Source organism: Pezoporus flaviventris, unplaced genomic scaffold (genome assembly GCF_033815535.1).
Source record: "Pezoporus flaviventris isolate CSIRO_AGI_PZ_B2104156 unplaced genomic scaffold, CSIRO_AGI_Pfla_v1 ptg000041l, whole genome shotgun sequence".
NCBI lineage: Eukaryota > Metazoa > Chordata > Aves > Psittaciformes > Psittacidae > Pezoporus > Pezoporus flaviventris.
In genome coordinates, this window is record NW_026892589.1 from 10,721,879 (window position 1) to 11,217,029 (window position 495,151).

A 495,151-nucleotide genomic window follows, 5' to 3' on the forward strand; every position below is an offset into this window, starting at 1 on the left:
GGGTAGAGAGCAGTGGACCTGGAGACATGCTTAGTTTAGTGAGGTGGTTCTTCCGTTTAAGAGGTATTCTGTCTGAAGACTGGCTATAGTCTAAACTGGGGTTTTTTGTTATGGGTGAGGGACCAAAATCTGTTTTATCTGGGGTGTTTTCTCTGAAGTTTTTTGGTTGATTTGTTTTCTTTTCATATTAGAAGGAAGTCAGAGAAATGGAGGAAGATAATTACATAGGCTAATTGTTCTAAATGCTTTTAGATCTAAGCTGCTAAAAGGCTGTGTAAAAAGGAAAGTAACCATGATAAATATGGCATGAAATAATAGAGAACTCGGGCAGAAAAAGGATCGGGTACAATTGCACATGACTTTTTGGCAACAGTTCCATGTAAATCTCTCAAATGAGTACAGGTAGTTAACAGGCAATTAAAAAGACAACCAATGTAAATGAATTAATAGCTGACTCTTAAAATGCATTAGCTCCTCTGTAATTAATAGAAAATTATAAAGGAAATAAATGCTTACAGCCTTATTAAGCTCTGAACATTACATCTTAGTCTGAATTGATTGGGATGATAAAAAATTCAGGGGAAAATATGGAAAGCACAGTTAAATACTTGCCAAATCTCAGCAAAATTTCAATAATGTGCAATTACCATTTTGTATTTCAGAATTGCTTATGCAAGATGACATTCAGAATGTTTGAATGTAGGTACTGGGAGAAGGTCCTGCGGGAATTGGGAAGACAATCATAAATACAGTTCTGTAGTCCAAATTAGAAGATTTCATGCATTGTTCAATTAGCCCAGTAATATATAAACTGCTACATAAGCTCAGAATCAGTCTTTGGTGTCCTGATACTGTGTAGCTCTATGAAATGCCCATACATATACTGAATTCAACTTTGTTTTGTATTCCCAGGCTTAGTTCAGGGTTTACCTGTAACACTGAATCAGAGAGTTCATTTGGCTTTCAAACTGGAGTTCTGACTCAAAATTTTATACATCTTCTTGTCCAGTAGTTGCTCACGTATCGGAGGTCAGGGCTTTATAATGCTTTCTTTAAATATTCTGTCATTTGTGGGATTTTGAGTATGAACTCTTGGAGCAACTACTATCCATTACTGAGTGCAAGTGAGTGCAATGCAGTTCTGACAGGAGCAGGCAGCTGTAATACAAATAATGTCATAATGGCAAAGTGACTTCCGTAACTGTCAGTGTGCACATATCATTCACATCATCTGAGTGGACTGCGTGATGCCTGATGTTGCCATGCTCCTACTACTAAAGCAAAAATAAAACCCAACCAACAAACAACCAAAAAATAAAACCCCAGCAGAAAAGCAGATTGTTTTTACCTGGGAGTTGTGGGAGAAACATTTGAAGGCTCTTAGGTGCTAAGAGGGCTTGGGTTCTGCTCCAAATTGAGCTCTCTTGACAACAATAATGCACATTTTGTATAGAATCATAATAGCCTGTATGGGAGCAGAGCACTTTGCAGATGCTTAATGACCTAAGACATAGAAAGTGAATGCTAATTGAATAGGGCTTTGAAATGGCATTCTGGCCTCAGAGCTGCTTTTTATAGATGTTAGTTGCCCACCTGACCTATATATTGTTGTTTCCCTGGCAAACAGCTTGATGCAGCTAAATTAAAGGTAACCTAGCTCATTTCCAGCATTCAGATCATTAATCATAAGAAAGAATGGCAGGGAAATAGTGAAAATCACTTTCAGAGTAAAGGAGCAAATAAGGATTATCCATTTCAAGGGAAATACCTGTGCAATTTCCAAAGTGATTTTCAGTGTTTATGTTGTGCAGAGGATCGTGTGCATGTGCTTGAGTTGAAGCATAGTTCTGAATGTATCCTGAGAAGTTCCATGAATTTCAGAATGGGAAGAACTTAAAAGTGATTCAATTTTTGAGTCTTTCTTCAAGACAAAAATTATTTTAATCACCATGATCCATATTGTAGTACTGCAGTATTGCACCTAAAATGTAGGGTGCAGATAAGATACAGAAAGATTTTCAGTTGTTCCTTTCCTGGAACAGAATGCACAACAATATCAGTATCGGGTATTTTTGAACTTGCTTTTCTCCATAACAGATATATATTCAGCAGGTACATTTTCAAAGAAGATTTGTTTAGCCTATGACCTTCTCGGAGAATGGAAATCAGTATTTTAGGACTTCAGAATGAGGCAAACTTCCTACTGTCCTCAAGAACCTAACCCTCTGCCTGCTTTGTCAGTGCTCATAATCACATAGTTTGAAATTACATTTTGATATTGCGGTTTCAGATTTGCAATGTGTGGATTGGAAGGTAGCATTACATCTGCAAAGGAAAACTGAATTTATGAGTTCACTTATCTGTTTAAATTGATAGAGCTCTATTATAGTTAGAGATTTAAATCAGCCTTTGCCATTTATTAGTATTGCAAATTCATTACTTATATTACAGTGATATCTGATAGTAATGTTAACTCTTCCAGATTGTTCCAAAAACATTTCTGTGAAGGGAGAAATATTGACTCCACGGAGTTTTATATAATCTTTGCTACAGCCTCCATCTCTTTTCTGAAGTAATAAACTGCCACATGCAAAATTAATCAGAATGGGAAGGATTTCTGGTACTGATCACTCAGCATATGCGTGAGTGCATTTCTAGCATCACTCAGCATCACCCAAAACTAAAATCCTATGCTAAAGTACCCTAATAATCTCCTTTCAGTGCTTATTTGCTTCCTTCAAGGCTACACAAATGGTTGCAAAAGAAGGGAAAATATCTTAATGTTTTACTGAAAAAATGAAACCTTTCCATATTTCTCCTCATAGTTTTCTTGACTTATTTTCAGGTAGTAAGTGAAGAGTAAATGCACACAAACACACCAAACACACTGTTCTCTGCCTGTTCTGAGTCTCTTGAAGCAAAACTTCTTTTTGTGTGGGTTTTTTTGGTTGATTGGTTGGTTGGTTGGTTTTCTTTCTGTCACAGAAAGCAGCTTTTTATGCAGCAGAATCAACCGCGTGATGATTTTGGATATTCGGAACAATTTCTTCACTGAAAAGGTGGCCAGGCATTGGAACAGGCTGCCCAGGGGAGTGGCGGAATGAATTTAGGAATGTGGAAGCTTATAAGAAAACAAAACAAACAAAAATAAAAAACACACACACACAAAAAAAAAATGCTGAAGCTTATCTGAGATTTAGTTTTTTTTGCAAGTGGAGCTGTTGTAAAGCCGCACTTGCACATAGTATTTAGTGTTTCCACTTTATCCTCTTGCATTCGTTTTCAATCACAAAGTTTCTTCAAGGATGACTGACCTTGTAAGAGACTTTTCCAAAATGAAACTTTTTGGTTAGACGCTGTGAATGTTTTAACAATCAACAACAGCCCAACACAGAGATCTTCCTGTCATCTTCATAAGTTCTCTTTTCCAGTGTACCTTAGTCGTCTTGGTGTTATACAGGTGTAAGACTCTCAGATGTGAGGTGAAAGTTGAACTCTGAGTTTTCAGTCATCCCCAGCTGAGAAAGCTGCAGTTTCCTCTCTCCAAAACTTTTGAAAGTTTTGCTGACCTTCTCTGGTCAAGTAGCTCTTAACTTGATCTGAGTGATGTTGCATTCATCTTTTAGATCCTCTTTTCTCCCATAAAGTGTACCCTGTCTCTGTTCCGTCTCTGTAAAACTGTACAGAATACTAAGGATTCAATTTTATTGTAAAGTCATTGTTTTTCTACCTTTAGTAATTGTTAGTGATTGTTACTTGAAGCCTAACTTTTGCACAATCTCCATAATTTTATCCAGAGCAGGCCAGCAAGGGTCAGCAAGGTTCCCATAAGCCAGGGTAGGTAACTATATGAGCTACCCAAGTTACAAACAAAGGAGAGAAAACCCCACACCTTGGGATTGGAAATAGAAAGATTAAAAAGTGTGTCACAAATAATGTATGTCAGTATGGATAATGTGAAGGCTGAGAGATTTATCGACCTGTGTGGGAAAAGGGTTGGAATCTATGCTTGGAATCTCCTCTGAAAACTTCCATTTGCCTCTCAAGCCATGGCCTTTTGGGTAGGTATTGCCAGCACACAGATCTTGTAAGTTCTGTAGGGTTTTATGCCTACAGGTTACACACAGACTCTCCAGGTGGGACAAGAATAAAGGAAAAAAAAATTGAAAGGATGAGGACAGAGGTGGTAGAAAGAAGGTACAAACAGAAAGAACTGTTGAAAAGTTAAAAGGTGCAAAGAATTTTAGCTGCATCTGAACTACTTTCTATTCTTGAATGTGACAGCCAAGGTCCTGGTGGTGGCAAAGTGAAAATTACCTCAATATCCATCCTGAAGAAGCTGGAGAGTCTCATTTATCTCGGTTCTCATTCTCTTGACACACATGTCTAAAATTGCCCTAATCCTGCAGCCCGCATGATTTCTGTGCCTTGCTGTAGCCCTTCATTTGCACATGTTTTCTTTATGAGTTTTCATGAAGTTTCAGAGTAGGCAAGGGCTTTACACAAATAATCTGTCAACAGATTCACCTATTCAGTAGCAACATTGGGTGTAACTGCTGATTTCAGCTGGACTATTTATGTTTTGAGTTGCTCATATAAGTCAAAACTATGCAGGCAGCAGAACTGTATCAGTGTAGGAGCTGACTTGCAATGAGTGTTTACAGCAGTAGTTAAAAAGAAAAAATGATCTCAGATCATGAAGTGCTGACATGAAGTTGTTCAGAGGCACTGGTCAATGTTTTCTTGGGTAAGTTTCCCCTGCCATCTGAAAGTGCGGCTGAATGTGAGCTGTGTTTAGTTCCGTGTTCTCTGTCCCTTTGGGAAACTCATATCTACAATTTATTCAGCCTCTATCTAGCCTGGAGAAGCTCATAAGTTAATAATAATGGTGGGAGACAGGTGGTAGAGTACACATTAGATTGGTGAGAACTCAGGAGCATTACAAACAGAGTAGATAGCTCTTTTAGGAGTTGCTAACAGTCTTATATCACACACATTTCAATAAACATTGTCCCTGATGCTTGTACAAATCTCCGGTGCACAGCTCCAGCATAAAGGGCATAGTAATTAGAAACCTGTCTTAAAAATATCAAGCCTGGATGATGGGCATTAATCTAAACAAATCTAGAGATTCCATTTTATGCCTTGCTAGTTCTTTACAGTGATAATCCATGTGTCAGATCAAAAACTTCAAACCAAATCCTTTGCATGGCTAAGTCATCAAAGGTTGTGTTATAAGGAGTGTACTGAGACCCCTGTGGGAAGTTTGCAATTAAACTCTAAATAAACCCAAACCGTCTTGGCTTTTGAAGCTGAAGGAATGACAGTGATTAACACAATCTTAATGGTCATGTATTTTTGCCCAAACATTTCAAATTATTAGCTAGATCTTATGGAAGGTCTTAACCTCATGTGTACTTTTGCATTAAAATCATGATGCTATATTATAAAGCAAAGCAATGAAAATAGAACTTTGTCAATAAGACTTTCAAGTTTGCAAGAATGGTATGAATGGCCATAATATTCAGATTATGAATGTTAATATTCCTATGAATAATGAGCATTTGACGTTTTCCTTGTCAACTGCAGATATTTGCCTTTTTACAATAGTAACAACAAAGTGCACTGAAATAAGTTGAATGACGAGACTAAAAACAACTGCAGTTACTTAAGTAATCATTGAAGTCTGAAGCGATGCATAACATTAAAGAGTTCTCTCAGAAGCAAAAGATAGTTAATACAGAAAATGTCCTATGTCAAAGAAAGAGCTGATCAGTCTCCCTCAGAAAACCCCAATCCCCTTCACACACACACGAAAAAAACCCACCATCCCACCAAAAAAAAACCCATAAAAAATCAGAGGAATTTTTTTTTACTGATAATCTTGTAACCACACCTCTGAGGGCAGGAAATCGATCACTGTGTGAACTTCAAAAAGGTCATTTGGCAGAACTGTCTTCATGCAAGAAAAGCCCATATTTAAAACATGAAAGATTTAAGCTTCTTCCCCCTGCTTGGAAACATATGTTCGTGCTTGCGCCCTAACATTTAAATACTTGAACCTATGTGATCTAATAGATAAGCTGCAGGTAGCAGACCACCAGTGGAGAGAAAACGTATTTTGTATCTTCACGTTAAAAGATCAAATGAGGGGTTTCGGCGTCCTTCCTTAGTCACCCACACTGATTCATTTCAAAGTAACAGAATAACCGCAAGACAATTTTGTGGTCTGGAATGCTGATTAAAAGGAGCCCTGAGCTTCCACAAGATATCACTCAGATCGTGCAGAGAAAAATATTGCTTCCAATTACTAGCAAAGCAAGTTAATTTCAATATTTTTAACCAAATACTGTACGGATTATCCAGTGGTAAGAATTTACGTGACAAAACTGGAGAAAGAAGCCATTGAAGGAACAGTGGAGTATTTCTCAAAACTTCTCAGAGGCTTTGCTATCAAGGCAGCAGCAGGAATGAATGTTTTTGCTAGAAGGTTGTGGTGGGTTGGCACTGGCTGGTGCCCACCAAAACCACTATCACTGCCATCCTCAGCTGGACAGGGGAGAGAAAATGCAACAAAGGCTCATGCATTGAGATAAGGACAGGGAGATCATTCACTGATTGCCACCATGGGCAAAACAAACTCAGCTTGGGGAAAATGAATTCAATTTCTTCCAATCAATTCATAGTAGGGTAATGAGAAAATAAAATCAAATGTCAAAATACCTTCCCCTCTCCTCTCCCTTCCTCCCTCCCAGGCTCAACTTTACTCCCAGGGTCTTGGATTACGTTACATTTAGCTAAAAAAACTGGCACAGTTCTGTCAGCATCAGTGCAGGCATGCTGATTTACAATAGACACTCTCATAAAGAAGCATAAAGATGGAAAAATAAGCTTATCTAATTGTAACTTTAGCAATATTGATTTTGGTCTCCTCTCACTGCCCATCTGCAGTCTACTCAGGACACCCAGCATACCCCTGATACTAGCTGAGAGACTATTGCTCTGCTTGTCTCTGATGTGAAGCATGTTTATTCTTGGATACTTTACATTGCTGTTGTAAGTTGGTGTCAGGCTTGTTTTCTCAGAGCTCTGAGAAGGGCTTTTTTTCATAGAGCTGAACTGCAGCTGCAGTTAGCATTTGCTCAGTGTGCTGTTCTCCACTCAGACACTCCACTCAGATGCTGGGATGCTAATGCAGCTAATTTAGTCTGAAGTTCTGGACTGATGTATTTACATGTTATAAAGCTTGTTAAAAAGAGTCTTTTCTTTTTTTCTCTCTTTAATATTCCTGCAAGTGTTTCGCATCATTATGAAATTTGTATCATGATCTTTAAAATTGGGTTTCTCTGTGACAGGATCTAAATTCATCCTCTAGACACAGTCTGGGTTCGGGTGATGTATCAGGGTGGATGCAGGTTGATCATGAGGGGTCTGTGTGCTGCATCAGGCAGTAGCTGGGTGTAGGAAGAAGAGCCACCTCCTTGTCTACACCTGCAGCCAAACATACCAGAAGTTTTGTGTTTCTATAGCTTTCCACCTTCCCTTTTTGGGCTCATACTATTATGCAATCATCCTACTGCAGCACTGTCCCTGCTAGAATTCTTCCACAATGCTCTATTTCACTTACATAAACAAGACAATATCTCTCCTTTGTTGCACAAAGGTGTTAATAAATACCTTTATTTGAATTACAAGGTGATAATGGAAAACAGAGACCCCAATGTGTCAGTCCTTCTGATGCCTACAAAACACCATCTGATGTCTCAAACATCCTAAAACATGAGCTGACCAAAAGCTCATTTATAAGAACAAATCCTGAAGAAGTTTACTAGGGAAGAGAAGTCTGTGGCAGGTGGATAAGGAGGAAATAACATCAAAAGCCTGAAATAAATATGGGCAACAATTCTTCAAGTTTGTACCAGAAGACTAAACCGGATTAGAAATGAAGCCTGTCTATTAGAAAGAAAATAAAGTTCCGACTTTATTCTTCATTTTTTTCTGCATTTAATCAGAAAACATTGAACTTTGTAAGTGAAAGTTCTCCATTCCTCTCCTTCCTCTTAGAATGAGTCTACCTGCAGTTGATTCAATGAAAAAGACTTTTCAGTGTTCTTAATTCAGATTTTGCAGTAGTTGAAATAACTGAATAGTGTAAATGATCTAAAATTCCTACATTTAAGAAAACTTGATCATGAATCTTTGCTTGCCGCCTCTAGTAGGAGTTCGTTAATATCACTGAAGCAGCTTTTGTTTGCCGGTGATGATAGAAAAATCCACCCCAAGGTGTATCTGACTCAATAACTATTCAGACATGTCACTAATTATGCCAGGCATCCCAGCTTCATGAAGATCTACAGAGCTAATTTGCCACTGAAAGAGATACTGTGGCCCCTCACACCTCCAATATCAGATGTGGTTATCACTGGCTCTTTGTCTTCTTGTCTAGAGCTCAATAACTCTTGGGTCCTCTAACATAACAGGTAAGACAGCTCCAGACTGCTACCACAGTCCTCTTTCCTTCCCTCCCTGCTGGTGAACAGCATTCACTCAACCACTTCTATCTCTCATCTTCCACTGGAGTGAAAATAATCTGCACAAGTGAGATGACTTGCTGTTCGGCAAGCTTCTACATTATTTTTCCTTTAGCAACCAAGAATCTCACTGCTGAAAAACCTTGTAAAGCAAACTGAGTTTAAACCCAAAGTGGTCCCAGGCAAGATACTAATTCTTCCATAAATTCTAGCCGGTTTTCTTCTAACTAACTGAAGCAAGACTGAAGAGCTGGGAGATGAAAACTGCTGTTAATCCCCAAAATCCTATGATGAACTTCAATTCTAACCTTCAGACATGTTTACTTTTTTACACTGAGAAACTGAATCACGAGCAGTGTCAGCTGTAATGCCGCCACCCACTTCAGAGCCTGGGGAGAGCTGCCATGTCTTGGTCCTGCAGCTCTAAACAAGCAGGATTCAGTCTCTGAATTTCTCTTTCATGCTTTCTTTGTGATTCTGAGAATTTTATTCTGCTCTAGCTGAGTATTTATTAGTCAGGACTCATAATCGAAGCAGGTGAAACATTGTGTGATGGATCGCTGTTTCCATCAGAAATCTTCACTTTATGGGGAAAAAAAGGCTGTAGGCTCTGTCTGACTACATCCATGTTGGATAACTCCACTGTAAAATAAAATGAAGTATTCTATTTTGACCTTTTTCTTAATAGGATATTTTAATATTTGGTTTAATTATGCTTTTCATTTTCAGATTATTTTAATTAAAATTTAGTGTTACAAATAATCAAAATATGTGCAGGGGTTAATTCTAGTTTTGCATTAGGTTTTCCAGGAAATGTCTCTTTTATTTTATTTTCAGATGGAAATAGGAAAATAACATTTTTGCTGTTTCCTACAGCACTATTGTTTTCAACAGCAATTTTGGCTGTCATCCAACTCCCATAACGCTGCTCTTATCTCCCGTGTTTTGTATCCTTGTTTGTAAGGTCTTTAAGGCAAAGATTGTGTGGACAGTAACCATGGTAGTCTAATAGCATTTGGGAACTGTAGATATTATCATAAATATAATTATTTAAATGCCTCTACCAATATAATGAGACTTTTAGCACTAGCAAGAGGCTATAAATCTAGCCAGTAAGTGCTGCTAACTTTTTATTTATGGCATTCAGGCATTTACTTGCTTTGTTTCAGTATTTTCCAGGTCAAGAAATTTTAATCTGAATTGATTTCACATAATGGCAAATCACCAGAGTCACAGCTGATTTCCCTGTGATGTGTTCAGCTCTCTTTCAAGATTAAGATGTGCCTGGATGCCAAATGTACCTCAGTGAATAGTGCAATATATTCTCTGTGTTGGTATGCTCATGCATACCAACATATGCTCAGAGCTTTGCTAGTCCTATGTGACCCCTATGATTTTTATTACAATCTTGTATGCAATTTTACCTTAGGTAAGTTAAATTAGTCCACTTGTTTTCATCACATATTCTGAGTCAGATCAGAAGCCAGACAACCTAAATTCTAATTCTTAGATTCTATAAACATTCATATTTAAACAAAAACTTATTGATGCATGACTTTCATTAAATCACACAGAACTAACTGGCTGTGCTTAAAAGGAAAGATACTTACTCTGAGACTCACCTAATGTCAAGGCTCTTCAATGAGTTGAATAAACCTGCTTTTCAGCTTTCTTCAATCATATTAAATATGAAACTGACTTCAGAATTATTCTTCTAGATTTTTATTAGGCAAATCTTGTCCATAGAGAAAACCAGAATAGGTAGGGATAACAGTGGCAGCTAATTTAATGTTTGCCAAGAGCCTCCAGCTGTGAGTTCTTTTTTCAGCCCTTTAAATTTTAAGTGAATATGAACCAATGGGACATAAAGGTTGTGTGCTTGCTGTCTGCCTAGAGCAGTTTTCTATAGAAAGTTACTAGAGCAATTGCCAGCCTTCTCCAGGCTTTACAGTGCTCTGTTAGGATTTGTGAGAAGAAGAGCAGAATGTGTAGTGATTTCTTGTTGTTCCTATTTTGTATAATATTTTTATACTGAGCATATTGGCTGTATTGCACTTCTATTTGAATCCACATTACAGATTTGGTCAAAATGTCAATTAGTTGCAATAAGCCATTATATTCCAGTTATAATAGACCCTCATGTATTCATCCTTTCAATATAGAAGATGCAATATCATGCATTTTTATTCTTAGTACAAAATGATAGGGCTTGATTCTTGTCTTTTGTACATAGCTGTTTGTCAGAAGCCACAGCCATTTTGTAAAATCAAGAAAGTTGAACTGCATAAATAGTGTGAGCAGCATCATGTTTACATGAAACCAAAATGTAGGAGTAGTTTCAGGGGTACAATTTTCACTTGTTCATGTTTAACAGTGAGGAGATAGTGCTGCAATAAAAGTGTTCCATTCCAGAAGTTGGGGAGACACTTTCTAGATGAAGTTCTCATAACTGCATGTATGGTCCTACTTGCTCATTTAATGATTTGATTTTTTATGGTGTTATGACAGAATTCCTCTGTGCCTATAAAAATTAAGACAATTCTTAGAAATATCCAAGCAGCTTGATTTCAAGGTCCTGGAAACCTTTTTTCTTTGACTGTGATTCTGCCAGCTTGTTTTCCCTTCAAAACTGTTGTGAAGGCTGAGTTACAGACTTGATAATACATTAAAACACCTCAGTCACTGTGAGTACTGCTTTTACTTCAGAGACAGCAAGGGATAGAAAAGATGAAGATTCCACTGACTGACCACAGCCTTTCAACACAGGTTTCTGATACTGCAATCAGGCAGCTTGACCTCACTGGCCAAATTTGTAGAGAGTGTTTTTTATACAGGCTGTAACTTAACACTTGTACTTTCCATTTTCAAAAGCAACCTGCCATGTTTAGGACACAGTGTTCTAAAGACCTGGCCCCTGAACTCCTAAGGCACTCTTATAACCGCCGCTTGCTCTGTCTGTGCTGCGTGCATGTTGCTTCCAACTGCAGTCTAAAAGTCACCCTAGCAGATGAGCTTGGGCAGAGGTAGGAGCACTGATTTATGCTTCAACCTACTCCTCCAAATTGTACAGTTGCACCTAGTTTGAGTTCTTCATATCAGATGCAAGGACAGCAGTGCAGATTAGCACATAAGGAAATACAAAACCTTCCTGTTAGGATCTGCCACGCCAAGTAATCCTTTAGCACTGAAAATGGGTTTCTACTAATATCAGCGTGTAGGAGGGAGCTCCAGCAAATGGTTCTCAGGAAGCCTACCCCTGCTGAGCAGAGCCTGGATAATAAAGCACCCAACGTTGTGACCTGTGAAAGCAGCAAATTAATGTAGCCGTCACAACTGCAGGCATCTGTCTGTAATTTCACGTCTGAATCATTGCTTCGAGCTCTGGAAAAGTCCCCTGGCAACCTATTGTAGCGTGAAACCTGTAATTACTGCATGTACAACATGGAAGAAAAGACAGGCCACTACAAGGTTAACAAATCCAGCTCTGCTAGACAAATAGGAATGGTGAATTGTAAGCCCTTGGGCCCTTGTGACAAACATGCCACTACCCAGTGCTTTCATTTATTATCCAGGGAGTTCCAGCACCTGTTAGCATGCAGGGGCCTTCAGGCTGTCACCGGCTCCAGGCCTTGCTTTAAATCAGATGTGCTTAACATTCAGCTCCAGACTGAAATGGTCTGTGAGATGCCACTTTGCATATTTCTTAGGTCTTCTAAGTACTTGCAGATGTATTTTGTAAAATATCACATAATTTGGATCCAATCTAGTGGAACAGTAAACCTTTCTATCTCCTTTTTCCTATCTGTGGTGCTAGATAATTTCAAGTTGCGTAAATTATTTATGCACTTTTTATTTACATGATTACAAGATTACAAGTCTATTTCTTTCTTGCTTGAATGAGCATTAAAGTGGCAAACTTTATGCAGTTCAGCTAAACTTTTCCTGATCTACATCAGTATAGTTGAGAAGCAAATTGGATCCTCCATGAAGTAAAAAAATCCTAGGATAAGTATCTTGTATTTCAGCCACTGTTCCTGATGTTATTATATTTTTCATTATCTGAGTAGCAAAATGATACCTTTTCATTTAAAATTGCACGTCTTGACAGGGGCTCTAAGAGATGTTTTAAAACCTGTACTTGCAAAACTAGATTCGTATGTACTTTACCATCACAAACTTCAGGTTTGCTTTAGACTGAGCACAGATCATCCTACACTGTTATCACTACGGTGTTTGATGTGGACTTGGGTTAATGGACCCTACCTTTTGTCTTGCCTTGAAATAGCCCCCCCCAAAATCATATTGGACCTATTTTAATGCTGTAAGGAATCTCCTTTTTTGTTAATTAGTTCCTGTTTTCTAAAATAACAAAGTTTCCTTTAATTATCTTGCTCTTTAAATTGGAGAAGATGAAAAACTGTCCAAGAAATGATTACAAGATGGACAAGGCTAAGGAAAACTGGTCCTACTTCTGGCTGTGCCACAGAACTCTTTCAATGCTGGGGAAGTTGCTTTGGTCTTCAAGCTAATGACTGTTACTGTGCCCCACCAGCTCAGCTGTAATCGTTCCCTGACTATGTGCATAGTCTTATCCTGTTGCAAAGCTAAAATAAAACATATTACTCCTTGTTTCTTATTTTGAGACATAAGCTATCCTGTTAGACCTCAGCTTACTGCAGGGTAAGAGCTGGCATGGCCTCCTGGCAGTCTGATGTAGGCTGACTTGCTGAGCTGATGGATCTTGTCCTTATAGTAGAGAACATTGGCTGCATCATTTCCTTGCAGCAAAACGTTTTGCTGTGGTGCCTGTGAGATCTGATGAAGTTTTTGCAGGCAGCCTGAGGGATCTCCAGCCACAGGGCTGTTGCTGGAGACTCTCTGGGAGGCATCAGTCCATGTTGCACTGAGTCTTCATTCTGAAGAATGGAATTTTCAGCTCAAATAGAGGCCAGCCGAAGTGTAACCTGGGATTTCCATTCTTATAAGACCTTCAGTACTTTACAGCACATGTTCAAGTAGTCTTTTTACATGGCCACACATAGCATAGTAATGAAAATCTGTATTTTTAAAAGCTCTACTTTCAAGGTTCATTTCAAAGCTGGAGTGAAGTATGTTCCAATGGAGCTGGATGAACAGTGCATTTTTCATTTTGTCTGAAATGAAAAATTGTATTAAAATAAATTAGCTTATATTAATCTGAAGTTGAATAGGTTTTGGTTTATTGCTGAAATATAAATCCCAGAGATTTAATTTTGAGTCAACTTGAAATATTTATTTTACACAATTAGATTTTTTTATTATTCTTGCTTTATATTAACCTTTTCTTAGCCTTCTCCTATAATCCATGTATCCTCTGTCATATAAAAAAATTAGCATTTTGAAAAGGAAATGCATCAGCTCCTATTACAGCTAGTGAGGAGCTTTCCATATGACAGATCATTTCATATTCTTTCTCGTCAGGATTTTTTCCAATACTCCTCTCAACTGGATGGTAGATGGAAGGACACAATTACGTGAATTGGGTGCCACTGCCATAAATTCCAGGCAGGATGTCAATGTCAAAGTTGCATCCTTTGTTTCCATTCTTGATAAGGTCCCACCAAGAGCTCAGGAAGTCAATGAGAGTTGATCAACATGTGTTAGTCTAGTTGCAAGTTATCATAGAACTCAGTAGCCTGTTGCAAATCCCTTACAAAACCTTCTCTTGATGATGTATAAGTTACTGAATGGATTTAAAATAATACTAGAACGTGTGTTACAGAAAATGGATGTGCATGATCTATCTTACGTCTGAGGACAAGAGTACCAATGAGGTACTGACCTTGAAAATATCTCTTCCTCATCAATAACCTTTCATTTAATCTCTCCTGCAAGAAAAATACAACTGCAAAGTAGTAAAAATCATTCCTGTGTCAATCATCATAGAGTAAGACCTAAAAATCAGTGTTATTCGCTTGTACCTATGGACTAGCAGAAGCGATCAGGAACATTATTAAATAAGAAATCCAGGATTTCTTGTTCTGCAAAGAGAAGTCATAAGGTTTGGCTCTTTTAGACTTCCTTGGAGACTATTAAGATGATGTATAAAGTGCCTTATTCCAACAAACTCTTCTGCACTTATTCTTATAGCTGTTTGCCTTTATTTTTTGTGTAATGCACCTTTAAACTCTGAAAGGCTCTGCTGTCTGCAGAGATGCATGGGTGTTTCAGTTCAACACAGCCTGGGACAGAGACACCCACTCACCTGCAGGCAATGCTGGCAGGAAAATCCCGGTTTTGTTCTCTCTTTTTTTGCTTTTGTTCATGTCAAAGTCATTTAAACTGAAATAGCTGCTGAGCTTTGAGTCTGTAGAAATCTAGCACAGAGAAATCAGCAGAGACCCATGCTGAATTGTTTCCTTCCAACGCTATGATATTTAGGACTAGCATTCTGTATATAATGGATTTGATGGCATTAGCTAAATTTATCCCATCATAATGGAATTCATTAATAAGCCATTGTGTTTTCTTTACAATAGTTAGTGGTGATTAGTACCTGGATTTTCTTCTGCATTCTACCTAAGAATCAATTGTGACACTGATTTAATGGATTAGTGTGTATTTATCAGACACATGCCAATAAAGCAATTAGTTCACTACCAAGTACTATCAATCTCTTCTGTGATTGCCAAGCCCAGTAAGTAGCTGCAGTGCTGATAACAGCATTGTGAGCTAATTCCCTTTCACAAGCCATTCAGCAGAAACTGCCTTTGTTATTCTTTCTCCATGTGCTGAGCCTATTGACTGTTAATCTGGATTAACAATGCTGAGTGGCGACAATAAATGCTAATAAGTTTGCTTTTTAACACTCCATTAGATGACGTCAATTGTACAGGTACTTTCCCCTTTCACAATACAATGCTAAAGTTACTATTGTTATGGTCCTTTTATGGATTACTTTCTTTAGGGCAGAAAGAGAATTATTTATACGTAGATATCTTGTGTTTCTAGAGATTCAAAGAATGTTGAAATCATGGAAAAGAATAGAGTTTTTAAAGAGCGTGGTTGCTGTGTTTATTTCTAAATAGGCTGTTCCATATGTAAGCGTCTCTTCTAAGAAACTGAAGGGAGAGGGAGAGGAGTGGGAATATCAAAACAAACAAAAATACATGTAAAATCCAAATTCATGTATTTGGAATACCCAAACAGGACACAGGGAAGTAAAAAGTAATTCAGAGGAACTTAAAAGAACAAGTTAGAATTTTGTAAACTCTGACCTGAAGAGCAAAACGAAATAAGAAATAAGAATAGCCTCCTGAACATGTGCGTGGGGCCAAATTTAGAAGCAATTAGACTTTTTCTTATGTAGCAGTAAATACAGACAGTATGTTTTGATTGTGTACATTTGGCACAGGCTAGAGGAAATGTTCAACTGCTTGCTAAGGAGACAGCATAAAAATGTATTTTTATGAATCAGAAATGCAGAAACTTTATTATAATTCATAACTCCATGCTGGTTTTATTGTTTTCAAATCATACACCAGTGCTTGTACAACAGAATTCTCAGTTTAATATGTAATGAGTATGCTATACAGTAGCATATTTTATTAGGCATTAGAAAGAGTTATGGAGCCATCCATATGATGTGCATTACAGAATGTGTCAAGAAATCCAGGATGATTTTGCTTCTCTATTAAACAAAATACACTTTAAGTAATTACTGTTAACTGGTATTACTTACCAGGAGGCCTATTTTTATATAACAGAACAAAATAGAAAAGGAGGGGGAAAAAAGAAAGTAAACAAAGTTGGATTGGATAGAAAAAGGATTACTTTTGTTTATTTTGCCTGACATTGTCTTAAATCCGATCTTGTGTAGTGAAATCAAAAGATGGAGCTTTAACATTATTTTGTACTTGGTTTTCACAGAAGAAAACAAAGTGTCCTCTAAATGTTTTGCATAACTTCTCTGGTTAGGAAAAAAATGTTGTAGTTTAAAGTAATGGGTAGACTTTGACGACAGGCTGAGAAAGTTGGGGCTCTTCAGCCTGGAGAAGAGAAGGCTGCGTGGAGACCTCATAGCAGCCTTCCAGTATCAGAAGGGGGGCTATAGGGATGCTGGGGAGGGACTCTTCATTAGAGACTGTAGTGATAGGACAAGGGGTAATGGGTTAAAACTTAAACAGGGGAAGTTTAGATTGGATCTAAGAAGGAAATTCTTTCCTGTTAGGGTGGTGAGGCACTGGAATGGGTTGCCCAGGGAAGTTGTGAATGCTCCATCCCTGGCAGTGTTCAAGGCCAGGTTGGACAGAGCCTTGGGTGACATGATTTAGTGTGAGGTGTCCCTGCCCATGGAAGGGGTTTGGAACTAGATGATCTTAAGGTCCTTTCCAACCTTAATTATTCAATGATTCTATGATTCTATGACTAAAATAATAGGACTACAGAGCTCTGAATTTAAATGCATGCTCCAGTTGGAGACTTTCTGAACATCCTTGCATAAATCAACTGATAAATCATAACACACACCCCCCCTTTTTTTTCCCTGATATGATTTCTTTTTTTGGTTGCTTTTATTACTACTAACTACCTACTTGATCTTCGTACTACTCCTAGCACAGCAAGAGTTGCTCTAAATATTAGTGGGTAACAACTGGAACACTGCTCACAAACTGTGAGTTAAATTTTGCAAGCTTTTGGCATAACCTGATTCAGTATAAACAGTAGAATCCACTGAAGCTTCTCTGGGATACGATTTAGTTGTCTGCTGTATTTTTTCATTATATTTGAACAATGTGTGCCAGAACTCGCTCACTCTTCAGTTTTAATGGCTTTTTTTACCCTAGAAAGAAAAAGCATCTTCAAAATGAAATGAGACACAATGAGAAGGGAAAAAAAAGGTTATTAAAATAGTTTTTTAATACTTTCTTAGCTTATTCTATACTGAGTTACAGTACTTCATCAAATCACAGCTTTGCCAATTGTTCTTGCATATGAGAAAGGGAGTTGTGTTTGTTTATTGCTTAACCGTTACATTCAGTGGTACTCTTGTCTCCTCCCATACCCACAGTTTCAGGGAATGCCATCCTATTAAATGCTTGCTGGCATTTCCATGGGGCATTACCTTTCTAGAAACAGCCAAGGATTCAATATGATGTTCTATGTGATACTGGTTAAATCAGAATTTCTGTTCTGCAGGGGTTTGAAGACTCCTGCAAAGGACCTCTGTCTATCAGAACTGTAAGGACATGCAAGAGTTTGATTAAACAATTTAAATCTATAATACAGTCAAGAAACACATTACTGGGCTTCTTTGTATGAAACAAACCAGTGTCCTCATAACTTTAATTAATCAATCTCATTCTGCAAGACTTCCACTGATAGAGTATTTGTGGGATTTGTGTGGATAGAGTATTTGATAGGGATTTGTGTGTTAAAAGCAAACTGAACTTCAGCCCATATAGAATCACAGAATCAACTAGGTTGGAAAAGACCTTTAAGATCATCAAGTCCAACCATATGATTCTTCCTCAAGCAAAAAAATTGCTTCAGCCAAGTAGCTGTCTCCATGTAGTGTAAACTAGTGAGCAGGTTACTTAACTACCAAAGAGCTTTATTTTATCACTTCCATCATATTCACAAAGAGAGTCATAATTAACGTATGAGTTCTTTAAAGCTATAAGCACCAATTCTTTTAATTGGTTAAATGTTAGAAACTCTGCATTATGTAAATGCAAGGAGGGTTTATTGAAATTTGTTGTAGTGATAATCCATCTGTCTTGGATAAAGGCCAATGCACAAGCAATTGTGCCACTTTCAAAGAGCAGGAGAAAAAAAGATTTCTTTTCTATGTTCCACATGACTCAACATGATCTCTGTATGCTTTTATATTCCTAGCAAGAATCACAATAGCTTTTCTGAATAGGATGCCAGATAGTCTTTAACATGAACAGCTTACATTCACATTGCCATACCATACATTAGCAAGAATGTTTATCACTGTTGGAAATTGCACTATAAAAAGATGAATACATTTTATACTTTTAAAACATGCATAGTATCATGTGTTTGTAGCAGCTAACAATTTTCAAGCAGAGAAAGCTCTACCCAGTTACTCTAAAAAAGCAGCATGATAGAAATATGTATTTTCCACCAGCATTAAATGTTGAAGTAGCCAAGATAGAAAGACAAATCCTTTACTCTTGCCCTGCAGCAAGAGAATAGGCAGATAAAAAATTTTAACTGCTCACTGCTTACATCTAATATGTATTAAGATGGCACGATAGTATCTTAAATTTGATGGTACATGCACAATTTCATTTCATTGGAAACATACAGGCAATACACTTTCTCAGTCCTTTATAAATATTTCTACAGCACACTTTCAGTATTAAGAAGCTACAATGATCATTTCATTTATTCTGCTTTAGAAGACAAGTAAATGTTGCTGTGTGCAGAGCCTGGCTCTTGTATGGCATTTGTATTGAAGTTCATGTGAGCCGTCTTCCTGGGAGACACCATAAAGTGCTCGACAGTTGCACAGAGCCTTCCTGGCCAGACAGGCCAACTGACAGCACTGGGATTCTTGACGCCTACTCCTTCAGAGTCAGTCAGGCCTCAGTCTGCAAACTGCAGTCATGTAAAAATATCCTGAATTTTGTGAACAACTCCTTCCAGTTCTAAGTAGCAAGCATCACATGGATTAAGTTTAATCTTATCAAGAACTGAGTGTTTGCATTCAGGAAAGAAGCACTGCAACTCAAAGCTTTGGGGTCTGCGGGAACAGTGCAGCGGTTTGCACAGTCGTACCATATACGCGTTTCCATTCCAGGTGGCACCGAGTGATTGAGAATGAGTAAAATCACACATTGAAGTGTCCCAGTTTGTTATTAGAAACACTGAAAGTGCAGAAGATTGTTTTCTAAATTGTTTCTGAGATGTTATTACCTTTCTCCTCTTCAAGTGAATGTTGCAGCAGCCAAGTGCTCTGTGCTGTTAAAATGCTTCAGATGCTGCCTGTAGTTTATTGTTCCCTTGAAGCAATTTATTTCATTATAATGTACTCATGAAAGAACATTAGTGTTTAATTATCAGGAGAACTATTTTTAGCAAGGCTGAGACTGAAGTATGAAGTCCTTGACTGTTGGTTGCTGCTCATTCACAAGCTGATGGTTGACAAAGCAAATGTCATGCAGGTTAGTTCAGTGATTTCATGCAAATAATACTTGTTGTGAACGTTATCATTTTCCCATTAAAAATCTTTTTGGGAATAAATCTTGCCAGTTTAACATACTCTGACAGAATAAAACTCATGTGGAAGTGGCTTTGCAGGACTGCCAGGAAAAGCACGATAACAGTGCAGTGAGGTGGTATCACCAGTGTGTGAAGGAAAGATAGAAGTGATCATGGATCTGGTTTTGCCCTCTGCACTGGGAGGGGAATTGCATTCTAGATCACAGTGTTGGTTACTAATGCTGATTCCCTAGGTATAAGCAACAGATTCAAGCTAATAAACATAATGATAGGCCTGAGGTAATGAAAGGAAACCTTGATGAGAACCTGGTCTTTCTGCTTTAATGCTGTAGCCTCACCACTTCAGGTAAGGATTGTTTTATTTATTTACCCTTAGTCATCCAAAGACAGTATTGCCTCTTTTGCAGTCAGTATATTGTGGCTCCAAGTTATGACCTGAATACCAAGTATTCCTCTGCAACTGCTGTACTCAGGAGTGTAAATCACACCAGCGACATGCTGGTATTTGGTTACATAGCGCTTTGGATGGCAAAAGGTAACAGAATGACTCAGCAGTAACACAGGGAAATAACCAAAGGCATGGCAGAGAGTATCCGGCTTGCTCAAAGAGGTGAGGCAACAAACTGTACAGGGAAAAGCACCAAGGAAGGATGATTATAGGAGGTGACTGAAGATGAGTATGCGCTACTACCATAGGTGGGCTGCCCTCAAAGCCTAGCCAGGTCCACTGGAGTCTTTCTGTTTTTGGCCTATTTCTTGTCCATAAATCGATATAAACTGTTTGTTCAAAAATCAGAGAGCCATGATAATAAATCAGTGATAAATGTAATTAGAAGCAAGTACTAAGTAATGTGAGATGATTTGTATTCATTGCTTCCATACAAAGAATGGAATATGCATGGTATTCTCTGGATCCACTGCATCAGTACTAAAGTGCATAATCTTTTTAAACTCAAAATAGCAAACCACTCCATTTCCCTGTAGCTATGATTTCTGCATTCCAGTTTTAATCTTGCCCTGTGTTCTCCCTCTTCCCTCCTCTGTTAAATAAATACTGTTCCCTGCATTGAAGCACTGTGATTGAAGAGACAAATCTTCATTGAATTAAAAATGGTCATGGATTTCATAATCACTGCGAAAAAAGAAAAAAAACGCTGATTTCTTTTTACTCCCCCACAAAATCTAAATCTGTGAAAAATCCTGCCTTTATCAGCAACATCAAAGCAGGATTTTATTCTTCAGGACCTCAGAAGTTGGCCTTTAATCATAGATTTGGCTAAATACCATGCACAATGCAAAACAGAAATGAACCTCAAGTGAAGGCAGCATGTCATTTGCAATCCCAGCTGATTAATCATTTCATTGTTCTTATAAATGAACGTTAATTGCCATGTGTGTATCTACATGCTGAATGTATTAAAACATTAGGTGGGAATTTTTCATCTTCACTGTCTGAACGTACCCCAAGGGTAGGACACTGTCACTTAGCAACTCTGAGCACTGTCACCATCTCTTGGGGTGGCACTGCTGCCAGTGGTGTACCCACATGCCAGCTTGCCCCATGTGCGAGCAGTGCACCTCATGCACAAGCGCACCCCACACATGAGTGTACCCCATGCATAAATATACCCCCACATGCAAGCGTGCCCCATGTCCAAGCTGTGCAGGTGAGGCACACGCTTGCACAGCCCACGTGCAAGCGTGCCTCACATAGTAGCAGTGCACCCCATGTGCAAACAAGCACCGTGTATAAGCTGTGCCACCTGCACAGGGCTGGCTCAGCTGCAGGCCATGCAGGCAGAGCAGTCTTGGCCATATGGAGCTAGTGAGAGGGTTATCATTAGTCTTACATATGTTGGGGAGGGATGCTGGAACATGGTAGAACAGGTTCTTGTCTGCTGCAGAAGGAGGGATCTTGCTTCATGTTGTGCTCCTGTTGTGCTTCCATAGGTAAGGGAAGGCTTGAGCAACAAAAACTTGCATAGATCCCTCAAAAATACTTATCATTGAAGGGCATTATTCTAGTCTTTGTTTTCCTCTTGCTTAATAGCTGCTTTTGGCCTCCTCAGCGGTACCTTTTGTGCCATGCTGGGATAATGGGATAGCCTTGCCTCGCACAGCTCACCCTTTGAAATCATGTGGTGCTTTTAGAGGATTGCAGAGGTGTTTCTCTCCAAATATCTGTGTGTAGTTGCACAGTTACAGTGGTGGTTGTTCTTGGTGCCAGGAAGATCTATCAGCCTTTTCCCCTGGCAGCTCAGCTGAGCAGCAGGTTCTGTGAAGAAAGCTGCTCTTGTGTTTCAGGTTGGTTTTGTTTCTTTCAGAGGGAGGGAAAAAAAGAGCTTAGCACACAAGTATCTTTGCAACCATAACTATAGTGCCTGCTATGCCATGAGTGCTATAATATGTATTGATTTGTTTGCTTTCCACTGTGAAGTATTTAATGTTGCTGTTTGAAAGATGATTTTTTAAAGGTATAGTGTTATACTGAGTTGGTTCTGACATCAAAAAAAACAAGAGAAAATGAGCAGGAGAGAGAGCAAAGATATCAAAATGATTAATTGCTGCATTAGCATTCAGGCACTGAGTGTATTTTGTGTTACGGATTGCTTATTTCTCAGGGTAGGATTGTGGCCCCTGGATTGTATTGAAAAATGGGTGTCTCGGGCTTTGGTGCTTAATTTTGGAGGGATTACATTCCTGTAGAATGAAGGAAGGAGAAGAGAAGGGAAGAGAGAGAAGCAAGTTCCACAATTACATACTATCCCCAAACAATGCAGAGTGTGGAGCTTAGGACAAGCTTGATCAACCAGTGTTTGTGAATTAGCCAGTAGCCCAAGCCCTGTTATTTTGTTCATTTAGAAATGCATGACAGTTGTTGCTGCTGCATCTGTCATGTGAAAATTGGGTTAAAAATGTCATTGCTATGTAGTCTCCTGGACTTTAGATGGGGTTCGTGGTAGTCTGCTAGATCTGTATCTGTTGAGACTGGTTATTAGGTCAATGCCTTGATGATGTTTTACAGTTTGAAGAATTGTATGGGAATCTTTAATTTAGTGATATATCTCTCATTGTTATTGATCTTAAAAATACCATTATGAATTGCTCCATTGTGATCAGGACTTCCAGTGTTGTTATCAAACATAGATACTGGCTCTGTTCTGGTAGCTTAAATCTATGTCTCATTTTATATATAAAACTAGTCCCACTGTGACCATTCCTATGCTTAAAAGGAGCCACATACTTGTGCTTTTATATCTATATATATGTGTATATATGTGGTCCTTATATATATATATCTATCTGTGTGTATATATATATACACACAGATATATATGGACCACAAAAATCTAGAAGTATTCCCAGCACAGAAATAATCAGGTGTCAGACCTTTGGCTGACCAAGTCCTGAGAAGGGCTTACTCAAGAAACACACCCATGGCCATGGCTTGGCTGTGTGTTGACAAATACCCAGTTATTTGTGATTTCATTCCAAGGCCATCCAAGTGTATGTTCAACGACCCTTTCAGGAGCTATGTTCCAAAGAACTTCGCAGGAGTGAGACATTCACTGCCTTCAGTGGGATCACAGTCCTAAAGTAAAAGGTGCACTAGGAAATTCGGAGATTCAGGGCAGGTAAAGCCAGAAATGCTTTTGAATCAGCACACCTGACTGAACCCTCTCTTGATGCATATTTTCAGATTGGGTATGGATTTTGGCAGCAGCTTTGATTTCACTGTTGCACGACATGTAGCTGAGAGCCTGCTTGTTGAAATGCAGGTTGTCTTTTATACATTCTCATCTTGTAGAACTGGCCATGCATGGTTGTAATGAGTGATGGCCTGATTAAATCAAAAGCAGACATGGAAGAAACACTATTAATCTGTAAGCGTATGTGATGCTAACAACCATCAAAGCATAATGTTGCAATTATCCTAGGTGGACAAGAATAATTCACTCTAATTAAATTCTGAGCATATATATTTGGATACATGCTTTGGATCCTTTATGTTCTGTGTCATTTCTGTACTGCTGGAAAGAAAAGTACCAGAATTATTCCCAGCTAGGCTGACCACATGCCTTTTGATTCCAAATTCTTTTCAGCACAGCCTGCCTGAAGACAGGCATTGTAAATATAATGTGCTATCAAAACAGATCATGTGTTCTTGAACATGTCAGTGGCATCACTCTTCCTTTTGTTTTTTTTCTGTGGCAAAAAAGCTGTAATTTCATATCACATTATGCAGCTTCATAACCGTATTTTTGGAAACATCAAAGTAATGGTAAGGAATGTGTAATATACTGTAGCAAGTTGATCAGCCCTAAAAAAGACTTGGGGTTGACAAGAAGCTTAACATCACCCAGCAATGTGCACTTACAGGCCAGAAAGCTCACTGTATGCTGGGTTACATCAAAAGCAGTGTGGCCAGCAGGATTGAGGGAGGGGATTCTCCCCCTCTGCTCGGTTCTTGTGAGTAGAGAACTGTGTTCAGCTCTGGGGCTCCAAAATAAGAAGGACAAGGATGTGTTAGAACAAGTTTGGAGGGAATGGCTTTAAGCTGACAGAGGGGAGGTTTAAATTAGATATTAAGAATACATTTTTAGAGGGTGGTAAGACGTGGCACAGGGTGCCCAGGGAAGCTGTGGCTGCCCCATCCCTGGCAGTGTTCAAGGCCAGGTTGGACACAGGGGCTTGGAGCAACCTGCTCTAGTGGGAGGTGTCCCTACCTATGGCAGGGGGCTGGAACTGGATGAGCTTTATGGTCCCTTCGAACCCAAACCAGTCTGGGATTTAGATAAAACACTCTCACTGTGTATGTAAGTTGCAGCCCCAATGACTCCTTCTGGGCAATTCTCAGAAGGTGAAGAGGGAAATGCTAATTTCATTCCTGCCCTTGACACTAACCCAGCAGTTCAAGCCTTGGGAGAAGCAGGTTCCTGCACAATGTTGCAGGGGAGAAAGGGAAGTGGGGCTGAATGCCTCGATGCTGATGAAAAGCAATGAAGAACTCTGAGATCAAGGGGTGCTTCCCAGCCTCTGGCTTATGGACTGCTTCCTCAATAAAATGCACTGTCTTGAATCTTCCTGAGCAGTGACCATTCCTTCATCCTGTGGGTAGCTTCTTGAAGTTGCTCAACACCACTAGTTTTGTTCCTGTTGTGACTGAAGTGAAGTTGCTGGCTCCAATCCACCCTGATGCAATATGACAGCACAAAACAATCTGTATGGGTCTGATCTTCTGCAGGTGCAAAGAAAGTTTTAACAAGAGTTAGAAGACACTTAATTTGTCTTCAAAGGCTTCTATAATTGAGGCCGAGGCACACACACAATGTCTTGAGAGAGATTACCCCACGTCTCCTTTTCTGTGTCCAGATTGTCTGATTTGCTGCTAGGAATGGTTTGGAGTTTGACTGAAAAACTTGAAATTGCTTTAGCCTTTCTCACTTCTGAAAACTAAAAACAAAACTAAAATGGTGGCTAATGAGGATATTTGATGATTTGTGGTGACTTTGATAAAATAATTGACTTCTAATATATGGTTTCAAAGCAGTCTGATGAGATTCACCCTCATGACTTCTGTAGCTATTCTATTCCTATCTTGAATGTCTGTTAAAAAGAAACCTCTCAATTTCCTTGTACTGAAATTCCTTTTATCATTTGAAGATTCTTGAAAAGTGTAATAGGAGAAAGAAATTACCAGGAACACACCTGATTAATTCAGAAATTAATTGAGGCTAATTTAGAAGACATTAGATCATGATGATTTTCATTAATAAATAAAACTAATATCAAAAGGAACAAGCATTTCTTCCTGACTTTGAGTATACCTCTTCAGTTCCCATCATTTAAGTAATCAAACAGTTTCTCGCTTCTCAATGATCACCAAGGGTGTAATTCATCGGGGTGCAATAGACCTGCTCACAGCTCATATTCAAAATAGGAGATGTCTGTGCATAAAGCTTTGTCCCAGAGCTCTGCAACAGGGTGAATATTTGAACTGCTCACATTATGGCTGCAGCTTTTGCTCCAGACTATTATTCTGAATGAAATTCAGACAAATGTTGGTCCTGATGGCTTGTAAGTGTAGTTATGTTGTAAAGCTATTATGGGAACTAAGGAGGGCTCCCCTATAGTGAATTACTGATGAATTGGCTTGGTATGCTGTGTAATTTTTCCTTTGCTGTAAAATCAATAGTATTAACAGTTTGCCACCATATGCATTTGTATGATGGCGATTCCTAGAAGTTCCTGTTGAGTTTGATTGTCCAACTGTATTTGGTGCTGTGTGAAGTGCAGAGTGAAATGAACTTGTTCTAAGTTAAGTTGTGGTCTTACAGGCGAAAGCATGGAAAGGGACAGCTGAAGCTTTCTACCTGGAATTGCATGATTCATTGGTAGAGCTGAGTGTTGAACCTGAACACGTATGCCTACAAGAGGAAAGGTCTAACTTCCATGAAATTAAGGTAGGACTCAAGCATGCCAAAGGTATGGCTGCAAAATTGGTGGGAAGTGCTGAACAATGATACTTTTCCTGGAAGTTTTCTTTACTTTAACTGTCTTGGAGACTGCTGTATCTTGATTGTCATTCTTTCAAGCCCTCTATGTAGTAACATTAATTACTAAAGGAGTTATAGCACTGGCAACCAGGTGGTAATTTTGAGTGTTTTAGCACCTAAAAGGAGGAGTTCAAGTCCTTGCCATGCACACAGATAAGCTTTGTCCAAATGACCTCCTTTGCCAATCAACCTGCTAACCCCAATACAGAGTTTCTGTGTGTTTCCTGAGTGGGTCTGTTCTCTATAATGTGGAGTAATGCTGTCAGAGGTGGTTTCTACAGCCCTCCACTCCTCCTCCACCCAGGCTATATGTGAGAAGTGCCTCTGCCCCACCACTGTTATCATTATGCCAGATGATAATGGTTCACAGGGGAACCAGCTGGAGGAGGGGGAATTTTTAGACATTCTAAATACTTCAGAATCTTACATAACTGGATTTGAGCAATAGTTGATGCCAGACAATCTCAAATAGTTACCAAGTTGGTTCTCTTCTCATATTCATAGCACAGTTTGTGCCCCAGAGAGGGGGTTAGGCAGCAAGCATCACATCTAGAGCAGCAAAAGCTGCAAGAAATAAGCAATGGGTTGAAGACCCCTCTAGTGAGCAGGTACATGAGAAGATCAAAATCTTTGGGTAATTTCTAAGTGGGATGAACTGAACTGGCAAATATGCTTGGGTTGAAGTCCTAAGGTTCAGTATTGAACACTCTTTTTAGAAGCATCTGCTGAACCAGTTGATACCTTCTTCTGTAATGCATTGGATAAACTGTCCTGGTAGAGTTCCAGGCCTTGCATTATGAAACAGGAGCACTGCTTTTCCACTGCAGAAGTAGATAGTAGGAAACCCACTCACAGTCCTGGTGTCTGGTTGTGTTTGGCATTACTTTTATTTGTACAATGGCTTATTTATTGCACTTTGCTTAGTTAATGGTCTTTGTAAATGTTTCTGTGTTTAAACAGAGAAATTATGCTCTATCAGTGTGGGGTATACTAGATGCAGCCTGGGGACTGCTGGTGAATTCTTACATTGCTCAGTTATTCTGAGTGTGCACAGAAGTTCGCTGCTGTTTGTTCCTCTCTATCCAGTTTTATGGTGCATCATCCACTCAAAACATTTTGTGCTCTCTGGAGGAATTATAGAAATGGCCAGGAAAGATAAAAGAAGAAGGTCAAACAACAAACTGCATGGTGCAATTAACCTGGCTGCTGTTCCTAAATCACAAATGGAGGCTATTTTCCAAAAAACGGATCAATATACAGTTTTTTATTGTTACACATGAAGGAAAAATAAATGCTGTCTTGAGCTTCTTTTCATGCTGAATTGCTTATCACTCTTTAGCAGCTTGATACAGTATAGAAGGCAAACAAGCCTTCAAATGTCCCCCTTTCAGAGACCATGGCTGGAGCATTCAAATGATGTTGGTTCAGTTCCAAGTTCAGATGATGTTGACTATAAAACTTCAGTGGAACAGAAGGTGTTAGGCTATGGGAAAAGCATTACTGCAGCCCAAATGCCAAGGGAGGTTGACATGGCAGACACCAGTTTCACATCTGTGCAGATGATTGTTCAACCTCTGCACACTGCATTCACAGCATGACTAGTAAGCCTGATGTGCAGACAAGAAAGCTTTCAACTTCCTTACCCATGTATTGCCTCCTAGAGGAAATGGGACTCTTGGGTGTTATACCACCAACTTTGCAGTGTCTTCCAAAGGAGAGAATGTTATCTGTAATATAGGAAAATTCTGCATGTTTTCCTAACAGTCTTTAGATGAAAAAATGGGGTAAATTACAAGATGAAATAAATAGTTGCTTATCATGTCAGAACTAATTTGGGCACAGTTCTGTTCTAATCCTTTATCACCCTGTGAGTCTGCCTTTCTGGGTAGATTCTTGTCTCTGAAGACCCACTGCTCATAGGCTTTATGTGGTATGGTGATGGAGGTAGTTACCCTTGAGAAACTGTAGAACATCAGAGTAGGGAACTACTTGGAATTATTCTGCCAGAAGCACATTTAATGCATTACAGTACATAAACAGGAAAAAGTGGGGGAAAAAAAATGTAATTCATGTTCTATTCTAAAATGAGAGGCATCTGATGTCATGAAGGAAATACTAGTTTCAAAAAGGTCTGTTTGCCTTGGGTTTATCAGGAAAGGCCATTTTTCTTTTTGCAGCATCTATTTTTAAACAGTTGAATTAAAATTAATTATTTCATGTCTGATAACCCTTTTTGCACAGAGACCTATCTGAAAGAGTCATTGATTTCCCAGCTCGCAGCGTGTTCACCAGCTGCAGTACGAGTGCTTCATCTTTTTATCTCCAATATGAAAGGAACAACAGAGGTCACTGTGGACTTATATTGTTGAAAGTGATTACTGGCAGAGCTGAGATAGCTTGCAACAAGGCCAGCCTGCTCTTCATTTAAGTTTATATATATTTATTTCTCCCTGCTCCCCCACCACCTGGGACCCACATGTTCATGAGTCCAGGGAGAGCTAATTAAAATGACTTGCTCCTTTTATATAAGTCTGCTAGCAGCTTGATATAAAGCCAGAGCGGGTATCATTTTAATATACCTGCTTTAAAAGGGATGGTATTGTCCTTTCCTTTCTCTAGAGCAAAATGTCTCCTGTTTCTGTTCCTCCTTACTCCTACCTTTAATTACTATCTATTAGAGACAGTGAACTTGCTGCCCTGGACACTTGAAAAACAGGAAAGTGGAGAATCTGTTGGAGAGCTGCTGTAGCAAGTGTCATGCCTTTTCTACCTCTGGTATTTTACAGTAGACTCCATGATAAGATACAGTCCATGTCTGAAAGAGATTCCAATAAAAGCAGGCAGGAGACACAGGCACAAAGAAGTAAGATTTTACTGTAGATAGCTTCCATACCATTTAACCATTCAAATCTGCTAGTTTGAAAGCAAATGCTTTCCTTCTTTGGACTTTCAGAGATCCTGAAGCAAATGGACTAAAGGAAAGAAACCAAATTTTCTTTCCTTGTAATGCAAAATACATACTGAGAGGCAGCAGTTTCTTCTAAGTCTGCTTGTAGCCACAATGATTATTGTGTTCCAGTATATTCCAGAGCTGGCAGTGAAATAGTGGACCACACACTGAATCTTTAAGGTGAAGATGAAAACATAGCTTTGTCATTAGAATGGTAGGTATACCAAGCTGAATCCTATGTAGTAAATTTCATATTTACCTTTCTGAGTCTTTCAGTAGCTTTTACTGCAACCAAGACAAAACCCCACTGTCTTATTATATGAATATATTTTAAACTTTGCCTTTCAAGCCAACCTGTCTCCATATAATGACTGGAATATTGCACTGACTGTGTGGATCCATCTCCACATGCATGAATTCTTTGAGAAATATAAGAGGTATTTATAAGTTTTCTATAATTATTTTAAGAACAAGCTGAAGGGGAAATTTCTTATTCTGCTTTTTCTGATGCAGGGTTAAGGTTGTTGGGTTTTATTTTTCCACATCAAAATGGATTGTATTTATGTTCAAATTGAACTGCAAGGTATTTTTCCTCACTTGAGGTGAGGGAAATATTCAAATGCTAGTTCAGCTTTAGTCTATGCTGTCGTCTTTTGTGATGCGATACGGGTTCTCAGATTTGAGATGTGATATGGGTAACCGCATTAACTTTTTTATTTTAAATATTTTTAAAAATGATGAAGTATGTAAAAATTCCATGATAATTCTTAGAAACCAAGTGCCTAAATAGGACTTAGAGGTGTTCTTGGGAACGTATGCCAGGGTTTGGGTTTCTATACATCAAGGTTGCAAAGTGTGACAATGGTCAGACAGTTAGGGTCAGCTCTGAAATTCTAGGTGGGTACCTTGTGGGTTTGCCACCATAGCAATACAGATTTGCAAGAGCTGAAGTTTTGGCCACCAGTGTTTTACCAGCTCTGTGATTACTCTACGATTTTCAGCTTCCTTCATACTTCTGATCCTCCAGTCACGAGGGGGGTGCTTGGTCTGGTAGCTGCAGATGTAACCAAACATTGGGCTTTACGTGTGTGTCTCAGGCAAATGTTTAAATTGACATTTGCAAAACTTGGCTGGCTGGCTTCTGGTAGCAATGAGAGACAAATGTAATTTGCCACACTACATTACACAATGCATGAATGAATTGGGATGAATCTGAGACCAAGGAACTTATTCTGGTTCTTTATGTGATATCATATATTGCTCTTTTACCCACAGTTATGGTGCTTACTTGTGGACTTGATATTTCCATTGAAAGAGAACCACAAAATACCTTGTAACTGTCCATTGTGGTGGGATATACTACAATATCTTTCTTTTTCTCTCCATTTCATTCCATGGGTAATTGTAGCTAGACCCACTATTAAAAATGCTTTTGCACATTATCTTAACACACTGCAGCTTGGCTAATAGGATGCATCAGAAGCTAAATCTAACTTTTAAAATAGTAAACTCTTAAATCATAAATATGGGATCTTTGATGTGATGTGTATTTTATTTAAATTGTATACCAAAACTCTGTTGAACTTTAGCTATTTCTTCACTCTTCTTGTTTTCATTATGCTTCCTGACACTTTTTGCAGGAGTTCATTTTGCAATGGCTACAATAAATAGCTCATCCACCTTCTCTTGGATGCGAAAAACCACATCTGGTTTAAAATGCTTGTGTGTGGGATGTCAGCCTTATGGGTGATCATGTCAGCTTCACCAAAGCTACCCAGAAGCGGTTGTTAAAAATGGATTGCTCCCGTTCTGAGCAGAAGACAAGGACAAGATTGCATTTCTCACTATGCCACATAGGGCTTAAATGCTGCAAAGGAATTCTTTGCCCAGTGTGGACTTCATCCTAACACTAGGATAGCAGCATAGTCTTAACTAGCTAGCACTTTTTCACTCCTAATTCTGTCACTCAAATCCAGGAAAGCGAGTGAAGTACAATCGATTGCTCAGTAAAACACCCAATTAGAGTAGATTATCTGAAGTACAAGAATGGCAAACAAGAATTTATTTTTCTTTATCATTAGGGAAGCTTGATAATAGAATCACTGCGGAGCCAAAGAGGAAATCATCAGCAGAGAAGAGGTCTTTTGATTTAAAAACATCCATTATTTTTATTCTCAGGGCTTGTTTTGGGAGGTGGTTGCTGGGTGATTTTGTTGTTTGGGGTTTTTTTTTTTTTTTGGCTTTTGATTCTATGGACATGGCTTGGGCTCTTCTTTGCCTGCTGATGTCCCTCATCTTTAAATTGTTATAGTCTTTGCTAGAGTCGTTTACACAAGCAATGACAGTAGTCAATCATTTTTCTTCCACTGACCGCTCAAGCGAGATGATTACGCCCCACTGGAACAGTACAAATGCAAACTTGGCTGTGCTGAGCTTAGATAGTAAAGTTAATTCTTTTAAGCATTTTATTCTGCAAAGTAACACTGACAGATTTATTTTTCTTGTTGCATTTAGTGCCTTGAATCAGTTTATGCTTGTTTGTTGAGATTGCCCTTTGCCAACATGGCAAGACCAACGATGGGCCACGCATCAAAAGCCCATGTCTCCCAGCACTCACTGGTGTTCTGGGGTGATTTCTTCCCCTCCTTTTTCTCCTTGAATTAAACTGTCAAATTGAGCCAACAGTTCATGACCAGTCTAAAAATACCGAAGAAAATAAGTTCTGCATGGTTTATGAACAGACTTATGGGTCATCTTGGATGACAGAGAGCAGTAGGTGTTAGACTGTGGGGTTTTTTTACTGCCACCTCTTTCTTCTGGTTATTCAGAAGGGATCTGCTTTTGCTTAAGCTCCTCCTCTTCCCAGGCTGCCTTCTGTTGCTCTCCCCACATACTGCTGAGCTGTTACTTGCAAAAAGCAGCCAACATCTGTGTGGGTAGAACAAGTGGTCTGCCATACAGACCCTCAGCAGCATGCAGGTGCCAGCCTGTGAGAAGACTCATTGCAGCAGCTATAGAGAGTCCTTTTTAACTGTAGAATAATGTGTTCTGGGGATGTGATTAGGCTGGTAATATTGTTTCCAGTAATAAACACAAAGGAAGGAAAGTCCTATTTGCTTGCTCCTAGGAGCCCCACCATCTGTCATGATGTATAGATTTTCAGACTCACTGGTTTGCTAATTAATCATATTGGGTGGGAGGGTAACTTGCATTTGGCAATTCTGCAGGGAAGTAAGGTAGAAGAGAAAAGTCAGTCCCTGGCCTGATCAGCTTCATTACAAGGGACAGCTTCTCAGATGCAGCAAGTTCCTCATGGCTGCTGTGTCCCTAGCAAGTGAGCAGGTGGCGAGTGGGAAGGCAAGGACAGGCTGTGTGCAGTTTCTACTCTGCCTGCCCTGAAAACAAGAATTGGTGGTTTTGGGTACAAACTGGAACACAAGAGGTTCCACTTAAACTTGAGAAGAAACTTCTTCTCAGTGAGGGTGACGGAACACTGGAACAGGCTGCCCAGGGAGGTTGTGGAGTCTCCTTCCCTGGAGACATTCAAAACCCGCCTGGACGCATTCCTGTGTAACATTATCTAGGTGTTCCTGCTCTGGCAGGGGGATTGGACTAGATGATCTTTCGAGGTCCCTTCCAATCTCTAACATACTGTGATACTGTGATACTGTGACAGGGAAAATGATCTGTGCCGGATAAAGGGCTATTGGAGAGAACATCTCAGTGTAACTTTGTGCTGACCTTCCAAAGGTTTTGTTGTAGCTCCACATATACACCGTGTCTTGGCTGAAAGGCATGTTTAAAGACCTGGATACCTGACACAATGTCACTGGTAAATGACACTGCAGGAAATGCAGAAGGAAAAGCTCTGTATTCCCGCTATGTGTTGTATATGGCACGATGAGCACGTGCTGAAGAATGAAAAGCACATATTGCGGAATATAAAATGTCTCTGGCTGCACATAAACTGTATTTCAAGTGTTCTGTAAAACTGGCCTATTTTTATGAATCTCAGATACATTGACAGACAATATATAAGCAAAATGTGATTGCAGCAGTTCTAAAAATCATTTTAATGATATAAAGTAGCAATATTTTTCATCAGTTATAAAATTATATTGGATTCCAATACTTCATTTAGTGGCAATTATACTAAAAATACTTCCACTTGAAGTATCTGTAAGGGCTTCACAGAAGTGGGAATGTTTGCCAGATATTTGCTTACACAAGCTACACCTTCACAGTGTAATCAAAGAAGCTGTTTTGCTATTAGTTCTGCTTGAATTTATAGCCTCCAAGCCACTGACAAACGGTGGATGAATAATGCCAGTGTCGGGGGACTGTGGAGGCTCGGAAGGAACCTGAAATTCCTTATAGTTCAAATTATTCTCCAAAGCTTTCAAAATTGGATTCAATTGAATGAATTCTTGGAAAGAGAAAGTAATAGCTTGTCTCTGTTTGTAACTGGGCCAGGCATAAACTACAGGCTTTACTGCTGCTCCCTATACTGCTCAGGAATTAAAAAGTACATCTGAAAGATGAGCAGCTGAAGAGGTTTTGCCAGTACTGAAATGGTGTTATCTCTGCCTTGAATCATTTTTAATGTTTGACTCTGCAGAGGTTCAGATGGGGAAGCAGAGGGCTGGATTCCTCAGTCTGCTAAATTGAACTGGCTGTTGAATTGGCTGTTTCACTGTAAATGGAGTATATATAGCCAGAAATGTCTTTGTATGCTTTATTACATTTGCAGTGGTGTCATTGCTTTTCTGTAATTCCCCTTCTCTCAAATCCCACCAAATCTGGGCTGCCCAGAGCTGAGCAAGAAAGGATGTACAAGGAAGCAGATGGGAGGGGGGAGGCCATGGAAAAAGTTCAAGATGGGAGGTTCACCCACACCTCCTTATCAGCTGGTATCTGGTTGTGTCACTTTAATCTGTCTGCCCAGAGCTTCAGTGCAGGCCAAGAGAACCAGAAATGAGGAACAGCTTGCTTCAGCTCTGGAACTTGGGCTTTACCTGGTGATTAGTCATGTAGGAGGGAACAGAGTCAAACTCTTCCACTGCTCTCTTTTGGACTGGCTGGATATACTGGACTTAGTGGGTATTGCAGTTTGGAGCTCCTGATGTCTGTGGAACAGACAGTTAAAGGGGGCACTTAGCTGCAGGGGTGTAAGCTGATAGTACCAATGACTAACGTACAAATAGATGGCAGTCAAGACAATAATGGAAAGTTTTGTGCTGTTACTGCCTTTACCTGTGTGATTTGTTACATGGGCTCTGGCAGGGGTTAAAGCACTTCATGCTGTGATAATCTGTCCCTTTTTGAACTCTATCTTCCCTTACTCTTGCAGTCCTCTTCTTTGTCCTGAGTTAGAGAAGTAGAAAGTGATTTTCACTTAGCATGATGAGTCACTCTATTGTAATATCAAAATTGGGCATTTATTTGGAATTGAAGCAAAATCATTTATAAAACCCTGCAGAAACTATCTTGACTGATGATAAAAGAGATCATTATTAGGAAAAAAACCCACCCTCTATTTTAATGCTTTCCCAGCCTGTTTAACTGAAGAATAGAAATACAGCTGTGAGAAGTTATTTAAAAGAATTCTAAAACTATTTAAAGGGCAATTTCACATCAGCCTGGATTAACAGGGCCGCTTCGTTTATACTACCACATGAAATTCTCAGAGCATAACTGTTCAATTAATTGTACTAAACCAGAGGAAAGTGTTTCTGACTTCATAGGAAGCCATGGCAGAAATATCTGACACCAAACTTTCTCACTTCACTCATTTGACTTCGCATTAGTTCCCGATTTAGAGCAGCAGAGAAATGTTCTTTGCAGTTAAAAAAAGCTTTTTTAAATAAGCAAAGTTAAAATGAAAACTTGTGGTAATCTTTGTGATTCTTTTTCTCGAGAGTCTTTAACGCTGTGTCAGGCTACGTTTATGCAGTGCAATGCAGCCCTCTGTAGAGCTGTCAAAGCAGAAAGCAGCCGCTTGGAATCCGTAAGTTCCTGTCAGCTCAGCCTGGGTGCCTTTCCCTGCATTCTGCAGCTCAGGCCAGTGCATCTGTATGGCACTGAGGTGCACTGGGTAGGCACCACATGGCTCTTTTAGAGCTGGTCCTGGCTATCTCTCTCCAAACAGTACTGTGCATGCTGTTTAGACATGCAAACTCATGGCCAAGTGCTTACAGGCAAATGCATTGCCAACTGGCAACCTGTGCGCTGAGCAGATACGTAGGGAGCTTGTATGTGTAGCTCTGGAGAAGTTTTCAGAAGAGAACTCCAGCCCAATTCTGTGTCAGCCTCTGAATCCATCTTGACTCAGAGCCCTGGGGAGAACAGAGCTGTGGAACAATTAATCATGTTAGAGGATGGTGGTGCTCCATTCTCTACATGCCTTGCTTACACAATTGTTCTATTTGCTTTCCCTTGAGAGTGGTTCAGTTTCTAGTTGCCAGATACCATCTACTTATATAGCAAAACACGACTTCAACCCTTCCAGTCTCATGAGTCTCTTAGAACTAAACAAGTATGCTAGAATTGCTTCTTTATTCACTTTTCATATTTCTCCCATTTTCCTAGGAATGATGCAGCCAGGTTTTGGCAGCCACAGGAACAATACATAGTTACATTGTGTTAATGATAGTGGGTAACACTGTGATAGGCCAACGAATGGGTCCTTCAAAGGACAAAACAACATTTTCAAACTCTTAATCTTATTTCTCTTTGCTTTAATTCCCTACCATATAACATAATCAATTGCTACTTTATATGGAAAGTATATGTGGGATGATATAGGTTAGAAAAGACCCCATCAAGTCCAACCCTAAACCTAACACTGCCAAGTCCTTAATTCACTGTAAAATCTCTAATAATAGGCTTGGTCATAAATATTGTTGCAAGTTTTACAATAAAGGCTGTTGCAGGTCCTTTAATTCCATAGATTGTGTCAGCATTCAGAAGAAACCCCAGTTTACCAAATAATAAAGGGCGGGGTTTGGCGTTCTGTGTAAAGCTTTTATATTGGTTCTGCATCATAAATGATCTGTGTAGCTCCTCCAACCTAGGAATATGCTACCGTAATGAAAGTGGGCATCACAGAGCTAACATGTCTTGCTCTGATCTGAAAGAACAGGGGTGAGCTGAAGGTGCACATCTGTACTGCCTCTGCTGGTTGCCAGAACAGCCGCAGGGACTTGTTCCTAACCTCTGTTGTGGTTGATCACCAAACATGAAAAAGTGGTAAGATAGGTGATAAAAGGTGAATGGAAAAGATGGCAAGGAAATGAGTTCTGAATTTCTGGTTATGCTTGATAAAACAGAATTAAAAAAAACAAATCTGACTTTTTATGGAGGGTGACTTGAAAACTTACTTTATCCTAAATGCAGTGGGTTAAGTTAGTTGGGCTCCTTGTCCTCAGGATGCACACTGTCAAAAACATACTGTCAAAGTGTGTTTAAATTTGTTTTAGACAGTGTGCCTTTGTTGGTAGACAGCTTCGTTCTTCATATCTAACCTTGTGTTATCGCCCAAACTTTGATCTTGATTGAAACCCCTGTAATTCTTCCACAATGGTTTCTGAAGATACTGGTCTGTACATCATAAACCAATGTAGCTTGTATTGTAAAAGCAATTTTTTTCTAGTGGACTGACTTTCACTGTTGAATAAAATCTCTTTCAGCCACTAGTACTATTAATAGTGGGATTCTCTTACTGTGGAGTTGTTGAAGTTATTTTATAGATGACCTATCATTGCTTTCAATAGCAGACAGCTTTAGCTACTGTAGTGGTACTAGAATTTTTCCTCTTGATGTCTGCATTTTCTTGCCTTTTGTTCAGTGTGTAATAAATAGAAAATAATAGAGAAGCATGCATTGACCATTGGAATCTTACAGTCAGCTATGGCTTCAAATGTAGAGTTCACAGAACAAACAAGAATGGCAGCTAATTGAATACCTGCCAATTTCCCCTTAGTTCTGTGGGGTAGTTTCTTAGGCATGATGCAACATCTACAGTTAAGGTCTGTTATCATTATTGAATTGATATGTAGCAGTACATGGCTATTAACAAAAGGGAATAAGGTGAGGCTCTTGCCCTGCCACACAAGCTGTGTTATGCAGTTGAATTAGAGACAGTTGAGCTCTGTCTAGGCATGCTAGCTCGCTTACCTTTTTCCAAATGCAGTGTATGTGCTGGGATTTTGTTACTAAGCATGCGATGTGATGCTGGGAGAGATTCTTTAAAGCAGGAGGGCAAAGGCCCGTCAGGAGTTAATGGAGGTGAGGAATGAGGTGGTTAGAGCTGTGAGCAAATGCCAATGGCAAAGCCACACAGCATATATTTTGTGATGAGACAGTCTGGATTTAAATTAAGGAACAATGGTATTCAATATGATGCATTTATTGAAACAAATTTGCTAACATAATTATGTATCATGTTGATATGAAACAGCTCTTGCCGACCAACAGCTTAGGCGTGGACTGAGCTACTCATTCCAAAGGAGGTATGCTTTGTTAGATGCATCTGCTTTTGCTGCAGAGGTCACTATGCCTTTCAAATACTTCCGACATCATAGACTTCTAGGACCATGAGAGGCTGCTGGGGAATCTACATGTATCCAGCTGTCTAATTTTGTCAGTGCAGGGTTTTTTTCCTCGTAAAGGTTTATGTTTTGCAGATTTCTACTCAAAGTGGAAACTGTATGGCATGGGAACTACAAAACAGATGAATATACAAAAGCAGGCAAAAGAGATGAGAAATGCTTTTAATCTTCTCATGCTAAAGTAAATTACCAACTGATCCAAATGCTGTTTCCATCTACTCTAGTTTCTTGCAGTGTGCTGTGAGATGGGTGAGCTTTCTGGATGCAGACTCTTCACCAAAGACAGCAGAGAGACACAATTGTCACTGCTATTGGAAAGGCAAAGGCCTGGAACTTGAACAGATCAAAACACTTCAATTTGGGGTTTAAAGAGAGAGAAGATCTGTAGTTAAATAACTTGTTTTCCAACTCTTTTACTCCATCCTCAGGATTAATGTCTTTTGGGTTTATAAATTTTGGAATTTTGTTTTTCTGGGAAAAGAAATCATTTTGCATATGTTGGCACATTCTATAAGCTCCAGCGTGCTAGAAAACAGCAAATGCTGTACGTATATGAGGAGGGATGAAAAAATGGGAGACCTCAGGCATGATTGCATGTGGGGGAAGTGGGACTGCTCTTGACAACAGCAGGCTGCTGGGTTCTTACTTGGCTCTACCCCTAGTACTCGCCTCAAACGTTCACATACCTTGTTTCAAAGCTGTTTCTGATCATATTACAAATTTCCCAGCTTGTCTGTTGTAGCTTCTGTAGTTGGCCTGGATGTAACTTCGAAGATATTTCAAGACTGCCCTACTTGCAGGAGATGGAGGGGGAACTGTTTCTCAGGGAGAAGTTAAACTCTGTTTTTTCTAACACAGACTTAGTGCTGACTTAGAGTACAGAAGTACTCACTGGATGGGACTTTTTTCAGCTTCTGCAGCTGTGGCTGAAACTCATCTGCTGCCCAGCACCTTGAGGTTTATAAGCCAGCCACAACAGCAGACATGCAGTGACCATGCGTGCACTATTTGGGCATGTCATTGCTAGGCATGTTACTTAAAGACAGAATACTTGATTAATATGAAGTGCTGAAAGGTGAATACCCCAGGCTAGCTCGGAGTTCTTTAGTTTTGTGGGCAAAGCATGTTCTTGGTGCCCCAAGGACAAGAGAAAAGTGATCTTTGGGGGCAAACTGTCAGGTTCTTGTGTCCTTCCCATTCCATGCTTGCCCACCTCTCATCTGCTTTCCATCTTTTCCATGTAGCAAATGCAGTCTCTATCTGTGTCGAGGGACTGAGCAAAGCTGACAGATTCACTAGGGTCCTTTTTCACCACAGGAATTGGCAGGAAATGGGTACTTGATGCTCGCAAATTGTTCAATCCTGTTGCATATCAGTGGCAACATAGTACTAAACTATACCTACTTGTTGCAATAGCAAAAGACACCAGATATAAAGGGACACATGAAAATGGCTGCGTCCCAGAGACAGGACTCCCCTTCTGCGTCGCCATCAGAACAGAATTGAAAAGGCACCTGGGAACTAAGCACAGTTCCTCAAACACCTACAGTTATACTGACTTATACCACTCATCTTTTTCTGTAAAGATGGTGCTCTCAACTAATAGAAGAGGAACTGGTTGAGGAATACTGTTCATGTTAGAGGTTGGGAGAGGGTTTGTTTGGGGTTTATTTGGCAGTGGGGAAGGGGTGTAGTGTTTTTTGGGTTGGGGTGGTTTTGGTTGTTTGTTTTCTTTTTTACCTGTTGTTTTTTTTTTTAAGCTGGGTTTGATGCAGAACAGTGGTATCCTCCAGGCTCTTTTATACCACCTTGAACTCTCAATAGTTACTCTGTCTAAATGGTGGGTTTTGGCTACTGTGGTAGCCAACTAGGATGTAAAGGTGACTCGGCTGTGAATCCTTGCTGCTACATCTATCCCCCTCATTCCATGAAAGACAAAGGATTCCTATGTGTTACTCCAGGGGGATCAGGTGAGCTGGATAAGTCAACTTTTCAGCTGCTGCTTAAGGTGCAAAGCTGACCCATGCTTTCTAAAAAAGACTGCAACAGCTCAGCGTGTGGCACTCTGAAATCAAGTCGTAAGCTAAACAAGCTGGCAGATGTTTTTATCTGCTCCATTGACAGTAGTGGGAGACAATTCTTTTTCTAAAGAGCTTTTGGTTAGACCCCAGAAAGGTAAATATCACTGTGCCTGTTCCAGAGGTTTGGGAGTAAAGTGCAAAGAAATTCATGTGTTTGTCCAAGGGTTTACAGAGAAGGTTGTTACACAGATGGGAATTAAACCTATTGTTTTCTGCATCTGTCCAAAATGCCAACCATGCACATGTGTCTCCCAGTTCATGTTTTCTTTTCTTTTACATCATAACAGTTACTGCTCTCCTGAATGCTGGCTGCGTTGTCACCAGTCCCCAGATTGGAACTCAGACATTTTTATCCAGCATCTCTCCTATTTTTTCTCTGACAGAGCCATCAGCTGTTCACCAGACAGGTCAAGAGCCATTCTGGAATTGTCACATGCCCCATTCAGTGAAGAGGCTGGTGTTGTCCTTTTCTTTCCAAAAGAGAGAAGGACAGCACATGCGGCATTTTCTTGTCTAGACAAACTGAACGATTACTTCACATGTCTACCTCAAAAATCAGTCACTCTTATTCCTTTCTCATCTCTGAAAGATTAATGTACGTTTGAGACAGCGGTAATCTTGAGGTCCCTGCTGTGATGAGAGTGCTTAGGATAAGCAAATTCTGCTTATCTTCTGTTGTCAAATTCTTTTGGCTCTGAGTAACAGAACTTCATTTCCATTGCTAGTATAGCTTCAGGGCTACTTTTCCAGAGCTTCTTACACATTTCCTTCCAGTCCAGTGTATGCTTTTCTTAATTATCATACTGTGTGGCAGTAACACTGAGCACAAAAATAGCTCCTCTAAGCCTTGGCGCAATATTGCCATGAAATAAGGGAGGTTGTGTGATGGCAGCTGTTGGAATGTTCATTGGTGCACACTGTACACCACATCTCTACTAGTCACTTTGCTTTCACAGCTAGTGGTTAAGCTAACAATAATAGAACTTTATAGATCACCTTTACAAATGGCATCAGCAAAAGCTCTCTTAAGGAGTAATTTGTGAATTGTACTACATGTGAACAAGAAATCTTCCTATCCATCTCCATTGCATGTTACATGGGCTGTCCAGCTCTTGGGTACAGTATGTTCTGGTGGTTGCATGAGGAAAATAGGCATGTTGCATGGACTTCAACTGCAGACCTGCAAGACTCAAAGTACCCCATGAAGCTGTTTATTTCCTCAAAGTGGGTAGCCAGGGATTGAAGCAGCAGTGAACATGGCTTAATTTCACTGCCCAGCAAGTGAATAAAATACAGCTAGATAGAGGGAAATGATAATCTGTTAGAGTAGACATGAAGTAAATAATGAACCAGAGAGAAAATGGAGTAAAATGTAGCTCATGAAGGTCTATAAGTCACAATGGCCCTTTAATCAACTGCACTAGGAGAGGATGCTCCAGGGTCGTTGGAGGTTGCACAAAGTGCTGGTGTCTACCCTAACAGCAGGTATACTTCAAAAGATCCTCTGGGAACCAGCATGCTCGGGTATACGAACCCTCTGGGAAACCAGCTGGAGTTGTACCAGTCTGAGCATGCTCTTACAGGCAGGTAATGTCAGCCAGCAGCTGTTTTGTCCTTGGGGCTGATTCCCCCACACTGCTTTCTATAGCATTGTATACACAGTGCCCCTTGGTATGGAGCAGCCCTGGGGTATGTCACACATCCTGCGCTCTCCCTGCAGACCTTATTTTCTGTAACTCCTTAGATGAATGCTGTTATAACAGTGCTACAACTATGTTGAGTGTCTAGAGAAACAGCAAATGCTTTAATTACTTGAGTGTAATCAGGCCATCTTCTAAAAGGTTTGTTGAAGAATAAGGGACAGCATGATTTGACCCTGAATTCCCAATATAGTATAGATGTTCTATAGAATAGTATTTACTTTTGTGTGGGAGATGGGTGTTTAACATGGCAAAATGGGAAACAATTTTATGCTCTGAGGAATTAGCTGTACAGGAAACAATCTCAGTCTGCTTCTGGCGTCTCTGAGGTAGCCTACAGCCCCTCTTGCTGCCTACAGCTAAACCATTCTCAGGGTGCTCCAGTCGGCTCATAACACTTGCACTTCATCTCACTGTCACTACCTGAAACATTTAAACACTGTCTCAAATACTGGCGTGCTGCATAACTCCTGTTTTGTAACTAAACCCAAGAATTCCTACTGAAACAAAGAGAACTCAGGTAGGAATCTGACTGTTAGGTTTCAAAACTCAGCAGTATTGTCCAAAGATTTCTTTGCTTCAGTGCAGTTACCAGCATGTAACACAGGGATGTTTGATTCAAAAATCAATGCCTACCAGTAGCCATTAGATAAAACGTTGTATTGAATAAGACACGAGGACTCAAAAATATCAGTAGGTATTACCTGATGAAAAACAACTGGATGCTACTATAGCCTATCTAGGTTCACAACAGCAGGAGCTTCTGCCACCACCTTATCTCAATCCACCTAAAGATAAGGGAGATTACAACTTTGCACTTTCCAGCCATGATGCTGATAAGTGCCAGCTGGCTGTTTCTGATGTCCCAAGAGGACTAGAGCAAAGAGAAGGACCATGACCCCTCTTTTGTACTTGCTATATGTTATCCAGGCACAAGATGTCTCTGTGAGCTCTCCAGAAATTCTATATCAAGGAAAAGAAAAAGACAAATCTGTAGCTCAAGCTATGTGGGAAGCCTGTCAGCTTGTGTTTGTGGTTTTGTTTGTTTTCTTTAACAAATGCTTCCTGTGTTATACATGCTGATACATTACATTTTATAACATATGTGCTGCCCCAGTCTGTGACAAAGGAGAGACATCCATGGAGTGTAGTAAAGGACTTGCATGTGGCATTAATTGTGATTGAAGGAGGGCTCCAGAGTATAGGTATCATGGTTAGACAACAAAGCAGTTTGTCCTCTGAGTTTTATATTGAAAAAAAGATTTAAATTGCCTAATGCTAAGTGTTTAGGACATCAATAAATACAGTGTTCATTGTAGCTGAGTTAATAGAACTGAAGAAAACTCAATGTTTAAAATCTCCTAGAGTCTGAATGCTTGATTTGGAACCATTAAAGTTTAATCAAGAACTAATTGTGGTATTTAATATTCTTTAGAAATTTATTTGTTTTAAATAATACATCAGCAAAACTTCCTTTTAACCTTAAATTGCTACAAGCATGTGTTATATTAAAGCATTTAGTAATTGCCAGGAAAAGATAGTAAAAGAGTAACTCATGAATTGTTGTTTCACCTCTTGGTCTCAGATAAATATCTTTGCTTTCTAGGTTTGATGATGACCCCTTTGCTCTTCCTGGTTATTAAAACCTACTTATGTTAACTAAAGCTGTGTTCAGTCATGCTCAATGGAGCAAGTCATAGTTTCACACTGGGCACAAAGCGGCTTGGTAAGTCACTGATTCTCACTTAGGCTAAGTTCCACCTCAAAGTCTCTGGCCTGCCAAAAATGTAGCAGACTTATGGATATTAACACTGACATCTTTCCAGCACAAATGGAAGCCCATCAGATCTTGCTAAATTACTACCATTATGTCATGCACACAGAAGTCAGTGTCTCTGCAAGACTCTCACTTAGTTCCTTGAGGTATAATACTACATTTGATTGAAAAATATGGATTTCTAGTTGCTTGGAAATCCATAAAACTTGGAGAAAATGAGTCTTCAGTGAAGCTTATTCAGACTGCTTGCAGGGTCTCTTCCAAGATGATGGCTTTAAGAACATAGCATTAAATTTTTATACAGTAGGAAAACTGTTGAAAAAAACTCCCAAATTTGTGAGGGAAGAACGGCTAATGTGGTAGAAATACGAACTGAGGTTTAACCAGGGATTTCTGTCAGAGAGGTCTTGGTAATCAGGAAAAATGCCCTCGGGAACGCTTAAATGACTGTGGCCAACCTTCTCCCTTCTGCAAATGTCCCAAAGACTTATTTGTTAGACCCTAGTGGTGTGGTATAATAAGTTAGGAACTGATTTACTTGCTTGTAAATTAAGAAATGCTGTGTTTTACTGTTAATCAATAGTTTAGAGTAATAAACCTTTCAAACATTCATGTTCTATTTCCTCATTTAATGAGACAGAGGAAGTTTCTTATTTGAACTTTCTGTAGAAAGAGAAGGATTTGTACAACACTTACCATGCCTTTACAGACCCATTCCTGAAGCTATATAAACTTCTAAGGTTTTACAGCAGACTCATATTTCCTTTTGTGATGGTTGAGAGAGATATAGGAATAGAGGATGAATGCTGGTAAATCACACTGTAGAAGCTCAACTTAGAGAGTGCATGTGTCCCTGGCTTTAGGATGACTACGTCCTGTTTTGGAGCATCGTAGCCAAAGTGTGTGCTTACCTCATTTGGAAATACCATCCATGAAACATCTGTGTTCTATGCAAAATGCTTCTATAGATAAGTGAAATAATATTGTGGTCGTCCGAGTAGTTTTAATCATGTTGGCTACTTAAAAAACTTAGTGGATAGCTCTTGGGCGTAAGCAAAGTCTGAACTATCAGATCAAATGTAGATTTTTTTCATTAATTAAGTTTTCCTTTTCAGTTTATGCCCCAGTGAGCTTTCTGTTAAACAGATGTATTTCCTTAAATGAGTGTGAGTCAGCAAAGCTATGGTTTTCCTCATTTCAAATAAAATGTAAGAATTTTATAAACATTCTCAGGGCTGTTGAATTTAAAGTATCATTGGGAGTTAAAATAAAGCCAGAAAATGGTGAGGGTTTTTTACATGTCTGTATTTAAAGTTTGAGTTATGAAAGGAAAATGAATGGGTTGTAGTTGGGCTTTAATAATGAACCATTGATTAAAACTCTTGGGTTTTGGTTGCTGATGTGCTTGTGACTATCTGCAAATGAATCCTAATTAGCACCTGTAACATGCTCATAGCATCTGTATGCCTTGATACCTAAAGAGACCTTTTACTAAATCTAGTTCCTGCTGTTTCTGGAAAGGTATATTAACCTTAATAATAATAATACGCTGATCATTCACTAACCCTGTGTAAATGGCAGCTTAACTGGAAGTGTGTTGCAATTCTGTGCGGCTTCAGAGTCTTTTGAAAACTGGAAGAGGCTTCTGCAGCAGTTACCTTGTGCCTTCCTGCAGTCTTTATTTTCCTTTGGTTGAGTAATAGCGACAATTAATTCTGTGTGCCGCTAATAGTCAGGACAAGTGATTTATCACTCAAAGTAAATTAGCATGGAAGTAAATACCAGCTGTAATGTGTCCTCACATTCTTGTAAATCACACGTGACTGCAATGATGTTTCCTCCTACAACTTGCCCCTTAAAATACTTTGTTTTTTGACAAGATAAAGTCAGAGGAAGGAAATTAGCTGGGCTCCCAAGGTTCTTCTCAGTTATGTAGGTAAGGGCTTGGACAGACCTTACAGCAATTACGGTAATGTTCATTAGAAATTCAGAATCTTTAGCAAAAAGTCTCATCAAAGCTGTGCCACAAAAGTATCTGTAAAACAGGCAGTTTACTTATTAAAACTCTATATATGAAAACCAAGAAGCTTATTTTGGTCATATCTGATTATTGTTCTATTTCTTGTTGGGGAAAGCTTACCCTGACATGTTGCTATGCGGAAATCCTGGGGCTCCTTTCATCTTTTTCTCCCAGCATTCTTTGGGATCAGCTTTATGCTACTCAGAAATCAGGTGCTTTAACTCCTAGATCAACATGATACAATCTGCAAAGAATAATGACCTTTCAAGTCATCATTAACAAAAATGCCTGTGAACAGGAAAGTGAAAAAGCTGCAGGAAAATACAGACACAACTGTTTCACCCCACTACCTCCTTCACATCTTTTGTTTCTGTGTGTGTTGCCTGAGGGCATCTGCACAGAAGTAGTGTCCCCAGCACTTCAAGGGCAAATCTGAATGCTGAACTTCTGTTGTTGGAATGTTCTTTTGCTCTGAATGCCTTCGTTACACTGAACTCGAGGCTGATGTTTATTTCTTTTTAATAACAAATGTAATTTATTCATTATACAGAATAAAAATGTATTTCTGTTTTAGCAAAATAAAATCCAGTCTTTCTCTCCCCACCTTTCTCCAATAAGCACCTGATGGAAACAAGTTCTGCACAAAGCCTGTGCAATACTCTGATTCTGGATCAGTTGTATAACCCTTGTGAGAATTTCAGGCTGCCTTGACAGATCTAAGTGGCTAAGTTCAGTCCTGATTAAAATCAAAACTTTCCTCTATTTGGTATTTGATATTTCATACATACAGCCCTCTATAGGACATCTGCTCTCCTCACAAAGTCCACTTAATGAGGTTATTGGGTTGTTTTTCAAGAAATTCTCAATATCACAGGTTTATTTAGTCTTAAATTCAAACAAAATAAGTTTTCTAATTACACATAGTATGAAATTATGAAATAACTCTAAACTATTTCAGCTACTTTAAAGAATGTTTGAAAAGTATTCAAGAATCATTGAAATAGCAAAATATTGTGAAATTTACATTGCTGTGAAATATTTGAGTTTCATTTGGCCTATTTTTAGGCTGTGATGGATGTAAAATATATCAGAAAGGTTTTGTCTAAATTTCTGACTTGTTTCTGCACCACTGGGGCACTGGGCTCTTCCTAAAAGCTATGTCTCATGCTAGGAGGAGAAGTGGAACCTGCAGAAACTAAGTTATGTTGTGCAAGGGAGGGGCTGGAATGGGTTCCTGAATCCACCTGAACCATGCTTTCTAGAGCTGATCTTGTTAGGAATGAAACAAATGTAAAGCTGTACATCTCCACCTCTTCTCTCTTAAATCTCCAAGGAAGTTCTGGTTGAAAGCAAGACTTAGTGAACTAGATTACAAAGAAGCTCTTGGAGCTACTCAGTCTGGGATTTGATTTAGCATTGCCATTAATTTGCTGTATATTTCTGGTGTTCCTAAGTATTCTGGTTTCACATCTTCCCATAGCAAGCATTCAGTGAATGTGACACTCAGGGAGGACAGATGTTTCCTAAGCCTTAGAAGTATCTCTGTGGTTGGTTACAGATACTCATTCACAGCGAGTTTTTCCACATACAATCATAATTTTACAATATAGCAAGATGAATTTCATAAAGAACTTCCAAGAGGTTTGTGTTTTGTCTCTTTGTGGCTGAAGATCAGAGGTAGTCCCTGACCGTATAACAGAAACATTAGCTTATTTCACAGTCATTGTAGTTCTTTCAGTTTATAGAACTTGCCTCAACAAGTTTATTTTATACATCATGTAGTCAGGCATAGCAAAGGACCTTAAAGGCAAATATGAAATCAGTTGATGTGTAAATGTTCTAGTTTCCCTTAAGTATTGTATTGAGAATATATTTCAGTTATAATATTCAGAACTTGTGCTTTAGTTCCCAAGGCAACATAAACCAGGAATGGTAATTTAGAGGCTTTTCTAAGAACCCTTTCATATGGAAGGGATGAGCAGTTGTAGATTTCTGATTTGTGGTTTGGAGGCCTGTTAATGAAAACTGTCAATTATACAGCCCATATTGTAACACAAACCCAATCCTTAAGCTTTTCTATTAATACACACTACACCTTAATTTTAAGACTCTTTATTCCTAGTCATCATGGGCCCTGCCACACACCACTACTTTCTGCTGCCTGAAAGATGCTGGGAATAGTGAGTGTCTATACATCAGAGTAATTTTAAGTTTTGCTCTCATAATGAATGGAAATTGAATCAATCTCTTCTGGGACTTACTCCAAGATTAGACATTAAAGCAGGATTTTTACACACACACCCTACACACGCTTCTGCACTAAGCATAACTTCAGTTAATATTCCTAACAGCTACATTTTGTCCTCAAAAACTAGCTCATTACCTTGTAAAATATACAGGAATCAGGTGCTTGATAGCAAATAAAGCCTTTAAAAAATTATGTTTAACCACTATGGATTTTAGGAGCCTGACATGAAGCAGCTATTTCACACACAGCTTTTTCGAGGCACTGTGGAGCAAGCTCAGAATTCTAATTCTGGACTTAAAAGATTTCAAGGTTGTTCCTAGGATGAGACAGGAAGAGCGTGTGCTGCTTGGAGGACCAAAGTCCTCTACTACAGCTCAGAGAATGCCATGAGTTGTGGCTGCCTCTAGGCCAAGATATAATTATATATCTTCATCAAGACTCAGAACTTTCAAGGATTTTCTCTATTTTCTTCTAGCAAGTGAGGAAAAAAGCAAGTAAAAGGAGAAGGATTACAAACAGTTTAACCCTCAGTTACTTTAACAGCAGTTTAATTTGCTGACAATAGAGGAAAGGCAAAAACTGAACAGAATTAAAAAGTAAGATGAGAAGTGTGCACTCCTTTAGGGATGAGGGTGAAATAGAGATGTCGTAATAAAACATGAGCAGTGAGAATATAGCATCCTCTAAAGGCTTTAAGGGTTCAAGGGAAATAAGAATCATTTCTATGAAATAGTTGTTTTGTGGAATCCCTATATAAAAATAGGTATTGATTACTATTTCATACTTCAATTCTTTTTGCTATTCTGACAAACACACTTATAAGTCTTTTAGCCCTAATTCATAGCTCAGGGTTTATCTTGTCTTTTGTCATAGGATGGAGCCATTACTAACTCAGTAATGCAGTTGTACTGTGTGCATTGTAGCCTTCCACAGTTGCTTTCAGCTCCCTTTGGTTGAGAGGGTATCAGTGTTCTCCTGTACATGGAAAAGAAACACTGCAGTAAAATCGGGACCTTTGCAGATGCTGGTGTTCTGTGATGCCCTGTCTCTTGTTGTCAAATTCCAGCTTTTACGCAATTGCTCTGTAACAAACAGCAAAGCAGTCGGACTACAGCAAAGTGTATGAGAACTTGATGGTAAATCTGTCACACTCCAAAACCTGGAAATCCCCTGTTCTAAAGAGCTCATTATTAACTGCCTCACAGATGAGTATGAAGGCCTTTGCTGCAGAGCTCTTGGCTACAGCCTGTCTTCTCTTCCCACAAATATCACCACTTACTGCATGTCCGTGTTTTTATGTTGGTCAGGAGGTAAATGATCTGTTTGCTCAGACTTGACACCTGCTGAGCAAAAAACCCATTTTTTATTAAAGTGCTCTTAGTATCACATGGTTAAAGTATAATTTGTCAAACACATACAGAGATGCCAATGCAAAATGGCTACACTGCTCTTAAAGTCCACTGCCATGTGCTGGAGTCATAACTATGTTCCTCTTTTCCCCAGACCAATCTTCATGTAGTCCCTGTTTCCTGCTAAAATCAATACCTTTCAGGATTTGAATTTAAATGTTTATGAATACTGCACACATTGCCAGTGAGGTATGTTCTGTATCTCTCATCTCCCCACTTACGCTGTTACGATACCCCATCAGTCAGTGCTGAAGTTTTAATCCTAGCAGATCCAAAGAACTTTCAGCATTCCTTTGTGCATCATTACTTGCAAGGGCAGAGTTCCCTTCATCAAATCTTCTACAGCAAATACCATAGATTAATAAAAAGGTGAAAGAGCTCTGGTCTGTTATTTATCCCTGACTGATATTTATTAACAAAAATCAATTTATGCTGGGATTCCTTTATGGGTCTGTGATTGCAGTAGCTGGGGCAAGTCGTAATTAAAAAGCTGCAATGTGTTCTCTCACCTCAAAATTGGGCTTTAAACTGATGACAAGATAATGAATGGTGAAGTCTAATATCCGTGTTAATTTCTCTGGGTGTTCACAAATGTGGCTGTGTGTTGTGTAGGTGGCTGGAAAGTTCAGGATATTTGACAACTAAGACACATTGCTGCTGGCAGAGCCCATCTGTCTGATTAGCCTCAGTTATGTGATGCGAGTGCTTGTTTGCACATCAGCCCAAAGCACTGAGCTTGAGTGTTCACATAAATCTCAACCAGATTTCCTAATGAGCTGTTGCCACATGCACATCTAGAGCTAATTTTGGTCAAAGGACATCTTAAAGCAGTACATAATTTTAAGAGTTGGCAGAGCCCTGTGAGTTAGATATTACTCAAATTTTACATATAGGTTAAGTAAGGCACAGGCTCAAGTTGTCCAAAGTAAGGTGTTAAAGCAGACTTGGCCTTTGAAATAAGGAATGTTGGTTCATTAGCTGACCTCCATTTGCCACTGAAAGCAAGACCTGAAAAACTGCTTCTGAAAGATTTTGAAGTCAGATTTTATGACATCAGCAAGCCTAGGTCTGCCCCCTTGTGCTGTTCCCATGACAGAAACAACAGTTTCTTGGGCTTCTGTTAGCCCTTGACAGCCCCACCATTGCATAGCATCCCTGTTAGGGCAGTTTAGGCTCTCATCAGAAGTTATAGCAAGGATGCAGCTGGTTTAGCAGTGGGAAAGGGATGGAAATTACATTTCCATGTATGTTTCCTGACTTTTGTACAGAATCGCTTTGCAGGGTAGGTAGAAGGCACGCTCAGAAACAAGATTGCTCCTGGTTACTTAGGTATGTAATGTGTAACTCAACTCAATGAAGAGACTAGCAGCAGTAAGATGTTCTTCCCAAAGAGTGATTTAACTCCATGCCTCTTTCCGATCTCATTTTAGTCTTTTGGAATCAAGGTTAATGAAAGGCAGAGGGGCCACACAGGTTTCAGTTACCAGGGAGAGACTTAGCCTAAGGTGAGACAAGAACATTTCTTACCTACAGACTAATTTGTAACTAATTGAAAATGGTCTAACTCTTTTGATCACACCTGAAGGGAGTTAGTACAGGCTATGAATAAAACCAAGTGAGAATTTTCTCACATTTCATTATTTTTCTTAATCAGGAAGACAAGCAATGAAACCAAATCCTAAATCCTTTCTCTCTCTAGATCTTTGTTTTTAATAAATTAAGTAAAATAATAGTTGAATAATTTTGTTCAAATTCAACACTTTTTTTTCCACAAAGAACTCTACATACTGGATTTTTTAATTCAAGCATTTCAACTGGGAGATTCTAAGAAATGCAAATGTTCTTCAAATTGATGAATCCAATCAAATTGACTTTTTACCATGAACACTTTTGATTTCCACTACTTAGTATTCTGCAGTGTGGAATTCCTATGCAGTTTGTGTTGCTGATGTGTATGTTAATAACGCAGCAGTCCTTGCAAGTGGTTGCACAGTCAAAAAGAGCTTTAGAATACCTACATCTTTCTGGAAAAGAGGTGAAAGTAGTTTGGCAGGATTACCTGCAACCAGTTGCACATGCAAAAGAAAACAAGTACAACTTAATGGACTTCTTTGAAAAACTCTGCCTCTGAGATTAGATACTATTGACTCTACGGGACAAAGCTGCTTTTCCGTCTCCTTGAACAGCTGGGTCACCAGGTCCTTGTCCACCAAGAGGAAAGCATCTCTCTGCTGTATTGCCAACATGACCTTCTCCTAGGTAGAACCTTGGTGTTTCCTGAAGGCCTCTGATCCAAGTCAGGGGCCTGCTTTGCTTTAGCGGTTTCAGAATGTTATTTCATTGGATTGCATGGCTGGAAGCCAGAAAGTTTTTGATTAGGAAACAGCCCCTTGGCTGTTGCAGGCTTATATAAGCACATGTCCACTACAGTCAGCTCTCTGTGACCTACAGTACAAAATACTTGATAACTCCTCTTCTTATCCACTCTGTTTAGTAGCCTATTAAAAAAAAATCAAGAAAAGTCAATTCTAATGAAAAATGTACTTGTGTAATGACAAGGACTGCTGGTCTGTGTTAATTCAACTGGTCAGGCCATTAATGTCTCTACCCCTTGATTTGATAGAGTTCTTTTACTGTGAGACAACGTAATTCGTGTGCTCAGAACACTTTAGAATTTAATTAGTGCTGGCACAGAACAGTAGCACCTTGAGTAAAAGGAATATTAAATTGCTTCATTTTTGACATAGAAAATCAATGCATTCTCTGTTCAAACCTGGATTTTGTTTCATTATGCTTCTAAATAGATTGACAGGAGAATATGTAAGATGTTGATATACTTAGCATGTTAAAAACTAAAATAGAGCCAGGACCTGGTCACTTACCCAGGTATCAGAGAAAATGCATCATCATTATTATGAGATCATGAAGTTCACATACTTCTCACTTTTTGGTAGAAGTGTTGCCTAAAGCCTGACACAAAATAGTTCACCACCATCCACAGCTGCAGAATATTTCCTCTTTTCCGAGTAGAGTGAGAATTAATTGGATTCCCAGCTGATGAGGTTGAAATGAGGACTGGGAGATGGAAAGGAGCAATGGTTACCTACCTGTTTGTTTCCACAATATTTCCACGTATAGGAGGCTTAAAATTGTTGCTCTCCAACCTAAGTCCTGCGCATCAGTGAATAACAGGAACAGTGCTTTCTGGCAGTCTTGTCTCCTAACTTCCTAAGGCCCAAAGCTAGTCAATGCAAACTGAACGTTTTCAGTGCAAGAGCATTGTTTGCCTATAAGAAAATCCAGGGTGTAATAAGACTTTTCTGAGGCTTGTATAGTCTGTTTTCAGAGATGATGTTTAATGGACCGAATTAATCCACAGCCCAAACTTGCCTACTTGGATACAGCAGGTTGGTTACACCTGCCCAAGTGAGCGATTCAGTCACATAATTCTCTCCTGGAAAATCAAATCCCTTCAGCAGAATGAAGCCCTCCCCTCCTGCTACATGAATCTCAATTATATCCAAATGTAGCCTGAAGCTAATATATCAACAAAGACAACTCTATTAGACAGCTGGCATTGCTTTAAAACTCACCCATTTTACAAGGTCACTGTCTGTGTTCCCCCTTCTCTTTCCAGGAGCCACACACAGTTGCTTTACCACCTCATCAACAACCTGCCATTCTTTTGTATTTTCTAAATCCTCTTTTCAGTCCAGGCTGGTGTCTCATGTACTTTCACCTGCAGTTGAAGGGCATTCCACTGCTATAGATTTTAATCAAGTCTTGCTGGAGTGCAGTTTTCCAATGTTCAGGTATCAAAATGATTCCTGTTCCTGCCCAAAAGTAAGCTTACAATGCTGGAGAGAAGTACAAATGAATGCTAGAAATCTGAATATTCAAGGATAACCTTCCGATCTCTAATGACCTTATTTTGGTGTTTTCAAAAAATGTGCATATGTTTTCTCTTTGCTTTCTTTTTTGAAGTGCAGCTTATCAAGAGAGCAAAGGGAAATCTGCATCCAGAAAAAAGAGTCTTCCAATAAATATGTTAGTCTGAGGAAAAAAATGGTTAGTGAAATAAAATAATTGATATCTTTTTGTGAGACCTCACCTGGAGTATTGTGTACAGTTCTGGTGTCCTCAATGGAAGAAGGACATGGAACTGCTGGAGCAAGTCCAGAGGAGGCCATGAGGATGATCAGGGGGATGAAGCACCTACCGTATGAAGACAGGCTGAGAAAGTTGGGGCTGTTCAGCCTGGAGAAGAGAAGGCTGCATGGAGGCTCATAGCAGCCTTCCAGTATCTGAAGGGGGCCTGTAGGGATGCTGGGGAGGAACTCTTCATTAGAGACTGTAGTGACAGGACAAGGGGTAATGGGTTAAAACTTAAACAGGGGAAGTTTAGGTTAGATATAAGGAAGAAATTCTTTACTGTGAGGTAAATTCTTTACAGGTGAGTCACTGGAATGGGTTGCCCAGGGAAGTTGAGAATGCTCCATCCCTGGCAGTGTTCAAGGCCAGGTTGGACAGAGCCTTGGATGACACAGTTTAGTGTGAGGTGTCCCTGCCCATGGCAGGGGGGTTGGAACTAGATGATCTTAAGGTCCTTTCCAACCCTAACTGTTCTATGATTCTTTCTGAAATCTGCAGAGCTTGTTACACAATTTTTGAAACTTAGCCTTAATGTGCTGCTTCTGCTTGCCTGCTGACAGCCAAATCCCAAGGAAAAAGCCCACATACAGTGTAATCTCCTTGACACGGACCATAAAATACAATGCCAGCTCATCCTCATCATGCCAGTTACTTCATAAGGAGGCAAGAAGCATCTGTTAAGACTATCAGCCAGCTTTGTGGCAACATGCCTGTTTTACCTTCAGATTTGAAACTTGTATCATTTAAGGGGTAGGGCTTTGAAACGGTATGTGAGCGTTTGTAAGCGCTTGGACTGAAAGTGGGTGGAATTTGGGATTTTGGCGTACTTACTCTCAGATTAGTGCAGAAACTTTCTGAGGAGACAGATTCATCAGCAAATCCTCAATTGCAGCAGATGTTCACTCTGAAGCTTCTTGCACATCAGACACGGTATTCTAAGAGTCTCTCTTTCGGACAGGCTGTAGAAACCTCCCACAGGAACCAAACCACAGTGTTTGTTTGCTCTTGTGTTGCACGTGTTTGTTGTGCTTACAAAGTATGTGTTTTGAGTGTTGCCCGAGTGACCACAAAGATGGTGATTCTAGCCTGTAAACACTGCCTTGGACCGTAATGGTGCATCTTAGCTGGAGAGTGATTCCCTTGGGAAAGAAATCTAATCACCACAAATGAAGGCAGAAGTTGAGGCTACCTTAAGGCTCTTCCAATAATCTAAATATTTATATTCCTTGACTTACAGTGCTTAATCCTGCAAGTGTAACAGTCAGTGGAACTGTGATTTATAAGGAATACACTTCTTCCAGTTCAGGGAACAGCCATGTTTCTAGTTCACATCTGTGTAAAAAGATTAATTTCCAGTAACAGACTGTTACTGATGCTTTTGGAAAGTTTTTCTGAGTTTTAATCTAATTGAAAATACAGTATTAAGTACTTTTCATCATTACAGACATTCCTTTAGGGCCTATGAATCTTTGTAGGACAAGAACAGGATTTAGTTTTAAGTAACACACTGAGACATGATGAAAGCAAGAAGCAGGGGCTGAGACCTTAATTAAAACAGAGTTACATTTCAGAGAGTTATTGAAGAAGAAGGAGGTGCTAGGGGCTAGAGAGTAGCTATAAATGTTTTTCAAAGCCCATTTGTACAGTGAAACAGCCAAAACAACAGCCCTGTTATTCACCTTTGCCATGTTAGTATTTGTGAAATCAGACTTCAAACAGGCTTGGAGCTAGGAGCTCCCTGTCCAAGGGTGATGGATACATCAAGGAGTAGGGGATGAAGGAATGGATGCTAGCCGCTGGAAGCACAGAAGGTCCTCTGAAGTTTGATAATGCTTTTTGACCTTGCTAGAATTCATTTCACTCCACAATCCTCTTGATTTCAGTGCAAGGTCTTGCAGCTTCCCTGTTCAGCCGTTGCTGTGAATTCATTTATTGTAGCTCCCTGCTAGAATTCACTTGCACTTGATGCCTGTGCCAGACTGCACCCATGACTTCCTTGAGATGATGAGAAAACAGTCTGGTTCCTTAGGGATGAAGCAAATGCAGAGTTAAACCAAGCCAGTCAGAACTGAAGGAAAGCTCAGGTTGTTCAGGTTTACCAAAAATCCCTGAAGGCTTGGGGTATTTTTTGTTCCTTCTGATCTCTGCATATTAGGTGTATTAGGGCATATTTCCTGCAATAAGGATCAAAATTAAATCATTCCAATCTAATTTATAATGACCTATATTGTTTAAATCTGTAAGTTGTTTTAAATCTGTCATTGCCAAGTAAATTTTATGGCAGTCGGTACCTGGGAATCACAACAGCAATATCGTAAGTCCTGTGGACATGTCTCCCAACCATGCTTTGATTCTTCTGGAGGGATCTGTGTCATCAGCTTCTAGGAAACAGTCTAAAACCATCTCAAACAGGCCCACCATATGTTGTGGCTATGTCAGCTAGCTGCAGGCTCCTGGTAGAATAAGGTTAGAAATAACTTGTTACCGCATGCCAAGTAAGATCCTTGCTATCAGAAGATACCCTACAATCTTTGAGCCTCTTATGTTTATTCATCTGAATGGCTTTGCCCAAAGCTCAGGATATTCTCCTTAAAACATCAAGCATTGATAAGCCATGTGATTAAGAAGAGAGAGATATTGGTTTCTTTGGGGAATTATCTGCTGAGCTATTGCCAGTTTTCCCTGCAGTTCTCTTGAGAGTATCTGAATTAAATATGATAAGAATTGATGAACTGTGCAGGAAAACCCCTCAAGGCTATCAGGTATTAATTTACAGGAGCAGAGGGAACCGTTGTCCATACTCTAGCTGTGTTTTATCACAAAAAATGATGCTTTAGAGACAGCTTTGTGTATGCTATCTCGTTTCAAAGTCGGTTTGGGTTGTTTTTTTTCTCATTAGATCATGTTATTTTTGGAAACTACTAAGGATTTATGTTTTGCACAGTCTTTTGGGGTCTTTATTCTACAAATGTGCTACTAGTCCCTAATAGAGGACTAATTTGTATATGAGTGTATATATTAAAAAAAGGAGGCATGTATAGGAATAAATTTCCTACATAAATCACTGACTCATTTATGTTTTTACATAGCTTCCTCTTCAGGGGATGGTGTTGGTTTGGGGTTGTTTTTTTGTGTGTGTGTTGTTTTTTGTTGGTTGGTCTGGGGGGAAGTTCAGTTTCTCTTGTTATTTATGAAGACTTGGGGATATATTTTCACACTTTCTCATCTAGAATACCCAGAATCTGGTGGTTAATCAAAGGAAATCTCTTCACGATAGTAGTTCTCCACCTAAGCAATATATACAAATATACTTAATAAATAAGAATAGAAGACAGTAAAGCCTCTGAGTTCCTGGCAAGATCAGGAGAACAAGTCACTTAAGGTTTGAAGCTTGTTGCTGGCAGCCTCTTTCTTTAACATAGAGTTAAGTGTACCACCTGGTCAGGTAATAACATGTTTATGTGAAAGGAAGGTGCTTTTGCATGGTGGCATTCTCATGTATATAGAAACCTGCCTGCCACTGAACACTGGTCCCATACTGTGGTGGAATAATGTAGTGCCACGAGGATGTGGGTCTGAAGTACCTGTGGCAGGTGGTTTGAACTAATATGGCTGCTAGGAAATTTATCTATAAAATTCTCTGAATCTGAGGTCAACCAGAAAAATGATTCTCTTTTGTTACTAGCTCATCAAACACATTTTACTATAGTAAGTGAAAGTCATGTATCCTGCAAATCTCCTGGGATAGGTTGTGCAGAAACTTTCCTGTGTGTAACCATAGTCGTTTCTCAAATAAATACTTTATGTTTAAAATGCCTGGTAATTCCTGCTGCCTTGGTGGAAGCTATTAATAAAGCATTTACAGGGCTGAGTCATTCAGTATGCTAAATGTTAGTATACTCTCACTCTGTGCTAATAGAGGCACTGTAGTTATTTAGGCATTTGAATTCAACAGTAGTTAAAAATCCTACCCTGAAGTCCTCAGAATAATTTGATCTGGAGTAAATGAATTTCTTTCTAGACTTAGTCAAAGCAATTACATTCAACTAGATGCTGTATTACAGCATGACATTTATCATCATTTAAGTGCTGCACGGTACTGAAGAACTCAAACTTATCTTCATTTCCATCCTGGCAGTTCGGTGGTTGGGCTGACTTTGCATTCCCCAGTCTCTTCATTGTTAGGAAGAAATGTGAAGTTCAAGCAGAATTTGAAGTGATAACCCAAGAGGATGCAAAGAAAGGTAGACCTGGGTTGATAAGGGTTTTGTTTATAAATCAGGTTTATATCACATCTCTCCTTTTCACAAGGATGCTTCTGTTTGTAATAGAAAATGAGTTAATACAAACCATTTTTTTCCTGTTCTTCTCTGCTTACAACTTTACTGCAAGCTTTGCCTTCCAGTGGGATGTGATTGCAATTTTTTGCTGGTCTGATTTGAATTATTAAAGTGGGCATTGCCTGAGCACGCTTCTATTGCTCTATAAAACTGTATTAAGACAGTTGCTCAGATTTTGCAAATGCTTGGCTGTGCATCCCCTTATATCCAATTTTGACTTCTGATGTTTGCAGGCTGAGCTAATGACCCAGGTAAGAGCTTGCATTCAGAGATGCAATAATCTAGCTGGTCTGCTAAGGTCACGTATAAGGAGTTATTTGCTACGAAGATTATATGAAGGTTCAAGTGAGCATCTCCATAAAACTAATGGGCATGTGTACTTTTGTAATCTCATTTCTGTGGTGTTTACAGGCATTGTATCAAAAGAGCTTTTCAAAGGCACTATGGGGAACAATGCCTCACTTCACAGATGTGTTTTTGTGCATATTTGTGAATGTTTTCCAGAATACAACTTCATAATGTTTTAAAACTTGAAATAAGTGAGAATACATGTGGGATGTGGTGTTCTTTTGAAACAAAACAAAGTATTTGAATCTCAGTTTGAAACAGGAGGGTGTCTGTTGTGGAACATCCAAACCTTCTGTTCTCTCTCCTGTAGTTGCACTAAACTTCAATTAAAGAAATAATGGGTATGCTGTCATCATACAATTAAAACAAAGGAAAACTGTTCAATATTTCTTCTCATTTTAACTGATGAAAGCTAATGGTGATTTATGCCTTTTCCTCCTTACAATAAGTATAATAGAGATTTATTATAACGGGTTTAATTTCCAAGTCTAATTGCAGAACGTGGTTGCTCAGAATTACTAGCTGTTGCATTTTTAGGTCAAACTGCTGGGTTTTCTTCCCCATTAATCTAATAAGGAGAAAGAAAAAGTATTTCATGGCAGAACTAATACTTGTTTGTTAACATGCTGTTAGCATAAAGCTTTCAATTTTTCCTCAGTAGATAATGCAGAATGAGGCAGAAGCAAATTCAGCTTCCAAGTTAAAGCAGATTAACCAAATTCTTCCATAGAATTTGAATTGTCTAATGCAAGTCTCCACAGACCATCCAAGACTGTAGTTATTTTGCAGTAAATGCAGGCACTGAAATCTGTGTTTTGTAGTTCCACAACTGATTTTATAATTGTAGTCAGACTGCATTGGAATATCTTACCAGGAAGATCAGTTAGAAAAGTTGCTACGCTGTAACTTTCTGTTGTATTTCACCCACTTTGGAGCCAAACATTCCCTTACATTAACTTCTCCTCTTAGCATCAGCCTTCAGACACGAACTTGGAGGAAGTGAACATCTCTCTGTGATTTCCCAGGCTACCTCTTTCATTACAGTCTTCCTATTAAACTTCTTTAAAATTCTGTTCTCTTCATTTCCATACACCTTGGAAATGCATTAGCTTTTTCAGTAGTACTCCTGTTGCGCTGATGTCAAAGGATAGAAAAGCTTCATTTAGTTTGCCCTTTACGTTCATTTTCTCATGTGAGCTAAGTAAAACATGGTAAGACTCTTTCATTAGTTACTTTTAAAGAAAGGCTTTTTAAGGGATTAACATGAGAAACAACATACGCTTTAATGTGTATTCTTATGCTAACAGAGAAGATAGTTATTTGTTACTTTAACCCCTTTTTCCTCTTTAAGATTACTGCTGCAGCATAAGAGCTCAAGTATAGGACTGTATAGTGAACAGGGAGAGCTTCCTACCGCACAGAAGTTGTAGCCCACATGGCAGTTGAGATTCAGTGAGTGAAGAAGTCCTCCATCCCAAATCTTTGACAGGGATGGAAGAAAAAGACAGATTGTTGCTGCATCTGAAGTATTTGGAAAAGTGGCATAAACATTCATGGACAGTGCTTCCATCTGCTTCCTTCACAAGCAGGATGAAGCCTGAGACTGGTGAAGCTAAGAGAGTTAAGAATTCACCCTAATTTTTAGAGGTGCTGACTGCTCTCAAGTATAATTTCTTTTGAAGCATCAGGGTAGGATCTAGCTTAAAGATGATTAGAAGTTCCAGTGATTTTAGGACAGCAGAGGATGTGCTCTGAACTATTGAAAATGCTTTCTCAAACCGGTGTTCTTAAATATGTGAGTAAGACTCTTCTAGTTCCTAATTGAGAGTTACGACACTGAAAGATTAAACAGGAGACTTAAAAGAGGGAGCATCTTGTACCTGTTGTCCTGCAGAAGGCTGCAGATCTCATGGTATCAGAGTGCTTTGCTTTGGATCAGGTATCTAAGCACGCACACCTTTCTGCTCCCTCCAGCTGCAGCGTGGGTCCTCTGGCCAAGGAGGGCAGGATGGCTTCTATCTCTTGGCCATCAAATTCCCTCCAGTGGAAGGTTTTCTGCATCCAGCAGTTTTCTGCTGGCACCTGGACACGGAGCTGATGCCAGACTAGAGTGTATGTAGCCCAATAAGTAAAATTCAGCGCTCACAGTGATGTGAAGAAGATTAAGCCTGGCAGAACTCCAGTTGCATATTGTAAATAGTCTCTCTGTCATAGTAGTTTCCTGGCTGGATGGATCTGGTTTTTCCCTGGTAGATTCTGTGGTTGCAGATTTGCATTACTGTTTCTTGTTAAAGACAATGCCCTGAGGGTGTCAAGGTCTTGTTTGACTACAGAGCTAAAAAATAAAGCTCCAGATTCCCCTCTCCACTGTACCTAATTAAAGAATCTCATTAACCCTCTCTGGATGGATTGTGAGAGGGTGTCTCCTTTCTGCAGGCTGGTAATAGGTTTTCTGGTAGAACAGCACTTACCTGACCCCTGGTATTAGGTGCTGTGTTTAAATGCACTCTGCCAGCTCCTGGCAGTGACATCGCCTTTTGTTGTCCATTCTTTCTGAGAAACTTGTCTGAACTAAACCTAGTTCTTTAGGGTTGATTTTTCGTTCTTTTCCATCTCTTTCTGGAGCATTGCCAGTTCAAAAGCTGGTCAGTTCCCTCAGCTGACTACGCAAAGGTAAGTGGGAAATAAAATTGAATACAACGCTTGTCATGTGTTTTCATGCATGTCATCTCTGCACCATGGGAATTTTTTTAAGGGTGTGTGTAACAGGATGGTCTGTACCACACCAGTGACCCTTTGATGTTTAGAAAGTTACCCACTGGTTAGTTTGACAGAAGAGCAATGATCTGATAGCTTCATACATTCAGCTCTGCTATGTGGTGGGGGGGTGCTGCTGAATGAAATCTGGACAGTCCTAAGATAAAGGATGTGCTGCTGAGTATGGTGCAGGAACATAGCCTGGCTTCTGCAGGGAGCCAGATCCAACTCAGCAGGGTTGATTGCTTCCCACTCAGCAGCAGCTGAAGAAGACAGCTACTGGGTGTCTTTTCCTGGGGTTCCCAGTGCTGAGGCACAAGGGAGGGAGCAGGGCCAGGCTCTCTCTGCTCAGCAGTGAAACAGAATGGTCTGTGCCGGAAATCCTTACCAGAGCAGCATGTGCTGGGAGCAGGTGCAGAGGCGGTGGCTGCATGTGGATTTCCCTTTGGTCTGGCATGGTGGAAGCCAACAGCCCAGCTGGGCTCACTCTTAACTGCGTAGGAAGCGTAGCTGTATGGCTTCGCTGCAGGAACCAGAGCTGGTCACCAGGCACATGGAGGTGCTTCATTGGGTGCTGCATGGCCAAGACTCCTGAGTCTCCTGATACAGGGAACATTTGGATGTGGGAAAGGAGGCGTAGTAGTAGGGTGGTTGTCAGGTGGACTTCTAAGTAGGCAGGTGAGTATGGGCAGATTACCAGAAAGAAACAGGAGCCATAAACACCCCCATAGTATAAATGTCTGGTCTGCACTGGAGTCAGAGCATAGGAACTTCAAAGGATACCCCTGAATTTGTTTGCTTAACAGACACATCTGTGGCTGAATTTTTACTCTAAGTTGCCATGAGGATTTGTGTATTAAGGAGATACTGTTTGCCTGGCCTTTCCCTTAGCAGATGGGGAGCTGATTCTATTGAAGTGGGCTTTAAATAATGAAACGGAAAGCAACACAGGGGGAAGAATCAAAGTTGCCCACATTTAGCACAAAATCAAGAAGCTGAGCAAACTGAAGTTGTGAAAGGGCAGGAGGAGAAATTATCTAATTTCCTGTTCTCCACTCAAGAAGAGGAACTGAAATATTTACAAATGGGCTGTTTGAACTAGCCAGTGTTATTGAAACCTGCAGAGAAGATTCAGGTTTTTGGAATGTTATAGAAATGCATGTATTCCACTAGGCAGAGAAGACTGAACAAAACAGCAGGCAAGAGTGGCTGCCAGTTGGTAGCAAATCTGGAGCACTTGCTGATTCATATTCATATAACAAAACATGAGGCAGGGTTGTCTGCTACAGACCACTGTAACACTTGTGTTAGCGTTTGAAGAAGTGCCCTGCAGTCAGTATTTTTAGTTCAAATCCCTGCCCACACTGGCTTTCTTATTCTCTCTTCCCTGGGTCCTCATACTTACCAGCCCTTTCATCCTTCACACTAATGGCCATAGGTAATTGTTGGGATGATTCATGTGCATAACACCTCAAGGAGAATAAGCTATGAATTGGAAGGACTGTTTTCCAATCACTGGTGATAAGCAAGAATCAGTCATGTACCATAACCTGCATATATCACCAAAAAGGATGTATATTGACCATTGCTCATGGCCTGAACAATATGCTGGCTTATTAATTTTCATGAGGTTTTCCCAAAGACATGTTAACTTGGACAGCACGAGGTCACTGTGCAGAGAGCTGGACAGGCGCCGCAATGTATTTTGCACAAATTTAAACCAATCCTTTTAGGCCCTGCTCATCCTTCTCTATTGCTAATTCCCACAAAACCCCGAGTGGTAAAATTTACTCCTTCCAGTGGCTTTGTATTTGTTGTTCCTAGCAACTTGCAGAATCAGTTTTTCAGAGCAATGTTTACATCCTTTTGCATAACTGCATATGCTAGCAATGATACTGGAGAAACAATAGCACACGAATTACACAATTAACAAAGGGACTTTGGAATAGAAAAATACCTGAGGGACCCTTTCATTGAATTGAATAAGGGAGGAAAAAAGTCACCTTCGCTATCAGAGTCGAGTGCTAAGCGATTATATTTAAGTGAAATATCAAGACTGATATTCAAATAAAACTGTTCCCCCGTGGCCTTTAGATCTATGGCCTTTAAATCATTTTCTTGCAACCATTGAGCTATTCTGAGACACATAACCTGTGCAAAGTCCTCTTCAACTATCAGGAAATATCAGTGTATTTTTTCCTAGTAATCCTGCCTCCTATTTACCATGGAAAGATTTGTCATGGCAGGGGGGTAGCAGGGTAGCTGAATGACTTCTGGATCAGAGCCGGCTTGCAGGAGAATGGTCTCTTTGAGGAGGAGATTGTATCTGTTTGTATCCGCCTATTTCTTCCATAGTAGAATAAGGTAAAGCTAGAATTTGGCTTGTTTAATAGCTTTTGTATAGTTATATTTTATTTTATTACAGGAAATACTGTATATTGGAAAAAAAATAGCAATAAAGAAGATATATCTTTAACAAGAAAACCTTCAAATCCAGACCATTGTCTGGCTCTGTAAGCTGGTAGACACAAAAGAAGGGTGCTAGATCAGCTTTTATTCTAACCAAACAAAACCCATCTTGTCTCTAAACCACCCATATGCATTTATAAACTGGTCTGATGGGTTGTGAGTATAATTTTGCTGGCTAGCAGAATACATACCTTATACTTACATGGTAATACCACTGAGCTTAAAAAATCCTTAAAGACAAGACTGGCTTTGCAAGAACACAGGGACACCCGGGCTGACTTTAGGAGTGTATTAAACCTAAAGCATCCTAATGATCTAATTTACAAATATTTCAAACCTGACGTATCCACGCACTCAAGGTTAATTGCTGCTCTTACTCAATTAGTGGGAACTCGATGTTCTTTATTATATAAAAGTAAGCCATTAGCACTTCCTGCATTTTTATAGCTGAGGTTCAATAATGACAAAACTTTAATCTCAAACCTTAATTGGTTTTTATCTGAATACCAGTTTCCTCACAAAACCCCAAATCTCACTATGTTGTCCGTGTATATTTGTTCTGTGATTCCAAAATGATATTGTTAAGTAGGCTTTATGTAAGTTTTCTTGGTGTCCTGCTTCAGTTCTCTTTTTGTAAGCTTTCGTATTCCTACAAATTCATGCTGTTTGCTTAGCTGGCTCTTTAAAGGTAATTTTCTGGTAGATCAGATCTGAAGCTTCTTAAAGATGCTTTTCTGTCATCTGTCAGCCTCTACCTTTTTCCAGAATTGAGGTGCTTCACAGAATACATTATTATTATTACTATCATTATTTTGTGTTGACCAGATCAAAGGTAGTGGTTTAGATATATTGGAACACTGCAAGTTTAAGGTTTGAAATGACCTTTCAATGGGAAAGTATTCTATATTGAGGAGGAGAAGGAAGTCAAAATTGACATAAACCATTTTGATTTAACTGAAACAGTTTTGTGGTAGCTTCTCTCTTCAGAAAAAGTTCAGAGTTGCTCTCATGGCTTTCTTTGGAGCAGGCTTCAAGAACAAGCTTGGAAATAAAAAAAATTCCCTGGAAATAAAACTTGAATTTCTTTCTCAGATTTAGTCAAACCCAGTAAGTTGGTCGGTTTCAGCCTTTGTCTGCAGGTCATAGCGGAGTGTATGGACTCCTTCTGAAGGGTCTGTGTGAGGCAGCTCATAAAAACTGGGCCATTACTGGCAGACCGAAATTCATCATACCAGTGCCTGTTCCTTAGCTGCAAAACCCTCAGAGGTTTGCAAATTGAAAACACAGTAGTTTTCAACCTCCCAAGGCAACAACTCTTGATGATATGTTCCTATATGCATTAGTAGATGCTGGAACAAATAATTTGTAAGGAAACAGTGGTTGCTGTTGAAAGTTTTCAGTGCTGGACACTTATTACTGCCAGTGGCTGCTTTTTTGTCATTGTTTCTTTAGCGTTCAGAGGATTTGTGTCATTTCAAATCATGCTGTGATAGCTGATAATGTTTTGTTTAAGTAGGTTAACTTGTCTAAATAATGAAATACTTGGGGATCCTTTGACCCAAGCTCAATTGAACACAGATGGGCTGTCTGTGATGAAAGAAGGAATCAATAGGATATTCCAGCCTGAATAAGTCAGCGAGTCAGATTTCATCTTCCTTATGCTGCACCTTTCTGATTTCTGTCACGTCTGAAATGTTATGTTCAGCTCATATCATAAAGAAAAGAAGCATATTTTCCCAGTCTGCCTTCTTAGCAAAGGTCATCCAGTTATGCTGTCTCAATGCCCTCTAAGTGTTAATGGGTTAGAGACATTACTAAAATAGCTGTCACTTTACATATTACTTCCCTACACATTATATATTCATCATGATTTGAATTTGCTTTTAGGGGATAGGAAGGAAAGTACAGAATTGTCAAATCCAAATTAGTTATAGTTCTTTTTAAGTCATCTTCATACAGCAGAACAGCTGTGAGGGGCTGGGGTCTGGCCAGGAGAGCTCACCTGGCAGCCAGTTTCTCTCACAGTAAGTATCTAGGGCAACTCTTCCTCTGTTGGGAATGGCCTTGGGAAGTTACTGCGCAGGGAGCGAGTTCCCAGCCTCGTGGCATTCCTGCTGCATGGGTCTCCCTTCTATTCTGCCATGCAAACTAGGTGCAAACTGTGCTGTGCTAAAGAAAAGGCCGAGCTCTGATCTGCCCAGCTAACAGAACTGGTCGAAGGCTCTGAACAGCAGATTCTCCATCACCGTGTTTTTCCATGCTCCACTGAGAATCTGTAGACACTTCTCACTTCCTCATAGTTAACTAGCAGCCGTGATTCTCTTCTGGCAGCTTTAGGAAAAAAAAGTGTTTAGTTCTGTAGCTTCAGATCAACTCTTGTTAGCATTTGTACTGGGCAGTCTCCTTGATTTTATTGTTCTGTTTAAAAAGAGCACCTCTAACTCTGCCTGCAGTGAATGTGCTAATAGCTTCCAATTCTCACTTGTATCTGAGCAACTTACCCCTCCAGTCTGCCTGCACTCCCCTTGAAACAAAAGAGAAAAGCTCCACAAAGTTTTGATTCCCTTTCACTCCCACAACTGGAAGCATATTTTTAGGGGCTTTGTAGGGTCAAAGACAAGTGATGTAAACTGGAACTGATTGGAAGCAAGTAGAATCCTGGTTAGGACTAGAAGCGGACTTAAAAATCAAGTAAATAAACCTTCCTGAACCCAGTGAAGCTCCCAAACTGGAGAGACGGAAACCATGCGTCTTCACCTTTGCCTTTTCTATGTTTCTGTGTAGGTCATGCTCAGAAAAGAAATATAGTCATCGGAACAGTAAATATCCATCCAAAGCATTTTACTTCATCTGGGTTTCTCAAAGCCTCTCTCAGGCCAGAGCCACCACTCAGCAGCAAGCACCGTGACATGATTTCTGGGCCGTTTCACTCGTATTTGGACTAGACAAATGGTGTGTTTAGCAGAAGTATCTCCAGGACTCAATGCATTATTTGCATTCCTAATCCATAGTAATCAACAAATGCAATCCAGCAGCACTGCTCCTGATGGTTTATACCAACCATCTGTATGGAGCACAGGACAACATCTATATTCTCCGCAGTGCTTGCTTTCAGGCTGTGATTTGCCCCTGAGAAGGCATTTATAACTGGTAAGGTGGATACTGAAAGGAGTTCAGTCACCGCTTTGGTAAACTCAGGCTAACTGCCAGTCAAAATGAGCTTAAAATGCAAGCCACAGCCTTTTATAATTGCTCTGAGGGCTTTTATGTATCACCAAGGGAGCACTGGGCTTGTTCCTAACTCAGTGCATACATCTAAGACTGTGTGGTCATTGCAGGGGATCTCCAGAGGAAGCCTGCACTCTGAGGCACACCAACATGCCAGTGCCAGGTGTGCTGGCTGTGCCTGGTGTCTCTTCATTTAGCCCCTCAGAGTATTTGTATTCCTGTGTGTAACTTGTCTGTCCCAATATTTTTCTGAAGTAATTTCAAATGCATTTGAGTCTCTGCAATACAGATTGCAAGCAAATTCTTTCATGTCTGTTGTATGGAGGCTTGCTATTATCCTGTAACATTTTATTTATATATTTCTAAAGGGCTGTCAAATGACTGTCAATTATTTATTCATATCAGGTGGAGCAGATGTAGAGGAACAGCCATATCCGAAGTTTAAAGAGCACTATCTCAAAACTTTGAAGGAAAGAAATAATTCAAATTTTAATAACCTTACCTTTTACTCATGTGGGTTTTTTCCCATTTCCAATTTTTTTTTGCTTGGGTTGATTACCATACACATTGCTGAAGGTGATTTTGTTTGAAGGTAGTTGAGTGAAAAATAAAGATTAATCTTGACTGAATTTTTAATCATGTTTGCAAATGAATTGCAAATATAAATACCAGCTGGTTTGGAAATGCATTTATTAAGAACATATGGAATCAAAACTGAGCCACTTGGTAACTTTTTACCAGCTTAGCGAGCTCCCTAGGACTTGTTCCGTGAAATTATTCATTTGAGTAACCAGCACTGGGGAAACTATATGTAATGGTGAATGATGGTGTATCAGGAAAAGAACAGGGGATGGGAGAGTGGGCAACACTGCAGAGAGACTGAGGAGGCTGCCTCCAAGCCTCTGTTTTTTCACTGGCTTTCCATGGTAGCAGACTCCTTATTCCTATGCTGTAGCTCATTTTTATGTAAAATGGAGAGAAGGGGCACTGATAAATGTCATGTGATGCTTGGATAATGTCCTGATGGAGGACCCAAAGCTGAATGTAAAAATGCATTTGAAAGGACTGAGTGAAGTAGCACATAGACAGCTGGGCTGATGCATGCAGCATGAAGATCTGCTTTGTGGCAGTCCTTCAAATCCCTCGCTATAAACTGACATGCCCAGTGTTCCTGAAGGTCCGGGGGGACAGATTTGTCTCCTTCCTGTCAGCCATCCTAGGAGCAGCTGCCAGCTGTCTCCTTCCCTCTATCACAGCACTGTTTTTAACACTATTCTTTGGGTACATGAAGTGCTATTGATTTCACCTCAACCGTTGCTGCCTGCCAAGTTTCACTTCTGTTAATCCTTTTTATGTAAAAATGCCCCAAGCATCCCCTGGATTGTGGTGCAATCCCTAGGGACATTTGGCAGAAGGATTCTGCCATCAGTTGAAGGATCTTCTTTTGGGACATTTTAACTTTTGGCAATGTTACTCAGGTATTTTGTACAGAAGAGCTAATGGGTTTAAGAATCATTAAGGGTAGCTTTGATCAGATGCTGCTCCTATTGAAATCAGTATGATGATTGGTGATTCAAAGGAAGCTTGGTATTTTTTTATTAACAAATCCGACTTCTAAATTTTGAGTCATTATAGTCTGCTCAGCAGACTATAGCACAAACCATCAACCTATAGCTTTCACCTCTGTTTTCTCAAGCATTGTTATCTTGGGATAAATGTCTGAGTCCATTCTTTGTTTTTCTATAAGCAAAATCCAGCTGACAGAAGCTGGCAGACCTAAATCTCATCTTTGTTGCTCCATCCTTACTTTAGGAGGTTAGAAACTGTTTGAGTTAGAAGAAAATCTTCCTATAGTAATTTGTTTTCCTGAACCATGTGGGACTGTCCAGTATCAGATAAGAGTGAGAAATCCTTCAAGCCCATCTGTGGTAATAAGTCTTATGCTCTGTCTCTCCAGACTTGTAAGGGGCATATAGTACAGGACTGGGTTGTTTTAGGGTTCTGGTTTTTATCTTCCCCTCCACTTCTCAGCATAAAGAAAACGTTTTGTGAATCTTTTCTGTTTTCATTTTTAAAATCACCACGTAACCTTGTGGTCATCGCTTTCCTGATATTATTGTTGTAGACAGCATTAAGATCCTAGCTGATTGCGTTTATTGATTTCTGAGTGATCTCTTGAATGTTATTTCACATTCATGTTCTGTCAGCATTGTGTAGACAGCCTGTGTTGGAGAATTCTGTGTTTATTAAACATGAAACTACAGCTCTGCAGACTTCCAATTTCAAGGTGCTGAATGGATGGAGGAACACAAGGGACAATGTGCACAGTCTCTTTGCAAACCATTTTTTATTTGAAGATTTCAGAAATTAAAAGAAAAAACACATCTACAAGTAGGAAAATTTGCAAAAATATATTCAGTCAGGTTTGTGCTTATCTTCTATGGTAACTAAGTCATATCTAAAAGCACAGCCACGTACTGGTTTGGAGGATCATGGGAGGAAGAAAAACCAAACATGCTGTCCTGGATTCTTTGTGTAGGCCACCTTTTTCCATAAAAACCTTTCATGATTTGTCACAAATTGGTCTCATATCCTCTAGACCAGTATTTTCTAATTAATATTTGCATTTGAACTCTTGTTTCTGAAATATATATATATATATGTATAACTCTAGAAACCAACTGCTGTCCTTGACCTGCTTTGTTCCTCTCTGAAGCTCAGCAATAACATTTTATGAAGATGGGTTCAGAAGTGTCATTCTGATATTCTAGGCTGGCTGTCTTCCTTATGCCCTAGAGCAATGCTGCAGTTTACTGGGATGCCCTTCCCTTTTCACTTCACTCTGAGCTATTTTTGGCAACAATCAGTTAATCCTTTTCTCTAGCAAAACCCCCCAAAGGGCTTGCCCCAAGCTGTAATGTTGTGCTCTCTCTAAAAGGATGTTCTTACAATGCAGTGACCAAAATGTCTTGTAAAAACAACTCAGAAATATGTTACACATAATGTTACTACTACTTTTCCATAGACCTTGACATTGCAAAGTCAGTGCATGACAGACAGTGCTGTGTCTGCCAGTATGATGTGCATTAGGTCATTTCATAAAGCAAGTTTTAAGAAATGCCAGGAAATCACAGATCTGTTTGAAATCAATGGAATCCAACGATCTTCAAACCCAACCAAACAAACCAAAACAAAAAACAACCCAGTTTTAATTCTTTACATCATGCAAAGGTTGCATGTTCTCCAGTGGAACGCTTGGCGGCATAAAATGGGTTTATATCAGTCAGCAATTGCCCATGCTGGACTCCTTTGAAGGTTTATGCCATTGAATTTCCTGTTGTTTAGTTGATGATAATAGTCACCAGGAGCAATGTTTTACAGGGAGAGGAACTGGGAGTTGTGTTAGATCCCTGGCAAATTGCTTTTCAAGGGAAAAACTCAGATTATCCACTTTGAATGAGGAGAGAGCTATCACAGAAATCTGTTAAATTTCTCACATATCAAGTACTTTTATTTTTTCCCTTATCAAGTATGTTTTCCTGCTGATCCTGATTTGAACTTAAGTCTCTCACATGATGTAAACCTGCAGCTAACCAACCTGGAGCTACATCTGTCTTAGCTGTCATTAACTTTCAACTTTCCCATCTGCCATCTAACTGGGCGGTAGATCCTGAAAATATCAGTCTGATCTGTCAGCAGCTTCCCTCTGTTTCTCTGAGTCACTGAATTCAATCTCAGATTGGTATTTTCTTTGTTCTCATGCAGGAACATTTTTCTTGTGGTTTTCTATGAAATACATCTTTCTGATGTGACTCTTCTTTTCCTTCTATGGCTGTGTTGCAATTAATAATGAGCCAACTTCAAAAACCTGGCTGAGGTTTCCCAGAGTTCACAGGTTTATCTGGTTTTAGTGTAAACCACACTCCCTTGACACTACCCAGAGGGGAATGTTACCATTCACTTACTCAACCATAGGTTTCATAGGTACCTCCTTTGTTTCTAACATTATTCCCTCATTTTTTGTATGCTGATTTCTTAACTGGATTTACTTTTCGTCAGTGGTTGTTGAAACTTAGTGTATTTTGTTAGCTCCTAATAATATTTGATAACTTTATTTTGAAAGTAATGATTGGAAATTTTAATTTTACTCTAATTGCATAATGCTAAATCATGAAGCAGGTCCAGTTTACTGGGATTTGAGGCAGTCTAACCTTTTCTGCTCTTTTAACTGACTTCTTTCTCTAGTTACTGAATGAAGGTTAAAATAACATTTCAAGATGATAGAGGTGTTCACCTACAAAAACACAATGGAAGATGATTGTGTGTCGTATGATAAAAAACCCATGGTAGTGCCATTGCATGACAAGCTATTACAATAGATGTGAGGGAGGTCAAAGGCAGAAAACCCAATGATTAAGATGTATTGCCACAGAAACAGGAAATCTTTTGGGAAACATGCAATCTTGAACTAAACGCCAATAAATGTAACAGAAAGTAGACAAGATACGTGTTAGAGAGATGGATGAGGGGGATTCACGGACTTGGGAGGTATGTGGAGAGCATTCAGGGAAAGAGGATTCTTGTGACAGTGTTGTAGACCTTTATCCAGCAGTGCAACAGGCAGTAATATTGGTCAAAAGAGATAGTTCAGCTAGAAAAAACACATTGTTTTCTCCTCTCTCAGGAGAACAGAACATGCCAGTCTGCGTTCTGTCAAAACCAAAAGAGCTAACACTTAATAGTATCTGTACCTTTGCTTCAGTCATGAGGGGCACTTGTGCCATTTCCTTGTGCCGTTTCCTTGTGCCGTTTCCTTGTGCCATTTCCTTGTGCCATTTCCTTGTGCCACTTCCTTGTGCCGTTTCCTCGTGCCTTCTTTGGTTGGCTGTGCTATAGCATAAATGCTGCTTGATGGGTCTGAGGTAGTTGAGTGCAAGAAGAGCTGAGCAACTAGTGATAGCTACGGCCAAGTTCCTGCGGATAAGCTTTGTTTTCGTTTTCTTTCACAACATGATGTGTGCAATGGCATGGCTGTAAGCAACAGCAGAAATTGTGCAGATTCCTGGCTAACTGAAAAATAGGGCAACCTTGTATTTAGGGTAGCAATTAAGTTAAATGGTAATGAACTTAGTATCAAATGAGCATTGACCTCCCAACTTTACCAAAGCTCTGCTTTGAACTACCTGTGCTTTGCTCTACTTACACCTGATGCTCATGAAGAAATGAGAAATCCAGAGTGACTTCCATAGATCTTCCTGAGAAGGAAAAAAAACCCAACTTTAAAAAAATAAAAACCCTCTCTGCTAAAAAGTCTCCAAACATAACTTGACCAGTCATATTTGCATTAAGTCATTGATGGGAAACCTAGAGTCCACTGCAGTTCTACTGCGGTAGAGTCGGAGAGCCAGAACTCTTTCTTCCTAGGGGGAATAGTTAACTGTGGAGGCAGGCTGTTGCACACAGCCTTTTTGTCCTTGAACTGCCTGTTATGTTTATTCCAAGCTCAGCTGAGTCTCAGCTTCATGCATTAAATAATCCATGAGCCGTGGGCTCTGCATTCACCTTTTTCTGCCTTTTGTTGGCACTAAAGTAGTTGGGAGGCATTTGTTCCTATTAAATAACCATAGAAAAAAAATCATAGAATAGTTTGGGTTGGAAAGGACCTCCATAGGTCATCTAGTTCAACCGCCCTGCAGTGAGCAGGGACATCTTCAACTAGATCAGGTTGCCCAGAACCACATTCAGACTGGCCTTGAATGTCTCAGGGATGGTTCATCCACCACCTCTCTGGGCAACCTGTGTCAGTGTCTTACCATCCTCATTGTAAAGAATTTTTTCCTCATACCCAGCCTGAATGTAAGGCTGAATCCAGCACATAACATTGAGTGCACGTTTGAAATCCAGGTGTGGAAGGGAGGATGACACAGGCACTGTAAGTCATGTTACACTTTTCCTGCTTCAGTTCCTACTTACCCCCTGATGCCCCGGAGAACTGCAGTAATCTGGATTGAAATAGTAGCACAGTAAGTTCCTTCCTTGTGTCTCTTCTGCCCTGTTTACTGTCTTTAATATTACACTGAGACTGGAAATTCTCAGGGGTAGGGTTCTGTCACAATAGCACAATTGCTGTGACGAGGGAAATAGAGCCTTTAGAAGCTCTTCAATAAAATTCAAATCACAGTAGTAATAAGAAATGTGTTTCTCAGGTAACTTGAATAGTCTAAACAGAGTGTTGTATTATAAACAAGTCCTCTTTTCTGTGCTTGGTTTTGTTGATGAAGTAATGAACAGGAATACAACAGAGCATTCACCTCCAGCCTTCTCCCCAGATTCACCTGATGGTTCTTATTCCAGCTGCTACATCCTCTACATCAGCTTCATAGAAAGGGATTTAGCATCATGTCCTACCTTCCCATCACCTTGGGTGCAACTGCTGGCCTGTTTCAGAGAAACACTGCTGGTTACTGCAAAAAGGTAGAATTACCCAACTGTACCCCCATGAGCCTCAAAAGTCTGGTAAACCCCTTAATTAGCAAAAGATACATCAATTTTTATCATCAGAGCTCAGTAATTCTAAATATCTGTTCTTTGCTTCTACAGTGAAGTCTTGTAGTTGCAGAAGAAATATTTGCTTATCAACTTACAAAACTGGAGAAGGAATTAGGACTTTTTAATAGTTTCATCCCTACTGAGTTCATGGAATTGAACTGATGTGAATGGGTTTAAAGTATTTGGCCATTCAGAGCTTCTTTAATTTGTAGCATTTTCAATGTATGTGATTTGTAACTGTATCAGAATGTAATTCTGATCTGTCAGAGATGGGGTTTAGGGCAAAGGGAGGTAACTGTCACTGCAGTCAGTAGTCTCTAACTTCCTGTAAGGGTATCTATGGGCCGGGTGATGTCAGGACTGCCCTTTTTGTGTCCCTGGGCTCCTGTGACACTGGAACTTGGCCCTGCCAACAGTGTTAAACTTTGTGGAACTATTTGGGATATTATCAGTTCCTATCCAAGGGGGGTTTATGTTATTTCATTGTTTGAGGGAAAGATAGATATGGCAAATAAATCCCTGCACTCTGTATTTTATTTTATTTTATTTTATTTTAGTAGTATCAACTAGGCATTTTTGGGGTATATTTTTGGGTGAAGCTGGGTGAAGCGGCAAAAAACTTTTTTCCCTGCATGGCCATATTTAGCAAAGCTTTCTCCTCACAAGTGACACTTTTCAAACAGCTCTAATACTGCCGGCTGTATTCTTACTGTGCTCTTATATAAACAGAACCTAATGTTTAAAACTTGTACTGTTCTTTCTTTCTGGCAGAAGTTGTTTTCTTCACACTCTTTTCATCATTTTTAAGCCATTGAACTCTCAGAGCTACAAATACTAGAATCACACAAAAGCCAAGCAAAGCAAGAGCGCTGATTTGCCACTGGCAGTGGGAGGGTGGCTATTTTCATTGGTACTGGATCCATGGCACAAAGTCAATAATAAAGCAACATTTATAGAACTTGGCAATGGTTGTAAACATACTTCAAAAAAATTCTCTTCAGCAGCACTGAAAATGTAATAATCAGTGATCACAAGGGCTTGAGTTATTTTTTCTATTCTTGTAGCTGGTGTTTTTATAGTCCTGTTCTTGCTGTTTCCATTCCTATATTAATATAATTTTGCTGTAAACAGTAAACATAGCAGGAAACTAATTAATCAGACATGGTGATAAAATGCAAACTCTAACAGTTAGCAGTGTTCAATGCAAGGTTCCACTCAGCTCCGTGTACCTTTGAAATACCACCTAGGGTGCATGTTTAGTGCTTCTGCATCTTGTACTTCTTTTTTTTTTGTGTGAAAGTGTGGCAATAAAAGATGATCTGTCTGTTCTTTAGGGCAACAAAGACTACTACTTACTTTATGCAGTGCCCATTCACATCCATCATCAGAACTTTAAGGTGGTGCTGAAGTGGCATTAATACCTAGATTAACTCCTGTGCTCTCTGGCATAGGTAGTTCAGTGGCCAGATGAGGAATCTTGTTACTAAGGCACCACAATTTAACAGAAAAGGCTGAACACAGACCAGTTAGCTGCACACCAGAGCACCCAACTCCAAAGAGGAGCAGTTTACACAACACACAGAGACCTTCCTGGAATGCATATTGCAGATATGTATGGATACAGCCATGTCTGTTTTACCCAGAAGTAGAAACTTCTGCTTTGCAGTGAGGTATGGACTCTGGCAATTAGAGGCATGGAGCTGTAGCCAGCTTGTAGTAGTCTCCTCTGCCTGCACCCTGCGAGGCAAGGATTTAGTCAGAAATGGAAAAAAAAGAAGTGATAAGATTAGGATTTTTGTCTGCAACCTGAGTCCTAGTTAAACTGTGCTACAGACAGCAGTGTTCTGCCCTCCCACAGAGAGATGCTGTGAGCTCACTGCCTGGTAAAGCTATCTATTATGGAGGAAAGAGTCAGGTACTGGCAAGTCAAATTAAATGAGAAATCATCCAAACTGTTGGAACTGGATGATTTTAAGGTTCCTTCCAACCCTAACTATTCTGTGATACTATGTAGAATGTGTAACAGTACGTCTTTTCCCATATCTTCTCAAACAAGTTATGCTAGTGATGTATTTCAATGAAAAACAGTGAGGAATTTGGCGATATTCCAAACATCCATGTGCTGATGACCTCAAAATATAGCACCAGCTCAGGGACATCTCCAGAAGTGGCACCAAGGAATCAAACTGAAAATAAATTCATTTCAGATAAGATCCAGTTTATGGCAAAATGGCCAAATAGAGGGAAGATATAGTTTTAGCATGAGGAGTAAGTCAGCTCGCAGTGGATTTACAGCCAATATCAAAAGCCCAAGGGCAGAAGGGTACTACAGAAGATGAGAGAAGACAGCCTGCTCCAGTGACTTGCTCCATCCTGCCCTATTGAGATAATTGTTAGGGGAGCCAGCGGTGATCATAGGAGTGTGACAAAATACTGCATCAGCTGAAAAAAAATCCTCAGTCTAGTACCAAGCACGATTTTTGTGAGAGGAATATGTCTCATATAGAGTAGAGTCTGCTTTCCAATGCACCTTGAACTCCGCAAGGAGGACAAAGCAATGCCAAAACTGAAAAGGAATTACTAACTATTGGAATTGGATCAAAGAAAATCTGTCAGTAACCATGTGGGGTACTGGTTGATGTGATGTGTTAGCAAAAAAACTATAAAGTGTATTGCTTTTTTAAATTGCACATATCTAGAAACCCAGTGTGTAATGAAACAATGCAAAGTCAGTAGCTACCGGGGCTGTAACTGCAGTCAGGGAGCCATGCTGAGACACAGAGAGGAGTAGGGTACAGGTATAATAAACATCTGAGATTGGGCTACACAGCTGGGATAAGAGATATATAGCAGGCTTTTATATTAGCAGAAACACAGGAGCAGCAAATGCTACCTGTACAGAAAACAGTTAATCAGTGTCTATGCCTTCCTTGGCTGAGACACAGATTGCATCCGGAAGCTGGTAAGATCAGTTCACAGTAGGATGATTGTAAGATGTATATGACAACTCAAGAATGAGATCTGTATGGCAATTTCCTACAGGTTCTGCTTACAGAGGCTAAGAATAAAATAAGGATTAATATGAGATGGGTTTTTCAGTTGTTACTAGTATGACAGGTTTAAATATACAAACATGAAATTTCTATTATGGTACTTTGTAATTGATTTTATACAATCTGAAGTCCTCAAAACACATGAACAGGCTTTGCTTTGCAGTTCTTACAGTTGGGACAGTATTTAATAGACAGTTCTGTTCTTTACTTTGGTGGCTCCCTGGCTTACATACACATCACAGCTGGTTGGAAGCATGGAAAGAGAATTTGCTGAATCCCAGGTTAGGACCTGAGCCACCAGCCAGCACTGCAGATACTGTGACATCTTCTGATATTGTCATGATGCTTTATGGTGTGATTTTCCTACAGAATAAGCTGCTTGCATAATGTTTTGTGTTCAGACTTGAAGTTATAAAAAGCCCCTGTTGCTCTGTCACAAGGAGGTTCCTAAATAACACTGTCCATGCTGAGAGCTCTCTTCAAAATTAAATCTTCCTCATTTATCAAACCTTTGTTCTTCAGTACAGTTTGTTAAATTAGGTTATATATCACTATTTCACACATACTCCTGGTCTACATATTCTTTAATTCAGGTCATGAGGAACGGCAAATTCTTCTGTGTTCAGATTCATTTTATTCCTGTTTTATGGCCTAATTTATGAATTATTGTAGATGGGACAGATCTTCCATGCCACAGCCTCAAAATGTGTTTGATGAGCTACTCAGCACCTGCAAAACCTGCCTTATCAGTTGTCAGCACCATTCTCATTTCCTATTTGTCTTATTTCCTTAGCACTGACCTTGATGGCTGTTCACAACTGTTGAGTTGCTTAGGAGGTAAACCAGTCTTGCCTATGGAGATACAGTCACCAAGAAAGCAAAAAAGTGTTGCTGTTTTGTCTGGATTTGTTTCTTCAAGATATACTGCCATTCTGTAGGCTATCTGGTACAGTGCAGTTGTCTATATATAGACAACTTTATAAGTATGATCAGTATGCATGGAATCAGTTTAGCAGTAAATATAATTCAGCTAGAAGAAAGAAATAGCTTAATTTAGCCCAATATTTTGACTCTGTCAGGGGCTGATTGTCGATGCTGAGGGGTGAGAGATGTGTAAGATTATCACAAGAGCTAACAATTCCTATTTAGCCTGGCTCCTCGTTAGAGTTCATGAAGCAATTCCATGTATTCTGTTTTAGCATGCACATCAGTATGAGGTCTTAGTCACCAGTTTTGCACACCTATACTGGTTTGTTTAAGCTTGGAAATAATCCTGCTGAAATGAGTGAGGCTAGTTAAAGCCTGAGAGTAAGCAAGGAGTATTGCAAGCTCATGGCTTTAGTCAGGGATGTCCAAATAACGGCCAAAGGGCTGCATTCAGCTTGTAAAGCAGTTTTTCTTGTCTTCTAGAAATGTTTGCTGGTTGGAAGGCAAACAGCACAAAGGATTTTGCTCTGCATGCAGAACCAGATAATACCTGGCAGGTTATTAGGTGCTGTATTTTGCCTTCTGGATGTAGTTGTCTTGGTCTGACCCTCCCAAAGTAGCTGGGATTAGGGCTGTGTATGAGCAAGAGGGTTCAACTGGCCTGACCAGTGAAATGTGTGCCTTAAAAAAAGCCAGCATGACTTTCAGCTATTTGGGACCATGCTATTTTATCTCAGTGCTTGACAAAGTAACATAGTTTTCCTCCAGTGTCTCAGTCAGCTTTAAGTAGGATTGTGGTCCCTTAAAAATATTTTTTCCAGCCGGTTCCTTAGTACCATGCTGCTGATTTCCTTTCATTGTAAACTCGTGTAATTCAAAGCAGAATTTGGTCCTATATGTAAATCTTGTGCCTGCCAAAGTAACAAAGAAGCATTAATAAAAGACAGTAGTAATTGCAGCATATCCACACTAATTGGTAGGTAGTGTTACAATATACTGTATGGAGCTAAGCTGTGTCGGAGCTACAGGATTTCTTCTTGACATTACCTGTCTGTTACGTGCAAATAAAACTCCGCTGCAAGAATGTTGGAAAATCAGACATAGGGGAGATTGGAAATGCTTACAACGGGATGGCCTCTCCTTCATCCTTCTCTGTCTTTTCACCTCCATCTCTGTCCCCTCAGCCAGTGAGTCCTTGTTTCCTCTGTCTGTAACAACTGTTATCTTCCATCCCCAGCTCCATTCTCAGTTGTTGGACTCCCTGTTGGGGTTGCACGTGGAGTGTACACAGGGAGTAAAGAGAGCTGCCACCCTCCTGCTGGCAAGTGATTTTCTTTGCAACCCACCTTGGAAAAGAGAGGTGAAGACTGAGAAATTGAGCTGGCTTAATCAAAATCCAAGAACTGAAAACTGGGAAACAACAAGCGCAGGATATAGGTTACTGACAGGGTCTCCAGTGTTTTTGCTTGTTGCACAGAGAAGTATTCAAATATAAAAAGGAATAAGAAAATACTGGTTTAAAGGTAATTTCACTTCCCACAGTGGAAGGAGATGGCTGGCTGGCTGCAGGCTCTGACGTTTACTTATTGTTTGGGTGAAGTTTGTCCAGCCACTGCAGACAAAACCTGTAGAAACTCAAAAGGGCTGAACAACAGAAAGAAATCATACAGATCCCTCGGTCATCCCAAAGATCTGCACCCAAACCATACAAAGCAGGTCGCATTCAGCTAATAAGCCTGCTGGTTTTCCTGAGGTGCACTGGAAGCACAGCCACACTTACTGCTCTGCCTCATGGGCAGGTTTAGATCTTGGGTTAAATCTTGGGTTGCCTTCAGTTTTGCTGGTTTGGCAACATCATTAAAGCCTGCCATTGAAAGATAGTGATTTTGATTGTCAACAGTAGCTCAGTTAGAGTAGATGGCAGCAAAGCTTTGAGTAGTTCTATTTGAAGGGCAACAATCCTCTACTAGCCTGAATCTTTAATTCCAGTGATATCCAAGAAGAAATTGATTTATACAGAGTAGAATCCAGTCTCATATATTTTAGTTTGACTGATACCTATATTAATGCATTTGAATCATCTTTCCTTTGCCATTTTAGAGGGAATCCCCTGAATAACAAAAACAAAGGCATACTTTCAAAGGCAGCACATGAAAGAATGAAGCTTTAGTAAGTAAAAGCCCCACAAATCTGAGTGATTTGTTAGAAAAAGCAATAACTATTGTGAACAGATTAGTACTCTGTGGAGATCATTCATATTTGGCGGTAAAGGTCAGAACAGTATCACAAGGCAGTTCTCCCACCTGGGTATTCAGGTTAAAAAGATGTTTTATGAGAAGTCCTCCTCTGCTATCAGACTCTTAAGGAAGGCTGCTGCTTCAGAGTGCTTTGCTTCTTTGCTATTACATGGCAGTATTCCAGAGGCAGCAGTAGCCTGTGCTTAATCTACTGCAGTTTTTGCCATTTATGCAGAAGCCAAATGTTCAGCATTGTTTGGGGAAGAACATCAATAACATCAAAGTGGTTTAATGAAAATCAACAACTGCAAGGCTCAGCCTAAGCATGGAGATTAGCTTCCCCCCCCACCCCCATTAAAATAATATATCTGCTTAGATACTTATCTATCTTACTATGTTTAACTTTTTCTCTGGGGTTCCAAAAACCTACTCTGTGTGTAGTTTCCCATAATGAAGAAAGATATCCTAGTGCATTGTTTGTTTTAGGTGCACAGATAGGATTATATCTGTCCCTCTGGCCTTGCTTGTGTAATGAAAGATACTCTACAGAATGTTTTACAGCCCTTGCTCTCTGTCCCTCGATGGTTTCATACAATGCACAGCCTGGCCAGAGCCTGCAGTTACAGCTCAACGTTTCAGTAAGGGCTGGGCTTTTGAGACACCCTCACATACACTCCTTGGAGTCTACCTCTTGTTCTAGGAATTGCTGGCCAAGTCAGTAAAGGTTTTGCTGATTTGGATAGTGCTGTATGAGTAATAGATTGGAAACGTGGTTGAGCTGCCTGCGTTTTCCAGTGCTGTTATCCAGACAAACTGTCAGTGTCTTTATTGACCACTTTTCTCAGCAGTATTGTTGAGGGCTTGGACTTCAGGACTTGGAATCCTCAGGATTTACCATATCCTGGTAAAAAAATACTAGCCAATAAGTAACTGTTTCTCACATTCTTTAGCAGAAGTCCTTTCCTAGGTTCCACAGACCATGCTTCATTGGCTTTCAGAAGACTTTGTCCCAGGGAAAGGACTTGGTACCTTGTTTTTAAAGTTTAGACCAAAATTTGGCGAAGACTTTGGCTGCTTGAAGTTTTGGTTCCTGACTTACCCACTGTTTCTAGTCAGTGAAGTAGTGACGTGTTTGAATCCCTTTTGGTTTTCATGAAACTCCATGCCTTTTCTGAATTCAGCTTTTAACATCTGATAAAGCAGCTCACAGAAGTCAAAGATAAGCTGCCTTTTGACTTCAAAGGGCCATGTATAATACCTTCATTTGGCTGGTTGTTTATCAGGAGGAAACCCTCAATTTCTGACCACAGTGAAATTTATTGTAATAACAAAAGTGGGAGAAGAAAATGGGACTCTTTGAATGGGAAGTCTTTGAACTAAAATACAGTTTGTGTTTTAACATTTGCAATAACATTTTGTGTTGAGGTGAGGAATTTTGACTTTACGAATGCTGACATTCTCATTATGCCTCCCTGTGCTTTATCTTAATCACTTGGTGTATCATAATGCTGATTAATTTGTCTCCTTGAGCATCTCTTTTATATTAAAGGTCTGTTTTTTTCAAACACTGCACAAAGAAACAAAAACTAATTAATTGCATTAATAACATTTTTTAGGTTCCTGTATTTTATCTCATGCTCAGACTTTGCCATCAAGTCTGCTGCATCATGCACTGCTGTGATTTTAAGATGATGATAATCCGTATATTTTGTGGGCTTCCCTATTCTACCTGTGTTTTTAATGCACATTTAGATTTTGCAGTTTGTGATCGAAATCACAATCAAACCGAGTTCTTAGCATGATTCATCTGAATGTGTTGCTTTGGGCTGAAGCAAGGTATAGTACAGAGGAAATGTGTTCACTAAGGCCATACTCTATGCTTCTTGTGTAGCAGCTTAACACATAATGGACAAATCCTGAGCTGATACACCAGCTAAATCAGAATTACCTAGGGACAGTGGTGGAAACACTTCTGCTTCTGACGGATGACTTTTCATACCAGTAGTCTTTCACAGAGCTTCTTGTAGCTGAACATAACTTCACAGGAATGGAGTACTCCATGTGGAATCAGACCACAGAACTCCAGATTTACACTAAGTGTTTGACACTTATTCTGTGTGTGATCATGATGTATAGTTGCCTATCTCAGAATTCTAGGAAATAGTTCAAAGCAAGCAAATGTTAATTTAGTTGTCACTTCCCATAAAATAAGCCAAGCTAATGCCCTAGGCCTGTCAGCATCACAGAAAGAGAAGAGAAAAATATTCTTCTATAATTGAAGTTTCCTTCAGCAGCAGTCATTTGGAAGTGGATATAGCTTTTCAAACATTGGAGTATAATGCTACCCATTGGGTGTCAGCCTTGGACAATTAGTAAGCAAAAGCTATCACCAGAAGGCAAAAAAGAAAAGGGATTAAAAAGAATTAAATGAGGCAAAAGAAATTCAATAATTTCCATTTGTAAGGAAAGGATATAATAAGACAGTGATGCACTGCAGATTTATCTCTGGAGTAAAATCAGTCTTTATAAACATACAAAGCCTTCCTTTACCATCCTGTGGTATCCTTCACTCTACGGATCTCAATCACACAATTCAGGGGTAAACTTGTGACATCAGGCTGGAGAAGAAGAGTGGCATTCACATTGATACTAAGCAGAGGTAATTTATCTTCATACAACTGGTTGGTGGCCCTTAAGAATTTTCTGTTAGAAGCAAATCCTGTGTATAAAAAGATGAAATTGTGCATACAGTAATGGCCAGCAGTTATCTCTTTCCAAAGAGAAGAGGAGCTACTGACAAATGTCATGGGAAGGCATCAGCAGCTCCTGGAGGCGGCCAGTTTAAAAAGTGAACCCAAATCCACAAAACGATACTTAAATAAAACCAGTATTAACGTAATTCAACAACTGTTCACTTTTCCTTAATCAGTCGAGCAAAAAGGCTTCTGCCCTGGAGATTTAAATGTACCTCTGGGTGTTTGAGTATTCCACTCTCACACTGCAATCACAAGCAGCAATGCCAGCGGAAAGGAACATTCTCTTGCACTCTAATATGATACAACTCCCTATCTCTTAGCTCTGCTGCTTGAGATCATGGCATGAAAAATTGTGGACTGATGGATATAGAAACAATCCATTAAAAACAGCACGACTGCCTTTGTCAGAGCACTGTCGTGAGATCTTTTATCAAAGTATAGCATTGCTCTGCATCTAGAGAGAGCAGCTGATGGATAATGTTAACCTGCAGTAAGAAAAAATCAAGCAGGGGAAAAAAGATAAGGAATAAACATTTTGCAGTGGAACACATCCTGCTTCCAGACAGACCAGTTGCTGCTTGCTGCAGCTTTCCTGAATGCCAGTAACAGTGCCTGGCTTTTTGAAGCCAAGTGCTTTCAGTCCAAACTTTTTAAAGCCCTGTCTTTTTGGTTTGATTTGTTTTTTACTTAGGGGATGGAATAAATTAGGGAAAATGCCTGAAATCTGATTCAAGCAGCAGCACTGGCGTTTGATTCAAATACATTATGGGGACTAGATGTTGGGTTGTTGGGGGGATTCTTTTTACATTCACACAGGACATGTTGCTAAATGGCCTGGGCATGAGAACAAAGCAGCTGCAAAATAAATGAGGCAGAGATAAAGCTAAAACCTGGACTGATTGGGAAAGAAGTGCAAAGAGATCTTGCCAACACCAGACACAAAGAAAAGAGGACTGGCAACCTGGAAAAAGAGACTTGGGAAGAATAATTTGTCTGGGATACAATGAAGAGGCAAGGGTTATTGCAGAGACGTAGATCTGGGGAAAGGAGAGACAGAAGCAAGCGTACTGTAACAGAACCCAATTTAGCATGTCGGTTCAAATGTGGAAGATGCTGAAAAGTAAAGAGGTCAGAGGGAGTTTTCAAAACCTGTGTTTTAATACCTTCAAGAGGGGAAGTTGAATTGCTAAAAATCATGTAAACCATAAATATCTGTCATTAGTTTCATGCTTGTAACTCTAAAAAGGAAAAGAAAAAAGTAATTAAGCATCTGTGCAGATCATGTGGATTAATAACAGGAAAAGAAGTTTTGCTCCAAAGCTCCCAGTAGCTTTTTTTTTCTCACTGACAGCACAAGTCTATACTTTGCATTAACTGCTAGCTCCCTCTAGTACACAGCACCAGAGAAAACTCTGATAATATAAGTTTAATTACTTCTTTCTTTAAGCCATAGTTTCCAAAGAGATTTTTGGAAGCTGGATGCCGAACTAAAAAAAAGGAATTTAAATTCCCTTTTTTTTTTTTGAGGTTTCAAGTTGGAAAAGAAGCCCCAAAAGAGATTATTTTCAGAGAAAAGCATAATTACAGGTGTACAGTGTGAAAACAAATCCAGACACTGTACCCATCATAAACTCATCAGGGCATATAAAAATGTCCTAGTAACCAGCAGCCAGGGAACCACAGAAATCTGAAACTATGGCAACTCGGTGTAGGAAGAAGCATTCATTGGAAGGAGAGAGAGATTAAAAACAATAGCTCCTAAATCTCTCTATCAGCTTGGTTCCTCATTTTCCCAGCAGCTTAAACCTTTTCAGCTTCCCAAGCAGAAATCTTTTTCCTGCAGCTTTCAGAACAGCTGTCCATGTTGTTATTTTGGGGAAAACTTAGTGGTTTCCAACAATACAGTTGTCTGGGAGGGCAGCCCTGCCAGTGTGCTCCCATATGCACTAATTTGTGAAATGATGAGACAAAGAACAATTTGCTGAAAGCACAGAAAGTGCAAAGAAAGAGATGGATAAATACCAGTTTCTCCCCTTTCAGGATGTGTCCAGCCCTTGCTGTTTCAGGAAGGTTATGGTTTGCAGTCTGTGGGGCCAGTTTGCAGCACTGAACTTGGCTTTGTCACAGTGCAGAGTTCAGCTGCTGCAGTGCAGTGAATAGGGGTCAGCAGAGGAAAGGGGACATGGCCTGAAAATTTCAAACCGGTTGGAAACTTTACGTGGCTGATTGTTTGTTTTTCTTCTCTGACTCCATTTCAGCTGCCTGAGTTCTAGTTTAATCCAGCTCCCGGCCAGAATCAGAACTAGGGGGGTTTCTTTGGTTTTACAGGAATATAAAGTAACTTAGATTTTTGGCTCCATGTCTCTCTGAAGGGCACATGAATGTATGTGACCAGCTCAGCTGGGAGAATTTTCTGTAGATTAGGATATATGAGTATGCACCTAAATGAGAGGCTGCTATACTTAACATTAGTTCAGGCAGGAGACCAACATCCTTTTCGGGGTCACTAAGTGTATTTTTATTTTTTTAATTATGGTTTTGCACAGTTTGCACCCTTCTTGCATGGTATATTCTCTTCAAATAGAATGGAATCATAAATCAGCTGTGTTGGAAAATATCTTTAAGATGATCAAGTCCAACTTTTACCCCAGCACTGCCAAGTCCACCCCTTAAACCATGTCAAAGGGCCTCATCTGCATGGTTTCTGAACGCTTCCAAGGATGGTGATTGCACCACTGCCCTGGGCAGCCTGTTCCAAATTGTTCCTAACATCCAATCTAAACCTTCTCTAGTGCAGCTTGAGGCTGTTAGCTCTTGTTCTGTCACTCATACTTGGGTTCATCTTCTTTCTATAGCCATTTTCCATACATAGTGAATGCAAACTGCAGTTTATTTCAGAGGATAGATAATTTCAGATGCTCCATGTGGCAGGATTCAAAGCCCATTTGTATTTGCTCAGATGCCTTCCACCAGCAATACTTACATTAGCACATATTGCTTCATAGTAGGTAGCTTAACAGTATACCTGTGGCCTGAAAGTAAAGACATCTGTGGATGTCTGGTCATAGTTTTACAAAGTATGATCTTATTTGACCTAAATTGTATGAGTATTTCAGTGTTCCTTTTAATGTGTGGATACATTTCAGCAGAGAATAGTATCTCTATACCTATCCTGAAAACTAAATTCTAACCTTATTGAAGCCATGATGCCCCCCAAATTGTATTTAAACTTCACAGTGCAGCAGCAGCAATGTACTCAAGCCACTGGAAACTCTGCATAAAGAGTATCTGGCCATTGTGGTCCTTTGCAACCCTTCTTAAAATTCTGTAGATGAAGAAGCTCCGTCTACATATCAACCTAAGCACAGGGAATTGCCAACAACAAAAAAAATCTGATAGTATAGCTTATTTATATTCTTGTTTGAAACACATGGGGAATTTATGTATGGCTTGGAAAGGTGCATTCATGATCTATAGCACTTAGCTGTCAGATTTTCAGATGTATTCAAATAGTCCATCTACTTTCCCAGCAAGTTAGGGGAACATTAATGGAGTTTTGCTAATTTTCAAGTGTGACAGTCACATGAACTGTTTTGTCTATAAATTTTAAAGATGTGGGTTTAGAGTAACTTATGGTCTTGTAAAGAGCTTGTATCTAGCAGTTTCACCATGCTTGTGTCGTAGCAGAAGATCCAGTATCCTGTGTGGTGTTTTGGCATGTATAAATGCCATTCCTGATCAGTATGCTCCAGCCATGGTCATCTCTGCATAGCTTTCCAGTGGGGAAATGACAGGGAGGGGAAGGAGCTGACAGCTCCTCGCTCAGGCTCAGCAGTGCAAGCCTGCAGGGAAGGAAAACACACTGCACTAGAAAACCGTGTTGTATTTCAGTGGGTGCTCTCAAACACCACTGCAATTACTGGGGGTGTTGAGCAGTGTGTACCAAAAATTATTGTGCTTGGGGGCTCACTGGAGGCAGGCAATCAAGGCTCAGATAGTATCACCTAGGGGGGAAATGAACCATAAAAGAGTGAATATCACTGAACTCAAAAGGCATGTTATAAGCTTACTGTGAAAGGTGGGCAACCAGCTGAAAAGGCATAAATCCAAGTGATGAATGTATTTGTACGTTGGAGGAAAGCAAGCAGAAGACTGGCAGAAAGACAGTCATGACAGTATTGGATCGCAGCGAGCATCCTCTTTGTATGATCCACGTTCATTGACAGTCTGTGCACAGAAATAACCAGGCACACTGACTCATAGATATCTGATGCTGTGCTGGAGTATTTTTCTGGGCAGAGCTAAGTTGTGTAATATATACACAAGAGCCCACCCATGCTTTCTTTAGAAAGCTCTGATTCTCTTGTTAAAGACAGATAGATGTGTTGAATCAAAGTGGCATTTTCTGACAATGCAGGGTTAATTCCCACCGATACATCAGCATGTGAAAAGCTAAAGGCTCATTAAACTTTAATAAATTATAGAAAGTTGAAAAGAATAAGATATCCTCTGTTGAGGGTTTACTTTTATTTTTAGATGATCTCCTTGAATATAGAAAAGACTACTTTGAATTCATGACAGTCCTGTGAATAGAATTTTGGGGACTTGATTATGAAAATCATTGCTTTACTCTGACGAAAGAGAGCAGCTTCCAAGGAACCTTGCTTTCCTGGACACCTGCACTCCAGGCAGTGGTGTGAGACCATCTTATTATTTCATATAGGTTAAAAACAAACTTCTGATGTTAACAACTTTCAGTCCTTCTCCCCCTCAATTGCTGCTGTACTGCCCTGAAGCAGGAAAGCTCAGTAGTCTTTTAATAAGTCTCCCTTACCAAGAAAGTAATGCTTTTCTTTTTAGCCTCAAAAAGTGGCTGCTTTGTGCAGGTTGTCTAAGGAAGGTGGAGTACAATCCCTGATCACCTCTGTTCAAAGGTGTTTATAGGGAGTTTAACCAGCAATAATTCAAAGACCTGCTGATATAATTAGAAAAGTGCTGGCTGAGCGTAGGTGTGCACTGCAGTGTGCAAAGATATCTAGAGCCCTCATAATCTCAGCCTACTTGGATGAAGAAAAAAAGCTTCTGATGGAAGGCATATTCTCAAGTGTACAATATAGGAGGCCTCATGAAACTGGGTATTTTTTCACCTGAGCCTTCCACAGAACTTGTCTCTTCTGGAACATGCAGATTAAAAGAAGTCTTAATACTAAGTACCAGCCAGGCACAATTCTCAGCAATGGAGCAGACTGGCCTCTTGGAAGTCAAAATACATTCCTCAGAAATCCCAGCTTGAGATACAGAAACAATCTCCAAGATCACTTTTTGCTCCCTATCAAAATAAGCAATTGTACTGAATCAGGTAAAAATGAAAGCTTTCTAAGACACCACAAGCTTAGCAAATCCTTTCTTTAAGCCTTTTTAAACCCTACTGCATCTCTTGCATTGATTTTCCCACATATATTCATATTCAGTTTTCATTTCATTTTGCTTTCACTAAAGACAGCAAATCCCTTAATTACCTTGCTGCTTATAACTGTCCACAACTGCCTGTCTTGATCTGAACAAGGATGCAGGTTTACTGCAAGGGGGGAAATCTAAGAAACACAGTGGAGTAGTAAAGGGCAGGTTTGGCTGGGCAGTGTCACCTTTGAGGTTGAACACATACATTCACTCAAATGTGGCTGAAGGAGAAAACTTTAGGAGCAGCTAATATTGCAAATGGCACTGTGCATGCTGCCTTTACTTGCAAGCTCCTTCTGGGAAAGGAATTGCCAGAAAAGTTGTTTTGTTCATAGCCACTTGCATTTGGCGTTCTGCATTGCATCTTTTCTTCATGTCATCTTCTGAGTGCCACCATGACACATTGAGCCACAGCCCCCCTAATGAAAATCAGAGAAAGAGAGGAGCCACTAGTCATGGATCTGAGGCACTCTGGTTTAGATCAGAACTAAAGCAGAAGGAGATATCTTAGATTTCATTAAAATTTCATTATCAGTTTTGTGAACTAGCACAGCTTTCTTGGGAAGGTAATTCCTAAATGATTCCTTTCTACTGAGTGGGAAAGGAAAGGGGAGAATCAGCTTTGTTAATGCACAGAGGAGGGAATCCCAAATGGGAGTTCCCCAGATTCCACAGGCAATGGGTCCCTTAATTAACTTCTCCGTTTAAGTAAGCAGAAGCTCTCGCATTTAGTGCAAGGGATTTAAAGACAGAGATTTCATTAAGTTTGATAGGAATTTGACTTGCATATAAATAATGGTGAGTGAAAGATATTTTTCAGTAGTAGATGTCCACCGAAATTAATGGTGAAGTATAGTTTATTAGCCTGGCACAAGTAATTTATGTGCATCTAAATCTTTGTAAGTACATAGTCATAATGCAGCCTTACACATAATACAGATTTTTTTACAACAAAGTTAACATAAAAATTGTCCCTGAACAGCAGCTGGGTCATAATGGAATAGCTTTTGAAAGGGAAAAGGTTGGTGAAATAGCCAGCTGCTTCCTCATCCTGCCTGGGCCTTCATTCTGGGCAAAATGATTATTTCACTAATTAATAATCCGCATGCAGATTAAAATGATTACAATATCTATCGTGTGACAATAAAACAGTGACAGCGAATTATGCTTCAGTGTGCAGAACAGCTCTAAAGAGAAGATGTTTTCTGACACTCAATTCATGTCCTTCTGCTGATGAGTCAGCCCTCACTGATTTTGTTTTTATTAGTCCTCGGTCATCATTGTTCTTTTATCACTATGGGGTCTTTCGAATTAGCTATAATGGCTCAGCAGCCGTGGTTGCTGCTGCATTCCCTCATTAAATCAGGTTACCTCTCTAGTTGTCAGGGACTAAAATCAAACCCCTTTGTTATAATGTTCCGCAACCCTTTAAATATTGATTATTATGTGTATGTAGAGCTGCTGAGAATTTATTTTTGTCTAGACTAGTTCAGAATGGGAAAAAGTTCCATGACAACAGTGACAATGCAGCTGCTGCTTTCTCCTTGGAAAGAACAGCCTGGCTTACTCTCTTTGCAGCCCTGGCATCCCAGGGGCTCCTACCTGCCCTCTGGAGCCTGTGCAAGGTAAAACGCTGCTTCCTGCTACCTGCCTGAGATGAACAAGCTGCAATTCTGACTTTAATGGGTTTGAGTTTTGCTCGGTTTGCATCAGATTGCAAAACCGGCAGTTCTTTAGCAGGCTTGAAAAAGAGGCATTTAGGGAGGTTTTTAAAGGCTCCTCCGTGACTGCTGGAAGCGTAAGTGCCATCAGTGCACTTTCTTTTCAGGCTGTAAGTGAATGATGTCTGAGATGGTACTGGGGAAAGGCAAATTGAACTAGTAGTTACTTGCTCAAGATCATGCAGTAAGTCAGTGGCACACAGTGAAATGCTTATGTTGCATGTGATGAAGTTGCTTAATCGTCTAACTAGTCATTGTGTTGTCTGAATGTGACAAGAAATACATTTTCTGGTATTTCTTTGCTATACTTGGGCTTAATTATCTAAATGAAAGCTGGCTTCACTGCTTTCACCATTAACTAAGAGGAATACAGGCAAGCAATGGAGTCAGATCTGTCGGTTCCATCCTTTTGCAGAGTGTGGTTTCGTTCATATTTATGTATCCCTGAGAAAAAAAGTCTAAAATCTCTGAAAGCTAAAATCACTGTGGTCAGTGAAGGAGCTCTCCTCATTTGGCATGTCCTTGCTACCTTTTCTTCTCAGACACACTGTGAGTCTTTGTTTCAAAGTATTTCCAATTCTGTTTAGTATCATTGAATGGAACAAGATAGGTAAATGGAAAACATCTATGTCGATACCTTCCGTCCCTCCTTTTTGATGGGACCCTTAAGAGGAGCACTGGCCTGTCAAAGCTTCACCCGTGCTCTGCACTGTGTGCCTTTCCCACCAAAGGATTCACTGGAGGAAGCTGCAGAAAGCCCAAGGACTGTGAGGTCATCTATAATGGAGATCCATGGTTTAACGCCAGGGAAGTAGGACAACTGCTGACTTCTGCTCCTCGGGGTTCTAGCTAGGACTGCTCTTCTATTACAGGATTTGTCACATATCCAATTAAAACTCTCTCTGCAAAGTGCTCAGCCATGAATGCAGGAACATATTTTGCTTTCAGAATTCCCTTTCTGCTTCAACAACACTTTATAATCCAATTTTCACCAGCAGAGATGAATCATGTCCCTCACCAACATGTTTACAGTGGATGGAGAAGAGCAATCACATATTGATTTCCTTTCCTTCCTCTCTCTTCATGTTTTCTTTCTGAGAGTGCTATAAAGTAACTCAACTTTTGTTTCTCTTCTCTGTTGCTAGTTCTAGCATCAGGTTAATAATAAATATCTTCAGGCAAGTCTGTAGGAAGAAGATGGCCCAAGTAGCCTTCGTATGCTAGGTATTAACAGCTCCTCGTATTCTCCCTTTGTTGTAAGCCACAGACAGGCAATAGTAGAAGACAGGTTAAAGCCTCTGTCTGTTTCTTCCCCCCCTCAATTCCTCTCCTATGGCTGGTAACACAGCCACGAAATAACTTGCTTCCCATGGCAGGGAAGCATGTGTCCAGGAGGAAGGCACCTTTTTGAATCCCATCCCCTTCCCTGGGGAAGGAGATGTGTGGAGACAGTGCTGATACTTGCTGCCCTTCACTCACAACTAGCAAACGTGAAGAAATGAAAGAGGCTGGCTCAGAAGGACAAGCTGTAAGATTGCTATTTCTGGGTTCTAAGTAGGAAATCCCATTATTCCAACTGATTTACATGGTGGCTGAATTTGACCTGCTGACTCATACACCGTGATGTTTGTGCAGAAACAACTTTCAGATGATACAGCCCTTGCAGACAAGATGCAATAACCCTATTACTGTCACAACTCAAAAATAATAGGTGTCTCTTAAAGAACAGTTTGCACATAACTTCATTACTGGGTTTGAATATGTATTTATTCTGTTTTGTGCATCGACAATACAAAAAGTTCGTTCCAAGTTGTCAGTAAGTCATTTGTTTAAAAGCAAACATGAATAGGTATCATCTCAGGTAATGCACGCATCTGATGCGTCCTACTTTCACTGCTTGTTTATCTGTTCCAAAATCAGCTTTGTTTCATGCTCGTAGGATCCCCAGCATTTCTGTTTCTCTCTGGCCTTGGTGAAGCCAAGGGGACACTGTCTCTAACAAGGAGGAAGAACTCAAGTAGGAAAAGGTCCCTTGGGAATCAGGCAGGAAAGGCTGGGAGCCTGGGTGTGCAGGTGGGGACCTACGTGCTCAGATAGCTCAGATGGCCGTGCCTCATCAGTCTGCATACCGCACAGCTGCTCTGTGCTGTGCAGGGTGAAAGATGAGAAACCTTTCCAGAAGGGCAGTGTTGCCTGTTCACCTGCTTGTTACTGTGCTTTGTGGACTCACCAGCCCAAATCAGGCCTAAATTGGGCCTCCTCGCACTTTGTCTTATTTTGCCGCATTGGCATGCCCTCAGTTTACAAGTGTCAGGACTCTTTACAAAACACAGAAGATTTAGTTCTCTTCTGTGTCAGTATTCGAAGTATATCTCCCTAGGCTCCAATATATAAAACACTGAGAGATAGGGATTTCAAGAGTGCAATTCAGAGCACTTAAATTAGCTACTGCTTTGAATTGCCCTCTGAAGGTGCCTGTCTCTTTCTATTGATTACACAAAGTGCTTACAGAGACCAGCCTTCTGTGCCTAAAATCAGCCTCTGTGAAGACCCTTCTGTATATTTCTTATTGCAACCTCTTCTGCAATGGTAGCATATAGTAATTGCCTTATTATATTCTCTACTATGCTTCACTTGATGATATTGAAACCCTGTACAAACATGAAGGACTTGAGTCTTTCAATGCCCCTTTGATGTAAAAAAGGACTATTAAGCCTGTATTTAGGACATGGCAGAACTTTGTTGCTGGCTTTAATACATGCAGTGAATCAGAGTGGCATTAGAAACCCAACCAACATAGTGAATTAGAGCTCTGATAAGTCAAAGTAAATGAAAAGAAGATGCCTTGTAGGAAGGTAGCAATCAACTTATTATGAAAATCTTAAACTGAATCATCCCTCTATGTCCTCTCATTTCTCCCTGCTCCAGTTCTCTTTCTGATAAACAGTTTCCTCCAGCCTGGAGGGGACTTAGAGATTTTGCTTGACAGTTTTGAGCAGCAGTGCAGGCTGTTTATTATGATCCTGCAAAACAACAACAGCAAAAGCGACTTAGGACCCAAATGAAAAATCAGAGTCAGCTATTAGGCTTGCATTATTTGCAAGGCACCAGACCCTTATCGTCCTGCATTCACTATGCGATATAGAAAGACTTTATTCAGCACTAGCTTGGAGTCCTCTGTGTCCCTCACTTGTTCTGAGAGTGACATGCCCTCTCCTTCCCAGTCTCAGGTGACAGGTATGCAGGGCCATCAGCCAGCTCCCAGAAAAGCTTGGGGGAGGGTTCATATTAAGTGTTTTTAATAAAAATGCTAGAGAAAAAAAACCACCATTATTGTGACCTCACGTTTCACAGCCATCTGAAGTTGTTTTGATATATCCTAGTGTCAGAAGCTTCTTCTCAACATGGATGATGGGGACTGAGAATGGCCAATGGAAAATGACAGACAAATAAATAGATGATACAGTTTGTTACTATTTTGTTGTTTAACTGACAGAGCCAGTTGTGAAAGGGGTATAAACGACCACAGAGAGAGAAGTCTGTAAATGACAATTTGCTTTTTAAGGGCAAAGGAAATATAATTTGGATCACAACTGGGAGAAGTACCTTAAGCTCTGTGGAAAAAACCCAAGCCAGAATAACATTTACATTACCTGCTTGGTTTTCCTTTCCCTTTTATTTCATCTTTGCTTTGAATTATTCCTCACTTGCTTTTCCCCTCCAGCCATTTCAGGGTTTTCTTCTCGCTTTTTCTTTAAATGGCCTAATGGTAAAAAGCCTGCAGAATATTTCCATCAAACTCCTTTGATTGCTTTAATTGAAAAGTTGTACCTTAAATTAAATATTTCAGTAGCTTGAAAATTAAAAAAGTGACCTGCAGGACTTGCCAGTTGAGCATTGCCAAACAGACAGAACAGGGACTTACGGGTCAAAACTTGCCTCAGACTTGCACAAATTCACAGTTTCAGGTAGAAGAAAGATGAGTGCATGTGTTCAGCACTGGTTGACCTCAGAATCAAGTACTGGCTATTGAACTGTAGTGACCTATACCTTGCATTCAGATAGGTGTGGTTCTTTAATCATTCAAGTGTTAATTCAGGCAAACAACTATTATCGCAACTATCCTTGGTACAGTACTGTGCTAGATTATATGTACTGTAGAAGACAAGAGCAAATGTTGAATGCCTGAGAAATTATAGTCATGTCACCTTGAATGACAGGTTCACTCAAAACAACATTTAATGAATTTTTTATTGAAATCTGTAATTTTTTGTTTAATTCACAGCACTGTAGATTTTTATGGATTTTTTAAGTTGTTAAATCATTGATATGACTTTTATAATGATGTCTATATTGATTGTTTCTCCTAGTTCGTCATGCTCCACTTCTGCTGAATCTCTTTAACGTGTCAAACTGATGCTTTCTATATTACAGCTTGTGTAATACCAGAACACAGCACACTGTCAACCACTCTGCTTAATTTTAGAAAAGGAAGCAAATAATCACACTGAGGAATTGTGTGGCTCTGACTTGATTACTGCTGTAATCAATGTGAGGTATTACTTTGACTTTAGTGTCTGTTGGAGCAACTGCTTTTTATTTCTTTTTATTTTGTTGAACAGAGAAAAGAGAACAGCTTTTAACATATGTCTCTTTCTGAGCTACCACACAGTTCCAACTCCAATCTATACACAGAGGAGGCATATGGTTAAAAAAGAGTTCTTCTAAGAAATCCAAACAGAAAGCTCTCCTTTTAGAAAGTGAAATTATACTCTCCCCGTATGTCTTGTATGTATGTTGAGAGTAAGGCTGAAAGATCAGATGTGCTAAACTCACTTTTCTTAAGAAACAAAAAAAAAGCTACACCCAAATCCAAAGCTCACTTTTTTAACCTACATTTCTTCTAGATGCATCTGTGTCACTGTTGTTGTTCTGATAGTTCATGAAGCTTTGAATGCTAAGAGTTCAGGTTCATTATAGGGATTTGTTGATGTAGGCAAGGAAGCAGAAGTGTGCTCTGTTGACCTTTGGTGGTTTTTGCTGGCTTTGAGAAGACAGTTACAGAAATAGAACCATGTAACCTTTGCCAACATTAGAAAAAGGCCTAACTGAAAATCAGGAAGGGTGCTGCAATTGGCTTTTCACCACAAAAGCCCTGGGGAGGTGGCAGGTATTCAGAAAGGCAATTCGCAAATACCGTGCAGTTCTAAACAATGATACTGATGGTTGCGGTGTTATTCACAGGAGATGTAACTTGGTATTGGAAAATGAATTATCATCAACCCAGTATTACACTCCATTTCCTGCATGATTAGAACCCTGTTGGATATAATACTAATGATTTTTATATCTCACTTAACTAAAAAATATCATGAAGTGGTTTTAGAGCATCCTGGTCTAGCTACATGCAAGAAGGAAAATCTAATAGAAATCTATTTCCAGCAAAGCAATCCATTCATAAATAGTCTGTCAGGTTTTGATGAATTTCTGGTGACATTTCCTGCACTTGCAGTTGCTTGTGTTTGGTTTAGGCTTTTATTATTGAATATGTTTTGTTTCTTTCTGGAATGGAGGAAACACTGGGGAGCATTTCACTGGATGTCTGAACACTGACAAATGCGACCATTTCATACACAGTGGGATCCCTGGCAAGGCTTTGATCCCACTATATCAAGAATCAAGAGACAGTGACCAAATCCATCTCTAGTACAAACTTCATTGGATTCCCACTGAGTTACACTAAGGATGAATTTGATGCGTGGTTCTTGACAAGTCTGAGTTACCTGTGTTTGTGATTTGAAGGGATGATACACAGTAATTCTATGTGCAAATCGCAGAGGGTAATTTTAAGAGCTTGACAGTCGCTGCAAAATAGTTACTGTGCTGCTGTCACTCAGCTGAACTGAACATGTGAAAACAATGTTACTGCAAGAGATGACAAAATGTAATGGTAAGTCCTGTCTGACAAAGCGGATGGGTGGGTTTGTAAGGCTCAAGACTGGGTGTGAGGAGTTCTCATGTCCCATTCTCACACTAGCAAATGTCAGGAGATACTCTGAAGCATCTGCTCTGTACACAGGCGTAGGCAGGCAACGTTCCAGTAGATGGTGCTCAGAAATAAAGAGCATTACACAGAGTTTCTCAAACCGGGGCACACCAGTGCACTGCAAATGGCTTTCTTGGGCTCCGTTTTACCGTGGACTCCATAGGGAAGCTGGAGGGTGGCTGATGATGATCTTCAGTAGGCACTGGTCTTGCATTTCAGCAGCCTCTGTTCACATCTTCTCTACAGCCTTCCTGTATGGACCTGGGCATGCTGCTTATGCCTAGATTCATGTAATGGAGGTGCCTGAACTGTGAGTACCTTTGTGGTAGCAAAAGGAAAGAGAACACCAGTTCTATTGCAGGCCAAGCACTGGGTTGCAGGACTCAGCCATCCCAAGGAAGAATATGTTCTACTTGGTTGAACATAAGAAGTGTTCAGGCTCCCAGCCTGGTGCTCAAGCTTTGAGCTGCAGTGAAGTACATCTCTATCCTTTTAGTTGTACATGAGTTCTGTACAAATGTAATGTAAAATGAGACTATGACATCCTAACTGCATAGGGCTGTTGTAAAGATGAGTTGATGAAAGACTGTGAGATGCATTCTCCATGTTGGGTTGGGTGAGATTTTCATGGTTCTGTATGAGTTGTCTTTAAAGCATATTGGCAAGGCTAACACAGTATCTAAAGGGAGATCCATTTGTAACTAAGCTGCATTGAGCTCCTGGAGTGGGAGATATGACAGAAGAAAAATATGTATTTCATTAGCAGTAAGATTTCTCTCTGCTACTGCATTTTCTAAATGGCAAAGTACTCCCTTTGTCACTGAAAGCTCTTGCTAATTAGAAGCTCTTTTCAACAGTGTAGTCTTTATTAAATTGGAACTTAAAACCATTTAGAACCAAGAATGTGATTTGTGTTTCACACCACCAATGTTACTAAGCATGCAGCTTGTACAGCTAATGGAACTAGTCACGTAACTTCCATCATATCAGTAGTTTCAAGGCAGAGTTGCAAGAGCTCTGAAACCCATGACATACTCCAGACAGACCAGATCATTAGCACACAAGGGAGCTATATGTTCATTACAGCTGAAAACACATCTTATGATGCCTTCTTTGGCAATTTCTTTCCCTGTTCTCTCCAGCCCCAGTCATGCATAAAGCAAACTGTGGTACTGACAGCTCTTAGACATGCTAACACCAGATTTTTTTGACTAATGCCCAGCCACAGACATAGAAGATGTCAGTCAGTAAGAGCTTGAAACATTCCCAGCTATGACTGGGTACTAATGAGTAGCAGAGTACGATTTGTAGCCAACAAAATGGTTGGTTACATGCTTAATGAAATGGTTAGCAGTCAGTTCCTGTATTTTTCTAGTCATTCCAGGACATGCCATGCCATGTAGTGGAATGTAAGTGTATCCAATCTGGAGAAAATTTTTCAGAGCAAGTACATATTCTTCAGCTTAGATAGCAGGTATTTGATCACAAATACTGTCTCAGCCATTGACAGCTGTATATTTCCAGAAAGCAGATTTGCTCTTATTTTTTGCAAGTTTAAGATAAAGCTAACAAAAAAAAATGTGTTAGGGGTACAGAAAAGAGCAATTCATGGTACAGATATTAATAATATTTGCTAGACATTATTATCCAATTTTAGTTTAAATTTAAAGAATAATCTGTCATCAGCAGCACAGCGTGGTGCTTATTTCTAATAACAAAGTCAGGAAATACATTCTAGAATAAAACATATGTGCTTAGTGTCCTATCTAAACTCTCGTACATCTTCAGTGATAGCTTGTAGTGAGCACCAATCAGTATAGTCTGAATATGGATATTTGCTTAGATTAAATATAATGTTTAAAACCCCAAAGCATGTTTGGAAGTATGGAGAGGTTGGATAACTCATAACCAGAGGATATTAAATTAAATCAAGAAAGACTGCAAGTAGAAGATGTTCTAAGTAAATGACATTTAATAATCATCCTTATAAATTCAGAAACAGAGGCTAGATATGCTCCATAAATTACTTACTCCACTCATTCTACTTAAAACATTGGTTTGAGTGAGTATCCTACAGCCTGCAAATGCACAAAGCTGCAGCCGAACTCCATCATACAGCAGTTGCAGTAAAACACCGATTTTATGTACTGGTGTGCTACTCCTGTCCATTTCTCATGTGATTTATGGCCATTCAAAAGTGGAGAGCCAGTGTTTCAGGAAGAAACCTCAAGTCCTTTCTCCAGCAGCCACAGCTCTATCTGGCAGCAGGGAGCCTGGAGCTCTCCACAGTGATGGAGAGCCCAGGCTTAAGGCCAGTAGGTCGCTGGCCTTAGCCTGCCATGGAGAGAAAGGAAGAGGAGGGGTTGGAGGAGGAGGATGTCTCCTTCCTGGAGACACCTGGATGCTGCAGTTCCCGATAGAGGGCACAGCAGTGATTGTTGGGGAACTATTTGTGAGTTCTGTTGCTGTTTCAGATTAACCAGATCTCCAGTGTGTTGCTGGATTCCACTAGGTTAGGGTTTATAACTCATGTCCTTGGCACCTGATTTCAAGATTTCCTGAATTAGTATCTTCATTACTTCTGCTGCTAGCAGGACCTCTGCTTGCTACCTCCAGAGGTTTTCAGCAACTTTCCTAAGCCATACATTTCTGGTAATGATTCAGGTGTAGGAGAAATGAGTACATAGGTGACAGAGCATAATGCATGGTAGGAAAACACGATTTCTGTGATGGTATCTAGTCACTGAGACAGAGAGCTACTTCACTTCAGAGTGCACTTTGTAAAGAGTCAGCAGGCTACAGAAGTTACGGAATTCTGTTTATAATTATAGAACTGTTAGCAGCAGTTATGACATCTCTTGCTTATTTTTTCACTTTTTTTATCTAGTATTAAGTATTTTTACCACAGCCCACTTTGAGATGTTCTTGCTTTCCCCTATGACTCTACAACACACCATGGCACACTGTCATGGTGTGTACCAACTGTTTGGTGACTTGAAGGAGGAAGAGAGGATGTAGATGTTAAGGAGATGGATTTAGAGATGGAGGTCAGGAGTGTGCTGAGCTCCTCAGCTCCGTGGGGTTTGCAGAGGCCATGGTTGGAGGTATTTTTTTCAGTGGCAGCACCAATTTCCATAATTGCTGATCCCTGCAGCACATTTCAAACCACATTGCAGCAGATCTTCTTTTCTTCTGGCAGGCTGTTTTTCAGCTGCTTCTGTTCCTAATCCAGTTGCCTGTGCAGAAGCCCTGGTGTTAGTCCAGCGGACAGAGCCATGCCAGGGCGGAATGGTCTGGCTGGGAGGAACTGTCACAGCGAAGGGGTCCAGGGCTCCCCATGCCACCTCCTCTGCTCACCCCAGCCAGTGACAGTGCTGCCTGCAGATTTTGTATTGCTGTGCTCCATCACACCCCTCCTGCCACATCCCTATACCTGGAAACACACAGGTCTTTTCAGCAAATTGTATTAAGGCTGTAAATCACCTCATAAGCTCTGCTGTTTGCCTGCCCATGCTGAGTTAGGATCAAATGTATCCTTAGCTTCCCCAAAAGATGCTTCTTTCACCCGTTCAAAAAAATTCCGGAGGTGTTTCTTCTTCTTCCTGCATCTTGCATAAAACTCCATTTGATTAACCCCAGAATGAGATTTGCCTTTTTTTGGCAACAATGACACGTTGTTGATTTATACGTGGTTTGTGTTAAACCAACTCCTCTTCTGCAGTATTTCTGCCTAGCCAGTAATTCCCTATTTTGTATGTGTGCACTTGATTTCTCCTTAGTAAATGTAGTACTTTGCACTTGCCTATCGACTTTCCTCCCATTGATCTTGGTCCATTTCTCCAGCTATCCAGATCATTTTGAATTCTGATCTTCTCCCAGGGAGCGGTGCAGACACCCCAGTCTCTTCACCATCCCTGCAGCTTATAAGGTACCCTGATTTGTCATCAAAGAAATTAACCAAGTTGCCCTGTGAGGAATCCAGCTAATGAAGCCTGGTTTCCTATGGACTTTTGTTCCACGTCCAACTCATCATGATACCCCCAGATAGATAACAGGCAAAGAAGATTTAACCACTGGGACAAAACACAGTGTAACTACTTGTCATACACATCAAATGCCTTCTAGCCAGCTGTGTCCTTGGAAGTGAGTTAAGGCTCTGAAAGAAAACTATCTAGAAGAGACATGCAGTTTGCATTCTTACGTGCTGTTCATTGTTTAAATTTCTCAACTTTGTGCTTCTTTATAGGATACTGTAAAACTCTGAAGGTCATTTTAATTGCACTTTTATTTATAAATTGCTTTCTTGGCCACACAGTGCCACTCTGCCTTTGTTTTATGGGAAAGATTGGTAAATGATTTACTCTGTAGAATGGTTTACAAATGAGCTCTTAGATAAGTGATCTGGAGGAAGATTTTTCATATGGAGTTATTTTCTATGGAGTACAAATGGGTTGTTTTTCTAAATACCAACATAAGTATGCATGGGCCAGATTCTCAGCTGGAGTAAATTAACAGAGTCAATATTGATTTACACCAACTGCAAATATTTTTCCTTGTGCTGTAATTTTCTCTAATTTCTTCTCCCTGAACTCAGATTCTGAACTCCTGTAATTCCTGCTTCTGTTTATTTACTTTCTGGTTTGTATTCTTTTAGCTGGGTTTATTAACATACTATATTTTTCTCTCCTGTTCAACAGTATGTGCGCTGCATGTTTAAGCTCTCATTTATAGTCCATGTTTGCTTTCTGTGATACTGTTTTGTTGAAAATCAATAAAAAGGCAATTCAGGAAAAAAAAAATATTTTCTCTGAAGTCTAGTTAATAGAGAAATTGCCGATAATTAACAAGAAGACCAATCCTTCTGCCTGGAAGCCCCCAGATTTCTTACTGACCTCCATAGGATTTAGTGGGGTACACAGACTCCAGACTGTTAATCCCTTGTCATAGCTGGGAGCTGGGTCTGTATAAGAAAGTTGCACTTAGCTCTGTGAAATCAGTTCAGCCTCAATAAAAAGAAAATGCTCCTTGCCTTCCCTCCAGATATGGAGTATAAGAGTATGATTTTGTAATTCCACCTCCTAACAGAAAAAAGTTCTTAAGTATCCATGTAAAAGGCCTCAGATTTTTTTTGTGCGTACTTGACAAATCTCCACTTCTAGCACCTTCTGAAGACTGGACAGCTTTAAGTTTGTCACCCAAGGTCACAACAAGCTTGGCATTGAGGCCTGCAAGTGTCAGGCTCTATACCACACACCAACACCACAGCTGATTTGAAAGCTTAAGCCAACAGATATGAAAATTACATGTGAGGAAACTTGTTTTAAATGTGCCTCAAAACATGCACAGCTGTACACAGCTTTTGGGGGCTTTTTTCTCCCCCGGAAGCTAAAAATAATATGTTGTCTTCTCTGTTTTAATAAGTAAATGGTATCGTGTAATGAATAAAACTGTGCCTGCAGTTCTGTCTATCCCACTCACTAATCAGTGCACAGATAAATGCATTTTAATAATTTATTATCATTTAACTTCAGTGGAGCTCTATTATGCTTTTCATTCTTGCTGTAAATATGTAAAGTGCTGTTAATCAACCTTTGTTAGTGAACATTTGATTAACAGCTAGCAGATGCACTTGCCCCTATGTATACCATGTTAAATGCAACGTACCAACACATAATTCATTTCTTTAATAATACACTGGGCTATAAATCAAAGGCACTCTTGAGAATGCAACAGCCAGAATCACCAAAGGAACAACTGTGCATTGTTTTAAAAGTAATAAATGTGTGCATTGTTTTAAGTGTGGCATGGACTTGGTAATCAGCTACCTATTGAGTCCCAGTATCAGATAATTGTGGTAGTGCAATATGATGTCTGCAAATATCTTTTTGACTCTGTCATGTGCGTAGTTGTGTAGTTTCAGTCTTACCAGACGGTTCAAGTTAGAAAGGTAATAGCTACCTGAAGAAGCAATAGGAGAGGACAGAAGTTGCAGTAAATAGCCAAACAGCAAAGAGAAGAGAATATTAAGTCAAAAATGCTGTAGGGAGCAGCCAGATAACACCATCTGTGTCCATCAGTGGTTGTCTATACTGCTGCACGCTGCATTGATGTGTATGAATGATGCTCAGTTTGAGCAACCTGATATTTTCTTTAATGGCCAATCATCATCCAAAGTTTTATGTTCAAAATCTTTACTCAGTGTTAATCACTGACATTCTGCAGTGACAAGCTGCATACTAAAGAGCCCTTTATGGTGACATGTGTCATTCAGTTCCTAAAGTTCAGTGTAAAGAACTCTCCACGTGGAATAGGTAAATATCGTAATCTAGGATTAGTTCCAAATATGGAGCCAAAGTAGAGAAAAATGAGGTAATTTGGACAAATTCTGAGACTAAGCCAAGTACTGAGCTTTAGTTCCTTGAGTTTTACAGAAGCATCCCCTGAGGAAGGACCTTGATTGCCAATTTCTAATGTAAAATATATCTCATTAATCATAATAATAATAGTTGTGGATTTCGTTGATGGCAAGTGCTATAGAGTACATATATTATGATAAACGCATCCACCAAGACAGCTGTGCATGTGGTTCTCTGATATATTTCAGACTGCTTATTTCTACTGACCTTGGCAATGCGTTTGATTCAATAGGGATTATCAGATCTGATAGGCCCTGTATTTAATTCTGTAATTTGGTTGAAAGCTACACTGCTTTGCATTGATTTCCATGTGCAATTAATACATTTTGTCAGTGACAAATGCATGCAGAGATAATGCACTTTACTCATTTCAATCTCTCCTGTGTACACTTTAAATCCAAAGAGCACCTGGTGGCCGATGCCTCCTGAGAAGTGGTGGATTTAATGCAGAAAAGTAGCCTTAAGAATTGCTTACATAATGCTGTAATAATTTGCAGTAGTGAAATAACAAATAATTCCCTAGAAATCCAAGTAACTCAAAAGCTTAGGCACCTTGAAATCATCAGCATGTGTAAATGGCTGTCTTGTACTGTGTCTTGCTCATACTCACAATGCAACTGAATGTCAAGAAAGCTGAAGAACGCAGGAAATGATCCCTTGTTATGTGTACTGAATTTGTTCTGATAACAGAGACATGACCCTGGTGCAACTAATAGATAACAGCAAGGTATATGCTTGTAGTTGATACCTTGAATAGAGCTGGCTCTGAAATGGGATTTGAGCTCCTCAGGGAAGTGTCATCTCTTACTCTGAGTTGTTTAAAAAGTAAAACCAAAATTCTAGAAAGTCTCAGAGATCTTGTAACTAACTTTGCTGAAATACTTAATTTTGGTCTTTCTGACATCTTTCAGTTGTATTTTCCTGACAGGTGTCATTCAGCATATAATCTAGAAGTCATAGCTACCCAAAACATTTATTTTATACTTCAAGACAAGTTTTTCAACCTTATTCAACTAATTTTTATCTGCAGTTTGCCCAAGATTGCTATCTGTTTGTGAAGCACTTCAGTTCTGTCAAATCTGAGTTTTCAGACATAAAACTCTTCCATTTAGAATTGAAGTCAGCTCTAATCTACAATGTCTGCAAAGCTGAAGACTTTTTCATCTGCCCGGTACAGAAATGGACCATGACTGATAAGAGTGTTTCAGTACTGCTCTTGTCAAACTTCACAGACTTGAGACTATTAGAATGTAAACCAAAATCCTCTCCCTTTGTTTTTTCAAAAACAGCCAAATAAAGAAGTCGCTTTGTAGCATTGCCTTTGATATTCTATAGAACTCCCTTTAGAACTGCAGTTCACAGTGGACCTTTAATTTCTGTTAGATAGGAAAAATCAAACTAGTGCTGAAACCTAGACCACAAATAAATTAAAACCCCCTCCTTTCTGCCTTCTTTTTATCTGTTTATATTCTTACAGAGCTGCTGTTAGTGCAATTGCATGTGACTGCCTCTGAAACAGTAATGGATGATGTCTTCATAGTGCACAGTGTGACTGGAAATGTTATTCCCAGATTGCTGACAGAAATTCAGGGAAAAAAAAAAAGGTAGAAAAATGGTGAGGTTTATCTCAAATAACTTTAAACATATGAAAAATAGATTTCTGGTTTAAATAAGCTATACTTCCTCAATACTCAGCAGAGAGAAGGGGATTTCTAGGGGGTGATTTATCCTGCTTATTTCAAGAGTTATCATTCATCTTGTGGAGGCAACCTAGACAACTCAGACACTCAGATTTCAGAGTGATGTAGGAATCCAAGTGATCTGCACAATAAAAACAAGGTCTCCAGAATTGTAGTCCAGTGATAAAGCTGTGTAATTCCCATATTGCCATCTTGCATTCCAACACACACCTTTAGCAAGAAATCGCAGTCACCACTTCTCTGAGAATAACTTATTCTGCAGCTGTAGTAGAAGAGTATCTAAATTATGCGGGGGTATTTACCAAGTCAGGGGTGTGTATATTCCAGCTGCTCCGTTTCCACATTGAAAGAAGAGCTCACACACCTCTGCCAAGCATTCTCATTCATTTAGCATTTGGAGATGTTTTATTGGCTGCATTTTCCCATGCTTTTTGAATCTTTCTTCATTAGCAGCCTCTAGCACCTGACAGCTAATTTGCCTGCCTACAGCTTCCTCTATTAATGCTACCTTTAGGCTGAGCACAGAGAAAGAAATGGATGTTGTGCCACTTAATGGTGTATCTGTTCCTCATCTGTTTTCAGGCTGTTGTGTCCTTCCCACCTTTTTCCTATGCCAGTACTGGAAGGAGGGGGAGCTGCTTACAGGGGTGTGGACATTTCTATTGCATATTGTACAGATGTTTGTCCTAAACCGGGTTGTGCTGCTTGTTATTCAAAAAGATTACTTCTGCAGATGTTCCTATCGCTATGCTCTCCTGTCTTTTACTCTGTCCCTCTCTCGTACATGAACAGATTGCAGTGATTTTTTCCTTTTTCCCCTCCAGAGAACTAAATCCCAAGCCAGCCCTCTAGATTTTCTTTGCTTATTCCTAAGCAGCAGTTCATTCTGGCATATGGCTTTTCTCCTTCCTCACCATTTGGACAGATGTTTTCTCTTGACTAAGTACATTCTTAATCCACGAGAGAAATGAGAAAACTTGCATGATTTGTTTAAGGAGAAAGAAAAAGCTCATAATTATTTGTCTCTGATGCAGACTGCTTTTCAGTTAACATGTTTTCTTAATGCCATGGCTTTCATATCCAGACCAGTTAGTATAGCAAGAGCAAAAAGTTCATTCTGATTACCCTTGAATCCTAGTGTAGTAGGTGCTGTGAAAGCAGCAAGAAAGATTTCCCTCTGCCTGAAATAGCTTCCACATGTGAAAGGATGGCAGGCAAGTGCAACAACCAGATAAGAGGATTCAAGGAGACTTTTGTGCTCCGCCTGTTAGCAGTGGTCAAAGCACATCCATTGCCTAATTATAGTAATTGGTTTATCGGTGAATGTTTGAGAGATAAGAAGTTATTAGTAATGTCTCATTAACAGCAGGCAGAAAATGATGAAGGTATATTTAAACAATCATACTAAAACCTTTGAAATTATATCTGGGCCATTTTAAGGTCAGCATTAGCAGTAGTTTTTCAAGAATTCAGATTCTGGTATACTCCTCTGTTGTGGGGTGAGAAATGTTAATATATTCCCTGCTTTTGTGAAAATACACTTTCTTACAAGTATGTGATTTTTATTTGCTCTTAAGGTCTTCTTGTAACAGCTCTTTCTCAAACTGGAGGTGCCATGAGAAGACTTGTGCATGTACATGATGCCCACAGGCAAACATGATAAAGCTTCACAAGCCAGCAGCAAGCTGTGAGCTGAGTGTTCATGCACATGTGCAGGGCCTTTTATTTGGTGTCATCTGTCTCTGTTACAGACTTATAAATGAATGAAAAAGTCTGTCTCTAAACCCATGGTTCTTCACTGCTTGCTATAGCTTTTCCTAAATTAATAGTTACAACCAAGATTTTAATACGGTATCCTTGTCTTTCTCACCGTAAGCATCCCACACGCATTCACACCTCCCACTGTGACAGCTGAAGGATCAAGAATGAGCACAGCCCCAGTGTAAGCAGAATCAAAGCGATTTATTCCAGGGTTATACAGTTTTTGACACAAGAAACTTTTCTTGTGACAATGGGCTGTTGGCTAACATTCAAGGTGAGCCTCCCTGAGCCTCATTAAGCTGTCTTCAGTAGTTAGGTTTAAAATGGGAGGCTGGTGGCTTCCTAGCTGTCTGAAAGAAGAAAGGATGAGATTCATCTCTGCTTGTAGTTCTTTTATGGCTGAGTAAAGTGCCCTGACTGATATTCAGAGTGACTGAATATAGAGTGAAGAATGCTGGCTCCAGTGAAGTCTACACAAGAGATATAAACTCTGCTGAATTAGCTCTTCAAATATTTTGAAACCCTGCTGTATTAATAGGCTTATTTTTCAGCATGACCCTGAACAGACCCAAAAGACTATCGGCGTGTTTGAGGCACTCAGTAAAACGTGTGGAAAGTTAAACTTTTTCTGGGTACTAGAATCAACGGGGCTGCTGCAGTGACCTTCAAACCTGGCTAGGAGTAAGAGCTTTAGACTATAATGAGATCTCATTTTGTGTGCAGGGCAAGAGGAAAAGCTTGTGTAGGGAAAACTTAGGTGGTCTATGGGATTCACACCACTTGGGTTGTCTGAAGGATAAACCCTTAGAATTGTGGTTTTTTTCTGTCTTTGCTTCTGAAAAGCATCTAGAAGAGACAGAGTCAAGAAGAGTAGCATTAGCCAGCGTTGCCAAATCCCAAGCATTGCCAGATTCTCTTCACTCCTTTAAATAGCTGAGATAATGGAGCTGGAGGAAATGCATGTCCCAAGATGTTAAAAGCCTCCTTCTTTTCAGGCATTACATGCAGTGTCTGTTTCAAACACAGGGCTCCAAGAATAGGGGGGAAGAATGAATACACAGGGAGAGTGGGGAGGCAGCATGCTGGCCCTGGGCCTGAAGCAAGGAAACAGCACACAGAATAAACCCCACAAATGGACTGAAGTCAGTATCCCTTGTATTTGGTGTTGCCTCTCTGCTGGAGGAGAGGGTGTTGTTTTCAAATACTCCTACTATCATTCTCAAACTTGACAGTGAATCCCTCCCCCGGCTTTCCTGCAGCCAGAGCATAAAACTCAGGTTGGAGCTTTGGGCCGAAAGAAATTCTTTCAGCTTTTATTTTGAATATCTGAAGTCAGATTAGTGGTTTAAGCTGCTGTGTTCTCTGCAATTCACCTTCTCTGTTTTTACATTTCATGGCATGTACTGAAAGCACCGAGAACTGCAAATATTAATTAAATAGCCTGGTGCAGACACCTATCTCGAGTAACCCCACTGAAGCCAACCAAAAGTGTTGCCCTTGCATAGTGGATACATGATGGATTCAGAAGCACAGAAATTCTTCTCAAAAGAATTATTCTGATCCTCCAAATGTTATTTATTTGGGTTGGAGTGGATCTTTTCTTCAAACCCCAGCACAGAGATACAATATTGCTCTTTTATTAAGCAGTAATACTAGTAGATTGTTTTAAGCCTTATGCTATGAATCTCTTGCAGATGAAACGCTGCAACAGGAATATCCGTATGATAAGGAGATCGGCGGATTGGAGGATGCTTTTCTGCACAACTTTATCATTCCAATGGTCTGGAGGACCTGGATGACTGAAAACCAACGAGTAAATAAAGCCCTATTACATACCCAAGTGCTGGGTAAGTATTGAGTGGTGGGGAGGAATGTTTAAATGATCATATGAGGCTAAACGGTGCTGCATGGACTGACTGACACAACATTCTGATGAAATCTGACAGCTCTATTGCCTTATAATTACAGACTGCCAGAGGCGCTTTTTAGACTATCAGTACTTTTGGGATAGTTTGCATCTAAATTAAAATTGAACTTCAAAGCAGTTTGATGGGGATGTGTTTCCAAGGAGCTTCAGAAATGTGAAAGACACAAACTGATTAGCATTATGCACTGTACCAGCTGGTTGCTACTGTAAAAGAAGAAAATAAAAAGTAGCAGCCATGCTGATAATCAGAAAGCGGTATCTTGGATCCTATTAATTTTCTTTTGAATTATTTAGGGGGAGTGGGGGTGTTGTTCAAGTCATGCACTTCCTTTCAAATGTTTGTTTAGTTTCTCTGTAAAGGAAAAAAAATGGGAGGAAGAGAGAGAAATCTGGAAAATCTCCAAGGGTTAGCTCACTAGCAATCTGTTTAGATGTCCTCTTCTCAACCGAGCCCTGTTCTGCTAAATATTTATGGCAATGTTTAGCAAATAAATCTCACCCACCTCCCCATTTACAGTAAAGCAGAAGATTGAATGCTTTAATGGAGGATTACCTCTTTTTTATCATGAGGGGGAAAGAAATTGCATGAATATATGTTAATTTTTGAAAAAAGAGAAAGCACAGAGCTGCAACTGCAAACATCTGTCTGTCCACAGTACAGATGTTCTGCCTGAAGCTTCTTTTCTGATCCCATCTCTAGACAACAACAACAAAAAGGAGTTCACAGCTCCACAGTGTGTTCTCTTTCTTATCATACTGTATAACCTCTAATTGGAAGCAACAGACAGATTCTCAGGGCTTAATCCTGTCTTCAGATACACGCATGCTTTGCTTGGCACATTGTACAGCCAGTCAGGGTCTCAGCCAGAAGCGGAATCAAAATGCATTGCAAGGCAGGCTGTAGGCTGGAAGGGTCTCCTAGAACATTTAGGTATCTAAGTCCATATGAGGTGGCTCAGCTTCTTTCAAACAGAGGTTCAGTTTTCTAAATACCTGTGTTCTCATGCCAGCTTCTCATCAGCTCCTGTGCTTTGCTGTGAAGCATTCTGTAATGAAGGTTCCTTTTGGCTTAATTGGTTTTGCTATGCTTCTTCAGCTTTGTTGGATTCACCCAGCTTCAGACACTTTCAGGGATGTCCTGGCAATACAGAGCACAGTATGTCAGACCAACGTAGTTGCTAAGTCTGAATTCTTCAGGAGAGTGCAACCAAATCACTATGAGACACAGATATTCTATTTTTCTAATACATTTAGCGCTGGCTGAAAACAGTGACAAGGTGGAGCACTTAAAAGAGGATTTATAGGCTTTTAAAATTTTATTGGTTTAGATGACTGTAGAAGAAAGAAATAGCAGTTACGTATTTCAGGAATGTAAAGCTTGGCTTCTGTACTTCCAGTGCTGTCGACTGGTATCTCTGAGCCCTATCAAGATTTTTCTCGGGACACTGGATCTATGTGAATGCCTCCACAGTTATCTAACTGCCTATAGTGTGCCAATCTGGTGTATGCAGAATTTATGTAAACAACTTGTGTTGAGGAAGTTGAAGCTTACTTACAATTAGACTAGTTTTTAAGAGACAGATATACTTTCAGCAAATGTATCTACCTACCTTTTCTGTTCTGATGTACTGATTTCCACCCTGCAAACTAGTGTGTTAGGAATACCTCTTGGAAGAAGGCAATGTGTTTTTCATACTTTCATTATTATTACTTTACTGCTGTGGCTGACTTTGGATGTTTGTGTTTATTCATGATAATTTATTCATTGCTTCATTTCCAGATAGTGCATGTAGTTAATAGCATATGAGAACTCTTTCCAAAATTCAAACCTGACAAATGAAAGCACACTTCAGGACTGTAGCATCCCTATTTTCTAAGCCAGAGCCTTCATTCTCACAGAATTAGTTTGCAGAGTTTCTCAGGGAAGGAAAGGCAGCCCGAAGACAATGCCTCTTTCATGACACATTTCTGAGAAACTATTTACTGTTTTACAATAAAATGTTAAAAATTCATCAGGTATCCCTCAACTATGATGCCCTTCATTTTCACCAAAGCCAAATGGATGTGCCAAAGTATGCCAGCAACTTTGGCCTAATTTGTCCATGCCATCATTGTAGCTTTGTAGGGTATTGCATATACACATCAAGTTCACTTAAATAACTACGAGCAAAATTTGGGCTCCTTCAGCTACAAACCTGTAAAGGCTGGATAGGGAGACCTCAGCACCACAAACTCACATCTCAGTGGCAGCTTTGTCAGCTTTAATTGCAAGGTGGGATGCTGAGCATGGAAAGATTAAAGATACATACTTAGCTTCCCTAATGCTGACTAGATCCTAGGCAGGCCCTGCTTGCGGTACCTACAGTTGCATGCATATCCTCCTGGTCAGCAGATGATGAGAGTACCCTGTAGCATCACTGTCCAGGGGTCACTGATAAACCAGCCTTTGTACGTTGCTCATTAGATCTCACTTTGGAGACCAGTTGCTCCTCATTCAAGAGCTGCTTCAGAGCAAACAGCCTCACAGTCAGAAGTTGTTTCTTGCATGGTTCTGCTTGATTTTCCTCTCAGCTGACACAGATACTGTGACCCAGTAGCACAGCAGGATTGTCTTTTTCATAATTCCAACATTGTTTTTCACTGTTAGAATTACCACCACAAATCATCGCTGCGGGACTTCTTTTCACCAAGAAATGACAAGTTATTAAAGAAAAATGCTTGAAGACATTCAAGCTGGTATTCCCATTTACTGCTCGACAACAGGAGCCTCTCTGCTTTACTGCACTCCCTCTCCCCTCTCCACCCACTTTTCTCTTGCTCACTTACCGCCTGGGAATTCAGAACACTTCCCCAAAAACAGAGTTTAGCTCTGAAGCCAGGATGTGTATATGCTGGTAGCTTGTAATTCTTGACACAATTCTGGTGGCTTCAGATCTGCCTACTGCTGGCCTGGAAGCAATGAGACCAGCTCATAGCTGCAGGATCTGAAGAAGCATCAGGCTGTGGAGTCTCCTGCCTAGTGCAAGCCATTCAGTCGAAGGCACAGCAGAGCTCTGAAATGGTGATTTAATGTAAGTCCATCCAGCTGGGACCGTATCTTGAACCTTCTTCCCACTCTGGTAGTTCACTCTGAACTGATTTACCCACATTTCTCCCTACCAGGACTTAGCTTTGGAAATAAGCCCTGACTGACTGGAAGACAGAAGAGACCATGCACACAAATTTCCATGTACCAGATTATTTTTACTGTGGCACATCCCCTTTTCATAGCTGTTTTTTTCTCTGCATAACCAGTTCAAGAGGTAACCAGCATACAAAGCCATGATTAGAAAGACATTTCCCTGTCTCTTGGCCCAGCATACTCCTGGATGCAGTGGAGATCCGCGGAATGGGCATAGATCCTTTCCCTTAGTGAAATCACTTTCACTGAGTAAATCATACCTCATGTAAATGTTTTAGCTATCAGCAGCTTTTAAAAGAACTAGTTGGGATCAGTTCCTTCAACTAATTAACATTGTCTATACACAGATATTATGCTTTAAATTTCTGTAGTAACATTATATAACATTTATACAGCACTTTCTTCAAGCAGAGCTCTGTCTGTACATGTAAATGTTACTATAAACATGCTTACTCCTAAGGAAGCACAGAAAAATCTTTGCTACCTCTCTGAGTACAGAGAAAAGTGAAGAATGAATCAACCCCCTATTGTTAATTAACCACTTGTAAGTGGATTACTTGCCTTTTAGGGGAACATTTCTTCTAACTGAACCTGGATAACTGACTTTCAGACAGCCAACATAGGATAAAATATGTCCCAGTAGTGTAACTCTGTGTTTCTGTTGGCATCATCTTAGATTGAGTCCTCAGGAACATATGGAGTGCAGTGAGTGAGAATAGATTCGGTGATGCTCTTCATGTCTGCTGGCTGGGAAGTAATTGCAGCAGAAAAAGAAGAAATCACCAACTTGTGCTGGCATGTTCTTCTGCCTGCTTAGATTCATAAATGTAAGTATCTATGGCCAGCAAAGACTTGGCAATAAGTAAATGCTGGTTTCAGGCAGCTATTCCTGAATGAGATGCGGTGGTGACAACATACTCTTGTGTCATTTGGCTACAAAGAGTTGCTGTGATTCTGTTCCAAAACAGTGAAATAGCAGTTGTCCACAGACGTTCTCTGGCTAGCTATGGCACATAATGAAACACTTTAAGATGGTTTGGTAGTTGCTGTAACCAACTCGGCCATAAATGCTCTCATCTGAGCTCCTGGCTTGCCACTGACTTTGAGCCTGACCTAGGATAAATGGTTTAATCTCACTGTGCCAGACAGAAGTGTCATGAGGATAAATAATCAGTCTGCAGGAGGCACACAGATACTGCGGCCATGGGTGGTGTGTAACACGGCACAGCAGTTACTGCTTGGAACTGGCGCATATTCCACCAGGTGGAATCTCACAACCAGAGGAGAACGTTTACCCCCATCATGGGAAGAACTGTACTTATGTGCAAGGTGTACTTATGGAGCCATTAGGGAAAACTAAGGAAGCAATTCCCTTGCATCATTATACATCCTCCTTACCCAGTTCTGACGCTGCCACACGCAAAGCCTTTTCGCACACTTTTCCCCTCACTTGGGCAGGTTTTGCCCTTATTTGGATGTCTCCTGCATGCGTCACAAGCCCCGCTCTGTGGTGGCACCGGTTGGAACCGGACGTATCCGGGTGGGGCAGCCCCGGCCGCTCCTCACCGCGCCTTAGTGTCCCGGCTCCCGGTGGAGCTGTGCAGGGCGCAGGACTCCGAGCCTCGGCTGGTGAGGTACGAGCAGTACATCAGAACGTCTCCATTTTGTTTAACAGCCATTTTAAGTGCGTGTGCGTTTGGGGGAGCAGTAAACAGAGAGGTTTTCCCTTTGTAGAAGTTACAGGGCTAAAGGAGCGCTGTTGATCAGGACTAAGAGTCTCTGAAGTACTGATTTCAAAGTGCTTTGTCCTCAGGGCTTCTGTTGATCTTAATACTAAATGTACTAAATGAATGCTAATAGGCAGTAATGAACTGTCTTAAGGAATAAGGTGCTATCGGCTTCAGATCTCAGAAGAAAACACAAGCAATTCCAGATGCGTTGGAAAAATAGCGCTGCAGCATCGGCTGAGGGAAAATGGGAGTTGGGGAAGGGTCTGAGGTTTAGATGCTGGAAGATGTCAACAGTTCCAACTTTCAGTGCTGCCAAGATGAATTTAGTAAGAAAATACAGGTGATTGATAAAAGAAGCTGTTTATAGGAGCAGTTTGCTGGTGATAAAACCAGGGCTAGTTCTGAAGTCTGCTGTCCCTCTAGATCCCTGAGCCTCATCCGCATACAGTAGCACACTGCAGTGAGGCTGCACTTGCAAGTCGTTGATAGCAAGGCTGTACAGAGGGACTCACCCCAAATACAGTCGAGAGCCAAAACTGCAACAGCCAAACATTCCCACTAAGGAATATGACTCTCACGGTGTCTTTAGCAGCATTTTGGAGAGCACTGTGTTTTGCAGAGCAACTGCAGAATATCAGTAGAGACAGGAGGAGTTTGGAGTGGCCTATACATATATTCAGGGTAATAGATGGATACCCATGGGACCATCAGGCTTTTCAGGTTCAGTTCATCTCTTAACTCACCATTAGACACTTTTCCAGATGAACACACACTGGGTCTGAAATGGAGAAGAAAGAAATGAGCAATAGGAGGAAGGAGCAGAGTCTTTCTTTTGAGTATGGAAATTATTCTTCAAATGTCTTTGTTGACAGCTGGCATGGCACAAAATAAACACAGGTCTATTTGCAAGTAAGCAAGAATTAGCATAAACAGCAGCTGCTGTATTACCAAAAACCATGTAACAATAAAGAATTTTTCTCTGCCTTCAGAAACAAAGGTAGGTAAAAAGCCTGCATAAAGTAATGAGTTAGTTAACCACCTGTTAAAGCTCTGAGCACCAGCAAAATGAAAGAGCTATTTGTTGATGACAAAAGCATTTTTTGGAATCAGGATTTCTAATTAAAACTGAACCTACAATAAAAAAAAAAATGTAATGTGGTATCAAAAATGTCCTCTTCCTCATTCCCCTCCCTCCCCAGTCAGGGCTTTCCTACACTTGCCTTCTCAGGTGCTTTCTGGCTGCATCTAGGTAATTGTTTCAAATTTTCATGAGGTTGCTTGGGCAAGATTTCTTGCTCCCTCTTCTCCAGCTCCAGAACATATAAAGTCAGGCCATGAAGGCACATAATTCTGTTTATGGCCAGATTGAATTCAGCAAGATAAGTTTGTGGTTTTTTGTCTCTGTTTCTTTCTCTGATAAAAACTAGTTAGTACCATACTAACATCATTGTCATATTTTAATAAAAACTAATGATCCAACACAGTGGTGAAATGCAGAAACAAGAAACAATTTTAAGTGCATAATTTTAGATTGATGATGCTTGAATTTATAGCTTAATCTGTTTCCCATGGAAGGTAGTTTACCTGTGCAGTTAACTTTCCAGTGTAAGCTGTGCATCTGGCTATGGGCAAGTTCTGTAATTAGCATATCTAGATTTTACTTGTACTTTGGGGTCTGCATCTGGTTTTTATTTCTTTGGAGCTACAGTTATTTGTCTGTAAATTTTTCTGCCAGTAGGACATTTTTTAAAACGGAAGCACACTAAATAATAGCACTATTTAGAATTTACATAGTTTTATTTCTTCAAAAGTCAGTTTACAATAAGGCTCAATACACAGTGTCTTGAAATCAGTGTCTTTCCACATGAAGTTTTGGATTAGGATGTTTCAGAATCAGATCCTGATACTGCTGCTTATCAGATTATTCACTTTGTTTTATCAGTCCATAAAATTAGTTGAGTAAAATAGTACTTAGACTCAGTAAAGTCATCAGACTTTTACTAAACAGACATACTTTCACTGGGGGATGTATGTATGCACACAGCTACGTCTGATGATGTGCTTGTGGCCCTGTAAAAAGCCTGTGTCAATGCCAGGATGAGAGTTCAGGAGTTTCTTGCTTAAGATCCCATGTTCTTTGCCTTCAGATATACTTTTCTTTCTTGCTATTTAAGTTTAAAAATGTGTTTTGTTTTGCATGTAGCAGTAGACACTTGCTTTGACTGGTAAAATAGTTTTGACAAACTATCAATATTTTGTATGGGAAGAGTCCTGTGGCCCATGTGGAATGCTTTTGAAGCAGCACACGTTTTTCATTTGATCACAGTTTCATAGTATTTCTTCTGTTTCTGTTGTCGGCATCTGTTTTCAAGGTAACTATATTTCAAAAGTGTGCTATCATTTTGGTGGGTGAAATACATCAAAAGCTTTTGAAATAAAAACCATATAAATTTTCAACAGTAGGTTTCTTTAACAAGCGGAGAGAACCGGATCTCTTAGTTTGCATACAGATTGGGCCAAATGTTTTTCAATACCAGTCATTAAAAATACATTTCTGTTTGTCTGTGGGTTTTTTTTTAAGAGAAGAAGTCCCTGCTCTTCCCATTATAGATGGAGACATCAGCATCACAACCACAGAGACCATAGTAATTTTATTGCAGTACCATTCACTGAGGTGTTTTTTGTGGTTTTCCTGGAGTATTATTTTTGAATTATTTTTTTTTCTTTCTTCCTGAAAACACTTGATCCATGGTTATCTATCTCCTAGTTACCTTTGTAGCTGCAAAAATGTCTAGGCATAACAGTGTGTATATAGGTAGAAAGAGACATAGAATCCTTATTTTCTGGCTGTGTAATAAATTGAAGTGTTTGAAGTCTTTATACTTCCCAAACAGACCTCATTATGGTAAAATGCTATCTGTTTTGTTTTAGGTGAGAGCATTATTATTTCTCTCTACTTACACTCTTGGACTGTGATCGTTTCACCTCCTTCAAACAGAACCTCAGCCCGTGAAGAGCTGTGTATGATCTACATGAAGCTACCCCTGGAATAAGGTAATTTGCGTATGAGCAGGAGTATCATCGTTTGGTCTCCTTTACTGAACAGCAGCAACCACAGTTGAACAGAATCTGGTCAAATCACAAGTCAAAATGGGGAACATCTGCCTTTTCTATTTCTGTTTTGTATCAGGCAGTTATCAATCTGATACCAGATTTAAGTTCAGACTAGAAATAGAAGAGTTAAGATCTTGCCAGATCAGATACAGATCTGTATTTGATTCTTATCTGATTTGGCAAATACAGATCTGTATATCTGTATTTCTCACTACAGATACAGAACAAATAAAATACTCTAGGCAGGAAAATATATCAAGGTGTGGAATGGGGGGAGGAAGAGAACTGGATAAAACCTGAATTCATGGAAGATACTCAAGTTTTTCTTTTGATTTTAGTAAGCATAGCATGTTACCCTTGGAATTAATTCTTTAGTGGACTCTGTGAAAGATCAAAAGTGATTCAGTGTGGACAGTGCAGACATCTGTTTCCTGCCTGTGTTGTGTGCATAATACTTTCTTCCCATGTAAGATTGGTGGGACAGTAATCACTGTGGTGATTTGTTGGGGTCAGAAATTATGCTGATGATGGCTTGCAACATAAGCAGATGGAATGCAGTATGAATTCAAATGTGATCTGTGTCTGGACGCTGATTTTCTCTTCAAAGTGAATCTTCTGCTCTCTAACTTGCAGCTTTGGATGTTGTTCTGAGGTCTTTTTTAGCCTGTCTTTGCTTTTTTTGCCCACATTCTCACTCAGATTTGCAATACTGTATAGCAAACAATAAAAAGCTTCTGCTCTTGGATCTCAGGCAGCTGAGCTTCCCTATCCCATCTGTTTACCTGTCCTTTACTCCGGCACTAAAAGAGGAAAAGTAAATATTTTTTTTCTCCCATCAATTTACTTGCAGTCTAAGCTCCTCTACAGATTTGAACTCACGCAAAATTTTTACAGACTATCATGTCTAAAAAATGTCATTTCTCCTGCACCATTTCTTTTTCTTGTTCAGGCAAATTCTGGCTCTCGCTGCTCGCTAAGGTGCTGAAGTTGTAGGTTGACAGTGTTGCTGGGCTGGTGCAGCATCATCACTCACTAGACACTATAAAGATGTATTTTAAAGATTAAATTATAGCTGACCAAACCCAAGGTGTTTTCTTACTGCTGGAGAGGAAGTGTGTGGGGAGTATAAGTTTTTTGTGTTCAAAAATATTTCGAGGTGGATGAATGACAGGACCACAAAGGCAGGCATGCACACAAGAATCAGCTCATATTCATGACTTTTGCAAGATTATACACAATTTCTACAGAGAGACTTACACCATCCTTCTTTGTTGGAAACCAGTTCTTCCATCTATTGTCAAAGCTTACTCTTCAATCTGAATACTGTAAGGCTGGAGTGTTGTGGATTTTTTTACTGGACAATACAGGCCTCTGGTATAAAAGATGTATTGCTATGCTTGTCATGTGCCTAATTTTTTTTTAAGCTATATTTTTAACAGTCTTATTCAGGAATACTGGATTTATATTTTTGGATCAGTTCATGACTTTGGACATGACTCTGTGTATGACTTTGGATAAGTTTCTTAATGACTTTGTGCCTCAGTTTACTTTTCAATTACAATGTTGTTTATTGCCATTCTTGGACATTTGCTGAACTGCCGTTACGAAGCGCCCATACAGAGCTCATTGCAGGCTTTAGAAGGTCTTAAGTCCTTCCAGCTTAGTGGAGATTTATTCCTTACTGCCACCAGAAATAAGGGAAGTCACCCTTTTCACTGTGTCTCAATGACCTTCAGTTTCTTATTGCCACAGGAAAAATCACATAGCAAAACACGGAACTGAACCCTGGTGTCTTGAATCCTAGTGCATTAACCAGACCACAGCCTCTTCCTTGCCCACTTGTGTTTATTTTTCCAGCTGTGCTCTGAAATTTATTTGAGTTTCATTGAGCTCTTCATGTGAGTACATCTTCATGCTGCAATTTTCCCCATGCCATCTCTTCCTTACCCCTTAAGAACTCAGCAAGGAGAGGAACTGGCAAAGATAAGGCAGCAAAGACAGACGTCACTTGCTTTGCTCATGCTTCGGCTTTTCCTGCTCTTTTGTGCTTTCCTTTCCGTGCTGCCAGTCATTCAGTCGAGGTTTTTATTCTTCTGTCTAGTTTCCTTCAGTGAATAACTTCACTATCTGATGGGGTCCTAATAATTCACTGCTTTTTTATTTTAATGAAAAAGCCCTATTCTCTTGATATTGGGCCTCCCAGAGCTGGGAGCATGCAAGCCCCTTCTCATCTGCTTGTTCTCCGAAACCCATATTCCGCAGGGATTCTGCAATCTATTATTCTTTCCTCTCTGCCTCTGGTGCCGCAGCTGATTTTGAAAGAAGGCCACTTGAAAAGAGAGAGCAGCAGCAGTATGGCTTATGAATTCATGGCACATTGCTTTACCCTGAAGGATATATTAAACAATAAGCGTTTTTTAAACAAAGACCTCCAGTAACCTCACCACAGGCACTGAATCTGCTGATATATTACTAATTTTGGGCTTCAGATTATCTGACAGAAATACCACTTGTCTGCTCTTAATAGTCGGTCATCAGAAAGATACATCCTCTTTCAGGAATGCTACCTTCCTTTCTTATCTGACTGCTGAGAGAGTAGAGTATAAACTTGGGTTCCTGTAAATGACAGCAGCCCAATATTCAGCATAGGAAACAAACCCTGTCATTGAAGCCCACAGTAACAATAATGAGAAGAATAAATACTATCCAAAATTTAAAATGGTTAAATATGAGGAGTCACATCTGTGGTAAACAGTAAACATATTTCCCTTTTCGCAGTCAGCATGCAGATAAACTACTTCATCTCAAACTTTCCTCAGACTCTTGCACAGAATTGCTGTGTCTGTTTAGACTCTTTATTTTTATTTATTTTCCAAAGGCAGTAAACAGTTATTGTTTGTCTCCTAGGGATTGTGCCAGGCATTTACAGTAGGCAGAATGTTTTTGGATTATAACTGGGAAATGCTGCCTGTAATTCTAAGGTGTGATTTTAAAAACATTTGGCATTGTCCAAATCACATTCCTACAATACATGGGACGAGAGGTTGTAATTTGAATATCTCCAGTTACTGTGCTTGAGAGTCAGGACCCCTTCTAGCCACCATCAGCAGGAGTGGGTCTGTACCTCCTGTTCTGTCCCCAAGGTTAGCTGACGCCTGCAATTTGTGCATAGCAAAGCTGTGGGAGAGAGGGGCAGTTGCAACTTCAGCCATGTCGTAACCAAGGGTGGGCTTCCTGAGACAGGAGATGAAGGGTTGGAAGTCCCTGGGAGCTGCAGGGTCCCTCTGGCCGTAGAGAGACGTTTAACTACTGTTCAGTAGCTGGCGTGGGTAGGAGAGAATCGGGAGTGATACGTGGGAATAGCAGGGTGAAGTCCCACAGGAAAGGTCATGATGACTTTCTCCCTTGGATACATTTTGTAACACTTCTAGCTTACAAATAAGCTTCAAACAAAGACTTGTGGCCTTTGTTTAAAGTGGGGGGGAGGGATGGGAACCTTGCAGTTAGGCAGTAATTGTGATATATGACATAATGCATCTTTGTAAATTGAAATAACCTCATAGCACAATAGTTTGATCAGCTGAGTTTATAATCAATGTTGTTAATCCCTTCCATAAACATACAGGCAAGGCTGGATTTCCCTGAGATAGCCTTTGGACATGACTTGGGAGGGAAGGCTGGTCTGTGTCTATTGCATCTGAGTGTAATTCTTGATGCTTTTTCCTGAGTGTGATCATGCTAAACTACTGCCTTTCCAAAAGCTCTTTGGTATCATAGCACTGATATTATTTTAAGACATAAAATGCTCATTATTGTTAAATACAAATTACAAATATACTGAAGAAAACAGGCCATATTTCAGGGCAATTTTAGCTGTTCCGGATTTTGGGAAAACGGACCAGGGCTCTCTCCTAAGTCTATGTATTCATCATTGTTTACTACAAGAAATTCCTGCAGCTGTGCCACTGGAGCGCCATTGCAAGATTATAATCCTGTCTATGATATTGTTGTGTCTCTATTTTACACATTAGGTAGAAGGTGCATTTTTTCCTTCCTTTTATGTATTGAAAAATGTACCATTAAACATCAAACAGGGTTCTGAATTCCCTCTCTGTTAGGGGTATCGGAGACTGGCTTTGTGCTGTAGAGCTGCTGTTAGCTCAAGGTTCCCTATTCCTTTGCAGCCTTGAATTGCAGTTTATCCTATTGTGAGAAGAGGACTAACTCCTCTGTGATCATGGAGGGGTAGGCACAGTCTGGTCTCTGAAGGGGTTTATGGTGCAGTTACCAAAAGAATGGGTATGCCTATGCACACAGAATTAAGGAAGAGTTGTGCAACTTGCATTCATAGTACAGACTACAGAACTGAACTTTCCCAGAATTCAGTTGTGTCGCAGGCCTGTGTTAGTCTTAGATGTTGCTGCTTCATTGCAGTCATGAAACTCCTATCTTTGTCTGGTGAACAGACTCTAAAGTTTCACATTTACAGTGTGGTAATTATTTTAATTATAATATAGAAAAAACTTTAATGAAGAAAATAAAGCCATACTGCTCTTCTTGGGCAAACTTTATTTCCTCTAGTGTTCTTTGTTTTGTGTCTTATTACCTGGACCTCTCCCACTAATAAGCTTTTAATGACTGTTCCCACTGATACCATAGCAGCAGATTCTTTGCGCGCTGTCTTTGTTTCCTGGAATAAAATCAATTAAGCTCTTTGTCTCTCTGACCCCATCTTGTATTAAGGCTTAGCATAATAATTAGGAGCACATTATGGTGTTCATTCTTTTATAATATATGGTTCTACAGACACTGGAGCAAGTCGGGTGTCAGTGCAAAGAGTAACTTCAGTACAACACAATGTAGTATGTATATTAGAAGTCTTCAGTGATCTAATTACTACACTTACATGATTCACCTTTGCAAAAGTGATTTACTGAGCCTGTGACAGTTTTCCACAGCCTTCGTGAATTTTTTATATATATATATGGTTTTTTTGCTATTCCAGTGGACAAAGTTACTAATTTGCAGCAGGTAAATTTGAAGATTTTCACAGGTTAAAAATGGAGCTGTTGGAAAGATGCTTCCAGAATGCCATGTAATATTTCAACAGGCATCAAAAGTTTCTTTGTTCCCAGATTAACTAACTCAAGTTGAGCATTTCAAGTGGAAGCTTTTTCAATATGAATTTTTGCAGAAAGCTAGAGGTTTTCGTTTGTTGGGGTTTTTTTTCTGTCACAACTACTTCAACTTATTTTTGACCAGTTTTAGAGAAAATGTTCTCCAGACACTATAGCTAATGGCATGATCACTTCATTGGTGTAGAGAAAATCATCACTCCCCTTTGCATTCTTTTTTAGAATGCCTTTTAACTTTCAGCTGGTTATGGGACATAATTCATCAGCTCCTGCAACCTTTTGCCACTAATTGGCTGGATGTTAGATGATAAAGGGAATAATACCAGTTCCCAACATTTCGCAGGAGGCAGTTTTTACTGGATATTTCCTTTTCTCATCAAATGCAGCACATGTGGTTCTTCTGTAATAAGTCTTGTAAGCAGCTAGGAGAAGAAAAAGCGCAAAGGACCATTTGACTGTAGCTTCTTCACTTGCGATACAGAAAAGTGGTCCTGTCCTACAACTATCAAGATTTAATTAAAAACATGAAAAAAAAGAATGGGAACAAATTGAATTGCAGACTTGGTCATGTTATCATCATTTCTGCCTTGCCTGTTTCTAGAATATTGAATAAATTGCTGTACGTGCTGTGATAGCCTCAGTTGAAAACTTTGGTGACATTTCACTTTGAAAGAGGAATTCATTGTTCCCCCAGGTGTGATGTTCTTGAAAGTCAAATTTCCCTTTCATGTCTGTAAGCAAAATTTTCAAAGAATTTTTTTAAATAATGGACAGAGCTATTCGTAGGACTCCCATTTTCTTCTGAAAACTCTGTCTTTGTTTGTGACTGGAATATGGCTTGTAAAAATGAACAACAAAATCTCTGGACTCCAGGCATGTCTTGCCTCACATACTGTGAGAAAACTGAAATCTAGGTTTAACTTTTTTCAGTTTGCCATGGTGAAGGGCAGCACTTTTCTCAAACCATGGAGGACCATGCCCAGGACAGGATCATGAATCAGAGTCAGCTTTTCCCACCTTTGCCTCTGCCATCACTGCCTTCCCTGTTTGCAGCAGTCTGACACAACTCATTGATCCTGCTGTACCTCCTAGATCAGGTAGGCCAACAGAAACGGATGATGACAGGACACCAGTCTTTACTACTCCATCACTTCTCAGCCCCTGTTTTCAAACACGAAACCAGTGACACAGCCCCTCGCCCCAGTATAGGTAGTGATGGCAGAAGGATGGGGGTATACCTGGTGATTGTGGGTAAAGGACAGTAGAATACTGTATAGATACAGGGCTGTGTTCCTCATCCAGACTGAAACATTAAAATGTTATCTTTCAACTCCACAAATACCATCTGAGACTGACAGCTGTGCTTCTGCACACCAAGCAGTAGTTCTTTTCCAGTTTGTATTCTGGACTGTTTACTATACGGCCTGATCTTTGTGAAATATTTGTGAAACAGAGAGTGACAACAGACCTACAAATTATCTTAAGCTCTAGTATTTGTGGAAATGTTGTTTGGTTGCTCTCGAGCAAGTGAAGATGGATATAAATTCTCTTTATCTCAATCCTGAACGGTTCTTGGGAGACTGTGAAAATAAGGGAACTGTGGAAATCACTTCATCAAATCTTTGCTTAGTCAGGTTTTTGCCAGATGGGGGTTCTTCTGCCCAGAACCTATATGAAAGAAGCTAAAAAAGTGCATAGGTGTCAGGAACATCCTTCACTGCGGTATCACTAACGCTGAAATTTGGGCTAATGTTGACTGATCTATCACTGGCTGTCTGGGGTGCTTTTACAGAGGTAGAGCTTTTCTATTTGGATAGGCAACATTTTTAGCAGAGAAAGAAATGCCTTTATTGAAAGTGTGTTTTGGAAAGGGGGAAATGTTTTACTTTTTCAAATGCTTTCATAGCTTACTGAATTGGAGAAGATGCAGTCTGGTCCCAGGGTGGGTACTTAAGTAGACAGCTGCCTGCCTTCTCAAACAGCTTGCACAGACTCAAGATCTCATTATTTCTAGACAGGTACCTGAAAAGCCTTCTTGCACTGGCACAAACTCTTAATTATGAGATGGAACTAAGAAACAACCCAGTGTTTTAAAGAGGAATTGAGCTGTGATTATTCTATTGATGCTAAAACTTGCTTTGATACAACAGCATCCCACATTACAGCTACTAAAATTCTTACAGGGCTGTACAGTCTCCTAAGCAACTGCACTCTCTGCTAGCAGGAAGAGATTATTTGCTCTAGAGAGGTTAGAAAGAGCCTTTGTCTCTACTGGTGGTTACAATAGCTGAAAAGAGAGTAAAGAAAATAAATATGTGTATTTTAATAATCTTTAATATATAGGGGATCTAGTGGTGGCAAATGCCTGAAAATTGTGAGCAATGAAAGTAATCTTGTGGCTGCAACAAGTGTTATTTTAACACTTGTAGACCTGAGCATACAGCTGGAAAAGAGTAGTTTGTGACTTGCAGCATAAAGGATATCTCAGCAGTTTGCTGTGTTCAAGAACTGATAGAGCAACATTCAGAAGATCCTGATAGGCCAGTACAGAAGAGTTGATGGAATGACCTGTAATTCTTTTTGCACTTTCCCATGATACTCAAATCCTGCTTACTCTTTCATGGGTGATGACACTGTTGACATAAATTGATCTTTCTTGGCAAATTCCACCTAGTGTAAACCTTTTCTTCTGTCTTATTTATTCTGTATATTTCTGCCTTCCCACCCTGAGTTACATCCTAAGACCTTCAAAGAAATTAGATCACTTGTTATCCTGTAGCGTTTCATAACTTTTATACAGGCTTCTCTACACAGTATAAATCTTTTTGTTTTCCTTAATTAACATTAAATGTTTCAAGTCTAGTTATTTTTGAAGTCCCTTGAAATGAAGTTACAACTGTAACTGTGCTATTCTGAATTCTGATCATTATATTTCTCTAAAAATAAAAGCTTGATATGAGATTAATTTAGAATTGTGCACCTGGGGAACCTCTGATTGCTGATTACTCTGATTTAAGACTATTAAAATATTCATAGTGAATATTCCTCTTTCTAGCAGCTTGCACTGAGGGAGAATTTCAACTCCTTGAGGACTGGAAAGCAGTAAGTGTGCTTGTTCTTGTGCCATGACACAAACCTGGTTTACTTAGGAGGGTGGACTCTCAAGTGGTGGGACAGATGCAGAATCAAGACATTCCTGCATAAGGCATTATAGATTGTGAACTGTTCTCCTGAGAAAGGAACAATTTGGTCATTAGAGCAACTCTAGCAGCAGGGAAGGACCTAGTTCTGGTAAGACGCTGTGGCTGATGCAGGAGCCTCTGCTGTGATTTCTAGGCTTGGCCTTACTACAAACCCCAACATCACAGTGTTTCGTGCAGGATTTTTTACCAGTCTCTGGAGCTGTCTGTTTCTGAAATTTTCTGCAAATCCACTGAATGTGTTGTCCATTCATGAAAAAGCCAATATACATTCATGCCTTGAAGCACTTGCCTTCTGAGTTGTTCTTTCTTACTCAGTAGCAATATGAAGCCATAAGAATCCGTACTGCTTATATATATATATATATATATATATACACTAGCTGCAGGTTACATATGTTTATTGCAAGGGCAATAAACAAATGTTTATTGTCTTGTTTTCAGTAAAACTAAAACCGTGTTGATATACTAAAATAGCAGCTATTGCATGATTCTTGCTGAAGAAAGGTTAGAACACACGTTGGGAGGAGAGGAAAATAAAACAGTCCAGAGGAAAACTAGGTGTTCAGTGGCGAGCTACACGTTGTAACACTTTGTGCATTTGGCAGGCATGGAAATGCATTCAAGTTCACAATATACTGGATTTTTACTTGGCTTTACAGAGTGTATAGTATGTGGCCCTATGTAACTTCAGCTCTCTTAATACAGTTTAAAAACTTTAGGAAGTTGAAGGCGTTGCCATTTCACGTATCAAGCCATGAAAGCAATGGAAAAATAATTATTTATTAAAATCCCTTTTGCCTCCCATGCTTAGGCACTAGGAAGAGTTAGGAAAAGTAATTAAGATGCAATGAAGTTCAAGCAGAAAAATAAACTAAGGAGCTGAAACATAATTATCTCTTTCCTGCAAACAATGCACAAGCAGCATGTAGAGCTACCAAATAAATGATACAAGTAATTTGATAGTGTTTTAGGACACTGAGAATTTTCAGATGCAGGACCAAATCATACCCACTATGATGAAATGCCACTGACATTAATGAAGCTGAACTCAAAAAGAATTGGTCATGTGTAGCAATCCTAATGTTCTGTAGGTTTTAGCATGTAATTTTTAACCTGCCTTAGCTAAACATTAGCAACATGTACTGTGTACATCAAGACTAAGAAGTCTCATTGTTGAAAAGCTGTTGGTAAAATGGCTTTTTATACACACATACATACACACATAAGCAAACCAACCCATAGTTCTCATCTAATTACTGCTGGCGTTGGTTAACCTTGCTGTTGCTGCTGGTAAGAGAGTAATTGTGTTAGAAGCTTCCATCATTTCCCTGGAAATATTTTTTTCTTTCCACTGACTGCTCACCTTTTCAGCCTAAATATTTATTGGTTTCAGTATTGTGGTGATGTATTTGTATTTGTTTTTAATTTCCTTGTGCAGTGTTTCAAATGGTACCATAAGCTATGAATGGATTGGTGTTAAATTACACAGAGGTGCCACATTGTTCCTGAATGCATGTTTTTGATGAGGTTATTAAAACTCTGACAATACAAATTACTATAGCAACAAAACCCATAAATTCCCAGCCTATTCCAACCTCTGGAATATGAAAACATTTTAGAGCACTCAAACACTTCGCAGCGTAGCACAGCTCATGTGGCTTGGCTTGCAGTTCCCCACTGCATCCTAAAATATATCAGTATTCATTGGTCCTCAATCTTCCAAACAGGCAAGAAGTCGTGACTTTGTGCTTTTTCTTTTAACATAAAGTGTTTGGACCAGCTCAGTTCTTTGATGATGACTTCCTTTGTGACCTTCAGGTGATAATTTGAGTATGGTACTGTTGTGATTTACTTAGACAAGTAAAGAAAGAAAGAGATTTCTAACCAGGATTGTCTCTGATGGTGATAGTGGGATGGGGCTGTACTTTTGATTACCACAAAGAGCTAATACAATAACTTCTTATTTTTGTTTTAATATTTCAAGAACTCCGATTCTGGAGCAGGCTTGGTTGTCTAAGGTGCTGTAAAAATGCTGTAAATACCCATTTCATAAAAAGGTATTCGTTAGTGGGTCTCAACACAGTGCTGAAATCCAGAAATTATTGCTTTATAGTAATGGAAAAGATAAAGGTAGAACTAGGATTAGGAGAACTGCTTCCATTTTCCCCAATATATTTCACAGCAGCTATTTTACTACTGATCAGCATTTGGTGATCATAGCTAATTCTGTTGGCACCCATCTTTTATGTGGTGTAGTGTGAAGAGTGAAATTAAAAAGCTACCTGTTCTCTCCATGTTCAGATTCAATTTGATATATATTTAAAGTCAATTCTGCAATTCAGAACGTTTTGGTTGAGCGAGATAATGTATGTATCTGTAGGAGGCAGACTGAGCAAAGAACACAAGTTTCTAGGTTTCTGATACCTTTCTGGTTATTGATGCAAGTAATTTCACTGGAGTCAATAGTATAGTCATAGAAGTGAAAAGTGATTTGGACTAAATTCTTATAAGACTAGGAAAGTAGTGGGCATTATTTCGTACCCACTGTTTATAGGTCAGTATTGTATTTCAAGGTTTATGGGGACATTAGATGATGACCATATGGTCTATTAAAGTAACCCTACTGTTTCTGTGTAATGCTTCTGTTGCGAAATCACACTGCATCTGGTAAATTTAATCTGGAAATATGTGCCCATTTTCCCAAGATGTCTCTTTCTGTACTGATGTTTAATACTACAGCCTATGTAATCTGCTTGACACTGTGGTTCTTCCTTTCATTAAAGCATTGTATACTTAACACTGCAAGTATTTGAATGCTCACTTATACCATTTGGATTTCCTACGTTTTCTAAATGAACACTCTATCTCTTTACCAGACAAGGACATTGCAACTATCAGCAGGCAGTGAGTTTTGCCTCAAGTTCTTCACTGACTGAAATGTACAATATGAATATACTTTATGGTTTGATTTAGTAAAATATATATTGTAAACAGTAATATATTATGATTCTACTGGTTCAGTCATAAACAAACAAATGAGAATCAGGATTCAACAGCAAAGTGCATTGCTTAGAATATGTGTAATCTGTTTTTATCTCTGAATCTAAGTATAGATCACAGTCAGATTTATTTTGTGGAAATAAAGTGTTAATTTTAAGCAATTTATGCCATTTAAATAGTTTTAAACTGTTTATTGCTGTATTAATAGACTGTAATTAAACTTTGAAACAAATAGCATTGCTAATCTGCAGAAGCTGTAACATGGAAGATTCTATTTTACAGTTCGTTTGCTTTATTCGTGTGTCTAAATATCAGTAAATAACAGAATAAGTCTCCACTTCTTGAAGACTGAAGGAAAAGCCTCCTGAGACAAAGGATCTGGATTTAGTTAGAACTAGTGGTGCGTTTTACAGTTACAATAGTTAGAAAACTTTAAAATTCCTGTTTTCTCAACACTTCCACCTTTCAGTGCAAAATTGACAAAATTTTACTACTAATGTCATTCTTACCATAGCTCGAGTTCAACCACAAGATATTCTGTTTAATCATTGGTAAGGGATCAGACTTCCTCTATTTTTTTATTTCATTTGCACGTGAGAAAGCAGTGGCATGTTCCATTAGCTTGCGGGAACCAGCAAGAGCCTAACCCCTCTGCGATACCATGGAAGAGTGAGTTTTAAGCCAAAATTCCATTTGTCTTATTAGCAACATTAAAAACAAAAACAGTTCTGTTTATGCCAGCCTTGTCATTAACAGTTGTGACAATGCATGAATTGCTCTGTTATTTCTTCTCCTGGATCAAAGAACTGAAGCGTTATCCTATAAAAACAACCAAAATTCTGTACTAAGCATTTTCAAAGAACTGAAATGAACTCTAGAGTGATTGTGAAGAATGGAGGGTAGGAAATACAAGGCCACAAGAAGGATTTTTCTTTCCTCTTAAAACGGGTCTGGGAGAAGCTTGAGAAACGACAGACCAACAAGTCTGACTTTAGTCCTGGACAAAATGGTAGAAAACTAATAAACAGAATTGATAGACACCTGGATAAATATACTGGAGAAGAGACACCATTGTTTTTGTAGAAGGAAGTCATATTTCACAAGTCCATTAGAGTTCTTTGATGGAATCAATAAATACAAGAAGAGTGATCTAGTTTGTGCTGCATTAGATGGATTTCAAAAAAACTTTCAAGTAAGATTCATCATCAAAACTTTTGAAAGTAACTGAGCTATCATGGGCTAAGAGGAAGGCTCTTTCTGTGTACTAGCTGCTTTGAGAAGTAGGAAACAGGATGAATGTCTATTTTTCATAATGGAGAGGGATTATCAGTGGGTCCTCACAAAATGTTGTAAATTGGACTAGAAGTGGTTCAACACTTCTTTCGGTTGACAGTGGGTTGGTTTTTATTTGTTGCTGGTTTTGGTGGGCTTATTTGTTTTTTTTTTCCCTTTTTGTTTTTTTTTCCCTTTCTTTTTTTAATCACTATTTTCTGTCCCTGCTTTACGGTGGGTAGGAGCAGGTGGTCTCCATACATTCCTTCCATCCTGTAGTTAAGGAAGCTGTGCAGAGAGAAGAAGAGCTTGGCAGGATTTCATCACTAGTGCCAAAGCAGGCCTTAAGACACCTATCTTTCATCAGTTCTCAAGTGCTTATACTGATTCATGGAATTACAGAATCACAGCATGGTTTGGGTTGGGGGGGACCTTAAGGCTAGTTCCAGCCCTCTTCCATGGGCAGGGATGCTACTGTACAGAATATGGATGTATCAGTTTTTCCTCAACTGAGTGGTCCTGTGTAGGCTTGTCAATATCTAGAACAAATAAGTAGACTGCAGACTGGAAAAGCTTTCAAAGAGAAGAAATAAGTGTTCAGCCTCCAAATTTCTGTATCGTGTGTGAGTACTGAAAGATGCTGGTCGTCCTTCCAATCCCATTTTTATGATGGTGCAAGGAATGAAATAATCATAAATTCTAAATCCAGTTCATAGAACCATCTTTGAATTTAACCCTTACCCAGATAGTAAACTTGACTCTCTAAGGGAGTTTTCTCTTTATTTTAGTTTGGATAGGAATATGCAGAAAAGGTTTATCCAGGGGCCTGTGTGGTGGGAAAAGGCGGCAGCTAACTAAAGGGATCATCAGAGCAAGGCCTGATGGTGGAAACAGAGGTTAAAAGGAGTAGATCTATGAGGAGAATAATTTCGGAGAATTATTTGTCATCACAAAGCCCTTTATTTTCTTTCCCCCACAATAAACTTGAATGATGTTAATGACAGAAAATGAGAGCCAGCAGGTGTAGACTACATCAGTTAAATATTCATGACTGAAAGTAGAAGCAGGAACTGAATTTAAGTACAGGGGTCAGTACAGGGTAAGATTCTTCAGGGCACTGAAGCAAAATAGCTGTCAGATTGCAGTGAAGACAGTGATGAAAGGACAGCTTGAAAGAAAATGTTAATGGTCAAAGTCAGCTTTTAGGTAAAGCTGTGAGGGAGAGACAAATTGAAAAATACTTTTGAAATGTGGGTAAACCATTTCCAGTGATATGAAATTTTGTGCCAGAGACTTCAACAGAATAACCAGTGCAGAATTAAGGTGGGATATGAAGACATGGAGGGTCTGACTTCTGCCCTTCTGCACAACTCCTGAGATACTTGCTCCCTATAAATAAACCTGCAGCCTTTCTTGCAAGTCAGTGTCCCACAGCAGATAAATCAATAAAAATTCTGAGGGGTGGTTCTTCTCCCTGATTTTCTTCTGGGGAATGTCACTAGGAGAGCAAAGTGATCTAGTGCTAAGCTGGTGAGATCCAACTTTCAGAGTAAGCAAAATAAGAATTCGAACTGAGAACTGGCTTTGTGGCATGATTTGAAGAAACACTTGATTCCCTGATAGCAGAATAGGACTGATTCCACTGAAGTTTTAAATATACATTTTTGTTTTAGGACAAGTTGACGATGTCTTCTTACAAGTAGCTGTTCCAGATACTATCTGCAAAAGTTGTGATGTCTGATGTTGCCAAAAACTTAATACCTTTAAAATAGCAGAAGTTCATACAATGTGGCCTAGCAATGCTTTGTAAAACTGCTGCTCAGTAAATCCAGAAAAGGTTCTTGCTCCAAACATACGGCAGTATATATGTCTGTGCCGTTATGTATCTGAAGTGCATGGGTTGAAAAATGACTTTAAAAAACCTCCATCAAGTGACTTACGTCAGGTGTGTGTCAAGGAAATAAACACAGTTGCTTTCATGTATAAGATGCATCATCATCCAGTAATATCTGGATGTAAATAAAACGTGGCATAGATACAGCACAGCTTTTAATTTTTTATGGATTGTGAATCCAGGCCCTCATATCCTGTGGCAGCTGTCAAATGTGTTCATCTAGTTCTCTTACAGGTATCCAGCACCACACCCTGTCTCATCCTCCCCAGAATGATTGCATAAGGAATATGGAATATTGCAGCCCCTTTCTGTTTAGCTTGAAATCGTTAGTACGTCTGCAGGTAGTTTTGAAATGCTGAAGTTAATCTTCCAAGCCACACAACCTGGCAAGAGTGGGGGCTTCTCTCTGCTCTTGGAACAGATCACGGTGGAGTTCCCAAGGACCTTCAGAAGGTTTTAGGGGTCAGAACTTCTTCATTTTATCTACAAGTGCACAGACTTCTAACCTTCCCCTTTCAGAAACTTTCAGGTAACAGCCCTCAACATGCGACAGTGCCAGGAAATGGCCACACAGACAAAAATCTCAGTGGAGACTATTTTTAAGCACGTCTGCCAGGCTCCATAAAAAAAAAGATGCAGGTCTTAGAAAATCCATTCCAGACTGCTCAAACTAGGCCCCCCAAATCAACAGTTATTTCAGAAGTTCAGGCCTTTGGATAACATGTTTAGACCTTGGTTAATTTGCTGTTGGTTTAGGGATATTTAAAATATGTTTTTATGTTACAAGATACTCAGAAACAGGTCACCCCACTTCCTTCTTGAGCTAAACAATGAACAGAAAAAATTATATCAGAGCTACTCACTCATCTCCTGCTTTATGTTCTATCACTTCTTGTATTCTCAGCAAGATAAATCTGTATTTTTGATATTAGTTATAAAAATGTGCTTGAAGGTATCTTCATCTTCCAAGTAAAGTAACTTGCTTAAACCTTGAAATCACTTAAGCTGTTTCATTACCTTCTTGGCTATTTGTCTGTTTGGGTTTTTTAAGTAGCTGTGTGTAGTTGTTATTTCTTTCATTACAGCAATAGTATCTTAATCTAGCTGGAAGTATTGCCTAATGTTCCAGCTGCTTTTCTGCAGGAGGATTTGAGAGGCTTGCAGAGAACTGTCTTTTTGTTCAAAGCACCCCTTCAAAAGCAGCAGTAAACATTGCATCACGCTGCTGCTTTACCGAGACACTGTCTGCACATAGGCAAGAAGAAGCAAAGACAACAGCTATACACGTTTTTTCTCATTCTTTCTAACAAATTGAAATAATTGAACTTGGAATTTCTAAGTAGCTAATTTGAAACCATTTGTTTGCATGATGGCTACGAGCTTGCTGAGCTGCTTCTGGGACTGCTGGCAAGATTTGTAATTTGGATATAATTTCAAACAGCCTCATGTTCCCTGGAATCAGGGCAGTAGTCCTGGCTTAATGTGGAGTGACGCACAGAACCTGTGAGACCCCATTAGTGGTGCTCTTTAATTTTTTGTTTTCCATGCAGGGAAATCGCTTTCAGTTATTCAGTGAATGCCATTCTCCGACTTTGTTTTTACCATCTTCTGTTCAAATGTGGTGATGATAATGGTGGAACAGAAGCATGTGAACACAAGGAGCATGTTTAATTGCCTCTCTTTTCTGGGGATGAACATCAGATCTGGGCTGAAATGAAAATACAGGTTGCATGTGGTTTTAGAAACATAAGGAGGCACAAGCAGAGTTTGGGTAGTGGCTGGAATGGTGCAGTGTATGGTAGGAACATTACCTTCTCAAAAGTCTCTGAATGTCAGCTTAATAAATGGGGTCAGAGAGTCTTCCATTCTTGCAGTTGCAATTTAAAACTATTTTGTCATTTATGCAATTTTAAATACTGATGTTAGGCGCATTCCAGGCCTACAAGTACATCAGAGCCTTCATAAGAAACCAGAGTTCCCCTCGAAAGGCATGAGGAACTCTATTTGCAATGATTGGAATGACTCAGAGGTCTTTGAAAGTACCATTGGGTTCCGTTAAAGCAGTCTTTTTCATTTAGTAACCTTATGTAGTATGCATCCATAGAGGAAAAGAATTGAATTCATTCACTAAATGTTAATACAGTAAAGAAATGAGAAAAATTGACCTTACCCTTGAAAGATCATTACAGAAAGTTAAATCACACTTTGTGTGACATATGCTAGAAATGAAGCTGTCATCAAGTGACTTAAACCAAGAAAGTACTAGAAGATTTTCTGGCTCTCCTAAGATTTCAAATATTACTTCAGAATATTGGCTTTCTGTTATTGACTCTCTTCTAGACTGGGCAGTGTTCATATATCTCAGCCAAATACCCTGGTGCCTGAAGCCCTAAATGCATAAGGATATTCCCTCTGTTTCTGAATTAATTTTGCAGTAGACATAAGAGCTTGGCATCCAGCTCATGCACATGATTTAATGAGTTCTGTGTAACCTACCAATAAGCAGATGTAGTTAGATCAGTTCTTTTGCTTCCCCACTCTAATGTTATGGAACACTGGGGAAAGAAATGGAGCATTTATGACAGACTTTTCAATCTGTTTACATTTTTGGATGAATGTTAGTTACATGCAGAAGCCTGGAAACACCGAGTATTATCTTGCATTTATGAAGTATATATTGTTCCAAAGGATTCCCAGGCACATTATAAAACTAAATAGGATTTTCAAGAGGAAGTTTTAGATAAGAATAAATCTGCTGGGGAAGGAATAAATCCGATGAAGGAAATCTATTGCCACATTTTTCAAAATGTTTGCAGAGAGTAGATGGATTATTTTTCCTACACTGATAATGCTAATAGCCACTCTTGTTCTGCAGTTTCCATCAGACTTTAAAACACTTCTAGGAGGTGTGTGCCATTGCCCTGTTCTTGTTGAAAAGGAAACTAAGGTGGAAGTAGATAGAGTGACTTTTGCCAGGGTCATACTAGAAATCACTGTAGAGGCAAAAGGGATAGCCTGGTTTTCCAGAGCCCAGATCAGACTTTCACCTACTGTGGGTCTGGCCTTCAGGTAATGGAGGCTAGATTTAAATTGATGTAAATCTCTGTATTTGACCAGGAATTAATGGAGATAGGGAACTTTAGAGGACCTGAGCATCTGACTGCAAGTTGTGACACTTGTTTTGGTGTGGAGCTCATCATGTTTGTTTTGCCATTAGAGCAAAAAGTAGCAGTTAACTGAGAAGAACGCAGGTGTATGGCTGGTCTTTGCTGCCATCCCTTCAGAAGGTATCCCCACATGGAATTGAACACTGTAAGGTAGATCAGTTACTCAGGGCTTCTTTTTTTACTGAATTCATAAAGTTCAAACCAGTCACAATGTGAACTCAGAAGCGAGATCATTATTGGGAAATGAGCCATAGGACTTATTTTCATTAGATAGCATAAAAGCATGAGCCAAGCTGTGTATACCCTACACAATTCTTGTAATGCGTGATTCCCATTTTCTTCCAGAAAGTTTACACACAATATCTGAGTTTAACCAGGAGTTTCACATAGATCTCTTCCTTCTTGATCCATATTGCATCCAGTTTAGTACCTTACAGCACTTCAAACTTTAATTTGATGGAACCACAGGTGTTACATGTAATTGCTATTTGCAGGTAGATAATGCAGGGTATTACACACTGTAATACTTCCTCTAAATAGATGTCACTGCCTTTACAAAGCTCAGGATGAAAGCTCTGTGTTAGCCAGACACCTTCTCTCCCTGTCTTTCCCCACGGATCAAACACACGGCTCCAGAATGAGAAACTCACAGTTTTGTCTATTTTGGAGTGAGCAGCTGAACTCATCATGTTGCTTATCAGTGGAAAAAGGTACCACAATAGTGTTGGTGTAAGGAAGTCGGGTCCTTTGCTGAGTGCAAGCTTTTAGAAACTTACACTATTGCACGGGAAACAAAAGAGATTGTTTCCATAGCTACTTACATTTCAGCATGAAATTGCTCCTAAGAAATACTGGAAATCAGGGGGTTTGTCCTCCCTGTAACCCTCGAATCCTTTATATATATACTGTAATTCTAAGACTAAGCATAAAAAAATGAGATGCTTTTGTTTAAAAATCTCAAGTTTTCTGGGAATACATCAGGAGAACACGACTGAAAGCAAAACAAGAAGGATGCACATGGTTGGGCAGTTTTTCTTGAAAATTAGATTATTTTTCAGCAGCTTAGCATTATTTTTAAGTAATTCTTTTTCATTAGAAGGATTTTCACCTAAACTGTGGTCAGTGGGATCTCAGAGGCACCTACATCTACAGTGACAGGAAAATAAGTTATTCTTGTGGCAAAACATAGTGATGAAGTCCAAGTGATTATAACAGTCTAAATATGAAAAATATTATAGAGTGTTCAAATAGATCAGTATCATCAGGGACTTGGTACTTTGGAAAAGGATTTGACCCCCTTTTTTCCTGAAGAAGAACCTTCTCGTACTGGCTTGATGCTCCCCTTGAGAATGGTTACACCTTTTGAACAACTGAATATGCTTGGAGATAAAATAATAACTGATTACACACAGTGCATTTTTATTAACACTGCAGTAATGCAGGTCACCTTCACAAATAGATTCCTTTTAGAAGAGAAGGAGAATAGCAGCCAAGCTGTGATTGTATGCAAATAATAATCTTAAATACTTACTGTCTAGTTTGTTTTTATAAAGTAATATATTAGAGTAAGTCTTTTAATGACACTAGAGGGAGGTTGGAGGTTTTCAGATAAGAGAAGAATGTTGGCATGCAAATTTTCAGCAGGATTTGTGAATTGTTCATAGTTACATATAATCCTTGATCTCCTTTGTATAGGACTAATATTGTTAACCCTGTTTTACAGATAATGAGGATGTGGCGTGGGACCTTAATAACTTGCCCAGGAAGTTCAGTCAAATTAATTGATAGCATACAGTATCAAACTGAAGTGGCTTCAGTCCCCACAAATAAAAGCAGGCAGATTTCCAACGCCCCATTTAATTGTGATGATAAACCGTATCTATGTGTAAAATTGCTGCAGGATGGATTTACAGTTAGAGCTTATTCCACCTCTGTTTCTGTCTTCCTGTACTTGTGAACACGAATTCATGGATTTGTTTGTCTTTTGGCTGCTTTTGTTGTTTGGTTTTATTTTGTAGTAATGTTTGTATCTCAAAGCAAAACAGCTGCAGCCAAGTGGGTAATACTCAAATATTTGGGGAAATTCTAGGAGAGCAGTTCGGAAGTGCTGCTTTTACCATTCCACATAGCACTGTTACCCTGTTGCACAGCTCCTTGGCATGACTGCTTCCGAAATGGCTGTGGAACCAATTAATAATAAATTATTGATAGAGCAGCTGCTGTGCAGTTTCCCCAGCTGTTACTCACACTTAACCATGCCCCGTTTCTTGAATTCTGCTCTAATTTATAGCAGTGGCAGAATTTGTCATAAGGACAAATGGTATTTTTTCTGGTCTGAATACAGAAAGTGAACTCCCTTAATTGAGGAGCTGATGCTCTCCTACCTACTCTAACATTGTAGTATTTTTCCTCCTATCCCAGGAAGCTCTGGCCACCTTTTTACATGTCTTACCCCAATGTGAGGTTACTGACATAAAGAAGTTGAAACAGCAGAAAAGAGCTGTGTGCGAAATCTTATTTGGAGAGTGTAAAAACTTTTAAATAGCCTTTATTGAGTTGTGGAAATGGTGCTTGGCACGATAACTGAGATCCTTCTTAGCTTTGATTTAGAGTCTGTTCACATTTTTTTGTGTACTTCAGCTCAACTCACTTGCTCTTGTGAGTTTACAAAGAAACTATGCAGGGCTGTTGCTGTCACCCATTGCTATCAATAGGAAGCTCAGAGTTGACAGTCCATATGATCATGCAGTTAATTAAATTAGCAACTTAGCTGTGTAATTGAAGAGCTGCAAAAACTCAAAGTGCAAGTTTGGAAGGAAATATCTGGGTGCAAGTCTGAAATTTGCAGAATTGAAAGAAGAGCTTTTTAACTTTAATGAGTCTTCATCTGTAGGTCACTGTCCTGGGTTCAGCAGTAGCAGTCATGTTTTTTCCTTTGTGTTAACTGGTGCAGTGCTGTGTTTTGACTTCTAGTTTTGAGAACAGCGTTGGTGAAGCCGATGTTTTCGGTTGTTGCTAAGTGATGTTTACCCTGACCAAGGACTTTGTGAGGCTCATGCTCTGCCAGGGAGGAGGGGAAGCTGTGAGGAAGCAGAGACGGGGCGCCTGACCCGGGCTAGCCGGGGAGGTATTCCATACCACAGCACGTCATGCCCGGGGTGGGGGGTAACTGGGAGTTGCCCGGAAGGACAGGGGCTTCCGGGTGGAACTCGTTTTCTTGGCCGGTGGTATCGTATTCTCTTCCCTTGTTATTTTCCCTTATCATTGTTTTAGCTGATAGTAGCGGTGGTGATTTGTTGCTGGACTGTTCTTGTCTCAACCCGTAGGAGTTGCACTCTCTCGATCCTCCTCCCCGTTCCTCCGGGAGCGGGGAAGGGGAGAGCCCCGGTGCAGGGAGGGGGGGGAGACGAACACGGACCTTGATTGTTGTCAGCTTGGCACCACTCACTGGGAGTGAGTGAACAAGTTACCTGACTGGGTTTAAACCACGACAGTCACTCCTCATCACAAAGGAAAACTTAGAGCTATTTCTCATGGCAGAGCACCTGCCAAGGTCACAGATAAGCTAACTTACAATTAAGAGACAGAAGATGAGACCAGGGGAAATCTAAAAGCAGTAACAAGAAAATGCAGACCTTCTTAATTGCAGGGTTTGGCTTTCCCTTTGTTTACTGAGCATTGTTACTCCATCTGCAAGGTGTGAGCAAAGCTTAAGTGTAAAACCCCATGGTAACCTTCCATCTCTATGAAGATACTTGCAAAATCAGTCTAACTATTTGATATTTTTTCAGCCAAGCCTGAGGTTTAGTTTTCCTGAGAGGTAATGATGTCTCAGTTCAAGCATGGATTGCTAGAAAAAAGCTACTCTTAATTGCTCTTGCTCTGCCTGAAAAAGCCCCTTATCTTTTTACTCAGGCTTTATGTATAGTCACAGTGTTGAATCCTCATTACAAATGCTGTCAATATTGTGTTAGTATTTTAGTCTCCTGTTTAAAAGCCCAGCCTTAACAGAACACCCTAGTGGATAGCTTGCTGCTAGATTTAATAATGATTTTTCATTGTTGGATGATTTCTCCTAATTGTCTTTCTTTTGAAGTGTTAAAGTCAGAGATAATGTTTCCTATGAAGTTTCAAAAACATGGGATATTGCAAGAGCACCCCCTCACCTATTGTCTTTGATTCTTAGACTACTGTCCAATGCTTTCTTCAGCTGTTGCTGTGCAATTACACTGTATATATGTCAGCAGTCTTTCTGGCAGCCTCCTAACTGACATGTATTCTAGACCTGGGATATGGAAGGCATGTTGAGAAGGAGCAAGAGTACGTGTTGCATAGTGAGTTTTGAAGTTGTGGCCATAGCAGCTTTCCAGGACAGCTCTGGACAAAGGTATGGAGGGGTTGCTGGTGTGTGTGAGCCGGGTCTGGTTTGCTTTGCAAACCCAAACCCAGTCACTGAGAACTCTCATGGCTGGTGTGTTTCCAGATCCTGCTCTGTGTTACTTTTTTGCAGTTCTAGCATCTGCAGATTGCGTTTGTCCTCTTAAATGGTTCTTTATGTTAGCTTTAAGCTCTCCCCAGCAAAGGGAGAATTTTGTAAATGCAAGAAGCATTTGAGTTACAGTTTTGCTAGTTTTCTCATTCCAAGAGTTTTTTTCCTCTGATTGAATCTGCCCTTAGTCCTTTAGAACAGAATTGTTTGTCTCCACTTGTATGTACAGACGTTTGAGACTCCCATCTCCAAGATTTAAGTAGCAGCATTTCTTTCCACTGGGGTTTTTTTTGGTGGTGTTATTTCCTGGAAAGCGACTGGGTCATCTCTTCAAGGGTTAGGTCTAACAGATGAAAGCATGCTTCGTTGTGCAGGAATCATATTTGGGACTTGCTCCCCATCAGATAAAAAACCTTCAGTAACCCATCTTCTCAAAATACACTTCCTTGCCAATTGCCTGTTGTTTCTGTTCCCATGGTAAGGGATTTCTTTTGCCCCACAGTATTTTCCTTTTGTTTTTAGCTAGACTTCTCTCTGCTGGAAATGTCTTATTAAATCTAGGATGCTCAGTTCTGCCTCAACAGGGGCCCATCCTGCTGAGCCTATAAATCTGAGCTTTCTGGCTGGGATCCCTAAGCTTATTGCTACCAGGGCTTGGCTCTCTTTTCACTCGACCTTTATGGCTCTTACTGTTGCTTTGAGATTGTGCCTCTTCTCTCATGCTCAAAATGAAGTACTTTTAATCTCCACGTGGTGTTATTTAAACCTCCAATCCCAAACTTATTTCTTTCTCAGCCTTGAGGTCAGGTCTTCCCCATTAAGCTAGCTTTGTTTAGATGAATCAGTTGCTGTTGTCTTCTGATCCAGACTCATCCTGACTCTTTCTCCAGTCCTGCTTATCCAAGTCACTGTAATCCGGTAAGAAGCAGCCACAGACAGTTATGCACCCAGATGGGTTTTTTTTGGAGATGCTAATAGTGAGGGTCAGATGCTTCTGTATGTTTCTCTGTAACACTGACTGACTTTACAGCTGTAGGGTGAATGCCATAAATTATGGTGGATAAGAAGTATGATGCTCAGGAAATAATCACCAATGGAAGGAACAAAACAAAACAAAAGCCATTTTATCAGAGAAGCATATAAAGACCACCAATTCCTGTAGGAGGTTTTTAGGAGTGCCTATTAGCACTTGGCCTGCTGCAGGCCAGTTGAAGGAAGGGGCCTCTTACTCAATAAGGTACTACCCTACACACGCTAGCCCAAAATGTTTGTGCTAATGTTCTTTCATGAACAAGTCTCTGCAGAAGCTTGAATCTTCAAAGTCTAGGGAGGCTTAGATTTAGTTGTATGATGTTAAACAATATGAATAGCTTCTCTTCTGTGCTCAAGTTTTCTGTGGATAGCATCATGAAAAACTTGGTAGCTTTATCCTCTAGCACCTCTACACAAAATACAAATGCTCAACCCCCATCTCAAACTGCCAGACTGTTATAAAACTGAAATAAAGCTGAAGATTGGCAAATGTGCTCCTTCTCACACAAAAAATCTCAATTTGCTCAAGATGAAAGTTATTATTTTAAGAAAACATACAGCATTAGTGCCTGTTAAACTACAACATTTATAAACCGTAGGTCTGCTGACAGTTGGCAGCAGTGGTGGATTTTGATTAAGTAGGCAAGAAGACCGGAAAAGCGGAAAATTCTGTGTGCCTTTGTATTTTTCTCTTCTCCAGACAGAAGGGTGGGCGAGCAGATGCCTCCACAGATGAATGTAGTGCAGCTCCTTGGCCAACATGTTTAATCAAACAGATTAAAGAAGCCCAGGGTGTATTTTTTGGGTTTTAGGGGAAAATATAATAAGCAGGAAGATGAGAGATTAAGTACTAACAACCTAATCACAGCCAGCCACCTACAGGCTTCAGATCTGATTTCTTTTTGGAGTGGAGGTGTCCAGTCTGCATCTGCGTTTTAACTGTGTATGCGGGTTTGTAAAGATCTAAAAAGATGTGAAAACTCTGCTTCATTACACATGAAATATCCCACCAGTAATTGATGTCACATTGTCCAGGAATTTTCTGCCAAAGCGGTTCTTGCTTGAGTATCATTTCTTTGTAAGGGAAAAAAAAGAAACTATGGAAAGTTTAAGACATTCCATTAAAATCATTGGTGGACTAAGAATTGATCACACCAGCACAAATACGAATCTCTGAGAAAATAGCATGAGTTTCTACTTGCTCAGTAGATGGCTTAGAATATCAAAGTCCATGTCTCCAGGATACTTCACCTCATCCTTCATCCTCTTATTGGTCAAAACCATCGATGATCCTCAGGGGCTTGATCTCCAGTTTCCATTAATTGGAGGCAAAATTGGAACTTGTTCCATTACTTTATAAAATTGTTTCTTTGTTTCTTGAAGATAAATTTGAGAAGGGAAAATAATAAAATTTATACATGGTAAGGTTATCAGAGGAAGATTTTGAGGAATAAATAAATAAATTCAAGTGCCATGAGTAATTTGAAAAGCATATACTCATTTGACAAGTAAAATATGTACTTGAAAATGTTCAGATCTGGGAGGTTTTTCATTCTTAGATCCTGAACCTGTAGTATGGGGAGATGGTCTTAAAAGTGGCATTGCAGGAGCAACATGGAGTCTGAATTTTATTGCTAAAAAGACTTAAATAGTGTACATTACTAGATGGAGATGATTTCAAAGGCTTAGATGTTTTCCATATTGTGAGCTGTTGCACAGAGCATGGGCTGTGTGGGAAGCTTGCAGAGATTTTAATCAGTGAAGCAAAATTTCTGGAGAGGATTCAATCTAGTCTTCACTTTTGGGACCTTGAAGTTTCCAAAGCCTATCTTAACAGTAATTGACATAGCCAAATACAGCAGCAGTATTTAAGGATGATCTTACCAACCCTAAAAAACAACTTTTGTGATTTGAGTTTTAATACAGCTTTTTAATGCAGTCTCCTTGCTAACTAAATGTTCCATCTGGCTTGGCTGGTGTTCATCCAAGTTGTCTCATTTCTTGACCTGTCTGTGCAGATTTGAATAGTGTACTTAATATGTATTTAATTTATTAAGAAAAAGGAGTGGAGGAGAGCGATGCTGGTTTGATAGCATTAAAAAAGGAGGTCAGTATTTGTAGAAATGGATAGAACAAGTTTCAGATCTATTCTTAGTGTCATTCCAGTCCTGAAACAACCAATTACAAATTGCTCAGCAGAGTTGTAGATACAGTGCTACCATCTGGTTCAAAGCCAGGGACTCGGAAGTGGAAGCTGTACTGTTAAACTGATCTAGTGAGTATCTCCCTGCCAGATGTTTGTAAGCATGTTTGAAATAGTAGAGACTATTATCTAGGCATCCAGCCTTTCATATATAAGACATATTGATTTAAGGATTTCATAATTTGCTCGTTTACACATGGAGAAGTGAAACGCCAGACAGCAGCAACTAGCCCAAGGTTACTCTGCAGACCAGCAGCAGAGCTGATAACTGAACTTCTGAACTGCAGTCAGTGCTCTGCTCTTTAAGTTAGAGAAATTGTTACTGATAAATGTCTCTAACAGTCTCCTACATCCTTTAATGGTTTTACTACAGGAAATTGTCTTCTTGCAATAACACATAAAATGTGACTTCTAAATACTCACAATGTAAAGATGGATAGAGTGGTGAAAGAACAAGGAGGCGGACATCTGTTGAGCCACATACCAGTCAACTCAGTTCACAGGCACACCATAACTGGTTTGTGTTTAGGGTATGGAGGGTGGACCATGCACAAATGCTCTGTAAAAGAAAGCATGCAGATTGATCCAAAATCTCCTTAGAAAGTAATAAAAAAAATAGAGAGAAAATGAACTTATTGGTGGGGGTAAGAAATAGAAATCCACATAAAGAATGACAGGGGGAAGCATCCATGAGAAGAAGAAAAATAGACCCAGGCATGTGTTGCTCTCTGACCTGAAATACACAGTCATGAGCTAGTCAGGTGAAAAATCTACATGATCTTGAGAATAAAACTCAGCTGTCATCTCATAATAAAAGTGACTGGTGCCCCTGGGAATGAAGAACAAGCTATAGCTAAGCAAATTGCAAGGGTTGTTTATCATCACATTGTACGTGCTTTTAATTTACATGTTATTTCTTCTCCCCCTCCTCCCCTTTCAAATTGCACCCATAAGTCATGGGGGGAAAAAAATCTCAATATTCAGCTCCATTAGACAAACTTATTCTTTGAAATTCAGGGCAAGGAGCATATGGAAATTCCTACAGCAAAGAACAGACACTACACCCAGAATAAAAATCAGCACTGTGCAATATTGAAATGAGTTTCTGTTGTGGGTTATTTTGAATCAGACCATGATATGATTCAAATTCAGTTACCTCTTCTGCTTTGAAGGGCCAAGTATCTTAGAGAACATAAAGTTAGACCATAAAGATTAAGAGAATAAAGAAGCTATGTTGATTGTTATTCTCAGTAATTCACTTCTGGTTTGAAACTTACAAGCTATTCTGAGAGCCCTGAGGTTATACATGGTCAATGTTGTTGATGCCACAGATGAGCAGCTGCTCCCTTCTCCTGGATTTCTTGGTCAGAGACAATAAGCAGTTGATCTCTTAAGTAGCCAGTACATGTTTGGTAGAGTCAGCCTTGTCTCTCTGATTTACAGTGAAAACTTACTGAGTAAACACTTTAGATCTGCTGTATGCATTTCTCTTCTCTTCTTGCATTTTTACTTGTTTATGTTCAAAGGTTTTTTTCTTCTTTTGTTATGGTAAACACCTTGTCATTAAAATATGATGTGAAATTCAAAGATGAGTGCATAGTCAAATGGTGTGGATCCAGATAGCACAACTGTAACAGAATGGGTAAGATATCAAAATTTCATGGCTGTGGCCATTTATAGTGCTGGGTGCCAGCAAGATAAATGTTCAAGTCTCTTGGTCCCCAGGAATCACTTGTAGTAGCAGTTAATAACACAAATCATTGTGTTAACATTTTGCTATGGCTTTTCTTTCCAAACTAAACCATAGTAATTCTCAAGAATGCTCAGAAAAGGGCTAAGTGCATCCTTTAAGCTAGTAAGAGCTAAGATTTTGAGTTTGTATAGTTGAGGTTGCACAGCCTATTTGACAGGAGCTTTTGAGGTGAGAGTATTCCTTTCCTAAAATAAATTGTATTTGTTAGTGTAAAAACGTAGAGATGTTCACCATGGTGCAATGTGTCCAGTTTCAAACCTGAAGAAAATATTTCCTGGTGATTTCCGTACATGTATATGTTTTTATTTCATGTGCTGAGGCTATGGTTGTGGCACTCTGCAGACTGTGTGTAGGTGTAAGAGTTCACTGACAAGGACAAAACCAACCAGACAAATAGATAACGTGTTTCCAATTCAGTGAAAGTGCATCTTTTTTCCTAGTTTTGCTTCTCTCTGAACAGCTGCTATATGTTATTAGGCATAAATCCATTCTTATCAGATATTAGCTGAATTCATTTTTCTAAAGAAAACAAGAGAGACAGCTTAAAGTGAATGAAACCTGCATGGATTTGTAAAAGTCAGATAAAATTTTTAAGTTGTCAACTGGTTTGAAACAACGGAGTTTGCTTCCTAGAACACAACTGTAACTTTTAGAATATTCCCTTTGAAGGGCCAGAGTGTGGCTTCAGAGGCAGATGAAATTGCAAAGCAGGATTATTGGTTTTTCTCCTTGCCATCAGGGTAATGCTATTGGAAGAATTTACTCTAGGGCAGTGTTACTCAGCCTTGAGTCTGTGGGTCAGTGGCGGTCTTGAGAGTCTCTAGTGGCCTCTGAAGAGGTGGTTTACAAAACAATTGTAAAAAGTAATAAAATCAGCCATCTCTTTCTCCTCCCAGTTTTAAACACTCCCAAGGAAGGAAGCAAAGAATAGCAAAACCATTCTACTTTACGCCTTACTTTTTATATGGTTACAAATAAAAATGTGTGACATAGTAAAGAAGGTTGAAAAGTGCCACTTTAGATGGAGAGCTTAGGAAAGATGAGAATGGTGGATTGCTAAATTTTCACTCCTATTCTTTGCCCTCTTAAAGCATTTTCATTTTGAATTACTATAATCCAGGTCATCTCCAAAAGGCTACATAAATCAGCCAAGTTTGTATATGATCCTTGGTGTAACCTGCTGCTTCCAAAGATTAGAAAGCAATGAGATAGAAGCAGATGCTATTTCTCGTATGATACCTTAGACTTAACCAACTAATTTGGAGAACTAAAAATCCGCAATTATTGTAGTTCTTACACTGGAGGCCTGTCCTGAATATCCAGTGCAACTATGACGTGAGTTCTCAGTCAGTCAAAGCCTTATTCTGTTGTGTTGTACTTTAACCTTTAGGTATGCAAACACCCACTGTGCTAGAGGAGAGACTTAAAAGTATTTAACTGAAGGAAAACAGCTAATTCATGTACACCCCTTCTTATTTTCCCACATCTCATTCCATTGGTTGTCATTTACAAAAAGATTTAAGCATCTTACATTCATTTAATATAGAGAAGCAGTTGTAGCTTTTGACTTTCTTTTTTGAAAGTTATGCAGTTGTTACTTGGTTGCAGTGCTTGCAAATCAGCATCTGCTCACTTCACACAAGCATCCCTGCAGTTCCTGTAACTGTATGCCTAAGGATTTTGATTCAGGCTTGAAATGAGCAATGCAGGTGCTGCTCTGCTCTCCTGGAAAATGTAAGAACCCCAAGTCAAAGAGCTGATTTAGGAAAGATTGAAACATTCTCCCAGGGTTCTTTGTTTAATTATGAAGATACACAGCCCTTTTCTTCTAAAGGAAGTATATCTATCCAGTGGACAGGAAATAACACAACTGGAAGATACGTCTCCTTTCTCTTATACTAATGTGGTGCTTAAAAAACAGCTTGTCCTGAAACGAATTGCTTGTTCAGGAATTCCACTGTCATGCAACCATAGGAGCTTTGATAGAGGGAGAACTTCACAGATGCAGACTCCTGTTTCTGTGCATTTTGTGCCCCTTTGTCAGCAGAAGCAGAGGACATCACTTGAATATCAAACTTTTCATAGTTGATTGTCCATTCTCTGATTGCCTCTGAGCCATCCTTGACTACTCAGAGTAGTTTGTAATATTTTCCTGTAATTTGTTACATCACAAAGCTCAACAGACTTGCTTGGTGATGTGAATACTCTTGAAATGATGATGATGATGATGATGATCTGCACCTCTCAGCTGTACTGTCATTTCCCATCCTTGCAGGCAAATCTTTACACATTTCCACCAGGATGGAGAAGTCAGAGTATGAATTTCAGCGTGGAAGCAAAGGAGATCTTGTCTTTGTAGCCAACAGAACTTTGGTTTAAAGAGATGAGATTTGTGTTGCTAAGGAGATAATGCCTTTGTAGCTAGATTCATTCTTTGCTTGCTTGTTTGTGAATATTTCCTAATTTTCCTTTTAAATAGGAATTCTCTTCCTTTCTTACACAGCCTTTCAATGTGTAAATGTGATTATCAGTATTTTTTTAAAATAATAACTTGTAATGATCACAGCACTGTAACAGAAACAAACTGGATTTGAATTCCATTTTAAGACTCATTCAAGACAAAAATAGGCTTTAGGCATATATGCAGTCTTTGCACATGCCCCCACGCTAACAGAGATACAATACAACATTTTGTTAATGGCTCTAAAAGCAACTGTAGCAAAATAAACCCCTTTAGGATTGAGAGATGTATATAATTAGAGATGTAGACCTCAGATTAAGTCATATATCTTTGACTCCTTATGAGATGCATTGTCCTATGCCCCTGCATACAATCTGTACTCTGGCAATTACACAGAGGCAATCACTATAAATGCCTTTGCCTTCTCTGAGAATTAGAATTCAAATTTTGTCCTTTCAGACACTCAGCAAAGAATGTCTTGGAAATTATCATACAATAGGTAACATGGAATTATTATCACATCCATTTCTTTTAGCTCAAACTAAAAGCCATCCCTAGCATGGTCAGTTCCATCACCATTTCCTCTTGAAAACCTGGAGGCTGCAAGCTGTCTTGGCTTCTCTTGCTACATTACGAGTGCTTTCCATTTTAAAAGATAGTCATATATTCTAGAGCCCAGTCTCACCAGGAGGCTGCTGTGTTAAAACATACTGTGCTGTGGCTGAAAATTAACAAAATAATAAATAATTATTTGCTACAAAATTGATAATAATGCCTTACAAATGGAGAGGGATGGAGCAACATGATTCACTTGGCTTATCAAATTTAGTAGAGGTTAGATAAGATTTTAATAAGACCTTAGTTCATTTTACATGAGGGCTTGGTGCCTTCTGTCAGATCAAGTACCTGGACACAGAGCCACAAAAAATCCTAAGAAAGCAAGACACTGACCTGTTTTTCATTGATCCTGGGAGTGTGTGAACATGTTGTAAGTACTTAACCTGATCTCTGACCTCACCTTACCACCAGTGCTCACATCATTAGTGCTGCCATTGATGAACGGCTTTCCGCATCTCAGATTGCTATGAAAAGCTTTTTTATACCTGTCTTCTTTGAGGGGGGGTCGATTGTTGTCAGCCTGGCACCACTCACTGGGAGTGAGTGAACAAGTTGCCTGACTGGGTTTAAACCATGACAGCCCTGTATGTAATAGAGCTCCAGGCGTGTACTAATATCATCTCATCTGACTTACGACCTCTTTTATGCACACTTGTATTTAAGAGAAAAGCAGCAGATGAAGATAGTCTGTAAATACAGGCCAGCCCTCTCTTAAACATAGGCACCCATGAAAGAAGTGCATGAAGAAAAAACACTGATGCTGTCTTACCTGTTAATTTCCTGATTGGAGCAAGGCTGGAACTTCTGGCCTTTTATTGTTTGTTTCCTTCACTTTCAGGTTTTCTGTGGGTTGGTTTGTTTGCTTTTTTTGTTTGAGTTCTCTGATGAAATTGAAGCTTGATGAAATTCAGGTTGCATCACTCTTCCTGTCCTTGGTCCTTTTCTTTATGACCTAATAATTCTGTAGGCCTCTTTCATACATGCAAGTATTTTGCCTAAGCAATAAGGGTCCATGACATTATTTCCAGTAACTGGAAAATCCAGCCTCCATGGTCCTTTCGTGTGATTTACATTTCCACTTATTTATAAGAAATAAAGTTCAGATGTGATCATAAAGAAAGAATTAGAGAGGATAATATTGTACCTTTTCCAGACTCAGTGTGGCTCTTGTACTGCTTACATCACAGTGTCAGGTCCACTTTGTGGAGGAGGACACTCAGAATGTATTTTAAAAGTCTCTAGTGTCTTTCAGTGCTCTTTGTTCTTAGGCTCAGTGAATGCATAAGAACAAGACAGGTACTGTCCTCTTCCAAAACGTCTCAGAGCACTGCAAAGTGGACTGATTATCTTTAGAAAAACACTTGCTCCCTTTGTAAAAATTCCAAGCTATTGTTGTCAGGCTGAGAAGTAATCAAGCAAAAGACTTCAGTGTAGCTGAAGGATTACAGGCAATTTAAAGTATGGTAGGAATTCACTTCTTTTCTATTTTCAGTTGGTTTCCAATTACAAACTACTCCTGTCCTGACATGAAAATCTGCATTAATTTGGCAAAAGACACATTTCTGATAAAACAATAAATTCTCTGGTAGTATTAAGACCTTATTTTTTCATTCCTGAACTTGTACAGACAAGAGTACAAGACGATGCTGATGAGAAAAGTTATGTCATCTCTGATATTGCAATAACAACTTTTTGTCAGGTCTTGATTCTTCTTGTTCATTTCAGTACTGAACAACCCAACAGTGCCTCATGTGTTCAAAGAGTGTTATTTTCACTGATGCTGGGTTGTAAAGACCCTTCCATCCAGTTTCTCCTCCATACAAAGGCTAATCTAGGCGCAAATTTGTGTACTGAGTTACTTTAATCAAGGACTACTTGTATGCAGTGCTAGGCATCTTCAGGATAATTACTAGGAGTTGGGAGAGCCCTCAACTTAACTGATACCAACCTTTCTTCTGATCAGGCTGCTTAATTAAGGCCATTAGTACTTCAGCTGAAGCTTCTGTTGAAACTGTCATATTCCTGTGAGAAGAGATGAGATCACAGAACTGGCATCTTCCCCCTGCCAGCTGTGTGTGTGCATCAGCTGGGAGAGTTATGTCCACAGAATAATAGGAAGCTGCTGCTCTGATTTTACCTTGTCTTTTCATTCTCTTTTCATGAATTGTTATTCCCCTACAACCTAAAGATTTATTCAGAAGAAGGGAGAAACATGGAAGTAAAAAATTTTGGTTAGTAAAAGAATAATCTTTTTAAAAGTAATAAGTGTCTGGTGAGTCCTCACAGCAGAGCACTGCAGGGTACACATTAATGACCCGTTAATGCACTTCTCAGGTGGTAAATGGCCCATTAATGCTCCCTTGTCATGTCAGCCTATATAATTTATTCAAATTCTCAGGCAAGGTATGGTGGAGGAGGGAAGAAACACCCTAGAAATGGTTTTCCAGACATTAACATCACAGATCTTGCCCTTTCTTGGGGGTGATTCTTTACAAATGTCTTTCAGTGACATCCTTTCCCGAAGGAAACCAAATCCTGTAACCAAACAGACTCTCACTGGGACAAGTTTGGACCTTTCACATCCTGGAGCAAAGAGGCTGCTTTCTCCCCTGTTCTAACATAGCCTGTTTTCACATCTGTAGCGTCTCTTCGATGAATAATTTGTTTCCCAGCTTTACCCACTGCAATTCCAAGAAGGTTTTGCTAGTCAACTTCCTGGTAGCAGGAGATCAGCATAAGCAGGGGATCAGATCACCACCTGACTCTAGAGAGACCCACGTAATAGGAGAGCTGCAGAGCAAAGCAGAGAACCACACTGTGCTTCCAGTGTGTCTGTGTCTTTCACCACCTTCCAAAAGTTGGGCTCCAGCATGCTGCAGCTCTAATGCAGAGGTGGCTCTCTGCAGCAATAATGATAAACCCTGTGGAGAAAATTACTATCACTGGCGTCTCACCCATTCCCAAGGGTGACTGGAATTGCTGTTGGCCAGGCCAATAACAATGGTGATACAATCTCCAAAGCCTGGCAGGGACTTGGGGTGGTCTGGGTGTGTGTGCACAGTTTTTCCAGGCTCTCCAGCTTCATTCTGAGCTCATGTATGAGACATAGATGATGGGTATCAGACTTCTGTAGTTCATCTCTCTGCCCCTAATCATGAGAAATTACATCATTTGTGTCAGATGTTTGCCTAACACATTCCTTAAAATCTCCAGACTTCCCCATCTCCCACACACAGTCTAATTCAGGCCTTAGTTATCCTTATTTTACAGAATGTTCCCTATGTCTACTCTAACTCTCTGTTGCAGATTCAGCCCATTATTATTACTTGTCCCTAAAATAAGCATGCAAAAACTGCTTATTCCTTTTTTCCATTGCAACAGCCTTTAATGTACTTTGAAGACTATTATCCCTTCTTTTAGCTGTCTCTTCTCTAGTCTGCACAGCCCCAGATCTTTCAGCCTTACCTCATAAGTTTGGTACTTTGATGTTTCTCACTGCTGCAGTGAGTCAACTTTTTTCCTGAAGTGTAGTTTCCAAAGCCCAGTACAGTTACAGGTGAGTGGAGAATGACACTGTGTGACATAGCTATCTGCTAAACTACTGTTTGTATTTCCTGCATGGCTTATCAAGCTTTTGGCTTCCTTTGGCTCTCTAGAATCTCTGGCTTTTTCTTTTTGCATAAAAGGGACCAGCCTGTGTCTTCCAGTGTACATTTGTAAAAACAGTTGATCTTGAATGTAGAAATTAGCATTTGTTCTTTGTGGGTTACAAACTTCTTAATGTTTACTTCTTTATTTAGCTCTTTAGCTAAATAGGTGGTAATAACAAGAGGAAGATGATTCTTGTCACATTAATTTCCACACTGACCACAGCAGAAGACAGTTATTGCCTACTTCAAGCTTTGAGTGCGAAATCTTTTATATTAAAATTTCTCATAAATAGGTAACATCACCTTTGCATCTCACATCTCAAGTTTAAAACTGTACTAGTTCCTCACATTCTTTAATTACAATGTCAGAAACATGGAATCTCTTGGCAGTGGTGTCGATCTTTTTTAGGAAAATTAGGAAAAAACATCCCGTATTTCAGGTAACAAATACTAAATTTGGCTCATGTTTTAGATACGACAAAACCACTTGTTTTGCCTCAGAGGATCTAGACTAACAGTGATGAAGACTGTAGCAAAGCTCCCATTTAGTGGATCTGGGTTTTAAAACATCTATATTAGGATTCTGCAGGTTATCACCTTGTCAACATGTGTGAAGATTTTGTGGTGAGAACAGGGTAAAGCTGCATCATCCACATGGGAAACAATGAAAACCTTCATCAGTGTCAGTTTACTATAAAAAATGGGCACCTGACTGAATATCTGAGTACCTTTTAAGCAGTTGCTTGGTATAAGTTTGTGTCTCCGAATGGATATATTAAGAATTATAAATATAGAATCATAGAATCATAGAATCGTTAGGGTTGGAAAGGACCTTAAGGGGCAGGGACACCTTACCCTAAATCATATCACCCAAGGCCTCGTCCAGCCTGGCCTTGAACACTGCCAGGGATGGAGCATTCACAACCTCCCTGGGCAACCTATTCCAGTGCCTCACCACCCTAACAGGAAAGAATTTCCTTCTTATATCCAACCTAAACTTCCCCTGTTTCAGTTTTAACCCATTACCCCTTGTCCTGTTACTACAGTCTCTAATGAAGAGTCCCTCTCCAGCATCCCTATAGGCCCCCTTCAGATACTGGAAGGCTGCTATGAGGTCTCCACGCAGCCTTCTCTTCTCCAGGCTGAACAGCCCCAACTTCCTCAGGCTGTCTTCATACAGGAGGTGCTCCAGTTCCCTGATCATTCTCGTGGCCTCCTCTGGACTTGTTCCAACAGTTCCATGTCCTTTTTCTGTTGAGGACACCAGAACTGCACACAATACTCCAGGTGAGGTCTCACAAGAGCAGAGTAGAGGGGCAGGATCACCTCCTCCAACCTGCTGGTCATGCTGTATATATATATATAAAATATGATGTAATACATAAATATTCATCAATTAGGTATTTAGCTGCTAATTTGTAAAGTATGATTCATAACTTTTTCCGAGTTTGATGTTTGTTTGAATAGCGAAATCATGCACACAGTGATGACAAACGTCATACAGCCCCTTTTAGTCTTCTGCCTATGGATTGACTCACAGAATATATATTCTATTGCTTTATGCAGGCTAGGGTTTTTAATGTCACAAGTGCTTTCAAATTTTGAGCAGCACTTGTACTTTGTTGGACATCATGAGTGGCTTAGAAGTCAAAAGGCAGCATTTTCAAAAGCACTTAAATATTTTCCTTTTTTTCTTGAAAGGAGATGAAGTATCTTCAATCCTAGTGAATGTCACTGGAAGTTTTAATTTTAACCTTGAGCTTGTAAGTCATTTAGGTTACACTGACTTTTCCAGAGATTTGGGTCGACTGGAGTCATTAGATGTTTCAAAAGGAAATGTCAGAGCATCATTAAATGTGTAGTTATCTTTATTTAATGTTTTCACTTCCACAATTTAATTGTGTCCTTCTGCTGAATGGCTAAATTTGACCCACATGAAGGCTGCTGGTACTTTAGTAGCCAGTGCTGTCAGCCTCAAGACATTCTTCTGACAATGGTTTATGGAGTCATGTAGATCAAGTTCAGAATCTGATGAAGCTGAATATCCATCCATAATGGTGGTGGGAAAGGGTGAGCAACTGATAGTGCAGCTGAAATGGTGAACATGAAAATACACTTCTAGATGTATTTTCACTGCTCAGGAAGCATCCTCTTCCTCTTCCCTTAGGTACCGAAGCATAGCTTTACACTCCAGCTCTGTGCTTTTGTTAATTGCTCTTGCAGAAGAATGCACTCTACAGTCCTTACTGTAACAGTAACTTTTGCTTTCGACCACTCTAGCATCAGTAGTGTTATTTTTGTTACACCTCCTGATCTCTGGCATGGATAAAAAATGGTATGATTGCTTTTGAAATAGATTGCGACATTGTCATGGTACATGATCAATCACTAAAGAAGGTGGTTCTGTGGTGATACATGTGCTCTAACATTAACATTTCCTGATTTTAAGCAGTTTGCTTAGTAATGCTGAGCCAAGGGTGTTTGAAAGAGCAGAATGTATTTGACCATACCTGTCCCCTTCAAAGTTCATAAGTACTAAACAGCTAAATCTCTTCTAATAGATTTGAAAGTATGATCTATAGCTCACTGCTATGCTGCAAAACTATGGTAAATGGCCCATGACTGGTCTACAGAAACATATTACATACGTTTTGGCTTACATTTTTTTTAGTAATACCTGGTGACAAAGAAATATGGGCAGATGACAGGCACTTAGCACTCCCCAAACAATTAGGTCTTCTGCCAACAGCAGATTTTTCACTTCTGATTTTAGATCATCTTAGATAAAGATTTTCCTGATGAGTCCTGCCCTGTGGATCTCTTACTGTAACACACACTTGGGATGATAACTCCTCGTCTTTACAAGGTAGTCAGGTACATGTTAGCATTATAGATGACTGTTCCATCCAAGAACTAACCCATATTATATATATATGTTTGTGTGAGTATATATATATATATGTGAGGGGGCCTTGGAGAGTAGGTATGTGAGCTGCAGGGTCCCCTGAGCTTGTGAGACATCCTGTCCTTGCATTGTGATCAGCATCTTTTTGTTCTCTTCCTGTTCTCACCACTGTGCATGGTGGTGGCAGAGGGACATCCAGAAGGGTGCTGAGGAAACCTGTTGGCATAGCAAACAACGTGGAACTGCCAGCATGGGCACACGGAGTCTTGGTGGAACACAGCGCCCACATGCTTCTAATGAGGACAAAAGGAGGATGGTGTGTCTGTGCTAGCACAGAGGCAGCACCAGACATCTCTTCTGTTGGTGGGCAGTCTGAAAAGAAAACAGTATTGTCTGTGTGGGATTTAAAGCTGTGTCAAAGCCCTCCTTCCCTGCAGTGTACTGTTCCATCTGCTGTTTAAGTAGCAAGTAGTAGTGTAGGTGGGAAAGGAAGTATGCACCTCGGAAAAGCTGTTGTCCTGAGCTAATTAGAAAAAGCTCAACTCACAACATGCAAGGCACACCTGTGTATCATACAACAGAGGTTTGCTCAGGAAAGGAGTAGCAAAAAGTGCAATGGAGGAGAAAAAATGCGAAAAGCCAGCCTGGGTCTCCTGGGTTGTGCAAGAAACAGGATTTCCTTTGACCTGCTTGGAGCTGCACCAGCTTTCCTGGGAGCAGGATTCAGGTGGAGAACCCATCCATAACCTAGTCTAGGCCCACTCCAACTGCAGCATTTTCAACAGAAACTGAGAGGCAAACTTCCTATTCTGACAGCACCACTAACCACTGACAAGGTGCCTTTTTTAAGGGCTGAGGAGGGCATGTAGCCAAAGGCATCCTACATTCCTTATGCTAAGTGTGAAGGTTGCCAAAATTAGTGCACATACACAGAGTGCACAATAAGCCATTTCCCGCTTGGTATGCCAAGAAGGCTGAGGAGTCTGTGAATTATGCTGTTAGAAGGAAGCACATACCCAGCAGCTTGTCCATCAAAGCAGAAAACACCTCTTCACAGCAGTAAGAGAGAACTAGCATTGCAAGAAACAGTGTTTAAAACCAGCAGCAGAAGCATGCAAATAAAATTCTGAGCTTGTGTAGACAGCTCCTAACTTGGTGCCAAAAGTGAAAAAGCAGCGTACGTGCGAGTGTAATCAAGCTCTGCAAATCTACTATGCAAGTGCCTCTGCAGTGGCTCTTTCTCCAAGAAAGCTCAAGTTCTGAGGCTGTCTTAAGGGAGACATTTCACACTACTTCTGTAGGTACGGCAGCAAAATTGCTTTGCCATAGCAGCATCATATGGCTTTTTATTCCATTTTGCAGAGGTAATAACCATTATCTGAATAATTTAGGCTGAAACATTTCATCCCATAAAATTTTTTTTCCATTGACAAACAGTTACTTCTATCATCCACAATAACCATTTTAAAGGACAGCAGAATGAAACTGAGTTTTCCATTTAAGACTTTCAAACTTTTTTCTTTTGTTTGGAAGGCCTGAGTTATTCCTACAGTGTGTGTGGTAGTTCAGAGTGATGGTATTTGGAGACAAGATTTGAGGGAAAACATGATCCATTGGCAAGAAAAAGGAGAGGGGAGAGATGTGGTATTTACTTTTCAAGCAAGTGGCCCACTGTTTTAGCAGGGGGGGCAAGAAGAGGGACTTGATTTCTTATAAGAAGTCTTGTAGATTTTTTTTCATTCTGTGCATCTGACTGGGAAGCTCATGCATGTAGGAAGGGATTAGGGCCTGCTTCTCTTCTCACTCAGATGCAAGTGGTCAGAAAGTTTCTGCGATAATAAAATTACCCCTATAGGAAACCCGATGAAAGGTCCAGGTTCATTGTTTCTGAAGAGGGCTGTATTTTGAGAATGAGGGGCAAAACAGGGTCAGTGCTCGCTGCTCTGGTCAGGTAAAATCCCCTACCCAGATAGCAAGTGAGAGATGTAGGCAATTATTTAAAGGATTTTTGAAAGATGATCAGGTTCTGCACTAATGTAGGATGTAGGTGAATGTGGTTCTAATGGAAAACAATGAAAGATCTTCAGTAATAAAAGGTCCATGTTCAATGTTTGATCCTATCTCATTGTGTTCATTTAGTTGAACACATGTTGTCGCCTTGCACACTAGAGCATGTACTCTCTCCCCTTTGCATGACATTATGGCCTGCTAACAGAGCAAGGCTTATGTTTGGACACCCAGATGGGATGAGACATGATGATTAACAACATGTATTACTTCTTGACTCTTCTTGTCTCTAAGTTGATGACTCTATATATCTATCCCACAGCTTTTGGCACTGGCTCCACACCAGGTTGTGACCTCCTGGGTGTAAATAAAAGCAGCGTGTATTCCTGTGGCTCAGTAGTAAAATCTGCACTTTGAGGCTCAGTTTTTAGCTTAAGTGACACGTTGCTGGTGATATAAATGAAAAAATTCCAAAAGAAAATGGAAGTACATGTTTGCAATGTTCTCTTTAATTGCAGAGATCTAATTGCATCTTTATTTTCATGGGTATGAGCCTAGGGAGAGTTTTCTTTCTGTGTAATACCTACTCCTAGTGAGTTTGTATCTTATGAAAGTAGATTTTTCACAACTATCTTGCAATTGACATATTGTTAAGCCATTGTCTAAATATAGTGGTACCATTAAAACTCACAGTAAGCAACTTCTTCCTTTTTGATATATATGCTGAATTTAAAGAATGAAGCTGTAAATGCTGAACAATGAACATGAACATTTGTGGCATCTACATGAAGGCGGAGGAGACTGGAACAATGGGGGCAGCCGTGGTTGCCTTGTAGTAAAATGGCTATTGAAGAACAGGTCACAATCTAAGCTTTTCCTCCCAGTTTGCCACGCAGCCCTTACCTTATGGGTATTGAGGAAATCTGTGTCCAGGCCACCAGACCATTATTTAGTATCAAAATCACAGTAATGAATGTTTCTGATTTAAACTGTTGTGTAAATATAAGCGAAACACAAAAGTTAAGTGCTGCTCATAACCAGGTGCTGGCCCAGGCACATCTGGAGTTCCAGATTTAACACTTATCATCAGATTTAACTGGCATTGGTGTAAAACTTTTAAGTCAGCATGGAATGTGCAAAATGAGGACAAGGTTTGGGAAGTGTTTCTGTGAATACGGACTTACACATCACATTTGTAACTAAGTGAAAAGCTCAGTGAGCTTCCCCCTCATGTTTGGTGCTCTTTGAAGATGTTTAGATAGATTTACGTTGAGAGCTGCCAGTATATTAGAGTCCAGTAAGACAGAATCTACCCCTTTGATTTACATCCAAGGGACATAGCACCTAATGTGTGATAGGGGAAACCTGCTGCACCAGCAGCTAGTTTAGGATCAGTTTCATTCTGTATCTGGGCAACACTCACTGCTCAGGGGCAAAATTCTACCTTAAATCCACCAGCAGCGAGTCTCTGTATTCTCACTGAGAACAAGGCTCCCAGGCAGACCACTGAGTTGGGTGCCTTTAGCGAGTAATTTCGTTTTGTTCAAGCTGACTCTGGAAAAGTGAAGATTCCTGTCAGGGATCTTGAGTTTCTCCTGCTGCTGGGAAAGTTTGTGATCTATAGGAACTGTGTTACACAAACCCACTGGAATGAATTCAGGAAGCAAAAGGAATTCCATGTCTTATAGTCTGCAGCAAGGGCTTTAATCAATCCTGGAGTCACTTGATGCTCTCCCTTTTTCCCTTTCATATACCTTTTTTTTCCCCCTTTCTAAATATGAACCAGCCTGTCGAACACACATACACAAATGTTAACTGAAATCTCTGTGATATTCTTTAGAGGTTTTATGAGAAAAAAGCAAAACTGAGATTTGAAGCCTCTTGCTGTACATGTGCATACAATAACTTACAGCTATGCAACCAAAGAGTAGCTAGCAATGTGGCCATTTGCTCCCACTCCTAATGATTTCCAGGATCAAGGCACCAGGCTCACTTTATGCAACTTCATGGAGCCCATGGGGTTGAGGTGGTAAAATAATGAAAACAGAGATTTTCCAAGTATACAGGTTGGATGTGACCCTGTGACATTTTGTTGTAGAGTAAGCTGCTTTAATGAGTGCATGAGCCAGTGTTCGTCTTAAATCAAATCTTATTCCCTTGTGTATCCCTGCTACCTCTCCAAGGCTGCAAATCCATTTCAAAGGTTATTAGTTTGGAAACACTTTAGGGGGTACATCCCTGTACTAAACCTGCAATGCCTGCATTATTTCAGCAGCAGTAGAGAGAAAAGCTCTCTTTGATTTCTTTTTTTCCCTGTATCTGCTCCATTGCAAGTATTTTTCCATCCAATTAATCCCACTAGGTTTCTAATTGAAGTGGTAGTTTGCATAAATACTGATCAGTCACAAAGGAACACAGAGGGTCAGGGACCCACCAAACGAAGGAACGCATTCCGTACATGCTCTCATGTACCTTTGCTGAGCTCTCATATTGCAGAACATGCTCAGATTGATTTTCCCGAGTATGTTTTTGTAAATATTTTTGGTAATAGCAGTATAGGTAAACAAAGAATGTAAGCATGTTACTTGTATGTTACGTGTTCTGATTTTCCCTTAATGCCATTTCAGTGGGAAGTAAGTGGCTACATGTATTCTGTGTTTGTTTGGTGTGTCACTCCTCTCTGCCTTAATGAATGGAGAAATATTTCTTCACTCTCCATAGTGTAATATGTTGTGAGGATACATAAAGTCTTTGAGGCCTTTATATGAATAGGGGCCATATAACCTGCTATAGAAAATTGCAAAGCAATGCTCTTGGTACTCATCTTGGCTACATAACTCATTTGATGCTGGCATATATCCCAACTCATGTGACAGGTTCAGATGTTTTGCTTTACAGGATTGTTTAGAGTGCAGTGTTCATGGTCTTGGTTTGACCCCTTTAACTCTGGTAAGTCAGTTCTTAAATAAATTAGGAAAATGAAGAAACAAGTTAGGAAGATGAATTGAAAAGGAAGGAAAATTACTGTCCAGTTTAAGGCTCTTCTGTCTTTGTTATCAGCATTTAATTGTGGAAAAATGTTTTCCTGTGCAGAACTGGCAGTGTTTTGGAATTGAGTCTTGTCTTCTGTTCTCCCCCTGCTGTCCTCAGGCATCCGAGTTCAACCAGAAACGAGCTGGGTGGTTTGATGAGTGAATGTAGTTAGAGCTGCTTAATGTCTGTGGGGGTTCTGCAGGGCTTGAGACAATTGAGTATGCAAAGGAAACCTCAGCAGAATGAAGGTGTCTGGAATTTCAGATTGTTTCATCGTAAAACTAGAAAATTCTACATCTTCCTGAGAGCTACAGGAAAAGGAGGTTATTTTTAAAACCATGGTTTCATACTTTATTGTGCTCTTGGGACTAGACTGCCATTAGCTTTCCTTGATGACACATTTCTGTATATAAACAGGAAAGTTAGGATGTGACCATGACAAGGAAGGCGCAGTTTTATCAGACAGAGGAAGGGACAGAGCTGGTTGCTATATATCCACCAAAGCTGGCTTTTCTGTCAAGAGCTTTCAACAAAGTCAGACAAGGTGGATAAATGTAGTGAAATATCAAAGCTTAAGCATTAACACTTAAATGTTACACATCACTTTTCCATCCATCCTTGTACTCCAACACTGCAGAAAGTAAATTCTCCTTGATAGATCCAAGATACAGTCCAGCACTGTATTCATTAGACTTTTCTCTTGCCATTATTAAGCTTGGTAAAGTTGAACACACTGTTAAAGTGAACTTGCCAGAGAAAAATGGTCCTGATGCATCCATTTTTACAACTTACCCTGTGGTGACATCCGACAGCCTTGCAGGTATCCAGGGAGCACAGATACAATTGGAAAGGGGACGGGGAAAGAAGATTGAATTTTTCTTCTGCTGAAATGTAAGGAGTTGTGGGGAAACATAGACAGTTCAGAGATATTTGCCTTCCTTCAGGCATGCCATCAGCTGTTGTGTAAACTTCAAAACAAAACTCACCAAAATGACAGCACTTTGCTGCTGCAGCGAGGAATTAGCCTGTTCCTAGGGGGGTATTTTCTGACATCCTTGCAATGCAAGTCTGGAGAGAAGCCTCGAACCATTGTGTGATGACAGCCATTCCAAATCCTCAAACGTGGGCACACTCTCTGTTGTCTGTCACCATGCAGTAGTCACCTTTCAGGACATTAAAATGGAAATTCTAAATCAGCCAAAAAATTAAAGCCACGGTATAATGGAGCTTGTCAGCTACTAATCTGGTATCCACCCTCATACATGTTCTGTGTCTCCTTGTATTAAATCTTTCTCTGAAAGTATTTAGCTACGAATAAAACAGTGTATGACCATAATCAGTAGACCAGTATCAGTTTTCTCTTCCCTGCCTCCTTTGTCACATCTTCAAGTTATGATCATGCCACTTCAGAGCTCAGTGTTTGTTATTGGTAGATCTGGGTGATATACAAAGTAATCAAGCTTTGTTTTGAGGTTCTCTTTTAAACTCTTACTAGATGTTGTACCACGCATATTGAGTTAAACTCTGGCTAGAGCTGTCAGCTGTTTTACCAGTAGTTCTGACTCTTAACAGAGAGAGTCTCTGTGCACGGACTTAGAAAAGTTTACAAACTTGCTGCTATTTGCTTAATACGGTCAGTGTAGAAAACTAAGCTCCAAAGGAGACAGTGGTTAGGAAAAATCAAAACAACAGAAAAAGTGCTTCTGAAGCATAAGACTGCATAGTCCAAGGGGGCTCTGGGGCTGCAGGTTGATGTTCCTGGTGGGAGATGTCTTGAAAAGCTTTTTCCTATGTCACAAAACCCTGTGATGTTTTGAAAAGCCTCGCCGTTTTGGCTTCAGGGAAACATCTTTGGGGAGAGGGAGGAACAGCAGCTTGGTCATTAGGTCATACTTTGGGGGACCAGAGATCCAAGTCTTTTAATCCTTGAGGACCAGATCTGAACCTGGGTCTACACTAACTGGTGTCTGTCTCTCTCACGTGCTTAGAGAAGAATACAGCTCATGCAACATTTTACAGCTTTGACAAATGTTCACTTACAGATGAAATATATTTTTTGCCAAAAATATCATAAGCCGTTTTTTCCCTTGGCTCTGCCAGTTCCTTTATTTTGCTCTGCTTTCATCCCCAAGCCTCCTACCCTTTCTCTATCTTGTCTATTTTGATTCAGCCCATGCCCTGAATGACTTCTGTCTTGCTATGTGCTTGTACAGTGTCTATCACGGTGGTTTCAATCTGTTAGCACCTAGAGGCATTAACATAATGCAGGTAATAAGGTCTAAATTTAACTTGCTCACAACTCCTTTTACCACTCTAATATGCATCATGCTTTTCAACTGACAGACTCAAATTGCATATAATAGCTGCCTGGCTACAGTACACAAATGAAGAAGCTGATAGAAAGCATTTACCTCAATAAAAAAGAGTATTTTTCCCTTCCGAAATTCTCAGCTTCATTTTTGCCCATTGCTTTCAGAAGCTACATGTCAAGATAGATCTCCTTCCCACTGTGATGCCATTAAATCTCATGGCTGGCATAAAATACACTTTATGAGTTGTTAAAGAATGTTATAGTATCTGAATTGGGCAATCATTAAATAAATATTACTAAATAGTTTATAAAAAGAAAAATTAAGTGCTTGCCATTTTTCTTACTGTCCTTAGGAAAGATGATTTTATAGTTTTTCTTCCTTTGTCAATTATGATCTGGAATGAACTCCAAAACCTTCATGGTTCATCCAAATACCTCTAAGAGTATAATTGATGAAGATCCTTTGAACAAGAAATAACTAACCAGCATGTTCCTAAATGTCTGTGTTTAGTTCCATGAGTCTTCCAAACAAAAAACTCCAGAAAATTGAGTTCAAGTCCTTTGGTCTATAATTGTTTGCTTTTACAAGTCTTTAATCACAGAGGTTACCAGTAATTGAATTATGTTTGTGAAGTTGGAAAGAAGAATTAAATTCAAAAAGTACAAAAAGACTGAATCATAGGAAGAAAATGAAGAGTTCATTTGGACACGATACACTGGCCTTGGTTCTTGGCAAAAAATCTTGTCCTCTTGCTTAGCTCATCATTCATTGTGTGCTGTCTTCAGTGACCCCCAAGGAAGTCCTTCCATGAACAGGAGCAGAAACTGAGGAAAGACACTGGTGCCAGATTTCCAGAAAATTTGTGATGTTAACTTCAGCTTCAGCCAGCCAAAAACACCATCTGAGCACATCACTCAGCCTGCTGCAAGAGCCAGTAGCAGGTTTCTAAAACACAGGATTAATCAGTCTTTCAGAGTTACCTTCCTCCTTTTCTTTTGACAGTGGAGATGGCTAATGGTATAAGCTGGATCCCAGCCTGAACAACCAGCTTAGGAGAAACTTCAGTCACATATCCACAGAAAATCTGTGCTGGACAGTTCTGCTTCACATTTGCTTATACAGTCCCTGCTTATACAGGGACTGTACTGGAAAGGAGTGATGCTGACTTCAGTGTCCCTCTTCCAGAGCACAGTTTACACTTTCTAATTTGCAGTTGGCTGTTCTATGCAGTGCAAGTCTCACTTTGCTTGGGGATAATGTGTTACAGCTTAGAAGCTGCCTGTTGGACTGGATTGAGACCAAAAGAACTTCTTACAGTCATACTGTATGTTCTCAAGGATTAAGGCAAAGCACACGAACACGTACAGCCAGTTTGGTTTCAAGCTGTTGGGAGTAGCTCAGCCGTTACTAGCACTGAACTGAGCATTTGTTCAGTAATAGGGGTACAACTATATATTAATGAAGGAACAGCAAATTCACATCAAAATGGAATTCTCAGACCAGGCAGCCAGTTTCTGTGTGTAGCCATGTCATTTTGTCTGTCACAATTCGATTAATCCATTGCTGCTGACATGAGAAACCATAGGTAATCTCTGCAAAGTTCACAGATCAATGTCAGACCGGCTATTAAAAGCCATTATGCTATTTTAGTGTTTCCCAGGTAGAGATCATAGAGATCATAGCTGCTTTCTCAGTACCAGGACATTAAAGATGCAAATATTGCTATAGTTACCCAGAGATCTTCAGAAGGCAGTTTCATATCCTTCTTCATATCTCTCCATGTTGTAATTTTTATTTTATACATTCCCCTAGGAGCTCACACTTATTTCTTTACTCACTTTTCCTTCTGAAGGTCTCATAGCTGCAGCTGCCATCAAACCAAATTATGGGCCTGTAAGGTCTTGAGCTTTTTCAAAATTCAAGCATACCATGATTGGGTCCAAACCTTTGATACGCAGCTTCTCTTGTCCATCTCTAACGTAACTAAATCTCACCTGGGTCTTTTCTATTCAATTCTCTTCTATTTCAATAGATTCAAAAATGGCTCCTGCATATTTAATTATGATTCACTTCACTCTGTTCCTTCTAGTCCATTCAGTCTTCAGTACAGGGCTTTGTCTGCTGACAGACTTTCCATTTCGGCTGGCTGATGTTCAACCTATTATAGTTCCAGCCCATATAGACTGAAAGAGGTTGCTGTGCTATGAGACCATACACACCAAAGTATTGTTGACCAAAAATTAGGTCAGCAATATCATGTGAGTGCCTTACAGTTCATGAACTTGATCATTAAGAGCTGTGAAAGCAAGGTATAACAAGTATAAGAAGTAAAGACGTAATCAGGAGAATATTTCCCTTTCCTCTTTTAATAAGCTGTCATTTATTCCTGTTCTATTTTGATCCCTTTGGGGCATACAGCCTGAGCAGGGAAATTAAGAGGAGTAATAATAAAATAGTGCATGTGTTTGAATATTTGCAGTAGAGAGGAAGCAACAGAGTGTCTCGCTAAATCTGTGACAAAATGGAAGTCCAGGCCTTTCAAAGTTATTATTAGGTTCTGTTCCGAAGTCCAGGCCTTTCAAAGTTATTATTAGGTTCTGTTCCAGAGGCATATTGGTGTTCTGATCTGCTTGGGTTTCTTTCAGGAAATAGATCTCTCTGGAGGGCCCTGATGCAGATGCCCACTGAAGTCAGTGGCAGTTTTCCTACTGACTCAAATAGTCTTTGAGTAAAACCCTAAAAAGCAGTTGGAGCTTTGTATGTGTCAAGGCTTATCACTATGATAATTTCACTTATAGTTGTAGCACCAGTGTCTGCTGTCAATGTTACATTCATGATCCAATTAAATGATATACAAACACGAGAGGACTATCCCTGGGTTGAAAAACATTCTGTCCAGAATAGGAGCATATCTTTATTCTATAAATAATCATATGTTTATGAATATATTTAAATCAGCACATTGGGATGCATGTGAGAGGAATTCTGACAAGTATGTGAAGGTGCTGGAGGTGAAGTGAACCCTAATTTAGCTACTTGATTATCCTCTGCAAGGCAGATACCTTTGTATTTCATGGATTTGCAGAGTAACATGTAGTATAATGTAGTGCGAAAACAGCACTTCCTCTGAGCCCAAGATCTTTGACCTACCATTAGCTCTTCATCTCGAATGTAGTTCATCTTTTCTTGCGACATAAATACGAATGGCATTTTAAACTGCTGAAGGTGTTTGTTTCCTCTGAGGTGCGCTTCTCGTTTGTTGCATTAGTGGGACAGATGAGTGATAGCACTTCTTTTAATGCTGTGGGATAAAGTACAAAATCAGTGTAAGGGGAAGGAGGGAGCTGGTATCAGGGATACCAGTTTGATTCTGCCATTGAATGAATGAGTTACTCAGAGAAGGGGAATGATGTGGCAGTCTCCGGGCACCAAAGTTCATAGATACGGAAGTAAAAAGATACAAATGTAGCTGACTAACTGTACAAAAATAAAGTTTTCTCTCACATCCTATTATATTTGCTAAGGGCTAAAGACACTAAGCATCCTTTGGAGGATGCTTTATGAGCTTGACCTGAAGTCTGCTGAATTCAGTCAAAAGGTACTCGTTGATGTCAGAGATGCTGAAGCAAGTTTTAAGTGGTTTTATTCTGTTAGCTTCAATTTTTAATATCTTGTTTTCAATCACTGTGAACATCCCCTACTGACACTATTGGTAAGTATGTGCTGAGAGCAGTGTAAGATGGCCATGCCCCCCAGGCCTGACAGAAATGTCGATTAGACTTGTAATCTGACAACAAAAGAGGAGTGCTAAAGAGACACCACATTTCTGGAAAAATGTGTGAAAATTAATGACAGAAGAGACTTCCTTTTTAGAAAAAGGGTGGAATTTGAAGTACAAAACTGAAAAAAAATCACTGCAATCATATCAGCCTTCTCAACCTGACGAATTCTGCAAAGCCTAGCGTGGCACACACACACATATATACACACACACAAAAAAAAGACCAAAACCAATTCTGCTTCTTTTGTCCCCTAGAAGACTCTGTGTGGAGGTTCTCTATCTTGATAATAATCTTAATTGTTTTTACTTGATTAATTAATTATCTTAAGGAATATTACCCTGCGCACTCATGTGGTTGAAATTGTTGAGGGAAGCCTTTGACGTATATTTGACCTTTCAGAGGTCTGAGTATTCCAAGCATTTCATAGGGACTTCAAACAAAGCCAAAAGAGAAGAAATCCACTCTCAGAGAGCTGTTCATGCTGCCTGTCCTAGACTATGCCATGAGACTTGTCTTCTCTGGGGTTCTTGCTGTTGCTCTACTGTGTGATGTCCTCTCAAAACTTTAGTGTACTCTGGAAGGCCACCTCTAAGTGTGCAGGTTCACAGCCTGCCTGACCACTGTCTGGGCTGTTCTCAACCACATCACTCTAACAGGGCTGCAGTGGCTCCCCAGTGTTACCAGTAATAGTTGAGGTACCCTAGGGCCTATCACTTCTGCAGTGGAAAATTGCAGTAATAGTTTTGCAATTTCTTGTGAAGTCTGGAAGCGCCTATCACTTTCACAACTGTATCCTTATTTTACCCTCAGAGACTTACTGTTCTGTACCATATTTACCTGCAGAGAGCATCATACATCTCAGACATGCTCTCTAAACCAAGATCTACACCATGACCAACACAAGCCATGGCAATCATTACCCTTTTCACTCACGTTTCCCTTGGTGCAGAGGGAGATGCCATTAATTCACCTCCTGTGGGTCACAGTGAGGTGCTGATGAACAGACAAATACAAGAGACACAGAGGGTGTGAGTGTGGGAATAGAGGATGAGTGAGCTGGCCGAGGTGAGGGGTGACATTTAAGGTACTCCAGGAGAGAAGAATGATTAGGAAGCATACTCTATCAGCTGAATTGTTCAATGTAATGAGGACTTTCACTTGAATTTGTAAGACTTCGTTGGGCATGATCCCATTTTTTTCTGTTGCTTAATAACTTCCAAAACTTGAAACAAGTATCTGTTTTCTTTTCTGACACATAATTCAGTGCTACTGGAGGAGACTTTGCTTGTCCTCTAGCTTTTGGTGTAATTTAGATTTGTTTCAAAGAGGAGGAAGATACAAGAGTATCTTTAGTTTCCTTTTAATGAAATGGTGTACTCTGGTCTGAAGAACATCATGCTGGTAGTAGAATGTAGTACACTGGGAACCACAGGAGAGTATGTTGTAACTCCTGCCCTTTGCCATGCACACAAGCTGTCCTACACCAGGCTTTGGACTCAGTGAGGTAGAATCATTATTGGTTCAAAAGGCAGTCACTGCAGTGTCTCCAAAACATGATCTAATGTCAGAAATAGCTAAGGAGTTAATTCTATGCTGTGAAAATGTCATTTGGAAACTTCTGCTTTTAAATAATTGCCATCTTTTGATACATTAGGTACATTTTACATACCCAGAACCTACTTTCATACTTAAAACAAAACTGAGAACAAAGACTGCCTGTGTGAAACCTAACTGCTTTAAACACAGCTGCAGGTGCTTGCACAATGTACACTTCTGAAAGGAAAGCACTGAAGTTGGAGATATAAAATGGCCATTGAACTATTGTGTACAATGAAAATTCCTGGCTAAACATATATTCTCATTCCATTTCATAGTACAGCATATATGTCCCTGGGGTGAAAGTCACAGCTGGTTACAAAAACGTTGTAATGAACTGCCTAAGAAGTGCTGTATGTGTCTCACAGCCCTCTGCTGGGAGAAATTTGGAGCTTTTAAGTGTGGATCTGATAGAAGCAGGCAGAAACTGATTTTTCTATGATGCAGAAACATTTGCATTTTCAAGGAAATGTATACCCTTTTCATCAGGAAGAGCTGAAGACTTTTACATTTTCTCAGAGTTCAAAACTTCCTTGTGTACTTTAAGACCGAATAGAACAGGAAACTTCCAGCCTGGTGGAAAGTAAGACATGAATCCTTAGGCACCCTAGTTCTCTTCATTTGACTCCCTTTCCCAGCCCCTGCCTGACTAAAGTTGGTTGTGTATTTCCCTGGGGAAATCTCAGTTAACCTACAATATCTACCAAGTATATATGCAATTAATGGGTAAGGGTTTTTCCAGTGGCCAAAATATTCTTTGACTCTGGAAGCACATGGAAATGGATTTTATTCTTGCCACTGCACTGTGCCACGGGCATACTACATTACATACCACTTACTACATCAGATATGAGGGAAGTATGTAAGATATGCTAGTTTCCAGGTTTCTATTCCCTGACCATATAATTAAAACCAATTGTATAAGTAGCTCTGAATGGCAGGAGGAAAACAGCAGGTCTAAAGCTTCGTTGTGCTGTAACTCAAACATTTGGCTTGCCCATACATTGTTACTGGAATACTTAGATCATGTGAAGGGAAAGAAAGCCCAATTGTAATAGAATTACTTTCTTTGCGTGCTAGATGCCCTCGAAGGTAAACCAGGTCTGTGTGGATGCAGGAAACAGAGTTCTCTGAAATCCAAGAGTAAAAATACTTTCAGTGGAACCAGAGTTGGCTTTTACTCTCCTGGTACATTGCCAGAGCTTAGGTAAGGCTAAAATTTGATGCATATTCTATTGCTGAATTAAAGAAAGTTCCTTTCTAATAATTTGGTGAAAACCACTGCTAGAGTTTAGATGTGTTGACATTAAATACCTTTTGATTTCTGCTTTGTTCCATAGTGCTGAGATGGTGCTGGAGGCAGTTAGTTGCATTTGGGAAGTAGGGGAATGATTGATTGTTCTGCTGCCTTTCAGCTGCTTTGTGGGCTTAACTTTTATCTACAGTTTAAGATCAAAGAGTCCTTTTTTGTTTGTTTTTTTTAACTAGTTTAAAATCTATTGACCAAAAAGCCTTCCATCTGAATAGGTCCTATGCTCCTGCTTAGCTGGATTAAAAATTACAATTATATTTGAAGGAAGAGATTATTTTCCCCATTATTCCTTCCTGGGGAAAAAAAAAACAAACAAACCCAAACAGTTTTTATGCTGAAATTTTCACTTGATGATTTAAAAGCCTTTTTTCATTTAGAAATTTCTTCACTCTATCTCTGGGAAACAGTAATAAATCAGTATTTGTTTGATTTGCTTTTTAAATCACTGTAGGCTCTAAATTTATAACTGGAAGTCAGTGAGGCTCTATGCTGACTTAGGTTAGAATAAACTAACAGGGATGGGCTCCTTTTGGACATCCTAAAGCATATTTTCAAGAACAGGCTTACAGCAGTCAAGTCAGTGAGGGGCAGTTTCTTGTAACAAACTACATCAGTCCTGTTACTTGAGAAGCAGCATTCCCTGATGGTAATTAGGATGGCTGCTGAAGCTCTTGCTAACCTGCACTGCTAACATTTCCACTTTGTCAGTTCTTCCCTGGATTTCACAGTTCACCCAGGAGCAGGCTGCCAGAATTGTTTCTGTTTTGCTGGTAGCACAATTAGCTCTTTCTTGAGATGCACATTTGCCAGAAGGCTGGATCTCATCACCTCTTTGGAGTTAAGACTGGGTTTTTACACTCCAGCTGCTGTTCTGCAAAAACGGTCTCTGGATGAAAAATGCCCCCAGGGTGCAGGGGCTGATTTTCACAACAGGCTATGCCTACAGCAGGGATAAAAAGGAGAGCTTAAAATGCAACTAGATTTACAAACTGTGACACTTGGACAAACCTATAAGCAGGAAATAGTGTTGTAAACATTATTGTTCCAGGCTTATTTAGGCACCTTAGGGAGAGTGCAAGCACACTCCATGTCTCTGTCATGCCTTGTTCAGTGGTCACAACTCCTGAATAGGGAACAGAGACTGCTAAACTGCTGCAGATAGGTGAGAAGGAGAGATACATGGATTCAGAGCCTTGCTTCCCAGTCCATGCTACATTCCGCTCAAGTAGCTGCATGCAGAAGGAGAGGTCAGCTTCTCCACACAGAGTGAGAGGTGAAGTCAAAGGAACAAGAGGTTGAGATGTCACTTAATCTCTGATCTGCCCCTCAGGGCAGCTAAAAGCTGCTCTTTTCTCAGGGTAGGTGTTAAAATTGCCATCTGCCCTGCCTAGATTACACTAGTAGAATAAGAAACGTTTGCATGGCAGCTGGGTTCTGCAGTTCATTGGCATTCACAGTGTGCAACTATTAGTTCTTAGGTTCCATCCTCAAGCCTAGCTTATAAAGGGGATACACCTATAAATTATCCAAAGAAGAGGGTGAGACATGCACAGACAGGCAAGACAAAGAGAGAGGAGGATCAGAGTTTTTAAGGCCAAGACAGAATTTGCCATCTCATTTTGTAGCCAGTGTGCGTACTTATGGGGCATAGATGGGAAAGGCCCACAGAGAAAATGCAGCTCACAAATCATGTCTTTCTGCATGCTACAGTTTGTTAAAGTTCACTTATGTCTCCTGTGCTTGTACTCCATTAATCATTCTTGCTTCTAAAAGCAAAGGTAAACTTGTATCCCCAGCCTGCATTAATATCACGTCCATTTCGTCTCACAGTTTTACCTCTTTTGAGGCAGTCTTCCTCAAACTTCCTTCTCATGAACATGATTTGGAGTACCACTGCTTTCCTAATAGCATATGTCAGCATGAGAACTGCATCTCCTAGAGATGGTGACATACAAGCCTTAGTCTCCCGATGTCAATAGAGTCTCTTAGAGACCTGTCCTTTGCACCAGTACAATCCCATGAAGTGCTGAACAACAGAGGGTTCTTTTCTTTGGCCTTAAAATCCTTAGGTAAGAAACACTTAATCTAGGATTAGATGATTGGAATACTTTCCCCCTCTGCACTTTCCCCCCTGTTGTGCAAAGTGGAATAGAAGTTGAAAGTGGGTATTTTACAATACATTTGTAATTAACTTTTTCTTAAGCCTGTACCTTCAAATAAGAAGTTGATGACTGATCAGTATGCCTTTTGCCTTTTTGAATGTTCATACCTGAATTCAACAAATAGTAGATCTGATGCTGAATCTAAGAAACCCTAATTTTACATTGATGTACTTTTGCTGGCTTCTGTGATGCTATTCCTGACTATAAAACTGCCAGTGAGATTAGACTCATACACATGAAGCTGACTCAAAGCTGCAAGACAAGTTTGAAATATGAAATACAATAAAGCAAATCTTCACTAGCATATGCTATTGCAGCTGAGTGTTGCTGAAGTCTCCCTGCACTCTGTTCTTCTGTAGCATATGTGCTGCAGCTGAAAGGCATAATAGTGTGAATTAAAAATTAGTCATTTGTTTTTTCTCCAACACCTTCTATCCACAAAAACTGAGATTTCCAAAAATAGGCTGATTAAGCCTAATTGTAGCACTGAGTTCAACAAATTATATGTGTGGATATAGAAGTATTGTAGCTCTGCTCACCTAATACAGCTATCTCTGGAGCAGAGCTCCAGTATCAGTGCTAACCTCATGAAGGTGGTTTTTCTGCATTAGCACAGGATTTTTGGTGTGCTTTTTCAGTCCTCAGTCAGCACATATTCACCACCAGTCCTGTCCTTTCCAAAGGAGCAGTGTTTTCGGGTGTAGGACATTGTTCCATGCTGTTGGCTGACAAGATTAGGGTCTGCTCTAACTGGCAGTGGAACTAGTCTCTTCAGTAATAAATATTTTGACTGTAGGTTCAAAAGTCACTGAAAATCAAATGGAGACTGAGCCATTATGAAGGTAATGAAAGCAAATCCCGAGAGAAATTGAAAACATTCATTTCTACACCAGCTGCATGATTTTCACCATGGTTTTCTGTCCCTTTTCTTACTATCATCTGCATTGTATTTATAGTTACATGAGATTGTTGTCTTTTCCAATTCAACAGCCAAATATGAAAGCCCTGAGGGAATAGGGATGGAACATGAGAATATAATGCCTCCTTACAGAGCTGTAGGTACTTTTTCAGTCTTTCTGCATAACATCTATAAGGCAGAAGGCAAGTATCTTATAATCCAAGCAAATGTGTTTTGTTCTTTTAGCACATACACATATCTGGTATGTGCTAGATTCCAGCATGAACAAGGAAATACTCTTAACATTCCTTCCTCATCCTGCTGTGTTGATGGTAAGTTGCTTAGCATTACCTGCAGTTATTTTTTATTTTGCTCTTAAAAAAATCATCTGAAGTCATGGCATGGGCTGCAAATGAGATGTTCACTGGGGTGGAACGGCAGTATCCAAGTTTCACAGGCTTGTGCTGAAGGGAATTTGACTAGCATATTTACCTTCTAGCCCCCCAAATTTCCATCTATTTTGTAGGAACTGGAAACACTAAAGATTTTATATAAAGGGTGAATTACACCAGTAAGGACTTGTTGAGAAATCAGAAGCAGCTGAGTAAAATTCTCGCTAAGATTTAATCCCAACCCTGGGAAAAACTGGAAAAAAAAGGGAAGAAATTGTCACAAAAGTGTAAAAACATTTGAAGGAGGAGGAGTAATAAGAGGGATATATCAGCTCACAGGTCTATTTTCTCTCATAAATAAATTCTTTTAGTTTTAAGCTAACTGTATTATTTTGATTCTAACTGCATCCAGGCGTCATCGTAAATCCTGCTGCTAAACAAGCCATCAGTAAGGCCACTGCTGGTTTCAGTGTATGCGGCATCTATTCCAATAGAAACTCCCCCTCCTCCAAATATTTAACGTAGACTCCTTAGTAATTTCTTAGCAGAACCAGGAGGGTTCCCATACCTAATTGCTGTTAGGCAATGTAGCAAAACCTCTGAGTTTACACAAGTAAATAATGTACATTAACATCAGTTCATAAATCAGATTAATCACCCACAAAAAACAAATATGCAACATAAATGAGAATATTGAAGTACATACAAGTCAGAGTGTAACCCACCACTTATCAGATGCTAAAATGCATTTTACAGTTTGCATGAGGCCACCTAGGATGATATGTGGGCAGACTCACACTGAACTCCACAGACTGAAGGAGTGAACCCCATCTGCAGCGGGGAGGAGTGTGACCTCAGGTACTTGTTCACTGGTAAATCACGACACCAAGTATTTAACCTGATGTTGTTTTGATACTTTTTTTATTTAATGATGATAATCTTAGCAAATAGCTTTTTAATATTTTGTAATCAGGTTTAATTAAAATGCAAATGTAGAGGCACTACCTTCAAGAGACATTAAAAGAAATAAATAGAATTGATCACTTATCACTGACCAAATAGCACAATTTCAAGTCAGTGTAAAATGGGCTGACTTAAAAGCAGATCAAAATGAGCAACTCTCATCTCCCACGCATTCCCCCACCTCTGCAACAAAGGGAAAAAATACCTTGACTTAAGCCATTGTTCTTTCTGTATTTTCTGCATACCAGCAAAAACAGTAATTCTGATTCTTGCCAAAAGCTCACAGCACTGTTTTCTTAGATCATCTGCACTTCAGTATGATTCCAGAGATTAATCACTACGTTGCAGTTATACTTGTAATTTCATTTCCTTATTTTAACTCCTGTATAATCTCAGCTTTGACTGAATTAGCTCTGCATTCTACCTATGTGACATTTAGGGACAAGGTTTAGCTTTGGACTTGGCAGTACTAGGTTGCACTCAGTGGTCTTAAAGGTATTTTCCAAACTAAAGGGTTCTATGATTCTATTAATAAAGAGCAGCAGATCCTTCATGTATACATCAGTGACAAAGTCTGGTAAGGCATAACATCACAGAGGATATAAACCGCTGCTCCTCATTCAGTTTAAACACTGATCTAGATGGAAGTGTGCTCTTCATCCAGGGATGAAATGTGCTGGGTATAGTTTCTCTAGCAGGGTACTGAAACTATGCAAAGCTCCTGTTTCAGCCCTTTTGGTGCTGCAGTTGAGCTCCCCAAGTGGGCAAAGTGTAGCGGACCAGGGTAAACATCCCTGTGCTGCCACATTGCAGTGGTTGGTCTTTAGGCACTGGTATCCCTGCAGGCACAGAGTGAGTTCAGCTTTTATGCTTGCTGAGATCTTTACTCTTTTGTTGAGTGCTGTCTGCTAGAAATAGGATTGAATCCAGCTGCTGCTTTGCAGAGGGTGACAGGTAGGAAATAGATGGCATTGATGCATTTTTGAAAAGTATTTTTGAACCCATCCCTGTCCTACACTGTGATCATGCAGCAGCCATTTCGAGGAAGGAATAAGAATGCCATTTACAGGAGGACTCATTTCTGGAAAGTGTGACAGAGGACTTCTTTTTCTTTAATTCAGAAGAAAAGTTCTAGCTCAGCTGCAAGACGTAAGTTTGCAGAATAAGGGAGAGACCAGACAAGAAGATGGTAGTGACCTGTTATAGATACAGCAGTTTGCTTTCACACAGAAATGTTCTTTTGCAAATGGAGAAAAAAAATGAAGATGAAAGTTTGGAAACCATGAGGTAAACTAGAGGTGGAAAACCAACTCTGGAGGCAACATCTAGGCAGAAATGTGTTATATCATAGTTCTGAATGGTGGATGGCAGCAGTACTGATTGTATGACATTGTTTTTCTCTTTGTTCGTAGCTTCTAGAGCATGTATCTTTCTTTTTCTCTGCAAAGAAGGAATGTAAATAAGCTCTCTATGTGCAATTGGAACAGAGCACTGGGGTGACCTCTACTAACCCACACTAGTAGGGCGGCCATGGAGCAGCTTTGGCTCTTGTTTGAGCTTTGATGATAGCAGCAAGAGCCTTTTGCACATGCTGATGCAGTGTGTCCCTGGCACAGCAATCGAGAGATTTTTATTCTCCACTTCATCTAGTAAAGATAGAGCATGTCAATCTAAGGGCTTTTCCTCAGGGGCAATGTCTCATGGAATTGTAGACAATCATAGAAAATACATCTAAAAAGGAGCTCAAGACATCATCTAGACCTATATCCCACCCTGAGGAAGGATCAGCTCTACCCAAACCTTTCCTGACACTTCTTAAATATCTCTGATAACTGAAACCCAAAAGCCCTGCTGTCCCAGAGATAATGGATCCTGATGTTGGTTGTAATGTTAGGTGATTGGCAGAGCCATACTGAGGGAGAAGATCTGATAGTTCCTTTCAGTCATGGGACAGTTATTCTTTAATGGATGTAAAAATTCCTGTGCATTGTTTAATGAATGTACATTTCTGTGCAAGCTTAGGGGTTATTTCAAGGTATTTTAAAGTTATATATAAGTACTGTCTATGCACGGCATATTGCAGAGTGTCAGATTCAGAGAAGGACGTGTTTTCTTCATTTATCCTTTCTATAATTATTTTAATACTGATAACACATTTTAGAGCTCAGAGGGAAATAATCGTTTAGTCTGGCAATTCCGCCACAAGCGTGTTTTAAATTGTAAAAGACTTGGCAATGATTCACTTACTGAGTGCTTTTAAGGAATGCAGTATCCAAATAATAAAGAAATCTGAGTCATGAGCAGCAGCCACAGAGAGTATCAGCTGACATAAAATAACAATGGCTCCTCTATACAATCTTTTTCTTCCCTTGCTCTTCCATTACAATGAATTAAGATGGGAAATGACAGAAAGATGTCCAGATTTGTCAGAGCTAGTCCAGCATCCTCCGGTGCCTAAATACATTGTGCTTCAAGTGGTCCCTCCAAGACAGGATATTTAAAGTATCTTGGAAAAATACTTTGAAAGTACTTACAGAGACTTCTTAAAAGTTGGCAGTGTTCATTTTTCCTACGTATCTATGGAACTCCACTAAGGTTGAATTTGGCCCAGTAATTAAGAATGAAATGTTCTAGTGACCTGCAGACAGTTCAAGACCAAAGATAAACTTGCTTGCTTGAGGCAAGAGATGACCTATTGAAAGATAAAAGTATTCATCTTGTTCTCTGGGCAGCACTTTGGATCATGCAAGTCCCTTGTGACTAGGTTTTGAAAATTAGCTCCCAATGGAGAAGTCTATTCATAGACAGCATAGCAAAGTAAGCCTTCACTTAAGTGGGTTTATTAACTAGTAGCATGAATATATTCTTTATATTAATTCCACTGACTTTTTTTGTATTTTAAGTGACACAGGTTTTTTTTGCTAGTGACAGTCAAATGGAAACTCACCTTGTGGAAATGTTTCAGTACCAAATGAGATGCCATAAAAGGCTGCATGTACCGACAGGTCTTCAGACTGAAGTCAGAATTTCATTTTGCAGGCATTAGTACAGTGCCCTGTATTAACAGTCTATGTTTCATTAGTGAGCAGGATTCCCTGCCTGTATACTTTTTCTCCATGTATTGCTGCAGTTAATGTGTGTATGTATCTGGTGGTCTGGAGCCAGGCAATGGTTGATTGGTTGAACATAATCACTTACTAATTTTCTAATAATACATACAGTTTAAGGGGAAAGGTTGGCAACCTTAGAGGGAAGATTAAATGAATGAGACTCCCAGAGATTCCTTTAGCAAGAGAAATTGATGTACATCATGCAGAAAAAGCTTTCTTTTGGAAATTGAGAGAGCAGGTGGCTGCAATTTATATAAATTAAACCTTGGGCTTGAGGGGGTTTTTTCCTGTTTGTAAGAAAGCTAATGGTGCATAAATAGTGTTTGGTTCTTGTTCTAAATGTTGGTCCTGTAGAGTTGTTTTTAATCACTGAACCTTTTGGAATCAATTGTAGGATTAATCTAATTGCAGGTTCACTCTTTGCTCCTTATTCTATGGAGTATACTGCAAGAGGAAAGCTGTGGCCAGGGAGAAAAATCACAGCTTTGCATTCTTGTCTCGTGTCACTTTTCTCCAACAGTCTCTGATCTATCATTACAATCAAAATTCTTTATCCTGAAAATTGCAACATGAGATTTATAGCTTAAAATAGCACTTCTATGAGGCAGAGATTAGTTTATGCAAAGTGTTAATGCAGCATTAACTGAAGAGTCCCAATTAAATAATTATAAATAGTTCTGAGTCTAGCCTTTTTCTTTCCAAAGCTCTGTAGTTCTAAAGTTCTGCACTTTCCTTCTTTCTTTCTCTGGCCATGTTCATGCCAGTTAAGGAGGACTGAGACCTCTACAACATTTGCTTTTTGCTTCTTTTATTAAAAAAGAAGACATAAAATTGCAGTTATAAAACCAGCAAGTATTCATTTGGAAAAAAAACTATATATAAATATCTCCCTGAGACACTATCAGCGCTTTAGACTTATTTTCAAAGGTTTTAAAAGGTGCCCACTGGTGCTGTCCGGTAAAAGTCCAAGTACAGAGGAAATTGTGTAGTGAATTACCCATAGACACGTACAAGGTCAAGACAAGAGTTCTGCCAATTTAATAACCTAAATCAATTATTTTGTAAACCATGCAGTGTTCTAGATTCTGAACACTTGTTAAAAACTCTCTGGACATTGCTATTGGGATCAGGAACCCATATCCGTAAGTGTGTATGTGTATACACTGTGGGCATCATTCCCCAAGCTGAGAAAAGTCACATCTTCATGCTCAGTAAGACACCTTCTTCAGTAACTGTTCAGGAAATCACAAGAAACAGAACTTTGTTGACATTCTTAGGAATGGGATCAGAACAGGCAATTTCTGACTTTTTTTTTCTGTCCTTTATTGACTTTCCATGGCCACATGTATCTTTTGTCTGTTTCTCTTCATTCTGTGCCTTGCTCCACCCTACACCAACAGAGTATGTCCTTATGGTCCAGAACATGTTTTTTTCTCATCTTGTTTTACATACTGGAAACACTTTTTCTGGCTCTTAAGGAGTCACTGTTACTGTCATTCACTATTAAAATGTGATTTGGATAAGATTTATAAGTCAAACCCAACTACTCGTGTATGACCCTTTTCCTGCTTGTTTCTTTCTTTAATCTATGCAGTAAAATCAGAGAGAAATAGTGAGATAATTTCATTATTCATTAAACTACTAATAGTAACAAAAGACTATTACATGTTAGGTACAAGAATCTACAGCATTTTTACAGGCTAAAAAATCTAGTTCAACTGAACAGGTAATTTAATTTTTTTTTAATTCAATGCAAATCAAATGTACCTTGAATGCCCCTTTTATCTTCCTTTGCTCATTGAATTTACATTTAAGTAACAGTTTTCTGAACAATTAAAGCATGATCATTGTAAAGTATTAGCATATATCTAAAAATATAAAACTCTCAAAATCTTAGTTCTCCCTGCTGCTTTTGGGCTGTGGTAGCCTTGGTTACATCAGCCATTTTGATGCCCCAAGGGGAAGGAAAGGGATAGTAGTGAGATGCCTTTGGAAATGCACAGTCCCCATGCAATTCTACAGATACTAAGGATGCTTTATGTTGATTTGTATTCCATCTTGCAGGGATCATGTCTGCACTGCTAGGACCAAATTCTGCATTATACATGCCAGACCTTGTTCAGAGAAGCTGCAGTACTTCAGAACCCACTGCAGCCTGCACAGCACTGCTCTGCTGTGTGCAGGCATCGTTAGTCCAAGGCAGGCCATCAGTGCTGTATGTAAAAGTGCAGGGACTGTTGCCACTGTTGGCAGGCTGAGGCTCCACACAGCTCGTCTTCAAGTGATGGTCACTTCTGTCAGTGCTTTCCTTTTGTTCTTACTTCCACAAGTGTCTTGATTCACCCTCAACATGCAATAGGAAAAAACTGTTATATCCACGTCTAATCTATGGTGATGTTAGTGGTTTTCAGTCCTGCGTTCTCCCTGCTCTGAAGGGACAGCAGTTTCCCTTCTACACCAGCCAGTTAGGTCCTGAATGGATACAATTAATTATTTCACTAATCTCACTAAGCATTAGATTAACACTCTCTGCATGAGATCACTTCCCAATTATTTAGCTAGCAAGAGCAGCAGCAGAACACCAGCTTGCCTGAGGAATGGGAGGCAATCAACCATTACACAGCCATTTGAACCTAGATGCTGCATACATGCTCAGCTCCCTAAAGATGGAAATGTAATGACACATTACTGAAATGATAGCTTTTGCTCAAGCAGGCCTTTTTTTTTTCCAGTGGTGTAAGATACTAGTTCAATTGCTAAATGTATTACAACCCATTGCATTCCATCAGAAATTCCAGTCAGCTGTAATATCATATTTTCTTTGCTGCAGAGCCAGGAGAATAAAAGATAAACAAGAGGCTGGTCTGTAATTTGTTTCTCCACCATGGACATCTAAAGTTATGCTTGAATAATTTTTTTTCTGTAGTATGACAAGTTACCTCTGATTCATACCTTGTCCTAACAGGAGGTAAGATGCTAATTATTTACCTAAGCTGTTCCATGTCTCATAATAATGTACTTAGCAATTTATTATACTTCTTCCTCTCTAAAATACCGTCTTCCTGAGACAAGCATTTTAAGTGATATATAAAGATGTGATAAATCACAAGTCATTACCACAACCTGAGTACAGCAGGGACAAAAGGGAAACCATCTCATATCAAAGTGAAGGTGGGACAAACTTGAAAATGAAATTTTCACTTAAGCATTAAGAAATAGGGATATAATTCCAGATTCACTGATCAAAGCAGTGGATCAAAGAATGTCTGAACTGTTATTAAGGCAATCATACCAACTGCTGGTAAGACCTCTTGCTTAATTGCTGAAATGAAAACAATTTATAAAATGACCCTGTTCCTAGAGGCACAGGTAAAGGAGAAGAGCTGTCCTGCATGAGAAAACCTCCCGTACTTTGTGTTTTATATGTTTCACCTCAGAGAACCTGATGTGTATCTTGGTGAAGGCTTTGTCTCCAGTAATGTAATCAGAGCACACAAAATTTAGGACTGACCTCCTGATGCTCTTGGTCTGGTAGCATCCTGGGAAGCCAGGGATACCAGTCAGGTATTTTCTGTATTCATTTTATTACAGATTGATCTTTCAGTGAAGATGGGTGAGTGAGTGTGCATCTGGGCCTGTTTCTAAATAAAAACTCCAGCTGTTGTTCCTGTAAAACATCCTAGAATGCCCCTTCACACACACGCACCCTCTCCTGTCTGTCTTGCTTTTGAATTTCAGCCCAGTTGGGCAGCTAGGTACCATGCAGCTGCTTGCTCACTCCTCCTTTCCCCCCTGAGTGGGATGGGGATGAGGATCAGAAATATAGTTATCAGATCCCTTTATCAGGATTTTTTCTTTTCCAAATCCACATTCCTCAGGGAACTAGTGACCTCTTTCCCCCCTTGTAAAAAACAGATCTCCAAAGGCAACACATCTCTCCCCTGACAAGGAGTAGTCCTGACAAGATGAGAAAGCTTAGGCCTGTTTGCCTTGTCCCTTCTGAAAATCAGTGTACGCTCATCAAACAGTTAACCTGCAACTGGAATTTATTTCTGATGACTGTTATCTAAGAGATAAGGCTCTAGTGTGTGACTCAGGAGACGCGGGTTCTGATTCTAGTACCAAGCCACTGTGTGGCATGGGACTTTTCACCTCCCTTCTCTGCCGCCTTTAACTCCTTTTGTCCATTGAGAAAGAAATTGTGGTGGAGTTAGAGGGGGATTAAGTTTGTTTGGGATTGTGGTTATAACACTAATAGTATGTGAAAATAAAGCATAGAAGATGGGTATAAAGGAAAAAAAGACGCATAATCTTGTTAGATGCGGTAAAAGACAATGCAATGACTGGACTTTGTCGTTAAACTAACCCAGTGTTACTCTGCAGTATTTTGGGATGATTTTCTACAAACTGTGAAATTACTGGTATTTATTTCACTAAAACTTAGATGCCACATCATCTTTCCTGTTCACCTCTTGGTTGAACAAGACAAAGGGTCATAATGTTCTTTCTGTAGTGAAATTTTAACATCTAGCAAAATATGTTTGAGGGCTGTGAACTGATTAACCTCAGAAATACTGGTTTTCTGGCTGACCTTTTTCTTTGAAAAAGGTAAAAAAGAAAAAATAATCAATTCAGTTGTGCCTGAAGATCTCAAGTTTGAAGATCAGCATTAGATTGTCATAATCTTTATTTAGTACAGTGTTGTGTTGAGCTATTTGTTTAAAGCTGACACTTCCTGACAGTATTAGGTTACATCTTAGGGAGATACTGTGAGTTGTGTTTGAAGCTGCATCTTGGATTTACTGCAGCTTAGCTGTAAATATCAGCTAAGCAACCTTCATAAATTATGCTAAAGGTATTTCTCAGTTATATAAGAATTATTCTGGTATGTAAAGTAATTTCCACCATCAGATAACTGTAAACTATTATAAAGCTAGTGAATGTAAGGCATTTAAAATTTTATGTTTTAGAGTCCAGTTTACAGTAGTATGAACACATGCATTGTATTCTGTGTAGCACACATGTAAAATTGAGCCTGCTATTAGTGTAGCTGTTATAGTTCTTCTATAGCCTGGCACAATTTGCAAACATGTAAGAAATGGGAAAGGTTTACAGCTGAGATATTGTCCAGTCATAGAAGGTGGTTCCCCAAATATATGTTATAAATATGCTTTACTTTGAGCACTATGCACATAGTCCTCACAAGGCATCAATAAGCTCAATATTGCAACAAGCAAACCCAGATGGTTTTGAATTCAGGAAAACTGCTGTCCTCCCAGGTGAAACCCATCACTGTAGAGAGACTACTCCTACAGCCTTCCCTTTGTTTTTGAGGTACCCTAGCCTGAGATATGCAAGTAGATTTTACAGGATAGGACCAGATAGAATTAGGCAATTTACTGAGATTAAGTAGGAGTTGTTAGCCAGAGTCCAGGCTCAAGCCCAGTGGTCAGTCATTCCCCATGGACAATCCCTAAGCTCCATCATTGTGGGGTTTGAATGAACAGCTCCATTTCTGTGTGCCATCTCTTCATAATTTATAGCACTCAGCTGCAGTCCTTTACAGATAGAAGCACATGTATACACAAACTGTGCACTGCATTGCTCCTTTGCACTGATTTTACTTTTGATCTTTCACTCTCAGTGACTCGTTTCTGATGAAGGGAAATGACAGGAAAGAGCAAGCCTCGGGTCAGCTTTTATGGCTGAAGACATAACTGATCAGGTGGCAACATAAGTCCTCTAAATAAAATCCCATATACTCTATCCCAAAGGGGCAAGCCAGTTTTATGTGGTGCCCTAAGGCTCGCAATGGCAGGAGCTCTTCCGCACAGGTCTGGGAAAGATTCCTGGTGGGACAAATTGTCCAGTTCTCCATGTCACATAAGACACTAAGAAAATACAGGTACCAGGTAGCTGAACATTTTGGGCCACCTGGGCATGTGCAAGGAAACCATTTGCATGCCAAAGGCACCTGGTAGTGGCAGACATTGTAGGAACTCTGTGACAGTCTAACTCTTGGTGTGATGAATCCTGCCTGGCCCCCAATTATTAGGAAGAGCTGAGTGAAAATGAGTGAGAGATTGGAGCAATAATAGATTCTCCCATGGCACGGTAATGATGGCAGCTTAAAGGGGACTGCTGGCTGGCTGGCCAGGGAAAGTAAATATGCTATAAATTATTTGGCTGCAGGAGTCCAGCTCTAGGCATGCTGCTCAGCTTAGGCCCTCATCTCACTGTTTACTTTCACTCACAGAAAAGATCCAGTGGAGCTGGCTGTAGTCAGTGCATAAGGAATGCATTATCCTGTCTTCTAAATATTGTGTGCCTTTGGGCCATGCTCTATCCTCAGTCTTTATTCCATCCTTTACCACTGGGAGCTGTGGGACTCCCAAATACAGGTCTCTCCTCTTTTGCCTCTATGTACCTTAAAAAATAAGACCAAACCTCAGTACTCCCCTCCTCCCTTGATACAATAGGATGACAGAGTAGCATGGATCTTTGAGTTACCAGCCCTTTGTGCCATCAAACCATATTATTTTACTGCAGGTAGAGCTCTGTGGAGATTCTGAACTGTCTGTGCCTGCCTCTGCCAAAGAGAATCTCTGCTGAGGAATAAATGAGATGTATGGATTACCCCTGTGATGCATTTCATAGCTGCCCTTGCACTGAGGGAGTCCACTAATCCCAACTCAATATAGGGATAAGAATTCAGTAATTAACTGTACAGACACAACATTAAACATTTAGTCGTTATAAAGAAAGAACTTCCCGTTTAGTAGCTAGTCTCCAGTAGCCAAGGCTGAGCACATGGTGTGCAGGCATGTCTGTGCATGTAGGATCTTGCAGTGTAAAACATCAAGCGGCGTGGAAAAAATTGGAGGGAAGTATGGCAGTCAGTTATATTTGTAAAGGGCCTGATCCCAAGCCCATTACAGAATCTTCCTCTGCCCATGGCAGGGGGGTTGGATCTTGGTGAACTGAAGGTCCTTTCCAACCCTAACTGTTCTATGATTCTATTAACTTCAGCACCAGCTTTGGACCAGTTCCAGGTATATTTGCAGTGGCAGTGAATCTATTATTTTATCTTTCTGTCTGTGACAGCAAACTCTGCAGGAAAGGGCGAATTCTTACAGTGCAGAACGTACTGAGCTATCACCTGCTTTTGGCAAAAAAACCTGGAGTGCAGTTTTCCTATCATAAAAACAATAATAATTCTTCAGTCATAGCTTTATGATTAAGTGACGTTGAGGCAATGCTTTTTTTCTCCTTATCTTAATTTGCATAATTCCCAGGCTGCAATGCAGAAAAACCTTTGGAGCTATTAACTAGATTATAAAAATGTCATGTCAGATTTGAAAACTGTCACTAACATGAGAGTCTTAATTATGAATAAATTAAAAAAAAATAGAGAGGAGAAGCTGCTTTTCCTGTGGCAATAAGATTTTGCATTATGCACAAACACTAAAGCTTAGAAATGTTCAAAGGCTGAAAAGTAAAAGTGAGATAACAGAATGGATTATTCTGGAAAACAGGCGAAAGTAAAACTGATAAAACATTACTATTCAAATGATATCTTTACAGGAGTCATTACAACAGAATTAATGTTGCTGGAACACAGAGAGAAGCAAGGTTATAAACCATTCAAGCCAGAAAGCTAAAGATTTATTTCAGGAAATGAATCCTAGCACTTGTAGCAGCAGATTAGTAACCAGAGATCCAGCCAAGGTGTGGCAGGAAATGCAAGGGAGCTGACACCATAAAGCACACATGCACAACTCAGCAGTGAAGAACGTCTTTGTATTCGGCAGCAATAGATTACCTTAGTGCTATGAAGGATCCTCAGATTTCACTGACTCTGCTCATATTCTTCAGTTCATTCCTAGGTTCTAATGTGTGTACCTGGCTCTGTCCCTGGATGTCTGCCTTACTTTAGAGTTAACAAATGTCATTAGTTTTCCCAAACATGTATCTACTGCATGAGAGCATGGGCTGCCTCCAGCCTCCTTTCCCTCGAGAATATACCCAGAGCAAAGGTCTATGCAACATGGGCAATAAAAGTTACATCTGCCTCTAATTGCATTGTGACCTGATTTATGCAAAACTAAAATGCACTAGAACACTCAGCAGCCTTAGGGGGACGTTGTGCAGACAATGTCAGGAGAGTATGTTACATGAAAGAGAAGCCCATACATGCTTTACCAGAGGTAACCACACATCAACTCAGATCTGTAGGCAGTTTTAACTCCATTTATGCTAGCTTGGCAGTCCAGTTCCAGCACTGCATGGCATGAGAACCTCACATGCACAACAGCCTGTCACAAGTTTACAAGCATCATGTTGCTCTTCAACACATGGACTTCCTGGCCTGGATTATCACCAGCCTAGAGAGGACTGCATCATGCCCTGTTGCACGATGCAGACATACTGCAAGCGACAGCTACAAGCCCTTGCATGCCAGTGAATACATTTCAGCTACTTATCCAAAGTGAAGTTTTTTGCTGATGCATCTTCACTGTCACTGCTTTTTCTTGATGCTGAATTAAGCATCTCCTGTGCTGCTGTTTCCATGCTGGTGTGGATAAACCCCTGGTGTGCATGCAAAGCTCTTTGGACAGCCGCTTAACTCTTGAGTAACACTGATGTTCAGCTGCCCTGATGACCTTTCTGCATCTAAATTAAAATCTGTATTCTTTGTGGAGGCAGAAGGTACTTGCCATCGTTGAGATATCCTAAAGATGATTAATTTAAGTCCCCAAAATCAAGAAAATCATTACCACCATCTATTCTCCTGACACGGATTTTTCAACACAAGAGACTAAAGCATTAGCAACCCCACATTTAGGTAGGAGTCAGAGTATCTGTTAAAGTGGTATTTCATGTTTAAATAGACTTAAATTTACCAGATCTAATGGATAACAGTATTTCAAAAAGAGACTTAATCTATTTCATTACATTCTATATTACTCTGTTTAATAAATCATCTTCCACTAGAAGCTCAGTCTAAGATGAATTTAACAGACTTTATAAATGATGGGTCAATATCAACTTTGTCATAAATTAGTTTTTACTTTGGATACAGGCCCAGTGGGTACTTTTGTATTGCTTTCTTGTACATGATCCATAATTCATAATTAACTTTGACTTAAAAATGTGACAACACATTTTCTTTTGTCAAGTGTGGGATTTTTCCCTTTAATTTTTTAGTGAAGAAAAATTAATAGTACTTTAATTACAGGTTTAGATAATGCTAATTTCAATTTATTTTTTTGTATTGCATGGGGTAATTTGAAATTCATCTAGCAGCAAGAAGAGCTGGATTAAAAATACACACTGGCACAAACAGTGCATGGAGGAATGATGGTTGTCAATGGTTCAGGGAGCTGCAGGGAGAATTCATGTTCCTTAATGCAGACAAAAATATTTGATTCAGTTCTCTTATTACTCATGTATTAGCTTTTGCAGATATTTATAGAACTCACAGTCAAACTGCTGCTGTTTTTACTAAGCTCAAAACTGAAATGAAAACAATGAAAGGAAACAAACAAAGAAAAGCAGAAATACAGTAGGTGCAGAAGAGCAAAGCTGTAAGCTGTAATCACCCTGCTGCTTGTTGCTGCATTGTTCTGTTGTGCAGTAATTTCCCTATATATCAGATTGGGAATAAAATGAGGTGTTCTCATTCACATTCAGAAGGCAGGATTCTTGCTGAAAAATCCCTAAGTATGGCAGTTCAGATCATCTGTGCTTCTGGCTCCTCATAGCTTCAGTGCTCAGCATTCCTCCTTCTAGCTTGTTCTGCTTTACCAGTCAGCACCTACAAACGTAGTTTTGAACCAACCCACCTGTGACTTGATTTCTCATTGTCCTGAGCATGGAAAAAGCCTTTGATGGTGAAGGGTTTTATGAGCTCTTTGATCATCTTATGAGGGTGGAAGCCAGGAGCACCTATAAGCACAGATATGAGAGAATCCATATTACATTTTCTCACTTCTTTCTGGTCTCCTCTGTTTTAAAAGCAGAATTGCATTGCTTTTCATCTCTGCAGGTATTCCACCTGAAATGAGAGTATGGTGAAGTTTCCGTACCTTGTTTATCCTATTTGGCCACACTTATCAGATCACAACCTGGAAAAGACTCTCTGTGGAGGTCTTTTGGAGAAGGTTATTGATGAATTGCAGAAGAAAGAGTCAGGTAGCTTTAGAGAGGATGGAACTGTTGTGTGCTTTTGCCTTCAGCATTGATGTGGTTTGAGTCTTTTTCACAGTTTTCCCCTACCTGATCACTAATGCTGTTTGGAAAGAGCTCTCTTTTCTTTCCCATTAATCATCTCTGGCACATCACTGCATTTTTCTTTTTTAACCTGTGTTCAAGGTCAGCCTTATCCCATGACAGAAAAGCATGCACTGTGTCTTTCAGTCATAGGTCTGAAAATGTATGGGAATTGTACGGCTTTGATTTCTTAATCTGTTTTATGCAAGAAATGTTCTATTGCAGCTTAATACACTGCCTGATAAATGCATCACACAAGCACATCATCAGTCACTTTCTACCTTTTTTCCCAAATTTCTTTTCTGGTAGCTAAAAGAGGGATGACTTGGCTGAAGTCAAAGTTGATGCTGTCAGTTAGCTCCCGGGCCCTCTACGAGAGAATAGAGAGCTTGCTGGGACCATGATGAATTCTGCAGGAGCTTTCAGATGCTGCTTGGTTTTTCCTGTTTGAACTGCATATAGAAACACCTGGCAGCAACTGTACATGCTCCTTTGCTCAAGGTTTGTATTATCTAGTGGTTAGAACAGCGGAGAATTACCCCCAAAATGCTGGACTTTAAAACTATACTCTTACTCAGATGCAAGTTAGGAAAATGTCTCATGTTGGCCAGTGATCATTCCAGTCTTTGATGCTATATATTTCTATTGTAGTCAAACATCGTGAAAAATGGTATCTTTCTAAGCAAACAAATAATACAAAACCAGCTTTAAGAATAGACATAATGGGTGCCTACTTAACTTATTAGGAAGTCAAGGACGGAGGAAGAAAAGGAAATACATCCCAAAAGGTGCAGCATTGCTTGTTGGAAGCCGTATTTGTTTCCTATTAGAGTTGGTGACAATGGTGAATTTACTTCTCCTAGTAGTTTCCGGGGAAACGAGGAAGTAAGCAGGGACAGGGGCCAAAAGTCAACCTTCATTCCCAAAAGACCAGAAAAACATCAGGACTGGATAAATTAGCAAAAAAAATTGGCTGTGCTGTATTGGTCAAAGTCCTATGATTGGGCTAAAGTTCAATGTTAGGCTGAGCATGATAGCCAGCTCTATATCCATTAGAGGTTGCACTTTCCAGTTTAACTGGCCGAATTAGGCTCCTGATGCCCAGATGTATCTGGCCCTTTACAGTGAGGTTCCTCGTGGAGACTTTCCTATACATGGAGACTTTCCTATACTTTCCTATACCCATGTCAGTTGCTGGTCTTCACAGCTCCTGAGCTAGTAAAGGGTGTTTTCAGAAATGGGTGTTTCCAAATTCCCCAGGGAGATTCAGGGAAATGTGCTTCTCATTCCAGAGGCCTCTGAACAGAGCTTCAAAACTGAATTACTAAACCCTTTTCAGTTTCAGAAGAATGTTTAATTCAGATTCTTGGACAAAACCTCTGAGGTCTTGTTTTGTATACCTGTCACATTTCAGACTCACTTTGAATGTCATATTTAAACAGGAGCTTCATGTAGATTTGGGCCTGCTGCCATTTTCCAGGCAGAATTCACAATGATTTGAGAGGGAGGCCCAGTGGAAAGCTACCAGACAGAGTGTCTGGTGTTTAATAAGTGACAGAAACGCTTTCTTTTATTGCTTTTTAGAAAAGCCAGACAAAATTCCACAGCTAAAAAGTGAAAATGTTCTGCATGGTAACATAAACAGTTGATTTTGCCAACTTTTCAGCAGTTGTAATGGTGAGAAACATTTTATTGACAAGTGCTGTAAGCTTCTTTTGAGAACTTTCCCATTTAATAACTTCTAAGGCAGAAAAGTAGAAGAAGGGAGGGAGGAGATGTGGTAGCTGACACAAGTGCTGACCCCATCCTAAGGTAATTCTAATGCAGTGAAGGTTTAGAGCCTTTCTCTTTCATTAATGTAAATCAAAATCTACTGAATGAATTCAACTGTGCTTCTGGATTTGATTATTCTTTACCTGAATAAGCAGCGAAAAGTGGTTACATTTATCACTGATTTTTAGGTACACAGCTTTCCTTGTGCATAATTTTTCACTAACCAAGCTTACTTAGCTTATAATATTAGGGAAATCAAAAAGAACTAAAAACCAAAGTACTAAAAAGATAAAAAGAATGGCTGGCAAGTTGCTGGAGGGAGCTAGCAGTTGCAGATACGCTACTGCTCATTTGGGTTTTTGAGTCCCTTTTCTGCAACCGTCTGTTGTTTATACTATTTCAACCTAACTCCTGTCCTCCTGGATTCCATTGTCTTTAATAGAAGCAATAATAAGCCTTTGTTCACTGTTGTCTCTTGTATCTTGAGAGAACAATACTGGAAGGGAAAATCTGTGTGTTTCAAAAGTACAAGAATGGGTACTTTAGGCAAGTTGATAGCTTCAGCTTCTATCTGTAAAATTGGGGCATTAATTCCTTTTCTCCTTTCCTTGTCTGTTTAGATAGAAGAGTCATTAGAACGTAGTTGTCTGTTATTTTACTCCTGGAAAGTGAGACTCTAATCTTGGTTAGGGCCTTAGCATGCTATGATAGTATAAAGAAAATTGTCTTATCATGGTTATGTCAGTGTTGCCTATTATCCTTGGCAAGGGACCTTCAGAAGTGCACTGCTTTCAACTTGAGTCTGCTCAAACCTAACTAATGAATTTTACCAGCTGCTTTAATGGGCTACAGGTGACTTCAGTGGGGGGCAAATTAGGCCACCTTGAAGCACATTTAGAAATCCCAGTAATGAGTTACCACATAAGCCTTCTTCTGAGGTACCAAACTGGACTTTACATGTTTGTGTTTTACGCGTGCAAACACTGCCCAGAGGTAACTTTCACTGCATTCTAGTATAGCAAATCCATTATGAATACTGTGTGATAATAGGCAGTAGCATGCGAAGAATACAGCTGAATAGGTTCTTTCAGAGCTGATGTGCATCAGATTTGAGCAACACCTGTAGGATTTGGTTCCAGTGTTTGTATTGTTATTAATTTGCTGTCGTGTACAGTAAGCAATTTTTCATCTCCAGAGTTCTGTGACGTCTTGCCATGTCAGCAGAGACAGGATTGATTCAGGAAAGGACATTTCAGTTATTTTCTCTCAGTCTGTACAGCTCAGTAATCTGGCATTTCTGACATGAGTGAAGGATAAGAAAAAATGAGAAAGTCTACACTTCTGTGCACAATATACTATAACAGAAAATGGCAGATAAATTGACATATATGAAATTTCACAGTTAATCATATTCTGGCTCTGTGCTCAGTTCTGAAGTGAAGAAACAATGGAGGATAAGGGTGAGACATATATCAAACACACTGGCATATTGTACATACTGGGATAGGTCCCACTCATTTACCTTTGTGATACAGGGAATATAGAAGGGAAGGGCAGATGATAGTATAGTACAATTTCCCAGTGGGCAGACTGGATTCTTCATGCTGTAGTTTTTGCTCTCTGGATTCGTAGGTGTGAGATTAGCCTGGAGGCCTTACTGTAGTATTAGTTTTGGCCTGAACTTTACACTGTAAGATAGAAGCTGAGTTTAGTTACTGAGAGAAATTGTTCTGTTGTTGACCTTGTGAGCAACCTAGAGCAGGTCATTTTATCTACCTTATGCCTTGTTTGTGCTCTCCTTTCCCTTTGCAACACAAATACTTAATAGCTGTACTATACCTCCAGTATAAAGTTTGAAATAATGCTGCATAGATCTATTTATGCTCTCCAGCTTAATGCTGGAGTATTAAGGAGTTGGGAGATAAATGGTTTCCTTGGGAAAATAGTTATGTATTATGGTATGTATGGTTAAACGCAGTGTCATAATAATTATTTAGGCATTGGCATTAAGTTCACCAGAATTAATTTTTTTCCCTCTGGTATTAAGAATGGAAAGCCTTTTGACTTATAGCTTAAAGTAGATTTATTTGTTATGATAGTACTGGGTATCAAAACTGAACGATAATGCAGTATTCCATCTTTGAAATATTAATGGGCACCTTGAATTTCTGAGTTTCTGTCTTCAGTGCCTTAATCATTCAGTGGGATGATGTGATCTATTTGAAGATTGGCTTCAAATCTGGGCTGACAACAGTGTTTTCTAACTAAGGAAATAATGCCCAGGTACTCTAAGCACAATACTTCATATTTAGACTGGGAGCATACAGGTATAAGAAAAGCGAAACAGGACATGGAATGTAAGCTCGTCTGAAGACAGGTCATGTGAGAGGCACTCTGTCCCAAATGTTAGGTCGCATGGTATCCTGAAGGAAGACTGTGATGTTGGGATAAGGCTGTTGTTCAGGACTGTCTTGGTAGACAAAGGTTATCAGATCCTACCCTGAATAATTCTTACCAGGGTGGAATGTGAATGACACAGTACATGCACAGACTGGCACAGGGCAAGTGTTTTCAGAGGAGATTAAAGAACGCTCAGTGCAAAGACTTCTTTGAAAACCCTAGCCTGAGTAGCATTCATCCATACCCCATGCTAACAAATCAGTGTCTGTGATCTGAAAAGAACAGACATGTTTCAGAGGGGATTTCTTATCAGTGCTATCATCTCCTATCATTTGGGGAAACAGGATCCATTTGCTAAGCAGGTCATGTATTTAAGAGATGGTTTCTTCTGTAGTCATGAAACATCTGCCTAAGCGCATATGTCCCTTAGCCAGAGGCAGGAGGAGGGTTTACAGTTCCAGTTGTGAGCGTAAATATAGCTCTAAATAGCATCTGGACCAGGAAGCCAAATTTAAAATAGTGAATTGCAGGCATTTAGGGGGAAGGCAGCTTGACTGATGCTCAGTAATCACCAATTTCAGATGAAACTCATAAGGAAAAACAAGATGAGAGAGAGACTATGGAGTGATTCTGGATTTCAGAATAATTGTCGAGAGCACAGAATTTGGCAACCAAATTCTGTCCATGACTGAAATCAAAGCAGAATTAAATTTGCTTAAAATGAATTCCTGTATCTAGCTTCATCCTCTTCCCACATCAGTCTAACTTACTTGTACTCAAGGTACAGTCTTCCAAACAGAGCACACAGCAGTGAAAGAAAACTGAAGAAAATGGCTTATTTCTTTTTCTCAAAATCACAAACCCTGGTTTTCAGAAAAAGAAGACAAAAGTGACAGCATTAGAACAAGGGGAGATCAAATGTAGCCCATTTGAGATGTGATTAAAAAATAAAAGAGAAAAAAAAGAAAAGTCATAATGAGCACATTTGACTTCTTTTTCAGAATAAGAATAAGTGGATTTAAGGGAAAATGTTTTTCTGTTTGATCTTTGTATGTGGATATAAGTATTACAGAAAAGCAGCAGCACCCATACATCATGGTGATGGCAGCATCTGGATAGATAAAAGCAAGAAAACTCCCTGCATACGAGTGTTTGTCCCCAGTAATATCAGAGAAAAGCCTCCAATTAACTACAAAGGGAGGGAGGGAAAAGATGCCACCTCAAATAATTCTTTTAAGGATGAAAAAATACAAATAGTGCCATTAAAATAAAGGTATCTACTATGTACCCATAGCTTCATCATCTTCTTACACAAAGATGGACTTAAAAAAACTAACTGGAGATGTAAGATGTCTTTAAGGAACTTAGTAATGCTGAGATGCTTATGTTTAAGCATGAGTAATTTCACTAAAATTGTTGGTACTAATCATCTGCTTTAGATTTAACATGTGCTTTAGTTCTGTGCACACTGGTGTCATAAATTGCAGTGCTGCAAGGCACAAGCATGGCAATTACTCCCTTAGTTTAAGGAAGACTGTCCCCTGTGAGCCCATTATTACTTTACTGTTGATGAACATGAAGTTCAATAGAAAATCTGTTACTATATTCAGTCAACTAAATAAACCTGCAGCAGCTTTCACTGCAGAACTTTCTGCAGCTTTAAAATATTGTGTAAAAAAGCATTGTTTAAACTAGGTGAGAGGCAATGAAATCTCAAAGGTTTCGCATGAGGTTAAAAACCTTAGAACTCATTGCTCTGAAGGACCATGAATAAGATTGCCTTTGAGCAGCTCTTCCTAAATTGTGGGTTATATCCTCTTCCAGCTACAAGTCCCTGTGTTGAATGTGAAGTAAATAAGATGTTTATTAACATGCCAGTATGCCACTCTGGTATTTTCTCTGAGCATTTGGAAAACCTGTAGAGAACTTTCTAAAATCTCATTATATTAAAGAAAAAGTGATTTTAGTTGCAGGATGAGAATTATATGGATGAGTGAGCATCAGTAAACAAGCTTAGTTTAAACTGATACCTTGGAAAACCTTTTTCTAAAAACAATTGGTGATGAATTACTTTTAGCACTTGGGAAGGTCATTAAACTCTGTTCCCTGTATTAGCAAGAGCAAAGAAAATTCACAGCTCAAAGATGGGGATGGAAATCTGTGAAGTTCTCTTCCAGCCAAGGGAGCAAACTAGGCAAGGCAAATTGCTCTGAGCCAGCTTTGGTTCTGAAAACAAACAGCATCCTTGCATTTGGTGCATACAGCAAGGAAGTTCAAAGGGTCCATAAACCAGAAAAGTCTTTCAAATCCTCCAACAGCTCTCAAGCATCACATTCATCTTACAAATATTCCAGGATTCCAAACTGACCAAAAATTGAGGTCAGTATTTTTTGTGCCACTCTAGCAGTTCAAAGACTATCCACTTGCACTCTTTGTAAATGCTGTTCTAGCAAACTCTTTCTTCACTACCTTGCCACTGTTAAGCCAGAGAGGAGAAAAATGATATAATAGATCTAGTGTCAAAATTGTATTTGAGGCAATCAATCTGTACAATGACCTAGGAGGTGTTCATAGGGAGCCTCAGACTATGGCATTTGCTGGGTTTGGATACTAATACACAATTTACAGAATTCAGAATTGAAGCAAAGAGCTAGTTGGAATTTTTTACGGTTTTAAATCATGTTCAGGTTTGGCTGTACATTGTGATTGTCTGACTGCGCTCTCCAGACACAAGATCTGTCAGATGCAGAAGCCACAATTTCACTAAGGTGGGCTGTGAATTAACAATGTGAATTTTAAAGATTAAAATACTAGCCTAAGTTAAGAGGACAGCTATGGTTAAAACAGGGGTTGAGAACACAGTTTGAGTTCAGGACTCAGGCTTCAGTTATGTCTTCCCTCAGACTCCATCTGTTATTTCACTATCTGTTATATCAGTTCATCTCCTCATGGATCTTGCCAAGGTAGTACTTTTAGCACCCTATTTTTTCAATCTAACACTGTAAATCATTTCCCCAATGAAACATCTCATCATTTAATCTTCCATAAAGTGCTATGGAAATACAGGTAGTGCAGGCTGCCCTGGGAGAGCTGTCTCACCTTGGTGTTGAGAAAGGTTGAAGAATTTTACCTGAAGAACCTAGTACTTTGGAATCTTAGTACCACTGCAGATCACATAACGAAGACTTAGCTGCAATACAGAAAAAAGCACAAACCAGACCAGAGGCTTTACCCAACCAAGATTTTAATGAGTGTCTTCTGTATGTCAGTTTCTGACGGAGAGGAGAAAAAATAAGCTATTTTTTGTAAAAACAAATAGGCAGTGCAGATGTTCTTCCAATCATCTTGATGTTCAAGTCAAAAAAATCAGGTTAATAAACCCGTGATTACTGCAAACCATCCTCTATTTCTTCTGCATAGTGACAGGCAAATGCTACTCTATATAAAATCTAGAAGACTTCACATCTAACTTCAGTAGGATTTGGTTTCAGTAATCACGGAGTTTCATTTAAAAGTAATCAGTTACTTGAAAGAAATTGAGGCAGAGGAGAGTCAAAAATAGAAGATAAAGTAGTTACAAGGCCATATCTCTATCTAAATTTATGTTTTCTACTAGTCAAATAATTATGATGTCAAAGGGTTTTTTAACCAGACCATACATCAGAGCAGTGTATATAAAAAAGTTCTCATTACTTCTAATGTTTTACTTAAATTGGCAAAGAGAAAGAAGTAACATTTTCTCAAAGTTCCTCAGAGTATGTAAACAACTTGATGTCTAATTCTGTTTGTACCTTTGACACTTGCTCTTAAAAGAGCCAAATTGGACAGTTTTTCCTTAGGTAAAACACCCATATAAATCACTGCATGGGAGGCACAGGGACAGGAGAAGGAAAGAAACTGAGATCCTCTGGGCTACAGAATATATGAATTCCTTTTAATGAGGTTTTGATTACCAGCAGTAGTGCCTTGGAGCAAAAACTACAGCAATAATCTCTAATGTATTATTTTGGAGGAGAAATTTAAACATTATAATGTTAATCCAGTGAATGTCCATTTTGGCCAGCTAATGATGAAACACAGTATAGTAAGTACATAGTGCTAACCAACTAATATGAGGAAAGATGTCTTTTAGGGGATTATGTAAAAAGAGATCAGTTTCATCAAGAATGCAGTTACTCATTTGGAAACCTTCCCATTGACTGAGTCTCAGGAATCATGGGGGATCAGAACCAGATATAATGAGATCATTTCCCCCAAGTAAAAATGCAATATGTGATTAGCCATTATTGACTATTATACAAAATGAAAAGGAGATCAGTCCCACATCCATCTCACATAGAAGTCTGGCTATAGAATGAGGCCTGTAAACATAATTTATTTGATTGGAAGATCCCTGTTCTTTCACTGCAGACATATTTTAAAGAGAATATGGTGGTATTAGACATTACTGGTAGCTTTTTCTGAGAGGAATGCAGAACTTCCAAAACAAACCACGAAATGAGTGAATTCACTCCTCAGTTTTCAGTATCAGTTCAACTTTCACAAGAAGGTTATCAAACCATTTGTGGAAGTTAGAGTATAAAAAAGCCTGAGCTGTCTTTCATAGACTTTTAATGTTGCATTTTCTATTTGGCTCCACTTGAAAGCTGGTGATTTGGAATGTTCTGGTCTGAATTTGTTTACGTGAGCAGAATCAAAATCAACACCACAGTCCTGGGTTGTGAAGTGGTGTGATGAAAAAACCTAGAGGGACCGAAGGAGTGCAGACCTGTATGAACAGACCTCTTTGTGGGCTTGGCCTGGCCTGAAGCTCCAAACTCAAATCCAGTTCTAAGAGGTCCTGATACAGGTATCAGAGCTATAGCTGAAACATCCAATGGCAGCAGCATGCTCAGACAAGGAGTGCACCTGTACTCCTTGAATGTAACGACTTTATTTTGCTCATTTGCCCGTTTCTTCATCCTCTCCCCCCTCACCGGCAAGACCAGTAACAACTCCTTACACATCCCAACGGCCTAGGAGTGTTGATACTGCGCTGAGCAGCAGGGGAATTTCGAATGCACCAATCAGAGGGCATCTTAGCCCCCATCCTGAGCCGGATTGGCCGAGGCTGGCCATGGCAGGTGAGGGTTTGTTGTGAGGGGCGGGGCTTGTTGGCTGCCTCAGGAGCTGTGCCTTAGCAGCAGGCTCTGGGTGAGCTTGGGTCTGTGTTCTTCTGTCCCTTAAGTAAGGTGTGCAGTGGTTTAATCCTGCGTGGCTGCTGGCACTGTACTCCGTTAGCCACCATTTGCTGCAGGAGCTGGAGCCAAGGACAAGGTTTGTGGTTGATGATGGGGTGCTGGGTTTGGGCCTCTGTGCCCCATGGGGCTGAACACCAGTTGCAGTAGGAGAGGACCCAATAATTCCTCTGAGCTTTGCTGTCTTGGGCAGCATATTGGGCAGCACTTGTTGGTGGGGAGCCCTCACTTAAATAGCATAAAGGAAGGCTGGGGAAGAATGCTCACCACATTCACTTCTCAGGGTCCCTGCGGCTGTCCCCTAGCAGGTAAGTTTTGATGAGGTTGTAGGCTTTCATTTGTGAATACGATGGGTATCTTTATTTCTGATCATCTGGGCATAGCTCTTAATGCTGTAGAAAGCATTTTATGTCGCTTTATTTTGACCTCTCTTAGCCTATTTGCTACTAACCTTTTAGCAGATGTAGTTGGGTTTAGCTGGAGAACCTTTAATTGCTATGGGTCGCACCTGACAAAAATCAAAGGCAAAACCAGTAACCAGCCAGGTGCAAGGATTGGGAGAGGTGCAGAAATCAGAGGTGTCATTAAATTCATGTGCTCTGTTGCCAGGTGTTTTCTTGTTAAGGCTCTGGGCCCACAGACTGAACATGGGTGTGGAGGTAGTGGTTCAGCGTGTTGGGTGTGAGAATGGGGACTGCATCCTGAACTGGACTACCTGTCTTTTGTTCTGTTCGTGGTTTAGGCTTCCATGAGCTCCAGAGGTGAGCCTGTTGAGAGGTTGTACATGGGATGGCACATTTATTGGCCATGTCAGCTGATGTTTTTATAGTATGATTAAATAGCAATTACTGTCTTTCCTTCCTTCCTCCTCTGTCTTCCTACAGGGTTGTGAAAAGAGCATGTTGAGATCTATTCTTGGTGGAACTGTGCAATTGCACTTCTTTTTTTTTTAATTATTATTTTAGTAGACACTTTTTCTGCATAAATCCAAAATAAGAAACCGGGCAGCATGTATTTGAGGCACTCGGAATCTGACTGGTTTTCCTGGGTTTATGACAGTGCATTAGTAATGACTGAAATAAATATAGTTTTTTAATAGTCTTTATCCTGTACAAATATAAAAGCTAATATTTGAATAATTGAATATTAATATACATTAGACTGCAACCTTTTGGATGTTGTTCTTGCTGTAAAATTAGTTTATTTGGGTTAACTTCATGTCCAGTCAATCTTGTCTTCAAAGTCCCAGGGTATTTTGTGTCATTAGGTTACAAAGTTAAGGGAATTTGTGGTGGCCAGACTGACTTGCTTGCTTACCATTTTTCTTACGCAAACATTTACATAGATCCATTTGTGTGTGTATGTTCTCACATGTATAGTTCTACTTTTACTGTAATTTATTCCTGTAAATTACTTCTTATTAGAAACAAGGAAAGTTGAGATTACTTGTTTTGGCACCATGACAGGAATGGAGTCTTCTATACTGGTTGTATCAGTGAAATAAATACAAAGCAGGATTGTGTAACATATGAAGAGAAATCAAGCTCATTTAACATCAAGACATTGAAACCAAATCCAGCTGTATTACTTTTTCCAGGAGCTAAATTCATCCTGTTTGTCTTCCCTGCTGTTAGCTCCCATGGGGGCAAGACACCTTATGCCAGCTGTTGGTGTGTGTGTCCAGGTTTACCTTTTCACACAGAATTCCCATGGCTTTCATTTACATTATGCAGTTCTTTAATTGAATAACCCCCCCAAAAAAGGGGGGGGGAGGGGAGGGAGGAGAGAAAGAAAACAAAAGCCTACAAAATGTACATAGATACCTCCAAGGAAAGGGCTTTCTTGAAATGTAAAGCTTGGCCCAGCTGCAGCTTAGCAATGTTTTTGTTTCTCCTGCATTGCAAGGTAACATCAGTTTAAAGTGCAAGGCATCTGTGCATGAAAGTTCATTCAGAATAGGCTTCACTTAAGATAATTCCACGCAATTCACCCTTAGTAATTTATCAGATAGTGTTTCCTAATGCTGCACCATGTTTACACTGAAAACTGTGGCACTGTATTTAGTACCTAGTATTTTCTCTGCCCTTCAAATAAGGTAAAATGAAACGGACGAGGTATCTATAGCGTCCTTTAAAGACTGATCAAAGCCACGTTTTTCAAATGGGTCATCTCACACCCTGATACCTAATTGAAGTGAAGCCGCATTTGTTTTGTGGCTATGCAGCTGGAAGGTCTCACTGAGAACAAAGGGATGTTGCCAGAGAAGAACTTAAGCCCTTGAAAGTCTGGGTATCATCTTACTCATCTCTAGCATATCTTTGTTAGGACTAAAAAAAAAATCCCCAAATGTAATGGCTTTTCAGGAGAAGTGTTTTGGTTTTTCTTCAGCTCACTCAAGACTGTGGTGATAGAAGTTTATTTTCTGAACTGGATCTTACTGGAATGTTGGTAAAGAAGGTAGAAAGAAATGCATTTCAGGTTAAGTTTCTGAAGGAAAAATGACGATGCCATGACTGTGATATATGGTTCTGTCCTAGATAGTTTTAGTGAGCATGAGGATTGTTATTATTTTGCTTGCTTATGTTCTTGGTTTATGTCCAAAAGGTTTTTTTGTAGTGTCTGTCTTTCAGAGTATTGAAACATTTTGTTCTCTATATATTTTGAGCTTAACAAGGAAAATTTACAAAGCATTGACTGATTATATCTATCATTAAGTATTTCTGATTTTTCAGCTCTACATAAATTATTACCATTGTGTACCAGCAGAGTCAAAGTGCTTTTAGTACATCAGCTAATTTTTTGACAGCGTGGATTAGTGGGAGTGTCAGTAGAATGACAGTCAAGCAGAATAATTCTTATGGCTGTCGTGATACTTTTAATCAGGGTTAGCAGAAATAAATATGTAGATTGTTCAATCAGACAAAAGTAATGTTAATCCAGCATTAAGTTTTCTCATTTAATAACAGTCAGACAGTATAGGTAACATGGATATGTCTTACTACAGCTGTGACAAATACATTTATTTGCTCTGTTAGAATTTACCAAATTGGGAAATGCTAGTGGAAGAAAAAAAATACAGTTTAGGCATACATGCTGTGATGGCATTGTCTGTAGAGGTGCTGAGTGGAACAGAATGAAAATGGAAATTATTTTAGCCTTGTGGCAACTGAAATTCAGGGTGAAAATTACTGGTTTAGACTTTTCTTAAAATCTGCGTTCAGGTGATTTAAGCTCCTTTCTTAGCTGAAGCTTTGATTTGAGAATTTTGACTTCTTTGATTTCTTGCCTTTTTATGATAAAAAAAAAAGGAGTAAATGAAAGTTAAAGCCAAAATAATGTCAAAGAATGTCAAAATCACTATAGGACTTTGGAAGAAGCATTTTGGAGTTTCCAGAAATAACTTAAATGGGAAATTTATTTAAAAAATTGACTGGACACACAGACACACATGATTCTGTAGGAATATGAAGAGAGTGAGTTCCTTTCTAGGACCATAACACCCATGCTGCCAGGTAGAGTGGGTTTTAGCCGTTGGGACCCAATATCAGTCAACAGTGAAAATTAAACTCTTCATTAGCCTAAATACTAAAGCTGTGCTGTCCACCTCACACATTTCTGCTTCTTTTTACTATGTGCCTCCCACTGCAGTTTTAGTGTGGATGATTATATAATGTGATAAAGTAACTAAACAACATTGTGCATTGCAGAAGTAAATTCTGATACACTCAGTGCAGATGGGTGTGTTTGAGAAGTAAATGTGTTTTTGAGAAGTACAGGTCTAACCTTACAGTCAGAACTGCACCAGCTCCTGTGTTGTCCACCCAGTCCCGTTCCTCCTGAGACTTTTGTGCCTCTCTAACCCATCTAGAGTAGGTATATAAAGTAATTCCATGTTGGTGCTTCCCCCTCACACACAACTGTAGTTTGGACAAAAAAGGATGTACAGGAGAGAAAAGTTTTAAAATATGTTCATAGAAGTAGTTTAAATCGTAAGAATAATTCAGTACAGAATGTTCCTGACTGCAGGAAATGGAATCCAACTCAAACAGATTTCTGGAATCAGAAAGAGGTATTGAATGTTGGAGATAGTTCAGAGGGAAGAGTGAGCTGTGGGGATTCGTATGAAAGAAAACATTAAAAGAGTGTAATACATATAGTTTGGCGGAGCAGTGGCTACAGAGAGTCATAACAGCACACAAATGTTTGAAGGATCTAAGCACCAAAGAGGGAGTGGAATTCTGAATGCTAAAAAGGGATTTTTCTAGGAGTAATGTGTGAGGCTTCACTCAGCACCTCAGGAAAATTGAGGAGAGCTTCAGCTCTGGCATACTGTGGTGTTAGCCACACTAAGGGAGCTCTGAAGTGCCAGAACTACTAGACTAGAGGTGGCACCAGAGGAACTCTTCACCGCTGGGCAGGCTTTCGTTTTCTGACAAGTTGAATTTGCTGGATGTCATTCATTGCTGAAGTTTGGGAAAAATGTGGCTGCCACCTCAGTTAACTTTCTTTTTTTTTGCTGCTGTGAAGCTGTACCACCGTTAATTCTGAAGGCTATTTTGGTGGTCAAGAACTGGAAAATTCTTACTTAATCCTTTATTCTGTCATAGCGCAGAGGACCGCTAAACCTGACAGCAGAGGAGGTGCTTTGGATGTGCAAAAAAAACTATATTAAAGTCTTTCCGTTGAAAATGGAGATGAAGGCAACCACTTGTAGTACTTCTTAGAAATGAGATAGGATAGTACCTTTTGAGCTGCAGAGACCTTTCCAAACCACAGGGACTTGACCTTAAACAGAGATAAGCATAATTTATGCTTTATACAGTTTGTGCTGAGGGGTTAGTCCCCTTTACAGGGTGCTTCACTTCATTGAGCTATCCATCAGGTTCTAAAACTAGCAAAAGCCCTGCAAGTCCTGCTGAACTGTTTTTGACATCAAAACTTTGTATCTTCATGATGTTTGTGTGTGTATGAGGGGACACCTCTTCTCAAGAATAGCTCTTTTTAGCAGGTTGTCTTCACACACTGTATAAGAACTTCTATTACTTCAGTGCCTGCATCAGTAATGATTCAGCAGCTGAAGGGCAGCAGTTTATTGTGCAAATGTTTCTGTAACCATTAGCAACTCTGATTTGGTGTTAGGCTTAACTGTCCCTTACTTGTCCTTGAAGAAGCTAAATAATAGCAGGCGACTCTGGGAGAAAGCCACTGTGTCCATCTATCTTGCTATTGAGTTTCTTTTAAAAGAAACTGAAGGGATACTTTGACATGGCAAATAATATCCACACAAGATTTGTAGCAGGAGAGACAATCTTAGATAAAAATATAAACACTTTTTACTTTGATCTTTCAGTCAAGTTTCCAAGATGTTGACAGAACAATAGATGAATTGGAGAGGAAGGTCTTATATGCAAACTGCCTGAAGTTTCTCGGGAAGTCTCATGAGAGAGAGATTAGTGAAAATATCTGGAATGGGGATTGAAGAAAAAAAGCAAATATCCACTGGTGCAGCATTCATTGACACGCAGAAGAAATGCGACTCTGTTTGCAGTTGTGTTAAGGTTACGTGTTAAGAGGGTTGATGCCTCTCAATAGAGGTCAGTGCAGTTTTACTAATGGCAGCCGAACTTGTTCCCTTTATGATACTGCGTAATGCTTCTACCCAAAAGATAAAACATCAAATGTAATAGCTGGTGAAAGTAAGAACTTCAATAAAAATGAGTTGTGTTTGTGTGAAGTGGAGCCCTGAGTGTCTAGAACAAACTTGGGCTGCAGAGCAAGCTTTGGCATTGCAGCATTCTTGTGTTACCTCTTTTACTTTCACATAACAAACAAAACTTGAAAGTGTGGAAGCAGCTGGGCAATGAGACCAACTGAATGAACTTAGCAAAAGATTCTTTGTTGTAATGGATCAGATAAGATTTCAGTCAGGTCGATTTTGTTTGTGTGTCTATTGGCATACTGCCCCCTCACTCTTAATAGAGGGGCTCTCACCTTCTTAACTCTTACTGGAAACTAATATTTTTGGATATAAGTCAGCTTTTAAAATCATAATAAAGAACTTAAGATTTTTGCATTTTGTTCTCCTTTTTTAATAATATCCCAACTTGCTCATTGAAAAGAGAAGAAAACAATTTAGAGAGAAAAGCTAGCTCTTCATTGGAAGTGAATGTTTGGCATCATTTTGTTTTACTTTTTCCACCAAAAATGGGAAGACTTTCATTGGAAGCTTTAAAACAAAAGCATTTACAAGTTCACATGGAAACTGGTATATGTTATTTGGGCAGAAGTCTTAAAACTCAGGTAACTTGCTCAGGTTTCAGGCAGAGAATAATAAATGCTGGTATCTTCATGATTTTATTGAATGCTTATAATATTTTCTCTGAGGTTAACAGTTAGTGTCAATCCAGTGGTTACCCTTTATTTTTCTTAGAATGAAGCTTTCCAGAAATAAGGACAGATGTCTAAAATGTGTTCTCCTTGATATGCTATTCATAATATACATACTAGTATCTAGAAGTATATAGTCTTACAAATGCACCTGGAAATAAATATTGTACTGAAAATAGCCAGATTTTGGTTTATTCAGGGTGCCTAATAACAAGGCAGATGTATCCACACCCTGTTGTGAAAGTATCAGGAATTTATCATCTGTCTTTGCAAAGCAGAGGCAAGGGTATGTTGTACTGTAATATAAATAGGTGTGGTCCTTGAACCCATTTGCCCTTGCTTACCTAGGTCAGTATACAACCCAGAGAGAGAATTACCTTCCCTGACAGGTTTGGTGCTTGTGTTGCTGCGGAACTCTATCAAAAATTCCCAACAGGCACAATCAATAACTGTGGCCATTGAAGCAAAAATAGACCAATTAGTAACCCAGGTGAGCAACATGGGAAGCTGAAAGGAGCAGGCTAGTGAGGACTGACACAGATAGATGTAAGGAGTAAAGAGTGGGAAAATAAAGTAGAACATCTGTCCAATTTACCTAATTGTGTAATAAAAGTAAAAGAAATCTTACTTTTTGAAGTAATGCACTGAAAGTTCATGCACAAAATATACGAAGCACGGCACAGTTGGAGAAAGGGAAATGTGGTAATACTTTGTGTGGCTGTGAACCTGGCTCACAGGTTTTGTTTTGGTGAAAGTCATGACTGATGGTTTGGATTAGTTGGCTGAATACTCAATGCCAGAGACCTGCTTTCTCTTTCCAGGTTGCTTCTAACCAGTTGAGTATATTTTTCCCAGTATGTGTTGTTCTTTTGTGTTTTACCTTTTGTCTGCTTCTGTAAACCTCAAGATCTTCAGGGGAAGGGTTGATTGAGGTGTGACTGTGACTTCAGTCTTGCCTGGAGCTGGCAAGTGTTGTTGTATTACACAAAAATCTCATAAATAAGAAATCCAAGATAATGATACGGTAAAAATTATCTTGACAAATCTGCCCAAACATCAAGACAATACTGGATAAGTAAGAAGAAAATGTTTTCCAAGTATGTGATAGGTATGTTGGGGGAGGTAAGGAAAGGGTCTTGCTAAAGTAGTAAGGGACTATCCTGTTTGAAATTCTTTAATTCCGTACTAGGCAGAAGGTTAGATGTCTGCATCATGAGATGTTACAGATACAACCAAGCAAAACATGCAAATGCAAACTGAAATTCAAAAGAAGAGGTTAGATTACAAAACTTCCAACATGGTTTTGTGTTGTTTTTTTTTTCCCCCTAGATGTCTCTTACTTGGAAACCCTGAAGTGTCCTGGTTCAGATGAGAGGCAAGTTCGGAAATACCTCTGTTTTCTGCAAGCTGAAAATTCTGACATTTGACTGAAGTCAGTTGTTACCTAGCGCAGCATGGGTAAGTACTGCATAATCTGAAGCCAGAATGTGTTGCATTCTTTACCATGCCAGCTATTAGCAAAATATGAAGGAGAAAGTTTCTAAGTTATACAAGAAATTAAGATTTGGATTCCTATTGATGATGAAATTAATTTTATATCCAAAACTTTGGACAATGACCCTTTGGAGAATAATGAAGAGAGTGAAAATCCCATAGGCAGTGAGTGTTGAAAGCTGTATAATAGTCTTATCACTTTCTGTAGCAGCCTTGGTTGAGAGTGCTGTAATTAATTATAAGGAAATGACAAATGGTCAAGGCTGTGCTGGAAACAGTGGCCCTGGTACTTGACATTGTAATGCAACTGGGGAAAAGCTTGTCAAATCAAGGTTGTGCTAATTTATTAGGCAGCTATTTGTGCCAAATTGAATAAAAGGAAGAGAAAAAGAAAGGTGGAATGGTAATGCAAATATTAAATGTTTGGGGGATTTTCATAACCTGTGTACTTTAAAGAATAAAATAATTCTGTTCACCTGGCTTCTGCTCCAGATGCTTGGCTACATGTCAGTCACACCTCACACAGTAGGCCACTGCTGAAAATCCATACATCATTATTAGTTGGTTATATCCTGGAGTTTTAATGAAGTAAAATCTTAGTTGGTTGAATTTCAGTTCAGTTTCTTGTAAGTAAAATACAAGTCTTTCACGCTCTGTCTTGTTTGACTCTTGTCAGAATATATGTTTCAAAATAATGCCTTCATCTCCTTTGATTCTTCATACATGTACTCTGCAAAAAATCGGCAGTATTGTGGTTGAATTGTTGGGTTCAGGGCCACTATTGCATCTTGGAGCAGAATGTGACAGTGTGTGATGGTACTGCTTTTGCAGCTCTCCAGGTGGCTGTCACCAGCTCATCACTCCTGTTTTTTCACCATTTATTAAATTATACGGGGAAGAGGTGACTGATCTAACTGCAAAATAACCCCTCCTCAAAAAATCAGTACTTGATCAGTTGATTGCTAAGACTTATGTCATTTTGCAGTATATATCTGATTAGAGACGCCTTTGGCTGAATGCTAAGCGTATTTCTACTGTGATGCAATTCTAAGCAGTGCTATAAATCTATCTGTATAGATGTCTAATATATGGTTGTCATTTGAAGATTGAAGTGATGAATTGCAATTAATGTCTTGGTTTGCTCTGTAGGAAGGAGATGGGGTGCCAGTGGTCCTCTAATGTGCAGTTTCTTGTCACTGCCAGACTTCATGTTCAGAGGATTTGTGCTGTTCCACTTAAACATGACCTGGTATGGCCACAGTCCTCTGGACTGTGTTCTGGGTTTATATGTATTATATATATATATGTGTGTGTGTGTATGTGTGTGTGTGCGCGCTATGGTGCTTGTATATAACAGTTGTATATGGACTGCTTTGGGCAGACCTTCTGATACTGCATTATACTGGTGATAAAGTACTAAAGACTGCTGCCACAACACTGCAGTAGCAGAACAGTCCATTGCCCCTGCTTGCTAAGAGTTGAGAGATGAACTGGCTGCTATGTTTCTGTTGATACCCTGGTTCAGGTCACTCTGGTTCAGGTCACTAAATACTGAACAAAATACAGTGACCAACCTGTGACCAGAGGGGGCCATTCAGACATGGTAACGCAGTTAAAGTGAGGGCATTTTTGACATGGATAAGAATCCTGGTGTGGGACAAAGCCACTTTAGCATCAGTATGCAAATAAAGTTCTCCATGAAGCAACTGGCAAGCTGGAATAAGGCTTATTTTCTCAGTACAACTTTGCTGACTGAAGATGATAAATCTGTGTTTGTTTTTTTTTTTTTTGTTGCTGAGGATCAAGACATGAAAATGTGTCTGAAGTCTTTCATTTCCACCTATTGAAAATGCCTTAAAAAGAAAAGAAATAAACAGATGGCTCTCATTAGCACAAGAGCGCTTTAATCTTTGCACATTTTAAATTTTATTTTCCTTTCGATGTTTGTAAGTAAATTGGTATAAAATTAAGACTTCACCAGAGCAATTGCATTTCACACACGTCAGTTCATGAAAAGAGAGGTGGACTCGATCCAAATTGTGATAACTGATGTAATCCTGGCATCACAACTATCTATTATGATCAACAAATGCATTCAAAATGAATGAAATGCAGCAAGGCTGGCCCTTACACATCTTACTCAAGCAAGTGTCATTTTGTACATTCCTGTGTACAACTGGGTATCTTGCCTTTACAGTTCAAGCAAATAACTTTTATTTTAAGCTGGAAAAATACAGAACTAATCATTTTGAGGAACAGGTGCAAGAAACTGTGGATAAAGTTTGCTGTTGGTATAAATTGCTAACGTTGCAGGGACATCAATGGAGCTGTATGATTTTCACCACAAAATAATAAGAAAGAAGTAGCATACTGTTGATGTTGAAATGCAAAGATATTGAAATAGCTAGATTCTTCTCATGGCTCACTAGCTGAATGGTGTTTAACCAATGGGCTGGTAGGACCCCAATGCCCTGTATTGATGATAGTGGTTGCTAGAGCCTCCAGCTTCAGAACTTTTTGTCTGCCTCATTCGTCTGCAGGTCATGCTTACTAAATTATGTTTTAAGCCAGGGAGTAAGGCCAGGGATGGCTGCTGCTGCTCTTGATCCTGCATCAGCCAAAACGTGTTCAGTCAGAATATTCAATTGATTCAGTTAATAGGGAAGAGGTATCACTTTTTAGGTATTAGAAGGTCATGGCTACTCTAGAAGTATTGAGTTGTGTTTCTGACCAGTAAGATTTCTCCAGAGGAGATTCCTTGTGGCACCAAGATAACAGCCCAGAGTTGTTATGAGCAGTGGTTATGTCACATTGTTAGTGAGAGCAGTGTTATCAGTACATAATTACAAATGCAAACAGGTTTCTGGTGCCTATCCTGTAAACAGTATTACATTCTATAAGGCTTGGTTTATGGGATACAAATTGAGGTCTGATGCTGTCCTATTTATTTTAGAAAAAAGTTGAAAATTGGGGAACTGCTGGATTTGTAACATCAGAGAATGAAGTTGAAGACTCTGGGGGAGGGAGAAACATTTTAATACTGTCCCTCTTAGAACAGAATTGCGTGTCAGGTGCCTTTGCTGCTTCCTAGGAGCGTTCTTAGTTTCTGAAAAAGAATGTTCATTATTGGTGCAGCATTCTGATTTAAAAACATTTCAGTTTCATTGAGGAGTTCTGTTTTGAGACTAACCTTTTAAAATACTAGACATTTGAATAGAAAATGGAGTACATCTCATTTCAGAAAGTTATGTTTAAATGGGGGAAACCGTTCTCACTTGGCAAATATGATCTGTTTTGGGTTTGCTATCTAATTGCATTATTTTGGGTAGGGGAAAGTGTTTCAAAAAAATAACATGTCAAAATCTGAAAAACTTGAAATGACTTGGCATGTTTCTGCTTTGCAAAGGTTTTTTTACTTTGATATTTGAACAAAAGCCTCTCTGTGTCTGATTAAAGTACTTTGCACACAGTTCTCTGGACCAAGTCAGCTGTTTGTGTAGGCTGCTGCCAAGGCCAGATAGCATTAGCTTTTTTATTTTGCTTTTCTGTATTTCCTAAGGCTATCAGGGTATTCAGTTCAGAATGATTCAGTCATGATTCAAGCTAGAAGAAATTAGTTATACTTTCTTTCTGTTGCTTTTAGTGTTTAAAATTAGGTGTAAATGACACTACTACTGACATTCATTTTCATGGCAAGAGTTCAGATGTCATCTTGACCATCCTTGAGTCCTCAAAGCTTTATGGATGTCAGGAGGTCTTCTTAGACCTTGTGCCTTATGCTAGAATAAAGTACCCTGCATGTGTCAAGAGAAGTGTTTTTCTTTCTTGTTCGTAAGGTTCTAGAAAGATGAAGAGTCCACACACTCTCCAGCCGATTTGTTCAGTGCTGAAATAACTTAATGTTTGAAAGCACTTCCAGCCATCTACCCTAGAGCTTCTGTGCTACATTTTTCTTTTGCTTATTGCTTTTGTTTCATCTGTTGCTTTGTTCTTAACAGCACTTCTACCTGTATATAAGCAGCATTGACATGCAGCTCCCTCAGTTCATCACACTCTATACATATATTTGCACCTACACATGCATGTACATGTAGGGTGCATTCTAGTTTAAAAGATGGAATTCTGTGCTAATTATAATCACTTTTTTCCACAAAAGTAAAAAAATAAGACTGTCATAAGCTGGTTTTTGTCATCTGAGATGTTTTGTGCATAGCCAGATAAGATTATTGCAGTGACAAGTCAATTATATGCCATGAAAAATAATAATTTCTAGCAGAAAGCAGCCCTACAGCGTGGTGGGTAATCAGAATATGTTTAAATTCATGGGTACACAGTTGATTTTTTAAAGTAAGGAGCACTGCCTATTGCTTAGGATACCTTTGGATTCTAATGTACATGCCCATATTCTTGAATGCCATCTTTTACAAAAAGCCAATTTTGTACTCTCATATTGATACCTCTTCCTTCACTTGAGACATTCTGGTTGTAATTGCCAGGCTGCAACTACCTCTGATGTATTAGTAGACAAGTTACCTAAGAAGATAGCCCTGGGACCTGCAATTTGTCTAATGGATCTCAGCTGAGATGAAGCTGGGGGGGGAAGGTTAAAAACAGCAGTCCTTTCACAATGTGTATGTGGATTTACCTGAAGACTTGGGGATGTTTGGGAATGACTGCTACTGTTGTAGCCGCCTTAGCTAAAGATATAGACCCTGTGTGCCATACTTAGCATGCAGTCTATTAATTTTGTGGATGTCTGTGTAAGTGTAGAAATCTACCTTTAAGTGAAATCTCATGCAGGGAAATGACTGTGCAGTGAGCAGGGAGTTTACTTCTGGGTTTTGGTAAATTCAGTTTCAGAAGAATATTGCACAAAAATTACTCAGATTTTGACACTTTACTTGGCTATTTGCTACTGGAGATCCAGCCCTTGCCATGCTTTAACTGACAGGGAAGGCAGTAGATTGGTCTTATAGTTCAGAATAGCCTCTGTAACCATTTAGTGAAGTCCTACCTATTTACTTCGGTAATTCATTAATGGCTAGATTCATTCCTTTTGTAGTCACTGCTGAATATTAAAGTAGTTATAAGGAGATGGGTTTGGATTAGCTATCTGATCATGGAGATTCATTCGCATAGAAACAGTCTCTTCACTCTGTCTTGGCACCTCAAATGCAGTAGCTTAGAAAGCAGCTCCTTGAGGCCAGTCTTTGCATTTCCTCATCTTTCACACATCCACATATTCATTTAGATATATATGATCCTCACTAAACTCAAGATCCTCAGTTCTGTTAATTACCATTATCCATTCATACCCACCTGTATTTACTCTTGTTTACCTAACTTTGTTCCAATGTTCTGTGATTAAAGGAGCAATTTTTTGATTAAAGGAACTATTTTTTCTTACCATAGCTAGATGAGATCTTTACTGTACCATTTACTGATCTGCTTTAAATACTAAATTCTTTTTGCACAATCAAAAGTGCAGTTAACAATTTATATACAAGTCTAGGATCTCATATGCTGTAAGGTAGAATTTCCTCCACTAAAGCTGTTTATTCTGCTAGAGTCTCTTTCTATTTAGTATATGGATACTGAACTAGAATTGCCTTTTGGCTATGCCAGCTTACTTCTGTTTAGAGATTATTTATTTTGTCTTCTAAGGAGGGAAATCTGTAATGTCTAATCTTGGATACACTTAGTTTTATTTCATACCTTGTGTGATTTCATGGACGCTAATGGAGTTACTCCTCATTTACAGCAGTGTGAACTCCATGCTGTTCTATTGAGAGCAACCATTAGGACTCTACTGAAATAGATATTCCATGGCAATACAATTTCAACATTGCCTGTAGATTTATTTAACAGACTCAAAAGAGCAAATAGAGTAGACAAATAAGGATTTTAAAAATAAGAATTCTTATTAAAATAATTGATTTTTCATTTTAGTTGAAAATATTTTTTTTAAATGTTCTTCCTTTCTTCCTTCCCTTCTCCTGACAGCAAATAGAAAGGAAAGACTTTTATTTCCTTGGAGCTGTCTCTAGGCTCATGAGTTCATTAACAGGTATTTGAGATAATGACATTTAAACCTTTGAGTGAAACAACTTCTGAAGGTCTGACAGTGGTAGTTGTATTTATCCTAGATACTGATAAAGGGATTTCATTAGTATGGGCAATAGGCCCAAATGAGTTTCAGGCTTATATCTGAGGGCAGAATGTGCCCCAAATTGTGAAAATGTTCCTACAATAGTTTTGACATGTTGTCCAGGTAATTTCTTTTGTGAAAGGCATTTTGATCCCTGAACCTTTGGAATACTACATTTGAATATCACGCTTGATATCAGCCATCTTCTGAAGTACAAGACTGCTCCTGTCATTCCATTAGATGAGTCATTAACAGACTGTATTTGCATAAAACCACATAACTTTTTTTTTAATGGAATTTGGACAGGCCTGTTCGACCAGAAGAATCTTTCTCACTCTCTTTCAAGCTGAAGTAAAGATCTTTAACATTGAGGTTTTCATGCCAGTATTTTGAATGTGCATCTGTATAAAACCAAACTGTCACTGTTCCTTCTTCTAGAGTTAATAATCTCTAGAGAAGTAGTCCCCTATTTTTCTCCCCAGCAGGGTCTCTCTCTGGAATATGGTTTTCTTTCATCAAGCTCCTGTTGCCTTTGGTGTCATTCTCCTGTCATCATCAACCTGTCCCCTCCATCTCCTGTCTTTGCTAATAGACCTTTCCCTCCTACTGTTGCCTGTAGGCCTCTTTCACTTTGTTCTTAGTAAAGTGATGGTGTTCTTTTCTTTGCCAAGTCTGTCCCTCTTAGACATCACATCATCTCTCAGTCTTGGCTGTTATATCCTCCTGTAGCTTTATTTCCTCCTTCTGCAGGACATCGTTGCTGGCACACTATCAGCTGAAAAAGTCTTTGTGTCTGGCACAACCACTGTTTCAGGTCATTGCTGACTTCCCACTCCTATTACAATATATCTTTTCTCCCTTAGTCGCCAGCCATAACCAAAACATTTTAACTTTCAATCTAACAACATGGGGACTCAATAGTTACTTCTGTGGGTGAGCTCTTATTTTTGTTAGCTTCTAGTGTCCAGTTTCAGATTATTCTTTGCTTTGACAGGAGAGTATCCTGTGTAAGTAAATGAGGGATGGTAAGAGTAGTAAAGCTTGCTTTCCTGAAAAAAACTTTAAAGTGATTTCATTCCTCTGGGTCTTTGTTTTTCAGCTGTTCTGACAAAAAGGTGAATATACTTCATGACATTAGGAGACTTGGTTGAAATTGGGACTCTTCAGAACTTAATGCTGGTGATTTGCTGGTATTTCATTTTAAAATAAGTTATTATTAACAGCATCAGACTGTTGAAGCCATGTATGGGATAAGTGCACTATGTGTTTGTTTCTCAGAGCTCCCACTTTAACACACCATGTTTGTTCTCACATGCACTATTCCTCTCTACCCTTCACTAAGAACTTTTCAAGCTTGAATAATAGAAAGAGAATATGGCTCTGTGCTCCCTCCAGGAAGTGTGGGATGCTGTAGTTACTTGGTAAAGAATGGTGCATTAGTTAAATCAGACAAACACCGAATGCTGATGCCAAACCAGTTGTTTTGCCAGCCATTAAAGCACTACCTTTATCTCTAGCATTGATCTAGACCTTAGGGAAAAGCTGTCAGGAGATGAACCACCTATAGATTTGGTCTTCAAGGCTTTCTGTGTGTCAGTTTCTGTGAGAAAGCTGCGCAACACAGACAGTTGGCAAGGGTCAACTTTGTTTTGAATTGGCAGCCCTTCCATTTGGGCAGGCATTGCATTTGAGTGTTCAGTCATTCTGCTGAGCTTCTGTTGTAACTATTGGCCCATGTTGAATCTTAAGTAATCAAAGAAAGTCTTCAAGGTGTGCTTTCCTCTTTTCTTACAATTTCTAAAGCCTGGTCTTCCTCATCCCCAGTGTAAGGGAGCAGTTACAGTGCTCTGAAGCTAAGAGGGAGCTCCTGTTTAAAGAATTTACATGCTAATACAGAAGTAAAATGGATGGAAAATGAAATGTCATTTTATTGCTTTGGTGCCTAGGATACTGAGGTGAAGAGATTCAATGAATTAACAAAGGTAATGAAAGGAGTAGATCACAGAACTGATCTCTATTGTAAGTGTACAATTGCCTCCTGTATTAGACTTAAGGCTTTTTTATCTGTCTAAGAGTGAACAAGCCAAAGCTGATACGATGTTTTAATTGCTGCTTCTGCATACTATCAAGCATATAGAGCATCACTGTATACTTAACAAATGAGACATAAGTGTATTGGCTTGAACTGTTTCCTTTTACCTTACTGGGAGAAAAAACTGAAAAATTACTTGAATTCTCAGCCCTAGAAACGTTACTGCCTTAAACAGCTATGAATGATGGTTTAGGAGTCCAGTTTTTGAAGGATCTGGAAACAGTGACCTTTTTGCCCCGTCTTCATCCATCATCAAGAAACTTTGTGTAGTTGGTTTAAGTTAGGATCACACTATACATATCTGAATTGTTTGACATGTGTGGATTATCAGATGGATTCCATTATCCATCAAAATAAAGATTGCTTTCTACCTGATTTCTGTTTCTACCTGGCCAAGCACCTGTGTCTAAATGAATTTACTGCTTGCTTATCATTAAATAATGAGAAGATTTATTTATCAGAGTCAAGTCGAAAGCTAGGATCCTTTCCAGTGTGTAGACAGTTTGGGCAGCTTCCTTTCCATGTTTCACTGTAACTTAGATTTAACTTTCAGTATAAATGGTGGGGCTGTTAGCACTGGTTGGGTAAACACTACTCATGCTCTTGAGAGAAAATGCGTTTGTTCAGCCAAAGCATCTCAAGACATGAGATACTCAGAGGATTGAACACTGAAAAGAACCTCTTTATAGCATTTGAAGTGAGAACAGACTTGCTAAAGAAGCTTTCTTTCCCTTTTACCACAGAAGGATGAAGTATAGAAGAGGGAAGTATAGAAGGAATCCTTAACATGAGAAGGCACAGAGTTTCTGCAGGAGGTGCTGTATTAAAGAAGACCCCGGCCCTAAAACTTGCTTTCACCATGTGTTCTTTCCAAAGGGAAGTGCTCTAGCTTGAGCTATAGGGCAGGAGCAGGCACAATACATTACCTTGGTTAACTGCAGGAGGAAACATGCTAGATCACTAGAGAGTTGTAGCTACAAGCAGTGTGCCAGGTGCCACATCATATGGCCCCAGCTCTTCAGTCTGCAAAAAAAGGAGTTGTATTCAAGTTCAGCCCCAACTGGCATTCAGCTTTTAGGTCTATTACAGAACTAGTATTTCAGGCAGCATTTGTTGCAATATTGGATCCCTGGGAATAGGGATGGGAGTCTAATGGAGGAAATGAATTGTGCCAGTGACTCTGTAATAAAACACTAATCCTACCTATTCTTTCAGAGTTCTGACTTTTAGAAATACCCTGGTAGAGTTCAAACCTTTTTTTTTTTTTTTCCACAGCCTAACAGCTAACCAGTATATTAAAGTAATGTAATATGATGGGTCTACCTTCCCACTGTCTTTTTATCCCAGCTCAAACATTACATCTGTTATCAGTTGTGCTGGAGGGTGTGATTATCCTCTATAGATAGAAATGTTCTATTGACTGAGTCAAAGGCATTTAGTTCGTCCAGAGAAGTTATTGTTTGGAGGCTAAAATGTCTCCAGTTCATATCCTAGTTCTTGTTTCCATTATTATATGTGTGTGATATTAATTTCTGTCTTTGAGGGGAAAAAGAAATCCATCCAGTGCGATGAGAAGAAGGGAGAAATGAAAGTGAATGTCTGTGGACATCTCCCCTGGCATATCTTTCCATCTTGACAATAGCAAATAGTGAGGGTTTCAATTTAAATTCACAAATATGTTTTCTTTTCAATGTTGGATATGTCAAGGAACTAAAAAATCTACTATGATGTACATAACATTTATGTGAGAGAAGTAGCTCTCGCTAGTGGGGCCTCCTATATCAATTTAATCCAGACAGATACACAGACCTTTGCCACAGCAGTTAGTAAACTGAAACTGTGAAACAGTTAAGCCAAACACCAAACCAGATGCTATGATCTGTATTTACTTACAGAAATGCATTATAGTCATCATTGCCTTTTATCTCAGCCATAGTGTAGAAAATTACCTTCTACTGTCACAATCTGTAAAGTACTCTTTGAGTGTTTATCACCAATACAAAATCATAACAGCAGCAAATGAGCAGGATTTTTTCTAACAGCTCCTCATGATATTCAAGTAATTTATACTAAAGGTAGCCAAAAATTGGCAAAGATGGAAAAAAAAAAAGTAATAAAGTTGTTGAAGTTACTTTCCACTAATAAAAGCTCCAGTACTTAAGAAACTCAAAACTTTCTGAAAATGGTAATACTTGTCAAGTAAGTGTGAGCACTTAGAAAGGAGACATGTGAGACAGAAGTCCAGTGATGTGCTCAGGGCTGCCTGGCTGATCAGTTGCAGATCCTCAGAAGTCTAGTTCCCAGCCTGCAGTCCTTTCCTCAGGGTTTGCTTGCCTTCTCCCAGTGTTACTGGAAAAAGATCTTCCTTTTTTTCCAGTAATGTTTGCAGTTACAGGCTTGCAAATTTGGTCCTAAAAGTTCCACCGCTGAAATACAAATCTGATTCTTTGGCGTCCTTCAGCCATACCCATATCCATTTAGCTGTGTTACTGTATAGCCATCAGCAAGCCAGACCGACTGGGGTCTCATAGAACAGCCATCCAAAACTGAGCACACACAACAAAGATTGAGGGCAGGGAGCATTGGAGCAGCTCCCCTCCCCTACCTCTGTGGAAGGCAGCCAGTTAATTTATTTAAAATACAAGTATTTCAGCCAGCTGGATAGTGGCCCTTGGCTGCCCTTGCTGGGCCTCCTTGGCATTTAATCTAGCCATGGGGTGACTTAAGCATTCAAAATATGTAGAGGTAGCAGTCGATACCTAAGGCTGTACACAGAATGGAGAAATACAATACCCAGCAACAAGTAGTTCAGCATAGCAAACTTAAGACACCCAAGTCTGACCCTTCTTGTTCAGGCAGTATGTTTGTGCTGCTGTTGAAGTTAAAGGCACAGATGTTTGACCACTCCCTGGCTCTCAGCCTGGTGTTGGAATAGGTGGCTGACTATTCTCAGTTTTCTTGGAGCAATCTGTCAGGAATGTTACAGGATATAATGCACAGGATTGCAGACCTGTTTGGGAATGCAGGCCATAGCAGGAAAAATGAGGAGGAGCTGTGAATTAGGAGTTAATTTCAGCAAGTTGTTTCTTTGAATGCCTCAATAAATAGCTATGATTGAGTGGAAATTCATGGCATCTCTTGCATGCTAAGTATAAAATCTTGTGTTTCTAAATTGAAACACCTTGGAAAACAAGGACTTAGTTGTATCTTCCCTGAATCTTCATCTTTTGGTGGAATTTTCGGTAAGCTGAACTGGTGTGTTCTCTGTGTGTTGATGAAGTGGGGCTCCTTCTTCACTGCTTACCCTTCATGCTAGGTCTCTCTGGAGCAGTGCATTGAGGTAGGTGTCTGTACTGATCAGAAGGGTACTCTTCACCTTGGCATGCAGGTTTCAGCAGAGCAGAGTCGCAGGCTGCAGTGTACACAAGGGTCTGTTTTGTGTATAGTCAAGTCTAGGCAAAGAAAAGATGCCTGTTCCTTAATTATGGGACTCAGTACAAGAGATCCTAGCTTTTAAAGTGCACTACAGCACTGGAATTATTTAAGCAAGTATTACCACAGTTTCTTCTGTTCCTTATAAGAGATTGATGTATTCAAGGTCATGACTCATGCTGCATTGATTTCTTGCCAGGGGATTTAGACCTTAAGTGATGGATTGTGTTGTTAACTGATAAATTTTTAAAAAATCAGTAAAACTTCACAGTATACCTTTTAATTGTTAATATTTACTGAGCAGTGAATGTATCACAGCTCTATGTTCTGTTACTGTTTCCTTCTGGAAAGAGCTTTTAGAAGACAAAAGTCCTTTTCAGTGGCCTGCCATACTGTTTGATAGCTTTCGTAAATGCTTTTGAAACTGATAAAAATGATGAGCCAGGTCCTGAGTTGGTATAAATCATCCTTACCCCACTGGATTACACCAGCTGTCACTCTCCAAAGAGTTGCTCGAAAGAGCCTTTCACTGACTACCTGGCAAGGTTCAGCTATGTCAGCCTGTGAAGTCTCAATGGCTCTGCATTGAATTGCCCCAGTGTGGACTGCACCATCCACCCTCTGTTTTGGAGACTGGGAGACATTGTGGAAGCCAAACAGAGTCTCACTGCTGCTGGACCCAAATCCATCATCACTGCCTTCCTGCTCCACTGAAAGTGGCTTTATCCAATCTGAGCCACAGCAAAGCAAAACCTGACTCATACTTATTTGAATTGTTAAGTCAGTTTTCTTGAGCTGTTATTTTCCCCTAGATTTAATTCTCTGCTGTCGTTCAGAGTCTTTAACTGCGATGACAGGAATGCTTACTGAATTTCTTTTTTTTTTAATAGAAAAGGGTAGAAGAAATAAATAAAACAGTTGCATTCACCACCAGGAGTGTTCATGCCAGGAGCTTTGCTCTCTGTAGGTTTATCTAATCATGGGAACATGTAGTCTAGTTGTCCAGTGCCAACTGATTAGAAATTTGAATATCAAAGGGGGGGGGGGGAATGTCCCAGAGCTGTGGAAAGTTCAGGAATTGTTCCCCAGAATTAATTTGCTTTGATAAGGTTGAGAGGTTTGGGGTTTATTTCTTTTTAATGTTCTGATTACTTCAAAACCAAATTTTTAACTAGAGGGGGGTAATTCACTGAATTATTTGCTTTGTATATCCTGTGCTCTGCCTTTCTTCATTTGTTTGCTGGTCATCTGTATTTGGAATAGCATCCAGATACCAGGTAGTTCAGGAAAGTGTTGACTTCTGATGGCAAAGATCAGTGTTCCATGCAGTTAAATGCAAAACCCTATTCAGTATATGCTGTTGTTAATGGATAACCAGATATTAGCTGTACATTAGCACAAGAGTGAAGGGACATACCTGTGGATATGTTTTAAGGATTCTGCACAGTTTTCCTATACCACTTTTAATGTTTTTAGTGAGTGTAATGAAAGTGGGAGTAGATTGCAACCTAATCTGGGATGTCTTTGAATTGTTTTGTACATCTCACGTAGTAGAAATCTGATCCCATAGGTAGCTTTCAGAGCATAAGTCAGTAAAAACACTTTGTAATAGTATGAGCCCAAATAGGTTTTGGCTTTTAGAATTAGTAAGTAAATTACTGTTGATAAATAGCTCCATGTCTCAGGTTTAAGAATGGCATAAATCAATGACTGTATCAAGAGACAGTAGTTTGCCTTGATACCTGTGGTTAAACTTGTGTTGAGTATTTGCCATCAACAGCTTTTATCTGTATGTCCACTGGAATTCTGTGTTGACAGTTGACTGCACAGGAGAAAGGTCTGTATTCAAAGTGCAGTGGCTGTGGCTACATGGAAAAGATTGTGACCAAAAGCAGCATTTTCCCATTGATATGAAGGATTTAAGCATGTGAATCAGTTGCATTTTGACTGCTTTTCTGTGCATTTGGAAATACCTTGAGTAATTTCCCAATTTGTCAAATGCTGTTTGTGGTTTTGGTGATTAATTCCTGGTCCCAAGTATTCATTAGTCAACTCTCAGACCATCAAGAGATAGGTACAGTCCTGACAACAAGAACCATACATGTGAATTTCTGAGCATGATGAGGAATGAGTAAGAAAAAGGTTTTACCTACTGCCGCAGTCCCTGCATGGCAGTACTGCTCACTGTCACCATCACAGTGGTATCTCATCATAAAGCCTCAAAAAATTAATCCTAAATCAACATTGTAATGTTAAAATACAATGCCAACAAAGTAAAGGAAATTGTATCTCCCTCCAGAAAGTTTGCTTTCTCCACTCCAGTACTGACTAGAAAGGAGAGCGCCAATTCTGGCGTCCTCTGTCTTTATTTTAAGAGCCAATATAGGAGGTTACAAAAGGGTAAAGGGTGCTGTCTGCACCGTTAGCCACTATGCCAATATGACTTGCTTTACAGAGCAAGAAGTTAGGTCCTTCTAGCCTGTACTAGAATCGAAACTCAAACAGTTTATTCAGGTGACTGCATTCTTGCATGGAAATAAAGCAGGAGTGGGGCCCTTGAAAAACAAAATCCTAATCCTATTCTCCTCCTCACTTATTCATTGTTTAGCATTCACCACTGTCTGTTGCAGTGCTAAGACTCCAATAAGACTTCATCAGTCATGGTTTTGCAGTCCTGCTAAAAAAAGTTGAGATTTCATTAAATAATGCTGTGCAATGAACGGATAGGGTAAAATTTGGTGAGATTAACTGGGCTGTATTTCAGATGTCAGTCATCTTCAAAGCAATGAGTAATGTCAAGATAGATGAAAAATGATGTCCCAGAGAAGTGTCACCATTGGGAATGAGACAGTGACTTCCTCAGAGAGGGATGTATGTATTTGTTTTAATAATGTCTGAATGAGAATCTCAGTTTTAATTTTTCATAATATCACTTGGCAGATTTTGGAGGCTGATGTTATTTTTCAGAAAAGACTCATATCTTTTATTCTAAAGGTGAGCAGGAAAGAAACCCTTCACCAGCCTGTTCCTGTTAATTGTAATATTATTCACATACTCTTGTAATTATTTCAGGATCTGTTCCAAGTATTTTTTAGCTGAATCCCGATGATAACGAACTTCCAAGGCCTGTTTTCCTACAGCTTGCAGTGTCATGCTAAATGGACTGCAACAAGAAATGTTGCTGTGCCTGAGCTGTACTAGAGCCAGATCATAATTTGCAAATGTGTTTTTTGGGAGCTGCTGCTATTTCTCACCACCTCCTTGCAGAGAGAGCAGAACGGTGCAGAACACTTCCCACTGCTGAAATCTGAGAGTGAGAACTTTTCAGGTTGATCCTCTTGACAGTGACCGCTGAAGCATAAACCAAGGCTTTTAAAAAAGGACTAAGGAATCTGAAGTGATATAATTCCCTTTTGTTCTCTCACAGGTACTTGCAAAGGCACCTGGCTTTTTGGAAGGACAGAATATCTGCCTTCTAACAGATAAGTTCCATCTTAGGTATCTCAATTTACCCAAAGAAAGTGTCTCCAAAATCAGTTGGATTTTGTGATCATGTCATGATAATTCACTACTTGTCCAGCCAGCAGTGTGTGTGTATATATAATGTATCTCTCTTTCACACTCTGTTAGAGAAAATTAAAGTGTTGAAGAGTAGAAGTAAGCAGTTGAAGGGTTAGAGCACTGATATAAGGTGATTAATCATGAAATAAGATGCTTTAAGGCATATGGAGTCCAGGAGCCAAATTCAGAGCTATAGCTTACCTGCTGGAGTGAAATATTAATTTATATCACAGCTGTGTGGTTCTACCCCAGTATGATCAGGACAGACCGTTTACAGAGAGGATGGCAGACTGTTGGTTCACCATTTGTTTAATTGGCAGTCATTATAGGAGCTTGGGTTTCTGCAACAATGAGTAGAATCCTGGAAAACATTTGGACAGGAGCATCTCAAATTGTTTTGGAGACAGTGTAATTGTCTGGAATGTCATTATATTTTGTCCTGATGAAGTGGTTGAAATCTTGCATGTCTTCCAGTAGTCATTTCCAAAATAAAATGAGGCAGCCATACACACAACAGCTTGATTTCTTCTAGTGATATCTGCAAAGTAATAAAGCCAGCAACATTCTTAAGTGAAGTAATACCGTTAACATAGTCTTGCTGCATAAGGACAGCATTTTTTTTTCCTGTAATGACTTGGGTGGCATGATGGCAAAGTTATGGAAAGGAGGTTTATTCTTGTTCTTCAAGGGCAACAATATGCTGTAGTGGAAACAGACTGTAATTTTTTTCTCCCCCTTATCAGGCATTTTATTGTTCAAGAAAAAGTGTTTTGGATAAAAATGTACCATGGGATGAATGAACAATGTGCTTGCTGTTTGTGGAGATAAACATAACATAGACAGAATGGAAATTAAAGACTCTCATCAGAAGTGTCATTTTTTACCAGAGAGACTGTTTTCTTCAGCACCATAATAGAAACTCCTAATGTCAAATATTAAAAGACTTCCTCAAAAATAAATTCTAATCACATTACAGCAGTTATATGTGATTTGATGGCTCTTGGCATGCGGGCCAGAAGTGTTCTTCTATAGCTGAGCTCATTTTTACTACTGTCATCTCTCACATGACTTTTTCCTGTTCATGTCCTCTCACAGGGAGGCAACTGTTCTGGTGGCTGCAATGAGGTGGTGCTTTGGGAGCCACTCTTCTGGATTTCAAACTTCCATCAGCAGTGCAAGAAAAGCAAATTGACAGATCTTGTTTTCAGTACCGCTCTATTCTTGGAAAGGAGCTACATTAGGAGGATGAGTTGTTTTAAAGAGCTTGCCAGCAAATGATGGATCCTCTTCTGGGTCATGAATTCTTGTCACCTCATGTATTAATAGGATCTGCCAAGGTTATATCCTAAGTTTCATTGCTTACAGTAAGTCACGTGGGTGACGGAACCACAAAATGTTGAGCATCTGTGACCCATATACTGAAGAATAGAAGGGAAAAGAGGAACAGTCGAATAAGGACACAGTGTTTGAGTCAGGAGCTTGATTGGCTTAGCAGAAATGTTTATGCAATGCTCTGAAAATCGGATAGAAACACTGCAGCAGTGTAAAGCATTGTAAGTAATGTAGGATTATATCAGTTGCCATGTGCCACCCTCACACAAGACAGCACGTTTGTGTTGTGTGGAGGTTTGGGGATTGCCATGCTCAAGCATTATCCTCTGCCACTTCAACAAACAAGAATCTCTGTAGGCTTTCAGCTCCGTATGGTCACATGTGTGCTGCTACCAGCAATAAGCACCAACGCTCCAGTGTTGGTCTGCTTCATGCTATTTTGGGTAAACAAGAGGGAAGTTCATTTCTTGGTTGTGTTTTCCTAAATTTTGAGAGGTCAGAGGTTGGAAATGCTGCAGAATAGTAGTGCAGCAGACTTTCCCCTGAGGGACTTGCAATGCCAGGCCTTAATAGGATTGCCAGACTGTCAGTATATGGTACTTACTCCTAAGCAGTTGTAATATTTTGGACTCACAGGAATACACAACTGGGAAAGGACTTCACAGCAGGGATATCCAGAAGGGATATCCAGATTCTGTGACCGCACTGTGTGCATATGACTTTCAAATTTGAAGTTGTGCATAAGTCATTTTGCAAATCTAATAGAACCAGAATATTTTGTCCAAGACAAAGATTTACTCTGTTAGAATGTGAGTTTTTCTCTTGGTAATAATGGAATTGCTGCTGAAGAAGGGGATGGATTCTCTGCTGTCCTCCATTGCATTGTATCCCTTCAAAATCTGGAAGTAACTGGAGATTTTCCTCTTCTCACCCCTTAGTATCACAAGGGTTTTTTTCAACACTGTTGTCCAAGGCAGTGCTACAGTGTTAGAGCTGCCCTTGTGCAATAACTTCCCTGTGCAGCTGTAGCTGATTCCAGCAGACTGAATCAAATCTGAATCTGTCTTGCATGCCCCTCCATCTGCAGGGATAAACCCTTTTCCAGGTATATTTAGATGTATCTTGCAGATATGACAAAAATCATTGTTCCATGGAACAAAGGAACCTTGGTTTGCCTGCTGATGGCAGTATATAATGGTTAGCTTTTTAATTAAATGCTAAAGAAACAAATGAATAATTAGCATATAGATAATGTGAATTAGCCCTTATGTTATACATTAAATTCTACTGCAGTTATTGGAATGTAGTGCACTGCTGAAAAGTGCTAAGCTGAAATCCATGCCCTAATTATTTGCCATGATGTGCATGTCTTTGCTTTTGTGCTAAATGAATGTAGGTAAAGATAAAAACGCATTACAAAAAGCTGGGATTCTAATGTAAGATAGGCCAATGCTAATTACTGGCTAATCATTGTGTTAGAGTAATTATATTATGTGCTTTCACAGCCTTGGTTAGTGCCAAGTTGAGCACTAGGATATAATTTGTCAGAGACGAGTTAATTTTTCTTGCTATCATAACAAGGTACTATTATCTTTTTTCCTCAGTATTTTTCAGGAATGTAGGATTTTGCCACTGGTTTAAACATTTTTCCTGACTTGTTAGCCTTACAGCAGATTTCATTCTCTATTGCACTAATATGAGAAAGCACTAACAGGTCTTGTGACTGATCAGTAAAATGGATGTGATGATTATACCAAGGCTGTATTTTCAAAATGATTATTTAGCACAGACAGAACTTTTTTCAAACAGGCCCTGGCAAGGAGTCATTTTTTTTGCATGGAAATCTCCAGCTAGGAAATCTCCCAGGCCTGATCCTGCTTGCCTAAGCACAAGCAACGGCCTTCTCTTTCTGGGCCCAGAGCAGTGCTGCCCTGTACTCAGCATCCTAAGTAGCTGAAATAAATATAGTCATGCAAGCTGATAGTAGTGAAAGTCAACACGATATTTTTAAAGAACTGTTTACTGTGATAGCAGTTATGGGAAGATGGATGGTTTGAATCTCTAGAGCAAGTGAATAGTTAGCAACAGCTATATTCTTTGCTTAACTTCTGTTCCAATTATTCCACAGACATGTGGAATATATCATTAATTTTAAAGAGGGAAATAAAACCAAATTGAAGGACCTAGATTCAAAGGCAGTACCTAAGCATTGCCATTTATTCTTTCTGTAATGGCTTGAAAAGTCTGTGTCGAGTGGCTTATAACAGAACTGGCAGAAGAGTGCTTCCAATTAAATTTGGACTCTTTGCGGATCAAGTCAGGAACTTTTACTGAGTGAAGGTGACTATGTTAAACTTGGTGGGGACAAATGGTTCCTAAAAGTTACACTGTATCTTCTTTTTATGTATCTATACAAGCAGTTCTTTCTGTCTGGCTCACCTAATACAAAAGCTATTTTTTTTGTTCTTTTTTAGGTTTTATTAAAAAATAATGATTTGATTTGATTTGATTGATTTCCTGTAAAATCTTTCTATTCTTGACATACCGAATCCACTTCTTAACTTAGACGGTTGTGATCCTAGGGAAATGGCTAGCTTTTGGTACCTGTTTTACAAGTTACAGCTATGTCTGAAAAGTAGTTCATTTTCTGAAGATTCCAGGGCAGGTTTTGCATGTTGTTCATGATCTCTAATTGGATATAATCTTCAAAAGAGCTCAATATCTGGCATGCTGTTTGGAGAAGCTGGTCACTTATTTTAGCACCTGAACAGATGAAGAGCTCTTTGGAAAAATCTGACCCCATCTGTAAGTGCTGAACGCATTTCAGAATCTGATTTGTTGTTTTCCAGCCTGCAGACAGTGAGATAATTACCTGTCTCTGGTATCAATAGTGAGGGAAAACCATGCTTCCAGCCTCTTGCCTGGGACTCCATGACTACATCTATACTAATAAATGAAATGGGCCGTGGGCACAGGCTCCCACACTAGTGCTTGACCATCCTTAATATTCGCACTGTCAAGGCTGGTGTTAGATGACCCTTTCCAGACAGTGCCTGGCCATGGTTTGAAGTAGTCAAGGACCAGTTCCTCTATGGACAAATTTCTCTTTGTGTTCTGGGGGCAAGAGAGTTATTTGTGGGGATGAGAGCTTGTGCATTTATTAGAGTCAGGGAGGAGAAATAGGGAAAAAGGCAGGATTTGTATGAACTAGTGTCTTAACAGGCTTATGGATCCAGCCAGCAAACTCACAGCTGGTGATGGTGATGTTACTGGAGAACTTGGAAGCATTATTAAGCTTTATCTCCTGGTAATGATAGATGCTTTTTATCTGCCTTTTTTTGAATGATGTCTCTTTTTGTGAGAGGAGTATGCTTTTCCAACACTTTGAATGGAAAGGCTACTTACCTTTTCATCTTTATGGAGAGTACAAGTCTAAACTGATGTCCCAGAGGTTGCCTTTGGAGTATCTTTCTCAAAGTGTGATGTTACCAAGCAATTTGCCTCCATGTTACAGAACGACATAGAAAGCTTTGGAGGAAGCTAGTGGTAATGGGTCTCCTGAAGATGTCACTAGAGTTGGCTCCCATGACAGACGGTGTTAAAGCTATCTGTTTATATCTAATATTAATGCCTTCAGTTTTGAAGAGACAGGCTAGAATCTACGCTGTCAGCAGAAATGTCCCTTTTCTTCATCTGATGAATCTGAAGAACTGTCTAAACCTGACAGGAATCTCATTAATGGGAAAAATATACCAACATGTGAAGACTTCATGCCAAACAAGTCTACAGTAGGAAATCTCACCTCTCTTTTATGTTTATGTTCTGAGAAAACATCACCTGAGGGACACCACAGTTTTTGCAGAGACATCAGAACCTCCCTTTGTGTCATGGGAAGTGTGCAATAAAGCTCAATAACTGAAGGTCTGATTTTGTAAGAGCCAAATGCTTCCTGTTAAGTGTGTAGCCCCATTAACTCGCACATAGACATTCAGTATTGCCTCTTTCCTGCTTGATCTGCTTTCAGAATTAGTAGCAAAATATCAAGTGGCTTTTTGTGAAAAAAGCCAGGCCCTGAGTCAGAGCTGAGGCAGTGATTGCCGTAGTGGTAAAGGCTGGATTGTAATGCTGACCTGCTGTAAATTCTTGGATAATGCTTTCCCACTTTGTGTTTCTGTTTACTGTCTTCTAGTATTTGCCCGCCTAGATTGCCAGGCTCTGTGCAGCAAGGATTGGGTGTCATGTTTGCTGTGTTTTTCATAATAGAATCTGGATCTTGGATGGCTGCTATTAATCATGAATTATGTATTAGTGGTAACATTGTGGAGTCAACTCACAAGATCTTACCTGGTAACGGACATAGATGAGAATCATAAAATAGATATAAGTATAGAATTATGTAAACTATGCTGTAAGGAGTAGAGCTGGGGATTCAAGGGCAGAGTTGCAACAGGAGTAGTAACAGAAAGGAGGCAGTAAAAGAGGCTTCACGTTTTATGAAGCCTGTTTTGTGCATGTCATGTCTCAGTTTGCTCTGTGATGTTAAGTGAGATGGAGAGTCGGTTAATCCGCTGTGCAAGGTCATTTTAATAAAGGATTGAAGGAGGAAGAGAAGGCAACTCCTGAGCAGTACCTCGTAACTTTGCAGAGTTACTCCAGACTCAGCCGTTCTGGTTGTGTCTATGGAGTTGTTGGCACAAGCAGGTGGAAGGCAGATTTGCTGCACAGAAATGGTTATAAGCGCATACAGAAGGCTATAGGAGGGAGACAAAATGCAGATTAGTGTCTGTAGTTTGATACAGATACTAAAATAAAGGAAGAGAACGGACACACAACACAATGAGAAAGAAAAGGGAAAACCTGCACATTGTGGTAAATCCCTTAACATCCTTGAGAGCTGCTTCAGAATTCTCATTCAGATTTGTGTTTAAATTTCCCTTACCGTGAAATCAACAAAAATATTATAAACAAGGAAAAATGTAAATTAGTAAAAAGTAATCACCTGATCCAGCATCAAAGCAGAAGCAAAGAAATCTGGAGATAACACTACTAACAGATCCATTTACAAAACCACCTTTTCCAAAAAGAGAATAGCCTTGTTTCACACTGATGTGAGTCCATTGCAGTAGATTTACATCTGGAGTGAATATGGTCCAGTGAATCAACTGAGCCTCTGGTGTGCAGTAGTTGTCTAGCTCATTTTAACTGCAAGGAAGCTAGACTGTAATGTGCTAGATGCAGACTTCCCAGAGATTACTGAAGTGCAGGAGTATGTAGCAGAGTGTGGTATTGAAAATATCTGGAAAAACACTACCAGACCTGAGATTCTGCATGTTCTTATTGGCCACTTAATAAAACATTGACAAAGTATGCATCAAAACACTGAGCTCATTTAAAAAATGGCAATTCTTGCACTCTGCCTCATGCAGCAGATTGCTTTAGTGAAGAAATCATCACCACATGACTACAAATAATATTTCTGATATAGGGAGAATTTAGAGCAAGCTGTTAAAGCCTAAGCCAGAGAAACGCTACACTTACAAATGTTTGCAGAACTGGGACCTGAGTATGACCTGCTGCTTATTCATAGCCTTTTGCCTCTTGCATCTATTAAGGTGACAGTGATACTGGGATCATCCAGGAGCACTAGGCAGCCTGCAGCTTCTGACCATCTTTCCAGGCAAGGATTTACTGTCCTGAACCTAATCCAGGCTCTGGCTGGCTACTTGACGCTACTGGCTCAAAGCATAGAAGAGGGCAGAATAAAGCAATGATGTGATAGAGGAGGTGGCTCTTGGAAAATACATCTCAGTGCTAGCTGCAGTCCAACAGCTAAATAGAATTATGGGAATGAACAGGGAAATCAGAGTAGAAGTAATTGTGCTGCCCTATAGTCTGTGGTACTCCCATACCTGGCTGGAACTCTGTGAACAGCACTTGCCACCAGACCACACATGGATAGTGCCAGAAGTTTGCAAAAAGGCATGGAGATGCTCAGAAGCAGAGTGTGGTTTACAGAGAGGGAGGAATTAAACAGGGCAGCACTTACCAGCTTGAGCTGGCATAGGTGAGAGATTTGTAAAACCAAGAAGGAGGTGGATCAGGCATGTAGAGAATGGTTATTCTTTACTTTATTGCTTTTTGTAACACAAGATACAGGAGTTCCCAGTGACATTGTCAAAGTGCTGGTTCAGAACAAATAAGAGGAATTAATTTTTTATAGAAATTGTGATTAAACTGCAGATCTTGGTACCATACGATGTTGTAGGAGCCAAAGTATAAACGGTCTCAATCAAATTCATGAGAGATTGACTAGGTAAGTGTGGCTTTTAAGGAAAATGACCTGGCTGCAGTTTCCAGCTGAAGAAGCCACTGAACCACTGACTGCCAGAGGGAGCTCAGGGGTTTTTAAAGGTGTAGGATCATTTCCCTGATTTCTTGTACATTTAGTCAGGGCAGTCTGTTGTACCCACTCTCAGGGGAGGGTACTGAGTGAGCACCTTTGATCTGATGCTGTATTTTTGTTGTTCTTATGCTATTCCAAAAAAATATTATTTTGAGATACTGACTGGAAGAGATTAAGATAAAATATCCTAATAATATTTGTCATATGACACTGCAGCTCCCTTTGACATTCTATTATGGAGATAAGGTAGCAGTCCTCTGCTGTTGTAGTGGTGGTGAAAATCAGCTAGACACCATCCCTTGCAGTGCTGTCATTGCTGTATCAGGCTGGTTAATACACTCTGTTGTTTAGTAGGCTCTGGAAGAGAAGAGTCAGCTCTTCAGCTGCAGTGTTTTGGTGAGTAGTGATTGCAGGACAAGACCAGAACCCTGGGGGCTTTTTTCCCCTAGAGAAGTCGTTGGAGTGTTGTGTTGTGAAGGGCTTGTGCACAGGCAGCGCTGAAGCAACCAGCAGGTGGCACTCGTGTTGCAAGGAAGCTGAAAAAACCCAACACGTAACACTTCAGAGGTGTTTGGATGGAAGTTTTCCATTGAAAGCAGCAGTTTTGCTGAAATTGAAATGTTTCATGGCACATGTCGCTTCTCAGTGAATTTTTAGTGGAGAAAAATGTAAATTACTCAGTTTGACTTTATAATTGCAATTTAGCTTGTTTTCCCTTACCTTATTGATCCAGTTTATTAGTTTCTATGGATATGCAATTTCAGTAGCCTTCTTAATTTTATAGGTTTTTGTCCTCATGACTCTCAAGGATTAAATGGATTTACTTTGGAGGAAAAAAGAAACATTTTGGTATTTTTAAAAGTAATAATTTTAAAAGCCTTTCAGATGCTGTCCCAGGGAAAACATCATCTTTGACTCTCAATGTGGGGCAAAAGATACATTTTGAAGGTTTGAATTTTGATGGTCTGCATGATCTGTATTTTGACTTGCTCTGAATGGGTCTTCTTGACCAGGGAGCATATTTTGAGCTGCTGTCTCTTGGTGCCATGTGAGTTGACACTGCTACCCAGCAGAACACGCACTACACAGACACATCTCAATCCTGCTCCAACAGTAGGTCATTATTACTGTGTGGTGTCAGGCAGGTGGCAACATCCCTTGGGGTCTTTGTAAGCTATTGCGGGGCAAGAAATGGTGCTAACATAGGGCTATAATCTAGGTAGTTATTGGGTTTTTCAAAATAACCAATTGTTGAGCTCCAACTAGGAGCAGCTCCCTGTCTCTATAAGTTAGTGTAGTGATAGAGTGATGGGTGTTTACAGAATGACTAAAGGCAGTGCAGAAACTGGGAGACAGAGGGAAAGAGAATTCAGTGAAATGGAGAGGGAACACCTTCCCTTTTTCTGTCTTCCAAAAGAAAAAGAAATGCTATTTATACATATATGACTTGACTTGTTTGTTATGGCAAATGTGCAAAACATGGGTTTGTTCTACACAGACAGGGTAAGTTATTTATAGTGACTTCTCATACAGTCTTCTTGGAGAAAGCCCAGCTTCTTCCTTCTGCCATATGCAAAACTTACTGCAGTTATTACAGGCTTCTCAGATTCTGCCCACTTCATGTCAAGTTATCGCTGCTACAGCTTCTCTGAGCAGAGAGTAGGATTTGGAGTGACATACACAGGGGCCCTAAGAAAATAAAACTGGTGACAGGGTTGTTGGCTAGAGAATCGAGAATATTTATCCCTAAATATGCTTGTTTTCTAATTGGAAATTAATAACGGCCATACAAGCCATTATGAGCATCCTGTGTCTCTCTGGATTGCATGGCACAACTGCTGCAACACCATACAAAATTACTTAAGCATATGCAGTCATCTCACTGAAATCAAAATACCTAATTAGGTCAAGAGAAATTCCATAGAGATATTCAAAGTAAGTATGTACATAAATGTTTTTTTTCAGTCCAAGGCATGCAGAAGGACCTCTAGATATCCCAGAGGAAGACCACAATTTCTACATTCCCTCCAGGGATACACAGCTGTGCTTTTGTTCTTGTAAGTGCTGCAGTGGACTCTTTGAGGAAGCTCAGCAATAAAGAGAAGCACATTCTTTTTTGCTTTTGTTTGACACGGTTACTTTGGTGACTGTGTCAACAGTAGTGAAAGAACCAAAACTGTGTTACTACCTCTGTCAATTCTTAAACAGCACTGCAGAGCCCCCTCTCTTCCCCAAATGAGGGAGAGAAATTCACACTGTAATATTAATAACTGTGGAGCCCTTTAGCCTTTAATAATTAACACACTGCTAACTGCAGCTGAATGTTCCTTTTTCTGATTCCAATTACAGTCCCATTTGGACCAGGGTCAGCTGAGGGAAACGGCTCAATCCTCTCACTGAGGGAAGCAGCAGTGTTATAACAGAGACCTAGATCTGAATGAAATTGCTCTCCTTTGGCCCACGCAGGGTTTGGAAAGAAAGGTTTGGACTCAGACAGTGGTGAAGCCAAAGGATCGGGTGTTACAGAAGAACAAAGTACTTCTGTACCCCAGTCATTCCAACGCAGGAACTTTTAACATCAGAGCCAATATGTGGAGCCTGCTGAGAAATACACTCACCTGGCCTAGGGTAAAATAAAATGTTCCTTTCAGTAGGTTGACAACTGTTCATATACTTGCATTTTTCCCTAATACACTGCTGAGTAGGAGGCTTTTCCTACCTTTTCTTTGTGGAGGATGTGTCCATTGATACCGTATGAGTAAGACCGGAGACCTGGTCTAAAACCATAGCTCCCAGATTGGCTGGCCCTAGTATTTTCTGCCTGAAATAGAGTTGCTAGTGCAGCTCTAACAAGAAGTTTATCATTTAGTAAACTTACTGTGATCTTTGCAGTGTGATTTACAAGTCTTGGATAAATGTTGTTAGTGTTTTGCTGCAACATCATGATGTTTTGGCAGTATTCCTGCTACCCTAGACACTTCTGCTAGCAGACAGGCCAATTTAACAGTAACAGTTTAAATGCTTCTCAGAGTATAGTCCTACATCAAAAGGTCTGCTGTTATGCAACCAGAAGTAGAAGGGAAGGGAACTGGTAAATTCCAAGTTGTGGTTACATGGCAGCTAAAACCGAGTGATGGAGGCTGCTTTCCTGCCCCTGGTTGTGCAGTCCCTTGTGTGTATAAAGTGAGCTGTAGAGGGTTGATTCAGCTGAAAACTAACCTAACAAAAATTAGGTTTTGTGGTATGGCTTCCCATCCATGTTTAGATTAGCTCAAGCTATTATAGCATTATACCCAGAATTAATCAAAAGAGGTAGTGAAAAAGACTTGGAATTGTATTGGATTATGTCTCATAGTAGGATGTTTTTAATAACTACGACTCTCTCTTAGAGTAGGTCTTAGTATCAGTCTTTTTTAATACTTGGTGAAATGTTAATTCTCATCATCTGCAGCACAGCCATTGGTATGCTCATTTTCAGCTACCTGTTAACAATTAATAAAACTCTCAAGAGATTTTCTCAGTTTCACATTATTTTCTCACTGCTTAAACTTGAGAAGTTGTGAGGTAGAAGCATAGTAGGGCTAAGAGTGAGAAATTCTTTTGCTCAGTTATAAACGTAGGTGACAGCAGATGGGGAGTAGGGAAAGTTCCACATATACCTATGACAGTGTCAGAAGGGAGGGTAGTTGCAACGTTAGATGAAGTGGCTCACGGGCATTTAAACAGCATATATGTCTGGGTTAGAAGTCATCTGCACAAGCTGGCCCTTGAGGGACTGGCAAGTGTCAGAAAGTGGGGTATTCAAAAGTCAGATTTAAGTCTTCAGTAGTGGCAGGAACCAGATTGAGAATTCAGAGCATGAACATGCAATGGAAATACACCCAAAACAATCTCATTGCAGAATTCTGGTCCTGAATTTACTCCTGAGTTAAGGAAGGATTAAATTCAGCATTATAAACAGAATCTTCACCTGGGTTCAGTCACAAAGTGGAATTTATCTTCCTTTGCAGGTGTGAAATTTTCAGTGAAAGGTTGAAATAATGAATTTTCTCTGTATTACTTTGATTATTTTTACTTATATATGTATATAACTTTATGTATCTTATTGCAGTGTTGATTTCTCATAGGCATTGCATCTTGTCCTAATTTGCCACTCTCTGTAGTGTTTGTTCCAGGGTCAGGCTTTACATCCTACGATGTTCTTCACCAGAACGTAGGTAATGAATTGTCTGCCAAGTGTCTGTGCCACATCCTGGAAGATGTAGGCCAGGAGTCGTAGAGGAGAATAGAAAAAAGGCAAATGAATACAGTTCTCACAGAGCGTAATTGCAGTATTTCAGAATCAAAATACAGTGTGTTTTGATGGTTCAGCTTTTCAGTGAGAAAACAACTTTTTCTGCAGAAATTGGCTATTGCTTGAAACTGAATTTTCCATTGGAAAACTAGTTCTGACAGGAAAAAAAATGAATGGATCTGTGCTTGATCCTTCTCTACATTTCTTCAGTGAGAACTGCTTCAGCAGCATACACAGAGTTTCTCAGTAGCTCAGCCTAAAAACATAAATGATAAGTACAATTTAAATGACAAGTAATTTTATGTTATGGAAACATGAAAAACATTGGAATGGATGAAAACTAAGCAGCTGAGAAGGGTTAAGTTTTGAGGATAATCTGATAATTCAGAGATGACATTTTGAAATATTTTAACAAGTGTACAGACAGCAAAAAGTTTCTCATGTTTTTAATTAAAAATTCTAACAAGCTCTAGTTTGGAAATGTGAGTACTTGCATTTTTATCTAACATCAGATAGACAGGATCGCTTCACACATTTTGGACATTTTGGTAGAGGTTGTTTTTTGGTTTCTCCAAGCCTGTTCACCCATCTGTGATCTTTTCAAATACCATTAATTGTTACACCAGAGGGAAAAGAAACTTGTTTTAAAGAAAAAAGTGTGTTGTTTGACAAAGTAATAAAAGCGGAAGAAATCTGACTGTAAAAGAGCGTGTAACAGATAACTAAACTAGAAACAGGTGATCCATGGTTTCATCTGTAGGGTTGTTTGCAGTTTATGGTATGACCTTGTACTAGACAGCCGGTCACCTAAAAGGCATTTGAATGATGAGTTCATGTGAAAGACATTGGACAAGGTCCTGAAGTTCTGAGTTTAGTTCTTTGTGGCTGAAACTCTGCGTATGACCACATATCGCTCGGCTTGTTCTCTGGTTATGAGACAGGGATGACAGTACTTCAGGGCAGAGGCCGGTTCCTTACTGCGTACCTCAGTCAGGTTGTGCTTTTGCTCTGTGTTTTGACCAGAAATTCCATCCCAGGCTTGGCCAGCCTTCCCATAAAACCCATCAAAGCCAATCTGATCTCATTTTAAGCTGCAATTTCTATTGCTTTACTTTCTGAAAATGCATTTTGTTGGAAAATACTCAACTAGCTATATTCTGGGTACTGCTGTGGTATTAACTGTGAACAATAATTATGAGGAGAGGATTTAAAAAAAATCTCTGCAGGTTCTGATTAGGATAAAGACTTAGATTAAACTTTCCTGGACCACTGGAAAACACTAGTTAAATTCCTCTGAGGTGCTTTGTTATGTCTGGGCTGCTCTGTTTTGTGGCCATGTAGACCCTGGAAAGGGAGTGGGTTAGCAGAAAATACAAATCAGAGGGGAAAAGTTTCCCTTTAGGAGAAATTTAAAATTAGCATGTTGGATTTAAGGTGGAGGAAAGCAGAGCTTGTTATTAAGTTTGCGATCTGTGTCGCAAGATGTTCACAACATGTTTTGCCTACATTGTCATAGCCTTTCAAAGTGCACAAGATGACTCCCATCATCGCCATGGAAAGTCAGGATACTCATCAGGAAAAATAGCCAACACAGACATTTTGAAGATAAACCATTAAGAATAATCCATGAACAACTCCCATAAAAAATGTTAGCTGCTTAGGAGATAGAGATTTAGCTTTTAATGCTGATCTTTTCTCCCCACAGAATATTGCTCCCACCTTATCAATATTTTACAAAAGAAAGAGAAACCTTCTACAGCTGCAGAGTCAATTTGGAGGGATTAAAAATTTATCCTGTTTTGAGCAAAGCTTTCAGCAGGTGCTCGAATCCACTTAATCACAGGTGGGTAACCTGCACAGCCTCTTTATATCATGCCTAAAATATGGGGTGAAGGTCCTGGCAGTTTTTTCATGCAGGTATCTTCTGTCATATTCCAACCACTGTGGCCCAGACCCTAGTTTCTTGCAGTTGATGAGGAAACAGAGTCAAGGCTACTCTTGGAGCAGTTCAGTTACCATGGCAGGGTTACACCAGGCTTTGTATTTGGCTCCATATCTAGAATGGCTTTTAAACATTAGCTGAAACTCAGAATTTGGGCTTTTCAGGAAATTCAGACAATCCCATGTTGATTTCACTCTGAAGTGGAAAAACCCACGTGGTTTAGAAACTTCTGTTCAAAATATCTCCCTTGCCAAGAATTTTATTGAGGTGAAGGAGGAGAATAGGAAACCTCCATTTGAGACTCAGAAATCAAAATAAAACCTTAATTTCTAAAAGACCTTTAAACGTGTTTTCTTCCCATCTCTGAAGGAAACCTAATTAAAACATTTCCTTTCAAGTATTTTTCAGTGAAATTTCATTGTGATTGTAGTGTTAGATGGAACATTTTGCTTAAACAAACCAGCCTTTTTCAGGTGTAGAAACATCACCTGGGAGCTGGGGAGACTTTTCCCTTTTTTTTTGGCCTATTTGACACAAACACAGATGGTTTGCTGATCCATATGAATGAGCAAATATACACCATTCCTAAGGGCTGAGTACTTCTAAGTTTTTTCTGCTCTCACGAGAGCAAGTTGTGGCTGACAGTGATAGACTGTGTATAGTAACCATACCATTTGTTTACAGATCTGTGTGTAATTTACACCCACTAGAACTTATTGCATTTATCAATACCAGTAATTAAAAGCACCAAAGAAACATCAGATTTTCTGACTGGGCATGGTATAAAACAGTGTGTAGTGTGCTGTGACAGTTCAGACTAGGGCAGATAGCAATTTGGGAAAAGAATATAGTCAAAGAGCTTGTTGCTCTATAGAAAACAGAATTGGAGCTTCCTGCTGCACTTGTGGAGAAATAACATTGCAGCTTGTCTTGGTCATTTTCTTTAGAACTGTCTGTGAAAACACACTGGGATTTACAGGGACACACACTTTTGATTAATCTTTTGTTGGGAAAGGTTTCTCAAGTAGACAGTGGCACAGCTGAGAAGAATCACTGTCTGGTGCAAGTAGAACAGACGGATTCTCAGGAGAATCAGGTAAAAGTCAAGAGCTCCACTTCAAAAACAGTCCTTTAGTCTAGGTCTCCCACTGCAGACATGAGCATTTTTATCACCAGGGTGTTTGAATATTGTCAAGTAGGTGTCTTACCAGCTCTGATTCTGTCCTGTTATAAAACACGAACATGTTGGGAAGCTGGAAAACATGCTTCCAGTTCAATATGGAGCTCAGTGCGCCTATGGGAAAAGTAATCCCCACTTCCCTTTCTGTCGTTCCCTTCCCCAGATGGCTGCCTGGTAGGACAAATGCTCTCCTGGACACAGGGAAGTACTAGTGGCAGGACTGCATTGTTCCACCTGCCCAAACTGCAAATGTACCCAGCCTTGTGAGGATCAGTCCAGTGAAGGCAATAAAAACGGGGGGGGGGGGGGGGGGGAGGATGAATTTTTGAAGGAAGAGGGATCAAGCTCTACCTCAGTGCCAGACAGGTTGCTGCATCATTTGTGGTAGGTAATACTGGAAATCTATTTCTGACTAAGCTCGAAGTAATTACTGCCAGAATGCCATCGTGGTGCTGATGAATATTTCTCCAACAGAAGAGAAACAGCATGCTGATTCTTGAACCATAGAAAGCCGTAATTGTCATTTAAAATCTGGCATGTTGTTTAAAATACTAAATTCATGATCTTTCAGAATCTTTATAATTATACATCTACACTATCACTGAATATATTTGCAAGTGTAAAAAACCAGGCATTCTTTTTTTTCTCTGACAAGGGATTAGACTTTTGATTGTTACGTTTTTAAGATCTTCGTAAATCTAAATATCAAGGCCCAAGCAACAAATGAAATTAACAAATCCTACCTGTACAGAATGTAAAGCCCATTCTGTTTCAAAGCTATTCATTCCTCTTAGTTACCCCCCAAAATTTATAATTATGAAATTACAACACTTACTGGGAACATGTCTTTTGCACACAAATGGCACATGTTCCTGCTCCTCCTTTCACAATAAAATGACCATATTGAATAATTTTTTCCATTAAAAAAATGGGAAAAAAACCGAAGCCACAGAATATTAAAACTTCTCAGCTTGAGAGCTACCAAATTGTTATCAAGGACTCTGAGAGGGTGTGCATTTTCAGAAATACTGAAAGGATGGGGAAGAAATCAAGCTTTGACGTTAACAAGATGATAACAGCCCCTGGCTCTTGTTCGCTAACTTCCACCCCAGAATTTCAGCAGTGAGATAATCAGGTTTTCATAGACTTGTATGGGAATAGATTTGACTTGGATCAGACTCTGCTCTTTGGCCTGGCTGTTATTATGTGGAGTTTATTCACTGGAAGAGTTTTGACAAAAATAATAACCCCCTGAGTGAAGATTTCAAGAGCAGGGACTCTATGCTAGACAGGTAAATCACAGCTGCTTGAATTAGCTCTACACTCCTGTGATGTCTGAATGTAAGCAGAGCCTCTTGAAAATCCAGAGCTTTGAAAGCTTGGGAAACTGAAGGACCTATCTAGTGCTGATCTGAATGTGAGCTATTCTGCCAGTAGTGGAAAAAAGAAATCGGACATTGCTTCTACTCTAAAAAGTGTGTCATGGCTTCGTGCTTTAAAATAGTATTGCAAGCATGGAAGATGTTACCAAAATTTGAGATTTCATAAGATGATTATCACATAATTTCTTCCAGTTGCAACTGGGAACCAGTACGCACTGGTGAGAAGACCTGCAGATCTTGTTTCAGATAGTCTTCCTGATTTGATTTGTGACTGTATATAGACGACCCAGTGGTTAAATGCTAACAGTTAAAAGGAGTGTGGTCCCTCTCATTATTTTAAATGATTGAGATGCTGCTGCATATTTGCTTCTTAAAAAATGCACGTTTTTGAGAAGCTTCTTCAATGCAGCAACACTTCAGTGATGCAAAGTTAATTAATAATAACAAGACTCTCCTGATTCAGTGACTCTAGAGCAAGGAAATTCAAGGAATAGAACTGTTTATATCCTCTACTTTTCTATTGATGCATGTGACGTGATCTGGCAAAGAGTCAGCTTTTCTCTAGCAAACACCCGGGAGTACATTATTACATATATATTATTACTTACCCTACCATCCCCTGCAAAGCTGCAGCAGAGAAGCTCTCTCTGTAGCCTTGGCTGGGTGCATCTGCTCAGTTGGTCCTTCTTCCCACTCTGCTGGCCAGCCCTCCATTTTATTGCAAGGACAAGTTATTACTTAGATAATACTCCTGTTTTCTGGAGTAATAGTGTTTTGGTTTTTAGTTGCCTATCACCCTAAAGATTACAAGGCTCAGTTTTCTGTAACGGCAGGCCTTGGAGCATATGGGCAGCTGAGGCAGCTTTTGTGTCTTGGTTGTCAGGTGTATTATTTATCAATGACATCAGGAATTTATGGGCTTGGTGTCAGGACTACACAAGGAGCTCTAATTAAGAGAAACATGACAAGAATATGGCCAGGTATTCTTAACATGTGCCTGCAGACATCCATATGTGCTGGGCTGGGTGTTGGCATGTGTTTCAGTCTCCTGTGTACTAACGAATGCTGCAGCATTTTAGGCACCAGCCTACAAAGCATCCCATGTGGCAGACCCCTCCAAATTCTGAGTCATTTTTTGCCAGCATAGGAGGGGAATGTGCAGTTCTTGGAAAAATTATGTTGATGCACATTTGTAAGAAACCTCAGCCTCACTGCTGTTGATTATGGGTTTTGTGATACCTGCATTTGGGGCTCAGATTCATTCATCGCTGACACTTAGCCTTGAGAAACAATCTAGCCGTATGCCAAGGAATATCTTCAGTGTTGTTTGTGTGTTTCTTGTACAACCTGTGTTGTTTTGGCAAATAGGAAGAAGAGGAGATACTGTAATACTTTTCTTAACAGGAAATACTGTCAAAGTTCTGGTGCAGGTGGTGTGCTTTCTAGAAGGGGAATTGAGCTGAAGCGGTAGTATAGTGACATGCTTGATCACTAAGAAGAGGAGATGTAATGATTCTGGACAGCAACTGTCAGGGTTAAGAAAGTTATTTGTTCCATTGGTTTATGGCACAGAATAGTAGTATTTTATTGTCAAACAGAATTAGTTTTATATCAAGAAGAGTGATTACTTGGGTTCACTGTGTTTGAGATTAAACTTGATGATTTCATGTCCATTATTGATTTAGGCTTTACAGTCAGAGAAGTAGTGGTTTATATTTTACTTAAGGGGATTTGATCACAGTAAATGCAATCTTCAATGGTTTCTGCAAATAAATTAGTAAAGTTGCTATGCCTCTTACAGTATCTGAAGAAGAAACGTGAAGGGGGCTAGAAAAAGACCTTCTTATCTCAACAAAACCAGTCCAGAAACACCTAGGGAAGATGGCAAAAAGTGCTGCTTACCTTTTCAAGTGTGCCAGGACATGCCGACACCTGAGTATGGCATACACAAAAATAGGAACCACTCAGAAAATAATCTGTCAATGGCACATTGCAGCTCCGCTCAGATGATATGTGTTTGCAAAGGGATGCAAAACTCACTGTATATCATCTCCTCTAATTTATCCTGAAATTACACCAAAGGAGAGGGGGACATCCAAGGTGCATCCAACATTAGAACAGGGTCAGTGAAGCACCAAATGTAGGCGGCCTCTGTAGGAGGCAAATGCACAAAATGTGTCACTAAAAATAGCCCTTTTTGTAACATCTTAAATCAGACAGTCAGAACATGCCATGAGGACCCAACCAAGCAGTGTGGTCTGATCTGGGTCCTGCTCTGCTGCTGCCGGGAAATCTGTAGCCAAGAGAAGACAGATGGTTTGCAGCCAGCCAGGGCTCTGCTCCCTTGGGCAGTAGTGCATATCTACAGAGGGAGGGGAGAAAGCATTTCATGGAAGCCACTGTCAAAAGGAGGCCATACCAGCTTGAGAGCTCTGTATGCAGCACTCCTGAAGGGGTGAACGGTATGGGATGCTATCTATTGTACCTTCATGGTGAGCAGTTGTGGGAGCAGAAACAAGTCCTGCCAGCTTTATTTAGACCTGTCATATTCAGACCATCATGACTCCAGGCTCTTCTGGTTTCCAAAATACCATTCTTTGTTAGAGCTGTCCTCAGACACAGATGTCTCTGCAGAGGCTGAACTAGCATTGAACTCAAAAAACTTGTGGGGCTATTGGCTAGCACTTAATCATGATGCCTTTACTCTCTTCCTCTTTCCACCCTGCTGTTGCCTCTGTGACTTGGACATTTTTCAAACACAGTAGAACAGGACCATAATGCATACCTTTAAAGGCATTTAGACCTACCCAGTACCAGTGTGCAGCGGATTTTCACCCACACACTTTCATAGCCTTGACCTAACCAGAACCACTGTGCAGCTAACCTTAAAAAAAACCCTTTCCCTGCAGACACAGTGTGAGATGTATTGAGCTCTCGCTCAGTATTGCATTCACTCCCTAGCTTCTGTGAGGTTTCTTGTCTCCATATGTGTCTGTACATTGCCTGTTAGTACTAGATGGTAATTCAGGAAACAATCTTAAATTGTGTTACATTGCACAAAACACCCTCTGTACTAAGCACTTGCTGGTTGCACAGTTAATAATAGCTATCAAGATGTATAGCAGCTAATGTTGGCCAGGGCTCTTGCAGTGACATTTTCCTTTCCGTAGTTTGGGTTACTCCTAGTTCTTGTTCCTTACAGTGTGTTTGGTTCATTAGGGACACAGCAAAGCACAGTTCTCCCCTGTCTGTGACATACCTGAGTGTCAGGTGTTTACTACCTCATTTTTTTTTCTGTATTTCAATTAGTGCCCTTTGCCTTTTGTCCCTTCACTGAAAAGTCTGAAGAATAATCTTCTTTGTTCCTTCCCATCCAGTGCTTACAGACATTATGATTGCCCCTGAGAGACTGAGACTTCTCAAGGCTGAGCAGTGCCAGCTCTGAGCCTGGCCTCACGTGTCAATTGTTGCAGTCTCTTAATCATCATAGTGGCCATTCACTGGTCCTGCTCCAGTATGTCCATGTCTTTCTTATAGGGGGGCATCCAGAACTGAAAAAATTACTCCAGATTTGGTCTTCCCAGTGCTAAGTAGCTTTTCCACTCTTTGGAAAGGCATCTCTGCTCCAAAAGAGAAGGAAGAAGCAGATGCATGGTTTTGAAACTAATTGGATGCATTCATTGAGTTGGGAGTTAAAAATAAAAAGCTGTTGCCCAAAGCATTATTTTTATTATTTTTTTTACTAATTTGGGAGTTTGTTTATCGTTTTAGTTTCTCTGTTCAGTGAACTGGTTCATATTTAATGGATCGCTAAGTTATGACTACAATAGAAATGACAGAGCATGTGTTTTCTAATTTAGGTGTATGGACAAGTGCCCTCTTTTGCTGGAAAGGGAACAAAACTAATACTGCTCAATAGCAAAGTAGTTGAACCAAATGCTTCTCAGTGTAAGTGGCAAAGTGAGTGACAGGTATCTGTTGTTGTGGCTCTGATAAGCTTTTCTTGCTGTAATACTTAAGCAAAAAGCCTGCAAATTTGACTAAGTCAGTGCTGCCTGACTGGTAGGTCAAGGTCTTAAATCATTTATGATGTTTTGGAGCATGTTACCCAGGGGCACCTGGGAACAAGCCCTGTTAGCTTTCAGAAAGATTTAGTCTTCTTCCTCCTTAAAAGATTGTTAAAGGTATTTGGGTACTGTAAGAGATGTCAAAACGTATGTAAATGCCAAAGACGATTTGAAAATCTGAGTAGCTTTTTACTGGGGCCTCAGTCTCAGCCGAGTCTGGAGACTGTTGTTAACACTGTTCAAGGAGACAAGACTCTGGTATCTGCTGTGTTTCTCCCTGCCTGTGTGCCCTTCCTGAACAGCAGAAGGGTCCGTCACTGCTGCGTTTCTCGGGGCTGCTGCAGTGTAGAAACACAACCGCAATGTCTTTTGTTGGGACATTTTTTTCCCTGACTGCAAAGACAAGTCTCACGGTAAAGACAACCTCTGCATAAAAGCAGTGTTAAAAGAGATGAAACCAGGCAGAAATAGATTCAGCTAAAAGCTTACAGTTTTAAGTAATTAGGAGATCTGGCACACTACTAACACGTTTGCCCCATTCATGAAAAAAAGAAGCAAGCTGTGAATCTCTTCCTCTCTTTTCTCTTTTACAGTGTGCAGATAATGGCGTGATGCATCATTTACAGACTATGTGATGATGTAACTGAGAAAATGCCAACTATTCCCAGTGTCTGTGCTGATGTGGCCACCTCAGTGATTCTAACCCCTATTTTTCCTTTCTTGGCAGGAAAAAAATAGAGTGCTACGTGATGTTACCTTTCATGAAAGGGATTTCCAGCAAAGATGGTAGAATATTTTCTTAACCCATGAAAATTGCCAACTGCAGAAACACTTCACATCTATGTGACCTGCAGATCCAGGGCATTTAAATGTGAGTCATACTACCCTTTTTCCTATCTGGCTTGAATTTTTAATACAAAGAGCATTGTTTGCTAGAGGCCAGCTCAGGTCCTAAGGGTGGGGGGACAACTTCTTTGGGGTTGGAACTAGATGATCTAATGTAAGGTCCCTTCCAACCCAAACCATTCTGTGATTCTTCTATAATAGAGACTCCTGTATCCTTGCTAAAAAAAGAGCCTGTGAACATAAACATAATTCTGAGTCCAAATTTATGGCCAGATTGAGTGGCTCCAAGGTTTTATATGAAGTAGTTTCAAAATTTTCATATTTCAAAATGTCAGAAAATGAAGGCAAAAGGCAGCCCCAAACACTGGTATGACTCGGGGTAGGGACATTCTATCACCTTCTGGCAAGTGAAAGGAACTAGTTCACTTACAAACTGTATTACATTGTCAAAATCGTACTTCCATTATTTGGATTGCCGGTACACACAGTACTGAGTCAGATCACTAGCATTTCCTTACAGTGACCAAGTTACAATGACCAAGAACATAACAACGTAAGCTGCAGTGAAAAAAAAAAAAGGTAGCACAGTCAAATAGCAGCTGAACATACAGCAAAATCCTTGCTTTGATCCGTGTTTGCCTTCAGAAATACTATGTCAAGTGTTCTTATTTAAATGAAGCTTAGTTGAAAGTGGAAGCTGTTGTCTCAGGAATGCCACAGTGGCTCCTGGGTGTATGATAAACTTGTTAAGCAAAGGGCTGGCTGGTTTATACTTTGTTACTGATGTGCAAACTCCCCACCAGCACATCAGGCTCCTGCGCTTTCTGTGAAGTTTTTCTCACCTCCTGTGTTGTCACTGTCCAGTTTCTGGTGTACTTCACATCCACCTCTGCCTGCAGGCGCGTCCCCCTAAGGACACCCAGCTCCCTGCCACTTTGGACAGTGTCCCAGCAGTGGAGCGGTCACATGAATCTTGGAGTACATCAGCATCTTTCTCATTGAAAAGTAATCGGGAATCCCGAAATGGCTCATTACATCCCTGCTGCCATCAGGTAAGCTGCCAGCTTTTCATTTTCAATATACTTTTCTGCTGGTGGGGTCAACAGAAAGAAGTGCCGGAAGATGAACTCTTTCAAATTAGGGAATGCCCTTAGAAACTTTGGCTTTTAGAAAGCTTATCTAGAGCAATGCAGCTTTTGTAGGGCAGCAAATGAAATGGCTTAAGTTACATGCTCAGCTTCTTCTGGCATAAACCCTAAAAGCCTGAAATCTTTTGCTAGCGTGTGTTTTGGTGATGTGTGCTTTGGTGCTTTTAAACAATTTGCTAAGTTAGAGTGATGCATTAGAGATGGTTTAAAGCCAGAAAAGGACTTGAGCAACCCTCTTCTGCAGTGGGCCAGAGCTAACCGAGAGTCAACACAAGCAGCATAAACAGTATGATGGCTATTTTCAACCTCACGGTATTTGGGCAGTCTCTGATTTCTTCCAGCTCCTGCTGAGCCCTTGCCCCTTTCCTGCTTGGAAGGTTATGTCAAAAAGAGCACAGCACGTCTGTGTTTGCCATTTGTGCACCCCCCTTCTCTTGTTCTGCAGGCAGGTTTAGGTAAGGTCAGGGGGGAGCAGTACCAGTGTGTCTTTCCTCTTCAGTGGCCTGAAGTGCTTACAGCAGAGTGGGTGGGATTCCAGCTGACCCCTTCTAGTCAGCAATTGATGTCAATGGAATTAACATCCTCTGGCTTTGGATAAAGTTCTTAATTTTGCTTGGTTTGTATCAATCTCTTCAGTCCTTGCTAAACCCCCCTAGAAAGAGATTCTTGTAACTGACATTCTTGTAACCTGTCTGTAAATCAGGCTGTTGGAAGTAAGTGATTTGAATTTTTTTTAATCTTTTTTTTTTTTAAAGATCCTGCAACATTTTCACTTAAATTGGCCAATTTGGTGCTATCAGCTACATATTAGTAGTGATGCCATGTGTATGCATGTATGCTACATACATATGTAGCATAGTATTAAGTGGTATCAATGTCTTATCTACTGTCCCTGGAATTAAAAGAGATACCTATACCCAGCTTAAATAAACCAAGGGGAAACATTAACAAATGCTTAGCTATGATTAGGCAAAGAGTTATTAGTTCTGTAGTTCGGTTTCCTTGCACTAGGTAGGTGGCTTTTTACATAGTTTGTCTGCTTGTCTGGGTATTGACTCTGACCTCTCACTGTATACCGGAAGTGAATTAAACTGATAATATAACATGCTCTTAATCTAGCTATTGGAAATAAAAGTAATTGTCAAAATTTATTTCTCATGGAAGAAGTAGTATTTTACCCCAAGTGAAAGGCTGATTTATAGCCGGCAGTGACATCTTTTTATGTATGTTGTAATTTTTTGAATGTTTTAATAAGTTACTAATTCCTAATGAACAGTAATGCCACCTCGTGCTTTTTCAGAGAGCAGCTTCTGTTATGGGGGGTTTAGGTTTCTGTTTGTTTATTCTTTTTAAAGAAGATACAATTAACTCAAGCTTCTGGGTTTTTAAGCACCTTTCATGATAGGTGGTGTTTGCTGTGATGAGAGAATCACTGCAAAGATTACAGACCATGAACTTCAACTATAAAACAAGCTTCAGTTCAGAGGTAAGGTCTGACATAAATCCACAGTAGACGGTGTATTAATCCACACTAGATGGTGTGTTTCGTCTGATATCTAGATCAGTGTGGTGTGCATAATGTATGGATCCCTTCCCAAGAAGAATTAGTATGCATTTTAATGGATTTTTTTCCATTTTAAGCTAGAACTGTCTAAAAAAGCAAAACCTAAAAAAATCCATTTTACACAGTACTAGTTTCACTGTATGAACAAAATACACGGTAATACAGACACTCTAATGTCCACCGGCACATGTACTCAGAGAAAAGGAAGTCTGGAACAATAATCAGGAGGACTTTTTTATACATGGGATTTTTATACATAGAACAGGTTGGGTCAGGTTTTGGCCATTACAACTGCTGTGGGCTTCAGTTTGCCTGGTAGTGATACCTGGAATACCAGAGAATCCTGATCATAGTTAAAGCCATCACGATTCCAGTGGGACCAAGAGTATCTCCTACTCACAGCATACTGTAACTTCTGCTCTTGTGCTATTTCAGCACAGGAAATAACTCGGGGATAAGATTTCAGGGTAGATTTGGGATGGTGTAGAATTAATAGCTTCAGCTCCATGAATATCACGTACTGCAATGTGTCATGTGGCCTGCTTGGTACTGGCTGGAGGCACTACCAATTGGGTCCAGTTTGTGTGACATGAGGACATTGCCAACCTCTCAGGCTCCAGACCTGACTTGGCGATTGTCTGCTCCTGCCTCAGTCCAGCTCCTAACAAGACCAGTGGGAGTTTCAGCTGAGACAGCCTCCGGGATGTGGCCTGTTTAATTTGTGGCAAATATCACTGTGTGGGCCTTCTGCCTGCCAAATCCTGAGGGCTGACTTTTTTGGGAGGAAAAAAAGCTGTATTTGTTGGGCTGTTTTTTTCCCAGGTGAATGCAGGTAATTATTTTCCATTACATAGCACACACACAGAGGTAGTTAAAATTTACACATACAGTAGTTGTTTTGAACAGTTGAGTGTGTGTGTGTGTGTGTGTGTAAAATATAACTGCAAAGACTGTTTTTCTGTAAAAGCTCATCGTCTGATCCCTTTCATTACACCGAATGGAGTACGGCAGTGTAAGCAGATCTACTGGCATCTCTTTAATCAGATACTGGTAAGGGGAAGAGTGTCACTGTAAGGGTCAAACAGGGACCAAATATAACTGGCAGTACGGAAGGAGTGTCCTTTATGAAAAATGTGTCTTATTTTACTGTTGTGGTGACCAAATGGAATTGGTGTCTGATGCACATTAAAGTTTAGGTACTCTGGGGCATTTCCTAAATTACAGTTTTCAATCCACTCATTTAATTGACTTTATATAAAACCACAACTCAGTACTTGAGAAATGACAGTAGTGATCATTAAATCATTCAGGTGATGTTGAATGGCTCCCACTAGCACAAGAGCAGCCCATACCTTTGCAGTGAGATTGTACAGTCAGCTCTCAAACGTGGCCCAGCTGCAAGCAGAAAAAAGATGGAGTCCCCTCCTGAATGTCGGCACAGTGTTGTCTTTGGTAAGCCCAATCACTCTGGGAGGTTTTGGGAGAGTTTGTGTTTCTGGTTCTGCAACCACCTCCAAAACCTTGAGCAAAAGCTAAATTTCCTATTTTGACATTAGCAAGCTCCTGTCCTACAGCACTTGTGATGAGGTCAGCGGTCACTTAATGATTTTGAGACTGGTACTAATGGGAAGGTAAGGAAATTCAGACCCCTAAATCTAATACTTGACATATGATGAGTCACCCATGGGTGAAATTTGTTACCTTTGAAAACAGAGATGCCTCTCTGCTGTTCTCTGCAAGCCAGTGGTCATTTAGTAGGTCATTTGTTCCTTACGTTTGGTGCTGGGAAGAGATCACTTGCTGCAGGAAGAGGGGGCTGGGACACCAGTTGCCAGGAAGGTTGGGGGAAATCCTTGGACTGTGTAATCGGGTGATTTGTGTTGCTTTGAGCAAGGAGGCGCAGGAGCATTCCACCCGCTGGTGATTCTGCCAACTGACTTCACACTGCAGGCACACCTCTCCCTCCACCCAACCAGCAGATCACCCTGACCAGTATAAACGGTGAATGGTTTAGTCAGTGTTAAAAAAACATGGCCATTATGTTTATTTCTCCAGCAGAATCTGTTTCTTTCACAGGCTTTCAGTTGCTGCTTTACTGAAGAGTGAAGTCTTTATTTCAGACATCTGCCTACAGAAAATAAGGATTTTTTAAGAGCACATTTAAAGATGAAAACTGAGGCTTGAATAACTTAATCAGCATACAAATTACACAGATATAAAAGTTCTCTTTCATTGTCTTAACTTACAGTTTATTTTGAACAGAATTCATTATGTTATACATCTAAGACTTATTATATTGTATAAATACCTTGGGTGTGATGTATATACATATTCAGTGTTATAGATTCAGCAGTTAATGTATGCATTTCACAATACACTGTAGTGTATTTCAATGTAGTGCACATGATTTATATTTCAGAAAAGAGCATATCCGCTATAAAAAGTTATTTCACTCATAGGGTACTCTACCTTGAAATACAGGGGTTCCATTGAATAATGGACTGTTTGTACTGTGTTGTATGGCTGTAAGATTTTCTTGTACATTCCCCAGTATGAATTAAGAAACAGCAGCTCAAAACGTTAATCTCTGTGGTTCTACGTCAAGAGGAGAGCAGGGCCCTGGTTTCCTAAGTAAGTTCTTGCTTCACTGGGGAAGAAGGTAGAGACAAGTCACATGGAGCTGGGCTGTGTGTGATGGCCAACAGAAAGAAAACCTTCTGCACAGGTGAGAATTACTGGCTTCTCTGTTCTTTTATGCCACTGCCATAAATCACTCACTCGCGTTACAAGAGGTGACGTCTGGCATCAGCTTTATTTTTAAGGTCTGCAAACTCGCCGTGTTCCATTAATCCACTCTTTGCCTGGGTGTCTCCTGGTCTGTGTGCTGATAGTGCGCCCTGTCCTTCCTCAACAGCTGGCGCACAGCATCTTCTCTAGACGTGCTGGGTTTGTTCAGCAGTAAATTACAGGTGTTGCTCTTCTGGGCACCTACTGAAGCATACTACTAATTAATCTGTCAGTGTAGTTTGGCTTTGCTCTCCTAGACAGTCCTAGTTTCCTGCATACATACATACACACACATGGTGCCTGTTGATCATATGTGGCAGCCTTTGCTTTGTACTCTCGAAAGCACAGACTCTTTTTATCGATGTTAAGTGCTGTTCATTTAACAGCAAAAAGAAATATTATATATTCCATGAATAAAATACTTGATTTTAAAAGCGGAATTGAAAAAAGTTCAGGTGAATCAGAAAACTGTGGGGGCGTTTAAAATAATTTCAATTTAAATTAAATTTACTTAAAGTATGTCACAATTTTGAAATTAAAGCTATTTAATTTTTAAAGGACTGATCAGCTCCAAACCATATTTTGTATTGAATCTATTCATCTAAATTCTTTTCAATTTTATAAGAAGTAGCAAAGTGCTTAAAGCAGTATAAGTCCAGAATAGCTCTGCTTTACTGGTGTAATTACTGAGAACAGAATTCTCACTTCTTTTGGTTTTTTGTATTGCCATTTTCCATGTAAGAACTTGCATGTCCCAACATGTGATGTAAAAAAAACCAAACCAAAAAAGAAAGGCTATATGAGCTGCAGTTGCAGATTTTTTTCTCCTAGTTTACAGATTCTGGTGGCTTCTAGCAATGACCATGCTGCACACAGGGCTGTCCTTCCCCCACATACTTAAGTGTGCAGCCTGAATGTACAGCCACTGGTAGGTACAAGCAGGGGTTAGGCCTCAGGTGCAAGTTCAAGGACACACCCGTGTGGCAGTGGTGAGCACTCTGACTTAGCGATGATCTTCAGTCTCTCAAGGTCACAGTCCTTGAGAAATTCCTGACCACGTAAATGAAGTTGTTGGTTTCCATTGGCTGTTAATGAGTCAAAGAGCAGCTCAGCACACTGACAAAGGCATCCATTTATTGTGTGCCTCTGTGGCACTGACAAGAAGAGGTCAGCATCCGCAGGTGTACTGAGCCACAGTGCAGAAACAGGGCATGGAGTCCAGTACACTGCTGTGAGATCACAGTTCCACTGGTGAACTGATGGTATGTGCTCAGGAAAATAGCTCTGCTGTTTGCCCTCTGCAACTGCCATCAGCAAGCTGTTCCCTCTGATTTCCAGAGTAAACTTATTTGTGGTTGATTTATACTCACTTACTTACTATTGTGCAGATAATACTCTTGCTTTATGCTTGGGCCACATACAAAATAACGTGATGGAAAGAGATGTTAAACTCTAAAAAGGGATTTTTATGTTGGTAGTAACAAGGTTCATAGTAGGAATTAATATTTCCTTATGAGGTCTGGATCATTTAAGGAGAAGGGAACATTTGTTAAACAACCCAAGACTTCATTTGATGCACAAGTGCTGCATCCCTTATGAAACAGAAGTATCTCTGTGCTCTATTATTTTCTCTACTTAAAATTAGATTATAACAGATGCCATCCCCTCACTGTGCAGTTCAGTGCCAGCAAACGTAAGTCTCTCATCACTTAGCTAAGCCTGATGTTCTCACTTTCTAGACTCACCATTAAAATTCTCATACTTTGCAGCAGTTACATTAAACCTGTTCCCAGTTATGGATTAGGCTGCAAATGCAGGATTTCCCGTGGTTAAGGTGGTCTCGTCTGTTCTAATAGCAGAACTGAATTACAAAATTCAAATCCTGTCACGAGCTAAGTTATGTAAGGCAGTTGTAATTTGGATCTTGTGTTTATTGCACAGGATCCATCACAAGAACATGTGCTTTATTGTTTTTGTTGAGTATTATGTAGATTCATTTTTTTTCTAGCTGTGATTTTCAACTTATTTGAGTCATCCTTCAGTACAAAAATACACGTAATGCATATGAAATGGAGCTTTGAATCTCCAGCATACTTCCCTTGTTAAACTTGAGAACAGTCAGTCACTTTGTAATGTGCCCAGTGTGTCTTTTCTTTCCTTCTTTCCTTCTTTAATGAAGTAAAATGGTGTAAAGTTTTTAGTGTCTTTACAGTCAGAGATGTTTTAGACTAGGTCTGGACATTAACTGTTGAGCATGGACTTCTTTGTCCTGCTGAACTCTACAATTGGTGTTCTAATTAGTGCAGAGCAACACTGGCTCCAGGCTTTTGCTTGCTAGGAAATATCCTTCCTATTCTCTGCATTTTGATGCCACATGTAACTTTCTTATTCTGAGGATAACGTTTATTGTCAACCCAGCTGCTGTTTCAGGAAAGCATTTTCCTTTGAAGTATGTGCTGTTTTGTTGTAGGTTACTTTTTCACAATAGCAATGACAAAAGTAAACCCAGGGTTACTCCTTGATTTTTATTTTCCAGGGTTTATTATTGTATTTACATTTCCCTGTAAGAAGATACAACCCTTTCCCAGTAAGAGTTCTAACACCTTTCTGTGTTTCAAATACTAACGACCCATATACCCATAAGAAAAGGAGAAAGATAATTGGTGATGAAAGAGGTATCTCTAGGGGCTGATGCAGATGAATAGAAAACTTAAATCATTATAAATATTACCATACTACACTTTGGTACAACCAAAAAAAACCTCCAAAGTAAATATTTAATGTTTCCTAAGTAAGTCAAATAATAGTCATAAACAATAGGAAAAGAAATTAACCACATGGGGGGTTTTATAGCTGTAAAAAATAAGATGACTACTTGGCTGCATTGCACATAGGCAATAAAATTAGATTCATTCAGATCCCTTTTAATGTAAGCCTCGTTTCAGGCTGTAAGCAAGAAATGTCTACTGTGCTTTACAAAGGACGACAACTAGAAAAATCAATGCAAACAAGTATCCCTTTCTTTTCTGATTTACCATTTATCATGAGAGATGACAAACAATGAAGTCTCCTCTGAGTCTGAGCGCAGTTGTATTAGCATTTTGCTAGTACCAGGCAGTATACAAAAACAGCCATAGTGTGTGACACCTCCAACACCTACAGGTAGCTGTTTTAGGGGCACATCCTGGTTTGTGGTGAAACAGGTTTAATTCAGCCAGCCTCTTGTACCTGCTCAGTGATATCAGGTTATCATCTCAGTAACTCCAAAGTTGGGCTGTCTTGTTCCTATTGCTGACTGGACTGACTGCTCCACCATCCATAAACAGAAGGCATAAAGGTGATTACAAACATAAGAAAGTAGTTTTACATATTGTCTTGCAGTCTTTCCATATAGTCCCTAAGTTCCTTGGAATCACCAAGATTCATATCTTGGCATACCCATTTAATATTATCATCACTGTCAAATAGAATTGAATTGGTGTAGGGGCCTCCATCCTCTGGCAGTATCGTTGTATATGAAGTGAACTTTACTCGCTTCTGCTTTGGCCCAGAAGGATTTATAGGTTCACTTTTAACTTCTTTTTCACAAAGGTACTCAGAAGATCTGAGGATATGGTTATGAAGAGTCTTCTGAGAGCTCCCATTAAGGAGAAAGTTGCTTTCTTCAAACTGCATTCCTCTGTCAATCATGGTAGTGCACTCCTCTGACGGGAGCGAAATGTCAACTGTGTTTTCCAGCAGTTCAACCTCATTTCCAAGCCAGACCCAATCATGGGAATGGGGGATATTGCCTTGCTCACTCACAGCAAACCTTTTATGCCTGTACTTCCAAGCAAATGCCACACAGTTTATCAAGAAGACCAAGATTGCTAAGCAGAAAACACACAGCAGAGCATACATGCCAATCTCCAAATCTGTTAATCCTCTTGAAGTCAATGTGAGATCACTGGGATTGTTTTCTCCTGGTATTTCTACTTGCACAGGGAAACCTGTGAAGGCGGTTGGGTTATTTTGGAGCTGGCCGTCCTCCAGGGACTCCTGATCAATGGGATATACGAAAGTTGTGCTTTTGTTTGCATTGTCCTCATGACTGGACATGTCCTCGTGGTTTTTGAACCACTCTTGTACTGTCCTCTCTTGTTCAGCAGGTTTCTCTATAGAATTGATTGCATGGCTTTTAAAATCTTTATCTGTATCATCAATGTCATTAGTGCTTCCTTTTTGGTCAGAATCTTTTTGACCAAACTTCACTTTGACGTTTCCTTTCCCAACAGCCAGAATGCTCTTCCGCTTAGTCTTCTGGCATGGCTCACTGATGACCATTTCAATTTTAATCAGAGGTCCTTGCCCATCCCCTTCTGCCACCACCACAGGCCATCTGGACTGGAGGTTTTGGTGTGTAGACACTACCATCTCATCCAGTGAGGTGACGGTGATGGAGAAGTCCTTGGAGTCATAGATATCTAAAGGTGTCACTGACCCATCGCTGAACAGAATCCATGCACTGACTATGGCTTCCTACAGGGAGAAGGCAAAACATGGGGAAGTTAAGAGACAGGTAAGAGAGCACAGATCAGGCACTCAGATATTTAGGTCTGTTTGACACTGGCAAAATAATTACACAGTTTAACATTGGTTTGTAGGATTTTTGTCAAAAAGAAAACATCTGCTTTGCTCCTCATTTTCTTCTTACAGATCTGTGTTCTCTGGACCGCTTACTCGGGCATTTCTCTCATTTTCAGGAACTACCAAAGACAGCCATCTAAATGTAATAAAAGGTGATGACAAATATGTAGGTTCTTTTGAATGCCAGAGCCTCGTGGTGAAAATAATCCAAATAATGAATATTTCCAAAGTCCTGGTTAATTGATTTTATAAAGGACTTACAATAGGGAATTTCTGTAGTACTGCAGTTCTAATGCCAGTTTTAATACAACATGCAGAGCTGTTACGTGTTGGAATGCTGTTCCCATTCAGCCCCTTGAAACAATTTACATTAAGAACACATCTGAATGCTGTATTCTGAATTTTCTGTCATCACTTTCAAATACAGAAGATTACACAAAATACACAGAAGTGATTGATTATAGCCTTTTCTGGGAACTAAGAAACACTTGCAGAAATACCATGTTTAAAAGGATGGTTTGACCAGAGCAAGTCTTCTTACTGCAGATTGCTAGTGTTAAAAAGATAGTTACACTTTCTGTAGTGATCCAGAGTCTCAATTCTACGATAAATACAATGAAAGAGATTAAAAAAAAATAATTCTAGATACTATTTTGGATCATACCTGTTTCAGAGTATGAAGAATATCATATGCAGAGGTGGTAGAAACGATAGCTCTCTTGCTTCCTTTGCTGATTTGTAAGGAGATGGACAAGCCTGAGACTAGTTGTACGCCTAGATCTATAATGGTTACACGGTCATCTAGAACGATCACTGTCTTCTCTGCCAGGATGGAATCGGAAAGAGGTGACAGAACCTGGAAAGATAAAGCAAATATCTTGCCTGAAACATCAACTAACTGCTTTAAAGTAACATTAGACTCTGATCGGCCCAGTACTTTGTATTAATCTTGGGGTTGTCACATCCATGTATAAGCTATAATCGATGTTCCCCCCAGGACTTTACACTTATTTGCTGCTAAATTACTTTAGTTACAAAAATAATTTAATAAAATAACCAATCGTTTCAAAATTGCAACTTCACCTCCACTATGGAGTATAGATTAAATGGATTTGGTTTAGAGAAGTCATTTTTGTTGGGGGTATAAAGCTCCCTGTGAATGCAGTTTAGCATGAGGCGTAGTGTAAGACACTGATTAACGCTGAAACCCAGTAAGGGAGTAAGTAAGTGTACAAAGCCTGGCCGATTGATAGGAACTTGGCCTGATGCCTTTGTAGGGACAGAGGACCTGAATGAAATGAAAGAGGACTTTGAAAATCCCACTGGGTGCCCATCTGCATTTTTCAAAGCCAACATAGTCCTATCAGTTTGTTCTAAGACCTTGTGTCTAACATGCTTAGAAAGAGACAGTCGTCTTTCTGCTGATGCCAGAAACAGCTGATTCGAGCCCCAAATATTTGAGATGTGATTTGGCTAATCATGGGAAATCCCAGCGCAGCTCCCTGCATCGGAGCTTGCTGCCTGCTGCTCTCTTGTAGTCACTGGAGTGAAAGATGCTTTTTAAGGGCAGAAATCCCTTGACCTCTCTGTGATGTTTGTTTAGGCTGAAAGGAGCTGAGCTCTAAAAGTACCTGTTCCTTTGTGCTGACTATAAAGGAAACCTAGTGTGACTGGAACATTATGGATGTTTGCAGTTAAGAAAAGCACCAGTGCTTGTATTCCTGTAGTTTGACTAAAAAATACGTATGAAGTTAGACAGAGAGACGGGCAGTGATGATCATGAGCACTGAAAGATTTCTGAAGATTATTTTTGTGTCCATTTTGTGAACATAATGGGACTAATTTTTCAAATACATTTAAGCAGATGAAGATGCATGTACGTCTTTGGTAAAACTCCCCAGCAGTTAAGTTCACAAGGTCCCACTTAAAAGGAGCTGGGTATGTGCAGCATGGAACCCGCTTCACTGTTCACAAAATCTCACTGTGTTGCTTGTCACATTAATGTGGATAAATTCCATCAGGATTCACCTACAGGTATTTTACAGAAGTTATGAAAATCCGCTGTTATGTTCTTACCAGCTTATTACTTTTTTCCTGAAAACAATTAGTTTTCTGTGTGCACCCAGAACTCCCTCTGTGGAATCTACAGATACATCATGGGCTGTACCTGAACCGTGGTGATGCCGTGCTCACGACCAACCAGAACTCGGCCATCTTGAAGCTTAGCAATCCTGGGTTCTTCCACCTTCATGAAATCAGCCACAAGGTCAGTGATGTCAAACTGCCACTCGGAGCCCAGCATATAGGTCAAGTGGCCTCCAAACTCAGAGGATTCAGCTACAAACTGTGTGAGGACTCGCACCATGGCATGCTGATACTGGAGGGTACAACCTTTCCCTTTTTTCTCATCATCCTCTTCATCCTCACTGTCACGGGTAGGCCTGTAAATAGATCCAGGTTTGTTATCTGCATCGCCATGATCTCCCTACAACACTACAGTGCTTCAGTTGCACAGTATTTTCCATTAGATTAATGTTATCATCTGCTGCTGTGTGAAAAATAGGAAACCAGATTTTGGATGGGTAGGTTACTACATCTGGGTGGGATGCTTCTACAGCTTTTCTGTGCTGTACAGTTTAAAAGCTACTGCCACTTCTGTTAATTAATTCCTTGTTTGAGTGGGACCTCCCAGCAACCCGAAAATACGTTTGCTATGGCTGACATTTCAGTGGCACCACTGCTTGTTCACCCTGTCTGCAAGTGGCAGCCAAATCCTGCACAGGGCTTTCCTTAGCAACGTGAAGTTTTTATGAGAGGGCAGTTTGGGAACAAAGCTCAGTGGGGATGGGAGAAGATGTTTTAGCATCCTCTCCTCCACCTTTGCCCATAACCTTTGTGTTACCTTCTTCCTCTCAAAATTCTTGTAACACATTCAGGATTCCCTGCTTTAGGTAATGCCACCACACCTTATCCCACATGTGTAGCTCATAGGTTCATTAAGCCTTCTGCATTTGAGAAATACACTATTTCACCTTCAATCTTACAGAGTTTGTGCAAGTGTCAGTATATTTAGTCGGGTAATGACCACAAGGGGCTTCCACTCAAGACATGAGTTACTTAGATTACACCATGCAGAGCGCTGAGGCTACCACTCACCCCACAGAAACAGCAGCAGCATTAGACACTTTAATGTTTCCTAACTACCAGTCCCGCTCTGCAAAATACAACCCATGACAACCTAACAGCTTCCCATAAACCTTCTATACGGCAGCTCAGTGATTTGTACCTGACAGCTGTGCTGTCACACCTCACAGAGCTTTGTCTGGTTTAAAACCCCATTTCCCATCAATTCTTTTACTGTGTGTTGTTTATTCCTTGGGACAAACACATGGATTCTCTTACCTCTGTCAAGTCAGGTATTAAGCACTAGGTGGTTACACTTTCACTCATTATGCCCCATGCTGTGGAATTCACTGCTCAGAAATAATTTGCCTTCTTCCTTTACTTATTTATTGAGCCTGAAGCCACCTCTATAGCAAGGGTGAGAAACTCAGGGTAAGCCTCTTATTTTTCACAGTATTTTGGGGAAGTAGTTTTGTGTTTATTGCATCCCTTTATCTTCTCCTTTGAAATACTAGCTATGAAAAACTATTATAAAACAGAATTGCTTGTGTTATAAATTGCTTTATGACGAAGCTGGCAAACAGTCAGCTGAAAACATATCTAAGAAAAGCCCTTGTTCTCTTCAAAATGATCGAAAGTCCTGGTGTTACAGAATCTAATACACTGGAAATACATTTTCAATGCACCACCTGGTAGCTGAATATATATATTTGGCCTGAAGTAAATGGTATTTGGTAGAGCCTTTTTGGTTCTGTGTGTGCAGAACAGTCTCCATCATCTCCATCATTAGTCACTGAATGAAACGTCACTGAGTAACACTGAATTATTAAGAAAAAAAAAACCAGGATCCTAAACCAGGATTTATTTACACAAATTTATCTTGCAGAATTGGACTTGCTGGGTGGTTCAGGAAACTTCAGTTGTTCTCTCCTTCCCCACGCACGGGTCAGGCTGGACTATGAACTGAACCAGCCAGGCAGCAAAGCAGATGAAGGGAATATTCAAGAAGGGAGTATTCATACAGCTTACGTGGCCCATGGCTGCTTAGACTGCTTTTGGCTTGTAATGCTTACAAAGAGTTTATGTACTCCTTGATGTTCCCACTTCTGACTCCTGTATTCTGACCCTCTTCAGCCCATAACCCAGCTCTGATAACCACAGACTTTTTGAAAACCAGCTTTAGCGCCGAGGTTTGTGGACTTAACCTTCTTAGTAATAGAGACAGTAACATTAGTACCTGTGCAGAGCTGCAGAAAAATGCACAGAAGCTGTTCAGGTAAGGAGTACTTACAGGATTTGTGTTCAAGAGGAAATACACTCAAAGCAACTTCAAGGGAAAGAACGGTGCAGACCCAGTCCCATGCAGCTCAAAAATTTGGGTTGTGGGAAGAATAACCAGAGGTGAGGAGTGTTGCATAAAGGCTTCTGCCTGTCTTAGCAGGCTGGAGACTGGGCAGCCACTACTACCAACCACAAAAAGATGACTCAGGACCAACTCTTTCCTTGTGTTACCTCTAACAAACAAAGGTAAGGGCTCAGTTTCATTACAGAAACATTTATAAGTGTGTGTATCTGTACAGTTCTCCTTAGAAATATGCGGGTTTGATTGCATGTAACTGTGGAACAGCAGAAAAGCATCCCTGAAGCATGGAATGGGCAAGGCGCTTTCTTACACCAGTGCAAAGTGAAGAGAGGTTTGAATTTTCAGTACAAGCTTTGCAAGTCTGCATCACCAGGTACCAACTCCAGTTCTTGCTTTAGTTAAACAAATGATACCGATTTCTAGTTCAAAGCCACAAATCCTGATTCAGTAATCACAGCACTTCAGTGCTTTGTCTCCATGGGCACAACAAAATGTTTTGAGATCCACTGAACTGCATAATTCTCTTTAGAGTCTTAAACTTGTTACAGTGGTTTCAGTAGGCTTAAAATCCTTCATTAAAGCAGTGAGCTTGTTTTCTTTTTAGGAGATGTCCTCATGAATATAAGCTCTTGCTGCATACTGTGCTTCCCCCTGCCTTGGTCATCTCTAAGGTTAGCTCTGGATAGCTCTCAGAATCCTTCTTATCCTATTACTTCCTGTTTGGCAGACTTGCTTGGAAGATTTTTTCCTTTTCTGTAGTGAACCAGTGTGGCAAGAATTACATTGAATTTACATTTCACACAGAGAAAGCCTTTGCCAGAGAGCTGAGTTACAACAGCAGCCCTGTTGCAAGGGTGCCTGCTAGCACTGATCTAATCAGTGATCTGTCAACTTTACATTACAGATGCTGTCTGTGAGCAGTTTAAGTATGTCTCTTCTAATTTCTACCACTCTCAAACCAGGCATCACATTCTTGGGCCAGATGCCAATTTTTTGTTACAAAAAACCCCTAAAGAAATCAGTTTTGCTGGTTTTGAATTTAAATACTCATTAAAGAGTTGTGTATTTAAAAAACAATTGCAATACTTCTAATTGGGGGGGGGGGGAGTAATTTTGGACACAGAATACAAGCCACTGAAAGTTGATTTAGTGGAAGCTACAGCAATAAGTTGCAGACAGGTCCAGCCACAGTTCAGGTAGAAACAGAGTTTGGTACCTTTACATGCCTTGAAAATACCATCTGCCTATTTACAAACATCTCTATGGCCTTATCTCCACAGGTCATTAGAGTCAGCTAAGTAAAGGAGGGAATTTACAGCATGTTCAAGCATTGTGTGGATGTTACTCACAAATGGAATGATTTGAATCTGGTTTCACTTAATTCACCTTCAGTTACAGCTTCATTTTTGAGTGGCAGCAGTCACACAGAGGTTTACCTGAAGCAGTTTGGTTTTTCCTGCATTTAACTTAGGCTTACTTCCCTGGTTCTGTCTCTAGTACTAGACAAGACCAAAATAAAGCTACCACCTAATGAACCATTACTCCAACAGACTGCCATTCATAAGCAATACCACATCTCTTTTAACTGTTCTGAAGGTTTTGAGGGCTGTTGCTACTCTGAGTTACCATGACACAGTAATGGCTTTACCACAGCTACTGTGAGGTAGCTGCCTCCCTGGGAGCATTGTGAAAACTGACTGCTATCCCAGTTGCAAATATTTACTTAAATCTCCAGCTTGGTCTGTGAGCCTTTAGCCGCGCAACTGCTATTAATGCAGGTGGAAGCCACTCACCCACATAAATGTATGTGCATACAGCTGCTAGTGCAGGAACTTCAAGAAGGATGTAATTGGTTGGCAGATACATGAGGAACTGAAATGTTCTTAGACCAGCAGAGGCTGCTTGGGCCTCTTCTACACTCTCATATTTGACTTCAGTTTAAATCTACACTTTTCATTTGCTGAGGCTGTGGGCTGCTGGGCAGCCCGTTGCAGGAGCAGGGTTTGTGTTAGCCTGAGCTAGCTCAAGGACCACAGTCCATGCATTAGTCATGAGCTCATTCAACTTGCATCTGGCAAGGGAGGCCGTTCACATGTGCAGTAGCACACACCACAGATCAAGTTCTCCTCTGGACAATAAATAAAAGTTGTTAGCCATATACTTACAGACTGATATGCTAAACTGTACTGCTGCCCTTACATAGGGGAGCCTGGTTTTGGCCCAGTTTCCTACTTTTGCTCTTTCTATTCCTCCAGGAAGTTCCTGCTCTTACAGCAGTTCAGACCAGGTGAGAAGCCACACAGTGCAAACTGAGCTGGGCACAGGGCATTTGTAAAACTTGGAAAAACCCTTTTTTATTGCTTTGTGGCAATTACTCAGGGAGTTAGGTAAGCCAGCATGTCTGTAATCACATGTATTTTACCGTTACAGGCATGGTAGGGTTTAGAGAGAGAAGCAATACGTTTTATTAGATCAACAAACATCATTGGAAAGAACAGATGTGTTTTGAGGCATATAAACACTTTTCAGGTCTGAAATAGAAGCTGTTATATTCAGATGAAGAACAGCCATGCTGGGACAGAAGTTTCACAGGCATTTCTTTTGTTGACAGCACCAATAAAAACATTTACAAGATTATTGTAAACCCAGTTATATTTTGCCATCTGGCTCAGCCCCTCTGACAACTGAACCAGCACAGCTACACTGAGCGTGTGGGAAGGAAATACTGGGGGAACCAGGGGGGACAGAGCAGTGTTCAGAGGTTGAGGAAGTGTCTGCACAACCCCTGTAAGAAATGCTCAAAAATGTTACCTTCTGTGTATGGCTCTATGTGAAGTTGCAGCAGTACAATGCTATGGCAGCCACACCTGCTGAGAAATGCTTGCATTTGGGGGTTTAAATAAGATTAAGGACCTCTCCCCTCTTTCAAGCCTATCCTCAGGTATCACACAAGACAACCTTCACACTGCACAGCACTAACACTGTATGGCACACACCGGGCAGGCATATGAAGGCTGAAGCATTGCTCAAAGGAAGCGAGTGTGGCCTTCTGGCTGCATCACTGAATGAGGATTCAGGAAAAAGTTAAGAGAAAAATAAAAAACTGGAAAAAAAGAACAAGAAAAGCCACTAAATCTCAGGTAAAACCCATCCAAATCTAAAAGGAAATGTAAAAACCTTTAGTACAAAGCAAATGTCAAGAGTGAGCACAACTAATACTACTCCTACACTACCTATTGATTTAGAATAGCTCCCCAAAGTTAAAAAGAATCCCCATGAATGTTCCATAAACCAAGAGATCATTTATTTCTAGTTGAAACCTTTCCCATTCCAACGGGCCTGGACTGCTGACACGCAGTGTCATAACCCCCCAGCTGCAGTTCTGGGGGGCGAGACGGGGGCCACCCTTTCTCTTCCACCCTCCACGGAAAGGCTTGCTGAGGATGTGCCAGCAGTTCCCATGCAATCTGAGCAGCAGCAAACCTGCCCTGCTTGCCAGCTTGCAAACAGAGCAGACTCTCAGGCCATTATCTTTATTTCAGCTGGCCAAATAAATGAGAACTAGACACCAGGGGGTAAATTTCTAGCACTGCATGTAATGGGCTTAAAGTCAGAATATCCACGACTGTTAAGCACAGCTGAATGTCTAACTCACTGAGCTTGCTGCTCAAAGTTTACTCCTGTAATAAACAGCAACAGCCTAATCCTGCAGATACTTGCTTAGCAAAATCCCCACTGGTTTTAGTAGGAGCTGCGCCTAAGGGAGTGTTGCAGTGCTGGACACGTTACAAGCAGAAGAAGGTAAGTTAAGTAAGTGAAACTTTAAGCAGCCAGCATACATTGGTCCGCCACCCAGCACATCTCTCCCTGCCACAAGTGGCAACTCTGCCTTTATCACAGAAGCAAACACACAATTTATTTCATGCCAGATCCTCATCACCTCTTCTGTCACTTCCAGAAATGTCCCCATAGCCCAGAGGTAAGTCAGTCCCTTTCTTTGTAGCTCATTATCTGAACGTCTGGTAAATTCTGTCCTATTACCTTTGGTTTTATGCCTTCATAAAGTATTAGGTAATTCTAGTCCACTGCTGCCTGTTTGGGCTCTTTAAGGCTCTTCAATAGCTGAGACAGATGTTCTCTTAGGCAAAGCGAGTGCTTCAACAAGAACTGCCTCGGTGTTTAGCAGTGCACTTCCTGCTGCCAGAAATGCTTTTTCACTGTATTATAAATCTGAGCTGGTGTCATGCCTTGTTCTCCTGTAGCATTTTTCAACTTAGCCTGAAACCCACCAATGTAGCAGTATTACTGGAAATTCTTAATCTTGCAAATTGTGCAAATGATGGGTATTTTCATTAGGGAATAATGGGAACAGAGCTCAAAATCCCTGCTTCCCCTACCTCCCCCCTAACACACCTTTTTCCCAGTCCACATATGTCCTGGAAGAATCTTCAGTAGGAACATGAGCGTGTTTTTACCTAGTTGGGATGTGCTAAGTGATGCTTTGGCCAGGTCTGCTGTACACTACAGAGACTGAACAATCATCCAAAGCTTCAGAATCATAGGATGGTTTAGGTTGGAAGGGACCTTGGAAGAGCATCTAATCCAGCTGCCCTGGCAGTGCCCAGTGACCTCACTCCCTGTTTCCCTATTTCATTTAGCACTGTAAGCAGAACCTTGAGCACCAGCCATGCTGAATATCACACACATAGTGTTACATAACAGTGGGTGAGGTCCAGGTCCTTGTCTTCAGATTTGCACACTGGAGTTACGATACAGTTTCCTGAGGTTGTGTGGAATTCCTTAATGCTCCAGGCAAAGCCACTGACTACACAGATTGGGATAAAACGTAGCCTACTGATACTGCTGTTGGATGTCTTCATGAAGACCAAGACAGACTAAAGCCGAACTTCAAAAAGGAGAGTTTAGATTCTGAGAAACACTCTAAAAACGTGTTGTGTTCTAAACCCAGAGGCCCCGAGCATGGATGTGGACTGTGCCAGTGCTGGAAGCGTACCTTTTGTTGGAGGTGACAGGTATCCTCCAGCCTTTGATCTGGCTGAGCTCTGTGTCAGAGATCTCGATCTGCAGCGGGAGCCTGGGAACCCAGACCGTCACTTCTAATTGGGTGGTAAAATGCTGGTAAGTGAAGTTAACAATAGTATCCACTTTGCTTTTCATTTCCTTGCCATTAACGAAGATGGAGTCACAGCTGTCAGAAACCTTCAAAGAAAAAAGAAATAATTAGGAAATGAATAAAAGTTTCTGAGGAAGCCCAAGGAATGATGCATCAGTCCAGAGACAACACTGATAATGTGAGCCATGCATACTGCATTTTCAGTTTCCTAATTAGTAGCAAACAGTGATAAACGGACCCCAGGGAAACAGTTCTGCTTTCTTCAATGGATACTACTCAAACTACAGATGTTATATAACCTATGTGAATCTTTTATGCGAGGCAGATTACACTGTTCATGAATCAAACTCCATGTGCATCAAAGTTTATGTTTACAACTTGCTTAAAGAATGTGGAAAAAATGGGGCCATATGTTAGTAACAAAAAGACTGACTCAGAACCATAACACAGAATCCATTCCTTTTTCCTTGAGCACAGAACACTGAAAGACAAAGATCCCCTCATGGCTCAGGAGCACGAGTGCAGCACAAGCATTAATTTTTAGAGCTTCTCAGTAATTGTTTTAACAAAACGTATCTGTAGTTGCTTTGTGTCAGCATTCAGAATTACTGCCAGAACTAGCACATGGGCTCTAAACTACAACTCATCTACCCTCCTGGTTCCAGGGATCCTTTGGCACAAGATCAAGGTCCTGAGCACAGATCCTGTTTACGTAAAGACCATGACATAGCTGTGTGTTTGACCTGCACCCTGGAAAGACGGAACTGCTTCAGGAGGTATGGGTTTAAATTATATTTACAAATGTGTGTTTTTATACCTTAACAATATATATAATACATTCAAATTAATGTACAACATGTTTGTAGATATATGTACATACATACATGCATCTATACATGCATCTGGATCTATGTAAAGGTTTGTATTCTGCTTCAAAGCGAGAGAGAGGTGATAGTCTCCATCAGAGTCCATGAACTGTGGTTTTAATCTTTTAAAACCATGGCTTACAAGATGTAGCTGTGTTACTGCAGTGGACTTCGTTCTTGTCAGGACTGTTCTGTGTCATGTGGTATAATGCATTGGGACTCAGATCTGAAGAGATTCTGGCCAAGCTGGTGATTAAATGCCCATTTACTGGAATTACTGAGATAGCTCATGTAGACTTCAGTGGGGAACATGCTGAAACACAGGTTGGTTTTTGCTCTGCAAAGGTCCCTCACATCTCTTCTGGTATTAACAGGAATTAGGGGTTACTGAGCCCAGAAAAATTACAGCAACCGTGTAGCAGCCTATTTTGTTCCCCAGAGTCAGTCCTCACATCACATGTGACTTTGAAATGTAAGTCTTGTTCTGCTTTGAATCTCAGAATAACATCATTTCTCTCTCGAGCTCTATCATGGTATACAGCCGTTAGATGAACAATACCCGAGTTGCACTATCATGCCAACTTCTACTATCAAGGACAGAAGGGGAAACTTTTGGGAAACACTGTACCAGCTGGTATATATGCACAACATTGGCTGTTGCACACTTGGTGAGACCAGGCAGCCAAACCTTTCAGATCGTCCCTTTGCTAACACCACTGTACAATTAACATAACTCTCCTGTCCTGCTTAGTATTAGGTAATAGCTTTGCTAAAAATACTGTCAAGTGCTTTGAGATTCTGATTAGAAAAACTCGCTGTCCAGTGTTTCTCCCTCCACATGCAATACCCATATATAAAGTAAAAGAGCTGCACTTCCACATTTGCCATTTCCAGATCAGCTTCTTGGATCCTGATCAATGTACTGAAACTACAATCAATGACTTGTTTGCAAAGGGACCAAGCCAGGTTGTGAGGGATGGGGCAGAGGAAACCACCTCACTCTTCTGGAGAGATGCTCCTGCCACAGGAATTTAAAAACAATGACAAATAAATCCAGTTATCTGATAAAGAGCTTACAATGGACTCCAGGCCCTGGAGAACCACAAATGAACCTCAGAACCTTTGTTTCCCCCTAGTAATGTGTCGTAAGTGTCTCTGGAAAGTTTTAGCACATTAAGCAAGCCCATTAATTGAATGAGCAGTTGAGATTCTAAATCATAAAGCCTACACCTAGGGAGTTTTGTGAAAATTAATACAAGACAGAAATAATTACCAAAACTCAAAGAGGGAGGGATAAACATCAAGACTGGATCAGGGGAATAACTAATATCTGACATGACAGCAGCTAATATTTTAGATTCTCTTCTTGCTGTTTAAAATGTTCGTCTTGCCAGCAGGCAAGAAAGGTGCTAAATTAGGGAACTGAAGGATGGACTTTAATTGTAGCTGTAAAAACATCAGGCTGGGCTTACAAATTTCATAGATTAAATGTCTAGACAGAGCCATTTAGTCACTTCTGTACTGACCAAGAGATAAGCAGGAATCAGGATATATAACTACACTCTACAAGTTCACCCAGCAGCCTTGTGTAGAGTTCAGAGCTTGTGGTGCACTTAAGTGTATCTTCCAGAAAATAATCCAACCTTGGTGAGAAAACTTGAAGAGACACATTGTTCTTTCAGTTCTACATCTGGAATTTGGGTTTACTCTGTTAGGTACAAGCAAATCAAAGAATTTAAAGGGAAATCATGAGTCCTTGAGGAAGTATGGGAAGCCATGACTACTGTTAACCATTTGGGCTAGACTAAACCTCACCTGAGGAAACCTCTATTATCTAGTTGAGGTCATGCTTTGTCTAGAAAGGTTGGGCCAGATGATCCTTGAGATCCCTTCCAACCTGGTATTTTATGATTCTATAATCCATACATGTTCAGCATACATGATCCATACATGCTGAGCACTCTTATTGCACTTGGGATCTACAACAGGCCCAGAACAAAGAATTAGTTTCATCCATGTCTCAAATGAGAGTTGTGATTTCCTGCTGACAGCGTTCTGACACCCCTCCAGAGTGAAGAGGGAATGAGAAACACACTTTGAGTTTTGGGGACTCGGTGCCAGCTGTATTCTCTGGCTAATGGCCTACAGCGAATGCTCCCCTTCACTTTCTCCCTTTCTAAGTCTCCTGCATGCTTTTCTAGTTGCACTATGCCAAATGTGGCTCGTGATGCTGCTGGAAGGGGAGGTCGTACAAGTTCGGGGAGGGCACAGCTGTCTGCAGCAGGAAGTGCTCAGGTTCACCATGCAGCAAGCCAACACAGCAGGGTGACACAGGCAGAGTTACATCAGCAGTAACTTAACACAGATTTCTTTTGAGCTGCTGCTTTTGAAGAAAGAGGGGAAATGCTGCAAACACAAATCTCTCCTGCAAACACTGCACAGTGAGAGGGCTCAGGAAAAACTTAGGCTGCCACCCTCTCATCTAAAATGCAGAGAGCAAGCCTGTTTAAAGCAGTCTGTCACCATCCATTGTCAGCTGCCTGACTAAATGAGGAAGTGCTATTTGAGACAGGCTGCAGCCAGGAGGGCAGGATGGCTGGGATGTGCTCTGGTATGCAGGTCAAGAGAAGAGAGCTGTAATTAACCTCTGCAGGCTCTGGAGCAGGTGGTTGGATCCAATCCCCACAAGTAATTGTAAAAAGCACAACTGGCCCTCTACAGCCTGTCACGGCCTCCTCATTTTAGACTAATTCAGTACAAAAGTAGCTAGCAGTCCAAAACAGTAATTGGGAAAGCATTCAATGGTCAGGTCAGCAAAGGTTTATACACCCTTTGAGCGAGCAGGTAAAACAGAGGGAATGGGAACTGACAAGAAAACAAGTAACTACTGCCTGCTGCGTGGTTCTTCTTTGCATGCAGGTTGTATTCCAAAGCTCATACCTTACCCTCAGCTTGCGGGACACTGAATAAGCACTCACACTCCTCCTGCTATCTGCTGCTATCTGCTGAGGAGTTTGTTGGTTAAACAAGAGCTTGCTGCTGAATGCCTGCTCGGCATCTCTCCAGAGGAGAGAGCAAGAAGGCTTTGGGAGAGCCTTGCCACACGGGCATCTTCCCCGCACAGGCCTTATCTCCAAGTTCATCTTTTTTCACCTTCAGATATACACTTCTCGCTGATACTTACACGAACGGTGTGTATGAACAGGTACAATGAATTTTAAAGGAAAAATGATACCTAAAAGGAATTAATTCTTTTTGTTTAATTTGGTATGAAGCAGCAGTGACTCAGTGGATGCAGGAGTGATACCAAGTACAAACTGTCCTATGGCACTTTTCGTCTGTGAATTTTTGACATGCAAAACCCAAAAGGATGTTGTTATTTTTACAACCCAGAGGAAACTGAGGCACACACAGTGTGTATCAGAACTGAGTCTAACACACAGTCTCTTCAGCTGAGTGCTACAGCTATTTGGTTATCTAGTCCTGGTGCCCAAATGATTTAAATTTGAAGTTCAAAATCACCCTTGAAAAGAGGTCCCATTTACACCTGCTTCCAAAAGATCCTCCACCAGTAACTCAGCAGAGTTACTGCTGCTGAAGTTAAGATGTACTTGCATTGAAAGATTCTCGCATTTAATGGGACAGATGAGCAGCCTCTTCAGTCTTGTAACCCTGTTTTGGTTTTTTCAGCAGCATCCCGACCTTATTCCAGTCCCTGCCTGAGAAAATGCCATTGCTGATGCCCAGCACTCAAGGAGCCCAGAGCATGGTCTGGTGGCAGCCACCAAAGTCCTCTGCAAACAGGCCCACCCAGAGTCCCTGTGGAAGAGGAGGGAGGGATGACAGACCAGCAAATCGCAGGTGTTTAGAAGCGGTCAGAGGACCAGTGCACAATGAAGGTGTAGAGGATGCAAAGTCTCATTATTGTGGCTGAGGCTTTAAAGAGAACAACTGTAACAAGATTTTAAAGTGAATGGTGCCTACGGTAAATGGCTCATTCTCACAATAATCTTAAAACTGTAATTTTGTGGTATTTCCTGAAGCTTTCTTTACCTCCTTTTCTGCAGCATTGTTCCTAGCATTGTCTTTTCAGCCCATTAAGGAAGTACTTGCTGAGCTACCTCAGACCCTTTCATCTGGCTTGGATAATTTTGTACATTATTTTTGCTACATGTTTGCTTTAGAAGCACAGTTTGAAATTACCTCCTCAGCCTGAAGAACCTGGCTTAGCGTTTGGCTAACAGCTGAAGACAAAAAGGATGATTATTCTTCTTCCCTGTCCTCTTCTTTCTCTCTCTTTCAGACAGCCTCTGTGCTCCCTGGCTCCCATCCCTTCCGCACTACGCACTGCCCAAAGCCGTTGCTGGATCTCTCCTAAACTGACAAAGGGATGGGAGGACACACCTCATGTCTTGCAACAAATAAACAAACAAAAGGGTTTTCCAAGTCCTTTTCAGCTAAGAAATGCTGGCTTGATTTAAGTTCAGAATGAATTCTGAATTTAGAAATAAATTCTAGACTACCTGGTGGTGGTCTAGAAAATGTAAGAGTTCTTGTTTTGGCTGTACCTGCATGTTATGCTCATGACGTATTAGTTATTGTAGTGCACAGTATTGGCCCATATGCACGTGTCAAGTGATAACATAAAAGTAGAAACTGTCATTATATTTCATTTCCCTTTTAAAGTTAAAACTAATTGGCCATAGTTGAACTACAGTTCTGCCCCAGAACATCATACTGGGCTTGTGTGGCAGTGACAGTGAGGGGAGAGGCCCCTCATGAGGAGGAGACATCACCCAGCCAGAACAGGATCTTTCGATGCAGTTAATTCTGGCAATAGTTCTGCTTCCCCCTGCCCCAGTTAATTACACGTACTGGGGTCTGCAGATACTGTATTTGAGGCAAATGGTAGATAAAGACTATGCAGAGTAAAAGGTGGGCAGTGATGTGATGCTGAAACTGAAGTTTTATTCCCTTTTAATTGTAGACGTGCCGCTTAGTCTTGGAAGTGTCATTTTTGAAACAATTCTTTTCACATTAATTTGTTTTTATTGGCAAACCAGTTCTCCAGGTACTGTTCTCTGGAACAGCTGCTGTGGTTTCAGATCTAAGTGTTGGCTAGAGGAAACCCTAGAGATACTATTCTAAGGCTGCTTTCCTATTTAGAAACAATAGCAAGAGCTTAAGTCAAGTACTCCCCTTCCCATGTGTTCGGTACCTGTTTACTTTTCATCTTATCAGTGAATGACAATGTTGCACAGAAACTGAATCCAGACAGTGTGATTCAATGCAGTCCAAGAGCTATACTTACAAATAGGAATACCAGTATTCCACCCCCCCACCTGCTGAAGGCAATCCAGTTGAATTAAGTGGAGATAAACGTGCAATCTAACAACCACTTACTTTGAAAGTAAGTGAGGAGCTGGTGGGAGCCCAACTACTTCAGCACTCAGCCCACCTCACACGTGGCCCAGGGCCTCTGAGAACAAGCCCCATCACCACAATTTGCTGCACAGAATGTTGCAGATAATGGCAATATCCATATCTATGTTTGAAGACTACCTGAAGGCTACTTATGGCACTGGTACAAAATACAAATTTATGATTTTTATATATAATGTAATTTATACTCGGCTCTGAAATGTAATGAAGGGGAGTTAGAAATAAGACTGAAAGGAAAACCTTTTGTTGAGGAAAGCACAGGACAGGAAAACCAGATAAACTGAGGTGCTGAATGTTCAAGAAACCAGAACATGATGGTACGAGCAACAGGCCTGTAGAGGGGCTGATCAGTTACACAGATGCACAGAGCTCCATGTGGACAACATGAGACCACTTTAACAGCAGCTCTGCAGCAATTATCACGATGGTTAGTGGTACCCTTTTGTTTTATTGAAGAAGCCTCTGCTCATTTTCTCCATAGATGATACTATTTAACACCACTGATGAGAGAAGCAGGATACTGGGGGAGGAGGGAGATGAGACTACATATAGCTTGTAATGATGTGAATCGGTATTTGGAGTTTTAGAGTGTTTTTACCTTTTAACCTCTATTGAAACGCACTGAACTAGAGGGAAGGACAGCATGGAAGACATTAACATTTTGGTGTAGCAAAAGAGACAATTGCCGTGGCTTAGAAAAGGTGCAGTGATCCATGAATGTACAATGAGAATGTAAAAACCTGCTGTACTGAATGAAGTGTGCACTATTCAGAAACTGTTGATCTATGCAAAATGATGAAACAACACACGAGCTCCGCCAGGATCGCAGTCCCAGGTGCAGAGCAGCTGCTCTCATTCACTCCCGGCCTGCAGTGCAGGGGCGTGCCTGCTGGAGATGGGGAGTTTGGCGGATGCACAGGTTGAAAGGGAAGGACCAAAGAAGGTGGGTGTGCCTCCAGACTCCAGCCTGCTGCTCGGCTCAGTAATAACCGCTGTGCCTCCACAGCGCGGTGCAGCTGGGAAGGGCAGATGCTCTGGCGTTTCCTTCTTATTGATTATGTAGCGTGAATACTGAAAGCAACTGGGGGCAGCTAATAGCAGTACATGGTGGCTGCCAAAATGTGCTCTGCGATACATACCAAGTCCCTCTGCTAATCAGATGAGCTTTTAATTGTATGCTTTCTACAGGAATCAAGCTGAGGAATTCTGTCAGAATTAAAAGTTACTGTTTCTGCTCTTCCCGCTGATTAATCATCACCATTTGCAATCAGAATTGTGCCAGTCCCATTCTTACTCCGTAAGTAGCTGTTTCTTTCAAGCAATCTAGTATTCAAGTCAGCATGGCTTCTACTTGCCTTGTCACCGTGATGCAGAGCCTCTCCTGGGCTTGCATCCTTCCCAGACAGGCATGCTTATCTCTAGACAGACATCTTCATTCTTACACTGAGATGAAGGCTCTCTCACCAGCACAAATACTAAGCACATGCTTGTCTGAGGTGTTTCTTGCTTAAGTATTTGATCCTCAAACTTCTGCACATCAGGCATTACCAACACTTGTTAGTTTAAATAAATATTAACACTACTTCATACTCATAAGCTGGTATCCCAGAAGGGCTTAAGAGTTGTTGATCTGGTGAAACCACAGCATATGGTGCCAGCTCTTTCTTGCACCCATACCAACTGCAAACACTGAACCTGGTCTGTAAAAGCTGTTAATTAGGTGAAGCTAACACGTATGTTTGAGCTATAAACCTCTCCTTTTCCCCACTTGAATTACACAAATGGGGTTATAGGCTGACAGAATAATTTACGCATCGTTGAGAGAAGTAAGAGGGGAAAACATCCAGGCAGATGTAACATACTTCAGTTCCACTGAAGTTCTTTGTAAGATAATGGGCTTTAAAAGCAATCTTCTGTGTACTGAGTAAACTTAGTGTCCATGATTCATGGCTCTAATCCCTGTGACTGAAATTTAAGATCTAAGGCTCCATGAAATTAAAAGAAAAAGAAACAATTACATGCGTATTCATTCAATTTCATGTACTGAGCATCCTGCCATTTTTCCAATGAATTTTTAACGGGGAAATAGGGGTTTCTCAAGCATGTGTACTTGAAAAAAAACAGCACGTCAGTTAAAACCTGTTCTGGTTTTGGCTGGGACAGGGTTAATTTCTTCATAGTAGCTGCTGTGGGGCTGTGTTTGGGATTTGTGCTGGTAACAGTTGATCACACAGGGATGCTTTCATTACTGCTGAGCACCCCTTACACAGAGCCAAGGCCTTTTCTGCCTCTCACCCCACCAGCAAGGAGTCGGGGGGGGCATAGCCGGGACAGCTGACCCCAACTGACCCCACAGATGTTCCAGACCACGGGACATGATGCTCAGCATGTAATGCTGAGGAAGAAGGAGGAAGGGGGAGGACATTTAGAGTGATGGTGTCACCATTACACACGATGGAGCCTTCCTGGAGATGGCTGAACACCTGCCTGCCCATGGGAAGGGGTGAAGCAATTCCTTTGGGTTTGCTTTGCTTGTGTGTGTGGCTTTTTCTTTACCTAATAAACTGTCTTTATCTCAGACCATGAGCTTCCTCACTTTCACCCTTCTGGTTCTCACCCCACGCCACCCAGGGGAGTGAGTGAGTGGCTGTGTGGGGCTGAGCTGCTGGTTAGGGCTAAACCACAATGAACAGCTGAAGGTATCCAGCTCTCCTGTGCCTGCTGCTTTCTTGACATTCCTGGACAATGCAAGTCACCTCCAGATTTCCCCTTTCCCCATAGATGCCCCAACAGAGTGTACAAAAGTGCAAGGACACTTAAGTGTGCACAGCCCTCTTATAGGACACACCGGTCATTCAGCCCTCACATAGACAAGACAGTCAAACAGTTTCTAGCCATCGCTAGGCCATACATCCCATTGCACCGCATGCACTGCGGTCCTGCTAACGCTTGTCACGTTAGCACAATGCTCACCGTATTTGGTGCTTTCTGTGAAGGATTCCCTGGAATGGGAATCAGTCTGTGAAAAACTAACCCTGGTTTCTCACATGAAAAAGAAATCATCAAGCTGTAGTGGGTCTGTGGCTGTTTAAAAATGGGAACTCCCTAAAGGCTGAAAGTACAGATGGGCTCCAAAAGGGCCCCAAAGTATTTTGAACCTGATTCCTAGCCAGTGGTGTCACTTTTTCTGGGGAGAGGGTCTGTGTCTCCCTGTAAAGCCGTTATTGTAACTGCAGTATTCCCATATACCATGCATACAAAAAGCACTTTCTAAACGGCGGCAGAATGGTAACAACAGAGGGGCTTTATCTACAGCACAGGGGAGATGAGGAAAAATGTTCACTGGCTACAGAGGAGCAGACAGTGAGGGTGAAAAGGGGAGTTCAGCTCTTGCCCATCACCTCTGTCCCACACTGGCTCTGGGAGCTTCCCCTGGACTGTGCTGTGCCATCTCCTTGGAGCTGGCTCCTGTGGACAGACTTGCAGGGAACACTCTCCCAGGGAGACAAGAGGGAGGTCCTTGAGGGTGAGTGCACCAGAAAGAAGCCCCAGTGTATTGAAAATGCGGCCAGATTTCCATTCAGGTGAACTGTCTCGGGGCTCTTGAAATTGTCAGGAAGACACTGACTGACACAGCAGATCTTTCCAAGAAATACTTCATCTCTTTTTCATGTCAGAATGACTCAATCATGAGCCTAAGCTTAACTCCTTAAGGCAAAGTGCTGGATCTGCTTCTGTATCTAAACAGATCTAAGCCTGTGCTGAAGATGGCACGCTTCACTTGTGACACAGCCTCCACTCAGAAGCTTCACTTCTGCACATAAATTCAGTTCGCTGGAATTACCATAGCACACATACATCAGCTGCACCTAGGCACATGGAAACCCTTGGAAGCAGCTCCCTATATAACCCATGGTTTCTGACGGCCACACACCTACAAATCCTCTCCTCCTCGCAGAGGTTTCTTGACAGACCAGGGGAAGAGAAACCCAAGAGAAGCTTAAGGGAGGAGGGAACAGGCAGTGGTGTCGAGCACTAGCTGAAGGATCTGCGGGACTAAGGGGCCGCTGACACCTTTCACCCTTATGTCCTCTTTCATCAGCACTCAACCTTTAAGTTCCTTCCACCACAGGTAAAGGAGACGGCACTGCCAAGGGTGACAGCTTTCCCTACACATTGCTACCCCAACACAGACTTCAGCCCCACATGACACACACTAACACAAGTCACTGAACAGTGTTTGTATTTCTCTCGAGGTTCTCTGCCAGTCACCTCGATGCATTTTAGAATTAACTGTCATAACCCTGCTATTTTACCAGGACAGGAACAGAGCTTATTACAACCCTCAGACAGAAAAGGAGCCCTGAGGACACATGGTGTGTGGCTCAGACACAGCCTTTGGGCCAGTGGCCCTGCACTGAGCAGCCCGGGGTTGCCAGGTCTGAAGCGCCCAACACCAGAGCAGACAGATTGTGCTGGGGCTGCAAAGCACATTACAGACCAGAGTCTTCTCTTTTGAAGAGAATTTTTAAAACCTCCCAGTGACAGAGAACAGAAGTCAAAATTCCTGCTTCTTGGATGACACAAAACTTCCCTTTTCCCACAGAGCTCTTCAGAAACCGTGTCCTATCAGAATCAATGGTGTGCTGATAGCTTTAACATTAAGACAGAGACTGAGTTATCAGAAAAAATCAGTGTAGAGCTACCTGACTCCTGCATCACTCTCTTCACTGCTTCATCTTTGCTCCAAAGCCCACATCATCGGAGTGGACTGAGCTTCCTTCTCAACAAGTAAGACCCTGTTAAAATCCAGCTACAAATAAGCACTCTTCCTGTCAGTCTCCCATCTACAACTGCAGTGCATGTACTTGTATGAACTCCCTCTAAATGCCAAGACAGATCTGTAAAGCTCTTCAGTTTCCCCATTGAATCTGGGCAGAAATAACCAATCCAACTCATGCATGAAAGAGAAGTGACAAACCACAGACTGCTGCCATAAGCTTTCAGTTGTACTTTTGGATTTTTCTCTTTGGTTTGTTTTTTAACATCTTCCCTTAGGGCTATGCACACACACAAAAACATGCCACAGTCAAGGAATGTAAAAACCACGGGAACGGAACAAAAAGGTCTCTATCCTTCCTTGAAGTTAGACCATTTCATCACAAGTGTATATATGTCAGACTCGTACAGCACGTAAATACATCCCAAAAGGTGGAATCACAGAAAACGTGTATCCATTTGGCTCTTAGTAGCAGTTAAACTTTCTCTTTCCTAACCAGAAAGCCTAAGGGAGCGTTACGGAGTAACAGGCAGCATATTCTCTCAGGAGCGTCAGCAAAGGAGGAGCACACCAAGGGTGGTTACTTGTTTTGACCAAGCACATTTCTTTATATTCCCCTAATGATGCCACGTTTGCCTCATCACCCAGACAATATTCCCTAAAAGCCTCTGTTACGAGTCTCAGGAAATACAGCTTCACTTAAAGCCTTTGCCATTGATACAGCATGGAAGCAGCCTGACGGCTTCTTCAGACTATCCCTGTGCCTGTGTCCTGTGCAGGAGATGGTGCTGCTCCCTGCTCAGAGGGGTTGTGAGCTGCTTCAACAGGGAGGAAGGAGGCACCTAGACAGTAGGTTTGTTGGGCTTCTAGCTGTTGTTATACACACAGAGCTACTGAGTGCATGAGGATACAGACGGATTGTGCTGGAAAAGGGAGTGGGGTCATTAAAAATGGTGCTTTGTTAAAAATCCTCCAAAATGGGATAGAAAAATCCTATGTTAAAAATCCCTAGAAGACAAGACAGGGAAAGCAAACCAAGAATAAACCAGCCAGCATACAAAGCAGGCTGACAGCACTGGCAAATGTACCTAATCGAGCTGTATATCATTTCCAACTTTATCCTGCTCCTTGCATTGATCTCCCACTGCTGTGGCAAAGGAGGGCTTGGTGCTATTTTCTCTGGGATTTTAACTACACTGCCATGTATTTATTTTTCCTGTCCATTCACCTTATTCTCCGGTAAGATTTCACATTCTTCCCTTTCAGCCAGTTTTTCTTTCTGCTTTTTCTTTTAACTCTTCTTCCATTTTTGTCCCTTTAAGCTCTTAGATCTCACAGCCATGTGGCTTCCCCTATCTGCTGTATTCTCCACACATACTTTCCAAAGAGGCTTCAGAGAGTTGGCTCCTCACATCATCTTAGTTTATGTTGGTGGTGAGTGCCTAAGAGACATTTAAAAGCCGGACAGTCAGCACCTCAAAACCAAAAGGCTTCCTACACAGGCACAGAAGCCTGTGATCCAGTGGGATACGCAGCCACAAGGGAGGTAAGCCCGAGGAAATCTGAACACCTAAGGAAGGATTACCAAAACCACCTCTAAAAGATGAGCTTGTGAGCTTTCAGTGTAACTGGAACATCTCCCCACAACCACCTCCTGTCTCCCTAGGGAATGCCTGTCACCTCCAAGCAGCAGGGGGGCAGAGGCACCATGTCCTGTGACCTTTGCCTGCGCTGCCTCAGCAGCCACACTTCCAACACCCCGGCTTGAAGCTCTGCCTGCAGACAGGTCCTGGACACCCACCAATTGTTCACCCATGGAAATGGCTCTGTCCAGTGCAGCAGGTGCCATGGAGCACCGTGTGTCCACTTTGTTTTCTGTCTGCTAAGGGGTAATGTGAAAAAGGTCACCGGGGTTCTCACCACTGATGGGGCCCTCACCTATAAATACTCCAACCTTCCAAGGAGGGGAGAGATCATGAGTTTAAAGGTTGCCTGCCAACAATATCATCTTTATAGCACAGCATCCCCTGCAGCAGGCAACTCTGAAGTCAGCTGGTGGCTACCAAAGCTATTAGGTTCTGTTTACTGAAATAACTCTATTAAAGTCTCATGTTTTATGCCGATCATAGACATAGTCCTATTGATTTAACTGGAGAGAGCACCCTTTCTTGTGGTAGAAGGATGTTTGCTTTTCTACACTTTGCTGCCTGCCTTGCTGCCTCACACAACAGTGTACAGCTGGTGCCAGGTCACCAGTTCCCAGTGAAGTGCAGGGCATTCAGCATTAAGGGCCACTCTCGTGCAGATGTACTCTGCATTGCCGATCTCCAGCCCATTTCTAGCTCTGCTCTCACACTCAAGGGGATTATTCAGACAAGATTTTACTCAAACTAGAATAACCAAAACACACTTCTGGTTTCCTGTTCAGCTCCAGAGGCTGCTATCGAGAAATCACATTTGCACTTTGAAACTTCTCTCACACACTTCACAATACCCGAAAGGCACCACCAGAGTGCTCAGAAGCCATGGAAAAGGTCTGGTACAAAGGGCCTGTTTCTCATGATATATAAAGGCCAACTCAGTTGCTGATAGCACTGGGGGGTATCTGTGCTGCCTTCCAGGCACAAGGGCTGTAGGTACAGGAAAGGGGTCAGGCAAGGTTGCACCAACATGCAGCACTGGGCTGGGGAGTTGGGAAGGGATGAGCTGCTCCAGGCAGATTCCTGCTTTTCAGGCTACCTTGTGTTTCTTTTCCTTAGTTCTGTTCTTGTCTCTCAGTCTCATCCCAGCCTTCTTTATATAAAATCACCTTCATTCTGAGGTACCTCAGGCTTTTCCCTGGGCTTGCTGCAGCTCTCCCTGAACTCCAACTGACAGACAGGAAAATAATTACTTGAAACACAGGCAGCAGCAGCCACCTTCAAATCCTCTCCAGTCTCACTAAACAGGATCCCTTCCCATCCTGAGCCACGGACACTCGCACAGTGTCAGCAACCTTCTTCAAGGAACAAGCAGCTTCTCCAAGGAGTTGCATTCCTGTACGGACCCACCTCTGCATTCTTCAAATGGGCCTTATTTTCTTACAAGAATTCAGGAGATCAAAGTTGGCAATACAAGATTCTTCCTCAGCAAAATTAGTTACACAGGATGAAAACACCAATAATAACATAAGGCGATTAACCAAGCCACGTTATCAAGTTTGCTACGAACAGAAGGTCCTAACAAATGGCTGTCTACTAGACTTTAGACAACCATACTCACCAACAACACTGCAAGAAACAAACAAGCTCTAGCTTAAATAGTCATTGTTGCATGGTATCCACAGAGTATGTCCTCCCAGGGACAAAAAGCCACCCCTGGGCCTCTGCTGGAGGAGTCAGAGGAGGTGTTGCAGTAAGGGGGAGACACGCAATGCTGGCACTTTGCTCTATGGAAAATGCAGCCCCGTATCCACAGCCACTGTTTCCCTTCCACCACTTACTTGTTTCAGTGTTAGTGTGTCCTCACTTATGGTACCAGAGCCCTGATCTTCACCCAGTAGCTCTGCAAATGCTGGCTTTGCATTTACAGTGCAAAAAAATGTACTTAAAACCACAGCAAGAAGGATTTACTCCACAGAAGGATCTTCTCATTTTACACTGAAAGTCTCTCATCTAAACTCACTACAGGTTGGGGAAATCTGTAAGTCCACAGCTGCTGTGTCGCGGGGAGCGTTTCAATCTGCAGTTTTCCAGCAGTGGTGTATTGAAATCTTTCATTTGTGGGGTATCAGTAAAAGTTGTGGAGAGAAAATCTCCCCTGGCAACATGTACTTTTGAAAGGCCCTTTCAAAGCAAACATTCCAGCAGTGGGAAATACTTCAGCACGCTGCGCTCCGTCTCCTCCTTCCTCCCCTCACCCCCTCCCCTATGCTCCTAACATCACAATAATCCATTTCTTTGTGCCCCATCTTCTGAAACTGTTTCACACCACCTTCATGCACCTGGCTGAGGAAGACCTCACAGGCAAAGGTTAGCTGCTTTCACACAGCACTATCAGTATTCTGTGCTTCATGGCAGCCAGGTGTTACCAGCTGGCCATACAGCACTCAGTTTTGGGGAAAACCTAAAAATCATTGTATTCTGAAACCCTGATTGCATCAAGTAGCAGCTAGCTCAGAGCACGGTAACCACGCTGGGCTCAGCCCATTAAAAGCTCGCTTGGAAAATTGGCGCTTGCTGAGCCTCTGCGGAAAGAAATGAATTAGGAAGGAAAACAATAAGGAAAGGGCATACATTAATTTTGCTCTGCAGTGGATAATGGGGGGTGTAAGAGATCTGAAGAAGAACTGTGTGTCTTAAGGATTTTCTCTGACGCTTTCAGAAGAAAGCCTGAGAGCCTTTGGAGAAGGGTTGCAAATTAAATCCAAACAGTAATCTCAGAAGCAGCAATTGGGAAAGAGCAAATAAATAAAGCCTATAAATAGGAGGCAGCATTTCCTGCTAGGAACTTGCCATTTCTGACAATGCATCTCAAACAAAGAACTGCCCCTCACTGGCATTCCTGCTGGGCCATCTCCATTCTCTAGTCCCTGGGTAATGTCGTTCCCCCCCTCACTGCTAAGCTGCACTGGGTATTTGTACAAGTAGCTCAGTAAAGGATTACCTCCCACAATGTCTATATTGCAGGAAACCCGTGTAACTCTGGCTGTGCTGTGAGATCTGTAGGGAATGCACTGTGTACACAGGACTTCCATACAGACATGAGTACAGCATCAGCACTCCACAAATAACAAATGGCTGCAACTCAAATAAGCACCCAAATCTTCAATGACCTATACATGCACTTTACAGCCTTTTCTTGATGCTTGCAAGAGTTCATATATCTCTGCTCATTATTCCCCTGTTTCTTACAACACTTCCTTTTCTCTGGCTCACAACAGATTTGTGGCTCCAGGCGGATGTTTCAGGGAGGTTTTACTCCCCAGCCCAGGGCAGGACTGTGTCGTTCAGCTCATAGGGCCACTGGTGCTCTCCAGCAGGAATCAGGTGACTGAGGTTCCTGTTTGCCTCCCAGGGCATGGATTGTGCTACCAGTGCCAGCCCTGGGAGCTGTCTGACCACCAGCTACTTTAACAGAAACCCACAAGCAATGCACTTGTTTGTTCTAGAATCACGGAGCACTTCCAGTGCTTTTCCTCAGGAGAAATTCATCAAAGGAATAAAATTAAATGACCAAATATTAACAAAACAGAGATTCATTTTCACACTGAGTCCCGTGCAACTCTGCTTTAACTCCCCAGCTGAGCATCACAGAAGTCCATATCTTCCCTCTAAGGAGTTGTAGAGTGCAGATGTGATGGATTTAGTTTCTATTTCCTACTGAACAAATGCAAACTTTAAAGTTTGAATCACTGCTTGACACTTGATTTTTTTTAAGATACACCTGGACCATGCTCCAACAGCCTGGCTCGACTCACAAAAGCAGCTCTTAACCTCTCCAGCAATTAAAGGAAGTCTTTCATGTGGGAGTGAACGCTTTGGTACAGTGACACCAGTATATGTCAGACCTTAAGAATCCACAACGCAAACCAAAATGCTAAATCCTGCCATTTAATTAACCTGAAGCCAACGGGTGCTCTCCCTACAGTGCATAGTGCAAGAGGAAGGAGAGAAAAGCCCTGCACCAGCACGTACCTTCCATTCCCTGTACCTCATGCAAATGGTAAAAGAAATACCATTTATAACTTCACTTTGTTCTTTCATCCTTATTTAATGACTTGTCTGAGTCGTTACTCCAGTATTTACTTACTGTTCTTTAAGGCTGGATTTTCCCCATTCCCCTCAAAATCCCAGACACACCCCAGTCCTGATCTGCATGGCTACGTGTCACTTCTCCTCTTGTTGCCGTTCCTGTGATGGAAATCAAAATAGTTTTCATTTTGATTTCCAATTCTATACAAGAATGCAGAAATACTAATAATTAAAAACAGCAAGAAAAAAGAAGTCTTCTACCACAGAGGAGAAAGGAACTGGAGACCATCAATGGGAGGTGCTTTTTATGTCAGATAAATTAACTGCACTTCAAAATGATGGTGGCATGTCAGGCTCATCACCTTCATCCTCAACTCCAATTATGCTTCTCAAGGGAATGCATCTCAGAACACAGCACTAAAACACAGGTGTGGATAAGTGAAACCACAAGAACATACCCTCAAGCTGCATTCAAAATCCAACTGAGACCCACAGAGCCTGTTTGTGAGTCGAAAGATTCAGCATTTGTATGTACATTTTAACGTATATTTTCGGTGCCCAGAACATTATTGCTTATACTGGGATGCTGTGCCATCCAGAAAGCATCATTTGCTGCCCAGTCTACTCCTCTCAACTATCACATCAGTGACGAGGGTGAAAGATAAAGACATTTCTCAGCTGGCAGCTAATGGCTGTTTTAACTTTCACATGGAGCAAACTTTGCCCTCTCCAACACCTCTGTCACTCCAATGCCTTTCACAGAGTCGCCTGACTTTAGCTGAGAGCACATTTTGGCCACAGGGGTTTGACGACAATGGGAATCTGAATTAATGTGCCCAGCCAGAATGGGAGCTCAAGAGGTATAAAAGCCTCAGAATCCAGGAGGTTCATGCATCTGCAATTAAAATATTTAAATGGCTGGCTGCATTAAAATTTATAAAGTAGAGTTTATTTCCTACAGAGCTTAGAGAAAATGCCTCCAGAAGTTTGCCATTTTCTCCCAACAGCAGTTACTTATGGCTGCATTTGCCTTTGTTGAGCCTGGACTGAGTTGTTTACCCTGTGCATCTCTTAGTATAAAATATTGAGTTTATCCTAAGCAGTATCGTGGCTAATGATTGCTTCCCAGGACTGGGATCCATGCCCTTTGCATTTCTGCTCTCAGAGCAGCCAAATGCTAAGCCATAGAATTGTTTTCTTCCTCGGAAGCAGCAGCTGGTCCCTTGGAAGACACCATAAGCATCTCTGCCGAGATCTGTGTAATTGCACATGTCGGCATGGTCTGTTCTTAACGTATCCTCTCCCAGACAAAACACTGTTTTCTCAAGCTGGCTTTGAAGACTGTGTGTGTTTAAAAATAGCTTCAGGAAGACACACACATATATTTTGCTATAAACTGTGTACAATGTGTACTGTGTACAGAATATTAATTCTTCAATATGTGAGTTTGTGAGACTGCCTCTTTGGCATCGTTATTGCTATACATGGAGCTGGTTTGTGTGCAAATATGATTCTAGACCCGAAGTTTCGTTTTGGCACAATCATAAAACAACATAGATTTCAACCTGTTGCTGTGTAACAAGAACACTTTCTAAGATAAATGCAGTCAGATATTTTTAAGATAACATGCAGCAAGGCTGAGCTACTCTTTTCTGAGCATCCTTTGTCTGCGTATGAAACTAATTAGCACAATCCAGTGACCTGAATGTCAGAACCTCTGATACTTCGGAAAAAGGCACAATCCTTAATTCAACAGCTGACATATTGTGGAGAGATCTGCCACACTCTCCTGCCAATCTCCCATGACTCATAAAGATGAAGTTTGTATGGGGGCAAAGAGGGTGTTATTTGGGCCAAAATAACTAGAAATCATAAGAAGCTCTAATTCAAAAGTTTGATGAGTTGCAACCAACTCAGGGATATTTAATTATTGCTCTAACTTAGACATACCTCTCTACAGCTGCAAAAGACAGGATGGCACAATATTCAACAGGCTTCTTGCCAGTAAGTCCCACTAGGCTAAGAGGATCCTTACCACCACAGTAGCCCTACTGAGACAGAGACCAGCAGCTTCACAAAGAAGGTCCGGCTTAAACCAGAAGTAAACCAGAACTTCTTGGTCCCAAGCAGGATCCTCACCTCCTAAACACTCCTTCTGTTCAGCTGAGGAATACTTCACTGCCATAAACCTCTTGCCTCTGCCATGTATCAGGGAAGTCATTATTTCAGGGGCTTTGTAATGGACTGTGGAGTCCACTACCTCAGCTCCCAGAGATGGAGAGGAAGCTGACAGCGACTTGAGGTTGTTAACAGCTGATTTCATGAAGCTGATGACACAGACTCACTGGCACTAATCAAGTGGGATTAAAAGGACAGCATGGACAGGGATGCAGACTCACCACGTGAAACAGTCACACTTCAAAAGCTTTCTAGTTGATCAGCTGTCTGCCACAGCCCCAACCCCTCCCCTGCCCTGGGGCGCGATGGAGTGGTGGTTAAGCCTCCAGGGATTTCGGCAGCATTTGGCTGCACTGAAGGAAAAGACAACTTAAAAACTAAGATCTAGTTCAAAATGACTTGTGGACTATAGCAACTGGCACTAAAATAAGTCCATCACATAAACAAATAGAGAGTATTTAAGCCGCTTCCAGAAAGAGTTTGGACTCCTAAAGCGAGTTAATTTCTGCGCAAGTGACCACAAAATAAAGCTTATGGATAATACAGGGATAAGGTACTCAAAAAGATGATAGATGGAGGAGTAAGATTAGCGGCACTTTCTGTACAAGTACATTACATTCTTGATCACATACTTTAATGGGGAAGCAGCTGCAGAACTTGTGAATTACAGGCTCTGGCTTTGTTTTCAGAGCTCCTGCATAAATAGTTGCAGTTAACAACCCCAGGCAGGCACTTCCTTCTGTAAATTGTCCTAAGATATGCTGTGAGTCTGCAGCAAGGAACTGTTCCCAAAAATTTAGTATCATCTAAACTGGAGAACCGCAGTATCCCTCCCTTTCCCTAGGTTTTATTTTCCTCATGGATCCTTGCAGCAGTTCCTGGGCTGAGGTTTGAGAACACTGTGCTCAAAGTACTTGAATAAGGTCCTCAGTCACCCACCTGCTTTTTGTCTGGAAGAGGGAAGAAACTTCCTCAGATTCAATCTATTTCAGCTATTACCTTTCCTACGCTATTTTTACTGCACATTAGATAAAGCCTAGCTGGTTGCTGCTAGGAAAATTAGGGCTTCTATTGTTTTAACATTAATTATAGAGAGTTCAAGGCAAGGTTTGTGTTAGAAAAGTAGGAGGTATGGTTTGAATTTTACTTTCATTATAATTAGACAGGAAATTATGAAAAGGTGAAGAATAATTCATTGAAGTGCTTTCCTCTAGCAAGCGAACATGAAAAGTGCATTCTCGTGCAGGGCAAGTTCATGGTGTTTTATCGAAGCACCATTGTTCTTAATGTATGCCCTTGCCTGGGCACAATGAGACTCTTCTATTGCACTTTATGTGTGGGTGGAAATGGGCAGGATGAGGCCCTCTGACTCTTGTCTGTTCAATTGAGGGCCCTTTCTTTTACCAAAAAATGAGGCTAAATTAGCCCACGGTGTACCTCCATGGAAGCCATTTGAATTACTGCCCGGATTAACTTGAACCACCAGTCAATTTGCGGGTAACTTGCAAGAGACAGGAAAACATGACTAATCTAAGAATGAATTCACTGGGCAGCTGTCCCCCTTTCATCTGCGCACCACTGAGAGAAACATTTGGACTAAGAAGCTGTCCTCATAATTTCCTCACTTGATGCTGCTTTGTGGGTGATGTTTGTGACCACCATGTGACTACAGTGTTTTCAGAATGGTTCTTCATGTGAGATTAATGTGGTTCAGGTTTTTAAAGGCACTTTCGCAGGGAGGAAAAAGGAGTGCACGGATCTTGTTTGAGATTCTGAGCAGCCGTAAAGATTGACTGTGCCAAAGCCCCTCAGGTTAGACTTCCCCCTGTAATAAACCATCTCAAGGTGTTCCCTCCGTCATGAATGTTGGTCTAACTCTTTTACTTCCCTCTATCTATGGCTCAAAAGCCACTGGGGAGGCAAGCAAAACCCACTGTAACAGGCCAGCACAACTTGAGCAGTGCTTACACTTCCTGGCAGGATGGATCAGCAAAGGTGGGCCTTGTGATGGTAAAACTGCTTTAATCTTTTTCCTCAAGCCTTTTTTCCCCTACCCGTGAAGACTGAGGCCCCACGGTTCAGCATACACGTAGAAAGGTTCATCCCACCACACCTACACATCCTTTATCTCTCAGTGCATTGCCCATTACCGAAGTAGCTGAATAATTTCTCAATAAATTCCATCAAGTTTCCACCACTATTTTCCTTTCAGCTCCACAACCCTGCTTAGCTTTGATTTGCAGGAAAAGTGGGGAGACTGGGAGAGAAGTCCTTCAAGTGAGTCTGTAGCAAAAGACCACTGAAGTTAATGAGACTCTAGTGGAGATAAGGATTTTGTCCATTCAGAGTCAACAGCAGCTTCAGAAACTACATAAGGCAGGCCAAGGCTGGAAAAAGGATGTTATTTCTCCACCTTGTTTGCAGATAAGGAAGCAACATTCCAAGAGGAATGAGTGATTTACCTACAGTCGCACAGGAAATCAGCAAGAGATATGGAAATCAATGCTGAGAAGCAGTTCAGTGCTTTAATCATAAACCCAATCTTTTCCCTCAAATGCCAACAGCGTTCAATGTTCCTTTTCAATAATGGAATAAGCAAAAGAGTTTCACTCACTTACAGGAATGTTTCCATCAAAATATTTTAGAGGGCAGCCTGTCAAAATGGTTGGTCAGTATTGAGAGCTGTGTCCAACTGCAGCGATCAGCAATTGTAGGGACCAGAGTATGTAGCTGAACTGAGTTTATTTGTGAGATCCCTTTGAGGATCGAGTCATGCTAAGGTCAGAAAATGCAAGGTCAAAAAGCATGAGATGAGGTTTTATGTTTACCACTAATTAGGTAGGCTTTGAAAAGCATGCACTGAAATACTTTCTTGCTGGGAAGCTATTAAACTGCTCCGCTGAGGAAATACACAGCTTAGAATTAGGAAGGATTCCCATCTCTTGCCTACAGATAAATCACTCAGACATCCTCTACCTATTTGACCACCTCTGAGTAATATTTGTATCAGTGTGACATCTAGGTAACTGCCTGTGGAAGCACGTTCTGTATAAACACATACCAGCCTGGGCCAAAGTCTGTTTTTATTTAAACTGGCTACGAATCATTGTGTCTTAATTGAAAATAATGGTGTTACAGCAGTGATCAAAGAATTGTCTCATTAATTGTCTGCTAAATCATCAGCTATTAAACAGAAATAAAAGGTTAAGAATGCAACACTCTGTTCTGCCCAAAAGAATATGAATATCTCTGCAATTACAAAGAAACAATAAAGGCAGAATTAGCAGCGAAAAGAAGGTTAAGATTAGGCAATTACATCCAAAATGCCTGACAACTCCTATTAGAGGGTTTAGCAGTATGACCTATATAGAAATGGCAACACAAATTTGGAAGCAAAGTCAATACTGATTTTAGCAAAGGGGCTCGTAAACGGAATACTCATTTTGCTGACAAAAATATAGGCGCATAAGCTCTGTACTAAATCTTACCTCAGGTAATTAATGGTTATGGATTCAATCCTGCAACCAATACATGTATTTCAAGTAAAAAAAAAAAGGATACCTGAGTGGTATTCAGTCTGATAGCACCTCTCAGTAATTTGTGATTGAAATCCATTATAGGCATAATGTGATTTTCACAAAAATAACACTACTCCCATTTTATATCACCAGGACGATGCAAAATAAACTCAGTGAAGACCACAGTCAGACCTCTTCATTGGGTCAATATATTAGAAAGTTGCGTACCAGCTCTGGGAAAGAATCCCAGAGCCATTCTCTCCTTTCTGTCAGCGATTTGATACCCAAATAATTTACACAGGAGCCAAACGAAGCCCTGATTTGTACCAACTTACGCACTACCAAAGCCAAAACGAATTAAAGTGCAAATCTTGTAAAGCCTGGGCAGAATTTTGGCCTGTGTTTTGGTCTGTGCTCCATTAGATCACTGAAAGGAATGGGAGGATGCTCATCAGCTTGAAGGTGCTTTGGAGCAGATCTAATTCCACCCGGATACACAACCCGTTTTGAAAAAGCAAGAGAGGATGATGGTCAAAGACAAGAGCTTTCCTTTCCTGAAGTGTATAAATCCACAACCACAACTAGAAATCTTGTCTCTGCTCACAGAGGTCACGTCAAGCCTTGTGTAGTTGCCAGCTTCATACCTTTGAAATCTGGGAACCATAACAACCAGAACTGCTGACTGAACCAAATGGACCTTAAACAGGCAGGTTTTTGAAATGCAACATCTCCCTAATGTTGTCTGCAGATATCAATTTTATTAGTGAAGACAGAATAGGAGTATTTTCCCTTATCTTTTCCTATCTTGCTCAGTCCAGTATTCTCTAACTATGTTAAGCCCAAGGAAAATTAATAGAAAGAAAAGCTTAGATCTGGATCTGGTTTTCTGAAGTGCACAGAAAAGACAGGCTCAGCAATATGTTGATGATATATAACTTGGTGCCAGAGTTCATAATATGAACAATTCATTGTTCTTATTTATCAACTGATAAATAACAGCCATTAATCAAATAATAGCTCTACAGTGCACAGCAAAAAAGAATAGCAAAATTTATCAGGAGAGTCTTTTCCTTTGACAACTAAGAGAGTCATAAACAGTCATTCATGTTCCTTCTGGTAAGGACAAAATCTGGTTTACAGGAAAAGAAATTGTGATTTTATTTTTTTTTCTTTCCCTACCTGATATATACGGGAAAATACAAAATCACAAGCCAGAGACTCAAAAAACCTATTCCATTACTGGCTGAGGCTAAACATTGGAACAGTCACTTCCATGAAAAGGGAGTATCACACTAATGTCCTTTGTAAAACACTCTGAGGCCTGAAAAACACCAAGCACTGTAACTGAGCCCCAAGCTATCATCTTGTCTGAGGATACAACACCACACATGCCTCTTCTCAATAATCTGAATTTTATTTATTATTCCCCTTCATGATAAATGGAGCTAAATCTTAATGAAACAAGTCAGAAGCGAGCAGGGATTGACTCACTTAGGCTTTTGCCCAAACCCACCCTGCCCCTCCTATTGCTACCTAGGATTCAAAGGGTGGCATCTTTCACCTACCTACAGGTCTCTGAAAGAGGAAATACCTACAAAGTTACAGTAGCTCTGTAATCTCTTTAACTGCAAAGTAATATCTTTGTTGTTGAAGCTAAAATGCAATGAAATTTTGTTTGGTTTAGAGAATGAAATTTATACCAAAAATTGGTAACAAGCTTATTCAGAGTTGTCACAAGGTGCATTTTTTGTTCCAGCACATCATCTGCAAAATAAATAGCTCTGCAGTCTGCAATTCCTTAGCCAGCTAAAGAACATGGAAATTTATCTGACAAAGTACAAGCTATCTATTAGGACCTTTGCAGCCTTATCTACAAAGAGGTTATAATAATAGGTTAGAAGCACACAGGTACAGGATGCGGGTTTCAAATCCAATCTGAAGAGAAAGAAGCACTCAGGTCTGGAGAACACTCACACAGAACACAATTGGTAGCTAGAATATGGGGAGAAAGTGGTTTCTTGAAAGCTACAGAGACAATTTATTGTAAGAACTACAGGTTACAGGATTACTGTGTAAAAAGGGTGACCACACTACCCTATTTTTATAGCATTTATATATAAAATATACTGTATTTTCCTGGAATTGAGACAAAGAAACTATCTTTCTAGGACTACCCTACGAAACATATACATATATACATACATATATAATGACAAAAAAAGCCCACCCCTACAGAATTCATTGTAGTCAATTCTTATTTCATTAAGTTAAATCTCATGGATTAAGATCAGCCCTGAGGAGAAAGACTTGGAGGTGTTGCTTGACAAGAAGCTCAGCATGAGCCCAAGCCAACTATATCCTGGGCTGCAACAAAAGGAGAGTGACCAGCCGGTCAAGGGAGGTGATTCTCCCCCTCTACTTCACTCTAGTGATATCCCCCCAGCAGTCCTGCATCCAGTGCCTAAAGGGGCTGACAAGAAAGTTGGAAAGGGATTTTTGACAAAGGCCTGTAGGGACAGGCCAAGAGGGAATGGCTTTAAGCTGACAGAGGTCAGTTTACATCAGGGAGATCTAGATTAGACATTAGGCAGAAGCTCTTCTCTGTGAGGGTGTTGAGGCGCTGGCACAGGGTGCCTAGAGAAGCTGTGGCTGCCCCATCCCTGGCAGTGTTCGAGGCCAGGTTGGACACAGGGGCTTGGAGCAAACTGCTCTAATGGAAGGTGTCCGTGCCCGTGGCAGGGGTTGGAACTGGATGAGCTTTAAGGCCCCTTCCAACCCAAAATGCTCTGTGATTTAAAACATGAAAAAAACACCCCCAAACCAGGTAATGAAACAAATAAACCTATTAAAAAAGTTCAAAAGTACCTCTTTTATGCCTAAAAATAATGATGAGCTAAAAGGGAAAGCCATGCAATGGTGTCAGAAGTCACACAGTCAGTGTCTTGCTAAAGTCATGTTATGCTATTTTCATCTCAATGGCAGGGAGTGAGAACCAGTTAAGCTTATTATTAAAAAACCCCAAGCCACAACATTGATTAAAAGCTCCCAGATCTCATTCAAAGAATGTTTGCAATATGATTGTTATTTTCTGTTCTCTGTCATACTCCTCCCAGACATTTGGTACCATTCAGTATCTTTACTTGTAAGAAATTACTGAGTGGAAAGCAGTCAGAAGCATTGCTGTACACTGTTACAATATACTGCATCATTATTATTAAATAATGGATGTAAAAAGGCCACACAAGAACAAAGACCCCAGTGTGGGGAGTTGACTTTTCCCAAGTGGAATGTATCAGACAACACGTTCTTTCTCATCAGCGCTGGCTGGCCAGCCAAAGAAAGACCAGTAATGCACTTTCAGCAACCCTCTCCCTCTCTCCCAGATGGAACACGCCAGCAAAAATGGCTCCAGTTGATGGAAACACGCTAACCCTGCATAACCTCTGGAGATCGCTCTCCTCTTTGCACCATGGAAACAATGCGCCACATCAGAAACAGCCATGATTGTAGAACAACCGGTTGATGCGAGGTCCCTAATGTGGGCTAAGTCCCAACACAGTGGTGGCGGAGCAGAAAAGTGTGAAAACTCTGTTCTCCACCCCATATGGGTGCCTTACCTTTATGACGTCTTCATCAGCTGACCTGCACTCAGTGAAGTTTGAAACATCGACCACGGACCCGTCCTCCTGCACAGCAACCACCTTGACTGGTACAGACACCGTTTTGCCTGTCAGAATGGCCGTGTTGAGGACTTCCGTGTCCTGTAAGCACACACAAAAATGAAGAATGGGACTTAGAGAAGCATAAAAGCATGAAAATGCCACAGAGCTCAGACTGACACACTAACACCCTGCCTCTCACAGAGGTGCAGAGAGCAGAGGTGCAACCCTTCCTTGCACACACTCTTTGAGGTCCCTGCCGTCAATGGTCTGAGAACTTCCTAAGCCAGAAGTTGCACCTGTACCATCAAGGTCTGTTTTTGACAAACATGGATTGATTCTTTTTAAGCCCGCTTTCAGGTCTGGCCGCTATAGCAATAAAGTGTGTAACACAGTTACATATGAAGGCACATCTACAGCTTGGCAGAACTACAGTGTGATTCATGTATGACCTTCAGAGGGTGCCAGCATCTCTGCCCGCCCCTTGGTCCCAGATCATACCAGCGATGTGAGAGGTGATTATCAAGCATTACAATAACGGCATTTCTTCCTCACTGTTACAGCTATCATTGCTGCAAGTTGACCATTTTCCCTTTTTGGGCTATAAATACATGATGGGAAAAACTATGCATGACGTTGGGTATTACAAACTAAGCAATGCAATCTACATACTTGGGTTTTTTCTGGTCTTTCCCTATCAAAATCCCACCTAGAGATGTTTCACCGCATTTATCTCTAATCCTGATGAATTCTCAGTGCTGGCATTCTAATGACTCCATTAGAGTCATTCCTCTGCTGCAGTTTGATTAATTACTCCAAATGAGTTGCTACAGAGGTCCCTGCCTTGCAGCATAAGCAGGTATGGAGGTTGGAGGGGAACAGCCTTCAAAGGCCTACGAGCAGCTTGTCTCTGATTAAGCAGTGCTTCTGTCAGGCCTACAACTGGACACACACATGTGGGGCAAGGAACAACCTCTGCTTTCACAGAGATTCAGTTTGGCCTTTTCAAAAAGCCTGCAATAGGAAATGCTGCTTTGAATCAATCAACTTTTCATTTTTCAACTTCCATAAAACTAATTGCTTGCCAGCTGGGGGGAAAAACTAAAGTTGCTTCAAAATAATCTAACTTTAAATTCCATTATTAGAATTGGTGGAAGAAGAAATTGATTTTAGTGAAAAACTTGACGGCAGCTTGCACAGGGAGATGCATTCACTATCATTTGCTTCTGTCGGCTAGCTAGATTGATAGAAAATAATGGGCATTGACCACAAGCTTAGGACAGCTGGAGAAGACCAATAAACACTTGCAATGTATTATTAATCAATAGTCGGAAAGGTCTACAAAAAGCACCCTGAATTAAATGAGTTGAAATACTAATAACACTAGTGCCAGCTAACTAATAGAGTCTGCTAGAGCTTTATAGGCATTCATGTTCCAGAAAAGCATTTAAGCATGTACTCAAGTCCACCTCTGTTCAGAACAGCACTAAAAAGTATGTACTCAGCTTGTCACTTGGACTTCAATGTGATTTAAACATTTAAGTGTTGTCCTGAATAGAGATGCTTTTCTAAGTAGTACCTCACAAAATAAATATACTGTCTTTGTTCTGTTCTCTGTGAGGAACAAACCAGATGTTTTACACATTAAATGCCTGTCTAGGTTTTTTTATGCTGAATGGGCTTATTTATAACCAGCTGCCAACCATGAAGGAGGGACACCGGGAAAGAGAGAGGTATGTGACGAAAGGGGAAGTGTTAAAGAACAACTCTAAAAGCTTTACAAAGGCTGAGGTTTGAACAAAACTAAGAGGAAAATGCAGTGCCAGGTGAAAGAAAACAATTAGATGTATTTCGGGTGGAAAGAGGTTGTAGAAGACAAGGAGAAACTGAGGGTGCTTCATCCACAAATATGCCAGAGAAGAGGTAGGCAGATTCCAGCAAAACAACAGCAAACATCCTATGGGATTTATGAATCCTAAGCCATCATAGAATCAAGGAACAGTTTGGGCTGGAAGGACCTTAAAGCTCATCCAGTTCCAAACCCCCCTCCACAAGCAAGGACATCTTCCACTAGACCAGGGTGCTCCAAGTCCTGTCCAACCTGGCCTTGAACACTGCCAGGGATGGGGCAGCCAACCAACCCAATATAAACATACACCATATATATGATGAAGACACAGTGGGTTCTGCGTCAAAACACTCTCAAGAAGCAGTTTACCAGTGTGCTATTTCTAAACCATTCTTCCACAACCGATAGTCTCTTTCAGTGCACCAGATGAAATAGGCTTTTTGCCAAGGTCACGAACAACGAACATGCAACTAATTCCACTCCCAGCCCCACTCTCTGTTAGCACAGCCATGTAACATGGCAGTGGAAGCCAGCGCTTGCATGCAATTACAGACATTAAGGGTGGAGGGGATCCCTGGAGATCATCTGGTCTGATCCAAAGGCCTAGTGAGTCAATACATGAAAGGCTTCTTTTGACTTCAGTGGACTTGGAAACAGGTTCTCAACAGGCCTGAACTGTTGAACACCTTGTGTTGACCCTCGTGTGACAAAGAGTAAGCACACCCGTTAGCCTCCTTTTAGCTCTCAGTGCTGCTTCACTACCAAGCTGAAGTCAAACTCTGATGCTCTGAGGGATAATGCAAAGTTTATAATGACATTTGCATTCCTTTTGTAAACTCCCTGTGAAGATGAGCATGAGATAAAAGGACTCAGAAGATGCTTCACAACCCTGCTATTTGTGTGTGCTCTGAAACATGCCCATCCTACTCTTGACTCTGAGCTGAACCTTCCCTCCTTCCCATTGTGAACAGGTACCCACTGTACTAATTAGCTGGTGCTGTTTCACAAAAACTGCACTTCATTGGTAAGCAATTCTATTATATAAATCAGTATTTCAGATGCCTGATGCCTGCATCGAGTGTTACACAAGTATAATAGGCTGCATAAAGACCTTTTGAAGAGCTGGCTATTTACAGGCTGAAAAAATATATTTCCTCTAAGGAAGAAATATGAAGGCAGAACTGAAGTAATTGACTGTCCATTCGATTTATAAAGATTTTTTTTTTTAGTGCATCTTCATCAGGTAATAGCATTTCATCTAAATTCTGTTAGGTTTGGTTTATCTTTCCAGGGTATTTCTCACTGCAGAAGAAAAGGCTTACTGAATTTAAGATACCTGTACTGGTTATTACTAACAGCATCTAAAATGTAGAGAGGGTAATAACGTTGATTTACAGAGGCAGGTGCTCCCAAGTGGCACAGCATCAGTGAAACACCTGGAACAATACCCAGGGACACCAACCAGCACAAACTGCACTGCCAAGTCCCAGGTGAAAATCTGGGAATCCCTTCCTATTTCTTTACTTGAGGGTTTCAACTGCCAGATTTTGACCAACACCTTCAATTCAAGCAGCCTGGGTGGAAGCTACACACTCATATTGCAGGCTCTATCCCTGAATAATAATTATGTGCATGTTTATCTCCAGCTCCTTTTCTGTACCTGAATGCATTCGCACTTCAGCAGAGCTCTTCTTAATTACAACTGTAACCTGCTAATAGCATTTCTTTGTTGTCTGAAGGAATCTGCTTCTTATCCAGCCTAGGCTAAATTAAAATTTAATACAACATCAGGTCGCAACAGAACTAGGAAGCAAATGACAGCTGTTTAATTAAAACCTAAAGCTGATTAGATGGCACTGCTGAGAGAAATACTCAAAAGGAAGAGCAGAAAACTACTGAAACTCAAGGCCAGGATAATGGCTTTATTTAAATATGAATAAACGCTGCAGCACAGCCATAGTAAATGTTTGACAACTCACTGCTTTGGAGAAATGGGAGGGGAAATGTGAATGGGAGAAGTGTCAGGAATCATGAGCGAGCTGTGATTACCTATGCATGTGACCAGAAGTAGGGATTACTGAGGAATGACTGCAACAGGTAGGCACAAACCAGTTGAGTAACTCCAGACACAAAGCTCCCAATAATTAGGGTTTAAACACTACCACATCGACCTAAATGCTCCTTAGGCATGCGATTCTATCGCAGCTCCCCCAGCTTCTTTGAGCTGACATGACATATGTCAGCCCCTTCTGCTGGTTGAGAAATAAAGACATGAAGAAACAGTTTAGGCACCTCACAAGAAAAGCATTTCAGGAGCCAAGACCTGGGCAGGTCCTTGACCCCAGCCCAAAGCAGACAGTGCATCTCCCCTGCCCCTCCAGGAAGAGCCAGCATCGTTTCCACAAGTCTGGAGGGGCACAAAAGCCCCACGCTGATCCAGTTTACCATGACAGATATCATCCTTGTGATTAATGCACAAGCTGGTTGGGTTTTTTTAGAGGTTAACAAAACATGCTACAGTACAGTAAACCCAATAAACAGTCAATTGTAAAGCAGGAGGGAAACCTAAAGCCAACCCTATTCCACTGACAAATGCTACAGCTAAATGCCTTTTGGCATTTAGTTGAAATGACTGTCTCCAATGAAGAAGGCACGCAGCTGAAACATTTGTCTGCAGAATTGCATTCCTTCATTATTATTTTTTTTCCCCAGAGTGTACCTTGTGAAAATACATGTGTATTATTAGAAGGAATCTTTAGGAACCAGTTCTCCTGCCTGGAAACGGCATCTCTTAAGACATGTAAATTATAGGGCAGATTGTGACATGTGGGCTGGGCTAGGGGAGGTTTTTACATTTGATAAATTATTCACCACCTTTTTCTTCAGATCAAAGAGCAAGGCTTATAAGTCCATTAAGCAAGCTTAATATATAAATTAGATGCTTTGCTGAAATTATTATAATCCAAAGCAATTCTGTACTTTTCCCCCCTCAGAGCTGAATACCATTTTAGGTTTCCAATACATATTAATGAAGCCCGGTTGCCAGAAAGCTACCCTTACATCAGGTAAGAGTTACCATTTTGTCACCCAATGGTGAGAACAACCAACCGGAATTATGTGCTCATGGAACATCAGACAACATAACCTTGCAAAGAGGTCACACTGTTGTCTGACCCTTTTTTCCTCCCCACGTGCATATAGACCGTCCACACTGACCAAGGAGCCAGAGCCCCAGTAAAGCTAGCAGAGGTGCTGGCAGCTGCTTTGGCAGACAGCTCATCAGCCCCTACCCATAGGCTGCACTTTCCATCTTGACTGCCCAAGGGCTTGCCTCAAGTCTGCAGAGGCTGTGCATGTGAAATGAGACACATTACAAGCCCTAATGAAGGACCTAACAGCCAATTCCGTACTCTGCAAACACCGGTTCAGTGGAGCCGCTTGTGGAATCAAGCGTTTACCAAGCTTTCAGATGTCAGAGTGAGGCCTAAAGTGTGACCACACGAGTCCTTCTGACCTGACAAGCACACGTTGCTCAAAGGTCATTCCTACACCACTCCAACCTGCCTGTCTCTGTTTCCTCCTATCAGCTTCTCATCCAGCATATCATTATTAGGAGTGATCATTAGACAGATGGCAAATCACAAATTCTGCAGGCTATCGTGTCAAAGTTAAAGGTCATCCTTTATCTCTTTTGTTTACCTGCATAATAGCTTTACTTCATATTGTGATCCCAAAAGAAGAACAGGCAGGTGCATATATTCTGCAGGAGAAATTAATTAATGTAGATTGAACCATACAGAGAGGTTCTTAATTACTGATCCTTGCAGAACAATGTAATAACCAATTATTAGCCTTATTGAATATTACTCTAGATGTCTACCAGTGTGTGCTGCAAAAACAATTTGCTATAGCACAGCAAAGCATGATACAGAGACTCCAAAGTGGAATCTTGTTGCATAACTGGTCTTTTTGCCACAGATACATTGAAGGAAGGTCTTAGCAGCATGTACCTGGCACACACAATCAGCGGGAGCGATAATTCTGTCTTGGAGTTCATGGGAACTAAAGCTGAGATTTATTCCCTTTCATGGTTTTTTTTTATGAAGGAAATTCAACTCGTTTTGGGGTTTATGTAGGATGAATAAGCAAAAGCTGCTGCTGAAGTGAAACCTGATTAGAAGCACAGATACTGTCGTATCTATGACCAGAGGCACTTTTATTTTATTTTTTATAACTCAGAACAGATCTGTCCCCATTAAGCAAAGGCTCAGAACACAGCCTGGTGCACTTGGCAGAAGTAATTGCAGCCTGTCAGGCAGTCTCTACTACTCAGCTAAGTACCAGTCCCTTCTGCATGAGCAAAAGACTTTTCCTGAGATCAGCTCACACTATTCCATTTCAGCCCATTATGTCCAATAGAGCTTATTCTCCAAGCCTGCTGTGTTAAACATCATGACATCACTGCTCTGAAGTGCACACCGGAGGTAGAAGGAACAGGAAATTCTTACAGCCGGAGAGCAACTATCACGCATCTCACTGTCTGCACAGAGAACTGACGCTGAGAGCTCCCAGTCTGTGTTCCAGGGCCTTGTAATACACCAAGAAATAAAGGACAAAGTTTGCCTAAAAGTGTGGTAAACTCTGCCAGTCACTCACACTGGAATTTACACTGTATTTAGAGCTCTGCAGAGCATCTGAGCATTCATCTGACAGACTTCTCAATAGAACATGACTGTAAAACATTTTAAAGCATATTTAGAATTTCAAAGTTCATTTAAAGATTTTTTTTTTCCCTTTAATTCCAGAAAAACATGACCATGTTCTGACTGAATAAAATTGTTGGGTTACCTCCAACTGAAATTAAACCATATCCCTCTAAATTCAAGAGGATACAAAATGGGTAAAGCTGTCTACTCAAGAGCAATGACCTGAGCCTCAGTACAATCTGATACACTAATTACTGTTTTAAAATAGCATGAAAAAATAATACCAACACTTCTCCCTTCCACAGGAAAACCTAGGGAGGCCATGCTTTGCCTAATTTATGGAACGTAACTAATTATTGGATTTGCTTGAGTGCCAACAGGAGTCAAAGATACAATTTTCTGCCTCTATGTCTTTGCATCATAGAGTTAAAAACATTTAACAACATTGTGGATCCTTTCCTAGTCACCACAGTTTCCTTCAGAAGGAGACGGAAAGGAGGGTTTTCTGGAGGAAATTCTATGCCACCAGTGCAAAGGGAGAGCTGGCAACTTGCCGACTTGAAAAGGCTTCAGTTTCACAAGTGCAAAACTACAGACACTGAAACATAAGGTTGCGTATCACATGAGTTTACTGCAGCAATCTGTGTGCTCGTCTTCTACCACGAGTGCTACCTGGGCAGAAATCCATGTCCTTCTGTAATAACAGCTGTTTAATGCTATAGGAGAATGCACAAACTAATTACAGCATGTCTACATGACTTCCCAACATCCTGCAGGAGCATCCTCTCATGGAGGGAGTGTGGGTTCTCTTTCTGCTCTGGATGGTGACTTGCTTCATTAAGCCATTCGAGGAGTGGCTACAGCTTAAGAATATCTATTATGAGAAGGAGAATATGCATGGAAAAGTGACTGTGACATGGTGCAAAGTCCTCTGGAATGCCCCGGCTGAAGACAGTTGTCTAGCATTCGCTAGACAGGGTATTCAAAAGAACTGGATTTTGTATCTTCTCCCTCATCACAGTTCAAACACCGGTGTTAAGTCCAGAGCTCATGATGTAACAAGAAAATTCAATAAAGAGCTGTATCTTCTGGGCAGAGGTAAATGCAAATACTTACTAATGATATTTGAGAAGCACATTATAGCGCTTAAAATGGAATAAAGATCTACTAGTTGCTCACATTCATCATCCTGCAAAAGGAGGTTATCGCTTTCCAAAGAACATGGATCTGACAAGAAAGACCATGCCTTAACTCAAGCAAATATTGTTTTTTCTTCTTGAATATGGTCTGTCATGACCGGACTGCTGTACTTACTTATTTTACCTATTTAAGTCAAGGGGTAACAGGTTAAAACTTAAACAGGGGAAGTTTAGATTGGATATAAGGAGGAAATTCTTTCCTGTGAGGGTGGTGAGGCACTGGAATGGGTCGCCCAGGGAGGTTGTGAATGCTCCATCCCTGGCAGTGTTCAAGACCAGGTTGGACAAGGCCTTGGGTGATACGATTTAGCGTAAGGTGCCCCTGCCCACGGCAGGGGGGTTGGAACTTGATGATCTTAAGGTCCTTTCCAACCCTAACTATTCTATGATTCTATGATTTCATGGCTTGCATTCAACTACTCTCTGATGTAAAGCATACACACACGCTGCTGCAGGACTGGCTTTTCAGACGGCAAATGCTTTGGGAGCAGGCTGTTTCCCACTGCTGCTCTCCCTCAGAAAAGCTTTTATACCAGCAAAGTGCCTGTGGTGAATGGTTCATTCTCTGGCAGTCCCTGTCTTGGGACAGTGTAAGTGACACTTCGGAAGTTTTCTCCCTCTCCATTGCCTATTACAGGGCTCAGATGTCTAGTTTAGACTTGATATCTAGAATTATAGTAGAGAAACTCTATCCCTTCCTGCTTTCAAAATCACAATCAGTACTTACACATTACTGTTAGCTCCTTTACTCCTAGGAGCCAACAGGACCCCTCATAATTCTTACACCACTGCATGCATCCTACAGTGACACAGACTTCACAGACAATACAACTATTCCTTTTATCTACTTCACTCCATAAAGCTGCCTATTGCTGTATTTGATGCAGGGCAAATAAAAACCAGGACACATCTGCAGCTAGCCCAGGCATCAGCCTTTACTGTTCTTGCACATTGAGCTTTTAGGTGTTTCAGTGACCAAACTGAGGACCCTCCATCAACTGTACAATGCTCATCCTTGTACTGTCACTCCACTTAACCAAGCCGTTGCCTTTCAAGCTTTCAACGTTTGCTTTCTACTTAAACAAACACTACAGAAGATGTCTCCTGCCTGTGTTTAGAACTGCCTGGAAACTTTTTGACAGAGAGGAAAAAAAACCAAGTTTCTTGACAATAATAAAAAGAAAAAACTAAGAAAAAGAGACCTCTTGAAAAGAGCTAAAATTGAAAATTGTGAATTCTTTCAGTAATAACACTGATTTCCTTTTGAGGTGTTTTTGAGTCTTCTGACTTATCAAGAACTACCAGAGCCTTTTTCTTCTTCTTAGCCTGAGTTTTGCTCTTCATTTTACTTTCTCAGTCCATTCACCTTGTACCTGCTCAGAAGTGCTGCCTTCTTCTGACATGCCCCAATGTCTGATTACTTCTTTTTTGCTCAACTTTTATAAAGAACTTCTTTTTCATTCAAGTTCAGAATGAAATCCCTTTTTTGTCTTCACAACTGAATCTCTCTGTGAACTCTCGTGCAGTGTATTTATCTCCCGCAGACTAGGACAATATTACCCATGTTTCAAAAGCTGAGCTACAGCTTTCAGAACATCCGTGTTTTCTCAGAATCCATCATCTTTTAGGAGACATTTAGGAAACACCGACTGGATTCTGCTCTCGGCTAGACTGGTGCAGAAGGGAGTAATTATAATAAAGACCATGAAGTTACACAAATGTAAAAGTCCTGTGAAATCAGGATCAAACTATTCCATGTTTCATCTTTTTTCCCCTGCCTCTGTTTCATCTGCTCTAAAAATTACATATTGAATGATTTATTTAAATTACCCCTTATAGTATCTTGTCTTTCCATAACACTTCAAAACCAGTTCTTAGCTCTGCCAAGGACAATAGGAGACTTCTCTTCATTATACAGCTAAAGCAGCTGAGGCAGAAGAAATCCCACCAGGCTGGTGACAGATCAAGAAACCGAATCCATATTCCCAATGTCCCAGGTCCATGCATTTTCTGAGAAGTTACACTCAAACTCGCTGTCTTCGGGCTATTAATTCTGTACAGTTTAAATACCAATTCCCACATCTTTCCTACTAAATGCTCTTTTTGCATAACAAATAAATGCTGAGCATGCAACATCTCTAACAGTTAATTTATTGGTTGGTTAACTGAAATTCACCTGTGCAGCAAAACAAGTATGTTGACTAAAGAAATAAAGAGGGCTACAAATAAAGCAACCAGTAGCAGATGCAAGGAAAGAAACAAAAGACTGTATTACTTGTCACCTTTCTTAAGTGGAAAATGATAATGGCATATTAGCATATACTGCAGTGGCCCAGACACTTGAATGCACTCATGAGAAAAATCACAGAACACCTCTTAATATGAAACTATCACAAAACATTCCACTTTAAGAGGGCTTCCAATGTCATCACACAGGGGGTTTGAAACAGAGCGAGACAGCAGCAGACAAAGCGGATGACATTAATGTTTCTCAGGAATAGAAAGTGACAGTATTATTGGCTTTCAATACAAGGATTCTGTAAACAGACAAAGGTCTTCCACTTACTATTCTGTGAAAGCAAGTATGTATCAAAATCACAACATGTTTCTCTAATAAAGAATTTTAAACATGGTTCCTTGTCGCTTACCCCTCAGCACCAAAATCAGTCCAAGCAGGACTCCAAGGCAGTCTTAAAACATTAAAACTGTTTGCAAACTCTATGAGGTAATGGCTGACTTGCTTTTCTATCTTAACAAAAGACACTGAAAGACAGAAGGGAAACAAAAAGAGAGACTCCTATCTTTGCTTCCAAAGTATTATCTTCATAATTAGCCTTTAGAAATCCTTAAGACATGATTCAAACTCAGACTTTACAATCTATTTCTTTAGAACCTGTAACATTATGAGTAATGGGAAAAACACTGATCTTCCAGAAAGATAAAGTAGGTAGAGCAAGAGAGAAAAAAGAGAATTACTCAATTTGTGTTGAAGAACTCATCTACAAGAACTATCTCAGTGGACGAAAACATCTCCCATTTGCTGCCATTTTACTTAATGTGAGACACAAAATTACACAGCCTGACTCAGTTGCAAAGAGAAATTAGATCACCACTACTGGACTGTTCAAATGGGATGAGTATCTGCTATTCGTCTCCATTAAGGAAATTTTTCTTCCTTAAAACAGGCTGTGTTAACCATTCATTCTTTATTTTTCTTCTAAAAATGCACAGATTTACAAATGAAATGCGTCTATTATATAGAAACAAATAAATACATTTTATTATACAGAAAAAAATAATTTATTTCTTCTTTCGCAGTATCAATTTTACTGTTGTAAGGTAGGAAGAAGGTCAGGTTTAATGCCATATTCTTTCTTGTACTGCAGCTGATGGGGTCTTCTTGCTGCATAGTCATTGTCCTGATAAATGGACAGGTGAATACAAGGGAAGATGCTTTTTACAGAAGACATAGCTTAAGAAAAGATAAGGTTCTCTGGCATTTTGACACATCATTTTAGCAAAGGATTGACAAAGCAGGAAAAAGTGTCACACCTAAAGGCCTTAATAAATGTAACACAGAATTCTACCTCAAAATTGCTTTCAATTGAAAACACCCCTATACAATTACCACACAGAAAAGAGCAAGTTCTCCTCACCTTCCACTTATAATTCTGGCTCTCTCCCGTCTCTTGTTACACCTTGAAGTATTCAGCCACATTCTCCCTCCCTGATGACACCTCACCTTCTGGGTGGTTCAAATGCGCTTGCGAGGCAAAGATACAGGCCAGCAGTTCCCACATTTTGTTTTAAAAGCGTTCCTCCAAAAAGTGTCTTACATAAATCAAATTATAAACTCTCTCATTCACAGACCACTAACACTCCATGTCTATGTCATTAGAAAACAAACAGCAGCACAGCAGAGGAAGTTCAGCTCTGCGTGTGTGAGGACATCACTGTAAGCTGAAGACTCAGAGGTGGAACATCTCCTCCCAGCACTGCACCACTTCACACACTGTCTTAGCACAGCCTCAACATGCTCTTCTCAGGTTTTTGATGGACAACGCTTTAAGATCAATGCTCATGCCACAACTGAAGCATGTTTAGGTATGAAGGTATGAATGCAAAACCTGGATGAGAGCATCCATCTACAAAAGCTGAACCTGGGTCTGGGAATAAGAAAGTCCACGTGAAGAACTGAGTGGGCACACGGCAGGTAAGGTAACTCATTTACACTACTGACTTTTCAAATTTTCTAGGCAACAGGAATGACCTGAAAACGGATAAAATGGACCTTCTGCTTCACTGCATCTTTGCTCCTTTGCCATGATTCAACTTCATTGTTTTCCAAAAGCCCGAGAATTGCCAGAAGGCAGCTTGTAACAAAAAGCAGTGAAAGATGATCAAAAGTTTCACTCCACATTCTCCTGCTTTCCTGCAGGCTAGTTTTGAAGTACAAATGTTTGTTCTGTTCATGGTCAATATGATATAAAGTGGTCAATCGATGCCCAATTTCTAAAATCAAAGGATCACAACATCTACATCAAATGTAAATTTCTTTTTCATTTATTGTTAAATGACATTGACATTTAACTAACTGTCCAAAGGTTACACTCTCTCAGATGCAGCAGTAGTACCTCGCATTTTAATGTTGGTTTTCTTCCCCTTTGTTAATGAAGGCAATCGTGCAAGTTGCAATCTGACAAAAGGCATTATGGAGAACAACCCGGGATAAACCTGAAACCTTACTTCTTCCTTCTTAATGACAAGTTGCGACAGGAGTGGAAGAGAGGATGACAGACAAGCTTCTTGGCCAGGTAGTGCTGAGCTATGTCACTGATGAGGCTCAGAAACAGCGACAGCCTGAGACAGAATCTACCTCATGCACTTTAAGCAGCAGCATTCCATGAGGCAGCCATCTGACAGGGCTGTCTCCAGGCAGCCATGGCTTGCAGCAGCTCCCTTCTCTGCTGCAGCATTTCTGGTTTGGTTTGTTTTATTCTTCTCTTTTCTTGGCCAAGAAACTCATAAATAGAGTTTCAGTCTAAAAAGCCTCATTCCAGCCTGCGTTGCCATTCAGTGCAGAGGGGAATAAACTTAGCTGGGAAAATTAGTGCGGAAAACAAGACTGTAGAACCCATTAAGCATAGCTGTGTGTAGCTGCTGTCTGTATTTCACACAATTTTATGATAACTCTTCCCATTTATTGTGCATGGTCTCTTGGGCAAAACAAAGCCAGAAACCCTACATTTGATTAAGAAAACACTGACATGAAAGGTGGACTGGGATCTGATCTACAAAGATTTTGCTATTTTTACATGTGCAGTGATATTTAGAAAGGTTGGAAGTGATGTTTAGATTTTATCTATTTCTGGTCAAATGGACTGCCAGAGGATTTTTCTGACAGTGGCTGTCTGCAATTCGGTGGCAGTGAATACGCAGAAAATGTGTTGGGTTCTACGATCCCGTTCATAAAAAGTTCCAAAATTAGTTCAGATGAGGTGGGAGCAATGCAGTCTTTCTCTGTGCATGATTTGAGAGCACAGCACCCTGAGCACACACCGCTCTCCAGGGCAAAATCTCAATGGAGTTCATTTTTGACAATGACAAGAGCGCACCTGTGTTGTCTCTTTTGGCATCATTCCTGTTCTCACCCCTGCAGCACCACATAAAGGGGGCTGATGTGTGACTTTCAGCTGCCCCAAGGGGCTCAGGGCAATGAGGAAAGCACCATGATGCTTTGCACCCAATCCTGATCATCACACCTCCAAGTGCACCAGGGCAAGACAACTCCGGCTGCCATGTATCCCCACACTGACAGCCCTCAGCTCCTTATCGGAGATCAAAGGCCAAAATGATTTTGCTGTTTTGGTTTAGACCACCTGAAACTGCAGCTTGCAAGTTACTCAAGGTGGAAGCTCCTAGGTGACTTGGAAACACCAGCCAACAGAGAATGGCCTTATTCACTTATTTCACGTAACTTCATGCGAAAGTCCAGCCTTTTTGTGTCTCACAGACCAATCTTGCTACTGATTCTCCTCTGAAATTTATGCTTTAAAACCCACCACAATTTGGCTGCTGAGCATCTGTACTGACAACCTCTCCAAGACCCAGTGTCACTTAGAAACAGATTTTCTTCTCACACAAGCTATTCTGATACTCATTTCACTGATGACTAAAACTTTATATTCAGTATTTTGTTCACATACTCTAAAGGAATGGTACAAACATCATAATAAATGGAGAAAAATACACAATGATTAATTGAGTAGATTAACCTTCAGAACACTTGGACAGCTGTTTCAACATACCATCTTTGAGGCCAATATGCTAAACCAGCTGTTCTTATACGTAAGGTAAAATTGGACGCTGTGTTTTGCAGTGTGAATACTCCAGGTCTATATTATAACTTAGTGACTTTAGTGTACACCTGGAGCATTGCCAATTTTCTTTAGTAATTTACATACATTTTTTTCCCCACGTTATTAAGAACTTCACCAATGTCAACTTATTTGTTCAACAATATGCTCAGAACCAAAGTCAAGTGGCTTTCTGTCACCTTTACATGGCATTCACACACTCACACTGCACGTGGCCGGCTGTAGTAAGATGCTTGCAGAACAGATGAATGAATGTGATTATTTTTATATGTAGTTTTACAATAGCACAAGTGTTCTTTAAATGGAAAGTATGTTCTGGTTCATGGCGCTTTCTCCTCTTGTTTCCAAGGCAACTCAATATACAGACACATGCAAACACACACGTGCATGCTATTAATGTCCTCTTCTGTTGTGAGAGATTTTTCATTTATCAATGAAACTTTTGGCAGCTTCTGTAGTAGTGAAAGCCTAAGAGAAACATCCCACAGAGTAACCCACGGGAGGAAAACATTCAAGAAGTGTTTCTCTTCCATTGTACACTTAAACCACATGTTTTGGAAACTTTTGGCATCAGGATCTCCTGTCTCTTCTAGCCAGATAGATGAGGAATCCTGAGCCCATCTCACAACGTCCTTGGGCTTTCCTTCTACAACGCAATGCTTTCAGTCAAGCTCTTCCAAAGAGAAGAAAATAACCTGGGAGACTGGTTTGTACACGCGTGCCTCTGTATTTCATAGAATCACAGCATCAACTAGGTTGAAAAACACATTTAAGATCATCAAGTCCAACTATTACCCCAGCACTGCAAAGACCACAACTAAACCATGTCACTAAGCACCTCATCTATGTGTTTTTTGAATGCTTCCAGGGATGGTGATTCCAACACTTCCCTGGGCAGTCTGTTCCAATGCCTGACCACCCTTTCAGTGGATAAATATTTCCTAATATCCAGTCTAAACCTCCCCTGGCACAGCTTGAGGCCATTTCCTCTTGTCCTATTATCTGTTACTTGGGAGAAGAGACCAACTCCCACCTTGCTACAATGTCATTTCACGTAGTCATAGAGAGTGATTAAGTCCCTCCCAGGAGCCTTCTCTTCTCCAAACTAAAGAAGCACAAAAATGGTGGCCCTTAGATCTTAAGGAGAGATATCACAGCCTCAGTAAGCTTTGCAAAAGCCAATCTCCAGAAGCTGCACTGCTGACACTTGGCACTGGAACATGGCTGCATCTGTTCTGTGTTTCTAAATGAAACGCATTTCAGAACAAGTAAGGCCTAGGCACAAAAATGATTTGTCATGCTCAGCACTCCGTGCTAAATCACATTTATATCCTCTGATTCTCAATTGTAATCCTCTTTGGAATTCACTTAATTGTCGGGCTCTTAAGAGCTGGGGGTCAGGTACAGACAGTGAGTAAGGAGTGAGAACAGCAAAGGCAAAGTACTAGTCTGACCAATTGTGCTGTTTATCTGAGAAGTGAGATGTGACAAAGAAGGGAGGCAGCTGGAAATTGCAAGAGATGTTTTGAAAGAAAGGGCTCTGAATCATTGTTATTGTTTCCATCTATCTGATTCTTTTTCCTTTGCATAACAAAAAGGCCTGCTGATTGCCGTTATTGCCTGGTGTTTTGTACTTGTCATTCTCACACTGCTTTGTGGGTTTTCAGAGTACATCAGACTTTGGACCAGAGTTGGCTCTTGCCTATTTAAATATCCTGTTAATCACAGCAGAACGGTGGTATACACAAATCTGGTCTATCCCTAAGGGTCAAGTGTCATTTCCAAAATAAAAACTACTTCCGAAGTACCTCGGGTGCGCTTGCAATACTACTCAGTTAAATGGCAATGCAAACTCAGGCCAAGGGAAAGTCAGGCAAAAGGTCTCACTCAGATTTCACTTACACCACGTACGGATTTGAAGTAACACAAATGTGATTTACCCCCAGGCTTACCAGTTGGACACTGCTTATGCTGAATTCGGATCAGTTTAGGGGCTGATGCAGAAACAACTGTCTGCGATTTATTTTATAGAGAATACAGTAGAATTCCATTAACATCAGCAGAATACCTATGCATTTCACAGCGGCAACAGCAGGGAGCCTGGACCTTCTCCATACATGAATACACGATGTTCCTCCTCCTTTGCAGAAGTATTTGGAGCTGTAGTTTACATTGATCTACTCTACCCAAAAAACATGGAAAAAGAATTCATCTTCCTCGGTAGAGGTGAAGTTGCAGTATATCAGCTCTTGTTTATAAGTAGATTTTTAAAAACTACTAAATCTTCAGTAGATGCTATGGGAAATCCCTGACTTCAGTGGGAGCTCCACTCTCTTGTACTAAGAAACTACTTTATGAATACAATTCCCTTAATTCATGCACTCCCCTAACTTTTCAAGATTGCCACTATTAACTTGCACACCATGCAGCCTTAATGATTTTGGTTACATTTTCTATTACGTGCTTCTATTTATAAAGGGTTTATAAGGGAGACTAATGGATATTTAATAGGCATTCTGAGTGTGCAACAGACACAAGCAGCATGTTAGAAAAGGTTACAGGCACACCAACAGAAGACTTACAAATACCTGTAAGCTCTGACTTGCAAGTAACCCAGTGGGACAATGGGATTCTGTAATAATGTTAATAGCAGGTTATCCAATTAATAAGTTTTATTAATAACTAAGTCTTTGTAAACTATTTTAAATGGAATCCTGTCATACACAGAAGCAATTCTGTGACTTACCGCTGTTGAGAAGGATAAAGGAGAAATCTGTAGGTTTGTTTTTTAAATGCCACTCTCCACCTGTAAGCATGAACTAATACTGTAACATTTCCAATGCAAACACCATTACAGTGTTAGTCTGGGATTTGGGCATTTTATCACACATCCTTAGGGTTAAATTCTGCTCTAAACCACATAAATTTAAGTCTCTCAGAAGCCACTAGAGCTGCTTGCTGTGCATATCTGCGTGTGTAGGAGGGCACAACTTAGTCTTTTTATTTACAGAACCATTAATTAAATTACTGCAATTAAATGTCAAATCAAATTGCATTAAGATAACATTAAGCACACAAGAAGTTAGAATCAGAGCTCTTATTAGGGTTAATGGGAGCTACATAGGGTTAGCTTTTAATGCACCTCTCTCTAAGTCAGACCCCAAAGAATGCAGGTTAAATTGACACACACAAAGCCAAAACTTCACGCAAATATTCTTTTACAATGCCCTAGGTTTTGCATCATTTCCAATCATTTGCATGGGTTTCCTGCTATTTTTGTCTTAAAGCATGTTACCCTAAATGAAATGGAGAAGCTTTAGAAGTGACAGTTTCTGATCAATTCGGAGGAGCTGAGCACTACAAAATTACAAACTTGCAATTACTGCATGAGGCAACACCCTTCAAGAACAAATCTATTCCAGATGATGATTTCCTGCTTTATTTTCACTCCAACTCTTCTTTGATTCCCTGTCACAGTAATAGTGATTTCTGCAAAAAGTCCAAGGAATATAAAAACTTGCCCTCCTCATGTCTCATCCCCAAAGCCGATGATCGGTAGCACAGATCTGTGTCACTGCTGAGTGCTGACAGAGCTGCAGGACAACAGCCATGGCCAGGTTATCAACTTGTGAGATGTCCTGAGGTCCATTCTCAAGGACCAGCTCCACCACACAAACCCCAGCACCCACATCCCCCAGCAGCCAGTAACTAGGCAAGAGGTGAGATCCCTCCCTGCAGAGGACTTGCCTCACCTAGGACATTGAGGAAATCCTTGAAAGTCTTGCTTATTTTGCCATAGCAATAAAGGGGAAGAACTAAGGTTTCTGTTGCTTGCGCCATCAGGAGTGTGTTACAGCACACCAGTAAACTGAGACAGGTAGATGTGAGCCCTCCTTAAGGAGCTGTACAAAGTAGTCAGGGGAAAATCACCACTGAAATTGAAAGCATTGTTATTGCATCCGACACCTTGTAGATTCGTGCTCTATTCTGAATTTAATGGGGTTTTAGAAAATTTTACAGCAGAATTAATAAATAAATAAAATGTTTGCTTACCCCCTGATTAAATTAGCACAGAACTCGGTGTGCCTGTATTTTCAACTGGAGAAAAACATTCAGAAGATTCAATATTTATGCAATGTTTTATGGAAGTTCAATGGCAAAATCCAATATAATTTCCCAATTAAAATCACCTGCTAGTTGACTTACTATTATCTCAAGGCGCTGCATACGGAACCTATTCACACAACAGCGTTACGTGAACATGCATAGGTTAAAAATTAGTAATTACTGTCTAGACAATTCACTGTTAGCTATAACTGAGTGAACAGAATGAATAATTTATGTAATGAATTTTGCACTCCTTTTCCTCTATTTGAACTGACCATGGAAAACTTGAAAATGTGCTCATTTATCGGAATTACTTTCTGTGAATTAATTCTTAACCTGAATATTTTCCCACCAAACAAAACTAATTTAACTTGTGGTTGACTCACGACACCCCGGGCAGCTGAGGTTCTGCTCATCCCAGTGCCCCCGTGGCCCATCCTTACACTCGGACACACACAACTCACTGGAAGTACACTGAAAATACCCTTTAGTATCTTTAAGAGCCATGATTTGCAGAGAGGTGTCTAAAAGAGCTGAACAGCAAGGTCCATTCAAAAATCCCATGAAGTGATTATCTGTAACTCCTTGGGTCTTGATAACTTCCAGAAATCCAGCCATGAGATGCTCTTGAAAACTCTCATCTCAAATTCCATGAAAACAACTTACAATACTTCACAGCCATAGGGCTATCCCACTTCATAAAACCATAGGAGTTACACTTTAAACATTTATTGCGGGTGCCTAGAAACTAGATAATATTATATGGTAAATATTTCTGATTTCTATTGGTGGAGTTAGATTTCAGCTGGCAATACAGGGGCAAAAAGCTCCATTACAGCTCCAACCATTACAGCCCCCTGTTCTAACACAGAATTTAATAGTGTACTTTTCTCTTTGAAATTTGCTCTTCATTAGGTGAGCTACAAAATGGAGGCTGAAACAATGAGGGTTTTTAACTCTGCAGCAGATCAAACGCATTTTGACATCCATCCTCTAATGGACAAATGACACACTAATCAGACAGAGATCAAATACTCTTGGCACTTAAATCTCTAGCAACATCAAGCCTGTTAACCCATGCTTGGCACACCAGAACGCTGCAACTGTCCAAAGAGCTCTGCAATTTCTGCCTATCAAACCTCAGTATTTGTGTCTCCTGTTTTGCAGAGGCAAGCCAATGCTATGGGGATTAGCTTGCTCCTGACCACAGGGAAATAACATGAAGAAAAAGGACACGGGCAGGAATGGGGATGAATGAAGGGTGATTTTTGAATGACATTCTCTGCCTCTTTCCTCCTACTCTTTATTACAACACTACTGGGAGACTGGACAAGCAGCAACAGCAAATACTGGCTGTGCTCAGTGTCTAAGTCAGGGCAAGGTTCTTCTTCTGCAGGAATTGAGCAGGTTTGGGCTCTCTCCCAAGCTCCAGTACAGGAGTCATGCCACGGCACTGAGGTTCTGGGCAGTGCTGTTCCCAGTAGTGGCGGAAAGCAAGCTGGAATGACAAGAAGTCATTGCCATTTCAATGCATTTACCAAACTAAAATTAGAAGGGCACAAAGATTATGCAAAATTCAATCAGCTTCTCACTGTTCTTCATCACAAATTTCAGCATGATGCCAACATTTTATCCCTTGAAACTTGGTGGATCTATTTCCTCCCCTGGTCACATCGGGAATGCATTACTGCCCTCCAAATAAATCTGAAAATGCCTACTCCTCTCTGCCCTCATCAGTGCTGATGCCCTCATTCCTGCCATCCCTAGGAGGGAGTGCTGCCTTCTGCCTCGGACTGGTCTTGTAAGAGCTCACAGACAAGTGCCAACGCAGTTTTGTCTTCCAGCTCCATGGGAGGCAGAGCTGTGAAACTGCTCATTCAAGAGCTTCTGAATTGGCCAACTCAGAATACTACAAGGCTGTCCCAAAGCACCACATTAGAGTATCTTGATTATCTTAATAAAGATGTAGCTTAACACTTTCAGTAAAGCTGAGGCACCTTTGGATGAAATTTCTTTATGCACAGTAGGCTACATTACAACTTTTAAAGCTCTCTGATTGCTGCTCTGCTCCACCTTTATGATGCTATTTAAATGAACTAAAAAATAGAAATTACATATAAAATAATTCCTAGGCCTAATTGATATTGAGGCCATGTATATCAGAAGTAACTACATTAAGGTCAATGCCAGCTTTGAACACGAGTTGCGTTAAATACAAATAACCATTTACAAAGAAAAGCTTTCAGTGCAACATGTACTTAGGAAATATAATACAGCATCTGTTTGGCAAGAACATGGTCTGTTTGTATAAGCTAAAAACTATATGCATCACTCATACATGTATACACAACACAGAATGAATTCATGCAGAAGGGATTCAGTTCGCTGTACATCTTAGAAATACAAGCTGACAATTAAATAGTCCGAGTAAGACTTCCTCTCCAGCTAACAGAACAGCTCAAAAACAAACAGCATTTTGTTCATGTGTGCCCATTATATTCATGTGTGCTGATTTAATTAACAGTAATTTCAGTATCTCTGCGATTTCTTCCCTGTTTAACAAACGATGCCCTTTGATGAGGGCTTTAGTTCAAATCAGCAGCCAATCAGCTGTAGACTAAGCCTGGAATGCTCAGTTAATCGGCAATGAAACCAAAATGAGCACACTGGAAAAAATTACACATCAGCCAAATTACTGGGTAATTGTTAAGGAACAAGAAGAGTCTCATTTTAAGTACACAAAGTAAAAGCTTTGTAGCTGCCTCTAGCACAGTGAGTCTCCCTGGTCTGAGCCCTGTTAATGGACTGTACCACTCACAGAATCACTTCAGGTTGGCTCAGCTCATCCCTCTTGCAATCCCTCTGCCAAGAGGTCTGCTGTGCCCTTATTCCTGGCCCGCAGGAGGTCCTACCACTCCTGCTGGTCTGTCAAGGGATCCCTCCATCAGCTTGCACCAAAATCCCCATGGCAAATTTTCAGAAGGATAGAAAAGCAAACCTAAAGGAACAGAGGTAACCAAATAGCCCTCTGGAGGCAGCCCAGCTCAGCAGTAGAGCACCTCTTAGCACTTCCTCAGCACATCTATTATTGGAACCACCTACTTCTAACAAGAATTTAGTGGTTGGAGAGGGTTTTCTAAGAATAGTAACTCTTCACATGGATCAAAGAGAACCCAGATCACTCTGACTGCAGGAATACCTGGATGTCCTCCTACCAAGGAGGCAGAGCCCTCAGATACATGGGCAGCAATGTTAACTCTCCCAAGTACAGCTTTTTCTTTCAACATCTGACCACAGATGCGTGAATTCAGGCATCATTAGTCTGATCTTCAGAAAGAAGTGCCACCAAAGCATTACACTTTAAACAAGGCGGCAGAGCAGGAAGAACACGGAAGTGGCAATGCACATAACCTCTGTGTCAATGAGATTAATCACAGGAGCAAGGACAGCATCGACCAGGAGCCAAGGAGGCTGGGGCAACGCAGCTTGCCAGGCCGCATGGCACAGGGAACAGATGGGCAGCACTCAAGAGCAAGAGTGGGGAGAGATGTCCCCTTTATCTCTTCCCAGCAGTTGCTTGCCTGGATGATCATAAATTAGTTCCAACAATGTATTTTACAGCTATGACAATGAAGAAAAGCAATGCCAGACTTAGGACATTCATGTGTATGTTATCTAAAGACAGATGCTGGTGTGCGATCTGAGCAGACATTCCCATGGCACAGGCAATCCTGCCCCATTCCTGGTAGTGGAGAGATGGAATTTTTCTGAAGACATACATGAGATAGAAAAGCCAGCTTGCTTATGATGGAACAGCCTTCATTTCATGGGGTAATCATTAGCATTCATCCAAACAGCAACCAACTAGCAATATGTGGTTAAATCACTGCAGTTTGGTAAGCTGTGATTTCCAAGAGGAGGATTAGTGGGAAACACTGCCTTTAGGACTTGATCCTGAGTAGCTTGCAACAGGATCTCTGAAGCACTTGGCATCAGCACTCCCTGGATATTCATTAATGTTTTGGACTCTGGTTGTACCAACTATCAGCAAGTGTATCTAATTTCATGAAAGAAAATTATTGGTTCATAGTGGTGCTTTTACTCAAGCAGGCATAAAACATGAGTATGAAATCCCTCATAATCTCTAGCTATTGTCATTAAATGTTTATCATCCAACAGAGTTGAATACAATTCTTATCTGTGATGGATGTGGCACACAATAGCTGTTTTCTTGAGTGCATCATAAATATTAATGGTATTCACAGAGCTTCTTAAAATTTGTCATGTTACGCTGCTTTCACGGAAACACTCAAAATGCCATTATGTTTGTCCCACCAATAGCACATTTTCTTCTGGTTTCTCTCTTTCTTTTTTACTCTCAAAATTAAATGCCAGAGTATGTTTAACTCAGCAGAGGGAAAATAGGGATAATGGTTCACACTGAGCAAATCCAAAATCTAGTTCAGATGCCCAGATTGAGACTGAAAGAGAAAAACTGGGGTATCCTTTGGAAAATGGAGTCCAGTTAAAACAGAAACACTTCCTGAAATTAAGGAGATTTGGCTGGAATTCCGTTTGCAGAGGAACACTGAGAAAGAAGGTTGAAATGATCAAATGGTCTTATTCTGCCATATCCAGAATGGGGCAGTTTCGCTTATGGAAAAAGAAAGGCTTTTTTCAAAATTGACCATTTGCACATTATTTAATCAAGTTTAATCAAAAGCCTCAGTTCTACAAGGAAAAATGTCTTCTCCTCTGTTGAACAGCTTTGATCAATCCAAAATAGCTTTTCTGAATGTCTCTTCACAGGCATGTTGGCATCTCCTGGCTTTACTCAAGTCAGACCAAGCCCATAAGGGCACTTCCCATGTCACACCCTCCGCACACACTCCTCTCTTCCAGTGTATTTCAGTCAACATCTTCACATGGATCAAATTTAGTAAAGTCTTCAGTGGCTTGTATTTCGGGTGATATGTTTCAAGGAATCCTTTAAAATCTCATCTTTCCCCATAAAATTTATCCTGTGGTTGTCAGAACAGCTTTAGAAACCAAACCCATTTAACTCCCTATGACAATTAATCTGAAGATGGCAATAATTGCAAGAAGATAGTATCTGTGCTACAGAGACATAAACCACTCGCTATGGGCATAGGAAATAGAGTAATATAAAAGAAAAATTTCCTTTTTCTTATTCTGTGCTCTCTCCACAGCAGTTAATTTGCTTTGAGTTTAAAATCAGTCCTTCCAGTGTAGGGTTTTAGGGAAGCTCAAGGCTTCAATCCTGCTCCCGTTAATTATTGTTAAAATTCACACTGAAATTCATGATCTGAGAGTCACAGATTCCAGTTTTATTGAAAAAAAAATCCTGATAATCCCTAATATTTCTGGGATGAAAAACTACTCGACATTGAGTTTACTTGAAATAGTTTTGCCACGAAATGGTGAATTTTGTGAATGACAAAATCATTTTCTGTGCAGTTCACTCTGCACACAGAGTAAAGATGTGCTGTATAATTTCCAGGGAGCTGGAAGGCCAAAGGTTAAGATGATTTCAAGTAAAAAATATGCATTAAGAGCAATGGATAAACACATATGGGACATTTTGCATTTGAATACATCCTAGCCAACCTCTAAAAAGTATGTAAATCATCTGGGCTTGGTAGAAATGACTGATTTTACTCTGGTATTTTTGACACTCCAGGATTAAGTGTTCTGGGGTCTATAGGTGACCCCAGAGAGCGCAAAGGACAGAGGCTGTTAAAGCTTGACATTTTCATATTTCAGATGAAGGTGAAGGCAAGCTTCTTCCTAAGTCTGGGGCAACTTCCATCTTGGCATGAATGTGATCCTTTAATTGCTGTCTGAATAGAAGCTCTCATGACATTAGGAAATTCTTTAAGGTTTGGGGGTTTTATCTTTAAACACTCCCTTTTTGATAGCTAGATGCAGCAGTGTTCTGTGTAGGAAAACGGACACTCAAACTCACATTACTTCAGACATCTTTTAACCTGTACTGAATTGCAATCAATGCACAGAAGAAACCTTTTCCCCAAAGAAGGGCACAAGAACTGTCACGACTGAAAGCTGCAGCCAAGTCTGAACAATGGAAGAGGACATCATTTCAGCTGACTCACAGGCCAAAGCTACAAAACACCTGAAGTAATACCAGGAAACATAGAATCATGAGAACATTTAGGGTTGGAAAGGGCCTTAAGATTATCTAGTTCCAACCCCCTGCCATGTGCAAGGATGCCTCACCCGAGACCATGTCACCCAAGGCTCTGTCCAACCTGGCCTTAAACATGATCTGTAAGCTTTAGAATAACTGCTTACTTGACTAGAGGGTCTCACAGGCTTCACTCAGCATGGAGGACCGCTGCAGACCACGGCTGGATGTGGCTGGATGTGACAGCGATGGGCTCTCCATGAATGAAGGTGGCCATGCCATCTCTTCTAAAAATGGGGAGTTGGTGGCATTCATCCCAAGCTGCATTTCCCCTCCTACTCCTCACGGGAGACTGGACAGCCAAAGCTAGCAGTACATTAAAACCAAAACCAACAACTACAGAACCCAAACAACAATCCTCCAAGCGCTCACCCCATGCTCCTGCTTTCTCTAAAACAAATAAGCAAAGTGTTGCACTCAGCAACCCCCTTTCAGCCTGACTTACAGAAATGGGCATCTTTAAGGATGATTTTTCCAGGTGTTCTTGTCAGTACGTTTGTTAGCAGCAACTGGCGATGCTATTATTCAGCCTCCCATTTAAAAGAAACCTCACTGGAGTATATACAGCCATCTGTGCTTCTAAGTGATTCACAACATTAGTAAACTATTAGTCAAGCAGTAGCTTACATTTTTGGGGAGGAGACAAGATTTCTGAAGACACAGATGAAATACTTGTAGGATATACAGAAATATTTCAGGCTGAGAACAGTGGTGAAATATTGGTTGTTGCATTTGAAAAACACTTTAGAATAATGACAGTCTGGGAATCACAATTCTATTACTATACAAGAAAGGATCTGTAACACATATATCTAAAACACCAGTGCTGCCAGTCACAGACCAAGCCATCATTTTCCCAGATAAGAAGAGAATGCTAGATATTCATCTATTATTAAACCTATTGTTCCTCAAGCCCTCAGCCTTAGCTGAAGCCTCCTTATAATAAGCAGTTAAAAGACATTTCTTCAATGTCTTGTTCTTTACTTTGACTAAGTTCCTGGTTGCCTAGAAACTCTCTAAAAGACCTGGATTTTTCCTATTTTTTCATTTTCCCCCAACTGTTAGTTAGGTAAGAGATTAATCCAACCACATTTACTTGTGACAGAAACCTGGATGACAGGCTCAAAGCCGTTGCAGTGTTTGTTTCCTGCACCCCAGGAGTGTCAGGCTCTACTGACTCCCTTGCTATTTGCCATAACTATGGAAATTGTAGGTTGTATCTATTTAAACCAAGAGCTATAACCGTGGGAATTGTGTCACCAGTGGCTAGAACAGATTAGTCTGTGCTATCAGTTTCTGTAATTAGCAGGACACACAATTCCACTTTGCAACATTATTATATCGCGAGATTATTACATTGAGACATACCATGGCACCCAGCTTAGATCCAGCTTCACAATGTTCTGACAGACCTGCCGGATGCCTAAAACACCCCTTCTGATGCATTAAACATCAACCAGATTCACAACTCGCATCCTATTCACTGCCATAAAACTTACTTGAAAATAATCACCTGCAGTGGTTATAGTCAGTAACAGCAGTATCAGAAGGCAGAGACTGTTCCTGATACTCAGTAACAGTGGAGCCAAAAAGAACTTCAGATGTGGTTGTGTTCCACTTCCTCACCTTCATCTGTTACTCTACTCAACATGATGAGAATAGATCACCTTTCTACTTTTTGGACATTAGTTCCACAGGTTGATCTGTAGACCAGATGTTGAAAGAATCAATTATCAGAGACATTTATTGTCAAAAAGAAAACAGGCCTCACAGAAAGAAGCGGCTGACATGTTCATCTGACACCCAACGCCACATGGAACATTAAACTGAACAGGCAGGCCTGGATCCTCAAAGGTATTTAGGGACGTCGTTATCTTGCAAGAGGACAATGCAGTAACACTCAAGCTAGAAGCCTGCAATGCCAAATCAGCCACCCCAGTGTGGTGATCAGTCTCATTCATTTTCTATAGATAAAGTCTCTCAATAGTTTTTTTATTCTTAAAAGTTTATGATAAAACCTGAGATAAAACTATATATTCCTTCCAGTCTCCTCTACATAAACCTCCAGGAGCCAAATATTCCAGTTTCTAAATAGGATTCAAATTAAGGGAGCAAACCTCCCATCCATGAATTTTTACCTGAATTAAATCAGCTTAAACAGTTATGCACAGCTTTAGGTGGTAAAACAGCATTTACGTTCTTAAAAGCCACTCATCTGTGCTGTCATTAGTTCTTGATGGTATAAATCCTACCTCTTTTCTAACCAAAACAGGTTTTAGAGATAATAAGCACAGCATTGTAGGATTTTTTTTAAGTGTTTTAAAAAGTACCTTTAGGAATACAAAAAGTGACTTACAGATCATGCAGAAACAGGTAAAACTAAGTAAGAGGAACTTAATTTCCATTTAATTTTCCATTCTCATCAAGCTCAGTTTATTCAGGTCTGATTAATTAATTCCTGTAAAGTGTTCTGAAAATATAAAACACTTCATAAATACTAGATAATAATAGAGTACTTAAGGAAAAAATAATTTGTTAATTTGCATGGAGTTTTAGGAATTAGCATTTATTTCTTTTCCCTACCTAAGCAGGCCCATCCAATCCCTTTTAGCTATCAGAAAATGCTGTGGCAGTTACAGGATGATGCATCTTCACATATTTTATGCGCCACAGTTAAGAGAAAACGAATTCAGAATGACCTGCAAAGTTGTACTTACAGAGGAATATACACACAGACGGTTTTCTTTCCCTTTCAAGTCCACCCTCCCTCTTACCAGGAACCCAGGTGCACATCTTCTGGGGTTAAACAGCAGTCTACTACGTTTTGAGCTCTGTGTTTTCTCAGCCTGTTGTCCAAAGAACCTAAAACTTCACTGACCACTCCTAAAGCAGTCCGGAATAAAGTAACTAAGACAGAATCATGTATCATCCATCCTTGTATCTGGGTATCGTATGATGCCTTGTCTTAATACATGTATTTTTATACCTCTACAGCTCTACAAGAGGACAACTATTCATATATCCAATTTTCATGCTCAGAAATGGTGAATTTCATGACCTAGCCTTATCTAAAGAAACAAAAGCTTCCAGGAACTACACACTGACTATTGGTATAAGCACTCTGGAGATCAGTTAGTATCTAAAGCAAAGGGTAGGTAAGATAGGTATGTGAGGCCCAGAATCCCGTCTGATCATCCCAGCATACGTCACATTGAACACTAGATAAAATAAACAATCTGTTTCTAAAGTGGTGTAAAATGCACACAGCAATACCATCTGGGATCAGATCCTACGTGATGCTGGAAACGGTGCCAGTGAGACATCAGCACTTTGCGCTCTGGGTTGATTCTGAACTGGTGCTCTACTCACCTGCTGAACAGAAATCAGGCCACGTTTGGACTGAACAAAAACTGGTTGGGGGTTTTTTGGAGGGAGGACACAGGCTGAAAGATACAGCCTACCCTCTTGTGTCCTTTCATGTCTTGGAACACTCCCCAAGTAAAACCGAATATGTTTTCCACACAACTTTGGCGGTACACACACAGAAAGAGTCACTTCCACACTCTTCAGCAGCTGAAAATGATGGAAATGACAGCATAGCTTAAAGAGAACATTCCCCACTATGTTCCTCTATAATAAGTGCTATAGGACTGAAGGCTCTCAGCAGGCGTATGATTTAAAGGCAGAGCCGTAAGAACAAGTCCACAAAAGTCAACCCTTACAGCAGCAGTGGGGTTATCAAGCTGTCATCCAAAGCACCTCCTGAGGGCTGCAGCCTGCACACAACTGTGATCACCCCTCTCGGTATTTTCTCTTTGTCATGTCAGCTAGGGTTGGCCTGTGTTCCCATGCCACCATCTCTGTGCACAGAGTCTGCACTGCTCACGCAGGAGGAGAGAGAAGACTTCAGAAACCAAATCCTAAATTACTGGACTGTGCTGTTCCCATCTGGACGTAGTTCCCTTGGAAATCCCAACTGGCCCTGTGCAGTTGTTGAAACTGGATGTTTTAATTACAAGGAGCTCAAGGATTTGGGAGCACTGTCAGATGATGCAGAAAGCAGGCTCTCCTTCAACATGGCATCTTGTTTTAATTTCTCTCATTAGTGCAAATGCTTAACTCTTTTGTGTTCTAAATGAACTGAATTTGGCCATAAATGGCACTGATTTATTATATAGAAGATCATTCAAATTAAAAGTGATAGTTTGGGAGGAAATTCCAAGATTGAATTTTAGTCCCCTTCCAAAAAACATGCAACCCTCCCCAAGTATTTTTACAGTAACCATACTGAAAGAAGAACAGTTGGATTTGCTACACTGACGATTTCTACTTTCCCCACAAGCTGATGAGTTTCCAGTTACTTCCTAATGCCCCTATCAAGGCTTAAGTATCTCTGCTCCTCTTTGGTCACAGCATACAGGCACTGCAGTTTATCACGATGTTCCTTCACTGAGTTATGTCACATAACCTCACCTCAGGAGTGGGCTGAGAGCAGGCACAGAGCACAGCTGATGCATGCTACCCTGGTCTAGACTCTCCCTGGCCCTCCTTCCTTCTGTGCATCCCTAAACAGTGTTTATTAATGCACTGCTCATTTGATACCAGAGGACTAGCCAGAAATAATCCGCAATACGAATTCATCACAGCAAGACTGTCTGCTAATATGGCACTCTTTTTTGCTACATAACGTGCACAAATCAACAGTATCTTCCACTCAGAAAAATCCAAAAACCCAAAAAAACAAAAAAGCCTTTCAAGCTTGCTGCCAAATGTACCTGTTAAGAACATGAGATTTGATGTTAAGGGCTTCATAAACTCACTAAAGCAAAAAAACAGCTCTTTTCATCAGGCTATTATTAAAAGGTTACCATGCATCCTGTATCTTTATCGGCACAAAAAGGCAAACTAGACACAAGAAAAAAATATCCCCACCACTATCTCCAAAGTCACCACAATGCAGTGACAGAATAAATTATGTGGGGGCTCGTTCCATTTTCTCCTGTTTAAGAAAGCAGCACAGAAAACAAAGTTAAACTCATGACCAGCTGTACCAGCCAACAGCAATATTCCAAGCCATATGGAGGAGGATGTCGTTTTATTAGCAGAACTAAAGTGGCCTACAGAAAGAGAACCACACATTAAAGTCCACTTTTGTTGTGCAGGATTTCACAGCTAACTTCTCCTCCACTAAGTTCTTACTGGATCTGACTCAGTCTTCTTACTGGAAAGAAATTTTCCCTCTCCATGACACCAAGCTGCACTTCTCCGTGCAAATGCTGGTGTCATTGCCACTAAAACATCACAAGGTTCTGACAACCCATCAAAACCTTCACTCTTGCAAATCAAGGACTAAATGTTTTGCTCAAACCTTAAACTCTCCAAGGAACTCTTATGTTTTCATCTATAAATATTCAATGTTTACAATGAAAGAGTCAGTACAGTGAAAAGGAACAGCAAGTAATTTATGTTCTATGCAACACAAAGGCATGGAAACACACTAGCTTCTGACCCTTCTGGGGGACCAGGGCCCAGGAGCTGACAAAACTCTCCTTTAGATACCACCAGCACTCAGAGGGAGACTGCCTTACCAAGGAGCCAGGCAGATCTTGGAAGAGGAATGAACATTAAAATGCATTTAGTCCAGTTAGGAATTCCGGCCCTTGGGAATGTGTTTCCAGGAATGCAGTGCCAGAACCTGCACCAGTTAGTAACTGTTAAATGGAGCAGCACAGCAAAACGGCAAACATACAGGAAGGAAAAACTGTTGTTCCTGGAACTGCTGTCATCAATCTTCCTATCAGCCTTGGGCTGAGCCAGCCAAGGACACTCACAAGGAAAGAAAAGCTCATGAGAGCCCCATCTGAGGATTAAGGTCATGAATTTACAAAAAAAATCTTTTTCCTTTACTCAGTGGTTAGTTTAAAATGAGAAAGTATTGGAGATAAGATTAGCTCCACTTTCAATTCAGGTTCAGCCCCAGATTTTGTCCAAGGACATCTAGAGACAGCTGAAGTGGCCAACATCTGTCATAACTGCAAAGAGATGAAATGAAGCCCTGGCAGAGACAGCAGCAAAGCTCTGATCCAACATCCATAATGGGCTTTGGGGTTGGATTTTCTTTTTTATCTGTGGCGCTCTGCACAGCACAAACTCTAGGCTGTCCATCTGAAACCAGCAATGCTATGTGCGAGTCTGTTCATGCACCATATTCTGTCTTTATTACATCTGATTCACCATTCCTACTTCATAATTTCATCCACACAACTAGAGCTTTGTTCTCCAAAAGAAAGGGCTAGAGGAGAATCCTCTATTGACTATCACCAGGGCTGCCAGTAAGTGTAACTTCTACAAGCATTTTTCCTTGCTTCTGTCCTAGTAAGAGAAGCTAGGAGCCATGCAGAGGAAATCACCAGTATTTCTTGGTTATATGGAGGAACAGAAAGAAAACCAGCACAGATGGACTCAGAAAGGAAGGGCAAATGTTTGTGAGAAAGTGAGATATTACCAGAGTGTCCTTGAAAGAACTGGTATAACATCCAGGTTCTTTGGCTGTCTCTATGGTTTTACAGCAGAATATCACCACTGAAATAACTGGTCACGTGTAAGCTTAAAGCACTAGTACTGAGAAGTCCATCAGACCCAAATGCAGGCCAAAGGTCCCTCCCAAAAGAGGTGCATTTGATTTTTAGAAGGAGATATTTGCATTTTTTAAATAAACCATCAGCTTCAAGCCTTCCGCACACGTTCACCTTAAACCCTGCCTGGAAAACATTGCCAACACCTCCATCTTCACAAAGCATTTTGTCCTTTCTCTGTAACTCCAAACGGACCTTCTGTCAAACTGACACTTTGCAGCTCACTAGGCTGTGTGGCTCTTTGGGGAAAAGCAAAGCAGGAAACAGTCCAGTTGTTTGGTTTAGCAATGAAGTTTCCCACACATGCATGCCAATTTATTTCACTGAAAATGTCCCAACTAATTGCAACATTTACCCTTAAAGCACATGCGTGACAGTCACATTAATACACCAGAAGACAATGGCTCCAGAGGAGCTATTACCCTGTACCAGGCCAATAATCCACAAACAGTAAAGGATTTTCACAAAAGATTCAAATGGTTTCCGAGGAGCCGTTACAGCATATCAGGTAAATAAAATATTATTGAAATGTATTTTTTGCATTTAAATCACTTGCAGCAGGTGCATAGGAAGTAGCATATAATAAAATGGCTCACATCCCCTTGAATACTAACGAGAATCAACGGAAACATTTAGCAAGAAGCAGCAGCAGCAGGTTCTTACCATGGCAAGAGGAACGATCCCCACAAACATCGTCCGGCTCACAAAGATCTCGGAGACCACCAGTTCGCTCAAGGAATCATCTCGAGGGTATTCCACCTGCCAGGTGATTTGCTGGGCCCCTGCCAGGCTGCTGGTGTTGTCAATCTCAAAGTCCATCTCCAGGATCTCGAAGGAGGACATGTTTGCTCTGGAGAAAAGAAACAACAGGATTTCCCAGAACATCAGCAGGATGTCACCATGTCACAACATGTATTTCGATTTCTCCTCTATTCACCAGAAGATTCACCAGTAACTTCAACATGCACACTTGAAGACACTGACAGAAACCCAAATAAAACTATATACTGGGCATAAAGTGGCATAAACAGCTACTTTATAGATAAAGTGACACTGTATCTTTTAGTTTCCTGAAATGGAGGCATTTTTCCCATAAAACTGTGATATTCATTCACCATAATCACAATGAACGTACAGAATAAGCCCCAAAACCTGGGAACTGCATTGCACAGATGCTGCTAAATTATTTAATATAGCATTATTATAATTTTGTTGCTGCAAATTCTGATGCTCTGAAACAATAGAATACTCAGCCATTCCTCATGCTGTATCAGACATGAGCTCTAGGCAAGGGGTGGGGGGAAGTCTCAGACTGAAATTTCTCTTTATCTCAGTGGAAAAACACGGATTTGCAGAAATTATACATGACAAAAAATGGGGTGTAAATTATCCTTGTTTTCAGTTCACGAAAACATTCTTCTCATTAGTGCTTCAGCCTTGTAATTACATGGTGATCATTATATATTTCTCATCTGGAAATAAAAGTTTAAAGGTAAAGAAATGGATGAAAATGCACAGCATTCAGAACTGTGTTTAAATTATTTCTGCTTCTTTTGTTAACAACAACACTCAGCACTCTCCTCTGGTCAAACACTATGTAAATATTAATAATTAATCCTCAGGTTAGAAAGACAGATCTTATCTTCATGTTATAGAGAAGAAAACAGACACCAAGATTTAACCAACAGCACTTGCCGTATCCACAGCAGGGCCCTATTTAGGAAACAGACTGCTCATCCAGCGCTTTACTTCCACAAAAATTAAGGTAGTTTACAAAGCAGCATGCCAGTTCCTGCCCCAATTTCCCAGACAGACACCTGCAGCGTGGCACGCTGGTGCAGCTTACAGAGCATGGATGCTCTTTCCAGGGACAGAAAGGCAGCGAACCTGACTGCAGACGCAGCCACTTAATTTTACGCCGTCAAAGAGACAATCAGTGTTGCCAATGTTACTGAAGTTTCAGGGTATGCGCTCATAAAATAGGTTAAAATCTGAATTTGCAGCATTTTAGGCCGCTCTGTATTGACTTGAATGTGCTCTTACTGTGAGCATGAGATGGCTTGTTCCCGATACAGGGCAGTGTCTCATGCGTGAAGGCACCCCTCAGGTATTATTTCACCCTCCATCCCGTCCCCCAGTACACTGTGTGTCATCACTCTAAGAGCTGTGTTCATAAAAAGTTTTAGCCTCTGCTACAAAGAATAGAGACTTAAAACATCCTTTTCCTTTTCCCAGCTGCACAGAGGCAGAATCTGGTTGTGCCATATGTTTCTGAAGGCGCATTGTAAAGAAAAAAACCCATCTGAACAGGAACTGATTTTTATGTTTTCTTTCTGACAACAAACACCACAAGCATATGATTCAATGCCTGGAGGATAAATATTTTCCATGCTGACACAAGATAATAACCACCTCCAGGCAAAACTAGAAGCTATTGAGGCATCTTTCGGGTAGTCAACCAGACAATCAGTAAAACCCTTTTAAGACAAAAATTATTACACGATACTAGGGATTTAATTAAACCATTTAAGTCAAAAACAAGACCACAAAGTAGCACTCGACTTCACTGTTTGCTGTGTATCACTTCTGGCAGTTTGTTTTATCTAAATCACATAAAATTAATTTCCTCGTAACACAGGAATAAGATTTCGAGATGAGCTTTACACTGACTGTGGATCTAGATACTGGGCCTGTAAGTTATGTGTAGATCTGCAATTGAGCTTCAATCTGTTCAAGTCAGTAGTTGCCACGCACAAAAACACCCATGTGTGGATTCAAATTTGGAACAAAACCACTGATGGAGAGTTTTGCTTTAGATTCACCACTTAAGTAACATATTGGGTTAATCTTCACTGATAAATCTAGTCCATGTGCACCACTGATTGGCACTTCTTTGAGCTCAGTCCATCGTGCTCTTCTATTATTCCATTCCTGTTTTAATTTTTACACATCCAGAAAGTAACCACAATAATGGTTTTATATTTTAAAGACAGACTGGGACTCAGATCTCCCTAAGAAAAGATTGCGCATCTTGACTATGTAGCAAGCTGAAGTAATTGCCAGGGAATAAAACAACTCTTGTGCCTCTAAATATGCAAAGACCATCACTGTATCCTTAGCACGGCTGTAGAGTGTAAAAGACATAAGTTTCATTTAAAGACAGACATGGTTATACACTGCCGTATCCGAAACGAGTCTCTATGCATCCACAAAAGAGCAGCAACTCAAATAAACCCTCCTCAGGTCTAACTAATACTAATGTACAAACTAAAGCAAAGCTGACTTCCCAGATCTCCCACGCCTTTATTGGTCCTGGTGCCAAAGCCAATGCTTATCATCATCTGGAAAAACAACATGGCTTATCAAATGTTAGCTGCTTAGTCTCAGATGCAAATCATGAAGCATGACTTAATATTGATTAAAGGATCTATTTCTTTTCATTCTGACTTTTGCTGAAAGAAATGGACTTACTGTATCTTAACAGCAGGTAAGTAAATTTTCTCTAAAATTATGATCTCCCTTTTTAGCTCTTCAGCCTTCAAGCAATTCCAAATGCTGCAGTATCTGAAACACAGAGCATCCAATGGACTAATCCACCCTCTTTATTGTAAGTCTCTTACAAGCTTACAACAAACACATGATAAAACCTGAGAAGTGAATTTCTTTCTTGCTAACACTTGCCAGTGCCTTTCTACTGGCTGCTGCATCTCTTATCCTGCAGGGGCTTCTTTCCCTGGGGAAGGTTGGTACTATATGCATAATTCTTGCCATTTATTAACCACCCTCTATAACACTATGCAGAAAACAACTGTATTTTTCCACTGAAATTGATGTGGGTTGCTAAAGTAAAACCAGAGACAGATTAAACCATACTCACGACTTTGAAGGTTTGCATTTACTTGTATCAGCTTCATAAATCCACATCAAAACACCTGTATCTAAATCTCTCTCCTGGCTATAGAACATTATACTATAACCAATTTTAAAAGCAGTCACCCCATCCTGCCATGGCAAATCTTCAGCTTTTAGTCTGATCTGTAGCTGGTGGTCAGTATGCTGGTCTTTGAAGTGGATCTGCAACTGCCTGGTGAAGACAAAACATTACCAGTGGGAAAATCCACTAGCTGAGAGGACGACAACTGAACTCATGCTGTTATCAGCCATTAAATCCTGCTAATCCAAACTTTATCCTATAAGGATTCCTCAGCTTTTTCTTGGGTTTTATTCCATCTTGCTCTTAAATACACTTGCACCGTCAGGAAGAGTCTGATGGAATCCAAGGACTATAAATCACTTCTCCTTTCCACATCTTTCCTCTCTTTTCAGTTAAGTATTTCTATTGTCCAGTGATCACAGTTTGGAAGGACTTTGCCAAACCCCAGTTTAGAGGAGCAATAAAAAAATAAAAAGTCAAAATTACTTCTATAAAAAAAGATTATTTCCTGCAAGCACAAGGAAAAGACCTTATAATTTTAGGCAGCTGGCATGCTTGCTAATAAGTCCATTTCTATGGAAATGAGTTCATAACTATTAATTTTGCCTGCTCCTGATCTATTCTTGATGAGCCTTTCAAATTTAGAAAAGCGCTTCATGATTCTCTCAATTTGGTAATTACTAACTCCCTTTGATGAATCCAGCCCAGTGTTTCAGACATGAGACATTCATTACACATTTTTCTTTCTGGTGAGAGGAGAAAAAGAAACCACAGGCTTGGATTTATTTCCTCTTGCAAACTCCAGTAAGTAGGCCTTCTTCTTCAAACTGCAAGTTATAATCCTGTTTGTGTACGTTCACAATGCTCTGCTAGGAGCTAGGAGATCCCCCAAACCCTTGAGTCTACTGCACAACTTCCCATGGTTTAGCCTAATATACATCTAATGCACCAAGACCAGGTCCCCCACAGCCCAGTCAAGCTTTCTAGCATACAGTCTTCATCCTGTACCCAGCAGCAGGCAGGCATGGTTGGGACCCCACACTGGAATAGAAGAGAACAGACTTTTAGCACAGAATGATAAATCCATGCTCAAGGAAGCCAATCCTAGGTCTGCCCAACACCAGAATAAGAAGAGTTAATCAAGACAAGAAAACACTGCTAAGTCGCAGAACTATCCAGCAATGGACACATCCTGATGCAGGCATGCAGAGCCCAACTGCCCTGCTGGGCTTGCCAAGCTAAAGTTCTTCCTCTAGATGTACATTAAGCCATACAGGAGTAAGTACTCCATTCACAAGTGGAGTCTCTCCACAGCTAACAACACTCTCCCAGAGGAACAAATCACAGCCTGCACAAACCACTAGAACACTAAGGCCTGGGTTTTGAGTGCCCCTAAGTACCTTAGAGAACTCTTGCGTTACTGCATTCAGATGCTGTGAAAAGATTCACATGGGTTTTGGAGGGCTGTCTAACACATTACCTGGTTACATATATTCTGATTTTCTTCCTGAATCTGCTATGGGATGCAAACAGTAGGAAAAAATAAATGTATTTTAAATCTATATCTAAAACAAATCCAGTACCAGATTTTTTTTTCCCCCCTCTACATTTGAGTGCTGTGTCCAGCTCTGGGGCCCCAGCACAAGAGGGACTTGGAGCTGCTGGAGCGAGTCCAGAGGAGGCCATGAAGATGCTGCAAGGGCTGGAGCAGCTCTGCTCTGGAGCTGGGCTGGGTCAGCCTGGAGAAGGCTCCTTAAGGGGAGACCTTAGAGCAGCTCCAGTGCCTAAAAGGGCTACAAGAAACATGGAGAGAGGCTTTGGACAAGGGCCTGTAGGGACAGGCCAAGGGGAATTAACCTGCCAGAGGGGAGATTGAGATGAGCTCTTAGGCAGAAGCTCTTCCCTGTGAGGGTGCTGAGGCGCTGGCACAGGGTGCCCAGAGAAGCTGTGGCTGCCCCATTCAGTGCACAAGGCCAGGCTGGACAAGGCTTGAAGCAACCTGGTCTAGTGGAAGGTGTCCCTGCCCATGGCACAGGGTTGGAACTGCGTAAGCTTCAAGGTCCCTTTCAACCCAAAGCATTTTATGATATATTACCTTACTAAGCATTTATATGGAACTGCATTTGCTGTTTTTTTACAAAATAATAGATTGCTGTGCATGTTCACCACAGTTCTAATGTGAGAGGTTTTACTAAGTACCACAAAAATCACCTGGTATTGAAATAATACTGAATTTAATTCACTCCTAAATTCTGTCTAAGCCAAACGTGGAATTACTGAATTAAGTACAGGAATGATAACACAGTGACTGATGCTTTGATGGCAGTGACACTCTAAATGGTGAATAGTTACCTGAAATAAACAAATGCCTATTATTAGCTATTAAGGAAGATTTACACTGTCAAGCAAACTGAAGAGCCTGTCCTATGTATGGCTAGAAAGAATGAAGCGTGCAGAATGCCACAGTGAAGGATGAGAGCTCCTGGCTCCCACAGCCAGCTCACCAACAATTTAGTTGATAAAAGTCAGACCCTTCTATTAGTGCACTTGGCTATTACAGGAAATCATGAGTTTCATTCATTCATAAAATAATGGTTTCAGTAAATGGCAATCTGTTTATGAGGCCCACAGCAGTGTAAACAAGCCTCTAAAAACCATGGAGCAGACACTAGGTAATTGAAAATAATGAAATGTCTGGTATCATGTTGCTTGAGAATCTTTTCAAGGTTAATAATGGTCAATTCTTACTCCCTCTGATAAATTGTCGCCAGATTCAATGAGAATAGGATTACATAAGCAAGGTACATGAGTTTATAAAATATTTCAGTAATATAGGTCTCACTCCTTTGATCCCAAGAGGATTAATTTCATAAGCATGGTTTACTGAAGAGCAAACACAAGAGGAGGCTTTTCAAGGACTGATTGGAAGTGCTCAAGGCCCTAGCTTCCTGCTGAAGTCAAATGAAGCAGCAGCCAGCCAGGACCTCTTGGGGAAAAGATCCAGATTAAAGGTCTTGACCTTCTCCCCCTTAGGAAATTAAGATCCCAGCAGCCTGAGATGAAGGAAATGAGAACAAATACCTGCTAACTGAGCAGCATCCAGCTTCTGAATTATGAAGATTTACATACGGCCAGCCCTTCCAGCCGCTACATCCTTAAGCACAGATCCTACCTCAGAACAACTTCCTGGGGTGAAATGGCCACACCTTGTGTTACATACAAAGTTTGACTTGATAATGGATATTAAAGCTTAAACCCTTTTCTCCCAGCATGTATCATTTCCACTAGGCTGTAAGCACACAAAGCCTTACACAACCTTGGAAGCAGCCTACTCCCACTGTTCTCCCAGGGGAGGTTGCTGAGGAAGGGGCTCACTGGATATGGGTCTGGCTGGGAGCCCTGCAGAAAGAAGAGCAGGTACCCCTGAGTGTTGCAGTGTGCTCCAGAGATGGAAAATGTCTGCTTGGTTTCCTCTCATGATGCATTTCAAAAGCACAATTTGCAGTGTGCTCTGCTGTCTAACAGAGAACTTGCTCTGTCATGCAGCTGACTTCATACCAACTACAGGCTTTTGCAAAACATTTCTTAGTGCCTGATCTTCTTTTACTTTCACTGCTGTAAAAAAAACCTGCTCCTCAAAGATGCACAGGCAGATGTAAATGGCTACAGAGGAGAAAACCAAGCTGCTAAATCTGTTCAGAACGTACGGATTGACACAGCACTTTTTAATAATCCACTAAAAGCTATAAAAAAAAACAGGAAGAAAATATTTTTGTTCCAAACACACCACCAGGACCAGCTATTATTAATGTTATTTTGCTTAGCAAACATTTTCTCACAACTGAAAACAATAAATCTAGATAATGAGCAAACCTTTTAAGCTCTTCAGCTTCTTCCACTGCCAATTCACAACTGTGCTGCTCACTAACAACTTGCAATAACTTCCACTTTATTTGATTTTATCAACATCATCATGACAACCCTGGAGACAACAGAGACAATTGCTTCCATTATTTTTATTTGCTTCCAACCTTGTGACAGTACACAGGAATTCTTCTGGTAGAAGACTCCTTAGATACTATTTGAGTTAGCCTTTAACAAAACAGGACTTTCAGGAGCACATTCAGGATGGAGAGTTGGTGTGCGCCAGTGGTAACAGGTATTGCTGGGCACTGGGGCTCCATTTGTTTCTTTGCCATGACTCTCCCCTTCTGAAGCAGCACGTAATCTTCTGGGGTTTAAGAAAGCAATTTGACTGCACTGGAAAATTTTTCCAACTACCATTTAGAACCTCTTTATTGCTGTGCTGTGGATTTCTTGAAATAAAGCTTCTCCGCCAGAAGAAAGCATCTTGCTGGGGAATATAACAAACACATCCAGTACAAAATTGGAGCCAGGGTTTAGCTGATGTTGGATGCAAGTATAGAGGGAGCTATTGTTGTCAGAAAAATAAGAATGATTTCATGATGAAAGATTTATGCTGAATCCTAACCAGTAAATAAATACCAACAGCCCAAACCCTGCTTATAGCTTTTCTTTAACTATTCAGAAATTCTCACATATTTACATACCATAATCACATGGTGTATTTTCAACATTGCTGGGCATGCACCTAAAACATATTATAAAGCAGAGATGGATTTTTAAAGAACCAATGACTGAAAATTTGGGATAATAAATTCAGTGACACAAGAAATTCTCTTCAACGCAGAAACACACATATAGTGACCATTCCTCCACAGGCTCTCAGAAGACCTTTTAAAGAGCGCGAGTCCAACTTGTGATAAGGAGTCACTTGGTGACTCTTGAATTTTTTATCAACAAATGGGTATGCAGCTTCCTCATCCTCCTAGAGAGGTAAGTTTGGGTAAGTGCCCTGGACGCACCCTAATGGCTCAAACCACGTTTCCAACAACATGTTTCCTTGGCGCTTTAAATACCTTATGATTTTTACAGCCCTGACATTAGCATGAAGTGATCAGCCTCTTTTTTATGATTTTCATAGGCCCATCATTAGCATGAAGTGATCAGACTCTTTTGTATACACCAAGTGCATCAGAAAAGACAACCACGACCAGACAACCTAGGAGAAAGTTGCTAGCAATGCAGTTGCTATTTAGAGTTCAGAACTGCAATTGAGACTGACAGCTGGATCTGCCTGGGGACAAAAATCAACCACAGGGGATCTAAAGATGCAAACTCCCCACACACTGAATTTATGAATGAAAGGAAAGGGGATACAAGGTGCAGACTCTGACACTAATATACCTAATGTGCTGGAGGATACATGAAAACAGTGACAAATGGTGCTCTCCACTTGAGGATTTAAAAAGCCTAATCCAACACCTTTAGAACGTAATCCTTTGCTTAATGGGCACATAGTGTAAACGAGTAAATAACAGAATGCCAAGCAGCCAGCAAAGACAAGGGGCAATTAAAAAAACAGTGTTTTCGTTCTTGCTAAGAGTGTACAAAACTCATGAGTCTGCCATAGAAGCTGCTGTAATAACACCTGCATGAAATAATGACAGAACAAATCCAAGCAGGATTCCACCTATTCCTCCTATATTCTCTTTAAACAAAATCAAGCATCTAATGAGTCAGACCTAGCTTTCTTTGAACCTAATGTACTCCTAGATGGAGAGATGATGTGCAGGGTGTCCTGCGGCCAAGTCACACTTCTGCTAACAAATAATGGCCATGACAATGTCCTCAAAGAAGTGAAGGCAGGGATCAGTGTAGCCCATTAACACAAACAGGACTTCCTTTCTCCCCAGGTCCCCAGGAGACACCCACTGTGCATAAAAAACCCTGTTGGTTTATAGGCTGCTATTTATGTTTTAAGAAAGAGTTAAACTTTTCTTCTCACTGTGGATACCCACTGAACAGACAACAAAAACGTGAAAGTGAAACTGGCAGATAAACACCTGTGCCCATGTTTTAATTAATAAACAAGATTAATTCATCCAGCTGAGCAAACACAGGGTGGATCAGGGTCTGCCTTCAGCCTATGAACAGAAAAAGCCATCTGCAGTAATTCTCTGTGTGCCTCCACCCTTTGCTACCCGCCATCAGCTTAGTCTTGATCTTCCCAACAAAACTAAACGCAAGAGAGAAACAAGCAGTTTAATGCACGTCACTCCATTAAAAGCCTATTTTCATCCTACAAATAAGCCCAAATTTTCCTAGAAGTGCAAAGACAACTCCAAGTAACTAAAAGCAATGGGGCAGATTTAATATTTCTCTCTTTAAAAATCATTCCACAATTACTTCCTAATGGCATGAAAGGGAGGTCAACACCAGGGTCACCACGTAATGACTCTAGGTCACCTCTTCAAAGGGTAATCACTACTTTGTCACACTTGCAAGACAATGATTTCCCAACACATGATGGATTTCAAATATAGTGACAGCTAATGGGGGGCTGCACGGATATTGCTCAGAGCTAAGGTCATACCATGAATAAATGAGTTCAAGCACAAGTGAGTACTAAGTGAGGTTAATTCATTTAGGTTCTGAAAAGGAATAATGAGAAATGGAAAGGGGAGAAGTGCTGTTCCATCCTGCCTTCCCCCCGCCCCTGTTTAAGTGATGAAATGTCCCCCCAGGACTTCATTTCAATGACTTTCCTTAGCAGTGAAGGCTTTACCCTGTGTCCAAAGCCAAGCTGCTCACCAGTGTGAGGCCAGTGGGAAGAATTACCCCTAAGGACATCGCACTGGGACCTCCCACATTTCCTCATGGAGTCTGAGCAACGTATGACGTGAGCAGAACAATACCTAAGATACCGGTGCGGTGGATACAACGTTATATTGACACCCTTATTACCCACTGTAATAGTCACACAATTTGGGGATTGTTTTGTTTTTTTTCATTTTCATTGCTCCAATTACAAATGTTACCACAGCAAAAAACCTTGCTGTCATGAAGAACAAAGAGTCAGATAAAAGGATTGCTAGCAAAAGAAGGTAGGTTCCTGCAAGCACTGCAAACCACACTCAGCTGCATTAAACATCCTTAAAGTTAAGGGTTAATGTAAAACAGCATTGACAAAATCATCCCCCTCCTATTGCTCTTTTTTCTGAGTCTTTTCAGGATTTCATAACCCCCATCCCTCCTCCCAACTCTCTTCCTCCCCACACAAGAATATGCTCAGCCCTGGGAAATTGTTTATCTGAAATCCTTACATTTTGTGAGTCCTGGCATTCTTTGAGACAGCTGTATTTACACCCATTGCTGGTGGGTAGTCATGCTGGAAGCAATTAGCTTTCATGCTTTTTCAATATCCCCTTTCAAAAACTTTGAGATCCCTCATTGCTATTGATTTAGATGTAGAGAAGCACGGGGTGGGGAGAAAGGAAATGAGTTCATCCATATGCTGCGCTCCTTTAGCTGAATTCAAATGGAGCAACTTCAGCTCCCCCCCACTTAGCAAATGCCTCCACAGACATGTTTCCAGTCTATCAGTGAAAATGCTCAAAGGCCTTGAAAACCATCACCACAACACTCCAAGCCAGCAGCTTCCAACACTGCTAGGTCCAGAAAAGGCTCAACCAGCCAGCAGCCACCTCTCATTTACACTGACTGGTTGCATTTGAGCAGTCTGTTAACACTTTCAAGGACACATCCTTTATATTTTACCAAGAGAAAATCTGTCACTGCTGGGTTACTTAAAAGAGGAAAAAAAAAAACCAACAAAGAAAAGAAATGGGAGGAAAACCATGGTAGAAGACAGTAGCTAAATGTATACTGATTGCAGTAATTGCATCCATTCCTCTGTCGGGAAGTCTTGTATTGTATTTCTAATACGCGCTGATAAGTGCATTCACAACATGATTAACTGCCTCCAGACAGGAATGGCTATTATGTTTAACAGACTGATTAGCAAGTGACAGAGCTGCAAACTGTACTCCTGGCAAATTGGCTGCTTTTAAATTACAGCAGCTTTTTTATGGTTCCATTTTTAAAATGCAATGGTTTGTTACGCATATACAATGTACTTCCTAGCTGACAGTAAGTAATAGAGGATACTGAGCTTTTAACTTTTAATCTTCAGATCTCAATTAAAGAATTGCTCATTTTCTTTTTAATTACAGCAAAATCTGTCCCATACATGGCACTCATTAGGCAACATCCTGTCTTCAATATTGGTCTCTCAAAAACCACCCTTTAAAGACAGGAACAGCGATTCTAGTCCACTTCTTTTGGAAGTCCTATCTTGTTCAAGCAACCATTGTTGCTGGTTCTGTAAGCAGTCAACTAGGACAGGATTTATTGTATTCTTCCCAGCATTTGATTAATTCCCTTTTCTTCCTGGCATGGGCACCTTTCCCATGGTCTTTCACAGAAGCCCTGGAGTCCTCCTGGAACAGGAAATCAAAGCCAAGATCTCAAAATCTGACCTCAGCTCAGTCTTGCTGTGGCACAGGGCATGCCCTTCTATAGCCAGGACTGTTTATACCTCACATGAAATGAGTTCCTCATTAGTGCCCTGTATTTTATAACAAACTGTAGGATTCAGACACACAATTCCTTGCAGTGCTGAAAATCCTGCCATCAAATGTGTGCTTCTGTTTTTGGATTGCTCTTATTTTTATCAATGTACCATATGAGAGAATCAGTCTTGGATTTGGGCCCTCTGTGTATTTCATACAAACACAACCATAAAGACAGTCCTGACCTCAGAGAGTTGCAGTCCACAAGACAGAGACAGAGAAGAGCTATAACAATCTGCACCAATTTAAATTCATATAGAAAGCACAAACACTTTAAGCACAAATTTATCTAGAGACTTTCAAGCTCAATGACATCATGTACTTCAAACTAGCTTATTTATAACACAAAGCTTAGTATAAGGAGATAGAATAAATCAATTTGCTCTATCACAGAACTTCATCAGATACAATACAGATGGCTCTGCTACCACGGTTAAAAATAACCCACATATTTTTAAATCAGCTCAAGGCATTTATCAAACTAGGAAGCTGGTGGAGGAGGATGCTGTCTAGCTTGTATACAGTAATGGGAATATCCACCCAGTGCTTTGATGCTTTCATTAATCTTACATCATGTGTTTATAATTTTACTGTGGACAGGGAGCTGAACTGGGAGAATTCAGTTTCCCAAATCTTTGCTAAATAGCAGGAAAGAACAACTTGAAGTTGTTTATTTAACATACATAAGGGGGTGGGTACAATCATCCAAAAGGAGACCTGGCTGAAGAACAGAACATAGAACACCTAGTAACAAAACCAAGGTAAAGCAAACCTGGCATCCTGGCTGAGCAGCCCAACACTTCCTGTTGGATAAGAAAGGACGATGGGAACTAACAGACCCTGAGAGGTAAGCCCTATAGTAAATTAATCATCAGGGAGACTGCACCATAGAGGTGACCCTGTAGATCCTGGCATCCTCCTGCATGGTCCTCAACCAGATAGCTTGTGTTTCCCAGCTAATCTGCACCAGGCAGGCTACAGAGCGCAAAACACCCCACAGCCCTGCAAAGAATACTGCTTGAAGAAGGAAACTCATTTGTTTCTCAGCTTTCATCACTCTTGTTCTCACATTCCACCCACCCAGGGAAAATTAGGTGTTGATGTTTGCTCACGATTTATTTACTGAAGGATTTGCTGCAAAGTTTCTGAAGGAGCTCTGTCCAGCAACTCCCACTGGAAGGAAAACCACCATGCCCCAGGGTCCCAGGAGAGAGGGGACACAAAGGCAGCATGGACAGCCCAGAATGAGGCAGGATCATTCTCTATACTGGCAGTAAATTCCAGGTCCTGTGTAACCCCTACAAAACAAGCAGGGATTGCTCATGCTGTGACCACTTTATAATTTCTTTTTTTTTAAACCAGGTATAATGAGCTCCTGGGTCGCCAGAGCTTTGACATCCACTGCCTACTGTTTTTCTTCATAATGAGCTCTCTAAAGAAGACCAAAAGCCTTTGCAACTCAAAGCCAGATTTCATAACAATAAACCTCAAAAATGTAACTTATTAAACAAGGGAAACTCAAAGCAACTAGATCAAACAGAAGAGAAATAAGAAGGCTCATACCCAGCTCTCATCCCCAGATCCTGGTGTCACTGCAGGCAGGTCCTCCACACTTGGTCTCAACTAACCTAGGGACATCCTGCACTGCAGCAAACTCCACTGCACATCTGGCCATCCCCAGGCAGATCCATCCATGCTTCCTGCCTGCTCCTGCTCCTCTGTGCGTCTCTGTGCCAGCCACCAGTGACCAGCTCTGTGCCGTGGGCCCTCCTCACTGCCACATCCACACTGCCCTGGGAAGTTTTCCCCAGAGCATGCTCAAGCCTCACTGCCACCTTGCTGGTCTGAGCACCCCTGGTGGATTATAATGACAGCCTCCCATTTCAGCATCCTTGTACAACCTTGTGGGGTCAGAAACACTGACCAAAGACAGCCCAACATAAGAAGAACACGGAGCCATTGGAATGAGTCCAGAGGGGGCCATGAACATGCTCTGAGGGCTGCAGCACCTCTGCTACTGAGACAGGCTGGGGAGCATAGGAGAAAGCTGGAGTTGTTCAGCCTGGAAAATTCTCCAGGTTGACCTTAGAGCAGCAAGTGCCTAAAGGGGCCAATAACAAAGCTGGAGAGAGGCTTTTGGCAAGGGCAGGTAGGGCCAGGACAAGGAAGAATGACTTTAACCTGACAGAGGGAAGACTGAGATGAGATCTTAGGAAGTGCTTCCCTGTGAGGGTGCTGAGGTGCTGGCACAGGGTGCCCAGAGAAGCTGTGGCTGCCCCATCCCTGGCAGTGTTCAAGGCCAGAGCAGACGCTCAATGTACAGGATAGGAGCACACAGGAAGCTTTACTCTCTGAAGTCCATGTGGCTTTACAGCTGCTTTCAGTGGGCAGAAGATGAAAATCTACTTTCATCTAAATCTAATCCTTTTTTCCTGAGGACCATCATTAATAAAGTACAAATCAAAATATAATAAATTGTGGCTAGAACATCAAGTTCAAAGTTTACTTCTGCCTTTACAAGATAAATTTAAGAAAAAGAAGATACCATTAGAGTCCATTAGATACACACTTTAGGCTTACTGCTTATTAAAACATATATTAGCTGTTCCCTGCTACTTCAATTTATCAGCTGCACCATGCCCGTATTTTGTTTTCAAGAGGATTACAGCAGCACATCTAATTATATGAATGCTTCTGCAGGTTGTAATTGAAAATGAGATCAGTTGATAAACTCCTTTGATAAGGATTCAAACACATCCTAAGAGAAGAAGGTGACATCTATCCCTTCTGGGTTTGCTCCTTTGCAGTGGCCTCAGAACCGCACAGAAATTGCTTCTCTTCTGCTCTTGCTCATTTCAAGTTCACCTCTGTCCCCCAAGATGCTCACTGTTATTGCAGCATCCCTCCCCATGCTGTTTCCCTGGCCTCACACCTCCATTTCCCCTTTCACTGCCACCTGGCAGCCCTCTGACACCAAACCTGTTGTCCCCACTCTGCCACCTCTTTGCTGCTCCAGCAGCACCACCAGCTCCCCTCGGCTTGGTCACCTTCAATCTCACTGATAACCCCCGTCACCAAACTACAGCTTTCTGGAACATCCCAGCCACAGTGGTATTCTTCTCTGTTCATAAGCTGAATATTGAAACTGAGTTACAAGGGGCTGGAACTAGATGATGGGGGTTTGAACAAGATGATCTTTAAGGTCCCTTCCAACCCAAAAAAGTTGTAGGATGCTAATTCGTGTTTCTCACAAGTGGTATTAAACAGCATTCTTAGGTTTCTGTGATATAATTGGTTTTAAATTGCTTTTAACACAGGAACATCAGGTTAATGAATTTTATCCAGTTTGACTGGAGGCACTGAAGCAGACATTGCATGTGTATAAGTCTGATTCTTTTACATAATAAAGTAATGCCATATTATTTACTTTGGGGTGAAACAATGACATCTTCAGCATAGAACCGTGGAACAATCAAGAAAGTCTAGCAATCCTGATACACTGAAACATCAGAGGAGAGTGGGAAGAATTTATGGAAAGATTGAGCAATTTCAGAAATTGAGAATTATTTAAGTGAAGAATCAGAGGGAAAACAGGCTGGGAATTAAAACCCAAAACCAACCCTTTTCCCTTCAGAACCCCAGCCCTTCAAAGTACTTCTCACCAGGGCTCCATCTAAACAAATCAGACTGTGGGAGGTAGGTGTAGATTATCAGCTTTAGCTGCAAAACTCATACTTCTGCATATCATTTTGAGCAGGGGCAATGCAAAAAGGAAGAAAGGCCTTTAAAACCAGGAAGCTGATTTGCAGGCAGTGTATACAGCATTTTACTAACACCTGTTTTCATCACACTGACTTAGTAGTAGGGTTTTTTTACCACTTGTGAGTGATTGCAGGAGCTACTACTTTAAATTAAAATAAGGTAATTTTCAGTTTCAAAGTTAAAATGTGAGTGTTCTGAAAAGCAGAACAAACAAGATAAAGGCTCTGTTCTCCTTACACAATACGTGAAGTCACACTGGTTTTAAACTTTCTTTAATACTGGTCTGTACAAACTGTTTGCATCTGGCTTGCAGGACTGAGAACACAAAAGTCTTTGTGGAACCAATCTAAGGCTAAAGCTTCATTTTGTTGGAGTTCCCTCTCCTCATTTCTTCTCTTTGACTCCCAGACTTAACATCTCTATCACCTTCCCCTAAACTAAGTATTTCCTTTGAGTGAAAAGCAGCATATTGTGAGCTGCAAAGACTCAGTGGCATCTCTCCAAAGTGCCCTTTCAATCCCTTGAGAACAAGCCCCTCCATCCTCTCCTTTCAGAGGAAAACAGGGGTCCATGTCCCATGCAAGTGACATACCCCTGCAGGAGACAAAAGATTCATTTTCAGGTCAGCCCTCAGGAGCACTGGACCAATCTCCCCGGCATGAAGCACAGCCACAGATCCCTGGCCACAGCCCTGTTATGGAAGGAGGAGGGACATGGAAAAGACAAATAATCCACTTGGGAAGGACCACATCTTTTCCTTGCTCCATTTCAAATATTTACCAGACATCCGAAGGCTGACTGGAAACCTGCTTCCAGAAATGAAAGAACCAAGACAGGAAAAAGCTACGAGAAGATCAATCACACAAATACCTAGTGAATAACCCAGGAGGCCACAATGTTTCTTTGGAGATCTGCAAGCAGCCAAGAGATGACAATACTCTAATTAAAACAGCAAGCTGCAAAACGCATCCAAAAGGCCTTCCTTCCCATGCAGCCCCTGCTCAGACACCAGGCAATGAAGTAAACATCAAGTTGCACTGGGAATTGTTTCCATAAAGAAAATACAGATAATGAGGCATCCCTAAAAACTCTTCACTTCCCCCCCCCCTTTAATTTAAAATGGAGAGGAGCATGTGAATAAAAGGGATAGTGTCTGAGGCAAAAGGACAGATGGTTCTGCTCCCAGAGTAGTGCATAAAACCCAGGCTTATTACAAGCCTTTTACACTACTTAGGGTTTTTTTATTTACTCTTCTTTCTCTCTTCACTCATCTATTCATCTACTCATTGGAGTACTGAAAATTCAAGTTCTTGTTCTTCCAATTCATATTCAAATGGAAACACATAAAAGCACAGCACAGCTTTCAGCACTAAAGTTTGAAGAGTTTTGTTGTGGATTTGGGGGGCTTTAAGTGTGTAACAAGCCAATTACAGAGGCTGAATCAGTACCTTGTAGATGAATACGCAGGAAATGAGAGGAACATGGCAATGGTGACACATCTTCCAGCCTGAACTCCCTGGAACATGTGTATATACTATTATTTTATGCATAATGAGTAACTTTAATGTGTTTATCTCATCAAGAAAACTACTTTTCCTCTTGCTTTTGCATTCTCTAACGAAGTGGGCTTGCTTTTGATGATGGCAAATGCATAAATAATCTCTTCAGAACGATCCCTGGTTTGGTCTCCACAGATGCATTCATGTCCTTAGCTGCCAAGAAAAAATGACCAAGGCCACCTGCTTCAAAGGCCTGTTGGTACAAGAGATCTTCCACAAAGCACAGTATCAGATGAGGGCTGAGGCTAGGCTCACTCCTGAAGACACACACGACATTATTTCCTTTACAGTGACTTCCCATTCAGCTATAGCCTCTGAGACCCCACTCCTAGAACGTGGCAGGTCTGATCCTGCTCATGGTGGGCAGCAGCCACCCTTGAGCTACACAGGCGCAAGCTGCACCCTGCAGCACCCTTCAGTACTGATGAGAGAGGCGGTTCTGCCACATGGAGCACAGCATCAGCCTCCCTGCAGGGATTCCTGGCCAGACACCAGAGTGACAGATCTCTCTGCCCTCCAGCTGATGTACAAGCTACAACTAAAACACTCTTGCAGACTATAAGGTGAGCCAGAGAGTCAATGGGAAAGGTTTTTCCCATCTCTAATTATTGACCCAGAAGAGAAAACAGGAACCAAGAGCAGCACCGTCCTGCTGGGATCAAGTGTTTTAATGGTTTTGTTGAATGGATTTCAATTGAAACACTTCAGTCCAATAACATGAAATACTTCAGTTAAGAGCAAGTTACTTGAAATAAGGCACTGCATTAATAGTTCCCTAGCTGAACACCAAACACTTGCAAAAAAGCTAGGAGATCCTGGATTTCCTGTTAGGAAACCATTCTAAAAACCAATTGCTGAGCAGTTCTAGTTATCTCTGTTACAGAGGTGGCTCCTTCAGTAGAGCTTGGCTATTTAACGTACACGGGCTCTGCTCTTCTGTCTTGATGGCTGCTTTTCCCTTAATTCTCCGCTTGTCACGGAAACATCAAAACATCAGAGGACTCACTAGCATGGAAAGCAGTCCTGTAAAAGCTACACTACAATACTCCACCTAAACTTAGAATGGAAGTGAGTCTCAGAGACCATACAAAACAGTTTAGGGAGAGTATACTCAATTGGATGGGGGAACTAATGGCAATGTTTCTGCAAAGAATACTAGAGATAAGAGAAACACTGAGGAGAGCCATCATTTCCTAATTTATAAGGAAGTTGTCCTTGATCCACCTGCATCATTGTTCCAGTTCAGCAACAACTGCACAATTGCTACCAACTGAACTCTGAGCATCAGCATAATGATTCTTTTTCCCTCACATGTAATGTATTTCCTTCCCACACCTTTACTTTTGGTCTTTAACCTTCGGAAAAAAAAAAACAACACATGCTTTGTAACTAAAAAAGACAAGGAAAAAAAAGGATTTAAACCTAATACTCATTACAATCACCACAATAAAATTATGGGAAATACATTTAACTATTGCCATTGCAATCTGAAAACTGTTTTGTTACAATTAAAAGGATAATTACTTTTCATTATTTTAACAGGCTCATCAATTAAAAATTTAAGACAGCCTTGCCAGAGTGAATTTACTTTCATACAGGACAAGCAACACGCTCTCATGGTACTTTCTGACACATCAAGTCTTCTCTACGTAGCTTTATACTATGCTATAGTAATTTTCATTTAGGGGACAACAGTGCATATATGCTTTCATTTTCCTCAGCTAGATGAGTGGAAAGTTCTTCAAAGCTAGAAAAATGCATGTAGAGCAGACACTTATTTGGGCTGAAAAGTGCAGCACACTTTGCCTGCTGCTCTACTTGTTATGGTGAAGAAATCCAAAATCAACAAGTCAATGTTACTTCCTTTAAAAAACTTCCTATGCTTTGAAAATAAAATATTTTTATCTTTGAATTTGAATTGTTATGCCCCGATTTAATTTAAACTTAACTGGGAGGTAAAAAAATGAAACTTTGGCCTATTTGGACCCCAATTCCTACCAAATCTATTGGTTTTATTGATTTATTGTCAGTTCTTACTCACTGATTACTATTTTTAATAACAACTCTACAGTGCCACCAGTAAACCAAAAATCAGTCATCACGAAGGCCAGGAGGAAATACTCAGGCAGAAGCAGATGGGACACAAATGGAATGGAAGATGGAAGACCGTGTGTGCACCAAGTACAACCCTGCGTCACATTTGCAGGCCCCCTTCTACTCACAGGAAGCTTTTCACCACTCTTACTGCCTGTGCAACACAGACATAAGGTTTTCACATATCCCGGGTGTGAAAACCTTTTCAAGAAGGGTTTTATTCAGAGCCAAAATACCCAGTGGCATTGGCCATGAACTTACCTCCTCAGGATGACTACTGCAGGCAGTACTATCTCACACACAAATCTACAGAGTAAAGTCATTTGCGAAAGCTACTTGGCAAACGTTAAATAATGTGGTCAAACCACAAACAGCTTGTGAACAATTCAAAACAGACAGAAGCAAACCAAAGCTTTTGCTACAAATTGTACCTCCAGCTCAAGAAATTAGGTTGAATAACTCACTGTTATGATTTGGTTTGTCACCTGCTATGATACAGCACAGACCAAAAATCTTTGCTGAAGAATGAATGTATCCTATTTAGAGCTCCATTTAGCAATGATTTTACATGGTTTGCAGGTGTAGGTCATGGGTGAAATATAGACCATGGTCCCTTGTTGCTTGAAATATAGATCTCTACAAACAGTCTTATAAAACAAGCACTGGCTGGAAAACTGCCACTTTTTCACATGCTTGTTACTCAGTAGAAATAAAGATGCTCATGAAGATCATAAAGGGGCACAAACTAAGATTATAAGAAAATATGAATTGTAAGGACATTTAGTATGTAATTAATTAAGCAGAAGGCCCTTAAGTTGTATGAACAAGCTCAGTTCATAAACTCAGTTTTAAAAAAAAACAGTTCAGTTTCTGGAAAAAACAAAACCGGTGTTAGATTGGTAATACATCTTAACATGCCTCTTTTGGTTTTATCTATAAAAATGTAGAATGTTAATGTACAGTATTAAATTGGAAGGAAATGCAAACATGAGCCAGGGCAAAGAATCAGAAAAAAGCACCTACAGAGGTGATATACACACGAACTAAATAACCATCTAAGTGGAAAAATAAAATGGTACATCTATGCTGCAGTAAAGCCAAGAGATTCAGCAAGCAGCAGAACTAATAAAACTGAGCTTCAGACTTGGATCTACCAAGGTCTAAGTGATCCATTTCCTGACACTGGCTTTTCATAACGGTGCTCTCCTGGGTGAGTTCTCTGGTGCCCAACAGGCTGGAGATGATGCTGTGTCAGAAGGTGCCCTAATAGAAACTCTCTTCTCTACCTAGCACTTTTTTTTCATGAAACTTACAGGAATTCAGTATCTTTGGAAACTCTACCTTTGTCAAACTTGGCTGAAAACAGAACACACACCTCTCCACCATGTCTCCTTAACAGTGAAGGTCAAAACCAAACCAACAGAGTTAGATGACACCAACGATGAAAGAAGATTTTCCAGTAGGTTATGCCTGCAAAAAAAAGCTGGCACAAAGGCTGCACCATAAATGGGAATCGTCTGACAGTGCAGGACTGTAACAATCCCTCTTCTGGCAGGACTAAAGGAGGACCGCTTGAGTTTTCCTAGGGATATCAGTGATAAAAGCCAGTTAATCTAGAAAAAGAAGTTGACTATAGCAGTGACTTACATGGGAACAGAGTTAAAGAACAAAGTACTGGCAGGCAGAGAGGCATGGATTTATCAGTACTTGACATGTGTTATCAAAAAGAGAAATGACTGTACTACTGGCTGCAAACCTTGCACACGATAACTGCTTAACTCCAGGGAGCTGAGGGAAAAGGGCACAGTATTGCCATCGTCACCCGATGTTCACACGCATGGCCAACTAATCAAAGCCAACACAGCTCCCAGGAGGTGCAAGGGCTGCAGAACTGGGCCTCCCATGACTCGCTCAAAATCACACAGGAACTGCAGCAGAGCCAAAGTACAAAATACCTCCACCTTCAATTTGCTCCAACCTTCCTTCAGGTCCTTCAGCAGGACCATAAAGACTTCAGAGTGTCATCTCCTGAAGCATGCACCCAATGCCATGAAGAAAAAGGCTCGCTCTGGCCTTCCCTCCCACAACTGAGGATGATGCATATGGTCTCTGAGGGTTAGTATTAAGCCTTTGCTCTTGCAAACGCAGTTTCACAGTAAATGGAAAGCCTGAAGCCCCCGTCAGTACATCTGCAGCCTGGCACCACCACGCTTTGTGATTGCCAAGCTGAGACTGTCATGTTCAGCAACACCAGTGACCATCTGTTTCTACCTTCTCCTCTTCCTCCTCCTTCTCTTAATTCCTTCTCCTTTGCTTCTACTTAACTCAGTCTTAAGTGACCAAGATACCCTGGAAGCAAAGGCAGATGAAAATCTGCAGTGGATGATACAACATCTGCTGCTTTAACTCCCAAGGAAAAGAAGAAAATTGCAGCAAGGCTTTGAAAGAGGGTGTAATGTTGAGGGTTTATGGGGAAAACGGAGCAGCTTGAAGCTGAAGTCCTTCCAGTCCTGTGATTTGACATGCTGTATCACTGGGTGGCATGTAGAAGAGCAAGGCCCCATGGAGGGTGTGTCGGAAATGGGAATGATGTGATTGCAGTGTGCTGTAACCTAGAATAAATGCAAGCTGACCCCTGCTTATCTCCACAGCAGCCTGCTATGCAGGGGGGTGAGCAGGAATGGAGATTAGTAGCTTCACTCAAGTGCATTGTCTCTGCTTTAAACATTAAGTGCTCTAAAGCAAAAGCAATCATTTTGATGCTTTGCATTTTGATGCTTGCAGCCTACATCTTGCCATGACAATGTACCAGAAAAGTTGAAACTTTCTTTATAGGGATTTACATTAACCAAGGCATGCCCACACCACCTCTAATTCTGTTTCAGAATTAGATGGAGGCTTTGCCATAGGAAAATTCAAATCCTATGTCAGCAGTTTATCAGATGGCTTCTAGCTAAGGGACATACTAAAGGACAAGCCCTGAATCTGCAGCCAAATGGCCACATGTAGGCCAGTGAAGTGCACACTATAAATAACCATTACTCTGCTAGACTGAGGTGAGGGAGAAGAAGAGAAAACATCCCACACAGAGCAGACTGTTCTGTTTGCTGAAGCTTGCCTTCTGGAGGCACTGAAAACAAGAAACACTGTGCTTCAGCAGGTCACAGCCCTGCACAGTCCCAGCTCACTTCACCACTTCAAAGTAAATAAAGACAAAGGCAATGCTGTGCAGGGGAAGGAATAGGGACTATTCCTTCTACTTTAGGCATCCTTGATGTCAGCTTTGGATGCAACTGTGCTGGTTTGGGGTTGAGTCAGACCACAGGCACATATTACTCCTCACTACAACCTCGAAGATCCCTGGGGGAGAATGTCTAAGGGAGAGCATTAGGACAGGGTGAGCACCCCAAGCCCTCAGCCAGCAGCAGTCTACAGTGCATGGATTTCCAAGGGAAAGAAAAGAATATATGAGTATATATATTTATATATATATATATTACTGGATGGATTTTTCTTCTGTAAAGATGCTCTTTCCCTTTCCAAACCCACATAAACTTTTATAATTCACAGCATCCCCTGCCAAGGACTTCCAGGGGTTATGCAGTTGGTGAAGCAGCACCTCCTTTCATCCTGAGCCTGCCAGCTGCCAGTTTCAAATGATGTCACCAATCCTCTTTCAGAAAAGACAGTAATTTCCCTATTCACCTGACACAATGTTGATTTCTTCAGACCTGACTCATTCTCACTGAGATAGGCATCTTCCTGCCAGTGGATGTATTCCCCTCCCTGCAGAGGAACACAGATGTTGCCTTCCTACTTGCTAATTTTTATCTTTTCTCTTAATTGAAATTACCTTCTGCATCCTTAGTTTTATAACTAAATGTCCCATATGTTGATGGCAATGCAGTTTACAGAAAATCAGTTGAAGAAATTAGGTAAATTTCTTTAAATAATAACTATTAGAAAGATACCCATTAAGGTAAATGGAAATTACGGTACTCTGAAATTAAATAGTTAAAAATGATAATTTCTTTCAAATTTAAAAGACTCCAAAGTTGGTTCTTTCTGTGGCTGCTGAGAGAGAGTATCATGTTATTTTTTTATATGGGAGCATTTGAGGTACTCAGCCTGACAATTTCAGCTTATTTAGCTTATGCCATTGGACCTCACGTAAGGACAGAGAACCAAATAGCTCCTGCAACTAAGGTAATGGGGTAGTTTTAACTTTACTTATGAAGAGCCCACCTATCGGGGACCCTATGTGTGCCTTTGGGTGCACCAACCATCCCTCTAAACAGTCAAGCTTGTGCTGCCCTCAGGGAGGACCTGTATTGATACTGACACCATTATTTCCTGCAGGAAAAGATTTTCTACCTATTCAGGAGTTGAAGTCTCTAATTTCTGAATTGTCAAGATGAGATACTAACTTACAAAGCAATGCTAACACAGACCTGACTTGACAAACAAGCAATGTGTCCCCCAAAGAACTGGAGGATCCAAAAGGAAAGATGCCTATGGCTAAAATAAGCTAATATACTTTAAAAGAGTCAAATATCTCCAGACCCATGCCGCAGCAGCAAAAACCAGGAGTAACAATGACTGCCATGAAACCTGTAACTACAGTATGACTGAATAAAGCCTTCAACTAAGCATTGCAAGAAAGAAATTCCAGTGCTCAGCACAATGTAATTTTAGAGGAAATTGGATGTTCTGTTGTGATGCAACGTAAATGAATATAAATAAATTAAACCACTTTAATAGCTTCTCGACAATAATGTGTATTAAATGCTCAGAGAAACTCCTCCAGGCAGCAGTGATTAAATAAATGTAAAATGCTTTCATATTAAAAGGGCATGATTCTGTGTCAGGAAAGCAAGCTTTGAGCTCTTCTTAACTCCAAGTTCAAAGTACCCTCACTGAGCACAGTAACACACAGAGGACAGGTCAGACTCAGCATCCAGCCCCAAAAAGGAGTCCAAGCTCATCAACAGTGAGATTCAAGCACACACTTACAGGGAAGGTAAGGCACTATCAAGCAAGCACAACTCCTAAGGCAGATTAAGGCAGGACTTGCTGGGAAGAGGACATGAGGATATGAGCTCTTAGAAAAGAGCCAAGTTCATTAATTCCTTGCATTGGTGAGTCGCTGTTCTCCTATATCTTTGGCAAACGGAGATAGCATTCTCCTTCACCCCAGAGCAGCGCAGCTACTGCAGGGCCCAGCTGCAGAGTCAGGTGCAGGGGAGGCACAGATCCATCAGCCACCCCAGTGGTTTAGCTGGGGAGGTCTATGTGTTAATGATCAGTTTAACCATTATTTATGCACAATCTCCCAGATTTTCTCTACAAAACTAGCCACAAGCTTTCAACTGACTCATTCCCCTGCATCCCATACCCAAATGAACGTGACAAGGTTGCACACCAAGTCACAGGCATTGATCCATGCCCCTGAGCCAGTCACACACAAAGCAGCTGGCTGGTTTGCTGCTGGGATGCAAAAAATTATTCTCAGAACTCCCTATTTAAACCTTGCTATTGGTTCCACTTAAAGGTGAAACAGAAAGCAAACACTGGGGATGTGAGTCTGGGAAAGGCCAGAGAAATGTTTGCACATGTTAAAAATATACCTACAAAACTACTGAGTTTTAAACAGATCGACTCAGCAGCTGCTAGCAGTGATGGGATGATCAGTGGCTGAAATGCTTGTAACAAAGTAGCGATATCCATACTTCCTAAGCAAGCATCTCTCAAGACAGGAGATGCTCCGTCTATGAAAGAACCAGTCAATATCCTCCACCACACAGGAACCTCTGCCCACGTCCAGCCCCATACAATAGCCACACTCCCAAGGCACAGGAATGAAACAAAAAACTTGTTACATGTGATGGCCAATTGCAGACCTTAAGAAGTGGGGGCACTCCAACCAGTCCTCATGGTAACGAAGGGCACCTAACGCCAAGTAACTTGTGGTTTCTGCTACGCATATAAATGATGGGTATAAATGATGGGTATAAATGATGCTACTTCAAGATGGAACCAAATCCTGATTTGGAGAATTAGTCCAGTCTGTCAAAGCTCTGGTCAGCCTTTCCAACACCTCCTACTTTGAACACCTGCACTTCTTCACTGTAAGTAAGAACAAAACCCAGGTTTTTCTGCAAAGCTTCTGGAAAGTTCAAGTTGTGATGATTGCACTTTAGCCCTGATGATAACTCATCAGTGCCAAGCTGTAATTCCTGTTTTCCTACTAACCCTACACCTTTCCTCTCCCCATTTGTCTGCTTTGTCCCCTCCTCTCATTCTGCTTCACACCAAGTTCACAACAGCCTGGTTTTTTGTTTCTACAGCACCTGTCATTTATGATTCCTCACCTCACCAAGGGTTTGGAAGCACCATCTGCTGTAAATACTAACTCCAATGATACATTTAGGTTTTTTGTTTACCATCACAGTTCTCCTTCTCCTTTGTGACTTCTGTTTCTGGTTTTAATTTTTCTTTCAAACTTCTTAAATTTGACCTGCTTCTGAGCTGTAAATATGCTTTTAAGAGAAAAAAAATCCATTCTTTTAGATGAAACCAGTCTTCTGCACTACAAACAGCATTCTTTCCAGGTAGCTCCCACAAACACACACACACATTTCTTGTCACTAAGTGCCTGACAGCATTTCAAATGTTGGACCACATTCCTTTCTCTAATAAAATGGCACAAGCTTGCCACAGTTGATTTTATATAACTTATCTTTGTAAGTTATATAAAAGAAACCCACCTAAAGCAAAGCAATTTGGCCACCATATATTTAAATTAAATGCCCAGTGGAGTTTAGTAGTTGGAAACCAAAAGATTTACTGAAGGCAGTTAATGGTCAGGTAGCCTGAGTGGGAAGGTTTAATTGAGACTTATTAGAAGTGGAGATGCAGGAAATAGAGGCCTGCAGATAATTTAGAAACACAGAACAGAGTGAAGCAAACTGGCAGTCAAAGACCAAGGCAAGGCACACAGCCAGCTTTTCCCCGTCTCTCATCAGGGTGTGCCGAGGTCTAGAACAGCTGGAAAGATAAATCAATGCCTAAGCAGTGAGAATTGCACCAACTCCCAGCCGAGTCCCAAGTGCTGCCTGGCTGCTCTAAATCAACATGATGGAGATGGCTGGCATGCTGTAGGCCAGAGAAACGGATTTAGTGGGCTTCACCACCTCCTTCAACACTCACTCTCACACCAGTTTGACACTGCACGGTGCCTTCCCCCCTTACCTTGGTTTCTCAAGAGATTTTGGCCTGCATGAATATAAATAGCTTTAAATATACACAATAATTCTGTCTCTTTAAAAAGCCCTTCTGCTACTTTGTCACTCTTTGCTGAGAAAACTCATGCCAGGTCCCCTTGCAACATGAGCATCCCTGCCCATGGTTAACGGAGTTTGAACTATGTGACCTTAGGTTCCAACCCTAAACATTCTATGTTTCCATGACAGCAAAGGGCAGGGATGAGCACAGAGCACCAGCCCAAGCTATGTGCCCAGGGGAGAACTCTACCCACAGAAGTTGCAGCAGGAAATCCTTGCCCTCTGTCAGGAAAACCAGAAGGCTATGCCTTTAGGAAAGAACAGATTTACAGGTAAGCTGAGGTACAAACAGCATAACCACCCTATGACAGCACTACCCTCCATGATTCCTCCTCCTCCTCCATCCCCGTTACAGGACCAAGCTACTTTTTCTTGCATCTGCCACCACTTGCTTCTGGCTTCAAATGAAAACCACATTTGAGGCCCCTCCCAGCAAAGCACAGGGACAGAGCTGGGCTCTTTACAGATTCAGCTCCAGCACCCCCGAGTGCCAGGGATATAAATATATGGTATTTCAGAGGCACAGGACATAAATCCTGGCTTGGTTTAGAAGCCTGTGGGCAGTAAAGTGCTCTGCCCATTAAAACATAAATTATCATCTGAGCATGGCTGATGAGAGGCTGGGACTAATAGGAAATGGTACTAAATCAGAATTATAGGAATGCTCTTTCCAGCCTGACGGTGGGAATTTACTCTCCTCCCAGCGTGCCTCAAGATGGCAGATGAAAATTAAGGCTAGTTTGTGTGGGAGGCCAGACGTAAATTGCTACCCTCCCTAAATACACCCTTATCAATAAAGCATCATCTTAATCACATCAACCCTGCCTGTAGAACACTTGTCATCCCCGAACTTCCAAGTCTTTATGAAAAGAAGAAATTTAATCTCACCATCATCCTCTGAATCGGGCAGCAGCAGCATTAACTGTAATACTACATCCGCCAGGAAGTGGAGCCTGGCACTCATTACCAGAGCTGGGCTTTCAAACATCCCTCACCATGGTGGCTATGAATTTCCTTTGAAAAATGTGAACCTGTAACACAACCTTGCTGAGTCCCCTTGGAAAACTGGCCCTGTGGAGCACACAGAAACCCCTGTGCAACTCAGAGATTCAGTCCCTGCACAGACAACTGCTTCTCTACCGTGTGAGGGTGCAGATCCTTTTATCTTCCACCATTAGGTCCATCTGGAGAAGATCACAGTGAGGCACGAGCAGCAGCTCTGCACCATCACAAGGTTCATCACTGTGAAGCACAGTGGTTCAGTACACAAAGCAACCATCCTGAAGACAGGAAGACTATCACCCTGCCTCGTTGCTTTATCTCTTCTCAAAGCTGAGAACTGAAATCAAGGTCTACAGCCTCCCTATCAGCAGGTTTCAGTGAAAAAGTTTAATGTAAAGCAGAATTTTACAGCTGTTTTTCTAGCAAGGTTTGTAAAGTTGACAGAACTTAAACTAATAGCACAAATACCACTGCAGTAAGTGGAGGGGACTTCTCCACAAACATCCGCTTGAGTTCCTGGCTTTACCTCACTGAGGACAGGCACTACTAAGTCAGCCTGTGAGATTTTTCTCACTGTTTATACATCAATTACCTTGTATCAGTTTAGCAAGCATGGCTTCAGTTCCTATCATGCCAGCCCTTTATCGGGGAAGGCCTGTCACCCTGATTGTAAAGACAGAAAATCAAGACAAAATGCAATAATTTAGTAGTATTTTAGACAGCATTTAAGTCCACAACAGATCCAGGAATTTAATCCAGATCATTTCAACTTTTCCCTACAGTTTTAATCCAGACCAATTTTTATATCGTCTTCTGGGAATTAGAAAAAAGTAATCAAGACAAGTTTGAAGAGCCTGAAGAGATCAAATCTGAGCTTATTTATGATCTACAGATAAATCAATTCGCTCAGGTAAAGGTTCTGTTTGCCAGTAATATTTTCTTTGAGTCCTAAATTTACCCTTTTCTCCAGATGTTTGTTTCCTAAGCAATACTAACTCGCATCTCTTATTTATGGGCCATCTATGCTATTCTTTGCTCTCCATTCCACACAGGGCTAAACGATGCTGTTGAGATACAGCTCCTGCAGAACGGCTGTTCACTAGCTCATGTCTACAAAGCGTTTTGAGTGTCACAAAGAAAGATTGCACTCCACTTCCATTTCCATAGCCCGTAACGCGCACGTCTGGATGTGTGTCTCTGGGCATTTCAGAGAAAACGGGAATCTTGACACTGATGCATGTATCTGAAAAGATGATTGAAAGGTAAAATGAATGAAATGCCAATGTTCAGGAATAGACAATAGCTGGTGGGCTCACAGCACCCATAGCTGCTTTAAACGACTGTGGGAGAAATCCTTTTAACTCTAGGTTTGGCTTCTTGCACTACTTGCAGCACATAACTAAGGCTACTTAAACACTGTTGGAGACCTATGCAGAGCAGAACAGCCACAAGCTAACGCAGATTACAACGGCTTCTTGTTTCCCTCCCAACACAGACTTGTCCTATTGCTCATTATAAGTGGAAAATCAGTCCTGTCTGAAATGGCAGACCTCTGCGACATCAGACAATTGGACTGTGCTTCCATGCCATCTGAACTAAACAGGACTGGAATTGTTACACAAGTCCCAGGGTGCCCACTGATGAGAGATGTGGGTTGTATTTATTGTAGAAGACACTTGCATACTCTGGGGAAAAGTTATTTGCTGGCCTTAAATCATCCGTGCAGGAACAACTACAGAAAGCCTGCAAATGTATCAAGAAGGGATTTAGGACTGAACTGAATACGCCAAAAGAACAGGAGTGAAGACAGGTTTAAGAGCCGGGGTGAAGAAAGCACCATATTTTAGAATGGAAGAGCAATTTTGCCTCCAGTGCTCCTATGGGCACTGCACAAAGATACTTCCCACTTTCAGAGCAGACCAAAGGATCACAGTCTCAGAGGTGATGGGGATGCTGGATACTTGGGGTGGGATTTTCGGAGATCCTAACAGCTACTAAAGCACTGAGTTCAAGTTTAAGCTAGTAAAAGGTTCCTCCTTTTTAACCATGCTTTTTACGTAGCGTCTGGGACACAAGCTGGACCTGCATCTCAGGGTGTATCCTGAAAACGATGCCAGCTCAGGGAGAACCAAAAGCAGCACAGTTCTCCTGCCTCTGTACCCATTGGAGGATGTGAGGAGCAGACCCTGAACATTCTCAAATGGGACAACCATGAGAGCCGTTCAAGGGACTATTCATTGCAGTGGCCAAACCAAAACTACCATCCTGTTGGCTTCATAATGCCCCAAAACAGTAACATTTTGAAACAGAAAGCCTTCATGTAATTTACTCCATCTCTCATTACACTGCTCTCCCCAGAGCTTCAAAAGTTCCTCCACTGGCTGTCATTCAGTGTGACAGAGCCAGCCCCAGTGCCCAAGCTGAGGATGGCTGTACCTGACACAAGGTCTCATTGTGCTGCACAGTTCTATTTGCCTACTGCACTATGCAAGCCATACCGGTCACACCAAAACAATGGTAAATGTTACTGAATTCCAAACAGTACAAAGTAGGTCCAGCCCAGATATCATTTCCTTGTCATTAATTCACTCTGAACACTTCATAAACTTTTATTGTAAAGAATGCCTTTGGAATTGAAGGAAACTCTGAAATTCAGCAATATCCAATGATCATGCTCAGTGTGTACTCTGCGTGAGAGAGAAACTGTTGTGTCTATTTGCTGTTGTGAAGCACTAACCCATATGTTCCTCACATTAGGAAGATATTTAATGTATGCCCTTGGCAAGTAACAGACTACGGAGCACTTGAAACAAACAGAACCATCACCCAAAGATGAGACATATTTCTCTTAAAATTAAAAGGGCTTTCTTAAAAATAAGTATTGTTTTTAAAGAAAAAACAACCAAGAAGCAGCTATTTACAGTAAATTAAAAAGATATCACTCAAATCTCACTTATGGTAATATAAAACTATTCCTGAACTTTAATTATTATGACGAACCGGTCTCCTGTGGCTTGTTCATTTCACGCAGCTAAAAAAAAAAGTATGTTAACAGTCTTCTAATTATATCAGTTTTCTGTGTGAAAAAAATACCCTGGCTCCCATTTATTACTCTATCTAGGGAAGCTATGGATCATTTTGCTATTCACTTAATGCTTTTCATTTACATATCAGAAATACTAATAAGTGTGGTGTTATTAGATCATATTCTCTCTCCCTTCCAACCCAAGAAAACGGTCCGTTTAGCTGCCACAATTAAATTAATTTATTTTCCTATGGCGTGGTTTTTGATAAGGGCTTTTATCAGAAGTTTGACTGTATTAAAGCTTAATAGGACAGCTCTTATTAAAATAAAATGCCAAAAGAAAATATGTTTCATTAAAAGCCAACAATGGCTTTACCCCCCACCCCAACCCCATTCTGTCTTCATTAGCATATTTAATAGAGGAGGTAATTGTGCCTTTCACTTGAACAAGAGCCACAATCTGAAGGTCTGGATGCGTTTAAAATTCAATAGATTACTTCAGACTCATACCACAAACGGCACTGCTGCACCTAGAGATGGCCAAAGCAGAAATGGCAAAGCAGATACATTTGGCACACTGTGCACTTGTTTGACATTGATTTTCCATGGTGCTCACAGCACAGTTCCCAAGAAATTCCTTCATTTCTAGCGCACTTACAATATATACCAAGGATATCAATTAGAAAACATCCTTTAGTCCCCTGTAGTCCACTCTTAGAAGACAAGGAAGTTATCTGTTTGAAAAGGAATGGACCCACAGTCTAGAAAATCAACCTCTAAACACATTTTATTGGGAGAGCTAGTTCGTGCTCCCAGGAGAAACAATCTCTGGTGATCTTTGGGATTATTACTAGTTAGGTCTTCAAACAGAAAAGGAAAATATAAATAATTTTAAAAAAAAGACAAAGAATCTACCTGAAAAAAATTAACTTTCAGAATAAGAGAGATGTTTGAGAGACGGACTAAGGTTTTCTTGCCATTTCCTCTGATTACAGTTCCCACTTCTGCTTCATCCAGGTAGGATGCAGCATCCCCTAACATGCCTGGCTGTTCAGTGGCTCTGTGCCTTTGCAGCTTTCCTCCCAGTAAGGAGGGACTGGAAACTAACCTCAGAGGTCCATGACACTTGACAAAGAGAACTAAAATACACTCTGATTTTGGCTTGATGCTGGATTGGAAAGGAAAAGGAGCTTAACAAAGATCTTGGGGTTGATTCTGTGCCATAAAGAGATCTTTTCACACTGCCAAAATAGTGGAGAAGAATCTCAGTGTGGGTGAAATTTGGGCCTTTCACAGATAAGCATAAACTGCTTAAGAATCTGGCAGTACACCCTCCTGGTAGGTAACAGACAGGCTGAGGAAATAAAATGTGCAGTGATCAATGTTGTGTACACATCCCATCCATCATTGCTTGAACGGACCGAGAGAGTGATTTTATCCTAATAATACAATGTCAGTTAGGATCATTCTTTTGTTCTTCTGGCACTTGCTCCATTCTTCCTGTTAAGAAGTTTATAAAGTTGAAACTTTTACCTAACCAGCCGCATTGCTCTCTCATACCCTCTTTAAACAGGTTTCTGCTCACAGTTGAGCAGACATTAGCTGCTGTAACAAAGCAGCAGCCCATATGCAAAGTTTGCCTGTTTGCACTACAGTGTCCTGTGCTTCAACTCAAAGCCAAAATGCCCATATGGCCACTGGAAAAAAAGAAGGGGAGGAAAAGACAAAATGCTGAGCTGGAAGGAAAGAGGGATTGTCAATACAGGAAGTGGATTAACATCTCAGCAGTGTAAATGTGAAGTCATTCTGCTGTACAATACAGCAGCTAGGAACTGATCAGAGACAGCACAACTACTTCTAACTCCTTCTTCTTCCCTTCCCCTCTCTTGGCCCAACCTCCTACAAAAAGGGACCTCTAAGACCTGTTGGGATCAGAGTGCATGTTCCAGATCTGAGCAGCCCACATACATCTAATAAAGGCAAAATGGCACATTGAGTTCATGGCACTATTTATGTAAGGCAAAATTTTTCATCAGGCTGTTATCAAGAAGTACGCTTGATAAGCTGCTCCTATATTACACACAGAGGAGCTAAATAGAGAGGGCTGTCTTTAGCGCCAAGACCAGTTTTGGGGGGGAATCTGAGTTTAAAGCCAGACCAGAGCCAGGTCTGAGTTTTTATTCTAACAGTTGGTAAGCTCTTAAAATTCTAGCCCACAATAATTCGAAAACCCAAAACATCTTTCAAAATACAAATAGTCCCCAGATCTCTGGGTATTTCTGCTTTTTTAAGGCTGGCCAGAAATAGCACCTTTTTAACATGCAGTCCTCTGAGAGTCCCAGCCTCAGGGATACTTAAAGCAGGACTGGAAATTATTGTGCTGGTTTCAGACCTGCATTTGGGCAGGAGAATAGGAGCAGCAGCAGCACACAAATGACTGCACAGAGGAAGCAATCTGCCAGCCCCTGTGGAGAGTACCCAGAGCATATGTTCAGTGCAGCATGCAAACATCTTTGATTGTACCAGGCAGATCAACAATGCTCTGGCTACACGTCTTTAACAGTGGGAAGCAGGTGATTGTGGCATGAAGCTTTTCTAAACTCTGCTGCTGCTGTCCGAATTGATTATATTTATAAATTTTATGGATCATCACTTCTGCAACCCTGACTGTACAGTGTGCTGGTCACAGGAATGGGAAATGCATGGGGCATACAGCGGGGTCCTGGTGATAAACAGGCTGGTTTCACTGCTTCAGCTGCAGCTTTCTTTAGGCTTGTCTGAACGCTGTTCGCCTTCACAGTCCTGCTGCTGCTTGTATTTGCTCCTGAGCTAGAGTGGATTCAGATGTCCTTCCTGCCTGCACAAGGTTTCCTTGTACACAACCCTTGGCATTTCTACAGGCAAACCTGACAAATAGCAGCACCCAGCATACTGTTGGGCCCTTGTTGTCTTACCTACATGGCTCCTAGCTTCAGTCCTGTGAAAACAGACTTGTGGGCCTGTAAAAATCCCTAATATCTGCTGTGCAGGGAACTGATTCTTTTACTATTAAGGCTATTAAAACAAAACCCAAACCAAACAATAAGCCAAGCCACCTACTTTTCCAAGGCCTAGAGGAACTTGGTTTAGGCTAAATGGTATATATGCATAATTAGTTGTATGACTGTGCCATTTCAAGTGCATTTTCAAATGAAAACTAACTTCAAAACCTTTAACAATCAGCAGCTTCAGATAATTGAGGCAACAATGGAAATGATCTACACAATGTGATTACCCAAACCACAACTGAGCCAGGACATGGGGGATGTACAGCCACATTTCTGAGAAGAAAATGCCCACTTCCCTTGTATGGCTGTGTTACAACAAAAATTAGCACTAAACCAGTCTTTCATTTCTTTTTCTTCCTCAGAGGTGAGAGGAAACACCAGAGCTTTTCCTAATGTACACAGCATTCCCCTTTTTTTACTACTCATTTCATTGATTTTCTGAATCTTGGCAAGATGCTAACCCTAGTCTGTATAACCACAGGCTACAGTACTGCAACTGTCAGGCATTAATACATCTGTTTGAGTCACTCATCCACCCCAAAATTGACAGTTTGAAGAATTACCAGCTCCCAATACATGAAACTTCACTAAGCCTGGACAGCTGTATCAGTGAACAACCTAGATTTCCATGTTAATATGACCTTGCTCAACACAAAGTGCTTTGGGTATTTTATGAGCATGTCTGTGAAAAGCATTTGATCTCTTTAGAGGTATAAAGCAGGGAAAGGAAAGCCCATTTTGCCTAACTGAATTTACCATGCATAGCTGAGATGCATAGCTTAGATCAGCATCCGTAGCTAAAATGAAATGAACAGCCTGTCAGGTGTGAATTGCAGGCAGTAACCATAATCCCCTTCTCTCTTCCAGCTGCTCCTCCAGTCCAGCTCACTGCAAGCACCTATGAGAAAGGCAAATAAACTGTTCCTCTGAGAGCAACTGAAAAGCCTACCAAAAAATTAAACACTCTTTGTAATAAGTGCTCACTCCTCCTACCCCAGGCCCTTCATCTCCCACTTGATCAAGAAACACAGATGTCTGTAACTGCCAGGTTCTGCCCAACTGGTAACCACTCCTGACATGCAGCCTCCTGCTCTGTTCACACTGCTCCTGCTACAGATTGTCATAGCTTCAAAGTTTGAGGGTATGAAACAGAATGGGATACAACTACATAAAATGAGGAAGGGCACCAAAATGATGAATAAAAACCAGATTCCTTCCTCTCATAACAAAGGAAGCTGTGGGACATGTAACTGAACTTAAAAGCAGCATTATTTTAGAAGTACTTTAATTTATACTTAATTCAATTTTAATTTATTGCAGAGTTTATTTGAGGAACTGGCTGGCCCAAGATACACTTAGGTCTGGAGTTGTAAAGATTCTACTCTCATTTCCACAAAATAATTTGCTGAGCCTTCCTTTTCAAGCTCTAACCATGGCTTTGATCATGGCCAGTAATAAGAGAGCCCCCAGCTCAAACCAGCTGGGTAAGAACAATCTCCTGTACAGTACAGACCGCTAAAATGCAGAACAGCTTCCCAGGCAAAGATTATGTCGAACTATTGACCAAGGCAGCAACAACGCAGGGAGGCTCTGGGCTCATCAGAAGTGTTTGATAATAATGAAAAGAAAAGGTGGGATGAAGAGGAAAAATAAATAAAACCAAACCAACCCTCTCCTTCCTCAAAAATACATAGTACTGGACGGCAAACTGATGCAGGTTAATCTAGAAGAGACTCATCAGAGCAGAGAATAAGGGACAAGCAGAGCTTTCAGTATCAGAAGTAAGGCCTGAAGGTGAAACCTAGGAGCTGTAAATTATTGCAGGAAGGGAGGAAAGACCACAAATGCCTTCAACAGTCACATGGTGACAGCAACGCGAATGGCTGTATGGCATCTTCCACCATCGAGGACAGAGCTGTCGTTATCTGAAATGAGACATCCTTGGACTGTCAGGAGGATACTAGTACCTAAAGAAGTGTCTGCAGCCTTGTAATTGTGGGGAAAGATCATCCTAGAGCAGACAGACGATGAGGTAGAGAAAAGGCTAGAAAAGAGGAGGGATTAGTAACAACAGAGGAAGGATCTATTTTCTGGGACACTACGGAGCAACGGCTAACTCTGTTCTTGCTTGGTTGAGGGAGCTGGGCCATTGGATTTCAATGAAAATAAAACTGGGCCTTAACATTGTAATGAACTATTTATTAATTAGTATGCCCTAAATGTTCAGAAAAAGCTATTACTTAACGTGCATTATTCTCCTCTCCAATCTTCTTTAGATGAAAGGAGTTGATTGGATTGATGATAGGATTGAGAAATGCAGACTTGCCATCTGAAGATGCCCAGTTGCATCTTTTTTTGCTTGAATTTCATCAAAAGCTAGCACAAATGGGATGTCAATGACACAAGCGCAGAGCCAAACGCATCTGGCTTTACTGAGCATAATTGTAATATCAAGTGCCTTGTTGGGTTGTGTCTTTTGGAAACAAAAACAATCCATTGTGATACTCTGGAAGGGTTCCTTCTCATCTGCATGGAACTCATTTTAAAAGGATGATTTAAAACAAAAGGAACATTATCCAATATTAGAAGTAACCGATAGCAAGGCTCATTAATGCCATGCACTGAAGCTACAGTCTCTGCAATTCTATTGCATAGCTAAACTACTGTAATTAAACCATAGTTCCTCTGTGTTATTTAGCAAAGTAAATAATTACACCGTGCCCTGAGGTTTATTGTTAATTTGTGCTATCATTTGGAAACCTCCATTTTATGGGACCATATCCCTGTAGTGCTGCACTGTTACTGTACTGCACGTCAAAGTGACTCACTGACATTTTATTCCGTTGTGTTCCACATCCTGAATACAAGTCATTACACCGCCTTGTGTACACGTGTGTTTGTGTCCAAGGCAGCCACCAGAGCTTCAGACCTTACAGGCAGCTCTTAAATAATCAGTGTGGCTTTATTTCCCAAGGTGGAAAGCTAGTGTTTCCCTATGTCCCTAAAGGGGTCTGGATTCATTCTCTTCCTGCAATTTGACTTTCTTTTGTTCTGAAACATACATTGTAGCACAGCAGGGCTAGAGTCACTTCCAGCATCACTCCGTCCATAAACACAGCTCTTCCTGCACTCTTGTTATGAACAGAGCCTCTGCCCTCGAGCTCCTAGACTGCACGACTGCATCTGAGAACAGCAATTCACCTCGTTGGAGAATAGCCATTTTTCTACAACCTGCTTACAGCCGCCCAGCTGATTTATCTAAAGGCAGGAAAACAGAGCAACAGGTAATAATGATAGTAATTAAAAAAAATAAAGAAATATATCATTCAACATCCTATTTCCCTGAAGATTGTAGGTCATGCTGAGAGGCACATATCTGTTCTGGCAGCACCAGAACAAAAGCAGATTACAGCTACATCCCAGCCCAGAAGCTGTAACAGGGCTTGAGCTGCACAAAGTGATAACTGGTCCATTTGTAATGGCACACTTGGACAAATGCCCAAAATCCCTATGCAGTCTGTAAGGCTGGAAAGGGAAAAATAAAAGCAAAGTGCCCAAATAATCTCAGTATTCAAGCCAAAAAAAATTGTATTCACTGATATCCCAAAAGATGAGACCATCAATCCCCACAAATGAGCAGCAAAGTTGATATGGATGTCGACTTCAGTCTTCCCAGTCTGGGAATTCAGCTTTCTGCTCCTAAGGAGGAAGACCTGGTTTCTCTTGTTTCCATGCTCCTCCCAGTGGCAGAAAGGAAAGGCCTGTCTGCTGGCAGCAAAGTGGAGAGGTTTTTTCCTTTGGCCATTCCCACAGTCCTTTTTAGCTAATAGCCAGAAAAGACTCATCATGAAGGTCTACTTATACAGGATGAATCAGGAAAAAACTCTCTAACATGACCATGAGTGTAATATTCCATTGCCTCTGAAAGCCTGTGACTGTGTGTCAAATATAGTAAAGGTGATGAAATAGAGGCATCGAAGATAGAGAAAACAGACTCGGGAAAGAAAAAAAATCTTTCCATAAGTTATTGTTTTTCTCTGAGAGACTCCTCGTATTTGCTACAGAAATACCAGCACACAATGTACTGTTTGGGCCCTTGTCTTACCTACAAGGCTCCTAGACTCAGTTCTCTGAAAACAAACTTATGGACCTGTAAATATCCCTCATGTTTATTGCTGTGCAGAGAATTGATTTTTTAATATTAAGGATATTAAAACAAAACCCAACCAACCAAACTAAAAAATAGAAATACCCAAACCCAACCCATCTATTTTTCCAAGGCCTAGAGAAACTGGTTTCAGTCCCAGTGGTGCACGTGTGACTAGTTCTGGTTGACACAAAACCTCACTTTTTTCAGTGAACAAATGAATTTCTGTCCAGTTCCACAAATAACTACTGAGAATTCAGAATGGGTGAGGCTGTTTCAAAATGAAAGGAACAACCCCAAAAAAGCAAGATAGTGAGATTGGAGAACTTTGCTCTTCTGTATAGCTCCCAGTATTCCACAGCAGTTCAAGTGCCTGCCATGCCCTTTCCATGACAAACTTCACAACCTCAGCAGCAAGAACATAAAGAAGTTGATTTGTGCCATTCACTTGCATTTTGAAATTAAAATCAACTTCATAACCTTTAACAATCAATAGCTTCAGATAATTGAGACACCAATGGAAACGTTCTACACAATGTGATTACCCAAACCACAACTAGGCAGGGACATATGAGACTCCTCGTATTTACTAGCATTTAAATCTGTGAATTGTATCTGCCTGCCCAGGACAAGAGATTACATTTCACTCCCTCATGACAGAAACTCATAGGAAAATATCTTTAAAGTTGGGTGTTTATAAATACATATACACATAATGAAACACTGTATTTAAAACTCTGCATTCAGTCCAGTAGGGTTTGGAACTGTGATGCTGGGCCAGAAGCTCAGCCAGCGGTAAAATGTTCTCTCGATTAGCTCAATACGACAACCAAAATGAACACACATCAACATCACTCCCCCGGCTTCAGCTAAACTACACGGATTTGCATCTGCTGCATTTCTGGCCTGATGTACTCTGCATTATCCTGCTTCCTAAGGCAATGCGATGACAGCCAGGTTATCGCTGCGTTTCCTATCTGTTACTGAAGAGCAGCTGCTTTTCAACACAGCGAGGAGCATCCTTCTCTGATGAATAAAAGGACCACATCACTGGCCCTGTACGGTACTGTGGTGAAACCGAGATTATTTATGAGCACCTATACGTGCTCAAATACAAACAATCTACATACTATAAATGAGAGACCCAACCTATAGGTACAACTCAGCCTCTACAGTCTTCATGCTAAATCGCTACCAACAGCATTCCGAGTACTATAAAGAACACAGTAAAAGTCATTAAATACTCTCTGCAGATCAGGGAAGGAAACATGGATCAGAATTTGTAAAGGATTTGGGGATCCTTCAAAATAAAAGTCACTAAACTGCAAGATATTTCTATGTCAATAGTATGGTGTGCCACCATTTGTCTTAGGAAATACATTTTGAAGTTGACATTCCAACCTAAGAGCAGAAGGATTTATTTATTTTTTGGCTAAGGAAACTATTTTCACCTAAAAATTCAAGTCTTAGGTAAGCAGAAATAGACTTTCTGCACAAGCAACACTGAAAACATAAAGACATCACATAAAATCTAGCTTTCTACAGCTGTTATAAATCTTAGTCCCTGCAGCTAAGCAAAGCTAATTACCAACATACCTGAGACTTGGCATTACTGATTAAACTTTGAGCTCAGTGCTTCCTAAACACCCAACTTACACCTTTAAAGGCACTGTAATGGCTCTTAATGTCTCTACTGAAGCTGACAAATGCTGACACTGTCCAAGCAATCCAAAGTTCACCACTCATCACCTTTCCAGCACTGCTGTCAGATCTCTCTATTCTCTAACGAGGGACAAATAACAGAATATGAGATGGCAGAAGACCACATATAAGCTATTATTTGGTTTATAGTGATAGGTTGTTACAGTCTTTCTTTCAAAGTTAGCCTTTAATTTAATGAATCACCTTTCTCCATACCCGATTCTCAGTGCACCACACCATGTTTGCCATGGTGCCTCAGCCTCACTTTCTTTTCTTTTCCTGTTGGCATTTAATTTACTGAAACAAAATGATTACTGCTATATCTCGCAGTCAGATAGTGATGGTTAAATGCCTACCACCATATTCTTTTTAAGCAGCCATTTATTCAGCCTCAGTGATTTGTTACATGTGTAATCCAACTTCACTGTGTGCTGTGATTTGGAAAGTAAAATATTCTCACTGCTAACATTGCTCAGGACATTCTAAATCGACTCGGAGATTTCCTAATACACAAAAAAGGACAAAGTAGAGTTGGAGGTTACCTACTGAATCATCTAGGCCATTTGCTAGCCACCACAGGCTACCATGCTATATTATCTCATTTGTTAGCTCTGTTGTATCTGCAGTTGGCCGACTCTTCCTCAGGGAGCAGTAAGTGTTGCAGAGCCTCACCACCAACAGGTACAACAACTGCTACTGGACTGAAGTGGCTACATCTCTGTTGCCAAAATATAGCACAACCCCCTCTCCTCCCAAATGGCTTTACAACATAGAAGTGCTTGTGAATCCTAAACGCTCATTTCAAACTGTGAGTTAATTCATCCACTCTGAGATGCAGAAAGAACACCTCCCACAAGATAAATTTCCAACAAATGCCAGCCCCAGGTATCTCCCACCTCAGGCAAGACCAAAGGCTATTGGAGAACTTGTGTGCAGGCTGTTGGTACCGCATAAAACAAACAACACCTTGGATTTTGTTCACAGGAAGTCTCATAAATGCTGAGCCATGATGCTCATGGCAATTAACTGTAGCAGGGGTTAAGTGCTTTCTCCACACTTCATTTCCACTGAAGTCCTGGCCTGTAGCAAAGCACGATTCCAGACTTCTCCCACCAAAGGCTTAATCAAGAAATACAAGAAATGTGTGGAAGCATTCCCAGTGACTTTGCTGGGGTTTGGATTAGGACTCTCAGAAGAGGGACACACACAGAGTTTGGATAAACAGGCCACTTCATCTCGGCAATTCACATCAATACATCTTAGTCTTCAAAACCTGCAATACTCCTTTTCCTAACCTCTGGATGGATTCCCTCCTCTCTTTCTCTGGGTTTCCCTTGCCATTCTCTGTCTCTTTCAGGAGAGAAAAAAAAAAATGCTACAGAGTAGGCAAAACCAGTTGTCTGGGCAGCTCTGCTCCCAGCCTTGACATGAACTGGCTTTTTCATACGTGCTAATGCTACTCACTGCTGTTCCCCTGACACCTGAGTCTGCTCTGGCACCGCATTTCCACAAAGCACTGACTTCTCCAGACAAGTCTTCAGCTCCATTGTTCAAGTATGTAACACATCCTTTGCCTTATTGGTTCTTATAAATCAGATTATCTCAGTAATGCAGACATTTCACTTGTACTGTCAATTTCTGACTTCATTTAAGTTAGAGGAAGAAAGACAAGGAGTTGTATCAGGAAGGATTTGTCTTAAGCAGCTTTACAGACAGCAACCCCTCATCTTGATAATTTTTAATGGATAGTTGCTTTCTTTTTCTTCTTTTTCATTCCCTTCCTCCCATCAGTTTCTCTCTTTACCAAACCACAATTCAGCAGGCTGACTGGATCACAAAGTTTTGATAAGAAGAAACGCTCCTTCTCTTGCCTTTTTTGGTTGCTCTTATCAGCCTTGTCTTTAAGCAGTGCTATAAAACATTGTTGCTTAAAAAAGGGGGTAAAAAAGGCCTTGATAAATTGTAAACATGGTCCTTAGAGGTTTACTCCTTACCTCAGTCTGCAGAATTCAGCCCAACAACTCCTTTACAAGCAAGCTCTTTTCCTAAGGAGCTGAAATATGCATGACATCTCTGCTCTCTCCCCTTTTCTAATTTCACTTCAGCCCTGCGGAGGGAAGCTTCTTTGTTAGCAGCAGGAAGAGGTAAAGCAGCACAAGTTCACAAACCTTGCTACGTACAGGAAAGAGCAGCGTTCCCATGGGTGATGTGCATGACAACAGCAATAGGCCAGGGCATAAAACTCTCACTTCTACAACAAAAACTGAGTATTCTCTATCTCAGCCATAAAAAGAAAAAAAAAGAATCCTTAATATGAAGCTTGTTCCTGGAGGGCTGCAGAATAAGCTCCTTGCCTTTGACACCCTTCCTCTATATGCCAAGTGCTCAAATCCATTACCTTGACAACACTGTGCATCACTGTAATAGCATGAGTTGGAGCTGGGATTTCTGTGACCATAACAAAAGCAGATTCCCATCGATTGGTGGGAGCTCCCAGTTCAAAACTATAATTTCAGAAGGATTCTTGCTTTAAATCTTCTTGTCCTCTGCTTTGGGTCTTGCCAAATTGTACATATACCAAAACCTGCAGCTTGTTTTATGGTTTTGTTTTAATGGGTTTGTCTGTATTTCAAGACCCAGCAAACAAAACAACTCAAAAACCCTTTACAAAGGGTTTTGATCAAAGCTTCATCCTTTACATTCCCAGCTTCTGGCATTTGCAAGCTGGACCAAAGGCTCAGACCAACAAAGGAAGGAATGAAGAGGGGATAAACCAAAACTGTACATCAGTTTTTCTACCCGAGAACCTACAGCTCCACGCAGTTATCAGTCCAGAGGCAGGAATGACTGCTGACTAGCACAAGTTTGGCTGACAAGCCAAGAGAGTAAACAGGTTGCAATAATGACATAAAATAAGTGTTACCATCAGCACAAGCAGCAGTACATCTTCTTTCACAATATCCAGGAGAAAAGGGGTCAGGTTTATTGTGTTACAGTTTCCTTTCCTTGTCAACATCCCTCTTCCATTAGCTGTGCTGCATCTAGCTTAGCTTATGGGGGCACTACAGGGACACAACTTGCTATGCGCTTGTGGCAGAATAATGCTATACCAAAAAAAAAAACAACCAACATGTACAAAAGCTCATGAAATCCAGTAGTAACTGGGATTCTTGCCAATAATGTGAGCTATGCATTGCCATAGAGTGTATCCCTTAAGGCCTAGTTTACTGCTTTTCCCTGGTATCCATTCACAGGGTTGTGAATATCAACATTAGCATAAGGCAGTAAAACATGAAACTCCCATTTTATCAGCCCTCAGAGCCAACGCTAAGCAATGTGAGAGGTGACTTCTCTGCTTGGTCATAGTTTTAGGACATTATTAAAAGGTGCAAGCTTTACTGAGAATGAGTGAGACTGCATGTGTTACAGGAGAAAGACCTTGCAGGACCCACTGAAGCTGTGATGTGGAACATCTCTGTTTAGAGAGAGCACATGTTTGAGAGGAAGGAAAATAGACAGAAACTGTTTCATATAGCCAGGTAGAAAGATGATATCTGCCTTGGCAAGAAAGCAGGAGATCAAACAAAAAAATGGGGCATACACCTACTAAGCCAAAATCCATTATAAGATCAGAAATCCTTGCAGGAAACAGGGACAGCTCACCTTGCCACTTCAGCTCAGGGAGAAGAATGGAGGCTGCAGGAGGGAGCAGAACACGAGGCCAACGTGAGCCTGCAGCACTCCACAGGCAGCAGGGAGGACATCACGTTGCCCTTGAATGGAGCCTCACAGACAAACCCCAGCAGGAAGGACTGGTATCGACGGCTGAATTTGTGAAGGGGTGGAAGACCATGGAGGACCCCTCCTCAGGTCTCTCAGGAAATCCCAAGTATTTCACAGCCCTGAGCCTCCCATCTGTTCTTGAGAATGGAATGGAGGATCTAATTAAGGGGAGATTAACATGATAGGCTTGAGGCAGCAAAATCTCTGCTGGAGAAAACTCAGTTACCTGCTGAAGTTCTTTGAACAAGTTAATACAGTAGTAGAGATGGTGAAAGGGAACATCATTTTCTGCAAGTTTTCAATAGCTTTCCATGTAATAGAGCAAAGGCCCTATCCTGTCCTTAGGAGATGCAATGCTATAGTTCAGATTAAAAAACAGAGAAGAAAGGTGAATCCAAAGCAAGATGCAAATGGGTACAAACTGGAACACAAGAGGTTCTACTTAAACTTGAGAAGAAACTTCTTCTCGGTGAGGGTGACGGAACACTGGAACAGGCTGCCCAGGGAGGTTGTGGAGTCTCCTTCCCTGGAGACATTCAAAACCCGCCTGGACACATTCCTGTGTAACATTATCTAGGTGTTCCTGCTCCGGCAGGGGGATTGGACTAGATGATCTTTCGAGGTCCCTTCCAATCTCTAGCATACTGTGATACTGTGACTTTCAGACCAACATTCTAGACTACATGGTCATACACAAGTAACAATGCACCACTGTGGCCCGTTCAAAGAAAGGGCCCATTCCTGGCAGGTCGTCAGCATCCCACCCTGCATAGCACACATCCCAGGATATCAGTGACCAGGCTGTGCTGGACCAGCCTGCAGCTGCCAGAGAAGACTGAGGATGTTCTTCAGTCAAGAACCATGAGGTGACTAATTGGGATACAACTGAGGCTTATGAGACAAGTGCAAGGAACACTGCAAGGCAATGAACAGCCCTGACTAAAGAGTGACACAAGTAACACAAGTACCAGAAGATATGAACAGTAAGGGACTAGTGGAATTTTCTGCAAATTTCCACAAGAGTTAGGTACAAAGTATTTCTGAAAACCCAAGGAAGTTTATCTGCATTTTTAAGCAGAGGAAGAGAGCATCTATTTCACAGTGTTCTCCTGATTATTCCTCTTTCTATGCCTAATAAAGACTTCGAGTTCAGCTGAAGCTTTGTTGGGGAACTGAAGTCAACACTTGTAACTGGTGCATTAATCTCCCTCAACTACAGACATGTTCCAAGCTAGAGTTAAATCTATGGGTGCTGCTTTCTGCCTGAAGAACACTTACCATTCCCTTCAACCTCTCTCTGAGTGTTCCACTCCCTCTGATTCCTGTGTTCCTAAATCCCTTGTGAGACAGGCAGATGTTAATACTCCCATTTTATGATTAGAAACTGAGGCACAGAGGATCTAAGCAACTTGGCCAGAGTCACAAAGGAAGCATCTGGTTTAGCAGCAAGCTGAAGCCTAGCTCCCCAGCCCCAGGCGAGCAGCCAAACTCCTGGAACAGCTTCTGTGAGGAACAATTCCCATATGGAAACAAGCCACGAACACAAGGACAGCCTAATTACAATTAAAAAGGAATCTTCCTAGACCCAAATAGGGTAGCAGCACACAAGGGGTATAGTTAACCCCTTAGAGCAGGACCCCAAACTGAGCAGGCAGGGTTTTACCATCAGAAGGGTTCTGGAAAGCACCTGCTGCTCTGACCACCACTGCCACTACTACAGCATGGGCTGAGGCACAGCGGGAACCCAGGCCCTGGCTTCATTCCTCAAGATGTCACCCATAAGGCAGCCCATCTTTTCCCCGTCTCTCCTCCCAAAGTGCCTACTGGAGCCACCATACCAACACCATCAGAGAGCGCTCTGCCCCGTACAAGCAAGCTAATCCTACAGCCTCCTCTCCCCCAACCCCACACTGCCATTTTACAACAGATACACTTGTTCACTTGAGTTAATTCCCCTCTGTGCTTTCCTTTGGAAGGGAGGATTTCAAAACTTGATTTGTTTTAGTCACTAAGTACTCTCTGGTGTTCCCAGCAGATCCTTTAGCTGACAAGGTTTATACTTGTCGCCACTTTGTTGTGTTTTATGAATAGGGACCCAGAAAAACCCAAGACACCATTTAACATAGTACACATTAGTCTTTTACCCTGCACCGCTCAGCGCCTGGTATCGCTCTCTCTACCAGAGTGTAACACACAAAATGGTCCCTCTAGGCAATGTGCTCAGTCAGGAAGGATATTAACTCACCCCAGCAGAGCGTGTGACTGAAATGCTGACAATCCCTGTAGTTTAAGGCATGACTGATAAAACGTTTGTGCATATGAGAGAGATGCTGATCTGGTTCATACCATGGTGGATTCAAGTGAGATGCCCAGCATGTGTGAACAACTTGTACACCTCCTCTGCACTTTTTGGTGCTTCCTCCCAAATCCTGAGGCAAGACCCAGGCACAATATGCTGTTCCTGGGAGGCACTCCCACTGCAGGGAGCCTGTACAAGCAGGAACACTCAGGGCATCCTGCTTCCTGAATGCTTCACCTCTTCCCCTTGGGCTGCACCTCGTCCTCCTCACCTCAGTCCACTTCTGGTTAAAGCAACTGATGAGCAGCTAAAGGCTTGCTAAAATCTATTTCAGCTGTTTCCTCCTTGACAAAGGACACAACTGGGTAATCCTGAGCTGCTACCTGGAGCCAGAAGGCGTTTCACCAGCACAGAGACAGGGTGAAGGCCAAGTCCCTTCCAGTGTGAGTTGTCCCTTTCCACAGAGCAAAGCCTGCAGACAGCAAGATCAGCACTCACTGCACTGAAAGGGATAACCACAAAAAAGGAAGGTGCCACCCAGCAAAACATAAAAAGCTGATACCAGAGCATGATTACTGCTGCAGGCAATCCGAGGTGGTACAACACAAAGAAATACAAAGAGAGGAAACTGGAACAAAGGAAATACAGAGCTGTGGATGCACTGAGATTTGGAGCCAGTGTGCACCCAGCACAGCGCATGTCAATGAACCCACAGCAAATATGGAATAAAAACCTGTGTATCAGGGAATCACAAGACAGTTGTTACACCTCTCTCTACACTCACGCTTCCCCATGAGAATATTCACACCAGTGTAAATGCTGCACTTCAAGGCTCACAAAAGAATCAAGTGTAGTCCTCCTTTCCCAATGTCCTTAAGGAAAAGTTTGCTGCCTTTGAAACTGTGTATTTTGTTAATTCTGTTACATCGTGCTCTCTGCTGAGCTTTTGTTCAAAGAGAAAGGCAGGGTGTCTGACAAACTCAAGTACTTTTTGACCCTGTGATTCTCTGAGTGCCTTATGTTATACCTAAGAATCCAGACAAAACCACCCCTGCTGCTGTCTTGCACTGAGAAAATGAAGCTGGACGACAGCGTAACAGCTTGCTCGAATCCCCACTGAAATCAGAGCTTTTTCACTCACCTCCTTCGAAACAAAACCCCAACCTCCCACCAGTCTGCTGCTCAAAACTCTTTTAGGCTGGAATTCATCAAAGCAATCCATAACATTCAAGTGAATTTCATTTATGCTTAGGTCAAGTGAACAGCCCCTTAAAGTGCCCAGAATCTTACTTTACTTTCAATAAAATTAGTTTTCAAAGCATTTAATAAGGTGAAAGTAAGACCTTTCCAAGTACCTCTGCTTTGAAAAATTATGATGTATTACATTCATTAGCATCTGTCGCATTACGCTGTGGGACAGGGTTTACTATGAGTGACAGAATATGGCAAGTCAGTACCTGCAGGTGTGTGACAAACAAAATCAGTGTAATCATGAGGCTCAGAAAATTGCTTTTAATGTTATGTTTATATATATAATTCTGATAAATTACCTGGGCAGGATATAGCAGGATTTTGCTTTATACAACTGCCTGGAAATCTTAAAACTGCATGGATAAAGGTGGAACTTCACTCACATTCTACTTTATTACAGAACGTAAAGATGTGTCAAGTAGCAAAGTGACATTCCAAATACTGGTAATAAAATGACATCCGATTGTTTCAAGTCAATGGTGGGAAAAGGTTCCCTATACAATTAAGCACAGAGTTGAGCAGGTGACTGTATTCTCTTTCAGACAGGGACATTATCCACATCAAAAATTTTCCTCACCTAGGGCCTTAAACTTTGATGGAATGATTTGCAGGGTGCTTTGTGAGGAATTACCTGGTTGACCTCTGAAAGAGCTACAGAAATCATCCCAAGCTGCTCGCTGTAAGTGCGCAGTGACTGTTCTGAGACTCAAGAAGTTGATAACAGGATACAGGGCATTACGCTGCTCGGTCACTAGTTCAAATCTCACATAAACCAGTGATGGGCAGGAGTCATTGCCACAGGAACGCAGTTTGGCTCCTTCTGTGAAAGGAGCTATGAATCTTCCCCTCCTCAGCAGTGAGTCTTACCCATATCATAAACATCCCTACCACATTTAGAGTTACTGGCAGTTACAGGGACATTTCGGGCAATCTCTGGTCAGAGGATAGGCAGCTATTTGGTACCACTTCTGCTCTGTCTTCAGGGCTTCTAACCTGCCATGTGGGGCTGGGACCTTTAGCAAATGCTTTAAAATCATAGCATTTGTAACTAAAAATAAAATGCTATTTCATTTGGTGGCTGTGTAATAGCGATTTTATACAGTGCCATTAAAAGTAAAATCCAGATAGGAGGAACTGCTGACTGCTGCTAAACTGCAGGATTTTTAAGTTCTTTGAGGCAAGAATATGTCAATCTTTTATATATCTGCAAAATGCCACTAGTATCTATGGCACTCTATAAATCATGATGGAATGATACAAGCAAACAGGAGTTTATGGGATCTTACTCTCTGGCAGATTTTGCCCTATGGATAAGGTAGCTTACAAAGCAATAATGAAATATTATCAGTAAAATAAAGTTTTAGTGGCTTTTTATTCTTAACAGCATTTTCCTAGCACCATGTCAATAGAAGCGCAGCTTCATCTGGGACCAAAAAGTTCTGATTTGCATATGTTATCATGCAAAATGAGATTTGATTCTAGCCTTGCCTTCAGAAACACTGAGCCATGCATAAGATCAGATCACAGCATTAAAACAATTTATTGTACTGGAAGTCTCTTCTGTTAGTTTTGGCCAAGTTCCCAGTTCAAGTGATTAGTGAAACTGCAGAAATACTAATTAGCGGTGCATGGATCCTCTGCACTGACAGTGTTCGTGTTCACGGTATATTAACAAGTAACTGACCATGCTCATCTTACAGCCACTGCCTGCTCCACCACCAACTGCCAAGACAGGAAACCAAATGACCACTTACGGAAGACAGGTAACATGGAAGTCCTCCCTCCCAGGACATGCAGTCCAACTGTTCCTAATGCAAGTGCTCTGAGAGCAGCCATCCTCTGCATCCCCAACATGCAAAACTGTTGTTATCAGATCCTGCACATTCATGAGCTCATCCTAAGGATTCCTAAATTTCTAAATGCTCTTTCTTTGCTTTCTCATCTTCTGAATCTCATGAAATTTGCAAGATTTTCCATCAGTCACAACAAGCACAATCTTCCTTTTAGGTTTAAATTCAAGTCGGATCCTTCTTCAGAATCACTTGACTTCAAGAATCAGTGGCTCAGAATGTAAATATTTGAAAAGACATGATAAAAACTGCAAGACTTGTCAATATGTATCACCATCACTACTTAATAAAACTCCTCGTACGTAAGACACCAGCGTTGTTGTCCTAGTATTTTGCGGTAAATAAATAGAACTAGAGCTAAAATTAACCTCATTCATTTAATCCACAGCTTATGTACCACACAAGTCATCCCTCTAAGGCTGAAAACTTACACAGGCATTGAACTGGTTTCCCAAGCACCAGGTTCAGACCAGAGAATAATTCCTGACCGACCAGGGGTCTGGGCTTCTCAACAGCCTTCACTATACAAGATACCAGTCTGAATGCAAGTGTTCATCCAGAGACCCAATTAAAGCTGCATTTAAAAGAAAATTAAGACTCAGGTACAGGATGTACAAATGAGTGAATGTGAGCTGCCCCAGCCTTTTGGAGCACAGTCTGTCTCCAGTGTTACACACTATGCAGCATCAAAGCATAGTATTTGCAAACATTAACAACCAAATAAAGCTTTGAATGGCAAGAAGTCAGAAGTGATTAGCTACGAAGGGAAACAGGTCTGTCCTCAAGTCATCAGATGAAGAGTTGTCTCCTGGATTTTGTCAAACATCAGTTGCTGGCATATATTCAGGAGGTTCTCTCCTGATCTCTCAAACTTAGGCGGTACCACATACATTAAGGTCTCCCTGTAACATAAGACCTTCAGAAGGAACACCTTCCCCTTGCAAAAACTGCTCAGGAAATGTCAATCTAATTGGCAGCTCTAGAGAAAACATCCAAAAAGCTAATTTAAAGGTCTCTCCTGGACCGGGCTCTAACCCTGCCATATCCCAACTGCAACACACACTTCATATTCCAGAAGGCATCTCCCACATAATGGTTTAGCAACCTACACTGCTGCCAGGAATAGAAAAGTACATCAGACTTCAGCAATTAAGTTTTTCTGTGCTACATAAGGTGGAGAAGAACCACATAAGGAAAACAGCACAGAAAATGAACGGGATGGATTACAGGCATCAGCATTAACAGATAAAAGAATAGCTTCTTTCTTTCATTCAGTAATACATTTGGAAGAAGAAAGCTTTTGCTGACAAAGGAAACTGTAACAAGCAGGACTACACATCAACGTACAGTTAGCATTCATTTTGTCATAGAGAGTTCAGCATTCAACTTAGGCTTCACATTTTGCAGGAAGCTTCTGCCTAGGTCACAGACTTACCCTACAGTTCAGGGTCAGCATGAACCTTCACCTTTAATTTTATTTGGAATGAGGGGACAGATGGAGTTAAGGAAGTTCAGGCATACAAAAAAAGTTTTAGGTTTGTATTTAAGCATGAGGTATTAGTGTGAAAAAAGAGAATAAAGAATGAACGGGGGGTTATGTGTTACTTTGCTTTGTTAAAAAAATAGAAGGAGTCCCATGCACAGAATAAAAGGTACTAGAATCTAATCAATTGCTCACAGCAGGAACCCAGAAGTACCACTTATGGTATGCCGCAGATTGACATGCAATCATGGCTGGAACAGAATTACAGCTCACATCACCACATCAGTTCAGTTGATCTCTGCTGGAGCCTGTGGGGGGAAGGAAGACGTGGAGGGAAGACGTCCAGCAGACATCCCCTCATCAAAAAACTATAACTTAAGGACTAACCAATACCAACCCAAAAGCTTCACAAATTTACTGAATCACAAGAGGCAAAAGCATGAATTGTCCCACTGCAGATGATCAACTTCTTGTTCTATTCAACTGGTTGAAAGAAATCCTGCTCCTACCCATCCAGTTTTCCAGCTTCTCATGGTATTTACTGTTATTATATATTTCAGGGAAAAAAAAATGTATCAGAGAATTTGTTCTGTAAAACACACAAAGAAAGGAGCCCCACTGTGCTTCCAAACACTTGTGCAGAGAATAAAGGTACAAATGCTTCAGTATCTCTGCATCAATACAAATCAAAACCAAATCTTAGAAGTTTCAGCTTCTAATTTTTGACTTTGTTTTCCCTCCACCAGTCTTTTTACCTGACCTGGGGCAATAAACACATGTAAAACACGAGTGATTGGAAAACTTGAGCTAATTGTGGGTTCACCAACAGGAAGGGAGCCGCAGCCCTGCACCTGACCCGTGCTGCTCTGCCCTACCCCTGCAGAGTGACAGGGCAGATCCTGCAGCCATGCAAGAGTGACCGCATCTGCTCCAGCACGTGCCATGATGTGAACCACCTCGATCCTGCTGGAGTGAACGTCCTGGGAAACTGGGGGGGGAGTGCTGCTCACTGCAACCACAAAGAGTACCTTTTTATATTGTATGAGAGCCTTCTTCCCACAGGTTAGGGACTGATGTTACCCTGATGACTGCATCATTTCACAAAGCTTTGGACCCAGGCAATAGAAATGCTTTTGTGGGATGGAGAATATACTGTGATGAGGTCTTGAACTTCTCCTCCCCTGTCTCCTTGTAATGAATGAGAAAAATACACATTCTAGTGAGGAACAGAGCACTTGTACCTGGCTAAATCAGATGCTGGACTGGGGCAGTCAGGTCCTATTTCATGCAAGTAATTAAGCGGCAGGTTTGCAATGTTACTGAACCCCAAACAACTCTTGGTTTAACACCAAGATCGCTGCCACACTGCAGAGGAGCTGAGCACCCCATTTAAAAAATAAACAACTCATCTTTCTGAAAACTGCTCAATTACGAGATCCATCTCCCCAACATCCCAGGGGCGAAGGCACTCACCTGTAACGTGGGGAAACCAGCCTCATACCTATGAACTACCTGGGTCACTATTTCTCCAGTGTTACACCAGCATTAAGTTTACATAGAGGCAACAGGAAAACTCAATTAATGCATTTTCAGCAGCTTGGGGTAGGTCAATAATGACAACACTCAGCAGAACAGAGCCAACATTTGCCAAGGGCTATCACATAACTAAGCTATGCCTTGAAACAAGGGAAAGCTGTTGTATTCCATATAATAGTCCCACCTGAGGAATTCCACAAATTACTAACTCTTTAATGGTATCAAAAGGGAACCAAAAAGTTTTCAAGAAACAAAGGCTTGGATTAACCTCACTCCATTTAATAGTCCTCTAATTTAGATGTATCCATCTGAGCCAGCCCAGTAGCCTCCCTGTATGTTCTGTGTACTCTTACTGCACAGCTAGTGGGGGGCTGGTTTAGGTACAGCTCTTAAAATCAATCATACCTGAAAGCACGGAACCTGAACACACTCAGGTCAGACCTGGGCACTGCAGGCACCCAAATGCCTCCGGTGTAGACACACAATTCCCACTCAAAACAGCTGAGTATACACTGTGACAAATCCAATTCCATGCCAGTATGCTGCAACGACCCAGAATTTATGTCTGCCACAAGAAAAGCGGCAGTCTCAATACAGAGAAGACAAAAATGCCCTATCTCTCGTACTACACCCTTTTGGGAAGGCTATAGAAAGAAGTTATTTTCTCCTCCAATGTGTTGGTCAGCAGGGAGTTGCAAGGTGCTTACTGAATAAATACCAGGTCTCATTACCAAGGCACTGCCACTCAACATGTTCCACACTTATCGCCATTTTTATTATTTTTTATAAATGATGATTTACTTTTCCTTTATGGCAAGGTTGGAAGTGACAGATGAACCATCAGCTTATCTGCTGATTTTTAATGACAGCATTTTGCATTCATTATTCCCTACTTAAGTCACTCTTTTTTTAAAAAGGAATAACTTATTTCTTCCTCTTGTCACTAGAGAAATTAAACAGTACACCATTAAGAAGAGTGCTTGTCTAACAAAAAGATACATCAGCCACAGTTGCAGAAAACCACCATGGACAAAAACTGCCTCAGAGGGAGAGCAAAATGAGGAATCTGCTATCTCCAAACACCTTCGCTGCCCACCCAGCGCTGAGGTCAAGCGCTTCTGGAGTTAAATCTCTGCACTGAAAACTCCTAAGAGAAAAGACCAAATAGTTCTTTCTGAGCGTGCAATGCCAACCAAAACATGCAGCATACAGACAACAGGCGCAGAAAAGAAACCCCCCCGCAACAACAAAGCTCTTCATGAGACTTAAATGCCAATCTTTTGAGCCCAGTGAGTCCAAGAACTTCCAAAGAATCAAATCTGTTCTTGGATTATACCAATTTAAAAAAAAAACAAAAACAAAAAAAAAAACCACAGCAAGATCAAGCTATTGGCAGTAGTTTTTAAGGAAAGGTTTTGTGCTAAAGCTTTAGTGATTTGCCTTAATGACTGCAGTATTTCACAGCAAAGCCCTTAACAAGTATCCTGGGAAAATCCACATACAGCAAATTGTATAGAGAGAACAAACACAGCCAGCTGTCAAGTACCTGCGTACAATTTCCCAAGGACAGCATGTCCAAGTTTATAGCAAAACAGAGTCCTACATTTTCAGCCAGGTGTCAAGGGGGGACATATCTCTTGTCCTGTTACAGTCCTGATGCAAGCTGTTCCCTCCAACAGGGAGCTATCGTGCTCAAATGTGCTCCCCAGTATTTTGACTCTTGTCCAAAGCTTTCCTGTGCTCCCTGGAAGCTCCAGTTTATCCCTGGCTTTTTTGTACTGGCACAAGCTGCCCTCTGGAGCGGTTCGATCTCCAGACACCCCAGAGGACCAGTGGTCTTGCAAAAGGGCCCATGTCTCAGTTTAGATTCATCACACTCTGTGAGGGCTCTCAGCTTAACTCCCACTTCACATTCTTCATACGAACAGGATACAGACAGGTTTAAAAGAAACAAACAAAAACCATACGCTGACACTGACACACCATCAGCCAGTTCTTACTTTTTCATTTCACAAGAGCTTCTGGCTTTTTAGGTTCTAAACACAGGTGAGGAATATCAGTGGCAAAAGGAGTGAAAAATTTAACTAAAGCAAAAAATAATTTATGCAAAGTTAATGCCAGGATGTTTTATAATGTATTTGGCACAGAGGACTCGAATAAATCAAAGTAACAAACTTAATATTTGCCTGTCTAGCAACAGCACCTCGTAACAATAAAATGAGTTTGAATTTTGGCTAAGTGCCTAACAAATGAGTTGTTAGCTTTTGTACTTTAATGCACTGGTTGTTCAGTAAGCAAGTCAACACATCCCAAATGGGATTCAAATAAGCTCAGGAGGCTTTGCTACAAGTGAAATTCATAAATTGGTAAAAGTGGGAATTAAACGTACCTCAAATAACAACTCCCCAATTTCACATCTATTCAATAATCTCTTCAGGTCCTATTATATCGAAGAACAATCCAATTATGGTTCTTAAATCTCTGTGTACAGTTGCCAAAAATGAATTCCTTAGCAACACTTCCAATATATTGAGAAATATTTCTGTGCTGCAGAAGATTTCAGTTCCTGATTTCTACAATATTTTCAGGTTTAGCACACTAACACCTCTCATTATATGTAACTTGGTTTACCATCAAGACTTATGTTTTCTGCATGTTGCTGTCTTTAATAGCTCAGTGAGTGCCTCTTGCATCATTATATCATTATACCTGGCGGCAGGAGAACCAAGGTAGCTACTTAAAACCAAGTACATACTTAAGGGGTACCCTACATAAAGGTGCTCTTCCGAATCTAGACTTAACTTTGCCAAAAGAACAGGTTTTTAATCTGCGACTATATAAACAAGTACAGTGTTTACAGAGGAATCAGTAATGCTTTTGTGACAATGGCTTTGATCACGTCTTCTCCTTCCCTCTGGAAACTCCATAAGGCCCACTGAAACTTTCCCATCAGATGATGTTACATATCTAAAGGTGCTGCACAGATACCTAAATCTGTGCAGACCCCACACTTATAAGATGAACTATGACTCAGAATTGTCGCAGTGTCATTGTCTTGGCTATTCAGACCAGCATACACCAAAGAAAAGGCTTCTTCAAGTCTAAGCTATTGAGAGGAAAAAATGGTGATTAAATCATAGAAAGAAAACCTAAAAATCCAACACAATCACTTTTGTTCCTTGAGCCAGAGCATTTGCCATAAGAATGAGGAGTCCAGCAGCCCTGGTTACTTGGGCTTTATCACTCAGTCTTAAGTTATCACTTAAACACAGCTGGAACGTGCACACAGATCTCTGTAAAACTTCAGAAATCCCCCAGAATTGTACAGATTTTTGTCATGGACCTCCTGTGGCAGCTCATGTATGATCATCCACGTGGCCATTTAAATATATTGCACAGGAAATGACAGCAAACCAGCAGAGACTCAACAAAGCCCACTGACTCCTGAATGTGTCATCACTCCCTTTGGCATCCAATATGGAAAAAGCATGCAAGCACCAATGGATGAATAACTATTTGAAGAGGCATTCACTTGTCAGCATGCATTTGAAATTTGCTCCCAGCCTCCCTGCTATATTCTTGCAGTCCTAATTATGCAGACTACCCTACCCTGAAATTAAACTTTCCCAACTGTTACATCAATATTAGGATTCACATCTAGGAAAGATATACCCAAAATGAAGCTAATTAGATCAAATTAAAAAACAAGACTCGTTTCAGAATGATTGGGCTCATCTTTCAGAAGAAACGTCATTTAGAACAGGCTTTAGATCAGGTTCTGTGGACCACACTTGTTTAGATCTTATTTAAGCTACTTCTTCACTTGTTTGTTGCTGCACCAAGGAAGAGACCAAAGGGTCCGTTCCACTGATTTCTTTCCTCTTTAACCCCTCATTATATACAAAAGAGAAGTCTAAGAAATGGCTTCTGTTTTCCACATACCACCTAAATCACCAGTACAAAAAACGAGATCAAAATTGAAAAGGCTTAAACTATAACCTCAAAATTTGCCTGCCAAACCACTTCTAGAAGCTAGGACTAGACTTCTGGAAGAAAGTCTTCAGCCACAAACACAGCTGACAAACAACTGCCTTATCTACCAAGCAAGCTGATCAAAGAATCAGAATTCACTTCCTTCTGATGTTTCTTTGGATTTACACAAAGCTTTCTACCAAGTTTGGCAAATTAAGAGATCTTTATCAAAAGCTGATCTTCCAAGTCATTTTCGTGCCTCCATTCACCTTACTCAACTGAACACAGGTGAATACTATTGACTTCTTCCAACAAGACCTTCATCGTTTCCCAAATTTTCAGATTTTCCTGCTGCACTGCACAACAGGTTTTTCCAACTACCAAAGGTGTGTTTGTTCCAAAAGATACCCTTGGCTCATAATAAAGGTACCATATCAGCACAGCAAGGATGGAATAAGAAGAGTCATTAAGCCCTTACCTTCTTGGACTGGTGAACTGGGGCCAGGAAGCAATTATCTGGACTAGCAGTCAGTAATCCCTCTGACCCCTCTACTGGAGGCTTCACCAGAGCAGCAATGAAGCTAACTAAGACGAAGAAACAGCCATTCAAAAGAGCTGGCTGGCTAGGAGAGAATTCATGTGGTTTCCAGGCTATTAGGCTCCCAACAGGAGATGGACAGACAATTTCATTGTTCTTGGCCTTGAATGGGGGAAATAAAATGAAGAATCCTTCCAGAAATTCTACTTTCCTGTATGATCCTAGAACCACAACTTTCTGTTGTAAGTTGTCCCTCCTGCTGCTGTTAATTTGTCTATTATTTTTTAGGTCCTCAAGAAGCTACTGTGAGGTGTGAGGGCTTTCATCTTACAGAAACACTTCCAAGCAGGCTTGGGTTCTTTTATACAAAAAGGCCTCCAGGTAAAGAATAAAGGTTAGTTAAAATTCTTGTATCTCAGGTTTTCTTTATGACTCTATTGAGACACTTACGTTTGAAAATGTGTGTAGATGCTCCTCACTGGAGCACTCTTAACACAAAGCAGAATAGTTTCCCACCACTCATAATAGAGGTCACAACCTTCAAACTAGTGCATTAAAGACAAATCCTCTTCATCAATGGCTCGAGATACAGTGCTGCCTTGGGGTCTGGCCAAAGGCCAGAAAATGAACTCCTGCAGGATCTACAGGTCCTGCACACTCTACATTAAAAGCATGTTTCTTTGCCCATGACACTTCTGACCTAAGGAAAGCAGAAAGAGCATAAGAACAGGAGGGAAACACCCAAGCCAGTATACTGCACCACATAGTCTATGACTTCTTTCCACACCTTAAGCTCCTCTCTTTTTTAATTCAAACCCTTCCTTCTCAACGTAGCTGAAGTATGGCTTCATTGAAGTATAGCTTTCATGGTGGAAAGGGGCCCAAAGGACGTCTGGACTACTTCACCTACATCAGACAAGTGTGGCAGGGATAATAGCCATCCACTTCTCCTTCCCCATCTCCCTGGCTTTTATTCCTCAGGCCTTCTCTATTCTTTCCTGCCTGCTCTACACATTTGTGTTTCTTTGCTCCCTCTGCTCCACTTACACATTCACTTTATACTATGTGAACTTAATGGCACCCAGCCCACTGCCTTTGCATGGGCCTAAAATAAGACCAAGCAAGCCTGTCTGTCTGTCTGTACCAGCTACTGTTCTTTTGTGGAAAGCCACACATGCAATTGACCTCCTGTCAGCCAACTGTTGTTGCTGATGGCACTTCACCCGCTCGGTGTCCTGGGGCCAAGCAAGTTCCTTTGGCAATAAACACATCAGTAAGTGTTTCACTGCACATCCTGATGCATTCCCCAGTGTGGTTTTAACTGCTATGTGCTACTGCAGGCTACAGCCACCCATCTTTATAAGCTTATTTATGTTACTGAGGCAACCCAACTCCTTATTCTAGCTTCAGCATGCCCTGTGCTTAGAAACCAAGAGCACAGACACCCCAGGTACAACCAAACTGCATCCTCTGGAAGGCCAAGTCATTGCAGTAAATCAGCTCATCAAACCAGGACTCTTTTGGAGACAGTAGGAATCTCTGCACCACACTGCCATTTCTGGATGACATACAAGCCTGGAGGACCCATGTAAGTCATTCTGGAGCAGAGTGGTCGGGAATTCAGTGCAGAAACACCTCCAAAAAGCTGTGAGAGCGAGCTCCAATCTGGCAGAGCCAGTGCAGAGTACAGCCAGGAAGCCTCATAGCGCCCGAGGGGCTTCCAGGTGGAGTGTTTGCTTATAGGCCTCGGGAAAATAAGGGCTGGAATACTTAGCAGGGAAAAAGATATTTCCCACAATACAGAGATGAGTGCAAATCTGTCTGTCAAAGTGAAGAGGGAGAGGAGAGAACCTCAGCTCTTATTTCTGAGACATACCCAAAGCTTTAAAACCAAAACCAAATGATACATTGCTGCTCAGCTGATCATCAGCTCCAATAACACATATTTACTTTAAATAAATACATGCACATATTTTAACTGGCAGCCAACTTTACATCTGCCTTTTGAGTGATATTTCTGGTTCAAAGGGTATTCCCAAGCACAGAAAAAGAAGTGAATTATTTCAAAATAGGAGGGTCTATTTGCATACCTATAAATACATGAAATAACTGCTTTTTCTGATTTATGGATTTATGTATCTGACAGTACAACTGCAATTTTATAAAGTCATTTAAATTATTTTAATTCCATGAACACCTCTTAAAATGGTAAATAAACTGAACGGTTAATTATAGAATCTTCATTTTTGGATTCAAGTTTAAAGACAGATGATGTCAAATGCCAGACATCAGAGCTGGTCTGCAGCAATTAAAAATATACACATCTCCAGGCAATAGAAAAAATACTTCTGAGGACACTTGAAAAAATCCCTCTGAAGATTTCACCCTGCCTACTTTTGCATTCTGCATGTCCCTCATGCAAGTCTAATTTATGCAGTGATGGATATCTTGAGAGATGGAAGCTGCATTATAGACACGGAGATAAAATAATCCCTCAGTGAGAAGAACCAGTTTGGTCCCAGTAACATTATACTCAGCACTGCAGGTAAAATCAATGTCATTAACTTTGCTAGTTAGCATAAATCTTACCTTTCTGATTAAAGTACTGGTTTGTCAGAAAATCAGACTCTCCTCACCTGATAATGATCCAATACAACTGAATGAGAGTTTTCCTGAGTAAGGAAAATAATCTCTTCATATACTCTCAGAGTTGCAACTCTGTGGTCTGTTTTGTGTTCGTGCCACTTCGTCTCCCCTGAACCAAAGGCCAGGTCACGTGAACTTTTTGTTCTTCAGCTTTCTAGCAAGCAGACACTGAGCACCATGAAATATGTCATACTGTGGGGCCACGGAAACTCAGCTCCTGCTCACCAGTGATTTGAAATAACCTAAGTCCTATAAAATGCTGAATCACTCCGGCAAAGTTCCTGAAATCCCATTCCTCTGGATATCAGTGCTGAGTTACGAGCTACCGCAGCTTGCCAAACACAGACCATGCTCCCAGGGCATTTCTTCAAGCCCTCTTGCCCTAGTCCTTCTGCAGCCTAATTTGTGGCATGTTCCTGAGATGCTTCCAGAGAACTCTGATGTGCAAAATACAGAACTGCAAGGCTCAATCCATCTTTCAGCAAAGGGAGTGGAAAAAGCCTGCATGGTCCTTACAAAAATGAGATCTGTTTTCTGGAAAACATGTAGGACTTGTGTCTGGCAGAATCCCAGACTTGGCCTTGTATTTCAAGAGCAATTTTTGCACTAATTCAACACACTGGCCTACACCACAGGGAAGACCCCAGTCCTTCACAAAAACAGCCATTCTGCATGCAAGGCTGAAAGCATTCCATTTTTATCTGAACCCACCAGCCCTAACTTTCTCCCCTTCACTCAATGCAGAAATCCATCAAGATCCTTTCCTGCGGAATGGAAGTGCTGGGTCCCAGCTGCAGGCATTATGCAAGAGTATTTGCGCTTGAAGTAGAAAACGTTGTCTTTTTTGAAACAAAACACACTGCTGCTTCAAGTAACCTTACCGAAATGAGATTCACAGAGTTCTGCCCCGAGGAAAGAGTACGAGGGAGAATAAATGCAGATGGCAACAATCAATCTTCTCGCTCAATGAGCTACCAGAAAAGTCCTTTGAGATGGCAGCAATAAGGGCAAAGAAAAGCTCCAGACAGATCCAAATAGATGTTTGCATATATACTTGTGTGTATTTAAAATAAATCTCTTCCTTTTATGCTTTTTGTTCAACTACAGGCTCAAAAAGAGGTTTTAAATACAAGCTTACGGGACTACTAAAGAGGTGAATTTATGAATGTCTTTCTAACAAAACACACTCTGGAAAGCTTTAATCTATGAATTGTGACAACCTTGGACAAAATGGATTTTTAATAGAATATAATGTAAACTGCCTGAAACACTGTGATAAGGAAGTTTTTTCTTAAGTAATGCACAGAAAAGGCATGATGCACTCTGCATGAAAGGAGGAAAGGTCTTAATTTAAATCATTTTAATGAGCACTCAACTGGCGTAGGGAAATGTGAGAAATGGAGATGAAAAACTCACGATAACAATAATATTGCAGAGGGGAGAAGGAGAAAGATTAGAAAAGTAAGCAAGTTTGAAAAGGCTCCAGCTGATAACACTGGCTAAAAGGAATGGAGACAGGATTAAGAACATGTCACAGTCCAAAGCCACTGTTCTCCTTGCAGGCAGTGTCTCTTGGTGGTTCTTATCAGAGCTGCACACTGGGGAGGAAAGAGCAACCCAAGTGCACAGCAGTGGAGAAGAGACCTCTCTCTGAGCTAAGGACAATGCGGATAGGCAGATTTCAGCGGGTGCGGCTCTGACTTGCTGGAGTTTCTCACTTTCATCAAACCAACCAGAGCTGTGGGAGGTTTGGAGGCCCCCCACAAAGCCCAAGAGAGGTTGCAAAACCATAGTGAACACAGCCATCTCTTCCTGACTTACCCACTTCTCTACTACCAGCCTAACAGGCAAGTCAGCAGAAGTAAAATTACTTCCAAGAGAGAAAAAAACTGCCTCCCCTGAGGTAGCTACGATTCTGTTTACTACTAGCTTCTGCTCTGCAATGAAAGAGATTGAGCCCACACTCTCACTTGTATATAAACTGCCTTTAATTAAGCTCCTTGTATTATTACTAAAAGGAGGAACAGATGAATAGGGTCTAGAGACAGTTTTGCCACATTGACCTAACAGAAGCAAGTTCAGGTCTCTGCTCATCTAAATGAAACATGAGAATCCCCACATAAGCACTTAATATTCCTCAAAAGACAAGAGGGCCACCATTATAACCAAAAAGGCAAATTAAAGATCAAAGTTAAATATTTACTCTAAGCACTACAATATTTGCACACCTAGAGATGATCTTTCAGCAATTTCTATTTGCATACTTTAATTAATCAAAAATATTAAACTAATCTCACAAAAGGAAAGGGTCAGAGTAGTAATTACCTTGAGATCTGTTGCTTTTGTGCAATTTAACAGTTCAACACAAAAGTGAGTTTTAATAAAAACTAAGTTAGTGTGACAGGTATAATTTCATGGGTTAGTGAAACCACGTACATGGCAATAACTTCCAGTGTTCATCCTATTTCTTATCTAACTTTTAAAACTTTGTTTCAGTTCAATAACTTGATTCCTCCCTAACATCAAATGATCTTAAGTCGTCTTTTAACCTCAGTGTTTCACTTTCAAATCGATGGGTTTCTATCCTGCTCTGAACAGAACAGAGGATGCAGTTGTTTTAGCAAAAAGAACCCGACTGTAGCATTCAGCAGAGAACAGATGCCGCTGAGAACCCCAGTCTGCTGCCTGAGCTGATTCAGGTTGAGAGGTCACCATGGGTCATCAGAGGCATGAAGGTTGCCTCCCGAGCCAGGTCTTTGCTGGCTGACCTCTCACCCCACCAAAGGGACTCACTGGCTTCTTTTACAGCTTTGGGAGGATGTGGGGAATCTTACCAAGAGATTCAGAGACAAACCACAGAGTGCCAAATGAAGCCCATGAAGCCCCAGCAAAACAGTGGTGGAAGATGGCTAGAATTTCCTTCATCACGACCTTAAAGTTACAACTTTGACAAATGTGCTTATGAACAAAGAGGGGACTCTCCCCCCTTTTTGTTCTAATGGGGAAGAAATGCAGGAAACAGCTAATGAACTGAAAGGTTTGCTTGGCATTTCAAGTGCTACAGAGCCAGAAAGCTCTGTAGCACTTGACTTCATCAGACACTAAGCAGGGAATCACCTCTCTTCACTTCTCACGTTTACAATGCAAATGTCTGCGTCCCACTCGGTCGCCTCCACTCTGCATCTTTACTGCAGAGAAACAGGCAGTTTTTGCTCGCTATTCCACCAGGCCTGTTTTACACATCCAAGAGGACTCTCACCTCTGCAGTGCCTATTTGTCCCTTCTGCTGAAAAGCGAACTCACACTAAATAGCTTTCACCTCAACGCTTGCATTGCAGGTACCCAGAGCTAGATGGGATTCATTTGTTCCCCAAATACAGCTTCAGAAATTAAACAGAGTAGAAACTTTCTCGGCACTCCAAACCTCTGGCAGCAATCTTCCTAGGTCTAAACAATTACTAACAACTATTTTTCTCCTTTACAGGAGCTTTCAGAAAAAAAGATGGATGCAAAAGACTCCCCAAATGAAAATTCTGACATAAAGTTTAGAGATTTCCTAATTAAGATACAGTTTCAAGTTAAATTTATGCACAGTGTACTTTAAGTGTAGAGTAACTGCATGGTAACAAGAGAGAAATGGCTTGTATTGTAAATACATCATTCTGACTAACTAACAATGTAAATTTCACATTAAGTTTGACACAGCTTATGAGAGCATAACCATAGCAAACAGACACAGCATTCCTGAAACAGTTCATAGACTCATAGGTGTTTCACAGCAGTTACTTTCATGGCTTTTCAAATAAAGAAGAGAGCATTGTCCTATACGGCTTTCAATTATTCTTCATATTTCTCTATTTTAATCCATGCCTTTCTGTTGGCTCTTTGGCAAGAGGGATCCTCCTGCTGCCCTGAAGGTGCATGAAAAGCAAACGTGAGCTATGATTAGTTGGCTGCCTCCAGTTTAATCAGATAATCTACTGCCAAAGCTCAGAAGTGAAACAAAAGGAAAAAAAATCTCTCATCAGATCACCTACAGCTCTTCCAAGGAAGCTGAGGAGGAAAAATTACTGCTATTAAAAGAGCAATACAACTCATTGAAGAAGCTATTCTCTGTCTCTCACAGCATTTCAGCAAGGGTTAAGGCACAGCAGCACATGGTGGCTTACCTGCTCTCTGCGCTCGGGTCGTTGTGCACACATGTCACCGTGGCAGTGGTCCTCGCGCTGTCTGTTTCTTCTTGAACCCCCCACTGGTCTGCATCACTGACTCTGATGTCCAGGATCTTCACACCGGGGGCTGTCCTAATTCTGTTGGGGAACAGCAAGCATTGCTTTAGTTACAGACCTCCTACAAATAAATCCAGAGGTAAACAAGGAGATAAGAGGCAATATTCCCTCTTCCATTAGTAACAGATTAATACATTGTAACTGTAAGTCACTCTGCTTTAAAAATACAAAAAGAGGTCCAATCATTTTAAAGAGATGAAGTATGAGTTTCATTATGTGCAAAGCCAGTTAATTTTCAGCCTGAACAATGTGGAGAGAATAAGAATGCTCTCTGCTTCAGTGGCACTACTTTGATATAAATGAAACAGATGTGACTAAGCAGAAGTTGATTTAATTTGTGATGTCTTTCCTGCAGTTTAAGATGGAGACTCAGAACACTGTGGTATAAAATACATCCTCCTGCTCGCAAACCTTTGGGAGCAAGGTGCCTTTTAATGTTAGGGCAAGCTGCATGGAAAAAAAAATGTGCTTCAGTGCCCCAAGACCATAATGCAGGAAGGAGTGAGAGAAAGAGTTTGTTATTCTAGATCCAGGACTGAGGGATGAAAATAATCATGCCAGCATACTGGCATGTATCAAACTGGGCATGTCAAACTCTTCCTGCTGAAAATAATATGATGCTGACATGGAAAACCTTGATTTCCTAAACACAGCTAGAGTTTCAAAGCAGTCTGGTAGCTGGTAAATGTCACCATTTTTTGGCTTTAAAAAAATTTGCTTATAGAAGTCCATGCTCCAGTGGGGCTCAGCATTACGAACAGATTGCCAAGGAATAGGAAACAAACTGCTTTTAATAGCAGGGACTTCATTTGTGCAGCTTGACTCCTGAAACAAGCCTGGGATTTCGACAGAGCGCTGCAAATATGCCTGGAGAACAATTAGGCAGAAAGCAAGAGCTGTAGTGCCACGTTCACCACTGCTGCGACTTCATTAATTAAAAGCAAAGCCAAGAGGGACCTCTTAGTTGTATGGTGGAATAAAACAGCACTGCTGAGACTTGATGCGTTACTTAACAGTGAATTGTGATGGATTTACGCCGATGCCTCATGGCCAGTTGCTGCTCACATTACACTATTAAGAATTTCCTTTAAGTTCTAGGGTTTGGATCAAAGGAACTTCAAGATGCAATTGGTGTTTTTTTTCTTCTCAGAAGGAATTAATTCATCTTGCTTTTATGATACCTTTATTCTTGCCTGTAAGGCTTTACTGACTTGATGGGCCATATTCACACCTGGCATAACCAGTCTGATGAAAAATGCTCCCTGCAAGGAGAGAATTTTCCTTGCTATTTTTCTAACTGTCTCCTTCATGTTCTCCACAGATATTCGCATCTCCAAATAACGTGCCTCAAAGCTTATGTACCCCTTTCCCATCACCTCCTCTTTCTTTCAGAGGAACACTCATTCATTCTGTAGTAATTACACCTGACCAAATAATTCCTGCCAGACACCTACAAGGCTTCATTTCAGGCTGACTTGTAATGTACATGAGAGAGAGAATTATGCCTTCAGCAATGGATTCAATAATTTTCCTCATCAGACTCAGCCTCCCACTTGAAAAAAAAAAATCATTGGGGCCTGGCAAAAATAAAATAATAAATTAAAAATAAGCAAGTAACCAACCAGCACTTTTTAAATGTTCTCCTTCACAGCCAGAATGATGGGGTTTAACAAACTTGCCTCTCCACCACCCTCGCAATTTCTCATGTGTTTTCTTGCCAACATGTCTGGAAACCCCCAACCCGCCTGTCCACCCAAGTCAAAGCCTCAATTAATTAAAGGTTAACTGAAGGGCATAGGATGCTGGGGGGGGGGACACAACAGGACAGCTGGATTTTCCCCAGGATTCATCACCCTTTTTCCATCTGTCAGAAGCCTGGAAGTCCTCCTACACAGCTTTTACACTACAGATATCTTCACTCTGCAGCATTCGCTTTTCATCTACTCTGATTCAAATCTAGCACGTCAGTTTATACCAACAAGGGTGAAGAGCAACATGGAACAGTTCCCCTACCACACATGGCCAGGCTTTCACCATGCAGCACCACTGTGCAGCTCCGTTCTTCATGGAAACTGAAGCTGCTGCTCCTCTTTCCCATCATCAGTGGTCCTCACATGCAGTTTAGCAGTAAGGATGCAATAGCCTTAAATAACCACATTTATTTACACGCTCAGCTATTCCAACCTCTTCCAGACACTGCACCCCAAAACTCTGGCTTCTCTCTTCAGCCAACCCCTCAGCTGTGTCTACCACCCTCAGCCAGGGAGCTTTGCTGTTCTTCTCGTGTCTGAACACAGCTGTGAGATGCTCTTTGCCAGCGTGGACATCACATGAGGCTCCCCTGATGCCTGCCCTCTTGGCTCACTGCTTGGCTTCTCCTTCAGGACACTGTCCATTAACAGGTGTCCCTCTGGGTTTTGGCAATGCTGTCTTGGCTGCTTGCTGCACGTCCCCTGTCTTGCTGGGATAGCACCAAGTGAACATCCATACTCTGCTCCCCAGCTACATCTTCCAAAAATGTCTCAAAATGCTGCATTTTAGGAAAATTTCCAGTCTAATCCCCTGCAATGCATCTGCTCTGGTGGGCTGAGACAAGATGTCATTTTGCATTTTTGGATATCAGTAGAGCCAGGAAGGTTGAAAGAGGGAAGAAACTGAATTCAGCTTCTCACTTAGGAAAAGTCAAGAAATTCAAATGAAACCAGCCTACATATGGGTGGTTTGAGCCTACTGTTCTTCAGATAAGTGATTCATATCTTTAAATCTGCCCCCAAGCTATACAGGCACAAAAATTATTGTAAGTGGTGGGGACGGAGGCTTTCAAAAAGAGTAAGAAATTCCAACTCAAGCTAAGATGAACTGGAGAGAGGCTGGTGAATGGTCAGTGTGCCAAGCCTGGGTGCTGGGTTTATTGCCCTGCTCTGGGCAACAAACCAAGTCAACCTGCTGTTATAAGTTCGGATGAATCATTCAGTTCTCTTATACCTCCCTTCCCTCCATATAAAACACTGGGAAGTGCTGCTCTTCCAACTCAAAGGGAGCTGTGAGGATAAATACAACTTCTTGGGAAAACTCTGATGTCCTTTAATTTTACCTGCCGACAAAAATTCCGCCACCTCTGGGCTTGAAAACACAGAAATGACCTACTGAAGTATGTCACAGGAGCATGACCCAGGAAGTAACTGTTGCCACTCAGATGGCTTAATACTTTTGTATAAAGGTAATTGTGAATACTTTTATTCATTTTTTTAAGGAACACAACATGAGAGCCAATGGGAAACTTGGCAAAACTGACATTTCCGTGAAAGACATCCTTTCTGAAAAGCCGAAATTTCAGACAGAAAACTGTCCTGTTGAAAAGCACTTGCCTGCCTTTAAAACATTACAACTTACATGGCAATTTGATAACATAATTAGCAGAACTGTGAATGAGACTGAGGAATACTGAATGAGCTCAACAGAAGTTAGCCTTGCAACAGGGCCCCCAACGTTCCAGCCTGTATCCACAGCCTGTACCACAAATCACTATTCCTGATACCCTCTTCCTTAGGGGTGGAGGAGGTCCAACACAAACATGATGTCCTCAGGAACTGCCTATCATGACACTGACGCCCATAAGATCTTAAGAGGAGGCAGCCGGGGGGAAGAAGAGGGGTAAGTGTCAAAGTTCTCCAGAACAAGGCATCAATGAAACAACTGCTTCACGAGTGAATTTAGCCCTATTCCCAGCCATAAAGGCAGAATAGAGGAAGCTGCTTTCAATAAGACTGCAGAATACATTTGGTACTCCTGGCAGTGTTTTTTCCCCCTGAACAGTGCGTCCTCCATTTACTGTAGAATGTAAAGATGGAAACACAATGGACTGAATGGAGCAGGCAAGCAGAAGCATCCCCAGCCTGCCAACTTGGAACAACCAGAACTGTCCTAAAATGCAATCCCAGCCTTAAATGTATGTGACTCCATGAATTCAGCTGTGCTAAACCTCTTCTCTCAGTTACTACAACAGAGGGAAGGGAGAAGGTACAAGTAATAAGCAGGGCTGAAAGCAACTTAAGGGCTACAAGAGGAATCTGAGCAGCCAAGCACTCAGCAGAAGTGGTGCAGGGACTTCCACCACCTCCCAGTCAGTTGAGTACAAAATCTACAAGGTAAACGCTTGCTTGCAACACCCCTCAGCAACACTCCCGGCAGTGGTAATTAGGAAGTGAAAACTCGGCAAATGGAACTTTAAAATAGAAACAGAAGGAAAAGATATTTAGGAAATAAAACGGGAATGTGCTCACAGCAGATGGAAAATGCTCAAAGTGATGAGAAAACGGACTTTTTCAGAGCTATTTTAGAAATCCTCTTTTCTCCCCCCTATCCCATTACGGGGGAAAACATGATCTGAGCTAAATGCACTCTCAATGACGTACTAATAATAATGGTTATGGTAATAAATTTCACTTGCGATTCCCAACCATTTCTGAAGTCAGCCCTTCAACACGCATTTTTAGTCCAATTAAAAATGAAATCATCCTCCTTCCCTACAGGAAATCCAGGCTGAAGGCCAATGTAGTTAACTTGCCTAAAATCACACTGTCTCTGCAGAGCTAGAATGAGGGTGGATACATCCCGATTCCCGAGCTCACGCTTCAGCCAGACACCCCTACCCAGCATTAAGACCAAAGCTGAGCAGAGCTGAGTAATTCTGAGCCCTCACAGAGCATTTTACATATTTGAAGAATTGCACAAACAGCAAGTAATTAGTTCTGAACGAGGACCCTAGGGAGTTTCTAGTTAAAACACATGTGGTTTAAGATACATTAAGCAGAGCACTATAAATTAAAATAATCACTGAATTCAGATGTAACATCTGAGGACATTTAGGGTGTGAGATGGGCAGTGTTTCTATACAGGAATAGAAGCATCACTGCATAGCGGGTGGAGGCAAGCAGAGTTTGCTGGGAGATATAAGAAGAGGGTATGTGATTTGCAGCTGCTGTATCAAAGTGCATTCCATGCAGTTTGGGAGGGAGGCACAGGCAGTCAGTAGTTCATTGATGTGAGCATATGAAAGCAAAACCACGTGGGAATCACTGGTACAACAGATGGAAGGCTGAAATGGGACCAGAGCTCCCCCACGAGAGGCACCATCCCTCTCTTTTGTGTCCTCCTAAGCTTCCTGGCCAAAATTCTCTGTGGGTAATCCAGAAATCTGAGGGAAATGAGGTGATGCAAACTCATCCAGAAAACATATGGCAGAACCAGGAATTATCCCTAGAGCTGCCAGGGAATATTTTGGTACCTTCACTACAAACCCACCCAGCTCTCCTGCTCCAGCTTTAGACCCACTAGTAACAGACAGTGTCCCTCCCCTGCACTGGCCAGGCAAGAGCAGTCTGTGGGTAAAGTGGTATATGTGACATGAGAATGCAAACACATAATCATCCTGCACAGCCCCACCTCTTATGGAAGTCACATTTACAGCAATGCAGGGATCAGGTCCTAAACCTTCAGTAGCTAAGCAAGTGTTTTGTTTTCTGTAGTATTTTTCCAAGAACTTTAGTTCTTTGTTCTTTCATGTTTTAAAAGACCTGTCACAGATTTATGTTCCAACTACTTCCCCATCCCATTATCCTTAAAATGGGAACATTAGATCAGCTGTGTTTGTTTCCACGGTTCCATGTTATTGTCACTATAAGTAAAGCTATCTAAATATGTAAAACACACATCAAAATACACCAAGATCCTGCAATGATCCAAGCCCTCTCCAAAAGGTCACAAGCACAAATAATACGATGCCTTACCACAAAGTAAAAACAAGCAGCCTGCAAAGCCCTGTGGAGAGGTGTAGGTAGACAGCAGGTAGATGGCAATTTGGAACAGAGGGCAGCTGCAGTGCATCAAACAAGGAAATCCCAAGTAAAAGGGTTTGACTAATGGTACCTGCAGGTAAAAAGCTCAACATGGGCCTGGTATAAAGCTCATGGCAACAGGTGTTACCAGTGAAATAAGGTGGGAACTCATGGTGGGATAAAAAAATAAAAGCATGCTTGCCCTTGGGGATAAAGACAGCTCAGTACTTAGAGACAGCAACTTCCAAAGTAAGCTGGAGTTTTACTTCAGATTTGACCTCTACCTTTCATCCATGCTAAAAACCACTGCAGTGGCTGCAGTCCTTCATTGCAAGTCTAATGCATCTCTGGCCCAAATTCATTTTCAAAACAAGACACAGATATGCTATGCTCTTCCCCCCAGTGCAGGACAAGGATTTCTCAGCCCCACCTCACATTGTGCCCTTCCTGTATCCCCTGACCTTAGCACTCTCTCACCTTTACGCTGTATCAGGAAATGGGCCTTTCCCTCCCTCACATTCACCTCAATTTCTCTCTGCATCTGTTATTTTTATACAACCTTTTCTAGCTGTCTTATTTAACCCTGTCAAGCATTTGGGGATGCAGCTTCTATGAAAGCAGTTATTACTGTCAGGGTATCTCTGACATATATACACTGACAGGATATCCAGCACGCACTCGAGGAAGAAAGCCAATGCCAAAGCACTGGGTAGGACAAAGCAGAGCAAATCAATAGTGACCAGCACAACGCAAGGCAGGAACAGCACTGCTCAACAGACATGGTGCCTAATGTGAGAAAAGCCTAACACCTCAGAGAACAGAAAACCCTTTGAAATGGTGGAGGGGATCAACGCTAAAGATTTAGGATGATATAATTACCACCCTTCTACCTGAAAAGGTGAAGCCATCAACCTATTTTTTTTCAGCCCATCAAATGTTTCAAAATATGCCAAGCATCCAGCTCAGTAGCATATTGGATTTTGAATAATGAAAAGAGTAAACAGGATTTTAATTTGAATTCTGACAGTAAAGTGCTTTCCATGTGATAAATTAACTACTAGGGAAGACAAATTAACACAACCTTCCCTTGAGTATGATGGTTTATGATTTTGAGAAAGCTTTTACAGAAGCCTCAAAATAAGGCAGCATAAAGAACAGGAGATGATGATGGGGGGTGTAGTTTATCAAAATCCTCCCTCCTCCTTCTCAGCATGTGTAACTTCTCTGAAGAAGTGCAGCAGATTTTCTCAAGAGCCCACCATTTTCCCTAGGAATGACTACACATTTCAGGATGGACCATCAGCTGGTCTGGACCACCTGAGATGGATGATTTTAGCAACTGCTTAATACTGAGAAGCTAAATTTCACATCTGTGAAGCAAGGTCAGAAAAAGAGATGTCTCCTTTTATAAGGGAAGGGGGTGCAGACACAGTCTCTAGATACAACGCTGTGCTAATACAATCAGGAAAGATTACATGAACATCTTCAAAGCAGCCTAACATGATGTTGTATTTCCATATCCAACAGAAAATTCAAAGACATTTTAAGGTTTCATCCTATTTCAGCAGAAACTCTGTTTTTCAATCTGTTCTCTCTCACACTTAGGTAAGCAAACAGAGCTTAAAAAAAACAGCAGACATTCTAACTGGCTTGAAATTAAAGCTATTAATTTTTATTCTTACATATTCCTGTCACAAACCAGACCTTGTTCATATGGGTTTCCAACACTGCTATGGAAACCCAAGAGATTCAAAGTCTTTATGTAATAGGAGATGAAAATGCCATCTCCCACGGGGAACACTGTTTTCTTTGAAATGTATCAACAGTGGAATTTTGTCCCTCTGGGAGAAAAAGGGTTGCCAGGCACTGGGGCAGGAGACATCGAGCCCAATTCTATCAACCCCAGACATTTTATTAACCATTTAACTGTCTGGGCAGCTTTGAAATGGGAATAAGGATGTTTCCCCAGCTTTGCTCAGATAATCACACAAGGAGAAAAAAAACAGTAGTATTTCTATGCCAATACTGTGCATTTGTATACTTAACAAAGTGTCCAGATACTATTTCATTCTATTTCTGCAGTTTCCCAGTAACTACTTAAACCTGCAAGTCAATGTTCTGCAGCAATTGCGATGTTCCTCCTAAAACTAAAAGCCAAAATTTGACTCCACCTGAATACATTGTTGTGCCTTTGACATACAAATTACTTCAAGTATAGCATAAGCAAATATGGCTCTAGACTGTGCGGAAGGCTCTTAAAACTCCAGCAAACTCTTCACACTAGGAGGACAGGCCTGATGTTTGGGTTGCTGACCCCCTAGCACAGCTCCAGTGATTTCCAGCACAGGGAAGCAGATCCTCTGTCCTCTCTGCCTGGAGGGCAGGAAACATTGCCTGCAATTTGCAAATAAATACACAATTCCTTGACACATTACACTTCCAAAGTATCCAATAAATATGAACTATTATTACTACTGATCAAACGGAGAAAGCAGGTCTTCTTCCAAGTCTAAAGGATCCTTTTGCTACCACACACCTCATAACATCCCTATCTCATTAGGATGCACCACCAGCTCACACCTCTGCCTCCCCTGAAAGAGGAGAAAGATTTTCCTTTATTCCACTGCCTCCATTCACTTAACTGAGCTAAGAATTGTTGATCACTATTCAAACAGCTCCAGGGCCTGCTGTCACACGCCCTTAGACATCTCCAAGAGTTGAACTATGTGCCCTCTTTTCTCCAAAACAACAATCTGTGGTGTACCTTCTCTGCAGAGAGAAGAGGTAAAATGCTGGAGTGGTTTTCTGTAACGCATGTCTACAGAACAAAAATCAAAGCCCACTCAGTCTCTTCAGCCTTTCTCTCAAAGATCTAAAACACACAGACTACGTCCTTTACCTTGAAACTAATGCAATACTGTAACAGATGAAACTCTTCCTTAAAGCCTACAAGTACAGGACAACATGCATTACCAAGTCTGAAGGTGTCCAAAGTATTTGAACTTGGAATTCTTGCAATCATGCAGAAACACAGCTTTGAAAACTATAATGAAAAAATCAAAGTAAGTCAGAGGTTTCCTCCTGCAAAGACAAAGATACTTATAGGTTTCCTTTTATTGAAAGGCTCCTTTCAGAAATCAGCCCTGCAAAATGTCTGTAGCCCGAATAGAGTTCAGGCCTCCTGTGAGACACAGTTTCTATAAAGATGTCATTTTTCTACCTCTACAAGCAAAGAAAGCCCTGAAGGTCACGGTTTCGAGAGCACCTAAACAACAACAAAGTACAAGCTTTCCATCCCTCTTCCTGCAAAACCAGATAATGAGCTCCACAGCACTGTCTTGGTCAACACTGGAGGGGGGTTTACAGCAGTTAAAATAGTTCATCACTGTGGCTAAATTAAATCACCACCTTGGAAACGGGGAGATTTTCCGTAAGTGAAGAGTGTGGTAATACAATTCAGATTAATATAATTACCTTTTACCAGCTATCAGTGTCTTTGACTTAAGATCAGAAAAACTGCCCTGGGTTGCTGCTGAGTACTACAGAGATTGTTGCATTCGTCAGACTGTTTGTGGCACAATCCCTCAGGCTCAGAGCACATTGTGACTGCAAATCCCCTGTCAAATGCCCAGAAGAGGCCACTGGTAGACAGTGTGTGGCTACTCTTGAGACAGTGTGTGTAACCTCACAAAAAAGTACCCAACAGAGGAGGCCTGCATGCACTGGACTTTCACACAGCTAATACACATCTTTTAATGGTCTAAAACGTACACGGGAGAAGACCAGCAGCGCAGTTGATGGGCCAACAACATATTGACATGTCTCCTCCTCTTAGGAGATGAGGCTAAAAGCAGCAAAGGTCATCTTTACCTAAAAGGTTGCTTGAAACTGCACCAATAGAAAACAATTCAAAAAGAACATTAAGAAGAGCAGATTTGTGAAACCTTTATAAACCCCTAACGTCAACTGAGACCATTCCCAACCCTTGGCACATCCAACAACTGCTTAACAGCACAAAGTGGTCTTTAAGGGACCTATCATCCATTTTTCCACACTTGCTCAGTACTCTGCATTAAAAAGCAGCACAGAAAAGGCTGTTATCAGGAACTCGGCCTAGGCTATGGCAAGGACTACAAGGGATGGAGTTCTAGGGAAGAGGGATAAAAAGCACAGCAATGAAAATCCTTCCAGAATTAAAAAGGCCACAAGAACTTTGCCTGCACTTGTAGTTGTTGTTTTTATTGGATTATTTTATGAGGTTTTATGTTGTTTAATCGAAGAAAGAAAATGGATGCCATAAAATACGCAGAGCTAACCGGGGCTGCAGAGTATATTGCTGAATATCGCTGGTAATGCCATTTCCCCTTCACTGTCAAAAAATACAACTCTCGTTCTTTATATCCCTGTCACATGGAACAGTGGTCCTCCACGCTTGCCAATCAATCATCCTGGAGTGCACCTTTACCTTAAGCACTATGTGCTAGGATGGTGAATAAGGAAACCTTAGGAAATAATCTCCCTTTCCACAAGACAGAATTCAATTTCCAGTAGAGCTCAGACCAGTACTTTTCATGAAAAGGTGGCATCATATATTACAGCAGAAAAGCATTTCTTTGCTGCTAGTGAAAACTTTAGTGAGCATTATGATGATGTGGTTTGTACTCCAGGCACCAATCACCACCAAGCAGGCTAATAATGTGCGAGTTCTGACGAGAACCAGCCCTCCAGCTGGGATAAAACATCACAGACGTCTTTCCCCTGGTTGTTATTTTTCCCCATTCTGCTCTCTACTATAACTTTTCTTCCAGCTGCAGACAACAACTTTCCAAGAGTCTCCTCGAGAGTCTGCACTTCAGAATAAAATTATCCCACTCTGGTGCTCAGATAGCCTTAGTCAGCCCTCTGGCCACTGTCCCAACAGGCTCTGGCAGCCCTAGTTTGGTTTCTTTGGGTGGTGCTTCTCAGCAGCTTTTTGAAGGCGCTCTGCAGGTAGGTTGAGCTTTCAACAGCAATTCTTCACATCTCCTTCTGGATCTCAGCAGATTTGGCAAGGATTTTGCAAGTCCCAAGCTTCGTCCCTCCTCCAAGCACAGCTGACAAAGGCTGTGCAGCAGTCCATCACCTACTGCAACAAAGTCCAGAGAAAGCTGGACAAAGCTCTCTCTGTTAGATTTGCCTGCAATATTTCTCACCACGAAGACAAGGAGACAGTTTTTCCCCTCTAGACGCCCTGGCCAAAATACCATCCTTCAAGCTGGTGCCTGACAGACAGACCCTGGCAGCCCCAGAGCCCAAGATGGGCAAAGAGGTCAGGAGGATTCAGGCCTCCAAAGTCTGTTGCTCAGAGTGCTGCCGCAGCTCAAAAAGCTTATCCAGCCTTGCAAAGCTGTCAGGAAAATTTACCAGCCACCATACAGAAATTGCTTGCCTTTTACCACAGTGATTGATGGTAATGCAAGAAACTAAGGGCATTTTACTTGCCTGTCAAAGGAAATTACTCACCCAGGGCCAGAAAGATTGGAGAAGGATTCTTTAATCCTTGCAGTGATTTTTAAATTAAACTCTAGCGTTTGCAGGGCTGAAGACCAGGCACAGACAGCAGCCTGCTTCAGGATGGATTCAAACATGATATAGCACATGGGCAGACAGGCCCGGCACAGCAATAAACCAGAGTGAAAGGCAACTTTACAGATTTCAGGGAGCCAAATCCATTTCTAGGTCATTAACGTCTAACAAAGACTTAGGTCCTGGCACTATGCATGTAACAAAGGTTGGGGAAATAACAGGACTAAAAGTCACAATCAAAAACTGGAGGCAACTGATCTAAGTGGCACAGGAAGGTGCTCCCATTTGGTCTATACTGTGGTATAGGGGTCAATTCACTTCCTAAATCAGCAGACTTGATAGGCTCATTCTCTCTGTGGCTTTCCCATTCCTTACTAACACCAGTACTAAACCTTCCTTTATCCTTCAACATCTATCTTTCCTGCAACTGGCCTGTTTGCCAACAGGTCTGCTCTGTTCCAGTTTTACCTACAGTACCAGCATTCCCCGTGTATGGATGGCGGATCCTCCACCATGGTTCAGTCACAGCATCCTTGTTAAATGAGTTACTTCAGTAGTATGGGGGCAGACAACATTTATTCATTAGCTGGCAGATCAAGGATGAAGGACAAAAAAGCCGTCTTTCCCCAGGAGCTGGTGCTTACAAGCCATAGCACAGCAGGCTCCAACACATAGCACTGCCCCTGGGGAATTTCAGTAAGACAAACAGACATCACACAGCACTTCTGAGGGTAGGAACGAGCCACTCTCATAGGTTTGATTTTGGTTAGCCTCTGTTTTCTTGACCAGCCCTTATACTTCATCTCCTCCGCAATCCTCAGAAACTAGATGGAAATTCATCTCTGTAAGAGGTCATAAACAACAAAGTGGGAGAAGAAGCAATTCATGTTTCATTAAGACTACACCCTGCCTAGGTGCTAGCTACCACAAAGTCGCTTAAACTTTCAACGTTTCAAAGCACACACTGTGTTAGCAGTAGCACTCTAAAAACAGGCTTTCCCGCTGGGGCAGCTGGGGGACACAGAATCAACGTCCTATAAAAATGGCTACAATCTATTATAACACATCCAGCGGTTTTCAGTGAAAAACACCCACAGCGACATACCAGAGCTCACTGAGCATTAAGCACTTCCCATTCCTGTTCTTCCTTTCAATTCTAACTAGTCCCTAACCCTGTTAGTTGTGAATTTGTAATTAATGAGCCTCGTTTGGAGGATGTGAATGCTGAAATTGGTCTGATATACAGGCTCTAACCACAGAAAGACGATCTAATTCAGTGAGGGAATCTGCTGCACTTCAGGGGGATTTCAAACCTTCAATAAAGGAAATCAGCTGTTAAGTCATTTTAACAAGGGGCAACATGCTGCGCGCTCAGCTCTGTGGTACCATGTGATGGTCTCACAGCTTGGCATCTGGGGACAACATCATCTTCGTGCATTAAGGATGCTTAACATCTGCTTGTAAATCTGGGGCTGGTCAAAAAAGTCATGACTGAAATGTGGATGGTACAAGTGTGATTTTTCAACCAGAATTCTTAACTACAATAAACATACACACACATACACCCACACGCATACTCTTGTGATCTAACATAGCAAAGTATCAATAACCCAAGGCTAAACTAATTATGACTAGTTATGCTTGAGCAGGAAAACAGCAGCCGCTCCTCTCCCCTTCAAGGGGACAAGTAAAAGAAGTGCCTTCATGGCTCTTGTTGGAAGAACTGTCCCTTGGGAGTCTTCATCTTCCCAGGTTGTCCACAGGAATTGATTTCCTCCTCAGCTGGGGATATGGGGACAGGATGGTTCTCCTCTCCAGGCTTGACAGCAGGGCTAGAGAAGGCCCTGTATGCGACCTCATCAGCCCAGCCTTAGTGTAGGCTCTAATAGAAAATACATTTCCCAGGCCAAGAAAAATCTGATAAAACAGTTAAAAACCAAAAAGATGTTATTTGTATCCCCCATCATGTGCACATCAATACTTGGAAATATTTTGGGGTAGGACAGGAGCTTAGCTCTAGCTGAAATGGTTTATAAAATGCACTGAACAAACGCTCTTTGTTCTCCTACAGCAGTCACTTTCAGACATACTTCAGGAGACTAATCCTGGAGACCAGGAGATTAATTCCTGGAGACAAGCCCTTTTCCCCCTGAGCTCCTCCCCAGCACTTCAGAGAAAATTACCTGGTCTGATCTTAACACATCCTGAAAACGACAGAAAGATTAATTATGTTCCTCCTTATTTCACCTTCATGGCACATGTGAGCAGCTTCTATAGCTGTGAAGCCTTTATTTCCAGGGTACTTCAGATTGTACTACTGAGATAGTCAAAGACTCATTAAAGCTAAGGGGAAGTCCCATTCAGTGAGACTTAGTATGGAAAGGAGGGGGAGTGGGGCTTAAAGTTATCTTGTACTTAAGTTAAAGAGACAGTTGGAGAAGACTTATTCATCGATCAAACTCTCCACTCTCTAAGAGTCACCCATCCTCGCAGTGCTCTGCACACAGGAGATATTGCTGGGACTGAAGGACTGAGAAACACAGCCAGCTCCCATGACTGGATGACTCTGCTTGTTTCTACAGAAGAACCTTGTGATGAAGAAGCAAAAGCAAAGCAATCTGCCTTACATTTCTGTAGACACAATTTGGCACCTATAAATGGCAATTGTTTTCCAATTACAACACTAACAGCAAGTTGGAGCTCAGCTTTCAGATCAGTCTCCTGTAAAGGTGGTGCTTGTCAATGCCTGCATGATTATGGTTATAATTGTTTCCTCCAGCAATTACTATCCCTATAGCTGACCTTATCCAGGAGTCAAGTACCAAGGCATTAATGTGACAGTACCTTCTGTGCAAGTAATTGCTGATACAAAACCTTATTCGCAATTACTAACATCAATAGCTTGTGGATATTAAAGCAAAAGCAGTATGCGAGTGGGGCCGAGATTGCTTTCTAATCTGATAGCTGGGTCATAAGCTATCCGATTTGCTGATGAAGAGCTCAAATTACAAAGGCACCATTCAAAAAACAAAAAGAGATCACTATATATATGACTTCCTTTGATTTTAAGTGGCATTGAGAAAGTGCTCCATTCTTATCTGGTGGTGTTGCCTCCCTGACTTGAACCTTCAGTGTCAAACCATCATCCTCAATTAACTTCAGGCACAACTATTTTCAGGTGTAACCCTGCCTGCCAGCATAGCAGCAGGCTTCAAAAAGCAGCCCTTCAAGCTATACTCTAAAGCTCATCTATCAGAAATACCAACATTATGCTTCTTTTTTACTACTTAGAATTGTGAAGCCTCAGCAGTATTATTACCATCAAGGTTGTATTTACTGGTAATTGCAGTCTGAAAGCAGACCAAGATTTAAAACAAACACAAGGACAAAGGGCTGTAAATTTATTAAATTTAGGAATAAAATAGCACAGACACTGATATGCATTCAACTCCTATGGATCACTTAAAAGCTGATCTAGAGAAAACATGCAAGTCAATGCACTAGTAAAGCCCACACTGCCAGCCAAGGCATACTACATAAACAGAAGAGTAACTCTCTGTAGATCACATACCACTAAGCTTATAGCTATAAGTTAATTTCAGACGAAACCCTGCAAGCCCACCTAGTATGAAACGATTGCAGAATTATTTCAAATAGCAACAAATGTTGTAACAAATGGGAAGTATATTTACAATCAATTTACAAACAGAAAGAAAAATTATTGAATTGATCAAAAATGCTATTTACTGCTGGCACTTCATTTAGCTTTCTGCAGAATGTTTCAACATTTTTATTCCTTTATTGGAACAAATAAGTATTGAAACAGAATGGATAATGAAGCAGATGCTAAGAGGCAATAAAAGGGCATAGGATTTTTACTTCTTTTTTTGCAGTAGACCCATATAAACTTGAAGAAAATGAAAGTTTAAAAGCAGGTTTTGATGCTGGGGACTTTTATGAAAAGTAAATGAACAACAGATTTAAGGCAATGCAATTGCCAGTGAATCACGACACTATGGAAAAGGGCCCAGACAGCTCTGAATGCATTATGCACTGTGGAGGGGAGGGAGAAAAGAGCCCCTAAAAGGAGACAGTGCTGCAGCCCTTGCTCAGATAAACCACCTGCATTTCACACAGAATCCCAGACTAGTTTGGACTGGAAGGGACCTTAAGATGATTCAGTTCCAATCCCTTTTCCACAGGCAGGGATACCTTCCACTGGAGCAGGTTGCTTCAAGCCCCATCCAACCTGGCCTTGAACACTGCCAGGGATGCAGAAGCCACAGCTTCTGTGGGCACCCTGTACCAGTGCCTCACCACCCTCACGGGAAGAACTTCTGCCTAACACCTAATCTAAATCTCCCCTCTTTCAGTTTAAATCCATTATACCCTGTCTTGTCCCTGCACACCCTCATAAAAAGCTCCTATCCAAATTTCCTGTAGTCTCCCTTTAGGTATGTAGCAAAGTCAGCTGCATTTGGGTTATAAAGCCAAATCACGAGATTCTTCCTTCCATGGAAGTCTGCTTTAGCATGAACAAAACTGTGGGGAAATCTCAAGATGTGCAGGCTTGTGTCAAGACAAGGTAGAGAGACCTCAATGCCTTCAGCTGCTTTTTGACACTGTCAACGTCAAGTGGCACGAAGCAAAGTGACGTGTTGCGAGAGGCTCATGCAGCAACCAATGCAAATGTGTGATAAAACACAAAGAGCTGCAAAGTCTTGCTGGGAAGCAACAGCGCATATTATTGATGGCTCAGCAGCCAGAAGATCTCAGCACATGAAGAGGATAATGGGTTTGTCATCTCCTGCCAGGAAAGAACTTTAAGAGGGCTGAAGAGAGGTAGTGTTTCAGGTCCATGCCCACACTGCAACCCTGGCACATGGTCCCACAGGGCACACCAAGAGTTTAGCCGGGACGTTAGCCTGCTACAGCACACCCCAAGGCACCGAACGCCATCCCATCCACACACGCACATCTTGACTCTTTCTTCCTGAACCAGACGAGCTTCCCAACAGCCTCAGCATTTCCAGATTTCAAATCCTTAGTTGGGTTTCTTCAAAGAGCTAATACATTTGCAGGAATTATTTTTGCGCTGCAGCCTCTCCAAAGGCACCACTTCCACATCAGGCGGATTAGTGGCTGAGCCTGCTAGAAATGACAAAAACCAAAACTGTACTAAGCAGACTTTCCCTTTTGTTTACTGAAAAGCCTATTTTCTTCGAGATAACTTTGGACAAGAGGCAGTTTGCAGTTTAAACAATAAGAGATTTGCTGGGCACCAAGAGGCCCCCTTTTCATCCCTACACACCTACAGATCAGGAAGAGAATTCAGCAAAGAGTACTTGGAAATATGACAGACAGGACCTTTATTAGGTTAAATCATTCAGGACCAACCAGTCAGAAACACTGGGATTCAAACCTGGTTAGAAATGAGAAACAATCTGGCTATAGCAGGATTACAACTACATTAGCTGGGAGGTCAACCCAACTACTCAGGACTCCCATTATCCAGCCCAAGGACTGTGAAAATCTCTGCTCACCTAATCACCACTCAGTAGTTACATATTCAGATTTCTTTCTGGAATAAGTGCAAATTTGCTTTGATTGACTGACGTTTCATCACTTAATACACTCATAATGTGTCAGGGGAAAACTTGACTGAACTCACAATGCTGTACTGATTGAGTTCCTAATAGGAACAGTTGTCAGAAGGACTTACAACTCTTGAAATCACATTTGCTAGCTGGAAGAGGACTTTCTGCACCAAAGAGCCTCTCCACCTATGTGCAGGACTTCCTGGGATGCAGAGATGGACAGCCCCTCTCTCCCCAGTTGCCATCCACTGGTGACATTGCAGTTGGCTGCTACTGCCCCAACAGCTACACAATACTTTTTCTCCAAAGTCCTGCACTTGAGACATACAGTTATAGAGTCAAAGAAAGCTTTGCTGGAGGCTCACGAACAAGCTATGTCAGAGGAGCAGCACAAATGAGGGTCAAAGCTGTCCTTCACCCCTTCCACCCACCAAAAAGTCTCAAGTACAAATTACCCAACCACAGAGCTCGAGGGTGAGCAGAGAGCACAGGAGGTAACAGAGCTGTTGGTCAGTGTGTATCTTAGATGAAAATCGGGAAAGATTTCAAGGAAAATGGATTAAATTCAAGTGTGAGCCCTTGGCCAGTGCCCCAGCCTCGAGGCTTGCTGCCTGCCATGCACTGAGCTGCTTCCTGCTGCTCTCAAGCTCTGCCTATGAATGGGAAAAGTCTGCCGAGTTTTCCTCTGCTCCTGATTCCTCATCTGAAATTTCCACATTCACTTAGAAAGGTCTTAAGATACATCTTTCAAATGAACCTAAACACTGCCAAATTCCTTTCCTTCCCTGCAGAGACCCGTAAAGCCCAGAAATGACCTATCTTCAGCATTCATGACATGGGTAAACCAGATCCCTGGCTACCTTCACCCTACTTTCATTATACAGAGAGGGGAAAAAGCAGTTCTCTTCAATACTTATAACCAACCCATTTCAAATAAACATTTAAAGCTGCCCTCATTTTTACATAAATAGCTTCTACAAACCGATTGCAAACGTTGCAATTGTTTTGCCACACGGTTGCCAGCAGCTGGGAGCTCTGAGATGCCCATTTCAATCGTAAATCTTCAATTTCAAATGCATCTGGCAGTTAGCTCATGGTGAGAAGTGCTTCTCATCACAAGAGCTTTCAGAAGACCCCTAGGAGTGAAGCAGAGGTGGCTTTTCTTAAAGCCTGTGTCAAAGCACAGCTTTCTGCAAATACTCCTTTTTGTAAGTAAGTAAATAAATAAGGGCAGGTTTTGTGCCATACCTTCTGCACTGCTATTTGGGGCAGAGAGGCTCCTGCTAGACCAGACAAAGCCTTCAGTCAGTCCCACCGAATATTCACAACCCAGTGAAAAGAACAGTGGGAGGAACTGGCTTAAAAGTGCATTCATTGTACTTTCCTTTTCTTTAAATGTAGTAATGTACAACAGCTACTTGTGGTGCTGAACAGACAATACTATTAACTCCTTTTTTGTCCCAGCACTTCAACCATTTACACTTACATTCTTCCACCTAATCACTACCTACCTGTTGTTAAAATCCATCATGCACCACGATCAAACCTTGAGGTTCCCACTCAAACCCTCCCTTAAATGAGTTCTTAGTAGGGTTTTTGCATGACTATTTCTTCCTAACTGGTATCTGCATAAAGAACACAAGAATTGACCCTGATCATTATCATAATGCTTTCATGTTTTCCACAATGCCACTCAAAAGCCTAAAAATATGGCACAGAAGCCCTGCAGGGAATTAATGCAAAATGTCCAGTTGTAGCAGGAACCAAAAGAATCAGTTGCTGAAAAAAAGGGATATTGAAAGGAACCTGGAGGATGCATTAGCAAAAGCACTTCTGAGCAACTTTCCCTTTAAAGCACACATGGGACAAATTCATCTCAAGAGTCTCTTCAAAGGGAATGGTCTGTAATCAAAATTAATCACAATTAATTTGGCCCTAGGTTTCTGTCATGGAGAGGGAGACTCCCACAGTCAGAGCTGCAGGCAGTGGATGGCAGGAATCGCATCCACAGCGTCCACCTCTGCTGATATTGCCAATTCCTCTGCTATGCTGGTGCCATTGTACAATGCTGCAACGAGACTCAGGCCAAATTTGCTTATCGGCTCTGAACAAGGAGGCCAGCCAGCAATATGTGCTGAATGCCGCTCTTTTAGAGGATGTCATCTTTCTATTTAAATTACCTAATTCTCCTTCTCCAACTCCCTGTGGCAACCCAACAGTTGAAATCATACAGTATAAGCTAACAGGGTTATGTAAGTGTCCATTTGCTGTACATATGCTCTCCCCCCTAAGGTCAGTGATCACCACGACTTTGTAGAAAGAGAGGTACACCTTCCAACTCTGATGTCTAAGTGCATCAGAGTTTTGGAGGTGCTTCAGGAAGTGCCTCTACCCTTGTCGGAGGAAGAGATGTGGGTAGCTGAGCGAGAGGCAGGCAGCAGAGAACTGCCACGGAGAGAGCGTCAACGAGAGATGATTCCAGGCCGGACATCTGCCTCTCATCACCCCATAAAGCACAGCTACACGAAAGCATACAGAGGATGCCAGCTCCACGTGGCACCTCTCAAGGTACTGCTGAATAGGCACAACCCTTGAGCTTTTTGCCCAGACTTAATTCCTTGCTCTGCCTGCATGAAAGCAAAAAACTTCCTTGATATGCAAAGAGCCACCTTCCCTGTCTCTTGAAACATCATCTCAGTCTCCAGCATCCAAGGTATGTGTTTTCAAGCTAATTCAGCTTCTCTGTCCTCTTAGGAGGACCATTTTTGCAACACAGAAGCAAATAATTTACATAAACAACTAAGCTGTTTCAAAGTAAACTCAGTGTATCAACACAGATACTGCCTTTGTTTCAAACATATTTGACTTGCATACCTATACTTAAAAGAAACAATATTGATCCATGTTATCTATTAATTCCTGTAGCCCAAGGCATGTAAAAATGGCATAGGCCATCTAGCAGGATCGACTTTTGGTACCACATCTCTTGCTTTCTGGAGGCATCCAGGGTTTAAAATCTCAGAAAACTGTCTAGGAAATCTAAACCCATACAACATGAAGTTTAAAGTATGCATTTTATCTTAGATTGACATTTTTCATTTGCTATGTTTTACCATTAAATTGCTCTCAAATTCAAAAATACCCATTTCTAGATACAGTTGGAACCTTTCTCCAGAACAGTACAAATACACAATCCAGTAGAGGTAGGGGCATTCCTCTTTTATACATAAATCTACTGTACATGTATAGCTTCTTATTTTACCCACTCTGTAAGATTGCTGCTCCCTCCTTGGCAGTCTGGAGGGCACAGATGCTCCCGCATGCACAGCAGTGTCACTTCCCAAACTGGCTGCTCCCTTCAGTTTTCTGGCCAAATCCATTAATCAGGCCTTATCCAGGGAGTCTGCATGTGCATGTACTGTAAAATCCCCTTACAGAGCACTGTTTTCCACCAAAGTGAAACTTTGCCAAATTCCCCCATGGCATGCCAGCCACAGAAAGCACACAGCACAAGCTAATGGAGCTCCGCACGAATCCATTTGCCACACATATGCTATGGATACTTCCAGGAGCAGAACCCTGCTTCTATGGGTGACTGAAGGGCAGGAACAGCCTCCCATAGTCCCCATGCTGCATCCACAAGTCAAATTCCTTTCCAGTGCCTTTGTGCTGCAGTGTGGCATTTCTGTCCATTCTCCTCTCTGTCAGACTCAGCAGCCTCCTCTTTTCTCCACTTGCTTCCTCCCAGCAGTCACATCAAACAGACGTGTATTACCCTGCTTGGAAACTGCTGCTTTTATCCTCCAAGTGAAGAACTGGAGTAGTTAGTGTGCATACATTTCTGAATAGTCTTCAGTGAGAAAATTCAATGTTCCTATTCCAGGGAATAAAATAATTACATGCTTTTCAAACTTCCTGTTTTAAAAGCTGCTGTTACAAGCGAAGACAAGTTCTAGACCTAAACAGACCTCCCAGTACTCAGCTGTACTTTGCAGTGTTTTCGAATGTTGTTTGTGTCACCACTTCCCTTGCTGATCTGCCACAGATGACAATGTCTCCAGCACAGTCTGGGGCCAGCTCCAGCTCCCCAGCATACAGAAGCTCCTGATTTGGGGTATAACACTGAACTTCTCTCCCTTTTCCCACTGCAAGCAAAGCCAGTTCACCTCAATCAGATTTTTCTCAAGCAGCAGAACACCAACTTGAACACAGCCACATCCTATTAACACTGATATATGTAAGACCTTTTAAAAGGCCTGGGGAAAACAGATGCCACTTTGTTGAGAGAAATTTAGACACCAGAAACTAGGAAGATGAAATGTTCTTCAATTGAACAGAGCTCACCAATATACAGCACTATGGTTTTACATGCATGGCAACATCTGCAAATTCAGTTCCTGTGAGTCACAGGAAGGCAAAACTGATTCACAGCTGTCCCTCTTTCCATACTGAATGTGTATTCTGGGAGGGGAATCTTCCCAGAATGTAGTATTATCACTCCAAACCCAAATTTTTGAATGTAAGTTCATGTGACATATACCCAACATCCATGACATACAGCAACTGGAAATGTTGGGTTCTTTTCTGCAGAGCACCAGCTGCCTCCTGCCAGCAGACAGTCTCTATTGAACTCAGTGAGAATGATATGAGCCCGGCTCCAACAACACAGAAAAAGAATGAGCCATCACAGCAAATAAGGAATGTGTCGTTTTCTCCATCTTTTCCTGGATGGTGAAACAGAAGCACAAAGAAAGCAAGCAAATCACTCAAGGCCACACCAAGAATAGCACCAAAATCCCCAACCACAGGACATGCTACATACTTGTAGTAACAAAAATATATCTGTCACTGCATGTCACGCGAGCTCATTCAAACTTAGAATTTATCACTTGCTTCGGACTCCAGCCAGGTGACAGCAAATATATCATGGAGCTGTCAACAAGCTGCTAATCTTGGCTGTGAAGTGTAGGAATACAAGAAGCTTAAAAATACACTGCTTCTTCAGAAACCATAAATTTTGCTGGCTCTTTCCCACATACCACTGGGTAATAGGTCTACTCCAGCTATTTCCCTCCCACCTCCTGCAGTTAAACAGTTTCATTTTGCATGTCTATTTAGAGAATGACAATCAGACGTATAAGGCAGTGGAAATAACCCATGGGTATACAGATGAAGAAACAAATACCTTCTCTGGCTCCTTGACTGAGAAGAATCTGACTGATTTAACTGCAAAACCTGCACAGAAATCCTAGGACATACACAACTGGATTTTCAGAGCCTCCAGAGAAAAGATGGAATAATACCTCTGCCCATCTGGAAACGCGGTCTGTTGTGCTCTTCTGAGAAGGGGACAAAGCAACAAGAAGCAAACCAAAGACCTTTCCTCCTCTATCAAAAACCAAACCACATGTATAGGCTTGCACCTTTCGGAGAGAGTGTAAAAGGATGGCACAGTCCCATGAGTGAATACTCAAGCAGTGATTTCAGTTTCTCCTAGCACATATATTTGGACAAAAATGTAAACCGGGATAGGGGAAGGATCTTTGATTTATAAACACAGAAGTTTCAAAGGATACTTCCTCACAAATAAGGCCTTGCTCATGACATTTTGGATTGGATGCATTTTGGGGAAACTGCAAATAAAAAGCAAACCTCCTCATTGTCCAAGTTACAATGATTTACGGTCAGCAAGCTCAGCCTGAACACTACTGCTCCTATAGCTGTGACGTGGCCCAGCTATACAAGGCAGTTTAACTCGCCATTCTTCACTTGCATTTCTCCTATGCCAACCGGCCTGGTGTGCCTGCCATTCTTCATTTCCTGCTCCAACCACAAACTTCAATTTTCTCTCCACAGCACTTACACAGTGCATAATTACAACTAATTATTGATCACTGAGGGATTACTAGTTGACAAATCCAATTCTCACTCTTCGCAAGCATGACTGACTGTGGACCGGAGAGGATAAAAGGCACCTGCACTGCCTTGGAAACCTGTGGGTCTACAAGCTAGGTGGGACCAGCACTTTCACCATCACCATGAAACCCACCAGACCACAGTGGCACCTGAAGGCCAATGTGTTGAGGGACCTATTATGTCAGATGCCATGAACCTACATAGCCAGTCCTCACCCCGAAGACTTTTGCAAGCCTAAAAAGAACAAAAAATCAAGGCTTTTACTCTGTAAATCTATTCAATTTAGCTGCATTTGTACCACTTTTGTACTGCATTTCTGCACATATTCTCCCAAGCAAGCTAACTGGCAGCAATGTTCACAGGAACAGCTCCTTTCAGGGAAAAACAGCACTTGATTTTCCTCAAAGCAAATCTTAACTTTGCATGCTTTGGCGCACTGCTGATCTCAACAAATGGGACCAATGAAGGAACGGTGAGCGTTGTGCAGCATCAGTGCCCTCTCACAGCCCACCCATTAATGTTATTCCTTAGCCACGGCATTCCTGTTACCCAGAAAAGAGGAGTTTGCTGTTGCAGGATCTGTGCACGATACCATCGAGGCACTGTGCAGAGAGTGCTTAAGAAAAGAGAATGAAAAAATAAAATCTGAGAGAAAAATACATAGAGCTGCCCAAACATCACTGAATGGAGGAAAAAGCCACGTTTTCATAAGCCACACAATGACGTTTTTCCCAGTTGTACTTCAATGGAGTTATTCACATAATTCAAGTAGACACAAATCCCAGTGTGCAAATATCCGTGCCCTTGTAGCCCAGTGGCAGCCTTTCAGCATGACTTACAACCAAAGAAATAGAGAAGTCCACTCCCCTGGCACACACAAATCGGTTTATTATTAGAGCTCATCCAGCACCATTATTTTCTGACAGTAAATGTGGGTTTAGCAGAACTGAGATTTCTGTGAAGAACATTTTTCTTGCAAATGTTTAACCTTTCTTTTGGGGAAAAAAACACATTTTTGTTTCATATCTGTTTAACATGATGATACATTTCCCTTTCCCTTCTGTTCCAAAGGAAGCACGGCACCATTTAGAAAATGCTGCAGTAAATCTCCCTGACTCTTAAAATAAAAAAAACCTGAGACTGAGCTTCACATAAAGAAGGATTGCAAGTGCCTTACTAAAGGGCTTTCTTCATTAAAAAAGACTCAGATCTATTCTGCTTCTTGTCTATGAAAGTGAAATATGATTTTATTAAATGAAGCCCTTAATATGTTTGCTAAGACTCTGTCAGGCTGAACATTAACTACATTTCCATTGTTTTTCAAGTCCAAACTGCAAGTTGCTCTGTAAAGAGACAAGCTCGCTTACAGCCACTTAACCTACAGGCCAATGAAGAAGTTTGCTGTGTTAAGTGCACTTGCTATGTCCAGCACACACAAGAGGCACGGAGCACTCATAAAATGCACAGCTTTCAGAAATTATTTAAGGAAGGAAAAGTTAAAAAAAAAAAAAAAAAAACAAAACTGAAAAAGAAAGAGCCATGTTACATGCAATTTGGGGTAGCACATGAGCACAAACCCAGTACCTACTGCCCAGGAGCACCCCAGGATGTGTGTAGGACACCCCAGCAGAGCCCTGCTCCTCCTCAGTAAGGAAGAATACCTCGGGGAGCCTTCCAGGCCACCGGGTCTCCAGCCCTTGGCAGAGGGTTTGCCCACAGGGCGCACACCTTGCTAAGTCCTCCCCCACAGAAGCATTTTTGAGATGATGTGTTGAGTCCATTCATGAGGATCACAGCTGAAGCAGCTTCCCATCCCAGCTGGGGCACCTCTGCCAGCACCAAGCTACATCCTTGCCCAAAATTATTCCCCTCCCGACCTGCAGTTGACTTTTGCCTGCGTTTTCAGCGCCAGACACAAGCCAGACACAAGTCCGCTCTGCCCTCTCCTGGCCTGCACACAGATCAAGCCTGTGCACTCGTCCTGAATCTCCCTTGCGGAGACTCGGGATGGAGGGGATACTGGTGGGCTGGGAAAAGCCTAGGCACATAAGGGACAGAGTGAGGGATGGAGGTCCAAGGATGAAGAACTGGGCATCGCCATTGTGGGGGTCAGGCACAGGCTGGCACCTCCCTGCCCACCAGACTCACCACCCTGGGGTTGGGTACTCAATTTTGGCCACCCCAAATACATTTGCCTTGGTAGGAGCCCTAAAGGAAAGGGCAGAAACATCCCTTTGGCTTCATAGTCCTCATTGAAAAGTACAAGTTTGCGGGTAGAAGGACAAAGCCTTCCTCCTTTTGGAAAGCATCTACTATTTGAGGTGTATCACTGGAACGTGAGCAAGAAAAATAGCAATGTGTAAAATCAAAGCAATGACAGACATTTCTTGTAAAAACACCACGAGACATTACAGATAAAATAATGTTACAGAATAGGCCAAGCATTAGAACTATTATCATCAACAACAGCATGGGGGACACAGCAGTTCAACAAAGGAAGTGAAAAATAGCGGATATGATTTAAGAGGCAGAGAGAATCTGCACTGGCAAGTTGTAATTACTGAAGCTGAAACCCAGCCAGGATCCTGGGTGACTGCCTCCAGGCTTATGAAATTCAACCCAGAATCTTCAAATGACCAAATAACTAGGGCCTGGGTTTCACGTCACCAACAAGACTGCACCATCCCACGGTACTTGTGAGCTCAGATGTCTACAACCAAATATTGACCTGAACCAGATCTGCTTTGCAGAGTCATTTTTCTTCCCAAACTGATACAGCTGTAGGTTTCTTCTAACCATTCTTCAATTTCAGCACCCTGTATGCACCTAATGTGCAGTCAAAGAACATCACTCATCCATTTTACAGCTCCCAGAATGCAAAGATACCTACCCAATTTCCTAAGAAACATTAATATTGAAGTATGGCTTTCTCAGCCCAAGTCATGCAAGCTGAACAAAGTTCTCCTGACGTTTTATGACAAGGTGATTAATAATACCAAGAAGAAGAATGAAATGATACCAGATTATAAACTATTGTAAATCTTTCAGTCATCTCAGGAATAATGAATGTAGGAGAGCACTACAGATTTCAACAGAATCATTGTCGTTTTCTTGTCAATCAAGCTGCTATTTATGTAACAGCAGAAACAGACGATGAACTCAATCTTAAACTGAGGGTATAGCACATTCAAAGCAGGAGTTATAGGCACTTCTTTAACAAATTTTTCTTTTTTGAAAAGAATCAAAAAACCATCCTAAGCTAGAATTTCCAAAATTGTTTAAGTAAATTTTCCATCTGAAGCATCATTTCTGATCACTGCCCTTCCCCTCTCCAAGTGAAAGCCACAGTGACAAGGAATTCAGTGTTCAGGTCACCCAAATGTAGCTGGACTTGGAGAGCCTGAGCTGATACGACCTACTTCTTATCAAATATTTAAGTAAAAAAGTTTAAGAGTATGGTCAAAACAGCACTGGCCTAAGCATCCACTGGACTGAAATACCCAAACTTCCTCGGGTTATAGAGTCAAGCAAAAAGCAAACACAAACTCTTTACAAGTTGTTCTAGAAATGCTGTTAAGTCTTCAAACCCTACCTCGAGACAAGGGCTCTGGCCTTGTTCTGCTTCTGGCTGCATGGGGGAACTCTGCACTCTCTGACCCCTTGAGGCAGCCCATCCTAGACGTTACCTCAATGCAATAATTAATAAGTAATACTCCTGAATTTGAGCTCGTCCAACTCATACAGGCTGTTCCAGAGACAAATGAATAATGCATGTAGAAGAGATTCATTTGGGGGGAAAAAATCTAACTTCAGTTTGAAATAAAGCTCTGGTTGCCTTGGCAAAGAGGATTTAATTGCTGTAATCACTACATCTCACATAAGGTTGGTATTTGAGGGAGTCCACAGTACCACTATTCAGTATCTGCTCCATAGCAAATAAAGGACTACTGGTCCCAGGAGCACCAGTGAAATACTTCAGAAAAGGTTTAAATTATTTTTAAAGGGTTATTAGCTTTGGTAAATGAGTCAAAAGTCATCTTAGCTCAAGAGCACAGGTACTTATGCCACATTATGGAGAACAGCAGGAAATGCCATAATTAAGACTGTACTACTGGTGTGACTGTGTGTCATTAAACCAGTATCCAAAACATAACCATTCCCTATCCATCTGTGTCCTATCCACCCACCCAGGGTTACCACTGCCCCTAACAAAATTCCCTGCAATTATCAGAAACACGAAGCCAGAGCACTGGCACACATACGTGCCCTGCACACAATCAAATTCAGACAGTTTTACTAGCATGAGCCCTAAGCAACTCCACGGAAGTCAATTAAATAACCCTTCTTTTCTGTGTGAGGGAAGACTCTGGCCAGGCAAATTAAATTAGAGTTGGGCCAGAGCCAACTCCCAGGTCCAAACCAACCCAGAACTCACAATGAATTTGGATCCTGGTCCAGATTCTCACAGGCTGCTACAGCTTCTCCCTTTCCCTCTGCCACCTCCCAGGATGGGACAAACTTTTCAGACTGTTCCCCCAGCATTACTTGGTGTGTTCTATCACCATCTTCCATCAGGGACCTGCATCAAAGTGCTCATACGTGTGCTTCCTGTGGCCACTTGGCACATTTTTTGCCCAGAGCCTCATTAATTTTAGCAGATGCTTAGAAAGCCCACGAACAAGACATCACCTATCCCACACTTCTGCTTCTACCTTTCTTACTTGCTGCCTGCTCAGACCAGTGCAATTGGAGATGGGGATTCAGTGAAAACGCATTTGAGGACTCCTTCATTAATCCCACAAAAGCTTGGGCCACACAGTGAGAAAACACCAACCAAGAAAGTTCCCTTGGCAGGAACATTTTTAAAAGGATGTGGTGAGGAGAGGAAGATATAATTTGGTCCCAGTGAGTAACTTAAAAGCACGTCAGGAGCAGAGGGAGACCTGCTGGAACCATGCCCGATGGCTCACAGTGATAAGGGTGACAAATCTGCCCAACAAACATGGGGCTGCTTGAATATAGCACTCACAACAGCATCCCCCTCACTGTGATACCTCTCAAAATTCTACTTCTCTGACCAGTTCCTCCTCTGCTGGGAACATCCACAGCATCTCTACAAGGATCCTAAGGAGAACATATTTTAGAGATGTTTTCCTGAGCACAGGATGAAGCACTTCCATACAGGCTACTGACATCCAGCACTGCTCAGGGCATGGGGCTTTTAAATGGCAGAGTAAAATCTGAGAGATGAGAGCTGAACCTTGCCACGCAGAAACAGCTCCCTGTGTTCTGGGAAGCTCGGGAAGAGCTCCTGCTGCAGTCCCCCCCATGCGAAGCAGCACTGGCTTCACTGCATGGGGGCTTTCTGTAGCCCTGCATCACCTTCCTCGCACTGCCTCGCTCCCCACTGCCCACACAGTGTTGGAGGGCTGGCAGCCAAATACTGCAAGAAGTGAAATAGCTTTAACTGTAAGCACCATTTGCTGTGCCTCAGGATGGCAGACTCATTTGTCACTGTTTTCTTCTCCTGCAGCTCTTTTGATTCATCTGGGATCCAATAACTTTGTTAATATGATTTCTTTCATACCCTGGCCGAGTACAGCATCCAAGGCACACGTGGCAATATATGAAGCTTTAAATACCTCACATGAAGCACAGGTCCCTGCTCTGCTTTGTCCAAAACCATTTCTTACAAGTCCTTTATTGACATAATGGGGGGGGGGGGGAGGGGGGAGGTAGGAGGAGCACCCAAACCAAAGAAAATACAGTGAAATTTTCTTCCAATATTCTGTCTCTTGCTCTTTCTGAAAGCCTCTGTTTCACAAAGCTATCAGCCAACCATCACACCGACCTTCCTCTACAAGGCCACCCAAAAACTGATGGGCAAACACAAGGATGAAACCAACTCTGTTGCATCAGCAGGAACACGAAGAAATTGAGATCAATGTGCTCACTCAAAGCAATACTTCATGTACTGCATGGGATAGTATTTTACCAGGATAAAAAGACAGCAACGCACGGTCCAAAACATTAACTCAGGAAGAAAGTAAATTTCAAAGTAGACACATTTTTATACTTTTAATACTATTCATTACACGCCAGAACTAACTGCATCAACGACCAAATCACTGTTGTGTCTGACTTGTTTAAACAAGATAGTGATTTACTGCACTGCCAGCTAATGAAGAGCCTACAAGAAGCTGATCAATGCCATCACTGTCTGGCAGCACAAAGCAGAGACCACTCAGCATATTGTCCAAAACAAAGACACCTCCCCCAGGCTCCTGGCCAGGGACTCACTCACTAGGACACTAGGCAAGAAGCCACAGCATGTCCCCAAACTTGAAATGATCACTCAAAGGCAGAACTATGAAAACATTCATCTTGCAGCTATTTTCTTTAAATTGCCCTTTGTGATACTGCATATCTAAGCAGTTTTGTCATTTGAAGGCAGCTTTCTGTATATTATAACAGAGGTAACTGAACTCAGAACCAGGTGCTCACAGGCAAAACTGAACTCCTAATTCCATCTTCAGTGGCTTTCCCTTCCCATTTTGGATCTGCACTACTGTTAATCCCAACAAGGGGAAAGGCACCTCTCCCCTCCTGCAGGCAACAGCTACAGACAGGACAGCCACAAACGAAAGAGATCTGGGGAAGAGCAGTGACAATGCTCTGTGAAAACTGGAGAGGCTGAAATTTCAGCAGCCCTTGACACAGCTCCTTGTCCAAGAGCAATCACTACCCCACACACCTTCACGTGGCATAGAGGGAGTCTGAAAAGATACAACAAACCACGGGGGTCCTTTTAGCAGTAGTCCCCTCCAAAATCCACTTGCTTCTTCCCAGGCACACTCTGCATCACAAGCAGTTTAATCAGAGCTTGTACCTCGCTCTCAATGCAATGTGCTGCATGGGCTGGCAGTGCTGTGCAGCTCCGCATCCGGCCCTGCAGCAAGCACCGGGCTGTGCCGGAGCTGCCTGGAGTTAATTAGCAGGAGCTGTCATGTTGAAGGTCTCAGAGATGGGGATCAGCCAAGGAAAAAGTCTGTAGAACCTGAACCATTTAAAAATGTAAAATCTTTTTCCATTACCATCACCAAGGCTGTGCTTGTGTCAAGTCACATGGCATACTGGCACCTTCCAAATCCACAGGAACTGCTTTTCACATCATCTCCGTTTGCAGAGTGCAGCAGTGGCTGCTAACAGGCTGGCAGACAAGAGGTTGTCAGGGCTTCTATTACAAACCCTATTTGTCACACATGTGCAAAACAATCTGATCTGTCAAACAAGATACGCTGCCACCAGTTACACACAGCACTTGTAGTTCAGTCCTGCAGACGCAGATGCCTGCTCACATACCAACTGACTTAAAATCAACATAACTAACTCTCTTTTTTTCCACTTTATGGTTCTGCATATGAGATACAGCAAATTAATTTACATAACATTGCCACATCCCTTAGTGCTCGTAGATGCAGATGGGCAGATGAATGAGATAGCTGTGCTGCTGGCAGGACTCAAATAGAAGAAAAAGTAGGGTTTCAAGGCAAACCAAACACCTTTTCCAATGGAAAGTGGGTCGTTATTTCATTGCAGCTGTACTCAGTGTTCCCCCACCATACATGTGAAATATTCTCAAACTGTCAGTATTAAAAATAACTAGGAGCCACACTATTCATTTTCCCAGTGAAAAACACTGGTGAAATACACAGGCTAAATATTCTAATATATTAGGGTTATTATATTCTAATGTATTCTAATATCCCTAACCCTATATTCTAGTATCTAATTCTGCATTTTGGTCAACCCCTCCAACTCCCACTACAAACATTTCCCCACTCCCATGGGAGAAGGGAGCATCCCTAAGCCAGGAAGGGTGAGAGAGAAGACAGCAGGGACACTTGCCATAGCCTCCCAAACTCAGCACCACAAACTCCTCTCACTATCTCATCCTCCTTTACCCTCACAACACCTTAATAACACCACAGAAAGAAGCAGCTGTGTTTCTGGACAAAGCAGCACATCCCAGTCCCCTTCTGCAAGGCAACAGAAGTTGCTGTCAGAAAACGTCTCAATAAAAGAAGAACGTTTATCACCACGCACCGCGATCCCGTCTGGAAGTGCTTCAAAGCCAATATTCAACAACTAACAAGAGCTTCTCGCCGTCACATGGGGCTGCTGCTCTGCCTGGTTTATCCCTGTGAAGAGTGATCGCGGATGGCTGATTATTGTAGCAGAGAGTTGACCTTTATCTAAAATTCCATTAAAAAGCTTTATTGACTATGGTCTTGCAGGGTCTTTTAGGATTCACTGGGTCACTTATTCACTGTCAGATATCCATTGGGTTTTAAGCTTTTAGGAGTACTTGAGCTTTAGGAAGGAGCTATGTTTTTGTTGGTTTTAACTGTTTTTAAGACAGTATGAGGGGTGATTTCTTTTCTTCTCCCTCTCCATTGTGGCTAGGGCAGAGAAGGTTATCTTAAAGCATATGAAAAGGAGAGAAAACCTGGCATTGTAGTATGACCCCTTCCAGGGCAGGCTGGCTTGCGCACATGGGTGCAGCAGTGCCAGGCACTTCCTGCCGGTATCCAGGGAGGATGTCCTTTTCACTCAACAGAGATTCAGGTCTACCCACTTCATACGGCATCCTTGTGAAATCTGTAACTCCATACCATCATGCCAGGCTTCCATTTGCTGAAGCTACTTTTCTGGGGCCACATCCCTGTCTCAAATGGAAAAATGAAAGAAGGGTTCAACCCTTTCTGAGAAACTTTATAGAAATGGTTTATCCAAGCTAAAAAAATTCCAGTGACAGCTCCCCCAGGCTTCACAGGAGTGTCCTGGAAGATGTTACTCCCTTCCCTATTCAGTGACAAAAAGAAAACCGTGGGAGGAAGACAATGCATGCATTGAATGAAGCAGGAGATTTGGAAACAAAATCGTGTGAATTTGTCTTTGAGGAATGTTATAATGTGTATATACATGGGGACTGAGTTAAGGTTGCACAGATACCTCTGGCCTTTCCAGACATTGCAGTGCTTGATATTTTGTATTAGTATTACATATTACTGTTTCATTTTACATTTAGTTCAATGTACACTCAGAGAAGAGAGAAATAACAAATTTAAACATTCGTTCTGGGTTTATTAAAACCTCTGCATAAAACCCAAATATTCCCAAGTGGCCAGTAAGGCTTTAATTCTGTAATTATTTCTACATCTGAACTAGGACTTCTGATGAATTTCAGAAGTCTATTTTTTCCCCTTCTCAACACTTTCAGTTCTGCTGAATTTTCATTCTAAAATGATGCTTCAGTTAATCATTCATTTCTCTCACCAGTAATAATCCTGCCCTGCTTCCCCATTCATACCAGCTTGGTTACAGGCACCGAAGGCCACGCAGAGCCTCCTCCTCACTCGCAGCCAGGCTGCATTCCCCACAGTCTGTATGCTCTCATTTTCTATGCATTTCCAGATCTAAAACCTTCTGTTTTCTTTCCTTTGTTTGCTCTTGGCAACTATTGGCAGGAGACATCCTCTTAATGATCTTTTTCTGGCCTTCTAGACGACTGCTCAGACTTCTACAGATCTTTCATTATTAACGCAGAAGCCTTGTAAGTCAGTTTTAATGGCCTGTGCAATTTTTATTCCTTAGCAGGAGACATAACCTCCTCCATATGGATACATGTTTATTAATATATATCCTTGATATCATTTTTCCTAGTGAGAATAATCAATAAAAGCCAACTGGCATGTATTACACCTTGTACTGGTTCATCCAAAAATCAAAGAGCAATCTTTGCCCTGCACTATGCGGAGCACAGCAGAGCAAAGCAGCAGCTTTTCCCTGAGGTTGCCTAGGCACCAAGAACAGTGAGGTTTCTCTGCATGGTCCTGCCATTCTCCTCCACACAGAGGCTGCATCCCAGCTGCTTTCAAGTCTCTAGCCTGGGATTCATTACCTGGTTTCAGCTGCTTCCTGGAATATCTCCAATCTCTCTGGTTCTATTCCGATTGGCCTTAAAAGAAGGATGCGTTGCTCATGTTTAGCGACATGTAAGGAATGCCAACAAACCCATGTTTTGTCTGTGACTGGACAAATTGTTGTCAGTGCTCAGCCTTTGTTACAAGCACATCCTCACTGATGGTGTCAATGGGGAGACATGGAAAATGGGCCAAAGTATGTTGTTTATTTATAAAGAGAGTATCCTGGTTTCTTTCCTATAACTAAGGAGCAATTGCCCATTTATTCCATTAAACGTTTTCCCGCTGTACAAAATGACCCCCATTTTTCTTTAAATGCACCCACTGAGTCTGAAGATGGAATTAAATAATAACACATCACAAAATAAATGCAAGCCATTCCCAGTGCTATTGGGTGAGCTTTCCTTCCTTCCAGTTAAGCAAGAATAGTTTTCTCCTGTCTCTTTTGTAACTCCCATCTGTATGAGGAGACTTCTTCTGTTTAGTAAATAGCACAAAAGCTGGTGTTACCCCTTCTTGAGCCCCAGTTTCCATCTCTCCTTGACTACTATGCTTCACCTAAGTTTGGCAGTACAAAAGGTAGCAGAGAGACTCCTGTGCATCAAAACACAAACAGTACCGGAGTATTTGTGACACTGATGCCTGTATTAGTCGTGGTGGAATCTCAAAGTTGTGCTTCATTTTCCCTTATTTTTTTAAACTAGGTAGCCCATGAAGAAGTTTAATCATGGCAACACAGCCCATTCCACCTATCTTTCTGGTTAACCTATGGTTAGTGGCAACCCATCAAACTTAATGGGCAAAATTTATGTTCACAGATGGCAAATTTTACAGCGCAGACCAGACTAGCAAGGCCACAAATTAATCTCTCCCCCGTGTCATAAGAATTTCACTGCACACATGTAGAGATCATCTATCAACAAAGTGAGCAATATTGACTGTCAAGTCTAGTGAGAGTATTAAATGCACAGTTAGCCTCCAGATTGTGCCCTGTGACATACCTGGGTCCTTCACTGCACCATACCACACTGGCTGGATTGTAGTAGGAAAAAGAACAAATTCCCTGGACCACAGCACAACCAGAGCTTCAATCCAATCTTAAATTGTAGTTACTGAATGAAAACAGCCAAGGCTTAGCTTAACCAGAGCAAACCAGTTCGGACTGATGAAAGGGACTGGAAGTGACAGCTGAAGCTTCGCCCTGTAAGTGACATTACTGGAAGGACAGGAGCTTGAAGAGCAAGTATCTTTCAACAAACCATATTGCTGAATCAAGAAAGTGTTTCCAATTGCTTTTCAGTTTCCAAGCTTGGTTAAGAATTCCACATTTTACCAAAATGAGGAAGAATCTGCTTTTATATGAGAACTGAAGTCAGTTTTGCTAGAACAAAATCCAACATAAAATAAAATACTACACAACACAGCATGAAATAGTAAAGAGGTGCATAAAACTGAACATATCTGCTCTTTTGCATACTGTCAGAGCTGAAAGTTGGCATCAAACGCTGTGTTGAGAATGACTTGATTTTGATCTATCAGCTCATATAAGCCAGACTGCAGCTCACCCTGCTACACTTAGAATAGATATGATTAAAAATGATCAGTTATATTAGGAAAAAATATATTTCCCTAGGCAAACATTCACTTCAATGTATTTTTCTCTGGCTATAACACACAGAAATTCTATGTATATAAAAATCTTCTGGGTTTTTACAGACATTAGCATTCAGCTGAAACACAGGGAAAGCCTGCAAGGGAAACTGCATAAATTAGATGCAGGCACTATAGTGATTGTATTTCCCTCGGCATAATTCCCTGCCTGCTATGCAAACTCCAGCTGAATAATCTCTCCATGGGCCCCAGGTATGTCATTTGAAATAATCATAGCAACAGTTGCTGGTGCTCTCTCCATCCTGAAGGACAGGTGAACCATGAGTAGAATGGCCTTCTGTCTCTTCAGCATTCAACTGAAGGTTAAATAAAAACACTTGTAGTTTCACTGATGAAAAGCACAGTGCAAGCAAAGCCAAAAGAAGGACCAGATAGGCTTAGACTGCATAGAGCCAATTCTGAATTTTCCAAAGAAGTACTTCTGGGCAGATAAAATCATGCTGATTTATTGTAACAGAAACATCTCCTCAAGATTAACACTTTTCAAAGAAGGAAATCCCCATGGAAACCTGACTGCCTTCCCAGCAGCTTGGGAGCACCGCAATGCACACACTGCAGGTCAGGAGCGTGCCACAAAGTAACTCCTGCCTGATGGCTGGGGACACACAAGTCATAGAGGCCTATGGGAAACGAGGGTCTCAGCAGCAGCCAGGCTCTTGTGGCTCATCCTGGGGCTCCCAACTCCATCTGTTTCTGCCTCCTTGAAAGCCCATGTTGGTTGCTGTGTTCAGTGCTTCCAGAATCTACTTTGCTTTTGAAAGGCAGCATTTCAAAACTAGCTCAGCAAGAAGTTTTTAGTGCTCTCCTGGCCAGAAGAAACATCAAGCCCCAAAGCTGGCATCATTTGTTACAAGGTGAATGTTATTTTAGAAATTCCAGTGGAAAGAAAACATCCTCATCTAAGAGTGTCTCTAATACCTAGGGAATTTTATCTGTGGTGTGGCAAAGAGAAATAAAAACTGAGAATTAAGAGCTAATGTTAAATCTTTGCAGAGCCTTAGGCAAATTCCATAATCTCTCTGCTATAGCACTGAGGATCAATACACAACTGCTGAAACCTGACTGCTCAATGAGGTTGGTCTATCTACTGAGAGTGGATACTGGACAAAACCATATTTAATGAAGAAAAATCAGTAAAGCCATGTAAAGGCAAGAAGTTTGGGTTTATAGGAAGACCTTTCCTTACCAAAACCTTTTAAAGTCTAGTTAAACCCTATGATATTTCTCACATATTTCCCCCATCCCTGAATAGTGCTTGGGATATTGCAGACCATTTCTTTCCTTCTGCCTGTGCACTGGGCTATGAACCACTTGTGCTGATTTACGCATCTATCTGCAGGTTTATTAATATGTATCGGCTACTTCACAAGCGTTGAATGATTTCCAAGTGCTGCATAAAGTTTGCTGTCTGTTTTCTCAACATCTGTCCCCAAAGTGCACTTCTATCATGTGCTGCTCCCCTCGTTCTTGGATCAAAAAGTTGGCAGTAAGGCATGAATCTATTTGAGGTTTGCTAGCACAGGCTGCAACTCTTTCTTTCCCAAGCGTCTTGCATTCTCACTGCATATGACACTTTCCAATTACCTTTTGGCCCTTCTATTCTCTCAGTCTGGCTCACATTTCTCTCCAAATTTGGTTTCCATGCAGCTCTGAACCCACAGCCTGACAGCTAAGGACATAACAAATATATAGCACTAACCCTCGGGGTGGTTAGAAATGCCTGAATTCTCCTATTACAGTCAGATTCACAAGTAAAGGTCAGTAAAAAGTCTCAAAGCTTAAAACAAAAATGGCCCATACGATAAGCAGTCAAAACCTTGAAGAAGCTTGAGGAAGGATGGGCTGTCTTACAGAATGAAAAACGAAGACAACTTGCAAAGTTTGGATCCAAATCCTGGCTCTGCCAAAGACTTCCTACGCAAGCTGAAGCACGTCTCGTTTTCTCACCTCTCAGCTCCCTCTGTAGAATGTAACAAAATAGTTCCTCACCACATATGACCTTGTGCAAGATGTACCCCATGTACTTGGAAAGATGGTGAGGAAGTTGATAAAAGGAGAGGAAGCTTCACTGAAGACCTGGAAAACCCTCCTGCAAACTGTCTAGCAAAATGGATCACCGCAGTTACCCTGCCTGACTTAGAGAGGCAGAATGATGACTAGAAGCAAACAGAATTACAACAAAAAAATAACCATACAAAAATTTATAGCTCATACTTTAAAATCAATTCCCATGTTCAAAAAAGTGTCATCCACACAGATAATTCCAAACTATTTATCATTTTCCCCAGTTGGAAAGAAAATGCTTAAGTTCTCTGTGGAAAACCCTGAATGTAACCAAAGAAATTGCATCTGACACAGATTTGTCCCTATCTGTGGGCTGTTCAGCATAGAGCACTTTAAAAATTCTCTTACCTTAATACAAACTGGTCTGCTAGAGAGTCCTCAGCCAGGGCAACATGAAAGGTCACAACGTCACCTTCTCTGACTGGGTTGAGTGGTAAGCGAATAACGATATTTTCATCCAGCCTCAGTGAAGACTGTTTTAATTCATCTTGATTTGGGTAAACAACAATGCTACCAATCCTCTCCATAGCTGACAAAGCCTTCTGTTCATTATCTTGACCTGCATGGATATTGTTTTCCCATTTTTCATCCTCTGGAGAACACTCCCCATCTGTTGTGTAGATCTTATAGAAGAGCTCCACAGTAATCCCTTCCAGGGAGGCTGTTTCCTCTGAAACCAAGGGTGGAGGGGAGCTGAACCAGGTAGGAGATAATTCCAGCTCTGCAACACATAATCCCAGATGACCTGTCAACCTACAGCTGGCCACAACTTCTCTAGACTCCAGGAGAGCAAACATCTTCACACAAGGCAACATCTCCTCAGAATTATAGTCATCCCAGTCCTTCCCCACAATATAGAACAAGGTTTGTATTTTAGGGTTGTTGGAATAGATTGAGCTGTTGATTATGTGAGATTTTAATTTCCAATTAAAAGTGAATTGGTTTGAGAAACCAAAAGATGCAGAAGTCAGCATGAGGTCCAAGGGAACAGCCTGTTCAACAGAAAAGGGTCCGTATGTGGCATTTAGGACAGGTGGCAGTCTGGCTTTGTATATAAAGAATGAATCCACCCTAGACTGCAAGCTGGAGTTCCTCATGATATCCTGGTTGGCTTCTTTGAGGAAGAAGAACGTATCAGCATTGCAGATTTGATAGTTTGCAGGGAGGTACGTTGGGAGGTTTGAAAATCTCTGTATGCTGTCCATGATCCCTCCTCGGCTCTCCACCACTGCAGGCCAAAGGAAACAGAAAGACAACTCTAACGTTTGCTTAGCATGCCCCTCAGTTTTCCTCAAAAGCAGCGTATTCACAGAGATCAATACTGCTAGCCACAATTACAGAACAATCTGACACAGGTACCATGGAATAACGCTGTTGGCTCAAAGGTCATACACTGAAAACATCCCACTGCATCAGCTGTAAGCTCCCTCTCCACCTTCCCCAACTAAGATCTACTTGAAAGCCATTAATCAAGACTGGGGAAAACAAGGAGACTGATTGGCCAGATCCCAGTCAAGTTTCTAAACTTCCTGCTGGTTGCTCTTTGTTCTTTTAGTGCCAGATCAAACTTACAACTTTTCCTCATCCATGTTTCAACATACATAAGAATCTAATATACTGAATATTAATAAATCAGAACATTGTCTTTAGCCCAGTGTCACTAACACAATGCCATGGGGGTTGCAAATGCGCATCACTCCCAGTCTGCTTTTGATAGGTCAGCCTTTGGGAAGTTAGTGGCAACCTGATAAAGGCTTTGTGTTCTTGAAACCCAAACTTTTCACACACACAAAAATGGGTTTGATAGGGGTCTCAGTGGGATGAATTTATAGGCAAGAGTGAACTTGAGAGACGGAGAAAAATCCTTTACACAAGAGTCTGCAGACGGTTAGAAAGATTTTCTGATTTAATTCCAGAGGAGAATGAAACACATTTGGAAACCACAAAAGTTTCTCTACAACACAATGGTCAATCCTCCAGCCAGCGCTGAGCAATTTTTCCTAGGCAAGAAAAGATTCCAGAGGGAGGGAGGGATCAAACAGACGTCTTTGGTTTGGGCCGATCTCTAATTAATAGTGAGATATATTCAATCTGGGCTGTGACTCTACCAGAAAGAAATGGTGGGTCTTTCAAACTATCAATGCATACGCTCCAACAAAAAGCTGGTGAATGCAGCTCCAGGGACTGCCAGTGAGGAAATAAACAGAAACCAAATGAATTGAAATGAAGCAGTTCCATAACGCACACAGATAACAAAGGAACAATGACAGAGCCTAAGGTCAAAGCTCTTGCTGTCTCTTGCTGAAGCCCAGTGGAGATTTTACTGTTTGCCAGGACTGGGGAGAGCAGATACACAAGGCACCTGCTACAAGCCACATGATTCAGATACTTGCAGCCACAATTTAGCAGGTAAAAGCTCTAATATTTAAGCTAATTTTTCAGGTTGTGTATTTTTAAAGCCTTCACTTAGTGCAGACAGATTCTAGGGCAAATCTCATCCATTTGACTTTGCTCCACTTTTGCTCTCAGTTGAAATTCTGCTCATTTATTTTCTATGGCTTGTGATTATCTACACTCATTTAAACGCTTCTTATTTCATCACAATACTTCTGGCCTTTCCTGGTGCTGTATACTGAATTGTGTTGATGTTCTTCTGGAACATTCTTTGTGGAAATGAGTAAATATGTGAAAAAAATACAAAAGCCTAAAAAAAATCGCAACAGAAAGCAGTATCAACAGTCACCTCTCTCACTACTCCACACAGGGATCAGATCAGGGTTTCCTCTCAGATTGACAAGCAGATGCAGTTGCAGAGCAGCTGTCATGCAAGCACCCCACTTGAGTGTCCTCTCGGTTCTTATGCCATGCATAAACACTTCAGCCCATCTCTCATAACATGCCAGTGCAGACAACACCTCCTGGCTGCACGCAGCTGAAATGCAGAAACCCAGATGATGAGAAACTTCCTCCTCCCTTCTCTATGTGAGCATTGACTGGGCCAGCTTGGTATGAAATCACACCTCACACAGGGGACAACCAATTTTCTACTGGAGAATATTAACTTTAGCCCTTCCTTTCCACATCTCATTTCACCCAGATGTGAGTGATGGGCACCTGGCGCAGTCCCTGGGTCCAGAGACCCCAGTTCTCTATGGCAAGCCAGAAGGTGTGAGTAGTAATAAGCAACTTGGGAAGAAGACAGATGTAGTCCCTCTAGGCAAGAGGCTAACCAAGCTATAAGCAGTGTAAAAAGTAGGAGGCACAAGCAAAAGAGCTCAGAAAACAGCAGGTGCTGCATAGCAGGGATGGACACACTGCCTGTTAGCACCACATCAACCCACAACAGGGATGGAAGCAAAGAGCAGTAGTGAGCACCATTTACCAAGGGTCAGGTAATGTCCCACCACTGCGTGCTGTGCTGCTCTGTGGGAGCCCCAGCACTCTTATCCCACCACTGAATAACAAAGTACTCGGGAAACACGCTGCAGGTCAAACCTTGTCCTGCTCATTTCCCTCGGAGAAGGGAGAAAGAAGATCAATGCCAATTCTAGAACCAAAGTCACCAAGCAGTGTTTTAGCAGCTCCATTACTGCTATGCTGTTTATAGAGCACCCTGACACTGCATGGTTTGTGTGCTGGTGTACAACTGCACAACTCAGTCACTGAAAGTGAACTTCGCCCCTTGAAGCCAGGGGCAGCAAGGGGAGGAACGGTGTTGTTTCTTCAGTAAGGAGTCAAATACAGCCAACCACCTTCCTGGATTAATTGTAGATAAACTGAACTACATTTGAAATAAATACTTTTGAGAAACTGCACTTATAATTAAAATTGTGTAGCCGTACAGGCCAGCAAAGGATGCACAGCAGCAAGAGTACTCTCCATTGCTGGGAGAAGAGCTGAAATTTGCCTTCTCCCAAGACACAGATTTAAACACCGACATAGCTCCTGAACTTAAAGAGGAACCATGAGCAAGGCAAGGCTTAAATGCACTTGTCTTCACATTATAGGGCTTTCCCCCTCCATCCTTTATGCAGATATTTTCTCTCTCTCTCAAGCAGAGAATTACACAAAGCTTAAAACATACATTTTTTTCCCTTTCCTCCATTTCATTCCAGTGGCAACATTCAGTGCCTCTTCTCAGAACTGGCACAAGGGCTGGGATACCAGCCTGCTGCAACTCAAACACAATGAGACACAAATTTTGTCTGAAAGCTGATATGGGAAGACATAAACACCAGTAGGCAAGGCTGGGCTTTGTCCTAAAACCAGCCTGCAACAAAATACGATATCTGAATTTAGCAACATTTATGACACTGAAGGTACATCTAAAAAGAGATAACTCATATGATAGCAGACCAACACTCCACCTTTTTAATTCAGTACATCAGCACCACAGCATCAATCTCCTCACAGCAGCAATCACAAACAGGACACATTTGCAGCTTTCTGGTTTGCAACAAAGCAATGAATAAATCACCTGCTCCTTTAATAAACACTCGAGCAAGATCAAAAGAGGGCAGAACATTAGATCAGAAGGTGGGCGAGTCCTAATTATGTAACAAAAGAGAGCAAGAGTTGAAGAAAAGTAAATGGAGGGTGAATGAGCATCCCCAGAGCCCAGTGCTGAAGACAGCCTGTTTCTCAGACTACTGTGGCATTGAAGGGAGATGGAGGGAAGTAAGACATTCAATGCGACTTGGGTTATTTAGCTTTAATTTCTAAAGTAACTTTTACCTTGTAACAGGTTTTCAGGAGGTGCTTTGCTCCTTTTAAAACACTTACTTGCACTAGCCAAATACCAAGACCCCTAGTGCAAAACCAGGTCAACTTGTAAAATCTCATCGCTCCCATTTTATGCCAAACCCCCTCGCTCCTGAGTCAGGCAAGAGCTTCATAGCTTGGCTCATCCTGAAAACTGAGTGCAGACAGAAAGGAAACACCCTTCTGATGTTTCTGAAGAGCATAAAGTTACCCATCACCTTTGGTTTTAATCTCACTGGACCATGGACTGAAGCCACAAAACCAGCAGAGAACTTAGACACATGCAAGGCCACAGGTGTAGTTCACACTGTGCAATGAAAGTCTGCTGTTCATGTAACTCAAGATTTCATTTCAAGCTACATTTCTTAGCTTTCATACATTTTAATGTAGAAGCATTTAAGAAGCAAAACAAGTATCCCCATAGAAGGCAGTGGTGGCAGTGGCAGATCAGCATTAAAAACTAATGCATCTACGCTAAGCTGTAGCAAGAAGAAAGTCTTTAAAATTCATCATTTTGAAAGTAAAAAGGAAAGTAACTCCTGATGGAGCATGAATCCAAATTTCACATCTAAATCTTCCCTCTACTTTAGCGAGCTACTTCACAGGAGCCAAGTCTTCCATAAGCCCTCAGTAATTCTGAAGCTGAAGGTGTGAAGAACAAGAAGTGTTTAAAATTGCAACTTTTGATATTCTTTTTCTCTGAAAACAAACAAGAAATCTGATCCTGCACCTGGGGGAAAACTGCTAAAATGTTCAAATTCAGCTTTTTTGCAGCATCATCAGAACTGTAGCGTGAGATCATACAGACATTCCTCTTTTACAAAGAGGAATCATTTCAAGTAATGTGGTGCCAGTAAGTACTATGATGTTATCCATGACTCATGCAGAGGGAATCAATGGCTTGTCTGTATAGGAGAAAAATCACCAGTCCTTCCCACCAGGCCTCGCTAAAGACCATAAAGAACAAACTACACATGTACGTTATTCCACTATAAAAAATGGCTCTATTCATAATAATTATTTTGCTCTGGAAATGCAGGCATTATCCCTGAATAAAAACAAATTGTATCCCAGAACAGGGTGTCTACACAAGGAAAGCTATTCTGTAGCTGATAAATTACAGCAGATTCTGGACCAGCTGTGTAGGTCACTTTCTCTCATACATGCAAGGGATAACCCCTGATGTTATTTAAGGACCCCAGCCATGTGCAAGGTGATTTGGCCTGGTGACAGCTGAAGAAGCTCTGACTCTCAATCCTGGCAGCAGGAAAATGAGGAGGATGATTGGAGTGGAAATGTATCACGAGTTTAGACCTCATCTGAGCACTATATGAGTAGGATAAGTTTGGGTTGAGTGAGAATTTAAGGAGCCCAGATGAACACCCGCCTCACACTCTCCCTGACTCATTCAAAATTTAATATGATATCCATGGAAGGAGGATGTCACTGTTTACTTCCACATTCAGAGTCCATCCTGTGACTCATCTCCTCAGTTTTACATTAGGGCGGAAAAGGAAGAGATAAACCCTCCACAGTCCTGCTGAGGAACAACTTCCATCACCTGCCATTCAAAACTAAGCCTTTCTCCTTTAGTACTTGAGGTAGTTCCATAGTGAGCCACACTAGCACAGAACAAAAAGACAAAACGCAAACCATAATAAGTCTTTTCAACTGTAACAGAATAATTTGAAGATACAACACTGCAAGAAAGAGCTAAGAAAAGATCACAATATTTTTTAACATTAAAGTCAGTGCAGAAGCTGTCAACATATAAAAAATTCAAGCATAAGAAAAGATTATAGGAGACCTTTGAGCTCTTCTCATTCTCTAATTTTCTTATCCTAGTTTGAGGTAAGGATAGAACTTGCAACCAGCTCACGGTCCTTACATTCCATCTTGATTATACATTTGTGCAGACAGATTCACTCTGCAGAACGTTGCTGGTCAGACAGCTCAGTTTGAAAGACAAGAAAAGGGATGCAATTTACAAAAAAAAAAGGTCTACTTAATCCAAAAATCTCGAAGTGATGAGAGGCTCATTAACTTCTGTGGGCCCGGGACACTGTCTCACTTTTCTTCTAATGTCTCAGACTTCTGTTACCCAAGTGCCACTGCAGCTCCACGTTCTGACCACACACTATGGGAGTTAGCCCATCCCATTTCAAATAGGTATCTAAGCTCAGCACAACTCCAGTCTCCCCTCTCAGTAAATCAATGAAAGATTCTCCAGAATCCATCCATCCCTCCTAGACACTTTTATCTTGGAGGTAATAAAACACCCTTGGGAGGAGCCTATTTCCAGCAGATAACTGCTAACGGTGGCCAGTGGAGACCTGCATGCTGCAGACGTAGATGTCTATGGGGAAAGGAGTGAGCTGGCCCCTTCAATCTCACAGCTCACTCTTCCCTAAAGCTTCTTTTCCCAGACCACATGCCTATGTCTGCACATCACTCTGCTTCCAAAAAGCTGGAAAGTAACGCCTTGGGCCTCTTAAATCTTCTGTCTGCTAAAATACATCTTTTGGGGCAAAATTAAGGCATACATATGAATGAAACCCCTGATCAGGCCACAAGCTCAGTAATAAACTGTATAATTGTGTTCCAAAGCAAGTCAAGTGCTTTGCCTGCTTACCACTGCCAAAAACTTAAGTAGGATGTGGAAGTTTTCAAGCTGGTGCTCACTACAGTTTTCAGCTTGCATGCATTTTGCACAGTCACCCATACTGAAAGACATACGTACAGCAAGGCCACCTACAGATAGTAATAAAACCATCCTGTCTGAAAGGCTGCCTATAAATCTTATTAAAGTAATCCCTTCCCTGAACCCAGATTATTACATTCACCTTTATGGTAGAATAAAAATTAATTTTCTCAGCTATAATAAGCGTATGATAAGAAGGCATCACTTGGGACTAAATAAAGATTATAATTAACTCCAACTGAATAAATCTAAATTTAGCCTGGACTAGCAATTTGTTTTCATACATTTTCCTCTACGACTGAGTGAATAGGTACAGCAGGATTAACATCTCATGCCAGTTCCAGCATGGCTGGCACAGAAAGGAGTGAGGCAGAGTGTAATCCAATACCCAAAAGGCCTGAAGATTAATTCAGGGTTCTCTTATCAGCAAAAGTTTAGAAAACTGGGAAGGAAAGAAAGAAAGAAAAAAGAAAAAACACTTAAAAAGGCCAAAAGTGGCATTAGTCCAGCAAGAAAAGCATGTGAAGTGTGGGACTCCAAAGAGAATACTGCTCGCTACACTCTCTAAATCAGCACTATGCAAAACTAAGACCTCTGCCATGGGCTGCTCAGGGCACATTTAGAAGCATCCTCTGTGCTTGCCTGTTCTTACTCTTTCCTATAAAGTATCTGCTTTTGGGTACTATCAGAAATGGGCTGCAGGGCCAGGTGGATCTGTGCTCTCAGTGGGCACAGCCATTCAATCTGCACTCCCTCATCTACAATACCCTCAGAAGTGATCCCTAAAGCAATTACAAAGCAAGACGACACAAAATTACACAAGCACATACAAGCACGCAAAGTGAAGTAAATGCATCACAGAAATATACAAAGTTTACCCTGGGATTTTTACCCTTTATAACAGCACTATACCCACTCTATCAGAGGGTTTTTTTTCCCCAAGGAAACGAGGCTCCACTTACAAAAGGTTGAGAACTGCCCTGCTAAGCCATCACCTCATTATTTGCCATTCTCTGGGCAGAGCATTGTTAACAGGATTGTTATAACTGGAAAGGAGGAGTTCAGTCTTGTTTACCAAACAGACCACATATTTATCCTAACCAGGAAACAACATGCAACCCAAGCAATGAAGCCACCCTGCTTTCTCCTCTGAATTACATGCTAGTCCATGCAGCCCCTGGATTTGACCACATAAGATTTTAACAGGTATAAAGCTACAGCTGAACCATTATTATTACAGCAGAATGGTTCTCCAAGCTGATATGTTTATTTCCAAAGACTGAGGTTCTTGTAGCTTAAAGGTAACACAGTTTGAAACACAAAAAGATGAAGTAAGAGTATGCATGTAACGTGTTACACTACTGTAACAACTTAAATTCACCTCTCATGAGGGTTTATCATTTCCTAGACAGGGCTATTTCAGGTAAGTTTTAGAGGCTTTTATTGCTCCCTCTGAACCCTGTACAGTGGGACACATGGTAACTAAGGCACCTGGGTTTATGTGCTAGAGTAATAGAAGAAAACAGTCACAATAAAAAAAAAAATATCTAAAACTCTCTAAACATCCCTAAAAGAGCTTTCCATGAAAAACGCTAGGATGGCTTCACCATCTGTGAGTAACGTTCCCATCCCTGTACCTCCTAAAATCTTTATGTCATCACGTATTCTATTTATTCACCTCCACCTTCCTCTCACAGGCGTGTTTCTGGCCAAAGCCTTCCCCGTTAAGAACATTCATTCAAACGTGTCTGACCAAAAAAGCTGGAAGTTAGATATATTCCTGTAGTCCTGCCTAGATGATGTGGAGAAGCACTATGTGGTCCCAACCAGGGACTGTACAAAGGACAGGATAACTGTTTCTGGCCTCCCAGGGCCAGGGAGTTCTTGTCCAAATAGGAGTAGGGGATCATTTTGATGGGTGAAGCACAAAGGCAAATATATTGAGGGTGAACCTACAAAGAAAAAGGTGAGCATGAGGAGAGCATGGAGACACTAGACACTCCCTTTCCAAAACCCAAGCAGAAATGAGGTAAGACATTCACAGGGTTTCTCCTTTAAGTCTCCATCAGCCATCTCCAGCTCCTCCCTCCTCTTAACAGAGGCAATACAGGTATTTTCAGAACTAAGGTTTTCCAGCCCAGACTAACTCCCCAGGTGCTAAAGAGAGTTTTCCTCCATATCACACTCCAAAGCCACCTTGGTGCAGAAAACTGACAAAACTGTTTTAACTGCCCAAACCTCAGTGCAGGGAAGGTGTCCAAGAGAGGAAATCCCCCATGAGTTCTCATTTCATGTGGCTGTTGCAATCACCCAGGTTGCTCTGCTGGACTGACCACTGACATAACTTGCCATTCTAGTTTCAATCGGGATGTTTATACGGCAGGTGAAAGTCACAGGCTGCTCTTGGCAAGTTTCTCTGTATCTCTCATACAGCAGCAATGAGGAAATTGTCCTGCAGTTACAATTAGAGGCATTAGCACAGTGGCTAAAGATCATGAATTCATCAGCTGAAAGAACTGAGTGACAGAGCCACTACTGCAAGCTAAACTGAAGTTTAAAAACACCCGATTAACCAAGGAGAGCTTCTATTCTGGTTACCTGGAGTGGAGAGATGACTGTTAAAGCCCATACCCAGAGGTTTTGCACAACCTGCACTTGGTGGCAGGAGCCCCATAAATACAAACCATGAATACCAAGTCCACCTCAAGCTGCTTCCCCCAGGCATGAGCAGTGTTAGGACTTCCTAAAACCTCCTTCTCCCTTCCAGACACTCGTCAGCATTTCTCGTCTGGAGGTGGAGATGCCAAAACCAACCCTGAAAACCAGGACATCACCAACTCAGGAAGAAGGGTGATTTGTATGGGGACAGTCAAGAGGCACAGACACCGCAAGGTGAAGCCAGGCTGGGTTACAGTCCCAGGGGCCACATCAGGACTGCAGATGCATCCCTCAGCTCCCCACCTCATTGCACTCGTCCTGGTATTGCTCCTTTCCCTGGTGCAGAGTTGATTCTTCCCGCTGCCAACACTGCAAACCCCTGTGCATCCCTCCTGACACCTGATAAATAAGGTTTGTCACAGCTACTGGAGGTTCTCATTCCTAAAGAGGAGGCTAGGAGAGTGCTCCCTAGTACTGTGATCTGAAGCAAAATTCATTTTCTCTCAGTGATACATCATAAACAACAGAAAACATATGTGTATGGGAGTGTGTGGATATATTTTCCAAACAAATGAAAGGCCTTACAAGGCAAACACATTTACTAAAGGTACCAGGTGATTGCAGAAGTAAATCTCTTAAATATATGCTCTAAACTATTAGCTAACTGTGAAATATTTGTATTCAAGTGTCAAAACATCTACATGTCACACAGAGCCAAGAGACTGACAGGAGAAAGGCCAGGATTTATGTTAGCTGGGGTCTATCTGTCATGGAGATAGGAAAGCTGAAAGTCCTTTTATTAAAATCACTCTCCTCCTGCAGATATTGATCTAAGCAGCTAGGGTTGAATAGCAAAGTGCATCCTCATCTCTCACAAAGGTACTCACTGGTACAGGAGTAAAAGACTGGAGTAAATGTCCTCGCACCCCCAGCTAATGGCACCCCAAAAGGAAGCAGGCAGAGATGAAGGGGAACTGGTATAAACAGAATTCCATGGCATTACGGCACAGCCGCCCTCCAGGAACTACTCAAGTCCTCTTCCAATATTATCAGAAAGGCTATTTTACTCCCAAATCACTAACATAGGTTTCTATTACTCCCAGATTGAGTTCACCATTAAAACCATAGAGAGAAACACAGTGCTGTCTGCATTGCTTGCACTCCCATTTTAAGACACAAATGCCATCTCCAAAGGATCTTCACATAAATCTGCTTCAGCATTTTCAATTTTTCCTCTACGTAATAATAGCAATAATTTCTGCCCCAGTCTGGCCTGATCCCTCTTTGGCTCCTGGAGGACCCAGACCTTTGCTGTGTTTCTCTTTGCAAGTTCTAGTTTGGGACTGCAGTCAGTGGCCTCAAGAATTACACCTAAAGACAAAATGAAGCAAAGTAACTTGAAGTTCTATATACTGCAGACCACCTACATTCCTGCATCCACAGAATACACAGGTACATCATTTCATAGTACTCCTGATTCTCCCCACAGAGGCTTCTGCCTTTGGTGATATTGTAAAATTCCTTGCATGAGCCAGTGAGAAATTACAGGATATTAAAATGCTGGCAGCAGATTCTCTAAAAGCATTGTCAGAAAGAGGAAAGGTTAGCCCAAAGCCTTTCTCCAGAGCAATGGGCTTTCACTGGATTCTCCATCCTGTTGTTTCAAAGATCTTAGAGGAAACAAGCTCCAAACTGATGGACCCGAACAGCCACAGGAAACAACAAAAGCCGCTTACAATAAAACCCCTGTAAAGTTATTAAGAACACAGATATGTCTCGAATGCACAGAAAATCCTCTGTCTTACCAGCACTCATCCATATCCCACTGTGACTGTAATCCCAGGAAGAGCAGACACCAGGCACAGCCCCACTGGGGGACTGCAATAGAAGAAAACAGGTTGCAGAGACACGCAAAGCAAAATCCTGTGTCCAGCAGCAGCACCACAGCTCTGCCTGAGCACTGGGAGCACTTCTCATTTCACTCTCCATTGCTGTCAGAATCCTCCCCTGGATAGTGACCCTGGCTACACATGCTGAATTTTGTGACTCTTAGCAATGTAGATAAACACCTGGTTCAATCTTTGCAGTGTTTAAGTCTGTGGAAAGAAGTCAGCTTTCACTTAGGTTTCTCCACTGAACTCCAGAGGTGCAGGCTGTTGCCTCCAGCAAGATTCACGTCCCTATCGTGCGAACACGCATGCACATACATTATTTCAAGTGTGTGTGCAGTCTCACCAAGTCAGGGAGTTTGCCAAGGAAATTTAAGCACAAGCTACAGAGTTTGAGAACAGAGACCTGTGACGCCAGCCAGCCTTTCAGCTGCTTCAGAAAAAAGCTCCATGGCTTTACAGATTCACCCCTGTAAGTTCAGAGATATCTGCATCTTTTTTCTCTGAACCCAATTTTCTACACACACTTTGCATTGCTCTTGCAGACAACCAACATTACACTAACCAGGCTCCCAAAACAGTATGTGTTCTCTGACTTTCATAGAAACAACCACACACACCTAGTTCTGCAGTTCAGACATCATTAAGTTATCAATTTATATCTCCTCTCAAGGAACAGCACATGAAAACATGAATCCTTCCTTTCTACTGACAGCTTCCCCATCCCAAAAACATACCCAGAACAAAAGTTTCTGTCTTCTCTCAGATTCCTTTACTTAATTCAACATTTTATTTTTGGAATTACAACAGCCTCAAGCAACTCCATTAATTTGCTACAGAGTAAAAGAGCTTTGTATTCTTAGGGAGGCTGCTGACCTCCTCCCCTGCTCCCTTGCTTATCGAAATAGTCCTGCTCGAGCACATCCCGCTATCAGAACAAAACAGAATTTTTCATGCTCGAATGCATTACTTTACTTTATGAATACACATTTGACATATTTTCCAAATCCACAGCAGATGCTGTCAGAATGGACGAAATAACCATCCCTCAGTAGCACTTTTCTCTTACTACAAAGAGCAAAGGCTACAGCTTGTCATTCACACGTGGAGAACGGCTTCTCATGGCCAGGGGGGAAGGAGCCTGCAGCCTCACCCAGGACTTCTTGGGTGTTTGTTTCTCTGTCTGCTGCCGATTAGTAATTTAGAGTTCGATTTTCTAAGCACAAGGAAAATTCCCAATAGCTCTGGAGGAGGTAGTTCAAGGAGATCTTGTCAAAATATTGGTGTGGAAAGAAAGTGAAACCTTATTATGGCTTTCATACTGCGATGCACCAAATACAGTTATCTTGCTCACAGGCAATTATTAACTTATAGGCAACGAATAAGAACTCCCAAGGAATACACAAAGTTGGATGAGGAGGTTCACTTGTGTTACTATATTAAGGTAATAGAAGATAATGAGCATTAGCTGACAGCATTTTCAAACTCTTCAAGAGTCAAGAGAAATAAATTAGATCAGATTTGAGATTGCCCAAGAAGGCAAAAAGCTGGATCTAATTATTTCCTCCATGACAGGGCAATTACAACATTGAGAAAGAGTCACAAGATAACCACTCTCATAGCCCAACCGGACACATGAGATAGGAAACTCCAGAACATCAACACGATGATTACATTAAGATGATGATCAATTTAGAATTAGTTTAGGCCGCTGCCTGGACCACAGCAGAAAGTGCTCACCTACGAGGATGAGCTGGTAGCGAACTGGATGCACACTAATTTATAGCAGTGTTTCCCAACTTTCCTCTCTTACCTCTGAATTGAAACAACTCACTGATAGCAACCTGTAGCAGCTTGGGAAAAAGGACTCAAGACTGAGAGATCTGGAAAGTTGAGGCTCAACCTTTCCACACCAGGAGTGTTTATGCATAGGGTTAGCATGCAGTACTAGCTGTCAGTTATTTCAGGGAAAATTTATCATTTAAGAAATAGAAACTGAATTTGTACCAGTAATAATCTAGTGCAGAGGTTAGAAATACAAACATCTGCTTCCTGCTCCTCTGGGCCACTTCTTGCATTAGCACAAGTTTGCAGGCCCAGTTTCTGACTGGAATAAGACCCCGTAAATACAACTGACCTCACCAACCCCAATCTCATCTCTGTCTAGAATGCAGCTCCATCACAGCTCAGTGTCAGCATTTGGCCATTTGAAGCTGCCATAATGGGCAGTGAGAGGAGCAGCAAAATAACTGTGTTCACCTTCTGCTTAGTGGCATCTCCTGTAAATCTTTATGTAGATACATCCAAGTGCAGTTCAAGTTTTAAGTCAATTCAAGTTCAAGTCATATCTTATTACATCTAGTAATGCTCACCTACCCACAGCCCAGAGAATAAAATTCTGCACAAACTCAGCATACAGGTCACTTGAGCACTCTGCTTCATCCGGCATTTGTAACTACAGGCGAGTACATAATTCACACTGCATAATTTATCCAGGGGATTTAGCCCATGGAACACCCAAAGCGGATAACAATTCCTTCATACTTACTTAGTTTTCAAAAAGCTCAGTCAACTATTTCTCTGCTTATTCTGAACTCTGCAAAAAGATTATGAACCTCTGGCTACATTCTTTCAGGGCTTGAGCTCTTAGCTAGATGTGATCAGTCAGATTAATTCACCTCTTTTTTAGTCTTCTAACCTTCAACTATTCTTGTTTCCTGAGTGGAGGAAAATGTGTGCAAGCACTAAATCTCAAACATGCTATTCTAACATTTGGATTCCATTATCCTAGAGATAACATATAATCCTATAATGATACATAGTAAATTAACATTTAATCTCATATCAGAGAGTTCAAAGGGATCACAGACAGCTGGTGCTAAAATAAGCATTTGCTAGAGGCTGCAAGAGTGGGGAGCTGAAGATGAGAAGTGAGATCTAAGCTGCTCTGATGCTTTGGCTTGGCAAGACTGGGTGGCAAGGAAAGGATCAAATAAATCCTTGATACGAAGGAAACCATCTCCGAAACCAACCTGTGCTTTTCTGTTGTGAACACAGTCCTGGTTGTCCATGCAATGTGGAGAAATGGAAGATTGCCCACCTCAGAGCTAACAAGCAGGGAAGGTCATCATCTCACAGTGCTCACAGGGGACTTAATTCAGTGCTTGGTTCATCCCATTTGTCAATGTGCAGAGCTCTAATGAGGCTGGGAACAAAACATCCAACCTGGGGTGGAACTCTCTCCAGCTGCAGAGATCCATGGCCACCCCTTTTTTGTCACCTGGGCCTACTTCCATCATCCACATGCAGAACTGATGAAACAATGAGTTTCAACAGAGAAAAGCCAAAATCCATCTATCATTTTGTTCCTCTTTCACACGCTCTCATGCAAAGTGCTAATACACCAACCACCACACAATCTTTGTTAAGAACGATGGCTATTAATAGTTTTCTCCATAGGGGCTTCCTTAATAAATGCACATAGTGAGTCTGGTGAGGATGATGTTTTTCTCCTGAAGATGGGCACCATAAAAAGCCCCCAGCAGTAAGCCACAGACTCCCAAGCAGCACAAGGCACTAACGGGCTGACCAAAAGAGCAGAGATCAATCCCTGGCTTAACAAAGTCCCTCCAACTTCAACCAAGCCAAGATTTCACAGCTAGGGTAAGGGAGTAAGAACTGTTTTTATCTTCCCAGACGCTCCAGGTGCATAGTCCCACCCAGGTCCTATGGCATGTGCCTTCTCCTGGAAATTTGCAGACCCAACACTTAACCTTTGTTCATGGGCGGGAAAGAAACTATTGGAACCAGTCAGACTCAGGTCCTTTCTCTGAATCGAAAGACATACTCCATTGCCCTATCTCATGCTGGAATACATGTTATAAAAACACTCAGGTAGCCAAGAACCCATCACAGACACGGACAGTATTTCTAAGAAATACTGCCAAACCTTGCTAGCTTCCAGTGAAGACACACCAACCTCACTGCCAAAGCAGCTACAAAGTAAAGGCAATTAAAAAAGATCAAGAAAAGGGAAATAAACTTAGGCAGGATAGTCAATAAAATACAGTGAGCTGAATGTCACAACTCTGGCCATTGGCCACAATTCTGTATCTGAAGAAAACTTAACTAAAAATAACAAGAAAACCTGAAGTGTTGCGAGTTTTCTTTGCTCTAGCATATAACACATTTCTATTCCCCTTTCTCGATTAGCCAAACGAAGATCAATGTATCTATAAAACTCAATGACATGTTAATGCAAACCTTAAAAAAGATAAAATGCCTTTTATCTCAGCCTTAGGAAAACCTAATAAAGAATTAACAGTCCATGAAGCCATGGAATTTCACTCAAGGCTTTACTTTATGCCAGGACTTCCTACTCCATTAATTTTTAATGAATAGGTTTCCCCAGGCTTTGGGACATGTCGGTACAATTGTACATTGTCATTAAAATTGGTCCTATATTTTCCTTTGAAGCTAGGATAGGAACTTGGTTGTAGCATGCAGACTTAAAATACAGACAACACCCACGACGGATCAGAAATGTAAATCTGGAGCCACTGTTAAGATAAATACGCAAAAAAAACGTGAACAAATATTGATTTTGATAATGGTCTGAGAGTTAATAAATTTATGAGCTCAAACTTTCACCTACAGGATGAGCACTTTGGATCAGAGCTCATTTGTAAAATCAGCATTTCAAATTTATATCAGAAGCAAGTGCCAGGAATCTAACACAACACTAGATGCTGAATCTTTAAAGGGATGCAGTCAAATATTAGTCTAGGATTTCATTCAAGATTGGCTCTCAGAATTAACAAGTCTTTAATAAGAGCCATGGACCATGCCGGGAGGCTGGGATACAGAAAGCCAGACACCCCCAAGCTTGGTGGGAAACTGGTCTCATCCAACTTCCCAGCTATATTTATTTCTACTGACAAGCACACAGCAGAAAGGCAAGAAATTTAAAATGCCAGTACTTAAAAACCCCAATAAATTCAATCTAATACTTTCACAAGTTTCCATCTCTCAACAGGTCCTGAATACCTGCAGCCACACTGACATTAAAGAAAACGCAGATGCTTCCCACTTCTGCTAATTGGAGTGGGCTTGATTTGGATGCCAAGGAAAGGGCCCACTCCTTTTACAGCTCCATGGATGAAGACTGAGGCCACAGCACCCAGCTGCAGCAGGATGCTTTCCTAGGGGGAGCATGGCAATAGCAGGAGAGGCATAACACAGAGCCCAAGATCATACACTCTTTAAGGCTGACAGGCTTGTGAATCAGCACAGGGAAAAAAGAGACAGAACTAGACAGCGAACACAGACCGAGGAAAAGCAGGAGGCAACAGTCCAGGAGAGACTGACAGGAACAGCAGTGAGCAAAGAGGAAGTGGCAGGAGTAGAAATGAAACTTGACTGTACAAAGATTGAAAACCTGCTATTTCCATTAAATATACATCTAAAAATAGAAACCATCGATCACTGGTTCAAAAAGCTAAAAGCCATACTTGAAGCCTTTCCATTATCTCTTGGATGAAGATGTCCCACCCTTAATCTACCATAGCCAGGTATGGAGAAAAGCTTCCCTGCCTCAGAGGTCCCACCTTCACAGAATCCTCCCTGAGGGCTAAAGCTCCTTAGATGCCACCAGTCTTGAGTAACATTTGCACCAGTTTACCCGGGATCATTCTCACCTCCTTTTCTACCTCTGCTTCTCCTCCTGCTCTGGGAGAACAGCTGCTGGTCCCAGGCACTCCAAGATTAATTATTCTTGGTTTCTCTCCTGCACAGTGCCTTGATCTGGCTAATATTAGGTAACTTCTCAGGTAGCATATTTATCTGCTGGCCTGAACATAAAAATCAACATCTGACTGATGACAAACATCAGGCAAGTTGGGTGGAGATCGTCCTCTGCAAACTTTACCACCCTTATCCTGGTAGACTTTGACCTCATGGCAAGAAGTCTGAGCCTCTCCCCTGGTTCCCACTTGAGGCACAAGCAAAAGTCTTGGCCAAAGTGAGAAACCTGGCATGGGACAAGAGAAGTACACAGGGACCCAACCTTGAAGCACAACCACTGCCTGATCCATACCACTGCTCTGCCAGTCAGATGCATCACCAAAGAGATAAGACACAAAGACTTAATCATCACCAAAGAGAAAAGACACAAAGAGAAGAAGAAAGATCACCAAACACACCCGAGAGGGAAATCCACACCAAGACCCCATTTCTACAGTCCCATTGTAGAACATGCCACTGAGGACATGCAGGGACCCTCACCAACCACTTTCTCATCTCTGCATTTCAGCTCAGGGTAAGGAGTTGAATGACTCAGTTGTCCTGTTCTGAGAGTATAGGAAAGAGGATTACGCAGTTCTGCCTCAACATACAAATGCTGTACATGGAATAACAGCCCCGGATGCATCCTGCACTGCAAATCTTGTTGGCAAAAAAAAAACCCAACCCTTATTTTGCCATCTTTACTCACCCAACATCTCATACATACCAAGTACATTTGGATCACCAAGGTGGGATGTTTAATTAATCAACGGGAAGCACTGCCTTCCAAGGGCAGCCTATTCTAGATTTCTTCCTGGCATCTTCAACGAATGCTCTGCCACTCTTACTCATATAGCACATTTCTAAGATTTTTTTTCTAAGACAATTCTAATTTCTGCAAACAGAAGAAATCACTCACTGTTCTGTGCACTGGGGTTCAGATCCTTCATTGCCTGACATGGAAAATTCCATCACCAGATCCCCAGATTTGCCAAGAGTCCCTTATGGGAGCCACTACTTTCAAGAATTCTTACAAAAGCCTGCTGGCAAGCTTCAAAAAAGCAAACAAAGAGTAGGAAAATATAGACTTCATAAAAAGCAAAAATCCTAGCCCTTACCTTCCAAACACACCCTTTGAACCTCACCATCTCCACTGAATTTTAGATGAAACTCAGAGACAAATATTTACAGGCACCAGACTATAAATGAACCTCCCTTTTGATGTCACCCTCCTACCCTTCAGTTCAAGGCTGGGCAAGACAGAAACTTGAAGATGAAGGGTGAACTAGCTCAAGAGGGGGAACTTGTCAATCAAAGCTGCTAATGCAAGCCCACAACAAAACTCCAGTTTAACCTCAGCAGTGATCACCTATCATAATGTGGCACTTTGACTGCTTGTAATCCTGCTCTGAAAAACAAGGATGCTGCAGAAGTGTTTCTGAAACCCAGCAAGGAAAAATGCACCTGTCTGCTAGGCATCCATCAAGGGTTCCCAAAGTCTGCAACCAGAGGAATTCTCAACAAGTTTCAAGTAGCTATGGAGAAGAAAAATATCAGTATAAAGGATTAATACAGATACAGGCTCCCCAATGCTCCACTATGTGCCTGGCACATCTTTCCTCAAAAAAATTGAGCGTATCATACATAACCACATCTGACATGGGCACAAGGTTGCAAATAGAGAGATCCTGTGTTTTCCTTCACCCCGAGCTCCAAGGACACTGGGCTGTCAAACACACACTGAGGGATGCTCTACAGCACAGTTGGAAAAGGATCACATTTAAAACAACTCCATCCAAGAATGTAAGGTGCACACTCCAGGGAGCTCCCCAGCACACGTCCATAGATACTGGAGGTATCCACGAAGGAAGAGATGATAACCCAGAAAAGGTAACATTCTTCTTCTTGGCTCATGTCTGAATTTATTGGGTTTTGCCTCTTCACACCAGGAGAGGTGAAAGTGCTTAACTGAACCCCTGACATTGACTGCAAGTAGGTTTTGCTTCAACCAATTTATTTAAACCTGTACAGCCCTAGAGCTCACCTTGTTTCCCTAAAATTAGGGTCTTAGAGACCTATTGTTTGAACAACAGTGCAGGATTCGCAAGACATCATCATATTTTAAACAGAACATTTCTGTAGTTTTCTTCAGGAATATTAGTTTTCAGAAATGCAGGATACTTATTCATGCAGTTAATTGGATAGACTGTAATAAAAACAAAAATATCTGTTTCTTCTTCTAAGTGTGGGAGTAAAAAGGAAAAATACAATTTTAACTGATGAACATCCTTATCTTACTCTTTCCTGAACATTTAATCACAACGTTTCCAGCATATACAGCTTGCAACACAGACCCAAACTGGTTAATTTTCCAAAAGCAAGAAGCTTTACAAAACCTGTAAAGCAAACAAGCCAATCTTCACATTCTGAATATAAAGGTAACCCACAACAGCAGGAGATTAAGTCCCAGGAAGTCTGGGCTTTGACAGTACTGCTATCAGGGCAAGCATCAGGGTGCTCAGGCAATGGAGCAGCAGTGAGGAACAGAGGCAGTGAAGGCTGAATTCATGTCCTACCACAGACCTGTGTAATCCCCAGCTCTGGGACTGCGCCTGTGCTGTCTCCAACAGTGCAGCCCTCACCAGCTTCAAATCTTGTAATTTTATCAAAGAGAAGCAGGCATGCGTGAAGAGCAGCTTTCATTGCACTTAAGTTTTTAGCATTAACTAAATATCGATGGTGTGTCATTAATAAAATTCCACCACAACAAACCAATTAGTAAGACTCATTAAATTTTTATGCATGTTACTAATGTGCATGAAGCCAGCTGACCTTTCAGTGATTACACACTTAAGGTTTTCTGCCTTCGCGTTACAGGAATTGCGATGCATGTTCCAAAAAGCAAAGCCTGGCTTTTCCATGAAGCTCAGTGCTGGCTTCTCCCTCCTGCCATGTAATTCCTGATCACACCTGCCTAGTACAGCGGAGCTAAAGGATCAGGGAAGCACAAAGAAGCCTCGAAGCTATTTCCACCTGCAAAACAAACACAAGCAAAGCCTGGCCACACATGAGATTATGCGGAAACACATGGACTCAGTAGTCACCAAGACCCTACCTCTGCAGGGGCTGAGGATGGGCAGTCCCTGTCCTGCTTGCCCCTGAGACAATGATAGCTTCCATCTCGCTCAGTTACAGCAGGGTGGTGAGTAAACTCACACTGGCTGGTGGTTTCATAACACAACAGCCCAAATGCCAACAAGTCCATCCCAAAGCTGGCCTCAGTGCTCCCAAAGCTACACATATGCCACTAATGGGTGCATGGGGCCATTAAGTTAGTAAAGCAGAAATAAAAGTATTTAGGAATAAAATGAAACTTCTGCTTGAGTAAGGACTTCCGGATCAGGCATTAAATCTGCCTGGTATCTGTCTCTAGTGTCACCGCACACCCATTTTCTCCTTGTAAAGCACAGTATTGATTTTTAAATGTTTTCATTCACACTTAGGGGCTTTCCAGGACTGGACTTTATTCTTCAATATTATCTGCTGAACAGTGAAACACTGGAACAGATTGCCTGGGAGCACTAGATGCTCTTCAGCACTGGCACTCCAGAAGGAAAGGCTATCTGCAAGGAATTTCAGAGGTAGAGCTGAGCTTTCACTGGGACAGAGGCACAGACGAAGCAACCCCTCCTGCACCCTCCCAGCCCTTATTTCCCTCTGAGCAGTCAAGCACAGTCTGCACCTGAACCAACCGTGAGAGTTAATCTGCCTTCTGAGGCATCAGCAGTGTCTCAGTGGTGGGGAAGATGACAGGTTATCCTACCTTTTGTCATCCCTCTAAAATCTGGTTTTCTCACAGCTTATCTGTAAACCATGCTCTGAATTGCTCAGCTCTTCAGCAGTCACCACAATACGCTGTACAAAGACAGCAACGACTTTTCAGAACTGAACACGCATCTACAACAGTTATTTCCTGGGTCCTGGTACTGGCCTGTTCACTCACGACTGGAAATACATGTACACTTAATTACAGAGGCAAAGTTTTGAGACTATTACAACAATTAAAATTTGCTGCTAAAGTATTATTAAATGCAAAAGTCTAATACACAGTTACACAAAATCTATCCTTCCCCCCATCTTCCCCTTAAAGAGGTTTGAGGGGTGTTTTAAACCCAATTTCTACAACCTGACAAGCTCTGCACCAAATTCCTCCCCTTCTTATTCTTTCTGATGCACAATAACAGAGAAGTGCCCTTGCCCTTCCAGCAGACTGCAGAAAACTGAGTTTTGGCTCTGGACTCTCTTCAGCTGTAGCTCCAAGGACCTGGCACTAATGCAGATGCAAGTCAAATCTGTTCCTTGCTACCAGGCTTTTTGGGGCTCTCCGCCTGCACCCCAGCAAAGGGAACAAGCCTGAGCAGGTTCTCAGAATGATGGCACATGTTAGGGCTCTCTGAAAAACAGTCCACAAAGGAAGGACCAATTCAACAGCTTTTTGCCACCCACAGCAGGCAACAAGCCCCTTAGAAACACAACCCATATTCACCACAGGCAACAGTCATGTTTGGAGGGTTAATTTGTGAAAATACAGTGGCAAGTACTAAGAAGCAATATCCAAGTGACAAGTGCTTATGCATATTTTATGAAGCATCTTCAACCACGGTTCAATGTATCCAAGAATACTTCTGATTCTAGAGGGGATTTGGAGAGGAAATAACATATAGAATAGGAGGACAGATGTTGCTAATTTATGATGCAAAGGCCTTTACTGAAAAGTGCACATTTTGCTTAAGATTCTCTACAAATGCTATTTTAATGCTGATTTCCTCCTCTTCAGAATTTCACAAACTCTTCTCTGTAAGAACTTCAGCTTGGCTCAGAAGTTCTGCTTGGATCAAAGCAGCATCTGTAACCAGCAATTAAACCGGGGCTTCAGTATTGTGCATGTTTTAAAATCATATCCACTTTTTAACAATGCCACTTTGAAAAAAACATGACTAAGCTGTAAGTTGGGAATGTGAGGGTGCATTTTGTCCTTCTGCCTTCCACTGTTGCCAGGGTTATTGGGACTTTCTGACCTTGGACTAGACTCAGAACAGCAGCAGTGTGGGAGCAAGTGAGATGGATGGTGACTAATACCCAGTGAGGTCATAAAAGAGAAGCACCATCATCTCCTGAAAAAAAAGTAGGAGGATATATTGGCCCAACTACTTCATCAGTCACCCCCAATGCCTCCTTGTACGAAACACTAGAGATGAGAGCACCAGGGGTTGTCAGAGCTCTAACAGAAGGACAAGGCCAAATGCTCCACAGCTGCTTAGTTTCACATTATGATACAGTCTCTCTCTCTCTATATATATATACATATATATAAAAAAATATGCAGTCAGACTTTTTCCACTGACCTTGCTCAGGGTGAGGCGAAGTGGGTGCTTGCTCAGGGAGCTCCAAGCCAATGCTTCACTCGCTCCCCACCTGTCAGTGATTTGTTTCCTGCATGTTGCTTGGACTGCCCTGAGCATAAGGCAGCTGATTTCTTCATTGCCTTTCTTTCACCACACTGTATCCCAGAGCTCAGCTAACCTTACTGGGTCTTCTCTACATAGCTCTGAGTGATCCTTCTGCTCAGCTCCACAGGTGGAGCAAGGCAAAATGCCTAAAACCTCATCCACTATCCCAGGCATTTGACTTGGAGTGCCTCAAGCTCATTTCTTTACTACTCAAATCACAGGTGTTCTGCTCTTCAGTTCCGGGGGGGGGGGGGGGGGGGGGGAGGGAGGTCTCTCAGCAATCCAGCAAATCAGCAATGCCGAGGTAGGATCCCAGAGAACAAGGAAAGGCAGCCATGGATCACCAAGGTAGCATGGGCTGCCTCTGTTTCCTTGATGCTGCACAGAAAATCCATGGTAAAGGCAGGGAGAGAAGTTCCATAATTCAGTGCCAATCTCTGCCCATGGATTGTTCCAGCCCAAACAATTAATGACCAGCAGAGTTAACAGCTGCTGAAAGCCAGATCCTGAAAAGGCATGTGGGGGCAGCAATGCTAATTATAAGCAGTGCTGATGTCTGGGCTTACCAAAAGCAAGGGGGATTTATGCTTCTGCATTAGTGCTGCCTGGGATCACGCACTGTCCATCACATCACACAGTTGCAGCCATGTGGCCACGAGTATGCCACTGTGAAGGAGGCTCTGCCTATGCCCTATACCCCATCAGACCCAGGCAAACCAGCTGCTGCTGCTCCAGTCCTGGTGCAGGTCCCCCCAACATCAGGCGGCTTTGGAGAGAGTCTGGACACCACCAGCACAGCACAGCACTGCACTGGAGACACCCAGCCGGATCAAACACAGCCTCCCGGCAGCTCAAGGCTGCTCTGAGCTGACCAACACTTCATGCTCCCTCATTCCCACTGCGCTCTGGGAGTAATTACCCTGCAGAGCACTATCTCACCCACCCCAAGGAGCATTTATTTACTTTTTTGTCTGGTAAGTTGAAATTTCACTAAGCTCGTCTTCAAAACCACTGCATTACAAAGACATATAACAAACACCAACTGTTTATAGACTAGGTTATCTGTTCCCAGTGTATCTTCCTGCCTTTTACTGGCCATGTCTTTTATCAGCAATAACCAAGTACCTTTCAAATTGACAACCTGTTTGGTTTACAGCAGGAAAATACATCCAAGTCCCTTTCAAGCCTGCTCTTGCTGCACAGAATTCAAATAGCTCAATGAACACATGATTGACATTTTGGTTTGGGGTTTTTTTTGTTAATCATCATTGCTTCAGGATGGGCTTCTGATGGCCAAGCAAACTTCTAAAGATCAATAGCGTCAGTGCCAGAACCAAGTACCCCAGTCCATGTAATGCCCAAAATTACAGTGTCTAAACCCAGAAATAATCATACTAAAGATCCAAGTAATTTTGAGATGATAGGCCATTTCTAGTTAGCACTAAAAGGAGCTGGGCTTCAAGGATATAGAAAGATCAGCTAATGAAGAGCGATAACAGAAAATAGCTAGATGCTAACTTGGGGAGCAGCTTGCAGGGATACCCAGACTGCTGGAACCTGCATGGGAAACACACAGCTAGAAGGCTTCAGGGCACAAGGAGAAAGCCTGCAAACAGAGACCACCTATGTGCAAAGTAACACAGAAGGAGCCTGAACACTCAGAGATGGACCCCAGACCTGCCTTGTCCACTGACCCCTTACACATATGGAAGAATTGCAGTGGTGGAGCAAAGCTGCGCTGCTCTGCGGGGTGTGTGGCCACATCCCATACCTGCTGCTCCCCTCCCCTGCCTGCCCTCCTCCCAACCTCCCCTGCCATCCCTTCCATCTCCTCACCAAGGGCTTGCTTCACATCACTCTTCCCATCATTTATTTCCTTTTGAAACGGCTGATTCACAAGCAATAATCAGGCTTTCGTGTTTTAATGTTTTGATTGTACTCAGGCCCTTGCTCTCCCCCAAACCCCCTCCAGGTTCACAGCAGTGACACCTTCTTTCACATTCCCTCTCCAAGAGCCTTCATTTCTCTCCCTAATTGAATTGTTGTCATGGAAATCATTCCTCCTCTCCATCTTACTGAAAGGCTTTAAAAAAACCCAGCCCCTGCTCTACCACTTTTCCAGCCATCAGCCACACCATGTTCCCTTCCAGCACCTCACAGCCCCACCAGCTCCTTCTGCGAGGCCTTAAAGCCCACAGGAGCCCCCCCACTGCCCTTCTCCCACAGCCATGGGCTGACCCGGCTGGAATACCCAGGCACCAACACATTAATTCACTTGAGTAACTCATTATGATCACTGGCTTTGCTACCCCACTTTCCCCCTCAGACATGCAACAGCTCTGGAGCCATTAGCTACCAAAGTGTAGCCCCAGCCACCTGTTCTCTGTCTATATATATATTTATCTAGACGTAAATGTGAAGTGTTTGGGTATTTTAAAATTTAGAAAAAAAATAAAAGAGTTCCTGCTTACATAACAGGCGGTAATTCTGCAGCCGAGAAACGCTGTTTGTTTTTTAACAGGATGGAAAGCAAATTACCGAAAATCACCCTTGATGAACTTCCAAGACGAAGGCTGCCGGCTCCAGGCACAGAGCAGGGCTCACCCGGCTCCAAAGACGCGCAGGAGGAAAGAACGGTGCTCGAAATACAGCCCCTTAAACCGCGCACCGAGGCCCGGCCGCTGCCGGCGCCGCTGTGAGGTGGCGTCGGGGCTGCCCCACCCGGATACGGCCGGTTCCAACCGGTTCCACCACAGGGCAGGGCAGGGCTTGTGACGCCTACGAGAAACACATCCAAATAAGGGCAAAACCTGCCCAAGCGAGGGAAAAGTGTGAGGAACGGCCCCGGTCCCTGCAGGGGCGCCTTCACCCGAGCCCCGCCTTGAGCACTGCCAGGGATGGGGCAGCCACAGCTTCCCTGGGCACCCTGTGCCAGCGCCTCAGCACCCTCACAGGGAAGAGCTTCTCCCCGAGAGCTCATCTCAGTCTCCCCTGTGGCAGGTTAAGCCATTCCCCTTGTCCTGTCCCTACAGGCCCTTGGCCAAAGCCCCTTTAGGTACTGAAAAGCTGCTCTAAGTTCCCCCTGGAGCCTTCTCCAAGATACGACAATGTCTCATCAATACATTATACTGGAGTATGCACAGAAAAGCTGCTCTATTTGCATCAGGAATCCCACTGGCAGCCCTAAACACCCAGGGAGAGCAATCCCCACACGCTCATCCAGCCCCATTACACATCTAGAGCACTTGCAGATGCTGTGCTTTCCTGTGTTCACCTGCACCTCCACACAAAGCCATCAGAAGGCTCCTCAAACAGCAAACCAGTCCATCACTTAAGAGGGGTGACAGCCAGCACCAAACCCAGGCCACCTTCTTCAAGCTCATTTGACCCACAGGAAGGCAAAGCCAGAGGTCAGTGTGAGGCCAAGGACAGCTTTCAATACTTCATAATAGACAGGGCGTGCACAGAGAACCAGGGTGAGAATACCCTAAATCCTGGATAGGAAGACACAAGCAGGCATTCAGCCATGACTAATATCCCAAATATTCTCAAGATGGAAAGCAAGAAATCTGCTCCATGATCAGTCACTGACAGAGTCCCATAAAGCTACTAATTACAATGGTGTTTACAGTCTATATTTCATTTCATTTGATGTTTTTACTCTGATTAGTTATTCTATCACCTGCAGAGAGCTAGCTAGCTGCATGCAAAAACAGCACTGGACTTAATCAAGTAAAGTAGAGGGAATTCAGCTAGCTCTGTCCTGCTCAGTGCTGTTCCCCTCTTGAGAACTTCTTGTACAATTAAAGAGGAAAGCTAAGAAGAGTCAAGGTAGGTCAGTGCTCAGAAGAGAGACACCTGCAACAAATGGGTGAGCTGCAAAAGAACTCTGTATTGCTGATCCTTTCTCCTGCACAAACACCCCTGCTGGTCACCATGGCTTCTGGAGGAAACACAAAGCAAGGTTCAGCGCTCATCCATTCCCAGATTGTACAGTGCATCTCCTATGAGGAGCAACACTCCTCCCAGTGTCTTCTCACACCAAGCCATCCAGCCTACCTGAGTTCCTCTGGGATATCAAATACAATTGGAACGCTTTCCCTCCCTCCCAGCCAGGTCATCGGTGGTCACGCTGTGTCCCGTATCTTGCTGAGCCCTCCCCTGGGCTGCTGGAGCAGCAGCATCATTTCATGTGCCTTCCCTGCACACAGCCCTGCAGAGTGCCTTTTTATCATTACACGACATGCTGAGTTTTGTCCTGCTGACAGCATACTGTAACCCCAGAGCCTTCTCCTGAAGTGTTGCCTAGCCTGCTATTTGCCATCTGCAGCAATTCCTGCCCCAAGCTATCACTTGTCCCTTTTATCCTTTTATCCAGATCACCCTTTCAATCTGTCCAGATTATTTTAAGAAGAGGCTGTGGTTCTTCCTCCCCAAGAATCTGCAGTCCCTCCTGACTTTATATACCTGTCATTGGAAGAAGCGTATTCTCCATTCCATTACCCAAATTGAGAATGAAAATATTGATCAGGATGGACCAGAGCCAGCCCTGCAGAGCCTCACAGATTTTCTGGGAATCTTAAGATAAATGGGCTGGTCCATAAAGCCCAGACTCCTCTTTCTCCTCTGTTTTAACACTGGTACCACCCCTGCTGTTACCTTTCCTCTAGGCAACTTCTACCTGACATGCACATCCAAAGCACTCTCCTGCAGCACTGTGATGCTGCAGCCAAGTTTCTGGGGCATCTGAAGCTTCCAAGACCCTGAAAATATCTGAAATTGCAGTTGATGGGGTGATCTCCCCTGTGGAAGCATATGTGGGGCTTCTCACTCGCAGTGCCCTTGCTGAGAAAGCACCTCTTCCTGCTCAGCACCCTTGTTGGTGAGAGACGCAAATATACTTTTGCTTTAGAACAAGAATCGTTGCTTTTTTCCCCCATTTAGCTTCCTAATCACAGCTAGCCAAGCTTGAAAATTCTATCCTGCATTATGCAATAATCCACTGAGAGCTGGGGGGGGGGGGGGGGGGTGTTGCATAAACTGTGTGCTGCAATGAAAAGCATCTGTCCCCCTCTGCTTGGGGGGGAGCAGCCCCCACAAAACAAACAAACCCTCTGTCCTCTAAGAGACGTTCACTTTTGCCAGTGATTTGTTCTATTTTACTATTCATTTACTGACAATACTTCTGACAAAAGCAGAGCAGAAACAGCTCAGTTTGCAAAGAGCTGGGCTGTACTCACCTCTATAAAAACCATACACAGTTCCATACCAAATTCCACTAAAAATACTAGTAAAGGCTGCTTCTCCAACTGAGGGGGCTGGGGTTTCCTTTTATGAAGACAAAAAAGCCATTATTTAGTTCTTGGAGTGGAGAAATCTCACTCTCTACAAGACACAGAGCAGTGAAACGTTCCAAAATTAATAAATGGGTCTGCTTGGTGCATTTTAAAATTAGAATTCATTTTTCAGAGAACCTGTATGCAAAGTTGCAGCTGATGCAAATTAAAACAGTAATAAACACTTCAAAACCATGTTTATAATAGAAATGCTAACAAATCTTTAACTGTAATGATAATGGCTTGCTAGGCAGCTCTATAATGTAAAATTAATCCTTAACATGTCTTAATTTTTTTTCCACTGGGTCATTTAATAATGTGATAACTCATTTCTTTGCTCTGCCTCCATCTCTCACATTGCCATGGAGACAATTGTGAATCAGATATAAATAAAAATACTCTAACACTCTGGCACCACATGTTCTTTTGATCCCTTGCCAACGTGATTTTAAAATTACAGGAATTCATAGGAGCTCAATAATTAACAATTCATTTGCTAAGAAATCACTTCTTTTTAAGCCAGTTTCCTGGTGATTTGCTAACTCAGGACTGCTCACAAACATTCAAAGTTCTGTTACTCCATTTCAAATATCTATCTTGCACTTCAATCAGCAACTCAGAGGCAGAGCTACTGCAGACCAGAGCCCTAAAAGCCAGCCCTGCATTTCCCTTTGTAGTTTCATCAGTCTCAGTGGACTTCTAATGAGAGTAAATTTTAAGGCCATTTTTAATTGTTTGGGCTCAGAACATAACGAGAAAAACCAAAGTAGTCATTGAACAAGTTCACTGCTGGCCTCTATTATTAGAGGTGTCAAAAGGAGCTCACGGATCCCTGCTTCCATATTAGTTTGTTAACTATATACAGCAGTAGAAAGATTAAGATTAATTATGCATTAATGATCTTGACACCCCTTAATTGCTGCCCACTGAGAGAGGCCATAATCCCTGGTATTATCCGTGTTCTCAGAAATCCTGATGCAAAACTCTCCTCTGCGACACTACCACCATGAATTTGCACAGAGGCAGGTCTGGGTCCAGTGGCTTTTTAGACCAGAGGGTGCTAAATTAAATCCTTGCTGAGGGGCACGTGGTCTCAAGCAACTCCAGTGCTCACAACACTTTGTCACTGTCACTGTACATATCCTATAACAACTTGTAGCTCTGCCCTCACCACATGAGGACAGTCCTGGCAGTTCACAATTAAGGACTTCAGTTTATTAAAGAACTCCATTGTGTGCTTAAACCTGTGAAGCCAGGGAAGAACTCAGTGTCCTGGGTTTTACAAAGGATCTTATGCAGCTCCAACGTTTTTATTTGCAGTTACATAAAACCCTCAGTTAAGCAGCATTATTATACCGTTTACACGGTATTCCGTTCAGCCTCACCAGGCACTTCCAGCCCAGCATCCCAAGAGGAGATGTGTTTCTCTGCACAGCATTTTCCATCTTCTGCAGCCTTAGAGGTGGAAGGGCCAGCGTGAGCTGACCAAGTTATTAATCATTGCCACATCTCTTCCATTAAAACATGTAAGCTACAACTCTACAATTACCTCTGTGCATCACAGGGAAATCTCACACATACGAGGTCTTGTAAAAAAGCCCCCAGCTCTAATAACTGTTTTGTCCAAAAGGATTCCAAGTGATTTAAGAGCTCAACTCTGACTCTCAAGAGCAACATAAGCACCTAAGGAGTTTAAATAATAGCAAGGACTCAATGGCTCAGCGCTTGCCTTCCCAATATAATTCCTGCTGTAACAGCTAATTATAATTACTGATACAGCAGGTACAGCGCGATACGAGCCCCATCCTTTAGGTGACTTACAAAGATCTGCTTCTAGGGCAGACTAAAGTGAGAAAAGAAAAGAAAAAAGGAAAAAAAAATAAAGAGGGGAAAAAAGGTCACTCTTTCCCACATGACAGCTGCTTAGGGCTGGCCCATGGGGAAATAACACGTTGACCAGCCCCACCAGCTGTCTGCAAACAGAACATTCCAACAGCAGCTGCTCCAGCTTCAGCTCTGCCCTCTCCTGTCCTGCAGTAATTCACAGGTGGATAAATGCAGGGGCCAATGCTGTCAGAAATGGGATATCAGTGTACAAGAGGCATTTCGCCCCTTCTCTGTCAGCACGTACAGGGCAACGACATTCAGACCCTGCTTTGAATCCAAACACTGAATAAGTACAATAGTAACTGGATAAAACCTAGTAGGGAACGCATAGCTGGCAACCAGCACAGAGAGACAAATGCAGAGCATCAATTGTGTATAAGGTGAATGCAGCCTTTTGTGCCTCCCGGCCACTAGGTCCTGGTATTTTACCAAGCAAAGCAAGCTGGTGTGTTAGGGACACAACCCAAAAATGCAGGAAAACTCCTGGTGTTCAGTTCTGCACAGTGGGAACAGCACCCCATGACCATGGGGCTGGTGAGCAGGGACACACCACCTTCAGATTCCTGGGTAATGCCAAATAGCCATGGGACGTGCAGGAGGATGAAACTTGGCTGAGAAGGAAAAAAAAGTAGGGACAGAGGGGGCTCTTCCTCACTTTTTGCCTAATTTAATCTGAATTATGTGCTCATACTCATCAGCCAGGAGTGGATTTGGGGAAAACAAGGGGCTTTAACCTCCTGCATAGCTCTGCTGTACCTCTGCACGGGCAGCCTTTAGCCTACTACCTAAGTCAATTTCTATCTTTGATCTGGCTCAGTAGTCTAAAAACAAAGTTAAAATATAAACACCGACATCCATATCACAGGGAGCGTCAAGGCAGGAGAGGAGTTTTAGTTGAGGAAGAGGGCTTAATCCACAAAGTAACTTTGGCATTTTGTCATACTGAAAAACGCTTCCAACACCTACAGCCTGACTAAGACATTTGAAAATACAGATGAGCTTCTAATCGATACACAGCCTATCCTTGGCAGGCAGGCAAGCAAGGCGTAACAGCGCCACGTTATACATCCACTATCCCAGACGGACAAATCAGTGATTCCCAATTTTTCTGAATGCCAGGTCATACCATACCCTTCCTCCTCCTCAGGGCTGCACCGGTTCTTAATGAGCTTGAAGGTTATTTCCAGAATAGAGTGAACCTCTCTGGTGACCTGACCTCCTTTGTGGTGTTTGCTACAGAATTTCAGTTAACCCCAGCTCCAACAGCAGGGCCTCCGAAAACATGCACCATCCCCTGAGGAAGCTCCCACTGATGGGCAAGGCTGGCATTGCTTGTCCCAAAGTCCCATCTCTGGTCCCACCAGCTCCAACTGCTGAGCTTGTAAACAGCTTGCAGAGGAGAAAAGCACCAAGAGGTTTGGGGGACACGAGAAGGGAGAAACCTCAGTAATCAGACATGCAGGTTGTGGAATAAAAGCTAAGTCAATAGGTAAGACAGATCTGCACAGAAGCCTTCCACCACCCAAATCCCCTCTTCTCCCACTATTCCTTGTTCCCACAGTTTGCTTTGAAAACAATTGCACAAAATCAGGTTCTAACTGGAGAGCCACTGTGCATGGATGCAAAGACAGGAAAGAAGGGAAGGATTACGGGATATTCCCTCCCAGAGCCACTGTCCCACCACAAGGAAACCTGCAGGACACCAGAGACAACTCAGCGATGGAACTAACACAAATCCAGAGGCACACACACTGATGCTTGCCTGGGCAGGAAAGCCTCAACAGCAGAGCTGGCTTAACACGCTCCAACAAAACAATTTTGTGGGAGGGCCGGTGGCATCCTCCTGCTGCTGCCCACCCCAGTTACTGTGTGCAGCCTGCCCAGCATGGCAAAGCAGGAAGTCTGGTGCCAGCCCAGGCAGCAGCGCTGCCCTGAGCCCAGCAGCAAAGACAACTGGAGCTGTCAGCTGGAGGAATCCCACCTCTGGCTTGGAGGCAGTCAGGCAAGACTCAGGATGGCAGCCTCACTTTGCAAACATTATCTCTGCTTTACGACTGGAGAATTGAGACACGTACTGATGAAGAGCTCTCTGAAATTCGAAGTCCAGCTGCTGCGCAGAGCAGAAGGCAGATCTCTTGATCACAGTTTAATAATTTAAACCACAAGAATATCTTCTACTGTCCTCCATGCAAAAACCTCAGTACTCATTAACCATCCGAAAGGGAGCAGGAAAGCCTACACACCAATTAAATCATGGTTCAGTGAAACATCATTTTTGAGAGGGATGCGCTGCAATATCCCAAGCGCTCCTTCTGCGGGGTTGTGCTTTACAACTGCTGTAGCACGGAGTTAATGACACAAGTTCCACTCTTGTTAGGATTTTGCTGCCTGTGCTCGCTCACAATGGCTCCCGTATTTATTAGCGGTTTGATAACAAAGCAAAGCACTTGTGAAACTGGCCTCAAGCTCCGCTCAGTGAACTGTGAATTAACTGTAAATATGATTAGAGCCATACCTCACACTCGGGACTGGGAGGAACAGGAGGTCTGCCCCAGAGCTGTTACTACAGCACTACACAAGTCCAGGGCTGATAAAAATAGCAGCCCCAGCTGAAAGAGCAGAATTAATTACATCAACTGTTAAAACAAGCTACGCAGAATGGTTGTTTCTCTGCTTACAAAAGCAAGAAGAAATTCCTCAGTCCTGCCTGCGCTGTTTCAGGAATGAGTGACGGTTTGAGCAGCCACAGTCCCCTCCTGTTACATTACTGATTTCCAGGAAGTCTGACTCCATGAAGCACTGCTCAGTCACAGAGACAAATTAAGTCAGATTTTTCCAAGACTGATTTCCAAAAGTACCCATCTGCACCCCTTTAAGAAAGTCCAGCCCCCTGGTCAGAGTATGCACACAGCCACCATGAGCAGCAACAGCCAGTCCTCATCAAGCAACTCCCTGTCTCCAATGAGGGGATCAGTGCTCTCATAAGGTAAGCAGTAAAAGCTGAGCAGGGCCACAATGGAAGGGCAAAGAAAGCTGTGAGAGCTGAAAAACTACAGTATTTTCAGGAAATGCTGTACTGTTCACTCTGTTGTGGAGCATGGGCGCTTAGCAGGCAGGAAGGAAGGTGATAGTAATGGGTCAGCAAAGGCTGGAGGGGGGCAGAAACAGTTTGAAATGAGTGCAGTAAAGATCAGATGGAGGGATCCCAGAAGCGAATCCCTTAGGAAAACAAGGTCTTCCCTCAGAGGGAGCCCAGGAACAGGCTCTGGGGAGGGGACAAATCCCCATCACAGCAGGTTTGGGGTTCAGCTCCCTGCTGTCCTGACCTCATGTGGGCAACTGTCCTGCTCCAAGCAGGAGCCTGGGCTAGAAACCTCCAGACAGTTCTTTCAGCCAGCATTTTTATAGTGTCATGAGGTATCACCTGTGTGAGATGAAATGAGATGGATTTGGTAAGAGGAGGATGCAGGGAAGTACAGGCCATGAGGAAGAGGCAAAGCAGGAGGCTGAAGCCCTCAGGACGACCTGCCTTTCCACAGAAACAGCTTTTCTATGGAAACAATCTGGTCTTTTGCAGGGCAACAAGCTCAGACCTGCAGCAAAGGGGAAGTTCTCAGCCAGGATGTGCGCCCCTTCCCATTCATGCCAAGGACGGAGGCTCAAGACCCCTGCCATGGGGAGGACCTGCACAAAGAACCTCCCACAACCCAGCTGCATCCTTCAGCCTCCCTGTCCCATGGCAGAGGCATTTCCCACCCATACCTCTGGGTAATACAGGCAGAACAGGACACTGCACCCATCCACACATTTCTGACTTAAGTCCACGACCATAGAGGCAGGCAACATGGCATAAATTGAACAAAAAAACCTTGTAACATAATGTCTCCTTGTGTTGCCTTCTTCCATAAACAAGCAAGATTTATGCATTCCTGGGGCTATTAACAAGAGCCATTTGTCTTTATTTCTGCGCGTAACTAATGGAGACACCAGCAACACTGACAAGCCTCGTGGGATTAATTATTAAAGCCGTTTTCAAGGGGGTATCTACGGGCTTGGCTTCCCTCCTCCTAAAGGGAACGTCAAGTATTTTTCACAGCACAGGATGAAATTCCATTTAAGAGACCGATGGCCCATGCAAGTACAAAGCATTACCAGGCTCGGACACGGCCTACTGAAAAGTTACAACATCCAAAAAGGTTGATGACTTCCTCAAGTTGTCTTTAATTCCTTCACTGTACAGCTCTTACAGCAGCATCCTGAGTCAAATCAATGAGACCAAAACCAAAGGACCCAAGAAGCCAGTGGGACCGTATGGGTTCACTCGGACTTGCTGATGTCCAGAGCCCAGGTGATTCTTTTAGATACCCATTTCAAACCAGCCTGGAGGAACCTAGAATTCAGGAGCGTTCCCTTTCCAGGGAGAATCACACAGATCAGGAAAAACAATTAAAATCCCCATGGTCCCACAATAAATCAAAGGCTCAGCAGGGCTTAGTTCCCTATAGTCGGTCTCATGTCTTCTATGGGTTCATTTTCCTAGTGAGTGCCCAAACACAGAATAACCAAACCAGGAATGGAAGGGGAAGGAAATACTGGAGACAGTTTAAACTTTGTAAATATGAGCTTCCACCAAGACAACACAAACAGACATGAGTCATTAACTTAATTCATTTTATGAAAAAGTTGAATAAAGGTTAATAGAAAATTACTCATTTTTTCCTTAGGTTGATTCTTTTTTCCTACCCATCCTACATAATTTAATTAAAAACGTGCTATGGAGTTCCAGAGGATGATTAAAAATAACCTCTCATTTTCTATTAAACTCCTTCAGTTTGTACAGGAGTTCCTATAGAACCTTATTAAATTTCTGTTTACCTCTGCTACATTTCATTTCTATTCCATACATCTTTTCCTTAAGTCCAAAGGGATTTCATGAAGGAGGTAGCTTATTATATAAATATCCTTTCCCATGGTTGCCAGTTGAGATGAACATTAGATCAGCGCAGAAGAACATCCACAGTGTAAGAACTCTTTAAAAGCAACATTATTAGCTTTGCTTACTGAATGGAGACGGAGAGTCGAAAAGATCTTTTCTAGTTATGACTGCTATAACTGAATACGCAGGTTGGTTATACCCGCTGGTTATTTTTTCCCAGCCTTCTTGGCATTTGAATTCTACAGTGGCGCATGGAAGAATCCAACCCATAGCAACCCAGTCTCCCTCCGCAGTCTTGCTGAAAGCCAAGAATGTTTTTTCCCAGTTTCCTCATGTTGCTGTGGAGCTACAGTACAGAGCTATGTAGCATTTATTAAAACAAGGCTAGATTGCTTTACAACAGGTAAAAGATATTCAACAAAACCAAAACAGGATCCAGAGCTTGCAGGCATATGAAACCTATTCAAAATGGTAGAGAACAGCTCTAATATCTTGACTCAAGCAGCTACCTCTTGCTGGCATCCTCCTTGAAAATCTGATCCAGCTAAATCCATCCAGCTGCTTCTATGTTCAGTCCATCCATGCTGGATTTCTGGCTAAGCCCTGCCAAGTCAGAAGCCCAGAAGGCTTGTGCAATATATCTGTGTTTGCTCATTGACTTGAGGGAACTACACAGACCTGTTTTCCTAAGGAGCAAGTGACGAGCAAACTCACACCCATGGTGTACTTACACAAGCAGCAGGGGCAGCATTTGGAATTAGCATAGGAGACACACAAGGGCACGCAGAGGCTTGAAGCCACCCACAGAACAGCCTGCTGGCACGTCTGCCAGTGCTGGAATCTGCAGTAGCAGCAGAAGCAACAAAAATAGTGGTGGCTGCTCCTCCTCCAGCAATGCAGTCACCCACTGCTGCAGGAGGACAATGATGCAACAGTGAGGAATCGGCTTTGGGGCTGGGAGATCCAAGTTTGATGCCAGCTGCCTCCTGGGCAACTGTGGTTAAGTATTATGAGCTTGGCTTCATTAAACCAGGTTTGATGAAGCCCTGCAGACTTTAATGGGACTTAGATGCTTAAATACCTTATTGGACCTTAGGTTTTTTTCTTCCATGCTGCTGCTTTCATCCCATGCGAATACATCAGCACTCCCCAGGCAAGATGGGAGATGAAGAGGCACTTGTAAACACCCAAGCACATGTCCTGACATGGGATGGGAGGCAGACCTGGCATATGGCACATGTCCTCACCACCAAGGCTTAAAAACACAGGGCTTACAAGAGCAAAAAGAGCCCCTCCAGGAGTTCTGCCAAGGTCTTCCCGGGCCCATGGCTGCCAGCCTCAACAGAGCAAGATTGATGCACTAGCAAAATATGCCATTTTGAAACTAATTGCACAACAAGAAAATATTCTTTAGCATGAAGCAGCCGATCCTAGGGGGAACAATTACTAGGAGATAAAAAGAACAGAGAGGAAAAAAAAGCCCAACCTTCTGTGTGCAGAAGATGGATTTACAGAGCTCCTGCATTTCATTAGGAAAACCTTCTGTGGGTTCCACAGTCACCTTGAGCAGCATTAAGGAGGGAAGGGAGGAGCCAGTAAACATTCAGGAGCCAACACTGCAGTTCTGCCCTCAGGTAACTGCTGCCATTAAAGGCCAAATCTAATAAGAACTCTCTCTGGTTTGCAAGCCAGGAAAGCCTTCAATAATCAATTAAAATGTGAGATAAGACTGCAGCTGCTTCCACGTACATGGACCACTCAAGTCTGGGTCCCTCATCAGTTTTCTGAGATCAATACACATCAATGCATTGCTGTTAGGCACATATCCATCATCCCTAAAAGCTGCAATCAAAATACCAATGCCTGTAGTAAGAACCATCCCTTATTTTTCTTTACAAAGCTGAGACAAGGTTTGACTAAACCAGTCTGTGCTCTGAGAATGAGGCACAAGGACTGAAGAGAAACTTTTCTCCTTACAGGGAACACCAAATCACATGAAAGGGGCTTGTATTTTTTAAGACCCAGGCTGAAAATCCCAGCTATTACCTGTATGCAAAGGACCTTACAGCAGGTTCCTAACTGCCATGAACTCAGTTCCCCCAGTTTTATTGCCACTGAACCTTGCCTGTGTTTCCATCCTAACATTGGATTTTCTTTCCTGAATAAACCAGAATAATTCCTGATTTGAACTCCAGTGCACAACAGAAACAGCCTGTAAAATCTTAAAAAGAAGCCAGTTCCCTCTAGCAGAACAGAAGATATATTAGGCTTCAGGACTGTACAGAGCAGAACATTAAAATAACAGACATCATAGAGTTTGATAGCATCTTCCAATCTCAAAGATCTCAAAATACATTACTAACTGCAACAGTCATTGCTCTGCTAGACAACTGCACATCTCTAAAGTGAATCATACCTTCAAGAGAGGAGTTCGTAAGTCTTTATGTAAATGGGAAATACTTTGTTGATCCACAAAATGCTACCGGCTCTGGAAGGGAGCACAGCAGCTCTACACAAAGGTCCTAACATTCACCATAGGTGTGCCTGTTTCTCCAGCTTGGTTTAGACAGCAAGAGTAAATTAGCATTTACTCTCTCACCAGCAGAGAAAGATCATCCCACAAATGTATTTTCATCACCTTTATGTAATGCAGGATCGTCACTTTCTTTGCTCTGCCCAGAACTTAACGCCTCAAGAACATATTTTGTGGTTAAAAAGTGGTATTGCTATAAAGCAATGCAATAATAACATCCTTTTTCAAGCCATCTCCCACAGGCTCCTCACTAGATGCTTTAATCGAAAATGACAGTTAATAGTTGCCTCAGTGTTTTCATTAGTGGCTACTTTTTTAAGCTTCAGTTTTGATGGAGATAGAAGGAAAGCAGCACAAGCTGCTGTAAAGTTTCTGTAGTTCCCAGTTCAGTGTTGTTGATTCAAAACAGTCCAATTGGCTTTTTTTTTAAAACTCTTTTATTATGCACCTTTTAAGACTAAGCTTGGTTTATCCTTTATCCTCTTCCTGCAGACACAGGAGAGTCAGATCTATACTCAATATCCAACTTCCACAAAGAAAAACTCATTTTAACAGAAATACCTTTTTTTTTTTTAATGCAAAACCTAGAATTCAATTTTTAGCACTCTCCAATAGCTCCTGATGCTGATAAACAGGAACATAATCCAAGCAAAATAAGTATCTTCAATCCTCGCAGCTAAATTCCAATTTCTGTGCAAATTTCAAACTGTGCCCTCCAGCCCCAAGAGTTACACATTGCACAAGCAGATAGTAAAGGCAGTGACCTGATTTGTTCTGCCAAGTATGTAACGTGTCATGAAATATTGCAGAGGAAAGCCCAAAATTAGCTATTCCAGCACCTTCAGAATCAATGGCAAAACCCACAGGACTCTCCTCCATAGCCACCGAGCAGCTCTACAAACCCTGACATTTTCTTTATGAGATCTTGTTTTCCAAGTCATTAATTTGTCAGCATCTGTACAGTATTTCCTGACTCCAGAACAGCAGCAAACTAAAGCATCTTGAAATCAAAAGCCCAAAGACTTCCCATCCGTTGCAACCCACAGAAAACAGCTGGCTTCCTCCTCAATATCCACTGCAGCACAGCAGTGCCCTTGAGCCTGTACATCAACTAACCCAGTTCAAAGCCAGAAGGTTGGTTTGCCTTCCTCTCTATGCTCAGCAATAAGCACCCTCTCTTTCACCCATGATGGGAGCAGACTTCAACAGGGGCTAACATCAGGCTGAGAAAATCTGGGTGAAGTCAGATGTTGAGCACTTGAGCATCCATAAATGCAAGGACCCTCCAGCAGCAAACAAAAGGAAATCAACATCCTACAGGACTCAGCTTGACTCCCAGTTAGACATGCTTTTGAAGATCCAGTCCTTATGCAGCCATCCTGAGATACCAGCAGCTATTCTTTGCCATATTTGACATAAGTGAAAGACTTCTCTGAGCAGAGCCTGTCACATTATTTTCTCTGCTTTCTGTAAAACTTTGTACCACAAAAATTTTTATATATATTTTTTTTTAAAGGAAGCTAACTCTAGAAGATCCTAAAATAGCCAGTAATCCTTAAGTGAGCCCAGAAAGCAACCTACCCAAAGCCTGTTTGCACCAGAGAACTGATTCTGCATTGTTCTGTGACTCAAACTCCTGCTCGCTGTCAGGGGAGTAAGTTGGGCAACACAGCAAGAGATACAGGCTGCAGACTAGAGAGGCAACCAGGAAAATCCAAGTCAGGCTGGATGCATAGGGAAAAACCCTTCCTGTGGGAAAAGCACCAACCGCAGTAGTTAACACTGTCCTTGCAAATGGCATCACCGAATAGGCCAGATATACCCAGGAACCACCTCCTGCCAGGAGGGGACAGCTCATTGTCACCACTGCAATGGCATTTCCTACATGAGCGCAAATAAATACCCACCTGGGATTTCATACCTACTTGAAATGGATTTCAGCTTTTGTTATGCCCTTTGCCATTCATGTGCTGTAACTACTTTCTGTTCCATTTAGTACAGCACTATAAATGACTGGAACCTTCAAAACCATCATTGTGATGCCAGACCAATCCCACATGGAGCAGGCCTGAACCACCACCTAAGACAGCTTTAAATTGCCTGGTGGAAATGATAATTCCCTCTGCTAAGAGAGGGGCACTCTCTCATTGGGAAGCAAAATTTATTTGTGTGAGGATTTGAAATGCTTCAGCTTTATTCAGACCCCCCAGCCACCAAGACAAATCCAGTTTAGTAAGCCCTTGCCCCATCTCTTGCACCACACGTTGATCCAAGGAGGAAACACAATTTTTTGATGAAATACAGTATTAAAAACATCTGAGCCTGGCAACTGAGAGTATCTTTCAAAAGACTCCCCAAAAGCAGGACAAAACTTGAGATTTCCGAGTCACCCATTGCCTACCCATCCTGCAAGGCAAAGACTTGAGCATGTACCACCTCAGTGATTCATTTTTTATTCTTGATACAGAGGATACTCTTATAATTGAGATAGGAAGTAAAATCCAATTAGAATGCTTGTCACAACTGTCAGCTGAAATAACAGGGAAAATGCAGTTTCTGCTCCTACAGTCAGGACCACAACTGTTGCCAACCCAAGACAGGACACAGCCCTCAAAGGTAATCCCTGAGAGTGGCACAGAAACACCGCCCTCATGACAGCATAAGGCAAGTCACCAAGTTACTTCTACAGGCTTTATGGCCTCAAGAATACCAGAAGCAAAAAGAACAGGAAAATAAAGAAATATACCTCGTTTCACTTCTTCTGTATGTGCTCCTATATACCATACATACTTTACATTACTGTGTGCATGTTATTATCTAGGGATACATCAGAAACTGCTACCAAGGTAACACGGATAGTAATAAACAGCAACCAGAGGTAAAACACCACCAGGAAGACAATATATTTCCTCAGGTTGTATGTTCATTCCCCCTGTTATAACCCATTCGGTTATTAACACATCAAATATTGGATCTGCATAGTTTGACATCTTTTGCATAAGAATTAAGATCAGAGTTTTTAACAGCTCTGCTAAAAGAAAAAAAACCCCTCTCATTAATGAGTGAAGATGAAGTGCTCTGAGATTTCTTACACAAGGGACTCTCCAGGAGACATATTGTGTGAGTCAACAGCATGTGCCACTCTCAGAAAATAACACATGTGAATGAGATTTCTTCTCTGCTAGTTTTATTTAATGAACAAACAGAACAAATCTTCAGCACATCTTTCTGAAAGGATGCACAGCAAGGCACAGGTTAAGTTGGTTTTCAAACTTCACTGTGACAAGCAGAGAATTTTCCAATGCTGGGATAGAGCTGGGGAGAATGGCTGCACAGGGCAAACAGGAGGATTTATTTCCCTTTTTATGATAAGATGACAATTCAGGAGCCTAGCAAATCCTGAAAAAGAAGTCTCTAGTGGATGGATGCAAAGAGAAATGAGCCCAGGCACCTCTGCTGCTGCTTTGCCAATCACATTTATATACCTAGCCCAGCTCAGCAAAGGGAAAATTGAGCTCCTTCAGGGGCCAGATGGACTCTCAGTCTCAGGTGTTGACAGTTTTCATTTCTAAACTGTTTTACAAATGAATGTGGATGTTTAGGGAGGAATTTCCATTTTCATACAGTGCATGAGAATGGCTTTTCTGGGTATACCTGTTTCACAAAAGAAGCTGCTGCTTGACTGTGGCCCCAGCTTATCCAGACAAAAAAGGCTGAGGATATAAAGACTTTCCAGAAGAGCACTTGGGAAGGACTGTAGCTTCCCCAGCCTCTCTCTTACCTGCATGCACTGAGTCAGGTTCCTCACAGTAGCCCTTATATTACTGCTGTAATTATTATTATAGCAGCAGCATCTGATACAATAGGAGGGAGGCGAGGTGGCCTTTACTCTGCCTTGCCAAACACTAACATAATTACACATCCCGACCACCACGGTGCCTTTGTAACTGCAAGTGATTCACGAGTCCAGAGGAGCTCAACTGGAATTTAAATTCCCAGGGGAGGCCATTGGGCTGTCAGAAAGGAGAGGAAAAAAATAAAAATCTCAAAATGGGTGCATTTGATCTGAACGTCTCAGAGAGACAGATATTGAACTCCACAGCACTATATTTAGACTCACTTTTCAAAGGATAAATGCACTTTAAATCTCTTCAGCACTAGTTTATCCTGCTAAAAGCAAAAGCACTATGCCTTGGAGAGGAGCACGGTGGCCCCTCTTCCTACAGTGGCACAGGGCATAGGGAGCCTGATGGTCCCTTCCCCACCTCAGAAACATTCCCATGAAGAATGGGAGGAGGATACTTCTTGGCTCAAGGGCTGGGTGCCAGCATGCACAGGGTGGAAAACCCCATACAGTTGGAGACAAACGTCATGGCTGTGCCCATGCCTGTCCCTTGCCACCCAGCAGCACCAGCAAGCCTGTTCCCCATGTGCAGACACAAGTCAAAGCAGGACAAATACCTCTGAAGCAACTAAACACAGAACTAAAATGCCCATTTTAGATGACTAATTGTTAGACAAGATAAATCCCATGTGTGGCATACTCCTCCTCAGCATCACCAGCCCAAATTCAGTACCTTGGGAGGTGCAACAAGTACTGCTCTCTTGAAGTACCTGTGAAAAGCCACATGGCAGTGATCTACAGATGGGTTTTCACTTCAGAGCTGAGCCAAGCTGCCTCTGGAGTCTCGTCCCCACAGCAAAACCACTGAGCATCCACCTGGAGCCTGGGGACTCCTTGGGGGACATGGCAAATGGGATCACTGCTGACATAGCAGCTCAGGCCTTGCTCTGAATGCAGGTCAGCTCCTCCAAGCCAGTCTCGCTGCTTGCAAAATACAAACACAAATGCAGCACCCCATGAGCTGGATCTGGCCCATGAAGAGCCCCGAGGGGGCATGATGACACTCACACCCCAAGACCACACAGAACTGCCTCCCTGCTGCAAAGTGCCACACCAGAGCCTGTCACCAAAGCTTTTGCTAAACTGCATCCCAGAAAGTTGGTTGCTTGTGAGGAATGCATCCAATTTGAAAGAGCCAGGCAAGACCCAGTGAGGCAAACACTGCTCACTGCGGGCTCTCCTCCAAACGCTGCAGTAATGCATTTTACAGAGAGCGATCCCCACGCTCTAAGTCAGCGCAGATTTAAGAAGCCGCATACTTCAAATGTCTCCAAAGAGCACTAAAATGAAAACGCAGTCACAGTGCACTGGGACTACTGTGAAGCACTATGAAAGAGAAGCTAACATTTGTTTTCAATTACCCAGCACAGATTTGAACGACTTAAAATTGTCCCCAAAGTATTAAATAAATGTTGTGTGTTTACTATGCACTTGTGCATGGAAAACTAAAGTTATCTGACAACCATCTCCAAATACCAATATTTTACCAGTATTGTACCAATATCATTATATTGACATAGGCTTCTCCCTGGGCTTCAAACTACATTAAAATTAGAAAGCAGAGGTATGCTAAACATTGCTTTCTGAGATGTACAATAAATGCAAATGATAAAACTAGTATTTTATTCCCGTATCTCCATTTTGTTCCTAGCAGATCCCATTGCCATTTTAGTCAAACTCTCCAAACAAAATGCCACAGAAAGCAGGAAAGTTTGTGCCAAATGAAGAACGACATCCATAAATTTATGAACTAACTAGACTGACACTCAATGCAATGCAAAGTGTTTGCCAATCAATAGCCATGAGCATCAATTCCCCATGTACAGCATTCCTGTGCCGTCAGTCTCCCACCAGCAACAAGCAATGCCATTTTCTGCTTAACTTTATGATCACTGTAATCTCCCCTAATCAATGTTATCGACAGGTCTGTGAGATCGAAATCCAGGAAGCTCTGAGGCAGCAGACAATGCAGAATGATGTGTGGAGAGGACAGTGCCTGGGGTATGCAGCGCTCTGGCAGTGTTGCTTAGCAATCCAGCCCATGCATGTCCATCCTTCCGCTGCTGCCTACACCCAGGGAGGACAGAGATCTCCACAGCAATCAAAATACTGACAAGGAGAAGCCAGAGCAATAACTGCATGCAAAATGAATAACAAGTGCTCTGTGTTTTCTATGTGATTTACAAAAGTTTAACTCCCGGTTATCCATAGCATGACAGGAAGCAGGGAGGTGGTGCTGGTTGATTAAGGAAACGTCTTGCTTTCCCTGACAGCCTCCCAGTGACTTCACTTCAAAGGTACTGTCCACAGAAAAAGACCTGAAAAGCAGCCTGCACTGGGAATTCAGAGAGCTTTGGCAGATCCAGTGTAATCTGTGATCAATAACAAATTTGTCTCTTTTTCTATTGCAAAGTATCAGCAGAGAGTAAACTTCTCCCCAGTACCAGAAGGCTTTGCTGGGATCTCCACTCAGGATGGATTAACAGGACCAGAGATTGATTCAAGTCACTGACAGCTGTGACAAATGAAAACCATCATATTTAAGGGCTGCAATGCCATATGCCAGACATGACAGGCAGAGCTGTAGAGCACTGCTGTGGGTTGCAAGATGTGGCCCACTCTGTGTCTGTGGACAGGACAGAGAGGGTCTCCGTGCTGCCTGAACCCTTACTCCAGCAGAGCTGCTGCTTATGCTTAGATGAAATGAGCTGTATGACCTGCAGTAATTGCCTTGCACATGAGAGCCAGAGAACACCAGAGCAATAGCAACTGAACAGGTTGCTTTGGGGTTTTTTTTGTTTTGTTACTCTTCACGTTAAGTCCTTCAATTAAAGATTTAATTCAGATTTATTAGGCACTTATTAGGAGCTAAATTCTTCTGATTATTGCTAAAAGTGACCTACAATACGCATACCATAATCCTTCATTTCTGTATTGCTCCCAAATACCTGCAAACTAGACCATGGGGAAGAAACTCCAGCATCTCAGGCCCCTTTTAAGCATCTGCTGCAAACAGCAGGTTTCTGCTCAGTGACTTGTCCAGTTTGTTCAGTATTGGTATTTTCAACCTCCTAGGATCTTGAGATCCCCAGTGGGAGCCAAGTAAATGGTCAGCAATGGTATGACAGATTGAGCATCCCTCTTGAGCACGTACAAGAGATGCCTCATAGTCTATGACTGAAAATCCCTCTGCGTCAAAGGCTGTCAGAGTAGTTAGATCATAAACTAATAACTGTCAATCTCCATTTGTTTGCAATGGCGCAAAGAGGGCTTTCATAATTCTCTTAGAGATATAAAATAGACACTCTGATTTTGCTTTAAATGAAAGCATGTGATAATGTTAGCTGCCAGTAAACCTCAAAGACAGTATTTATACAGCATTAGGAACATTTGCAAAGACAGGAAAGAAACGCTTTTAGGCTGCAAGAACTTAAAATCTACAACCCATAACTTTTATGCCTCTGGTTAAACACAGTGCAGAATCTATGCTTCAGCCTCCTGGAAAACCCCATCCACAGCAGGCAGCCCTCGATGATGGCGCTCTTTGAAGCCTCAAAGGTCTTGCAGTGGGCTCAGAGGGAGGCAGCCAAGCTGTCAGCATTAACTAACACCACAGGTCTTCTACCTGTGCACCCAATGACCTGGCATCAGGGGTGCAGGAAAAAAGTGTTATTGCCCTTGAATCGATCACAGCAGACCAGGCTGTGAGCCCATCAGGGAACCCTGGGGAGGATTTGATCTTCCATCACCCAACACACACTCAGTTTTTGTTAAAGATGAGAAAGGCCTATTTTATCTGAGGCGGGAGGGAATACCTATATATACACACATCTCTCTCTATGGTGTGTATGCGTATATATAGAAAACACATATAGGCGCACAGACTTGCCAGCTTCCAAAGCAGAAGATGACAGCATGTTTTCATATAGTACATCTGAAGAAAAGGTCTTGTATCACTGCTAGAGCAGAGAAAATTTCATCTTGAAACTAAGGAAAGAAGGAAAAAAAAAAGAAAAGAGAGAGTGCTTTGCTCCTCATCGTGCCTGAGGAACTTAACTATAGTGATGAGCAAGATATAAAAACCTCAGATAGCAAAGCACTTTTCTGGAGACCACGATATGCATAAAAACTCCTGCAAGCCATTGTTAAATGTTCCTACCCTCCTACCCTGCAGCCCATACCTCCAGGGTGCAATTTTTCAGGAGACAGAAAGATTTAATGCTGCCTTGGTTAAAGAACCCCCTGGATTCTCGCTGCAGAGCCTGTCATGACAGCGTGTTCCTCTGCTTTATTATATTAATAAGCAGAGTTATTCAGCACTCAACATGATGTGGCTTATTTGACTTGCACATGACTGTGTCCCCAAGCTGCAGCAATACAGAGGCCTCTCCCCACCCCTCCTTGCAAAAAGACTGTTATTTTGAGGCAAAACATCCACAACTCCTCACAAACACAGCCACACGTGCAGCAAGTTGCCACAAGCATGCAGAAGCATGGGCTGAATTTGTCCCCAGCCACCTCCACTTTCCCCCCAGCTCCTCAGGATGCCAGGGATGACCCCCTGCCCCAAACCCTCCATCCCACTCCCAACTCTGTCTTATCCCAGGAGCATGTTGAACCTCTTCTCAGCTGATTAAAGCCAAATACAAGAAGAAAACAAAAGGCTATTAAGACTGTAAAAAAACCCACATCTAAGGCATGAACAAAGCTCTCCTTCCCTTCCCTAGCTTGAAAAACAGCACCATCCTCCTTTGTCCTTGCCTGAAACTACATGAACTTCCCTGTTACCTCTAATTACTGCTCCCTGCCTTTACTTCACGAGCTGTGAGAGGCACGTGGTGGCTGTGCACGCCAGGCAGCACCACTGCACAGCTTTCAGAAGATACCCTGGTTTATCACTTTTCTGGAGTGTTTGGTTCAAGCACAAGCAGAGAGGAGACTGCACCACTGCTGCAAACTCTGATGCTCTTATTCACATGAACTCAAGGCAGAAGGACCCCAGCTGATTTCCTGTTCCCCTTCCCATAAAGGTGTTTTATCTTTTCCTTAAGATGCAGCCTCAGTAATATGCTGTGTTGCAGAGGTTTTATACCATGTAAATGATGGATGTTGTTTCTGTACTGATTATGTTAAACCCAGCTGTTTATCTTTGCTAGGACTGCAATTATTTTAACAGTAATTGTAAAAATAAACTGGGGGGGAACAACAACATGAACTTTCCAGTTTGGTTTTCAGAAGTAGAGCATTGCCAAGCACGATTTGACCTCAGACAAGTCACGTGTAGCCACTTAGTTTAAAAATCAACTGAGCTTGGCCATGCAAGGAAAACAGACTGTTCTGAAGGGTTCTGGGCAGAACTGGGTCCCAAAAGGTTCAGAATTCAGACCAGCCACATCTTCCTCATTTACCACCACCTGCTCAAGCTGCTACAGCACCCAGGTCCTCCCAGCAGCCAAACCACCATATAGAGCTGGCAGCAAACACACAGGATAGGGTCAAGCAGCCCACAAGACAGGAGTGTTGATCATCACCTCTTTCCAACAGGTTCTCCCACACACAAAAACACCAACATGGACCAAGTATGTTTGAAAGCACCCATTTTGCAGCTGCAGCAACTGCTCCCCAGCCCTCCACACAGTTCCCCTGCTCCTCCTCCTCCTCTTCCAGGGTCGCAGGCAAATGCCGAGCCATGGAAGTTGTTCTTTCATTTACAGCATCTGGTTCCTTGGCAGACTCCTCCAGCAATTATGTTCATAGTTTAAAGCTGTCTCTAGTTCTGCTCCACAGGTTTGCTGCTTCTGGCTTGCAGCAGTCAACTTCTCATCTTCCCTGTCCATCATTTTGGCTGAACGTTGCTCTTGAAACATGGGGATTAGACCACTCGTATTTCCCTCTAATTAGGAGCAAAAATAAACAACACCCCATGTTGTTCTTTAAACACAAGCACTTCTTTTACTTTCACAGCCATATTCAGGAGGCCCTGGACACTCTCTTGGTCTTGAAGCACAATGTACTTGTAGTCATTTGCAGAGAAACATCCACCCAGCACCTTGGAAATCCCTGCCTGAAAGGCCTCCAAGTCAATGGGCTCTCAGAAGGAAGGATATAGCCCTACCTTAAAAACAAGGGAAGAGGGAAAACTCATGAGTGCCAAAGATCTCCCCCAGCACTGTGGGAAGTGCACTGCACTTTGTGCTAGTGAAAGGTTGTGGATAAAAGGTGAGGGACAATGCAGATGCTGTTCCTCATCGTCAGCCTAAAGCGAGCACCTCTTGGGATAAGAGGATAAGCTGATGCTCAATCCAGTTTCTCTGATTCAAGCTGCCAACTAGCAGAGATCCATACACCTGCTTGAGGAGCTGCAGGTCATTCTGGATAAAGCAAGGCAAGGCCATCACGGGGTGACAACCTCTGGGTACCACTGGGAGCACAGGGCTCCCATCAGCAATCCCTGAAAAAACACCAGATGAGGCTTTCCAAAAGAAAACATCCCAAACTATGCCACCCCAAGGGTGCAGAGTCACCACCCTGGGGGCTCACAGCTTAGTAACAGCAGAATTAATTTGGTGGAGAGCCAATTTGTAAAGAGGCATTTAAAACCAGTCAGGTTCACACATTATCCTCAGGGGATGCTTCACAGAAGCAGCACCTTTGGCAGCTCTGTGTCTCACCAAGAGAAACAAGCTGCAAACCGTTCCGGAAACACACCCACTATGGTGGCTCCTGACCTCCCAAAACACTCTCCTGGAGGAGGGAGCGACAGCCTGGCTATTCATCATTGCTTCCTACCATCACTGGCTCAATGCCCGGAGCAGAATTAATTGGCCTGGCTTGCGAGAGTGTACATTGAAATGGATGGTGCTTTGTCTCAGAGGAAACCACAAGCCCTCGTCCAAACAACCCCCAGGACCACCAGGAATAGCTCACACACCTCCAGACCTGGGGAACATACGGCTACAGCCAACAGCCATGATGGGAAAACCCATCAAGTAACCCTGTTCTTTGCTTTTAACAGAGGCACAGCTTAAACCTTCTCTACCTTTCTGCAAATGTAGAATCATCATCATAGAATGGTTTGGGTTGGAAGGGACTAAAGCCCATCTAGTTCCAGCCCCCTGCCACAGGCAGGGAACATCTTCCACTAGATCAGGTTGCTCCAAGCCCCATCCAGCCTGGCCTTGAACACTGCCAGGGATGGGGCAGGCACAACTCCTCAGAACTGCCTGTTCCACATGCGTTGTGAGTCCCTACCATGAAAACAGCTGGGACATATGCTGACTGCCAGACAGACCAACATGAGCAGCACAGCCATGGCATTAGCAAGGACCATAGCAGGCACGCTGCATTAGCATCCAATTAGCAGCCCTGATGATTTAACAGGGCCATTGGCTCGAGTAATTGTTGCTTGTGATGGGCAGGTCAGAGAAGGAGGGATGCTCTCCTCTCCTGGGTGGGAAGAAAGTTGGGTGCTCTATTAGTCCCCATCCCCAGCATCCAAAGGCCCCATCTGGAGTACAGAACAAACAGACCGAAAATGGTGCTTCCTCAGCACAGGGGGTGCAGCAGGGGCTGGGCTTCCTCACAGCATCAGCACTAATTCCCTGTGTGCCCTCCCTGTTGCAGAGATACCTGGAGCCCCCCTGCAGGGTTCAAGGAAAGCATTCATCCTGGGCAGGTGGGGACTTGGGGAATAGTTATCCTTTTTGAAGGAATAAGCCCATAAAGAGAAAAGTACAACAGATTTAGGCATTTAAGCACATTTCCATAACTGCTTGCAATGATTCCCAAGCAGCAGCCTTCATTAAGCTGGAACTGAGGCTGAGAGCACCAATTAGCAGCATTTAAAAAAAGGAATGAAACTGCTGCAGTCATCCCCAAACAAGGAGTACAGGCCCAGCCTAACCTCTTGTGCCTGGCGTTGCTGGAAATGACAGCAGGTCAATGCTCTGGGAAGGTGGAAGGCAGAGTATTTGGGATGGGCAGGAAGCCCGATCCCCCCAGGCAGCCACTGCAGACTCAAGGTGGCCGGTTGCACAGCGCCATTTGGCTGCTGGGGGAGGAGAGATGTAAAATACAGTTCATCCTCACATCACTGCCATCAAAGCAAGAAAAGAAAGTAAAAGGAGAAACCTTGAAAAGTACTGGTGGACACTTTCCTTGTGCATCAGCCCCCAGGAGGAACAGGCAGCCCTGAACTCCTGCCCAGCAGGTCCCAGCAACCACTCTTTGGGAAGATGCTTGAGCTATTTTAAATCATGTGGCAAACGAAAATTACTCTTTTTTCCCCATTCATTCTGTATTTAGGCATATTCCTTAGCTTTATGCTGTGCAAACCCGTTCTGTTGGCAGAGCAGAAGTGCATGGCCTTGCAGCATCTCTGCTGCTCAGCTCCTGCTGTGGGTGCTGCTTTCAAGGCAGTAACATTACTTACCCAGTTTTCCTTCCCAGACTCAACCTGACCAGGCTCCACATAAACTTAGTCAAGTTTAGTCTCAGACTGGCAGCAAAGACATTCACTAGTCCAAAACACAAACCAATGGGAAAATAAAATCATCTATTTAAAGGGCGTTGTGGATTTTCTCTTCTTTTTAAGGGCCATGAGCAATTATTATTGTGCATAGGGATCTTTAACCATGCCTTTATCCTCAGAATAAAAGGGGGAGAAGGGGAAATGATTGCTTTTTCATTATTTGTCAAACTGCCAGTACCGACACAGTCAGTGGACTGCCAGAAGCTCTCCTTTGATCCAAGTAAGTACCATTCTCATAAACATTTAAAATCTACCGGGAGAAAACCCAAAACTCCAGTAAATCCTTCCAACATGATTCTAAAGATAGATATATAAACAACAAAAGAAATCCTCTTCCTCTGTATATAAGACTTTGCCATTCAAGCAAGGCACAAAAGGTTTTTGAAAGATGCTGTTGGAGAGGATCCAGAACTGGACCAGAAAAAGCCAAACCTGAAGACTCGCATCATCAGCCCAACATCATCACTCACTGAGAGAAAAATACATAGATATATAAAAGATTCTACACTGGGAACCGATTTACTTTTGCTGCTTCACAGAGCAATCATGCCCCAGGACCTGCAGCTAAATGGCTGGAGCTCACATAACTGGAACAGCAAAGGAAGCAGCAGAGATCTTTAATGGCTTATGAAATTCAATTGAAATTGATGGTTGGGAAAGTGAAACATTTAACACCCCAACAATTTAACACTGCCGCACGCACGTGCATATACACAGGCACCTACATGGACCAAGAAAGGTGAGAGCTCATTTTCCACTTGCTTACATGATCATGACCCCCACAGTGCTCCAGGGAAGGAGACAGCACCCTCAGACAGCAACTTAAACAATATATAAATATTTTAACACCTCTAGACCTTTTTCCACTGGAACCTTTAATATAAAATCTATCTTTTGTGAAAATGGCAATACATTATTACAACCTGCCCCATTCACTGCTCTGGAAGATTAGAAGCCACGTTCTGCATTTCATCTTCTGCAGGAGCTCATAAACCATGGCTGCTATTTGAGAAGACTTGAACAAACTGTTTGCAGCTGATGTACTTTTCCAACACAGATCTCTTTCGTTATGAAACCTGTCTCTGATGAACAATAGAAAAATATTGTTGACAGGGGTGTACTTTTCCATCAACTCAAAAATATCATTTTGCAGAATATTTTCACAGCTCAGCAGAAGGTGGAAAGAAAGACAATATTATGACTACATAAGAAAGGGGGAAAAAAAAAGTCACTGTAATTAGCTTATAGTAGTTTTTTTGTTGGTTTCAGCTTGCTTAAATAAGGTTCTTTACTAGTTAGAGCCAAATCTGACTTACAAAGCCTTCAGGCAAAACTCATGTTAAAGATTAACCTGGGTAAAACATTCAGAATTTAGCTAAAACACTTTAGAATGATGCTTATATTCATAAAGCAACAACAAGAACCACCAGTAATCTTAACATTATTACTTTTAAGTGCTCCAGGTGCACTGTCAGTCAGGTGCTTTGGTTGCATCACTCCAACCCAGATGCAGGGAAGGAACCGCCACATCCTGGCAAGCATCACCCTATTGTTTATGGAGCGATTCAAGGCTCATGGACACTGCTGAAGTCCAGAAGGACCAAAACACCAGGAACCACTGCACTGGAGCATGTCACACCACTGCCACCATACCCCAGGAGCAGGCAGGGGATATGTTCATGTGGGCACTTCATACAACCACACCGTAACTGAGCTCACTCCTATGTGCTGTACCAGTTGATTCATGGGGAGGCTTTGATGTGCAAATTCATCATTATAACTTTTAACTGAGCTAATGTAAGCATCATATGTTGCTAATTACACAATGCAGGGGGAAAAAAATACTGCAAATGAATTTAACTGCTTAATCTAATCAGGATGGCAAGTTGTGTTTTAATTACAAATTGTTGTGCAGCAGCAAAGCATCTGTTGCAATTCAACAACTCTGGTCCCAAAACAAAGCCCCCACTGCATCTCACTCGTGCTCAGTGCCCAGCTCCATTCACCACAGACCCAGTAGCCCCCAAACACCAGGCTAAGTCAGTGGCACAGACCCTGGGGGCTGCAGCCTTGGCTGGGGAGGGCAGATGCATCCCTCTAGGGCTGATGGGGACACATACTTCCACCTGGCTTACAGAAATGCCAACCCAGAACACCTCTCCCCAACAACATGTTGCAACAGGGGCTCCTGATGGACACCTTTGGGATTGCCATATTCAGACCCCACCGTTCGTAACCCTTCTTTTAATCTGTATGATCAGTTCAACATGCCAAGGCAGAAATCTCTACAATCTTCCTCCAAGTCGCTGCCTGTCAATTCACATAAGCAAGAACCAAGCAGCGCCTTTGGAGCCTGCTTCCTCTATGTCCTTACACAAAAAAAAAACCAAACCACTCCCAGACTTTGTCATCTCAGATAGTGCCTGGAGCAAGTTTTTACAACCAAATTAAAATCCCTGAGTACTGTGGGTTTTAATGGAGGCACTGATAGAGCCAAGCAGCTATAGCATGGCAATGATGCACTTGCAAAACGCATCACCTTGACAATGCATTACCATGAGATATGTGACGACAACAATGTTCACTGTCCAACTGTACCTGTGGCAAAGAAAAACATCCACTTGCCCGTAACTCTGCTGGTAATTAACTAGAGAGTTTCAGGAAGGAAAGAATACCTCTGAAACATTATGGCAGATACATGGGATCTCAAAAGCAAAGGCAATCTATTTTTTCTTATTTTTTAATTCAATACAGCTTCTGCTTGTCAAAAGGAGGGGGAAAAAAACAAACCCACAGACTCTGAGCATATAAACGTGTTTTAGATTTTGCCAGTTATTCCTATAAAGCAAAAATCTGCAGTATTTCTGTTGGGTTTTTTTTAAAACACCAGGGGGCTGATTACTGTGAAATGATCTTAGGTTTCTCCCACTAAGTGGACAGATGGATTGCTACTTTTGCAACTTCTTTTTTGCAGCACTGAATTCAGCTGCTGGCAGGAGTCTCCGTTCCAGCACTCCCCAGCATCGCTTCTCTCCTTGCACTTACCATCTCTCTTCCCAGCCTGAGGCTGGGATACAAAAGAGGTTCTGCACAGCACAGGGATGCGCACGCACCCTTCAAACCAAAGGGTGCACCCGACTGTGTCGGCACCACAGTTGCCCTGCACCTCCATCGTGCCCATGCTGGGGGAGAGGGAATGGCCCAGCACACCCCAGCTCCACACCTGGATCCTCCTGCCAAGGGAGATGGTGATAATGCTATGGAGAGAAATGCCACCAGCACTAGCCAGAACAAAAATGAGATCTCTCCAGCATCCCAGCAAGCAAGCTGAACTTTAAAGAGTTCTGCAAGGTGACAAGGAAACAAAAGCACTGCTGGACAAAACCTTCTTGACTCTTTTTTAAAAGAGAAATCTGACAAAGTGAAACGCTGCAAAACTTCATCCCTGCTACCCTGAGGAACACAGCAAGCCCATTCTCAGTGGTAAATGATTCACAAATGGTTGTGAAAGTTTTGGGTCTCCAGCCAGCAGCCAGTGCATTCACAACCCATCATTCTCACAGGAAAACACAGCTGGTCAGGAGAAGCACTTGGAAGAAACTCCTCAGCATGCAGGGAAGGGAAATGCTCGTTCAGCAGGTGTTTTTCAGGAACCATCCTCTGAGAGGACACAGCCCAACATGCCCCCTGTTGGGTATCATCCTGCCACAGCCCGGGGACTGCAGTCCCTTTAAGAGGAGGACGAGGGACAGAAGGAGGAAACACTCAGTTTGATCCAAGGAAGTAAAAAAAACCTATGAAAAGCAAAGTCCCAGCCCCAGGAATGACTAAGCACAGAGCCAGGCAAAGCAGGCATTGGGCTGGCTAAAGCAGCCACACAGCACACGTTCCCAGATCTATTCCAGCTCTGAAGGTATGCCACACAGAAAAGCCGTTTCTGGGGGAAAAACAACAAATCCAAACCTAAAAATAAGGACCAAATTCTTTCGCAAGCTACACGTACTGCCTGTGAGTACTGTTTATAAGCATCCATATCCATCCATAGCTCCAGCTGGTGCACAGATAGCAATAGATGGGTCAATAGTCATTTATCTAAAGATATGTGTCAGCCCTTCTCTCCTCAGCTCTCAGACAAACCTGTTACAATAGCCACTTACTTTAACCCTGAATTATCCACCTCTGCTCATCTTCATGGAGAAGGGGCACAGCAGAGAAAGCAGCAGGCAACTCCCTGTGATCTGAAAGCTCACTTTCTAAATCAAATCAATTTTTCTAACGTAATTTCCCTAATCTAAATCACTGACCCATGCATTTTCTCACAATTCTTTGACAAGATCTGCACCAATTGAAGCAAAGCTAAAACACTTCAACCAGACCAATTCATAGAAGTCTTTAGAGGAATTCTTTCATCTCTGTAATTAATTCTTTAAGTACCACAGTGGGATGCTCTGAATTCAAACCCAGTCCAAGGAGTAATGATTATACTAATGGGATAAGCTGTGCAGTAAATAAATGTGAGTGCCCTGCTGAAAGATACCATTTTCAATAGGAGATTGCCATTCAGGGAGATAACTGTGTTTTGGAGATAATAACTAAGATGATGAAGTCCCACAGACTGGAGTCCAATACAGCAATTCCCAGACCCTGCACACCTAACCGGGCTGAGCATTCAGCCAGGGGACACGGGGGCCTGACTGCTGATACACGCTTGGACTTGGCTTCATTGGCTCTGCTGGCAACAGGAAGGGTAGTGGGGACAAGTACTGCAGCAAGTGAGAAGGTGTGAGGACACGCAGCTTAGGAAACCATCTGAAAGTTTGCTGGTTGGTGTAAGAACCAAAACAATGACTTCTCTTTGACCTTCCTTTTAACTGGCTAAATGCAATAAAGCTTTCTAATGCATTTAATGTGTTGGGCTGCAATATGCTCAGAGAAAGAGAAAATATTTTAACTCTGCATAAGCAGGGCACTTTGAGAAGTCATAGCTGTAGGTGCACCCAAGAGTTGATACTCATCAAAGCCTCACATCCCCCAGGGCTTACATCAGACAACAGTAACCTCATTACAAACTAACAGTGTTGCAAATACGAAGGGTTTGCAGTGAAACAACATGGACATCTGGGGTGTAAAAAGGCACACCAGAAGAACAGCTCCTCAGTCCCTGAAGAGATGTCCCCAGACCCCATCACTGAGCAGCTCCATCACACCAGGGAGGTGATAGGTTGGGCACCACAGGCTGGTGGTTTTTTATTTTAGCAATAAAGAACATTGACTCCATCTCTTTATTTCTTCTTCAGGCTTCCCGTAACAGTTCTAACAGGCTGGTACAAATCAAACCCAGCAAAAGAAACAAGTGCTAATTCAGTGCTTCTCCAACACAACCGATGGCACTCAGCCTTGTGATACCAGCTCTGGAGCAGCCTGAGAGAGCCCTGACACCATCCACATGCCTCAGCAGTGCTCACGATGGGGTCTGGAGATGTCAAGCAGGACCAACAGACTGGCCACACCACCTCAGCAGCCTCCCTCCTCAAAGAGCAGTAGCAAAAAAGCCTCATCAGCTGCCTTAAAAAACCCAGAGCCAAACTTCACCTAAGAGCTCTGTTCTCCCTGCCAGCAGCACTTCAGGTATGGGACTGCTGCCTTGGGACCCCTCATGGGGATGATGAGAGCCCATGGACCATGTCTTCAATGGTGCCTGCTCTCTTCTCTAAAGCCTTTAGAGATCTACAGATGGAAGAATGATGAATGATTAATATTTGAGAAGGAAAAAAATGCCTCGACTGCAATAAAATTAATGCTATCTTCTGCTTTTATCTTGCTTGTGTCTCTTTCTTTCATGGAGTTGATCCTTTTTTGCACCAATACTCATGCTAATAACTTTCAGTGGCCTACTCCTAAGCAAAAGACAGGAAATGAGTAACTGAGCTGCATTAAAATAAAAGAGGAGGAGACCTTTGTATATTAATTCTCATAGCTGTCAGAGATGAGGATTTAATAATGTTAGTAACTAAGCTACTCCATTATTTCCAAACACCTTGGAGGAGAATGTCTTAGTGGGAAATGAATTAGTGTGACTGTAATGGCCTTTTGAGCATTTTCAAGGCATAATCTATGGCTCATCATCACATGCATTTCAAACCCTTGCCCTTTACTCTCCAAATAACCTCCACCTGTACATGCATCTACATGCCAGGCTCGGCTCCTTCTTTTGAGTGTTTCCCACACACTGTTTAACATTTGTCCCCATCTTGCAGATTTGCCCAAGTTCGGTTTTGGATGGGTGATAAGGATGGAAAGTTTTGGGTTCAGGTCATACAATACATGATAGAATAAAGCAGAGAAGAAAAAAGGTAGGCAGAATATGGGAAAAGTCTAATAGGCTGTGAAATGCTCTGCCAAAGGAAACTGCAAAAGTCCTGCTGCCTGCATCACTGAAAACCAGCCACGCTCAGGAACAGGCTGTACAGAGCAACCATTGGAGACAGGAAACGCAGCTCATTCGCCAGCTTTTCCAGCTCTAATTCCCATGATTTGGTGATGGCTGAGGCATGCTGGCCTTCAAGCTTGCCCTGACAGAGCTCCACTACTTCCAGAGAGCTTTTACCATTCTCTCTAGATGCTTCTGTTGCAACATTTTAAAAGCCTGTTTCATCGTGCGGGTCTGCATTGTGTCCTTTATGCACACAATGAAAGACAATCAGACTTTTTGTGTTCATAGGCCCTGCACCCCCAGCTAAGTGCCTTTCAAAACCACCAGTGACACTGCAGACTGCTGTAGTAGCCCAGCAGAGCAGGGCACAGAGACATCCAGGTCTGATGGCTGGTGTCTGTCACCACACCAGACACTCCCACCAGGCAGGGCCTTGCCCCATGCACACTTCCAGACCAGCTGCTTCCAGAACTCATCTCAGACTTGCTCCTTTTTCATATAAAAATATGGTACCAAAGGCAGTTAGCAGCTACCAACTATTTGAGTTTCTAATTATTGCTCGTTGCATAGAAACCTGCTCCATCTGCTCAAGGGTTCCCTTTTAGGGTGCATGTACTCTTGTCTTTTTTTGGTGCAAGTTTTTTTTGAGCTGCAGCATCCATTAAACAGCCCTCCTTCCCCATTACGGCAAAGGTCTTGCTGCTAAGCAAATACTGCAGCTAATTGACAACAACTCCTAAACTGAGATATAAAATAGTTGTGTCTGTCACTCAGGCAAACAGCTGGCTTCAGCAGCCCAGCTGCTAAATAATGTAGAACAGTTCATTTATCTGACTCAGAGAAGATCCTTTATAAATGGAATGAAAGTCTCCAGTGCTACAGAGCCATGCCCTGATCATTCCTGCATCTTAAAAACCTAATATTGCCCATAAAATCCGTAAGTAACATAAACCCTGTTCCTTCCACTACTCTCCCAATCAGAAATACTGGATTTAAATCACCTGCTGGCAGGTTTATTACAGGGCCCACAAGCAGATAAGGTCCTGTGCACCAGCCCTCTGCACTTTACGGGCAATAAATCTCTGCATTGCCATCTGGTTTTGAAACACTCCCAACATAGCAAAACAAAAAAACCCCAAAGATATCTGCACCTCTAACTTAACCTTCTGAATGATTTTATTTCTTGGGTAACGAAGATGACACTTCCCCTTCTCTAGCAGAAATGCTTTTCCTCTGCAGGCTGATTACCTCCAAAACTCCCTCGGCCCACACCCAAACTCCCCCAATGTATATTTAGGGCACATGTTAGCCCTGGGCAGACAAACAGGCTCAGGATAGGGACGACTGCTTGGCCAGAGACACCACCTCCCACACCACCCAGTGGGCTGGAACACTATCTCTGGAGCCTCCCAAGCTCCTTGGCTTGGCTGGAATAAGGATTTTGGTCTCCACATCTCCATCTACCCCAGTCTGAATTGCATCAGTGGGGGGTTTCCAGCATTTCTTCCCATCTGGGGCAGCTTTGTGGCACTATCATTGATGGGTACTGCCTAACGCAGGTGGTTTTACACCATCTCCTCCCCATAACCACTCCTCTGGTGCCTGCACAATCTTCAACTCAAGGGCAGCACAACACCCTGGGGCAGAAGGAACACAGCCATGCATCCACAGAGCCCCAGCACCCTCTCCCCAAGATTTAGCATCTTTGTCACTTAGAAACCCTTCCTTCTGCCATTGCAGGTCTCCTCCACCATGGAAGAAGTGATGGGGCAGAGTGGCTCCTAAGGGCCAGTTGGTGCAGGCACGGCAAGATGAGCAGAGCCGGTTTACATGCAGTTTCCAATTATTCTACTCAGCAAACAGCAGCCTTATGGAAACCCCTCTGCTCCTGGGTATCTCTCACCCCCTTGGGACATCCCTTTGCTTCATCCCTGACTACCACCATCACCAAAAGAAATAGTCAGAAAAAACCCAGTTAAAACCAAATGCTACACTTTATTTTCCTCTCCTTGCCTGAAGTTCCAAGAGACAAGATAGGACATAATCACCACTTTTAAAATCATCTCCTATGACAGGCAAATTGATCAAGTAGGGAGGCTGGGCTGCTTTTGAACTTGAACAAACTGATTTTCCATGAAAGATGGTGTTTACATTGCCTCTCAATAGCCTGCTGAAATATGCACACCTCTTGCCATTTCATCACCAAAATTTGGGAAGAATGAACATATCTGGGGGGAAAAAAAGGAAAAAAGAAAACATGTTTGAATCTGGAGCACATCATAAATTCATGAAGCTTTCTGAATGCTGTCAGAAACAAACACATTTATGTAAACAAAGGAAAGCTGAAAGTGCAGCAACAGAAATTTTGGATAGCATGGAAGAAATGTTAATATTTACAAGACCACTCTGGAAGGTACTGTGCAAACAGCCACAGTCCTTCCACTTTGAATTTATCCACCCCAGACACTCCACACAGCACTTGCGTTACTTCCCATTGCAGCACTCTACCGCACAGAGGTGAACGGAAATAGCCAGGGAAAGCCATAAACCAAACAACCCATGCCCACCCTGTGGGTTCAGTCATGAGACCTCTTTGCTTGTAATTTCTGCCTGCCCAAGCTCACATGGGAACAGCTTCCTCTGAAATGACAGCTGGGAAACTCCCGATAGCATGAAATCGAAGTATCTTCCACGACATCTAGAGCACCACATGGTAACTCACACTCCCCAGCCTCCATGGCACTTAATGCGAGAGGATTTGACAGCTGCAGTTGGGAAAGCATCTCTGCTACCACCACATGCCAGCGCATCAGCTGAGCCACTGACAGAGGTAAGTGCTAATGCTATGCCAACAAATCAAGTCACTGCTTGTCATTAACAAACATTAGTTATATTTAGGTGGGGGGAGAAGAGGGAATCAAATTCAGTGAATTTAATTTGTTGAGCTGACAGTATTTATTTCAGTGGGATGGCTTCTCATTCATCAGCATTTTTATTAAGGCCAGAAGGTTTTAGTTTTGCTTCCTTCCTGCGCAACACAGGAAATTACCACCTCCCCTTTCCTCCCTGCCCACACCTCTGAGACAGTTCAGGTCTGCAGCCACCTGCATGAGTGAGACACATTGCGAGATGAAGCCACCACTCCATCATGACAGAACTCATGCTTCACATCAGCCTCAACAGCGGAGGTTGGGAAGAGCACCACTAGAAACTGCCATAACCCAACACTATGAGTAAAGATACCCTTTGCTTCCTCTGCCTTTCAGCAAAGGGACCCTCCCAGGACAGCAGCCAGCACAGGTCTCCTAAGCAGCCTGGCTTCACAGCGTATTTCTGAGGAGCTAAGAAGGGCAGGAGGACGCTGACCTAGTGTAGGGGCACCAGGGTAGAAACCTCCATCCCATCAGCATCAGTGGCAAAACCCTATGTAGCCCAAATCACTACCATGCTCCTCCATTGTGCACAGACTCTTAGAAACAAGGGAGTCCTTGCCCAGAAATGCTGTGTACATCAGACACCTGCCTGGGTTCAAAGAGGGATCAAATCCATGATGGCAAACCTATCACAGCAATTAAATAAATGGATGCCATCTCTGGCTCAGGAATGCTTCCTTGATCCAAAAATCCCTCCCAAGACACAAACCGTGTGCCAGCCTCTGCAACCCCCTGCTCTGACCTCCTACAGCTGCTCCTGGGCTTGTACCTTCCCTGCCACACTAAACTGCTTTAAACATGAGATAAGAGGACTTGAGCTGCCTATCATTCCCAGTAATAAAATACAGCAAATTAATTGCACTTTATTGATTTTTATTTTTTTTAATGTAACTATTTCAGCGTTCAAACCTCAACAGACTCTATTGATCAGCCACAGAGTCAGGTGTCAGTGAATGGAGCTTTGCAACCAAGCCTGACAAATTGAAGAAAATAACCAAAACCCCAAACCAGTGAGCGATGTGGGCTTCCCCATTTCAGAGGGGCTGCAGCACCAGTGACGGCAGATGTTGAAGTGAAAAATGCTGCACAGGGCAAGACACACAGCTGCCCCCTGCACTCCCAGAGAACCTAATGTCAATTGCAGCAGCAATGCATAAATCCAGAGCAGCTCCACTGCTCTGATTTACACTGATGAGAAGTTAAATCAGAGTATCTGAAATACAGTGCTCTAATGGATGCAGGAGCAAGAAGCAGTATAATTTCAGCCTTCCCCATCCCACTATCCCTCAAATCACATCAGTTTGAACAGTCATTGCATAAAACGTTGTAATCTGCACTAATGTGGGGAAAGTAACCTACATTTCAACAGTTTGCATGATCACACTCTGCAAATCTATTATACAGTAGATAACACAGGTCTTTCATTTTTGTTCCTGAAGAGCCTCTGCATAAAAAGTGCCTCCATATTACGTAGAGTGATACAGGGACACATAATAAAATAAGCATAATGTCTCTCCACCCACACCTCGCTGGAGGCACAGTCTAAAAGCAATTCACAGGTCCTTCCTCAGACATGGATCATGACAGCCCAAGTGCATCTTACAGGGGCTGAAGTAGTTGGGTTTTCATCAGCTCTGCATACCCCATACCCACACCATCAGCAGCCAGCCCTGTGTTCCCATACCTGCTTTGGGGTGTGGGGCAGAGGAGCAAGCCAGTGAGACAGCACCAGGCAGGAAAACAAAACATCCAAGTAATTCATGCAGGGATACCTATTCATATAACCTCGGAGACGGCTCCGCACCGTCAGTGAGGAAGGTGGCCAAAAACCCTGCCTAGATGCCAGCAACAAACAGGGGCCTGCTGCCAGCAAGAGACATCTCGAGCTCGGCGTGAGCGGCCTTTGGCTGCCAAACACACGCACACCCTCTGCTCACAGCCGCACGCACGCCAGCAGCCAGGCCGCCAGAGACCCGGGGACAGGAGAGTGATCTCTTAATTGGACCTTCACAGAGCTATTTAGGGGACCTGCCTGACAGGCGAAACAAACGCCACCCGCTTTGAAGAGGCCGGAGGAACTCGGACCGGTGCACCTCCAGTCCCCGAAACGCAGCCTGCCCAGAGCCAGCTCCAGCCAGGGGGAAGGGAGAGAAAAGCAAATAGAGAAAAATGGCAAGTGCCCAACACGACCGTCTGTGTGAGCTGGGAGCTTTGCGGAGATGGCAGCACCGCGGCATGACTCATGCAGGTGTCTCTCCCGGCTGCAACAACCCAAACCAAGATGTGCTTCATTAACCCCTGTAATCCAGGGAAAGGCGACTTGGAGCACAGCGAGCCGCGGGAAGGTCAGCACAGCCCTAGAGGGAGGTATTCCCGGGCTCTGCCACCACTCGCCTCTTTCAGAAGAGGTTTCCCCAGCTCCCAGACCCCGTCTCCACAAGCAGATGTTGCTGCGGTCCACGGCAGGGGTGGGATAGGGCAAGGGACAGCACTCTGCTACAAAAGCAAAGGGATGCTACTACAGCCTGGAGAGGAGGAAGAAGCACAGGCTGGGGACATTCACAGCTTGAGCTGAAAGCACACTGCGAGCTTCTAACGCACACATTGTGCAGGGAGGCATTCAGAGAGCAGGGGAGAGGGATGGGTACGATGGTAGGTTTGCAACCACAAACTGTTTCAAAGTGGGTTTCCATATGCTTAAGCACTCAGAGCGCTGGAAGAATTACACCCACAGCCCAATCTCACCATGGTAGCTACCCACACAGGAGGCGACAGGAGTGGGGGGGGGGGGGGGGAATATCAGAGAAAAGATTATCATTAATGTGTCAAAGCAATAAGAAAATATCACCAGAAAACCTGTTCCTCTGCTGCTCTTAACTCTCTCCTCGAATAAAAGGAGTAGAGGGCATTGCACTGGCAACAGCAAGCCATCCCTCCACCGGGGCAGCTCATGCACCGCGTCCCCTGCTTGGTGCCCCTTTCCGTGCTCTGCACCCCAGTCCCCATGTCCTGCCCAACAAGGCTCCCAAGTGCCCCCGTGGCTGCACAAACGCAGGCAAAGGAGGCAGCCGACGGGCAACGGGTGCTTTTTACGGCAAGCAGCGCAAGGACCCCCTCGCGTCCATCGCATGTGTGTCCCCGAGGCGGGTGCCGCGGTCCTAGCAAATTGTTCCTTCTGTTTCCCTGCAGGGACCTTTCCCAAAACACTTCCTTACCGCAATGCATACCCTGTGCCCTCCCGAGGAACAACAGCTGCTGCTACCACTCAGCAGCGATCCCAGGGATCGCTCCTTTTCCCCTAAAACCCTTGCATTTAGGCGTATTTCTAAAGCCCCAGTGAAGTTTCCCCAGCAGCGCAGGCTCCGCATTACGACCAAACGCAAGCACCGTCCCGAGCAGCAGTAAAGGCAAGCGAGTCGCTGAGCAACTTCAGCACCGATGCACCTTAATTAATTTGCTTTTAACAGTCCCTGTTCATTAAGAACAACATCTGCCGAGGAGCTCATGGGAGCAAGAGGAGGAAAACGAGCTCTGAGAGAAGTCCTGGAAAAGACTTTCCCAGGGGCAGCGCTTCAGTTTGCCAGCCTGGGGTGAGCCTTTCCCCCGCACCTGGGACCCAAAGGGCTGCTCCTGAGTTCAAGTGGGAGGGAGGGAGGGAAGGAAAAAATAGGGAAAAATAAGGAAAAATGAAAGAGAGCGCTGCTGTGTGCCATGAACTCATATTTCGCCCCCCCCCCCAGCCGGGGGCGTACTGCCTCGCAGCCGGCCGCAATTAAGGGATCGCACCTCAGCTCCCCTCAGGGCCTGATCCTCTCCCCTGCCAGCCCGTTGAAACCCACTCTTCTTAAAATTAAAGCGCAGGAAAGGAGGCACAAGTATTGTTTTCGAGATTTAACCCCGTACATCTCTCTCCCCCCTACCAAGGGCAGACAGAGGCGGCGAGGAGCAGCAGCGGGAGCCTTGGGAAGCCCCAAACCCCACGACCCTTCCCAGACCCACGCTCCGGCCACCCGAAACTTTTCCTTCTTCCCCCCAACCCGGCAGCGACCCACAGACAGCGCAGGGGGCTGGTAACACGCATGGGGAGCAGGGAGGGTACACGGTTGTGCAAACAACGGAAGGGACTATGGAGGTGCATGGAGGAGTTCCATGCGCCCAGGCGATGGGGTCTGCGTGTGTCCCACCCGCGGGCGCGCAGCGCAGTAGGGGGACACCCGCGACCCTCTGTGGGCACGTCGGTGGGAGGGCTGGAGGGGGAAAACAGCCATAAACAAAACTGGGAAGAGAATAAAATAAAGTAAAAGAATTTTGGGGGGAGGGGGGGGTGGGGGAAGGGAAAAAGCCCAAAGCGGACCCAGGGGCTGGGGTCGCGGCAGCGGAGCGCGGTTTTACCTCGGCACAGGAGCAGCAGCGGCGCCAGGAGCAGCGCGGGGCCCCGGGAGAGCATCCTCTTTGTTCCATGCCCAGAAGTAGTCATGGTGCTGATTTATTTGGAGCGGGGCGGCTCAGCGGGGCGGGGGGCCGGGGGTGTCGCGGCGAAGCCGTTAACCACTCCCCCCGCGCCTGCCCGTCCGGCGGCGGGGCCGGGCGCCCCGCGAAGGGGAGGCGAGGGGAGAGGGGAGGGGGGGTTGTCCCCGCTCCCCGCCGGCCCCGCGCTCACGGCCGGCCCCGCCGCATCGCCGCCCCGGGGGGGCAGCGGGCTCCGCCCGCCGCGGCGGCAGCAGCAGCGGTCCCCCGGGGCGGCCGGGCGCTGCGGTGGTGCGGATGGACGGACCGACCGACCGGGGCTGGGCCGGGCGGGGCGGAGCCTCACCTGAGGGGATCGGGGCAGGGGCTCGGCGCGGGGCAGGCCCGCAGGTGCCCTCCGCGTCCTGAGCGATGAGCGCTGCCCCGGGCCCGCTGCTCTTAGGAGCAGGGGCCTGCCGTGCGCCCTTCGCTGCGGAGCCCCAGCGCTGGCGGCCCGCACAAGTTTGTGCTCACTCGCGGTGGGCTGCGGCCGGACCCCCCGAGCAGAGCGGGGCCGAAGCGGAGCCAAGGCTTCCCTCAGCGGCCCGAGGGGCGCCGGGAAGAGCGCGGCTGCCCCCTGGCGGCCGCCGCCGTCACTGCGCGGAGCCCGCTGCGGCCGGACGGGAACGTGCCCGGGTGTGAGGGGGGCGGGAAGTGTGCAAAGAGCCGGGTGCGTGTGCCCTGCGAATGGGGGGTGTCGTGTGCAAAAGAAAGAGCCGTGTGCAAAGGGGTGCGGTGTGCACGGAGCACTAGGGAGGTGCGCAAAGGGGCGTGCAAAGAGCATCCAACCCAAGGGGGGTGTAAACAGGGTGTGCAAAGAGTTGTGCAAAGAGCATCCCAAGGGGTGTGCAAAGAGTTGTGCAAAGAGCATCCCAAGGGGTTTGCAAAGAGTTGTGCAAAGAGCATCCCAAGGGGTGTGCAAAGAGTTGTGCAAAGAGCATCCCAAGGGGTGTGCAAAGAGTTGTGCAAAGAGCATCCCAAGGGGTTTGCAAAGAGTTGTGCAAAGAGCATCCTAAGGGGTGTTCAAAGAGTTGTGCAAAGGGATGTGCAAAGAGCATCCCAACAGGTGTACAAAGGGGCATGCAAAGAGCATCCCAAGGGGTGTGCAAAGGGGCGTGCAAAGCCACACAGACAGGAGTTTGCAAAGGGCACCCAAAGAGGCTCGCAGCAGGAGTGTGCCCAAGGACATGAAGGGTGGGACCCCTGGCTTTGCACAAGTGCTACCTGACAGCAGTGCAGGCGCAGGTGAGCTGCTCACACAAGCAGGTGTGTGTTTAGTGGTGCTTTGATTATGAAGCCACCCGTGATCTGTTGACCTCTATCATCAAATCCCCAAATCCCCCTCAGCTGGAGCCAGCCTTGCACTGAGAACGCACTCGGCTGGGAGCTGTAACAGCAACTGCAATAAAAACAGTGGGGAAAAAGGAAAAAGAAAGAAAAGTAGAGGAAAAACTAGAAAAAAAACCTCCATCCCCTTGGGTTCTTCTGCAGTTTTGCAAACATGTCTGAGTTTGATTTCTTTTCCCTCCCTGCATAAACAAGCTTTTATGTAGTACTTGCTGTAATCTTGTTTGCCTCCATAACCACTCCTATGAATGTCATAAAAAATTTAAGTCCGATATTTTACCACTCCACACACACAGGAACGTGCGTAAACGCTGTTCTCCCATGTAGGGAGATGCTGTGTGCTGGGATGAGAGTCAGCAACAGCCTGGGGCTGGGCCCACACACGTGGAGGAAATACAATAAAAACCCAAGAGAACACAAAGATTTAGTGTCCTCAGAGAAGGTAAAGCTGATCAATCGAGCTGCAGTAATGAAGGTCAGCTTGCTGTCTGCTCTTGGTACTTGGTATAACGAAGTGCAACAGGATCATTTAGCTGCTCGTGGAAGCTTGGTGATCCAAAATTCAGTTAATTTGCTGTTTCAGACACCTTCCTGTTTCTGGCAATTTGGGGGGGGGGGGGGTGGCTTTGCTTGAGGCTTATGCCACTATGAAAGCAGCGTACATCTCAAGGGATGCATGCAGGAGGTTGCAAAGAGCATCCAAGAGCCATCCATGAGCTTTGCCCTGCAGCTCAGCTGTGTCCCTGGGGGCAGGGGTGCAGGCTACAGGCACCCAGAGCTGTGCATGGGGCACAGACAACCCTCTTTTGCTGGCCAAAACCAGAGACACCCCCCAGCTGCACCAACACCTTCTGTCCCCCTCATCTCAAGTCATGAGTCCTGTGCACAGCCGATGGCCTCAACCACAACCTTGCCTTTCTGGCAGCATGGGAAAGCATTTAGACTTCATTCCAGCACTGCTACACGTTTCCAAGTGTGATTTTTATAACCAACATGCATAAGAAAATCCAAAGTGAGAAATTTTGCAGCCCAAGAAAGCACTGACAAGAAATCCACCCTGCTTTCATGGATGCAGGTGCACTGGTTAGAGGCACTCAGCCCCGTCCTGGTAGCTGCAGATAGGACTAGTCTGGTTAATACCTTTCCAAACTTGGCCTTAAGAGGAATGGTAAAGCTGAACTGATTCATTATGTGCCTCTCAGCCAAATAAAGCAGTAGGATCTTTTCCCTCCTCTAGAACACATTTTTATTGCCTTTTAATGAAGGCTAACATCAATCCGGTAAAAATGAAATGAAAATAAGTGTTAGGTGCTGTCTACAGGCTGAAAAATGGGAGACAAAGGGCAATGCCAGAGCAATCCTCTTCCTGCTTGGTTGTGTTGCAAGAAACAACCCGTAACAAAGTAAAATACCAACAATAACTTCTTTTGAAGACTTTGCCACTGAACTGTGTGCCAACAAGTGAAAACAGAATTTATCACAGAATTAGAGATTTCCCAGCACAAAAGGCACCCTGCAGCAGAGGAGCTGCTCCTGAAATGGGGGCAATAGGGGGTTGCTTCAGGCACTTTGGTGTGGGGGAGCTGGAGAATCCAGCTGAGCACCAATGATAAGGGCAACCAGGATTTATTTCCCTTACTGAGTTAAAAAGAGGTGTGAGAAAATGGAAGGGGATTATTGGGGAACACAAAAAGCATAAGGAAGAATTGCAGATGCATCAACAAAGCAAACAGCTACAGCTGATGGAGCACAGCTTCCTCCTCAAAGCAACAGGGCAGTAAATGCTCCTTGACTGAGTTTGCACAATTCATCGGAGCTTCTGGTTTCTGACCCCCTTAGCTGGCTTACAGTGTGCCTTGTCTTTTCCCATCTTCTTCTGATGTGAGAGCAGCAAAAGGTGAATGAGATGCCACCGAGCTGCTCACTGGTGCCAGAACCAGCATCTCCCATAGGTGAGCCTCAAAATAATTGCTGTCTCAAAGGAGATTTGCTTTCAAGTTATTCCGGTAGGATATAGCTGTACTTTCTTTGTGCCAGTGTGATTTTGCACGCAGAGGCAACCCATGTGTAACAAAGGACTTGAAAGGCATTACAGCATTATGGAAAGATGTTGGGTTTTTACATCAATCACATGTCAAAAGAACGAAGGTTTGGGGAGTGCCCTGCAGTAAGGATAAGAATTTAAAAGATGTCTTAGTGTATTAGGAAGCAAAATGCCAGCTGGGAGTTAAAAGGGAGGTAAGGATAGGGCCAGATCCTGGGCTGTGTTTAGACACTTATTTCCTAGAGGAAATAAGGAGCCTGAATACCACTGAGGCTTTATAAGGCACATTTGGGACTGCAGCAATGCCATTACTTAGGCTAAATTTGACTCAGCAGGGGGAATAAGAACCTCTCTGGGAAGTCTGGGGATCCCTCCCTCTCTCCACTTGGCAGCAGGACTTCCCCACCCTGCCCTGTCTCATCTGGCAGAGCAATGGAACTCTCAGGTCTGATCTTGAGAGCAGGGGAGGGAGGATCTGCGTGAAAGGACCTGCAAAATCACCATCAGGATCAGAGCCATGTCTGATAAGGGGTGCAAGAGTTGACTATTTCCTTATCCCAGCTTTCCTTCTACCAGGGTTTAATAACAATGGGAAAGATTTCCATTTAATCACCCTTCAAGGTGTGTTACAGCATTTGAAAGCTCGCCATAGATTTTAATCGCTTTGCACCCTCGTGGCCAAGCTCGGTACATCAGCATTTATAACAAAAGCCTGCCAGACCTAAAACCAGCTAAGTGATTCCAAAAAACCCCACTCTAATCTGTCCTTAAACTGCTGGTTTGGGGCTCACTCGAGTAGCTTGTGAATCCAAGTCAAACTCCACAAACAGTTTTGGCTGGGAAAAAAATGGTCAAGTCGAAATATTTTTGGTGGGTTTGAATGGAAACACTTTGATTTTGTATGTAGAGCTGCCTGGTTCATTTAGAACTCCATTAAGGAATGCTGTCCCATCAGACCACATCTGCTGCTTGCTTGCCTCCAAGAGGCAAGAAGAGTGTTAGCTCCAGGTCAGAGAAAACCCAGATCTTGCAAAAACTATAACTGCATCAATTTTGCAATGCTGGAAAACACTGAGATAATGGACCCTGGGGCTGGTGTGTCACTGGGGGCTGCTGATATGAACGTACCACCAGCAGCCCTGTAGAACAGAGAAATCATTGCAGTCCCATTTTATAGACAGGGAAGCACATCAGCACTGCTATTTAGGGGTCCCTGTGACCCGTCCTTCCCCATCCATAGAAACTTCACCACCGCTTGCAGTGTGGCATCCTGACACAAAATGTGGTCCTTGGGGAATCTGCCCCTCTGTGGTCCCCAGCATCATCTAGAGAGGAAGAAACCAAAGGGAGATAAGGAGCTGCTGTTCTGGCAGCGTGGGGCTGGGTGAATCACTGAGGTAAGTGATTCACCCAGCATCACGCAGGAAACCTGTGAGCAACGCAGGAACTGAATCAGGGGGTCTTGTTTTTTGTGTTTTTAGCTTTTAATCATCTTTTTCTCATTATCCTTAAAGCCTCTTCCCAGAGGTGGAGGGGGCTTTGCTCGCCAGAAGGGAGCAGGTTAATCACTCCCAGGTGGAAAAGCAAAGAGCAGTGGGAAGTGTGGTGCCCTGCTGTAGACAAGCACCTGCAGAGACTAAAAGGTGATGAATTGCCATAATTTCTGCTACCTCCTTTTGCTTAATTAAATTGGTTTAAGACAGGTCTGAGCAGGAGACTGATTTCTCTCTGCAATTTCAACCACCTGTATGGGGAGGAGAGGTAGGATCAGGGATGCTTGGCAAGACCTGCCATTGTTATGGATTTTTTCTCTTATGTTCACTTACTCTCAGCTATACTAAGAGATGCCTGGAGGATCTGCCCCAGGAGGAGGATGTGAAGAGCTCAGCCCCTGGCACAACATGCGAGTGGAACGCAGTGGATGCTCCCATGCCTGCACTCAAGCCATCAAGACGTCATGTTCCACGCAAAGCAAAACCAACCCCAAGAACCGAGCATTTTCCATGGAGGTCACAACCGGGAAAGTTCTCAGGTAGCTCAGTCACTGAAGAGCTGCTAAAAGCAGGAGTCACACAAAGCTACGTGCCTGTGGGCTCATTAAAATAGTCTTTGTGCTCCAGAAATGCATATAAAAGATGCACACAGGACCTGTCATTCTTACAGATTCCTTCTCTTTATGTTCACTCATTCTCAGCTAAACCAAGAAATGCCTGAAGCTGTCAAAGGGGCTGTTTCAAAGGCAGCCTGGAGACAGAAAGGGAGCAAGCCGGTGCCTGGAAAGCCTTGCTAATCAAGGGAGGGGGGGATCCGCCTGGTTTCCTCCCTCCCCGGAGCACGGCTCGTGCTTCAGCTTTGAAGACCTGTCATGTGTGACGCTGCTTTGCCTCAACATTTATACTGAGACATTTCTGCCTGGAATATATATTTAATTCCCTTAAAACCAGCCCGCCCACCCTTTGCCTCTCAGCACAGCGCTGGGATCATTTCAGAGCCTTAAATAAAACGTAGGGGAGGTGGCCCCAGTGCCAGGACCATCCCCGGGCCATCGTCTGTATAAACAAAGGGATTTTCTCACAGCAGAGTGCCCAGCAGGCTGCGTCTAACATCAGGATCTTTAGAAATCCAGGTCTCTAATGAAAAGGGGAGACTTTTGCCCCCAGGAACACTACAAAAATTAATGGGTATCATGACTGTAACTACTTGAATCAAACGCAAAGCCACGTGTCGCTCAGCCCTTTTGCAATATTAGCAGCTTATTACAAGCCTGTTTACATCTGTCCCTGTCTGACTTAAGCCCAGCAGGAATAAAACTAATATAAAGTGAGCAAAGTGAATTAGGAGCAGAGATGCTTTTACCAGAGCTTGTTCGAGTGCAGCACACTCCTGGCACTGCGCAGATAGATGGGTCCTGCTGGTGTCTGGTGGGTCAAAACCCAGCAGGTAGCTGGGGGGAGGCCCAAAGGCACAGACCTAGGACAATGTCAGCCTCAGGACTTGTTCCTTTGTACCTGGTGTCACTGGTACCATGCAGGGACGTCCCATTGCATAGCAGAGGTGTCCTTGAATCGCTACAGCCAGTAAAACTCCTCAGGCTCTTCCAGCTGCAGCAAGGGGTCAGGCTGGGGCATAGCGAGTGAAAACCACCATTGAGATGTGCTTGAAGTAAGTCTCTGCAGCAGCCCCAGATGCAGACATTCACTACGGGTGCGTTCATTAAGCTGAACAATCCCTTTGGCTGGTGTTTGAAGAGCTGAGGTAGCTGCCTGTGTTGTGAAAGGCAGAGGTATGAATTCTCTCCCGTTCTGTGCTATCAGCATCTTTAATCTGAAGCCTCTCAGCAAGCTGAGAGGTGACACCATCCGCGTCCCAGCTGGCAAACACAACTAATTAGAGACAGTGCAAGAGACAGCACAACATCAAAGGGGGGTTGCGGAGCAAAAATCAAGTGTGGGTGCCCTGTCTGAGGTGGAGATTTGCCTCTCCAACAGGATGAGTCACTCCTCTCCCCTTCCCACGTGGAACAAGGGCCCTGGCTGAAATTTTAAGAGACTGCATTAATAGATCACCAAACCTATCTGGCTGTCAGGGATGAAGCACATTTTGCAGGGAAGAAGGACGGATTGGGGCTGGCACACACCATTGGGCTTGCCATCACAGTGGTGGCTTATGAATTACTTACAAGTAGCTGTAGTCTCTGGGCTAGTTTAATATTTCATCTTGTTTTTGACGGTCAGATGCAGGACAAGATCCCAGAGAAACCCAAGTCCAGGGATGAGTCCTGTTAATGCCACCACTTAGATCTGCTGAGGAGCCACAAGTGTGCTGTCCGTCCCTGTGATTTAGACGTGATGCACATAACATGCAGGAGGAATTATTCATACCAAATAATTTCTCTTACCCATATTAGCTTTGGGGAGAGCTTGCAGCAAATCTACTGGACCATGTGAGCCAAGATCTGCTAAGCAGCTACTTAACAGGAGCAGATCTGAGCAATGCGTGGCAAAAGGGAAGTCAGGCAAAAAAAGAAAGTTCAGGGTTATCAAAAAATCACAGCAAAAACAGCCCTGTGGAGGGCTGAAGGTGGCCAGAACTATGGGATAGCCCAGAATGAAGTCTTTGGCTGCCCAAAGCCTCCCAGCACCCTTGCGCAAAGGTGGGCAGCTCAGCTCACACTGGGCTTTCCCCTCTATTGGTAGCACAGTTTAACCTTTCAGCTTTCATCAGGGTATGGCACCATTGTGGTGATCCCTTGGAGCACTGGCCAGGCTGCATCTAGATGATCTTTCAAAGTTCCTTCCACCACAAGCCACTTGATGGTTGTGTAGTGTGGGTTGCTGCTGCAAACCCCACAGAAATAGGAATTTGAGATACTTTTTATCAAGGATGTTTCCCCAAGAACCTTTCTCTGGGCTAACACCACATTGGCTTCATCTATGGGTCCAACATTAACCAGGCTGGCAGCTCAGGGGACTGTGGGCAAAGCCTCTATGGGTCATTCTAGGACCAGACAAGCTCAAGTGACGAGGATCTTTCATCTGTGGTCAATACACAAACCTGAAGACGCTGCAGGAAGGACCTCTCCTGGTTTCAACAGCATTCAGCACTGCCCCAGCAGAGGCAGCACAGCAGGGTTTGCTGCACAAAGCACTTTTGCAAGGTGTTTAAAAGCAGATTTCTCTGGAATTCAGAGATAGACGAACATTAGGCCAGAACCAACCTCCTCCTGGCAGCTCAAGTGGCATGTTTTATTGTACAGGACAGGGACTTGGACAGGGGTTGGTGCCCATGACTTGAGGTCTTGTTGAACTGCGGCAACCAAGTGCCCTGACTGCTTGTTTCTGCCCTGTCAAGAGCAAAATGATTGATTTTTGTTTCTACTTGAATAAATGAGTGGGAAATTTCCACTACTTAGATCAGGAGATGCTGTGAATATTTATGTTATTGTTCACCAATTGGGGGAAAAAAGGAAGTGCTATAAATGAACATATTTGGTGACCCAATTTGAGTGGCTCATTACAATTAGATCAAGCTAATTGCCAGCCTTGTATTTCATTTGGCAACTTGTTAAGCTAATTGAACAAAATAAAACTAATGAACAATTATAATGAAGTTTATAATTAGACCACTGGAAAAAACCCTCAGTTTGAGAATATTTAAGGCATAATGAATGTTCAGGAGATTTGGGGAGGGGGAATGGGAGGTGTCAGCACATCATGCCACTCTCTCCCACCAAAAGGCTTCTTCCCAGGAGCTGAAGTTCTTGGCATATTACCTATTCCCAAATTACCTCAACCTGGCATTTTCTCAATTACATGAATGCCTTTAATGTACATACATGGCATTTAAAGTGATCCCAAATTCAGGAATTAGCCCATTAGTGAGGCAGCTCAGAGCTGGGCATTATATTATAGCTCTCTTCGGCTCCATCTCTCCAACAGGAATCAACATCTCTGTGAAAGACAGAGTTTTAATGCTAAAAGTGAAAAACAAGCATGTGGTGCAGACAGAGGAGTTCACAGAACCCCAACAAGCTGATCTATGGTGTCAATACACCAACTTGCCTTTCCCATTCAGGAGCCAGGGAGGCAGAGATGGGAAAGAACAGAGCAGCACTCTCCACATGATCAGAGCCATTTTTAAAAATAGTTATTTTTGTTGCATTCAATCCCTACATAGATTTGAATAAACCCATGCCAGTCTCTTTTCACCCCCTGCTGCTGAAGCACAGAGAATTAAATACCATGATAAGACTCACTTTCTGGAGTTTCAATTTACAGGGTCAAGCAGGTGCCCACCGAAACCTAATAGAATTGTCACATCAGACTCCTCACAGCTTAAAAACTTCTTTTCCTCCAGCTTGCACATGAAAGTAATTATTTCATATAGAACTCAGTGGGAACTGAGGGTTTCCATCAGGGAATAAACGCAGAAACTTTTAAACCAGGGAGGCAATGGGATCAACCTTTTCTCTTAGATGTCTGGAGGTTTCCAGCACTTGTCTCACTCTGAAAGCAAGTGCTGGTTTTCATCAGGAGCCCGTGGTGCTAAATGCCATATGCACAGGGCAGGGATGAAGCATAAGACCACAGGGTGGATGGAACTGGAGATATTAAACAAAGCAGCATTGATCACACTCCCTACCTGTAACCACTGTAATCCCAGCCTGAAGGCCCAGTGGCAATAACTTTCTTCCCATTTACATAGCTGCTTTACTTGCCCAGATATTAAGATAATGAACTGTTTCAGGGAAATAAGAGGTTTACTTGTAGAAGCTGTTCAAATCCTATTCCCCCCTCCCCAGTTTTAATTCCAGCTGCATCAGCAGAAAAATCTCTGGGTTTTCAGCCATGTCTCAGTATTTCTGTGCCATCAGAACCAGCTGAGCTGTCCTCTCCTAAAGCTAATTACAGGTTTCACCAGGAGAGTGGCAACATCCTAGTATTAATGTGGGTTTGTAGCTGTCTGGCACTCACCATGTTCCCTCACCTTCTTTTGGTGGGTTTCATGCAGGTGTCCTTTCGTCGGTCATCCTGGAACTGCTGGCACAAACATGCTGGAGCTAGGGCTGCCCTCCCTTCGGCTTGTGCTGCTCGAGGCAGGGTCTGGTCCCACTTCACCATGGGCAGGAGAGAGTTTGGGTAAGGAGGATGCCAAGGGCCATAACCTCCCACCCCCCCTGCATCCCTCTCTGCAGGGATGCAGAGTTTATTGCTGCTACATCACCTGTAAACTTGGCATCTCTTCCTTATACTGGCAGGTTACAGGCATGGATTATTCTCACTACATCAGCACTGGCAGTACCTTCAGTTTTTGTCCATTGCATGAAATTAAAGAGATCCCTCCATGTGCTTTCTTCGTTAGGCAAAGTACCTGGACAAAAGCAATCAGGTCTTTTTCTCCCCCACTGCAACAGCCCCAGTAATCCAATTCACACCAGCAGAGTCTGACAAATGCCTTTCACCAACTTGTATGAGGACAGCAGGCTGACAGGCTGATCATCACTTGGGAACAACCATGAGAGCCTCCAGTGTGCTAAAAGCTCACATAAACATTCAGGGTTTTCTATGGGCTTGTGCTGATCTGGGCATTTGCTCCCTAATTTCCCTCCCACATGGATGCTCACACCCCCCAATAATAAAATGGTTGAGAAAATGCGAACAAACCTTGAAGTGAAGCATGAAATAGGCTCCATGATTCCAGATAGCCAGGTCCATTTAAAGCCCTGCTTGGCATTTGCATTGTAAGAACAAATCCTGTACAAAAATCTCTCATCATGCGTTATACTCTTGCATTAATTCATGAAGTGTCATGCATCTAGCATATTTTATTATACATGAGAACGAGGCAAATTAAAACTCTCAGTGGAGTATCACTTTGCATACTCAAGGCCACCTCCTCAGGCCCTGCTGAGGTTTAGAAGTCTCACCTGGTTAAACTCAGCTTGCCTTTTAAACCAACTTACTTAAACCAGCACAAATTCTTAAAGTTTTCTTCACTCAATTTATTTCAATTTAGCTTTAACCTCTTCATAGCTAATACAAGCTGAAGAGAAATACATCTGGTTTAAAGGCAAATAAATGTGCTGCCAGGGAAGCTAATTGTGATTGAGTTCTTGGGGTGTAGGCACCCACTTCTCAAGTGCCACTGCCTGTGCCTATCCCAGTCCCATGACCCAGAACCAGCTGCATCAGGCAAGTCCCATCCATTTAAAATGCACTGCAAAGGAAGGAAATGTAACTCCACATCTCAGCAAGCTCTTAAAAAACACCTTTTCCTGAGTAAAAGATGCCTCAGATGCAGGCAGAGATCATGAGAGGTAACAGTGCTATAAACAGTCTGGGACTCTCCTCCTCTGGCTGCTCTAGAAAGAAGAGCCTAAGATAAACTCATCTTTAGAAAGGCAAGAAGCCAATCATGCTAAGATGGGGCTTAACTAAAATTAGGCTGTTTGAACATGACACTAGAGCTCTTAACCCCATCAAAGTGAACTTCATGGGTTCAATGCAACTAGGTTTTGCATACAGCTTCCAAAACGTATCTTCTCAAAGCAGCAAAGCCAAACTGAGCAGGCACTTTGTAGGAGTGGGTGTTCAGCTACAGGCTCCCAAAAGTCACAGCATCCAAGGACTGCAGAAGAAGGGGCACCTCCAGGACCTCCTCTTCTTCCAGCCTTATTTTCCCCTGCCCCAGACACATACACCCACCTCCATCTACTCAGTCCTTCACATTGCCACTGATTTCAGCTCTCTTGTGTTACTGCTGTCTTAAGAGATCGTACTGTTCAGCTCGGAGCTTGTTCTGGTAACAAGCTCTTTCCTTCAAATGATAGTGTTTGAGCCATTTGCCGTAATACCACATCCAGGGCCTTGGAGAACAACATAACACAACCAAGCCATGTTTCTAAGAGCATGCAAAGCATACAATGAGAAATACTCTCCTATTCCTTGGCAAAACACACAGGCTGTGGATCAACAAGCTAGAAACATTAGAAACAACCTCAGTGTAGAACTAAAACAGAAACCACAGAGAATATACTCATCTGTGGGACTGTTACCCTACAACAACCAATTCTGAACTTCCTTTAAATCACTGCAAAAGAGGGAACAGAACTGAAAAAGGGATTGTCCTTTCTTCCCTTTTTGTCCAGATTGCTCATTAGCGATGTGAACCTCTCCATGTATACATTAATCTGCTGTTGTAAACTCATTAACAATCCCAGAGATGGGGTTTTTTTCAAGGGATGTTATGGTTTCAGCAGGAATCTCAGCCTGAATGCTGATAAGCCTCTTGAACTTTGTAAAACCACTTGTCAAAAGTACTAAGATGAGAATTTTTTAAGGTCTTCTAATTAGGAAGTACAAGGCCCAATTAAGCTTTCACTAACATGTTAAACAATGGCATGCCAAGGATTTTCCCACCCCCACCAAATGCCATTTTATCACTTGAGTTCATCTCTGACTGGTGGTTTGGAAGAATTTCTCTGGCCATCAGAAGCAATGATGAGAAATGGTGTGGACAGCTGCAGCCTGCTGCATTAATACTTCGGGACATCTTATTGTTCTGCAACTGAAATTGTTCTGAGACACTCTTTGACTCACTAATGGCATTTCAGAGACTGTTATGCAAAGGAGAGGGAAGCAGAGTCACTCCCACTTTGCACACAGATCATGTAGAGCAAGATGCTCGAACTGATGTTGATTATCTCATTATTTGAATCTAAAAAGGCCCCTAATTCCCAGCAAGGAAAATATGTGTGCTCTCATCAGCTCGGAGGCTGCTGTACTGGACTGTGGCCATGCTTCACAGAAATTTGTACCCTCATTTTATTTCTGGAAGAATACAGTGCATGACATGTAGCTTCCTCTTTCTATAAAAGATGTAGACAAAAATTAAGTTGCATCTTGTTGCTGTCTAAGACCCGATTATTTCGGAACTATAAATACCCTCTTCATAAAGGGAGAAGGATGAGCCAAGCATTTTTTGACTTAGCTCTGTAGGGCACAAGATCCAGGCAGTAGACAGACATCTCAGGTCTGATGAGCTAAAAGATTTAAGTGGAGAAATTGCTGTATGAAATTGCTGTTTGAACATTCCAAAGATCACCTGCAGGAAGAGCAAAGCCTTCACATGCACTGAGATATCTCTGATCGGAGTCCCAAAGGTGGACAGAGGTTAAGTACTCAATAAAGTGACCCACTAGAAGAAATGGAAAAGCAGAAACAGAGAAATAAAGTGTTATTCAAAAGAACACTTCTTCCAAATCAATGTCTGTTCCATGCTGTGACCCAAGCGTGAAACCCAATATCAGCCAATTTCAAATACATTAGTTGACAAATGCCTCTTTCCCAAAGCTCTTGTACCTCTGAGCACCGAGGAGACAAATCAGAGATGATGGGCCTGATCTCATGCTGCTCCTGCACCATGCTCCTCCAGCAGCCTTCTCCAGCAAAGGTGTGTCACACTGACAGAAGTGCTCATGATCCACAACCCTTCTCCTCCCTCAGCAGCCTGTTGAACACCCAAGATTCACACGCTATCCAGGAAGACAATTAATAACTTAAATCCTGATATTTAGCCACACCACAGCCCTGGTGTGTGCCAGCTGGAGCTGCACTTAACCTGCATAAGGACTAAGGCAGCACTTCCATCCAGGGATGTGGTATGGAGTATATAATTCCCAAATACCTTTCACAAAGATTGGCCTGGACACCATCTTCCTGCCACTGTTCCCTATAGACACTGGTTCTCCCAAACCCTACAGAGTCTGATCTCAAGAACAAACTGGTACTCCTTACTAATGCATTTGATATATTATTTTAACACCCATCCACCTGTGTGACTGACTGCTCTGCCTTGTCAATGATATCCCTTTAAATGTGCCTGCATTAAACTGAAAGACAATAATGGCCCCAGGGAAGTTGCATTCCATCAGGCAATTATCTGTGTTTCTAAAAATCACTGAAAAGTAATTCATCAGCTATGCCCTGCTTGGGTTGTTGTGTACCAGCTGATTTTATTTCTTTGAGAACCACCACCAACCAGAGAAATTAACTGAAATCATAAAGTAGTAGGAAGGGGAAGTGCCTGCTCTAACAGGAGCTGACAAGAGTGCATTTCTTGAAGGGGTATGATAAAACTACATCTCTCAATGAGTCAAAGGCAAATGGGCTGATTCCATCATGTAATTCACCAGTCACTCTCAAATTTGCAGGAGAGTAAGTGAGAAAAGCACCTAGCCTCAAGTACCTCTGCTCTGAATTTCCTTGCTATTGAGCATTTATGTTAAATGCTTAAAGCAACTGCCAGAACCAGCTCTATTTGCATGCCACTAACATCTGCATACATAGCTTTCCAGGCAAGACACTGTGAGCCCCAAATTATAAATAGGCATCAAAAAAGGGTGCTATAAATAGGCACCAAAGAAAGGTACAATCAAGGCATCAAGTCTTTCTGGATAAAGCCACCTGAGGTAGGTCAGTGCTCCACTGGCTCAGACATTCTGCAAGGGTCACCCAGCTTATGCCTTAGGACCACCAGGGCTGTGGTACTCACAGGAGCTGCTGCTAATGCTATGGTAGGAAGAGCTGCGCTACCACACCAGACCTTGTTGTTGTAGCCAAGCAGCTGGGTGCTACCAGTTTGCAAGGACACACTTGAAAGTGCATTTGACCACAATTATGTGATGCCCAAGCCCTAGAAAGAACGCAGCTAGCTCATAACCTGGGATGGGAAGCAGAAAATTATGTTCTCTGCTTTTCCTTTGCAAACTGTAATGACTTTAGCTCCCTGCTTTCATGCCAGTGAGGTTCTCAACTATCCCCAACTGGATGTTCACAGCTCCATGGCAGTAACCAAAGAAACGGGTCACTTACACTACAAGTAAGCAAAGACAAATCCAAGTTGGATGCTTGGAGGACAGGGTTTGGAATGGAAGGAGCTCCACTCAGGAAGTGGGACATTGTTCCCAATTCTACCATAGCCTCCCTTCAAGTCACTTCACAGCCTGACACAAGTACCCACATACCTCTCCTCCTCCCTGGACTTCCATGGGCTGTCAGCATCCAGCACTTCCGAAACTCAGTCCCTTGAAACCAGGAGAGGCACTGGCAAGTCCTTGGTCTGCACAGTGCATTTTGCACCACCCATCAAGGCTTCATGGCTATAAAGTCATTTTTCAGTACATAGATCAATGTATATAAATACATCTATTTTTTGTTTGCAACTATAACCTGGGAAAAGTTTTGCAATATGGCATTTGCAAGAGATCCAATTATATCAGTTAACAAAACTTTCTACAGTGTTTACAGCAAGTTAACATATTAAAAAAGCAGCCTCTAGGCATTATATATGTTCTTAATGCATCTGTGCTTCTAAACTATCTTTAATTAATGAAATATCCCCAAATTACTTATTAAGAAGGATCTGTGGGCTTTATAAACCCCAGACATTTTGCATGAATTAAAGAACAATGTAATGAAGTTTTAATGAATACAAAGTCACAGTTAATGTAAAATTTATATATAGCATGCCAGAGGGGAAAGGAATTTAAAAGTACTTTCAATCATAGGTTATTGGCAGCTGTATAGCTCATTTTTATACTTTTCTAATGGGTGCTTGGTATTTATGCTATCATATTTATCAGCCAGCATGGTATATTGTCTGCCTTGGTACAGTTCAGAAAGTCAAATGGAGATGAGCTCATTCAATTCCTCATTTGCTAATGAGGCATTTCTGCATCCTACAGTGCCTGTGGAGCTGGTGTCCACAATGACTGTGTGCTTTTGATTCAGCCACAGACCACCTGAGAGGGGCTACTCCTCAGCTGCATTCATAGGCAGTTTCCCCATTACTGCGTTACTAGCAGCAATATGACATTCTACAACAGATCTACCACAGGGTGGAAGAAATATATATTAAACTTTTACTAGCTGTAGCCAAACGAGCATCTACATTTTGCCCTAGGTAACAGAGTAC

At 41.6% G+C, this 495,151-nt stretch overlaps 1 protein-coding gene and 1 long non-coding RNA gene across 4 annotated transcripts; one reads left to right on the plus strand and one right to left on the minus strand.

Moving 5' to 3' along the window:
• The first annotated feature begins 7,119 nt into the window (after positions 1-7,119).
• On the plus strand, positions 7,120-244,426 carry LOC133275901 (uncharacterized). Its single transcript, XR_009745727.1, has 3 exons — positions 7,120-7,130; positions 243,893-244,216; positions 244,249-244,426. It is a non-coding gene; the product is annotated as an uncharacterized LOC133275901 (long non-coding RNA).
• A 1,161-nt stretch (positions 244,427-245,587) lies between these two features.
• LOC133275897 (transmembrane protein 132B-like) lies at positions 245,588-479,454 on the minus strand. Of its 3 annotated transcripts, none has more exons than XM_061466176.1 (9): positions 479,173-479,454; positions 415,337-416,216; positions 378,233-378,373; positions 315,260-315,446; positions 283,456-283,599; positions 257,203-257,408; positions 249,870-250,143; positions 248,367-248,558; positions 245,588-247,594 (listed from the first exon to the last, which is right to left on the minus strand). In XM_061466176.1, exons 1-9 carry the CDS (start codon positions 479,255-479,257, stop codon positions 246,440-246,442), a joined length of 3,264 nt encoding a protein of 1,087 aa, XP_061322160.1. In that variant the 5' UTR covers positions 479,258-479,454; the 3' UTR covers positions 245,588-246,439. The 3 variants fall into 3 exon arrangements, with proteins under 3 accessions (XP_061322160.1, XP_061322161.1, XP_061322162.1); XM_061466177.1 differs by lacking the exon at positions 479,173-479,454 and adding an exon at positions 440,827-440,952; XM_061466178.1 differs by lacking the exon at positions 415,337-416,216 and having other exon boundaries at positions 479,173-479,450.
• Positions 479,455-495,151: the final 15,697 nt, after the last annotated feature.

What these genes read in the sequence shown, in the direction of transcription:
- LOC133275897 (XM_061466176.1), bottom strand. Translation starts at nt 479,257, where the DNA reads ATGACTACTTCTGGGCATGGAACAAAGAGGATGCTCTCCCGGGGCCCC. An exon ending in GGATCGTTCCTCTTGCCATG is followed by an intron (nt 283,600 to 315,259) that starts GTAAGAACCTGC and finishes GTGTGCTTACAG; the next exon opens with GACACGGAAGTCCTCAACAC. An exon ending in TTCTTCATACTCTGAAACAG is followed by an intron (nt 247,595 to 248,366) that starts GTATGATCCAAA and finishes TTCTCCCTGTAG; the next exon opens with GAAGCCATAGTCAGTGCATG.